The sequence below is a fragment of the Cricetulus griseus genome, assembly GCF_003668045.3.
Source record: "Cricetulus griseus strain 17A/GY chromosome 1 unlocalized genomic scaffold, alternate assembly CriGri-PICRH-1.0 chr1_1, whole genome shotgun sequence".
NCBI lineage: Eukaryota > Metazoa > Chordata > Mammalia > Rodentia > Cricetidae > Cricetulus > Cricetulus griseus.
In genome coordinates, this window is record NW_023276807.1 from 175,654,282 (window position 1) to 176,230,997 (window position 576,716).

The following is a 576,716-nucleotide window of genomic DNA, read 5'->3' on the forward strand; positions in this document are numbered from 1 at the left end:
GCCTCAGCCTCCTGAACAGATAAGATTACAGGCCTGTTTCATCTGGCTTATTTAACCCACCAGATTCTAGTGTAGGCATTCTTGCTTCTACAGGAACACCCTTCCTTGGCAGCCATCACCTGCACTTCAGTAGGACAGCCCTGATCTTGCAGACACCTCTCCCTGAAACCTGGTTCCTTCCAACCTCCTAGAGGGACCCTGCCCAGAGAGTCTGTCGTATGGCACCTCCCTGTAGTCTCCAGCCGGCAGGAACCACAGTGTAGAGGTCTGGCCTACAGTGGGGTTGTCCTTCCTTCTCCGGCACTTTTGCAGCTGTGGGCCTTGGGTGCTCGTGAAGCTATCTGGGTCTGCCTGCCTATCTAGTTCAGGTCCTGGGACAGCATTTCTGTTACGATCCCGATGATGCCAATGCTTTGAGTAGCCAATGGCGTGCTCATACCTTCCTTTCTCCAGGTCATTTTCTCCACATGCAGGCTCTCATGCCTTCCATTCTTTTGTTCTCCTGGCAGTAATAAGGATTGAACACAGAGCCTCTTGCATGCTAGGCAAGTGCTCTACCACTAAGACACTTCTGCAGCCCCCACCCCTTCTCTTTCGCCTTTACTTTTTGAGACAAGTTCTTGCTCAGTCTTTGCCTGTGGATTGGCTGGGACTTCAGGCCTATGTCACTAGGCATGGCTACCTTCCATTCTTAAACCTCTCATTATTATTATTTATGTTTTATTGACTAATTTTGCTACTTGGCAATTTCAAGTATATATGTTTACAGTATATTCTGGTCTTTTTTCCCATCATCTTCATCCTTGCCATCACCCTCCCCATTTCTTCCCAGACTCATGATTTTTGGTTTTGTTTTGAACCATTTAGGTTAACCACCAAATTGGAAGTGTCCACTGGAGCCTTCTGGGGTCAATGGGCACTTTATTGAAGGTTACAGTTTCCCCATGTCCTCAGTCTATCGGCAGCAGTTTAGCAGCTAGGGGCCCTCTGAGCTCCGTCTCCATCTGGGCCTGACTGCTGATAGACCCCATGCAGGGGTCTTGTGCAGACCCTGTGCAGGTACCAGCAGCTTCTGTTTATGTTCATGGTGTGCACGGATGTTAATTACAGTCCTCCTTATTTTCTGGCTCTTAACTTCTTCCTATCCCTCTCTTCTGCAGTGTCCCTGCAACTCACAGAGCTGACTTTCTCGAAGTCTCGCACTCAGCTGTTAATGCATTCTCAACTTCTGGTGCAGCTTTGTATTCATCACTATCCACCACAGAGGTTTCTTTGATTAAGGCTAAGAGTGGCATTCACCTTTCCTTTGACCAAACATCTCTCCTGAACTAGCTGTGATGGCTAATTTTCCTTATCAGCTTGACTGGATTGAGAAGCAGTGTGAAAACATACCTGGGGGTGTAGTCTGTGAAGGTGACTGCACAAGTGTCTACCCAAGGAGGAAGTCCCACCCCGAGTGTGGGTAACACCATCACATGGGATGGGATCCTGGATGGAAAAGGAGAAATCGAGCTAAATGGCAGACTTCATCTCTCTCTGCTTCCTGACTGTGAGAGCCATGTGACCAGTCACCTCATGTTCCCACTGTCATGCCTTTCCCCACCACGAAGTACTATGTTCCTTCTTAAATTATGAGGCAAAATAAACTTGCCCTTAAGTTGCTTTGCTAGGTATTTTGCATAGCAATGAGAAGAGTGACTGATAGACTCTCTTACCTCTGTCCCTTGATAAAACAATACACAAAGACTTTTCTACCTAAGCAGCCTCCACTTAGCCCAAATTTCATCATTTTTTGATATTTATGCTTTTAATTACAAAAGTAACACACATTATATATGTGTATGAATATATATCATGTATGCATGATACAGAAACTAAAGCCCTTCCACCTTATAAAAAGCTTGCTTTAATATTTTCCTGATCGTATGTTTGTGCATGATGTGGATGTGTGGTCAATGCCTGTGTGGAGGTCAAAGGGCAGCTACGTGAAGTTGGTTCTCTCCTACATTTATGTAGGTCCTGGTGATCAAAGGTTGACAGGCTGAGTCATTTTGCTGACCAAAAGACTTATTTTTGATCTATTCTTTTCATATTAAGTTTAAAATTTGAAATAATTTATATATAGAAGAAATACAGGTGGTAACACAAGAAACACTTATATGCTTAACCACACACTGTTAATATCACATATACTGGCTTCATGGCACCATAAAAATAGAAAAAAGAAAACAGAACCATTTTCCTAGTGCCTCTGGCGCTGGCTGCTCCTCAGGGCTCACTGCTGTCAATCATCAGGGAATGTGTGATTACTTCTTAGGCTCAGACCAAGGCTTATGCTGCAAGGGTGGAAGCCGCGGGCCTGAGCACTGAGAAGCAGGGATGATCTGGAGTGTGGCTTACTCTAGTCTGGACTGTTCCTGTTTTAGTTACTTTTCTGATGCTGTGATAAAATATCATGAGGGAAAGCAACTGTAAGAAGAAAGTTTTTTTTTTTTTTTTTTTTTTTCCCCCTGGCATGAAGTTCCAGAGAAGTTAGCTCAGCAGGCAAGGCGTGGTGTGGCAGCAGAACTGATTGCATTTCATGGGCACACAGGAAGCAGAGAGATGCCAGGGGGTGGCGTGGTTATAAACCCTCAAAGCCTGTCCCCACGGCTGTATTTCCCCCAGCAAGACTAGGCCCTCTAGATTCCATAACACCCCTAAACAGTGCCACTAACAGGTGAACAAGTATCCAAATACATGAGGTCCTGCGGAGACATTTCTAGTTCAAATCACCACAGTCCTTCTTCCCCGTTCTCAGTCTGCTCTCGACTCCCCCTGTATCCCCACTTGTTACATCTTCCCACAATCTCAGAGCATTTCTTCTACTGGTGGCCATCTTTGTTTTCTCCGGGATTATAGAATATCTGAGAAATAAACATTTTGGGCTGGCTGGCAGAAGACTGCATGTGTTCCATCCCCAGCTCCAATTAAGAAGTGTTAAAATGTTGTCTGGGCATTCCGGGCAGGATGGGTGGTAAGCCAAATGTTTGTCTGCAAGGCTTGCTCCCGTCTTCCCTTCTCATCCACACACTCCCGCAGTATTTTCTCTGGGACACATCTATCCCCTTTGACTAGGAGCCTTTCTGAGGAGGTGGGGACATACCCAGTGGCTGCCCCTTCTGCCTGGTGTGTGTACCCAGGCTCTCTCAAGCTCAGCACACTGAAAACTGAGTGGGATTTTTCTTGTTGCTCAGTCTCACCGTTGCCCTTGGTGGCGTGCTCACTGCTGGAACAGCCACACATGGAACTGCAGAGAAGTGAAAGGGGAGCCAAGGCTGAGACTAGTTTGCCCTCTCCCCTTCATCAGAATCCTCTTCCATACTTCATTTGGTTACTTCTGTGGAACCAACCCATTTCATATGGCTTGAAATGATACCATGTAGGGTTGCAAGCAAGGGTGAGAACGAGGACAGTTTCCCCGGGTCCTGGAGAGGTGTGTGTGCCTGCCATGCAGCAGGTGATTGATTGGTAGTGGCTGGTCTTTCCACACTGTAGATTGATTGGTTTAGAATTAGTTCTCCACGTGGCTTCTCATCTTATTGTAGGCTGGTCTGGGTTCATTTTCAGAGCAGGGGGTCTTTAAAATGGGGAAACCCTAGAAACCAGGACCTGAGATGGGCATGCGCTATCTCTATCAATTCGCTGGTCAAAGCAGCTCAGCATAGCCCAACTCCTGGGCTAGGGCAGAACATGATCTCTTCATGGGAGGCTCTAGGAAACATGCAGGTATTGAGAAGAACCAGGGACTGAGACCACTTCTTTTTTGTGCAGTCAACTACCAGAGGGCACTAGGAAACAGTTTTGTCTTAGTTATGGTTTCCACTGCTGTGACTAAACACCAAGAGCAAAGCAACTTGAATAGGAAAAGGTTTATTTTACTTTATAGCTGGTAGTCTATCATCCAGGGGAGTCAAGGCAAGAACTGGAAATCGGGAAGGAACCTGGGGGCAGGAAGTGAAGCAGAGACCATGGAGGGGTGCTGCTTACTGGCTTGTTCTTCATGGTTTACTTCCTTACACCATCCATGACTATTGGTCCAGGGGTGCATTGCCTAAAGGGAGCTGTGCTCTCCCACATCAATCATTAATCAAGAAAATGCACCTCATGCTTGCCCATGGGCCTATCAGTGTGGCATTTGTTTTCAACCAAGGTTCCCTCTGCTCAAACGACTCTAGTTGGTGTAAAGTCAACATAAAACTAGCCAGCACAGTTTCTAGCTTGGTGGCCCACATGCTCAATAACTCCTATGTTCTGTTTATAAGAGGGTGTGTAGCAGGCACAGAACCAGGGTTATTTTGTTGGCCCACCCCAACATCCAACCTGTGATCTGCTGGATCATGAGGCACGCGAGGTGGGTGGGTGTGAGGATTCGGGGGTCAGTCCTGCAGACCCAGGGCTTCAGGATCTCTGTGACACAGGGCATCAACAGGTGTCCAGGAAGAATCCCAGTGAGGGTCCAGTATCAATGGTATAGCAGAGATGGGGGTGGGGTGGGAAGTGGGGTTGTGGGGGTTTAAACCAGATTAATGATTCTTTGGTGATGAATGCCTACATGTAAAAATGTATAACTGTGACTCACTGTGTCACACTACAGCTTCCAGGATGAGATTTCCCCCTTCTTCTCTTAAATTTAATTTTTTTTGGAGTTGGGGAGGGAGATGGGTGGGATTTGGAGTCATGATGCCAAAGACACAAAGAATAAATAAAAAAAAGGTAAAAAAATAAGAGGGTGGATAGGAGAGATGTTTATAGGTTTTTGTCCTGGAATTATATTTCTCTATTCAATATTCTTCCATCAAAAACATTCTCAGATTATCACCACAAATAATATTATCACTCTGAAAAAAATCTCATTCTTTAAAAAAACATTAAACTTTTTTCTTCATCCTTCTTAAATGGTTCCCATTTGTGATTCCCTGTCCCTGCTGACCTAGTATTCTCTCTATCATCTCCCTCTCTCTCTCTGTCTCTCTCTCTCATTCTTGACTAAACACATTTTAAACATTTATGTTTTGAGAGTTTCATACATGAGTGCTATACTTAGATCATTTCCATCTCATGCTCTCCTTTCTCCAAATATTTGCCTGTCATTCCACTCTCTCTCAACTTCATGACCTCTTCATTATTGTTACACACACACACACACACACACACACACACACACACGCTACTCAATGTGTCTAAGTGTCTAGGGCCGATCACTTGGGACAGATAAGTTATCAGGGTAGGAATCCTTGAAGATGCATTCTCCTCTCTCAGTAGTCATTGATTGCTTGTAGCTCTTCACCTAGGGGTGGGGTCTTGTGAGAACCCCCATCTGCTCTGGGTCCTCCATGATCTCTTAATCCATAAAACAAGTATAACTTATAAAAAACTGAGAGGTGAATTTATCAGGTTTTATCTGTTTGTTTTTTGTTTTTCAAGACAGAGTTTCTCTGTATAATTAGCCCCAGCTGTCCTGGAACTCACTCTGTAGATCAGGCTGGCCTCCAACTCATAGAGATCCACCAGTCTCTACCTCTCTAATGCTGGGATTAAAGTCATGTGTCACCACCGTCCAGCTGGATTTATCAGTTTTAAAGTTATTTTTGAAGTACCCAACAAGGTGAGATCTTTATATAATCCCACCTTTAATTCAAATTCATTTTATGTAAGCTTTGACATTTTAAACATTATTGCCTTTATTTTTTTATTTTTTGATACATGGTTTACCCTGTAGACCATGCTGGCCTCAGACACATTAATTTTGTGACTTAGCAAACTAGTGCTAGGATTTACAAGTGTGAGTCACCATGCCCAGCTAAAAATGATTTTCAAATAAACCAATTTTTCCCCTCACACATAACAAAAAACCCTCAAACAATAATGAAATATTACCCATTTGCCCCAAATCCCACAGTCTAAATCTGGCCTGGTAAGGCCACCGAGATACACCAAGAACATAGGTGTGGGTGCTGGAGGGCTGCCTGAGGTGTATAGTGCGTTTTCTGTTCTTTCAGAAGACTTGAAAGGTGGTTCATGATGGCCTGTAACTCCAGTTCCAGGGGACCATTGCCTTCTTCTGGACTCTATGGACAACCCCCTCCACAACACACACACACACACACACACACACACACACACACACACACACACACACACACACACACGAATTTGGGGATATTTGATATTTGGGTATTCTTTTCTTTGGAATGGGCATGCGCTTTACAGTTAAGGAGAAGTGCAGTGTCATGCTTGGACTTTGAATAAATTCCTCACACGTGGTTGCAGCAAATGGGGCTCTATGTCTCAGAGCAGCTTCTGGGGACTCTCATCAGAAGTCTTGTAACTGTCTTGGCTGTTCAGAGCTTATAAATCACAGTGCTTGGGGGCTGTCTGGTGGCAAGCAGCAGGAGGCCAGTGTTGTCACAGTTCATGGTGACAACCTCTTTCATTTATTAGTGTGTCATTCTGAAGACAAGAACAGGTTCATCTTACTTCTAGGCAATTTCAGCACGGAGGTGGGTGGCTGTCCCAGAAGACCATGACCTCTCCCTGCCCCAGTGCTGTTCCTGCACCCGGGATTAAGGAGGCTCTTGTTGCATTTCTGTGCTCTGAGGCAATTTGTGGAAGGCATCTGCCATTCTGCCTTCAGAGATGATAGACTGTTTTAGGAGAATCCAGGGTGTGATTGTTGTTGCAAACTCTGACCTCCCACCTAACTTTTAAAGAAAGATGTGATGCTATTGTTGAGTGGGATTAGAGGTTGTTACACAGTACCAGAAGCTGCCCAGGCTGTTGGGAAAAGTTCCCTCCAACCTTGCTGGGTACTGAAAACTCTGAGATAGGGCTACATTAGTCAGGGTTCTCTAGAATAACAGAACTTATAGAAGGAATCTCTTTATATAAAAGGGGATTTATTAGGATGATTTACAGGATGCAGTCCAGCTAATCCAACAATGGCTGCCTATGAATGGAAGGTTCAAGAATCCAGTAGTTGCTCAGTCCTGGAGGCTGGACGTCTCAACTGGTCTTCAGTAAACACTGGAATCCTGAAGAAGCAGACTCTAATGCCAGTGAAGGGATGGATTTTCTAGCAAGGTGAGAGCAAGCAGGCAAAGAGAGAAGCTTCCTTCTTCCATGTCCTTATACAGGCTGCCAGCAGGAGGCTTGGCTCAGATAAGAGATGGGTCTTCCTACTCCAAAAGATCTGAATTAAAGCTGTGTCTTCCTCCTCAAAGATCTAGGTTAGAAGTGGATCTTCCCCCTTCAAATTAATCACAAATCTCGCATGTGTGTACCTCCCATTGGAGGTTTTAGTTAATTCCAGATGTTGCCACGTTTTTGACCAAGAATGGCCATGACAAGAGCGTTCTGAAATGGTTTGGGTTGGTTGTGTTGACCATGTGGAGTTATTTATAAACAGGTGAGAGAATGTCTTTCTGTTTTTTATAAATAAACCTTCAAAAAGGAAGGTTATGTTTGAATTACTCATTAACAGAAAACCACATACGGCTTCAGTCATGTTTGCAATATGAAAGACACTGCAGTTGGTTTAATCCCCTTACCTGACTTCAGAACTAGAAATCGAGCCACAGTCAGGTGGCATAATGTGAGGGTGGCCTGGCAACTTAGCTGGTCCTCATCTTAAAACAGAAAACACAAAAGGGTTGGGGATAGTCCTTGTTACTTTTGTTGTTGTTAACTTAATATTGGCTAGGGTCACTCATATTAAGGGGACCTCAGCTGAGAAATTACCTCCATAAGACTGGCCTACAAATGTCTGGCATTTTCTTTTTTCTTTTTTTGATTGAAAATACATTTCTTCAGACAATATACTCTAATCATGGTTTCCTCTCCCCCATCTCCTCCTGGATCTTCCCTATCCATCCCACTCCACACCTGTTTTCTCCTTCTTTAGAAGGCAAATAAAACCAACAAACCAGAATTGAACAAAACAAACAAAACAAAGAAAAAGCATAAGAAACACATACACACACAAACACACACAGAACTACAAAACTGAAAACAACATACAAGCAAAAGAGTAAAAAGAAAAAAGCTTAAGCAAAGTAGTATGAGACAGAAAATCTACAAAAATAACGCTGAGTTCATTTTTTGTGTTGGCCATCTACAGCTGGGTGTATGGTTAATATACTCAGAGAGACTCCTCTGGAGAAAACAAATTTTTCCTTTGCAAGCATTTGACACTTGGAGATAGACAGCTTCTTGGTTAGGGACTGGGCCTGTGTCTACTTCCCCCTCTCAATACTGGGACCCCGTCTGGCTTGAACCTGTTCAGGCCCTTGTGCATGCTGCCGGAGTCGCTGTGAGTTCCTGTGTGTTAGTCCTATTGTGTCTGGAAGATACTATTTCCTTGGTGTCATTTATCCCCTCTGGCTCTTACAGTCTGTCTCTTCTTTGCCGAGTTCCCTGAGCCCTGAGGGAATCGTTTAATGAAGATTCATTTTCTTGATTGATGACTGATATGATTGGGCCTGCTGACTGTGGGCAGTGCTATCCCTGGGAGAGTGTTGCTGGGATATATGAGAAAGCAAAATGAGCAAGCAGGGGGGGGGGGGCGCAGGGCAGTGCTCCTCCATGGCCTTTGCTTCAGTTCCTGCCTCTAGTTCCTGCTCTGCCTTCCCTTCATGTAAGTCATATGACGAAATGAACTCTTTCCTCTCCAAGTTGCTTTTGGTCATGGTGTTCTATCACAGCAACAGAAACCTAGGACCAGAATGCTGCTCAGTGGTAGGATGCTTGCCTGGCGTGTGTGAGTGTCCAGGTCTAATGCACAGACTTTAAGACATACTATATCTGCAATCATACCTCGATGGATTCCCGCAAGACAGATGTGAAGAATGCTCTGTTCATTTGCAGTTTGTCCACACATCAAGGGAACCATCTTTTGAATGATTTAAGATCAATAAATACCTCAAACTACATTGTCAATGACTGATGGTTTTGCCTCATTTAGTATCTGCTAACATTTTTGTGTAACAGATCTATAAAACAACTACCAGTAGTTTGTTTGGAAAATTTAGGGCACAAAACTATCCTTATATTTTTGGGATATAATGTCCATATTTTTTAGCAAGACTGTTTAGTACTTTGGGTGCCAAACTCCTCCTAAATTGAATTTTATAAGCTATTCCCAAAGCTTACAGGGATTGTACTACCTATTGTGAATAGATTACCCTGCTACCTGGAGTTCAGACCTAATGGGATCTACTAAGAGTCTGTGGGTATCTCTGGAGTCTCCCTAGCTTTTCCATGGTGAGGGCAAAGTAGATGTGTTTGACATGCAGTATTTAGAGCTCATGGAGATGAGAGATGTTTTTAGTCTCTTCATATCTGGTTAGCATAGAACTAAAATGGTTTCTAGACAGGCAAACCCATCTGGGATGGGATTTCCTATGAGAAATGTCTCAATCTCTGCCTCTGAAATAATCTTTTTTCTTAAAAAATATTTTTATTTGTTTGTGTGTGAGGCAAGTGTTGGGTACCCACAGAGGTGGGAAGAAAGAGGAAGTTGGGTCCCTTGGGGTTGAAGTTATAGTCAGTTGTGCACTGCACAAAGGTTCTAGGAACAGAATCCAGGTCCTATGTGGTACCCTCTCTTAAGCACTAAGCAATTTTGGCAGTCTCAACAGACATTGTCAAGTAACATGAGGCAGAGAAGGTAGGGAGCAGAGTGTTGTGCTAATGTATTATTTAGAATATGTGCCAAATGGAGCTGACATTTTCAAAGACAGGTGAGTGGTGCAAATGCTGTCTGTGCAAGCCATAGCAGCCAGGTGAGTGTTGCAAGTACTGTCTATGCAAGTCATAGCAGCCAAAGTCTGCTGTAATCAGTCCAAAAATTCAATAAAATTAATTTTACACAAGTTCAATGTTTTCATACCCCAAATTTTAAATCTAAAGTAAAAATAAACATGCATGGAGAGTTTGTAGAACAATAACTCTTTCTTGGCAACTGAAAAAAAGTATTCTTGTAGTATGCTAATTATAAGTGCCTGGTAGCAAAGAAGGAGCTGACAGTCACTTGGCCCCTTCCTGTGACCTGGTCTGTATCAGGGGCTGGCAAACCCAAGAGCCATACCTGAGTCCTGATGCTGGCCAAAGGTCTATTGAAGCTGGTGAGCTCCAACTGTGGCCCCTTTTGCTAGTCACAGAAGTGACACAAGAGTTACGGGTTTTGGGAAAGGCTTTTAGATAAGGCATGCTCAAATCATTATGAAAAAGAGACAAGGAGGACCCGAGATGTGGTTCAGCAGTTGAGTGCTTGCTGCTGAATCCAGCAGCCAGAGTGGGCAGCTCACAACTGTCTGCAACTCCAGCAATCCAACACCTTCTTCCAGCCTTGGTGGGCACCCACAGACATGTGATATACACACACATGAATAGAAATAAATCTTAAAAAATACATAAGGCACTTTGTTTTAAAAGTGTCATTCTGAGGAGTTAGAGAGAGCTTCAGTGGCTACTGGCTTTTTTTCTAAAGGGCCCAGGTCCTATTCCCAGCCACCACCTGGCATCTCTCACTCAGTTTCAGGAGACCTGATATTCTCCTCTGGCCTCCATGGGCACTGCATGGACTTGGTGCACAGACACACATGCAGATAAAACACCCACATACATAAAATAAAAATTTAAAATTCTCAATCCAAATATTTAAATTTACTTAAAAACTCTTAACCACTTAAAAGTAGCAAAACCACCAGGCAGTAGTGGGGCACACCTTTAATCCCAGCACTCTGGAGGCAGAGGCAGGTGGATCTCTGTGAGTTCCAGGCCAAACTGCTCTACAGAGCTAGTTCCAGGACAGCTAGTGCTGTTACACAGAGAAACTCTGTCTCAAAAAAACAAAACAAATGAACAAACAGAAACAAAAAATAAATTAGCAAAACCAGCATATTTTAAGACAGATATTTAAAACACTGAAGTAGTCAGTGTGTATGGCTTTGTATATCATTTAGTGGTAAAGATGTTAGTATACTGATTGGTCAAAGTTCCAGTAGAAGAGCCTGGACATTGCTTGCAAAGCAGTATTAAGGCAGCATGGATCACTGCTCCCTCCATCTCTGGCAGCACACTGACACTACCTAAAGGTTGAGCCACTGTGCAGGCTATTCTGTGTGACCATGACTCACACAGAACGGTTTGCTGCCACCAAAATTATGGGGGAAAAGGCAGAACAAAAGAAGGCCACACAGCAAGCATGAACTATGCTAGGAAAAAGAAAACGATGAACGTGAAAGTTACTGGGCACAGCCATCAGCTTAGACTGCACGTTCACAAGCAGGCTATTATTAGAGTCACATTGTCACTGCTGAATGGAGATGGTTGTAACAGAAAGGATGGAGTGCCGATGTGTAAAATGACCATGAAATCACCAGGCAGCTGGAGAGATCCCACATGCTAATAAGCAGCTCCGCCACAAAGAACCTTAGCGGTCTGAGGTAAAGAAGTAGACAGAAAACTAATGGATTGAGAAGAGGCAGGCCTCAGTGCATGTGCGGCTGCGTAGGTCAGTAGCACACAAAGCAAAGGCCGGTGCAGAAGGGCATTGATCCGCCACAGTGATTTATTGAGGCATTAATAATACAAGTGTACATCAACTGATCCACAGTCAAAAGTGGCAGGTCCCTAAGAAATTTACAAGCACTTAAGTAAATCAAAATACATATTATTTTGTTCAATCTAACAGTCTTCTGCGTGGGGTACAGAAGGCTCGTGATAAACAGGGTCTCAGTAATGCACAGTGATTCTGATTGGACCTTTTGTACAAAACCTTGTTCCCAGTAGCATGCACCCACCAATAAAGACTTCAGTACAAAAAATTAACCCTAAGCACTACATTTAAGTAGAAACGAGATATAATTCTGAATGTGTTTTTCTGAAGAGCACATAAAGGAGAAAAAAAAAGATAAAACAAAACAACAACAACAAAAAAACCCAAAACCACACAGTAATACAAAGCTTTGTATGAAAGCTCTTACTAGCACAGATCTGACATGGTTTGCACTTAAAACAGAAGCTCCCATCCACACTGCAGTGGTGGGGGAATCCCGAATCTTTCAAGTTAACAGAAATTGAAAAGGGAATAAAAGGGAGAAAAGAGGAGCAGAGCGAAGGGGAGGAGGGTGAGGGTAGGAAGGAGGAGGGACAAATGACATACCATCACAAAACAGTTCAAAATTTAATAAAAACAGGAAACAGAACGGAGGTCTGGAGGGGCAGGTGGGCTATTGATGCACTTGGTGAATGTGCTTGCACACAGCTGGCACACGTAGGCCCCTAGGTGGCGTACCGCTTGGTCCACTGTCTGGCCATCCGGTCGTGCTCCGCTCTGTTGGTCATGTACTGTGTGGCAATACTGCCCACCAGAGGGTCGGCTGTAAAAGAAGCAGAGCCAGGAGTCAGTAAGCAGCAGCGTGTCTTTCTAGGTGACATCAGGGCACTCCTCCCTTTAAAATCCACACTGGAGCTTCTCCACAGGGCAGAGTCACCATTACCGATACCTCCTGCCCCAGTTCTTGACAGGTTTCATTTTCTCTTCCTGCCCTCACCACACCCTTCCCTGGCTGCTCCCCTGGTCTTGGGCCCTGGGAAAGCACAGGTGGGCTGTGGGAGGGGTGCAGAGACCAGGGGAAGATTTCCTGGGAGGAGACTCAGACAGCTTGGCTGCCTTGATGTGGGCTTACCACCTACACCGTGGCTCTGAGACCCCAAAGTGTGGTCACAGTTAAGTGGAACATGTAGGTAAGCGTCAGTGCTTACCTCAAACAAAACAGGAGGAAGAATGCCTCCTTTCTCCTGCAATCAAATTTCACATGGCTCATTATCCTACAAACACTGGCCACCACTTAACAAACTCACTGCAGCGATCTCACAGGGCTGACAGGAGGAAGGAGAAAGAGGAGGGCCTGGAGCCAGTGGGCACAGGGACAGGAGCCTCAGTATTTATTGGGGGGGGGGAAGGTCAAATCTAAAAACATCAAAAGCTTTTCTAGAGAGCCTATCTTCCACCCAGTTCATTCAATTCTCTAATTTCTTTCTTTCCCTTGAATTTTATTTTCCTTATATTTGGTGTTGAAAATGTGGGTTTAGCCTAGCAGTTACCTGAAAAGGGACTAAAAGGGGAACGGCAGCAAGAGCTATTGTTAACTACAAACCACAGGTGGCCAGTGTGGTCAACACCGTGTAAGCTAGCAGGGCAGATGCCACAGGAGGACCAGGTCTCACCCCTAAGGTCAGAAGCCACACCACTGAGACCCTGCCTGAGTAAATCTTCCCATAATTACCCTAGGGAGAGATTGGTCCCAACATTTACTGGGTCACAGAAGTCTCGGGGTTTGCTCTGCTCTTCTGTGACCCTCCTTCTTGCTCTTACATCACTGAAACTTCAACCCAGCCTAGCCAGGAGTCACGATACAGAGCAGCAATGTGGAGCAAGACACCACCTTGTGCAGACTGGCCACTGTTCTGAGGGAAGCTCCACCCTAGCCCCTGGCATCCATATACCAGAACATCCCAGAGTGGGATGTTCTGATGGAAGCCCCACCTCAATATCCCTCCCAAATCTCTCTCTCCCCAAACTCTGGCCCATCCCAGAAAGCCCACCAAACAGGGTCCCATCCCCAGAGATGCTCAAGATTCATGGTTTTCCTGTCTCTCATTTCTGTCTTCTGGGGTGGGGTGGGATGGGAAAATCATCTGAGAGTGTTGTATCCATTAAACCTGTTTTTTTAAAAAAATAATTCAGTTTGATTTGGTTTGATTTGGATTGCTTCATCTGCGTAGAGGCTTATCGGGGTGCAGAAACTTTTCAACCATGGTACTTCTTAAAAATGTGGTCTTTAAGCTGGTAGGCACCAAAGGTAGGGGCCAAAGTGCAGCCAGTGTCACATTTCTCTGCCTTGGATTAAATGGCTTGTTCCAGGATTCTGCAGTTTAGACTGCAAAGCTGAGGGTCCCAGGACACAGGGCTCAGGACATGTGTTTCATTCTACAGAACCTGTATTAGTGACATACTTGGTCCATCCAACAAATGCTCTAGCTGAATGATTTATAGACAGTTGTGAGCCACTATGAGAGTGCCAGGAACTGAACTCAGTTCCTCTGGAGGAGCAGCCAGTGCTCTTAACCGCTGAGCCATCTCTTCAGCTCCAACAAAGTAGCCCTTGATGTTAAAAAGGTTTGAAGAGTGAAAGGACCAGGATAACTGAGTTAAAGGTCTGCAGTGTCAAAGTGGCTGAAGCGGAGCCAGGATGCTGTTCTTTCTGGTCCTTAACTATGAATATTCTCACAGGCCTGAGTAGTTCAAGGAGCCTCTCCTTCTAGAGCTGAAATAAGTATCCAGATGTAATGCATCTTACTCTATTACTGGAACAATCCACTCTGAAAAAGGGATTATTTCTCATTACTATATTTTTAAAAGATAGTTACAATTTTCCCAAGCCATTATTAATCTCTGGGATTTTAGCTATCAGTTTTCTTTCTCTATACAAATCTCATCGGTGGATTAACTGAAATCTAACTACTACTTTTTGTTTGCCTTAGAAAATGAATTGTTTGTTTTGAGCATGTTCATATTAATACAAAGAGAGCTCAATAGATGTTTAGGGTTGTGTTTTGTTGCTGGACTGGAACTCATTTGAGGTCAGTGCTGCCACAGAGCCACATCCTGAGCCTGGAGGGACCAGTGGAGCAAGTTCTAAAGGTTCCTGAGGCAGAAGCCCAGGACTCACAGTAGCATCAATGGATCCTTATTCGGCACGAATGGGCTCCATGCCTCCTGCCATTAACTGGAGCACAGTTCTCTGGTATTTATGATCCAGTGCAGGCAATGGCTCTGAATATTGCCTCCTCCCCCAGTGTTTTGAGATGTTATGTCATGCATACCCTTGATTCTACTGGAGAAAAGCATTCCTACAACTCACCTCACCGTCTAACCTCTTTTCTGAGGCCCATAGGATTGGTGGTGCCACCCAAAGGGCAGAGGGAGATGGGGCTGGATGACGGGGACGAAAGCAGCAACTGAGTACACAAAAGGAAGTGGACAAAGGGGGAGGGCGTAGGAAACAGTGCAGGGTGATTACTGTTCAAGTCCTCTGCAGGGCCAAAGAACTTTCCCTTCAGCCTGGCAGTTCAAAGGAGAAATTGATGGGAATTGTTTCCTTTCTCATGGAGGTCCACACAGAGGGGGTAGAGTTTGGATTCAGACTGCTGGGGATTCTAGCTGAGTTCTACTGCTTCCCAGATCGCCATGGGCAGATCACTCTGCTTCTCTACGCCTACATGTCCTCGGCTGCAAGATGATGTCAGCAGCAGTACCCACTCCACAGTTAAGCATAAAATGAGGTAACCGTCAGAAAGCAACTAAAACTATCAGATACTCCGAGTGAAGAAGATAGGCAGATACTGCTGGCACACATCTCTACAAAATATAAATCTGGGACTGCCAAGATGGCTCAGTGGGGAAAGGTGACTGCCATCCAGCCCTACAACTTGAGTTGGAACCCAGGTTCCACATGGCAACAGGATTCCACAAAGTTGTCCTCTGACCTCCACAGAGCACCCCTTTCCACGAAATGAATAAAATAATATAAATATGTTTTTCCAGTTATAATCCAAAGTTGGTATACCTTCCAAGATCTACTGTGATGTAGACTGCCTTTTCTTTTCTTTCTTTTGTGTCTTCCACTCATGTTTTCCTATTACTTCCAGTGTAAGAACCCCCAATCCTCCACAGCCTGCTACTTCTACTGAGGTTGGTTCTCACTGCATCTGCCCTGAAGCATCTTTTGACATTTAGCTAAAGCACAACCTCTTTGGGAGCATCTTAGGGGCTTTCTATAAGTTTCACCTGTCTATCTCTGACTTGGCTGCCCACAGCTGTAATGCTGCACAGTAGATACTTCCTTTCAGTGGCCTGTCAATTATCTATATTCCCACTGCCCAGACAGCACACAGGCATCCAGCTGCTATTTCCTATACCATACTGTGTACTGAGCACTGGAGAAACAGTACTAAACAGTGGGCAAACACTGCCACACATGGATGAAGACATGAATTCAGGTCCTGAAACCCACATTAATGCTGAATATAATGTCTGGTGCCTCTGCAATCCCAGAAGTCTAACGGCAAGATTCAAGGAGGAAACAGGAGAATCACCAGAGGCTCACAGGCCAGTCATCCTGGCATGTGCAGTGGAGAGCTAGCCTGGCATACACAGTGGAGAGCTAGCCTGGTATACACAGTGGAGAGCTAGCCTGGCATATGCAGTGGAGAGCTAGCCTGGCATACACAGTGGAGAGCTAGCCTGGTATACACAGTGGAGAGCTAGTCTGGCATGTACAGTAGAGAGCTAGCTTGGTATACACAGTGGAGAGCTAGCCTGGCATGTGCAGTGGAGAGCTAGCCTGGTATACACAGTGGAGAGCTAGCCTGGGACACACAGTGGAGAGCTAGCCTGGCATGTGCAGTGGAGAGCTAGCCTGGGACACACAGTGGAGAGCTAGCCTGGCATGTGCAGTGGAGAGCTAGCCTGAGACACACAGTGGAGAGCTAGCCTGGCATGTGCAGTGGAGAGCTAGCCTGAGACACACAGTGGAGAGCTAGCCTGGCATGTGCAGTGGAGGGCAATGTGAGACTTTGTCTCAAACAAGGTGGAAATCGAGGGACATACCTAAGATTGTCCTGTGACCGCCACAGAAAAGGAAGTATCTATGCAGACTTCCCACAAGTCAGACACAGTGATGTTGCAGTTCTTCTGAACCCAATTCTTTTATTATTTCTTCACTGTGGCTTCAATCCAGCCACTATATTGCTATACCTGTTGCTTTTGCACTTGTCCTCACCTATGCAGTCAACATTTTGTTATATTTTTCAGTTCCCAATGAGTCTCTGTAGGCTTTGTGTGGATGGATTGACAGAAAAGAGTTCAAATATGTTTCTTACACAGAATTTTCCTTCCCGTGGTTCAGTCTAGCCTGGTTCTAGTTTGTTTAAAGCTTTCATAAAATTAACTAGTAATAGATGTGTACCATAATAAATTCAAAGAGGAAGAAATATGAAGTAAAATATGTTACACCCCTCCTGTCTCAGTAGATTGGTGTTTAGCCCCATGCTATGGGGCTCCCACGACAGGTGCTCTGCAGCTTCTCTTTTTTCTTTGCAGTGGTGTGCTGGAGCTGTGCTTCTCAGATGGCACCCCCAGATCAAGTTTGTTATCTTTAATAACCACAGGCACACTCCTCCCCATTGTTAACATTGCTTTTTCCATTCTCCAGGGGTCACATTTGATTCTGTTTGCCACAGGAGCTAATACTACAAACCAGGCATGGTGGCACATGTCTGTGGTCCCAGAACATAGGCCGCTGAAGCAGAAGGAGCATGAATTTGAGGCCACCCTGGGTCACAGAAGCAAAAGCATCTCAAAAAATGAAACTCCAAACTGAACCAAACCAAACAACACACAAATATAACAGAGATGCTATTCTAGTATGGACTAGATATGAAGATCCCTGGAAGGTAAACACATCCATGACAAACTGTGGGACCAGAGGGCGAACATTCTAAGTTTTGGGCAAATATTGTCCAACTGCCTTTTGATGCCAGGAAGAAAATGTACTCTTTCTGAACACTCTCACCAATTATTACTAATTACTAATTTTTCCCATTATAACAGAAAAAAATACCTGTCCTTGATATCTTTGTGTTTGAGTTGATGCTGACCAAGATCTAACTCTTCTGGCATTTGTTCACCATTTGCATTTCATCTTCTATAAGCCGTCTGCTGTGTCCTATGTCCTTTCACAAGTTATACACTATATTCTAAAAGGACTGATGTTCAGCTTTGGTCTCAGTCAGTGTCTGCTTCAGCCTTTGGAAGACTCAAAAGCAAATTATCTCCTCCAGTTTTGACTTTCCTAAGTGTACGGAGTGCCAGGATCACACTGGTCACTATCATATCTAATAAACACACACTGCTTTTTAATTGTGGTAAGTATCCTAAGTGGGACGGGGGCTGAAAACTGTTTTGTAGCCAAAGATAAGACAGAACACACAATGGGAATGCTTGCAACTATCTTCTTTAGCTCTTGTCATACCTGGCGTTGGAGATTGGAGCCAACGCCTTGTTCATTCCTGGCAAACAGTCTATTGCCAAGCTATACCCCAGTTGGGAACTGCTTACACTCGAATTTAAGTGAGTGATCATGGAACAGGAAGAGTAGCTGGCCTGTGTTCTAAAAGACTTGTGACTAACATAGGTCTTGTTAATGTCTGCTGTGGGTTCTAACAGTCACAGAAAGGGCTTGCTAATGACCAAGGGCAGCTGGTTGGAAGTCACACCTCCAATGACTGGGAGATGTGAAAAAGGATGCACAACTGTTAGGGCAAAAGCTGGGGCTTCACTGTGTGGAACAGCTTCACTGACACTTCACTGTCACCGACGGCTAACTGTGAGAACACTGAAGCCCTCACCTTCCTGTCACTATTGGAACAGAAGAAAAGCTCGTTGACTGGACGGCCATCTCCACCATAGGAACCTGTATTGGTACACATGGGCCCAACATATGTATTCCTCTTCAGCTGGAAACCGTTTCTAGTTAAGTATGCAGAGGGGCCATGCAGCAGCTGGCAGTGCTAAGAAATATTAACCACTACATACACACACACACACACACACACACACACACACACACACACACACACTTCAATAATAATTGCAGTGTTTACTGAAGTCTTAAACCCCCAAGTTTCCTACTTCTTCTTGTATCACAGAAGTTCATATTATGATGGGAACATTTAACTTTGCCTTAGGCTGTTCATTGATTCTAACTGCAGACTGCTCAGTGTTCAACCACAGTAAACCCTGATGCACGTCTGAGGACAACACTGCTTACTGTTATGTGGGAGAAGGAGATGTTCCCTGGGTATCTCTTGCTCCTTAACCCAGTTTTAAGGTCTCCCGAGATGTATAGGTTACAGTTTGTAAGCAGTAAATCATTCTTAAAATCTTCTGGCATGATGTCATGATTATACGGGCCATCTCCACTCAGACACAAAACTGCTGTGCATATCTGGATTCACACTTGTTTGTTTATTTATTTATTTTTATCTCTGTCTGTGCATGTGCATGTATGTGTGTGCATGTGTGTGTGCATATATTTGGAGGTCAGAGAACAGCTTGCAGGGGTTGGTTCTCTCCTTTCATCATGTGGGTACTGGAGACTGAACTTGTATCATTAAGGCTTGGCAGCAAGAGCCTTTACCTGCTGAGCCATCTCCCCAGCCCCTTTCCTAAGCAATCTCTTTTCTAGCCCCAATCCCGGGCTTGCACACACTAGACAAGTACTTTGCATCATTGGACTCTACCTCAACCTGAGATTGTTGTGGCTCCTGTTAGATACTCACTGTTGTAGGTTTTCATACTGGCTGAGTGAGTCTCTGATGAGATCAGATACAGAATAATTCAAATTCTTTTACCTCAGGGCCACAAGACTCCTGTCTATCTGTAGAACACTGCAAGGCTCTGGAATACGGGCATTCCTCTGTCCTGCTAGCTGAACTAGTTAAGGATCAGGCTGTTATCAGACAGAGATGAGATCTGTATGTTGGGGCAAACTACAATACTAATTACGGGCCTAGTAAAGGCAGAAATATTGTCTTGAAAGATGAGTTTTAAGTGTGCCTGTGTGCCTAAAGAGCCATTTAAGGAGTTCGTTAGCTTTCAGTCTAGGTAACAAAACACCCGAGAAAAACAAGCTTCAAGGAAGAGATAGCTCCTGGTTTCAGAGGCTCCAGCCTATAGTCACTTGGTGGTGGTGTTGCGTTGGGCCTGTGTTGGCTCAGTTTATCATGGCAGAAGAAAGAGGTGAAGGGTGGAGGAACTGCTCAAGGAATTCACAGCCTCTGGTGAGTAAAGGAGAGAGGAAGGGGCTAGGCTCCCACACATACCCCTCAAGACATGCCCTGATGACCTAATTCTCCCACGTCCTAACTGTTCTACCAGCTCCCTGCAGGCCCTTGGGCCAGGAACCAAACCTTTACCACAGAGCTCTCGTGGGTACTTGAGAGCCGCCACATCAGGGAGATAGATTTTAATTAAATGGGAGACATGTTCCAACTAGATTTAAAGTTGAGAATATGAAATAAAACTGCATACACCTAGCACGATGTGCTGTTATTAGTTAAGGGTTAAGGATGCTAAAGAGGCATTGAGTATCCTATGTTCTACAGACAGTAATGTTTCTATATGGAACTACTAGGAGGAAGATGATCTGTCTTGGCTGACTCTAGAAGTCCTTATCATACCAAGCAAGGGAGAGGCAGGAAACTTGGGGGAACAGGGAGCTCCAGCTTTGGGAGTAAGGTGCTTGCCCTATTTTCTTGTTTCTATAAAAATGTGAGAAGATGACTTTCCACAGGGGGCAGCACCTGTGGCATGCTGGTACAGGGTACTGGCAAGAAGGAAACTGTTGAGTGTGGTCCCTGGCTGAGGTTGAGTGAGGTGAGAAGCACAGGCAGCTGGCCCACCTGCTGATTTGCTCCTGGATGCAGCCTGCATGGTCACTGCTGTCTTGCTTGTGTAGCAGGAGGCCACCGGCAGGTAGAAGGCACTCCAAGGATAAAGAGACTGGTGGGGGATTGCTGTGGGAGAGGGCGTGTGCTCTCAAGCCTATATGCCCCGAAATTCTGAACTTTGTAGGGATTTTAAAAAGGGCACTTTTTTTTGCAACCGTGGCTTATGCAGCTTGCTTTTTTTTCAACTTTTTTTAAAATTTGAATTAGAAACAGGATTGATTTACGTGACAATCCCAGTTCCCTTCTCCCACCCATCCTCCCCTACCACCACCCCAACTAAAACCCTATCTATCTGATATCCTTTCTGCTCCCCCTGGATGGTGAGGCCTTCCATAGGGGGTCATCAGCGTCTATTGTATCCTTTGGGATAGGGCCTAGGCCCACCCCCGTGTGTCTTGGCTCAGGGAGTATTCCTCTATATGGAATGGACTCCCAAAGTCCACACCTATGCTAGGGATAAATACTGGGCTTCTACAGGAGGTCCCATAGATTTCTGAGGTTTCCTCACAGAAATCCATGTTCCTGGAGTCTGGATCAGTCCCATGCTGGTATTCCAGCTATCAGTCTGGGGAACAAGAGTTCCCCGATGTTCAGGTCAGCTGTTTCTGTGGGTTTATTTCTGGAATTTTAACAGTTTTGGAATGCAGTCCACTGCAGAAACTGCAAGAGCAGAAAACAGCATCATGGGTAAGGGGCCTGTGTCTGAACAAGGAAGGGGCTGACACTAACAGGTCAGGCTCCCATGTCCTCCTGTGGTTCACTCTGTCTCAGTTCTTAAATGAAAATGTCATCTAGCATTCACGTGCAAACTACATTCATTTGTCAGCCATAATCAAAGGATGAAAGTAGACAAAAAGTGAAGGAAAAAACCAGCCTGAGATTTCTGGAAGAACTGTTTGGCCACACAGGGCCTGCATGAAGAGCACTGCAGTGTGTCCTTGTTTGTAGGTTATGGACTCCCTTTCTTCATAACAGAGCACGAAATAGATTTACATACACACACGCATGTCACACCCTCAGTCCCCACCCCCACCAGCTGCCAAGCATTTACCATGACATTACTGGGGAAGAGGCAGTCAAGGAGCTTGAGTCAGCATCTGGTCCTGAGCATCAGAAAACTGGGAAGGGAGCTTGAAATTCCTTGATGTGAAGTGGCCTCTGACCCTGTCACCAGAAGGCTTGCAGGTCATGTCAGGGTTTGTGAAAGATGCAAGGGGGATGATAACTGTGGGAGATGGTGGGCTCAGGGACACCATCTACATACTCCTCAACTCCCAGCCCCGAGGAGCCAGGCCCTGAGGAGGGAAGAAAATGGCACCTGAGAGCCACATACAGAGGGAGGAGGAAATGATTTCAGTTGGGTATGGGGTGGCCTTAAGACAGACCTGGTTGACATTCTGAGAGCTGAAAGTGACTTGAACATTGGAGGGTCTGCTGGACATTGTCCAGGGACAGAAAAGTGAGAATCTGCAAGACAGTGTAGGCAGTGTGGGAGAAGGAAACCTGCTGTGGAGGAATGCCTCTTGAGACTACTCAGTACATGGTGAGAGAACACTCCTCAAAAGATAGTTAGGGGCTGGGAGACAGCTCAGCTGGTAAAGTGTTTGCCACGTAACTGTAACCATGAAGACACATTTGCTCCCCTGCGCCAATACACAAATAAAAAGCCAGGTGGGAGTGAAGCTGCATGGCTGTGATCTCAGGGAACCCAGCTTCCGGCCTGCCACAGTGGCTGAAGCAGTGACTTCCAGGCCGCCTCAAAAGAAACAGGGACATTTGACATCAACCCCTGGCTTCTACATGTATGCACACACAAACTTGAATACACAGATGAACATAACACATACATATATATTTAAAACTTTGGAAAGTTCTTCAAGTCTCTGTGTTAGAGCATGCAATCGATGTGTTCTGAACTATGGAGTGTGCTGTGGAGAGCTGACCTGTGGAGCTAGCTCAGCACGGATGACACACGTGCTGACATGTGCAGCAGCTCCAGGCATAGTTAAGCAATACTTCCCAACAGGGCCTCAAACACTGCCCTCATCCCATGGCACTTCAGACCTCCCAGACCCACATATCACTTGACCCAAACGCTACAGCCCAAAGCTTCAGGTGCAAGTAGTCCAGGAAACAAAATGCCAAGATATTGGAAGAGATGTTTTAAAAATTCAAACCGTATTAAGGAGACACAATTCAGACATTGTGCAATTCATCTGCTTAAAGCTCACATGCCAATGATTTCTAGTTTATTGTGCAACCACTATCACAGTGCTAACAATTCTCATCCTCTCCCCCGAAAAGCCTGTTAGCAGTCACTTCTCTTTGACCCAAATCCCCTGCCTCCAGGTGACTCCCCCAGTCCCCAGATGCAGTCCCCAGAAGACCCCCTGAATTCCCCAGGCTACTCCAACTTCCAGCCAATTCCTCCAACCTCCAGACGCTGCCTCCAGACCCCCAGATGTTTCCTCCAGGTCCCCAGACAACTCCTCCAACCCCTAGGGACTCTTGTGTCTACAGATTTGCTGATCTGGACATATCGGCAGATGGAATATCATGTATATTCCTGTATCTAGATGCTTTCCCGGAGCGTGTCTTCAAGGCTCACCCATGTTTGGTGTGCATCTCTAACCCACTCTTTTTACTGCCGTCTATTTCCCCACTGTATGGATCCACCTCTGTTGCAGTTTGGATGTGAGATGTCCCTCAAAAAGTCCCATGTACTGAAGGCCTGATCTTCAGCTTTTGGTACCCTTGGAGGAGACCGGACATTTAGAAGGCAGGCCCCAGTATTAGGTTAGGTCATTAATATCCTCTTAAAGGGGACATTGGGACACCTTACTTCCCAGCTGTCTTAAGATGAACAAGGCTTCTCTGCCATGAGCTCCCACAATGATGTGCTTTGCTTCCACTGCCCCAACACCGGGGATGAGCAACCATGGACTGAAACCTTGGCATTATGAGTCCAAATAAAACCTTTTGTCTCTTTAAGTTGATTCATTTCAGGTATCTGACACAGTCACAGAAATCCACCTGAAATAATCATGTTAATTCATCTGTTCACCAATGAATATGTGAGCTGTTACAAATAATGCTATAAAGAACATTTACACGTACACACACACACACACACACACACACACACACACACACACAGACACACACACACACACACTTTTTTTTTTTTTTGAGGTCTCAGGCCTTAGCCTCCTTAGTGCTGGGATTATGAATATGTGCCATGATGACCATCCTGTGTACAGATACACACAAACACACACACACACACACACACACACACACACACACACACACACACACACACACAATTTTTCCATTTCTTTTGGGTTGTAGAATTTCTTGGCCATCGCAATTCTGTGTTTAACTATTCAAGGAACTAGTACATGATGCTGAAGGCTAAGGTGTCATTTATATTCCTGTTAATGTATAAAGTTTCTAATTTTCTACACGCTCCTTAATATTTGCTAGCACCTGTGGCTGCTACATTTTATTTTATTTCTGGTTTTGAGGATTGAACCCAGGGCCTCAAGTATGCAAGGCACAAACTCTGCCACTGAGCTAAATGCTCTGAGCTCATTCTCTGTGGCTTTCAGGCATCATGTGCCCAGGTTTTTTGCTTTTTAAACCCATGCTTTCTACAAACTCTTGTTCCTGACGGCCATGGAAAGGAAATTCACTCTCACTGAACTATTTTCTGTAAGAGACAGATTACTTGGATCATGTCCCTACCCTCTGCCTATTCCTGATGTTAGTTTTTTTTGTTTGTTTCTTTTAAACAGCAATCTGAAGAAACTTGTTTGTTTCATACAACTTTTACTTAAAATATGTTTTAAACTCATTGGATCAAATGCAATCTACTCAGGATAGACACACACTGATATAACAGTACCTTCTGTTCGAATTCTTCTTCGGTGGCCATGTGGAGCCAGAGGATGGGTGTCAAGGGGCTGTGTACACAGTGGTCACACCCTGCACCTTCACACCATGTCTCCACCAGGTCTAGGAATGTGGACTTGAACCCATAGACAATACCTTGGCTCAGAGCCTTGGTGGTTCAGTTTCCCAGGCCTTTCTACCTTGGCTGCTGGAAACCTGTGGTCCAGGGGATACAGGAGTTCCTGTGTATGAAGGACTACCCATCCATCACAGGCACGGGCTGACCTGCATTTAGCCAAGGCACCATATGATGCCACCTTAGGAACAACAACTACAAGTAAACATGGTCAGACTAGTCTTCCTAGACACACCAGACTCTAAGAAAGGAGAAAGCAGAAGGGCACTAATTTCACAAGGGACTTTTAATGCCCCAAATGAGGCAGAAGTATGGGGCACAAGAAGAAAAAGGAGCCCCTCACTGAGGAGTCTGGCTGAAGCCACTTTCAGAATCATAATTCCAACTCTGATGAGATGGCTCAGTGGTTAGGAACTCAGGCTGCTCTTGCAGAAGACCCAGGTTTGGTTCCCAGCATCCACATGGTGGCTCACAAAGATCTGTAACTCAAGTTCCAGGACATCCAATGTTCTCTCCTGGCCTCTGTGGGCCCTGAACACACACTATACTCACATTCCCACAGGTTCACACACATACACACAAAAATAAATAAATCTTAAAAAAAAAAGAATTCTAACACAATAATATTTCCTCAGGGGCTTACTTCTTTCCCAGCCATTTAAACCTCCAATTTCCTAGGAGTCTTACTGTAAATACTACTTACAGTTAAGGCATATTCCAAGCCCCTGTGCAACCCCTGTGCTCCTATTTTATCATTAGATGATAATCTCATCTAAGACCTCTGTCTTAGTGGTTTATTGCTGTGAAGAGACACCATGACCAAAACAACTCTTCTAAAGGAAAAAACATTTAATTGGAGCTGTCTTAGAGTTCAGAGGTTTAATCCATTATTGTCATGGTGCAAAGCATGGCAGCATGCAGACAGACATGGTGCTGAAGATGCAGCTGAGAGTTCTACAAGTGGATCAGGAGGCAGCAGAAAGAGAGTCAGGCACTGGGCCTGGATTGAGCATTTGAAACCTCAGAGCAAGGTCACACCTACTCCCAGAAGGCCACACCTCCTAATAGTGTCACTCTCTGAGTCTATGAGGACCATTTTCATTCAAACTACCACAGACTCTCAGAGCCACCATACGATGCTATAAAACTAGCTTATAAGAAAGAGAAAAGGGAGAAAGTCTTTTATAACAACACCCTGTCACATAATTCGAGAGTCATCAAAATGGTACATGAGGCTAACACCAGGACAATGGTGCCTCTCATATTCATATCCACACATGGATATGTCTTATTCATTGCCAACTGCCAAGCCTGTTGGCTTGTGTTCTGTGCCTAAGCCCCACACAGGAGAAGGAGAGAACAGAGTCCTGAAAGTTGTCCTCTGACCTCTGTGTGTGTTGTGGCATGTGTATGACCCCTCCCCCTACTAATTAAGTATAATAATTTAAAGATTCTTTTAATGCGCTGCGACTGTCTCTTTGAGCCCACACTTATGCACTTGGATGTGCTTTGTTCTCTTCCTCAAGGTCTTCCTCTTTAGTTCTAACAAAACACAGCTCTGCTTCATAAGGGCATTCTGTGAGCACATATGCACTCCTGTGCATGTGCTTGCAGGCTTCTCAATTGCTTCACTATCTTAGAATTTTTTTTTTTTGAGACAGAATCTCTCATTGAACCTGGCACTCATCAAGTTAGCAGGTTGCTAATAAGCCCCTAGGAACTATCCCTCCAGCACTGTGATTACAGATATACACACCAACAGTAGCTTTTTTGGGGTGCTAGGAGTTTGAACACCCCGGTCCTCATACCTGAGCAGCAGGTACTCTCCCCACAGAACCAGGATGTGAACATCACTTCTGCCTTAAAGTCAAGGTTCCAGTTTTGCTTGAGCTGAGGTCCCTAAAGGATTAAGGGACTCCTCAGGCTGCTGCAGGTTGACAGAAGGAGCTGACTGACAGGAAGACACAGGAGAAGGGTGACAGAAACTCTTGTCAAGGCAATGCTCAGCATCACTTCCTCTCAGTAGTGCTGAACTCAAGTGCTGAACATCTTGTTCCACATGTGGGAGGGCCAACCAGGAGGAAGTTTTTCTAACCAGCACTTCACTTTGGTACAGAAGCAAATTCTCCTTGGTCAGCTGGCCTTGTGACCTCCCTAGGGTAGAATTCTTGACCCTCTGTTGTTTCTGACCTGTCTCTTTCAGGACCCCCAATGTACTGTTGTTGTGGATATTTTGATAGCACTCTGACACTCCTGAGACTGACAATAAAGTTCTCCTTAAATCAGAGGGCAGAGCTAGCTACTAGCTGACCAGAATTAGCCATGGAGGTTTTGGAGGATTAAGGATATATAGAGAGACACAGGAAGTATTAGGGAGGGATTTAGAAAGATTCTTAGCCCTTTTGGATAAAGGAAGGAGAGAGGTGGACACTGGTCGCTCCCGCTGCTTCTCTGATCATTCAGGATCTTACCTTAATATCTGACTCCTGAGTTTTTATTGATAAAGAATAACTAGATAAATACTTCATACTGTTGGACTGGCCTGTGCAACCGGCTGACCTCTCTAACCTAACACTTCTCAGCCAGTTGCAAGCTTCTCTCATTAAAACAAAACAAAAAACAATCATCACAAAAGCACCAGTCTTATTTCGTGACAAGGACAGACAAATGACCCCTCCCAGCACCTCCTCCTTCACAGGAGTGTGGTGATTATAGCTGACATCTCAGATGACTGCAGAGTGACTCCACAGTGGTGAGCCTGTCTTGTATGTGTTGCTACAATCCCCTCTCCTCTCATTTTGCCCATTCCCCAGACCTGTTGCCCTTCCTGCCCCAAACACTGGACCAAGAACAATGCTTGTTCTTTGATTCTCATCATGATGGGATGTCACCTGAGGGCCATCTGCTCCACAGGAATGCAGTGCAAGCTGAGCATTGGCACTCATCTCTTCTTGCTGCCAGGCTGTGGATGCCATATGACCAATGGCTTCACCCTCCTGCCACCAGGACTTCCCTTAAATGTGAGTGAAAATAAACCTTTCCTTCCTTAGGTTGTTTCTGTTAGGTGTTTAGTCATAGCAGCAAAGAAAACAACTTATGCTGATGCTGTGTGTGTGTGTGTGTGTGTGTGTGTGTGTGTGTGAGAGAGAGAGAGAGAGAGAGAGAGAGAGAGAGAGAGAGAGAGAGAGAGAGAGAGAGAGAGAGAGAGAGAGAGAGAGAGAGACAGATAGAGAGAGAGAGAGAGAGAGAGAGAGAGAGAGAGAGAGAGAGAGAGAGAGAGAATTTAGCTCTGCGTTGTGACAGGGAATTTTGTGTTCCTCGGCTCTCACACTGGGAGTTACCATTTACACCATCACTGTAAAGGACTCAGCAAATGGCAGGGTCCCAATCACCTCTTCCTCCTCCTTCTAAGCCTGGTTTTGATTGGTCCATCTTACTAACTGATGTTTTGAGTCAGTCTCTCTATGCAGCCAAGGCTGGCCTGGTCCTTCAGATCCTCTTGCCTCAGATTCTCCTGTGAGATCTAGTTTTTGAAAGTACAGATTAATATTAACATTACCCTGCTTTCCTTCTCTCCGCAGGATACACCATTAAATTTAGGAAAGACGCTGAAGACCCTGGGTGTGATCATGCAGACTAGTCGTGGAGTACAATGCTCCCCATGTGGAAAACTGCACCAGATTCCACCTACAGGGATCTTAATCTACAAGACACTGTCAAACCATGAAGTTTGTTTTTGGGGGGAGCTGAGGAGTGAACCCAGGGCCTGTACATGGTAAACAGGTTGCCTGCCCCTGAGCTTAGGTGCCATTACAGAATTTGTACTGGTGACACAAAGGTCACTTTTAGGGTTTTATTTTATTTTTGTTTTTCAAGACAGGGTTTTTCTGCAGTTTTGGAGCCTATCCTGGAACTCACTCTGTAGACAAGGCTTGCCTAGAACTCACAGAGATCTGCCTGTCTCTGCCTTCAGAGTGCTGGGATTAAAGGTGTGCACCATCACTGCCCAGCAAAGGCCATTTTTAATTCTGCATAAAAAAGTAAAGACTGGGCTAAAGCCCTGATTTGTAAATGCTCTGCATAGTGGGCACAGTCATAGCTTCACAAACTGAGTCTCATTTGGAGTATGTTTTGGAGGCTTCAGTTTGCTGTCAAAATTAAATGTGGTAACATGAACTAAATCATACAATCCGTTTAAATTCTAAAATAGTTATTTTTATAGCAGACTCATGAAGTTTAATTCACTCTGTTGCCTGAAAGCTTTAACGAATACTTAAAATACCTCCACCTATTTTCCTATAATTCATCACCATTGTTTCTGTTATAAATATGCTGCCTTGATTTGCATAGAAATTATATGTCTAGAACAGTATGGGGGCGGGAAGAGGCCGGGAACACACCCACCATCCCTAAATGAGAATGTGGTACATACATCTGCATGAACAATTACACTTTCTCACTTGTAAATGAGTTACCATTTGTCTTGCTTATTCTTAACACTGCAGTGACTGCTCTGAGGGAAGATGATAAACATATAGACACTGCTTTGCAAGGTTAAAATAACCTTTTCTGCCTAAAGTTTCGCTCCATTTCTGTCTGAGGACTTGAGAGTAAAGTTTTGTTAGTCACACTTACTATGTCATCTCATTTAGGTCTAGAAAAGCAAAAACAATGCAACCCCACAAAACATGTACTGTAGTAACTGCTGCAGCAAACACTAAGAGTGGATGCCCCTTTAATTACATCCATTAGCTAGTATTTCATACATGAACTGTTTTTATTCAGGATGCTTGCTTTATCCTTAATATCACTTGGAAGTTTATTGAAGTCTTGAAAGGTAGCAGTCTAGTTAAAATTAAAAGCATCATAGTGAAGACATTAGGGAGAATATGATGACCACAGAGCACATGGTGAACTTCAGCTCCACAGGGACAAGGTGGGGGTGGGGGGAGAGGTAAGGAAGTCCTAAAGGAGAGCAGACTGTCAGCAAAAATAGTGATTGCTTTTCTCTTGCAGATTAGGTCCAGGAAGAACCTACATATTTACATATTTAAATTACCTGGCCTGATAATAGCAAAAAAAAAAAAAAAAAAAAAAAAGTCAGTGAAGTATTATGTATACAAAGATAAGAAGAGCACTAAACACCTCTATCAGCCACTGTGCTGCCAATTCAAGACTAATCCATGAGTCAGACTTGAAAGATCCTATTGGAGGAGCAAACAGGTATTTATGGCTCAGTCCAGTAGTGGTAAGAAAAAGATGAGAGGAAACAAAGGAAGGAAGGACAGACACTGCTCAGGGTGGACAGGGCTGCTGGCATTCCTTAAACACATAACCTCCTTTAACTTCTACTGCAAGTAAGTTGATTACAACTGGAAATGAAAATTAGTAGTTTAGTCTAAGTCTCGTGTAGGCTAAGGTCAAGTCTGTGTAAAGCCTCTCTGACACTGGAGAGCCCCAGATAATCCGGTGTGTACGGAGTGGGGCAGGGAGAGCCTTCCTGCCCAATGGTACTGAGATTCTCTGCCCCTGGAGTAAGGCGAAATGCTTAATCAGATGCACTTGGAATCCTTAAAAGGCTCATGACTATACTAACAAGCCACTCTCAATTTACAATGAAATTGTATGCTAAAATTAAGATGAATAATTATATCTCCAGGGAAAATGTAAGAATAAAACTTAGTGGGTTAATGTCATTAGCAGGTTATTTTAATCTGTCAAAACTAAGGTCAACAATGTTCAGCCCACACCCACAGCAAACATCCTGTTGCATTTGTATTGAGGCATTAACTTTCCTATGTCTCATTTGATTGACCTCATTGCAATTTCTAGGTTTTGGTGTGTGTGGTGTACATGAATGTGTACATGTGTGAGGGGTACATGTACCTGTGGTATATGTGTGTGTGTAATTCAAGGTCCACATCAGGTGTCTTCCTCTTTTCCATCAAATATGTTTTTTTTTTTTTTTTTTTTTTTAAAGACAGGGTTTCTCTGTGTAACAGCTCTGGCTGTCCTGGAACTAGCTCTGTAGAACAGTCTGGCCTCCAACTCACAGAGATTTGCCTGCTTCTGCCTCCCAAGTACTGCAATTAAAGGTATGCCCCACTGCTGCCTGGTTTCCACCTAAATTTTTTGAGAAAAAGATTTTCACTCAATCTGGAGCTACAGTTTCTGCTAGACTTGTTGACCAGCCAGGCCCCAGAGTTCACCTGTGTTGTTGTCACCCCCTTCACCCCACTCCCACCCAAGTGCTGGGATTGTTTTACATGCATAAACCTTCTTCATTATATAGTAACAACTTTACAAACAGAGCCATTTCCCTAAGTCCCTTCTCCACAAGAATTTCACAGTGGATACCAGTAACTGGAGAAAGGGCATGTTAGTAGAAAGCACTCCTGGTCACAACAACAGAGTTTTGACCTGGGTGAAAACTTCCCAGTCCAGCCTGGCTGGATTAGTCCTTTGGCTAAGGGAGCACCCTTAGGAAAGCAGGCTCTTCTTAAGCTACACTCTCTAAGGTATGGGTGGAATAATTAGTTCTTAAGGAAACACTGTACTTCCCCTTCCCAGAATCCCACCCCTTGTGCTGCCATGTAGGGGCCTAAGTCTGCTTTCTTTTCTTTTCTTTTCCTTTGATTCCCTTTCCCAAGCATTCTTTCCTTAGCACTGTGGACTTTCCCAGCTAACACTTCAGATCTGGGATGTGGCCTTCAAGGACATCACCCTAGAGAACAATAGTGATAGCCCCTCGACATGCTTTTCCTAGACACTGCCTGACTCAAAATGCTGGTGTCAAGACACACAAAGAGCCAGGCTAATTTTCTAATGATCTTGTCAAAACCTCATAAACAGAAATGAAGGCTAGTTAAGCCTGGTTACAGGCAGGTAGAGAAAGTTAGAGTTGCACCCGCTGGAGTGTGAGTGGCAAGAGCAGCTCCTCAAATGGAAGCCCACCACCAATAGTCAACCGAGGAAGGCTTCCCTGACCCTGTCTGTGCCGTGGTGGTGTTTGTTGGAAATTATGGAGGCTTCTTTTCAAAGTTACTTTAAAATACAGTTTGATGGCATAGAGAGAGAAATGTTAGATTTTTGAAGAACACATAACCAAAGGAACAGCAAAAAGCACCACACTCTAAAGCACAGATTTGTACTATATAATTTAACATGACTCTGTAGCCTCAAGAAAACTGAATGAATATACTCAGCTAAGAGATTCTGGATATTTTAAAGGGAAACTAAATTTCTAAAACATTGGAGTTTTTAAAGTCTGTGGGAATTTTAAAGCTGTCCTTAATTTTATATAATATTAATGTGAGATCTTGGGGACACATAAGATAGGAAAGATTATGGCTTACGTAATGTGCTTGTATGTCAAGCTGAGAAGGGTAAAGTCTCTTAGCTTTAGCTGTCAACTTTCCACAGCCTAGAGTTACCTGAGAGAGTCTTAAATGGTCAAATATCTTGGTCAGACTAGCCTTTGGGCATGTCTGTGGGGGTATAGTCTCAATTGTTAATTGATTTCGGAAGGCCTAACCCACTGTGGGTGGTACAACCCCTATGCAGAGATTCCTGTGTTGTATGAGAAAGACAGCTGAACAAGAGCCAGAGACAGCAAGCCAGTAAGCAACATTTTTCCATGGTTATGCTTCAATTCTTGCTTGAGTTCTTGCCCTGACTTCCCTCAATGATGGACTATGACCAGGAAGTATAAGCCAAATAAACCCTTCCTTCCCTAAGTTGCTCTTGGTCAGAGTGTTTTATCATAGTAACAAAAAGGAAATCAGAACAATAAGTATTTATGTTCATAATTAACCTTTAATAGATTTATACATCTTATAGAAATAAACAGCATACTATTATGTATGTATTTGTGTTTGCAACACACTGTTTCTTAAAGGTTTTAATTTTTGCAGGCTTTGAATGGTCCAAATCTAAAGCACATTAGTGGATCCTGAGAGGCTGAGGTTCCAGGGCATTGCTTTGGCTATTGTAGTCATTGTAACATGAATTCTTCAGAGCCATAACCATGGAATGCCCTTTGAACTCCTCTAAGGAATATACTTCAGTGTCAGGCTGTTGACCTCCTTGGTTAAATCATCCCTAAGTATTTTTAAATATTCATTTATTTTTAATTTTATATATCTGCATGAGTGCCATCATTTATGTATGTGTGACATATGTGTGGCTGGTGCCAATGAAGCATGGATGAGGACACTGGATCCTCTGGAGTTGTAGTTACAGATGGTTTTGAGCTGCCATGTGGGAACTGAACTCAGGTCCTCTCCAACAGTAGCACGAGCTCCTGACCACCAAGCCATGTCTCCAGCCTCCAGAAGGACTTTTTTGATGCTACTGTAAATGAATTGTTTTCTTTCTTCTTGAGTTAGGTCAGTTGTTTGTACATGAGAATATGCAGATTTTTATTTCTTGATTTTATATCCTGTACTGTAAGTGGATGTTAAAAGATAGGCTGGCTGGCTGGAGAATCATTTGAAAGACTGCTACCCCATGCTTTCATAGACAGATCACAAAATGTGTTCTGATGCCAAGAGCAAGCACTCTATGCCCCGAGGCATCTTGGGAAAGACAATGGCACTCTGCAGTCACCAGATGTCAATAGAGGCAAGGGTTCAATACAAAACCCCAGGAGTAAACTCCAAGGGCATTTATAGGTCACTCCAGGCTTCTGTATAAAAAGATCCTGGGGTGGTGATGGCTATGAAGGGACAGGGAAATGAATGGGATCAATATACATGATGTTAAAGACACAATAAATGAAAAGTTAAAAAAAAAAAAAGGTCCTGAGGGTTTTTGTAACTATATAACTCCACCCCACCCTGTTGTAGCCTATTTAAGTTCATTAAATTGTATTCTTGGGGCACTATAAGTGTGTGTTCACATGGAAAGGGGGATCTGTTCACTCATGGATGACTCATGTCAAGCTTGCTTCCTCTGAGTGTCCTCACAGAGCAGCCCCTGCTCTGTCTGTACGGAGATCTGCTAGGTCCTCTGAATGGGGGTTTGAGATCAGGCACCTTTGCTAGGGAGATATGGTATAATATAGATTCTCTTCTTCAGGCTTGAGTGTTTGGCCATTGGGGAGCTGATTACCCAAGAATGCAGTCACTGCTGGATTTGGGTCCTGAACTGAATAGCAGTTGGAGAGAGTGAGCCGAACTCCAGCAAACAGGTATGTATCTAGTCCCTCTGCTGTAGACTGTGGATGCGATGTGACTAGGTGCCTGAGTTCTTGCAGCCTCTGCTTCCTGGCAATGAGTGGTTGTAACCTGGAATTAGCTAAAATAAACCCTTGCTCCCCTAAGTTGACTTCTGGCAGGGTGTTTTTATCACAGAAATGAAGCTAGGGCAACATTTCTACCAGCTTCCTTGGGTGGCTGAGAAGAGCCATGCTGTCAACTAGTGAGAAGCACAGAAGAAAACAAGATACCAGGGAGGCCGCACACTAACACCATTCTTGCCAGAGCAGGCAAAGGAACATAAGCAAGGCAGACAGAAGGAGGGCTCCTCAACCCCGCCCTCAGCTCCACAGTCACTCACCCTCAGTGCTTCCCTCAAGTACTCCCACCTGCACCTCAGCCTTCACCACACCCCTCACTGCTGCTGTGAGTCACTCACTCCACTGGGAGGTGGAAGCAGCTTGTTCCACTTCTTTTCTATGCTAGGTCAACCTGTGACTCAACAGGCTGTCTTTAGTGAAGGCAGAGTTTGATGGCGTTAAATCCATTCAAGTTACTGTTTGATGGTGATTATCATGATTATGGCTGTTCTTTGGTTCTCTGCGGTGTTGCAGATGGAAACCAAGGCCCAGCACATGCTTGGCGAGCACTCTGACACTCTATGGCCAGCCTGGCAGGTGACTTGTATTAGTCAGGGTTCTCTAGAGTAACAAAACTTACAGAATAAATCTCTCTCACTTTATAGAAATGCGATTTATTAGAATGAATATAGACTGTGGTCTAGCTTCTCCAACAATAGCTACTTTTGAACAGTAGGTTCTAGAATCCAGTAGCTTTTAAGCCCACGAAGCTGGATGTCTCAGCTGGTCTTTAGTATATGCTGGAAACCTGAAGAAGTAGGTTCTAATGCCATCGAAGGAATGACTTGCTGGTGAGAACAAGCAGGCAGAGAGAGCATGCCTCCTTCCATGTCCTTATATAGGCTTCCAGCAGAAGGTGTGGCCTAGATTAGAGGTGGGTTTTCCAGCTCAAAAGATCTGGATTAGAAGTGGATCTTCCTTCAAATTAAGCAAAAATCTCTAACAGGTGTGCACCTCCAGGCTTCGTTTTAATTAATTCCAGATGTTGTCAAGTTGACAACCAAGAATAGCCACCACATGACTCCTGAAGAGCAATCCACTATGACTGACAAGACTCTTCTCCAGTCACTGGAGACCTGAGTGACTAGGGTCCTCCCAGGTGCTGCCTAATGATCAGCTTTGGCTCTGGGGCCACACAAGTACAGCCCCCACACACTGCTACTAACCTAGGCTCCTAAATGCTCCGCCTAAGTTTCTTCCCAAGGAAACAGCGTTTGTTTTCATTGATAGTGAAAGCAGGAAATGGTGGTTGGAGAGAACCCCAATAAAGTCATGTGATGCATAACCAAGATATGACATCAGACTTCATTATGTCCATAGTGTAAATAGGCTCTTAGGGAGTGAGATGACAGCACAGGGCTGGCCATGTATGCCATCAATTACTTAAAAATTGCGCAGCTCCTGGGACCTCTGCAACTGTTTAAAACCATTAGGCTAGACAACATGTAAGAAGAAATTACTGCAGCCCATTTAAGATGTCCTTTCTGGTGTTAGTTTGTTCCTATTCTATCTTTCAGCTGCTTTCTGAAATGGCAGGTAGATCACTGGGATGATGTACTAACAATACACATTTAAACACAATTCAAAGCCTTGAGAAGAACTCAGACTGTCTACCAAGAAGATACACAAGAGACAAGAGAGTTGCATTTTCCCAGATGCTTAGGTGGTGGTCAACAGGCCTTCTTCCCACAGTCACCTCTGGAATTGGCTCACCAATGCCACACTTTATAACTCTAGTAAAGCTGTGGCTCATTTATTTCTAAAATGTGCTACTTGCTCAATTTTATTTTTGGAGACATGCTCTTCTTATGTGGCTCAGGCTGTCTGGAACTCACCATGCTGACTTTCTCTGCTTCCTGAATGCTGGGGTCACAAGCTGAGAGTGCTATTTTGTCTTCTGATTCTGTATAAAACTAACACAGTACAAGAAAGTGGCAATGACACACATTGCTGGTTGCTGCCCTAAGTTCAGGAATAAACCACCAGTTACTGGCATATATGGGAGGAGACAGGAGCCTGAGAATGGGCCATCTAGAGACATATGTAGGGATACTTGCTCACACAGTGTGACTGAGACCACACAGTGAGTGCAATGTCCAACATACTTCTTCTATCATAGCCAACAGAAGTGTCTGCATGGCTGGATGCTTGCTATTTTGGGTCTACTTGAGTAGATAAGCCAGTCAGTTCCTTAAGCCTTCATGTTTTGTGATAAGAACAACACATATTTAAATTTGAATTGGAAACTACAATAATGTTTCTGAAAAGCTTGCTTTTTTTTTTTTTTAATCATCTGAAATCTAATGCTAGGCTTTTCCTCTTTGATTTCTTTTGACTAAAACTTATTTATTTTTCTGTGTGCATATGTATATGTGGGCAAGCATATGCTACAGCACACGTTGGGGGTCAGAGGGCAATGTGTGGATATCAGATCTCTCCTTCCACCATATTGGTTCTGGAGACTGAACTCAGGAAGTGGCTTCACCAAGCATACTTTATGATGCTGTGTGTTGCAACATGCTTCTCCCCTTACAGAACACTGTCTGAACAAGGCTTTGTTAGGTGTCATTTGACCCCGACAGCTGCTCTGAGATGGTCATAGGGTAGTTCTGTAGACTCCACAGCTAGTTTTGTGTGCTATTATGACAAAGTATCTGAGGGCTCTGTAGGGACCTAACCAAAGTCTGGAGGGAACAGAGATTGGGAGGGACCTATGTGTCATTCCCTCACTTCTTATTGGAGTTCTGTGTCACTCTTGCTCTCTTGGTTTTCCTACACTTACATGTGTTTTTATCAGAAGAGACTTGTGGGCTCTCTCTGGTGTCTCTGTCCAACTGCAGCCTGGATCATGTCTCAGGCATCAAGTCAGGATGTTGCAGGGTTAGTGCGGGGTTACTTACCTTCCAACTGCTACTGTTCTAGCTGCTTAGAGCAAGTGTGCAAACTGGATTTCTGATACAACTATGTGTTCACATGGGCAGTTTAAAAACAACAAATGACCATAATAATAATAAAGTGTGTCCATTTTAGTTAACAGAATTTATTTAAACCTCTCTGTAAATAACTAGGTTTTACACACATAGTCACTGAACTCAAGAAATTTGTTAACCAAAGTAATGCAGATTTTTATTTTGTGCATGTGTGTTTGTGTGTGTGTGTGTGTGTGTGTGTGTGTGTGTGTGTGTGTGTGTGTGTGTGCCTGTGGGGGGAGGGGCATTACTAGGGACTGAAACCAGGGCCTTGTTCTTGCTAGGCAAGCACTCTACCAGAACAATATCCCTGGCTATTTAGTCTAACATATTTTGTCTTTAGACCTATGACACATATTTTATATAAGCCAAGATTGATGATACAGCAGCATGGCATACAGAATAAAAATGGATGGCTTGTGTTTGAAATAAGGTGGCTTTCTTGAATGCTCTATATAGTCAGAGGGCATTGCAGGAGGGGACAGTCTGCTTATTGTGGGTTGTAGGAATAGAGAAGTAGATTTATAATTAATTTTTAGTTGATAGGATTATCTTAAACATTTAAATGACCCAGAACACAGGCTTAGGAGTCAAAAGCAAAATGAAACCATCAAATTTGACTTATACTTCATTTTTTCTATTCATTTTCCTTATAGATGATAAAATCCATGGCACATAAGAACTGCAGACTCATAGATCTAGGACAAAGCTTTCTGAAGACATTACATAAGCAACAAAATTGCTCTTTTTGGCATCTCAAAGGCAGGGTCATCTCATCTTCTACAGCTAGGATAGGCTTTTTGTTGAATGCATTTCATATAATGATACTCAGAGATTTCAAAGTATTTTTAGAGGTCTACATACACCATTTGTTATCATAAAATGATACTGTGAGGCAGGGTCATAAATACAGACTCAACTCATAAAATGAGGGCATCTATTTATCTAAGGTCAGCAGCTAGCTAGTGAGAAGCGGGTCAGGACTCCAATATTCCTGACAACTTCCAAACTCAGGGTAGTTTGGCTTCTCGGACTTCATTCCTTTTAACACAGTATGATATAACCTTGCATTGTGTTCACAAGCCATATGACACTGTGTGATATGAGGGGCAATAAATATAAGGTTCACTGAAGAGACATATACAAGGGGCATGTCACAGTGAGTTTTAGAGAAGTCAGGTATGAATGTGGAGGAGATCAGGTAACAGCTTAGAGCCAGACCATGAAACTATCTTAGACCATGTATTGGCCCCCACTACCCAGGAGACTCAGCACCACAGAGACTGTCATGTTGAGTGCACAGCACTGCTGTCTACATGTCTACAAAGCAGAGCAGTGCATGTTTATTACATTCCCTAACTAGGTAAGAAAGAACCATGGCATGGAGAAAGTATGTGGTGACTTAGCAAAGGTCTCCACCAACCCACAGTTTCAGAGCTGAGGGGACACCAGAACAAAGCCTGTCGCATGAAGTAAAAAGAGTAACAGAGGGGATAGGTGGGTAGTGAGTACGAACACAGCACACACTATACAAGTACGCATAATGAAGCCTGTAATTTGTATAACAAATAATAAAAAAAAAATACTAACAGATTGCAAAGAGGAAGAGGCAGAAGCCAAGCCATTTCTCCATGCTATCTTACATGAGGGCACACATTTTTATCTGTCTCTAAAATTTACAAATATGAAAATGAGTGTGAACTACATTGGATGGTTTTTCATTGGTGTAAAGTATATTTTAAAATGAAAAAAAAATTGTTGTTGTATCTGGTAAAGTTACTATTCATTGTTTAAATCATTCTTTTCAAGCCATAAAGCATAAAAAGAATTCTTCCTATATCACGGTTACTAATACAAACAAAACTTATTCAGATGAGGGTGTTGCTAGAATAATAATAGGTTGTGACTGTCTGATGCACATGTGCGAAGAATGTGCCCATTATAAGCCACGGCCCTGTCATTCAAGTTCAAAGCTTGGCTTTCTATTAGGTATTGTCCAACATATAGCTGTTACATAGTTAAGAAGCAATGACCAAATCACTCCTGAAATAAACTAATGGAGAGATCGTTCAGTGGGTTTGCTGTGTAAGCCTAAGGACCTGGGTTCTGACCCCTCCACCCACATAAAAGCTAGATACCAAACTAGGTGCCTAGAATCCCATTGCTGGGGGTTGGGGCAGGACACAGGTGGATGCCAGGACTTGCTGACCAGCCAGTCTGAAACAGTGAGATTCAGTGAGAGAGTCTGTGCCAAAAAATAAGGTAAAGAGATAGACAGATGGCTCAGTGGTAAGGAGCACTGGCTGCTCTTCTAGAGGAAGAGGGTTCAGTTTCCAGTACTCACAAGTCAGCTCATAATCCTCTGTAACTTCAGTCCCAGGGCATCTAACATACCTTTTCTGACCTCCAAGGGCACCAGGCATACATGTAATACATATACATACATGCAGGCAAACACCATATACATTACATATATGATGGAGAGCAAAAACCACCCAGTGTCAGCCTCTGGCATCCACACTTGCGTGCACAGGTATGCCACATATATGTATACACACACACACACACACACACACACACACACACACACACACACACACACAAAACAAATAGTTACAATTGTTCTTCCTTTGTTTTTAAACATTTTCCTGGGTGCATGAAATGATAAAAGAAATTAAAAGTAAGGAAAGCAGTAGGTCTGAGTGGGAGGAGGGCAGAGGTGGGGGAGGACAGAGAAGATGGGACAGGACAGGGTAGAGAGGAGGTGGAAGGGGAGAGCTCAGTAAGCTGCCAGAAGCTCTTCTGCAAGAGTCACTGCTGTTATAATTTAAGAAAAGTGGCACTTAAGAGAAAGAGGGTTAAAGCAGAGGGTTGTTTTTTGTTTTGTTTTGTTTTGTTTTTTATTAGGGAAAGGGATCAAAAAAGGGGGAAAGGGAAGTGGGGACACCAGCCTTCAGAGACAGGAAGGAGCAGCAGGAGAGAGGCAAGAGGGTGAGATAAAAAGGGAGAGAGGGGGAGGGAGGGGAAAATACAGAGAGAGAGAGAAAGAAAGAGAGGAGGATGGAAGGGGAGCAGGGCCCTTTAAAAAGGGACATGGTAAATGTGCACAGGTGGTACTCTTAGAGGGTGCAGCTGAGGATGTATCCTGTCAGAACCTCAAGGACAGGTCAGTACAGACACCTGAATACTAACAATTGCTGTTGGTTGCTCAGTCAGAGGCTGCAGCTGGGTGATTCCTATTAAGGGACAGACCTCAGGCTCAAGATGAAGACCCATTGGCTTAGGGTGGAGGTAGAGCTCACCCTACAGGCTGATTGCACAGTATGAGAACCATTACGATGAAGGACGCTAAGACCTCCCTTGACTTCTGCTGTAGGTCATGGAGCAGGCAAGACCAGCAGGGCAGAGAGTCACACCAGGCTTGGGCAAGCACAGTTCTGTCTGGCATAGCAAACCTTTCCTGGGGCTGAAGACATGGTTCACTCTCCTCTGAACTGCCTTTCCTATCAAGATTCTGGAAGGAGATAGATAGAAGGCAGTCCTGGACAGGCCAATTGAGGATGTGAGAACCAGATAGTCATGCTGCTGTGGCCATATCCCTGAAGGCTGAGGGAAGAGTGTCACCTTCCCTTTGACTCTCATACCTGCGCCCTGAGGACATTAGACACCACTAATGAAACCGAAGAGTACATGCAGTAATAAATCCTTCAGGCACAAAGACTGAAGAGTTCACTTGGGGTTGGGGTACAGCCCAGGGGGCATTGACCCAGTACACCTGTGTCCTCCCTCCCTGCTGGGCGGGTGTGCTAAGTGGCCTGAGATGGTAGGACACTCAGGTGGAGGAAGATGGAAATGTGCCAGCCACATAGGGACTGTACTTAGGTAAAAAAAAAAAAAAAAAAAAAAAAAAAAGAGGCCCTGTAGTTCAGTAAGAGGCTCAAGGCTCATGGGCTCTAGGCTTGGGGAATCTTCCTGAGTATAGTACAGGAGTTCATGTCTTGTAGGGTGTTTTACACTCTTGCCAGATTTTAAACCAACATAAAGTGAAAACTCCTGCTGCAATTATTAGCCATGCACAGACCTTTCTGATAGCTAGTCTCACTAGAGTGACACCATTCCCACTAACAAGAGACCACTGGACATAGACTAAAAGGAGGCAGAATTAAATTGCAAAATAAATTAACAAGAGAAACAGCATTTAGAGTCTCAGAAGTGGCAAGTGGTAAGGAAATAGGACAACCATACAGACCACAGCCAGCAACTTAATAATACCATTTTAATGTATTTTATATTATTTCTTTCCTTTTTACATTTTTTGGAGATAGCTTTCCATAGTCCAGGCTGGCCTTGAACTCCTGATTCTCCTGTCTCTACCTGAAGGTGTGCGCCCCTAAGCCCAGGACTTATTTTTACTCTCTCTGTGTATTGGTTTGGTGCTGGTAATCAAGCCCAGGTCTGTGTACCTGGTTGAGTACTGGCGCCATCACTGAGCTGCTCCAGCATTGCACTCTGCCTTGCTTCTAGGAGTTTTATGCAGGAGTACATGGCAAACCTAGCCTGTGCATAGCACCTAAAGCCTTTCTGTTTCTGTGGCCACCAAGAGTCTGCTGCACAGCTAGAATGTGGACACAGGATAAGTTTCACTGGGACAAAACTGCAGCTCATAGCCTGACAGCTGTGTCACTCTTGAGAGAAGCTGTCAGCAAGTTCAAGCCACAATCAGGTGCCATATGCAGCCAAGAGTGGCCAAGTGCACTGCCCAGCGTCAAGTCCACAAACTTCAAATATGGGGGTTAAAAACTCACTATTTATTCATTTGTTTATCTACTTATTTATGTGTGTGTCAAATACATAAAAGCATAGTTTTCAAAGTGTGAGCCTTGTAGATGACAAGCCCTTGTTGTAATGTCTAAAGACTGGACACTCCCATCTGTAAATAAATCCAAATGCTGAGGACAGGGGGGTTATGACATAGGTTGGAGCCCACAACAAGCCAAACCTTTAGTCTCTTCACTTTGCTGTGCAAGAGTCAAATAACTTCAGTGACACACATCTGCTCAATAAAATAATTACAGCAGATGCAGAAGTTATCTAAAAAGGCACCGATAAAGCTACAGGGAAGAAGTAGTTTCAAAGCAGGGTTGTATTCTCTGATGGTCAGAGCAAAACAAAGCAAACAGTAAGAAAACCTGTTAATGTAAATATATTATTAAAGAAAAAAATCTCTGACTTAAAATACACAATTCTGACTCATTATTTAAAAAATGTTCTTTTAATCCTAGAATGGGAAGAATTAGCCATCTTTAGGCCTTAAATCACCACCATCTTTAATGCCTTTCACTTAAAGAAAAATGAAGAATACATTCATTAAAATCCAATCAAATGCTCTAGACTCCTCAGACATTCTCAAGGCAGTCCAGTGTGACTGAGTCACCCTCATGGGCCCTTCTGAGAAGACAGACTGGAGTGAGCAATTGCCTTTGCTTATATTGAGGATTTATATCCCCCCTTTCTGTCTCTCTGTGTGTAGCCCTGGCTGTCTTGGAACTTGCTTGGTAGACTAGGCTGGTCTTGAACTCACAGAGATCCACTTGACTCTGCCTCCAGAGTGCTGGGATTAAAGGTGTATGCCACCACTGCCTGGTGATTTTTTAATGTTCTGTTTTGTTTTCTACATAGGCTCATTATGTAGCTTATACTGGCTGCAAACTGCAAACTGGCAATCCTCCTGCTGCAGCCTCCCTCACCCTGCCCTAAGTTCAGGACTGCAGGCATGCCCCACTGTACATCTTCTCATTGTTTCTGTTGTGTTTTCATGTCTACTGAGAGTGGCCAAATGCACAGCTCTGATGCTTTTGCCCAATTCCCTAGTGAACTTCAGATACGAGAAGTTTAGGTAAGTTGAGAGGAGAAAACATCTAAAATACTAACACAGCATAACATTTAACATAGGGAGCGGCTGGTTCTGGTAAAGAAGACCTCAGTTTGGGAGAATGCAGGGATAGGCACTTGGGGATACAGGTCACCCAACATCAATATCAAGTCACTGATGCCAGCATGTTGGAGGCACAAGGTCCCATTTCTAGCTCTAAAAAATTGAACAGGACAAAATAATAAAAGAAACTAAGTCTGTAACTGGTGATTTCTGAGGAGGAAAACTGTAGGATAGTGTCTTCTAAAAAGTAAACAGAATTTTCATACTAAGTTCAGACATAAACACTTTTAATGCAAACAACATCCAAACTGACAAAATTAGGAGTGTTGCTACAGGGGGAACAATAAAAAGTGTTTAGCAACAGCTAATCTGTGTCTAGATTTTCATTGAGAGGGGCCGGGGAAATGTGCAGAGAGAACAGCCAAAGAGGTTGAAGCCAGGGTTAGATGCTGAGGCCTGTCTACAGGGAGAGACCACCCAGTGTAAGTCACTGACCGTGCTGAATCCAGCTGAACCCGAGTTCCCAAAGTAACAGGCTCAAGTGAAAAGTAAATACTGACTTTCAAATGTTGCTTCACTTAGGAAAACAGTTTCAGATGTTTTTGTTTTTGTGCATGAGTGTTTCCTTGCACTGTGTATGCCTTGTACCTTCAGAGGCTGGGAGAGACATGGGATCTGAGTTACAGCCGGTTGTGAACTGCCATGTGGGTACTGGGAATGGAACCCGAGTCCTCTGCAAGGGCACATATCAACTCTCTAGCCCCCCCAAAAGTTTTAACAGGAGAGATCATCTTAATAAAAAAAAATGTTACCAAATTCAAAGCACATGGACACTCAAATCTACCTAGGGCCTGTGTTCCCCAGATGCTACTCCCATTGTAAAGGAGAAGGGTTTCTGTCTGTGTATGTGTGTGTGTGTGTATTTGTGTGTTTCCAGTTACAATACTGATACTTTAAACCATCTTAAGCAAATAGTGAAGCAAAACCCTCCTCCAAATAGTATTTTGCAAGACCTAAAACTTTTTATCAAGTTGGAGACAGGCTGTTAACTTTCTTAAGGCATGCTGGTTAATCACAGGTCTGCATTGCCCAGGACATGACTGACAGGCATATTCAAGCAGCCACAGAAGCATTTTGAGCAAGTCTGATGTGATGCTTTCCAGTCTTCCTTAAATCCTGAGTTACAGCTTGCATACCGCCCTCAGGTAAACGTGTCCCTTCCAGAGGGGACAGGGTGGCTGTCACATTCTTCATGCACTCTCTGCTGAGCGCTTGCTTCTAGAATTTATCTCCTCTCTTCACATTTTTCATATATTTATTTTATGTGTTTGAATGTTTTGCCTGTGTGCATGTATGTGCACCACATGTGTGCTTTTGGATCCCCTGGAACTGGAGTTAGGATGGTTGTGAGCTACCATGCTGGTGCTGGAAACTGAATGTGGGTCCTCTGCAACACATGCTCTTAACTTCTGAGCCCTCTCCAGCTGTGGAGTTTCTTCTGAAAGATACTGTTGGCCTCCAAAGCAGACAAGCTGTGAAAACTAGGTTTCTTTCCTAACTTCTCTGATGCATCTGCCTCATGCTGTGTATGAATGTGCTTCCATTACAGGAGCCAGTGTGGGCAAGAGAGCCAGCTGACCTCAGTGCCACATGAGACAAAAGCTCCAGATCCCACACAAGCCACTGTGACAATGCTCTGAATAGAATGTGGGGGTGGTGTACAGGACTGAACAGCCTCCCACAAAGGGGTGCTCTGAGCCTGACCACAGCACAGCTGGAGAGGCCTCTGCGGGCTGTCCCAGGTACCTGAGCACCACAGACAATACAATTTACTTGGGGCAACACATTCAGATGAAATGCAGAGCTTACTCAAGGGGAAACCATTCAGTGTACTTTCAAGAAGAGATAAACATCTTCCAAAGTGTTAACTTGGCAAGAGGTTTCTCTGTAGGACACTCTCAAGTGTTAGGAATAAAGCTCTAGAGGAACCTTGGTTGGGGGGTGGGGGATAGGACCACACACGGACTGGATGGGACAAACATGCCAGGCAGACACAGCTTAAGTGAGAAGTTTTTTTTAGAAAGGGGAAGGAGGGGGAAGGAAAGAGAAAAGAGACACAGAGAGGACAGAAGAGAAGAGGGAGACAAGAAAAGTCCTGCCTGACTCAGGCAAACAGCAGGAAAGAGAAAGAAAGCGTAAGTGGGCAGGGGGTTTTCTTTTAAAGGGGTCCTTTGCACCTTTGTGCAGACTAGTAGTCATGGAACCCTGGGCTGACCAGGGTACTGCCTGAGTGCATTCTGCCAGGTGATGGGCAGGCCAGCATAATGCCCGAATCCTTACATCAGGCAAAACGTTTTCAAATGCATCTAATATTATTTATTTATTGATGATGTTTTGATAGAGCATCCCTGGTTGCCTAGCTGGCTTTGAACTTACTATACAGCTCAGGACAACTTTGAACTCCAGAGCCTCCTGCCTCTACCACCCAAGTACTAAGATTACAGGTGTGTGTTATCATGATGAACTAATATATTGTAATTTTCCTGGGAATACATCTATTATGCAAGGAATATGCTGGGACTTTAAACAAATTCACATACTGCTTCTTAAGTGAATTCTTTACTATATGTCAAAACTGGGAGTTCAGGTGTTATAATCAACATTGGGTTCCATGATCTCTTAATCATGAAGAGAGAGAGAGAAGATAGCTACCGAGGCTGCATACACAGAGTGAACCTGACATTTTACAAACATCTTCTTCACAAAGTGAAAAGCTGAGCTAGAGAGAGAATCCAGCAGTGAAAGACCATGCTCTGACTCTCATTCTTAGGATTCTTGTAATTGATAGGTGGTGGCTGCGCACACCTTTATTCCCAGCACTCGGGAAGCAGAGGCAGGTGGATCTCTGTGAGTTCAAGGCCAGCCTGCTCTACTGAGTTCCAGGACAGCCTCCAAAGCTACAGAGAAACCCTGTCTCGAAAATCAAACAGAAAAATTGTAATTATAATAAATATGAAAAACTTAAACCTTGTTCAGAGTCGGTAATATCACATTCTGGCTCATCACAACCCGTTTCAGCCTCTCCCTCGGTAACGCCTTACATCTGGCTGCATCATATGTGATTGCACAGAGCAGGACTTGAATTCAGCCTGTGGTAATCCAGAAGATACCAGTTCTTCACATATCAGTGGTGCCAAGGCAACTACGTGTTGTGCTAGGACTTCTCTCATTTATATTTCCGGGGTGGGCGTATTGTATTGTTCACGTGCAGGCGTGTGTGCTCCAATTGTGTGGAGGCTTATCTTTTTTGATAGCCTCCACCTTTACTATTTTGAGACAGTCTCCCAGTATCCCTGAAGCTCATTGATTCAGCTAAGTTAGCTGCCTGTTTCTGTATCACCCTCTTCCAGCAAGAGAGTTTTAGGGTGTTCCTCCACCCTAAATGTGGGTTCTTGGAATCCAAACTCCAGTATGGGCAAGTATTTTATTTTAATCATCTAAACCATCTTCCCAGTTTGCTAATTTCTTAATTTAAACAAAGACGTTGTCCTCAGAAGAAAACTGGTGTCTGCAGAATCAGCTGTAATGACAGTCTAGAAAAGGCAAACATGTTTTGCATGCTTCTAGGAAAGTCTATGTTAATGACTGGTTGCTTGTTCAGTTCTTAGGTGAGGCTCGATGGGGCACGAGATATCATAGCTCTGAAGCTGGAAAATGTGGGATTCTGCTATAGAGCCCAGGCACCTTCAGTCCTTCTAGCAGCTCACAAACTCAGTGTCATCCCCACAGATCTAGACCAGCTGAAATACTTAATCCTGCTTTACAGGCCTCAACCCACGAGAAGCCATTATCCAGCATAAAATCTCAGTACTTCGTAATCAACTTCACTATATAATCAGAGCCAGGCAAAGAAAAGCAACCAGCTAAGGCCTTGGAGACAAGCATGGGTAAGAGAGCATTGCTGTTTTAGGGACCTGAAAGAGTGAGCTGTGGAGCAGAAGGATGGGAGCGAGCCTCTTCTGACCATTCAAGGATCACAGGAGAAGAGCTCTGGGAAAAGTCGAATGTCTTCATTTGCTTAGTCCTTTTGAGAAAATGTAGCTTTTACCAGCTTTAGGGTCCCCAGCCTAATCGTCATGGTAGGTCATGGCATAAGTCACTCTTCTCGGGCTCTATTTGTTATTCTAATGAAGACCTGGATAAATCTAAGACAGGGCAGCTGACACTCAAATTTTACTTTTAGATTAATTTCTGTTTTACCCATGTGTTTGTCTACATGTATGTATGCATACCATGTATGTGCTTGGTGCCTGGGGAGATCCAAGACAGCACTTCATTCCCTGGATTGGAGTCATAAAAGGTTATCCGTGGCCATGGAGGTGCTGGAAACAACCAGATTCCTCTACAAGAACAGCAAGTGCTCTTACTGTGGAGCCATTTCTCCCATCCCCTGATACTCAATTTTTTAATGGAAAGGTGATAGGTGATGTCTGTGGTGTGCTTTGCCCTGGCCTGAGCTGTTTAGCATATTGCAGAAGGGCAGGCAAGACTTCAAGGGGACTGAAGAGGGCAGCCAATGTGGAAGGAAGCACTGAGGGCCAGTGCTGGCCCAGACGATCCCTGCAGAAGATGACAGTCAGTCTCCATAGTTTACAGATTATAGAAATTAAAAAAATACCTTTATATTGGGAAATCTCAAATATATTCAAAGTAGAAGAATATTAAGAACTCCCACATATTTCTTATTCAGAATCAATTATTGTAAGGGTGGATCTTGGTCTCCTTTATACCTCTGACCCTGTTTCCAACCCCTCTGGACTATCTAGAAGTGAATTCCAGCTACCAAAATGGTATTTGCAAACATTTCAGTCCACAGCCTAGATTCTAGAAAAACCTCACACTCATGATCTTAATAGCATGACCAGAAACTTCTGACAGAAGTTTTCCAACATCAAATGCTTTTTGTTCAAATTTCCAGTTCCTCCATAAGAGGCAGAAAGGTTTTGTTATTTAAAAATCGTATCACACCAGAAATATGCTTAAGGAAATAAACTCTTACTACTTTAGTGAGTCATAGCACTGTGTGGGGCCTGGTAGTACACACCTGCAATCCCCAGTAGCCTGGGCTGGCTATGTGGTGAGATGCTATCTCAAAAACCCCAGGGCAGCAGCAGTAGGATAAGAAAGGCAAACTGAGATTCACAGCACAATGTGGCCACACATGTATCACCTGCTTTTCAGATAAACAGGTTGGAAATATTTCTAGTTACTCACTACAGGAAACCTTTATCTCCTTGTTTTGCTCCTGGTGTACCTGATTAAGTATGTGGCAAAATATTCATTATTTATAGGTATGAATACCTCAACATAAGCACATCTAAAATAATATTTAAAGAAAATAATATTTAAAGAAATATTATTTACTATAAAATACCACTTTAAAATATAATACTTGTATTTATTCTTTGAGAATTTCATATTTGTGTAAATATACTCCAACCCTTCTAGGATCCCCTTCTTCATTCCTTCCCAACTTCATGTCCTTTAAAAAAATAACCCACTGAGTCTAAATAGTGCTGCACATATGCACATGACTGTTAGTAAACAAACAAACAAAAAATAGCTTCAAACTGTGAGATAGAGTCTCACTGTGGCTCAGGATGTCCTGGATTCACACTCTTCCCCCAGCCTGCCCATTGCTGGGGTTACAGCCTTGTACCTCGACACATGGCTCAGAACTTAAAATGTGTTTGTGCAGAATAATGACTAGGAACACAGTATTTGAAAGTCACAGAATTCTAGGAAAAGTGGAGATTCTCTCCCTTAGTGCTACCCACTTCTTTGGAAATCCATGAATCTGCTCTCAGAGCAACAGTGCTAAACCACATCAGAGAACAACATGTGGGAGGTGCTTCCGTCTCTCCACCACGTGGATTCTGGGGACCAAACTCGGGTCCTTAGGTGCGCTGTCTCAGGAGCTGGCTCAAAATCAACTTCTACTTTCTACCAAGAGCAACTTAAGGAGGACACAGAACACCCTAATAAGATATAACATCTTTTTTTTTTTTTTCTTCTAGAATTTCTGTGCAGCCCTGGCTGTCCTGGAACTCAGCTCTGTAGAATACAACCTCAAACTCAGAGATCCACCTGTTTTGGGATTAAAGGCATGTGTTACCAAAGCCTGGCTCACTGTTTTGTTTGTTTGTTTGTTTGTTTGAGACAGTGTGGCACTGTGTAACCAAGGCTGCCTCAGTCACATCATCACACCTGTGGGCATTTGCATTTCAATGGGTCAAAATTTTTGAAATTGACAACTATAAATTATAAGAGGAAGATGAAAATGATGAAGAGATGAGCCCATGGACTAAGAAGGGTAAGCATCTTTCAAGTTCATTAAATACACATCATTGATTCACATAAGATGATCTTATTTATTCATATTCTACCAAGCTTATCTTTTTTGATAATTTAAAGAACAGTTAGACTTAAGTTCAACTTACATTGAGGGAGAAAAAAAATCATACAGAGGTTGAAAATAACTTCATATAACAGTGAAGAAGCCCACTAAAGACTGGGTGCTGCATCTGTTTAAGGTAGATAACTTGCTCTGAGCATTCTTGAGACAGCCTCCTGATATACAGCCCAGACTACTCAAGCTTGAGGTGATCTTCCTGCTTCCATCTCCTAAATGCCGAAGTTACAGGGATGAGGTACCATGCTTCAGTGACATCTTTCTTTAAGAATCAGAGCCAGGATGATGGCTCACCCTTGTAAATCCCAGCACTTGGGAAGATGAGAAGGCTCAGGAGTTCAAGGTTACCTTTGGCTACATAGTGAGTTTAAAACTGGCCTGGGCTATAAAGATGCAATCTTAACCAAAATCAAACTGAACTCTACTGAAAGAACCCAGGAATGTCAACATTTGTACAGTGGAGTGTCACTCAGGTGGTCTTCTTAGACGCACCAGAATGTGATGATTAGCATATATCACAAACTGTTCTAGTCTCTTTTAAAATTATTTTTTATGTGTTTGGGTGTTTTTCTTGCTTGTACATCTGTGTGCTGTTTACATGCCAGGTGCCTGAGGAGGCCAGAAAGAGGTGTTGGATCCCCTGGAATAGGAGTTACAGATGGTTGTGAGCTGACGCTTGAGTGATGGGAACAAAACCAGGGTCCTTGGAAGAGCTGTCAGTGCTCTTAATCCCCTTTTTAGACTCCTATCACAAAAGTGGTTCATCTTCTAAGGACCACTATTATTTTCTGCCCTGATATTCCTACTGAATGCCAGTATTTAAAAAAATGCATTATTTCTTTAGTGGAGATGAGATGGGTCAGACAGGATCTCACCACGTAGCTCAGGCTGCCCTTGAACTCTCAGTCCTTCTGCTTCATCCTCCCAAGTGAGTGCTGCGGTTACAGAAGTACACCAGCAAACCTGGTGCAGGCCAGCATCCCTGGTTCAGAATATGAGCTTTTGTTTTGGTCAGGGGTGAGTTTTAGTTTTATAGACAATGTAAACTTTTGAGAGACACAGCAACACCAATCAAAGAAACAAGCAAACAAAACCCAACTGATTAACCAAAGTTCCAGCCTCTCTCCAACAGCACGACATATTGATAGCCATTTCTTTAGACAGAGGTGGATGAGTTCAGGGGACCTGTTCTGAAAGCAGGTGTTCACTGCTGATTTGTGGTAAAAGGCCAAAATCATCAAAACAAAAGTAACAACAAAGAAAGCCTCCTTGCAACATCACCTCTAAGTAAGGTCATACATGTGGCAGGCAGAAATGGGTGCAGCCAGGAGAGGATGGGCCTGCAGTGACAGTCAACTCTCATGGTGCCATCTGATCTGACTTTACTATCTACCTGGTGAGTGAACTAAAAACATTTCACAAGGGCCTTACCCAGGAGATGGGATTTCATGACAATTAATAAAACACTGAAAAATGCAAGTTTCATGGAGAGCATGAACAAAAACTACTCTAGGATTTCTGTATTTTCCAGAGTAAATCCATATATGAGCACAATTCATAGCTGGCTTGCCCTGTAGCTAAAGCAAAGTTGTCAAAGGCACATGATCACATGCAGAGGAAGAAACAAGAGTTGAGAACCTGAGTGCAAAGCTCAGCAGAGGGCCAAGACATGCCGATAGCCACCTTAGTTTCCTGGCAAGCCCTGCTTCCTGATTTAGATCCATTCAGTTTTTTTGCTAACAGCTTATCAGGGCGCACGGCTGCTACTGCACTGGAGGTCACATCTGTGTGGTGCTGCCTTGGCTGTTATGAGATTTTAATAGCCCACATTTCTCAAATTAACATGTCTACTAGGTATCTAATTAAAGATTAAGCTATTCAATTTGAATTTTTATTGTTATGTGGTAGGAGAATTTAATGCATTCTAAAATACACTTTTTCTCATTTAAAATGAGTTTTCATTAATTTTTATCATATTTTGTTTTAAATTTCTTTTGGTAAATAATAGGTTCAGAAAGAAGTGAATGGAAAGAACCAATCTAAAAAGAACACAGTTATAGAGCATGGAAAGTTAAAATCAATGATAATGAGCAGCTGGGGTAGGGAACACTAGCAGCATTAACAGGTTCAAAGGCAACCTTGTGCTTCTCAATCTGGTACCAGATCCAGGGCCACTCACCAGGGTTGCAGTCTGTAAGGAGTGAGCAGATGGACAGGAGGACTTTAGAGATGGTCAGGGCTGGACTCCAGTTGTCCTTGAGGATGTCCAGACAGATCACCCCTTGGCTGTTGATATTACAGTGGTAGATTCTCGTTCGGAAGGTGACCTGGGAGAAAATGCAAAGTTGCCATAAGAGGAAATGGCTGAGGTCCAGGCTGAAGTTTTTAATAGATATATGAAAATAATCAATAGATTAAAAATAAAGATAATTTGTGACAGAAAACAGAGCACTCAGTAGAATCTGCACACTGCTTCTGGTGTAGCTGAGGAGTTTAACTTGATGTAACCACAGGATGTTTATGAGCAGGAAATGGGCCCGACTTCTGAAATGTTTCAAAAACTTTTGGTGGATTCTAGTTGCTTTACTTTTTACATTTAGAAGATCCAAAAAAACCCCAAAAAAACAAAAAACAAACAAACAAACAACAACAACAACAAAACCCAGAACGCTTGGGAATAATACAATGAAGATAAGTGTTCTTTAATACAGTTTTAAAACACGAATGAGGGTATATAAACGTATCACATGCCTCTTTTATATAATTTCATGTTAAAACTGTATATGTTGGAAACAGATGCAGAGATGCACAACTGAGCACTGGGGATGAGCCACAATATAAGCAAAGAGATCAAGACCATAATGGGGAAACCCACAGAAACAGTTGACCTGAGCTAGTGTGAGCTCACTGACTCTGGACTGACAGCTGGGGAACCAGCATAAGACTGAACCAGGCCATCTGAATGTGGGTGTCAGTTGGGGGGCTTGGGGGACAATATGGGGCCTCTGGCAGTGGGACCAGGATTTATCCCTAGTGCATGAACTGTTTTTTTTTTTTTTTTTTTTTTTTTTTTTTTTTTTGAGCCCATTCCCTATAGAGGGTTATCTTGCTCAACCTAGATACAGGGGTGGGGAAGGTCTTGGTCCTGCTTCAACATGGTTTGAAGGACTTTGTTTACTCCTCATGGGAGGCCTTACACACTCTGAGGAGTAGATGGGGGTTAGGAAGAATGTGGGGAGGGTAGGAGGAGGGGAGGGAGGGGGAACTGGGATTGGTATGTAATATAAAAAAGATTGTTTAAAAGAACCTAAAAAACTGTATTTGTTATAATTTATTATTACTGTATTGTTATACTTCACAAAGTTATTCCTTATTAAATTTTATATTTGAATGTACTATTAATACAATCTTTTCCTATGATAGTAAGGTCACCATTATACTTGTCTTTAATTTGTAAAGTTATGACATAAAAATATTCTAGGGAAGAATGTGACTCTGGTTAAGATAACCTTTGTTCTTGCAGGGGCCTTGGGTTTGGTTCCCAGCACTGACTGGTATGGTGACATACAACTGCTAGCAATTCTGGTTCTAGGGGATTCAATGCTCTCTTTTGGTCTTTTGCACCAGGCACACATATGGTACACATATATGTATGTACATACAACACTTATACATATAAAGTAAAATAAAAACCTTATTTTACTAATAAGTAAATATTAGTAAATTTTTGACTAAGCAACAGTAAGATTTAAATGTTACTTATTATGACCACAAATTTCTAAAAGTTCTTAAATTTATAAATAAATCTTGGTGTTCTAAGGACCTGGTACCCTGAATTTACAATTGCTCAGAACCAGGAAAAAACACACATGACAGGGAGGCCTCTGTCATTCTGCCACTCAACCAGGCATCCATTCAGACATCAGGAGCACATGTAATTTGTAGGATGCCACATTCCAGGAGGGCAGAATCAAAGTGTCAGAGGCTGTTGAATACTATACCCCCATTCTCAGGCTGGATCAGAATCCAGCATCATGCCAGACTAGTCAATCTCTCTCCCCAACACGATCTCAAATGTCCAGAAACCTTGAAGAAAGAACCAGCCTTCTTCTAGGAGAATTCCTGGAGGCCACAACTAAAAACCCAAACCTACAGTCAGCATCAAGTAGGCAGTATGTGTGCTGAGGCAGGATTGGGGACGAGGAAAGGGCTGAAGGGTGACAGGCAGTCTTAATAAAATGAAAGCTTTAATTTTGATAACTTCAAGAAGGCAGATGAGCTCGTAGGCCTATATGTGGCCAGGAGTTTGAAAGCAGAGCCTATGCCTCAATCAGGACACTCAGTGGCTCATCTTTCAGGAAGAGGATGTCTTCAGGGAGAGAGCAAGGGAACTGACATTGAAAACCTGGGTTCTGGACTAGGGAGAAGCATGAATTCTCACCATGAACAGATTTATCACACACACACACACACACACACACACACACACACACACACACACACACACACTCATACACTCTTTGTGACTATTGGAGCAAGTCTATGCCAAGGGACTGCTATAAGTGGGGAGCACTGTATTATGACAGAATGCATCAGGAAAACAACAATTTGGAGTCAGCTATAGCTAAACAGCCAAAAATTATACAGTAAAAACTGGCAGATTAATGAGAAAATGATGTATTTATGATCAAGGAGGAATGCTTCACCACATAACCATTAGGTCAACCAGACCAAATATTGGTAAGGATTCTGAAAACTTAAACCACAAATAAAATCAAGGGAGTAAACAATTATAAACACTGCATTTGAAAATTAAAGAATATATATTAATGTCAATCATGTATGAAACACCTACAAATACTGGCTACATGCTGAGACACAGAGTAAACCTATGTTATTTCAAAGAATGGTATTAAAACCAGGATGCAATATCAGAATTGACACAGGAAAAAGCCCCCCTCTGCCTCCCCGTCATGTTTGGAAAATGAAAAAATATATTTGCAAATAATTCCCTTTTCTTGTTTTTTTTTTTTTTAAGATAGAATCTAGCTATGTAGCCCAGGCTGGCCCCAAATATATTGGGATGCATATTCCCACATGCTGTAATTATGAAATGCACTACCAAGACCAGATGCAAATAATTTTTTGATTAAAACAAAACCCAATCCAACCCCACAAGACTCAGCTAAATGACCATGCCTAGGTTGGGCTGCAAATATAAAAATCTGTGTCTCTATCCAAAACAGCAATCAAATAGACATGGCCCTTTTAAATGTATATATTGCAAAGTGAGAAACTCACTATTATGAGCCAAGCATCTGAGCTAGAAAAGTAGAATAAGGGGATAAACAACATGAAAGAATAAAGAGATGAACAGAGGTTAGTGAACACAAACACCCATATTATTAAAATGTCCTCAGAGAAGTCAGATTGCTTATCCCCAAGTGTTAAATGAACAGTTTTTTTAAAATCTGTTGTAAATGGAGTGGTTTCTGCATGTGTGACATGGAAAATACCCTATCAAGTATTAACTAATTACTTTGAGTTAATTCTTAAAACAACTAAGTGAGGCAAGTATCAGGGTTAGGGAAACCAAGGCTGATGCTCTGCAATGCAGCCCTGGCACTTCTGCTAAATGACCCCCAACACTTTATCTTCAATTCTAGGATAGTTCTACATTCTGCTGCAAGAAATGATACTGAGAGACCGCATGCATTCTTTGTCCAGCTTCCTATTATGGCAGTATCTTGCAGAAGCACCATACACTGCAGACACAGACATTTATGTAATCCCCTGACTCCTGGGTCTTATTTCTTATCTTATGTTAACATTTACTTCTATGTGTATACATGTATATATTGCCACAATCAAGATACAGAAGGATCCCATCACAGATACTTGGTACTGTCTTTTGAAAGTTTATTCTTTGACAATTTCATAATTCATCTAAATATATCTGGATCATATCCCCCCCACTCTCTGGACACTCCCCCAAACATCTGTCTTCCACATTCATGTCCTGTCTTTTTTTCTTGTAACCCACTGAGCCCAGTGCTGTCTCGTGTTGATGGTGCAGGTCTTGTTCATGAGTGCAACTGCAAGTCATATCCAGAGGACAGTACCTCACAGCCCCTCCCCACATCCTCTGCCTCTTACATTCTCTCATGCTCCCTGAGTCCTGGGGATGTTGATACAATGTACAACCTTTTGATAGGCACAACTGTTTTCTCTTAGTTCTTTAATTCCTGGCTACCACAGCTCTGTTTCTTGTGGCTAGAATGCATGACAAGAATGCTTCAACAATGGAATTACGCACTACTAAACCTTTCAAATTGCTCCTTTCACTCAATAATCCTCTCGAGAGCAACCACATTGTTATATGTACCAGTAATTTATTCTCTATTGTTGAGTAGTATTTTATGGCATTGATGTGTCAGTTTGTCACTGTTCTATTGCTGTGGAGAGACACCATGACCACGGCAATTCATAAAAGAAAACATTTAATTGGGGGCTTGCTTACAGTTTTAGAGAGTTAGTCCATTATTATCATGGCAGATGGGCATGGCTCTGGAGTAGTGGCTAATAGCTTTATATCCTAATTTGAAGGCAGCAGGCCTGGCATGGGCTTTTGAAACCTCAAAGCCCACCTCCAGAGACACACCTCCCCCAACAAAGCCACACCTTCTAATCCTTCAAACAGTTCATAAATGGGGGAACTAAGCATGCAAATATATGAGCCTATGGTGGCCATCCTAATTCAAAGCACCACAACCATTTACAAAGTAAAAGACATCTGGATTTTCAGAAGACAAAAATAAAAAAAAATAAAAAGCAAAGAAACCCTCTGTTTTCCCTACTCTCATACACAATCCAGAATACTTTTTATGATTACACATGTGGTGGGGATTACCTTTCAGAAAAAATATTATTTGACACCAGCCGGGTTAATTCAATTTTGGCAACTATCCTTGCAGGGAAGTCAGATCCCATAGCTCAAAGAATCAGTTCTTTACAGGGCTGATTCCTCCTACCTCAGACATCACTTCCCAGTCTGGGCCTGCAGAACTTCTAACCAAGTGCCTGCAGCTGGAATCTTTCTCAACCCCTTCCCTGCATCCATCCACCTGCTACTTCGGCTTGTGGAATTCCAGCAAGTCTGTACCCATATTCCAGCTCTGTCATAAACGACATCAGGGAGGATGCACAGGCTATGCAGAAGGGCTGTAGTGCTCCTTGGTACACCTGCCTCCATGAGTTAGTTGTACGGAACAGAAGAAGCTCCTGAACCCTCATCACCAGGGTTTACTGCCTAGCCATGTCTAATTCAATCACTGGCCAGTACCTGGACTTACTAGACACTTGCATACGCCAGGTGTTGGCTATGTTGCTAGGAACATCTCTCTGGGTATTTTTTTTTTGTTTTGTTTTGTTTTTGTTTTTTTCCTGAACCTGTTTCCCTACCTCTGGGATAAATATCTAAAGGCATATGTAACTGGTATGTCAGATGGATGACTGACAACAGCATTTACAACCCCAATGGCATTGTGATGCATCTTCTCTGCATGATGCCAGCATATGGTGTCACTCCTTGCTTGGTTTAGACCGCCCTGCATGGGTATGGTTCCAATTTGCATTTCCCTTTGCTGATGAAGCAGGACACCACTGTGCTCCTGTACCATATGGGGAACCTTTATGCTCTGCTATCTTTTCTACCTAAAGGATGTTTGAGTGTTGTTGTTTTCTTTACTAATTATTCTATCTTGTTGGTGGTTGCTTTTTTGAGACAAGGTCTCCATGTATACCAGGTTGGTCTGGAGCTCACAATCTTCCTGCTTAAACCTTGAGTGAGTGCAGGGCTTAGAAGCATGAGCTACCAGACTCTACTCCTAACAGTGTTTTAAATGGAGACATTCCACTTAAAACCAAAACTGAGACATACTTATTTGAAAAGCAATGAACCACAAAGCTGCAACATCCCAAGAATGTTTTGGACAGTGTGTGTTTTTGTGTGTTTACAAATGTTGATGGACTAGATCAGGACTCGAGCCAGGGTCTGTTTCTATTCTGACAGGTGCCACTGAGTTAACGGGCAGCCTGGCTGCTTGCACACATTCTGATGCAGTGGTGCTCCTAGCTCCCACCTTTCAAAGGTGGACAAACTCAGGTTCCCAGAGTCTGAAGCAGGTGCTGCTTCTGTAATATTGCCCAGGATCTTGCCAGGATTTCCCATCACATCCCTATTCCAGTCCCAGGCTTGACATGGCCCCTGACTGTACTGAATTATATATGCTAGTGTTTACTTTCAATTAATGTCCAGTGCCTGGCACAGAGCAAGAGCCCATTGTGTGCTGAGCAGATGTGAATCTGAAATGGCAGACACCAAACATCTCAGTGTTCCTTAGAGATTTAGAACAAGAACAATTAGGAAACTGGGAGGAATTCCTGGAGGGAGCAGGAGGTTTTTCTATTAATAATGTTGACACAGGTAGGCCATGCTGGTCTTGAACTTGAGATCCTCCTGCCTCAGTCTTCTGAAGCTGGGATTACAGGCATGTAATCGAAGGCATGGGGCACTATATATGTTTTTTTTTTTTTTTTTTTTGAGACAGGGTTTCATGTAGCCCAGGCTAGCCTCAAACTAATTATGTAGCCTAGACTGGCCTTGAACTGCTGATCCTTCTGTCTCCACCTTCAATTGCTTGAATTGCAGGCATGTACCATAACACCATGCCTGGCTAAGAAGATGCTCTGGACATCTTTCTGTCCCATGCAACTTTCCTAAGTTTTCTGGCAGATTATTTCAGAAGATAGGCCATAAAAATTAAACTAGCAATAAGAATCCAGTAAGCATCCAACATAATTATTTTTGCTGTTTCCATTTTTCATTTATAAACCTAAACAGTGTATGGCAAAATCACATCAACAAGTATATTCTGCAACTGAGGCTAAAACTTGCTAGTGAAGTGTCTGGAGTATCCAGAACATTCCAGATCCTGAGAAACATGAACACAGGAGTAATCCACACTAACAATTAGTAAGGAGTACACAGCCTCAGGTGTCAGCCTTTCAGAATGTGAAAGCATGTTTTGAGTATCAAACAGCAACAATTTTAGAGACTCTGAAAGTGCCTGTGTCTAACTGTGTGTCTTTCCCTTCGAACTCCTGACAAAGAAACAAATGGCAAGAAAATGACCCCTATATCACACCCAAATCCTACATCCCAAATAACTTAAAAACATTTTTTTGGGAGTGTGTGTGCATGCATGTCCGTGGAGGCTAGAGGTCATTGCTGAGTGTCTTTCTCAATTGCTCTCCATCTTATTATTATTTGGTTTTTTTGAGACAGGGTTTCTCTGTGTAATAGTCCTGGCTGTCCTGGAACTTACTCTGTTGAGCAGGTTGGCCTCAAACTCAGAGATCCACCTGCCTCTGCCTCCCAAGTGCTGGGATTAAAGGCATGCACTACCACCTGGCTCCATCTTATTTTTTATGATGGACCTCTTAGTGAATCTGAGGCTCTCTGACTCAGCTGACTGAGGTGGCCTGCAAGCCCTAGGGTTTCTCCTATCTAGTCTCTGCTTCCCCAGCAGTGGGATTACAGGTGCATGTGACCTGGCTCCCCATTTAAGAAAACTGGGGATCAACCTCACTTGTGTAGTAGTCACTGTAACAACTGAGCCACCTTCTCAGCCCCAAGTCACTTCTCATGGATCATCTTCTCTATACATTGTTCCCACTACATTCTTCTAAAATCAAGTGATAAATAAATGGTTCTGTAATTTTACTATGGAAGTATAGGACCAGTGTATCAGAAGATACATTATTCTTAAAAGTTTTTTCCATTGAGATGCCAAAAGGAAGTAATTGAGTCTCTGGGCCATGAATCAGAGAATCACATAAGGTCCCAGAACCATCCAGTAGTATCATCCAAGTATGTCTCTGCCCAGCTCACCCCAGACTTTAGTTTACAGAGCAGGTTGTTAGCATGCATCTAAAAATGCCAGTACTGCTCCATCGTTGGGGTTTCACAGACTCTTAAAACTGAGTGAAGAGCTCTGTGCAGTTAACAAACACTCTAAATAGCTTTTGTTTTGAGGATCAAACCTAGAGGCTCACATACGCCTGAGCTCTTAAGATCATTTCATATAGACCCAATGAAAATGGAAAGGACCTTTTATTAATGAGGATCACAACCCTAGAAATATATACATTTAAGATGATCTTCTCATCAAAGCAAAAACATCCTCCCCATAAAATAATGAGCAACTTGAATGACTGATAGTAAACTGTTTAAAACAAACCATTACCTACAAACCATGACATGTAAAGATGCTGCCCACCTGGAGGGGAATTCTGGTGACAGAGCACACTCACAACAGAGCTAGAACCCAACTTTCTAGCAGAATTTAAATGGTTAATAAAAGCCCAGCCCAGATGTCACAGTGCATGTCTGCAGTCCCAGCTGCTAGGAAGACTGAGGCCGGAGAATCATTTGAGTCAGATCATTCTGGGTAATGCAGTAAGACTCCACCTCACAAAACAAGAGTCTGATCTGGGGGTTGGGGATGTAAAAGACTCCCCAGGAATGCGAATGGAGGAGGAAATAACCAGGGAAGCCTTTGTGACAAAGGCATGCTCAAGTTTGGAATGTCTTTTCAATTCACCTTATGCACTCAGGCAGAAAAATGCAAACAAGAGGTCCCTCATCTTGAATGACAACTCTCTTGCAACAGGCAAACATCCACTCAGCTCCCAGTGATGTGCCCTTGGCAAAGCCGACAGGATTACATTACCAGGCATGATGCTTGCCATGACTTCAATCATCATTCACCTTCTTACACAACTCATAAAAGCCTAAGCCTAATTCACACATTGGTGTATCTATAATGAATAAAGCTTAATTTGGTTCTTTTCTAAGTGTGTGTGTGTTGGGGGGGGGGTGAGTGAGCCTCTCCAGTGCTGGGATTACAAATATGCACTTCCCTGCCCTGTTTTGAGGCTTGGTTTCATGAATGACAGTTTTATGTGTTATTCTACATCCCATCTCTTTTGACTTGTTCTGTTGTCTGAAGTTCAGGAATGGCATTGCTGACAATTCTGTGTTTGAGTCACCATGGTAAAGCCATGTTGACTTTTTCCTAAAAGTCCTACAGTCAGGAATCCTGAGGTTTCTTTAAAGACCTCGGGGATAATATTAGCTTGGGATGGGACTGTCCTCATATCTTAGAAACAAGGTCAAAACCACACAGCTTTTAGGAAAAGAAGAAGCTCCTGTCCAGCTTTTGACACTATGTCCAGACATTATAGAAGGGTATCTATTTATTTATTTATTTTGAATAACATAGTCTCTGGAAAAGACACAGAAGAGCATGCAATCAGCTTAAACGAGACCTGTCTGAAGTACAGACAGAGATTTGTCTCTTTGATGCGTTTTACAGAGAGATCAAGAGATCAGAAGTGTCACAAGACTCTAGGAGTAGAAATTCACCACCCCCAGGCTTGGGTTTTAACAGCAGGACAAGAATGTAAGACAATTAAGAAGTTTGGGAAGTCTGGGTTAAGGGTTTTCAACAAGTGAGTCTTCGTGGATTAGGATACGTTTCCCAGTAAGATAATTGTGCGTAGGTTAAATAACTGCCAAATCACAAACCATGGGTGGAAATGACGTGATACCTAAGCTAAGCAGAGGAGTGCTTGAACACATTCCCAGCATTAATTAATTCACCAACACACACACACAGACATACACACACTGTGTATCAAAGGACACACAACTTCTTCTGTCTTTCCACCAGCAGCATTGGGCTCCACACCAGACACTGCAGCATTTCCTCCTGAGCACTGACTGACAACCACTACATGGGCTGTGTTACACCAATGACACTTATTTCATAATCAGTACTGTACAGAAGACAATGAAGCAGATGCCCAAACCTACGACTCATAGACAAGTTGATTCCTTTCTGCTTTTTAAGTGCAAAGTGTCAAAGATATAACAATTATTAAGAAGCTTAATACTAAGAAAGTGACTCTATGCCAAATATAATAAATGACTGACATATATCATCTGCTGTTAAAGACAACAACAGAAACAGAGATAGGAGGAGTTGTCCTGCTTTCTATTTGTTTACGTTTTCACAGGTCTCACACCACCGAGGCCACTCTGTAAGATACAGCACACTTACAGATTAATGTAAATTAATCTAAATGTAAATTGGAAGGAACATACAGGAACATATGGGTGTTTCATCTTTCAGAAAAAATTAAATTTCTAAGTTTTATATTTGTAGACACATGGGGTAGCAGTTATTTTATCTTAAGAGATTAACAGCCCAATACATATTAAGCATAACACAAAATATCTGTAAAAACTGGCTAGAAGTAAGGATTCATCTTTCATACAGCCCACAGCAGTATAGAAGTAAAATATATCTTAGCATGTTTTAAAATAAAAAGATGGCTAACTATTGTGCTAGCAATGTGGTAAATTTATGGCAGTTACAGAGTTGGCCTGATGCCTGTGCTCTTGGCTAATTATTAAAGAACATACAAAGACACATTTTGTGTGTGTGTGTGTTGGGAAGGGGCTAGAGACTTGATCTCACTTTGTAGCCATGGCTGGCCTGGAAGTTGCTATGAAGACCAGGCTGGCCTTGAACTCACAGAGATCCACATGCCTCTGCATCTGGAGTGCTAGGATTAAAGGCATGAGCCATCACATCCAGCTCAAAAGGCACATTTTTTTTTTGGGGGGGGGCAGAGGTAGAAAGCTTTAAATACTGTGAAAATTTCCATGTCAATTAGGAGCTAGAGTGATACTGTCTTATATTTACAGCACGAACTTTAAAAGTGCTGTGTGTTCATCACGGGAAGTTGTAACCAAAACCAATACAAATGAAAAACAGTCAAAACTGTGAAATGTTTATGGTTAGGATTAGACACTATTGCAAGAAACTTGCATTTATTAATTTAATTTTCAGTCACCAAAATACTATTATTACTCTCATTGTATAGAGTAAGAAACTGAGATACAAGTTTGGAGGAACTCAACTAACTGCCCATCACCAAGTCAAGTCTAATAGTGAGTACAGTTAGGGAGGAAGGAACACAAATATATTAACGTCCAGATTTTAAAACATAGCAGTAAAAAGGGAATAAAAGCAATTACATGAATTCTAGGTCTCAACAATTTAACTTTAGCTAGGAAAGCTGATGACCAGGGTCTCGAGGCTCTTTTGGATTGAGCTTTGATGAGACAGGAGGCTTGTAAAGAGACCACAGAGAAGCCATACAGGGTGCCACTCACTGTGTTTAGTACTCCTACACACACTGACCTGTCACCTCTGAGCTTACAGGAAGACAAGTTAGTCAGGAACAAACCAACATTTCTTGAACACTGCCACCTAAATATTTGTCCAAACCTGGAATAGTTTAATGTCAATATTTAGAGCAGGCTGATCTTAAAGAGTCTGTGGAGAGTCCGCCTTGTTTCCTAGTTTCTCTGGAGGTGTAGACAGTAGGCTGGAAATCTTCTGTCTAAAGTCCATATGTGAGTGAGTTTATACCATGTCTGTCTTTTTGTGACTGGGTTACCTCAATCAGAATGGTTTCTTCTAGTTCCATCCATTTGCCTGCAAATTTCAAGATCCCAACCTCCCCCCCACCCCCTACTGAGTAGTACTCCATTGTGTAAATGTACCACATTTTCTCTATGGTCCCTGGAGAAGGGGAAAGGGATAAGATCTCCTGAGCAAATTGGGAGTATGGGGGGAGGGGAGAGGGAGCTAGGAGAATGAGAAGGGGAAAGAGGAGGGGTGAGGAGGACATGAGGGAGCAGGAAGGTTGAGTTGAGGGAAGAATAGAGGAGAGCAAGATAAGAGATACCATAATAGAGGGAGCCATTTTAGGTTTAAAGAGAAATCAGGCACTAGGGAAATGTCTGGAGATCTACAAGGATGACACCAACTAACAATCTAAGCAACAGTGGAGAGGCTACCTTAAATGCTCTCCCCTGATAATGAGATTGATGATTAACTTATATGCCATCCTAGAGCCTTCATTTAGCAGCTGCTGGAAGTAGAAGCAGACTCCCACGGCTAGACACTGAATTGAACTGGAATCCAGTTGCAGAGAAGGACAAGTGATGAGCAAAGGGGTCAAGACCAGGCTGGTGAAACCCACAGAAACAGCTGACCTGAACAAGGGGAGCTCTTGGTCCCCAGACTGATAGCTGGCAAACCAGCATGGGACTGATCCAGACCCCATGAATGTTGTGTCAGTGAGGAGGCCTTGGAAATCTATGGGGCCTCTGGTAGTAGATCAGTACTTATCCCTAGCATAGGAATGGACTTTGGGAGCCCATTCCACATAGAGGGATACTCCCTGAGCCTAGACACATGGTGGAGGGCCTAGGCCCTATCCCAAAGAATATGACAGACTCTGAAGACACCCCCATGGAAGGCCTCACCCTCCCTGGGGAGCAGAAAGGGTATGGGATAGGTAGGGTGTTAGTGGGGGGAAAGGGAGGAGTGGAGGGAGAGGGAACTAGGATTGACATGTAAAACAATTTTGTTTCTAATTTAAATAAAAAATGTAAAAAAAAAAGAGTCTGTGGAGAACACATACAGCAAGCTGGCTGACACTGTGAACTGCTCACTAGCATGGGCAGTCAGGTGGGCAGCCCAAGAAGGAAAGGGGCACTTTCAACATATGTGAACCCGAGTGAGTGAGTTAATTTGGTTTGTAGTAGACATGACTAATGTGAGGTGATAGTCTGACTTAGACTCTAGAGCAGAAACTCCATAGTGTTTCTTTATGAAGAAAACCCAAACACTGAATCACATGAAGAAACTCTCTTGTTTCTCCAAGCTAGGAGGTCTTGGTAGCTATCAAGCATCATGTCTGATACCAACTGCCTTGAATCTGGCTGCTCAGCGGTGTCTATGAGATGAGGCAGAGGACTGACTGCAGGATGGAGCAGTGGGGCAGGGGATGGAAATGATGAAAGGGCAGGCCAGGATTCTGCATGGGGCCATTATATAATGTTCCTCCTTCAACTAGTCTCTCAAGGAACTGCTTCTTTGTGGTAAATGCCACTAACTCATTTTTCCAAAATGGTATCATCTGTAATAGTTTCTATTGATGCAATAAAATACTATGACCAAGACAACTTACTTTTTAAAAGTGTGTAATTGGGCTTACGGTTTCAGAGGGTTTGAGTCCATGAAGGCAGAATGAAGGCATGGTACAGCTGAGACCTAACCTCTCAGACCACAAATAGGAATCAGAAAGAAGGAACTTGAAAAAAAATCTTAAAGCCTGTGACACACCCCCTCCAACAAGGCCACACCTCCAAATCCTCCCCAATTCAAACATATGAGCCTACCAGAGCCACTGTCATTCAAACCACCTTACTATCTTAATGGCCACTGTCATGCAAACTTTTTATACTATCAGCTGATCAAACCAAGAAATGAACAGAAGAGAAACAGAAGGAAGATGTGTGTACAGGAGAAATGGGACAAGACAGACAACCCAATTCACAATGGAAGCTCTGGTACTGAATAAAATCTGATTTTGATCATGGCCAACAGATCTCTGGGCAGCTGCTGGGCTGAGATGATGGGAGAGTTAGAGAGGCACAGATCACAGTGAGCCACACAAGCACTGGACTCAAGTCAAGGCTCCACGCAGAGATGATATGCTTCCCCACTCCCACACACCACAGCACGGGTCAGCTGGCTTGGAGATCACACCAGGAACTACCACCCACACATCTCTCTGCCCCACAGGAAGGAATCAAGAGTGGAATAACTTTATTATATGACATCATACCACAGTCAAGAGTTGGCTCTCAGTTTTCTTCACTCTTAGTGTTCAGGACCCCTGCCTTCAGGATGGTGCCACCTACAACTGATTGGGCATTCCCATGCCAATCAATCAAGACATGCTCACAAGTCAAACTGCTCTAGCTAAGTCGTCAATAGACTTTCTCCAGGTGGTTCTAGGTTGTGTCAAGGTGGCTGAACAGCACATGTGTTTCCCTTTTACAAACCCATGACCACATTTCTTTGAAGCCAGAGTCTGTTCCTGCTCTTCTGGCCCTCTCATATTCTCCTCTTGTCAGAAGTTATTTCTCTCATCTTTATTGGCATCTTCTGGGTTATCTGCTTCATTAGCATCCTAGGAATCCCAAAGCCCGATTTTGAGTTTAACTTTCTCTTTCTTCCAGTATTTTCTATAAGACTACTGTCCTAAAAATAGGTTAAATTTTCCTAAGGTTGTATGCATGTCACTTTCTCTTGCACACACATAAAATAAATGTTTTTTTTTTTTTTTAAAGGAATGATGGTAGTGGGATAAGGCAAATTGCAATGGCTGAGAGTTGTATGGAAAACACACACTCCATTTTCTAGTGTGTTACCCCGCTGCGTCTTGTATCCCTAAGAGAAATTTGAAGTCATATCTTAAACACACACCAGGCTGCTTTCCTCCTTTCCCTATAATTTGTAACATTCATCTTTGTATTGTAGGAAGCTGGCTGCTGCAGAGTAACAACAAATATTACCTCTGAAAGCAAACAATTGCATGGTACGAGCCTTTTATAAACGGCGGGCGTTGGCGTCACTTTACAAAGCCTGTAGCTGTGTGCATTAGCTAAATAAGGATCTTGGAAGTGAATTTCTGTAGACAGGCTAGCAAAGATGTTTATTTACTAGAGAATAACTTTATGTAAGAATTTATATAAACAATTTATGTACGATACTGATTTTTATTACCTCCAGGGAAGACTAGAATGCCAACATGTATTTGTTTGATAAATAAATTAACTGGAAAATATGGAATATTTATATTTACAAAGAGGCCATAAACACTATAATTAAAAGTGACAATAATTATTGAGAACAACTGGAAGTACCTTTTATGATGGGCGATGGTTAGAAGTGTCAATTGACAGCTCTGCTAAGTTCTTAAAGGAAACTGTTTTGTTCCTTAAATTTTGATTTCGGTTAGGGCAAATTGAGATTACATGCATCTTAAGCATTAATTGAAGCACTGGGTTAAGAGTTTCAGAAATTCTTTGAGTTAGGACCGACAAATCCCACAGGGGTGCCACATATCACTACACTGCATGTACTTCAAATAAAGTACAGGAACTAAAACTGAGATGTAAACCAACCAATAGGCTTCTCTTCCCACGAGAGTCTGTGCTTTTATTCTGACAGTATTAGAAGAATGTATGATTTTTCAGAGGCCTGGATGGTCAATATTTTTTATTTTCTTTTTCCCCTCCCACCCCCCCTCCCCCCCCCTCCTTCCTCCGTCCCTCCCTCTCTCTCTCTCTCTGATTAGTTAGCATTATTTACTGATATGGATTAAAGAACAAAGAGATCGACATCTTGCTTGTAATAAATAGTTAAGTATATCAGAACAATAAAGAGCGACAGCTCACTATCACCCCAGTAAGTCCTAAGGTTGCAATAAGGACATCCATGTTAATGGTCTCACAATTACACTGACATATAGTCCCACTTTCTTGGATGTTGTAAGGCTAAATTAGCAAGATTCATTTTCCGAGCATGCACTTAAAAGCTGCATCATTACTTTATAGGCATATTATAGAGTAGTTTTGCTCTGACTAGAAGTAATTATATTTCCTTTTAACCATGAAAATCATCTTATGATGGAGCACCCCAGGAACTTACGGTGTATACAGCAACACCCCCTTGGTGATCAGCAATCAGAAATCCATCATGTCTATCCTCAATATCCACTTGAAAGAGATCTTTGACTCTGCTGGGAATCCCATTTCTCACAAAGAAAGCTCTGAGGCTGCTGAAGATTGCAAAGGACCGGTGAGCTACACTGACCAGGTTGTCATCGGCATGGATGTGGAATGCCTCTGAGTCTTCAGAGATGACATACATGACTTGGATTTAAAGATTCCTAATGATGCCAACAGGTCCTTCACACTAGCCTGTCTGGCTGACCTATGTATGCAGTGGTCTCCACTGAAGGTCCTTCTGACCAGGATGACTGGGAAGCCTGGCAGAAGCCCACAGCTAGTGCAGGCACATTCAGGTGGTTGAGGATGATCTCATGGTGCCCAACCCTAAGCAGATTGCCAAGGCTGGGGTGAAATGCCCTGCAACTGCCCTGCTTAGAGTGAACAAGATTGACTCTCATCGAGTCTCTGTTGGCATGTAAGCTGGCCCAGAATAATGGTTGTGGTGTCATGGTGTTCTATCACTCTGGGGAGACTGAGGATACCTTCTTTATGGACCTGATGGTGATCACATCATGTATTGGACATATCAAGACTTGTGCATGTGCCTTGCCAACATAAGCAACAGGCCAAGTACAATCAAGATTCTCAAAATTTGACCGGGAGCTTGGCATGAAGGCTAAGTTTGCTAGCAGGTTCTTCAGAAATCCTCTGGCCAAATAAGCCAGAGGCTGGCAATCCCTGGAGCACTCAGTCATCACTGGCTGCTTAGACCCTGTCCCTGATGTCATAGAAGGAGCTTAAGGCCAGCCAGCCCAGTGCTTGTTAGACCTCTGTAGTCACTCCCCTGCTATGCCTGACTACCCAGGACCCTACTGGAAATTTCAGCTCTGTAATCACGTGATTAGTTCAAATCATTGTTTCTGTCACCTCACATCTTAGCTGGTGCCTGGAGTCCCTGATCTCTGATAGGATCTCTTGGGTGGCCACAGGTAAGACTCCCAATGGCCTCAGTGACCCATTTTAAAGCAAAATTCACCTCATGAAAGAGGATACGAACAGAGGATACAAGAGTACACCAAATATCAGCAACCAAATATTTATTTATTTATTGAAACAGGGTCTTTCTACACAGTCCTGGACCTCACTCTATAGACCAGGCTGGCCTCAAACTCACAAAGTTTTAACTGCTTCAACCTCCCTAGTGCTGGAATTAAGGGCATGTGGCACCATGCCCAGCTCCAAAATTTAAACAATCACAGTTTCATTATTGTTGATTATTCCTGTTTTTATTGCTATTGCCGCTGGGGACTGGGCCAGGGCTTCATGCTAAGCAGCCAGGTGCCACTGAGCTACACCCCAGCCTCACGCTTTTGCTTTACAACTTCAGCTTGAAGTAGGAACACTGTTTTCATGCATTCTGGCCACTGGAATGTACATTTGCTTCCTTCACATTTTTGGTTAGGGATTCTGCTGGTGTTAAGTCTTTTTTTGTGGTAGAGTTGTTAAACTTTCCTGCCTCACTAACAGTATCTGAGAAGACTAAAGTGCAGCCCTCCCTCATTTCTCTGCCTTGTAGATTGTACACAGTTGCAAAACAATCTTGCTGAAGTAATCTCAGGAGCTCAAGGCTCTGCTCTAAGAAGACACTTTCACGGGCCAGCACAGGCCAGCGAGATGGTGCAGCTGGAAAGATGCTTGCTGCAAAGCCTGGTGACCTAAGTTTGATCCTTGTAACCTATGTAAAGGTCCAAGGAAAGAACTCTTTTTTTTTTTTTTTTTTTTTTTTTTTTTTTTTTTTGCAGATTTTTTTTATTTGAATTAGAAACAAGATTGTTTTACATGACAATCCCAGTTCCCTTGTCCTTCCTGTCCTCCCCTACCAACACCCCAACTAAAACCCTACCTATCTCATATCCTTTCTGCTCCCCCTGGATGGTGAGGCCTTCCATAGGGTGCCATCAGAGTCTATCGTATCCTTTGGGATAGGGCCTAGGCCCACCCTAGTGTGTCTTGGTTTAGGGAGTATTCCTCTGTGTGTATTGGGCTCCCAAAGTCGACACCTGTGCTAGGATAAGTACTGAACAACTACAGGAGGTCCCGTAGATTTCTGAGGTTTCCTCACTGAAACCCATGTTCCTGGGGTCTGGATCAGTTCCATGCTGGTTTCCCAGCTATCAGTCTGGGGAGCAATAGTTCCCCTTGTTCAGGTCAGCTGTTTCTGTGGGTTTCACCAGTCTGGTCTGGAATCCTTTGCTCTTCACTCATCCTCCTTTGCAACTGGATTTCAGTTCAGTTCAGTGATTAGCTGCGGGTATCTGCTTTTTCTTCCACCAGCTGCTGAATGAGGGCTATTGGGTGGCATATAAGTCAGTCTTCAATCTCATTATCAGAGGAGGGCATTTAAGGTATCCTTTCTTCTGATGCTTAGATTGTTAACTGGTGTCATCGTTGTAGCTCTCCGGACATTTCCATAGTGCCTGATTTCTCTGTAAACCTAAAATGTCTCCCTCTATTATGGTATCTCCATTCTTGATATCTTCTATTCTTCCCCTGACTCAATGGGAAGAGGGGGGAGGGAGCTAGGAGAATGAGAAGCGGAGAAGAGGAGGGATGCAGAGGACATGAGGGAGCAGAAAGGTTGAGAACTGACTCTTTAATGTTGTCCTCTGACCTCCCTGCCATGAATGTACACCTATACTCACTCATCATATACACACACCAATAATAAATAATATTACAAACATGCTTTAAATTATTTTACAAGCAAATAGTGCAAATACTCTGACAGTCACACACACACACACACTTTGTAATATTTTTGCCTCTTGAGTAAAAGAAGAAAATTGCCTTCTAGCCTCAGACCTAGAAATGCTTTGGAGCAGATGCTACAAGCAGTGTACTCATAAAAATGCTCATCTGGGACTAGAGATGCCTCAGTGCAAAGAACACTGGCTGCTCTTGAGAGGACCAAGTTCAGGTCCTAGGACCTGTACGATGGCTCACAACCATCTATAACTCCAATTCCAGAGAATCTGGGATGACTTCTCCTGGCCTGTGCAGGCACCAGACATGTATGCGGCATACATACATACATACATACATACATACATACATACATACATACATACATACAAGCAGGGAAACACTCATATACATAAAATAAAAAATCTTTAAAAAGAACCATCCTTCTGGTTACTTCTTTTCAAGTTTTGTTCATATATTTTTTCATGTACTAATGTGAAAGAAATATAATTTTATATGTCTTTCTCTTATTTTTATAGTTGAGGGCAGATGTTGTTAACACGTCTGTATTGATCTAATTCCCAGGAAGAGATGGTGTCTATATCTGATAGGAGAAAGAAGTCTACATTACCAATCTTCATAACAGCCGCTCTGACTCATGAAAAACTTAAGATTCTCCTTTTTCTGCTCTTCTTTCTACTACTGTCATGTGTGCTAGCTACACAGTCCCTCAATGCCTTCTCCTCCTCTGCTGGTTGTCTAACAACAGTGTTCCAAAATGTGTGTGCTGAAAGCAGGAAAAACTTCCTATTGGCAACTTTTTGTTTAAGAAAAACTGAGCAGGCAGTGGTAGTGCACAACTTTAATCCTAGCACTGTGGAAGAGAGGCAGGTGGATCTCTGAGTTCAAGGCCAACTTGGTCTACAGAGGAAATTCCAGGACAGTCAGGGCTACACAGAGAAGCCCTGTCTAGAAAAACGAAAAATCAAAACACAGTGAACAGACTCATCAGCTGTATAATACTTTTTCAAATCTATTCTACAGAATGGACTTGAACAATTTACTTTTCCTCTGAAACTATTTATGTTACAAAAATTATAAAGGTTACTTTCAGACATAAATTACAGAATTACAGATTATGTCAAGGTCAGAGGTGTTAAAAGTGATAATAAAAAAGCTGGCTAGTTGATCTCCCAAAGGAAGAGACCAATGTCAACTCTATGGAATGAGGCTGAGCAGAAAGCCCATCTGATCCCTGCCCCAACTGTCTCCGGGTAAGAATGAGTCTTGCTGGTACTGCAAATGTCTGTCATAGTCTCAGAGTTCACCATTTAAACTCTCTGGTTCCACTATCTCTCAACTCTTGGGTTGAATAAAAACCTGCTTTTGACCAGCCACGAAAGCTTTCATTTGTGTTGGTTCAATACCCACGTTGATCCACCTCTGTGTCTGTGCAGTTCTCTCTGGGTCTCTTTTTATGTGGAACTCTCATGACAGATATGCCTCAGCATCTCATATACTGAGATTTATATTTAACTTTCAACTGACCTCCCAATACATGCTGCTCTAGATGTGGAAACTCACTGAATTCAACATTCTGACCCACAAAAGATGACTGTGTTTAGGATACGGGGTGGAACAAGTATGCCTTTTTAAGGCCCGTAGTGTTCCACCATCTGGGTAGCCCATTAGTTTTTATCACCTATGAGTACACTCTCTGTCCTCCTTCGTAATCTCTCCCCTGCCTGTCTCGGATCTTGGTACTCATCATTTTCTGAACTGCACTTACATTATTACCCTTACACTTCTGTGTATGCTCATCTTTTCCTCCTATATAATAGACCGAGGGCTATTTGAGAGCAGGGCATGTAAATTTCTTTAGAACAGTGTCTCAACCTTGCTAATGCTGCAGTCCTTTAATACAGTTCCCTGTGTGTCAGAACACAGGCAAAAGAATGACTCATGGTGAACAATGCCTTGGGGAACTGTGAGAGAGGCTCCAGGAAAAAAAGATAGGCAGATGGCCTTTTACCTCGGATGCATTTTGTTCCCTGGATTGTTCTTGGACATGGCTTCATGTCTCCTGCGACAAATATTTGCATTCAAATTTTAAGACATGTTCATTCTTGTTGGATGTCAGATCATAGCTATAGAACCCAATCTGGTCAGTGCCCTGAGTCTGGATATGGCCTCTGCCTTGTTTTCATGCTTTCCCAGATATAAACTATAGCACATGCCTGGCAATTGTGTTTAAATAGGTCTGTCCTGGGAAAGTTCTGGGAAAGGGCTGCTTTGTTAATATTTAATATATACTTACTGATGTCTATTTACATGTTTTCCTGACCCTGTTTTTGTGAACTAGAACAACCTTCCTTGGATCACTGCTTTGTTTCATTCATGTATAGAAGTACACTGAAGCTGCATGGTGTTGGTGCACACCTTTAATTCCAGCACTTGGGAGGCAAAGGCAGGTGGATCTCTGTGAGGGCAGCCTGGTATACAGAGTGAGTTCCAGGACAGCTAGGACTGTTTCATGGAGAAACCGGCTTGAACAACGAAACGAAACAGTTCATTGAAACTTAAGTCAGGTTGTCTACAGCATTAGACTGCTGTCCACCCCATTCTTTCAGGTCCTCAGATCCCAGGTCCGGCAGACAGATCTGTGAAAGTTGACATTCATGTTGTGGTGACTCCCCAACCATAGAATTATTTTCAATGATACTTCATAACTGTAATTTTACTTCTGTTGTGAATTGTAATGTAAATATCTAATATGCAGGATGTATGATATGTAACCCCTATGACTGGGTTGTTTGACCTCTAAAGAAGTCACAGCCCACAGGTTCAGAACCACTGCTTTAGAATATATCCAGGGTACCAATCACTACACAATCTACTAGGGTGTGTGCATGTGTGTGTGTGATTACTGGGTGAATAAATTTTATTGTTTGTAAGATGTCTGAATATATTTACTAATTAACATTTACATTGTATTTAGATCTTAATTTGATGAAGGCATCTTAGGATGTCTAGCCTAAGGAGTGTGTGGACATGACTAGAGAGTGGGTTTTGGTTCTGACCCCCTAATGAGCTTCAAACACTTGCTAACATCAACTCATTTGTTAGTGCTTATAGGTAAGGACAGCCTAGGCAGGTGAGACTCCTGGAAGTGGCTTGGTGGAGAAAAGTCACAATTCTGTAGCAAAGAGGCTGTTACTGAACTCTGCAGTTTATGTACTTAGGTCTGTATTAGGTCCTAGGAGAGATGTGAAACAAAACATACCCTCCTTAGGTCCCAGTCTTAACATCCTCTTTCAAGACCCATGCCTTCAAATGGACTTAAGGTCTGCTCTAGCTCTTGCTGTGTTGATATCCACAGGGCAGTGATAGGCACATCTATCTCCCATGGTGCTAAGTTCCACAAGGACCAGGGTTGCACTTGTTTGTTATTCCCAAATAGCCACTCTTTACTTTTTAATAGCTTGAATATTGTGATTAGAATAACTTCATATGTTTAAACAGATATAGAAATAAATTTTAGGGGACAAAAGACTTTTCAGGCAAGCAAAGGGCAAGTAAGAGAATTATTCTGTGGTAAATGACAATAAAATGTTATCAGATGGCAAGGAGCAATGCTTTTTAGCTCTACTCAACTCAATTATATTAAGTTCTGTCTGTGTTGTGTGAAAAATAAAAGGACCCAAAAACATATATTGGGGTTCAAACTTAAGGCTGAATATCAGCAAAGCAAAGCCACTAGCTCCCAACTCTAGCTCAGGCTGAAAGGGCTGATCCAAGCACGAGCTCTTCACCAAGCCTCAAACTCTGCCTCTCCCCAGGGTGGCTGGAGAATGAATGCCTTTCACTGAGACCTTTCTTCTGTCTTATCTACCACTCTAATGTTGGGATTAAAGGTGTGTGATCTGTTACTCTTTTAGACTGATTCAATCTTGTATAGATCTGGAGGCCTTGAACTCAGAGAGATCCATCTATTTTTTAATCCTGAGTCCTAGGGTTAAAGGTGTGCACTGTAGGCATCTGTTCTGTGGACCTGAAACAGCTTGAGTTGTCGCTTTCCTTTGCACGCTCTTTCTGTTGGGTCAGGGGATCCAGTAGGAAAAGCAGGGAATTACTCTGGAGGTTCTTCATATTTTTTCTGTGTAATTGTTCCCCAATAAACACCCATTTATCATTTATCTTGGGTCTAGTGATATAATTACATCCTCAACTTCAATTGGCGCCCAATGTGGGGAACTTTCCTGCCAGCCTGGTCCCATAGCCTTGTCAGCCCCAAATGAAAACTCAGAGACTTACATTAATTATAATACCGTTGGCCGTTGGCTTGGGCTTCTTATTGGCTAGCTCTGTCTTAATTACTAACTCATTTCTATTAATCTATATATTTCCACGTGGTCTTATCTTACCTGAGAAAGGTGCAGGGACCTCTTACTCCTTTGGCATCCTACATCTCGACTGCTCTATGACTATACCTCCCAGAATCCTCCTCATCTCCTAAACTCGCCTATCTTCCTGTCTCATTGGCCACCATGCTTTATTAATCAACCAGTAAAAGAAACATATGTACAGAAGACATCCCTATCAGTGTACCACCACTTCCTAGCTTCTGGCTACTGGCATTAAAGGTGTGTGCTTGGTTTCTATGGCTAGTGGCTGACTTTGTTTTCTGAATTTTCAGGCAAGCTTTTTATTTATTTTTATTTTTGAGACAGGGTTTCTCTATGTAGCTTTGTAGTTCAAGCTGGACTCGAACTCAGAGAAATCCTCCTGCCTCTGCCTCCCGAGTGCTGGGATTAAAGGGGTGTACTACCACCACCTGGTTCAAGCAAGCTTTAATAAACCATAAATAATATATCTGAAGTTCTGTTTGTTAACAAGAAGAATGATATGTTTTTAAACAATACTCTAGAAAGGATTCTCAAATAGATTATTTCTCATACTTCAAGAATGATGCTATGATCAGTAGGGTTTAAGTGTGGAAATGCTGACACCAACCTGAACTATGTGGACTCCAATTCCTTTCTAACAGCTTCTTCACTATTATGAGTCAAAGCAGACAGAACTCCAGCCCTTCAATGCTATAGGGGCCTCGGTCCTTTGAAGGACTAAGGTCACATCACCTATAAGGTCTCATGTAGAGTTTCCATGAAACTCTATGTCAACTATGTTACACTCATGGGCATTTTTTTTTTTTAATTTTTGCTTATACCCACAGGCAGCTTCCTGATGGTCAAGCTTATATGCAACTCAATCTGGCATAATATTAATATCCATGGACTGGCTCAGCAGTCATAAATTGAAGCTTTATGAGGAAGTATTGTTCATGACCAAAGAGACTGTAAACAATAGGATCTAAAACCAAACTGGGCTGTTGCCAGGTTTCCTAGAGTGTATTCAATGGGCAGAGATCTCTCCATGCTAAAAGGCATGCCAGCTTGGGAACCATAGAATGGTCCTGGCAGCAAATTTTAGCCTGTTTTCTGTTGTGATAATAAGAAACTTGAAATTGGGCAATTTATAAAGAAAAGGAGTTTGTTTTGACTTGGTTCTGGAAGCCAGGCCTTTGAGAGGTCATATCAGGTGACAGCCTTATTGCTGATGGGCATTCTCTGAAAAGTCTCAAGTGGCCCACAGTGAGGCAGAACTTCTGAGCTCATCAGATAGAACTAGTCCCATTGGACTATTTCTCCATCTTAACTGCCCTCAAAGTCCAGACATGCCAGTTGGACTGAGCTGTTGCCTGCAAGAAACCTCACCCTGGGAATTACATTTCAGCATGAATTTTGGTGAAGTTATTCAAAGCACATAAGTGAAGCTGGCACCAAACATTGCCACATCTGGATTGCTGAGCAGTTTTACCAATGGTGAGAGACACAAAAGAATGGCTCATCAAAGCTATGAATGAAATAAAGCTGGATGAACAGTTCCTGTAGGGTTGGAGTTTTATGAGGACAACACAGCCAAATACGCACTGCTTAGAATGAGATCCTGAACATGACAGTCCCTTAGAATCCTCTTTGTGCCTCTTCCTGTCACAGTTAACCCTAAAGGTAGCCACCATTCTGCTTCCTGCTTCTCTTCATTAGTTTTTCCTGTTCCTTGATTTATATACGACACGAATCAATCTCATGGCTTCTTTCTTTGAATGTCATTCTTGTGAGGTTCATGTGTGTTGCAAATTCTTCTACATTTTTATTTCATGACCATGTACAATTCATTATATGAACACAGCACAGTTTGTCCATTCTATTCCATATAGGTCCCTTCCTCTAGTAATTTTCTGTTTAAATAAAACCAAATACCAGTTGTACAATGTGCAGAGGTGGAGGTAGAGACAAAGCTCATACACTTGCCTTAAGTTTGGAAGGAAAATGAGCATGTGTATTAAGCTTTCCTGATGTGACTTCAAACTCTGAAGTTATAAAAACGGTTTAGAAAATTAAGCATGTTTATACTGCAGGGGATATCCACAGGAAGAAATACTTCCTTTTGGATTCTTATCTCGCTCTGCAAAGTTTTGGTTACATATGGAGGGTTATCTAAACCTATGCTGAGAGATGCCAATTATTTGTTTATAATTTGTGTCAGCAGATGGTCTACATAAAACATTGTCTAGATACTTTAAAGAAACCAAGAACACAAAATTTCTAACAAGATGGAAGTAGAGAAACTCAAACTTCTTTAAGATGAATTAATTTCTTTTTGAGACAGCCAAGTAAGTTTGATGCCAGTGTGTACAACAATTTAGAGGATTTGAGGTTTTAAAGTGTACTATATTACTTTCTACCTAGTCTTCTGAATGCCACTATAGCAGACATCTCTGTAGAATAGAAAGCTCATGTCTTCAATGTATATCTAATTCTCTGGGAGAAAGAAGAACAGACAGGGCAAGGAGTCACAGAATGCACACTTACTGGATTTCAATACTTTGACATACAAAAGCCAGCAGTGCAAAACAGATTTTAGAAATGTTCAATTATGACAAGAAAGGGGAATAGTCATTTGTTCCATCAACACTACAATCTGCAAGACAGATAGAATTTTGCTTTCACTGAGCTGAAGGAGGGTAGTAAGAAAATGCAGCAGATCATCTACTTGTGTAAAGTCGTCAGGAAACACGGGGGAGAAGCCTGAAGACAGGACCAAGGAAGGAATCGGGAGGGGACATGTGTCAGTGAAGCACAGGATTCTAGATGTCAGAAAAGAACAGTGTAGTGAGGTGGTGGGAAGATTGCTCAGGGCCCTGTGCCTGTGGGCAGGAACTCATTCTGTGGGTAAGACACAGCAGTCCCACAGACTGCTGAAATGGCTTTTCTTTCATGTTTACATTTATGTGTGACAATCACACATGAGTGGATTGCATGGAGATCATTTTCACAGCCTATTACCTGCTCTTATCACCCCCTGCTGATCATGTCTTCCCGTCTAGTCCACCTCCTATCCTTTTTTGTACAGGCAGTCACAACTGCTGTGGGTTCATGACTGTGAGGGCCATGTGATATGAACTGTCTGCTTCTGTTATGAAAATACTAAGTCCAAGTTGGGTGTGGCGGCAAACACCTGTGGTCCCAGCATTCTAGAGTCTGGATCATGAGGATGAGGAGTTCAAATCCATTCTTAGCTACCTACCAAGTCTGAGGCTAGCTTGGGCAATATAAATCAAACTCTAAATACAATAATCTACTGAGTCGGAAAGAATTGTGTTGCCTAAGTTTTACAAGTTTGGAGACTGTAATGAGGTGATAAAGCAGTGCAGCTTTCTACAAGATGTTTCTCAGTAAGAATAATAAAATTACAATACACATTCTTTCCTCCCTGTTGGAGTGGTTAACATGTTTTTGATGGATAATGTTGCAACTGCTTAGTTTAATACTTGGGAGAGTAACCTACTGATTCCTATTCTAGGATTTTATCCTATATATATTTTGTACACATATCCTAAGAGATACCCAGTGAAATATTACTTGTGATGAAAAAAGATCAGAAATAATTACCTACCATAGGGAGACTGCTGAGGTGACAAAGCACACAGTCGATGCAGTATCATACAAGCATGACACAGACCCATATGCATGGGACAGCCTTCTGGACACTCAGAATGGGAAATGTATGCAACTCAAAATGGGAAATGGGGCAGTAAGTGTTAATAGTACTGTATGACTCTTGGGATGCTTGGATGCCAGTACACACTTTATTTTTTAAGAACTATCTTAAAAATGTAATATTCTGGTTTTCAAAGTAAATCACTACAACAGGACATTTTCCAGGAAGAAAGGAAATAAGAAAAATAATGGGAATGAAAATACCTTGTAAAGCACACTGTTGTATGCATTCTCTCCTGGACACGCTGCTGTTTTACACACCACAGGGACAGAGTTAAAGGTAAGTTAGTGGACAGGCACATGGCATAAACATACACAGGTCTGTAAGGACCAAAACAAAAACCAAAATCCTTACTTAACTCTTAATTCATCCCTAGAACAGAAGCCAAATATGAGTGTTCCATTTGCCTCAGAAAAGGCTGTTTGGATGACCTGTGAAGTTCAGATGCTAGCATTGCGATGAGTAGGGTCTTGAGGCTCAGATGGATAGGGTGTGACAAGTCGGGGATTCAGGAGGCCAAGAGGTCCCTAGTACTTACTAGCTATAGGATAATAACTGTAATCACTTCCTATCTGTAAGATTAAGCTTCCTGTGATGTCAATTTTTGAAACAGGAAGCCAGAGAAAGGTCATGAAGTCCACCCCCTGCAGAGACCTACTTCAACAGCAATGAATTACTAAAGCCTTGATTTGGAAACCCGGAGGAATTATCTGCCCAGTCCAGTTGTTTTCATAATTTATTAGCAGTAAGCTATTTCTTTTACCAAGATATTTTACTTAATATTGTATAAGCCTGCCAGCAGTAATACTTCACATGAAAAATATCTTTTTAATCTCCAAGTACCGAGAACATGAAAACGAGAAAATGTTACTTTCTTAGTTTTTCCTTTGGGAAATTCACTTTGGAAATTTACAGATGCAGAAAAATTAAGTTTGGGTCAACAACAGCACATTTCTATAGGCGTGATCACTGAGTCTAGGAAACTCCAAATCTCTATCTACTGACTCAAGTATGCACCCTGAGCTCACATCTCTAACTTGAACTTCAGACCTGTCTAGCTACTAGCTGGGCACTCTGAACACGTCTCAGCAGGTACCAGTGAGTTCCTCAGAGGCAAAGCCCATTTTATCACTGAGATCAGAACCCCAAGTCCTCACAAAGGTCTTGAGTCAGTTGCTAATTAGGTAGGATTGCCATTGAGAACACAATGGTTGTCAGCCAGGCATGACACTGCTCGTTCAGGAAACTTTTGGCAACTTCTGGGGACATTCCTCTTTGTCCCAAGGAGGCAAGAAGAAATTAATATTGGCACATTGTGGGCAGGAACCAGGAATGCTGTTATGTATACTACATCACAAGGGACATTGCTCCACAGTATATAGTTATGCTCACATGTCTTGTGTGCCCAGGTTGAGAGAGGCCTGTTCTATTGCAACCTGGATGTGAACCCTATCCTTGAAGAGGCCTCCTCTTGCTTATTCCTGTATGCTCAGTGTCTGGATGGCTACATGCTGTGTACTTATGGAACAAAGGATGAAGAACTCAAATACTACTGCTCTTGTTTGAGTCTCACAGCTTAGCCTTACTGCTTTTCTGGCCTCAGCCATGGAACTAACTCTTAAGTGCTTTCCCTGTCTCCATGCTCCTGGACTGCACCTCACTAATCTTTACAGAGTAAAAGTCTTTAGAGTAGTAGGGTTCAGTGATGTCTTTATAAATTAGCTTTAAAATAGGTATTTTAAAACACAAACAGTCTAAGACAATTAGGCCAGGTCTGTGTTAACATACTGAGACTTATAACAAAAATGTGCCCAAAGTCCTGGATTCATGCCATTCACCACCATTCTCCCATGACTCTGTTTCCCCTTATTTCCTGAGGCAAAGCCCTTATGATATCTGCACATGGCTAGTTTGTAACCAACATGCTTCATCTTGCCCCATCTTCTCTGACTTGCTTGAGCCAGACTCTAAAGGGCTGCCAGTGGATCAAGAGACCCAGCTCCAAATCTGAGGGAGGACAACTAGACAATGGTGTTGACAAGTAGTCTCAGAAATGAACTCAACTTGCCCTGTCTTCAGGCCTGAGCAAACCTAACACTGCATATAACCAGCCAAGCAAATGCCAAGCTCTGTAAAGCTAAGGGTATTATGATTTCCCTTAATGTACAATACTGTGTCCTATCCCATTTCTTAAGTGAACAGTAAAGCAAGTTTCCATCTCATAGCCCATCAACACAGGGTCTGCTCCAAGTCTTGATCAGGGCCCAGAGGCCTTTCTCACAAGGTTGAGGAAACACCAATTTGAAGTTTCTTCAACCTAGTTCTAGTGACGGAGTTTCTCTTTATAAGACCAGCCCATTTAGTGTGATCTTACTGTCCTTGTTCTTCTGTGACTCAGGGACTTTCATAAAACAATGGTTCCTGGGACTGACGAGCTTGCTACTTACTAGCTTTTGTGTGTGTGGAACCGAGACACCAATATAAAGAGTTACTCTAGTCGTGATGGGGAGAGTGTTCCTCTGGGAAAACCACCTTTCTGAGAGGTGAGTGGCCATCTTTTCCTAGTCCCGGAGGCAGAGAAGCCCCTCACTCCCCACATACCTGAATATCTCTGTGTGTCCTGTTTGCAGAACTTTCTGTGGAAGAGGGACCTTTGTGGGGTTTAGCCCAGTTATGCTGCCAGTAATAACAATGAATGCCAGCTCTCAGAATGCAGAGGGGCATGCAAGCAGGAATCAGAGGGGCTGAGTACCTTGGGCAATAAGCACCTTATAGGAGGCCATATTCTCCCAAACTACAAGCTGTAACATACTACAGACAGAAATACAGGTGGTCCTTCCAAGATACACAAATGCCAGTTTTCTCTCAGCCAAGTGGCTGATTTCTATTATCTTGCAGACATATTAATTTGGTTTATAACAATAAAGCTGGTAATCCTTGAACACCTGACATCCAATCCTGGAGTGTTGGTCTTTCTTGTGGGAAGGCATATGACAAACACAATTACTATACATACAGTTTCAAAAGCATGAAGACATTAATATTTATTATTATTATTATTATTATTATTATTATTTTTGAGATAGGATCTCACTATAGAGAGTTCAGGCTGGCTTCAAACTCATGATCCTCCTGCCTCTTCTCTCTGACTACTAGATGACAGGCACATGCCATGTGCCTTTTTTGTTCTACTTTTGATCATCACATCAATTGGAACATTTCACACATTAAAGAACAGCATGACATTTCCTATGGGTTTTCAAAACAGGAGCATAGATAGGGTATAACTAAAGCAAACCCAAACAATACCCTGTCCCAAATCCTATGGGGAAGCAAAGATCAAAACCAAATACTACTGACCCACAAAATGTAAGCAGTGCTTCTACCAATCGTGATATTGAGAATGAGAGGTAGTTTTGACATTAATCAAATATGAAAATAGCCCGTGAAATAGGAAATTATTTTTCTTTGAGTTTAGGGCTGGAAAAGTTCAGAAATCAGTACTTAAGCATTCAACATAATTTAATGTCTGTTTTTGCAAATTAGAAACATATTTGAGGAAAGCCCTCATTCCCTTATGTCCCCCACCTTTTTCTTTTTGTCTAGGGTCTCTCTCTATGTAGCTCTGGCTGTCTTGGGACTCACTATGTAAACCAGGCCACCCTGGAGTTCACAGATCCATTTGCCTCTGCCTCCCGAGTGCTGGGATTAAATATGTGCACCATGGCTTTTTCTTTCAGAAAATATTTCTAATTTTATGTATGTGTCCAATGTAAAGGCCAGAAGAGGATGTTGGCCCCCTGGAGTTTGAATTTCAGGCATCAGAGAGGTGTTCAATGTGAGTGCTGGGAGCTGAATTCCAGTCCTCTGGAAGAGTAGCAAGTCCTCTTAACCACAGTCCTCTCTGCAACATCCTTCTTCCCATGCTTCTGGAAAGTAAGGCTCTTGGCAAAATTCAAGATCAGGTACCCAAATCCTCTTTTAAATAGTCTTTCCTCCCTGAACCACCAGCTCTTGCCTTGCCATTTCCAAATAGTCTGGTGTAATTAGCTGAACCAGAATGTGGAACTTAAGAAGCAGTCCTCAAGCCAGGCAGGGGTGGCACATGTCTTTAATCCTGCACTCAGGAGGCAGAGGCAGAGGCAGAGAGGCAGGAGAGGCAGGAGAGGCAGGAGAGGCAGGAGAGGCAGGAGAGGCAGGAGAGGCAGGAGAGGCAGGAGAGGCAGGAGAGGCAGAGAGAGAGGCAGGAGAGAGAGGCAGAGAGGCAGGAGAGGCAGAGAGAGGCAGAGAGAGAGCAGAGGCAGGAGAGGCAGAGAGAGAGGCAGAGAGAGGCAGAGAGAGAGGCTGAGAGAGAGAGGCAGAGAGAGAGGCAGAGAGGCAGAGAGAGAGGCAGAGAGGGAGGCAGAGAGAGGCAGAGAGGCAGAGAGGCAGAGGCAGAGGCAGAGGCAGAGGCAGAGGCAGAGGCAGGCAGATCTCTGTGAGTTCCAGGCCAGTATGGTCTACAAAGTGAATTCCAGGACAGCCAAAGCTGTTACACAGAAAAACCCTGTCTGAGGGAGGGGAGAGACTAACAAACAAACAAACAGCCTCAAAAGACCAAGACAAAAAGAAGCAGCCCTTCTCCAAAGACTAAGGAATTTATACCTCCACCCCTATGCTGGGAATGGAAAACTTAAGTTTAGAATTGGGCTGAGTTCCAGCTGGACTACCATTTCCTGCATGCAAGTTAACCCTCAAAGGCCTTGGTTTCTTATCTAAAAAATGGGAAGTAATCTCCATTTTCTTTACAGAAAAGTTGTAGGAGTAAATGGATCCAACAAATATCTGATTTACCATGCTTTGTACGACAGAAATCCTGTCCTTGTGGAGTTTTGGTGAGAAGTGCAGGAAGAAAAATACAACAGACAAAGAAATATATAAAGCAGGAGCAAGAAATGCTAAAGCCAAGCCATATCTGAAGGTCATGGTAGGAAGGTTCCAGGGTACCTAGGGACACTGGAATTAGTCACAAAGAAAGACTCTTTGAGGTGGCATTTGAATATATATGAAGGGAGAAATGGTGTGAGGCAGATACATTTCTGGGAGAATTCAAAATCAGAAGAAGGAAGAACAAATGCAAGGGTCCATGGAAGAAGTGGGTGTAGCCTGTCTGTGCTGGGAACAAGGGCGGTGACTTTGCACTGGAGATGCTGGTGTTCATTCAACAAGCTGGAAGCCACTGAATGGTTTTAAGCATTAAATGGAGCTGGGCATGGGCAGACTTTGCAGAGGCAGGGACCAGACATGAAGCTGCCACAGAGATTGTGAGAGGGGAACAGTGGCTGGGGTTTGGACCACATTGTCACTATGGAGAGGCGATGAGGATGAGTCAGGACCTGGCCAGGACAGTTTGTGTGAGAGGAACCAGGACAGCTGCAAGGTTTCAGGTGAGCCAACAGGGAAGTGGTGTTGGCCACTGCAGAGAAGGGGAAGGCTGGGGATCTGGTCTGCTGGGATGCAGGGAAGGTATCTGATCAATAGTTTGTGATGACTGTTGACATTCAAATAGAGATGTCAAACAGGCAATTCAATACGCAGGAAGGACTGGATCCTGGGAAACTTCAAAAAAAAAAAAAAAAAGATATGAACTCATGTTACTTCACGACAATCCTGTGTTCTCTATGCAAGGCTGGAGTTCAGCGGTAGGCAGCTGGCTTCACACAAGTCCTCTGTGAAAATTACAGGAGGCATATACATCCTTTTTCTTTGTGCAGCAGTGGCAATGGCAGTAATGACAGGTGCAATACAGTTACCTAAGTAGGAGGTGGGTGCACAGCTCCTTTCTGAGTGTTAGTTGGAGACTGTTCAGGCTTCCAAATGCTGGGTGTCACCATTTCCTACTAACTGATCAGCTTCCTTTTTCACAGGGAGTCTTCTTCACCCAGTCCTTCTAAGTAAAACTAACAAGGACCGTGTGTGTGTGTGTGTGTGTGTGTGTGTGTGTGTGTGTGTGTGTGTGTGTGTACATATAATCCCCAGTGACTTAAATGATCTCTTTTGTTGTCCTAGCATAATTAGTATCTTTTCTTTTCAGTTTATAATCCATTATTAGGTAACTTGATAAAATCTGAAAGAGAAATCAGAGTACTGCTCCCTCCAAATAAGATATACTCCAAATTAACTCAGATGTATTTTAAGATGCACTTAGTAACTTTTAGAAAAAGAACTGTATTAAAAAAGCTTTTTATTGTAGTTAAGTACTTATCCCTAGCACAGGTGTGGACTTTGGGAGCCCATTCCACATAGATGGATACTCCCTGAGCCAAGACACAGGGGAATGGGCCTAGGCCCTATCCCAAAGAATATGATAGACTCTGATGACATCCTATGAAAGGCCTCACCATCCAGGGGGAGCAAAAAGTATATGTGATAGGTAGGGTTTAGTTGGGGGGTGGTAGGGGAGGACAGGAGGGAGAAGGGAACTGGGATTGTCATGTAAAACAATCTTGTTTCTAATTCAAATAAAAAATCTGGGAAAAAGCTTTTTATTATTATTCTTTAATTTTTTTATTGTGCTCTAATATTTATTGTGTGTGTGTGTGTGTGTGTTTGTGTGTATGTGTGTACACTACTGAATATGTGGAGATAAAAGGATAACTTGCAGGAGTTGTTTCTTTTCTTCTACTATGTGGGTCCCAGGGATCACATTCAGGTTGCACACTTGGTGACAAGTTATCTCACTGACACCTTAATATTTTTCTTAATTTTGCATATATAAATATTTCTGTGCATATATGTAATTTTAATACTTAAAAAAACACCCTAGGTACACACTTTACCATTGCTTTTTGGAGAATGTCCATTGGAATAATACTGTTGCCTATAAAGATACTTTCTAGTAATGGGTGTGAATATTGACACAGCATGCCTGCTGTGTGCACAGGCTGCCTGAACAAGTAAAAATAACAAATATACTTAATTGCCAGGTACCTGAAAACTCACTCATTTTGTTTGAAATTTGAAGATCACTGGGAAAGCAAAGAAAAGCTATGTATTTCTATTCTACAAACATAGGACCTGTTATCTAGCTTTACCCTTTAATTAAGATATATTTTACAGACTCTGGAACATAAGACATCAGACAGAATGCCATGATACTGTCAAAGTTTTTTCTTTTCCTTTTTTAAGAAAGTGTATATGTACAAGACTATAACATAGTTTGTTACTACATTTCCTGGTGGTTTTATGTGGAGTGGGACTTGTAAGAAAAAAGAACTCTGACATCTTTGATCAAATGGACAGATGGAGGGCAGGACACATGAAAATGCAAATCATTCCATTTCCTACTGGCATCAAGTAAGTGTTGGTTACAACTGTTACAACAGATTGTTAGAGATTAAACAACAACAACAACAACAACAACAACAACAACAACAACAACAAAACAAGAAACCTGAGGGCAGAATAGAGAAATTCTGTCCCATCATCAAATGATGATGACCATGATGTGAACTTTTAGCTTTTCTGCAGGGTAAATTTGTCAACCTTTATCAAAAAACTTTACAACTGTGCAAGCTTATCTACCCAGAATTTCATGTCAACAAATTTAGCCTCAGGGAATAAATGTACAAGAATACAAAGTATGCTAATTATCAAGATGTCACCATATCACTGATTATAATACAAGTACTGACAGCAACCTAAGTGTTCAGCCACTGGAGACCAATTCTATTTTGGTACATTTATACAATGGAGTATTATGTAGGCTCTATAATTATAATACAGTGACATGTTCATTGGAAATATGTAGCACCAGGAGAGAATACAATAATTATGAAGCCATGGAGAGTAAGGGACTGTTTTGATAAAAGTTTGTGCATGTCTGTCAACATGATACATATCAATATATACATATATTAAAAAAACAAAAATTTCCAAAGGGATATACTGAAACTGTGTGAATAATCTGTTTTGGGAATTAAATTATAGGCATTTTTCTTTTTGCTTGCTACTATTGCACTTTATTCTGTAACAAATATAAAGAATGCACAATTAAAAATTTAAAACACAAGCACAGAAATACTTGAAATATGAATAAGAAAATAAAATCCCCAGCAAAATACAAAGCTACTTGTACTTCATACACAAATAGATATCTGAATACTAACACTAAAATATTTCTCTGTACTGAAAAATACCAATGACACTAAAAATCATTTAGACATACCATCAGTTTATTATACTTTCCTTTTTGGTCATAACACACTATTCCTAGACAGAGGCCCATTCAACAGTTACCACAACAGAGAAATACTATTGGTGAGTAAATGATGTCATTTTGAAACACTAGGTACTGGAATGTGGTGTCTTCAAGCTGATGTAGCCCTTCCCACACTCACAAAGTTTCTGTGCAGGACAAGATGTTCCAACCCCTCCCAGACCTTCAAGCTGCAGTAGTTCTGCCTTAACTCACATTTCACACTGAAGGGTTGAAACAGAGCTAGCAGCAGCAGCACCACCACCACCAATAACAGACACATGTCGTGCTTTGACTAATATGTTTGGCATGGATATCTACATAGATAATTCAGTTTTCAGAGTGGAAGGAAATGTGGCATCAGGCAGAAAAGGAGCACCAGGTGAGAGATGGGGAAGAGGGCACAGGTAACCCCTGCAGGTGGATGGCACGGATGAGGGGGCTGGGGAGGCTTGAACATGAACATATGATTTAAAGGTGCAACAAAAGCCTCACCTGGGCTGACTGCTGGCTCCTTCAGGGGATCTGCCGTCAGCATCCAGCTTTAAAACTGCTAACTTAGAAGGTGACATTTTCCTTTTCAAATTTCCTATATGATTCTGGGCAATGAACATTTAAATTGTGGTTTCAATTGCCAAAGTCAAATTTTCCCTTACAGACTGTCCACACCAGTTCAGTCAGTGCAGGGACTCTGTGTGATGCAGCTTTCTTTGGACACTTGGGACAAAGAGAAGCGAGTGTCTTGGACGTGGAGTCAGTCAGAGCACACTGTTTAAATGTGGGTCAGGGTTTTCTCATGAAGAACAGACATCTGTATCCCTGTAGCCAACAGCTTCATGTTTCGCCTTCTGTCCCATTCAATCATCCAGGATAAAGTGTGAGCTGGTCCACACCGAGGTCCTGGCATGCCTGTCTATAGCACATTCCTTTTATGCTGGGTTCTCACCAGTAAACCCTTCAGGGCCGTGCTGTACCATTCAGTGCAGAATATGTTGTAAGGAGACACCCTAGCCCCACCCAATAGTCATGGGACAGGTGCCAGGTGGACCCGGGACTTGCCCATAAGGGCATGGTGAAGGAAATCCGGTGTGACGTAAGGGAGCTTTTTAAGGGCTGCACCGGAAGACCCTAGCTCTTTTCTGGCCATGCTTGCTGGGTTCCTGTAACCTCGCTCTGGTCTGCGTCTTGCCCTGGTGTTTTCTTGAATAAAGAGACTTCACCATCCCGGATCATAGTTCATCTTTGGCGCACTCGCCAACCCTTATTCTTCAATATGTGGTTTGAAGATTGCTGATACTATGCTGCTAGAAAACCTTGCCAAGTCTCCCCTGGCTAGGACAAACCCCTTACTAGGTAGCCAAGTCAGCTGATGAAGAATGCTCACAAAACCCCACCCCTAATCTTCCAAAGGTTAACAGATGTTCCCACAGTGAGCACTCAGGACACTCTTAAAAATGTGTCCTTAAAGGTACAAGAACCCTAGTTTTCCAACCTTCTATTTATAGGACTATAAAGGAAGTCATGCCTATTTTAATTGATCATGACTTATTTTTTTCTGATTCTCAGACATGGTAAATTCTATCTCTATAATTTTATTTTATGTGTATGGATATTTTGTTTGGATGTATGTCTGTGAACCACATGCAGGCAGCACATGGAGACCAAGAGCAGACTGGAGCCCCTGGAATTGGAATTTTAGACAACTGTTAGCACCATGTGGGTTCTTGGAATTGAACCTGGGTCCTCTGGAAGAGCAGACACTACTCAACTACTAGGCCATCTTTCCAGCCCCCTCTATCTCTGCAGTATTGGCTTATCCTCCTATTGCATCAAAGCTTCTAATACTAAATTCTTCCACCCAATTTAATACTTCTTACTTTTAGCTTTGCCTGATCTAAAAATGCTGTCACAGAGGTGGATGGGAAAGCTGAGATGCTTACCTCCCTGAACAGGTCACACCAGGTTTATGGGCAGCACAAGTCCCTGATTACATTGTCTCCCTTCTTCATTCTGTACCCTAACATTAGAGGATGCCACAGGAAGGCCCTCATGCCCCTACAAGGACAGCAGGTACTCCAGGTGACTTACAAGCTGGTCCAAAGAAGAGTGGAAGGATAAATGGTTCCCATCCAGCCAAGGGAGAAAGTATGCACTACATTCACTATGGCTTTGCCATGGAAACCTAGCAAATGCAAGGTCTAGTTAGCCTCTGTGGCGCCAGTGGTGCTCTGGGCTTGCATAAGCACACTGTGTAATGTGCAAAGGCACAAAGGTTTGGGATTGACTTCCCAGCCCAAGCCCTGACACCCTGATTTGTTTCCTTACACAGTGATGACAAGTTACTGGAGTTGTTACTTTTCTTTTCTTTTTTCCTTTCTTCCTTCCTTTCTTTTTTTCTTTCGCATCAAAATGCTCTTTGGGCATCAATGGAATGGAAGGAAGAAAGCCAAGAAAAAAGAAGGGAGAGTTGGGAGGGCCATGGAAAATGTGACAAAGGCCAACACAATTCAGATGCCTGTTTCTTTTCGAACGGGAGACAACTCAGTGGCAGATGAGACTTTTCCTGGTGACTAACAGACACAGCCACTGAACTCAGGTGCTATCCTCCACCAGAATGGAGGATAAATGCTAATGGTCAGGGGTAGGGGAGAGAAATGAGAAGATATCTTAAAGTATACCACCTTATCATAATAAAAGAAAGTCCTATGTCCTGACTGAATGTACTCTTGACTTGTAGTAGGCATGAAAAAAATCATATTTCATTAATGGGCTATTATTTAAAAATATATACAATATATACAAAATACATATGTATTTTGGCATTAGGGAATGAACCCAGGATTACACCAAGTTATGCTTCCAGCCCTCAAAACATTCTCAAATGAATTTTCTCAATATCACTGCAGTATCTCTGGGTCTCATGTGAATAGCCGAGCTGTTCAGGCAGCAGAGTCATGCAGATGTGGTAGACACACCTCCTCTGCCTGTAGTCTGGCTTCCAACCTGACGGGGGTCCAATACCACTTTCCCATTTTACCCATAAAGCAGGAGATTTTCTGTAATATTAACTCATATGCTACTGAAAAATGGTAACAAGGAAGAGCAATGAAACAAGTGAACACTGCGGTAGAAGAACAATGTGTAATGTCTCACATTCTGTTGGGCCCTGGGAAGCTGCCTAAGCCAATAGAGCAGATACACACTGCACACATATGCTTAGCATGTACATACCCAACACAGACTGCTAAAAATAGATGAATACATCATACTGACCTTAGGGGGTTTAAACGGGTAGTCTGGTGAAAAGGTAATGTCAAGAAAGAACACCCCTCCTTCATAGACAGATCCTGGGGGTCCCAATATAGTTGACCTCCATTCATAAATGTTGTCTCCTTTGGGTCCAGCACTGAAACAAGACACACAAATGGAATGTGCTTAGAAATCACATAAAGTTTGGAATTAAAATGTATATTCATGATAACAATAAATTTAGTAATTCCATAAAACACAGCAAAGTTAATAGGTTAATTTTATCATGTATCATATCACTCTTGTCAACATCATTCTTCTATAAACTGAACGTGCTGCTATTACTTAGTGCAACAAAGCTGAAGGTTCTGCTGTACTGCTCACAAACCAGACACCATGGAACAAGTTTCCAAGGACACCAGCCTTGCATAAATATGAATTATCTGTGAAGTCTTGAGAAGGGTGACATAGCCCTGGGGGCCCATGACACAAAATTTCCAAGTAAGAAAGGCTAATGCAGAACAGCTGGCCTAACCTTCCACTAAGCATTCAGAACGCTGACAACACCATGACACCAGGAAACAGCCACATTCAGAAGACTCAGCCCTGCAACATGCCAAACAGAGTCTCTTCCTCCTCCCACCATCTCCTGGATGATAAGAAGTGACAGTTTATTTCATTTTATAACATTGTCTCTGTTCCTCCCTAGAATAAAAATTCCTTGAAAAGTAGAGTTTGCATACTAAGTACATATTTGTCAGACACTGACAGGCTAATAGCTCAGCAGGTCACATGACTACAAGTGGCTATCATGAACCTGTGTCTCCAACAAATTCACTAAAGAGAATGAATCCCAGTATAAAAGTGAATGATGTTACTTCTTGCCACTGAGCAGCCACAGAATGAGTAGAATTCAGCTTTCCAGGAGCTGGGGATGTAGCTTGGTGGTCCAGTGTTCATTGTTCCCAGTGTCCTGGGCCTGATCTTAGAGTCATGGTTTCCCCTGCCCACGAGGACTGGAGGGAAAGACAGAAATGACCCAAAAGGTCTTCCAGGGTTCTTTCTGTGTTATCAGGTTATTGTTTTTAATAAAATCTTCATATCATGTAATGAGGTGGGCAACACTATGAATGCTTGGGAAAGATTGTACTCCAAAGTCATTGCAATAAACATTGATCATAACCAAGACGAGACTGGATGATAAACACTGTTAATGTAATTCACCTCACTAACAGATCAAAGCAGAAAAGAAAATGTTAGTCTCACAGGTTACAAAAAAAAGAGACTTTCTTCTCTTCCTCCTTCCCCCTTTCTCCCTTCAAGTTGCTTCTCCTGAGTCCCCTTCCTTCTCTTCCATGCAAAAATAAAATCTTTAGAGTTTGAGTGACAGTTCATGGTTATAAACTAAGAAAAAATTTTTATCATGTAAAACTGACCAAATCTTAGGGCCCAAACATGAATTCTTATGAATTAATAGGAAAAAGACTAAAATTCCGCTAGAAAGACAACAACAGACATTTTTAAAGGATGGACATAAAATTAAAATGCTTAGTTTCATCAAAATTGGAAAAATAATTCAGTTGGCGAAAACAAATGCTTAATGAATAAACTTCATGGTGATGAGGACTTGTGAACATCTGGTTCCTACACTGCAGATAAGTGTTCAAATATGCTGCAGAAGAGCACCCTGGTCTTCAGAAAGAAAGAAAAGGAGGAGGAAAATTCTGTACTTTGCAGTGTCATGGGTGGACCTGGAAGGTGCTGAGCTCAGCAAAGGCAGGTAATGAACAGCAAATGCTATGTGTTCTCACTTATATGTGCTAGCTACAACACTCGTCTCATAGAAATAGAGACTAGAACAGTGGCTTTGAGAGTCAAGTGTGAAGACAGGCTGGTTAGTGGGTGTGAGCCAGGTAGGTAAGGATCTGGATGTGAGGGAGCCTAAGAAATTGAGTGATATCACCAGAACCCTGTTTCCTGGTTGGGCAAAGTGAGACAGGAAGAAGCCAAGGAAACTGCAGCTGTATCTTGGCAGCTGTGTCATCCTTTTGTGGCTAGACATCCTTGATGCTGCAGTTAGGGTCTTCCTGCTGTGTCAGGAACTAGGGCAGTAGGGCACTTTCCTAGTAGCCACATATGCATGCCAAGGAGGATGCCCTCAAAAGACTGTGGCTCCATTATTATTTGCATTGTGTTTTCGACCCTCTCCCTCCCTTCTTCCACCCATGGTCTTTTAAAGAGGACTACTAACAGAAATACCTTAAAAGAGAGAAGTCATCCAGCATGATTTGGGAAAGAAAAAAGTCACCTTAGGCCATCAACATGTCACCCATTTAAAGGTCACAAAACTTTCTTAAAATGCACAATATGGAATGATGCTCCTCCTTGGGTCAGCCCACTCCAATCACCCCCTGGAACACACTATTGCTTTGCTAAGTAAACCACTACTCAAACTGTCCTCATCTCTTGGCAGAATTCTTCATTTGAGAAGGCGAGGACTTTCCTGGATAACATCTTTCAGGAGTGCACCTGAACAACAGGAATCAGTTTTAACAGCTGGTATCACAAGAGGACAACTATTGTATAGTTGGGAAGAATTCATTAAATATTTCGACTTTGTCTTCTAATGTTCCAAACACAAAGAAATGGCTGATCTCTGAGGTAAAGGATACATAGGTTAGTGCTCTGATCACTATAAACATCTATATTGGTGTTAAACTGTGCCTTGTTCTGTGCATAATGGCCATTTCAATTAAAGATAAAAACACATATTAATAAAGAATGCATACTTTAGTTCAATTGAACATACCCCTGCAATAGAGCAAAGCATCTGCACTCAAACCCCACAGATGTGGTGGTGTATGTGCATCAGAGGTCATTGCAACAGCAACACTGGCAGCACCTCTATCCTAAATGGAGACAAATGAACTTACCTAGAGGAAAGCCATCTGCCAGTGAGACCCTGCACATTAGCAGAAGATCCTCAAGTTCAAAAGCCTGGACAGGCAGCACAAGACAACCCAGCAAGAAAGAGAATACACTACCAACACAACTACGGTGTAAAGCAAGAAACGGAACAAGGAAAGAGTTCAGAGCTGTGGTTGACCAAGGCAACATAAAAAAAGAAAGCATTTAATTGGGGACTCAGGGTTCCAGGGGACGAGTCCATGACCATCATAGTAGGGAGCATGGCAGCAGCCATGACACAGGAGAAGTAGCTCAGAGTTCACTCACATTTGTTGAGTGAACAAATGTGAGTGAACTCTGAGCTCCTAATCCTTCCAAACAGTTCCACCATCTGAGGAGCAAGTATTCATCTACATGAGCCTATGGGGGCATTCTCATTCAAACCACCATACTCTACTTCTTTTTTTAAATAAATATTGCTATTTTTTAAAAAAAATTATTTAACTTTATTTTAAATTCATTGGTGTGAAGGTTCAGATCCTCTGGAATTGGAGTTACAGACAATTGTGAGCTGCCATGTGGGGGCTGGGAGTTGAACCGAGGTCCTCTGGAAGAACAGTCAGTCCTCTTAACTGCTGAGCCATCTCTCCAGCCCACACTCTACTTACTGTGTGTGGTGATCTTAGGAGCAATGGTTGATAATCTAATCATGGTGTGTCAAGTATGTTCATTTATATGCACCAAATTTTATATAAAGAAAAAGTATGTGGGTCAGCAAGGTGGCTCAGTGGGTAAAGATGCCTGCTGCCAAAACTGATGACATGAGTTTGATCCCCAGGAAGTGTACATCAGAGAGAACCCACTCCTGCAATTGTGTACTAGGGCATGTATATGTACACACACACACACACACACAATCCATGCAAACAAAGTAAATACAAACTTAATAACAGTAAGAAGTGGAAAAGTATATTTAAAAAGGCTAAGAAGTGCTATGTGAATTGAGTAAGTTCTGTGATCCTACTCTGCATTAAAAACTGACCTAGTGTCCCACAAGCTGTAAAGTTTATGAATTACAACAATGACCAGCATTGACAAGTTGCTCCCAAGGGTACAATAGTTGCACTTATATCTCTGGAGTAACTAACAGCCATTTAATTAGACTTAAGGCTTGCTCAATAGTAGGGAATTCATGCCGGGTACTATAAACCCAGCTAACTACTCATGGCTGGTGAGGTCATGGACCCTAGAGGAGAACTTAATACAACTGCCACTTTTCTTAAACCAGTATAATTCCCAACTGTATTCCAAATACTAATCCTGATACTCATGGACAAGTGTAGCTTCGCCCCATCATCAACGAAGCTTCTTTTGGCAGCAATAGGGACAATTACAGAGATCCACAACTAGTCATAAAACTGAGAACAACTGATTTTGAAATGCCCAAATTCAATTGACACACCCACAATACAACCCCTACATCTGAGGCTCAGGGAACATCATAGAAAGGGGAGATAGAAATACTGTAAGAGCAAGAGGCCCAGGACATCTGCTATGAATAGTGCCTACTATATATGACAGGGAGGCTAAAACCATTAAATATAAAAAAAATATGGTTGACTAAATAAGACCTACACAACGACAACACAAGTTGATATACAAATGTGGATGGGGGAAATCTCACAAGGTCCTACCCACAGATGAAAAGCTGTAGACAATGGTTGCTGGGAGAGGGAGAATCAGTCTTTTCCAGGGAGAAGTTCCTTGATAGATTATCCAATCCCAAGTGGTCAGTCCTAAGTTAAATACATATACAGATGGCAACACTAAGAGTCAGTAGGTTTTACACACACACACACACACACACACACACACACACACACACACACGGTCATGCATTTGAGAGTGGGGGAAGGATTTGGAAGGGGTAAAGGAGGAGATGAAAATGATGTAAACATAATATTCATGTAGGAAATTCTCAAAAACGAAACAAAACAAAAATCTAAACTGACCCAGGAGTAAGGGTGTGAAGCTCACAGGTAAAGCATCTGTCTATTGGATATAAGGCGTTGAGTTCAATTTCCCACACCATAAATAAATATATTTTAAAAAGACATGGACTAGAAAGACAGACCTCAACTCATAAGTGGCTGTGCAAGAACTAGGGTTATGGTGGATTGGGGAAGCAGAGTCACACAGAACTATCAATGAAGATGAAGGCCCATTCAATTTTATTTCAAGTATTTGGTTTCTCTCTTTTGTTTTAAGATTTATTTTTACTTTGTGTGTGTGTTTTGCCTGAATGTATGTAAGTGTGTGCACAGTGCCCATGGAGGCCAGAAGAGAGTTGGGTTCCCTGGAACTGGAGGTATTGATGGTTGCAAGCTACTGTGTAGGTTCCAGGAAGCTAACCCAGGTCCTTTGGAAGAGCAGCAAGTACTTTCAACCACTGAGGCATCTTTTCAGCAACTCTGTTTCCGTTTTTGAAAAGACATTGTGAATAAAATCACAGTCAATCTAATTCACTGCAAAGGGAATAATTGAAATACATTGCAAAATACTGAGTCGAGGGACCAGAACAATATTCTGACCCATCTTCCCATTGGCTGAGTTGGTAGTGAGGCACATGTCTGCATCCCTCCCAGATGACAAGGATGCTTTTATAGCAACAGCCTCTTGCTGCTAAATGAGCACACTCTTCAGATGAATAATACACATACTTACATTTGAGCTACAATTAAACCCACTATGAATAGAGGAGTTTACCAGGAAGAAAAGCTTAAGGAGAGTAAATTATAGGTTATAGTTACAAGATTATCTCAAGGCAGATGAAGAAAGTCAGTTAAAAAATATGCAGCTATGAAACTATGTACAAATACCTTCTTTAAATGTGAAGACATAATTTCCAGGAATCACTTTGGGAAGTTTTAAGATGACCTTTCAGGAATGGAAACCAGGGGTAGTTATATAATGTAGGTCAAGTAAATTGTCACCACACAGTGCCATCAAGAGTAGAAGACAGATAAGTTAGCAAGAGGGACTGACTGTGTTGTGGGCTATTTAAACTCAATTTTTGCTCACAGGGTTGTATCTGGCTTCCAATCAGAAATCCCGATTTTATTCCAGTCAGTTGCCTATGAAGCTGAGGGTGGATTAAAATCAACACAGCTGATATTACCACTTTGGATTCTTTATCTGGCCAAGGTGTGTATTTTAAAGACATGCTTTGTCAGTAGCAACAAACAGTCTGAAAAACTGACGTGCTTTCCAAGGCACACAAACCTCACTTGCCCGCTCGACACACAGACTGCACCTCAGCTGTCGTTCCCCTTGCCACCCTGGGAAGCACGCTTGTACTACTTTCAGTCTTACAGTTAGGATAGTGGCACTAGAGTTATATAGGTCTCCGCCTCACTCCTAAGTGGCATGCTGCAGGGGAGAACAGCTGGTGTGAAATTCTTGAAGTGTGCTACTGAGTGGTTTTACAGCAGCTATGTGCTACCGGCTGATTGAACTACGATTAAGGCCAAGGGACATAGGCTGTAAATGCAAAGGAAGTATATATAATAATTATTAATAAATATAATCTAGGACAGTGGCTCTCAATTATCCTAATGCTGTAACCTTTAATACAGTTCCTTATGATGTGGTGACTCAAACCATAAAATTATTTCATAGCTAATTCATAACTGTAATTTTGCCACTTGTAATATAAATATCTGTGTTTTCAGGTGGTCTCAGGCAACCCCTGTGAAAGGGTTGTTTGACTCCCAAAGGGGTTGTGATGACACTTTGAGAACTGCTCATGTAAAATAATAATAATGACATGCTTAAATGGTAATATTTGGGATATGATGGCCTAAATACATTATCCAGCATTTATGTGGTTTTAAAAGCTCAGTACAGTTTTGCTGCACAGTACTGCTTTGGGGGAGCTGAAAACTGTGAGAACCTGGAGCTCTGTCTCGGCTCATCCTTATTTGATTCGGCAGTCACTAGCCACATGTGGCCATTAAACACCCAGAGTGAGTGAGGCTGTGGGAATAGAACTGGAATTACAATCTCATTCGGTCAGAAGGAATTTAAATCTAAACAGTTCCATGTGGCCAGCAGCTACTATATTGGAGAGCAAGCATTCAGAGCCTGGGCCAGCCTAGAATAGCTGAAGTGTCTGAGTGTCACGGACTGTTTGCTCTGTACAAAACAGAAGGCTCTGTGTATTCCTCACGCAGATCACGGATGTGAGAAGCCACACTGGTGACTGTTTTGTAATTTTAGCGGTCACTATTCCCTAAGATGGGCAGATAAAAGCTTGCCGCCACAGAACATTTGGACTACTGAGTGATGAGAAAGCACATGAAATCCTCTACTCTCAGACTTGATCATCTGAACTCTGGCCCTGTCACTTAAACCTGCTCAGACAGTGAGTGACCATGCAGAGTGCCTATGTCCCAGCTTCCTGACCTGTATGACTGGCGAATTACGACACTAACCTCATTGAGTAGCTGCATTTTACCATAAATTGGGACACACAGTCTGTAGGAGTCCTGCTAGGAAGCAAGCAAATGTCAGCTGTTACTGCGGTGGTTGCTGAGCATGGTGGACAACACACACATTCACAAACACATTCAAAGATTTATTACCTATAACTGACAAGAAGGGTTTCAGGATCTCAGGGTTAGGAAACAAAGACTATAGAGTTGAGTGAAAAGCAGTAACAAAGATGACAGCGACGGTCCTGTGACTCAATCACTGGTGTGCATCTAGGTAGAGCAGAACTTGGGAAGTCATTAGAGCATACAACAGCTTGACTCTTGGGAGATGTGGTGTGTCAGTAGACAGTTTAACATCAGGCTCTGCATGAATGGAGTCAGCAATGTTCCCCAAGTCTTTAGAAATTCCAAGCATATTATATAGCATGTGAGAGTGGCAGTGCATATGTGACTAACCAGGCAAGTCATCTCTTGTTGCTTCCACATACTGGTGACAGGAACCCCTCAGATAGCAGAATTGGAAGATGGTCAAGTCCTTGTATGGTAGCTGGCTCAGCATTTTTATGAAAGCCTCGACATTTTCCTGTGTAATTTAAACCCCTCTAGGTTACTTACAACACCTAGCACAATGCAAATGCTAGCAAATAGTGTACTGAATGTTTAGGGAATGTTGATGGGAAAACATTTCCCTTCCCCCTTTTATTTTTGTGGGTTTGTGGTTTGAACCCAGGACCTCATATGACTATGCAAGTGTTCTGCCACTAAGCTACAGTTCCAGTCCTTTCAGGTTACACTCTGTAAGTCACATTCACTTATGAACACAAACAGAAGTCAAAGAAAAGAACCAAATCTTACTCTCTGTGTGTGTGCACATGTGTGTGTGTGTCTGTATATGTGTATCTCTGTGTGTGGATGTGCACCTGTGTATGGATTTGTGTTGTTAAAATAAGGTATAAAGGCTTCTGAAAGCATCTGCTTCAATAGAAGCAAGCTTAGAATAGAACTTGGAGTCTAGTAAGCTGGACAATCAGAGCTTTTAAAATATAGAATTAGAGTTCTTTAAAACCCTCAGTTACCTGAAAGGACTGACAAATGAGTACCTGGAATGCTTTTCAACCTTCTTCCTATGTTAGCTAGTGTTTTGCCAACTTGACATAAATTCAGGTCATTTGAAGAGAGGACCTCAATTGTGAACACACCTCCATCAGACTGACCTGTGGACATGTCTATGGGTCATTTCCCTGATCAATGATGGATTGGGTAGGGCCAAGACCATTGTGTGCAGTGCCACCTCTGGAGAGGTGTTCCTGAGTTGTATATGAAAGCAGGCTGGGTGGGGCCCAGGGAACAAGCCAGTAGTAAGCAACACCCCTCATGGCCTCTGCTCCAGTTCCTACCTCGGGGCTCCTGCCTTGGGTTTCTGCACAACTTCCCTCCTTGATGGAGTGACTTCAGAACTGTAAGATGAATAAACCCTTTTTGGTGTTTATCACAGCAATAGAAACCCTAACTAAGACACCTCCTTTTCCCAGTGTGCCCTCTTCGTCTCCTTCTAGAAAAAAATGACTCCAAATTAGAAGCAATTCTCGGCACATGCACAGGGAGTAAGGGATGGGTGGTGGTGGTGGTGGTGGTGGCCATGGTGGTGGCAGTGGTGGTAGATGGGAGGGATAATCAGATAAAAGCAAAATTGCTCCTCTTGGGAATTCAGGATTGGCAAAGTACAGGACTTTGCTCAAAGCTGCATTCTTGGAATATAGCCCAAGTCCTCTAAGTCTGTAGTGGAGACCCCTTGAGTCCAGGCTCCTGCACATTTGATAAGAAAACCTAGTGGAGTAACTGAATTGCTGCTGCATATGTTTCCTCCCATTGGTATTCCTGACATTGCCATGGAGCTCTAAGACTCACGTCACTATGCTTTGTCACCAGGGTTTTCTACCAGGGTTAGGAGAGGAGGACGGTGAGTCGCCAGGAGATGGACAGTGCCTGGCATACCTCGGCACTCTTTTAGAGTCTGCTGGAGAATAGCATGTACCTCAGCGAGACCCTGGACTACCAGCAAAGTGCACAGGCAAAGAAATGCACTGGATTCCAGGAGGTGGAGTCTGAATTCTGGGACTGCCACAGCTCAGGGCAATTTATCAACCCACCTAGTGCCTCAGCTCCCTTGCATTTTCCATGTGGTTCCATTTCAGTCACAGGGCATAAAAACAGTAATATATGGAGTGCTCACAACAGTGCCTGGCTGCCAGCAAGGGCTGCAGAGGCACAGAAGAGCTGAGTGGTTTGGAAGCTCATGTCTCTCTTGACCCTGGGCAGGACATGGAAACAGGAGAACTTCTGTTTAAGGGTCCTGACTTCCCTCTCTGATTTGCCTCTCACACACCTGCCACAAGGTGTCCTGCATGCTAAAGTCTCTGTTCCCCGGCGGGCTCTTCTATTAAGTGCTTAGCTCACAAAAATCATCACCTTTAATCCTAGCACTTGGGAAGCAGAGGCAGGTGGATCTCTGTATAGAGTCAGTTCCAGGGTGGCCAGGACTACACAAAGAAATCTTGTCTTTAAAAATAAAACAAAATAAAACAAAAATAAAAAGAAATCAACAAATGATTGGTAATGCCAATCTCTGTTGACTAATAACTTACTAAGAAAAAAGCAGCCATAATCCCAAAAGCAGATCACAGGAATGTGAACCAGAACTGACTTAGCAGCTGGAAGCATGCACCATGATGCAAGCAGCAGTCCAGCAGTGACTAAGCGCTCAGGTTGTGGCATTTGTCAGATGTCCCCAGCTAGAACCTGCGTTCTCAAGCTCTAGGTGACAGATATGCAGGTGATGCCACTGATGGAAGGTTTAAAGTAGGAAACACAAAGTGAAATCTTATGACTGAGCGTCTCCTATGGCTCAGATATTGTGCCCTTCTTAGACCTCAGAGCCTCACTTTTCTTATCTGTAAAAAAAAGAATGCCGCTAAGGAGGTCTTAAGAATCAGACCTTTAAATTTAATGTTTTAGGTTAATTAATTAATTTGTGTGTGGGTGCATGTGTGTCATGGCTCACATATGGAGGTCAGAGGACAATTTCTAGGAGTCAGTTTTGCCCATGCGGGAGCCATGATGAAACTCAGGTCACCTTGCTTGGCTGCTCCTACCTGTGAGCCATCCCACTGGTGCAGAACAGGGTATTTTATATTTATGTATATACAGAATCTAGTGTAGATTTGGGGAACAATTTGGTTCTCTAAGAGCAGAGAACTCACTATTAAAGTATGTTCCTTCAAATAGTTGCTGCTCAATATGGTATCTAAAATGAAGGGCTAAAGAAATCCAGAGGCTTAACAACAGTGACCCACTAAGTGTTAAAATTGATTCCAACGGAAAACATGCAAAAACGTTTGTGTCTACCTGGCACTGACAGCAGGGCTCAGTGTGATGATACCCAGGAAAAGTAAAAGTCTGTAACCAAAACTGAGCTTTATGTAGTTCTCACATTTCCGTCCGCTAAAGAGGATAGAGCTGGCCAAAACTGCAAACAAGTGCCTAAAGGCACAGGAGAGAACTCATGGTCTGAAGAAACACACATCTTCACATCACCTAGACAATTAGCAATTTAGCTAATGATGGAACAGTAACTCAGCAGTGCATTTCATGAGGGCCACTCCAACAAGGTACTGTGGAGCACATGATCTTTATGACTCTGGCTATCAAGGTGGGCTTTACTCAAGGGAGAGTGCCCCACTTCCTCCTCATGGAAACCTGGCTTCCCAAAGCTTTTCAGTGCCTTTCATGAAATCAGAGTCTGTGCTTAAACAAACAGAACAATCCCATGTGCTGGTCTCATTTCTTACCCTGTCCTTCTGCACCCTGCCAGGACTCAGGTCTGTGTGTTCAGGGAGGGTAGATTAAAGCAATGAAAACAGGGATGGATGTGTGTGAGAGCAGGATTTAGCATTGCTGAAAGCACTGCCCCAAGGCTTTAAGGAAGCAGCATGGAAGACTTCAGGGGAAAGGGGGAGGGGCAGACAAATAGAGCACTAAGCAGGTTACTTGTTGGCATTAGTTTCCTTAATAAAATGAGCCATCCTGCCCCCATCGTTTGTGTCAGCGTTTCCATCCAGCTTCTCCTTTGGAGTCCCAACACTCCTTGTTACATGGCCCTGAAGCAGCGATTTCCAAAGGAGAGGGAAGGCAAGGATGTGGGAATATGGCACTCCCTGCAGCTGGCTCAGGCTCTTCTGACAGCTGCTCCCTATTACATCATAGGCTTAGCAGAGGACTGTCCCTCACTTCCTGGCTTTCATGAGCAGTTCTGCAGTCTGCCCGAGTAAAACATTTAGAAAAGTGACTTTCAGCACTCAGGTTGGTGATTTAGTGTCCCCACAGTCATGATATCAACATCAGTTTTTTGTAGCAGCTACTACTGCCTTTCAGACCTCAACCTGGGCCGTCTCTCTCTGTAAGCAAAGCAAACAGATTTCACAGAAGGCTTGCTTTGAGAGCCACTGCTCTGCAATAGCCTCCATTCCTGTCAAGGTGGGCTGTTTCTGAGAGACAGAGAGGTTTTGATGTTAGAAATAACTGCCCATGCCTATTTCACAGTGTGGGGGTGGGGTGGGGAACTGTGGGTTACTGGCTGCCAAGCAGGCTTAATCTATCCACTTCCCAGTCTGCATTAACCTCCAACAATAAAGTGCAGCTGAGGCTGCTAGAAGAAACAAACGGAGGGATGAATAATTAAAGCCACCTTCTCAGCCTCAGAAAGACCAAGCCCTGGCCACCAGGGGAGCTTTAATTTGTGACTGAACCTAGCAGTGTAAAAGGCTAATTGTACTCGGCACCAATAGAACAAATGCTAGGGACTCAGGGTGGCCACTGTGCATGCACAATATGAAAAGCAACACTTGGGAGAGTGCCAAGCGATTCGTTCAAAAGGAGGCTAGTGTGATTTCTAGAAAAACACGCCACTTCTCAGAGCTGGGTGCCCCTGCTCCATGCAGACTTCTGAAGGGCTATTCCGTACAGATGCAAGTGAACTGGCTAGAGCAGCTTTCAAAGGGTGGGAGGCAGGCAGCACATTACAGGCAGGCCTCGCTTGATTCTTTGAGAGTGCAGCCAGCTGGGCTTCTTTGCTTTGATGGATTTAATTTTCTGTCGGGGCAGATCAATGCTCTAAAGCAAACCTGTTGTAATTCTGTGTTAGCATTACAAAGGGCATTGACAGCACATGTTGGAATGCACTCACTATCTGGTATCATTTTTAAGTCAAAGAGTACCCTACCCCACTTATAGGAAGAGCTGGGAACCTCCAATCACTGTTTCAGCATCTTCATGCTTACCTGATTTTAGATCTTCAGCAAAGAACAGGTTCTTCCCTTAAACCAAAGGGAAGTTTCTCTCAGGACAGAACATAAGACATTCCTGTTTTTACACTAGGAAGTTTTTCTCTGATGGCTGCTAACCCAAGTGCTCTCCTTTCTCTGCTGCTCCACACTGTCTCACCAGTGCCATGATGACAGGAGGATGTCAGTGCAGCCAGGGAAGTTACGACATATAGAGCTTTTTTTTTTTTTTTTTTTTTTTTTCTTCCTGCACTGAGCAGTTTTATGGCTTTAAAAACTTTTTTTTTTTTAAGCTTCCTTCGGTTCTCTGGCTCTTTTCTGCATTTTGAGTAGCTAACTTGGAGATCAGCAGCTGGCAGAAGATGACAGACTGGCCCTGCCTGGCATACTCTGCCTTTCCAGCCTGCAGTGCCTCTGCAGACTGCACTGGCTGCTTCACCTTTGCATGCTCCACAGCTGTCTGGTATCTGGAAGCACCAGCATGAGGGCACACTCCGAGGGAAGGTGTGAGTTCCCATGGGACCCACTGAGGCACCTGCCTAAGGGTGATGAGCACAGCCTCAGTATTGAGTATGTGAGTAACCAAACTTTCTCTTCCTTTGGGGATGTGCATTATTAGAAATCAAAACTATAGACTTAAGAACTGGGATATACAGTGATAGAGTGCTTGCCTACACAGGCAAGGCTGAGTTTTATCCTCAGCACTAGGAAAGTTTATAAACTGCAAAGACAGGGTTCTTAAGCTAAGGCATTTTGCCATGCTCTTTAAGTAGAACCTGTATTTAACTGAGGTGTCCTGTATTTTTACCTAATGTTCTTTTTCTCAGAAATGTAAAATGCAGCTGTCAGTCACAGTTTGTTGCCAATGTCACAAAACCTCAGAATGAGGGCATAAAGATTTATGTTGGTTATTATGGTTCAAGGCCAAGGGTCAAAGGCGATCTACTGGGGCTGTCCGTACTAGCAGAATCATACTGTGGTGCAGGCAATAGGGTATTGTGGTGAGGGGCAAGTGACTCCCAGACACCCAACCACATAGGATTTTGTGGCTGACCTACTTGCAGCATGATCCACGAACTCATAAACCACATGAGTGGCATGTCACTCACAAAAGCATAGCCCCATCTCTGTTTAAAGTCTTACCTGGTCCCACCTTACACATCTCATAATGTGGACTAACTTTAACAAGGTGTTTTGGAGGGAAACATATTCAAGCCTAGCAGGAGATCCATTTCTTTAGAGAGAGTTGAGAAATGAAGGAATTAAGGAGAAGTTCTGTGTTAATCTTTCAATTTTTCTAGAGATCTGAATTTATTAGGAAATAAAATGTTATTTTAAGAAGTTGGTAATGAGAATCTCAATACGTCTCTGGTTTCCCTTAATGAAAATACCTGTATGTTCAGCTTCAATAATGTATTTAAAGTTTAAATAAATGTATATGATTACTTACCCATTTCTTTAGGTGGAGATTTCTCCCACATACTGTGAAATGTTTGACAAACTTCAAATCTTCTACCTTTCCATGATATATGCGTTCTTAAGAATTATTAACATGCATGAAAATGGGTATAGAATAGAACTGACCATGGGTCAGTGAAATCTATGACCAGGGGGCAAAAGTGCTTGCTGCCAAGCCTGAGAACTCATATGGTGGCAGGAGAAAACTGACTCCTGAAAAATGTATTCCAGCTTTCATACATTCACTGTGGTGTGTGAGACCACACACACCACACACAAGCACCCCAAACAAATAAAACTGTACTTTATGAAACTTTAGTATAATGAATAAAAGAATACATGTTGTATTACATTTTATATATAGAATACAGGTTAGCTAGGGTCCTGTTGGCAACCCCCCAGTGCCTTAGAGCACAATGTCTTAGGGCTTAGAGCCCCTCCTCAAACACACTACTCTTCTTATCCAGAGACAATGGCAGAGCTACAACAGTCAAGGTTTTGTCTGAAGTAAATTGTTCACTGAGTGTTTAAACCACAGAGGTAACTTAGATTTGGTCAGTGGTCATTTCATAGTTCTATTGTCTAGGCCACATGTGTCTAGATGTCCAGTTCTGTAACTTTCTGTAACAGTTGCACAGAATCAACCAAGGTTAGAATAGTAGATCAAATATAATTGTATTCCAGAGAATTGTTAAAAGTCACTTCTCAGTGTCCTTAAAGTCCCTTCTTTGCCTGTATACTTTTGTGTCATTATGCCTATGAAGACCAATACCAGAATGGAAAGTGGTGAGAATGGTGAGCTTTGGGAAACCCGAGAAAGACCCAGGGAGTGGGTCAGCAGCAAGTGCTATGCATCCTTGTGCCTCTGACTTTATCTCTTCCTCAAGTCTTGGGGAGAGTGAATAACAGAAGGAAAGGAGGAAAGGAGGATAAAGGAAGGGGGAAGGAGGGAGGGAGGAAGGGAGAGAGGGAGAGAGGGAGGGAAGAAGAAGGCAGGAAGGAAGGAGAAAGGAAAGAAGGAAGAAAAACACAAAGCATGAATAAAAACAGGAACGTTAAAATGGGGCAGCACAGATTTATAACTTACTACTGAAACTTTAAATGCTGGTACAATCAAATTTTATCACCCACTCTAGTTTAAGCCTCAATGAACATAAAATCTACTTTGTTGAGATAACATTTGAAGTATATATAAAGAAGAGTCACAGTGACAATCTGAAGCTGCTAGGGCTGAAGAGAGAAGACAAAATTTCCTTGAAGTCACCCATTATAGGATTCTTACTTAAATTAGCCAGAACAGGGAACTCAGTTTCACATACATTTATGCAAGGGATGCATACAACTAGCAAAGTGATGGTGTAAGTGATACAGAGATTAGTAGGCAACTGTTTACTGTTTTTTTTTTGGGGGGGTATGGGAGGACTGCAAGATCTCATCCAATTGCTCTCCACTAAAGAGTTCCCTCAGGGTTTTCTCTCAAGCAAGCCACTGCCCATTCTCACTGCAGAGCCGACCTTCCTGCCAGGAGAGCTTGGTTCACACAGGCAGTGGTCACTCAGCATGTCGCTGAATGTGTACACATATTCACTGCCTCCACTGGGTGATGAGCAGTTTGCATTTTCAAAAGGGCTTTTCACTAAGAGCTGTATCTTCACTAGTTCAGAATAAAATTTACTCTAATGCTTTGGTTCTACTTTTTTTTTTTTCCCTGAATGGGAGAGAGTGGGTGGATCAGAGTATAAGATATACAAACTGTCACAATTTTAACTTAATGAACATGGAGTTAACTAACACACATTTATCAGCTTTGACTTATATTTAAGTGAAAATCTATGTTTTAATGTACAGTTTCTGCACTGAAGTGCATTTTACAATCGGATAACATGAAGAAGTTCTCAAAATGAGTGAAGTGAAAAAAAGTGCACAATGGAATTGGAGGGGAAGTGGGGAGAGGTATGGAAGGAGCTTGGTGCAGGGTCAGGAGGCAGAGTTGATCAACACACATCATATTCAAATGCAAAATTCCCAAATGCTAAAAACTTAAAAATACATCTATTCTAAGCTCCTATTATGAGCCAGGCACTGATTCACGTGCTGCAGACTTAGTGGTAAATATGTCCATGGTTTTCTGCTTGGAACATGTCTTTTAAAGAGGAGTAATGAATCCTGTGCATATGCACACAGGTATGTGTGAAGGAACTGGTGCATATATGTGTGAATACATGAGTGCACACAGCTATAAGGATACAATCTGAGGTGCGGGGTAACAATGAATCAGAAAGTTGGTTATGGTAGTCCTTCAACAAGAGTTCTTAAACTAACCAACTAAAATCCTCTAAAACATCCTTTGTAAGGGCATTTAGGTGCTAGTTTATGGAATTTCTTCCATGAGTTGCATGCTAAAATCCTGTCAGTCAGTGTCTGACCCAGGGCTTTGCCTGTGAAGTGTCGGACCATCTGTGTATTCACGGCTGGCTAAGGGTTTGCAAAACACCAAGAGAAATTCTGTCCTAATTCATGTAAGAATTCTTTCTATTTTAGGCTGACAATTTATTCACTGAAAACACAATTATACTGTTTATGACCAGAGCATGCTAAGCACTCACAATGTAATTTTTAAAACGACAATTTGGTTAATGATTACATCTGTTTAGTTCAGTGGAATAATGTAAAAATACAGACAAGAGAATTTTTTTTTTTTAAATAAGAAGGAACAATAAGGAATTTCAACAAAGCTTTCAGAGTTAAACTGCCATGAGCACAGGCAGTGAGTATGGTGCCTACCCAAGTCTGATCATGCTCTAAGGCTCTGGATGCCGAGGGCAGCAGCTCATTGGACAGGATGGGAGTAACAGCTTATTAAACACAACATAGTAAAAATGGACACAAATCATTTGGATTTGTTGAATTTACATTGTGGGCCACTACCTTTGAGTGGTGTCTGACTGCCTATGCCACAGAATTCAGAGTATCTAATGTAATAACTATGCTCAGTGTCTGTGCCAACAGAACTGACAGTATAAAGAGGATACTCAGGCTGCCAGAACAGAGACGACTTCAAAAACTTCAGTAGCCACGTCTGAGAAACAGTGACAGTTCCACTGTTTAGCTGATGGGAGGGTAAACCAATACTGATAAAAGAATTTTGGATTAAAGTGACAACAATCTACCTGGTCCCTAAGCAATGCAGGTGACAGTGTGGAGCGGGAAGAGGAGGATGCGCTTCTTCCATAGAACTAACCCCAACTCCCTATACTGAAAGGGCAAAGGAAGTTTGGGGACTCCCTGCTCTCCATGGATTGGTTCGACTCAGTTTCTAAACCCCAGATATAACAGTGACTTCTCTCATTTTAATTCTAGAAGCAGAGAACAGGTCGATTGCTGCTTTTAAGGTCGCCATGTCAAAGGCCTCAGCTCGGTACAGATGCATTATAAACTCTTCGGTTCACTCTGACTCCATGCGGGTAGGCCTACTGGCCTTAGATGGTTATTATGGTGCCAGCAATAGGTGAGAACCTGTTTTTCAAGTTATGAAGCTATGATATACTAGTATATTTCCTTAGAGTAACTAGATACCATATAGAAGTGTGACACTGCAACTCCTGACTATGTAGAAAAGGTGAATCAGATAAGAATGTGTTCTTCTGTTTGTTGTTGACAGGCCCATTGCCAAGAAGGGAAGACGTGCTAGTTTAAACTGCAGATATATCTCACCAGTTTCAGAGAAGTCTCTTACTAGTCTTACTGAAAAGTCCAGGAAAAACCAGTGGAGACCCATTTCCCTTCCACAGCTGACTCCACTGTCACACATGCAAACATACAAACTCTGCAAACATGCATTCTACTGTGCTAGGCTTGGCAGCCCTGTGTGTCTAGTCTTGATCTAGTCTCAGCATACTGATAAGACATCAAGAAATGCACCGTATTGTAGGGGACAGTGTAAGTCATGCCTGCTAGAAGCTGGCTACAGGTGTGCCTGACCACGCCTGTCAGGGCGTGGTCAAGGTAAGGTCAGGATGACACGTAATAGGGTTTTAAGGGGCTGCAAGGTACATGGGAGCCCCTTCTCTCTGGCCTGCCTGCCTTGCTGCCCCTGGCACACTTTGGCTTGTGTTCAGCTGGTGTTTTTCTAATAAAGGTTATCTTTATCCCAAGCTCCTTTTATTTCTCAGTCAATATTTGGCACCCATCAGAAATCCACTACCCATTCTGGCTTATTGTGACAAACAGCTGCAGAAAGACACTGGACTACGGAAAAAACTGCTGAACTGAATCAGCCGACATATGTCAAAGATGTACTGACCTCTGTATGGAAACCAGGACATGTGTTACGTTGGGGAAGGGGTTTTGCCTTTGTTTCCACAGGAGAAGGAAAAATTGGATACCATCAAAGTTAATCAAGATTTGAGTCGAAAATGAAAAACCTCTCAATGAGGAAAAATGACAGGTAACATACCAAGGTATATCTCATAAACTGTATAGAAACCTCCCAAAGGAAAGGGAAGTGTCTTGCTTTTATCTTCACAGGAAAACTCATATCCAGAAATCAAAGAACACTGCATGGGTAGATACTTAAGAAGAGAAGGTAGCTATAACCATCAAACAAAAGGAATGTGCCATATGGTTAACTTTATAGCTGTCTCTCAGAGAACTCTCTCTTTATTTCCTAGTCCCTATTCAATTAAACCAATGCTGCTTTAGAGTTGGATTTGGCTTTCCTCCTCTAAATCCAAGCACGTTGTTGAAATAAACTTCAGAGTTTCTATGTTATATCAAGAAGCCAATTTATGTAATACAGGATAGGGGAAAGACTAGGGACTGTCATTTGTCTTTTCTTGGCTTTTTCTCTCAAGGTGTACACCTTTTTTTTAAACATTTTTTTATTTGAATTAGAAACAAGATTGATTTACATGACAATTCCAGTTCCCTTTTCCCTCTTGTCCTCCCCTACCACCCCCCAACTAAAACCCTACCTATCATATACCCTTTCTTCTAATCTACACCTGACTCAACCTTTCTGCTCCCTCATGACCTCTTCATCCTTCCTCTTTTTCCCTTCTCATTCTCATAGTCCCCTCCCCCCTCTTCCCATGCTCTCAATTTGCTCAGGGGATAGTGACCCTTTCCTCTTCTCCAGGGGACACTGTTTATCTCTTTTAGGGTCCTCCTTGTTTACTAGTTTCTCTGGCAGTGTGGATTGTAGACTGGTAATCCTTTACTCTGTGTCTAAAATCCACATATGAGTGAGTACATATCATGTTTGTCTTTTTGTGATTGGGTTATGTTGCTCAGAATGGTTTCTTCTAATTCTATCCATTTTCCTGCAAATTTCAAGATTCCATTGTTTTTTTTCTGCTGAGTAGTACTCCATTGTGTAAATGTACCACATTTTTTCTATCTACTCTTTGGTAGAGGGGCATCTAGGCTGCTTCCAGTTTCTGGCTATTACAAATAGTGCTGCTATGGACATTGGTAGAATAGATGTGCTTGTTATATGAATGTGCTTCTTTTGGGTAAATGCCTAGGAGTGGAATTGCTGGATCTTGTGGTAGATTGATTCCCATTTTCTTGAGGAGTCACCATACTGATTTCCAAAGTGGCTGGTGTACACCCTTTTATAATTCTAATTTTCCCATGGTTGCCTTTCCTGGTATGCATACATATACAAACAAACATTTCTCTGTTAACACTTATATTTGAGTCCCACACAGCCAATGAAGACCCACCTGACAGCAATCCCTGGGCGCTCTGAAGGAAACTGGGCCATACCTCCTAGACTGCACTGGATCCAACTTACTCCATTTCAAGTGACACTCCGACCAGAGCTTCGGGTACTGACTTCAATCAAGTTGAGGATTTCAACCTAGATCTTCAATCAAGCAAATCCCATCTAACATGGACTGGACATAATCCATTAGAGACTTTCACTATACTAACATTTTCTTCCCACAGGACCCCACGAAGCTACCGTCGTCCCATTTCAGCAGGAAGTAACTTGGAGGATGCTACGCCCCCATCCTCCATTATTGTCTATTAGGGTACTGTAAGCCTAGTTAGGGATAACTTACTATTGTTTATGTTTGGGATTGGAAGGAGCGTCCAGGCTTGGACACCTCTTTTCAGATGACCTTAGGGTTTAATGGATGTAGATATAGTTAGGATGGGTCATAACAGATTATTGTATCTTCTTGTATTTCACCTTTATGATTGTTAATTTTGGATACTTTACACTGTTAAGTTTTAATCCTCTTTTAGACTAAAAGGGGAATTGTAAGGGACAGTGTAAGCCACACCTGTTAGAAGCCACAGGTGTGCCTGACCACGCCTGTCAGGGCGTGGTCAAGGTGAGGTCAGGATGACACGTAATAGGGTTTTAAGGGGCTGCAAGGCACATGGAAGCCCCTTCTCTCTGGCCGGCCTGCCTTGCTGCTCCTGGCATGCTCTAGCTTGCGTTTGGCTGGTGTTTTTCTAATAAAGGATAGCTTTATCCCAAGCTCCTTTTATTTCTCAGTCAATACTGCATCCCTCTTACCTCGCACAGAGTGAACAATGCAGCTGTGAACAATCCTGGAGAGGAGAAGCCACTGAACGGAGAATGGGATACTCTTTTGGAGGATGTTATTCAAAGGCCTCAAGCAGAAAATGGGTTTAGAGGATTGAGGGTTCTCAAACTCTGAGGGGTCACACAACTCTTTCACAGGGGTTGTCTAAGATCATTGGAAAACATAGATACTTACATTCTGATTCCTAACAATAGCAAAATTATAGTTATGAAGTAGCAACAAATAAAATTTTATGGTTGGGGTCACAACAACATGAGGAGCTGTGTTAAAGGGACAGCCACAGCATTAGGAAGGTTGAGAAGCACTGTGCTCGAGGCAAAAACACAAGACAGGATAAGCACCTGAACTGAAGTATCTAGATTAGACTGTTAAATCAGATGGGCTTTCTGATATCATAAAAACATCAAGGGTAAGTATGATCAAATTACTTTCTAGACATGTATGAAATATAATGAGATCCATTATTCTGTATAGTTAATATATGTTAAAAATATACAAATATCAAGAATGCTTGACAAGTACAGGCTTTTTTGATTTCAGGTGAGTAGGGTGCCCTGATTATAAATTAGAAAAAACTGATTGTGAGAAGACACTCCTAGGAAAGGGTCTATGGGAAAGAAAACAGCAGAAGTGGACCAGACAAGGACCAGACACTGAACAGTATGCCCAGGCTCCACCCTGGGAAGTCACTGGTGACTCAGAGCATGGGAGAGATCCTGAGAGATAGGTGCACTAGGGAGTGCCGGAGAGGGGACTGTGCATCACTGCTTTCTCAAGTTGACAAAACACCCAGGAGGATGAAAACAGAATGTCCTGCTGGCCCTGGGAAGCACACATGCAACCATAGCACACAGGAAGCTAAGGCATGGTTGCCATTAGTTGAAACCAGCCTGGGCTATACAGTGAATTCCAGGCTAGACTCTACAACAGAGTGACATCCTGGGTCAAAACAAAAACAAAAAGCACGCTCCCCCACTCCCCTGCCCCACACCTCAGCAAAATAATCCTTTACCCCTCCATAGGCAAGCACAAATGTGGAGTCTGAAACTGTGTCAATGGTGGCATACACAACAATGATTCCAATGAGAACTGTTGGCATGACATCTATAAATAGGGTGGAGACTGTGTTCTGCACTTATCATCACTCACTTGATATGTCATTTGTGAACTTTGTAGTTGAGACACATACCTGTTCTTAGACAAGACTGAAGTACATACAAAACCACCTTTTTATTCCACAGGTCTAAGAATAGTTACATAATTACGAAGTTCTTCAGAGCACTAGGTCCTTTTCAGTATGAAAGAAGAGCGGTATAGTTCCAGTAGATCAGTTACACCCCCGCCTTATAAGTTCCATGGCAGTGAATGTCGAAACTAAAACCAAATAGGGTGGATAAGCCTGTCCACTGGAAGAATCAGGCAAAAGGGCACCTCTTGAAGAGTCTGAGAATTTGGGGCAGGCAGAGCATACTGCAGTAAGTAACTGTCTCAGGGGGAGTAGGTGGTGCGACAGCTACCTAGGATTCAGAGAACAGAGAGAAAGGCAGGAGAGGAAAAGCAGAGACAAGCTAGGATTAGGAGGTGGGGGTGGGGGCAAGTATGTTTTGGAAAACTCAATCTACCCTATAATACTGGGTCACAGAGTGACATGGAGCAGTTGAGAGTGGGGATGGGATCACGACAGTCCTCACCATGCAGTGTCAAGGTACCCTTAGACAAAGGAACCTCTGACAAGTTGTAGAAAGAGTGACAAACTGGAAGATGTTTATTTTAAAAAGATCACTCTAATAGCAGAAAGGGGATGACACTGGGGCACTGAAGCAGTGGGAAGGAAGGCTTTTAGTAATCACAGTATAGGGTCCACCTGTCACACCGGCATTTGAGGCTAGCAGGAGGACAAATTCCAGACTTTTCTTAGTGCACGGGTTTGTTTTAGAGGAAGGACCGGGAATTTTTGCTGCAGCCTTGTCTTCTTGATGGCTTCCCCACGCCAGTGGCCATCTAGGCTTAGGTCCTAAAGCAAACCTCAGTGGTCTCAGTGGCCCCTCTGAGGCTGGCTCTACCTCAGTAAGGACTAGTGGGCTGGGTGAGGGCTCTCTTCTTCTAGGCCACACCCTATCCTGTTCCTTCCTTCTGCTCCCTTTACACCCTTGGCATAGTGACCCAGTAATACTGATCTTAGGGTTGTTTATGGTTTCTTCTCAACCTGTAAGACAGAGGTATGTGGAGATGTCTGCCTTTGAAACAGCTGCTGCACATGGACTTTCAGTCTTCAAGGCTTGTTGCTCTGGTTTTGTGGGGCCATTTGTAGGAATGTGACTCTGCCATCATCTTTCAGGAATTTGCTTTCTGGTATTTGTATTTTTTAAACTCAAACTAATTATTGTTGGAGGCCTAAAAGCTGCAGTTTTCAGTCATTCTAACAAAAAGGTGGTGAAAATTCTAGAGATTTCAAACCACTCTAGGGAATTCTTGGACACACAGCTGCATTTTTCACGTTCAAGCAGCAAGTGTTTCATTTTGACTTCTGTAGTCAAATGCTCTACCACTGAGCTATACCCCCTAATCATTTTGACTTCTGTGGGATGCTTTGTGTGAAGGGTAACAGGCTTAAACCAAATGCTACTGTTGGGGTGTCAATAAGAACGCCAACTCTCAGTGGGTGAAATGGCTTCCAGAAAACAGTGCTGCACAGACAAACTGGGACAAGAATGTGAAGTTCAAGGCCTGGAGTTCAAGCAAGAGCTTTATAAAAGAAACATTTCCTAGTGTTTCTAAAGGTATATAGCTGCAGCTGCAGGTGTGCTCCTACACACATCTGAAGCTGAGCACACACAGGCTTCACCTTCTCCTTTAACATCTTCCAGACTGTAACTCATGGAACCAAATGGCATGCTCTGTGAGTTCAACTATTTTCTAAGATCAAAAGTGAAATTTCAAATTAAATTACAGACTTAAAATATAATCTCAGAGAAGATCAACCAAATTACATTTTCCACTTAGTCTTATCTACTCAAGATTCCAACTTCCTTCAAGAGATGTTATGGATGGATTATTTTAAAGAACATAATTTTAGGGGAAAAGAAAAACCCCAAGCAAACCAAAACCTTAAACTCCAAATATAGCAGTTTGTAAAGAACAGACAGGGCTCCACCATGATTAAACCAAATAGTCTGGCATATACTGTGGTGAACCACATGCCCACGGAGTCAGAGCTCCGGGATTGGTCCTGTCAGTCCACTGGATCAAAGAGGACAGTATCTGTAACGTTCTTACGAGCAGAGAACTTCCCTTTCCAAGGGCACTGCGATATGCAGGAAGCAGGGGTGGGGTGGGGTGGGAAGGGGACAAGAGACTCACACTGGGAACTGTAGCAAGTCAGGAAGGCAAGGGCACAGCAGCAGTAACTTTGGAGACAGATACTACCTGGCAGGTTCTAAAACATGAGTTGGGCCTCCATGCTGTACCACTGGTAAGCAAGGCCTTCTCTGGAAACCTGCCAACTGCCAGATAAGACTGTGTTCTAGATGTGTGTGTAGTGTTTTTAATCCTAGCACAAAGGAAGCAGAGTCAGGCAGATTTCTGAGCCAGCCTGGTCTACAAAGCATGTTCCAAGACAGGTTCCAAAGCTACAGAGAAACCCTGTCTCGAATCCCCCCCCCCAAAAAAAAAAGATGTGTGTGTAGATATGTTCTAAAAACGAATGTGTTTATTTTAGAAGGCAGAGGACTTCAGATACAAAATCCAAACTGGCATCAGACTTCATTTTCATGTTCAATAGATAGATAGACCCATTCATTAAAAAAATGGAGCAGATCAATGTTATATTCTATTGTAATTTATTTAATCATGTGTAATAGAAACAGAAATCAAACCTGATGTATGCATGATAAAACAGAACTCAGGGAATTGCCTGTCAGTCTGATGGACCAATCTGCTTTAGAAGTCATTACTAAGGCACTTAGAATCCTGTGTACAATAATACAGGGGTTCTTACTGAGTGGTGGAGGACATCCAACCCCAGGGGAAGAAGTGACAGTATCCAATGTGCTACTACAAAGTCAAAGTCATAATGAACATCACAGTCTACTGTGCCTTGTTATCTGTCTACTAGTACCTTATTTAGCTTAGATGGATCCATTTTCTCTTCATATTTGCTACAACGGTTTCCTTCAGAACGCCCCACTGAGCTTAAAAATATTTTCCATGCTTTACTTGTTATATTTCACCTATAAGGTTGAGTCTGTTATGAACTGAACCCTGTGTGTCTACTTACACAAAACTCATATGCTGAAATCCCAGTCTCCAGCGCAGTGGGATTAGTAGGGAGACCAGACCCTTGGTGAATTGGGTCCCATTGGAAAGGGACCTCAGACGGCACTGTCACCCTCAAGAAGGTGGTCAGTAACTAGGAACAGTCTGCACTAGATGCCGAGAAGACTGGCAGCTTGCTCCAGAACTGACCTTCAGTACCACAGTTATGAGAGAAAAGTTCCTGTTGTTAAGTCAACCAGCCTACAGGGCTTTGTGACTGTGGTCCAGACTTAAGAGTGCTCAGAGGGACTTGGTGATCAACAAGACCTTCATCCTAAGCTGGACACTGAGGTGTGGACCTGTATAGTTCCTGTTTCTCAGGGGCTGAGGCAGGAGGATCATTTGTGCCTAAGGCTTTGAGACCTCCCTGTGGGCAACACAGTGAGATCTTATCTCAATCTCAATCTCTCTCTCTCTCTCTCTTTCTCTCTCTCTCTCTCTCTCTCTCTCTCTCTCTCTCTCCCTCCCTCCCTCCCTCTCTCTACTTCCCCCTCTCTCTCTCCCTCCATCTCTTCTCACTCTCCCTCCCCCGAAAAAGAGGCCATGACAATCCAGTGATGTTCAAAGTATACCAAGTATACCAAGCATCACACACCATGTTCTAATGGAATCCCAACAGGCTGTGAGATGGATTTCATTACGCTCAATTTAGAGATCAGAGAAATCAAGAGATGCATGACTGGCTCAAAAAGACGTAGGCAGTGTGTTGGGACCTGGCTAGGATTCTTGTGTCAGCTGTTTGCTTGTGTCAGCACAACCATTTTACACTTGCTGGTGGTGCCCTTCCCAGAGTCATGAAGCTACAGCAGCAAACCTTGAATCCAGGTCTGACACGAAGGACTACACTATCCTTCCTCTACTCAGATGTTTCCATTAATGGGTACTTAGGTACCTCTGTCAACTAAGCAGACATCTAGGACTATTTCTTAGTGACTGTTCTTAGACCAAGTGACTCACTCCTGTGGAGTGCTTGCTGGATTCAGGACCACTGCGCCATTTTCTCAGTGTGTCTGATTTAACATCATTTGTTTGGTTTTGGCACTATGCCACACAATTCTAACTAATGTGGGAGGATACATGTACTTCTCTTAGATCTTGAGCACTTGTTTGTTCAGGAAATAACATTTAGATAGAAGTAGAGAAAATACCCTGGTTATGCTGTCAACCCAAAGGACAAAGAAGACAGCAGCAGGGACAATTAGCAAGGGAAAATAAGATGTAGGATCAGGATGGGGAGGAGTGGGTACACATTTACTGAGTAGCAAAAGTACATGAAGCAAGAGTAAGGAGGCTCTGGGAGCTATGTATAAAGTAGGCTGCCCACAAGCACAGTGAGGATCCTGAGGGGTGTGTGTGTGTGTGTGTGTGTGTGTGTGTGTGTGTGTGTGTGTGCGTGCGTGCGTGCGTGCGTGCGTGTGTGTGTGTGTGTGTGTGTGTGTTGGGGGACAGGGGTTACATAAGCATGGTGATGTATCAACTACAGATTGCTGAAAACAAACTGATACCACCATCTTGTTACTCTATTCCAGAATTACAGAAGCTTGTTAGACCACCCCACACCAACTCTGATGGCAACACAGGTAGAATTATCAGGCCCATCACAATTTTTATAACCAGAAAAGAGAAAGTAAATCCATCAGTATGCAAACTTAAGTCAGTTGGATTCCAAAACCCACATTATTTTTGGCAGTAGGTTCTCAATTAAAACCACAAGATTAGGCAATGAAAATCTTTTCCAAAGCATAAATCTTAGGCATTTATCTTGTTATTTCTCTGCCCTCCCTTTAAATTTAAAAGATCAAAAGTTAAAATATATTACATGAAAAAATTTCAATAAAAATTTATTTTAAAAAATCAGAAGTCAAGAAAAGACACCTTTAACTGTGAGGTCTTTCACATGTCTATATAAAATAATATATACATAAATACATAAGTAAATACATACATGTAATAATGTTTATATTACTTGATCATCAGCTACTTTCAAATCCCAGTGGAACACATATTTCATATTCAACAGGTCATCTGCATTCTTCTTGTAGCTAATTTAATTGAATTGTTTTTTCAGGTATTAACATCTTTGAGGTTTTATCACTTTTCCACAAGATTTCACTTAAAATGATGGAAAAAATAGGTGTTGCCTTGCATTCATTTCACAAGTGCCTCACAGTAAACTTGAAGGAGCCTCTCATACTGGGAAGTAGTTGAGGAATGACCCAGTGTCAAGCAAAAGACAGACACAGTGATCAACTGCTATCCAGGCATCATGCAATGAGCTGACTATTAGGTAAACAACAAGCCATGAGTGTTTCCATGGCAGTCTGACTGTTACCCAGGACACCATGTGGTGGAGAACTGGCCCCGAGACAGGCCAGTGTTTTCCACATCTCAGCTATATGACACCTGCCTATTTAGGAACCTTTTCTTCATTTAACATTTCTATTAACTCAAAAATACTAAGTCCTTTCCTCAAAATTATGTAGTTTAGCCATGACTAGAAAAAATTATGAAACCATGGCTTTGACATATATTTTTCTAAAATGGGTTAAAATTAACACTTATACTTCTAAATTTTAATAGTGCTTGCTCTTACTACCAGAAATCATTCTGCATGGTGTTAGTGGTAAGGCCTCACTTTGGCAAAATTTTTGTAGGTGGTCTCCCACGACATGGATGAAGACTTCCTCAAAATGTGTTCTGGGGCCAAAGAAATGGCTCAGTGGTTAAGAGGACTTGTTACTCTGCAGAGGACTTAAGTTTTGTTACAAGTACTCATGTCAGATGGCTCTCCAAGGAATTTAATACCATCTCCACAGACTCACAAGTACTCACATGTATATATATACACACACTTTTTAGCATACAGGTGCCTGTGTGTGCACATGTGCACATACCTCCACTCTGCTCCCACACCCCCCACAAATAGAAGTAAATCTTAAAAAAATGTATTCCTGTTATGGAAGGTGACCTAACTAAAAAACACGTGCTCACAAATTTCTTTGTGCTTACAAAGAAGTCAGCAAGAAATTTTGTAGGGTTTGGATGTAGCACAGTGGTTGAGTGCTTGCCTAGCAGATGTAAGGAAGGTCTTGAGGATGATTTGTAGAACTACAAAAAAGAAGGTGGTGGTGGAAAAGACAGACCCAATACATAACTTTTGGTTAGTGAGAATGAATATTGATTCTTCCTTTGAGAGCTGTTTGAGAGGGTTTTGTAGGCATTCATTTAAAATGGTTCAAGCAGTAAATGAGCCATGACATTTAACATTCAAGCAAAAAAGCCATCTACGTTGAGCTGGGGCATCCAAGGGGCGAGTGGGTTGAGATGCCCTCTTTGTAGAAAAAAAACTGGGAAGGCAAGAGTCAGGGGGCTCTTTCTGTGGTTATTTCTTCTTGCTATAGAATTTCAAATGTGGTCACTGCATAACCATTGATGGCCTCTGAGAGGCCAGGCAGTCAAGCATTTTCATCTTAAAATCAAGCAATGAATTGGTCACCTACTCTCAATGAGGAAAACTGAAGGGGGGCATTCCTGGCTTACAGTTACATGGCTGGCAGTAAGTCATTTCACGACAGCGGGCCTGAAATGTGCGGCTCTCCATGTTATATGTAATTTATCTTTATACCTGGAGCTACTCACTGGCCTAGCAGGTGCTAGAGTACTAACCTATGGAATCTAGTATTTTCTGTCAATAGCCGATGTCACTAAGATGCTAAATAGATTTTCTTTCTAGATTGAGCTACTATTCTACAGGAGAGTTATTGTGGAGCACCACAGTTACTCCACAGTTTAAGTGGGGTGGTTCCATTAATGGTGAATATTGGCTTTAAGAACACAACTTTTCTTTTTTGGTGGCTTTTTAAAATTCTCTTTTTTGTTCGTTTTTTTAAATTAATTTTTTACATTTCAATCCCAGTTTCCCCTCCCTCCTTTCCTTCCACTCCCTCCACTATCCCCCCCCAATCTGCTCCATGGAGAGGGTAAGTCCTCCCCTAGAAAGTCTACTAAGTCTGTCCCATCATCTGGCAGGACCAAGGCACTTCTCCACCCCCACACCTCTGTGTCTAGGCTGGGCATGATTATAGAATGGGCTCCACTAAGTCAATTTGTGTGTTAGTGTTAGATCTTGGACCCACTGCCAGTGGCCTCATATGTTGTCCCAATCACACCATTGTCACCTATGTTAAGGGAGTCTAGTTTGGTCTTATGCAGGTTCCCCATTTGTCAGACCTGAGTCAATGATCTCTCACTAGCTTGGGCTGGCTGATTTTGTGGGTTTCCCCATCATGGTCTTAACTCCTTTGTTCATATTATTGCCTCCCTCACTTTGAATGTACTCCAGGAGCTTGGCCCATTGGTTAGTTGTGGATTTCTGCATCTGCTTCCATCTGTTTCTGGAGGAGGGTTCAAGCTTCTCTGTGGTTATGGATTGTAGGCTGGGCATCTTTTGCTTTATGTCTGGTATCCACTTATGAGTGAGTACATACTATATTTGTCTTTCTTTTTGGGTTACCTCAGGATGTCTTTTCTAGTTCTGTCCATTTGCCTGCGAATTTTAGGATGTCATTGTTTCTGACCACTGAGTAATACTCCATTGTGTAAATATACCACATTTTCTTTATCCATTCTTCAGTTGAGAGGCATCTAGGTTGTTTCCAAGATCTGGCTATTACAAATAATGTTGCTATGAACATAGCTGGGCAAATATCCTTGTGGTGTGAATGTGCCTCTTTCCAGTATATGCCCAACAGTTGTATTGCAGGGTCTTGAAGTAGGATGATCCCTAATTTTCTGAGACATCACCATACTGATTTCCACAGCAGCAGTACAAGTTTGCAGTCCCACCAGCAATGAAGGAGTGTTCCCTTTTCTCAACATCCTCTCCAGCAAAAGCTGTCATTGGTGTTTTTGATTTACAGATTTGCAGATCGGTGTAAGATGGAATCTCAAAGTGGTTTTGATTTACATTTCCCTGAAGAAGTCAACATCTAAGACTTTGGAGTGAGCAAGCATATGCCCTTTGACAACAGATTACAGAGCCAATTTTCCAACAGTGATGCTTGGGTTGCAGCTAACCCTCACAGACTGTCCTTACTACAACTGCAGATGCCTGCTCACTTGTTGCCAGACTAAGTGCTTTTGCTGGAGCTGGCTGTGCTTCTCTAGCTGGAGGCAGGCCAGGAGTTTATGACCAGAAGTGCAGATCAGCCACATGAACGGTATACAAACCTCTTGCTTGGAAACAGGGTCTCCAGAGTCAGTTCATACACCCTGCACATTTTAATTTATCAACAACACTGTAATCTTTGCAAATGGCTAGTATCAATCCTCTGATTCTCTGTAGTGAAAGCTGAGGACTGCTGGAACAGTTCTGCTGTTGTAACAAATGATTTCACTAAGCACGAGTAGCCTTTGGAATTGCACTGGGAAAAATGTATAAAATGATTCACTTTGAAATGCAATTAATGAGGTAACCAACAGTTACTGTAACTGAAGAGAAATAATAAGCATTTTATATAGTATTTTTTAAAAAGGCCAGCTAAGCATTTTAGGGAAATAAGGAAGAGTAATCCAGAAGCTACTGTGTGGACCACAGGAGGTCAAACCCATGGAAGTCACTGGCAAGAGCACCTCATGGCTCCTAACAAGCAGTATTCATGGAGAAGTAGATGGCTGGTTTGGGTATCCTGGTTATAAGCCTAGCTTCCTAACTCTACCTTGCTTAGAGTTTTGCCAATGAATACAGACTATGCAGACACATTTCCAATGTCTATCAGTTGTTTGGCGTTAGGAACATCAGAACCATTCAGTTTGGTGATCATTACATCCTCCACACACACCTTTACCAGGTTCTATGCTGAAGGAATTAAAAGTTTATAAGGAGACAAGAATAGAAAGTAATTCTGAGCATGAGAAATGGCAAGTCTTTCACTGTAAATTTAGTTAATACGGGCCCCTTCTAGGTGTGCTTACAAGGTGGCTCTAACCACTGAATCTGCAAAATGACTCTTTTATCTCATCACTCCGGTTAACTTGGGTGCAGAGCCAGCTCCACTGTGTGCACCATTATGCTCACTTTATATCTTTATAGGGATGGGGCACTCTGACCCACAACTACAGTTAAGTAGGTCACAGAGAGTTTAAGTAACTCGCCTAAGGTAGCACTGTTGCTAACCAGCCCCAATGGCCCTGACAGTACCAGTTACTCTATGCTGGAAAAGAAAGCATTTTTCTGACATAGAAGATAGTCAAGAGCATCAGCAGTGATGAGAAAGTACTTGAGAGGGCACCAAAGGCAACTTCCCTACACTGGCAATTGGCCTGTAGCTCATTGGGTCCTTCCTCAACTATAAGTGCCCAGGTGTCACTTAACCCTCGTCCTGCTCTTAATCCCACACACCATTTCTTGTCTGCCTAGACAGGTATCTGATACACAGGGCAGGACAGAACAGTCTTGTTCCTGGTGTGAGATGAGGAAGCATGAAGATGCAGGATATGAGAAGCTACACACACATGCAGACAAACACCACGGGGGCCGACAGATTCACTGGGCTTTCCAGGTAAACTTAAGATTTCTGGGATGTGCTATTACACAATGAGACTCAGAATCAGATTCTCCTAAGTACACCACCTCAGACTGGCAGCTTGCAAGCGCTGGCTCTTTTCCAAAACAGTAACCATTGCTTCTGATGCATCTATCCACTGAAACAACCGCTTATGTTGACATACAGTTCTCAGCAACAGGAAGCACATGCAGCATATAAAGTACAGAAAGTGTTAACAATGAAGACATCAAGTTGAAATTAATACAATGTAGTGACAGCAACAGGGAAACATTTCTGAATTATGCTATGTAACAATATAATGCTTCATCCTGAATGATGCTAAAAGCTTGTATTATTAAAAATGCTACAATGCATTTCAAATAAATTCCATAGTGGGATATTTATGACAGATCACTTCGGCTCACTCCCAAGTTTACATGGCAACTGGAGCTCGATGAAATTACAGTTTGTTATAATTTCAGAAAACTACACAATAGATGAAAATCACATTTAATATAAATGTCACATCATGGTGTCACATTATTCTTGAGGTAGCAGTTTTATTGCAGTGGTTGGAGTTTTTAGAATATGCAATGTAATCAAGACATTTCAAGTAGAATATATTAACTTCATATTCAAGATATAATATACTTCAAATAGCATGATCATGGGAAATAGACTGTATTTGTTTAATACCAGAGATATTTGAAAAGCCATGAGTGCTTGTGTTTTATTCCAGCAACGAAACCATATCATGAATGCAAGTCATTATATTTTATCTGTACAGCCTTTAAAAAAATCACACCTGTGATAAAACAGGATACTACACTATGGAATGACTTGACCATAATAAACTTAGTATCAATAGGTAAAATTCCACATTCCTTCCCCCCACCCCCAAGTATTCGTGAGAGAAGAATTAAGAACAGGATCCATTTGTCAGTCACACTGAGAAAAACTTGAGACTTGATCGATCATTTCCTAGTTTAATAAACTGAAGAAAATGACACTGGTATCCAAGTTGCCCGCCTGCACTGGCTTCTTTTTTTTTTTTTTTTTTTTTTTTTTGTGAACTTGACATAAGCTAGAGTCATCAGAGAAGCGGGAACCTCAACTGAGAAAATGCCTCTATAAGATCAGGCTGTAGGCAAGCCCGCAGGGCATTTTCCTAATTAGTGATTGATAAGGGAGGGCCCAGCTCACTGTGGGTGCCACCCATTGGTTGGTGGTCTTTGGTGTTGTGTGCAAGCAGGCTAAGTAAGCCATGAAGTGCAAGCCAGTAAGCAGCACTCCTCTGTGGCCTCTGCATCTGCTCCTGCATGGTTTGAGTTCCTGTCCTGACTGCCTTAGATGATGGATTGAGATATGGAAGAGTAAGTGAAGTAAATCTTCGATGGTTTGAAAGAAAACGGCCCCCAAAGGGAGTAGCACTATTAGGAGGCTACTAATTGTTGGAGTGGGTGTGGCCTTGTTGGAGAAAATACGTCACTGTGGAGGTGGGCTTTGAGTTTTCATGTATGCTCAAGCCACACCCAGTGTCTCAGTTCACTTCCTGTTGCCTTTAGGTCAAGATGTAAGACCCTCAGCTCCTTCTCTAGCACCATATCTGCCGGCATGCTACCATGTCATACCATGATGATAATGGACTAAACCTTTGACACTGTAAGCCACCCCATTAACTGTTATTCTTTATAAGAGTTGCTGTGGTCATGGTGTGTCTTCACAGCAATAGAGATCCTAACTAAGACAAACCCCCAAGTTTCTTTAGTTATGATGTTTCATCACAGCAATGGTAACCCTAATTGGGACACTGAAAAACCTTGGCTACCTGTGGCCAGTGGGAAAGACCCATGGGATGCTAACAAGTCACTTGCCCTGCAGCTGTGCTCTGGGTGTCCAGGGTTTCTCTCATGATCATGCTGCAGAACTGACAGGAGGTCCCCTGAACTTTCCTTAGCCTTTCAGAATAAAAACAAGCATTTTAAGAACACAATCTTGGTTCAGGTATGGTTGAGGACCTAAGAGGCAGCATAGTGCCTTGGAAATCCACGGCATTTGAACTCAGTACCCATACACTGGTACTCTCTTATTACTGTGTTAACATCTCTGTCTTCTTAGTTCTAAAATGGAAACAACAATGCCTACTAAGAGAAGTGAACTGAAGGAGACCTGTGAATTATAAATATGGGATATTAGCTCAGTTCTTATCAAGCACTTATAAGATCATAAGTGAAAGATCACAGCTTCTTCAAAGGAACATGATAAAACATCTAATTTTTGTCATGTATTTGTTTCTCCCAATGATATTCATGCCTCCAGCTTCTCTGAAGGGTGTCCATGCTTCCAGCTGTAGTGATGTAGCTTAGGCTTAAACCAAGTTTTAAGTTCAACTCAGCTTTTCTTGTATGTCTGGTTTGTACACTAACTCCAACCATGTATCAGATGACCAGAGAGAGGCAACTCAGTGGCTCAAAGTACCAACTAGTCACACTTGGCTCAAATTAAAAATACCTCTAGAAGTGTCACATAGTGAGTTGTGGTTGCCTGGCACTGCTGTACTCTATGAGAAGCGGCTAAGTCACTTTACCTCCCTGTCAGGGACACCTCATCTACAAGCAGAGATGAGCTCTTGGCCTTTCGGATGTCCACTAGACCTGAAATGAGGGTGGGGAAGAAGTTTTCTGCTTTCAAGAAGACAACTGTTTGGTCCAAAGCAATGTGTTCTCCTTTTCAAAAAGTAAAAGCTAAACACAAAAACATGAAGTTGATACATACAAAATATGCTGAGAAAAGGGGGCTTCATTCTGGCCTGTTGTTTAACAGGGCATAGAAATTCTAAGGCACACACAATTACGACAGGCAAAGTAGCTCTCTACACCAGACTGTGGCCCTTTTCCAGAAACTTCCCTTACACTGTAACATAGCCCCAGGCAAGTATAATCTACTTACATGCTGGGTTTGTGTGGTAGACCTGGAACACGAGGAGGGTTACCACAGAGATTCTGGGGTGTGTGGATAGGCTCCCCAGCACACAGCTCCATTTCCCTCTTTTCCTGTGCAAATTCTGGAGAGTTTCAGGACTGTTTTATCAAGGTGATGGTTCATTTAGCCCTGCTTGTTTTCTCATAATTACAATTTGAAGATGAGCTAGAAGTTATCAGTCACAAAACTCTTAATGGCTGTGCAATGAATTATGGAGTGATTTACAATGTCTATTAGCTACAAGTTTTATCACTTGTATTTTCGTCTTTTATCTTCATTTACCTGAGTAGGCTTACAAAAAGAAGGTTTACAAAAGAAAAAAATTCATTTTGTTAGTTATAAAATAACTGAATAATAAAAATTCATTAAAAAAAAGAACCCTCTTCAGAGCCACAGAGTAGTCTTATGGACTTCCTTGTGGGTAGATGGGCTCGATAAGAAGGTCTGGCAAACTCAAAGCGTAACAGGCAAATAATGTGTGACCACAGATCTCTGTTTAGTTTAAATACATGTGCCTGTGTAACTAAGGTGGAAAAATTGAAGCCAAATAGAAATCTCGTTCAAACCACCATTAACAAAATGATGAGACTGAATCTGAATGATCAGAGCCAAATGTATTGACACAGGTGATTGCTCAGCACCTTGATTCCAGTTCACTGGCATTCACCACCCCCTCACCCCCCAAGATAGACACAAACTGCATTCTTGCCAGCTAGGTTGTAGAGTTCAACTGTTTAATCACACCTCTATCCACTTCTTTCATTTGCATGTTGGGAAGCCTTTGCAAACTAAGCTTCATAAATCTCAAAAAGAACTGATAACAAGAATCTGCCCTAGACTGGGTTAGGCAGGCAGACAGGACAATGGGAGGCTCCCCCCCCCCGCCCCCCTCTGGTCTTGGTGTCAGTGACTGCATAGAAATGCTATACTTGAAACAGAAAAGCATATGACAATGTGTGTGGAATACTCCCCCAGGCCTCTCCCAATGCTTCTAAGACTTTTACGTAGGTCAGAATTTGAGTGCAGTTCAGCTAAACTCAAATTTTCCTTCAGTTCATGAAAAAGTGTTTAATTTGAAGGTGTATGTTTGTATGTATGGAAAACTGGCTTAGCAGAATGGGGTTTTCTTGGTTCAGGTAGTTTCATAGAGTTGTTACTCTAGGTGCATCCTCTCAGTATTGTTTCTTGTGGGAAGCATACAGAGACAGCACCCACAGAGGGAACAGGCCTGCTGTGTGCACCTGGAGCCTGTCCATGGGGAGGCTATGGGGTGACGTTGCTTGTGCCGTAAGAGAAACTCTGTGAAGAATGCTCATTTCCCCAGCATTGTTTGTTCCCTTCCTCTAGCCTGCCATTCTTGTCTTAGGTTTCCTCTAAATTTATTCCCTACTTTGGTCTTACAGTTTTAGATGAGACTCAGTACAAGACAGAACATGAACCTTAAATTAATAATCCCTTTTCTAGTTTTTTGTTTTTATAATAAACTCTTAAGAAATTCTGCTTTCAAAAGAACTAATAAACTCATCATATAGATAAAAAGGTTAACATACTTACAATCAATTAAATTTAATTAATGGGTATCTTAGTTAGGGTTTCTATTGCATGATAAAACACCATGATCAAAAGTAACCTGGGAAGGAAAGGGTTTATTTCATCTTACAACATGTACTCCATCATCCAGGGAAGTCAGTACAGGAACTCAAACAGGTCAAGAACCTAAAGGCAGAAGCCATGGGGGAGTGCTGCTTACTGGCTTGCTCCTCATGGCTTGCTTACCCTACTAGACCCCAGGATCATCATCAACCCAGGGGAGGAGTGAGCAAGGCCCTCCCACATCAATAACCAATCAAGAAAACACCCATAGGCTTGCTCTCAGGACAATCTGGTAGGGCATTTTCTCACCTGAGGCTCCTTTTTCCCAAATGACTCAAGCTTGTGCCAAGCTGATATAAAACTAGCCATTGCAATGACCATCTAAAAATATTATCTCACTGAAAAGAAAATCAAAACAGAACAAAAGTGAGGAAAATAAAGCCTATCTCTTAACTTTCCCTTGGACTTCAGTGACCTGCAATGCACGAAGGTACACCCACCGTAAGCAGAATGACTGTGCATAATTTGTAATTATCTCAGAAATGCTGTCCCTCTCTGAAGCTAAAGAGGAGAGGAAACAGTACTTTGAGGACACTTTATAGCAGGCATTCTTATTCTTCTGAGGGAGTGGCAGTCATCACTGCCATGAGCTTGGGAAGGAGTGCTGTCTGGTTGGCATCATGTTCCCACACAAGTGTGCAAACACATCTGCAATGGAGAGCAGCAGTATTTTTCTTCAGAAGAAAACTGGGTCCCAAGGATTAGAGAAATCTATAATGACCAATGTATTCATTGTTTGTTTTATATAGTCTATCTGTAGGTGTCTCATTTATCCCTCAAGGACTCAAGCACACAGTGAGTTTCTTTCTTTTTTTTTTTTTTTTTTTTTTTTTTTGTTTTTTGAGACAGGGTTTCTCTGTGGCTTTGGAGGGTGTCCTAGAACTAGCTCTTGTAGACCAGGCTGGTCTCGAACACACAGAGCTCCGCCTGCCTCTGCCTCCTGAGTGGTGGGATTAAAGACGTGTGCCACCACTGCCCAGCCACAGTGGGGGTTTAAAAAATCTCACCAGTTATAGGTGTGTACACCTCAGTTCTAGTCTTTTAACTCACACAACTTTCAAAGGAGAAATTACTATGTAAGAAGAGACAGTGCTAACAAATCTTAAGTTTTTCTTTAAATTTTTCTTTTATTTTTAATTTTGTAATTAATTTTGAGATGGCCCACATATAGCTCAGGCTGGATGCATCCAACCTGTTGTGTAGCCAAGGATAACCCTGAACTTATCCTCCTGAGAATACAAATGTGGGCTACCACACCCAGTTATGTGGTGCAGGTATAAACCCTGAGGTTCATGTGTGCCAGGCAAGCCCTCTGTGAGAGAAGGGCAGTGGGCACAGCTCCCAGGCCTCCCAGCCTTTCTTTGGATAATATCTTGGGGTTTTGTTCTGTCTTTAAGCTGTATTTATCCAAACACTCTTCACAAAAACAAATTAAATATCCAGTGTGTTTTTTCTTGTTCATCAAGAGAAGCAGAAATGAACTAAAGTGACTCAAAAGAGTAGACAGGGGATTGCCAGTGCTACATACCAAGAAAGGATGCCTGAAAGAATGGCAGCATGCCCTGGCAGCTCTTTGTCAAGTACTTACTGCAGTGCACACCTGGGACATATGTTCTCTTCAGGTACTACTGTCCATTGTAACATAGTAACAAGCAAGCCTGAGATCTATGCACTATGATGCCGAACAAGTCCACTCACAGACAGATAACATGTACCAAATAGCTACACAAACTGTAATGTTTTTCCTCTTCTACAATTTTCAAATATACAACTAACACTCATCTTTTTTTTTTATTTTGCATTGTCATACAAAGATATTCCTTTGAAGGTCCACAACCCTGAAACTAACAGCTTTCCACTATTTAAATTTTAACATACAAGAAGAACGGCATTAATTCACTGACATTATGGTTAAACAACTGTAGTAATTTCATTAGGAATGAAAAGCCACACACTGTCATGAATTCCTTACAAAGTTAACTTGAGATGAACAGCTGTAGCTGTCCCCTCTCCTTTGTGGGTTTTGGTTTGTTTGTTTTTTTCTAGACGGGGTTTCTCTGTGTAGCTTTGTAGACCAGGCTGGCCTCAAACTCACAGAGATCTGCCTGCCTCTGTCCCCTTGAGTGCTGGGATTAAAGGTGTGAGCTACCACCACTTGGCCCCTTTGTGTGTTTTTCCTTCATTATTTCTTTCATTCTGCTATCTTTAGGAAATGAAAATATATTTAAAAAAATGGTCAACACAGACACTTCTTGTCAAGAGACTATGAACATATTCTTTGCTCATAAAAACAACTAGCCGGCATATGAGAATGGGGTGTGAGTGGCCATAGCAGAAATGAAGCTCACCAGTGCCTTAGAATGGTGAAGGGGTTGACTGCTGACCCTGACCGTGGGCTTGTTTGCATTTTGTATGGTCTAGTTTGTCCTGCTACAGTCGACAGCAGATAGACCAGATCTTCTATCAGGGTCCCCTTGAGAGACACATTGGCGTACTCACAGGAAATGCTGACTTAGGTTCTCACCCGAATGAGCTAAGTGACCAGCTCAAATCACTCTTTACTCCCTGCCTTCACTGGCTCTTTCGTAAAATTATGGCAATATCAAGGATAGGCTGATGACACCACGTGGTGAGATGTGAGTCCCCGCCAACAAACTGAACTACTTATATGCTCACACACTTAGTAGAGATGCTCAGTGGATAGCAAGGCATGTGTAATTTTTCTGTGGACAATCTGTCCTGTTTTCACTTGTTTTTTAGACACAGTCTCACTATGAAACCCAGGCTGGAACTTACAGCTCTCCTAATGGAGCGTTCCAGTGCATAGACTGCAGGCACACACCACACCAGGCACTAGTACAATTTTACATCGATGGAAAAAAGCACAAACACTGAGCTTGAGTGTGCTCCATGCAATTTCATTTCCCTTTTTAGCATTTTTTGAGACAGGGAAATTCGACTGATGGCCCAGAAGTGGAAGGACATTTGCTCAATTGATAAAAATAAAATACATTTAACTTAAAATTTTCAACATCTCACCTATCAGAATCAAACTTTGAGATTTCCAAGTATCACGCTGTAATTAGTGAGCACCAAATGTAATGTTCCGTCACAGTGCTGCACTGCATAGCCTGCACTCATGCAGTGTATTTTATAGTCTCATTAAAAAGGAATAATAAAATGAAAAGGTTATTTTAATGCATGTAATTACCTCTACATATATATTGAAGCTGCAAACTAAAATATGTAAAGCAGAAAATAAACCCAGGATATTTAAATAGATATTAGTCTGTAATTTTAAGATTGAGTAAATTTTCTTAATACCATAATGTAATTAAATTACATAAGGTCAATACAGGTGAATAAATTCTGAAATGAAAATTCTTACAGATTTCCTTTTCCTTAGAGGACTATATATATGATTATTATTAATACAAGGCTCGTTTTTTCTAAGGCGTTAAGCAGAAGGGGCAGAGAAGCTGTCTGTAGAAAAGCTCAAGCCACATATGTCTGACAGCAGTAAAACACAACTGTCTCCTAGTTGTCATCGGTCACACGCTGAATTAAGTTCAAATTAAGCCCATCAAAACAAAATTGAAAAGTAAATGATTCTGTCTGTAGCTACTTTTAAAGCACTGTCAGTCACCCAGGTTGATTGTTACTGTGTCTGAGAACACGATCTAGAAGATTCACATTAGTGCAGAGAGGTCCACTGAAAGCAACCTTCTACACAAGTCACAGTCCCAAGGAGCCTGAACCAACTATCACAGCTTCCCAGGCCAACAGCCTTTACAAAGATCTATTTTTATTTACTTATGTATATGTGTGCATCTCTCTGTACACGAGTGAGAGTGTGTGTGTGTGTGTGTGTGTGTGTGTGTGTGTGTGTGTGTGTGTGTGTGTGTGGTGTGTCCGTGAGCACTCCCATGGAGACCACTGGATCCTCTGGAGCTACAGTTACAGGTGGTTGTGAGCTGCCCAACATGGCAAACTGAACTCAGGTTCTCTGGAAGAGCAGCATGCTTATTGAATCAATGAGTCATTTTTTCCAGGCCACTTTTTAAAAATTAAACCTGCAGAAAAATAAATGGAAAAACAGAGGCTTTATCTTCTTTTAGGATGTTGAGGAGGAACAAGAGGGCCCCGGCTGTTTTCTCATCAGACACATGGCCACCAGTAACTGTACAAGTACAACTGCCACGGTACTCAAAGCTCTTGCTGTACTCAAGTAGCAGGTTAGCAGTGGGCCCAGGGATCAGAGAGGCTCCTTTTCAGTTCACAAGCACATGTCTTAACTAGGGAAGGGGCCTCAAGGTGAGGCCTTCATGCTGGTGGAACCACCTCCATGTGGGATGGGGGAAAATGGTAAATTTCATTGTTAGCCAGCTTTCCCCTTGAGCTATCACAATCACAGCTTACTGGACAATTTAGTTAATTCAAAGCAAGGCTCTTGGAGATAACCTTCCATACTGATTAATGACTGATCCTACCTGCTCTTCAGTCCCTGGTGAGCAACCACCTGCAGCTGAATTGGACTGGTACAAGAACCTTAGACTGAGCCAGGTAATGGCTTTTCTGATCAGAATAAAAAATAAGGATAATTGCCTTTCCCCCCCCCATACTCCCCTAACCTTCTCCCCTTTTCCCTTCCACTATCCTCCCTGCCCCCATGCTCCCAATTTACTCAGGAGATTTTCCCCTTCCTAGGTGGATCCATGTATGCTTCTCTTAGGGTCCTCTTGGTTACCTAGGTTCTCTGGAGTTGTGGCCTGTAGTATGGTTGTCCTTTGCTTTATGTCTAATATCCACTTAAAGTTGAGTGCATATTATATTTGTCTTTCTAGGACTGGGTTACCTCACTCAGGATGGCTTTTTCTAGTTCTGTCCATTTGCCTGCAAATTTACAGATGTCATTGTTTTTTACTGCCGAGTAGTACTCCATTGTGTACATGTACACATTTTCCTTATCCATTCTTCAATTGAGTGACATCTAGGTTTACTCCAGGTTCTGGCTATTACAAATAATGCTGCGATGATTATAGATGAGGGAATGTACTTGTGGTATGAGTGTGCCCAGAATTTGTATTGCTGGGTCAGATAAATGCCTTTTAATTATCACTAATGGGCAGTGGCTTACAAAAAACAAGCAAACAAAAAAGCAACAAGAACCCTGCACAGTTCACCACATCCAGTTCTCACTGCAACTGAGCTTTTAAAATTAGTGTTGAAAACTGAAGTAAAAGTCCAAATTCCGTCCATTTCTCACCACTTTGTAACTTGATACTGAACAGCACGTGCTTGCTAGTTTCATGTCAGTTTGACCCAAGTGAAAGTTATCTGAGAGGAGGGAACCTTCCATTGAGAACATGCCTCCATATGATCTGCCTATAGGCAAGCCTGTAGTGCATTTTCTTAATTAGTGATTGATGGGGGAGGGCCCAGTCCATGGTGGGTGTGGCCCTGTCTGCGCTGGTGGTCCTGGGTTCTATAAGAAAGCAAGCTGAGCAAGCCAAGGGGAACAAGCCAGTAAGCAGCACACCTCCATGGCCTCTGCATCAGTTCCTGCCTCCAGATTCCTGCCCTGTCCTGACTTCCTCAGATGGTGAGCAGTGATATGGAAGTGTAATTCAAATAAACTCTTTCCTCCCCAAGTTACTTTTGGTCATGATGTTTCATCATAGCAACAGAAATCCTAAGACAGAGCATTAATGAAATGGGCAATGAAAACAAGAAGCACTGGGTTTTTTTCCTCCCCTTTCAAAGAAATTTTAGGAAATCCATGTAAGCACTTGGCTCACACCTAAAATTGTAGCTAACATAAAAATTCTTCACAAGCCCTTCTATTTGCCAGTGTTTCCCCACTTCTGTGAGATGAAGAGGGCCACTACTTTAGGTACAGAGCACAATTACTACAGACAGTGAAGGCACCTCCCAGGGCTACTCTGGAGCTCTCACAGGCACCCTAAGAGAAGTGCCTTGGCTCACTCTCACAGTCATCCTAAGTGCCCTGGGCCCTGCTGCTGTTTTATAACGGGGGTACAGCAGTAATTCCAAGATCTGTTGCTGTCAGCTGCACCTCTCTGTCTATACTACAGTAAAAAAAAGGACAGACGGAGGATGCTTCAGCAAGAAAAGGTACCTACACATGGGAATATAAAAGATGTCATCTTTCAAGATGGAAGAGAAACTGTTTGAAGATAGAAGGTATTTGGAAGCCAAGAGGTTAATGCTGTTAATTTAAAGTCACTCCATACTTGGCTGTTGGAGTACTTAGGATATAGTGTCCATGAGAAAATTATTAATTCAGTAGACTGTGATTGCTAATTCTGTTGGCCAATTTGATTGGATAAAGAGACACCTAGGGGGTTAATGCACACACATTAATGCACCTTTTGGTGCATCTGTGAGGACTTTCCCAGTGATGATTAAGTGGCACCATGGAATAAAATCAACAATTGAATACAAAGTCAGAAGGAAGAAAACCAGCTGAGCATAGGCATTCCCTTCCTCTGCTTTCTGATCCAATGAGATGTGAGCACAGCCTCAGGCTGTCAGTCACTGCGGAACAGCCACCTGCCGCCCTGCCTTCCCCATCAAAATGGACTACATCCCTTCAAACCACGAGCCAAATATAACCCTTTCCTTAAGTTGCTTTTGTTAGGTGGTTGGACATAGCAACAAGAAAGGTGACTAATACACAGATTAGTTCTAACTGCATTCAGAACCTTCACTGTGTGGGTAAACTTAGGCTCACTTCTGGAAATGTAGGGTTATATAGTTGAATTCTTGACACCATTCTGGTATACACTCAGATAAAAACGCTGCCAAGCATACAGAATAAAGGTCTTTATCAAACACAAAAGGCAAGCATAATTTTCAGTAGCTGTCCAAAGTTCCTGGAGATGGGACACACTAGGCTTCATGGCCAAGTTTCATTCTGAAAAGATTATGACACACCCATTCAAAATAAAATTCTGTAAGGCCTCCTGTTCTTAAGTACCCTGATATCCACAGATAAAGACTTCTCCATAAAAAGTCTTAGCCATTAAGGAAAAACAAACAAACAAAAAAATCTGAAAACCAAAAACTGTCTTAGATTAAGAATAATTTTAAAAAGACAAGCTTATTCTACTGAATCCCAGTGACAGTCACTTTGTTACAGAGTCCCAGCTTTTTTACATATGATCAGGTCTGTACACCATACTGATACCCAAAGCTACATACAGCTTTCTGTTCAAATTCTGAGATGGAATGGTTCTTTCTAAAGCATTGTGAAGATAGCTGAAGGTGCTGTATGTCGTATCACCTGTGCCCCTACCCAAAGGCATGGGGAAAGGCTGAAATTTGCCACCTCATACACAACTACGTGGCTGTCTGGCCCACGAAAGAAATGTTTTTTTTCAATCGACATGTGTTAATGAAGCCTTTAAAGACATCTACATGATGTCTGATTTCAGTGGCCATAAAATGGCTGCCATTTAATGATCCACTAGGAAAACACTATATCAAGAAACAGTGATTTCTTTTCATTTATAAATATTTCACTGAGATGGGGATGTTTGATAATAGTTACCAATCTTGGGCACCAGACAAGATTACATGAGTGAAACAAACATTCATGGAAACAATTTCCCATTTGGAGCCATATCTTCGGAATTTCCTTTCAGGTCAGGGATGGTTGTTTTCTACAGTACAGTCCTTTGTGTAACGACAGATTCACTGATGCACTGTCTCTAGTTCTGTTTTGCTGCTGCCCTAGGAGCATCCGTCCAACTTGCTGGCATTTTTTTTTTTTTTTTTGCTAATTTTCCTTTGTGTGTGCCTGTATGTGCAATAATAATATCAACGGTTGTCCGACCAAGAACAGCAAAGTTAAAATCAACACCTTAGGTTAGTGAGTGGCTCTGATGTTACGGTAGGCTGGCTCTCTGTCACCACCTTTTGCCATCTAGCCGAAGACCCAATGACGGAGAGGTGATAGTCTCCATCACATAGGGAATAAAAGCATGAATATGGACCTATACTCTGAAACTGGCAGAATTCTCAACAGCTGTCAAGCCAGAGATAGTTTTAAAACAGCTTCTGGCACCATGTGCTTAGCACTGAGGAGGAATGTTTCCTTCTCAGTCCATATCAGGAAGGATCGAATGCAGATCAGTCACATGGCAGAGACAGCTATTGCTTTGCCCCGAAATACTACCAACAAACTAGATGTCTCCTGGTTCATCCCCACATGTCACTATACTGACAATTACATAGTATTTTGACCTCATGACCAGGAAGTGGAAAGAAACCTTGACAATCTGGCACACATCTCCAGTTCACACATTCCATGAAATTAAGGACTATGGTATGCATCTCCAGTTCACATACTCAGTGAGATTAAGGACTATGGCATGCATCTTCAGTTTCTAAGGAAGTTCTGAGTGACACAGAGGAGATTCTATGGTGAAGAACATGTTGTATTTCTTCACATCCACTATCTAGAAAGAGGTAAACGTCTATTAATTTGGGAGCATGTATGTTCAAGAGGCTTTGTATACATATTGTATAATATTGTGTTAACAAGAGGCACCCAGGAGGAATCTGAGGAACAGAGAGTATTCTATAGTAGGTCCAGGCTATGGCACTTCTGTGACCAGTGGGTCAAATGGCACAAGACTTGTCCTTGGCAGATAAAGGATTCGTGCATATCTGGCAAGCACCAAGAGAATCACAGCTGGCCACAGTGGTGCAGTACTCTGGAGGCTGATACAGAGGAATCATGAGATCAGCGTAAGCCTGGGTTAGAAGTCAGTGAGTTTGATGTCAGCCTGAGCTACACAGTGAGACAAAGGACAGAAATCACATGGATATTACTGCAATTTTGTAACAGAAACAACTTTCTGTTTAAGAAAAGTCCCTAGTATGTTACAAGGCTGAGGAGATGTGCATGCACACTGTGAGTCCCCACTGGGTCATAGGTTACATAGACATAAAGCCAGTAGGGAGTACAATGAAACCAGCACATAGGATTAGGTTCACACATGTTTAAAAGACATGGGAAGATTGCATTTATAAGTAACCAGGATTCCCATACCTCCAGTACCATCCTTTTCATGACCTAGTGACAGAAAGGAAGTCTAGCTCTGAATGGGCTGCAGCTGTGCTGTAGCCTAACTCAGACCCATAGAAAGAAGAGAGCCTGGCAGGTTCGGCTCAGTTGGAGCCCCATGCCTGCTCATCTGCATCAAAGAGGAAGAAATGTCTTGAGCGATATTTATCTCAGTCTGCTGGGTAGGGAGGTGGTTTTGCTGTGTGGACAGGGGCCCCAGGGATATCAGAATTATTGCAGGATCAGGACACCTGGGAAAAGAGGGTTAGACACAGGTCAGGTGCTGTGTGTCTTAATGTTTACCAGGAGATGTGTGCCAAATGTTACCATAGGCATGTCCACTGTCTGCAGTGATCTCTAAAGATGACTCATCTTATGGCTGTCAGCCAGCCTTCCACTCAGGCCATGAGAGAACTGATACAGTGGGCCCAGTACAGTAACAGGAAGCTTCCTCTCACCCCGTGGAATGGCTATTGCAGAGTGCCTGGCCAGCAAAGGGGACTGCACTTCAATCCAAGGAGGAAGGACAGTCAGTCAATTAACTGGGGTGGAGGTGCCAGCTGATTTGCTTCAGCTGGGGACTGCACTTAGGGTTTCATGCCCTCTAGGCAGTCCACCAGCTGAGACACATCCCAGCACCCCAGACTTTATTTTAAAAACATCCTCATTCTTTCACTCCTAGACAGGTGTTATTTGTGTGGCAGGCCTTACAATTCAAATTTATAGCTGACTATAGAAAAGCTGGGACTAAAATCTAAATTCACAATTAACAACAGAAACACTGGAAAGCTTTGATTTAAATTACAAAGCAATGTTTTATAATAACATGCTTAAATATGAGACGTTCCTGAACATAATGTCACAACAAGAGTAAATGTTAAGTATTCAAAGGTCCCAAGTGGGCATTTCTAATTTTTGTCTCTGTATTTAGTAAGTAAAACAAATGACACTTGAAATTTTTGGCTTCTAACAATGTCTCAAGTGTTGTACAATTAGTAAATGCGTTTTAAAAACCATGTCATAGAGCTATATGGAACATGCTATCATCAAAACGAACACAGGGCATTGCTGCCTGAGCAAGACAGGGCCCAATCAGCCAGCCACGGGAGCACCTGCCCGAGTCACAGGCTTCTGAGGTCATCTTTAGGTGGGTAGTGCATCTGTAGGTGGGTAGTGCATCTGTAAGGGGGTAGTGCATCTGTAGGGGGGTAGTGCATCTGTAGGGGGGTAGTGCATCTGTAGGGGGTAGTGCATTTGTAGGGTGGGTAGTGCATCTGTAGGGAGGGCAGTGCATCTGTAGGTGGGCAGTGCATCTGTAGGGGGGTAGTGCATCTGTAGGGTGGGTAGTGCATCTGTAGGTGGGTAGTGCCCCTTTTTCCCAACTCAAAGACTGTGGCATGGCCTTGGCATACCATGCTTTCCTCTCTCAGTCCTTCCATCCATGAGCATGTGGACAAATATATTTCAGCAATGTGGGAACAACGCAATAGCAGCTTTCCACCTGCAGTGGACACTGGTTTATAGTGTATTCTTTGGACACCCAGCTGATACATTACAAGGTCAATAGCTTCAGTAGTATGAAACTGGACTTAAAACCCTTGGCACCTCCATCCAGAACTCAGCACTTATCTATCCAGTCTAGTATGCCTCCAGAATTGTAAGATGCCAGTGACCAGAGTTTCTGTAAGTCTCTAGTATTTCATTTTGCTCACTGTGGATCTGGCTTTGAATACATAAGGTTCTTGGGATTTAAACAGCCAGCTGCAGGGCTAGTAGTTAGCAAGTATGAGCTCTCTTTAGGAGGACAGGTGTGGGAGCAGGACAGGTGTGGGTGAACTGGAGGAAACTGCTTTTGTTTTCTTTAAAAATTTTATTTTAAATGATGCAGTGTGTGTGTGTGTGTGTGTGTGTGTGTGTGTGTGTGTGTGTGTGTGTGTGTTTGTGTGTGAATCTCTCTCTCTGTTTAGGGGATGATCGAGGAGGTCTGAGGAGGTCAGAGAAGGTGTCAGATTCCCTGAAGTTACAGGTTTCTGTGAGTCCCCTGACATGGGTACTGGGAACCAGACTTGGGTACTTAACCACTAAGCCACCTCTCCAATACCCCTCTCTTTCCCTTTCTCTTTTTGCTTCCTTTAAAAGCGAAATCCTAGTGAAACAGTAACTCAGATCTTTAGGGTTATTTTAAATCTGAAAGTAATTCCTCCCCAAGTATAGTTTCTAAGTAGTATACAAAATGACTTGTTGGAAACATGTAGGTTTCTCTTACTGTCTTCTTTATCTCTGCATCTCCCCTAACGGCTCTGCACTTCAAACCACTCACAGGTTTATCTGGCTGGCATGACCTGCACCCACTTCCTGTCTATCAGGAAATACAGTTTTTGTTCACTCCTCAAAGACTTCTGTTCACACAGTATGAACGTGGTTTTGTTTAAAGACTTTGAGGTGACATGTTAACATGGAGATAACACAGATCAATAGTTTTACATCTTCTCAGGCATTTGTTCTGGAGAGACAAGAATGCCTAGAAGTAAACAGCTGCTGCCTCACTTCCACCAGTGACTTACCCAGAGGGACTGCTAGTGTCCGAAGGTTTCGGGGTCTTGAAAACACCAACTGTGAAGGTCCAGGGCAGAATGGGCTGGTCACTACCATACTCTAGTCACCCTCTGGATGGGGGCATGGGGAGTAAGTACAATGCATTTTGGGGGAAACTTAATTTACTGAACACACTGAAGCAAAAGTACCCGTGCCTATCCATTTTCAGAAATGTGGGTCAGCAGCAGGGCCCACATTCCACAGGGGAGGGGACAGCCGCTGCAGGATAGGTTGGGGAACGTTCACCCTAAGTGGGTGTATCCTACATAAACAATACCTTTAAAAAAAATAAAACACTGTAATCCCAGTGTCAAAAAATAAGAATCTCTCTTCTTCTAACCCTATTTATGAGAGCAACTGGGTTTCTCTTCCAAACTCTGTCTCAGATTATGCTCTTGATGAAATAATTGAACATTCAAATATTTCGGTCAAACTCAGTAATATCTTACCATAAAAACAATGACTGTTAAGCAGTGTGTGGTGTAGTGACGATTTAGGCATGTTTGCAGGAACACCAAGGCATGGTTATTAGAGAACCTGTGGCCAGGGTGGAACCTGACAGTCAAAAGCTTACATTCTGATTATCTTGTGGTTTCAGAATAAATACAGTTCAAACCATGTAAGCTGTTTCCTTCCATTAATATGGGGGCAGGGCCCTAGGCAGCAATTAGTAATTTAGTAAATTCATCAAGAATACCTCAGCCCATGATGTATAAACTATAATGAAAAGGCAAATTTAAATATGTTAATTATCACTCAACTAAAGACACAAGGAGCCAAGTGCTTTTAGTTGTCAACTGTCTATCCCAATGATCTCACATGAGCTAAACGCTCAAAACTGAACCACAACTGTGGTTAGAATATAGCCTTCATAGGCTCATGTATTTGAATGCTTGGTCCCCAGTTGGTGGAACTGTTTAGATGTGGCCTTGTTGGAAGAGGTATGTCACTGAGAGTGGGCCTTGGGGTTTCAAACAGCTACACTATCCCCAGTTAGCTCTCTGCCTCGCCTCGTACTTGTGTATAAGGATGTAAGGTCTCAGCGACTGCTCCAGTGCCATGTCCATCTGCCTCCTGCTACTCTCTCTGCCACGACTATCATGGATTTACCCTCTGAAACTGTAAGTCTCAATAAACATCTCCTTCTGTAAGTTGCCTTGGTCAAGGCATATTATCACAATAGAAAAGTAACTAAGACAACTACTATGAAAAGTGTCTGGGATATTATCTGAGAACACTGTCCCTTCTAATTTAGACTTTTTTAAGCTGAGGTTTAAGGAATCTGTGGGCTGGGCAATGGGTATAGGAAAGCATGAGGGTGTGACTTTGGACCTCCAGCACCCAAGTAAAAGTCAGGTGTAGTGGTGTCTCTGCAGCCCCAGTGCTGGGAGGGCAAAGATGGGCAGATCCCTGGCTCTCTGAAATGCCTCACTGAGAGACTCTGTATCAAAAAAAAAAAAAAAAAAGTGTCAAGTGATAGAGAAAGACATCAAAGTTAATTTATGACCTTTGCAAGTGCATGCATGGGTGAGCATGCACCACATACATATGGCACAAATACACACATACATGGAACCTGAAAGAGCACAGGAGGAAGAGATCTGGTTTTGAGTTCCACATCTGCCTCCCTTTTGCTCAGTCTTCCAGCAGCTCCTTCATCTCTACAGAATGAAGCTCAATGACAGCTCTGTCACCTTACTCCTGACTTCAGCTGTCCTTCATTCCCTGGCTCCATCATGAGAAGACCTTGTGTTCTGAGAGTAGCTTAATTGTGCTTCCTTCCAGGAGCCTCTCAAGCACTGTCCCTGTTCCTCTATTCTCCAAAGTCTCACCTGAATCAATTAAAAAAATGCCGGAATGGACTCTATACCAGCTCATGCTTGTGCCTCCACAGTGTTAGCTCAGAGGCTGGCACAATGCCTTGAAAGAAAGTGACTCTACAGCCACTTCAAGAGTCACTGAAGCGGCCTGCCTCTCCCTGCCCAGTGCCCATTTCCTATGACTGAAGCAGCCTGCCCCTTACTGCCCAGTGCCCATTTCTAATGACTGGTTTTGAGAGCTATGTTCACACTTTATTCACAGTACACACATTTAAACTTGTTGATTTCACAGCATCACTCAATTTTTCTTAATTGATCAAATTAATCAATTGTCCAGTGTAGCCATATTGCCGGTGAACATGTAATAGTGGCCACACCCCTTTGGATGTGGCTTCAGGCAGACCGAAGCAGAAAGAGGAAGCATAAAGCCTGGTCTTGCTTGCGTGGGTTTTTTTCTCTTGGGTCAGCTGACCTGGTAGGAAGGGCAAGGAAGCACTCCCGAAGTTCTTTGTATTTTTCTGTGTAACTGTTGCCTAATAAATATGCATTTATCATTCATCTTGGGTCTAGTGAAATCATTATACCTTCGTTTTCAGTCCAGTGTATCCTGGTCCAGACTATAGCCAACAATGCTGCCAGAGGGTAAGAATATAGACATCCCTTTTGTGAGAACACACAAATAATGTACAGTATAAGAAAGACTGAGGTCAGCATCAGGACAGAAGAATCAAATGGGCAGAAATCCAAAGAGAAAGCTGTGGTGCCTGTGGCAGCGTGAGCTTGGGGAAGCAGAAGGCTAGGTCCTGTCCTTACAAACAGGTTCCACATGGTTCTGGGCCTCAAGATCCAAGCTCCTCCCTGACTGCTACAGTACTGACAGTGATGCACTTCTTTCAGTTTTAAAGATAAACACAGAAGCTCACTAGTGCCAAAACTGGTGCTCACTGCATGAGTGGAATTCTCATAATAGCATGCAACTTCACCTATCAAGAGATTCCCATTGTACAGACTAGCAAACTGGCATAGAGAAGATTAGGAAAATTAACATAGGTGACAAATGGGGGCAGGGAAACACTGCAAGGAATAGAGGACTGGGTAGTTTCAAGTATCATGGCCAACACTTGGCATGAGACCCACAAGAGGACAAACAGCCATGAAAGGAAGAACAGTCCCTGGGAAGCAGGTCATGACAGTGTGCACACTGTTCCCCTGAAGGCTGCTATCATCATGGCTGGTCTCACAAGAACCATCTAACCCAATTGCCTTCTATTGCCATCATGACAACTACTACTCATTTAAAACCTAACATATTTAAATTAGTAATAGAGTTGGAAAGCACAGGTGGGAAAAAGGTTGACAAATGACCAGATTTGATTTAAAAAGCCATCTGGTTTAGTGACTAGAAAGCCCCATTCTAGTCACTTCAGAACTTCCCTCAGCAGAATTTACAGGATAGATACCCATAGATAGGAAAGCAAGACTGCTTTCGGGATAATGAACATTTGCATCATAATACTTTGACCCATGAATCAGGACATGCAAATGATGTACTAATTTATAACAATAATATACTTTTAAAAGCTAATATACTGTACACAAATGTTTTATTTTTAGCAAATGAAAAACAAAGTTTGCTTCTGAGACAAGGGAAGCTAACAAATCTTTACCCTAAGAGAATTCCTTTAGTTTCTTTTTCTTCTTTCTTCCACCTCAGCTGCACCAACTTCCTTGAGTCTACAGCATTTCTGAGCTCAGCAACTTGTGCTTTTTCAGGGTCTATGTGACTACATAATCCAGATGGGTCTGTGTACTTGTGTATTTAGAGAAAAGAAATAATCTTATTTCTATAAAATAAAAAATTGAGTGCTATAAAAGGATGATGGCTCAGTGGTTAAGAGTACGGCTGCTCTTGCAGAGGACTTGAATTTGGTTCCCAGCACCTACGTCAGCCCACAACTGTCTGAAACTCCAGCTCCAGGGGATCTGACATCCTCTCTGGCTTCTGTGCATGCCCACACTCACATGTCCATATAGCCATTAAACATATAATTCTAAAAAAAATCTTGAAATGGGGTGGGAAAGAAACAGAATATAAGCCATTTGTAGGATTTTGGAGTACCTTTTTTTCCTATTAATTATCTGATTTTCAATTTTGTCTGGTTTAGTAAAGTTCATACTCAAATGTGTCTTTTTGGTATGGAAAATTCATTCTTTTCAAAATTCATTTGCTACTGGAATATAATTTATTGTTTAAGAGCTGGAAGCAAGCCACAATCTTGGCTATGTTATTTATTAAGTAACTGGATGCTACATTCAGGTATTTTTTTTTTTTTTTTAATGCACCTTTTAAAACATAGCTCTTTGGCTGTATCACATTAAGTAAATATTTGAGTACTAGCTTGAAGTGGATTATTGTTAACATGTAGGAAAATTGTACAGTCATAAAGATTATAATAAAAATAAGCAGAACACCTACTGCTCACACACAGTAGTTACACACACCAGCTGGGCTCGGAAGCATTCACTCCTGCTCAGACAGCAGCTGGGCTACGCTGTCCATTAGCTTCAGACAGTGCCTATTATTAGTTCCAAGTTGCTGAAAATCTGCATGCTTGTATGCTCAAATAGAATAAGTCTATATAGGTTATGAACTCATCCACAATTGAGAAGTTATTTCAGCACAAATGAGAAAGACAAAGAGGCTTTTCTATTTTCCTTACGAAGTAATTAGACATTTCTATCACCCTTGGCTATGTCAATTTCAATATCTTACACCGCAGAAAGAGCCAGGCAGGATGTACATTCATCCATTCCTTCTCAAGAGCTGTAAGTACCCAGAGGAAGCCTGAAAGTGTCATTCATTTACATCACAACACTTCAGAACAGCCAGGCATGGTGGCTCCTGCCTGTAATCCCAGCACCTGGGAGGCTGAGGTTGGAGTTTGACCACAGCCTAGGCTACCTGTTGATTTCAGGACATCCTGAGATACAAACAGTGTGAGATTGTGTCTTAAAAGAATGAATCCACGGTGTCCCTGCCCCTCATTAGGGGTTAGTGGCACACTCTTCCAGGTAGGAAGGAATGCTTTAAGTGAACAGGAAACACTTCAGAACCAAGAGGACGGCTAGATCCAGAGGGGTGTTCTTAGTACTACACTTGCTGGGACAAAGAGTAAACACAAAACAAACAAACAAACAAACAAAAACCAAAACAACAGCAGCACAAGAAAACCTGGGATCACAGAGAGACCTATAATAGTACTTTGCTGAAAGGTGTAAACTGGAAACCTGTATGCAATGAGGGCCTGCCCAATACTAGATAAACTTTAAAATCATCTTCTCTGATGTAAAAGCCAGCTTAAGTCTAATACAGCAATCACTTATAGAAGCAAATTTTAAATGCTGACAGCGCTGGTTATAAGTCTGGCATTCTCTTATTTCACCTTTTGCCTATTAAGTCTGAGGACCCTTATTCAAATGAACAGTTGTCTGTATTGTACTTCATGGTACTTTTTGGCTCACAGTCTAAAAATACCAATTAATCAAAAAGGAAGTTGCTTTCCCCCCTCAACTGTAGCAATCTGTCACTCTCCCCTCACTCCCCTTTTCATACATATTTAGAATTTGACATTGATGATAGAATTTGCTTGTGATACAATTGGTACATCTGATAATACACAGAGAACATTTTACAGAAATTACTGCAAAGCTGAGTTCATTGTACATTTGTAGAACATTTATCTGTGAAGTTATCTGGTAACTTTACAATGTAGGGTTCTGACTACTATTTGCTCAGCATGCAGTCAACCTGGCCACATTAAAATTTGAAATATTTTAAATTAAGTTAAGCACTAACATAACTAAAATGTCCTCAGTATAATCCAGCCCCAATTCTACATGCAGTGTTAGTAATATAAACAAAATGTTTCCCAGACACTAGCAATGTGTTTACTCCAATTTAATCTATTGGAAAGATATTTTATATTTGTGTGTTATATTTGTGTGTTTATGTATGTACATATGTACAGGTGCATGCACGCACTATGTGCACATGCCTCTGAAGGCCAGAGGTTTATGCTGGGTGTCTTATCAATCCGCATCTTGTTATAGACAGGATCACTCACTGAACCTGGAGCTCACTGATGCCTTTTGACCTGGTCAGTGGACTCCAGGGATCCTCAAGCTTCACATCCTCAGTTCTGGGATTGCAGGATGTGCATCAGTGCTGGAGCTTTGCATGGCTGTTGGGATCTAAACTCAGGTCCTTATGATGGCTGAGCAAACACTTGGCTGGCTAAGCCACCTCCTCCCTCTCATTTTGTATTTTTAAAAATAAGGCTAAAGATATCAGATGCGCTAATAAATATGTAATGTAAACCTTGTAGCTTCTAAGACAGTTTATTAAATGTTGTTTAGAAAGGAAAGGAGCACAATGGCTGACACACACCACAGTTAAGGACGCAACAGAGAGGGTAGGAGACACAGTTCAGTTGCTAGAGTACTTCCTGGCAAGCACAAACACCAGAGCTTCAGCCACAGAACCAAAAAATAAATTATAGAAAAATTAAGAGCTCAGCATGGCAGTGCAGACTTGTAACCTTTAGTAACCTCAGTCTTTGGTGTGGAGGAAGCAGACATTTCATGGAGACTCTGACAGGTGAACTGCAGGTCCGTGGGAGACCCTGTCTCTAGCAAGGTAGGTGGCATTCTGGAGTATAACAGTCAGAGTTGCCTTTGGCCTCTGAGTGCACCCACACATACATGCAACTGTACACACACACACACACACACACACACACACACACATGCACAAACACATACTAAGAAGAAGGAAAGGAAAAAAAAGGGACTTGAGGGGGTCTTTAGTGATCAGAACCCACTGGCCTCATACTACTTTTCATAAGCAGCAGAATTCTGTGACCACATCTTTTCCTGCTCAAAGGGGCAATCTCAGGAGGAAAAAGCACAGGGCATCTGGACATTCTGAGGTGTTAGTCTATCCTCTTGTGCTTTTAGTTCTTCTCTTTTCAGTGCCAGACCAAATCTAGGTTCTTGCAGGACATCACTGAGCCACACTCCCAGCCCCACAAATCTTTGCTTCCTGATGCCATGAAACAAAGTATCCTGAGTTCCTCCCTGTGCCTGGAGGCAAAACTTTTAAACAGCAGCCTGAACGCAAATTGCACATCAAAGCAAAATGTATTTATTTTTAAATGAATTTTTATGTATTTTTAAAATATTTATTTATTTGTCTCTCTGTGTGTGTACATACTCCTCTGACATGGCACAGTCTAGAGGTCACCAGACTCTGTTTAAGACTTGTTTTCTCCTTCTACCATGTGGGTCCTGGGGATTGGACCCAGGTTGTTGGGCTTCATGGCAAGTGACTTTCCCCACTGCAGTCTCACCAGTGCAGAGCAACGATCAGCTCCCTCTGCATACTCAGGGGAGGTGGCAGTCTATCAATGAGAAGGGCTCAGCTTTGCACTCCTGCTCCAAACAGGGAAGCCCCAGGATTTACATGTTCTTGAGTTTTGGATCACATCTTGTCTGATGACAGTTAATAATGAAAATCAAAATGTAATCTAAACTATTGCAAAACTGATGACTTTGCTATGTGTTCTCCTCCCTCAGCCCCACTGCCCCTGCTTACTCTATACTCAGATGCCTGAAGGCAGCAGAGTGAAAGGTGGGGAGGGGAGTGGGAGGAAATGGAAACTGCCCTGAGATGCATGTTGCATTATCGCTCTGCCTCCAATATCCACTGGCCCTTGAAATGCTGGAGAGGTTTCGAGATTCTAAACTGTAAAACTGGTTTTCAAGAGACACAGGCAGACACCGGCATCATTTCAACACTTGGATGGCCTCCATGTGTCTTTCCTGATTTACCTTTGTCTACTGAGAGGTAAGACAGTTAGGACTCCAGAGTTTCTAGAAAGCCATGAGAGAGAGAGGTCTGTCATTATCTCAGTCCATATGTTCATTATTGCTGAGGGCTTCAACAGAACTGTACTCTTTTTTAAATTTTTTTTTTATTTCTTCTCATTCTCTGGTCTTCCTCTACACCCTGCTTATTATTTCTTTAACTGTACCAGTTTTTCTTTTAAAACTGTACTCTTAAAGGTTACTTTCTTGCAAAGAACTAAAAACAAAACAAAACAAAACCAACAAAAAAAACCCCAACAAATCCCATGAAGGTAGTAAAAGAAAAAAAGTGGCTTGCATTCATATTGCATTACTTTCACAATGTCTCCCAAGTTCTCAGAAACTTATGAATGGGCCTCTTAGCATGTGAGCTCTCAGATCCATTCATCAAGAGCTATTAAACATCCTCCCCAGTGCTACACAATGGGCTCAATTCTTAGATGATTTAAAAATATGCTGGCTAATATATTAAAATGTTTCAGAATATTTGGAATTCAGCTGGAAACTTAACTGCATGATTAACTCCTAGCTGTGATTCTGAGATTTTTTCCTCCTAGCCTCAGAAATACTAGGTTTCTTTTCAGACATAAAGGCATTTTTTAAATGCTTTAATGACCAGATTTTTGTCTTTCTATCTTTATATCCTAAGAAAAGATTTATTCTTTGGTAATTTATTTGTGATGGTAAAGCTAGAGGAAGGAGAAAGAGGAACAGACTGGAGAAAAAAGATATCTTTCATTAAAATGGAATAAATAGGTCTGATGTCTCACGTGAGAAGAGATGGATACGACAACTAAAACAATGAAAGTGCCATACCAGTATCTACTATTCTTCATCTCCCTGTACATACAACAAAGCCAGAACAGTATAAAAGTCCTTATGCAAAGGTTACATAAAGACTAAGCATAGTTAAGCAGTGCTTGTTCACCAATGGCAAACCACAGGAAAGGAAGGCTGCCTGAGTTGATCTTGGTTACAGTCTAATTTGGGTCTTGGAAAACAAGGAGCCTAAACCTGGCTTTCAACAAACAGAAAGATGACAGCCAGAGACTGGCAGACTATGAAAGAGCTGTTTATCCTGTCAGTATATTAAAAACATAGTGACGGAGTGTCAATTGTTGCAGCCCTAGCATGGGCAGTCAGACAGCAAGTGAATGATGCTCTTTGCCTGCTGCCTGAGTGTAGTTGAGACACGAGCAGCCTGGCTAGTGGACACCACTCTTTCAGGCAGCCCCTTACTTCCCATCTCTCCTGGAGAAACCTTTGGGTACCCCTCTTTAAACAGCCTGCTAAGTGGAATGGCCTTTGATCATACTACACACACACACACACACACACACACACACACACACACACACACACACACCCCAAACAAGTAGAATGGCCTTTGATCATACTACACACACACACACACACACACACACACACACACACACACCCCAAACAAACACCTTTCTAACGCTTGTTCTTTTCATGGTGAGAGTATTCCCTGACTGCAACAGGCTCTAAATCTGAAACCATATTTCACAGGAAAGCCTGCCCAAATCCTGTTTATACTTCAAGCATCCACCTCAAGACCTTTTAATGTCTCCACTCTAACTCCAAGTTATCTATAAAAATACAAATAAACTATTTTTTCTTGAGGGACCACTTGTATTACCAAACCCCACTGCCATAAGAGCCTCTACTGACACCAGCTTCCTGCAGTCTGTCTTTGAAGCTTGTGGGTTAGCTACAGAAATTATCATGCATTGTTAAGACACTCTGGCCAAGTCTACATTTAATCAATCGGTTCTCTGGCACTGGAATGCAGTGTTTCATAATTGCCCTGCTTGGTTTTGGTGTTTGGCGATGCCTGTAAACTATTAAGTATGTAAGGAAGGAAGCACTACCACCATCAACAAATTAAGAGTTCAATGGGAGCCAGGTGCTGTTTTATTACATTGACTTAATCCCTGTACCAAGCCTTGGCAGTAGATACTCCCCTTATCACCATCTGAGCAATACAAACAAACAAAAGATTAAAGTTTAATAACTCACTGGAGGCTACACAACTGGAAGGTGAGAGAGGTGAGTGTGTTCAGGCAGTTTACACACACACAATCTGAACTCTTATGTACTACACAGAAGGTTTCAACCTATAACTTCAAGGGCTCCCAGTCTCAAAGTCTGTCTTTTCAGAGTAAATTCCTACTACGATCCATGAAGACTCTCACTGTATCATAGGGTCACTGAAGCCTCTGACTGAGATGAAGCTCAGAAGGAATTCATCATGCTGCTTCCAACCCAGGAGCACAAAGGCCATACAAACTGTCCTTAGGAGAGGAATGTGTTGACATTCTGAATGGGGTTGCACTGTATCTCACACCAAGAAGTCTCCATAGCAGTGATGCTCTCTTTGGACACGGAGTACCTCTTTATTCAGTTCACCTCTTCAGATTTTAGAATTAGAGATCTGCAATCTGTCTCTTGTAAATGTCTCCCATGTGGTCTGATTTACACCTTGTCCTAGTTTATTTCTGTTGCTAGGATAAAATACCTGACAGCAACCGAGGTCCAGGACTCTTCTCAGTACCACTAGGTAGGTCCATTCCACTCTACTGCAGACACCCTCCCTCCCATAGAGAGATCAGTTAGGCACTGCTCCTTCTCACCTCAAAGGCAGACTATTCCCTCTGCAACCACGCATCTCTGAGCCATTGGATAGGCATCGCCTTGCCTCATCATATTGGTCTCCCATCTCTTCCAGAATCTTGACAGTAAGTGGTGCCCAGTTGCTATGGCTCCTCTGGATCTCCTGACACATCAAATGATGCCAGCTCCTTTCCAACCTAGAAGTGATCTACTCTTCTGGGATTTCATTGGCTAGTACTCCTAGGTTAGGGCCTGCCTTTCCCAACCCCATGTTCCTCCAGACTATATACCCAGGTTACCGAGTTCTTCTGCCCCCAACTGCTACTTGAGAAGAGCTCACTCAAGGCATGGCAACCAGACTTGGAGAGCCACGCCAAAAGGCAGCAGAGGAGAGCACCAGTGAGAAAGGTGCACTTACCTGGACTGTCCATTTACACATACAGTAGCAGATTCTAGTAAAAAGGACTGAGGATAGAACCTACAGGCTTGCAGAAGCTGACTCCAGAGAAGAAAACACCTCAGCCCTCTACCAATTTAACCCTTTCCTGAGCATTGCACATGCCTACAGTGAAAGAAGGTGATCTGAACAGAAAGGAAGAAAGATGAGGCCAACAAACCACTTAAGATGTACAAATCCCAGGGCAGAAACAAAAGAAACATGAACAACCAAGACACCCATCCCCCAGTTTCTAAACTCATAGTCATGTACCATAATGAGAATTACTTGGAAAGTGTTCCAGACAAGGAATTGAAGAGAGCCATCGGTGGTAACTATACTCTCACAACTCCAGGAGGATAAGAATATACTCAAAGACAACAAAAACAAAGAATGAGATGAAATTCATAAGGCATGCAAGATATGAAACAGAATTTAATACAGAAATAGAATTTTTGAAGAAATAGAAACTGAGATGATGATGAACATGAAAAACTCAAAAAGTCAAATAAAAACCTGAGTGGAAAGCCTCCCCAACAGAGTGAATCATGTGGAAAACAGTCAGGGCTGGAAGTCAGGGCTAGAAGTAGAGGAATTGGATCACTCACTAAAGGTCATTGAGAAATCTAAAAAAAACAAAAAAATCATGAATGAGAAATGGGAGGGCTTTGGGACACCATGAAAATATCTAACCTTTGAATTATGGACATAGAATAAGAAGAATATGACAGCAAAGGCACACAGTAGATCTTCAATAAAATCATAGAAGAAAACTCCCAAACCTAGAGAAAGAGATGCTCATTCAGGTATGAGATGCCTACTGGACACCAAACAAGTCTTCCCCATTAAATATTACAGCTAAAACATTCACAGCACAGAATAAAGAACCGGTACTGAAAGTGACAAGAGAGAAAGGTCATGGCACTTACAAAGGTGGCCCTAGATGAATTCTTGATTATTCAGCATAAACTTTTAGAGCCAGAAGAACCTGCAAAGATGTATTTCAAGTACTGAAAGACCACAAATGTCAATCAAGAGCAAAACTGCATATTGAAACTGAAGAGAAATAAATCTTTTCACAATAAAAACAGATGAAAGGATCTTATGGCCACCCCACCATTCCTACAAGTCACTGTAAGGGACACTTCAGTGTAAAGAGAAGGATAAACACACCTGAAATGTCACCGAGAATAAAAAAAAAAAATGCCGTGGTAGGCAAAGGAGAGCCTAAGAAAACACAAAATAACCAAGTGATAGGAATTAACACACATCTTCCAATGATAACTCTTCATATTAATAGTCTCAATTCCCTATTATAAAGACATGAACTATCAGAACTGGATTAGAAAACAGGATCCTTCTCTTTCCTGCTTCCAATACACATACCTCACCATCAACAACAGATACTATCTATGGATAAAATGACAGAAAAAATGTACTCCAAGCAAATGAAACCAAGCAGGCATGACTATTTAGTATTAGTCAAAATATACTTCATACCAAAACTACTCAGAAGAGATAGGAAAGTCACTTTATACTTAAAAAAACAATACACCAACAGAACATTGTAATTCCAAACAACCCCCCACACACATCAAACAAAAATTCATCCAGTTTTATAAAAGACAAGCTAAAAGGTCCAAAACCAACAATTAACACAGTGATTGTGAGCAACCTCAATACCTCCCCTCTCACCAACAGACAAGTCATCTAGACAAAAACTAAAGTGAGAAACATGGTAAATAAATGACATCATAAATCAAGTAGACCTAGCAGACATTAGAGTATCCTAACCAAACACTAAAGAACATAGATTCTTATCAGCAGCTGACAGAACTCTTACAAAAATCAACCATATATTAGGACACAAAATGAGTCTCAACAAATATAGAAAAATTTAAATAACATCTGGCATTCTATCAGACCACAATGGAATAAATCTGGGTATCAAGAGCAATAGAAAATATACAATACAGAAAACATACAAACTCATAGAGACCAAACAATTGGTTCAAGGAAGAATTCAAAAAGGAAGTTAAAAATGTGTAGAAGTGATTGGAAATGAAAACACCACATACCAACCTCTATCAGAAACAAACGGGGGAAAAAAAAAGCAGCCCCTAGAAGGAAGTCTGGAGTGCTAAATGTCTATAGGAAAAAAAAAAAAAACCTTAGAGATCTCAATAAGTCAATGATATAAATGAAAGCCTTGGAAACACAGGAACAAGAACATTCCAAAATGGAGGACTGAAATCAATGACATACAAAACAGAGAAAAAAACCAGTACAAAGAATCAATGAAACCAAGAATGAGTTCTTTGAAAATCTTAACAAGAGTGATTACCAAACTTTCAGCCATATTCACCAAAAGAAAGAGGCCAATGATTTAAATTAATAAACTCTAGGAGATTAAAAGGGAGGAGATAGTGAGGAAATAAATTTAGAGAATAACAAGGATATGTTTTAAAAAATCTATATTCCACTAAACTAGAAAATTTAAAGGAAATGGATAAATTTATAGGTACACATGACCTAGTTCAACAAAGATGAAGTAATTTCAACAGACTCATAACAAAGAAAGAGTAACTAAAAGTCTCCAAGCTGGGAAAAGCCCTGAGCCAATTGGATTCATCACAAAATTCTACTACACCTTCAAAGAAGAATTCATGCCAATACTCCTCAAATTATTTGGTAAAACAGCAAATGAAGAAATACTTGGAGATTTTTTTTATTTATTTTGTTATGAATGTCTTGCCTGCATGTATGTCTGTGTACCACATGTATGTCTGGTGCCCAGGGAGGTCAGAACAAGGTGTCAGATTCTCTGGAGTTGGAGATACATATGATTGTGAGCTGCCATGTGGGCTCAACTCAAGTCCTCTGCAAAATTAACAAGGGTTCCTAACTGCTGAGCCATCACTCAAGCCTCCCAAATTCTTATTATGAGCAAAACCAGAATAGATCCCATTAAAAAAGGGACATAAAGCATTATGACTAACACACACACATATACACACATACATACACACACAGAGACACACACACAGACACACAGACACACAGACACACACACACAGAGACACACACACACACAGACACACACACAGACACACACACAGACACACACACACACACACACACACACACACACACACACACACACACACACAGAAGCAGTGTCATCACAGAGATACAGGGATGATTCAACATATGTAAACCAATAAACATAATCCATGACATAAATAGACTCATGGATAGAAACCATATGATCATCTCAGCAGATGCAGAAAAGGCCTTTGACAAAATCCAACATCTGTTCATGATAACATCCTAGAAAATCTAGGGATACAAGGGAAAACATATCTTAACATAATAAAGGCAATATACAACAAGTCTGCAGCCAACACCATCCTAATTGGAGAAAAACTTTAAGCATTTTCACTAAATCAGGAATAAGTTAAAGATGTCCATTTGCTCTACTCCTGTTGAATGCAGTACTTGAAGTCTTAGCTAGAGCAGAAAGACAAGAGAAGTAAATAAAGGGGGAACAAATGGGAAAGGAATAAGCCCAATTATCCTTATTTACAGATGATATGATTTACTGACATAAATGACCGTAAAGACTCAACCTGAAAACTACAGCTGACAAACACATTCAGCAAAGTAGCAGCATACAACATTAACACACAAAAATCAGTAGCCTTCCTATATATCAATGACAAGCATACTGAGAAACAAAAATTAGGGAAACAATACTTTTCACAACAGCCCTAAAAAACGTGGAAATAAATCTAAGCAACGAAGTGAAAAGACCTGTACAATGAAAACTTTAAGACACTGAAGAAAGAAGATGAAGAAGGTATTAGGTGGAATGATCTCCCAGCTAAGGATTGGTGAGCCTCCCACTTCTGGCTCTCACTTTTGGTGAGCCCATTTTCTCTCCTTTCCTAACATGCTACTCACACTTTCTTTGTTTTAAGATCATCATCATCATCATTATTATTAGTAATTGCTCTTAAGTTTTTGATAGTATTTATAACTGGCTCAAATCTACTTTCAAGTAAATATGTTTCACAGAAATTTTACATAATCTTTACATTATAAAAGTATCTTAATATACAAAATAATTCTAATTTTTTTCTTATATCCCTTGTTATTCTTGTTGTCATTTATTTAATTTCTATATAAGTATATACACATGTACAACTGGATATATTATTGATATTATTTAGTACAAAGTATTATTGGATGAATCAATTCAAACTAAGAAAAATAAAGTTTGTGGATTTTTTTTATTTGTTTGTTTGTTTTTATAGACAGGGTTTCTTTGTATTGCCCTGGCTGTCCTGAAATTTTCTCTGTAGACCAGGCTGGCATCAAACTCACAGAAATGTTCCTGCCTTTGCCTTCTGAGTGCTAGGATTAAAGGCATGCACCCCCATTGTCCAGCCTTAAAATTTTATTTTTTACTTCTGCTTCATTTATAATGCTCTTTCTTTATGTAGACCAGAGTTTTTGAGTTACATCATTTTCATGCACTTTGAAGAACTTTTGACCTTTGTGGCAAGGCAAATCCTATGACAAAACCTCCTAGTATTAACATTTGCCAATCTCCCACACCTACAGGTGTTGGGGATCAAGTCCAGATCATGGGAATGACAGGCAAGTGTTGTTATTAAGCTATACCTCCCAACCCCCTCATTTCTGAAGGACAACCTCAGGGGTTACAAAATTCAAGGTTGTTTGAGTATTTGCAGTACTTTAAATATATCACTCCACTCTCTTAATTGTGTGATTTGAGGAAATTCTGGATATAGTTCCTTTTACTTTTTATCTTATTTGTATGTGTGTATGTGTGCAAGAGAGAGTATGCCACAGGAGCAGATGCCCACAGAGGCCAGAGGAGCTTGGGACACCCTGGACCTGGATTCACAGGTAGTTGTGTACTACTCAACATGGGTCCTGGGAACCAAACTCTAGTTCTCTACCAGAGCCACAAGTGCTCTTAACCCCTGAGCCATCTCTTCAGCCCCTTGGATGTAATTCTTAAGTAAAATTTTTGGTCTCTCATCTGGCTTCGTCCAAGTTTGTTTGTTTCTACAGCTTAATATATCATGTGCTGGCTTTTTTTCTCTATTGTTGTTTCAATTTTCATTTTATTTCATTGATTTTATTTTCTGCCTAGTGCTTTCTGGGGTCCTGGGGTTTGTGGTCTGTGGTCTTACAGTAATCTGGGGAGTATGTCACCATTCAAATATTTCTCCTCTCCCCCCTTTTCTTCTGGTACTCCTACCATGCTTATTTAGCTCATGTAACTTCCAGGCCTTTTCCCCATTGGAAGGTCCCAAGCTCTTCCCTCTGTGGTGTCAAACCTATAAAGCTCTGTAAAGACTGTCCACTGCTCCGTTTTCCATCTCTAGCCTTCCTTCCATCTCAGATTCCTTCTGAGAATTTCTCTGCTTACTCTGTCCATCTATTCTTAAAATTAACTTTTGAAAATTATTTTATTAATTATTATTATTATTATTATTATTATTATTATTAGTGTGTGTGTGTGTGTGTGTGTGTGTGTGTGTGTGTGTGTGTGTGTGTGTGTGTAAGGCCATGAATCCCAAGTAAGTCAGAGAACAGCTTGCAGGTTTCACTCCTTTTTTTCCACCATGAGAGTCTGAGAACCTCCTAGATCTTGCTGGCACATGTTGAACTACTGAGCCATCTCCCTAGCTCCCTTCAGAGACAATTTTTACTTCATTTTCTTCTGTTTAAAAACAGCAAAGCAGGAAGGGAGGTGAAATGACTTGGCTGAGCATTTCAGTCCACACACTGCTGTGAGAGCCTGTCTAGGTCCCAGGTATTCATTCCTGTTTCTTCCCAGCAACTGAAAAGTACTCATCCTAATGGTATTGGGACTACACTGAAAGAACACTGGTGGGGGTGAGGGGGATGGGGGGTGGACTGGGGGTGGGGTGGGGTTGCTGGAAGTGGGGGAATGGGCTCTCCATTAGAAGGTGCATATTTAACTATTTACAAGTTTTAAAACTCAAGGGAAGCAGGGCTTCTTAGGGTACAGTTGTTAGTAAGCGTGGTGAGGAACTGGCCCTCCTTGTGCTCACTTTCTACTTTATATAGGACTCAGAATTTCCAGTCAAATGCTTAGACTGTGGCAGGTTGAAGGGAATGATTATTTCTTTTGCTCCAGTTGTTCTCCCCCACCCACCTCCTCCTCCAGCTACTGGAAGAATGGATGTCATCATTAGAAGATTAGGTAACTAAACATTCATTTGAGTCTGATACAGAATTAAAAATGACCTCTGGCTTGGAGCAAGTAGCTAATCGCAGAGGTGAAGTCAGCTCCTCCAATTATAAAGAAAACTGCCTTATTTACACAGAGCTCATGCCTTGGACCTTTCTGAACTCCACTTAAAGGCTTACAGCTATCAGAATGCCTTAGCCCCAGGTGAGATGAAACTGACATCACTTTATATAACTACCAATCTCTTACACAATATATTAACTCAATTTGCTTTTTCATTCCTGAATGAAATATTTTGCCTGCAGCAGAGAAAATTTCATTAATTGCACAATTTGCACAAGATTCTGAAAAGAATGCTCATTAATTCAAACAGCAGGATTAAATGTGTCTGACTGAATGATGGAAAACCAAAGAAAAAGCCTAGACATTCAACATCAAAGAAGACAAGACACTCCAGAGCCTTCCCACGCAAGAACATTCATTTTCTCTCCACCCACGAAGGCTCACTACCTTACCCCACACGACCGCTTTTCTCTGGCTGGTTGTGGATACAGGAACTAGGAAATCATTTGTACCTCAATATAACTGTAAACCCTGCCACCTTCTCATTAACCACCACAAATTACATGGATTTCCCTTTTATTTCTTTAGCTTCCTTGGATGAATATACAAAATGAAGTCTTAAAGGTTTATATCTTATACAAGTTGGTACTCTCCAATCTAGAGGATAAATAATGTCAAAATTCAATAAAGTTATTCAACATTGCTTTATACAGTGTAATCAAATATCTCAAAATACATTGCTTATCTCCAAAACCAGTCATAAATAAAAACTGAGTAGAAATCTAGAAAGATACGTTCACACTCACTGCTCTCAACACTGTTGGCAGCATCCCCTCTCTGCAGTCAGAGGTTAAGGCAGGGTCTTCCTCATTCTGAGGACAGGCAGCCTGAAGCCCCATGTGACTGTTCTGAGACTTAGGAATGTGAGATTTATACTACATTCTCCCCTAGTGCTTGCTACATCAGCTGATTTAAAAATGATCTTCTTCACTGGCCATGTACATGCATACAGATCACAACATTGGTGCGTATGTAGCAAAGGAGTTAAAACAGTAGTACATAAAAGGAGACTAAGGGGCCAGTGAGATGGCTCAGTCGGTAAATACACTTGCCAACAAACGTGACCTCTGAGTTCAATCCTTAGGACCCGCATGGTAGAAAGAGAGAACTGCGAGTCATCCTCTGTCTCACCCACTTCCCCACATATAAAATGTTATACCAAAGGCAAGGCAGGAGGGCTCTAAGCTAGGCTAGCAAACACATGAAAAATACACGAATTCCCAATTCCCACCCCGGTGAAACACACTACACAACTGTAAACCACTAAAACATAAAAACAGACACGTCCCTACATTAACATTTTCCCCTTTCTTTTCTTTTTTTTTTTTTGAGATTTCATTTTTACCTCCATTTTTAAAATTTAAATTAGCAACAAGATTTTTTTACATGTCAATCCAAGTTTCCACTCCCTCCCCTGCCCCCAATAACACCTTACCTATCCCATACCATTTCTGTTCTCCAGGGAGAGTAAGGTCTTCTCTGGGGAGTCTTCAGAGTCTATCATATCCTTTGGGATAGGGCCTAGACCCTCCCCCGTGTGTCTAGGCTGAGGGAGTATCCCTCTATGTGAAATGGGCTCCCAAAGTACATTTTCCTCTTTCTCTATGTTAACTTTTGTCCAAAAGTTTTAAATATATTGGAAAAGGAAATGGCAGAGTTCTTATTCTAATTGAGGATGTTGCTCTGCATTGCTAAGCGAAGGAGCTTCGGGTTTAGAAATGACTCGAGCTGCAGTATAAGCTGCCAAACTGCTCTATGTGAAGTTGGGGACAGCATCAGTCATGAGTGTTGTAACTCTTTACTATGACAGGGTCATTTTTCACAGGAACCACAGACCAATGACCCTTTGTCTTATATAAGTAGACATGGAACCATGTTATCCCATGCTAGCTTGCTGGCTGAATAAAAAAACTTAGAGAAAAGCTTGGCAGGGTCCTAGACGCTGGTGACTTGCTCTGTCTAAACCCTTGCTTGACAGTCCAGGCTACACATCACTCACCACATACTTCAACAGAATGTAGCACATGATGCCAGTTCTAGTCTGCTCTGCTGGGCCTTCCAGGGTCCAAGTCTGTCTTCCTCCAGATTTCCCAGCTAGCTTCCATTGGCTGCAAAACAGAACCTGTCTTCCTGAACCCACAGTGCAAAGCAGTTTCAGGGTCCTTCTACCCTCCCTACACAGTGCTGAGGACTTGGAATACTCCTCACAGAGGACACAAGCTGATAAGAAAGAAAAGCTAGTTCTCAGGCATGCTTACCTGCCTGATCAGTATTTTTAAAAGATCATCAAGAATCATGGTTTCTTGTGAAAACCAGCTCTTGCCACTCTGGACTGTTGGCAGTAAGTGGATGGATCTGCTGGGAGATGGGGCATGCCACTTAGTTTTCACCATCTCATCCCCGCTCAATCACTTCTTGTAAGAGCCCATCCACCCAAATAGTCTAAAATGGTCTTTTACCTTTTCTTCTGCACTTTCTGTCACCTCTTCTCCACAGTATCTAAGGAAATGATCTCTTTAAAAAGTGTCTCTTGAAGGACTTAACTCACCAGGGATGATGTGGTCAACACTACTCCCAACTTTCACCAACTGCTTGGTTTTGCATATGTACACACATCTACAATTGTGAAAACTGTTCAGACAGCACAGAGACCATCCATTTTTATTGGCAGTCCAGTAATATTTTGACTATCTGACCAATAAATCTCCTGCTGCCTCCCATAGCCATTCCTCTCACTTAGTATCTGTGTCATTGTGTGGCAGGCAAACCCAAACTTGGTGGCTACCAGTTACTCCTAGAGCTTCATCTTTTAGCAAGGACATCTTAAGATAAATGACAGTTGATGGCTAGACATTAGCCAATAAAGAGTTTGTGCTTGCTGTGACCACATACTGAAATGCTTGCTGTTGCATTCATGAATGGATCTCAGGGCACTTAGTTTACCTCAGAGCAAGCACCCCACACAGCAATCCTCATACAAGTCCTGCCTGTGTACAGTGGCCCTGCCCTGGGCCCCTTTCAGGGTTCCCACTTTCATAAAAGTCCTCCCTTCCCACTGAAGTAAAATCTTGTTTTCTGTACATTTTGCCCTTTAGCATTTGGAAGTGAAAGGAATGCGGACTGCTACCTCATCTACAGGTCCTGTGACTCTCCCTTCAGACATCTGCAAACAGTTTTTATTTTCTTCCAGCTCAGGCTTGCTGACAGGATAATGCTCAGATAGGAGTTCTGAGGTTTCTGTACAGAAAATGGAGGAGTCACATGCAAAGATAACTTTTTCCGAGAGGAATATCAGGGTCTAAGAGAAACAGGACTCAGCTGCACCTTTGAGCATAAAAACCAGACCCATCCCAATTCATGGCAGTGAGTATCCTTGCCTTCACAAGTGGGTCTGGTGTAGACTGAGGAACAGTGCAAGAACCAGAGATCATGTCTTGGAAGTGACATCTCTGAACATCATTTACACTTAGAACACAGGCCCCAGAAGCAGGCACTGGCAGACTGGCCAGCACCGCTAACTAGAAACATTACCTCCTGACATTTTCTCTCATGCTTCCTACAACTTTGAGCTTCATTTCCAAAGCCTACCTTAAAGGGTTCATAAGGGGCAGGTTACATGGATGAGTGTATGACAATACTTGTTCCCAAGACTGACAACCTGAGTTTTATCCCCAGGACCCACATGGTGGAAGGAGAGAACTAACTCTCACAAACTGTCCTCTGACCTCCACACATGTGCTGTGGTAGGTATGTAACACATGTGTATGCTTGTGTACACACACATGCATATGTGTGCATCCACACACAACAAAAAAGCAAAACAAACCTCAACTTCTTTATTTAAGAAAGAGGTTAATATGAATATAAAACTCATGTACATCTTAAGAACATGATGCCCTCAAATGATAGATCATCACCCAAGATTATTTCCACAAGTAACAGCATTGTGATGAAAGATGGAATGTCTCTTGAAGCTTTGAGTTTAATTCCTTCATTTTTTTAAAAAGAAAATCATGTACAGCATTCTTCTGGGCAATCTGACAATGTGTACCTCCACTGAGCTTTTTCTGGGCTCCCACTGTCTCTCATGTCCTCTGGGAGGTTCTGTGGACATTACACTTAGAAACAAACACAGATACTGCTTCAGAGCTCTGATGTCCATCCAGACTTCTGGAGGCAATAATCATAATTTTGGTTATAAAATTACAAGTTCTATAGTAAACGATGGCTGCTCCTTGCAGTTTCTCCTTAAGGACTCGGTCCCTTTAGTATCTGCCTCCATTGAAATGCCCAGGGTACAGCATGAGCTCTTGCAGTTGTGGCCCAGAATGAGCAGCAGCAGTCACTACCATGAAGTCTGACCCTGGTTTTAAAATCATACTAGAGGAGACGTGTTCAGCTTCTGCAGACCTGAACAAGATATCTAGGCAAGCAAGTTTTCCCACTGCACACAGTAGCAGGCGACCTGAATGTTTGTTGGGCAGGTACTTTGAGAGATGTTAATGCTAAAGAAGTGCTGAAGATGCTAAATGAAATCAAATGCTAAAGAAATCGCTCATCTTATGTTCACTGGATCATTCCTTCATTCAAGCTGCCTTTTCGCAGCAGAGTGCATCTGTCAGAAGGTGTGAAGCCACAGCTGAGGGGAAGAAGCATATGTTCCTGCTCTCAGAGCTCACAGTCCACACTGTTTTTCTAAAAAACAGAGCAGGCAAGTGACAATAATCTCTGTGGAAATCTACCTAACCGAGGAACTTCTCAAGCAACACCATGACTTCTCGGAACTTTCCTGGGTGATTCTAATGGGACATCCCCTCTGTAACTGGGTCTAGGGTGGCTTTTGCAGCTAGTGATCCCCAAGGAGTGCTTTCCTATGAGAAAGTGTTAGATATTGACAGCCATCACGGTTCACACAGAACTGAAGGAATGCATTCTGAAGGCAAAGGCATGGCAAAACATTCTCTGCACAGCCAGAGGGGGCAAAGCTTAGGAACCACCACCAGTTAATTAGAACAGCAACATTTCTGAAACAAAGAAGTAGAAAGACTGGAAACAAGCTAATGCTTCCATCTAATGCCCCTACTGCCAAAGGCATCTTAGCCAAATTCAATGCAGAGTAGCAGTGTGACTTGAATACTGCAGAACTCAGCACCTGGGGCCTGTGCTGTGGTGATGATGGCAGCCCAACACATCTCCTGCCGCTGTTCTGCAGACAGGGTGTCAGAACAGGTACTAAGAAGGAAGCTCTATCATAATATGCCCCCCCCAACAGTCTGTTGTTGACAGAATGCCTAAGGACCGATGTTCAACAAAGTTTTTCCAGGTATGATCTTGCCTGAAAACTGCTAAAAGAATAATGTAACTTCAGAAGTCAGAAAAGGTTATGTTTGCTAGTGAAATGACCCATGAGAAGTCATAAGTTCCAATCCACTGCATTCTTAGGACTAACTACATTTGTGACTCTATGCCATCTATAATTTACTTTGAAATACTATTGATTTCAAACATTGTTCTCATGACCCATTGAAATACATTCAGATATCTAAGATCATCCAGTTACATATACATGCATTCAGAAGGAACAAAACCCAATACTTACAATAAGCAATAAAAGATGTTGGTTTCATTGTTTAATTTCACAATCCATTGACAGATCAGACCCATGATTTACAAACAAACTGTACTGAGCACACAATGGACCTCTGTACAATTGGGCATGCAGAGATAAACAAACTGTGTGGACAACAGAATGTACCTCTGCAACCAGGCAATCGGTGAACTAAGATACTAGTTCTCATGTCTGGTTGTTGCATACTGGGATAACCATCACCTGGGTTCTACACACACAAGTGGGATGAGATATAAGTAAGAAGAGGTCCTGTGGAAGGAGTACAGGGAGTTGTTACAGGTTTTACTTTCCAAACACAAAAAGATGGGGAAAATGCAAAATACCAAGCTATACATGGTATGTAGGAATATACATGTGTGTCCACTCTGCTTTCCTGAATGCTAGTTGCTAGCTATCTGCATGGTCATGACACATGCTCTGTTCTTTTAGTACATGTTGAATGTCTGATACATGCTAAGCCCTGAGCAACTGAGGAGATTCTCTGACCTTATCAGGCTTAAGATATATTGAGAACAAAACATAAGCAATTACTCTCTAGTGGTACATAATGAGAAAAGAAGCAGACGTTTACAGACACAGGTAAGGGACATTTACTTTTAAAGATAAGTGATATCTAAACCAAAGCCTAAAGGATTAGCTGGCTAAAGACAGGGGTGGTGAAAAAATGTGTTCTTTTCTACTGAAAGGTGAAGACGACAATTAAAACCTGAGTGAGGCAGATGTGGTACACACCTGTAACTGTAGCACTTGGGAGGTAATGGCAAACCTCAAGCTTTGGTCACCCTTGGCTGTGTTGTTGAGCCCAGGCTATATAACAAGACCATACCTCAATGTTCCCCTCTGACCTGAATAATAGAGGACAGAAGTAAAACAGAATGGATGTGGCATTAAGGACAAGGCAGGAAAATGCCAGAAGACAAAGGTTAAACTAATCTTAATAATTGGCTGAACTAAAATCTAACACTTTCAGTCTCCCCCTTAAGGTTTATAGTTCCAACACTGTTGTGCCAACTATGATAGTCCAGGATCCAAGTATGATGTGTATTTCATATTGGTGGCTTGAAGCGTTGCTTTCTGTTACAGAACTAAAGGCAGTTTTGTATCCAGTTAGTACTGACTACACAATTGATTGCTAAACTAAAAAGTTTAGATGAACTTTTTTTCTTTTCCAATTCTGTCTCCCTTAGATTAACTTTTCAATGGGCACCTGCATCTTGCTTTTCCATCTATGATGCAATATTCCCTCCATTTTGTCAAATTTTCCATATAGTTGTCCAGGAGCCATCACTGTAAAAAGGTAACTATAGTCAAGCCTTAGTTACACCAGACCCACTGGAAAGGCTGGTGAGAATGGGAGGTCGTTGGCTCCCAGCTCAGTGTCTGAGTCTAGTTTGGAGTGGGGCCTGAGGGTTTGCATGGCTCTCAATTGCTCAGGTGATGTACATGCTAGATCCCCGAGGCCATGCTGCTCTTCCAGAGCCCCATATACCACTGAACCCAAGTAAAGGGGCCAGGGAAGTGCAGCTGTTCTCAACTTGTAGCCAAGGTAATAACAGCCAGGTGTCCAAATATAATTGAAATCCAAGGTTGAAGCTGAATTGTATTTTTAACCATCTTGGAAAAGTGGCATTCCAATCTTGCTGTTTGAATTTACTGTGAACTAATAGGAATCCTAGCAGTCTATACCTAAGTTCACAAAGAGTGGCTAAGTAGTTTTAGCTTTTCAAAAACTGTCTCAAGAAACATCATCTGGAAAGAGCATTGTACCTCTGAAAGCTTTCTAAAACCCATTTAGTCCTGCTGCTGTCACTACTATCAAACAGAACCTTATCTTCCAAAATGATCTAGTGAACCAATAAGCTCCTACAGGAGGGATTTTTAGCACCAGCAACCTCGTTTTCTATTAAAGCACACCAAATGGGTTTCAAAGTAGTGAGAATGGAAATAATAAGCAATTACAGTGCACTTCATCAACAAAGGCCAACATTTACATAGGGTATGCTGCATCTTCTTTAAACTAGTGAGTATAATAATGACTAATTGTGCACCATCTCTGGGGAGTTACCAGCTTCGTGGTTAGATATGGACTCCACACCAGCATTATGTGGTAATCTTATTATACAAACTAATTTACAGCCAGTCAGGATAATTACTCATACTACACACACACACACACAAAAAAAAAAAAAAAAAAAAAAAAACCAACAACGAATTGTGATTTTACTTTTCTTTTGGTTCTAACAATTCATTTTAAAAATGGTTAACAAAGGTGTTTCAAAGGTTTTCATAAATTGACCAAAACATATATAATTATAACAGCAGCAGGCATTTACCAGCCCTTAGAAAGCAGCAGGTCCTACTTACTTTTCAAATCCAATCTTCTGGTTGGTGGAAATGATCCATAAGGAGCTAAGCAGCTTGCCCAAGCTGCTATAACTACAAAGTAGTCAATCATGATATCTACAGCATGCTTTTGAGACATTATCATAACAAAAACTCACACAGAAATGGCAGAAAGAGTCTGTTTTAGGTTGGGGAGACCTGGAACTAGGGAGTACTCTGTACCCCAATGGAGGGTGTGAGTGGGACCCTCTAGCTCTGTGATACGAAGTGTGTGCACTTCTTTTTCCAGAGCACATTCTACACATACTTTCCACAGTGCTCTGCAGTGGCCCTCTCTCTGTTTTCACTTGTTCACTGAACTTACTATGGTAGGGGTTGTGGTCCCCAGCTGGTGTCCCTCAGACCCAGATCTGACATTGTTGCCTTTAGCTCCCTGCTGGCTGCCTGAACAGCAACTGTGGAAGTCCCATATCATCATTACCAGAGTACCAGGACATCCTATCATACTGGGTCACTCCATATCATGAAGCAAAAATGCATTCAGTTCAACTTCAAAAGTCTCCAGGGTCTGTCACAATCTCAACACTGTTTGAAAGGCTAAAGTTCAATGTTTTTTTTCTGATACTCATGCAATCTCTTAACTGTAATCCCCTGGTAAAATCAAAATAAAAAAGCAGATCACATTCTTCCAACATACAGTGGCACAGAATATACACTGCCATTCCAAAAGGGAATAAAGGGAGTATAGTGAGGAAATACAGGACCAAAGCAAGAACGAAAACCAGCTGGGCAAACTTCAAATTCTGCATCTCCATGTCTGATGTCAAAATGCTCTTCAGATCTCCAACTGCTTTCAGCTTTGTTGACTGCAACATAGTTCTTTCTCTTGGGCTGGTTTCACACCCCGTTACCAGCTCTCCAATGACTCTTGCATCTCCAACATTTCGGGGTCTCCAACACAATCCAGGCTTCACTCTTCATGCCAAGACACCCCTAACACACACGAAGCTTCAGCAGCTTTCCTTAGTCACACAGGGAGATTCCATAACCTCTTTCTTGTATCCTTGACTCTAAAGCCAGAACCACATGGCTAAAGCTATCAAATTTTGCTGCTTGGTGGGGCTAGAACTTGGCCCCCTCATTCAATTATATTTGCACCAGCTTTCTGTTTTTGATGGTTTCCTTCAATGCTTAAGCTTTTCTGTGCCTCTCCACAAGTTGGAAACTTAGCTGAGTGGGGTCTTGTCCTGAGGTCACCACTCTCTGTATTCCATTTAGCAACAAGTTTTCTTTAAACTTTTTATGTCCTTGAGCACTAGACTTAGCTCCATTACATTTTCTGTTGCTCCTTTTCTCCTCAAACTGTACATTTTGTACTTTTCCTTGCTCAGCTTATTCTCTTTCATTGTATATTTGCCTAATAGTGACCACTGATAACCACACAACACAGTCAATACTAGGTTGTCTTGAAATCTTCTCTGCCAACACCATTAATCTAAAACTCTTGAATTTTGCCTCAGGCAGATTTTTAGGACAAGAGCAAAAAGCAGCCACATTCTTTGCCAAAGTAGCACAAGAAAGGTCTCTAGGCCACTTACTAATATTCTTCCCTTCTGAAATATTTTGAGTCAGTCATTATCTACACTGCTCTCAGCACACCCCTACCAGTATGGGCCATTAAGCCCCACTTAAAATATTAAACTTCGTTCCGAATCCAGAATCCCAAAGTCCATATTTTACCAACAAGCTACACAACCAGGCCTGTCACAGCAATACCCCACTCTTGGTACCACTTATTGGGAAATCAATTCGAGTCTGTTCATATTTACAATATCTACATGCCCTGAGACTGTACAAGGCTGAGTGTCAAAGTAGTTGACTAATTCATCTGATGGAGACAATTTTAAAACACCACAGTATTCAAGTCATGGTGGAGATAGTGCTGATGGACTTTAGCCAGACTTAAATGAAACAAGAGAGCAAAAGATAAAGTGGAAATACCTGAAAACTTGCACTTTGGCTTAGGAAGAAGAAAGCATGCATGAAATTTCACCTAAGAGAGGGTGGTTGTTAAAGAGATGAGTGTCATCAAAGAGACAAGTTATTTGTAGCAAGACACATAGGAAGATGTTTTAAGGGCCCATTAGGAATCAGCATGACCCCGTCCATTATAGCTTATGCAAGTGTGGAAGTATAAGAGACTTTGGGAAGATGGAGTACCCTCCTTGTACAGTGACTTGTAGGGAACTCTCTCCCTGGGACTTATTCCCCATGTTCAGCTTTCTAGGCACTCAAAGGCTATGACAAATGAAGTTTGAGGGGGCCCGGGGGATTCAGTTCACACTGTCAGTGAACTTTAGCACTATCAACACAATGCAAGTTTTGCAGGCATGTAGAATGTAAGAGTTACAGGATGAATCACAGAAAAGTTGTCAAAGACAAGGCCAGGCAGTGTGAGGGAGGGATGCAGTGACTGGCAATGTGTGAAGCTGTGAGAGGGTGGCCACAGCTGCAATGGAAATCCCAGAAATGTACATACATAGAAATATGGAATATCTGTTAAGAAAGGCCATAGGCAGTAGGCAGAGGCGGAAGAGAATCACGAGTATAGAAGATTAAGTACATCAGTCCGATTTCACACACTGAGTACGTAACAGCCAGGATCTGATAAGCTCTGGAGGCTGTTTCTAATATACTGAAATCACCTCAAAGAAGAAGAAAAGCTAAAAGCAGAATCAAGAAAGATGACAGCTTAAGATAGAAGCAACAGGAATAAAAATCTGCTAACAAATTCCTCCACACTATGTAACTCTGGAAAGGGACAGAAAGTGCTTTCGCCATCTAGGCAGTCACTGTAAAACATCAGTGCAGAACTTCCAAGTGAGCTGGTTTGAAATTTGGGTTTTTGTTTCTCTTTATTCATATTTATTTATTTAATTTTTTCATGGTACTGGGAATCAAACCTTGGACCTCAAACATACGATACATACTCAACCACTGAACTTCACCCCATTCTGTTCACTCAAACATAAATAGTTTTCTTTATTTTCATTTTGTGTGTATGGGTGCTTGTATGTATGTGTACCATGGGCATGCAGTGTGCTTGCAAGTTGGAAGAGGGTGTTAGATCTGCTGCAAATGAACTTACAGACTGCTGTGATCTGCCATGTGCATGCTGGGAGCCGAACTCACATTCCTCTGACAGAGTATCAAGTGCTCTTACACTTTGAGCCATCTCTCTAGGTTCACCCACCCCCAGCCACATTTTTTTAAACAAGCACAATTTAGATCCTAACTGAGAAGATCTTCACTGAATAAAGTGTAATAAAAGGAGACTGAGACTTTCACATGGCTCTAATGATGGGAAGCTCTATAGAGCTTTCTTTCGTGGGACCAACTCATGTAATCAAAGTTGTTGATTTGCACTAGACTTTTACTAGGGGACTAAAGGGCATCTAAAAAAGTAAGGTTATGTGAATTTATAAATGCCATAAATTTAGACAGCAGTAGAAACTGAAGTTCCCAAATCATGCCTTAGCACCTGCCCCAAATGAGCATGTTGGCCTCATATACGCTGCTGCTGTACTTGCTGCCCAGCAGGGCCTGGACACCCCTGCACTCTTCTCCTCATTTCATCATTTTACCCAGTTCACTGAGCAAAGTTTCTAACTTGTTTTTTCATGGTGGGGGTCAAACTGAGGACCTCACACGTATCTGGGAAAAAGTTAGCCGAAAACTGTTGGAGCTCTGTGTACCACTAGCCTACACCAGGACTCTACAGAGCATCATCAGGACCACAAAGTGTACTGTGTGTGTCAGGAGGGCTGGTGTGATTGCTGTTCTGCACTAACAAACTCTGTGACCATTGTTTCATAAACCACTTTTCATTCTTCTAAATCAATGAGGCAGGCATATCACATTAAAAAAGATACAAAGGCTAGAGGGTTAGTTAGGGATCAAGTACAAATTTGGAGAGATTTGGGATTCAAACCCATATACTGTCTTGTACAACTTCCCATCTGTAAAATCTTAAAATGCAAGAGATGCCAAGGACATTTTATAGGTTATTTTTCTATAGCTATGACAAAACACCATGACCAAGGCAACTTCTAAAAAGAATTAATTTGGGCCTCACAGTTTCATCATGGCAGGGAGCATGGCAGCCAGCAGGCAGACACAGCATTAGAGTAGTAGATAAGAGCTCACATTTGATCCACAGGCATGAGGCAGAGAGTGCTAAATGGAAATGGCATGGGCTCTTAAAACATCACAGGTGGACTCAAGTGACATACCTCTTCCAATAAGGCCATACCTCCTAATCCTTCCCAAACAGTTCTATCAACGGAGGACCAAGTATTCAAACATATGAGCCTATGAGAGCCATTCTCATTTAAACTATCACATATAGTAAACAACCACTGAACGGTATTTTTTTAAAAAAAAAAAAACACATGGGATATAACAGCATCAGCTGTCAGTCAAGTCCTAACTTTGTTTCACATTGTTCAGAATCAGAAAGACACCTTCACATTGGAGTCAAAGTGTAAATGGGAGATTTTATAACCAAGTGGCTCAGTTGAGCAGAAATGGACTGAGCGAACTTCTTACAGCTCTTACCTTGTGTGTAATAAACTGCAATGGCATAATGGCTGGAAAGTGATAAAATTTATAGGCAAATTATTATTGTTGCCGTAAGAGTTTAGAATATAAACATATTAAGCTGGGCAAATATTTGGATGCTAGAACTGACAATTATTTTCAACACAAAGCATAGAAATGAGTTTTTTAAATTGCAAAGAATGCTGATTTCAACAAAAATTTGTGCAAAGAAGATACTTGGGGCCATAAATAAAATCATTAGCAACAATTTTAAGAAAACATTAGGAAGCCTCAATCCATTACTTACACAATTTTAAATGCTGTGTTTCTAACAGCTATCCAAGTGCTACATTTATGCAAATAACAACAAAATGAACTCATGGCTCCTGATCTCTACTAATATAGAAACAATTAGGTTATCTGAGAGAGCTTAGTAATGAGAAGAATGTGAGCTCTGAATAGTGAGGCTCAGTGTTTACTGTTACAGAAATAACCTATTCAGCTGGGAATTTGTGGATGCTGTTGTTTTTTGAGATGGGATCTTACCAAGTAACTTTGACTGCCTGAAATTTGTTATGTAGACCAGGCTGGTCTAAAAATCACAGGGATCTGTCTTCCTTTGCCTTCTAAGTGTTGGGATCAAAGCTGTACACTGCCATGCCTGGCATAGGCATTTGTTTTTAATAAATGGATAAGTGTCATGTCATGAAAATAAATGGAAATGAATGTGGAAAGTAGCCAAAAATTATCATCAGATTACAGACAATAAAAAGCCAATGTTGAACATATACTAGTGGAATCCCCAGCACATGGAATCTCATTGCTCTGAGTTTACAGCTAACGGTTCCACGCAGGTACAATTTCTGATGTGGTTCTCTTAGAAAGTGGTGTCCAAGAGAAGCATGGTGTGAAGAGGCAGCAGCAGGAGGCTCTGTAAATTCTCTCTGAGCTGATCTTTTGTACCCACAAGGGGTTTGAAAATTAAATCTGAATACCTAAGACAATATGCTTAGCTGGGCAGTTGGCACACATTGCAGTGAATCAAGAACCAGTAGCTGCCGTTGCTACACAGGTTTGGTTAGCTTCTTCCATGCATCTTAACTGGCCCACCAGGTGATGTGTGATTGCTTCCTGCCCACTTTCTTAGCCTCATCTTGTGCTTGTTTCTCCCTATAATGTGCCTGGTCCTCCTTCTGTTACCTATGGAGTAAGAGGTTTCTACTGTCCACTCTACTTGATTCTCCTGCATAGAGTATTCTATATGGAGACAGTAATGTGACTGTTCTTAGAAATTCAGACGGTGGCTTTAAAACTCAGCTTCTGAAGGAGGTTTTCTATGACCAACTGCTGTGGTTTATATGAGGAATGTCAAAGGCTCTCATATTGAACACTTTCCCTACTTGGTTGTGCTCCTCCTGATAGGTGACTGCATTGCGGGGGGGGCCTTCATCGATGACTTCATGAGGAGCAGTCCATTAGGAGATGGGGTTAGCTGGATGAAGAAAGTCACTGGGAGACACGCTCAGGATATTCCGTTGTCCCCCGAACACTTGTAGCCCTTCTCTCTGTTCCCTGGCTGTCAAGAGGTACACAGCTTGGTCATGTCCTCTTCACCATGATGTTCTGATGGCTTCAAGCCCAACGCCAAGGAACCAGCCCAACTGTGGCCTGGATCTTCCAAACCATCAGGCAAAACACACCTTTTTGTAAATAAATGCTTTTGTCACAGTAACAACAATAAGACTGACCACACTAATCATCCTCAGAAATCATTGTCATTCTCCAGCAGAACCCGTTTCAATTACCTACTTAACACAGCTGCACACCTGACACTCTTATTGGAATAGTATGTCTTCACACTGGACTACAGATTTACTAAGACAGACTTGTCCACAGGTGGCTCCTTAGCATGCAGGGGAATACACAAACTGGGAAGGCAGTAAGTTTGAACCTACAAGCAGATAGGTTGGAGGTATCAGAAGTTTACTATGATTTGAGAGAAATTTGATTTCATGTAGGTGGATCACAAATGAGTTTATATGCCTGAATAGCACTGAATGGTACAAAGCAAACAAAGGAGATTCTCATTTGTTCCACACCCACCTAGTGATCTTGGGACAGACTCCAGAGGCAATTATTAGCCATTTGGTCTAAGTCATAGAATGCATAAAACCAACTATTATTTTCCAATTACAGATTAAATAAATCCATTTTTTATTTCTTTGTCTCCCTCCACCCTCACCCCAACTGAACATATGTGGTTTATTAGATGAAATTAGTCAAATATTTGAATCTGTAGGGATACTCATGGTTTTCCTCTGATAGGTACATGATTGTCTGAGCTTGGTAGTTTGGCAAGTCCGTCTTTCATAAACAGTAAGTTGAGAATCCTGCCACACTACACTGAATATTTCATAAGAGTCAATGTGCAACATTCTCCTTAGACTTGCATGTGGCAACAGTGCTACTCTTGACTTGCAAGTGGATCAATAGTAGTTCGGGATGAAGGGATAGTTACAAGTGGCTGAGAGATACAAGGTGATGGTGTTCCCCACAAGAGCCATGAATCATCTAACAAAATCCCAATGCCAGGCTTGGGGAACCTTCCTCTTAGAGTTGCTGGCTGGGGCACTGTAACAACCTCCCAACACAAATGGGCTGCTGCCATTGCTCTTGGTTGCCTCCCTCAACTTAAAGGTAAGACCCTGTTGTTCAAGACACCACATACTTTGGAAACAGAACCTGGATGAACAAAGCTGAAGCAGACCTGAAACCCTCTGCTTTGATGACCGCTCTCAGAGTACAGCAAGGTTCTCATAGTGATGCAAGCTGTAAAGGGAGAGGAAAAATTGGCAGTCCTACACAGCTGTAAAGTCCTGAACCACAATGATTGGTCTGGAAAGATGCAGCAGTAACACTTACATCCTGGGATAACCAACAGCTGTCAAATTGGACTTAAGCCCTGCTTGATGGGAGGGAATTCATGGTTGGTACGACAAACCTAGTCAATACCTGTGCCTTAAACCTCAACCTTATTTCAGGACCCTGAAGGTAGACTTGGAGGCAGGTTGCTGGATCTCTGTCCCTCTTTCCAGGGGCCACAATAAATACATTTTCCACCTTATATTAATTTGGCTCTTTCAGTTGGCTTATGGAAGATGAATATCCAAACCTGGATCACTGGAAGGGACACAATCATTTCAGCAAAGTGAGGACAGGTCCATCAACAATGTATATGACTTCCATTTTAAGCAATGTAGTAATGCAAATAAGTATGCTTCATGATGCAAATAACTATGAATTATAATGTAAAAATATCACTTAGTGTGAGAAAACTGTGCTATGTATATGGTTCTATCAACAGTTAAATGTTTTTATGGTAAAATTATTCTTCTTTCAAGTTGAATATACACAGTTTTTATTTTTTCTTTAAGGAAAAGTTTGTATCTTACTATTTTTCTCATAATTGCATTGAAGAAAGTGTTTGCTGCATTAAGTCTTAGATTCTGGATTGACTTGAAGTTTAAATCCAGCCAGGTTTGAAGAAATAAAATGAAGTGTCCTGTGTGAAGGCTCAGCTGGAGCACACTGCCTTCAGGAATCTGAAACCTCCTGCCTCCTGGCATCCAGGTCAAAGTTCTAACAGCTTTCAGAAAACATACAGTACTAAGAGGGAAATAAAAACTACAACTGTCTATCTGTAAGTGGGCTCACTACACTGTGGATAAGTGCAACGAGATAATGGACTCCAGCAGGTTTCAGAACAGGGTACAAACCTCTCCTGATATCATACTGTATTCTTGATTTTTCTCTCCTACTTACCACTGGGCTGGGACCAGACCTCCAGTATCTAGAATTTTCTAAATTTTAGAAAGTATTTCAGACATTCACATAAAGAAAGCTCTGCCACATTCTAGAAGCGCACAGTCTGGCTGAAGCATTCTTATCGCTGGCAATTATGGTAATAGTGAACATTTGAGTATGTTATAAGCAGGCATTACTGAAAAGATGTCACGGGTATGATCATATTTACTTCTATGAAAAAGTCACTATGGATACCTCCATTTTATAGAAAAACCAAGACACTAACAAGCTAATTTACCTGCAGTCCTGTGGAATGGAAGGGCAGGTATTATCCTACCTGAGGTAAGTGACTGATACCCCTGCTCTTTCCCTGAAGCCTTGATGTTTTACAACACACTACTAGAAAACAAGATACTGATTCATGAAACCTACTTGAGGGTTCCACATACTTTATAAAATGTATAAGACTGACAAGTTTAATCCTGGACTAACTTCTAAATAGTTTGTTTATTTTGGTACTAGAGGCAATTAAATTCAGAGTCCACTGTATCCAGAGCAAGTGCTCTACCACTGAACTATATCCTTGGTCTTCATTTTGCTTTATCCTTTTTCTCATATTTATTAAAACTTATCATTTTATCTCATCATGACACAGATTCTATCTAGGTAACCTACCCAGTCTTGAACTTGTAATTCTCCTGTCCCTGCCTCCAGAGAAGCAGGGATTACAGACTTCTACTGCCACCCATAGCTTTAAGTTCCAATATTTAAAGTATAAATTAAGATAGTCTACATTCTGAAAATACTTCATTCATTTACAAAAAGTTCTGCCATATATGAGAAGAAATGTTCTTAATTATAGTCATTATGCTAATCTGTGAAATGACTAAATATAAGAGATGAATATTAAAGTCTTAAGAAGCATAGCTTTCTGGCAGCAGTTTTGTTAGGGCAGGATCACAGACATCAGCATGGCCTCTGGTGGCAGCATCTTCATGGCTGTCGGAAGCCATGTGGAAGTTCATGACCTATGCTGCCACTGGCTGCTATGGGCAAGGAAGCTTCTTTTGTAGTGTTATGGATGACTGATGACTCATAACTGAGAATGAGAGTCATAGAAGGCTTCTGTGAGAACTTCTCCCACCTCGGAAAACGAACAAGCAGAGTCCAGACAGGAAGCTATTGAGGAAAGTCCTTAAAAGTTATGATAAAGATGCTGAAGGGCAGCTCTTTATAGCTGATGGCTTCTGGCAAACAGTGGAGGTAGGGAAGGGCTCAGCTTTCTTTAAGGGCCTAGCCACTGGGAGTTTGACCATGCTCCAGTGAATATATGGGCAACACAAATTGAACTTGGTGGGTTTGTTTGCTTGTTTGAGGGTGGGAAGGTAGACCTGGGAGGGGTGGGAATTGAGTGTGGTGGGGTGCATTGTACAAAATTCCCAAATAATTTATAAAGGGGAAGAATAGTTTTCAAAAGAGAATTTGTCTTCAAAACAAAGATGTAATGAAGAATTTGAGCACATATTTATTGTTACAATAACAATGTAAGAAAAGTCCCCAAGTTGACCAATAAAAAATCAGGTATCTAATATGGGTAAAGGTTTGGGGGCTTAATTAAGTTGTATGTAATTCACCTTCATTACAGCCACTTATCACAGTGAAACTAAAATCAACTTGCAAACAGTCACACAAAGTTTACTTTCAAAGTCTCTTTACCTCAGAACCCTCACACAATGCCAATGTAACCTCCGTGACAATCACCCCCAGACCCTCACACATTGCTGATGTGATTTCGGTGAACATCACCCCCACACTTTCCTTTCTAACGGACAGTGAAGTTAACAGAGAGAAGGCTTAAGACTGTGCTTTCTCCAACACAGTGTTGGAGAAGATGCCATTGATGCCCTTCCCTTACCTATAATGAGATTGATGTCTACCTTGGTTACCATTCCTAGAGCCTTCATCCAGTCAGTAGCTGTTCAAAGCAGAAACAGGCACCCATAGCTAAGCACTGAACCATACTCCTGGAATCCAGTTGTGGAGAAAAAGGAGGGATCAGCAAAAGAGCCAAGACGGTGCTGCAGAAACCCACAGAAACACTCGACCTGACCTAGTGAGAGCATGGAGAACCGAGTCATAAAGCTGGGGAAACACCCCTCTGAATGTGGGTGCCAGCTAGGAGGCCAAGACAGTCTATGGGACCTCTAACAGTGGAGCCAGTCTTTAACCCTAAAGCACAAATGGACTTTGGGAGCCCATTCCCTATGGAGAGATATTACTGAAGCCCAGATACAGCAAGGAGAGCCTAGACCCTCCCCCAAATGATATGAAAGATTTTGAATGTCCCTGGTGGAGGGCCTCACCATCCCTAGGGAGGAGTTGGGGGATGGGTTGGGAGGGGTTGGTGGGGAATGTGGGAGGATGGGTGGAGGGAATGGGAGGGGATGGATATATAAATATGAGTATTAATTAAAGAATTAAAAAAAGACTGTGCTTTCTCTGCCTTGAAGATGAAGCTGATCTGTACTCATACTTACAACCAAACACAAAGTGGTGCAGCTAGCACACAGCAGCGCTAGAGCACTCTCCCAGTGTTTACAGGGATGTGTTTGATCCTTAGAATCCAGAAAAAAAAAAAAATGAACACACAGGCGCGCATGCATTTCCCCACCCCCCACACACATGCAAAGAGAATCAACACACTAGGAGAATGACTAAACTCAGAAGTCTACAAATCAGAGAGCCATTAATTTTATTCTTCCTCATCCGAAGAGCTGGTTACTTTGGTTATACAACACATTTCTGCTTGGCTGCATCATGTTCATGTTTGTGTTCTATAAGCTATTTTCAGGTTTCAAGCCAAGTAGTACTCAAAACCTCCCTGGAGGAAAAAGCCAAAAGAACACCAGAAAGTGTAACAGCTGCCCATCTTTCTTCTGCGGCTTTACCCTAAAAGGTATGGAAGTTTGAGGCACTGGAACTCTGATTCAAAGAGACAAGAAAAGATGTATGTGAGGACAGCGAAGAAGGAAATAAAAGCCAAGTACAATAATATATGTCTACAGGGTCATAATAAAACGCATTCATTTGGTTTGCTTCAGTTTCTTGAGACCAAGTCTTGCTAGGTATCCCTTGGCTGGCCTCTAACTCACTGTGTACACCAAGCTGGATTTGAGTTTTTAGTACTCCTCCCCTCTCTGCCTCCCAAGTGCTAATTAAAGATATATACCACCATGCTCATTATTTTAAATGCTAACTTTAGGAATACTTTTTTTTAAAGGACAAAGAAAAACAGGGATAGGGCTTCACCAAAGTCTAGTCCCTGGCTCCCATTACCTGCTGAGCTTTTCTGTAAGAGAAAATTAGTGAGGAATCATGTTAAGTTTCAATATACCTTACATTTATTTATTGTGGGGTGTGTGTGTGTGTGTGTGTGTGTGTGTGTGTGTGTGTGTGTGTGTGTGTACACATGCATGTCTACACTGTGCACAGCATCTGTGTGAGAGTCAGAGGACAACTTGCAGGAGCCGGTTCTCTCATTTTCCCCTGTGGGTTTGAACTCAGGCTGGCAGGCTTGGTGACAGGCACCTTTACTCCCTGAGCCCTTCCCGGCCCACTGACAGGCATGTGGTTATCAAGATATCACTGTTTTCTGCTTTCCTACTTTTTACCCTCCTAGTCTCAAGTAGCCACAGCTTTAATCACACAAATGGTTCTGTGTTTTTGATTTCCTTCTTATTAGCTTGGTTTTTCTCAGAGCCACAGAAGACCTAATTACTGGGCTTCAAGCCTACACTGACAGGGATTCTGGTGCAATAAGTTGAAACCACAGCCATTCTCTGGCAGATCATCTATGCCAACTGAGAAGGCCTGTACTGACTGGAGACTGGGGTCTCTCAGTTTATTATTTGGAACTCTCGAATGAAAGCCAGGTGTTTGCCTGAACCACTCTTGCTGGTAAACTCAGAGTATGGTAAATGTGCAAGCATGGGTACAGATTTGGGACAAACATTTAACATCTTTCATTGCTGCTATATTCTGAGGTCCTGGCTTTTAGCACATCACCATCAGGCCAGCTCACCAATGGCCTCAGGAACAGCTTGTTTCATTTCATGGTTTTTTCTAGTTGTTCTCAGCAGGGAGGTTAGTTTATGAACTAACTCTATTCATCACTGCTGTGATAAAACACCATGACCAAAGGCAACTTAAAGGACCAAGAGTTTATTTGGATTACATTTCTGGGGACAGAGTCCACTATGTTGGGGTAAGCATGGCATGACAGTAGAAACAGAAAGCTGCGAGATCATAACCTTCCTTACCCATACAAAGAAGAGGATGTACAGCAAGAATGTAAACCCTCAAATGCCACCAATATTGATCTACTTGTTTCAACAAGGTCCTACCTCCTAAATGTTCCATAACTTCAATGAACAGAGCCACCAACTGGGGACCAATTGTTTTGATACATGAGCCAATGGTGCACATTTCTCATTCAAACCGCCATACTTTTTCATTACCAAATGTGACTATTCTGAAGTTCACTTTTTCTTCATGCTAGGAATGAATGCAGCAAAGAATACAATGGTATCCAGTGACTATGCTTGAAGGCCCCAGAAGAGCTTGTGCACAGTTCAGGGGTAGCAGAGAACATCTTCTATTACAGTTGATTGTTGCACAAAGCAAACAAATCACCAAATGTTCACCAAAACCATTTCTATACAGCACTTGCATATATAGGCAGGTAGGAAACTGATGCATTATGCGTCTGCAAGTCTTTCTGTGGCACACAAAGGGTTGGGATTATGAGGCTGAGGGATCCTATCTAGCACACTAAAGGTCACTCTGCACTCATCTTTCCATATCAAGGTATCTGATTCATATACCTATTATACTCAGAGCCCACCAACAGCTCCCAAACCTTGGACAATCCATGCTGTTTTCTGCTCTAATCAGACACCAAATGCATCACCTTCTAATGCACCAAGGCAGGTATGGCAGAGAAATATTTTTTCTTTAAAACATTTTTAGTAGTAGTGGTGGTAGGTGTGTGTGCGCGCGTGCGCAAGCACATGGACAATCTAATATAGTCTATTCTCTCATTCCATTTTCATGTGGGTTCTAAGGACTGAACTCTGATCATATATGTCTTGGGCAACAAGGACCTTTTACCCACTGAGCTATCTTGCTAGTCCCTAGGGATCTGTTCTTTTTTATAAAGGACTAGACAATAATTTTCAGCTCCCGCTTCTTAAAACCAATATTTAATTCTTGCATTATAGCACCAATGTAGCTACAGATTTTATGTAAATAAAGGAGTGTGAGTGTATACAGTACCATACAACTTTATTTAAGAATGCTGAGGTTTGAAAGTCATACCATTTTCATTTGTCAGAAATTTGCCTTTTTTTTCATCCATAAGAAATATGAGAATTTGCTTGTGGCAGACTCCGTTAGGCCTGTTGCCTATAGTCTTTGGAACCCTGTTCAGCACAAATGAATACTCCATAACACTAACCAAGTCCTTGACTTGACTCTCACACTGATTTGTTCCTCTTCCTGATGGTTTCCACTGTGCTTTTAAGAACAGTGGTTCTCAACTGCTGTCATGAGTCAGAATTGCCTAAGGGCCTCTTAAAACCCAGTGGTGTTTCCTTGCATTTGTGTTTTCTGATTTGGTGAGCCCAGGAATGTAATAAGTGAACACTTTACCCAATGCTGAGATAATACTGATGCTGGTCTAGTACCTGGAGGATCCAAGCTCTAGAACAGTGGCTCTCAATCTGTGGGTCATGACTCTGTGTATGAGGGGGGCTCAAATGGCCATTTCACAGGGGTCCCATATCAGATATGCTGCATATCAGATACTTACATTATGATTCATAACAGTAACAAAATCATAGTTAGGAAGTAGCGGTGAAATAATTTTATGGTTGGGGGTCACTACAACATGAGTGACTGTATTGAAGGGTTGTAGCTAATTGAAGGGACATTGAAAACCACTGCTCTGGAACCTTCTCAACATCATCAGCAAACTCTAGTATATCCTCAGTATTATACTTTGGACCTGGAATGTCTCCCAAGGGTTCAGGTCCTTAAGCTCAGGGTTACCAGTCCATGGCACTCCCTTTAGGAGGTAGGGACAAATGGAGGGATGTCAAGACACCAGGGTGTGCCAGATTTCAAAGGGGGAATTGGGTCTCTGGCCCCTTCTGTTCTTTCAAAGCTTTCTGGACTCTAATGAGGTGATCAGTCTTCCCCCACCATGTCTCCAGGCAGTGTACTATGCTCCAGCAATCTGAAACACCAGAACCTAATGACCAGGATTGAAATCTCTTCCACCATAAGCAGAAGTGAACCATCCCTGCTTACCCACTGATTTCCTAAGTGTGCTGTCACAATAGGAAATGATGTGTTTTCAGCTTCTTAGATCACTCTCTTCTCTTCATTTTTTTTTTTTTGACAGATCTGCAACCTGTCTGTCTTCTACCTGATACTGGGAATCCTCACTGATACTTTTTCTCTCCTTCATCTTGCATATAATCAAAACATTTAGCCTTGACTAATTAACTCCTAAATATGTGTTAATCTATCAGCTTGTTTCCCACCTTATTTTAAACTACCACTGAATTATTTTTTAATTTTTAAAAGCCTTCTGATTATATTGCTCACACTCACTGTATCTCAATTCAACACATTTTGCAAAATGCATGCTGAGAAACCCTGTGAAATAATAGATCAGGGTACCCCTTGCACAGTTCCAAGCACCCTCTCCACATTAAAATAACAAAAGTAGTGCATACCTACTATACAAGATGCTATTCCAAGCACATGGCCTGTGCTTCATTAATCTTCCCTAACCACAGTGTGCATAGACTTTGCAGATATCCTCCTACCGCCACTTCCTCTTTTTTTCTTTTTAAAATTTATACCAGGGAAACTATGGTTAAGGAGGCTACAAAGTTCATCCAAGGTCAAGCAGCCAGTAGAAGAGCCAGAAAGCAAATCCAAGCATCTGTCCCAGACTGCACCAACTGCTCTGGATAAATAAAGAACTGCACTAGAGCTTATGTGCATGTGACCAACCACCAAGTGGAGGGACTTCACAAAACCATCCACATCAAAAGAACATAGTATGAATTGCTCACTAGGCTGAATCATTGAGGCTTGTTTCATAAAAGGGAGTTCCCACTCTGCCACTGCTCTCAGCAACAACCCCTAATAGATCCACCTTGTCACACATATCAAAAAGTCAAGTCCTTTTATTCTTTTCATACCCAGCCATTATAGCTGGGTACTAAGTAATACTACCCATTTACACGTACATGGGAGCCAACAGTGTTTTAGGATCAGACAGCATAACCTACCTATTGTATTTCTGCAACTGATGATCATTTTGAAGTAGGAATTCTTGTGAAATATCTTTATATTCAAAGGCACATCACAGAAAGTGATAGACTGTTAACAGAAATCTCGTAATTCTTTTTCCTTTTTGGTGGTACTTAGGATGGAACCCAGGGCCTCATGCATGAGAATCAAGGGCTTTGCCACTAAGCAGCACCACCACCCCAGTAAACACTTTATTTTTGGAGAATAGAACTGTGTGACAAGATGTATTACCACAAAACAACATCAAGAGCAGCAAGTATAGTGTGTGCAGTACCACCTTGTAGGAAAGGTCATGCTCTACCATGAGCCAGATTCCCAGCCCTGAGTAATTGGGTCTTTAAATCAACATTCCATTATACTTACTGTTCTTTTATTATTTTAAGCTATGATATACAATCCCTTATGATGCAAACTCTGCCAGACTGAACTGGTGCAATACAGGGAGTCAACAGACAGATTCTCTATGCAGGGATGGCATTCTTTGCTGTTCAAGCTTTTGGATGTATTCACTAGCCAAGGGTACTTGAACAAAAATATTTAGATAACAAAGCATGTCTCACTGTACAAACTCAGAAACTAAACAGATGGCAAGAAATGTCCAAATTTATTTTTGGCTTTCAAGAGTATGTCATTTTGTTTGTTGATCCAATAGAGTCATAGGTTAAATGGGAGAAGGAGAAGTGTTGAGAAACATCTAACTACATTATTAAGCTTCCTGGGGACAGTGACCATATTCTTAAGTTTTTGTGTTATCTCACTACCTCATACTGTAGCTTCCTAATAGAAACGCTGGATGAATATGTAAGAACACAGATGACAGCATCCTCAATCCTACAGACATGTTGCAAATTTTTGAATCTATTATTGTAATTTAAAATACATTGCTGAACTAGCAGTCAATGCAGATGACAACTTGATTTCTAAACATTACAAGTTTATTAACTTACAGTTACAGGTAAGAACCCTGGCTATTGGGCCTTGCAAGGTGGCTTGGCAGATAAAGGTACTTGCTATGCAAACCTGAGGATCTGAATTCAATCCCTGGAGCCTGACATAAAAATGGGAGGAGAAAACTGACTCCACAAAGCTGTCCTCTGACCTCCAAATGTGCACTGTGGCGTGTGTGTGTGTGTGTGTGTGTGTGTGTGTGTGTGTGTGTGTGTGTGTGTAAATATAAAACAACTAAAGAAATAAAAAGAACTCTTGTTATGAAGTATCAATGCCACTTGTCAACTGAATGACTTTAGAAAAGTAAACACCATGCTAAAGTTTTATATTTCTCTTGTACAAAATGAGGCTAATATACCAGCCACACAGGATTACTTAGGATTGAATGTTTTCAATGTATGGAAGGCAGATAAATATCCAGTTAGTATTGGTTGCTGTGTATTTACTGTTCTATGTAGATTAATATACATACATATAATATATAAATAACTTATTATTGGTTCATTGAAATGATACCTATTGTAATATAGATTTCAGGTTAGTATTAATGTTCAAAATAAAATATAATAGTGTTTTTTGTCAACTTATAAAACACAGAAAATCATTAACATGTCATTCTGAATTTTACATATCCTTTCATAAGGAGATGTCCAAAGCAGATGAATATCTGCAAAGAGAGATATAAACCAGAGGTTTTTCAAAAGATTAATTTTATGTGCATGAGTATTTTGTCTACATGGATGCATGTGTACTGTGTGCATGATTGGTGCCCATAGAAGTCAGAATAGGGCATTAGATTCTCTAAAACTATACTTACAGAAGATTGTAAGACACCAGCTGGGTAGGAAATAAAGTTGAGTCTTCTGCAAGAACAACAAATGCTCTTAACCACTGAGCAATGCCACTAGTCTCCAAGAAAATATTTTCCAAAGAAATGACTTTAAGTAAACAACCCTACTGGCATCTGTTCAACCATAGGTTCTGGAAAAACAATCACACAAGCTAAAGAAAATGTATGACTTTGTGGTTGAAATCTTCGCACCCACAAGAAAATGTTTTCTGTACAAAATGAATCATATTCCATCATTTTTGTAAAAACCATTTGTCTAGAAGCATTATCTGTACACTGTATTATTTGAGCACCAAAGACTTCCCAGAGCTATTCTGCAGAGCTTTGAGACAGAGGGCATTTGGAATGGACACCAGCTGCCAATACAAAAGCAGAATACCAAGAGCTAGAAGATCATTTCAAGGTTTTAGGAAAGTATTTTAATCGGTCAAACTGTCTGAACAATTAAATAGAATCTGTGATCCAGCTTCAGTAAAAAAGCTCCCTTGGACATCAACTTGGAGGTCACCTCTTGTACATCAAGTTTGTCATGTATAGAGTGGAAATGCCTTGTGATGCCATACATGCCCCATGCATTCTAGCTACAGAAACCCCCCTAGCAATATGTTCAATCACTGTGTTCACCTAGTTCAAAGACATTGATATTAAACTGACTCAAAAGCAATCATCACTTAACTTTATTACCCTAGTGAGCTGGTTTGTTTTATGTCAACTTGGCACAAGCTAGAGTCATCTGAAAGGAGGGAACTTCAACTGAGAAAATGCCTCTATAAGATCTGGCTGTAAGACATTTTCTTAATTAGTGATTGATGGAGGAAGAGTCCTGCCCATTGTGGGTGGTACCATCCTGCTGTTTCATCATATCAATAGTAACCCTAACTAGGACACTCAGGATACTGTTTTAATTATCATATTTTTGATAGTTATTACTAATTTCTTCATGTGCCTATTTCATAACTTAAACTTTACTATGTATATGATAAAGATATGTATGGTATATATGATACACATCCTCCCTAGGAAAAAGCATGGTATATATGAATTTGGCACTACCTTATAGTTTTAAGCTATAAGGTAGAATATGTCTCCTGTAAATAAAGGGGATTTAGGGGTGTCTGTACTTTTAAAAATTGTTGTAAACAGTATCTAAACAATTACCATGTGGTATTTTTCAATGTATAATTCTATGGCGTGGTATTTCTTAGTGTTTCCATTGCTGTGATAAAATACCATGAACAAAGAAACTGGGGAGATAATCTTGTTTACACTTCCACATCACAATTCATATCAAAGGAAATCAGGGCAGGAACCCAGAAGTAAGAGCCAAGTCAAAACCATGGAGGAGTGTTGCTTACTGGCTTGTTTCTCATGGCTTGCTCAACCCTCCTTTACCAATCACTAAGAAAATGTCCTACAGACTTGCCTACTGGGCAATGTAGTGGGGCATTTTTTCAATAGATGCTCTCTCTTCCCAAATGACTCTAGGTTGTGTCAAGCTGACATAAAACTAGCCAGGACAAATTACATTCTCAAGTTTTAGCAAACACCACAATTACATATTTACAAAAAAATCTTTTCATCACTCAAAACAGAAACTGTGTACCTGGTAAATAACAACTTCTCATATAGGCTTCTAACATTGGCTCCAATGATCTCTGTTCTACTTCCTGTCTTTGTGAATATGCCTTATGCAATTGTGTGCTTGTCTTCTTCATTTACTCATAAGGCCATTTCCAGTTCTACTCTCAAGCAAACACTTGCAACTCATAATTCATGACATCATACGATATAAATAGGTTACTAGTTGAACTCCTTCTAACCATACATCCAATGACCCACAAGCAAGAAACTAAAAGACATTTACAAACAGTTCTGCTAGATTTGGAGTTAGTATGACTCAGACAAGATGGTGTTTGGCCCTTATACATACTCTAAGATCCTTCTGACCTTTGCTCTCTGAGTCTTCAGGATGTCAAAGCTCTCTCCAGCACAGTTGAACTCAAAGGGACAGGTAGGATGCTATGCACTTGTTATTTAAACTAACAATATTTCTACAAACTTGATGCCAGTCCTAGTAAAATTAGAAGTAGGCGAGTTTCATGTCTAGTTACCTGGATATTCAACAGTCTCTCATCTCAAGGCTATGGCATGACACTGACAAGGCCCACGGAATCCTCAAACCTCTTAATCACTAACCAGCCACCTCCATTCTACCCCATTGCCTCTGGATTGAGAATTACTTTATTTGATTCTACTAGTTGCTTCTGTACCACTGTGACACACATAAAGGAGGGAGAGTTTAATTTGGCTTACACAGTCAAACAATTCAGTCCATTGCTATAGGGAGGGCCTGGCAAAGCAAAGAAGCTTATGTCAAGGCAGATGGAAGCTAAGAAAGAGAACACCTGCTGGGCTGGCTTTTTTTTTTTTTTTCTGCCCATTTCCCTTTTCATGGGATGATCACATTCATGGTGGATCTCCCTTCCTTAATAACAGACACACCGAGAGCTGCACTTAACAGTCTTCTAGGTGATTCTGAACAAAGTCAAGGTGACCATGAAGATTAGTCATCAGTGGGAAAGTATCTGTGGGGCTGGAAAGGTGGGTTGGTAGTGAAGAACATCTGGTCTTGCAGAGGACCCAAAATTGGTTCCCAGCACATGTTGGACAGCTCATGAGCACCTGAAATCCTGGCTTCAGGGGTTCTAACACACTCTTCTGGCTTCCTTATGCACTGCATTCACAAGCACAAACCTCAATTCAGACACATACATATATTCATAACTTTAAAGAATTTTGTAAATAAGGTATTTGTGTTCAGATAGTAGACTTTGGCATGGTAAATTAGAAGCATTCCAATTCAAATCAGGAACACAGAATTAAAACAATTTTATGGAGCCAGTATATTATTTAAAGAACAGTGAAGAAGACAGGGAGACAAGAGACAGCAAATTTAGCAAACGTTTCACTTAATGTTTTTAAAGGATGGCTTCTGTCTACCCCTGGAAAGAGGAGCAATGATTGCTTAGGATGCATGTATATTTTCAAAGAAGTCACACATAATATCCTAATTTTGCGTTTAATCCGGATATCACAGTGACAAGATAACAGAAATCTAGGGCCATGGAATATAAAATAATAGATTTTGTTTGTTTGCTCCATGTTGACTTGATTACAGGCGTGTCCGTTTTATTCCAAGATTTCTCATGTTTCAACAGTGTCATTGGTATCTGGGTACTTCCTTGTGTTCTAGTCCAAAATATCCTGGGATCCCATTAAAACTTCCTCATGGCCGAAACTGGTGTTTTCCCATGTAGTCTGGGGACTGGTAATCAGAAAACCAGGAATACTGACTGTCACTAGAAGGGCTCCACTTCTATCTCCTGATGGACAGAGCAGGAAATACAGTTTGAAACGCTGTGAGTTCAGACTGACAATGCCAATGTAATTTTAACATTATAGGATTTTTTTTTCTCCCTGCTGGGTGGGGTAGGTTGTTGCACACCATCACTCTCCTGGAGACAACAAAACAGAACAGAGGTCAGTGGCTGATAAGCTCCTAGACTGCCATTATAACATGAAAACTCGAGGTCAGACCAGCTGAGGGTGAGTTGGACAGTCAACAGTCAGAGTATGTCTTATGTTCTCTTTCCAATGCAGGGCTTCAGCTCCCTCTGCCCACTTCTTCTATACCCTTCTCACATGGAAGTGCATTCTAGTTCTATTAAAACAAACACAGGAACTGACTATCAGGCAGCCACCTATTTTCTCTTATTTCTTACATAAGTATTAACAGCTTTTAAGTGCTCTACCTATAAAAATATCTTCCTATATTGTTAAATGGAAAGGCGAAAATCAAAATGCTGTATATAATAACATGAAAATTCAAACTTGCTTGTGGTGAAAATCAACAATGACCTCTGGTTTCTGTTTCCTTTTGTATTGGGAGCATTCAGTTTACCCACACAGGGCTTCTGAAATCTGATCATTAATTATATCTTACAGTCTTCATTTCTTCTGTGACTTCTTGTATGAGGACAACATTGTCTTTCCCTTTTTATGTCATTATACTACAAATGGTTATGTTCTGTAAGTTACTAATGTTGGTTCTTCCTACAGGCTGAACACTAACAAATCGTCGTCATTTCTCTGACGACAATAAAAGGATTTTTTTCCTTTTACTAACATGACTTTGACTTTATATTTGTGACATGCTTTTATGTTAAACATTCGGACTTCTAATTATATGCATATATTGTTTTATATGTAAGTTAAAATGTAAGTTAGAAGAGCAATATTACCAACAGGCAAACTACTAAAGTTTTCACTGTAGGTTTATGCATAAAATATTATAATCCACTAAGGACTTCTCCCCTTTATTACATGCCAAATTTCCTCTTCTTACTCATAATTCTGTATGCCTAAGCACCACTGAATTTCATTGGTTATGTGATCAGTCAAATACCCCACTCAATGTGAGGGACATTTGGATAGAGAAGCCTCTAAGGGTTTATTCTTTTCACTGTCCAATGGATCACTACTTCAGTTCACCCTGGCAAAGGAACAAGCTTCAAATGCTGAATCTGGGTTTAAAAGTTGCAAAGGAAATGAAATTCTAATGTCTTTAAAGCACTTGAAACTAATGAATTAGGCACCAAATCCAATCATAAGTTGTGCGTTTAGGGATTTTATGTCCAATCTCATTTCTGCAATACTAAAAATGTGTGCACTGTTTTCAATTTAAAACTCGAAACTAAGAATTACTCAAGTGTCTCACAGGAGGGAACGGTTCCCTTCTGGAAGAACACATTCTCTAGTTCCAGAGCTTTCGAAGACAGCAGAGGACATGCAGGGCAGCATTGTGCAGGCTTTTGGGAGTAACTTCTTGGGGGAAGTGATCTGTACTTTGGGTTCAGAAGAATGTCTGCTAGGGGGAGGGGAGGAACAGCCAACAAGCTCCACTTGGGGTTTATGAAATACCTCAAAGAATTAATACGTTTACTCTCAATATCCCACCACACAATCTTTCTGGACGTTTTAAGTTTAACAATGAAGTTAGCTTGTGGGCCACACAGAGACCCACCTAAGTACAGGCACAGAGAGAACTGACAACTCTGGTTTCTGTGTTGGTGTGTTTCCATTTTGTTTAACAGGAGCTCAGTATTTGAAATCCTGATAGTGTCGGATATGTGGTGCTTTCCAATGCATGGAATGATCGGAACCATTTCATCAGTACTAGAGTGTCAGCACAAGCTTTGCAGTACAGTAAAAGGATTGGTAAAATGTTATTTTTATCTGACTTTCTTTGACATTAGCTTAAATTTTAATAAAAAACACAATTATAACTAGATCTCAAACTGTTTGTCATGAGACCTTTGGAGTGAGATATTTTGACCCTTTAGTGTCCTAAAATTAATAAGGCTCTCTCTGTGTGGCTGGAGGTGTATGAGAACAAACAGCTAATTAGCATATGTCTAAACACCAACATTTTAAAAGAGACTAACAATGAGAATTCCACATGTGAAATACCTGCATATGTCAAGGAGGTCAAAGAATAACTGCTATGTAATTATGGAAGCAAATATTAAGCCATGTGAACATCTCCACCAACAGTCTTACCACATGTATTTCCTACTCATGAAGCAGACTTCAAATTCTGGAAACCAGGTACAGCTCTGCACATCCTGCATGCCCCAGAACTGGTAAAGGTCCTGAGATAGTTTGCTGGGTGGTTTGGGGAAAGCCTCAGCATGAGGTCATCCATGATTCATTAACTTGAAGCTCCGGCTCCATTTCTCAAGACTAACTAGTCTGCCTTGCTGGCTATTCTAACTAATAGAATGTCAAAAGAAGTACATGGCTAATTCTGTCCACCTGTCTGCCACACATGAGTCTGTTGTTACTTCTGGATGTCCTCAGAAGACAGGACTCCAGAGGCAGCATTAAGGTGGGACTATAATTTCTTTAGACCAGTTTGACAGGGCATTTAACAAGTTCACCAGCACAGAGGTACCAAATCAAAACCAGACTGTAGCCTTTGACCAATTGCAGTTGATCTTGTTTGCAACAGCCTGCCAGGCACTTGAAACTCATAGCAACTACTGAGTGCTTAAAAGCAAAGCACCTGGCAGAGAAAGTGCATAGAAAGGGAGTAACAGCAACTCCTGGCAACAGAGCTGACAACACACAAACTCCAGAGCATTGTGTGTGCCTCTGTGTGTGTGGTAGGGGGGAAGGGGGTTCTAAAACTTTTGCAGGAGATTACGGTAAGAAAAGACAAACATAAGAAGGCTGTACATCACACAGATGAAGAGGAGAGCCATACTCCTCATACTTATGTGTGTAACAAATACAGAAAGACTGAGCCCTGAGTCTCATATGTGCTAGGCAACTGCTATACACAGGCTATATCCATAGAGATAGGTTTTTACTGATACTGTAAGAGAGCAGATTTTACAGATGCTAGAAACATAGACTTTATCTGAGACACACAAGTAAAATTTAACCCAAGTCATCTTTTGAAATGACCTAAAAACAAATACAAAGGACTTCTCATGTTATGTGAAGAGGACCTTGCAGCTTTTGTTAATCTGGCCTACCAGCGACATGTGCATCCAGTGTACTTCAACAAAAGCACACTGCATCAAACTTCCCTAGAACCCAACAGTCTCAGCACACTGATATGTCCCACTATGCTCAATTATGAATCCAACTCACACTCCTCCACCAGGACAACTTTGCAGGCACCAGCCCCAGGTACCTTTCACATTCTTTTTTTTTTTTTTTTTTTTGAACATTTTACTTTAGATTTATTTTATGTTTGAGTATTTTTTGACTTTTTTTTATTTGAATTACAAACAAGATTGAATTACATGACAATACTAGTTCCCTTCTCCCTCCCTTCCTCCCCTACCACCCCATCTTTCACATTCTTTATAGGTTCTTTTCCATAGTAAGTACTCTAAAGCACTTTTGATGCATCTCAGTAAACAACAGCTCATCAGAAAGTCGATGGACTGTCAGTAATGGGGGTATTTTCTGACTCAAATATCAAAAAATGAAGTTTGACAACAGGCCGTGATTTATTTATCTTTAAAAATAAATGCCCCCCCAATAATAAAATTCAGCCATCTGTATCTAAGAAGGAAAAAACACTTATTTTTTATCTCAAATTCTAAATCCTACTTTCTAATCTGAACATGTGAAATATTTTTCTAAAATGTACTTCCCAAAGTAGTATCTATGTCAAAAACTCTCATTTGACAATAACTGTTAGTTTGTGAAAAACACTTAAATATGCCTGCCTTATGTTTTTAAATGGTATAAATTTAAACAAGTCCAATAAAATTAATGTAGTAATGCAACAGTTCTGATTTGATATCACACTTGCCCTACAGAATAAGCTCAGAACTGAACCGTGTGCAATTATTTTTACGTTATGGTCTACATATTTGTGTTCCCTCTGTTATGGTTAAGCTTGTTGACCTGATATGGCAGAACACACCTCTGGGTATTTGTGAGCGCATCTCCAGAGAGGATTGTTTCCTGAGGACTCTGACTGATGAACAGTTAATTCACTGGAGTGTGTGAAATTTGAGCAGGCCACTGGAAAGATAAGGCCTACTTTGAAGTAGGTGACTCAGATCATACCCTCAGGGTCTTTTCTTTTTGTTGGTGCCCTGTTCTCATTCTTGTCTATCTATTCTGGCATAGCCTCCACTCCATGATGAATGGAAATCTCTGAATCCATGAGCAGACCAAGTTTTTCTTTCTTTCAGTTGTCTGCATTAGATACATGGTGATACAAAATCTAACATATCCCCAAGTTCCTATAAGTTAATTGTAATCATTACAGTAATGGCAATAGGCAGAGGAGCCTTTGGAGTGTGACAGGACTTTAGTTCATTTTGAAAAGCTCTACTCTAACACACAAGAAACATTATTTCCCAATCTCACCAATTATCATAGTTAAAATAACACACATAAAATGATCCTGATGACTGTGAATAGTATCCTAACAACTGAGGCTAAAGGAGTCCAGGAAAAACTTAAGTACAGTATATAGCAAGATGTACAGACAAGCAAACCAATGCCTGATGCAGATAGCAAATTTCTGGCTCCCTGATCCTGTGCTGCTTGTCCTCCAGAACACCAAGAAATAAACTTCCGTTGTGTATGAGCCTCCTGGTCACTGAGGTTTTGTTTTAACAGTACAAATGAGCTAAGACAACTATGATTTATAACAAGTAAAATGAAGTTGGTAAGGAGATTGAACATTTAGGCCTGTCCTAGGAAAATAAGTTGAAACTTTTGAGTTCATTTCTTAAAAGTTTAATCCTAACACACAAAGCAATATTTTTTTCCTTAATTTTTCCAGTTTTTACAAGAATAAAAAAATGATGACAGCTGCTGTCATGTGTCAAGTCAAGCATTACCTGTTCTTGGACTGTCCTTCACCAGACAACTTCCTCTACACTGGGCATTATGGATATGGCATGCCTAAGTGTCCCAACTACAAGAAGCTTCTGTGACACAGCAATGTGGAAATTACTTTAACTATGTAAAGACGTGATACATTTGTTTCTGCTGCATTTGTTAATGATGTAAAGATGTGTTGCATTTGTTTCACCTTGCCTGCCTAAGGCACCTGACTGGTCTAATAAAAAGCTGAATGGCCAATAGCTAGACAGAGAAAGGCTAGGCAGGACTGGCAGGCAGAGAGAATGAACAGGAAGAGAAACCTAGGCTGAGGGGAGGAGAGAGGAAGGAAGGGGAGAGGAAAAAGAGGAGAGGGGAGGAGAGGGTAGAAGAGAATGAGGGAGAAAAAGAGGGACATACCTAGGGCCAGAAGCCAGGCAACTACCAGCCAGGTATGGAGACAGCAGGAAAGATAGATAGATAGATAGATATGAAGGAAAGGAAGGAGGTAAAAAGCCCTAAGGCAAATGTAAAGAAAGAGAAACAGATTAAAATAAGAGCTAAAATAAGGTTGAGCATTCATACTAATAAGAAGTCTTTGTGTCATGATTTAGGAGTGTGTGGTCAGGATTTTGAAGCTGATTGATGAAAGCCTGGTACAACAGAGTCCACATTGTCAGTGTCTCTGAAATGCTATCACTTCAGTCTCTATCACACTATCAAAAATTTACAGTGTAGGACCTGAGATATACCTTGGTTCTTTTGTGCATGCAAACCTACTCTTCCCTACAAATAAGTTATTTGACACTATGCTCTCCTTCCCACACTACCACTCACAGCTCAGGAAAACATATCCCCTTACAGCAAACACTGACTCCCCACTGTGCTTTGAAGGCTATTAGGGCTCCATTCTGTTAACTTACACATTATACTCCCCAGTGATCACTCTCCTGTCCCTTGACTTCACCTCTTTATCCATAAGCTCCTTAAGGCCAGTTCGATGCAAGATATTCAGAGGTACTTTCTTTCTTTTTAGCACTTTGAGATTTTATTTTCCTATAAACAAGTTTTAAAAATTATATTTAAATTATATTTAATATTTTATTATTTAATATATTTATAAATTTAATAATATTTACATTATTAAATATATTTAATATTATATTTAATATTTATATTAATTCATTTGAGAAATTCTTATAATGTATTTGACCATAGTCATCCACCTAACTCTAACTCCTTTCATATCCACCCATCTCCCTACCCAACAACTCTCAGTCTTTATCTTTTAAACCTATTGAGTCCAATTTATGTTGCCCAACTATTAGGTGTGGAGCCTGCCCCAGAGTTTGGTCAACTTCCCAAATGATCACACCATTAAAGAAAACTGAAAACCTCTTTCCCAGAAGTTATCAAATGCTAACGGCTATTCAACTAGAGGTTGGACTCTCACCTCCCAGACTCCATGCTGAGAATTTTGTCTGGTTTGGGCCTGCACAGGTCTGCATGTTGGCACAATCACTGTTGAGTTCAGATGTGCAGCTGCCCTGCTTTGTCCAGAAAACACTAGGCAAACTTTTAAAATCTCTGTTCGCACAAACAGCAATTAGTCCAACAACGAGAAGCAAGCATGACTGCCAAAAATGAAATAACAAAAAACTGACTCCAGTATCAGGGGAAAGTAATCTGAAATCACATGCTGACAGAGCAGAGCCCACCAGTTTGTTCTGAGGTGACAGATTTTAGTCCAAATACAAATCATCAACCCACCTCAGGACTCACACAAATGAGAGACTGTACAGACAGGTGGGAAAGGCACAGACATTAAGGAGTAATTCAACTTACTGAAACACCCATCAAAAAAGAACCAACCCTGCAGACGAAAGTGAGATTTGGCCCACTAAGGATTCTATCTGCTTTCTCAAGCAGTTCTGTAGGGTGTCAGCTGTGAAATTCCTTTCTATTAAGTGAAAAGCAGGATCACAGTGCAAGTCCAGGAGTCCTGCCAAGTGAACATTCTTGTAGCCCTATGGAATGCTGTGTATCACTACTGCAAGAGAGGGCGGAAGACTACCAAGGCAGCTGCTACATGGTGATCTAAAACAGGAGATCACAAACCAGGCAGAGAACAAATGCACACTGACTCACAACATCAAATCACAGGACAAAGCTTATGGTGGCCAGGAAATAATCATTTCTGTGTACACAGCAATCAGAACCAAAGAGATTCCCTTTACAGCAAAGCCACAAGAAAAGCACATTTTGAAACAACTGCTTTCAAATAGGAAATGGATGTGTAATGATAGTTGCTGTGCAGATCACAGGACAACTTCATCATCATGAAGAGGATTAACTAGATTTAAACACTGTCTGGGAGTATGTCCCCAGTGAGGGTCAGTGACCTAGTCACTCTAAGGCAGAATTCAAAATTACATTGGCTTGATTTGAGCAACATACCCAATGTCCACAAGGGCTAATTTTCCTTTCCCCTAGACAAAGACATCTTAGATGAACTTATTGTTGATTTTCTATAAAATGAAACTGGGTATGTTTTCATGAGAAAGAATGCACTTGGTTGATGGCCACATATAAGTCTCCTTGTATTTTCCCATGAATGTTTGTTCTTATTGGCACAACAGCAAAGAAAATTTAGGTAGAAGGGCCTATAATGGTAGCCTATGGGTAGGGCACTTGCATATAGCCATAGGTTCAGTTTCTCTCACTAGGAAAAAAAATAAATCTTACAATGTAAGTATATATCATCAATATAAGTGTAGGCATCAAACTTTGGGAAATAGTGGAAGAGACAGTGAAATAAAGATCCAGAAAAACATACTTTCAGATATAGCTAAGTTCCTAGTTTATAAATAAGATACATCTACATAAAGTAGTCAGGAGACGTAGACGAGTGTAACATATCTTAAACCACCACACACGCACGCGCACGCACACACACACACACACACACACACACCACACACACCACACACACACACACACACACACACACACACACACACACACACACACAACACACACACACACACACACACACACACACACACACACACACACACACACACACGTGCTCATACATCACTGCTCAAGTAAAGAAACCTGGATGTGACCTTGTGACTCTTGAGAGGACAGGCTCTGTAAGAGAGCCTGTATGCTACCACAGTTTGGAAGCACAAAGTTAACTCTAGCTTAACATGTATGAATACAACCCATACCATAAGAAAATTGATCAGGTGAGGCGTACATAACACTGAAATTAAAGAGATATTCAAAATTGAAATATGTATTCTAACAAAAAGAAGGATATGCATAAAGTAGACTGTGGCCTTCTTTCATTCCTTGTTTTGAGGTCAGTTTTGAGAATATTCTGTAACTAGTTTACTAGTTACATTTCCTTTTCAAGATAGATAAACAATACTGGGTAGCTCAACTCACTTTAAATTCTTACCTTAGGAAAACTGTGCGGTTTACCATTCTGTTTTTCATGACCCTCAGCCATAGGCATATGGTTATGTGTATACACAAGTTGGAAACCTGAAATCCCAAATATTATTAAGCCCAAACCCCACACCAAATAGCATTCATTAAGTGCTTACACTACATCATACACTCTACTAAGTTCTTTATATTTATTCTGCTGCCTCAAACCCTAAGGGAGCCGAAGAGTTAAAACACTAAAAGTCTGAAGTAATTTGTTGAAGTTCACTCAACCTGAATGTTCAGCAAGCAGCATCCACTAACACCAGAGCCTCAGTACTATACACTTCCTATACCAGACTGCAAAACCCACTCTTGAGCAGGTCTCTCGGTGTTCTGGGTAATGCCAAGAAGTAATGCAACCATCATCTGAAACTGACTTAAATAAAGGATTCTGCAAACCTTTGAATTCCAGTCCAATAAAGGCAGCATCAGTAGCTTCAGTCCTAACCACCATAAATGACCATCCCAGTGAAGAAAGCTACACAGTAACACTTCAGACACAGGCATACAGTAGCTACAAGTACTTGCTAAGGGAGACTGTTTTGCCATCCCTTGGGTCTAACAAGCCTCTGAGGCTCAACTTAGTATGGTGAAGCAGAGCAGGAGGTGAAAGAGCTGCTTCCTTGAAAACCCACTCATGGCTGGAGACAGATTGTGGGGCACAGTGCTAGGCACTTACTTGCGACATTCAGGTGAACATAATAACCAGAGAGCAGTACAACTAACATCCAGCTCTAGAAGAGATGCCCAGGACAGATGTTGGTAGTTATTCTGTTACTCAGCTTTGAAACTATTACAAATTCACATGTTATAAAGCATTATTTTCCAAGAAAAACTGCCTCAGATGAGCTGTGCCTTCTTGCAAGAATCCATTACTATCTGGCTGACACAGAAGGATGGAGCAGGTGGTACACTGGACCCTTACTTGAGTTCCCAGACAACTTTGTGTACAAGTATGCCTTAGTTAAATGGGGCATAGGGTCTAAGGAAGCACTAGTACATGTGTTGAGAGGGGTTAATTGAGGAGGGACTCCATTTATATAGCCATGGGGAGCCATCATCCATACTGGGTGCAAACCTTCCAGGACATCTGCTTTAGGGTCACCCACACTTCTGCCCATGACCCTTCACCTGTGTCTTATAAGTCAGTCTCATAAATTCATTGGTTACCAGATAACCTCTGGTGGAGTCATACTGTGGTTTATCACTGGGACCTTATGAGGAGAGGGTAGGTATTTATGTCTCCCCAGAGAGAAAATTCTCATGACAGCAAGGTTTGCTACTTGGATGAAACACATTTTGTGTTTAGTAAGAACTGGATAGATAAACCTAAGAATTGGACAGACACCGATAATTTAGGCCAAAAATGGAGTCTATACTGTGACATTAAAACAAGGTAATGACATCCAGTCAGCCTTCAGTGTAGCTCCAGAAACCTGGCCACCAACACTTCCACCCATATTATGTCATTATGGATCTCTGCCATGCTGTTCTTCCCAGAAACTGCTCAAAACAGGGACACTCATGCTGCAATTACTCAAGAGGCCTCACTTCCAGCCTAGATGTCAGTAATAACTGTGACTATGTCATCAGTAAACCTCATCTAATACTTGCATTTCCTGTGAGGTTTGCTCTCACCACTCTCTCCCTCTTTAAGGACTGTGGATCCAAGGGGGCTGAATTGGTGACTCATGAGATCACACCTGGCTACCTCCTTACTTTCACCATATAATAAAGCTACATGAAATGTCGACCATGAGGCTGCGGGAGAGCAGCAAGCTCATTTGATACTACTGTGTACAGGGGTCACCTAAGATCTCACCAATGAAGGAGACCCACAAACCTGGAATTATGACAAAAGACACATGACATAACATTGATAAAAACTCCTCATTGTAAACATCAAACTACTTTAACATATATCTGGACTGTGTATTCTTTATTACAACTCTTGTGCTACCAAACACTATATATTTATATTTATTTATGATTGAATACTATTTTATAAAGCCCAATGTACTGTGTTTTATAAACTATTTATGGAATTTGTGCCCCTTGCTTAACTTTAATTTTAGGGGCCCACAAACATTGTCCAGGCTGACCCTTGAACTCATGACTCTCTTGATACCTGGGACTACAGGTATGTGCCACCACACATGGCAATTTGGGGAATTTATGGACATTGTGACTACACATAATTCAGTCTTTATCTTACATACTATTCTAGTTTCACTTCTGTTGCTGTGATAAAAATTCAAGACAAAAACAACTTAAGGGGGAAAATAGATTATTTCAGCCGACAATCCCAGGTTGTAGTCATCCACTGTAGGGAAGACAAACTAGGAACTTCTACACATCTACAGTCAAGAACAGAGAAAAACTCACATGCTTGCTCCATTTCTCCATTCTTACACAGTTTATAATCCTCTTCCTAGGGGATGAAGCCACCTATAGTGGGCTGGGTCTTCCCAAATCAATAAAGTGATGGGAACTTCAAAACATCAACTTAATTAAGAAAATCTCCTATTGACATATAGGCCAATCCATGGTAGATGATCCCTCACTGAAACTCTTCTTAGGGGATTCTCTGCAACATGGAAAATTTGTCATAGCAATGGCACCGAGAGTGGGTTTATCAGAGATCTATAAATGCTGTCTTTAAAACTTTGCAGAGTAGTATATACCTGAGTACGGAGTTCTAATCAAAGACAGCTGCTTTTGGTTGACAGAAATTTGCAACAAACAAACAAACAAAAAAGAGATAATTTATTCAATAATGGCTCAGAAAATTATTCTTAAAACAGTACATTCACCCAAGTGCAATCTGGCTTCAACTATGAGTCTACTCAATAGAAAGGAAGGGACTTCCACTACACATTTAATCAGGACATACCCAATGTGTTTATTAAAGTCAGGGGAGGGTGGGAAAGCTTGGTTTTTCTCATCTTTCTATCACTTAAGTGCCTCTTCTAAAGTAGTGGGAACTTCAAAACATCAGAAAAATTGTTCTCATTTTTGGGCTAGGTAGCATTCCCAAAGTAAATTAAAAAGTGATTTACTGGTTTATAAATCAATCTCTTGTGAGTTTGGTTAGCACAAATTAATTTTTCAGAGTTTGATTCCCATGGGCAAACTGATAAAATTAGATTTCAGGAGAATGGTACAGGAGAGGACGGGGTTAGTGTCTCTAATACATTCCTATAAATCAACCACAAATTTCCCCAGTGCACATCAATAGAACTCTGCCATAAACTAAGCTGACTGTACCACAATCTCTGATGCCTTCTTTTATCCTACACTGTTCAAACAAAATGAGCATAAGTTTCTTTATTTTTGTGCTTTGTTGTTGTAGAATAACATAACCCCCATTGATTTAATGACTAAAGACACACAGCATGTTAATGAAAATATAATTTTTATATAATCCAGGTAAGAAAAAAATTAGTATGATAAATGAACAAAACTAATAATTTCACTTGGCAATCCTCAAAGGCAATTCCATTTTGAAGGTCCAAGCACAAATGTCTACTGGGGGTGTGCTAACAAACTGACATGTTGAGTAGGAAGATAATGGTTTTTAATTGGCTCATAACTGAAGTTTCAATATAGATGAAGAAAAATTAACTTAGAGTCAATATTAACAGGTGATAATTAGTGAGTTCTGCATGCTTAATGACCTATATTAAGGACATTAGGACTACTGGAGACTATGAACTTTAATAATTGGAAGACTTACACAGGATTTTGTCATCAATGACTAATTAGTATTAAGTCAGAAAGTAATCTCAGCAAACCATACTTTACCTATCAACTTCACACCTATACATTCAAATATACAGAGTAGTTTATATAAACTAATCTGTCTTTTAAAATGACAGATAAATATAAATATTTGTGTCTTAAAGTCAGTGTCTGCCTTTAAACTTCTTTTTTATGTTTTTAAATTTTATTTTATTCATGAGTATTTTGATTGCCTGCATGTATATATGCTCAAGATGTATATGTCTGGTGCCTGCAGAGGTCAGAAGAGGATGCCAGGCTCCCTGAACCGAGTTACTGATAGCTGTGAGCCAACTGGTGGCTTCTGGGAACTGAATCCAGGTCCTCAATAAGGGCAGAATGTGCTCTTAACCACTGAGCCATCTCTCCAGCCCTCAGCATCTGTTTTAAATTTGGGTCCCCTTATGTTTAATATGATTTTTTTTAAAATGTTCAAAATAAAGACCAGTCGTTGGTTCCCTTTGGCTATAAAGAGCTGTAAGCAAGAACATTTTAAATATTTAATTTTGTAATTTAAAATTGAAATTCCTAATCCAAGTGTTTGAGCACTGTGTCACAGACTATGACATCATATAGGATTTAATGTCTTTAAATATGGGGTGTTATTTCACAGTGAATGCATGAGCATCCTGTAGTGTATCATGATAATGAGACTCTTCTTTCTAGAGAGCATTCTGTTAAAAAAACAAAACAAAAAACCCCAAAATAGGTAATGTTCATTTGCGTCTGTGGTATTTAACCACTATGTTTATCATCTTAATTATGGCATATTTTGAAATCACCTCTCTGTAATTATTTTAGGGTTTTGGTTACACATTCTGAATACAATTTACCATTTAAACATTTAGAAAGCAATTGGATATTGCTATTAAAAATAATTATGCCATAGCTGGGCATAGTGGTACACATCTTTAATTGAAACACTGGAGAGGCAAAGACAGGTGGATCTCTATGAGTTTGAAGCCAGTCTGGTCTACACAGTGAGTTCCTTGTCCTCCCCTTCCATTTCCACCACCTGTAGCCAGCCAAAGCTATATAGTGAGACCTTGTCTTAAAAAAAAAAAAGAAGTAGTAATTATGCCAGGATAGCAGCCTAGGACAGGCAACACATAACAAGTGGCCAACACCAGAACAGACCACCTAAGCAAAGAAGCTCTGGAATTGCTTCCAGAATAACGGCTTGGGAGAGTAAAAGTGTGTATCTGGGGTTCCCTCAACTCCATTGCAGGTGTTTGTTGTCTTCATGTACTTGGCAGTGTCTGGCATAAAGAAAAAAAAACAAAAAAACAAAAACAAAACAAAACAAAACAAAAAAAAACACCTAGGTAGCTGATAGAGTTTCCTTAAAGTGTGAGGGCTCTGGTAGGTAGACCATGCCCCAGTGGAAGGCCACATATCAAACAGTATATGGATATAGACAACAGAAATTGGGCTTAATGGATTTAACATAAAGGTAAGGAGGAGGGGAGGAAGGAAGGGAGGGAGGGGGGAGGGAGGAGAAAAGAAGAGGACACGAAGTTGGGGCAGATCTGAGATGAGTTGGGAAAGGGGGTAAATATGATCAAATTACAGAACAGATGTTATAAAAAGACAAAAGTAGCAGTGGAAGAGTTGTGCTGCCAAGTGTTGGGGATTAAGGGGTACAGGAAGGCTGAGGACAGAGATGCTGGGCTTCTTCCTGTCCATCCCATGGTACAGTGCCCCTCCCCCATTCCTGCTCTTGTAAGGGTTCCACAGTCCATCCTCCACCTCCCCTCCCATTCCCACCACCTGATGCTTACTCAACACCAACACAGCTGGAGGCAAGGGCAACGCACAGGATCATAGCATGTTTCCCAGTTCACCAAAATCTAGAATATTCAGAAAATTGTTACCATGAAGGAGAAGGAAAGGGAGCAAGAGATCCTGGGTTTAGGGTTTTCAGCTACCTGTTCTCCCTAACCTGGGCTAAATACTATTTAATATCGCATAGATTCGATCCAGGCATGGTGGCACACATGTGTAATCCCAGGTCTTGGTCCAGAGTAAAGCATGAAGGGTGATACAAGCTTGAGGCTAGCTACATAATGAGTTCGATTTCTAAGAATACAGGGCTGGGATTGGGGATTTAGCAAGCTCAAGGCCCCGGGGTTCAGTCCTCAGCTCCTTGGGGAGGAGGGGAATAAAGGGCCAAGAATGGTCTGTAGTGTCCTTGAGAGCAGATTGACATCCCAGTAGTCCTAGGCCTTAATAGTCTACTGTGTTGATGTGTGTTCGTGGGGGAAGTTCTGTAGATGAGAAATCCTTCTGTGGATGGTGGAAGCAGCCATATCAGTTACTGAGACATCCCACTATGTGAACATGTAACTTACATACAACCCACTCTTCCACAGTTCTCACATGCTTTAAACTGGTCTATAATCTTCATAGACAAATGACAGGATATATGCACTTACTCATTCTTCCTCTTGTTCCAGGGATTTTTCATAGGCAATCCCTCCATGTCCCCAGGAACACTGAAAGGCAGTGCTGCATTATCACCAAATGTGTTTTTACTGTGTGTGTGTGTGTGTGTGTTTTTTTTTTATCTCCCCTAGTCTTTTAAGTGTACAGATCCCATGGTGCATCCACGATATAAGAAAGTTAAATGAAGAAAAAAAGAAAAATTCCAAAGCAGAATAGAAATAGCAAGGTTAAATTGAGTGCGGTTAACCCCCCACTGACACAGCTAACACAGTGGAAGCAGCAGCAGGGATCTGAAACCCAGGTTAGTGTTGGGATTTCAGCTCCCAGCAGCCATAAATGAAATATATCACCTTGTTTCTCTTCATGGATATCATTTTGAGAACATTTTTAAAAGTAGCAAAGATGATAATCAGTTACATATATGTAATTGGAATAAAAAAATAGGTCAGCAGAAGCGTTAATGAGAATTTGTGTGTATTCCTTTGTTATTAATTAACTTTCAAGAAAATGTGTAAATGTTCTATTTGTACTTTATAGAGCTCAGTGACTTTTTAAAAAGATCTATATCTATATAAATCAGCACTCAGATCAAAGCACCCACATGATCTCATCCTGGACCAGTCTCCACTTTCTGCATGACTGCTCATCTCCTGGCTGCTCTTCTTTCACCTGCAGTTCTATACCCAAGAACACACCTGCTGCTTTAAAACTGCAGCCTGCTGGGTTGGCCTCCTCATCTCCATGTAGTTCCAGAACAGATCTTTTGTCTTCTTCAGCCTTAGCTCTTCATACCCTGCTAAATGAAAAGCTTTTTTTTGGGGGGGGGTTTCAAGACAGGGTTTCTCTGTGTATCCCTGGCTGTCCTGTCCTCGAAGTAGCTCTGTGGACCAGGACTGCCTCAAACTCAGAGATCCCCGCCTCCAGGGCTGGGATTAAAGGCATGTACCACTGTTGTTGGGCTGAAAAGAAATTCTTAATCTGGAATTGTAGCAGAATTTTATTTTTTGGATCACCAGCCCCCAAATCATGACGTGGAGACTTATTATTAATTATATAAATAAATGAACCCATTTCTATAAATCTATGTGCTACTCCAAGAGTTGTTTACCACATCTATGTACTGTCCATCTATCCTGCTTTCCTTCTTCCTCCTTCCAGTCTGTCTGTCTGTCTGCCTTTCTGTTTCCCCTTTTCTCTCTGACCACCCACCTTTCCCCTGCCTAGCTACTGGCCATTCAGCTTTTTATTAGACCAATCAGGTACCTTAGCAGGCAAGGGAAAACTGCAATACATCTTTACATAGTTAACCAAATGTAGCATAAACAAATGCAACACATCTTTACACAGTTAATTCTGAAACAAACAAATGCAAAATGTCTTTACATAGTTAAACAAATATTCTATTCCACAATAAGGAATGGTACCCACACCTATCAGAATCTAGTTTGCCAGAGTCTAGGGAAAAGTGTCACAAATTTAAAGGCATCATGGGTTTCTTAGGAATGTCATTTCAAAATGTAAGAAAATGGTCTTTCTTAGAGGTGGATGATAAAATTCTATAGTATCATGCTTAAGACTGTTTACTTGGTATGCACCAGGCCCTGGGTTCAATTCCCAGTACTAAACAATGGAAAGAAAAACAAAACAAAAACCTGTAGAGTGGAGGGGCAGAAAGAACAAGAAAAATGGGAGGAAGAGAAAAGGGAAAAGAGGAAGAAAGAGGAAAGGGGAAGGAGAGGGGAAGGAAAGGCAAGGCAAGGCACACCAGCTCTTATTTCACAGGCAAGCCTACAATTAAATAACAAAATAAATGCCCCACTAGAAAACTTGCTACTTTGAAAACACATAGTTCAGCAAATTTAAGATACCAATGACAATGGTAACTACTATAAAGATGGAGGCAACATGTGGAGAGTATGTTCATGTAGCAACTCAAAAAACATCCCCTAAAAACACTCTCACAAGCTGGATGCAGATGGGCTGCAGTAGGACACTGGAGCCCTGGGTGTGAGCTGAGAACATGAAAAAGGCTCACAAATGGCTACACATTTTACCATGGGCTGACATGTCATAGTCTAATCAACAGCTGCTTTTAATTTATTATTTTAATTTTGTAAGCATCAGCCTATTTTTTTCTCTTCTTTTATTTCTATTTGCTTCTTGTATACACTGGAAAGTGCCAATCAGGTCTGCCTTTTGCTTTCCTGGAAGTATCCTTGTGAACTGTCTCTAACTGTCTTCATTTTCAGAACACAACACACTCTTCTCTTTCTAATGAAGTAACTCTGGGAATCCCCCTCCCCACTGGTTCTTAAACACTGAAGCACATACTCACAGCTCCCCATTTTCTATGTACAGAGCAAAATCTAGTCTTGTTCTCTACCAACACTATGAAAATACAGTAAACTTCATTCATAAAGGCTAAGTATCAATTTGATGTCTTGTTGTTTCAAGACAAGGTCTCACTGTGTAGCTCTGGCTGTCCTGGAACTCACTATGTGAGACTAAGCTGGTCTCCATCTCACAGAGATTCATTTGCCTCTGCCACTGGAATGCTGGGATTAAAGGTGTGTGCACTATGTTAGGCTTGCTAGTTTCCGTAATACTTCATATAGAGAGGCACCTTCCAACCTGAAATTCTTATTCTATAATAGTTTACTTTGTTTTTCAATTTAGCTAGTCAGTGTTTAATGATCTGAACTATCCTTACCTGCTGTATGCAGGGCACTGCACACTGCTGCCCTTGGAGTCACTGGGCAGCAAGGGAGCAGTAAAGTAGCATAAAAAAACTGACAAGAGACCTGAGGTGGGGGCAGACTTTAAAGCAGAAAAGGCAAGCTCTGACAGAAGTATAATAGATAGCAATGGGAAAAGGGAAACGATTCACAAATGTTTTGTAGACAGAAAAATCTTGGTAGAAGCCAGATCAGGAGAGGCAATACAAAAAAAAGAAAAAAACAAAACAAAAAAAACAAAAAAACAAAAAAATCAAGACACAAAAATTGCAGTGGCTAAGAAATGGGGTCTGCTGACTAAGCATTGGAGACATTTTCAAATCTCCCAAATCACACTGAGGGCTGACATTTGCCGCTTCACACATGGGGGTTTTTATACACACACTGGTAACTGTTAATAAAGTATCTAAGGGAGTTCTCAGAATTTTTTAATGATTACATAAAATTAACCTAAATTAGCCTAACATTCTCTCAATAGAGGGTTGTTTTAAGGACCTATATGAATATAAAGAACATAGCTACAGTTACATTACGCCAGAATTATAAAAGATTAGTCTACATGCTTTAGGATAAAATGGTCACTGCATGCAATGAAAATTAAATGTCTCCCTTCAGTACATTATTGCCCAAGCAGGCAACACACAGGGCTTCAATGCCTACTTCAAATTCGGGACAGAAATGTGTTCAAAGTAGAAAAAGAAGTTAAGAGGTTGGAGGGATGCCTTCAAAACCAGAAATCCCCATATTCCTAGGACAAACCCAAGGAGTGTGCTGAATGCCTAGGTGGCTCTGCAACTATGAAGTATACTGATGAGGGGGAGGGAGGGAGGGAGGGAGGGAGACAGGAAGGGAGGGAGGGAGGGAAGGAGGGAGGCAGGGAGGCAGGTAGGGAGGGAGGGAAGAGAACCTGCAAGTCCTAAGGATGCTCTGAACCCAAACCACATTGAGATGTGTGTAGAATAATGTGCAAGATTGGGCAATTTAAAAAGAAAAGGAATGCAATCCCACAAACATCTTGGGGAGAAAACAAGAGATCTAAGTGTGAAAGGCAATTCAGGGGCATCTCACACCTAGAAATGTGTCTTTACTTAATCACACATGGTAGAAGGCACAGTGAGCAGCCCCAGTTGGGGAAGAGTTCTGTGTGCCTCACGCACAGCATATTCCTGGAGTCCTTCTCACATACCATTTGATATTGAGAAGGCATTTTTTAAAAACAATACCAACACCATCTTTGAACCAAAGACCAAGCCCAAAGCTATGAAATGAGAAATACAATTTTCTTACAATTGAAAACTCACCATAGGATAAACTGAGGCTAGAACCTGACATCCCAGAGTTTCCAGTTACAGAAAACGACACAGTACAGGTTGAGCATTCACAGTACTGGGGTAAGAAATCTGAAATGCTTCAAAACCAGGAACGTTTGGAGCACTGGCATGAGCTCACAGGTGTCAGACTCAGACCACTTCTGGTTTAGGACAAGCAATATTAAAACCAATAGTCTGTGGAAATGTCCAAGAAATGCCCCTAACATTGCCCTTAACACTTCTGTGGTCTGGAACACTACTGGAGCAAAAAGTTTTAGATTACAGACAATAGGCAACCTATATCTAAACATCTGCCATTCAATGCATGGATATACTATAGCTTCATCTTGGTATTTCAGGGTACCAAGAGTTATAAAAACACACATTGTAAAACAACTGCAACTCCAGTGGCAATCACAGATCTCCATTAAGTAGTCACTGGGACATAGCACACAATTCTCCCTTTGAAGAAAATAAGCTGTTAGACAAGATGTACTTCATGCAGTCAAACAATTTTTTTTTTTAAAAAAAAACATTACTATATTTTATGACTTTTGTTGTCAAAATCCAATTTCACCAATTCCATGGCTTCTTTTCTGACTAGAATCTTCTGAATTATATTGTTGAACAGCTTTGAGTGACAAGCAGGGGAAGAAACAGTTACTACTTATAGGCCTGGAAATTCATTCCTAAAATTGCAGACTAATCAAATTTTATGAATTTTAAAAATTTACTTTGTTATTTGTGTGTGTGTGTGGGGGGGGGGTACCCAGAGGAGGGTATTGGCTCTCCTGGAGTCTGATTTAAAGGCAGTTGTGAGCTGCTTGACTGGGGTACTGGGAACTGAACTCTGGTCCTCCAGAAAAACAGTGCTTTTACCACAGAGCCATCTCTTCAGCCCCATGGATTTCATACTCTGCACCAAAACCAAAATTATATTTGCAAGAGAACATGCTGAAGTGAATGTATCTTCTTACCAAAGAACACGAAGTACAGTGGAAAGACACAAGCTAGTATTTCAAGGGCTCAAGCTTATTAGACCCCCATTATCCACATGTACTTCCTCAATTTCCTTACTCTTGAGCTCACATATAGCTAGGAAGGATGACCACATAAACAACTGAGCATTGCAATTAGCTCCAAATAGGAGCTTCATACATGTCAGCCACTACTGTGGTCACAGACAAGGTATGACACATGTACCTATGCCCCTCTGTCTATCTGGTGCTAAACTAGGACTATAGTTTTTATGAAGTGCAAAGCACACATAATGTTATAAATAAGTAAGAGAGATTAAGTGTTGTGCCCTATCCAGCTTCATTAGTTCCTACAGTTAAAAGTCAGCACACAGACAAGCAGTGGCATTGCAAGACTAAAATGCTAACTCCCAAACTAGTCAGAACTCAGTACTACTTCCAAACTAACTAGTCAGAACTAATGTTGTTTCTCTTATACACACACACACACACACACACACACTCCTCTATCCTTTCAAAGAGATCAGTTTCTCCACAAATATATGAAAAATTAAATCATAAAATAAAACTAGAAATCACTTGAGTGTTCATAAAATCAAATGGATGGTGAAAGACCCTTGAGATCATTTGTAAAGCCTCTGAGAAATGAACAGTTAACAAGATGACAACATATTAAGTTTCAGAATGACTTGTCTACTAAAAGACTAAGAAAAGCCTTTAGAAAAATTGAACAACCATAATATTTCTAGTCCACATAATGTGTTCTCATACAATGGTCAAATATCAAATATGTAGTAAAGAAAAAAAACCTACATGCTTTTTACGCACATAAAATTATGCTGAGAAAAACACTCAACTTTATTTATTTGATTGTTTATTTATTTGGTTTTTTGAGACAAGGTTTCTCTGTGTATTTTTGGAGCCTGGTCTACAGGGCGACCACCCAGTGAAAACACTCAACTTCTACTGCTGTCCTTTCTCCACACCTCCACTACCCCCAAGCCTAGAGCTCAGTATGTAGACCAGCCTGGCCTCTAACTCATATACCTCATAAAGATCTGCCTGTTTCTGCTGCATTAAAGGTCCCTAACTTTTACTTTTTACCTGCTAAATAGAACACAATTTCAACTCTAGGAATATAAACTTTCTTAATTGAAATAAAGTCAACTTTATTTTATTTTATTTTTTAGTTTTTTAAACATTGTATCTGAATGTCTGGACCTAATTTTAAATAAATATACTTCAAGAAACTTTGTCACGGAAATATTCTCGGACAACATATAAAATTAAGTTTGTATAAAACTTGAAATATTTAAATGATAACTTATATTCAAATACATAACTTCACATAAAGTGGTTCTTTGGCTACATAAAGAATCAAACATCAGCCATTCGGTGGTGCATACACCTTTAATCCCAGCATTTGGGAGGCAGAGGCAGGAGGATCTCAGTGAATTCCAGGCCAGCCTGGTTCACAAAGCAAGTTCCAGGACAACCAGAACTATTACACAGAGAAACTGTCTCAAAAAAAAAAAAAAAATCAAACAGTAAGCATCAGCCAGCTGAAATCTCAAACTGTTGAGACACACACACACACACACACACACACACACACACACACACACACACACACACACAAACACACACCCCTCATTTATATGACTCCATTGGAAAAAACCATATTGTTTAGAAAATGTCTCCAGAAAGTTGGTCCTGATCAGCAGGCCAGCCACCCCCCCCACCCCCACCCCCCGGCTGTTAATTCTTCTGTACTCTGGGTCACATTTTTAGCACAGTCATTAAAATGTAACATCATAGACCCAGCATGGTGGTACACACATTTAAGTCCAGCAGCTGGGAAGCAAAGGCAGGTGCATCTCTAAATTAAAAGCCAGCCTGGTCTACACAGCAAGCTCCAGGCCAGGCAGGGCTATATAGTACGATCCCGTCTCAAAAACAAAACAAAACAAAAACATGACACAGTGTCTTTGTTTCTTTCCATGTCTATACTGTTGGTGGACAAATAATATGTTTTCTCCTTCTTAGATAATTTTTTAGGTTAAGAATATAAGATGATGTGTTTCACTGAAATTTTACTCATTTTTATCATGGTATTTTGTTCATATTCACCTCAATACCCCCCCCCCGCCCCATACACACACAAGGAGCCCATCATGGTAAGTAAGCAAGCTGAACTGAACCCCCAGGACAGCCTGGATGGCTGGTAAGCTGCAGCCCACCTCTGCATTCCTCAGATGTACAGGCTTGTTCCTACACTCAGGAGTTTAAAAACCTAGTTTGTCTTTAATTCCATATTCGTTGTTTCATGGTCACCCCCTCCTAAGTACACTGGAATTTCAAAGTGTCTTGATAACAAAAGTATAATTTTTTAGATAATAAAATTCTTCAATAATTTTAAATTATTTATTGAAGATGGAAGTATAATTTTTAAGTAATAAAATTCATTTTTATTATTTCCTGACCATGAAATTATCTTTATAAAAATTCTTAATTTTAAATTATTTATTATGTGTGTGTGTGTATACATGTGGAGGCAGGAGGAGGAGAGAGAAGGAAGGAGGAGGAGGAGTGAGAAGGAAGGAGGAGTAGGAGGAGGAGGAGGAAGAAGAGGAGGAGGAGGAGGAGGAGGAGGAAGGTAACCACAACAGAGGAGGAGGAAGAAGATGAATTGGAAGAAAATCCTGTATATTAACATCGACTTTCACTAGAAATGTTGATTTTGTGGGTCACAGTCTATTTTAAATATGTTACCCCCAATGTGGCTTCCCATCTGCAGATACCAATTAGAACATCTGTGAGTAATTGTTCCCATATTACTGTCCATTTAATTCCAACAAGAAAAACCAGAAGATTTGGTTTGGAAAAGACAATTATACAGTTTGCTGATACCAGTCCCCCCTGTCTGGTCACCACCTAAAGACCCAAGATGATCTCTCTAGACTCAGGCTTAGGGCAGGTTGACATAAATGGCATCCATCTCACTGCTCCACCTTCTTAAAACCTGGCAGAAACAGGTTTCCAAAAGCATATGACAGCACTATCGACGACACAATCAGGGCGTGCCCATCCTTGGCAACCCCACCAGCCCCACAGCACTGTCCTAAAGCAGTATGAGAGACATGGCAACAACCCAAAGTTGTCAATCTGTCCAGACAACGAGAGATGCCAGGCTCATGATGCTGAGCAGCTGAGAGGGCTGGGACCACACAGTGACCCTTCTCTATCATCTACTGTTTCTCCCTCCCTCTCCCACTCAACCCCAAACCTCAGGATGACAGAACACAGGGAGGAAAAGAAACACATAAGGTCCAGCTTTGCTTCCACTGTTAGCTACGAACCCTTGGGAAATCTTCGATATTTATTTAGTATTTTACAGAATATTTGTGAGCCTCAATTATCACAGGGTTATGAGATTAAATGAGCTATCATGCACACATAATGAATGGGCTCTGATGCAGGCTGTGCTCAGTAAGGGTGGTCTGTTGCATGATGACCTGAAACTTAAGAGGGGCCTTTCTGCCTTTGCTAGAAAAAAACATTTCAGTACTTGGGTCTTGTTTTCAGTTCCCTTGTGTTCTGACAGCTGCTCTGCAAAAGAAGAGATGGATATAAACAAAACAGAAACCACAATTGTCCTCAACCATATAATTTGATTTTGACAGGTATTTTTTAAAGCCCCAAAGTCTCAACTATACCACTGGGTGTTTTTTCCCCCCAGAAGTATTTTTGATGTCACTATTAAAAGCTTTCATGATAAAAAAAGAGAGAGAGAGACGTGTTATATAGAACATGTCATTGTGACAATGTATTCAATGTTTTAGAGTATTTTATTAGCAGGGCTTAATGAATCCCCAAGCAACATTGGCTTTGGAAATATCATAAACAAAATTATTTTTTTAAACTTAATTCACAGTATTTGTTTTGTTTTTGCTCTGGGTAATTTCATGTTTTATAGGGATATTTTAACAGGCCTTTCTGTCATTAAAAAAAATCAGTAGCATATTAAAAAGTGCCAGAACCACAAAGGTATCTAGAATACATACGTTCTTTTCAAGTGTTTCTGACATGAGTTTTCTTCCTCTTTTCAACATGGGTTTCCTCTGTCTTTGAAGGTTTGATTGTTTCAAAGGACAATTTGTACCTGTGTTGATTGTGTGTTTATAGATCACAGAGTCAGAGGGGCCACAGATCAGTTCCCCTCCCATATTTACTTTCTCTATTCTTCTGGGGATCTCTATTCGATATTTACTTTCTAAAATAGTAGCTGCTGATTGAGAGAGCTGCCAGGAAGCAAAGGCTTGAATGGACCCCGGAAGATCTCAAATCCTCTGAAGTAACTCCACATACATAACCAAGGCAACAGTGTCGCCTTAAAATCCTGAATCTACTTAATGTATACTAGGTACTAAGTACTTGAACCAGTAGTTCTCAACCTTCCTAATGCTGTGGTTCATGTTGACCCCCAACCATAAAATTATTTTTGTTGCTACTTAATAGCTATAAGTGTGTTACTGTTGGATTGTAATGTAAATATTAATTTACCATTACTGATGGTCTTAGGTGACAGGTGTGAAAGGGTCATTTGACACCCCTTTGCCCCCAAGGAGTTGCCACTACAGACTGAGAACCACTGACTTCAACATTTCCTATGGGTGTTCTTATCATCTCATTTATGTGTACCTACACATACACATTCATAAATGCACAACTGTAGGTCCTGACACTCTCATAACTCCAATGGTAACTGCCCTTTATAAAATTACGAAAGTGCCCAAATTGAATGGGTCGGAAAAGAACACCAGGGCAGCAAACAGCTTCCTGATTCTCGAGGTAATCTGCTTCAGCAAGCTGTGCTGGGGACTCTGGTTAAGCATGTTGGTTCTCTATTCCTCCTGCGGTATGCACTTCCTCACTCCTTGCAACTAAGTGAGACCAAGAAACTATTTCTGTTCAATGATATTGAGGCCAAGTCAGAGCACTGACCTCTAATGTGAGATCCTCTGCCCTCTCCATCACCACGGCAATCATAATGTACAACACCAAAGCATCTAAGCCAGAAGCTGGTCATCCCCATCTTCACATATAGTCTTGACTGGGCTTACGGAAAGGCTGCTGGCTTTTGGAGTCCACACTATGAAAACAGGATACTAGGCTGAAACTTCAGGGTTTCTCTGGCTTTTCTGAGGACTCTTATCTTTTTCTACCTGACATGACAGCCAGGGAGGCTGCAGGAACTAAGTTCCTTCTTAGCACTCGGGCATCCTCTTACAGCCTCACCCACTCTTTCTACACCTCCAGCCCTCCTAGAAGTTAAAAGGGCAGTGTCTTTTCCACTGTGCCAAAAATTGTTCTTGGCATTTTAATTATGATGTAGTTGTTTCTCCAGAGGTATCCCCTGTCATATAAAACCTCAGCTCAGAGGGCAGGAGGGATGGCTCAGAGGTTCCAACCACTTCCTGTCCTTGAAACCCTGGTTCAAATCCAGCACTTAAATGGTAGTCCACAACTGACTGTAACTCTGGCTCCAGGGTGTCTGATGCCCTCTTCTGGCCCCTTTGGGCACCAGGATACATGTGGTATACATATATACATGTAGGCAAACAATCAACACATAAAATAAAAAATAATTAAATCTTTAAAAAAATCACACTTAGCTTTGAAGATGTTGAAAACCCTTCCTAATACCAAGAAGTCTGGCCTATTGTCTACTTCCTCACTGTAGGCGCAACACTAGTGATAAGCTTTTGCCTTATGGGCTATTATTCTAATCTGCTCCAGAGAGGTTTTTACTATGCAGCCTGGCCAGCTTTGAATATTATGATCCTCCTGCCCCAGCCTCCTGAATGCTGAGGTCACAGGCTAGTGCCAGATTGCATAATTTACTATGGAATATTCTTAATGGTAGCAGGAGAAGACTAGGGATAGGTAATGGGAGGGAAATAAAGTGGGTGAAATATGACTAAAACAGAAACTGGCACTGAATAGCATCCAAGAAGATGCTGTGCTACTCTAGGGCCTATGAGGTTCCTAGAGAAAGTCACCACAGCAGGGGGATGCTTCTGATTGCAACCATAGTACTACAACCCTACTACGATGCTGACTAGAATACATCCAACAGTGGACTCACAGATGGCTGAGTCTTCTTCTCTTCTAGAAAGCAGAGCAAATGATGAGTTCTTAGATATTTAGTCAAATGTTCAAAAATATAGTAAGTATGGAATAGAAGATGGCTCAGCTATTAAAAACACATATTGTTCTTATAGACACCAGAGTTCAGTTTCCAGTACACATGTTGGGCAACTCAGAGCTTGTAGACAGAAGTTTCTGACCTGCCCAGTCCCATAGCCATTCAGTCCCAAATAAACATACAGAGGCTTTTATTGCTCAGACTTATTACTAACTAGCTCTTACAACTTAAATTCACCCATAATTCTTCTCTATGTTTAGCCATGTGGCTTGGTACCATTTCTCAGTAAGACATTCTCATCTTGCTTCCTCTGCATCTGGCTGGCTACTGGCTCTCTGTCTTTCTTCTTCCCAGAATTCTCCTACTCTGGTCACCCCACCTATACTTCCTGCCTGGCTACTGGCCAATCAGTGTTTTATTAAACTAATACAAGTGACAAATCTTTACAGTGTACAAGAGCATTATCCCACAGCAACAATTGCTTGTAACTCCTTTTTCAGGGGATCTAACACCCTCTCCTGTCCTCCTTGGGTACCCACACGCATGTATATCACACAGACACACACAAGAACTTAATTTTTTTAAAATAAGGAACTAACAAAGCATTTCTTGCAATCATTGTTCATGACAACTTAATAAAATTCTGAAAATACAGAGAAGTTCCAAGTTTCTAGTGCTATCAGTTCATTTTTAAAGTTTAATAATGTTAGAGAAAAAAACTGTCCAGTGTGGAACATTTAAACAAGAACACATTATTATATGCACCATACAGCAGAGTCTTCAATGAAATACAAAATGCCTTAGCAAAGACGTTGGCAGCTAAGACTCCTAGTCAGAGAAGCGCTTTAGACTTGTGGACTGCTCATTGGTTAGACAGCTCTGCACACTTCCCTGAAGCTACTATGTCTCAATGTGGGAGAGAGTGCCACTATGCAGTCTGCAGGTGATGGGGTAACAACAGTGACTGACAGCAAGATCTGGACTCCACGGGACAGATGAAAGGCATTGCGTTATAGATGAGTAGCTAGGATATAGTGATGCAATATAGACATTCAAAGAACACAGGATATATTTTCACATTGTTGAGGGTTTTATTTTAATCAAATAAAGAACACTATTTGTCCACGTCCCATAAAAGATTAACTGTTGCTGAAATTGAAAACGATGCCAGCTTTTCTTTCACTAATAATTATTAGCTTTGAAAGAAACACAGAAAATGCCGTTTAAGGAGAGGGAAACCTAGCAATAGTGGGACCTAAACATAACGCTGGAGTAGAATTCGTTCCACTGAGGTAACACCTCACAGCACAGCTGCTGGGAGCTCCTCCCCTGCTCAAGTCTAGTGTCAATTTATCACTGTCCTAAGTACCGGAGGCTCTGTTAGCCTTAAGTACAGAACTGAAAAGAACCAAATAGAGTACAGCAGCTGCTCAAAAAGGGCTGTGAAGGATATTTCCAAAGGCAATTTAAATGTTTAATGTAATTCATCATGTGGTGCTAATTTTTGATGTGTGTAATCTTAAGCTTCAGTGACAGTCTTCCTCCACCCATTTTCTTCCCCGACTATTAAATCGGTAATTATGCATGGTATTCATATTCATTTTTAGGTACATGATATCTAAAACATGATTTTGTGGTAATTACTGCAATTGAAACTGAAAAATGTTTTGTGATGTTATTTTTAAGCCATATACAATAAAAATAGGTAACAAAGTGATACATTAAAAAATGTACTTGGTCTAATAGATGTTTAGTACTGAAAGCTGCTGAACTTGGTAAGGCACTGTCATCAATCTGCCCAACATGTCAGTGCTAACTAGAGTTTAGTATCAGTCCCAAAGGAAGAGCACAGGACTTGGCCTTCAGGACTGTAGTGCGTTCATTCCCCTCTGTCACAATCCCACAGAGACACTCGTTACAGTCAGGGGCAATTCCAGGATTGGGTCTGAGACAGCACCTGTGTGAATGAGCAGTTGGGCTGATAATAAGGTGGGGAACAAACATCTTCCCTCCTCTGCTAGTACCACAGGAGTACACTGTTGCCATCATTCAAGATCACAAACTGGGGAGGATCCACAACTAAATTCTCAGCAACAGTGCTTTACGGTTTCTTCTCCAACAAATTTTCTTTTAAAGCAACAACAATAAAACAAACATAAACCCGCTTTTCCTAGGCCAGAGAGAAGGCTCAGCAGGTAAAGGCACTATGATGAGCCGAGTTCCATCCCCAGAACCCATGTGGTGGAGGAGAGAACAGATTTTCGTCAGCTGTCCTCTGACAGACAGACATGAAATGTACATGCACAGTGGCACATGTGAGTATACACATACTCACATACATAAACACATATGCACAAAACAATTATGGAATTACAAAACATCCAAAATTTTTTCATTAATTCACTCTCATTCATCAAATATTTGCAGATGTGGTAGACACACCAATCTGGAAGGGGCTCAACTGAGAGCCCAGACTCTTGATTCTTTGCTTCTCTTTCCTTGTTTTGTTTTGTTTGTTTGTTTGCTTTTCTTTTTGACAGAGTCTCATGTATCGTAGGATGGCTTCGAAATCAAACTGAACTTTCAGCCTCCATGTCCTAAGTGTTATGATGACAGGCATGTAAACTAGAACCTAGTTTATACAATATAAAGAATCAAACTGAAGATTTGATACAAGAGTGGCAAGCACTCTATTAACTGAGCTACATCCCCAGCGTGAACAAAGAGGTTCCCAGGCTGTAGGTAACAACCCCACATGTGCCATATAAATGAACGTGATGGTTGCAAGGAATGTGGCAGCAGCAAAAGGTTTTGGAGATGCCATGGCAAAAATTAAATTCAAAGTCAAACTTGCAAGAATCCAAACAGTCTTGGCCCATGTTGTCCTGTATGAGGTCAATATGAGGTGCCATTCTTGAGCTGATAGTCCTGGGTTCTATAAGAAAGCAGGCTGAGCAAGCCATGGGGCCAGTAAGAAGCACCCTTCATGGCCTCTGCATCAGCTCCTGTCTCCAGGTTCCTGCCCTGCTTGATTTCCTGTCCTAACTTCCTTCAATAAATAGTAATATGGAAGTTGTGGTGGTTTGAAAGAAAAGGCCTGCCATAGGGAGTGGCACTATTAGGAGGTGTGACCTTGTTGGAGTAGGTGTGGCCCTATTGGAGGAAGTGTGTCACTAGAAACAGGCTTTGAGGTCTCCCATGCTCAAGCTGTGGCCAGTGTGGGACACAGACTGCTTCTGCTGCCTGCAGATCAATATGCAGAACTCTCAGCTCCTTCTCCAGCACCATGTCTGCCTGCAGGCTGCCATGTCCCACCATATGACTAAACCTCTGTTTTCCTTTATAAGTGTTGCTGTGGTCATGATGTCTCTTCACAGCAACAGAAACCCTAACTAAGACAGAAGTGTAAAACAAGTAAACCCTTTCTTACCCAAATTGCTTTTTGGTCATGGTGTTTCATCACAGCAATAGGAACCCTAAGTGAGGCAAGTTAGGCACATAAAAGTTTTCTGCTCTTACAGAAACATAATAGTAATTGTGGAAATCAGAGACTTTTAATATTTTCTACCATTATTCCTTAGTAACAAATGAGTACATCTTTGAATTAGATATTGTTAGAATATTTGATTTTAAGGATTACTGCTTAAGTTTCTGACTTGATTTTCATTAAAAAAAAAAAAAGGCTCAATGAATTTTAGCCTGGGGTTAGGATAGAATTTCATTAGGATTACATTTCAGTAATTTCCCCCAAAGCCCCTAAAATGCTTTTGACATTTTGTAAAATGTGTTTATGTGAATCAGGTCTATCAGCATTGGTAATTATAAAACCAAAACATCAATCAAACACTGAAAAATATTTAAGATGTTTGTTCTGCTATTTCAAATATTCAGCCAAACTTCAACTCTTTATGCAAAGATAATTGGGTATGTGTTCCAGATTTGTACATGAGTGAGTTTTCTTCCCTCTCTAGTGGTCATAGTTTAGATGCACAGAAAATACCTGTTCTGAGAGAAATTCTGTATGGTTTACTATCAGGACAGTCTGATTGGTATACACAGTTCACATGCCTTTATATCTAGGGTTACATAAAAATCCCCTGGTGGGAAGGGCTAACAGGTTGGGGGAATTCAAGCAATTCTAATATACAAGTGGAGAGAAATGTGAACCAAGGTAGTGAGTGTGCAATGAGCAAACACGAGATGATAGCTCTGAGGAATATATTTGACTGACATTTGGATAACCTGCTCAGCATCCAACTGTGAAGACTTCTCTCCAATACAGGACCTATGGGCAGTCATCAGGCTTTATCATTTCCCATCCTCCTGCCATGTCACCGCAATCCAAGCTTGAATTTAACTATCTGTACCATCCACCCACTTCTCTCCTTAGGAAATAATTCAGATGGGTGGACAATGAAGGTGAAAGCAGCTGTGGGAGTGGAAGCAATTATGCTCAGGTGCATCCGAATGCTTTAAAAGTTCTGAGACAATAGCCTGCTCCATAAAATCTGCCAAAAGTTCCTCCATTGACTATGAGACTTGTGTGGGAGCTTTTCTAGAGGTTGGGGCGGGGTGGGAAGCGGGTGGTGACTTGTCCCCCATTGTAAAATAACCAAACTCTGTTCTAGGGAACAGGAACCTCTTAATCAAGGAATTCAAAGTATTTGTCAGGAGAAAAATATCTTCAGCAGCAGTTATAGTCCTAAATCTTCAGGCTGTATGATAAAACAGGACACCAGGAAAAAATTACCAGAAGCATGCAGTCGGTGCAGCTGAATCTAGGGCTGCATCACTTTCAGAACAAGTGTGAATGGAGCAAAGGCAGCAAGCTTATTGACTGAAGGAAGGACAGGATGCTGGTGGCAGTTAAGTAGGTGTTACAAGAGGAGCTCCTGGAAGATCTCAGCATCTGCAGGCGCCATTCACAGTCTGAAGACACTTATTTGCAATGAAGCTTAGATATTAAGGAAGGCAGTTGCTGATATACTGGATTTCTTAGCGGCTACAAACACCCTGGTTTTTATTTTTTTAAACATTAGTTTTTAAATTTGAATTTTGTGTGTGTGTGTGCACACACTTGGAGGTGTTTTATTGTTTGTATGTCTGTGTACAGATGAATCCCTGGGCATACAGAGGTTAGTAGAGGACATCAGGTGATTCCCTAGAATGAGTTACAGATGGTTGTGAGCTGCCATGTGGATGCTAGGGATTGAACCTGGGTCCTCTAGAAGAGCAGCCAGTACTCTAAACCATGGTGCTGGGAATTGAACCTGGGCAGCCAGTACTATTAACTGCTAAGCCATCTCTCCAGCACCAAGACTTTGGTTTTAAATTTCATTTAAAAATAAGGAAGTGGTAAACTTTAGTCCAAACTGGAATCTACCCAAGTGTTTACACACAATCAAATGAACGTTACCATGTGCTACACATCGACTACACACAACCACACAAAGTATATTCACATCTCATAAATGTGAGACAAAGGAAGCTGTACAAACCATACATATAATCCCCAGACAGTGGAAAGTCATTAGCAGTGTTGAAGTCCAGAGATACATTCTGCAGAGCACACAGGAGTCACTATGGAAGATGTCACCTACCAACCTTCTGCTCAGAAGCAGGCACAGGCTCCCACTGCTGTGTTCAGTTCAGGAGGACCACCTGTCTTACTTACGATAGTGTGCTTTTTGTATATAGGTCAGACTCAAATCTACTTTAAAGGCAAGTTACATGTTCACTTCAGAATGTACTATTTTCTGTCTTGAATCTTGCTTTTCCAAGTATAATACTGCCATAAGTATATCCTTGTGTCATTTAGTGTTTCATGAGTACCTCCACACATTATAAGACATTTTCAAAATTAGGAAATATAATTTACATGTAAATTTGGATTACTTACTTATTTACTGTTTGGAACATTTTAACAGGAAACCAGCTAAAACTAATGATACCTTTTTTTCTGTCATTGGAAGCTTACTTAAGAATATAGTAAGATCTACATTTACACATGGATTATTTCTCAGCTATTAAAAACAACAGTACCATGAAATTTGCAGGCAAATGGATAGAACTAGAAAAAAAATTCATCCAGAGTGAGGTAACCCAGACCCAGAAAGACACACTTGGTTTGTACTCATAAGTGGATATGAGCTATAAATAACAAGGCTATAATCCACAGACCCAGACCTAGAGTGGCTAGGTAACAAGGAGAGCCTAAGGGAAGACACATAGATCTTCCTGGGAAGGAGAAATTGAAGATATCTCATGGGTGGACTGGGAGTGGGTTTCGATGAGAACATGAGGGATCAGGTTTAAGGGGTTAAGGGGGACAGTACTGAAAGAGACGACTGGAAAGGGGGGCATTTTGGGATGAGATAGAAACCTAGCACAAGAGAAACTCCCAGGAATCTATGAGGATGATCCTAGCTAAGACTCCTAGAAATTACAGATATGTAGCTTGAACTGGCCATCTCCTGTGACCAGGCAAGACTACCAGTGGAGGGATTGGGACACCAACCCAGCCACACAACCTTGCACCTACCTGCCTGTGGGATGTGCTCAGTAAGGGTGGCACAGAGACTGAAGGAGGAGCTAACCAATAACTGGTTCAGCCTCAGACCGATGCCATGAGAGTGAGTCCACACCTGATACTGCCTGGGGCATCAGGACTCAGAGGCTGCATGGCCCAGACACCTAGGATAGAACCAAACATGACTGGAGGAAAAAATGTCAATGTAATGATTCCTAATGATATTATGCTATACTCATCGGATAGGCTTCATCCAGCAACTGATAGAAATAGATGCAGACCATAGCCAAACATCAGGTGGAGCTCAGAGAATCCTGTGAAAGAAGTGGGGAGGATTGTAATAGCCAGAGGGGTCAAAGACATTACAAGAACAACCCACAGAACCAACTAACCTAGGCTTAAGGAGTTAAACCTGTGACACGGGATAGTTTACAAAATTGGTCAGAGATTAAAGTGAGATGTTTATAAAGCAATAAGAAAACATTTCCCTCTGGAAGAGCTCTTACCACTCTCTATTCTTTGCCAAATTAGCTATGGAAGTTTAAGACAAAGTGCCCCAAAACTACGTGCCTCATCTGTTTGTTAATCTTCCTTCCCCCACAAATAATACATTTTCCTCATTCATAAAAAGTGGATGGGGTCAGTAACAAGGATTGCAAAGATTAAAGGAACTCATAGGTATTGGTTGCTTAAAACAGTGTCCAGCACATGGTGACCCATAGAAGTTCACAGTTCCCACAACCAGCAACCGCCACTAAGGTGACATCAGCAGCAAACATGGTCCAGAACTGAAGTCCTGTTTCTGGTATTTAATGCTACAGCTGGACAGAATGCAGAATTTTAGGCTACTGACTAATTATAGCCTTTCAGTTTCTGGTTAAGCACTTCTTGGAAATACAGTATGCATTTCAAAAGAAGCATTCATCATTTTTGTGTATGAAGATAATTTTATTCAACCAAGTGGACAGTGAGAAAGTCTAAGGATGCAAGCCCTCTCCTGGAGAGCAGCTGCCTCCTCACTCCTAGTCCCCAGTGTTGAGGCTGGGTGAGCAGGACTCAGCAAAGAAAACACATGGAGGGACTAGGAGGGAGAGAAGTGGTTTATATATCTGCCCTAAAGACGGTACCTAACCCAAACTGCTTCAGGAACAGTTCTGAGTCACTGGTAGAGTTAAAACACACACACACACACACACACACACACACACACACACACACACACACACACACACACACACACACACACACACACACACACACACACAGAGGAAACTGGCATTCTACCTTCCTGGCTTTGACTTTATACAGGATAGTTGCAGAAATTTATTTTCAGAGTTGGTCAAGAAGGATTCCTAGAGGTAGAGATTTTATTTATTTTACTGTGTCTACCATATGCTCACACAATACTTTTTCTGTACAAATAAATAAATAAATAAATAAAGTCACTTTTATGTCTTTCTTCAAAACTTAAGACTTTCAAGCATGTATTTGAGTGCAGGTAAATACATTCTTATCTTGAGGAGGATTAGGTGTGATTGTGCACTTCACAATGGTAACATGTAATTATTTTTATAATCATCAGCTGTTCATATTTCATACTTTTTCAGAGGCATGTCAGGCAATTGCAATCATTTGACAAAAAAAGAATATGGAAAGCAGGAGATGCAAATTATTTTCCTCACTCTTCCAAATCCAGTTTATAAATACTTCATATTTTAGCTAAAATGTAGCTGTAAATAAATACTGAAAATCTTAGTCTGAAAAGGCAAGTTCCAAACAGACAAAGAGAAAACACTTCAAAACAGGGTAATGGCCCAGCACAATGTGCATATGTGTTTTATTTATTATTACCAGACAGTGGGAAAACTAAATGTCACCTTCAACATATGCTAAATATGTGGCCTAGCCAAATGGCAAGATGCCCCATTCATTATAAAGAGTTTAATAATTGAAAATTTACAATATTATTAAATGCTTTCCTTGTTTTACTCCAGTTCTTGTTTTATAAGTATGCCAGTATTTCCAGTTTTCCTCCAACAGTTCAAAATAAACTAAAACACTTTGACTTCTTTAAACCACCTTAAAATAAAGTTGATTCTTAGAGCATAGTTATTAAACTTTAAAATTATATTCTGAAGGTACATGTTGCTGCTAACAGAAACAATACACTCATTTCAAAAGATAAATGTTTAAAAAGAGAATGGGGAAGACTGTATTCTCACACAAGAGAAACAGTCAAGGATCAACATTGTAACTGAAAATTGAACAAGTAACTGAAATTAAATTGAAGAAAGTCAACACCACTGCATCATTCACTCTTACACTGAAGGAAACATTTTAATGAAAGGCTCTGGATTTTTAAATTTTAAAATGATTACAGTTTTTCAAAAAGCTACAAAATAGCACAAGTGTTCTGCATAGTTGCCCTGTGTTCTTCACAAAGTGTGCCAGGTTTAGCATCACACAGGCAACAAATCAGATCTGATGCTGTCCTAGTGACTGACTGGAAGACTTATTTCAGTGCTGTTATTTGTCCTCTGAGGTATTTCTTGACTGGGGTTCTATCCAGGACCCTGCCTGACATTGAGTTGCCAACTCTCCATTTCCTTAGGCTGGCATGCATGGGTCCTCAGTCCTACTATGAGAAGCATGGTACTGTTTAAGATGACTCAGAACCCTGATTTCAATATTTTCTGGAACTATGCTTCTGCTAAGAATACCATAAGTGCCATTCTTCTGGGACCTTCCTGTCAGAAAAGTGAATGGCATCCAAATGTGCTGCAGTCATTCTTACCATGTTGTTGGATAACTGCTTCCTCCAACTATCAGGGTTTTGCCTCCCTTTGTGATCACTACCCTCTTACCCAGAGTTTCAGTTTCCTTCACCAACTACATAGCCTAAAACATTGGTGCTTCTAGTAATAAGCAATCTGTATGCTGTTATTTCTGTTATTTTTGAGACAAGGTTTCGTGGTGTACCCTTTGCTGTGCTGAAACTCTATGTAGACCTGGATGCCCTCATATTCATAGAGATTCACCTGCCTTTGCCTCCCAAGTGTGTGTGTCATTGTGACTGATGCAATTTATACATTTAAGCTGCATGCTGTTCTGAGTAACATGGTTAACTCTCACACCTTCGTGCTTTGTCCCATGGGGGCGTGACTCACCTCTCTAGCTCTGCACATATGACTGTTAACCACTTAATACTTCTCTAGGCTTCTCTGTATTCAGATCACCGGTGCTGGAGCAGTGCTGCTTGTCCAGGTGAACATATCATGATGTCACAATGCCCGCATTAGTCACCATAACTATCATCACACCAGCACTGTAGCATCCCACCTTCTCATAAAAAAAAGGATGAGAACAACCCAAGATGTTTTGAGATACACTCCAAAAAGTACTAAGTATAGTTTTATGATATCATTATTAGTTTTTGTTAATATCTTTACTGTGTCTAACTTATAAATTAAGCTTCAATACAGGTATACGAAGATGGTGGGAAAAAATGCAAAAGCCAGGAGTAGCCAGCACTCAAAAGGGAGGAAGAAGACTGCTCTGAGTTCAAGGCCAACCCAGATAGAGTGAGATCCTATCTCAACAAAACAATTAATCAGTCCTGATGGCTATAGGATTTCTACCCACAATTTTAGGCATCTGTTGGAAGTTTCTGAAATACCGACTGTGGGTTGGAGGGGGGACTACTGCCAGATGGATGTGTTAGTGACAGGCTTTGTGAGTAAGTGACTATCCTGCTCGTAAGCACACTGCTGTCCACTACTGAATGAGTCCTGTCTCAAACAATTACTGTGGAATTTCCCTATTAGTAATTTCCTTTTTCCATCATTCTTTCTATGTTTATTAACTGAAATCCTGTAGCAAAATGGAGATTTTTCTTCTATTTATTTGCATACAATAGTGATATATTTCTTTTTACTCCATTGATTTTACATTTCTAGTACTGCCATCAGTGTTCCTAATCTGGCCATGGAGACTCCTTAAAGATAAGTTCTTGATGCAGCTTTTGGCGGGTGGATGCATGCATGCTGGATGTGCACATGCATACTGGGCGGTACTATTGAACCATATCCCCAACCTCCTAGGCTCTTTTGACAGGCTCCCATCTTTTGAGGACTTTCTTCCTGTCTTGCACTTCTATTCCAGGCTTTCTCTGCCTGTCCTGGGATCAGCTATGTCTACAAGTTTGTGATGTGTGACAGGAAGAAACAAAGATGTGGATACTAGAAGGCCTCCCAGCTGCTGTTTGATTTCATTGCTCCCGCATCTTCTCACAAACAGATATTTATAATGAACACACACACACATACACATACACACACATACACACACATACACACAATACACACACATACACACACACACACACACACACACACACACACACACACACACAGTCTATCTATCTATCCAATTAAGTTATATAGACCTCTCCAGGTCCAACCCAATCAGAAGACAACTGTAGCCTAACACTTTATCTGATCTTTTTCTGATATAAAAACTTAATTTTAAGCTGGGTGGTGGTGGTAGTGGCGCACGCCTTTAATCCCAGCACCTGGGAGGCAGAGGCAGGAGGATCTCTGTGAGTTCGAGACCAGCCTGGTCTACAAGAGCTAGTTCCAGGACAGTCTCCAAAGCCACAGAGAAACCCTGTCTCAAAAACCAAACAAACAAAAAACCCTTAATTTTAATAACCATAACACATTTACTTATTCAGTTTTAGTATATAAAATTTTACAATTGTTAGCTACAGGTCAGACTCTGTAGTGTCTCTAATGATGCTTGCAAACTGCATCTGATCCTAACTGCACAAAGAACATGCTCATCCATTCAACCCTGAAGTTCATCAATAAACAGCATTCCATTCTTTCTCATCTTGGTGGGGTGGCATACAGTGATGTCAGAAAGAAACACAGCATCATGTCTTCTCAGATACCAAGGCTTGTCCACTATATCTACAAGTAGCCCTCAAACGGCTTAATTTTCTCTGCATTTACCTCTTTACTCAGCCAACCACTGTCCACACATCCATTTCTGTTCTCCAGCTGAGTGAGGCTGGGGCTATTTCCACGGCTTTTAAACACAAATCTAATTGTTTACCTTCATTCTTCTTTCTCTGTGTTTCAGAAAAAAAATGTAAATATTCCATGTAACTTTAAACACATTACATACTTTGACTTCTCCCAATCTGTCTAGCTCCTACTGCTACAGAACCTCCCTCCTAGTCTCTCGGATCCATCTGTACAGTCCTCTTGAGCTCTCCTTTATTCTCCAAATCCTATGTACTGTGTTCTCACTGTCCTAAAGGGATGCTACTGCCCAGTCCAACTAACTTCTAAACATTATGAAATCTCACATTAGTACCTCCTTGGCAAAGCTGTCCCCAAACTCCCAGTCTGGGGCAGCCTCCCAATTGTGGTCATCTCAAAGCACTTGGCAACTCTCTCTGATGATCTGTGCTGAACATGTTTATAATTATTTCAAAATCAGGCTTCTTAGCCAAATTATACTCTCCAAGGACAAGGACTTTGTATTTTATATTGTCATAGACCCTAGGCCCAACAGAGAAAGCATGTCACAAGAGCAGAGCTCAATTAATACTGAATAAACACCTAACAAATGAACCACAACAAGGCAGAAAAATATTAGGTAGCCAGGCATGATAGTACAAGCTTATAATCTCAAGACTCAGGAGCTGACAAAAGGATCAGTTCAATGCAAGCCTGCAACTCAAAAGTCTAAGCAGTGAGAATTCCACTTAGTAGCAGGGGGCTTGCCTAGCATGGACAGGGTCGTTTTTGGATCCTCGGTGTGTGAATACATAGGCATCTGGGTGTTCGTCCCTCCATACACGAGCGCATGCACACAGACACACATACAGAAAGACAGACAGACAGACAGACAGACAGACAGACACACACACACAATAACAACCATTAATTAATAATTGTAGAAAATGAATTGCCTATTTTATATAATTTCTGTTCTAGTTTGCTTCTGTTGCTGTGATCAACACCAGGACCAAAAGGGAGCAATAGCAGGAAGCCAGAGGCAAAAACTGAAGTGGAAGAGGAAAGCTATGCTGGCTTGCTCTTCCTGTTTTCTTCCAGGAGGCAGGACCACCTGGCCAGGAGTGGTGCAGCTAACAGTGGACTGGGCCCTCCTCCACCAATCAAGTAAAGACCCCGCAGACATGCTCACAGGCTAATGGGATGGAGGGAATTCCTCAGTTAGGGTTCCTTTTCCTCAGTGACTATAGTTTATGTCAAGCTGACAAAAACTAGTCAGCTCAGCACATAGACATTCAAAGCCAAAATAATCCTTCAGAAGCTATAATCCATGGAGTTATAAGTGGAGCTAGTTTTCTCTTTATGATTTTTGGTTGGCTCCTTTTTTAGTAAGAACAAGGCTCTTTGGACACTTACACATCATTTTCTTATGTTTTAGTAAATTCTATATGCTGATTAGCAGTGGGCTGGCCCAAATGTTGGCACATACAAACATACTTAACTTTTTGTGAGCATGTATGTATAGTGTGTCTATGTGTGCATGTGTGTACAATGTGTCTATGTATGTGTGTACATATATTGTATGTGTGTGTTATGTGTGTACAGTGAGTCTGTGTGTGTGCATACTGGGCGCCTTCCTTGATCACTCTCCATTTTACTTATTGATTGGGATCTTTTTTTGAACCTGAAGTTCACATGTTGCTAGTCCAGCAGGCCAACTTGCCCTGAGTGCTGGGATTAAAGGCACCTGCCACTATGCAGCATACTTAATCATTAATTTTTAATACAGATATTTATGTTTAGAGTATTGTTGCTTCTAATGTGATTTAAATGTCAGCGTTTTTTCCTAATTTGTGTTAATGGGACTGCATAAAGGGTTTTATTGGTTTTCAAAATACTTAAATGATGTTCTTCTCAGTGAACATTCATATACATGCTTCTTAGAGCAGTAAGAACATATTTTTATAGAACTCCTTGCATCCCAAGTTTGTGAATGCAGAATGATGTTTGTGCTAATGGTTTCTGACATTCCAAAGAATGATGGTTTATATTAGCCTGCTAATCCAAGAAATGGTATTACAGATTTTACTTCAGGTATCTTCCCCAAAACACTGATTTCAGTGACTGGTTAAAATAAATATCTGTCTTAACTTCTATATAGAGAAAGGAAAAAAAAAATCCCAGTAGGGTACTGAAGCCCAGCATCAATTGTTTACCTTTTAACTCCCTTTTAAAATCTTCACTTGCAGCAGCATCAACATTTCCCCATCTTAACTGACCTGAGAAATAAAATGATGGTAAAATTCCTTTTTTCAAACTACAAAGATTCACTGAAGACTTCAGGAAGTGTATTTAATACCACACAATGATGCACATTGCAATTGGCAAAGGACAATAAAGATGGCAGATCAGGCAAATAATCAGAAAACAATTCCTTAAGCACCCACCACCGTGTGTGTGTCTGTGTGTGTGTGTGTGTGTGTGTGTGTGTGTGTGTGTGTGTGTGTGTGTGTGTCCAAAATGTTTTTGTCAATGGTTTTCATTCTCAAATGAGACTCAGACTCCTGATCCTCCATTCTCAGCTGGGAATCTAGAGGTATCCACCATGCAGGCTTATCCTCCAGGGTTGTCATGCTGTAAGCTTAATTAATGGTGTTTGCATTAGTTTATTCAAGAAAGGAAGCAAGATTAGATAAGTAGGCATGAGCTACCTTACCAGATATTATCCTGCATGACTTTCTCCAGTCTCCATAGCAAGAAGGTCTTCACTAGCTATGAATCGTCAATCTTAAATCTTCAGAACTATGTACTACATGGACTTTTAATTCTTTATGAATTCATAGGGTGATATTCAATGATAGCAGTATGAAACAGACTAAGATATAGATTGTACCTAAGCATGAAACTCTTTCATTCATTCACTATGTGTGTGATGCATGTGTGCACACTGTGCAATATGCTAATGTGCACATGAGTGTGGTGAATGTGGATGTGGATGTGGAGGTCAGAGTTCAACCTCAGGTCTTGTCAGGAACCATGTATCTTGTCTAGGAGTCTCTCTCTCTCCTTCCCTCCTTCCCTCCCTCTCTCTGGGACCTGGGATCACAGAGTGGTCTTGGGTGACTGGTGACCCATAGGGATCTGTTGGATAGGTGCTGGGAGTGAACTCAGGTACTTAAGTGTACATGGCAAGCACCTTGCCAACTTACTTACCTTTCTAGCCTTTCTCATTCCTGTGCAGATTTAATGTGTTATTTGCCACAATTTTTGACTAGTTTTTCTCAAATTTGCATATAATAATGACTTACTGCACCATTAAGATCTCTATGAACAGACAAAGAAAACATGAAAATTACCTGAATTTTAAACTGAAAAGACAGCTAATCTGGATCATTCACATCTCAGTAGACAATCTCCTAGCTTGAGTCACATAGATAATTGCCTCCTTCCAGAGCCTGTGGCTAATTGTGCTCCTGACCACAAAAACACCACCTCAGCACAGAGAACAGTGTAGCTGGTTTCTGACCTCCACTGAACACCCAAACAAGCTAATACTGTTAGTGAATACTTGTGTCATTTTGTTCACATAATAAAAATGTGGTCAATGGTGGCAAAGTCATTCCACATGATTTAGAGGATTCTCTGGAGTTGTGGCTGTGATTTTTTTTCATTTAGCATATCTTATTTTAAATTTTTTTTGGTCATTAAGAAAGCATGAAATGTAGATGCTCTGACTGCTTTTTTGCACACTGGCATATAAGTGTGTACCACCATGGCCTGAATCTCAAAAGCCAAAAACAAACAAACAACCCCCCCAAAGTATCCACTCTAATAGCACTATAAAGTTCACTAAAATAATAAATAAACTAAGAATGGTGACTCAGGCCCATAATCTGAACATCTGGGAGGCTGACACAGGAAGATCTTTACAAACTGAAGGCTTAGCCTGTTCTATTCTATATCAGTACCCTCCAAAGAAAAACATTAAAGTCCTTTGGAAAAAAGACAGTATGTTTTTATTATTAAATATAAGTATCTTATCTAGTGGATGACAGTGGACACTTCCATTCCAACCTTTCTCTTTTTGGTTTATGAATAATCCCATTAACCTTCACTTTCCTGTGAGTACAAAAATGAGCAAACAATGGAAACTTTTAACAAACAATGAACTTGCAGGAACATGATCTGAATTTGAATCTCGGGTTCTAGTGTTTACTAGCATCTTCTTTTAGGGCAGTTAAACTGTGAGGTTTGCTTTATCCATCTGTTGAATGGAGTGGTAAATGTGTGTGTGCACCTCTTTACACACTTCTCTCATACATGACCATTTAATACTCACAAACTGAACCTCTTTAAATGGTGAACACTCCAGACACTATTACTCATGACTAGTACTATGGAGGGTCATGAACTGTTCCAGGCAACTTTAGTTTGTCACTCACTACCCTGAGTGCTGTTGTCAAAACAAATGGAATACTACGGAAGCTTCCTGGGTCTTGTTTTTTTTTTCTCTTATAACTGAAAAAATTGAGTCAAGCAGGCAAGTGCTGTGATTTAGAGCCAGAAATCCTATCCAAAGTTCTCTCCTCCACACTGAGCTGAGACATCAAACTATCTTCCATCTGAATAATTGTCAGTCCTATGAGAAACTATGGAAAGCCAGTCTTGGATAGGAAGAAGTCTTACACCTCACGCCCTTGGGCTTTTAACCTTCCAAAAGGACAAAGATAAACACTGTGCTCATGCTGTAGTAGCTGGGAAATATTTCAAGGGAAAAAAGGGCCCTTTCCCCAAAGTTCAAACAGCTCACCACCCCTTCCCCACTTCACCAAAATCCCTCAAAAAAACATGAAAGGTTCTGCTCTCAGGCCACCTGGAGATATCACCTACTTCCATTTAGGGCTGAAATCATGACCAGCAGGACCGCAGAGTTTGGAGAAGGGACAAGGATGATCACCAGAGTCATTCAGCTCCTCATCTTCCTCAAAAGCCTCTGCTTCACAAAGAAAGATGTCTTCCCTACATAACAAAGTATTCTGCTGCGTTTCCCACAGCCAACAAACACACCTTCATCACTTTCGAAAAACACCAAGTTGCTGAGCACTTTTTACAAGTTTTTCTTTAAAGTCATCAAAATGATTTCAAGATTCAGTGAAACAATATGTTTCCGGGATAACTAAATACTTTTGTTCAAATAGAATCATGATTTGATACTCCATAACAACAACACAAAACAAACAGCAAACAGCCATAACTAGATGCCAGTAAGCTCAAAACTATCATTTTCCATAAATGCAGCACATCCCTTAGCCCAGTTTTCTGTCACAACCTTTGTTCTTCCTTCTGCTATGTAGGTTCTGCTAATCTTTCTTTAAATGACCATACGGACCTTTTGCATGACTGCAATATCCCCTCAATGACTCAATTTAATCACCATCATGTATACATTTCCCTTTCAGTGTCTAAACAACACAATGCATTGGATATATGGAATGTACAGCAATCTCATTGGCACACACAATTATTCCACAATACTAACCATATATTAAGAGTTAAAGATCATTACTTCTATAGGTTTTACACACACACACACACACACACACACACACACACACACACACACCTTTAAAAGTGGAGGAAATTATCTGATTCAACTCCATTTTTATTTTATAAATGATTATTTATTTTTGTGTGTTTATGTATATTTGGAGGGGCATATGTGCCACACAGTATGTGTGTGGAGGACAGAAGACAATTTGTAAGAGTCAGGTCTATCAGGTATGTGCCATGGATTAAACTCAGGTTGTCAAGCTTGGTGAAAAGTGTCTTTACCCATTGGACCACCCTTCTTGCCTTCAATTTCATCTTTTAAGAAATTAATTTAAATTTTAACTGAAAAGTTGGCATAGTGGTGCACACCTGTAGCCTTAACACTTGGAAGGCTAAGGCAGAAGAAACTTCCAGAAGTCTGACTCTGAATGTGGCTGTGATTTATTTTGAAAGTCCAAAGTAACACACTGGAATTCATAGATAAAAATAGATAAAGCATAAAACCACCAACAACAAAAAAGCAAAGTGACTATGTTAGTGTTAGAAAAGGTAGTCTTTAAAATAAAGAAAACTGCTGAAGGTGAACGGGGAATTTCATAATGACAGAAGGATCTCAGCATCAGGAAGATGTAACTACCTTACATGAGTATTCACTAAAGCAGAGTAAAGAGACAGACAATGTAAAAGTGTGCTTGGGGGCTTCCATTGGCAACTTATGGAAGGTCTGACAGAAACTCAAGAAGGCAACTGAACAAGCAGCCAAACAGCAGAATATAGCTACATGTTCAGAACACTCTACCAGTAATTGTATTTTTTAAGAGCCTATTAAAACCGGTCACCAAAACAGGCTATACCCTGTGTCATACAGAAACTTTCAAAAATTCAAGTGAGTTAAAATCAGTGTCTTTTCCATTGCAACAGAATCAAAGTACAAACTGCTGGACACCCAATGTGAAAATCTTCAAACAATATATAATGAATAATACATGTTCCACAGAAGTCTTGACAAAGTAAATGAAGAAAAATATAGACCTGCATGAAAATGAAAATGCACATACTGGTGTGAGGTGGAGCACAACTCCTGACCTATCACATGTGAGCTGCACGTGTAATTAATTTCTCAACTTACAGTGGAGTGAGGTGGGCTTCTAGATACCAGAGAAACATGACTCAAATACTCACACCACAATCAAAATTCAACACTGTCAATGATGTCATTGTGGTTTCCCCTATCATTGATAGGATCTGAGAAAATGGCAGTAACTATAGTCTGTCTTCTAAAAACCCCATCTAATCAGAACAAATATACTGGATAAAATCCATCAGAGCTGGGTATGATTACCCCAGCTCCTTGGAGGAGAAGCCAGCTGATCTCTGCGACTTTCAGGCACCTGGCCACATCATGAGATCCTGAGACACCCCCCTCCTCTCTCTCTCTCCTCGCTCCTCTCACTCCCTCTCCCTTTCCCTTTCCCTTTCTTTCCCCCTCTCTCTCGCTCCCCCTCCTCTGACACAAGAGCATAATGTGAACTGGTATCCTGACTGATACCAGGGGCAGGAAAGGAACCCCAGGCTAAAACTTACTTTAAGAATAGGGTAAAAGCTTTATATTATTGAGTTTGGTAATGATGTCCAATGCAGAAAGTACTAGGTGTTACAGAATCAAAAGGGATAGTTAGAAATAACCCAGTGGTATAACAATATCATTCTAACCTTTCTCCATGTTATCAAGACCTTTCTTATCTATAATTCTTATTGAGGAATAATAAATAGGCTCTTTAGGCAAAACAAAGTAGCCTCAAATGTGTGCTCTAAGTCAAGGACTTTAAATTTGGTCTGATCCTAAAAGCAATTATGTAAACACAAAGAACTGTAGGGCTCCAAGTATTTTTCTTTACTCATTTATTCCAGAATTAGTCTAAGTACAAAGCCAGTGTACAAACTGTTGGATAGTAAAGGGGTTACGTGGACACCATCCTTCTCCAGAGTAAAGTTCTTCCCCTGTTTACTCTCGGGTAACCCATAAAGCTCCCTTTCCTTGTAAGCATGAACTATTCAACATCTAATATAGGCAAAGACTCAAGCTTTCGGATTTCTCATGTGTCAAAGGTCTTTTCTGTTTTCTTGTGTTGGAGCTTTCACCTTTGAGATAAGGCCCTGGTGTGTAGCCCAGGTTGGCCTGGGATTCTCTACGTGCTCTAGGCTGGTCTTGAGCTCATGGTTTCCTTGTGCCTCAGCCTCCAGTGTGCTGGAATTAAGGCATGTGCTACCATCCAGTTTATGTCTGTTTTAAAAACGGTCAGTGGGATAAATGTATCCCAACCAGCAGTGTAGAATGTAGCCAACTTCCTTGTCAGATTATCTTTGAACTACCAACCTGAAAATAATGACCGGGAGACTTATTATTAATTATGAAAGCTAGGCCTTAGCTTAGGCTTTTTCCCAACTAGCTCTTACAACTTAATTAACCCATATTTTGTTTAATGTACATTCTGTCACATGGCTTGGCTACCTCTTATAGCACATCCAACTTGTTTCAAGTCTGCTGGCCAAATAGCACACCTAGTATTCCTCCTCCCAGTTTCTCTCTCTCTCTCTACCTGGAAGTCCCACCTATTCTCTTCTGCCTAGCTATTGCCTATTTACCTCTTCAGAAGGGCCTTAGGCAGAGACACATCTTTGCAGTGTAAACACATATTCCACAACAGTAGAGTATACTTACCTTTGATGATTCCTAAGTTTTCAGTGTTAATTTTCACAAAGAGCTTTCCAAATTCCACCTCACAAACCCTAGAGATGAAGGCATCAGCTCAGTTCAATACATATTCACTGACCAAATCTGTGTGTGTTTGTCACAAACCCTAGAGATGAAGGCACCAGCTCATCTCAATACATATTCACTGACCAAATCTGTGTGTGTTTGTTTATAGGTAGTTTAGCTTGTAAAATCACCACAATTTGAGTATTTGAGGAGGCGTGTTTCATTCTGGATAAGCAGGGGAATGGCTGGCAGCCACAGTGTTTGGCTTACCCCACAGTCCCTGCATTAGAATTTATGGAGTAGTGTCATCAGAGTGTGCATGCTTACATCAATCTCATATACAATTAAAGTTGAGATTGGCCCCTGGCTGTGAGCCACTGCTTAAGGCAGAAACAGAGTAATAACTTACTTTTCTAAGTGGGCATCTCTCCATTTTCTGAGAGTGGCAGCAGTCTGAGGATACTAAAATATATTAAGAGGAGTACAGATTTCAACATCACAGTGGAGGTCATGGGGGATTTTCCTGGAAAGTCCTCATTAACAAAGGCCTGTGTGAGACAATGCTCTCTGGAGACAACTAGGAGGAACTTCAACTGGGAGTGGCACAGTTAAGCCAGGATGGATAGGTGCTAGCCTCTGACATTTCTACACTGGCATGGTTGGATGCTGAGTATAGCTGTTTAAGCTACTAGCTGCAAACGACTGCAGTGTGACTGACTTGCATAGCAGTGGAAACACCACTGCAGAGACTAACAGTCCCTCCCTCAGCAAAGCTTTTTGAATCCTTGTATTATTCACACAGCACAGTCTGGCATGAAACCTGCCCTGTTGCACAGCACACCAATTTTCTGCTAAGAAATCAGCCTTGTCACTATGATAAAATGTAATATTAGCTTTACTGTTAATTGTCTTTAGCAAATTCAAGGCAAAGGGAAAACAATATGGCCCCTGCTACAATGCACTTTAGAGATGGAGCCTTGCTAATATCAGAAACTCCATGAACACCTGTCTGCTTGGTCTGACTTTTCAATTTAACACTGAACTTTTTTTTACTTTAAGTTATATGCAGTATTTCTTATTATCAAACAAAAAAAAATGCCCTTAGTGCAGCTGGGATGATGGCTCAGTTAGTAAGGTACATATCATGAGATCATGAGGACCTGAGTTTGGATCCCTAGTACCCACATAAAAGCTGGCATAGTGGCATGCAACTGCAACCCCAGTTTTGGAGTTGGGGTTGGAGAGCAGAGGCAAGGTCAGGGGTCATCCAGCCTAGTCAGTGATCTCCAGGGTCAGTGAGAAAATCTGACCTCCAAAATAACTTGGAGAGTCTCAAGGGAGACATCCAATTTAGACCTCTGGCCTCTCATACAGTGCACGTGCACGAGCGCGCGGCACACACACACACACACACACACACACACACACACACACACACACACACACACACACACACACACAGAGGTACAAGTTACTATCTTAAAATTTCATATAAATAAGCATTAAAAATTCCACCAAAAATCACCCTGACACATTCTTAAAAGAAACTTAAAATTCAGATCTTCAGTGACCCACAGTGACCCAAGCAATTAAGAACCAACTGCTAGCCCTGGGGCAGTGGCAGAATTCTGAGGTGGAGCCTAGGGAAAGGCAGTTAAGTCACTGATCAGTGGAGAGGTTGAGGCCCTGTCTCCTTCTCTTTTCCTGTCTTCCTCCTAGCTACCTTGAGGTGAGCAGGCTGCTGTGCTACATGTTCCCATCCAAAAGAGCCTCCTCAGCACACACCCAGAGCACAGAACCAACTTATCCTGGACATGAACCTCAGGAACTGTGAAGGCAAACAACACGTTCTTTCTTCAGCTGATTGTCTCAAGTATGGTATTGTAAGAGACAGAGAGCTAATTGGAACAGGGACCATCATCTACTTCCAGCCAATATGAGCCAGGTGATGGAGGAAGTCAGGTGTGAATATGGTCTTCAATATAATCATGCATACACAAAGGACTGGTGACTGAGGACACCACATGTGAGCTCAATGACGGGGCTCTAATTTACTCAGACTCCAAGACATAGGTAGATAGGATTTCTGAGAATTATTTAATCTTGTATTTCACAAATCAGGAAATCTAGCTGTCAAGATCACTGGCATGCCTTAGTTTTTTTTGTTTGTTTGTTTTTGTTTTTGTCATATTATTTTCATATTATGCTACAAAAAGAAAATATTTGTTCTTCATCTGTATTATGAACGCGCTTCTGTTTAATTGAGGTGATACATGACGCAATTATTACACATAGAAATTTTAAAAGTCCACAACTATATTTCATGGAACCAACCAAAACCTTCATCTTCACACATTACTAAATTTCACCAACCTCCTAAAGCAAATTCCCACCCCCACCCCCACATGTCACTAAACTTCACACCAGTGCTATCCCCCCACCCACCTTTCAATGCCTTTGCTTTCAGACTTTGTTGTGCCTTCCCCAAGGGTGACCACAGAGTTAACCACAGAGTTTTTACGTGACCTTTACAAACCCTTACACTCTGCCAAAACTTAGATTATTCCTGGCTTTCTGTCCCTGCATCAGGGCTATGGTTCTAACTTTTGCACATCCCTTCTTCCTATCTGAGACTTGTCTAACAATTCTATAAAGTATCTGTTGGCCAAGTATTCAATATTGGTTGTTTTGTGGTATCCATGGACAAGAGAGACAATGAGCACCTCACTAAGCTGTTGTTTAGTGAAAAAAAGGGAGAGAATGCAGGGATACATTTATAGTGTCTGAAAGGACAGAAACAGGCCTTAGAGTGGCAGCCTGGCCAGCAGCCCCTGTGGACAAAGCCAGCTGTAAATACAGTAACCACTCTTGTCTGCACCACTTTTTACAAGAGCCTCTCCAAGTTAAGAAGCACCAGAGTTCCTGACAAAACAACAGCTGAGGGGTGGAGTAAATGGAGAATACAATCCCATTCAGGGTTGTGGACCACACTTTATATGCCACTTAAGCCTTGTGGGGATCTTTAAAGCCAAGCTACACAGAACTTCAGATTTTAAAGAAGGTATCTGACACTAATCAGAAACTTTCTCTCACTTAGTATTCAATATTCCTACAAAAATGGAAAGTTAGAAAAAGCAAGGGACAAACACATCTTAATTTTTTCTCTTTTCAACTTCAAGACTAAAAAGCTTAGTAACTAATTACCCAAAAGTTTCCCCTAGAAATGCAGGCGTGGTGGAGGCAGGGCACAGAGATGCTGGAGAATTAGTGTTCTCCTGTCCTGTCTTCTTAAAAATTTCACATATATCTATATGTGAAATGAGTGATCAACTGGCTTCTCACCTGGATGCAAGTTGACATTTGTCAATTTGTGTTGAGTTTCTTACCTGTTCATCTCTCACCATCTCACAGACTAAAATTTCTCCTTCTTTTAAATTTCTATAACACTTTATTTGAAAAGTCTGCTGCTATATGGGAGTGGATACAGAGACCTACAGCCAGACATTCTGTACGGAGAGAATCTAAACTGCAGGTCTCCATTGGGTCCCTCCCTTTGGAGCTCTGGGAACCCCAAAGAAGGTTGGGGGAGACTGTAGGAGTCAGTGGAGACGGAGAACACCAGGAGAACACTGCCCACTTTATCAACTAAGCCGGGCTCACATGGACCCACAGAAACGGACACAGCAAGCATGGGCCTGCATGGGTCTGCACAAGGACCTCCGCATATATACGCTATGGCTGTTAGCAGGGACTTCTAATAACGGCAGTAAGAGTGTCTTTGACTTGAGTGCCTGCTCTTGGGACTCTTTCCCGCATATTGGGGTATCTTGTCCAGCCTCAGTGTGAGGACTTTTTGCCTTGTCTTAATGTATTTTGTTTTGTTGTGTTTTCTTGTTTTCCCTTAGCACCCTGCTCTTTTCTAAGGGGAGACGAAGGAAGAGGGGAAATGGGGAGAAGCTGGGAGGAGTGGAGGAAGGAAAACTGTAGTTGGGGCTTGCTGTATGAAGGAAGAATCTACTTTCAGTAAGACAGATAGATATAGATATTATAGTTAGACAGACAAGTAGGTAGATAGAGACAGACAGACAGAGAGACTGGTCTGCTGTTTAGCTATGATATCTATACAGTTACTCATAGTGTAACTTAAAACTTGGACAGACCAGGGAGGGTATTTAAAAGTAAAAAGAGTAATTATAATTTATGCAAGGATAAGAAAGAGGGTGAAACTATTGTCTCTCTATCAGTCTCATCATTTTCTGCCCTCTATTAAAGTAAAAACTCAGTGATTTGGGGAAGCTAGAAACGTATTTCTCTATTGGTACACCCATTAGAACAGCTTTCTGGTCTTCAATGAGGGAAATGGACAATACACTCCACAGATACTTAGGCACACATTCAGACTCCTCTCTCTCCTCTGGATTTAAAAATCACAAAACCTGCTCCCCACCCACTCCCAAACTAGCCAAGAAAAGGAGGAGGAAGGAAATAATTTTGGCTGTCCCATTAAAACATACTCTCCACAAATGGGAGGACAAAGAGCTTGAAACCATTCAGACCTAATGTAAAATGCCCATGGCTGCCATCTTTGGAGAAACAGCGTCTGGAGGTGAGGAATGTGATGATTAGTGATTTGGAACATGTCTCCTTTCCCCAGCTGAGCAGCAAGTTGGGAAGAGTAGACAACGTGAATACTTTCATTGTTATATCATTTTTCATGTATCTACCACATGAAATACACATTTTATTATTAAATCCAAATTCTGACACCATCACCCCCCAAATAAATAAACATTAGTCTTACTGTGACTTCTTATTTTGGGGGTCAGGAGGTATTTGTTTCTCCTCACCCTTTGGTGAGCAATAAGAACTGAACCTAGGGCCTTGGCAGTGCTGGGGACTGAGCCCAACACCTCATGCATGCTAAGCAAGTACTTTACCACTGAGCTATATCCTCAATCTTCAACTCTTTAAGTGTAAATGATTCAATCATTTTATTGCTGGTGATCAAACTCCTGTGTGCCTAGACAACTCAAGCCTGCTGCAGTTTTCCTGAAGATGGTGAGGCGCTCTGCTTCCCATTAATTCTGAGCTTGCAAATCCAGTTTTTATCAGGACTGGACCTTGTTGGGGGCGGAAAGCAATTCATGTTGTTAAAATATTTATGGCTTCATTTCTGTTCCAGTGCAGTTTGTTGCACAGACATAAAAGCCACAGTCTTTATCATGTGTGCCTAATTCTATTATTCATCATGTAACACACAATTCAACAAAACTCAAATGCACAAAATTATAGTCAGAATACACACAGGTCTTTGTTCTTTGTAACTCTTCTTCCTTACAGAAAGATGTAGGGGGAAAAATCTTGACAATCAGAGAAACATTTCATATTCTTCTTTCTTCAGTGCTGGTTTGTAAAATTCTACATAAATCCTTACCTGTGACACACTGAGGCAGAAATAAAGAGGATGCAGAGAGTAATTTTTATTCTTAATTTTTTTCACACTTGAAATTTAAATAATTGCATATCATGTAACAAGACTGAAGGGTGTGAATGTCATTTCCTAATCTACTCTCTGATCTTGCAGCTAATAAACAGGGGCCTGTGTGAAAGTGGTGGCTAGAAGAGACAGGAGACGGACAGAGCCAGGACAGAATCTGGGCAATCAGACCGTCATCAGGCTACCTGAGACAACCCTATGAACTCCCTAAGAAAAAGGAAGTTGGTCCTTTGGAAACCTACTTGGGGCAGTCAAGACTTAATTTTTTAAAAATAATTTAAACAATACTAAAATATGAAATACACTATTAATAAAAACATACCAACTTAAGAGTTTTATACAAAGATGACAGCCCTCAAAAGTAAAACTTTATTTTTCATAAAAACCTAACTCTCATGAATAATATCCTTTATTTTTAGTAAAGTTATATATTCAACTTATGTGACATCCCAGTGAGACTGCCCAGTCCCAGGTCTTAAGCAACCACAAGCAATAAAGAAGAGGAGTAATAACTGAGTCTTAACTCAAGAGTCCTGAATATTAACGCCGTGAAAACAACAACGCTAAGTTAGTCTAAGAAAGCTTTACATTGCACAGCTAACTCAGAATCTGGACAGGAGTGCCGTCTGTCTGAACAGTTTACAACACCCAGCAAGATTGGAACATTCGTTCATCCATCCATTTGAAAAACATTTATTCAGTTCCACAAGGGAGTTCCAGGCTCAGGTCAGTGTTGAGTCACAACTGAACAAGGACCGCAGCCAGAGAAGCAGGGACAGGAAGAGGGTAGAGGGAGTGGAAAGGGCACTGCAACAAGGCAGTCTTATCATTGAAGGTAACACCTGAAATGAAGGAACAGAAGTTTGCTAAGGGGGGTGGGGTAATGAACAGCATACAACTTCCCCCTTCATTGGGGTTAGTTTTAGAGGCTTGTCAATTTATTCCACATATATTCTTTTTTGTTTTAAATCAAATTTTTCATTTCTTGGAATAAAATTTTCTAAACTTTGGATTTCAGAATTTGAGGTCAGAGGTATCTGGACTATAAAGTGTATGAAATATTCCACTGTCTGGAAGACAGTGCCAGCTTACATGCTTCAGGCCTGTACTCAGACAAGGCATACTTGTATACAGAACCATGTGTCAATCAACAGCCTATCATGATTTGTTAAGGCCTAATAAATCTTAACACTAGAAAATAACTGATTCCTGGATTCAAAGGACTATTAATTGAGGTGCATAAAATTTGATTTATGCTAACTATTAATAACTTAGTTTCTGTCTTACTGAACCATAATTGTTGAGAAAAGAAATGTTTATCAAAATACACAAAATTCTTAGGTCTCACAGCATTTAGTTAAGCCTAATACAAAATCATCTGAACTAGATATCAGATTAATGCTAGACAAAACAATTAATAAATTTTAAGAAAACCTAAGGCATTTCCTAGTGTTTCTGGACACAGGCTGCATCAATGGATTCGTGGAGTGCTGTGGCTTTGCTTTGTTCTTGCCTTAGACATGTTCTTGCTTCAGTTGTAAGTCAGCAAATTTCATGACCTTTATGGAGTCGATTACTGCATCAGAATGATACTAAATAAAACCTAAGGCTCAAACGTGTCTGACACTGGGGGAAAGCATTAGCAGTAAATGAACACACACAGGGAACTAATCACCACCCTATAAATCACAGCCTAAAAGCTTTAGGAAAGCCACAGAAAGACATTCTGTGATTACATCTAAAAGTAGCACGCCTCTGGGTGAAGTAAGAGAAATTTGGGACTAGTCCCCATTTCAGTTTTCTCTGCCTACAGTGCTGAGCTTCCATAAACTCAGAGACTGCAAAAAGACTAATCCGCATGAGTATATTCTTCAATAAGCTGTTCAGACAACCCTGCTGGCCCACTCAAATCAGAGCCCCACAGACCACATGGCAATGGCTGCATCAATTAAGATACCCACGAAAAGATGCACTGCTATTAGCTCATTGTATAAAATTCCACTTTCTAGCTAAAGGAAGGCTCATCTTTCCTGATATGACTATTTCAAGAAAGTTTTGCTTAGTGAAATTAAATATTATCACTATTCTTCTCAAAACATTAAGTTTTTCCATGTTTCACTGTATAAGTGCAAGGAGCTGTCCACTGAATTAGGAAACAATTACAGCCTTTGTGATAATGGATCATAAAAAATCTCTCAGTGGTTGAAGAGGTTGGAATCTGACATTGGCATCAATGGGAATCATTCCCCCATGATTACAGTCTGAATGACTCATGTCATCGCAGACCCTCCACATGGTGCTTTAAGAAGCACTCAGGGCAGGATGGCTAGTGTGGTAATCAGGGAGTTTAAGGAAGCTTCTTCCTTTCTCCACAGAAAGACCATCTCCTGAGAACGATCAAAGAGCCTGAAACAACTATAACTCATTTACTCAGCAAAATCTCGATGAACTGCACACTGCCAAGGGAAGTCATGCTGTTAGACCCAGAGGCTGCCTCAGCCTCGTCACATCCCTGGATGCCAGCCAGTCAAAGTTAAGGTTATTAGAGCTGGTTCTGTTGAATGATGGGGTGGCCTAATAAGGAAATATGGACACATACAGAGAGGAACAGATGCAGACACATGAAGAAGGAGTCTATGAAAATTCAGAAGCAGAGGCATCAAGCAAACACTAGAAGCCAGAAAAAATGGGGAAGAATTCTCTACAGGTTTTAAAGAAACACAGTTCTGCCCAACATTTGATTCTGGATTTCTAGCCTTCAGAATTATGATGCAGTAGGCTGCTGCTGTTTCAAGCCAAACAGTCTGTGAAGATTTGTGGCAGCTACTCTAGGAAGTAGGAAACTAACCCAGTCAGGAATTAGTAGAGGCTAACAGTATTAACCCAGAGACATGACCTGTCAGAGGCTTCAGGGAGGATGTAGGGGCAAAACCCACTTAAAGTCACAATTCCATTCACATGTACAAGCTGCACCTTCTGAGGAGCAAACAGGCAAACAGAGCAGACCTTGAAATACGTTATATAAAATAAACCAGACACCCAGGTGCACACGTGCGTGCGCTCGAGTGCACACACACACACACACACACACACACACACACACACACACACACACACTGTGTTACACAGTGCAAACATGTCCATAGCAGACACATCTATAAGGACAGAAGCTTAGCTGTAGGGAACTAAATGCAACTGAGCACAGACTATCTTTCTAAAGGGACAATTGTATAAGTGTATGAATGTACTAAATTAATTCCATACTTTTTGAAGTATGTATAAATTATACTGTATGGGTTTTAAGATTTTATAAATGATAAGGGAATGTTATCTTAATAAGGCTAGTGAGGGAGGGGAGGAGGCCCAGCAGCTCTCCAGCCCATAACTTAGTGAGACTAGAGTGGAATAACACGTAAGAGGTGTAGAGAGCAGTGCGGGCCTACAGCTTACAACAGCTCAAGGTGAAGACGACAGCTTACATTTGCCTATGAGCATAAGGAAGAAGGGAATTTCAAGGAAAGTCCTGCTGGTAGAGTTACTAGTGGATCAGATGTGAGGAATTAAGAGAAAGGTTGCGTATGCCATCAGCCAATACAGAATACAGTAATGCAACCCTCTGTACCTCAAACCAGTATCCGGATAATATGACAACATGAGCCTCTCACCCAACATGCCAAACCTGTTTTATCACTGGGTGAAGACTTCAGACACAGACTGTGTGACAGCTGTGCTTCTCTAAAACAGTTATTCTCTGAGCTCTCATCAATGCTCAGCTCACCTTTCTCCATTTATGCAGTGCAGGAGCCCGCAGCCTAGGAAATGGTGCCACCCACAGTGGACAGCTCCTCTCACATCAGTTAAGGCAATCAGGATAATTCCCTCAACAGGCATGCTATGCTCATCAGCCATCTTCTAGGAGATTCAGATCTTGTCAACACTAGCCATCATAACACCTGACCTGCCAAATCTAGGTAGTCTATGATCAGATTATCAACCAAAACAAAAAAATCTATTAAAAGTTGGGGAGAAAGGCTAGTTTTTGGTCATGGGTTGTCCTAAGAATTAAATGTTATCACACAGAGGAGTTCAGGCTGTGCCTGCTCATGGTCAGTACTATCTTCCTTTTGTTGAATCTTTCAAATGAAGAACACTCATTCTGGGAGAAAAAATTTAGGAAGGAAGGAAATTAGGAAGGAGGGAGGGAGGGAAGGAGGGAAGGAGGGAAGGAGGGAAGGAGGGAGGAGGGAGGGAGGGAAGGGGGAGAAAAAGCATCCAGAAGTTAAATCTAGAGACAGATCTCAGACTTTTAAAAGTTGAGGAGCTAAAAAACACATGGTTTTGCTTATACAACAATGACAACAGGGAGAGGATATGTTAACTAGAGAAATGTTAACTAGAAAATAGTTGATGTAGACCTTTTTAGAGGATTACCTGTGGAGCAGAGGAGTGTGGCGCTCCCTAGAACATGCTTGTAGTGAGGTGGCTAAAGGGCTCAGGAGCCTTTCTGGGGGCAGCTTGGAGGGAGGTGGTAAGTAAGGATGGCCCAGTCTCAACTCAAGTGACTGGGAGAGCTGCAGCAACAAACAGGAAGTGGTCTAGGGCCTGAATAAGGTGAGTCTGGTTACAGATCTGCTTATTTAAAACAACAACAACAACAACAACAACACACACACACACACACACACACACACACACACACACACACACACACACACACAAACACACACTACCTTTATTGCAGCTCTTTATCATCACAGAAGTAACTCTAAGTTATACATTCCATAACACTGAACTATAGTCACTCCCAGACTTGAGTCATATGTACGAACAGTCCCATATCCCTCTTCTAAGGGAAGTGTCAAACCCCTCTCCTGTTGAAAGTGATTTGCTTCTGATGAGAGAGCGTAGCAGAAGTGATGCTGACTCCCTGTCCCCTCTGAAGGTCTAGACAACCTCTGGGGCACCCCTTCCTTCCTCTGCCTCTTTACCTCCCCTACTCCTCTCTGACTCTGTGCTCTGTTGGAAGCTCACCACACTTGGAGGGTACTGAGGCAAGGAAAGAGGCCACATGAAGAGGAAAGAAGCCCCTCCCCAACTTCATAGGCAAGTGGCTGAGATACTCCAGCCCTAGTCAAGCCCCAGATGATTCCAGATTGTTAACAGCACACATCACTTTTTGTTCAAATAAAAATGGCATATATATTCAATACCCACAACATAATGTTTTCATACACATAGATACTAGGAAAGGTGTCAGCAGATATCTTAGTAGCAATCTTCTCAGATGTCAAATGAGAGAAATGAGAGAAGTCCAGCTCACCAGTGCACATGCCTGCTCTCCAAACTCTCAGCAGTTACAGGACAATATGTAAGCCACCACATTCAGGGTAATGTGTTATGTATGCAGTGATAATGACTAATAAGTCTTCTCACCATCACCACTACCCAATGACTGAATGGGGCCAGGGAACAAGTATTTTACAATGTGCCTAATACAAAAGCTATTGGAACTGTACTTGCTATGCCAGCTAATAATCTGTCTCAATCACAGTAAAATTTTAGATTACCAGATACCAAATTTCATAAGAATACCTGTCCTCAAATGATCAAAACTTATTATTTTCCATTATAAAGCATGTTTTAAAAAGACAGCAAGCCCATTTTTATGAAGTGACATTCATTAGTGTTTAATGGTTTCTTTCTAGTTCTATAAAGTCATCTTCCAGCTTTATTGCCAATTTAATATGGTGTGCCATAGATTCTTCACAGTAAAGAGTAATAACATTTGAAATAAACCACAGGCCATGCAAAGTGATGGAAGATCTGGTATCTGTCACCCACCCTCAAACAGCAGAATCCAGACAATAGCTTCTAGGGCAAGAAGCCTGTGTCTGCCTGCCTGGCCCCTGAAGCCTCACTTCTGCCTTTTGTCCTTCTTATGTAGGGAGATAACAGACAATGAAGCAGGCTGGAAATCCAGGCTTGGCTGACTCTGGTCCTGGTTCCACCCCACTGATGACCTCACTTTCACTCTTACAGTATATTAGGGTGTTCATTAGGGTTTTCTTTCCTAGAGGGGCCACCTGATCAGTCATGTGACATGTAAGTCACAGAAATAACTATATATATTGAAACTAATCTAGTCCTCCTACAATTCACTCTAAAGTCTGAGACACTGCTTCAGTCCTTGAACATTCATAAGTTCTACAACTGGTTACAGCTGCCAAATCATTAATGAAAATGTGGGGGTCCAGTCTTGGAAGCCCCAGTTATTTAGTGAGATCTACAAAATAAAAATGTAATTATAAAAATACTTTTGAACTATCATAGTGATGTTAGTAAGCATTTGCCTGCCAAACCTGATTCCAGTTGAAGTGAGAATCTACAGGTGCTTTCATGTAAACAAGTAAATATGGGAAGAAAATACAAACACTCTTTTACAAAATCATATTAAAATGACAGAGACCTGAGACCCACACAGTGAGAGGAGAGAAAGTGAAAGAAGAATCAACCAGAACCTGGAAAGCAAATAGACCAACTTTTGAGAAATCTTATCCATTACTAAATGTATTCAATGAGCCAGGAAAAGAGGGGAAATAGGGAATGGGGGAGGAAAGGGGGAAGGAAGATGGGAGGGAACAATTACAAGGAACTGGAGATGGAAATGTGGGCACACCTCCCCCAATTCACCACGTGCCCCTTGCATTTCTTCTGTAAGAACACACCCCCAGGTCAGTTTTCTGGTGCTTTTCTTCACTCTAAAACCCATGTCTCTAATTTATTAAAGAAAACGATTCTTACTATGAACTAAAATATGTCGTCCATTTTCTTCACTTCAAGATCTGGATTGGTGGCAAAACAATCAGATAAAACTTTCCACACTATGCACTTATTAGTGGACCCAGGCTGGGAAACAGAGGCTCATGTCTCAACTGTGCTTCTTGCTTTGCAAGTGTCTATTCCTTCATTCACTCAGCATTCAGACGGAAGGAACACAAAGAAAGCCTAAGCAGTGAGGGAAGTGCAGAAGCACATGCATGGCCAGCCATAAAGAATAAATTAGTAGCAAAAGTACGCTGATGTTTGTGGCATTAATGAAATGGCTACAGCCATATAAATTGTTACTTTCTTCGTTTGGATTGGAATATTTTAATGTTTGTTGACAGATAACAGTTATGTGGCATTCAAACACAGACAGTTTCTACAAATAAAATACATGTGCTGTGTGCCTGTGTGGCCACATGTGCATGCATGTGCACCGAGCTATGCTGCTCTTCAGATGAACACAACTGAAAGAGTGTGAGTGAACCACAAAAACGGCTGTTTCCTTCCAACTCAGCTCCCTGTGCATGCCAGAATTATAACGGGATTTTCTACCCAGAAAATTGATCAAAGCAGAATAAACTGCTTTGAAATTAGAGAGGAGCACACATGATATTTGAGTTGATTTTCAATTACTGTTATAAAATGAAAATTACCTCAGTTTTTGTAAGTACTTCAGTGAGCAGGCAGGTTTCTCCAACACATTTTCCACATTTTTTAAAAATCTCTACCTAAAGTCTATCTTTAGATAATACTATCAAAGTTCTGAAGGTTCACTTAGAAATTGCTAGCAATATGGTTGTGTCAACACTTTAACAATATACTAGAACTAATAATTAAGGTCTGGTGTCAGAAAACTTAAGAGTTTTTTATAGCATCAATCTTAAGAAACGTAAGTGATAAAATGAGTAATATAGAAAAATGCTCATGAACTCAAGCTGCCAAAGAAAAAGTAAACAGTATCTACAATAAGGAATTGATCTGTAATTTTCAGTGTGACGTGCTTGGCCTTCTGAGCATCCCAGGGGCCCTTAAGATGGTCAGCAAAGTAAAAGCTACTTTTGCAATAACACCAGGACCTCAATCACTTTTGTCACATTTGTGCTGCATATGGGAAAACAGTCTGCTAATCTGTGGTTGGCCTATCTCTGTCAATACTGAGACCAAACCCACTGCCTGTAGCCAAAACAGACCCACACCTACTTCACTTGTTCTCAATAAAGCAGTCATTCTTGTTAAAAATTGTGTGTGTGTGTGTGTGTGTGTGTGTGTGTGTGTGTGTGTGTGTGTGTGTGTGTGTGGTGCAAGTAGAGGCCAGAAGACAGCTTACAAAGTCAGTTCTCTCCTTCCACCATGTGGATGGAACTCCGGTCATTAAGCTTCATGGCAAGCACCTTCAAAATGCTGAGCCATTTCACCAGCCCAATCAGGAATTCTTTAAGTGCTAAGAATGTAGCTTAGTAATACAGTGCTGCATCACTTTATAGAAAACATTGGGTTCAGTCCACAGCAATGACCACCCCCAAAACTGTATCTCTTTATTAATATCACCGGTATTAGAAAAACCTTTAAATATTTGTTCAGATAAGTTTGTCCAAATTCTGATTTTTATTTGAGATACTTAATTTTATCATTGATGATAATACTGCCACTTATTTTTCTTGATGTGTCAGGCTTACTCTTGTTATTTTTAGAAATATCTGCTAAGCAGGGTGGTAGTGGTACACATCTTTAATCCCACTGCTTGGAAGGCAGAGGCAGGTGGATCTCTGTTGAGTTTGAGGCCAGCCTGGTCAACAAAGTGAGTTCCAGGAAAGCCAGGACTGTTACACAGAAAAACCTTGTCTTGAAAAACCAAGAGAGAGACAGAGGGGGTGAGGGAGAGGGAGAGGGAGAGGGAGGGAGAGATGGAGGCAGAGAGAGGGGTAAGGGAGGGAGGGAGGGAGGGAGGGAGGGAGGGAGGGAGGGGGAGGGAGGGAGGGAGGGAGGGAGGAAGGGAGGTAGGGAGGGAGGGAGATATCTGTTTGCTAAACATGCAGTTTGCATAGGTGTGGCCTGTAGTATTTTATGTTTCTGAGAAAACAGCTACTTCAACTTTTAACTTGCAGACACATGTACAAGTGCCTTTCTTCAAGGCAGGTTTCCTGTTGAGCTTATGATATGTGTGCAATGGATAGAATTCAACAGAATTGAGCTAAGGTCATCCAGCTGGTTGGCCAAGGGCCTTTACCTGCTGAGCCATCTCACCTACCTCTCTATGTTTTTAAGACAAGCCAGCATCTCTATTTGAACATATTTATACCTTCTGCTACAACTTCACTATACTTGGTCTTTATCTATCTAAGGTCAAAAGTGACCGGCCAGGGTCAGTTTTAATCTTGTACAAAGTAAAGAGTGAAACCAAACATACACTACTCCAAGACAAATGCCAATGCTTTCCTGGAGGACAGGAGATAACTGTTCAACAGTAGAAATGAAAGTATCTAACAGCCAAGAACTGAAACAAGGGCCTTGCTTTAAAGTAGTCGCTATGCTTATGCCAGCATGATAGGTAGGGTGGTTCAGATCACTATCTACTATGGATAGTTCAGGTAAAACTGAGAACAAAATTATATTTGCTGGAATCTGTTCAGGATAACAGTAAGGAGCGCCACATGAACTTCAATGATCAAAGGTGCCCAGGTGAGCCATGGCAGACCTAGGCATTCAAAGTGAAAGTGTCCCTGGGGCAGTTCAGACTGGGAAGTCCTTAATTAATGAATGAGGTGGGGTGTATACAAAGAAAGGTCACTGCAGCTGTACCTTAAGGGCATCTTAGGGCCTGGCCTCCCTCTTCTTTTGCTCATCAGTAGGTAAGATATGAACACCTTTATTCCACTCCAGCCTCCCAGTTATGATGCTCATTATCTCTGGCTCAAAGGGGTGGGACCAAGCAGCTTGAACTGATACCTCTGAAACTCTGTGCCTGGATATATCTCCTTCTCCTCCATTAACTTTCTTGGGTACCCTGTCACAGTCTCTGAGTCTCTGCCTCTAATAACAATTTGTGATCTGATTCAGAAACTTCCTTTCCTTCCAAGCACTGGGAGGTAAACAAAGCATGGCTATTCAGTAGATTCTTAAAGGCATACTCATTACTATCTACAAGCAGTGTTTCTCTATCTCAAAGTACTACCTGATTTTAAAGTAAATTAAGGATGAAAATGTATACCAAACAATAAAAATATATTATGTTCCCTTTGTTTTATAATATGTCTGAATAAAAGATATTGAGGTTACTATTGTTGTTTCTGTATTTCATTATTCTGAAATTGTTCCCAGCAACAGTATAGTTACTCACAATCCAAAATTCAGGAGGCTGATGCAAAAGACTTACAAGTTTGAGGCCACTCTGGAAAAACACCCAAAATAAAATGAAATGACTATCACCAAGGAGGAGAAAAGTTCAAGAACAGCATTAGTATTACTGTATAAAGGGAGACAACAAACCATGTCCATAAATCAAATCAAACCCATGAGCTATTTTTGGTAAAGTCCATGGAACACAACCCCAGTCAGCAGTTCAAGTACTTGTAATAAGTGCTTTCATACACTTCTGCAGAGGGCTACAGGAAGTCATGGGACAGGTCTGATTTGCACTCTAGTGTCAACTAACATAATCAAGGTCAAATCACAAATCACACATAATTTGTAAAATGCAAAGGTGATGACCAGGGCTGATTACTAAGATACCTTCAAACTCTAGGGCCTCTTGGAGTTTAGGTGCCTGTTGGGTTGCAATACTCATTCAGTGCAATGGTTACAAATGCTGTGTCAGTCTGAACGGGGTCCAATGAGACGATTCTCTCCAGGCATGGAACTGAGTTAAGCTATCACACTGTGCTAGGATTTTGGAGAAAAAACAGAAACAAAGATATGACCATGGTAGGAAAATAAAGTAACTGTGAAGTCAGGAGATAGAATGGACTTCCAAGCTTTAGGGATGCTTGAAGCCTAGGGGAAAGCTTTTGGGGACAGGGTAAAAGCAAGGCAGGGCTTCTGAAAGTTTCACCACAAACAAATTTAGTAGCCAGGATACAAGAATCACTGGGATTTTTGAAAACAGAAATACTATGATCAGATTTTGATCTAATGGAAATTAGATGTGTCTAAAGGAGGCATTTCTGAATGGGAACAAGCTAGTGGATCCACCAAGAGCTTTGGGAAGGAAAGTATGAAAATAAGAGATCAACAGCAGGTGGTGGTGATGCACACCTTTAAGCCCAACACTCCAGAGTCAGAGACAGGCAGATCTCTGTGAGTTCTAGGCCATCCTGGTCTACAGAGCTAGTTCTAGGACAGCTCTATACAAAGAAACCTTGTCTCAAAAAACAAAGAGAGAGAGAGAGAGAGAGAGAGAGAGAGAGAGAGAGAGAGAGAGAGAGAGAGAGAGAGACACACAGCTAGGGTGGTGAGCAGAGGGCAGCCTTCAAAAGTTTAGGCTATTGTGGAAATAATTAAAGACAAAGGAGGCTTTAGTACTAGTAGCAAGAACAGTGAGGTTGTATGGTTGAGATATACAAATTTTAAGCTAGTAAAAGAAGAAACACTAAAGTACTGAAACATTCCAGAAATTATTGGAAATATATACAAATGAGAGATCAGGTAAGAAACAGTTTATAAAAACTGAACAGCTAGTTTTAGAACTGGAAAATCCCTAGTTCCAATGAAAATTAAGCTGCCTCCAATTCAATGATCAGCCTCTTGAAGGCCAAAAATTTGTCACTTCAAGTGACTACTATCTGAACATTAAAAACGTTGTGACTTCTTCAAGATTTAGATCCAGGAAAAATAAAGACTCTTTTTTAATTTCTGATTTTTTAAGGGAAAGAATATAATTGACTTCCATCATACTTATCTTGAGGGTAATGATATCTGGAAAAAAAAAAAAAAGTTTCCTAAGAAGTTGCATCCTCCACTGAGCCACTGCAAGGCTGAATAACTGATTAGAATCTCTAACTGTGGTGAGTTTACAATGTTCAAGTCCAGAGGCAAATTGCCTTAGGCTTCTTTAATAGCCATCTTTATCCTCCTTAATAGCCATATTCCGTCCATCTCCATTCCTGACTGGCTTTGGAACCATTAGGTAGATTCTTTAGAATATATATATATATATATATATATATTATATATATATATATATATATATATATATCAATTACCAGAAACCTAGAATAATGAGATGGCATCTGATGCTTATGGCTTTGATCTGCTTCTTAATGTGTCCACCAACAAATGTGCTTTAATTTGACTTTGTTTTTTGCTGTTACTATAAAAATAATTCATGAAATTTCTTCTACATTGGAACATGGATTTTGGGGTAATCCAAATCTGTGTTTCTGAGCCATGGTCACTCATATTTAGCTCCAGAATAAACCCTCTCTTACAAATCACAACATGTGCAGCTGGTGTGAAAATACAGCTTTTAGAAATCCATAGAAAGACTCTTTATGGCCATACAAAACAGAACACTGTTCAATACTCCATTTGAGTATTCCCACACTTCAACTGACTGACAATATTTGAAGTCTTGGGTATTGCACATAAAAATCTACCCTTCCTACACATTTTTTTTTTGGTTAATAGAAGCCCTGACTACAGTAATTTTTTTCTACCACATATTGGTAAGCTAAGGACAAATTCTTTGAGCAAAGATCTGTTTGCTTATGACCTGAGTCCTTAGTTGGTCCATTTATTCCTGCACATGGGATGGGTAGGGAGGGGGGCAGACATGTTCAGAGAAAGCTGTAACTATTAGGTGGAGGAATGAATAGAAATAAGCAAACATAGCAGAGGAGGGAAAATATTGAGGGAATAAGTGCAGGAAGGAGGGAAGGAAGAGGAGAGGGCAGAGGGAGTGGAGGGAGGAGAGTAACAACAATTATCATTTCATGGCCACCCATGTTTTCTTTCTTCAAGTCTCCATTTAACCTTTACTAACAATAATCACCATGATGCCTGCCCAACTCCTAGTTACTGAATCCTTAAGCTCTGAATCCAGAAAGCCATTACACCAAGTCATAGCCAACAAGGCATCAGTCACAAAGCTCCAAGACACAAGAGAGAGAGAGAGAGAGAGAGAGAGAGAGAGAGAGAGAGAGAGAGAGAGAGAGAGAATTAACAGGGGGACAACTGAGGTCTTGATGATAACTGCTGTGAGAACTCATCATGTGCTCACCTCTGACTTGATTCTGACTGAGAACCCAAACAGAATCTCTGCTACTGATTGAATGCCCCTCCCCTTTTTCGATAACCCCAAGTTATAGATTTGGAAATGATACAATGGAGGTAACTAGGGTCTGTTCTTATAGGTGCAATTCTCCTAACAGGCTTAATGCTTGGATTTCTTAAGGGAAAAAAAAAGGAAAAAGGAAGGAAGATATGGTCTTCCTCAGCTGAGTGAGAACACAAAGAGAAGGAAGACTGCTGAAGACCAGAAGAGCCTTCACTACACACCACTGTGCCAGCACCTTCACCTTGGACTTCCTGGGTCTTCAGAGCTGTGAGAAATGGATATCTGCGTAAGTCACTCAGTCTATTACACTACACAAACTGAGGCACCTTCTAAAATGACTCTGAATGTGAAATGAGAGGCAGCACTCGGGAAGAAAAAACACAATCATTAAAAAGGAACAAGAAACAGACACACAGAAACCAGTCTCCTGTTTACCCTTTATTCAACAAATATTTCCTGAGCAAAGATAAATATCTGAACAACTACAAGGTGGCACTTGCTGTAAATGTCCTAATGCAGAATGAAGGAAAAAGCCAGGCATGGTGGCACATGCCGATCACCATTTAGGGGCCCCGGGGAAAAGGATTATAAATTTGAAGCCAGTCTAGGCTACATAGTGAGACTCTATCAAAGACAAGAAAAGAGTTTTTCAAGGTGCTATTTGTAAGTGCTCATCCGGGCAGCTAATGGATCAAAGCAAAGGCTTTACCAAGTAAATACCAACCTCCAAACTCATTGCCAGCTCCAGTTCAGAAAACAGTGAATACTGAACAGAAAAGGACTACAGACTATACCTATTCACAACCTCGAACCTCCTAGCCCTGTCACAGTCCTGCTAACACACCTCTGCAGAGTACAGGGAGATTGCAGCATGTGTACACTTAAGTTTCCTGAAAAGCACTAGCACTATCCAAACCGACATTACTAACAGCCTGAATACCAAAGACATCCATGGAGACAGAAGAATTGCAGGCAAGCCCTTTACAGATTTTTCAGTAGGTCACTGAATGTGCCTACAGTCTTCCTTTTCTATAACCCCACCCTCTCCACAATGTCCTCTCCTCTATCAAAGCCACCTAAGAACATGACTTAGTGGTTTGGAATCAAACCTGTTTTCTCCCTGGGTCAATCTGCACTCCTGGACTTCTACCAGATGACTAAGACACAATGCTAACTGATTTTAGGCATCCAGCTGATACAACAGTGAAAAGGCTTAGAATTTTTGAAATCCCAGTTTGCTTACTGAATCAAATTTGACTGTTACCTTAAAAATCAAAGAATGATGTGATAATTTAAAAGTGGAAGTATTTTAAAAAACATGTTTATAATTTTAAATACATTTAATTTAAACATAATTTAAATAATATTATTATATCTAATCTGTAAGCCTTAAGATTTCATACCACAACTCAAAACTTTATCAGCAAAAGTATATGTCAATTTTAATAAAATAAAATTCATTTTAAAACATCACATGAAAGCAGCAAATTAACATACACATTCCCGTTTAAATAAGTCTATCAACAAATTATAAAAAAAATACCGCACAGTTTCTACATCTGGTTCCACACTGCTGCCATTTGGGCTTTTCAGGTCTTCCTAGTTTATTTATGCAAAACACACTGCTGAATTCTAACACTCATCAATTCTTTTTATTGTTCTAAATTGGTTTCAGGTTTCATTAATTAATAGTTATGAGACGGCTGTTTATAATTTAATGTAGTAGCACAATTGCTCAATATGTCCTCAGAGCTAGATTTAGGAAGCAGACATTTAATTCAATTCAATAGATGTTTCTGTACAAATACAACATGACCTAGACAAATTACACATTTAAAGACAGACTGCAGTGACAGCTGAATAGACGTGTTTATTGTAAGCTTCTGTTTACTGGCACTTAGACTCCTCAAAATAACTCCTCTTGGATGTGCAATGTTTTTAGTCTTATACAAGACTAGATTCTAACGGAGGCTGAGCAAGTCACCTAGCCTCATATTCTTAGTGACTTTTCAAACCTCTTTTCATACTGTCTTCCAAAGGAGACCCCTTAAGTATAACTGTACCTTAATGGTGGAAATGGATGACTTCCCATGTTAAATGATACTGTACTTAAGACAGAAATATTAACTGATATGATGAATTTAATACAGATCATGTTTCACACATGAACATAGCTGTACATCGATACACCCTCTAATAAGGGTTTATTTACATGTACTAAGTCTCTGAAATGTAGTTATTCTTTTCCCGAATGCTGAGCATTGATCTTATCTTTTGCAGACTTTTCCTTTCACTAATAAGCTATTTTTTACCTTAATTCCAAATGATAACACCAAACTGGATGAAATTTGGATAGAAAAGTTTTACTAGGTCAATGCTTTTGGAACACTAAGTCTGAAGAGGGGCATTACACCTAATAGGGTGTGAAGCACTGTCACTGCACAGACTTCATACCTCACAACCATCATGTCAGTCCCCCCCCCCCCCCCCGCCCCCTCTCGGCAGTTCAGATAGGAGTTCTCAAAGGCAGTATTTTGAGCTCATCAAACAGTGCCTGGAATAGGGTGAATCTTTACAGAGTGGTCAACAATATAGCCCCAGAGTTTAGAGTAGCCTAGGCCTGGTTAGAATTAGCTAAACATTCAGTGAGTTAATCTCATTAAACACCACAGTCAGGACCATATACTGTTAACAGCAGAATTATAATTAATTCACAAGTCCTAACTTAAGGTTTGTTATTAAATTTGAAGATTTTGTTGTGAGAACAATGTATTTGTGCCTTTCCACCCCTCCTACTACTCCTCTGTCCCCTCAACCACCCTTTCTTGAACTCATGACAAGGCTTTCTTAACTAATTAACTTTTCATAATGAGGTATGAAAAATTTTGAAATGAAAATGATTGTTTTATCTCTTTGAAAAATACTTTTTGTTGACCATAGGAAAATAAGCAGCACTTAGGGCTCCAGTTCCTAGCTGGGCTAGATGCCTGAGAGGGTTACAGAGTAAACACAATACACAGATAAAACCACTGACCTTTGAAACCTGAAGGAAATCATAACTGCCTGAAACCCATGCCATCAATTACCTCCTGAATCTTATTATCAGCACACCTTGCTTCCTGCAGTGGCCAGTGTCTGAAAATTCGAGTCAGCATAGACTTTTGAAGGCTGCTGTATGAAGAGTCCTGCACACTGCTGTGAGGTAACACACACTTCCATGGCTTAGTTTTGTATTTAATGTAGCTTATTTAAAAACTGACTTTATTTACCATTGATTACTAACCTATTGTACAGCTCCAACTGTGGTTAAATCTGATTCGGCCTCATGCTTCATTGATCAATCTGCTGTGGTTTACATGATTTGGCACATGGTCTACTGTCAGGGTTTGCCTTTGTTTTCCCAAAACATGACAACTGCTTAAATTAACTCATCCTTATGTTTTGTTATGTGTTTGTAAAATTAAAAAGAAGGCAAAGCCTCCTGTGTCTCTTCCTAAGCACATACAAATATCATTTTACTAAAATATTAATAGTACAAAGAACTACAACTTTCCTTTGCCAATTCTTATTTATATCATGAAAACATAGAAAAACCATCATCAAGACTAGAAACAGAAATACAATTTTACACAGGTAAAAAATGTTCACAATGGATACTGGTAACCAAAGACAAAATCTTAAATAGTAACTTTCAATTTTAATCTGTACATAATTACTAAAACCTCGGGACACAAGCCACAGACTCTGCCCATGTCTAATGCAGGGGCTGCACGCTGGAAGGAAGGGGTGAGCAGGCTATGTACACACAAGTCTGCTTTCACATCACCATGACAGAAGTTTCAAATGTCCTACAGGGTAGCAGGCATTATTATGAAATCAATGTTTTAAAAAAAACTTCCTTTTTAGCATTTACTTATTTATGTATGTGTTTGCGGCGCATACACATGTACCATGGCATGAGTGTAGAGGTCAGAGAGACAACTTGTAGGACTTGAATATCTTTTGCCATGTGGCTCCTGGAATTAAACTCAGTTAATCAGGCTTGGCAGACACATTTACTTGCTGAGCCATCTTGCCTGCCTGCAAAAACTATTTTTAACTTTCTCCACAAAAATGTAACTTTATCTTTCTAATATTCAACTTTAAAGGTTTGTTCCATGTTGCATATACCTTCTCATCTGTGGTTTCTAGCTCCGGATCCTTAGTTGTGATCTAACACGGAGAAAACATAGGAAACAGGAAAATACAAAGAGATGGATGGGACACTTGAGAGGAGAATGGCAGGATACAGGAAATATGAGGCAGGAATAGAAACAGGGGGTCAACACAGAAGAAGGAAAAAGAAGGAGAAGGGGTAAATAACACCAAGGTTGTTTGATAAAACCTCAAGGAATCTAATTATTTTATATTTATCTAAAATCATGTTCAATACATATATATGTGTATTATTTATGCATATGCATGTGTATCACTTAAAACAAGTTATTCTACTAGGGCTAATACTGAAAATGTTTCTTATAAGAACCATGAACTAACAAAACTCTTAGTACCAGGAATGAGAAATCTCATTTAGAATGACTGGTCAGGGCAACCCAAGTGTTTCCCAAGCAATATAGACTATGTCTGTTGCTCTCTCAGAGGTTGAAGGCAAGCCCCTATTGCTGAAAATACAACACATTTAGAACACGGGATTTGGATGACTTAATCTGGATCAAGCCTTCTTCCTGTGGTCTAGCTTCCATGATACCAGAAAATACTTTGCAAGCTGCAAAGAGGGATGGGGGACAATTAAACCCAGCTGTGACACTTATGAACCATAACAATGACCAGCCTGGCAAGATATGCATAAAAGGTGTGATCAGTGGCACTCATATGCTGGTGTTAACCTACTGCTGTCTAATTTGACATAAGGTCCACTCAACAAGAGGGAAACCATGCCTGATAACTAGAAACTTGGCTAACTTGCTGGGATTAGTGAGGTCATGGATTTTGCTGTATCACCATAACTCCTAACTACATTCTAAATCTTATCCTTATACCCAAAGATAGTAGCTACCATACATCATTAAGATGCTTCTCTTTATAGGAAATGGGGACCATCATCATAGAAAACCACAACTGAACACAAGGCAGCAATCAATGGACCATGAAGAGCCCAACTCTCCAGGCATCTATGGCTTAGGAAATAGCACAGAAGAGGGGGTGGAAAGATTGAAATATCTGGAAGCCTGCTGTCAAACAGTCTCTCATAGAAATGGCTGCATAAACAAGATCTGAACATCTGAACAATGGCAATATCAATAGACATGCTAACTCAGAAGGGAGAAAATGTCACTATGTCACACCCCTGCCCTGCATAAGGAACTAAAGAGACAGACAACTGATGAGATAATATCTCCCAGGGAAGAGTGCCCTAATTGGTTACCCAAAGCAAAGTGACCAGCTCTGAAACTATATACACACAAACCAGTAATAATTATGGAAGAAGAGGTTATCAGTTTGAGAGTGAGGGGCCCATGGATGGTGTTAGAGAGAAGGGATACGTGAGGAGCTGGAGGAGAAAATGTAATTATATTTTAATGAACAATGTATATAAAATGCTTGTTTCTTAAAACTAAAGAGAATAATTAAAGAAATATGCCTTTTAAAGAAACACAGCCTGTGTTTTGGAACAAAATGAAACAGAACGTAGGCTTTAGTGGTGGAGGTCGTGGAGCACAGCTAGCAGCCAGACTGTGCACACATAAGCCACAGGCTTCATTCTACAAGGAACACAGTGAAACTTTTAAAAAAGAAAAGAAAGCTTATCTCTTTGCACTCTGACCTGAACGGTGACCACACCGGAGCAGTCTCGAAAGCACTCTGTAAATTTTGGTTAAGTCCTTACCAGTTAGTCTCAAATGTGGTTTATGGAAATCAGATAAGATGGTTCATTATGAACACAAAGATAAAAAGCCAAATTTTTAATGAATTAGAATCTGTTCCTTCAAACACTAATTCAGTCTTCCCAGCAGTATGGCAGAGTAGGTGGGAACTTCTGAGCTGTTAATCATTCCTGCTTTCTGACCCCTGTCACACTTCAGTCTTTCAACCCACCCCCACCCCTATCCTAAATTTACAGATCTAAAATTTTGTTTTGATTTCTTTTTAATTAAAAAAGAATGCAAGTGCCCTCTACCTATTAACTGGCAATAATGAAGATGCTGAAACCACAGAATGATAAAACGTCACACATTTCCAGGCCACAGTCTACATACCAAGCAGGGTAAGCTTTTTAAACATTTCTCTTGGGGCTCCTCTAATAGGAACACTTCCTGGGCTCTAAGTCAAAGGAACAATGAATGAACTTAACATGGCCAAAAAGACTGCAGCAGCACAAGGCCTGGCCTTACCTTGAGCCAAACTACTCTAGGGACCTTGGCATTCCAGTTATTGGTCCCCCTCCTCAGGAACACATCTTCCTCATATTCCACAAAGGCCTTTATACTTGAACTCTTTGCCTAGAACTCCTCCCTACACTGGACACTCAATACAGACTCCAGAGGCATTTTTTTTTTTCAGAGACAAGGGGATGGTCACCTATACCTATACCTGTCACACAGCACCTGGGAGACTGAGCAAGAGGACGATGTCCTGGAATGGGCTTGGGATGTATAGCAAGACCCTGTCTCACAAAAGAAATGAACAAAAGCAAAGGACAATATCCTTCTGGCTTTGCTACCCTTATCCTAGGTGTTCTGCTATCAGAGTAGCCCAAATCTCTCTTCCTAACCATCCACCACCTCATACTATAGAGAGTATCTGTTAACTCAGTCCTTTACTGCAAAAGTGGCCATCACAATGGTTCTGCTCATTAATCACCTTGCCCAGCACCAGGCTTTGGGCACATGTTCTCAGACAGATTCTGGAAACTGTCCCACAAGGTTCTTTTGTAGACAAAACTGGATAATCTACATAAAGCCTGACCACTACTGAGCACATCGGATGCTCTGGATGACTGGATAAAGAAGAGTGATTAGCTGGCATTTACTAGAACTCTTCCAAACTAGATGTTCGATGTCGCTCTACTCCATTTATTTATGGAGTCCATAGCATTTATTATAAAGAAATAACAAGGTCCTTACAAGACAGCTCAGTGGGAAAAGGCACTTGCTGCCAAGTCTTGTGACTTGAGTTCAATCTCCAGACCCCACTTGGTAGAAGAGAGGCAATTTCTCCAAGTTGTCCCCTGACTTCCACAGGGTGAGTGCTGTGGCAAATGCACACTCCCCTCCTCTCACAAAACATAAATAGATGTGATTTTTAAAAATGATGAAAAGCAAATAATGAGAACCATGCAGAATATTAGTAAACATGACATCCAGGATACCATCATTTTTAAAAGACCTTTACTTACTGATGAGAGATTAATTATGGGTCATTCAGACACAAGAATATGCAGACACTAAAGTTCATTTTCTTAATGATCCCAAGAATTTAACAATATAAATTTTCATAACTAAAAAAATGCTACTTTACAGATTGCCACTGGTTTTAAAGATGCTCCAAGACTGACACCACAAAAGGATGGGCACAGCAGAGCAATTCACAGCCATTGGATGTGAAAAGCACTTATATCTACAAGAATGAGTCAGGGGTTGCTCTTCCAGAGGACCTGGCTTAAGCCCCCAGCACCCACTTCAATTGTCTCATTAACTCCAACTTCAGGGGACAATATGCCTCCTTCTGACATCCATGGGTACCTGCACTCATGTGTACATACCCCCCAATCACATAATAAAAACAAGATAAATCTTCAAAAATAATTTTACTTCACAATGTTCAAAACTGAAGCCTGAGCCTTTCTCATGCAAAACAAGTGTTCTCTCTAAAACTGAGCCAGACTGACAGACCTAAAACAGTATTGGGAACATTCTATCAAAAGATTTTTGCATGTTTTATCAAAGGGCTTCTAAGCAATGATTATTCAATAAACAGCCAAGTTTGCTAACATCTGGATCAGACATCAAACAACCTACACTTTGTCCACTTCAAATAAAACTAATGCTGACGAGTGAGGAAATGAGCCATATGTCAGCATGTTCATTCACTGCTTTCATTCAGGCCCAGCCTTATTGAGGAGCTGTGGCAGTAGACAGTCTCTGGGGGAGAGTGGTTTTTAGAACCTATTTATTTAACATATATATGTGTAATATATGTGCATGTTTTATAGGCCTGCATAGGCCAGAAGAAGCCACTGGATCCTCTGGGACTGGAGTTCCAGGTGCTTGTGAAGCACTATATGGGTGCTGGGAACTGAACCTATCTATGAAGAGCAGCCAGTGCTCTTAACCACTGAGACACCTACCTCTCCTCTCGACACTGAGAATCGGTTTCTTTTCTTTTTTTTTTTTTTTTTTTTTTTTTTTTTTGGTAGGGGACTCCTGTACATCCGGAGCCTCCTCCCAGACCTCAGATTAGGCACAAACCACACCCAAACACCTGTTTTCACAGAGATCCATCATTAAGTGGGGAAGAAAAGTTAAAGTGACTGCTTTTTGACTCAGGCAGAAAAACAGCAGCAAATGATCTTGCAGGTATAATTTTTAAGAGGAAGAAAAGGGAAGGTCTGTGTTAGAATGGGCTAGGATGTGGTGGCAAAGGAGATAGGGGATGAGGGAGAAAGGAAGGGAACTAGAGAAAAGGGAAAGGAATATTTGTTCAGGAGGGACAAAGGACTGCCCCTGGATAGAGAGGAGATAGATGTAGCATATAGGCAAATGGTGGTTTATAGAGGTAAAGGGGGAAACGCTGTGTTAGGATGAGGTGTTTAATTTTAAGATGTTTAATCAAAGGGGGCTTTTGATTGCTGGGCTTTGATAGTCAGCCTCAAGAGAAGGAAGTGGCCCAATAAGGGAATAGTCTTTTAGGAATGTAATCTAATGATTTCTAGAAGGCAGAGGGAATAGGAGAGAAGGGCAAGGCCTGCCAGAGCCACATACTTGAGTGGGCTAGTATCCCTTCAGTAGGTTTCCCAGTCTCAATGGATGAGCTTACACATATGGGCAGCACCAAGTGAACTTATTGGGTTCTACTCCCCGCACCAAAAAAAAAAAAAAAAAAAAGGCATGAGGTTTGAAAGTTGGGTAGAGTGGGGGCTTTGAAGGGAAGAAATGGGGGTAGATATAATATCACCTTATTTTTCAAAGAGAAAAAAATTAACTCGTGTTTTTTATGTGAAGTTCTTCCAGAAATATAAACTAGCTGATGTTAGGAGTTACTTGATTAACCAGTGGGGTGCAGACATATATCTGGTGACACACTGCTCTGGGTATGTTTGGGAGCTTGTATGTGGTGCATGAATATGAGGTAAACAGGCAGGCCTCCAACTGTGGCAGTACTCACCCAGCTGTTGAAAGCTACAGCAAAAAGGCAGGTCCTGTCAGGAAGCTCGGATCTCTCCCGGCCCTTATCTTCCTGAACTGGACATCAGTCATCTCCTGCTCTGGATTCTCAATATAAAGCAGAGCTCTTGTTGAGCACCTGCCCTGTGGGCTTTCAACTAGAACTTCTCCTGTTTCCCTGGTTCCCAGGGCTCTGGACTGTCTAGAGCTTCATTACAAGCTCTTCCAGGTCACCAGCCACCAATAATTATAGTCAACTCCTTCCAATGAATCTGTGTGTGTGTGTACGTATGTATGTATGTATGTATGTACATATGTATTTATACACATTTGGTCAGTTTCATTTCTCTGAAGAAACCCAACACTATCCCAAACCCCTAGTTCAAAACCTTCACCTATTCCAACATAAGCCCCTCCTTCCCACACCTTAATACACTCACACTCATCATCTTTTAAAGGCCAATTAGAATATAAGTCCTAAGACTCAAGGTCCATGTCTCCCCATTATTAATATTAACTTTGGGAGGCAGCACCAGGATGGAACCTAGAACTTTATACTTGCAAGGCAAGTGCTCTAGCACTGAGCTAAACCCCAGCCTTTATCCTTGGAATGCTTGTTGCTTGTTAACCATAGAGCATGTAGGATTCGGTCTAAGCAAGTTGCTCATAGATAATCAGAGCTGAAACAGGGACTGCTCATAATAAATGGATATAAATCCTGTTCCAGGAAGTTTCATAAATGTTAGACAATTATCATTGTTAGGATTTGTCATAGAACACCAGGTCTGGTCAACAAATACAGGTGCACCTGTTAAGAGTTCATTAAGTGAATTCCTGAAACTTCTATTAAATATTATGACTAGTAATAACACTCTACACAAATGAGAGCTGACAAAGAACTATAAGGCAGTGACCCAGAAATGCCAGATGTTAATATGGACCCACTGACTTAAAATGTTTCCTCCTAGATTTTTGCTAACACTTGGGGGCTGCAAGCTTCAGGGACCATTAACAGTGGGGACATGTATCAGAAAGGTCCTGTGCAGTGTCTAATTGTCTATGTAGACTCAATACTTCTTAAAAACTACCTGAACCACAAATACCTAGCTGGGGCGGGGAACAGGAGTGGGCAAAGCCCACGTTAGGGGTTACAACTAGACCCAGGAGCTCTCACTAGTCTTAGCTCTGTTCTTGACTGCCTTCTGAGATGCACTGGAAGCCTGGGCCTCTGGACTCTAGGAGGAAGGAACGCAAGGAGAGCAGCAGGCAAACACAGCCAAGCCTTGTGTGCAAAAAGCCATTCCCACAATGTCCATCACTTAGAGGCATGCCACACAACTGGGGATCCAGTGGGGTCTAGATGGTGGGGGAAGGGTTTCTCACACTCTAGATGTGAAACATATTGTAGTAGGAAAATCCCAGTGGATTAAATGAGCAAATTTTCTGATGAAATGAAGAAGAGCAGAGTGCTTGCCATAAACTATAAAGGGCCCAGAGGCAGGGACCTTGCCTTGCTGCTCACTCAGAGGCATGGCATCATTGCTTGAGCTAATATGGGCCTCCTTGAGAGTCAGCTTCTGGGAGGCACCCCACCTAAAAGCAAGATTTTCAAGGTATTTTCAGCTCCTGCTGTCACTGTGATGTCTATTTTGATGCTTGGTTCCTTGGTGCCTAAGGAAAAAAAAAATGTTTTTCCCTTACAAAAGGGATACAGTTCCCCTCATTCCACAGGGTGGTTCAACATACTGAGCTAACTATGTCCTTCCTCTGTGATTTCTCCCTTTCTGCTTTTGTCATTGTGGGTTCCATGAAGAGTTCCAGGTCCTACACAAGCTATTTCATGTGCTCTTTGGTGCTTGGGCAGCTGAATTTCTTGGGTGGTCCTGCGTGACTACAATGACATCATCCCTTCAACAATATCTAGCTAAACCTGTCCCCCACCTTTTATCTTACCTTTATTTATTAATTTTTTCCATCTTTGTAAGGCTTTTTTCTATAGTGCACTGTAAGGAATGAATCTGACAAAAAGTCTTATTATCAGAAATTCATAAGAACAAAGACAAAGTAGATGGTCGTGATTTGCACCCCTTCACTATTCCAGGAGTGGGTACTCTCTTCACTGTTCCATTGTCCCAGGATGCACATCAAGGGTTGCTCAACCAACCTGTAAAGCTGTTTGGGAAAGCAAGTCTCGTCCCAGAAACTGCTTTGCTGGAGTTTCTACTCCAGCTACTGAGAAGTTTGCCCAAAAGCAGAACAATGTGGATGCAAAGAAGTAAAATCTGCTGAGATCCAAGAAGAAGATGCTGGCCCATACTGTTGCTATGATAAAATATTCTGACCAACAGCAATGTAAGGGAGGAAAAGGTTCAAATGGCTTACACTTTAAGGTCATTGGTCACCACTGCACAAGTCAAGGCAGGAAGTCAAGTAGGAGTGTGAGTCAGAAACCATGGAGGAACACTGCTAACTTGCTTGTTCTCATAGGCTGAGCTGGCTTTCTTTCACAACCAGAGCACCTGCCTATGAATAGGACTGCCCACAGTGGGCTGAGCTCTCCTACATTAACAATCAAGAACCCCCCACAGGCCAGTCTAATCAGCAATTCCTCAACTGAAACTATCAGCTGATTCTAGGTGCATCCAGCTGACAGTTAATACTAGTAATGACAAACACCATAAAAGATGTTTGGAAGCTCATGCTTCAGTAAAATAAAAGATTATAGAATGGAGACATCCCTTTTCCCAACCAGGTCAAGTCAATGAATTCCTCCTCTGACTCTTTTGCCCACACTTCTCAATCTTCCCAGCTGCTCCCTGGCTCTCCTTTTGCCTTGTGTTCAGATGCCTTATTATTTATAAATAGCAAATCTATCTCTTACCTCTCTTTTACAGCAAGCTATTTTTAAGTGCCTGGTAGAAACAAATCAGTCAAATAAAAGTTAGCCTTTCAACTGACCTCAGCTGGCTCACAATAAATTGTCAAGGTGTACTAAAAATGGCTGGGTGACATTTTTCACGGTTTTCACAGTGCTGGCATGCCCTCTTCATTACCAAATTCCCTTTGAACATGGACCACTCCTACTATCATTCTTGAGGCATAATGGGAAATAGCTTGAAGCAGCTAACAGAGTCCCCAAATCACTGGTATAGTTGCTCACAAATGTCTCCCTCACTCCCATCTTCTTATAATTCTACTCATCCTTCAAAGCTCAGCTCACTGCGGCTTCCTACAGGGAGTCTTCTTTGATTTTCCATCGTATGTTCTTCCCAGTCAAGATCAAAAGTCTCCATCCTCTTTTATGAACCTCCATAACATCCTATTTTTTCTCTATAACATAAAAGGTCTTGAATCCGATTTGTGTAAACGAGAATTTGAATAAAGCCAAACAAACCCTAATTCTACATTTGTTGCTAATTACTGAGCCCCAAACTAGACAGAGGTGTGGCTTTTTTTTTTTTTTTTTTTTTTTTTTTTTTTTTTTTTTTTGCTTGTGCTTTAACAAATAAAGCTTGCCTGAAGATCAGAGGGTACAACTAGCCACTAGTTAACCATAGAAGCAAGGCAGTTGTGGCACATACCTTACAACCCAGCACTTGGGAACTCATGCCTCTGGTCCCAGTACTTGGGAGGCACACACCTTCAATTCCAGCACTAGAGAGGTGGAGACAGGAAGTATATGGCTGGGTGGGGAGATGAATATAAGGCGGGAAGAGACAGGAGATTTCGTAGAGGTAAGAACTCTAGTGGTTGGCTGCTTTGCTTCTCTAATCATTCAGCTTTCACCCCTAATATCTGACTCTGGGTTTTTATTATTAAGACCAATTAGAATTGGCACTACACAGAGGTTTTTTAACTTCTGTAGCTTTTCTGGTGTGTACAAACATACCTAGGTCAGCTTACTAAACAGTAGGTACTAGCTAACTCTTCTATGTCTCACAAACTCCTACAGACCAGATGTTCCCAAATCCATGATTATCCAGCGCCCTCTCACTGTGAGCTGCCTCTTAGTGACCCATGATTCCAGTCGCTCTTGTCAAAAAGATGAGCATTCATGTGTGTATGCATGGATGTACATGACAGAGGACAGAAGGATGACAGAGGTTAGAGGACAACTTTGGAGCCTGTGGTTAACATGGATATGACAGAGGACAGGCGTGTGATAGAGGTTGGAGGACAACTCTGAAGCCTATGGTTAATTCCTTCCAGATTTACACAGGTTCCAGGGACTAAAGCTTATGAGGCTTGCAAAGCAAGTACTTATCCACTGGGCCATCTCCTCAGTCCCCAAATAAACATCAATGCTTAGAAGGCCTCGTGAAGCATGACTGGCATCAGCCACTTAGATAACAGTGAGTCTACAGAACCACAACCCCTGGACCTGGCATGAAAATCAAGGCAATCACCTGTGTCCATCCCATGCAGACACATGCCTAAAATATACTGTACTAAAGGACTCTCCCCAGAAGACCTGGCAAATGTATCTCATGTCAGTGATATATTTCTTTGTCATCATACTGGACCAGTAGCACCTTGAGAATAAGAACCAGATCTTTGTTAAAATATGCACTTAAATTGGCATTTTAAAAATACTAAAACAGTATTTCACAGAGATCAGAAAAAAAGATCACTTGTCATCTCACAAACACAAAGATTATGAAGAATTTTTCTTTATTTTCTTCATATTCTATGAGTTATGATCATAGATTTTATATATATAAACTACTATATACACCTTGTATTTTATTACTGTAATATTTGTCTACTTATTTTAGTAGATGTATAGCTATCCAATGAGTGGACTGACCATGGTTTACTTAGCCATTTATTTCTCTTTACTAAAAAAAAAAAAAAGTTTCTTCATATATTTTCATTGTCTTGGGAAAGGGCACATATTTTGAATTTTACATAAGCTCCAGCCCCTTGTGAAGTTACTGAATCAGAATATGAGTGAATACCTTGATTTCTACTGAAACACACTGCCCACATGCTTAGCTGCATCTGTTCATCTTTAACAACAGGAGTTAGCTCCAACCGCACTGTGCATGGCTTCTTCTTATGTTTTCACGTCTCTTGGGTCACTAGCAAAGGTAAACACTTACAGATTCCCAAAGGCCTGCTTACCCACATTTCTTCCCACAGCCCTCACCCATCCCAGGCATTGTAGCAGGCTTTCTCTTGGGCCACCAACCAGCTCCCAAATCACTACATGGAAACTTACTCTTAATTATGAATGCTCGGCCTTATCTTATGCTTGTCCCAATAGCTCTTATGACATAAATTAATCTGTTTCTCTTCATCTACATTTTGCCTTGGATTTTTTTTTAACCTTCCTTCCATTCCGTATGTCTTACTCTGTGTCTGACTGGCTGGAGGCTAAATGGCTGTTAGGCCCCAGGCATTTCCCTCTTCTCTCTTCTTCTTTTTTTTCTTTTTAAATTTTTTTTCATTTTTTATTTAAATTAGAAACAAGATTGTTTTACATGTCAATCCCAATTCCCTCTCACTCCCCTCATCCTCTGCCCCCACTAACACTCTATCCCACACCCTTTCTGCTCCCCAGGGAGGGTAAGAACCTTCCATGGGGAATCTTTAGATTCTATTATATCCTTTGGAATAGGGCCTAGGCCCTCCTCCGTGTGTCTAGGCTCAGGGAGTATCCCTCTATGTAGAGTGGGCTCCCAAAGTCCATTCCGAGGCTAAGGATAAGTACTGTTCTACTACCAGAGGCCCCATAGATTTCCGAGGTCTCTTCACTGACACCCACGTTCATGGAGTCTGGATCAGTCCTATGCTTGTTTCCCAGCATAGGACCCCATTAGTCTGAGGTCCATGATCTTCCCATTGTTCAGGTTAGCTGTTTCTGTGGGTTACACCAGCCTGATCTTGATCCCTTTGTTAATGACTCCTCCCTCTCTTCAGTTGGATTCCAGTTCAGTTCAGTGTTTAGCTGTGGGTGTCTGCTTCTACTTCCATCAGCTGCTGGATAGAGGTGCTAGGATGGCATATACATATACGTTTACACAACGGAGTACTACTCAGCAGGAAAAAAGCAATGGAATCTTGAAATTCCAGACAAATGGATGGAACTAGAAGAAACCATTTTGAGTGAGATAAACCAGTCACAAAAAGACAAACAGTATGTACTCATATGTGGATTTTAGACATAAGAGCAAAGGATTACCAGCCAACAATCCACACTGCCAGAGAAGCTAGTAAACAAGGAGGACCCTAAGAGAGACATACATGGTCCCCAGGAGAAGGGGAAAGGGACAAGATCTCCTGAGAAAATTGGGAGCATGGAGGGAGGGGAGAGGGAGCTAGGAGAATGAGAAGGGGAGATGAGGAGCGGAGTGGAGGACATAAGGGAGCTGGAAGGTTGAGTTGGGAGAAGAATAGAGGAGAACAAAAAAAGAGATAACATAATAGAGGCACCATTATAAGTTTAAAGAGAAATCTGGCACTATTGAAATATCCAGAGATCTACAAGGACCTGCGGTGTATGGTTTTCCTCCAGGGGAAGCCTGAATGCTGCAGGGAAGCTTTTGAGACCTGATTATTCTAAGGGGAAGTAAAACCTTCTACCCTGCCAGGAGGTTCCCTCAAAACTCAGAAAATAAACAACTCAAAAGCTTCAGAAAGTCCCTGAAACTGACCAGATGGACTAGGCCCCTCCCTCACCATGCTTATATAAGGACTGCTGAGAGACTCATGGCCAATCCAACCACCTGGGAGAGGCAGAGAACAACCTGTCAGGTAGCCTGCTGTGTACTGCCTTCCCTTCCAGGCTTCCAGCTCTTAGGAGCCATCCATCACCCCTGCTGTGGTGGACTGTGGTGATGATGCAACTGTCTTTGAGTCATTTCTGATCCTGCAGGTAACCTCAATAAAACTCACTGGTTCACCAAGCTGTACTTTGGTGGTATCTTCCTTTGAGCTATCATTGGATCCCTATCTGGGGTGAGTAAAAGTTTGTTCATTTCCCTAGGAATAGTGTCACACAACAACCACATGGTTTAAGAAAAGCCATTTTAGTTGGCAGGCTGCATTTTCACATCTGTCAGTAAGTCACACAAACTCTCTTTCACACAGAGTCAGCAGTACAGAGGATGGGAGGATGATGTGATACTTGTTTTGCTAAGTCCCAGTCCTCAGATCACTGTCACATTATGTATTGTGTGTACTAAAAACCAAAACCCACACCATAACTTACACAGTATGCAAGTCACACATCCAACTGTTGTTACTGTGACAGCATGGTAGTGTTTTATCAATCACCCAGTCTACAACAGAAAAAAAATAATACATTTATATGGAGTTTACACACTTAAATATCCCAAATATCACCCAATGAGGAGCAGTTTTATTCCTCTTTTCCAGTCTGACTACCTTTTAAGTTGTGTGTGGCTATGCACGTGTGTACACATGCATGCGCCTATGTATGTAGGCACAGAGGCCAGGGTTAATACCAGATGTCTCCCTCTACTGCTCTCTATACTATATTTTGGGTTTTGGTTTTGAGACAAAGTTGATCAGTAAATCTGGTAATTACTGTTTCAGTTAGGCTGGCCTGCCAGTGAGCCCCAAAGATCCTCTGTCTCCTAGCCCTAGAGTTAGAGAACATTCATCCCCATGCCCAGCTTGTATGTGGGTGCTAGAGCTGAAGTCACATCCTCATGCTTACGAAGCAAATGCTCTTACCTACTGAGCCATCTCCCCAGCTTCAACTGTCACTTTCTGTTGCAGAGAAATGGTTAGACTGAAAAAAGAAAAGGAAAAGCACAGCACCAATAAAAAATAAATAAACCATAATACATGTGCTCCTTAAGCTACAGCATGTATGCAGAATACCCATTAATTTAAGCCACAGATCAAGGCCCATAACAACACCGCTAGGATGGCAGCTGTGCAAGCTAATTATGGTGAGGTTTGAGGCACTGAAACCTGCCTGCTGAATGGGTGTCCCTTCTATGAAATGTTTGGGGCCAGAGGCAACCAGATTTCAGATCTGAGAATATTTTTAAATCCATAGTGGAATATTTAGGTGGTGAACACAAGATTCCCTTACATTTCTCACGTGCCATTTACACACAGATGAAGGGTGTTCCCTGCAGTGGCTTCAAAGCACCTTTGTCCTGTCATCAGTAGCAGGAAAAGAGATGTGGGATTCTGCCCTGGAGCGTCAAGTCAGCACCCAAACTGCTCTGGATTTGGAAGCACTTCAGATTTTCAGTTTTAAGGTTAGTTGCAGTAAGTTTCTTTTATCTATTTTAAGCAGAAGAATAAATCAAATAATTGCAGTAACCCTATCCTACATATTGGAGGAGTTACATCTCCTAGTTAACACAACAAATACATCAGAGAAATGGCTAAGTTTATATCATAATTTCTGTTTACATTTACAACTAAAGAGGATGATTTAAGAATTTTTCCATATACAGATTTTATTATGGTTGAAATATGTTGAGTCTGAATATAATTTAATAATGAATCACTACTCATGAGTTAAGTCCTGGGCTGGAAAATTGGCTCAGAAGTTATGCGCACATGCAGGACTCATGAAGACTAGAGCTCAAAGCCCAGCCCAAGCCAGCTGTCTCATAAGCATCTGCACCTTCAGCTTTCAAAGGGCCAACATCCTCTTTAGACCTCTACGCTTGCATAGGCACTCATCATGCCATGGACAAACACCTCTGTATACATTCTGATAAGCATATTCAGAAAGACACAGACAAGTAAACAGAAAAAAAAATCTTTTTAAAAGGAGATGGAGACTCCTTTAATAATAACAGCAAAAATAAAAATGCAGTTGGTCCACATTTGACATGAAAACACCTGACATCCTCTGGTGTGTTCAAGGCTAGGTGTTTTTAAATGACAGAGGCTGCGTTTTAACTTCTGGCCAAACTGGCAAGCCAGTGCAATGGTTAGAGGTATAGCCTGACTTTTGTCAGAAAGGTTATCAGAGGCTAACAGCCAGGCCTCTAAAAGCCCCCCAGAGTGTGGCAAGGGGTGGGGTTGGGGCCCTTGACAGAAGAACCTGAAAACCTGGGAAAGCTAAGGGCATGCAGCTTGCGGAGCCCACTGTTTGCAAACAATCTTATCTGTAACTTCTGAGGCAATCATGAGTTTCCTGAGTCTATCTACACTGATGGATTGAAACCTCTGCTGCATAGACTTGGAGAAGAAACTCCCTAGATCAAAAGCACAGGCTAATACAGTTACTATAATTAAAAGGAAACTCGACTCCAAGCTTCCTGGAAGCCAGAGCAAATAGAAAACATGAGTTACATAATTCTCAGTGGTGGACAGAGGAAGCATGCCAGATCATAAGGAGGGCACCATGCCTTCTGAAACCCAATTCTCAGAGCCTGTTCTGTGGATTCTGACAATGGACACTAAACACGGAGGAGACAATGTGCTGAGCCACTTTACAGGAAATGCAGTAATCTCTGCATTGTGAAATAGCTTTTATGGATAAAATACTCAACCTTTTAAAAACACCTGCATGTCACACAGGAGGTCACAGGTCCTATGGGCCACACAAGACCAGCCAACAGATAATAAATCAACTCTTCAAGCCTACCCAAATCAATGTCTCGCCTCACAATTACAACCAACCAACCAAGGACCAAGCTGGACAGTCCTCCTTCCCAGAAGGGACTCTTTTGATACCCAGCATTCTCTCTACCCATGCATCTTCCAAGACAGCCATGTTCATCCCAGCCCTTCCCTGAGGCTCAGGTACCTACTGCCCAGAGCTGAGGTCTGGTTACCCATGGGAAAGACCCAGACACATCCCTGACAGATGTCCACTTAGAAATACAAAATGAAGGATTAAATGGCTTTCTGGTGATCTACTTTGGTATAAAATTAGAGACAAGGTTATTGTACCATTCTCCAAAATCAATCATAAAACTATTTCTGCACAAAACTCCAAAGGCTTCTGAGGGTAAAATCTTCAAAGCAGCCATTCCCAGTTACCTGGAGTGGAATCTGGACCCTCTATATGTGCTGCAGTTACAAACAGAGCACCAGACTCCAGAAACAGCTGCTGTCTACACAACAGGTCTGAATCAGAGGCATGGTCACCTTACCTAAGAACCCTTTGACACTCTGGTTAGTGTCTACTTGCAAGTGTCTTATCCCTAGGGCTGCTGAGAGTCAAGTGAGTTGATCTACATAATGCTTACAGAGCAGCATCCACACCCAGCTGGACCACATGAGAAGACAATCGGCTTTGCTCAACTCTGACATGTGCACCCTCAGCATTCTACAACCAACCAACCAGGACCCAGCTGTCAGCCAGTACACATTCCTCAAACAGAAGGTTAGCATTTTGTTTAAAAATAAAAGGCCTTTAACAATAAGGTTAACTAAAATAACCCAAATTTCAGTTAATGCAGACTTTTATCAAGGTCACTGTCATCCCCAGCCACCTACTTTATGTTCCTCTTCAGTCCATTCTTTACTTCCCTCTGTTCTCAGTGACCAAAACTTTAAAATTGGAAAATAAGCAAAATTTAAAGATTACTGATTAAGTTATTTCTCTACATGTATCTTACCACCTATTTAATATATTTTTCAGTCTATTCTCAGATGTATGGGTTTGACTTAGCCCTGCTGAGCCCTGAATTCACCTAATATTTATTATCTTTTTCCAGAATTCGCTTCTAAAGTCTGATGTGAGTAACAACTGCACAGTCATGGTCCCATTAATCACTTATCCTATAAAGAGTGTTTTCTCCCGGAATGCCCTATAGTGAATGTTCAAGTTCTGCCAGACAGTTGTCTCTTCGGCACTAAGAGCATTCAGGATGGCTACATTCACATTCAGCAGGGAGCTTGCTCACACCACGAAGCACAGTCATGGAGAGAGAGGGGGGTGCCATCCAGCATACGTGGACATACATTCACCCACCAGCATGAAAAGGCTGAATCGTGTTCATCTGCACTCTTTAGAATACATCTTCCTCAGTTATGTGCTTTCCTATTACAAAGAGAATTAAGTAGGACTGAGTGAATTCATGCAAGTTAAAAAAAATACAATTCCTAGTGTGTCTAATGCCATGCAACAGTAATACTGCATATAGTTAATTCTCTAATGTGGCAAATAATATTTGTATGTGCACATGTGCGCATGTGTGTGGAAGGCAAGAGAACTGTGAGTATAATTTTTTTCAGGGTCCATCCACCTATTTTTAAGACAGATTTTCCCATTGGACTGGAACTCTCCAAGGCTAGATGGTTGATCACAGAACCAGTCTCTGCCTCTCCAGTTTTGGGATTGTGTTAAAGTCATCATACCTGGCTTTTCTAATGGCTTCTGGGGATTGAACTCTGGTCTATCTCCTCAGCTGCTAATGTGGCAAATTCTGTTAGAAGGTTTGCACAGTAAGATGCATCAAAGATGTTTTTTGTGTGTTCTAAAAGTTTAGTCTCTCACCCAAGCAGCAGAACTCAAATTTCACCAGATCCCTAACCCTTTCTTCATTCCAGGATGATAGAGAGGGAGGCACAGTCTTCATGAAGGGCCAGTATCCCTCACCTATCCACTTAAAAGGAGAGAGAAGCAAGTAAGAATATGAGCTACTTCTGTCCATGCTGCCTAATGATTATCCCTGGGGTGGAAGATGCTATCTGGTGCCTGTAGTCTTCGATAGACATAAGTGAGGCTAGGATTTACTGGGCCAGTAACTGCTTTTCTGAGAGAAGAAAAATATAGTCAGGTACAGGAATTTAGCAATGTGACCTATGATTCTGCAACAGTGGGAAAAGAGGAGTGCATTTAAAGGCCTGTGGTGGGGAAACAAAACTGCATGGCATGTGCAACTGCTCCCAACTGTGTTTTGCCAGCCATAAACTTCACACGGCAATCCAAGCACTGATACATTAATAACAGGGACTTTAGAGCTGCTAATTGAGTATAAAGTAGAAAGTAACATATGAATCTGCAAATGACTTTACCCAAGTTATTCTCTTTAATAAAAAGAGAAAGAGAGAAAATATCAGGATTACTTTATAAACTAATATCATGGGGATATACACAGGAGAGATTCCAAATTCACCTCACGGTTGCATAAGTCCTCCTATGTACTCAGAGACAGCCATGTTGTTTTGTTTTATATCTATCAGCAACAAAGAATAAGACAACAAAGTATCAGAGCAATAATATAAAACTAGTCATTCTATAATGTTTCAGCCATAAATTCACTTCTTGCAGTCTGGAAACTGGCTTTTTGAGACAGTATTAAGAATAATATGAAATCTGCAGCCTCTGCTGTGCAATTCACTCACATAATAGACAGTGGTTGAAAGTCTCTTCTGTGCCAAACAGTGATCCTGGTGGTTTGTAATCATCTCCATTTTGGGCCACTAGGCTTCGTATTTAACTGATAATCCCTCGGAACTGTGTGCTCACATTTAACTGCTTATTTCCAACACTTCTGGGGATCTACCTGAAGCCTACTGCTTAGTGAGAACCCCTCCTTTTCTTATCCTTGATCATCTATTTGGTCACATGAGTCTGTGGTTTGGGGTAAGAGTTTGAGGAAGGAAGAGCACAGTGCGAGCAAACATTCCTGATGACTCCTGACCTCCAATGGGCTTTTCCCCCTTTCATTTTAAGAAGATTAAAAAAGTACAAAACCAATTATTGGGCAGAACTAATAAAACATGTTGGGAAACATTAAAGTGTTCTTTAAAACTGTAAAATGCTTTTCTAATGTAATCTATCATTACTAGACAGAAATTGCTTGGCTATTCTGATGTCAATTATTCATGTGATTATTATGAGAATCGAAGTCCCCTACTATCTGAACTGCTACAATAGAGAACTAAGCAAAGTCCATATCATCTTTATGATGCTCAACATAGTGTTTAATTAAAGCCGTCAATAGCCTGTGCCAGTTCATTTAACTCTGAAGGAATTCTAACTTCGACAACCTGTAAACAGTGATTTAACAAGAAGTTCAAGTTAGGATCACTATTTTGCTTTCATATGACCTTCAATAACGCAGGCTCTCTGAGCTTCAGTCTCTCCAGCTATAAAAAGCTATAAGGAAGTCACAGAGTTTGAATAAAGGAGAAGGCAACACTGACATGTCTACACAGGGAACTTAATATCCCTGTATTTTTTCCTAAGCAGTATACAAACTGTTGGCTAGCTGTATACTCTGTTTACCAGACAAGAATTCTGTAGGGTTAACTTTTTCTTAGTTTACCTATATCTTCCCATTTTACGTACTGAGAACTGGATTTCAGTAGCTCTCAAAAATGCCCCTCAACTTTCTGAATATCTTCACGAAGCCAAACTGATTGTCCACATTGATCAATCTCATTTTCTAGACCAGAATAAATATCCCTAAAGCTTTTCAACTTCCAAGTGTAATAAATGCAAAGAAAGGAGGACCTACAGAGACATGAGCGCTGCACACAATGCTGACATCTCTACAGGGTGTTGACCTGGGGCAAACTTCCACCCTTTGTTAAATCCATCACTGTAACATAGCATTCTGCCTCGGGCAGACTCAGCAAAGATAATAAATAAAATTTTGGCCGCAGACAGTCTTTGTTATCTTTTTACATGGTTTATATGAAAGATCCCAAAGATGTTCAGAAGTATGTATTACTCTTCTCCAATATAATCACTTACCCAAGCAAAATACCATTATTTCCTTATAATACTTCAACAAAAATGGCAATTAAAATGAAATATTTTGGCTGCTTTCATCTGCAGAATCAAAGCACGTGTTTACAAATGTAAGCACCATCCTAAGAAGGCAGTTACCACAGCCAACCTCACACATGGCTGTTATTTACTAATCTTCTCTGTGTGTTTTCCTCTTTGAGGCATTGTTCTAGGATTCAGCCCTAATAAATAAACCTTGTATGGTTAATTATGTTGCTGCACTAACAATAACAAGTTGGCCCACTTCCATTTTGACTGTAAAAATCTTCATTAAGGAAGATAATGAACACAGAGACTGAAAAGTCCACCACACAGAGAGGCATGGGACCTGCCAGAAAAGGGGGGTGAATATGCAAACCAAACTCAGGCAAAGCCTGATACTAATCTAGCTTATATGTAAATGCCAACTTGACAACATTCGGAGGGAATGTGATTATTAAAAACTGTCTAGTCCTTCTTGATTAAATTTTCTGCATGGTGCTTTTCACCTTGAAAGTCTCCCCTAAGTACATTTTGTTGTTGTTGTTGCTTTAAGCAAGTTTTAAAATGTTCCCACTTCAGAATTTATTCTTGCTGGGTACAGTGCCTTACTGTTATTACCAGATTCCAAATTAAAAACCAGCCTAGACTACATAATAAGTCCCTTTCTCAAAATGTTCTTGTGGTCTCTCTGTCTCTGTCTCTGTCTCTCTGTCTTTCTGTGTGTCACTATCTGTCTCCCTCTCTCTGTCTCTCTCTCTGTCTCTCTGTCTCTGTCTCTCTCTCTGTCTCTCTCTGTGTCTGTCTCTGTCTCTGTCTCTGTCTCTCTCTCTCTCTCTCTCTCTCTGTGTGTGTGTGTGTGTGTGTGTGTGTGTGTCTTATTTTCCTAATGAAAAAATGAAATAGTTAAAGGCTGCAGAGGCTTTCAAAAGTTCCACGCTAAGAAGAGAGAATCCTACCAGTGAGTCACTGATGCAGCTGTAGCTGAACATGATAGAGAAGTGGATGAATGAGAAGCCAGAGAGGTGGATGGTGAAAAGCCAGAGAAGTGGATGAATGAGAAGCCAGGGAGGAGGAGGATGAGAAGCCAGGGAGGTGGATGGTGAAAAGCCAGGGAAGTGATGGTGAAAATCCAGAGGTGGATGGTGAGAAGCCAGGGAGGAGGATGGTGAGAAACCAAGGGGAGACCCTGGCACACCCTGATACTCTCATAAAAGGCAGCTGGAAAGACCACAAACATGAAAGGCAGGACATTCTCTAACTGAAGTTGGGGTGAAACAGAAGCCACTGCCTCCTGTTAGATTTAGTATTTTCAAGAATGTGACTTGGAAATCTTTCATCATGAAGGCCTGAGAGCTAAAAAAAAAAAAAAAAAAAAAAAAAAAAGAAATACTACTTGTATAAAACCTCTTAGATGTTTTAAGCATCACAAAGGTATTCAAATATTTAATTAGCTTAATTAATGCCTGAAAAAAGGTAGTAAATGTGCCAAAATAATTGTGCTCTTACTAGCAGTGGGATAACTTCTGGCTGAGCATCAAATGGTATTCTTAACAATTGCGACGTTCTGAAATAAAGCCTCTACGTTAAAGTAAGCACACACTGATCTCTAAGGGAAACTCTGAGTGTCAAATATAAAATTTGTAAAACCCAGGAAGAACCTAGGGGCCAGTGGAAGACAAAGGGGGAAGTCTCACTGGGAAACTGAGGTTCAAGTACACATACACAGTTCCTAAACTGAAAATATGGTGTATAAAAATGCATACCAACCACCCAACTACTAGACATCAGGCTTAGCCGCACAGTACTCTGTGCAGTATGCAGGTTCCTTGTGATCATATGACTATGGTCCTGTGAGGTCATGTGATTATGTGGGAGCTGCAACCCACGATGCTCTAAGTGCCTGTGTCTCTAGCATGGGAGAAGAGTCAAACCCAAAAGCCAAGCTTCTGCTGAATGCACACCGTGCCATACAGCCATAAAGCAGAAATAATAAGGCAAACCAAGATGAGTCAGGATTGTTTTTGTTTAGGAAAATGAGGTTAAATCACTTGCCATGCAGAGCTGCAAGTATCATAAAAGCTGAGGCTGTGATCTGACATATACGTGCTCAACTGAGGATGACTTTATTACCAATGCTAAATCATCTTTCCATTTTATTGGCATTAACGAAGCAGAACTATTCCATAAACCAAACCACTGGGTCAGGGCTGTGTCCTTTCCCTTTGACTACAATAGTTATTTAAACTTCTTAAGGCTATTTCTACTTAATCACAACTACATTCAAATATTGCAGTTATAACCAAATTTAAGAATATGAGGGTGGGGGTACTGAAGAGATGGCTCAGCAGTTAAAAGCACATGCTATTAAAATAAATGAAAATGTTAATTTAATGTTAATTAAATAAAATATATAAAAAAGCACTTGCAATTTTTGCACAGAATCCAACTCTGGTTTCTAGCACCTGTGTCAGGCAGCTCCTCTCTCTCTCTCTCTCTCTCTCTCTCTCTCTCTCTCTCTCTCTCTCTCTGTCACACACACACACACACACACATACACACACACACACACAATATTATAATGAATTTTATAAAAGAATCTGAGGGATTTTCCAGGCCACAGGAGTAGCTCAACATGAGAACACTTGCCCAACATCTATAAGGACCTGTGTAGCATCACCAGGACCAAGGGCTTTGGTAAAGAACTGGGGTGGGGTGGAGGGTTCTTACACAACCAGTGTAATAAACTAACAAGTGAAATTTTCCCATCAGAATGCACAACTTCATGTTCAGTATGACAATGTGATACCCACAGTGCTCTACACTCTTAACCATATAAAATGGTCATCTGAATACTAACAATTCTCATAAAACAGTTGAGCCTGTTGTCTTGAGACACATAATTCGTGAGTGCAAAGGTGGCAGTAATAGTTTAAGACTTTCTTCAACAAACTCAGCAAACAGTGCCTATTTCAGTGTATATGTAGCTTTGTAGAATGCTTACGATTTTACTAGAAAGTGCAGCATGAAAAGATGTCATTAACTTAGACCTTACAAGAGGAACAAAGTTCTGTGTGGTAGGTCATATTCTGAAATGCCCTTTATTTGTGGGACAGTAATAATCATGTTAACAACTTTAAAACCATTACATGAGGGCTGAGGATGTAGCTCTGTCTTACATATGTGGGGCACTCCAGTTTGAGCTCTAGCACAGCTCAAAAGAAAATAGAAATCACCCTTGAGAGGCAATGTTAATAATATTCTGTACACACAATAAGGAGTGGTTTACTAAACACTTACTATGCTCCAGGCACTATTCCAGCTAAACCAAAGACACACACACACAACAACAGATGAACAAGACAGGTTAGTGTGTGGTGTTACATCATCCTAATGAAACAAAGGACAGAGTACAACAAGGCAGACTCATGCTGAGGTATGGGGAATCCCAGGAGGCCTGACTGAGGTGACATAATAGAAAGACTGGAGGTGAGGAAAATCATGCACCAATTCAGGAAATGAACAATACAAGATAAGCAAAGAGCCAGCTGAGGGCCCTTTTGGACACTTAGGAAGAGGACAGTGTAGGAGGGACAGACTGTCCAAGAGTGCAGAAGGTGAGGTAAGGGGGAAAGCACAAGCAGGCCACAGTAAAGTGATCAAAGGGCAGTGAGCCGCTGGCTTTCATCAAAGCGCTGCTGCAGCTGCAGCTGCCATGAGGAGGCTGTCTGGAAGGAAGCACAGAGCACAGAGACCTGCTGAGAGGCTTCAGCAACAACTCACAAAGTGAAGGTGCCTTGGGCCAGGATAGTAACCACAAAGCAAGTGAAGTGAGCAGGCACTAGATGTATGCTGAAGACAGCATCAAAAGGATAGGATGACAGATTTCAGTGAAAAAGAAACAAGCATAGACAAGCCCACAGATGACCCGCTGACAGGCACAAGGATGAGCCCCAAGATAATGGTCAGGAGAGATCACTGGTGACCCCATAGTGACCCCAAAGTTTTTGGCCTAACTGGGAAGACAGATTTGCTATTAACTAATTACACAAAGGGATTCTGGGTCACAGAGATGTGGATTTGCAAAGGATCTCAATTTTGTCACTTCTGAGGTATACCAGACATGCAAATGAAGTATTGAGTGGGCATCTGTACTTAAGCTAAATTTTAGAAGCCTGTTTATTTTTACAGACAGCTAAAGAAAAATAAAATCTAATCAATAAAATGAAACCTTAACTTCTAACATCTGTTTGACTAGTCAATATAACACATTTTCTCCATTATTAACTTTCACTTAGTACATCAATGTAATGCTCCATCATAAAACTCCCAGAGCACTATTAAAAACCCTCACTGAACTCTTAAGATACCCTAGAAGAATAATTTCACTCAATGTGTAATTAAAAATGAATATTAGCAAACAGAGAAAATAGGCTAAATCATTATTCAACAATATAAAAGGTTCAAGTCACCCCTAAGGTAAATTATAAGGCTTAGAAATAAAATGTCAACAGATCCTGTCAGATTTCAATGTAGTTTTCACTGCAGACTTGGTAAGCTCATGCAAACTCAAAATGGCATGAATGTAGCATTCCACAGATACATAACCACTCAACATCGATAGGTTTTCACCTTTAACAAAATAATATGACCATTTTTAAGAATAATATGCTTTAAAAAAAAACCTCAGCATATTGATAGTTAATGCAATCACACTGTGTGGTGACTGAATGATAATGGCCCCCCTAGGCTCATATATTTGAATGCTTGGCCCCCAGGTAGTGGAACTCTTTGGGAAGCTTTAGGAAGTGTGGCCTTGTTGGAGGAAATGTGGCCTTATTGGAGATGTGGCTCTTTGTTAGAGGAGGTGTGGCCTTGCTGGAGGAGGTGTGGCCTTGCTGGAGGAGTAGTGCCATTGGAAGTGGGCTTTGAGGTTTCAAAAGCCCATGGCATTCTTAGTTAGCTCTCTGCCTTGTTTTCGGATGAGATGTAAGGCTTCCACATCATGCATGACTACCTGCCTCCATGCCTCCTGCCATGATGGCCATGGACTATATGCCCCTAAACTCTTCTATAAGTTGCCTGGTTATACTGTCACTTTACAGGAACAGAGAAGCAACTAAGACATACTGCCTGGCAGCTGCATGCTGCCGTGTATCAAACATAACCCAAATTAGGGGTTGACTAAATAAATGGGCTCCCTCTACTCTCAACTACACCAAGTATCAGAGTTTTCATCAGTTTAGGACCTTAGCATTCGGTTTTAATTCTGTAATACAGTTCAAATACAGAACTAGGAGTCAATGACATATACAGGCTTATTTAGCAAACAGGGAAAAGAGGTGCTTTCAAATAGCTAACCCATGAGCATGGCTTTTAATCACTGTAAACCCTGTAAGAATGAAAGTTTGGAGACAAGTCAAACGGGCTGACAAAAGTTTGCCCATGCAGCACAAGAAAGGGAACTACCAGCAAACAATGTGTGTGTTTAGCAGATCACTGCATCCTTAAGCATGAAGCAATCAGCAAGCTGGACCTTATTGGGATTCCTGTTTTCCCAGTCCCAGAATTTCCCAAATTAACTATGCTGCTCTCTAACAAGAAAAGTTATAACCCAAGAGAGCTGGCATCATGGGCAATCGCCCTACATCTCTCAGTGTATGAAAACTGGACAGAAATGAGACAGACACACATACTTTAAAAGAGATACAAAAAGTCAGATCGGGTGGCACAGAACTGTAATCTCAGCTAGGTGACTCACTGAGATCAGAGGACTATTGTGAAATATTATTTTAATTGTGTAAAGATGTGTTACATTTGTTTATGTTGCATTGTTTAATTATGAAAAGATGTGTTGCTGTTTTACCTTGCCTGCCTAAGGCACCTGACTGCTCTAATAAAAAGCTGAATGGCCAATAGGTAGGGAAAAAAGGGATAGGTGGAGTGGCGGGCAGAAAGAATAAATAGGAGGAGAAATCTAGGCTCAAGAAGAATGAGAAGAAGAAGAGAGGAGAGAATGAGGGAGAAAGAGAGGGAGACACCTGGGGCCAGCCAGACAGCTGCCCGCTGACAGATACAGGGCAGGGCATACAGAATGGAAGGTAAAAAGCCCCAAGGCAAAACATAAAGAGAAACAGGTTAATTTAAGTTAAAGAACAAAAAAGCTAGCCAGAAATGATCATAAGCCAAGACCAAGCATTCATAACTAATAATAATGCTCTGTATCATGATTTGGGAGCTGGTCGGTGGTCCAGAATAAGAAAGCTTTATACCAAGGATCACAAGTTCAAGGCCTGCCTAACCTACAGAATGCATTCAAGGTTATCTTGGGCAACTTAGTGAGATCCTACCTCAAAAGGGTCTTTGACGAAAAGACCCTTCTTTGACGAAAAGTCAAAGAAGAGTAGGAATGCAGCTGGGGGAGAGGAGGGTGTGGAGCATGGATGCAGCATCTGTCTCCCTGTGTGAGGCCCTGGCAGGCTGAGACAGGAGGACTGCAAAACCCAGCTCAGTCTATGCCCTCTGAGAACCCTATCTCAAAAAACAGAAAAGGTTTAACTGTTCTAACAAGGAGCATGTTTTTTGTTTCCTAGACTCTCTTCAGAGTTCATTGTGTAACTCTCAACATAAAGAAGAGGGAGCTGCCTCTTCTACTCAAAATCTAAATCACCAACCAAGGGAAAAGCCAACTGGCCTTTATTATACTATTAGTATTAATTATGTCAGTTGTTTCCTTATCCATTCATTCATTTGCAACAGTGGGGATCAAACCCAGGCTCTTCATACCCTGGGCAGCTCTGAGCTACTCTCCATGCCCCCAGCATGCCTACTCCTCTGCTTATCACCTGGCAAACTTGGAACAGTGCCTGGCACACTTGGTACACTGCCATGCTTAGTATTTACTGATTAAAACTTCATCTTACTCTGCCTCTCTCTATCTTTTCTCATTTAAGCCTGCCTTCCTGTGCTGGCTAGTTTTATGTCAATGTGATACAAGCTAGAGTTGTTTGGGAAAAGGGAAACTCAGTTGATAAAATGCTCCCATCAGATGGGTCTTTGGGCAAGGCTGTGGAACATTTTTCTGAATAACAATTAGTGTGGATAGGTCCAGCTCACTGGGGGTGGTGTCACCCCTGGGTAGATGGTCCTAGATGGTATAAGAAGGCAGGCCAAGTAAGCCACGGAGAGCAAGCTAGTAAGCAACACCCCTCAATGGTCTCCGCTTCAGCCCCTGCCTCCAGGTTCCTGCTCTGCTTGAGTTCCTGTCCTATTTCCTACAATGATGGCTTGTGATATAGAACTGTAAGCCAAAATAAATGTTTTCCTCACCAAAAGGTCATGATATTTTATCATAATAGAAACACCTAGCTGAGGCATCACCCTCACCTAATTATTTACCCTTCATTACAGAACTAAATGCTTACATCATACTAAGTTAAAGAAGGCAGACACAAAAAGGCCTTATCTTGTATGCTCCTATGACTGCTGGGGTAGGGTAACAGAGTTTCTTTCTGTGGTGATGAAAATGTTTTGGAAGTAACAGTAATGATAACTATACATCTTTGTGAGTATTATTGGCTATGAAACACTAAATTGGACACTTTAAAGGGGTGGATTTTATGAGTTTGAATCCCTTGTTTTTCAAATAACAGCAGTATGAAGTCCCTTTTTAGGACTTAAGGGCAAAGCCCAATGTACTTCAATAACTAAGTAGCTCCAAGACTGATTAATAGATGGCAGATCATTACTGAAGTTCACAGCACAGTCCTGAACAAGCAAGAAATATGCTACACTCATGAGACTACTGAAGGAAGAAAATGTAAAACTCATTTTAATAAGACATCATAAATGAAAAAGATATAAAAAGTCGAGAACTTGATATATTTTGGTTGCTCAACAAATGTACCCACAGAGAATACGTCACCTTCCAAAAAGGTACTGGATCTGCTTTCTACCTTACTAAAAGAAAATCCCTTCCCCAACAAGTTTTATTAATCCTACATACTCTACTTTTAAAGGAACCTTGTTTTCCCCCTAAGGAGAAAGTATTACCTTCCCTTCATAGCTCAGGCTGAGGCCCCTAGTTATTCTAGCCCTTGCCATTCTGTTCCTTTTAATAGCTACCACACAGGTGCTCTGCCCAAAAATAAGAAGACATATTTCTAGTTAACCATGCTTTCATAGATATCCATTATCCTTGTTCACCTATGACATAAGCAGGGTTCAAGACGTGCTGAGCTTTGCAGTGCCAGATCTTGTACTGAAGTCCTTTTGACACCAATGGAAAAGAAAACGCCCACTAGGTTTTCAGCAAATAAATAAAACTAATTATTCTCCTACTATAACTCACATCTGTATGCGCCACAATATTTTTCTCTTATTATTTTAAATAAGCTCCTCCAAGTGCAACAATTAAGCCTAGAGGTTACCTCCCACACTCACTCCCCATCTCCACAGCAATGAAAATGCTAGGTTACCATGAACATCGAATATTGTGATGATCATTGAGCTGTAGCATCAAAAAGTAAACTGGAAGTCTTTTCAAAAATTTAAATCTTTTTCCACATAGGAAGTTGTAGAAGAGCTTAAAAATTAACTTAAGCTCACCTTCTGGAGAAATACCAACAAATAAATCAAGGACCTGGTTTGCAAATATAGTATTACTGTGTGTGTGTGTGTGTGTGTGTGTGTGTGTGTGTGTAATTTTAAAATCTCCTAACCTTCTGATGGTAGTGGACTCTGCTAAGAGATATTAGACCTGAATGACTCACATACTTACAAGAATGAAGCAAAGCACATCATATGGAACATAATTAACATAAAACTCACATTTTCAGGAAAGAATTCAGCTGACAATAAACATAACCTCAATTAATGAGTTTTATAAACATGAAAAAACCTAATGAGTTAATGTGATAACAAAATAGTAAATTCCGTCTAATGAATTTCCTAGTCATCTTCCTTTTATTATTATCAGTGCAACTGATAAGATGTCCACATACAGATGACAAGCACAAAACCTTTATGGTAAGATACTGATAACTGAGGGGCATGGCCAAACAACAGAGTGTTTACTTTATGCTTATCTTCTTAGAACAAATCATGTAGGCCTTCTCTACCTAGGTAGTGTGGAAAAGAATGTAATGTGTCTTTTGTACACATAATGCTACATTAAGATCATGAATACATTCATTTGCCTTCATTAGAAAGCACATGCATTCACACCTTATAAACAATACCCAAATTAATAAGAGGTTTGCATACATTAACTTATGCAATCCTCAAGCAACCCAAAGGGACTTTACAGACAAAGAAACTGAGTCCCGAAGAGTCACAACTCTGGACCAGGAGGTTATTTTTGGAAACAGCCTATCCAGTCTCTTGAGAAGCCACCACTGTGTAATAGTGCCTCTACCTCACAACAGCAGGTGCCATGGGTTCCCTGAGTTTTTATTATAAAATGAATGTGGTGCTTGAGGCAGTTCTTGAAGTCTAAGTGGAGCACAGGCCACACTTGAGCACCAATGTAAAGAGACTTCCAGACTCTGCTCAGCCTCTCCGGCTTCTGCCTCACAAACAGGAATGAAACTAGAGAGACATGCAGCCCACAGGCCAAAGGACCTGTCGGAGAGCTTTAAGACTAACTCTATTATCCTGCAGTTAGAATGTTCCCTATAGCTCTTTCTCAGAGTGATGAGGCCACACTTAACTTTGTGTTCAAGAGATGAGAGCCAGCCATGTACAAACTGACAGGTACTAGCAACGACTACTGTAGAGGAAAAGACACTCCATTAGAGAGAGACTATAATAATGATATATACTCAGCCAGTTCTGTTCCATCCACAGCATGGAATGATCTGTGAGTTCTTAAAAGCATTCCTAGGCCTTTGAGCCTGATTGGTCAGCATTCAGATGGAGAGCTCTGCTCCCCAATGGAAAAATCTTCCCCTCCCCACCATTTATAGAATCTGCTTGAATAAGGTGACATGAAAGCAATGTTAATGCAAGCAGACGGTGGAGGCAGTGAGTACTTATGGTGGTATTTTGCTTTACTAGTTACTTAAATATTTAATTCATGGTGAACTTCAGGGGTCTTCACTAAGACCTGCATACTCTGTCTCAATCTCACAGCAACCTGCCCTGGCTTTCCTTATGTCCCATGGTTGCTGTGCTGGTTAATTTTTTGTTTTTTGGTTTTTTTTTTTTTTTTTTTTTTTTGTCAACTTGACACAAACTCAAGTTATATGAAAGGTGGGAACCTCAATTGAGAAAATGCCTCCGTAAGATCTGACTGTAAGGCATTTTCTTCATTAGTGACTGATGGGGGAGGGTCCAGCCCATTTTGGGTACTGCTTAATCCTTATGGCTGAGCAAGTCATTAGGAGAAACCCAGTAAGCAGCACCCCTCCATGGTCTCTGCATCAGCTCCTGCCTCCAGGTTCCTGCCCTGCTCGACTTCCTGTCCTGACTTCCTTCAGTGATACTATGATATGAAAGTGTAAGCCAAATAAACCCTTTCCTCCCCAACTTGCTTTGGTCTTGGTGTTTCATCAGAGCAACAGTAACCCTAATTAGGACAGCTGTTAAATGTGGTTTCTTCTGCTGGCTTTCTCACCCATCTCAAATGCTATGGCTTCAGGGCTTGGCTTTGAATCCTCTTTGCTGTTTGATTTGGCCCCAACCCCATTTTGTAACTTCATTTTGACCACTGCCACTGCTATGTCACTTCCCACATCCCTCTGGTCTACTCTGTCACTCCCCATGTCCCTCTGACCAGCCTGTCACTCCCCTCACCCCTCTGGTCCACCCTGTCACTCCCCATGTCTCTCTGCTCTACCCTGTCACTCCCCATGCCTCTCTGGTCTATTCTGTCACTCCCCACAGCCCTCTGACCACCCTGTTACTCCCCACACCCATCTGGTCCACCCTGCCACTCCCCATGTCCCTCTGACCACCCTGTCATTCCCCATGTCCCTCTGAACAGCCACACCAGACTTCTTCCCACATCCTGAACACTGTGGCATGGAGAATTGGTCCTTTCCATGCATCTGAGCATTCAGCCAACTAAGAAAATAAGCAGAGGGTAGGGGGTGGGGGTGGGATACATCTACTCTGAATAGAGTCTCTTTTGCTTATTACTACTCCCTAAACAAGACAATTACAACCACCACTCAGAGAGCACTGACACTAAGCTGGACATTGTAAGTGACACAAAGATGGGCACACAAGTCTATGGGCCATTACTACAGCATTTCACAAATGAGACTTGTGAAGTCTGGATTCTGGCATCTGCCTCAGGCAGATGCTGTGCTGTGGCTATGGCTGTGCTGTGGCTATGCTGGGGCTGGGGCTGTGTTGTGCTGTGGCTGTTGCTGTGCTGTGCTGTGGCTCTGGCTCTGGCTCTGGCTGTGCTGTGGCTGCAGCTTTGACTGTGGCTGTGTTGTGCCATGGCTGTGCTGTGGCTGTGTTGTTTCTCTGGCTAAGGCTCTGGCTGTGCTGTGGCTGTGCTGTGTTTGCACTAGAACTTCAGAAGGCAAAGCTTATCATTTACAGTCCTCTCTACTTTTTTAAATTCTTGCTATAAGAATAATCTTTGTTAAGAGCCTCCCAATCCAACTAGAAGTAGAGTCCTACTCTGAAACTTATTTATCTTCACAGCAACAATGAGATCTGTTTACTCCTCCCCTTCCTCATAAATGCAACTTTTCATTTTTGTCTTATTCTGAAACAATTCCCAGCCAGTCTTCAAGGTTGAAACATAAGCTCCACAGAGGCTGCAGGTCTCTGTGTCTCCTTTACAGCAGAATACCAGCACCCAGCACTGTTCTCAATGTTAAATGACTACTGATCTCAAAATTACCTTATACATCTTGTCCTGCTCATTTACTGGCAGTTCAGGTGGTTTTTCCCAACATGTCACCACCTTACACATCCCTACACAGATATAATTTTACTTTGCCATTCCTAAGCCCCAATATGACCTTGAACTGACTTGGACTTTCCTATGTGATAAGCTGCCCACTGAAAACACCTCACTGCTTAAAATGATGGAAAACTGGAAAACAAACGAATACTGTGAGCACGGAGAACAAGCTTTCTCTATTCAGCCATTCTCTCAGTTAACCATCCCATTAACCCACACCCCAGTGAGCTCAAACATCCAACAACTGTTGAATGGCTTCCTTCTTAAAAGGTGGATGCATCTGGCCACACATGACTTGAAGATGGCTTGAAAACATTAATTTTAGATAACTTCTTTCTTAATTAGGGTTTATAGCATTGTGACAGACACCATGACCAGAAGCAACTTGTAGAGGAAAGAGTTTACTTCATTTCACAGTTGCCAACTCACACACCATCTCTCAGAGAAGTCAAGGCAGAAACCTGGAGGAAAGAACAGCTGCAGGAGCAAGGTGTGCAACTTGCTCCTCATGGCTTGCTCTGCCTGCTTTCTTACAGCACCCAGGGTCACCAGCCCATGATGGCACCACCCACAGCAAGCTAGGCCCTCCCACATCAATCATCAATCAAGAAAGTATATCACAGCCTTGCCCACAGGCCAGTCTGGTGGGGCGTTTTCTCAGCTGAGGTTCCTTCTTCCCAAATGACTCTGCCTTGGGTCAAGTTAACATAAAAATAGCAAGGATAGCCAGGCAGTGATGGCACATGCCTTTAATCTCAGCACTCGGGAGGCAAAGGCAGGCAGATCTCTGTGAGTTTGAGGCCAGCCCAGTCTACAGAGCAAGTTCCAGGACAGGAGCCAAAGCAATACAGAGAAACTCTGTCCAAAAAAAAAAAAAATGGCAAGCTACCAAATGATTATTTTGAGACATATTAAATGGTTTTTAACACCTATACTTATATATTTGACAAATAATCTCTAAATTTCATATTTAAAACATTGTCCATTACAATATTATTGGAACTCAATTTGGTGTTCACAGTCAATGAAAACATAGCATTTTTTAAATACTCCCTATTTTACCATAACTACACAGTGAATTATTAATTTCCCATTGATGTAGTAGATCAGGGACAGAATGAATCTGCTAACTGTAATATGGTTCTCAGGATCCATGTGCCTTTAGGAAGACCTGCAAAATTCTTGAACAACATGATATAAAACTAAAGCTACCCAGGGATAGTGCAGGCCATTGGAATAGTCAGTCCCAAATTATGTAATTTTACAGTAAAACACACAAGGTTTTGTTCTACTATAGTAACACATTTTTGAAAAGCAAAACAACCTATTACATCAACTCTAAAAACATTTAAGGGATTTGACAACAATTCAATAGTAATTAATCTAATTTCTTTGTTTTCACCTTAAAGTATAAGTTTATCCTTTCTTCTCTCTACTGGCTGCTTGTCTAGTCAGAGCCTAACAGTGCTCAGCTTTATCTGTGAGCCAGGCTGAAGCAGGGCAGGTACTGAAGTGATGTGTAAGAACTCAGTAAAAAGGTAAATCTCTTGCCTTCAGCTGGAGAGCACCATGCTAACTCAAAAGAAGCACGGCTCCTATCCCACTCAGCCGGTCCCTACTCCAGGGGCCAGGACCTGAATGAAGCCCTCATAGATCTACTTTTTTTAGTCATTCCATCTTGCCCCATGCCCCACTTCTGCAGACTCAGGCTATGCAGTACCCTTCTTGAAGACCACAAAAGCCTTTTCATGCTGGGTTCCATGTGCTAGCAAACTTAAGCCTCACAGTAAAATGCCCACTGCTGAAGTAACAAACAGTACTGCCACTTTCCAGCCACCTGGACCAGCTCTGGACCAACACTCCCCTTCAATACTTTCAGTGTAATCTGTCACCTTCTCACACTTACAGCTTCTTACACTTTCACCACTTATAGCTCCTAGGTCACTCGGCTCTGTATCAGGCCTCAAATCATAAAGTGATAATTCTATGGAAACAGCAACACAAGCCCTCACAGCAAGCTCAGATGTCAGAAACCTCAAGGATGAAGTCCTTGGACTGCCACTTGGGAGGTGTCCTTGGGGACTGTTTCACTATCTGTAAAACTGTGTCTGAAACTAATGCCAACCTCAACTGACCATCATAAAGATTAAATGGGAAAACGCTAACAAAGCATGCTCATTGCCTCCAAGGGTGGAAACATCGCATACCTGTTAGCTCCCCACGATAAGGTATCATGTTTCCCTGTTTCTCATTCATACAGAAAATCATCTGCACGCAAAGATCTGAAATAGCAGGTTTGAGTAAAGGAGCTCTCACCCAAGTGGGCAATACATGCAAAGCACCTGAACCCCAAACACAGGAAAACGGGCAGCACCGGGGCTCTGGGGAAGGGGTGCAGGTCCAGGAGGAGGCCCTTGCATGAGGATCAGTCCTTTTCTTTGGGTCATTTCAAATTATGGCCATGTTTCTTCTTTCACATGGTTAAGAGAATATAGAATCGACCTATGCGTACTAGAACAGAAGATGGATAGAATAGCTTATGGATTTGCCTGGTTCAATGACTGTTCTAGTTAGATTGCTGTTGCTGATATGAAACCCAACTTGGGAAAGGAAAGGGTTTATGTGGCTTACAAGTCCATCACTGAGGGAAGCCAGAATAGGAGCTCAAGGCAGGAGTCCAGAGGCTGGAACTGAGGCAGGGACTACAGAGGCACATGGCATACTGACTAGCTCAGCTTGCTTTCTTAGACAGTGCAGGCCCACCTACCCAGGTGCTGCTGCTCGTGGTGGGCCCACTCACATCAGTCATTGATCAGAACACGCCTATAGGCCAATCTGATGGAGGCAACTCGTCCAGCTGAAGTTCTCTCTTCCCAGTGGACTCTAGGTTGTGTCAGTTAACAGAAACTAACCAACACAGAGACATTTTAGAATAACTTGCTGATTGTGCACAAATAAAGCCCTGGAGAGACCTGTAAAGATACCCTACTATTCCATTTTATAATTCTAAGTAAATTCATATTTTAAAAAATATTCCTAAAGAAAAGTTTTAATAACATATGCAACAACCAAAATTTGCACTGTTCTTAAAATGTACCAACAGGAAGCTTTGTCTTGGAGTGGATTTATGATCAGCTGTTAAAAAAAATTGAAATTGGTGAATATAATAATCACTGTAAGGAAATAATTTAGATATACAAAAATAGTTTTCAGGATTGCTTAAAACACAAAGCACTCTGCAAATTAAAACACTGCATGTTACAAAGTAATATGGTACTTTATACCTAAAGAACTTAGGCAATAAAGTTATATGTGTGAGCAACTAAATAATAAAATGTTCTACAGCCATTATAAAATGCAATCCCAGTGTGATCATTTAATACATGTTTTTCAAGCACATTCTGGTATGTTCTTAAAACAAGAAAAAGCAAAACAAAAGTACAATGGTAATGTCACTAAATCCCTTTCACCATGAAGCATTTTGATTATAAGAAAAAAAAACGTCTAAAAATAACTTTTGCTGGTGACTTTACAGAAACAGTGATGCTCCCTAGATTTGCCTGGTTCAGTGAAGTTTCTGTTGCTGGGAAGAACCAAGATCAAATGCAGCTTGGAGAGGAGAGGATTTCTGTGTCCTAGCTGTCAGGTTGAGGTAAGAGGCAGCACAAATGAACCCATGAAGCCCCACCTGTCAAATATACACAGCCTGCAGGCTATATGCTGGCTGTTGTCTTGGCTGAAAACTCAGCCTCCAGGCAAAGGTAAAAGGAGACCAGGACCTGCATTCCTGCCAGCAATGAAAGGGGTCATCTTTAAAACTAAAAAGGAAGGTAAAGAACAAGAGTATAAGTCTAAATTCTTAAAGCAGTGGTTCTCAATCTTCCTGATGCTGTGACCCTTTAATGCAGTTCCTCATGTTGTGGTGACCCCCAACTGTAAAATTACTTCATTGGTACATAATAACTCTAAGATTGCTATTGTTATGAATTATAATGTAAATATCTTATATACAGGATATCTGATACGCTTCCCTCTACCCCCAGGGGTCAATACCCACAGGTTGAGAACCATTGTCTTAAAGGAATATAAGGTTAAAAGCCTTTGATTGAGGTGGTCATGGGTCGGTGGTGGGGTTAAGAGAAAGAAAACAAACCGTTGTTGTTTTGCTAAATGATGGTGCTGTCAAACACTATTCCAAACCTTTATAGTCATAGATCTGTGCTACTCTAAACCCTGGCCAAAGAATTTTCTTCTTGTAGGGTTAAAGCAGTCTTCTAACAGGTCACGATGCTGAATATAAATAACTCTGAGTGCACTGCTGTGGATGGGTCCTCTCCATCAACCTCCCAAGGCTCAGGGAACTCCAGGAAGATGTAGCAGAAACAATAGCAACTGGGGAGGAGAGCTGTGGGATGCAGACTTTGGACATGATGTGACTGTGGCATTCATCAGCTTGCAGCAGCTATGCTTGTCTACTAGATCAAGATAGTGAAAACTCCACCATGGATGGAGTAGGGGCCCCAGTCCTATCATAGGAGCTACTTGCAGTTGGAGACTGCTGAGGGAAAGAGTTGCTCTCCTCTGGGAATGTGGCTGCTGGAATGTTGGATGGGCATACACCCATGTGCTTCTGTGTAACAGTAACTGGACTCAGGGTTATTAATAACCATGTAAAGGGAACATGCAGCTGGGAAGGAGGTGGGTACTGGGAAGAGTTGAGGGGTAGCAATAGATGGGTGTGATCAATATACATTGTATAAATGTATGAAACTATCAAAGAATAAGAACATTAATTAAAAATCATGTGATTTTATTAAATTCAAACCATCTGCTTTCATCTGTTTAACCCTGAGCAAGGTACTTAAGCTCCAAGCAATAGAAAAACCAAACATCTCACACAACAATTCTTCACCATCTACAATCTGCTATTCAGCTTTTCCAGTAACCAGAAGGGAAAAGAAGCTGTGAGGACACAGCTTACTAAAGACACACTAACCAGACTGTGTGTTACTGGCATAAGAAAACCGTCACCCCTCAACACACACATACACACACATACACACACACACACACACATACACACACACACACACACACACACACACACACACACACACACACAGAGGCACATGTATATGCACAGAAAGAACAGAGTTTAGCAATAAAGCTTCATATTTACAACCCAGTGATTCCAACAAGGGTGTCCAGACAATTCATTAGAAGCACAAGAAATAATCCCAGGGATTAACAAATGGGATCACAATGGGAATGTTTTTAAGAGTAAAGAGATGGGCTATAGAATGAGAAAAAAATTCTGCCAACTACACATCAGACAGAGAATATTTAGAATATATAGAGGACAGCAAAAATTAAACAACAAATCATCCAATTAATAAACAAGTTAACATGCTGAAAATACAGTTCTCAAAAGAAAAAACACAATGGCCAATAAACACTTGAAAAAAGTGTTGAACACACTTAGCCATGGGGGAAATGCAAATTAAAACTGCTCTGAGATCTCAGGTCACTCTAGGCAGAATGGCCATTACTTTGAGAACAAATGCCAGAGAGGATATGGGGGGAGGGGGAAGGAACCCTTGTTCACTATTGGTGGAAAGATAAACTGGTGTAGCCAGTATGGAAAATCAGTATGGAGTTCCTCGAAAAAGTACAGCTAGAACTACCATACAAAGTAGCTGGGCTGCTAGAGTATAACCAAGGGACTCCAAAACAACACACCAGAGGGACTTGCACATCTGTATTTATTACTGTTTTATTCACAACAGTCAGGGAAGAAGCAGCCTAGATGTCCATCAACAGACGAATGGATAATGAAAATTCGGCAGTTATACACAATGGAATTTTACTCAGCTTTAAAAAAAAAAAAAAAAACACGAAATCATAACATCTGCAGGAAAATAGATGGAACTGGAAATTATTATGTCACGTGATGTGTGCAGACTCAAAAACCACATGTTCTTTCACACATAGAACCTAGATTTAAAATTGTGTGTGTGTGTGTGTGTGTGTGTGTGTGTGTGTGTGTGTGTGTGTGTGTGTGTCCATGCACATCCATGCCTGTAGGCTATGAAACAAACAAACAAAAAAGGGAATCCTGAGTGGGGTGGGGAAACATCTTGGCGAGAGAAAATAAAGGGATCTATGTGATGGAAAGCAGAAAGAAGGGCTTTGAGAAAAGGAACCATTGGGAGGGGCAAGTAGGAGAGAGGAACAAGTTAGAACAAAGTATAATGGCATGTATGTATGAAAAAGCCATAATAGAATCCATTAGTTTGTCCACCAACTTAGAAAACTGTGAGAGACAGGCAGAGAAGGAAGGTAACTCAGTAGTAAAGTCCTTTCTTTTAAGAAATGGTATGGGCAACCCAGAGAAATTGCAATTGAACTCTCATCTCATACCATACATACAAATTTGAATTCAAAAGGGATGTATAATTTTTTCTGGCTATGACCCACAAACAAATTCTATGAGCAAAACCTTTTCTTAGATATATAATAAAGTTAATTGTTTGGGCACATTTACACTGTAACATAGACAAAAGAACTACTGATAAAGGAAAAGTTTAACTTACCTGAAAAAGCAAACACATACACACAACAAAAAACCATGTATTTCATTTTTACCTTTCTCAAGAACAAAACATATAAAGAAAATTTAACACATGCAAACATGTTATTTCCTACATAAAATAATTTAGCTTGTTAAATCACTTGCTTTCGGGTGTTCTTTTAAATAACTACTGGAAAGCTTACAGAGAGATTGCATATTTAGGACTATATTTCATCCTTACTACCAAAAAGATAAAACAAAATTTAGGTTCATTCAAAACCCATAGGGTGGGGTGGAATGAACCAATACCATGCAAGGTAATTTCCTCTGGAAATGGTTTACACAAATATGTATCTCTCCACTGAATATGTAACTGGGGTGGGGAGATAGGTATTTTACTAAAGACCTACATGATAGTTAAAACATATGTTTGTTCCTTCAATATGATTCCTAGTGTTTCTTTACTAGGCATCATGCTAAAATATGCATCAAAACCCAGAGCCTCCATATCTAACCCCATAGACAGACTTAAATTGCATAATGTTTGCTTATGTCTCAAAAAATGGGATTATACCACACTTTTAAATGCAAAGTGACTTCTCCTACTGCCAGACAGCCCATGCACAAAGAAGCCTCCTCCCCTCCCAGTCTGCTTGAACAAGGAGACCCCTAGGCATTCCCTCACATCTTTGCCTGTGAGAGCTGACTAACCCTGGAATCAATAGATAAGACTTTGTGGCTGATCTGTAAAACAATAAACAAGAGAATTCTTCAGAAATGAGAGCTGAATGCAGATTCAGGGAAGGTCTCTTCTGTTAATTTGCTATATTATTGTAAGTTAGTTCCTTAGTTGGTAGACCATATCTTTTAAAAGTCAACCACAAGCTATTGTCAGCGCTGGCCAAAAACAAACTGAAGTTAATCATTGTCTTACTTCTCTTTCTAAAGACACTAACCACATTTTCAATGAACTCTATTGGGGTAAACTTAGCACAGTGGTTCATGACTATAATCCCAGTGCTCAGGAGGCTGCAGAAGATTAAGGGTTCAAAGCCTGTGTGTACTACATAATGTGATCCTGTCTCAACAAAATAGTGTGAAATGCAGTTCAGTGGTAGGAGCTTGCCTGTCATACCAAAGCCCCAAGCTCCACCCCCAGTGCACAAAAAGAAATACAGATGGACAGATTTACTATGGATCAATCAAATCTATGATAATTCAAGCAAAAAAAAATAGGAAATTCATTTACCAACCAGTTGTTTTTTAAAGGTTACAAAAAATATATATGCTGAAATAGTTTACTTTTTAATTTAAAGAACAGTAACACTATTAAAACACACAGTATCCCATGAAAGAATGGAATTTCTTAAAAAACCTAATTCCATCTAGAGTTTGCCCCCAAGAAATCTCTGTCACCTGAGGCAAACCTACTCTAAGTTACAAGCATTACAGATTCAGACAGTAAATGGTCTTACCTAACACAAAGAGAGCCTCATGCATGGGCACAGTCTTTGAGCACTGCCCCGTAAGTCTGTGCATGGTACATGATGCTCATAAGAATCAGACAGTGTCATCACACGAATAACCCACACCAGAACTTTTCATCCACCAAAACAAGTCACCAAGAGTCCATGTATCCATATGACCATCAGCACAGGGTTCGTTTTCACATGAAAATAAGACAAGCAGAATCAGAATTGTACTAAATAAATTCAACTGCATTCAACGTGGAAAACATTGTCATTTTTTTTAATCTGCCCTCTCACCTTCAGGGCTTGAGATCATCAATTTAAAGCAGGGAAACTCCATGTTGGCCTGGTTCCAATACTGACCTCATGCCAAAGCAAAAATAAAGGCCTTAAAATAGCTCAACAGCGACCATTCAATTATCATGCTGGCCCAAGACCAGCATAGGCAGGAAGTTACTTTTCTTTTCTTCCTCCATGTACCTGTGTATTAATCATTTCTGGGCAAATACTTTTATTTCCTCCAAATAAACACTGACCAGGAAAAAATAGGGGAAATGTAGAAAAGAAGAAAACTTTCACTATTACTGCCTCAAACCGGTCATCATTATTCAGCTCAACCAATAACTGAAAACATAACGTAAAGCATGAAAAAGCCTCATGGGAGTTTTGGTGCTTTTGTAAATTAATTTCCAATAGCTGAGTAACTATCAAACAACAAATATTTTAGTCACACTTTTATTCTATGTCATTACAGAAATCATTTAAGGCCAAGACACCTCTTCCGATTGAGAGATAACCCTATGCATCTCATGAGGGCACAGCACCACTGTGACAACACCACTCCAGCACAGTCACACTTGCTACCTTCAGTTTCTGCATATAGCCCATCACTACACCTGTTCTCCAGCTACTTAAGTCCAAGCCACCACACTGTTTTCGCTCTTTAATCAAATGTACCTTCTACAAAATAGACAAGGAAAGGAAACCAGAGTACTTACCTACAGTTGGGAGGAGGGTCCAGCGTGATCTCTGCAAGCTCCTTCTGAATTCTTTAAAATGAAGACAAGGAAAATCATGTTCAAACATCTGTTCAACCTGTTTCAATGGCTGCACTTGCATAGCAAAATCTCCCATTCACATGTATTTAGTGAGAAATCCTAGTCCTACAGGAAGTCCATATACAGTAACAAAGACGCTCTTTCTCCCAGTTTTGAAAATGGACACACACAGGGTGACAGGAAACCATCCATTAACAGTATGCCAGTCATTATTCCATAGTGGAAGCAACACTATGGCTTCATCAACCCACAAAATGAGAGATTTTTTTTTTTTTTTCCAAAACAGAAAATTATTTTTCTCAGCTCTAGCTCCTCTTAGGGAACAGAGCTCTGGTACAAAGATGGCAAATGCCCTCACCCCTATCCCACCCCACCCCCAAAGCTCTATCATTCCTCTGAGCTCAGAGGCCCAAGGCCAAAACTAAACCTCATATGTATACTTGCTGGCTTTTATTCTATCCACTCTTGGTGGCTACACTGTGAAGGATAAAGGAAAGTTGGGAAGACTCTCTCAGACTTAGCTTGGGCCAAAATCAGTCAGTCAATTTTTCCATTTGACATAGTTTATGTAGTTTCTCTTTCTAGATAGGCAACTGTCTAATCCATTGCAGGACTTCATAACTGGGGATTCAGATAACGGGAAAAAAATTAATAGCATTCACCAAAATTTCCAGTTTAATTGCAAACAGCTGCCATGTGATTTAGAGGTCATTAAGAAGTCTAATACAAATTTTAACTTCTGGTTTGTCTTAGAACACTCCCATATAGGACAACAAGCTGAACATACTAGGTTGAATCAAGCATCCTGGCTATTCCAATCAACTGATAAGAAATGTAAGTATCTCATTCCAACCTGAGACCCAGACACCTGTAAGTGGTCACAGCATTTCAAGCCTGACACTAGTCAATCCTTATGCTATAAATACCTGAATACTGTGTGTATTATACCTGAATTCTGCATGAAATATGTTAATGTCATTGCATGAGCCTGACATGAAGAAAGAAAATATTTTTAAACTTGCCTAAATCCTCATGTTATCGGGGATCAGAGGGAACTGCCAGGAATGGACCCCAGGGACTCACAGATGCTAAACACAGCACTACCAATGAGCTACACCCACCACCTATTCATGCATAGTGCTCTACTTTGATTTGTAACCACACCTAACATCCTACGTGCATGGAGAGAAACTAGCAGTGCCCACTGCTTTCTGAGTACCCCTGACACTCTTATCTATGGTTCATACCTTACTAAACATAGGTTTTGTTAAAACAAATAAAGCTCTTTAAAAAGCAGCTTCGTTTATAAGTGAGATTATTGCAGAGCTGGATAATTAAGATAGTGCATGAGTGACAGCTAACTAAAGTACCTTAAAAAGATTTAAATAACAAACATTCGTGTTTAAACTATTTCATCCTATATCTTTGTTTACATTTATTTGTGAACCTTTATTCACACACACACACACACACACACACACACACACACACACACACACACACACACACACACACAGGTCAGAGGACAACCTGGGAGAATAGTTTTCTCCTTCCACCCTGTGGGCCAGGGATCAAACTCAGCTTGTCAGACTTGGTGGCAAAAGCTTTATCTGCTGAGCCATCTTGCCAACCCTCTTCCTATATATATTTTAAGCCAACTGGACCTACTAAAATAAACATGATTCCTCCCACAGGACTGCTACTAACTTCCTAAAGAAACAGCAGCACAGACATAATGTTTATGTCTCTAATCCACACTCAGGGTTGAGGCATTATGACAGAGATCAAGACTGATAAAGTCAAAAAACTTTCATTTTCATTCTCCTTTAGCTGTAGACAACAAGCAAAGACATAGCTCTCACCTGTTCTGTGTGCCTCAGTTTCTTGTTCTACAAAGGAAAGAGGCTAACAAACACAAACTTGATGATCCCTTTATCTTTAACACTCTGTAATTACCATTTGCATATAAACAAGTATGAGTCAAAAGTAAAAAAACAACAAGTATCAAAGGCCTGAAGAGAAGCATCAAACAGACTTTCAAAATGAAATGGGTGAGTCCAGGCTAGTGCTCACAGCCTCACATCTCCCATTCAGGAAAGTGGAGCACAAAAATGCAAGAGAATAAACTACAAAGGAAAAGGACCTAAATGGTGTAAGCTGCACAGGTTGTAACTGGCAAAGGAAGCTTTAGAATGTATAAAGACATAATAAAGGTTCAAAAGGTTTGGAGGTATAATTTTTTGGAATAGCACTTTCCCAGAATATCTAAGCCCTGGTGTTTCAATCCCAGTGCCACCAATAAATAAATAAATAAATAAATAAATAAATAAAGTAAAACTTAAAATCAATGACTAAAAGATTCAAGGACAGCAAAATACAAAATTAAAGTCCTCAAAGGAAAAGAAACTTGTGTAAGAAAATCATAAATCAAGTATGAAGGAAGGAAGCTTAAATGCAATATATTTTTAAGCAAATGACATGTTATATGAAGGAGGTGATCTACTGGTCTCCATGCTCTAACTTAATTGCAGCTTAGGAATCACACTGGGCTTGCAGGAAATCTAACTCTCCCTATGCCATTTGGCCTAGCCTTGACCATCCACATCCATACAACTGGTTGACCTCTAACAGACTTCACAAAAGACAGGTTGCAGTTGCACTATACCATGTAAACATCACAAACACCGACCCTTGAAGATGCAAAATTAATCATAGCTAATAATTCCCAGCACAGAGGGCTGGAGAGACAGCTCTGCTGTTCAGAATACTCATTTCTTTGCAGAGGTTCTTAGCACCCAACATTGTGGCTCACAAATGTTTGTTGCTCCAGTTTCAGGGGAGCTGATGCCCTATTCTGATCTCCCAAGAGAAAGCAAAACTTACAACTATAAAGTAAAAATAAATAAATCTTAAAAGCAAAATCCCAGTACAGGTCAATCTGGGCAGCAGGGACTAAATCACACAATTACAGTATTAGTATCTCAATTTGTCAAAGTGGGAACCAATAAATACTATGGGAATATGAAAGAAATAAAAGTTTAAATATATTCTTTAGAATATAAAAACAGGCTGGGTGTTAGTGGCACACATCTTTAATCCCAGCACTCGGGAGGCAGAGGCAGGCAGATCTCTGTGAGTTTGAGGCCAGCCTGGTCTACAGATAGAGTTCTAGGACAGGCTCCAAAACAATATAGAGAAAACCTGTCTCTAAAAACAAAACAAAACAACAACAACAACAAAAAAAACCCAAAACAAAAAAAGAGTATAAAACAACCAATTATGATATTTTTAATTAGAAAGACGAGAAAGAGGAATAGGTAAGCTAACTAAAGTTAACTAATCCTAATATCTCAGAGCAAGGTATCAAAATTTAACAAATTTTTAAAAAGTATAAAGTTACATTTTTAAAAAACAACAGAAGAGTTAAAACCATAAATGTCCACAAGGTTTCTTCAAAATCCATCAAGACTAGGACCTGAGAGGCAGCTCAGAGGTTAAGAGTACTAGCTGCTCTTCCAGAGGAGCCTGGGGTTGATAGCCAGCAATCACATGACAGCTCACAACTGTCTATGACTCCATTCCAGTGATCTGACAGCCTCTTTCAGAATCCTCTAGCACTAGGCATGCATGTGGTACACCAACAAACATGCATGCAAAATGCCCATACACATAAAAAAAAATCTTAAAATAAATCAAAATTGTTAGGACTACCTGAGAGAAGAGGAATGGTCAAAAATATCATTGCTTCTCATTAAGAAGAAAACTCCCTACCTTGAGTGATTTGTTTTGAGAGATGTGTGACTTTTTAAAACATTTCTTTTGTTTTGTTTTAATTATGTGTATGCATGTATATCTGTGTAAGTCCATGCACATGCAGATGCCTAGGGAGATGGTGGTATCCAATCCCTTGGAGCTAGCATGACAGACAGTTGTAAGCAAGTTGCTTCATATGGGTGCTGGGAACCGAACTCAGATTCTCTTCAAGAACAGTTCCAGCTGTTAACCTCTGAGCCATCTCTCCAGCCCACGAGTGACTTTTATAAACTATCTTTAAAATTAGGAAAAGGAAACAAGAAGCTTCAAAGAGCACCCATAAGCAACGAAAGAAACCTATTTCTGAGACAGAGTATAGCTATGCAGCCTGGATGACCTTGAATTCACATTCCAAAGTGCTAAGATTACAAGCTTGTACCAGCCATACCCAGCTGAAAACTATCTTAACATAAAAGAACTTTATTAGGGTTTTCAAATGCCCAATTTGAAAATACCAAAAAAAAAATTGACAAAAATCATAATTTCCTGTCAGAGAATTCCCCAAAAGAACCCAGACTTCTCTCCCTGCATACATGGTTCCACATATTATTCAATACAAAAAGCAATTTGCTGATAAATTCGACAGCTCTAAGCAATAAGCCAATATATTACAATGTATTTTGAGCTACCACTACCTAAGAATGGCTGTTTCTCTTGACAGAAAGGATTATACAAAGAATTGCTATTTAGACAATTACAAGGTGTCCTGTTGTATTAAATGACAGCAATCCAATTCTGTCTCCAAAAACTGTGATTGCAGTATCTATTAAGTTTCTCTGACTTAAATAATGAGTAAGGGAGAAAGCTATATCACATAGTGCCCCCGGGGTGAGAAACAATGAAAAGGTATCAGTATTTCACCCTTAAAGTGTACCTTTCATGTGATGATCTTAGACCGCTAAGAGAGAATTAAAGGAATCACACAGAATTCTCTATTACTGCTCTATCTGTCCCCATTTACAGGCTAGGAAACTAAGGCTGGGTACTGCACATAAGCAAGAAGGAAAACTAAGATAACAATCTTCTTAAGCAAACTAAAAGGTGACTCTTTAACAGACAATTGTCTTAGCCATAAGTCTACATGACAACTGATAGTATTTCCAAATCCCATCATCCAATATGATATAACCCAAGATTCTGTGATAGGCATGTCAGCAAGGGCACACACTTCCCTAGAGAGCCAGAGCCAAATTTTCCTGTTTGCCAATTTACCTGACTTAACGTGTGTTGCAGGAGTGCATGAGCAGGGCTAGCACGCTATCAATTTGAGAGGCTACTGGTTGTTTTTCAATCCTTTAAATAAGAAGGTGTGGGACAGGGTGGGGGGTGCTTAGGGATCATAAGTCATTTGGACTCAACTGAGGAACCAAAATTAGATAGGATGGGGGATCTAAGAATACACTCCAGAAAAATGAAGCAGTATACATGTACAACACACACAAAATAATAATAATAATAATAATAATAATAATAATAATAATAATAAATAAAACCCGGGGCTAAAGAAAGTTCACTCACTCACTCACTCACCCAGGGCTCAGCACAACAAGAACACTTGTGCTTACAGTCAGGGAAGTGGAGCCACAGCAGCTAAGTCCTTTCATTATGCCTGAACTTTCTTTCTTCTGCTTCTCTCTTTCCTCCTCCTCCTCCTCCTCCTCCTCCTCCTCCTCCTCCTCCTCCTCCTTCTTCTTTTTTTTTTTTGGATGAGTCTCACTGTGTAGACCTAGAGACCCATCCACCTACCTCTGCCTACCAACACTGGGCCTGATTTTTATTTTATTTTTATTTCTGTGTATTTCCATATATGTGTAAGCCACCTGTGTGCAGACTCCCAAGGAGGCCAGATGAAGACGTCAGATCTCCTGCCACTGCAGTTACAGGTGGTTGTAAGCAGCCTGATACAGTGCTGAGACTGGAACTGGTGGAGGGCCTCAGAAGAGCAGTAGGCTGTTTACCTGCCGAGCCACCTTTCCAACCCACACTTGGAAGACTTCTCTACTCCCCCATAGACAGCATGCCTTAAGACACACCAGCACGCCTAACTGGCTCAGCATTTGCTGAGCCAGACAGCTTATTCTCAAGAGAGCATCACACTAATTTTATTTTCATAATAATTTTAATGACAAAATAGTCTCTAGAAAAAAACAACTGTCATTGCACATAAGCCTAGAATTTAATTCTGGATGCTGATAAGTACCATGGACCTGTCATTTTTAAGTGACCACTGACTTAAGACACATCATCAAATAAGTGTGTGCATCAACTGTAAAATGCCTGCAGACCACAAAACATAGAAAAGCTTTAAAATGCACATGTCAAGAAAACAGTCATTATCAGCAAACTTTGATAAGCCCAGCAGTGAACAAAAGATCACACTAGGATCTACTGAAATCTACCTTTCAGCCTAACAAAAACACAAAGTTGAAAACCAAATATTCCTTCTAGAATGGCACTACACTGAAAGTCCAGTAACATTACAATGTCAGCTCTGAGCAAAACTAATTTGAAATAAATCTGATTTAAAATTCATATTTATTGAAATATCAATGTGAAAGAGGCAGAGTCAATTCACTGAGAACCTCAAAGGAGATGTTTTATGGAACTGACTAGTAATTTAATCAAAATTGTATACATTTGTCATTTTAAACATCATATAACTGTCCAACTACATATTTGTAAATATCACAGAGCAGCGTCGACACTTCAAGAGAAGCAACTGTTGTAGGAACACACCAGTCTTTAATATAAAACTGTTTTCAAAGAGGAATGTGTCACACATGCAACCTTCCTTCTTGACTAAAAAAAGGCACAAGTTTGTGCTCCTGTTTCAATATTTAAATGTATAGAACACTGTTTTGTGATACCTCAAGAATAAGATATTTTAAAGGAAACATGTCTACAATACATTAATTCTACAATTATAGTAGATTTATTACAGTAATTGTTAATCTTAAAATTCCAGCATTACAATTCACTTAATAATTGAGCCCTAAGTGAAAAGCACTTTACCTGAGTTACTACAAAATGGGTTAATTACAATAGTCCTAGAATAACAACACTAAGCCCCAAGATTAACAACAGCTTCACTGTGTCAAGGTTTGCACCAAATGGAACTGAAAACTATCCTCACAGACAGTAACTGGCATGAGGTCTAACTGACAACAGCCATCTTCAAGAACTCCCTATAAGCAAAATACAAAATCATGACAGCTCTCTAAGGAGGGCACCGTGATCCTTATTTTGGAGGTGGGCATGGCAGTATACCTGTAATCCCAGCTCTTGGGACACTGGGCAAGAGGATCTCAGGTTCAAGGCCAGTTGGGCTTTATACTTAGTTTCTAGCCAGCCTGGTCTACACAGCCTGAGTCTATCTCAAGCACATCCCCACCCTGAGGCAAGTGGAAAGTGTGACTAGATAAAGACACTAAGTCAGACAGCTGTCAAGTGTTAGAACCTGGGCTCCAGGCAGACCTTGTCTCGAATAAAAGCTCTTACAGCAACTGTTTATCTCATAGAATGACAGTGTTCAGGAAGACTTGTCATCTAAATATTGATTCTTCATTTTTTAAAATACAAATTAAAATGTTATTTTAGGTCCTAACTGAAACCCCAGTACAGAAGGAAAGTCTCATTCCCGAAATAACCTCAAAGCTTTAAGACAGCAAGGAGTGAGTTGGCTATCAAGAGACCAGGCCAATGCTGCATGGGTGTGATGGTGGCCCCTTCTCTTCCATGATCCTCAATTTTCCCACAATTTAGCAACCAAGCAGCATTTTCACATGTAAAACCAACAGTAAATGGCTTCACACAGTGCCACCTGTAACCCATTAGGGGATCTTATTCAGACAATTCATCAATCACAGATTCAATGATTTTGCCAGTGAAGTGACTGTTTTCTCTAGGAAGCAGCTAAAAGATGACTCTTACTGTAGCAGTATTAGTAGTATTTCCTATTGGACGTCAATCAGGACTAGGCACAGAAAACCATCTCTAAAGTCAGTTTTATCCCCTATTTAAAGAGTGTCTTTCACACACATCTTTAATTCAAGCACTTGGGAGGCAGACACAGTCGGTTCTTTGGGAGTTTGAGACCAGCCTGGTCCACAAAGCAAGTTCCAGGACAGTCAGTTCTACATAGAGAAACTGTGTCTCAAAAAACAAAACAAAGAGGGGGAATCTTTTTTCCATAATTTATTCATGAAATCATTAGGGGTGCTTTCTAAAATACTGTGGTAAAATGAATGGGAAGGTGCATTAAACAGCACACCTTCCTTCAAAGGCAGCTTTGTTTTGAGGATTTTGTTTTTGGTAAGGATACTCCCAAACAGAGAAACGGGAGATCTCTGCTGATTAACAGTCATAGGGAGTGCAGACAGACAAGCAGGACTACGCCCCACAGACCTGCCTGGTCCTCTTTCTCCCCTGCCTGAAGCAGCCCTGAAAACCTCAGCGTCAGCAGCTCAGGGCAGGATGAGAGCTCTTAGATGGAACTGCATAAGATCTGGATTTGGACAGTCTTACCCATCCTCCCCAAACCAGCTTTTACCCAAATGTTACATTTCTCCACTCCTAACCTTTCTTATCCTCCCTACCCTAGTCCCACTTGGCAGGAGCAGGTGTCACCCTGCTAAGGCCTCCTGGACATGGAGTGTAACAGCAAAAAGAAACGTTCTCCCACCCCAGCGTGTTCCATTTTAAACTGGTAAATATCTAGAGCTATCTGACTTTATATAATTCTCTCGAAAATGGTCAGAAATCCTGGCAAGGAAAAAGTGAATATTCAGGCAGGAGTACATAGGCTGCCTGCATCTATGACAGCTATGACTGTGGCCCAAAACATTTGTAGACCACAATGTCACAACAGGATATCAAAGTTGGATACCCTGCATTTAGTTAGTATGAATGTCTTAAATGACCAGTTACCATAACTCTCACCAGAGGGTCTACAAAGATTCATCCCAGGCCTGTGGACAGAACTCAGTTAGAAGGATACACAGTCTTTGGTTTTTTGGAAAGCAGTTCCCTAATTCATATCTTCCAATGTCTTATAAAGGCATCATTCAACAAAGAGTTCCCTGTACCTGAAGTTACATGTGTGAGAAGAAAGTTAAAGTAACACCTACATTTCCTATTTGCCATTTTTATTCGTTAAAAAGGTATTAAAGAACATAAAATCACTAGCAAGCATGAGTCCACTGAATGTAATCTGCCTTTCAAATTTTCTTCCAAGCACCAGACTATAATATAATGCTATCAAAGCAGATTCCCTCTAAGCCCACCAACATGTCAATCACTTTAAGAGGTTGAAGTATCGACAGAGCATCATCCAAGTACCTCCTTTCCAGATTTATCCATTCTCTAGGGAGAGGGGAAACCTGAATCAAGACCAACCCTCACCTAATGTAATGAAATCAAGATGCATTAACACCAGCATTTCTGACTTTACCAACTGGGAGGATCAGAGACTAAATTGTCACTAATAATTGCTTCAACAGATGTGTATGTGTATGCATGTGTGCATGAGTGTGTGTGTGACAGAGAGAATGTGTGTGCACATGAGAGAGAGAAAGAGAGAGAGAGAGAGGGAGAGAGAGAACGAATGTATAAGTCAGAGTTCAACATCAGTTATTTCCCCTATCACTCCCTGTTCATCCTGGTTTGATTTTTGTGGTTGTTGAAATAGGATCTCTTCACTAAACCTGGAGCTCACTGACTGGAAAAGACTTGATGGCCAGTGAGTTACAGAGATCCACCTGTGTCCAACACACACACACACACACACACACACACACACACACACACACACACACACTCCACTCTCCCACCCCCTACTCACAGCACTGTGGTTACAGATATGTGCCATAATGCCCAGTTTTTATATGGATGATGTTAATCCAGACTCAGCAGCAAGCACTTTGCCCACTGAGCCATCTCCCCACTCCCAGACCTAGTCAAGAGATTCTCAGTGTCTATTCTGTGTTACTGAATAGAAAAGTATATTCATGATCAAATAACCATAAATCAAATTATACTTTTATAATGTCCTGCTCATGTTTTTCTAACAAGATAGAAATATATCAATGCACTACAAGTACAGATTTTATAATATGTCATGACTCTGAATTGGCTTTTAAGAGTTTTTCACAATTAAAAACACATTTTAAAAATTATATTAAGGGGGGGAACCTGTAAACTCTATAACCTTCATCCCGGAAAAATGACTAAATACAAGGGAAAATATGAGTTTAAGGTGATAACTTGAAAGCAAATCCAGAGCTGCCAGCAGCTGGTTACCTTTTGGCACTGGTTGACAGTTTGGCAGCTGTCTTGCTGGATAGCTTCCCCTCCTTTTTCTTGGGCTGAACTTGCTCTCGCTCAGGTTCTTGCTGAACACTCTCCCGTTGATCTCCATCGGAACTTCCTCCACTAGTGCTTGGACTGTCGTCAACTCTCTGTGCCTCAGTGGACATTTTAGATCCTGGATTAAAGATGAAACATCATTTAGTCTGCTGTGGGAGGGACTACAACAAGGTACATCAAGAATGGAGAGAAAATGAGACTACAAAACAAAAGTAAAATTAGGTATAAAAATGGGAGTTGCCTAATTACAAAACAAATAACTCTGGGGGTTGCCAAAGGTTTTCTTCTACGAATTTATGTAAAATGTAGACACAAATATTGGTAGCACTTTTATTCACAAGACAAAAAGTGGAAACAATTCAAATGTTCTCCACCTAGTGGGTAACACGTGGTTCATCCACATGACAATATACCTAAGCCACAAAAAGGAATGAAGTCCGGTATCTTCATGCTTCAGCAGGAAGACCCTGAATCTAACTGAGAGAAGCCAGTACAGCCACAAGGACCACAGACTGCACAAGCTCATTTGTAAGAAATATCTAGACAGTAAAATCCATGGGAACATAGAGACAGAGAAAAGGGAAGTGACTTTTACTGAGCAGAAACTTTCCTGTGAGTGATAATGCTCTTAAGTGGAGGTCAGAGCAGAAAAGCCTCAGCGTGGCTATGCTTTGTTTCTGTAGTTCTGAGGACAGTAACCAGTGTCCCATTGTGTAAAGCAAGTGCTCTACTCCTGAGCTACTGACAATCCCCAGGCTAAGCTGCACATTTTAAGATGGTGGAGGTATAGTTTGGGCAGAGTGCAAGTTCAGCAGAGTTCAAGCTCCAGTATATACAAAAAATGAAGGAGGCTAACTTTATAAGGTAAATTACATCTCAAAAGAACTGGCATAAGACAAACCAGAAGAGACTTGAGAGTTGGCTCAGCAGTTAAGAACACTGGCTGCTCTTGCACAGAACCTGGGCTCCATTCCCAGCTCCCTCAAGGTGGCTCACAATGGGCTGTAACTCCAGCTCCAAGGGATGACACCCTCTCTGACCTCGCTGGACACCAGACACATATGTGGTGCACAGACATACATGCAAATAAAACAATCATACACAGAAAATAAAAATAAATAAATCTTTTAAAATGAGAGAGAAAGAAGGATTGAGAGCCTAATTTTTTCAGGCTTTGGGCTAAGCACTCTGGGCTCAGTTATGAGAAGTCTGGACAGGTAAACAGACCTGCAAAGTGTCCTGGCAAGTCATCACAAAAAGGCCCAGGGCTGAGAAACAGGGGCACTGCCACGCTCACATCCAATCGATACATCCTCAGAGCTGAGCCAAGGTTAAAATCCTCTAAGCTGGGAAATTGTTTTAAGTAACCTTTGTGATAACGGAACAGAGGCCACGTGATTCCAAACAAGAACTGAGGCTTAGGAGAGTATGGGCACTGACCCAGCTCCACTAAGCAACCATGTTTCACAAGAGATAGAGACTGTACTGAGACACTGATGGATTCATTTTTTTCCCCAGTCTGGAGGAAATAGCCCTGGAGGTTGGAAATTCACTTTGCTCTGGGTTCATGCTCCTGGAGCAGCTCCGATTACCAACTCAATTTCCTCAATACCTTGATACCTAGGTAGCCGTTATAACCTAGATAGCAGACACAAAAATGCACTGAGTGAAGAGGATATCCCTTCTCCAATCTCATTCCATCATAATCAGCCCCAGTTTGATCCTTACTATCACATCCTGTCTGACCCAGCAAAGTGACAGACTCAGAACTGAACTGACAAAACCCATATCCAGATTCTACAGGGCTTCAAGCCACCAGTAACCATTCTGAGTATCATGTAGCTAAGGCTCAGATATACGTCTCTGAAAAAAAACAAGACTGCCTGTGACTATTGTCATCACCATCACCACTACCATCATCATCAAAACACACACACACACACACACACACACACACAGAGAGAGAGAGAGAGAGAGAGAGAGAGAGAGGAGAGAGAGAGAGAGAGAAGAGAAGAGAGGAGGGAGAGAGAGAGGGAGAGAGAGAGAGAGAGAGAGAGAGAGAGAGAGAGAGAGAGAGAGAGAGAGAGAGAGAGAGAGATTTATCTAAATTCCTCTTGAAAAAGACTCTTTTCGGTTACTCTTAAATTAAGACTTTGAAATAAAACTGTTCCTGATATGGTCAAAAGTATGCTTCGGTGCACACAAAAACAAAAGCCTCACTTAAAACACAATGCATTACTATCATTACCTAGTCCAAAGGTATGACCCAATAACTAATCAACATTCATCATCCTCAGTTCAACGTAGAGTTTGCTCAAAGACATGGTGGCTTCTTAACACAGGCCTTTAGCAGACTGAAAGTTTTATAGGACAAACTTTTTTTTATAAGACAATAAACACAGCAAAGGACTGGAAGAGTCAGGAAGCACAGAGATGAAGCATCAAAAGACACCACATATAGCATCACCACCCCCAGCCCTAATAGTTCCTTTGTCCAAACAGCTCTCAAACACTCACAGGAAACCAGACTGCTCCCCTACCTTCTGTAAATGGAGACCATCATTCTCCGTAGCTATGACACATTTTATGAGCAATAAAGTCACTTAATAGAATACTGAAATTTTATATCAGTATGTTTCACACCTAGCTCTACAAGTCTGAGTATATTTCTTGGGTTTTCTTCCATTTTTATTTGACTTTAAGCTTATTATTATTGGGTTTAATATTTGTATTCTTTTTCAGCTTGCTTCTTTGAGTTCAAATCTACAAAAAGTTAAAAAAAACTTGTAAGTATGTACACTATAGATGCTAGATAGAGCATATATACAGGGAAAGAAAAAGAAGCACTCTTAGGGTTAGATGTTCTAGGAGCAAAATGCTGCTGGAAAAAAAATGTAAAGAGATGTGAAAGAGTGAAAAATTGTTTTATGTATCCTAAACCTCAGGCAATCTATCACACCACATGGCAAACACAAGAGCCACAGAAAAATAGTTACCTTACACTGAAGCCACTGCTATGACTGCTATGTCAAGTCATGGCTATGTACTGAGTTAGTCATAAAACCACACACTCGGTTCAGTATTAAGTACATTTACATACACCTAATAATATGTCAACTATATAACTACTGAATAGACTACTCAATGATGTAAAATACCATAATCTGAGACTGAAATTTCTAAAACTACTACAGAATACCAGAAGATTAAGCTACTAAAACTACTAGTGACAGGCTTGGGGGGTGTGGCTCAGTGGTAGAGCACCTTGCCTAGCGTATATGGGAAGGCCTGGGTTCAATCCAAAACATCACCACAGAAAGTGTCTAAATGCCTAAATAGGAGCATAATTTCTATAGCTTTATAGCTAAAAAATTATCTACACTTTTGATCTAAGATACCTTATTTCATCCAAAACTTGACCTACAACTGACAAATCCCACCCCTCACCCCCACCCCCACCCAGGGCCACTGATAATCCTTATTAAATCATTTAGAAATAAAAGTTTAGCATCACCTTTTCAAATGTCAAGAATTAAAGAAATGTCTGCTGAGTGTTTTCTGAATCCTTGATTACAGAAAATAAAAGTGACTGCACACTCAGGCACAATTAACTTTTATGAAAGATAATACTCTATAGATCATTCCAATAACTATATGTATAAAAATGGTGACTTGTCTCTCTAAAGTATAAATAAGTTCCTGAATAAAAACTTTTAAATATTAAAATTAATTCGTAAAGATCTAATTCCATACAATTACCTAACCTAAAGGAAGCTAAATTCAAGCGCTCTACACACAAATATGTCTTCTAATAACAGTTTCAAAGATCTTAAGATTCCTAAAGTGGTATTTCATTTCAGATTCAAAGTGAACCTTAGTTCCTAACTAAAACATAAAATAATATGGTGGATTTTCCAAAAACACGTTACAATTAAGAATTTACACATACTAATTTTCTATGCTTTCTTTGATAGGTACTCTATGTTGTGATTATACTCTGTAAATTACCAGCATAGTGAGTGAAATTCACCTGTTCCATAACAACAAAAGGATCTGTCTGTAAATCCCATTGATGAAACCAACAATAGTCAAGTCCACATTGCTATTCATTAAATGTCATGATTTTAAAAAAGAAAACTTGTCATGGGCATCTTGTAGTTTTTCTACTTGGGATTTCTAAACTTTCCAAAAATGTAAAATATTTTATATTACATGCCGAACATGCAGCGCTATCCAGCTTTTCAAATGACTGAAAAGATATTTATGGGGGAAACAACAGTGGAGCACCTGATTGGGGGGGAAAGTGTGCTGTTCCCTAGGGAAAACAGCTCAAGGTATGACATATGAAAACACTCCATCTTCATCATCGCCCACATACGAAAGGCAAAGCGCCCAGGAGCATCCCAACTGCCTGAGTAAAGACAAATATTTGGATTCCCAAGATTCAGATTCGATTATCACATTTCCAGAGCGTGCTTTTCAAAAATCCAAGGATTTAAAACTAAGACGAGCTTTTAAAAATCTTTCAGAACGGTAAGGTAATCAGAGGTAAGTCCTAGCACATCCTTTTGTACTTTGAAATGGAAATACTTGCGCAGACCCTCAAAATTACACAATACAGGGGTGGCGATATCAGAGTCCTGCAAACCAGCAAATTGGTCCAAAAGCCACCGAGCCCAGGGTGATGATGTCTCTAATGCGGCCTTAATTTCCTTTAGGGAAGATGGATTGGGTATTTCTGGTTAGTCGTGGGAAAAGAGCCACCAAGAAGCCAGGCTTTATGTTCATTAGAATTGGAAAAGGGTAAATGGATCAAAACATTAGGAGAGAAGGGGGGGAGGGGGGATAGGGGGAAATCCAGTTTCCAATCAGGCCAGCGGGGGCTGCAGAGAAGCCAGAGGAAAACCTGCTTCGGAGCCAAACTGTGCCAAGCACCAGGCATTACAAAAGACCAGTGCGACGCCCCCCACCCCGGGGCATCACGCACACACCCAGCCGGTGCTCCCGGGCGGGCCCTCGCCCGCACGGACACCTCGTGCAGCAATTATGCAATTAGGGAAGAGCTCGGGACAGCCGGGCACTTTGCACCACGACATCCATCCTGGACTTCGCGGAGACTTAGTTCCCGGCTGCGGCGGGCGCGAGCGGAGAGGGGAGGGGTCCTCGAGGGCGGAGGAGGGCCACACTCTGCGGGAGGGGGGGAGGGGCGCGCGGGCCCCGGCGGGCACGCGCAGGGCCAGGGAGGCCTGCGGGGCCGCGGGCGCGAGCCCGAGCCGAGGCCGCGGGGGGCGGGGATCTCGCCGGGCTGCCCTCGCCGCGTGGGGTCCCGCGCGCCCCACGCCGCGGCTCAGGCCGCGGCCACGCCCGCCCGCCCGCGCCCCACTCACCTCGCGGCGCCGTCCGCTCTCCAGCCGCGGCTCCGACGCCGAGTCCCGGAGTGAAGCCGCCGCCTCCGCGAGCCGCCGCCGCCGCCGCCACCCGGCCGTCCGCGCGCGCCCCCTCCCAAGCGCGCGCTCGCCCTGCCCGCCCCGAGAGCCCGCGACAGAGCGAGCCCCACGTCGGCCTCGCGGTGTCGCGCCCGCGTGCCCGCGCCGCGCTTTCGCCCCGCCCCCGCCGGCGCGTGCCCGCGCGGGGTCCGGTGAGGTGCGCGCGCAAAAGTAAAGTGACAGCTGAGTCCCGGGCCGGGCCGGCGCGGGCAACCGCGGGCAAAGGCGAAGGGAAAGGGAGGTGGGAAATCGAGGCTGGACGGCGGCGGGAGGGGAGGGACGCGAGGACCTTGACGAGTGCGCGCGTTAAAGGGACACGCGGGCTAAGGGGGTGGGGGCGATCCCCCAGGAGGGAGGTGTGCAGCGGAGTGGGGTGAGGGGCAGGGAAAACCGCCCACCATGCACCCACCAACTCGTGCACGCGCAGGGCCCACCTGCACCGCGGTGGGAAAACTTCATGTGAGCCCGGGTGAAGCCTCGCTTTACCCCATAGCTGCTGCAGGAAGGCTCCTGCGGTGCCCAGTACTGTCCTGGAACTCAGACTTCCACCCCAGGAGGCTGGGGAAAGGAGGGGGTGGGGCGAAGGGTGCTGCACTATCAGAGTGAGTGGGAGACTGCCTCTGAGCCCCGGGAGACCGATGTGGGACAGTAGCCTTGCTGTGGGTGGCCTGAGGAACATCAGGTTCCCCTGTCATTGTAGCCCAAAATAGCCACTTAAGAAAAAAAAAAAAAAAAAAAAAACTGCGCATGCTTTGTAAACTCAGCTTCCATGAACTAACCCCACCACCAGAGTGTGTACACACACAGAGAGAGAGACAGAGACAGAGACAGAGAGAGAGAGACAGAGAGAGAGACAGAGAGAGAGACAGAGACAGAGAGACCTCCAACCTCTCCTAACAACTGAGTTCTAAGACTACTCTTAACTTCTGCTGGGAGACTTGGAAGCTGTTGAGACTGCCCACCAGAGAGAACTGAAAACAGTCTGCCCACCTGTGAGAGGGGCAGACTCGGTATAGTCTAAGTCACTTGAACTGTGCTAGTCATACATAGAAAATGGTGGTGAGACCAACCTACCAGGGGCCATAGCCCACCAAGGGGAATGACAAGTCCTGAGTCAATCAAACAGCCTAAAGAAACTAGAACCAAAAAGACCCCAGAGACTGGAGCAAGACAAGAGCCATTACCTATGTCTGGGACAGAAAATGCTTCCACCAGATGTGTTCTTCAAGAATTGGCTTTTAATTAATCAACTCCTTGAAAACTGCCCAAAGCAGCTAGTGGTATCTAGCCTGGAATTCCCCACAGAGGAAAAATGACAGCACCTGTGTCCCCAGGAATGTCAGCTCATGGATGCATGGGAGGGTTAGAAATGAGTGAATCCTGGGTTTCTTGTTTGTGTGGCCACCTATACAGTGTATTAGATGTGGTACAGCATATTAGTAGAAATGTATTATATTTAGAATATGAGCAAATAGGGCATTCCATAGGCTGTCTTAAGTGCGTACATAATTCATCTTCCCTCATGAAATCTTTCCATATTTTCATTTTCCTGATTATGTTTCAAAACTACAGAAATAGTGAAGCCCCCCTTACCTGTGTTTTGAAACTGTTTTTAAAAAGTTGTTTTGTTTTGATCTGGGATTTGACCCAGGGCTTCAACAGGCAGCAGGCATGTAAGTTAGGCCACTGAACTATACACCCGCTTCTGGTATCCTATGCTTCTATGTGTGTGCTGTCGGCTTACAATGGCTGTTTTATAAGAAAGTACTCATTTGCTCCAGCCATTTTCAAGTCTTTTTTTTGTAGTTCTATTACTGACATCAGGCCATGGGGATGTGATGATGTCAACTTCCATCCTGTGGAAACAGTTGAACTTTCACCACCATATTGTTGAAGCTATGCTTTGGCACTAATTTGTCTATCTACAGATGTTTTAACTGATAGTTTGCAAAGTTCAGAACAGGAAAACAAGTCTGATTCACTCTTCTCATTCATTCAAGGAATACTAGTTGTTGTGTGCCAGGCTCTAGTTTATTGAGTCTAGATAGTAGGAATAGAACTATGAGTGAAGAGAAAAACCTAATCCTCACAGGACTTTCCTGGTCCAGATCCTTGTCAATTTTCACACTCTGCATTCAAGTCATTAATGAATTCTGCTGATTTGGTTATCTAAAACATCTGTTGAACATTATTCCAGAGAGCCATGACCAGGCAAAGCACAGATTTATGCATTCTGTGACTTGGAGGCCTGTTACAAAATGTGATGTCTATAACACAATGCCTATACCCCAAGACTCAGAGAACACTAAGGAAGATGAAGACACAGAAAAGAGATTTAAAGAACCAGAGGAGGTGGAGGACTACAGTGAAATAATTTCTTCTGGATCTGACAGGGATGTTGTCCCCATAGACCCTCAATACTGTGGCTGCTTGCATAAAACCACACCAGTCAAAATGCCAATATAGATGGGGAGAGGACTCACAAAGCCCCACCTCTAGTTGAAGAGCTACAGCAAGTCAAGGCCTTCTGAAAAGGGTTGGTTTTCTTCAGGGACAAGAAAGGTTGCGCACACCAAAGTGGTCAGCTATACACCCATATATATATGGGCAACATTACCTGAACTTGTGTGTGTGTGTTACAGGAGATGAGAGATCATAAACTTGAAATTTGAGACAGGGACATGGGTAGAGACAAAGGAGGATTTGGAGAGGGATGGGAAGTAGGATATGATGAAAATACATTGAGCTCTTATATAAAATTCTCAAAACAACCCCCTGCCCAGAAATGTCTGCTGATATGTCTGTCCCTTTCCCATTTCCCTGCTTCCTGCTAAATCCCCAGTCTGAGCTACCGTAAAATCTCAGTAGAAGTCTCCTAACTGATTTTTCACTCCCCATATTCCACAGAAACACACACGCAGGCAGGCACGCACACCCGAGCAGGGGGGTGGGGGTGGGGGAGCAGAGTGACAGGGCAGGCTTGTGGGCTCAGTACTCAGAAGACAAAGGCAGACTGGAGGCCACTCTGAAAAGGAGAAACACAACCCTAAAACATGGTTAGCTTATGTCTCTCTTCTCAAAAAGTGCCAATGGCTTTGCATCCTGCAGCAAGAGCCAAGTTCTCCTAATGACTACATGCCCTCCTCCTCCTCAACTAGCTGAACCCAGCAAGTCTTCCATACTGTTATACTCACTGTTGCTGATCCCTAAAGCGGTCTTCTCTCCTGCCCCTCCCCCAGAACATCCTTTTCTCCTCTGCTTTATTTCCTCCTCTCCACTATGCTTATATATCCAGTTCCATTGTATCACTCTGTCATCATGAACTCACTCTTCCTTCCTACATTCTTGTCTCTAAGTTTCCATACGGACTCAATTCCCAGCAGAGTTAGCAAATAGGGATGTTTTGAAGGCTCCTCTAACTTTCTCACAGCAAAGCTCAGGAGAAGGTAGAGTCACTATTTCCTATTTTGGACGAGTGATAGGAAATTTTTTTCTGGGGGTAGCAAGACTAGGTTTAAGCAGAAAGCCTCACACTGTGAGGGCCATGACCCTTTAACTGGTGAGCCCCCATTCTTGTTAGGCACTTAGTGAGAAGAGGTTATGAAATACTCAATTCTTCTCCTTGGAAGAAACATCCTATCAGCTTGGATTTACCATTGATTAGAATGCTGGAGTTGGGTATGGTGGCACACACCTGTTACCCCAGCTCTTGGGAGGCTGGGACACAGTGTCATGAATTTGTCTAGCTGGCAAAACCCTGTCAGAGAAAAACCACAGACTGGGAATTGTAACTTCCCAGTTACTTGCTCAGCCTAGCCAAGGTTGATGGTTCTATCCCTAACATGGAGAGCAAATTAGGAACCCTGAGAGAAGAAAAGAAGGTAGAAATGATCTTTTGATTAAAATCTGTAGGAAATGTGATCACCAAGATTATTTTAGATGTTAAAGAAGGGACAACACAAACCTTCTAAAATGGCAACTCACTTCTGTAATGCAATGTGTCTGGGAGCCTGAGGCAGGAAGATTCCCCTGAGGTAGAGGCTAGCCTGGGCTATATCGTGAGTTCCAGACTAGTCTGAGCTATAGACTAAAACCTTACAGAAAGAAAGGAGAAGGGGGGAGGGACAAAGAAAACTGAACACAAAGGACCCCATCACCTAGTACTTCACTGGTACACAGGTATATACCAGGTACCTAGCACACAGTTGTTGCTTAAATGAACAAATAAATGAATTTCTAACAGGGATGGGAGAGTGCCAAGAGCTGATTCTTCTGACTTTATATGGTCTAGAACTTCAGCCAAGGCTGCTATGTACCATTATATATGTTGTGTACTGTAAAATGTCACATTAATTAAGATGTGAATGAGAGCCCTGTTGAGATGGTACAACAGGTAATGACACTTGCAACAAAAGCCTGGTGCTGTGAGTTTCATTCCCCAAACCTACATAAAGATGGAAGGAGAAGAACTTCATGAAGTTGTCATGTGACTTGCACATGCTGGCTGTGGCATGCCTGCCTCCCAATCAACGTGCCCACACACAATAGTAAATAAATAATACTGTTAAAGTTTAAAAGCCATGAATGCCCAAGTGTGGCTGCTTCCCCAGCCCCTAGCCCGTGTGTATGTAGCATTGGGTCTCGATGATGCCCCTAATAATCCCTGCCTCTGCTGTTCACATTCTTGTATCTTCTCCTTCCATGTCATTATCCTAGGGTTGAGAAAACACTGAAAAGTAGGTCATGTCTAAGCTTAGTTTATAAAAGATGTTGGATTTATAGCTTGGTACATTTTGAAAGGTTGTGAAACTTTTAGGAGATGGAGCCTTAGTAGAGAAAGTTAGATCAGGAACAAGACTTGAGGTTTTATAGATGGGCCCACTTCCTATCTGCTCTCCGCTTCACACTTAGCTGCCATGTCTGACCTGCCATCTTGAACTTGGTTGCCTCAAATCATAGGCCAAAATAAGCCCCCACCCCGCCACACACACACTTCAGTTGATTCTCATCAGATATTTGGTCACAGACATAAGAAATGTACAGACTACACATGTTCTCACCATTTTGTCTTATAAGTGGTTTCCCAGAGCAGTCAACTGTTGGGAATCCCTTGAGCTCATATTACAGTGATTCCTGAGTGCAGAGGTCACACCTTATATATCTCCCTGTCTACTCTTTAGTATAAAGAGATGTCACCCTGTCACCCAGAAGATTGTAAAGAAACTAAGTCCGTTTCTCTCTCTCCCTCCCCCCCCTCTCTCTCTCTCTCTCTCTCTCTCACACACACACACACACACAAACACATCCATTTCCTCAAATTATGGAGCTCTATGAGTGGGAGGTCATCATTTCAAAGTCACTTGTATCAATAGCCATTTCAAAGACTACAGAAGCTTTTTAGTATTTCCCACAAATTCAGAATATATATTGAAGAATGCTTTCCAGGACTTCATGAACTCTCTTGCCCTCTCTACAAGTGTGGAGGGGCATAGAGGTAAAGGGCAAAAGCCCCCCCCCAATTTAGTCTACTGAGCCTCAACCTAGAATGCTACTGAGGGTGGTAGAACAGGTTCTACAGGAGGAGGTTGTGATTTAAATGGAGAAGCAGGAGTGCTATGAGAACAGACTCTCAAAAAAATTAAAATACAGGTAACATAGGTTTGTCAAAAATAAAGCAAAACCATCCTGGATAAAGGTAATTTTAGGCAAGACATAGAGTACATTGCCTCCTGATTATCCCACCTCAAGTCCTGTGAATGTTTATCTAAGCCTAAAAACAAGACTCTATGGCTAAGAGTTAACTTAGATGAATAAGATCTTGCCCACAAAATCTGTGTGTTCAACACATGGCAGGGAGGAAGTCACATGCTGGTATGGTGACTGCATTGACAGAGTATCAGTGTCTGGGTTACCCAGGGTGGCATAGGTACAGTGCTAGTAAGACCATTTGTGGAGAGTGACTGGCCACTTATGGAAAGCCTATCACCTCTGGGATTCCATAGCTTTTGGAGACTTCTGGAAATACAACCACTTCCTGGGGACTGAAGACAAAAGGAGGAAGTAGGCTGTCTTCTGAGGGACACTACAGGGACTTGTAAGGAGGTTGAGGTCTTGTTAGTGGAAATGACCTTGTAGGGTATTAAGCCCAACTACCCTCTGATTTAGACATCATTCTCAATAATTGGCAGATGAGTTCAGCAACAGGACTGTCTTTACTGATTGCCAGTAGTCCATGGCAACTTCAATTCTTCACCCGTGAGGATCTTTCTAGTCCTTTCCTCACCATGCTTTTGGGGCTGTAGAGCCTTGCTAATAGGCCCTCTGTAAGAGGGTTGCCTCATTTCAAAATGGCTGGGTTGCTCTCTGAAGTTAGCACATACTTGCCCTCACTTGTCCCTCATGTGATATGGTTTGGTGTACCCTCATCATTTAAATCACCCCTTTCAAATACACTCTAGTTTGTCAATGTTTCTCTTAAAATATAGTACTGTGAACTGAATGCAATATTCCAGAAGTCTGCTCAGTTGAGAGCACAGGATGCTGAGAGCTGCCTGCTTCTTCCACAGCTGAACATCATATGAATTTCCATCTCTGGTGGGGATATTGCTTTTCAACCATCATTAAGTTGATGTGTTTTAGGAGACTTAATAGCCAAGAAAACAGATCATAGTCTCAGATCAATTTATAGTGTTGTAAACCTTTACCTCTCAAATTAATGTGTATATTTTACTCCTATAGCCTGTGGGAAATAGGTGTTCAGCTTAAAAAATAGTCATAAATTTTACCTCCCAAAATTCTTGATTGGACCACATAATTATATCATTGGGAAGATCAGAGGTATTGATGACAAATTATGTACTTTTATCCCAAGAATATAGGACTTTGCCAAGTCCTTGCATACAGTTGGCTTTCCTGGGTTAGTGAGGAAATATAGAAAGGACAGCTAGACAGCCAGATACACACACATGAGAGAGAGAGAGAGAGAGAGAGAGAGAGAGAGAGAGAGAGAGAGAGAAAACTGAGGACTTTGGTGCACTAATCTCCCTGATAGAGCCCAGTACACATACAGAAGACCACAACCCCCTGGAAGCTTAATGTGTTTATTATAAGTCAAACAAAAAGATGCAGGGTTATTACATACAGATAAGCACGGAGGTAATGTCTGTGGTACACAGCTTGATGAAGGACATAGGCTTAGCCAATCTTAGTAGGATCACTCCTTGTAAGGGATCAGTCTTCAGGCCATAAATATCTGGTGGGAGAAAGCTATGGTGGATGTTTTCTACACACACTATCAACATCAGCACGTGGACCAAAGGAAGACTTTGCCATCTCTCTGAGCTTTAACCCATGCCATTTTCACATGGGTCCGAAGCTATGGGTCCTTGTCAAAAACTACATTCACTCAAGACTTTGCTCACTCAGGGATTCCTCCATTCCCCTACAGGACTTCCTAGCCATAAAAGAATTCACATGAGGGACTGGCAAGATGGCTCATTGGGTGAAGGGGCTTGCCACCACACCTGATTGTCCGAGTTCCATTCCAGGGAAAGTACTAACTGCTACAAATTGTCCCCTGACCCTCATACATATACTATATGGCACTTGCTTACTTGCATACACACACACACACACACACACACACACACACACACACACACACACTACTTTTCTTTTAATCTAAGTGGCTTTATCTGTTCCTGAAATTGTATCATGCTCCCACTTTGGTGATTAGAAAAAACAGTGGAATGGCTTCTGTCCAAACTAACTGGGATTTATATACAGAAAACCACCTCCACAACCATCATACACCTCCCAGTATGTGCTGGGAATTGACTCCAAGGCCTTGTACATTCTTGGTAGGTGCTTTGACTCTGAGCCACGGTGCTAACTCTAATATTTTCTTTTCAATAAGCAGTTACTTTATTAAAATAAGAAAATTTTGTTACATAAACATGTTTACATTTATATCTAGAACAGTCTCTGGCACTGTCATGAATAATAATTAGTCCAAGCACGGTTGACTACACACTACAACCTCATTCCATATTACATTTAATAGCTTGTTTAGCAAACTTTTTTTCCACAACACAAATTCAACATTCCCAACATGTCTCACACTTTTATGTTTCTATTTCTAATAGCTGAGTTATGTGTAAGCATGCACTTATTTGTGTCATATTTAAACCATAGTCTCACACCTCTTTACCTTTAGAAATTGTGTTGGAAATCTACTGCTACATAATAAACCACTCCAGGTTTATTATCCTGCTGGTGGTTAAAAAAACAGCAATTTGTTTTTCTCATGAATTGGAATTTGGTCAGGGATGCATGGAAATGGCTTATCTCTGCTCTTTGCGACATCACATGGAGAATTTTGGAGAATTTTGACTGAAATCTGGGAGACCTGCCTTCCACATGTTTCATTCATGTGTCTGGTAAGTTGGTGCTGGCTGGCTGTCAGTTAAAATCTCATTGGGTGTTTGGGTAGAGAATACAGTTCTTCCTCATTAAGATATGGTCTGCTTGACTTCCTCACAGCATGCTAGCTTTGTCCCCAAAGCAAGTATCTCAAGAAAAGCAAATTGGACCCACGGTGCTTTCCACCATAGGTCCACACGCACACAGTGTCACTTCCCACACAGTGTTCATCAGAGCAACCCTAAGAATCCACCAAGATTGCATGAGAAGGGAGTTTGATTTCTCCACTTGGTTATTCAGTGGGAAGCTTCTAGAAAGATTTATAGGACTAGGGAGATTGTTGCGTCCACTTTGTAAAATACATTATTGTATAGATGTGTTGTTTCCTAAGTCTTTATCCTTTTCTTTATTTATGAAGTCCAGGTCATCTCTCAGTGTTCTATACAGGCATTACTTTCTTTCTTTCTGAAATGCTCTGTCTACAATGAGTTACTCATCATATGGCAGTTAGCTTTAATTTTCAAATCAACACAATAGAGAATAATGTGAGGAGAGAATCTCACTGAAGAAACATCTATATTGGGTAGGCCTGTGGGGTTGTCTGTGGGAATGTATTAGTTGATATGGGAAGCCTACTGTGGGTGACACCATTCCCTTGGCAAGGGTTTCATTGTATATGAGTGGAGAATTCAAGCTGAGTACAAGCGACCAAACAAGTGAACATACCTGCATTCACTTTCCTCTGATCTGACTGTATATGATATGATTTACTTCAAGTTCCTACCTCCAGTTCCTCTCAGTGATGAACTGTATCCTGGAACTATAATACAACCTTTTTCCAGTTGCTGCTTTTTGTTACAGCAACAGAAGTGAAACAACGCCACACTGTCTCTCCTGTCACCCATGTTTCTCCTGTATACCTGTATTATTAGCCATTAAACAATGCCTTTGGAATGCTGGCTTATGTCCAAATAAAGCCCATGAACTCTGTAAAAGCCAATCCTGCAAATACTGTTCAAGACTCCCCATTAGCTGTCACCCAGTAGTGACGCCCTGACAACTCTAGAGCATCTTCCAGCTCCATAGATATCATTCTCATTGCACAGCTGAGTTCTGCTCTTACAACCCGATAAGCAGGATCCCTGGTCCCTGCTTATTGCTAGCTATCACCTGGAACCTTATTGGAAAGTCTAAGCTTACGTTTTGAAAGAGCCCCAGTGACCCAAGGCATGATAGAGTTTGAGAAGCTTTGCTTTGAAGACACCTCTGCACTTTCTTTTGAAGCCTCCAGAGGGCCATATCAATGAACCCATCTCAGCTTCTTGATCTGCTTTAGTAAACAAGACTGTGGAATGTCCTTTCCAAGTGGCTCTATGACAGCTGCATCATAGGAATTGCTTGAGCTCCTTCCTCTCATCTGTCCTCCTGATGGGGTTTTGAGACGGATGTCTTTCAATTTACAGATCAATGTGAGAACAAACAACTTGACAATATTATGTCTTCCGATCCATGATTATGAAATATCTTTCGCCTTGTATAGATATTCCTTAATAAGGTTCAATAGTTTTCAGTGTGTACATCTTAAATTTCTTCTTGTTAAGTTTATTCTCGGATGTTTTGTTCTCTGCACTGTTACTGTGACACAGTTATTTTCATAACTTAAACTTCTGATAATTCAGTTAGTATACAGAAATACACTTTAACTTTGCATCGATTTGGTACATTTACTCCAGTTATTTTAAGTTCTAGTAAAACTTTAAGATTTTCATATAAAAATATGTCACCTGAGAATAAAGACAGTTTTACTTCTTTCTTTCCAACTGAATGCCTTTAATGTTTCAAAAATAAAGTTACTTTATTTTTTGTTGTGCACTAGCTATAGAAATTGCTGTAGGATGGCTGAACAAACATGGTGAAAACATTGGCTGGTGGTTGGGGCCAGAGTGCTGTGTTTCCGGGTTCTTGGCCTCTTATCTAGAGAACTGAAAACCGGGCTCACACAGATGTGCAATAGACACAAGACAATTTTTTGTATCTAAGCTATAGAGCAGGTGTTAGAGACTGATGCTGGGTAGATTGGCAATGAGTGAGGATACACAAGGGCCAGGTTCCTTTCCAGGGCTTCCTTTTATGGGGGAGGACTTGGTTACTAAGGGGAGTAGTTGATTACTGAGGGGTGTGGTTGGTTACTAAGGAACTTGGCTTGAGTGGATCGGTATTCTGATTGATAAATTAGACTAATAATAATTCCTCTACTCTGCATATCCCTTTCCATTATGCAGCTGATCTTAATCACATGCATGCCTAATTATGCATTGACAAAAGATAGTAAATAGGAGATTCTCCCTGAAAGATTAATAGAGGACACATGTACCCCAAACCAGTTCAGGCTAAACTATGCCTCTATTCTTAGACCTGGATGTGTTGGGAAGTCACCTGAATAGAAAATATACAAATTTGAGAGTTAACAATCAGGGCTAGGAAAACATACAATTTTTCAGAGATGGAAGTTTTGTGGGTGGGCAAGAGGTTCAGAAATTGTTGTGCATGTTGTTTGAAGATGGGCATGTGTGCATAATATGTGTGGATGAAAGAGTTAGGTTGCCCAGTGACTTTTTACAAGAAAGGGCTATCCAAAGCTAAACTATCTCTATGCATACCTACCATGTTCCTGAACTTTGGAGAAAAGCATACAGTCTTGCACAGTGAAGTATGATGTTTGCTGAGAAAGAAACTGGGTTGAGGAAGTTCTTATTTTTATTTGAAAATTTTTATTATCATTAGGTGTTGGTTTTTTTTTAATTTTTATATCTGTTGAGACCATCAAATATCTTTTGCCTTTTATCATAGTAGCCTAATATATCTTAATGATTTCAGCTTTAAAAACATTTTTTTCCCAGCAAGTTTTAGGGCTTCCTGAAGTTCAAAGCCAAAAGCAGTTTCATTGCTGTTTTTCCTAGGACAGCTTCTTTTGTGCCCTGACATTAAATAACCAAATTGTCAAACGTTTCAGCTCCAGGCTCCTGCTAGGCTCCTTCTTTCCCGTCTCTGGAGCTTTAAATTTCCTCTGGAAAGTTAAAATACTCTAAAGTGAACCAGACTTCCAAAGAACAAATTGCTATTAATTGGTACAAAATGACAACACAATCAGTTAAAACTGACCTGTACCTTTTCTACTGCCTTGGCAAGGGGAAAGTAAGGCTCATCTATGATATAGTTGTAGGAGTGGGATTGAGAACTGGAGGAGAGAGGTGATGTGGAATTAATGAGGATTCTGTGAGGCATGTGTTTGGGCGAGGGCTTTAATCAGAAAACTGCCTAGTAACAGCAAACATTCTCTGTCACAGGCTTTCTTTCCAGCCACCAACCAGTTTCTAGATCACAACATGAAGACTTATTATTAGTTATGAATACTTGACCTTATCTTATGCTTGTCCCACTGGCTTCTTATAACTTAAATTAACCCGTTTCTTTTCATCTACGTTTTGCCTCAGTGTTTTTTTTTTTTTTCCTTTCTTTCATTCTGTTTGTCCTACTTCCCTGCTTACTCTGTTTCTGGCTGACTGGCAGATTATTATAAAGTTAAACTATCAGATGGCCCATCAGTTCCTCTCCATGGCGTTTACGTACACCTTTCCCCTTGCTCCACAAAGACAATATATGCCCAAGAAAAACTATATACAATGGTGATAACACTGTGCTGATGATAGTTCTGAACTGGAAATAATCTAAATATCTATGTAGAAGAAAATGGGTTAACAAACAGTGGTACAGCCCTACCTCAAAGGCATTATGTTAAGCAGGAGAAAGCCAAGCACATACACACAAAAAAGTTCCACAATATGGTTCCCCTTTACATAAAACTCACTGCTAACAACAGATTGATGGTAGTGCTGGAATGGCCAGGAGGTCACATAGTTGGTAAACTTACTTAAATTACAAAAGATCAGGAAGGACCTTAGGTAACAAAGCATAATTGTATATATTTGCTGTAGAGATATTCACACAGTTAAATAATGTCCACCCTTTGCACTATCTATTTTACATGGGTGAATATTATTGTTTGCAAATTATGCTTCAAAAGAATTGCTTTAAAAAGAAAACCATGCACAGAGAGACTTAGGGTGCAGTTCAAAAAAATGGAAGGCCTGCTTAGCATGTGTGAAGACCTGGCTTCAATCCCCAGTACTGCATAAACTGGCCATTGTAGTGCCTGCCTATAATTCCAATACTTAGGAGGTGATGGCAGGGGGATCAGAAGTTCAAGGTCAGCCTTCGTTACATAGCCAGTTTGAGGCTTGCCTGGGCTATGTGATACCCAAAGGTCATTACTTCATCTGAGCTATTTGTTAGTAGCTTTGTTCACACACAAGGCAAACTGATGATTTACAGGCAGAGGGGAAGGACAAATGTTGTGGCTCTGATACTTGTAACAGAAGGAAATTTGGAAGACCTGCCATTCTGAGAACAGGGGTGATGAGCATGTGACAAAGAGGTGTGGTTAAGTGTGGTATGGTGACCTGGGAATGGAGGAAGTTTGAAAATGTTGCCTCGTTTATTGTCACCTCTAGTGGCCTCAGGCTGAGATACAATCAACCTGTGATTACATTTCACTGTAATTGTTCTGCTATTAGTTTTTCAATTGGTCAAGCCTCATCTTCTTTCTTGAAAGAGAAGGAGAAGGAGTCAGGAGACTATTAAAGGATGGAGCAGGGTAGGATGAAGCTAGTGAGTGCTAGATGATACTGTAAATAATCTACTTCTGAGAGAGAAAAGCGGTCCTTAAAGGGGCAAGGGTGAGCAGCAAGGTTAGGTAAACTGGTGTGTGTGCTAACATGACTTAATCCCATGCTTCTGTTTTATTAACGAATATCAAAGAGCTCCAATACGTTTTTAAAATAGTATGCAAATTTTAAATTTAATTAAGATATAATTATAACACCTTTTCCCTTTCATCCCTCCAACCATCCTATGCACCCCTCCACTCCCTCCAAATTGATGGCCTCTTTTTCTTTGATTATTATTGGTTCATGTGTGTGTTATGTAGTGAAAAGATAGGGAGAGCTAAGTATGGCATTAAGTAGGAGGTTAGGGAATGTGTGATATAAGAAACAAACATCTTGCCACTTATCACACTGTCCCAGACCTGGTTTAAAGATTCTTCGCTTTACTATAATATTATTCAAATTCGTTTTCCTCCAAAGCCCATCAAATTGGTAGCAACCATGAACTACTTTCTGGGCTAATCCATCATGGTACAATACAGAAAGATACAAAGAGACTGGGGTGGATAAAGGAAATCAATACCTGTTTCCTGTTTGTTACCTTCAGATCTTTTGTCTGGTTTCAGTGTGTCTTCAACAGAATAAGAAACAGCTGACTTCCCAATCAAAATCAGATAAAGCACAGGCGATGTGACACTGTGTCTTTGCTCTGTGCAGATAAAAAAATTTGAATTATAACAGGGCTAAATTGTCTCAGTCTATCCCAGGTTTTCAGCTATTAAGGGGTTTTCTGTGTTTTATAGAAATTTATATACTCAATAATATGATATATAGAAACAAAACCAGTATTTCAATGATGTTTAGGAAAGTGAGCATATTTTTCCCCAATTCTCCCTAATTTATAGGTCCTATACACCTTCTGATCTAGCATACTTCTAATTATCCTGAATATTGCCAATAGCAAGTACTTGACCAAGTCTATATGTAATTGACCAGATGTGACTACACCTATACTATAATACTTTAAAACTTTACAGTGTAAAGGTTACTTCAACCACAAATTTGTTCCCAGCACTGCAAAATATAGAAATAAATACTCTGAATGAGCAGCTGGCCTCACAATGTGGTCTTTGAGATTTTTTTTTCTGGTTGGGTTTGTTTTGTATGTGTTTCTTTTGTTTTGTGGTGCTGGATATAAAACTCAGTGGAAAACATTGCATTAATGGCCTTTCATTTAAATGCCCTGATGCTTCATAATTATATCTTTATGAAGTATATACAGATTTTTCATTTAGACATCTTATAAAACTACATGCTTAATGTTGTGTTATCGAGTATAATAGGGATTAGTAAAATAATCCAGAGGGCATTTCATTTTTAACAACATCAAAGCAGAAGCTTGATATTGTATTTAAGTTATTTCTTCAGAATAGTCACAGAGTGAAAGAGAACAGTGCCTCTCCTCCAGCTTTGTTACAGTAGCTCCCTGTAGAAAGGATCAATAATGTCACAGGCGACCCCAAGAGCCAGATGGAGTCTGTTTACAACACAGCTAATAAAGCTTGTCTTCCTGGAGCCCCCCAAATCTCTCCTTTATCTGAAAAAAAAATGCCAATGCTTAAGTGTGTGTAATGTAGTTCCTCTCACTTTCTTTATCATTATAAAGCAGAGCCTGAATCCTCAGACTGTCCTCCATAGAAGAAGTACCAAATATCAAGTCCTTGAGATAGATTAATGATACAGCTACTCTCTCTCTAGATGTTTTTTTTTTAAAAAACAAACAAACAAACAAACAAACACAGAATGCTCTGGCAATGAGATATAATACAAAAATTGAGATGATGACATGAGTCCCCTGATGAAATAGCTTGTACTTAAAAAGGACACAAAGAGATTGAGCAGTTACTACTGGGGCTACAACCTCACTAATACTTGTATTGAATAACATTGTGAAATGCTCTTTTAAGTCATTTTTAAAAAGGCAATTTACAAATTATTGCAGTGGAAAGATACTTAGAACACACTTAATAAGATGAAGTGAAAGTAAACTTTCTGAACATTATGCAATAAGCATAAAATCTCACATAACAAAAAATCATATGGATTTAAAAGGTTGTATTTTAAAAATCAAGTTCAAGGTGTTACATTCTATAAAGTGAATTCATGATTAATTTTAGTAATACTACTACTACTACTACTACTACTAATAATAATAATAATAATAATAGTGTTTTGTTAATGTAGATTCTTATCATAATCAGGAATAATGTCAAATGCCTTTAACCCCAACACTAGAGAGGCAGGGGCAGGAGGATCAGGAGTTTAAGGTCATCCTCAGTTATAATAGTGAGCTCAAGGTCAGCCTTGGCACTCTGAGACTCTGTCTCAAAAAATAAAATTGCTCTCACCTAAAATCATTGTTTATTGGCCAAATGTGGAGGTGCATACCTGTATGCTCAGGATTCAGGTGGCTAAAGCAAGAGTATTTTAACTTTAAGGCCAGCTTGTACTAAACACTACCTCCCTTCTCCTCTAAAATATTACTTTTTCCCTTGTGTTGGATCATAGATGAGAGAAAGAACCAGAACAACAAAACTCAGCTCCAACTTAAGAAACACAGCCCATGTCTTAAATGGAGACCCATCAGTACAGTCTTTGGGCTGTGCATTCTCTACCCACATTCTATTTGACAATTTTAATGGCACTGGGTTCCTGAATGTTTTTACTCCCAGTAGAGATGGTACCTATTTCTCTGTTGAAGGCGTGTCCTTAGAAGATTCCAATTTTCCTACATTCAGGGACCTAGAAAGGTATGGGAGTTTAATGGATGTGATGGCATGAATATGTCAGCTTCTTCTGCTGTCCCCTAATGGAAGCAAACTAAGGAGGTACCTATTCTGTCTCCAAGCTGTAGGACCATGGCATGTATATCTATACTTGGCTCCATTCTGTCCCCATTCCCATTGGTTTGGTGTGGAGATGTTGCCTTATGAATCACTTTCACAAACTCATTTCTGCATCTATTTCTTTCTTTTTTTAACATTTAGCAAATCATTGTACTTTACTTGTTCATATATACAAATTTGCTAGTATTTCCACAACAAAACTGGAGAATAAAAAACAATAGGTGGTATAGGAAGGGGAATGTGGAAGAGATCACAAATGGGCACAAGGAAACTTTAAACAGATTGAGGTGACTATTTCATTGTGTGTGTGTGTGTGTGTGTGTGTGTGTGTGTACAGTTTATTAACATGTACTCCTGTAATTCCCTTGCCTTGATTATGGCATCAGACACCACAACTGGGTGAAATAGTAGATATTGCCCAGATTGCTCATTTAGGACTCAGACACTCATTCTGTAACTACTAGGAGTTTGCATCCTTCCCTGTGAAGTGCCATTAACTGAAGGCCAGTTCTGGGACATGGTTAGTCACTGTGGGAGTTCAAATGCAGGCCTCCATGTCTTTGACTAGAACAACTGTGAAATGCTGTGTTCATCCCAGCACTCTCTAGATTATCAGCTAAGGAACTGCTACAATTTATGGCAAAACATTTTCCCTTTATGCCATCCTATGTTCCTTAGACCCAAACAGATGTCCTCAAGGGCCTTCTTCCATCAATCCTAATGAGTCATGCACTATTCTAGAGTCTTTAATATTCTAAAGTATGCTTCAATCCAAAAAGGCAACTCTGAGACCTGAAGTGTGAGGTTTAGAGATTCGTGGAAATGAACCTCAGAATGGCATGGCTTGGCCAGGGTCATACCTGTAATAAGGGCTGACCTGCCAAGGTCACACTGTTATAAGGACTGACTCAACCACCTTGGTTTGACTTTGGACTTCTTTTCTTTTGAACATAATTCCCAAAGTACTTGGCTAGACCTAATTGTCATAGAACTGTAGTAAATTGATTTCAGCTTTTAAAATTTATTCCACTTAGTATATATTCATTTAGTGTTATGTCCACCCCATCTATATACCCTGAACAGTGACAGACTACAAGCAGGACAGGTAACCACTGTCAAGTGCCATACAAGGTAGGGACATCGTTCTGCCAGATGCTGCTTATCTGGCAATGTCTTTGGGACTTTTCAAGCACCTGCCTCTGCTAGAAACACAGGAAAACAGTGTCTCTTAGTCTAGTTAGGTGATGACAGCTGTCCTTGGACCCATTTACTCATGACACAGCAATTCCCCATTCCCTACTTCCCCAAAAAGGACCTTCAAACTACAGGCGCCCCTCTCCCCACCAGGGCTGAAAGGACTTCAGATCCCACTGCACTTAGAACATCCGTGTCTGCAGAATGATCCAAATCTCAAACTCCCTTCCTTCTAAAATCATAACTTTTAACTTTTATTTTATATCTGTCCTGGGCCTCACACACATTACGCAAGAGCCCTACCTCTAAGGCACATCCCCAAACCCATATTCACACATGTGTATTTTGTTCTAACAAAAACAAGTACTAAACACTCTTCAGGATGGTGGACCATTTGGATCTTTTCTCAACCGAGTGTACTTCTCTTTCTTTGTGCTCTCACCAAGACTAAAAGAGGGCTATTTTTGGCAGCCAGCACCAAGAACCATATTCACAGCAGCACCGTGTACTTCACAGGAAGCTTCTGTAATCATTCCTGCCTGCTACATGAATGGCCACACACACACACACACACACACACACACACACACACACACACACACACACAGAGAGAGAGAGAGAGAGAGAGAGAGAGAGAGAGAGAGAGACAGACAGACAGACAGACGGGGGGGCGGCACATCTGAGCTCCCTCTTATCATCTCTGGTCAGCCGAAGCCAACTTGTAAACATATAGGGACTAAGGGAAAGATGGTCATGTTGTGATCTCTAGTGCCTATCTGGGCAGTGGTTACAGAATATGGGTAGGATTATGCCTGGGGAGACATAGTATTAATAGAAAGGAAGGCATAATCTCTTGGGCTGAGAAGCCTCAGAAAATACTAAATTCTGAGGGTTTGTTGCTACATTTACAAGTTTAGGTCTACAATGTTGGGCTGATGTTTGTTAAATAGATTTTATGTGTACCACCAGGAAGGAAGAAGTCAAGGGATGAAAGAATACAGTGAGGCTGAGAAGGGCCAAACCTGTCATTGTCTGACTTCCCCAGCTTCATTGGCTTTCTGGTCCATGGTGGCTGTTGCTTTAAGTGAAAGAATACAGTAATGCTCTGCCATTGTCCAATATAACTTTATCTACAAGTTCAGTTTGATGGTCATTAGCTATATGTGGCCATTGCACACCTGGAATACAGGGAACTGAACTTTAACTTAGGGGCAAGGGATAGGCTGAGATAGCCTCTTGATAATTTGATCAGGCTTACCTGGAACTCTGTAACCCAGGGCGGCCTCAAAATTATAATCCTCCTGCCTCCACCTTCTGTATGTTCTGGATACAAGTGTACCCACCATGTCAGACTCTCAGCTTTAATTTTACTAGCTAAAAGTAAAATTGAAAAAGCCATATGAGACAAGTTGCTATTGTATTTGACAGTACAGCCTACATAGGTGCAACAAGGTGAAAGTTTTGCTTAGTAATCATCATTAGAATTTTAAAATGTCTTTCTTTGGGATGACCTTTTAAAAATTAGTTAAGTTAGTTCATCAATAATATATATATATATATATATATATATAATATATATATATAATGCATTTTGATTCCCCCACTTCCTTACCCTCCTCACATTCCTATAATCTGCTATAATCTGTTACCACCACCACCTGCAGCTCCTTTTCAAGATTTATAACTTTTGGGTTCAATTTGTGACCTATTAAGTTTAACTAGGATCATAGGGAACACTGGTAATGAATCTATCAGTAGAAGCAAAAGGGCTCAGCAGTGAGGGGTAGGGCACTCCAGTCCCTTCCGTCATCCAGTGCAGACATTTGCATCTGCTCTGCATTTCTGAAGCAATGCTCTGTCTTGCCGACAAGGTGGCATTTCTTTTTCCAGTAGTCCTCCGTCCTCTTCTGTAATGTTTCCTGAGACCTGGAGAGAATGGTACAAAGGTCCAGCTTAGGACTGAGCACTGCACTGCCACCTACTCTCAGCACTTTGGCTGCCAAGAGTCTGTGCCCATCACTGTCTGTCAGAAAGAGAGGCTCCTCTGGTGAAGGGGATGGAGAACCCAGGTATAAACATAAATATTTAGAAGGCAATCTGATACTATTTCAATTAAGCTGAACAACAGTATTAAATTCCCTGCTTCCAGGGCTGTTACTTCCTTCACCATGGGTTTTTGATAGTACCAGGCATAGATCTCCTCATGTGGATCAGGCCTCAAAGCCAATCAGACAGGATGACCTTCCCTTAGGGGGTCTATTTGGGTTATTTATGTTCCAGTGCGTGCGTGTGTGTGTGTGTGTGTGTGTGTGTGTGTGTGTGTGTGTGTGTGTGTGTGAGAGAGAGAGAGAGAGAGAGAGAGAGAGAGAGAGAGACTTATTTAATTCCCAAGTTACATTTGGGTAAGACTCCCATAGTCATCCTTTGCTATAGAAGGAGAAACTGCTTGGCATAAATGAGGAGAAATGTAGGAAAGAGTGAGAAAGACACAAAGAGTATGGGGCTCGATAGGGCCATAGAGTCCATGAGGTGAGGACAAGAAACTAGTCCTGTAATAGACTGGACATGGCCAACAGACTGCGTCTGGCCAGGAGAGCAGAGTGGAGAGGTAGAGTGTGGGGTGAGGTGGGGTGGGGTGGGGTAGGAGAGCAAGGAAGCTCCAGGAGAAAGCTGAGAACATTATTGGGAGGAAGTAAAGGGTGGGAGAGAGAAAGGTAGGTGTCCTGGTGATGAGAATTTCAATCTGGGGCACACCCAAGGGGACCAAGAGACTTGTTGGAGAGAAAGGTCCCAAATCTCAGAGGACAGGTATCCTTTTCCACATGATTGAGACCTAGGAGGGTGAGAGGAGCTTCCAGGCACACCAGTGTGACTTGTGGTAGCACTAGGCTCCAGGAGCCAACAGAGACAAAGTAGGCAGCTCTGGGGAGACACCTCAGTACCTGGAAAGGGACAGAGCCTTTCCACATGGCTGGCACTCAGGAGGTCATAGCAGGCTCCAGGAGTCAGTCAGATAGTGAAATGCCCTGAATCACAGTGAAGCATAGCATGTGGAGGGAAGAAGCAGCTGAAGAGGTAAACTCGAAAATTTGGAGTGATTTTATGGTGAGTGGCAGAAGCCATCAGAAACAAATGATTCAGGCACACCTTAGGAGTCAGATCAATGGGTTGGTTCACTTAGGTGAGGCGGGGCCCTTTGGAAAGGGTTTCCTTTAGGCTTACTGGGAGGCTTCAGAACCAGATGGATGAGAGGGGTGCAGTAAAGAAACTGAAATACCCACTCTGTGGATGGAAAACGGAAAAAGTTTCTCCCAAACTCTCCAGGCTGTCTCCGGGTAAGACCTAGAGAAGAGAGGCAAAATCTCCAGGGTTATGAGGGAGGGAGGAAGGGAGCCTATGAGCTGGGGTGGGGGTTTTGAAGTGTACAACTATTTGTGAGTAGGGACTGAGGGAGCCCCGGGGCTAGCATGGAACTTGAGAAGCAGATAGGCAAAGCAGACATATGTCAATGGAAGAGCCATAGGTCCCTGTTGCCAGAGATAAGAGGAATGACTCCTTTTGGCAAGGGAGAACCAGTTTCACAAGTTCCAGAAGAACGCTAGCTTTTGTCTAATGGCCAGAATTTGGGAAAATGGAGTTTCCCTCAGACCTGACACTTAAACTTAAGTGTGTTAGAATTGCATAAAGTTAAATTTCAATTTCTCAGTTACACTGGACATATTTTAAGTGTTCAAAAGCCAGGTTTGTCTAGTGGTAGCAAAACCAGTATCCATCACAATAGGAAATTCCATCATACATCACCATGTCAAAGGGCAGTTCAAGGATGGCTCTATCTATGGCAGGACAAGTGATGATTCTCAATGATGTCAGGCAAGCTCCCTTTTCATCTTCTCCTAAACTGCTTGCAAAGTCTGTTAATTCCAGGAATGCTCTGTGGGAGTGAGTGTAAATTGAAGAAAGGATTGTGTTTGTTGCTTAGGTAGATATGACATGACACACGGGCTACTCTTTAAGAGCAAGAGGTTAGAGTCTGCGGTGGTCACATGAAGTTGCAGAAAATACCATTGGTGTAGAAAGGGGACTCTGAAATCCACTGAGGGACTAAAGGTGTGACAGCAGTTTAGAATTTTTTTTTTTTAACAAAGAGTTGTGCATATTCAGCCCCAAGCAGTATTTGCATCAACATTTTAAAAATGTCTTTATTTATTCTTTGAGAATCTCATACTATACATTTTGGTCATATTCATTCCCCTCCCCCAACTCCTCTCAGATCCTTTCCTATCTCCCTACCCACCCAACTTCATGTTCTCTCTCTCTCCAAACATCATAACCAAACATAAAGTTCAGTTTGTGTTGGCCTGCAACTCTTGGGTGTGGGGACTACCCTGGAGTGTGGTCAATGTGACAAAAGCCACTCTACTGAAGAACACCGACTTTCCTTCACCCCTCCACAATCAAATGCCAGTAGCTCCTTGGCTCATTACTAATTAATTGCTGAGCATGGAGGTTCATGCCTGTAACCCCACTATCCCTAGGAGACAAATACAAAAATTTGAGGCCAGTTTGGGTTATAGAGTGAGATCTTTTCTCAAAAAAAAAACCTAAAAGGTAGAACAATAAGTGAATAATAATTCAGTAATAACACTTATAGGTTGGTTATTGCTACATGCAGTATTTCTTATGTGTGTGTGTTTTAAAGTTTTCTTTCAGCATTTTGGATAATGCTAGAAAAATATTAGAATCTGAAAATTGCTTGCCTGTAACTCAGAGTCAATGCATTGGCAAGGGCTGTGCATAGTGATGGGTCTAGGCATTCCTCATCAATAAATAATATGTAGGAATATTGATACAGTAGATAGGATTGTATGTGAATGTATACTTTAACATCCTATAAGAAGGTGCCCAGCAGGATATGATGCCATGCCCAAACTGGGGACATTCATTTCCAGCCCCTTGATAATTCACATGAGAAAATAAGCAGTTAAGTCATGAAGCAGAGACTTAATCAAGAATGGGCCTAGAGACCTAAGTATATTTTATCATGCAGACTCTCACCCTTCTCCTGTCATATACTCGGGAGCTTTTTTTTTCTTTAAAAAAAAAAAAAAACAGCTGATGTTTGAAATGTTGCAAGATAAACTTTGCATCAATCTGTCTCCCTCATTCCTGGCAGCACCTACTGACCATTCTTGTCAGTAGAATATTTTATCTTGAAGCATCACTGCCTGCCAAATAGAGGGAGAAAGAAAGTCAGTTAGTAATTACTGTAGTAATTACTGTCCCTACAGTGATGGTCCATGTATTATCTACTTGATTGTCTAAAAATTTGGCTGGTGCAGACCGTAGAGCTGTTGGCAATATTCCAAAGCTTAGCTTTTTTGGAAGGATAGCTTTATTATTGCTAATTTGAGTGGTGGATGAAGCAAGAAGGAAGAAGGAAAACACCTTATGAATGCAGATATCCCACAAGCTTGAGTAGGCAATCTGAAGAAGGTAAGGTTGAGAGCTAAAATGTGGGTTCAAGTTCTGGCTTTTCTCTTGTTACAGAATGCCATTAGATAGTCTACCTGAATCTGAACTGCTCCCCGACAAGTTCATGTTTTGAAAGCTCAGTGCTAGTTACTGGCACTACTTAGTGAGTCTGTGAAATCTTAAAGAAGTGGGGCTTACCTGGAAGAAATAGGTCACTGGAGGGGGGGGTGTCTTTCTATGGTGTTACCCCTCTTCTGGTTTCTGGCATGTCTTTGTTCCTGCCATGATAAAAATGACTGTCCTTTGTCACACACATGTATATGTGCAATAATTTTGTGAATTCTTGTATGATACTAGGCAAACAAAAGGTCATTATTTAGGCTTATTCAGTTTGCCAGTGCACTAGGTACAATTTCAACATATGTCAAGTTTAGAAATGTTGAAAGAACTGCTTAGTTTTCTTGCAATTGGACAATTTACTGAATCTGGGATACTTTCTTATTTTTTGGCTAGACAACCCATAACATTGTAAAGTGAATTATCCTGTTTGCTCTCTTTAGTGACAGACAGGGATCATAAAATTTAAAAAAATCATGGGTTCAAGATGCTATGTCTATTTTTTAAGGGTTGTTATTTCTGTGTAGAGCAGAGGAAACTTAAGCCAATAAAATCCTGAGTTAATATGTGTTGTTGATATGAATACACCCAGGTTAAGGACCCCAAAGTCTCAGATTTGTGGGAAAATGAAAAAGCCTTCCCACCCAGTGGGAGGTTCGGGGTACTGGGAAAGCCCTCCTCTGGTCAATGTGCAGACATTGAGAGCATGTGTAGAAAGTGTGCACCAAAACTTTCTCCCACCAGATATTTATGCCTGAAAGATTGATCCCTCTAGAGAGACTGCTCCTTCTTATATTAGCCAGACCTGTCTCCTTGATCCAGCTGCATACAATAACCAGCCTCCCTGTTCAAATATACATAACAAACACACTGAGCTTCCTGGGTGTTGCTGTTTCTCCACCAGAGCCCAGTGCACACATGTCCAGCTTACCTGTTTAATCTGAGTTTATCTTTTCTTCGTCCTTTGCTGCCCAAGTCAGGTCCATCCCTGGAGCCACGTTGGATGTGACAGAGAAGGCTAAAAGGGTAATAATACATTGGAGAAAATTGAACAGATAAAGGAAGAGCTTGGAAGACAGAGAGGGTGAACCTGTCACCGAACTGACATGTCGAGGTTCTGCATGGCACAATATGCCTAAGCCCAGTGTGGTTACCTGGTTTGTGCATGACTACTGTGTTCTAGCTCTAGGAGCCTCCTTTGAGCTCCAGGCACCACCTAACAAAGTGCTTTTGCTCATAACAAATCAATATTGTGGGATGCATAGTCCTTCCATTCAAGCTGAAAACACTGAGAGTTGCCTCAAACATTTCTCTCCACTTATAAAAGGACTTGATGGCTTAGAAGATGGCTGAGATATTGAGGGAGCATTGGGAATGCAGCCCCAGGATGGGATGATGAATTATCATCCTGTTTGCTCTTGGCCAGACACCCAAACTAATTCTCAGTGTTTAACAGTCAGTATGTAATTGGAAGCCATGGACACGCTACCTAAGACATTTTTCATAGTTTTTTTCTTTTTAAATTCACATCTAGAAATGTTACTCATTGCTACCCAAATCAGTCTTTTAATTACTGTATTTCTTCTATCTTGCTTGTTCCTAAATATATTGGCATAATATTACACTACTTAAATTTTTACTTACTTAGTTCTGGGTGCTGGGTCTTGAACTCAGGGTATTTTATATGCTAGTCATGTGTCCTCTACTGAGGTGCATCCCTAGACCCCTTTAAATTTTTTTCATTTAGGATTTGATTTTTCTCTTTTTCTTTTGTTAAAGAGTGAAGGCTTTCTGCAGAGAATCTCCCGATATAGTATGTTTAATACTGTCATAGACAGTAAATAATGTTACAATGTCATGGTGATTGAAATACAGCTTCTAAGTAAGCTTTTCTGTATAAAATATGGGACAGGAGGGCATGGTTCCTGATGTTTAATTCTGGGGCACCAGCAGCCATAGTTCTTTTGGTGATATCTCTTGTTTAGGACCTGTCTAAAATCAGAATCCTTAGAAGCAGGGCAAGGGACTGGGGTTTTCATCTGTATGGTTTACTGGGAAAGGGTTCCTACAGGAGGGGCACATAGGAGTGGGACAGGGAAAGTGAAGCAGCTAGGCAAGGATGTGGAGCCTGTTGACAGGTCAATTCCCTGGGGGACAATTGGAAACAGAAATGAAGAAAGTTAGGTCCCCTGGAGGCAAAGGGGCTGCAGTGGTACCCTTGGGCCAGTCAGTCTTTGGATGGGGCTGTCCCTGTGCTAACAGCAAGCCACAGCCTTATGTCTTCTGATGGTCCCCATTTGGCTAAGGGCAATTCTGAGAGAAAAGAGCAGCTGAGAGGGTGAGCAGCCAGCACTGGACCATGGGAGTTGCGATGCAAGCTGGTGGGGCACTAAGGATGCCACTGCTTTGCTCCTTCTGAATGGCCAGAGAAGTTATGTATTTCACTGTCTTTTTCCAGTGAAAAATCAGATGAAGGAAACAAGAATTCTAGACAGGCAGCAATGGGGTGTGTGTCTAGAAGCTCAGTTAATTCAGCATTTCAAATATCTTTGAAAATAGAACTTCTGTTCTTCATACATATTCTTTGGTTAAAATAACATAGAAATAGTATTTTTAACCTCGCCTTCTTTAGTTAAAAAGTTTTTAAAAAGGAGAAGAAGAAATTGATGAATGTGGGAGAATTGATGGAACTAAAGCACATGCTCAGATTAGTACCCTGGGATAGAATGACAGGCACCGTCAACAGTGCAGTGATTGACAGACCGGGTACTTCAGTCTCAACATTGGAGTTTTTCAGTTCATACTGAAGAGTAAACTTCAATCTTTAAACAAAAGTCAAAAAGAATCTACTGTCTATGGTTTTCCAAAAAAGGATGACAAACAGGTGCTGAGAAGAAACATTTATTTACAGCAGTAACACATTCCCCAGCCTTCATGGACAACTTCATGAAACTTTTTCTTGAATACAGTGGGTGGGGGGATTTCCATCTTGGGAGGGGTACTGGTGAGTAAGGGGTAAGACTGCAGCAGTGATGGGTGGCTGGTAGATTGTGCTGTAGCTAGATGGAATAGATGCATACACATAGCCTCATGAGTGTCATTCATACCCTGTCTGCTTCCTCTGAATTGGAAATAGAATTGTTACCTAAGTAGACTAGAATTAATACAACACTTACATGTGAAGATGTGATGAAACTGGCAAAATTAAATGCTGTTTCTCTTCTGACACCTTTGTTGTTTGAAGCAAGGTCTCCCTGTCTCAGCCCACTTGAACTCCTGATTCTCCTGCTTCCACTTCCTGAGTACCAGGATTGCAAGCCTGTGCCAGCATGCCTGGCTGAGTCTGGGGACTTTTTAACAGAATTTAGGAGAAGTTCCTTGCTGCCAGTGCACAGACCCCTATAGTTTGGATCAGTGCAGTTTGCATAATAACAGCAATAAATAAGTAATCAGTTTTTTCCAGATATGGACTTTGGTTTGAGTCCACCTTCTGGGTCCTCCCTTCAGAGCTTTCTGCTTCCACATGGTGTAGAAAGCCTCCCGAAAGGTTAGCCTGGCTCACTGGCCTGTCCTTCTAGGACAGAAACCTGTACCCCTTGAAAGGAAGACTGGTAGCAGCATAGTAGGGACAAACCAAGCCCTCTCGTCATCCTTTATGTTCTCTGCCCAGGGAAAAGAATCAGAATTATATGTTTCAAGGTTAAAGTGGAGAAGCAGACAGCTTGGCTCTCTGAAAATCTCCCATGGTTTCTCAAGGCCTTGGAAAAGGCAGCAGGATCTTGGAGGAGGAGGGAGGACCAACCAAGCTAGGCTTTGCAGACCCCGCACAGGTGGTCCTTGAAAGTGTCACTGGGTGACACATTGATGAGCACATGAGAGGTGAACCATGGAAGGAGAGCAAGATAATGGAGAGCTCTTAGTTTGTTTTTCTTATTTAAAAATGAGGCTAAATGAACTACTTTATATGCTTTCCTAAGGAGAAATGTATGTATTGGCGGTGGAGCCACAAAAAACTAACGTGTTATACAGTCTTTGAAGTGTCTCAAGGCAAGAGTAGAAGTCCCACCCTCGCACTCGTTTGTGTGTGTGTGTGTGTGTGTGTGTGTGTGTGTGTGTGTGTGTGTGTGTGTGTAGAGAGAGAGAGAGAGAGAGAGAGAGAGAGAGAGGAGAGAGAGAGAAGTATTCAGAGCATCATTGCTGGTATAGCTTTTGTGCACCATTTTGAGTGCGTTTATGAATTATTATACCTAATTTTAACTGAACAAATCCCTGCAAATGGATTACAAGTGGATTAAGCAAATTCCTTCAAGGTCTCTACACTTTCACTTTCACTAATTCGAACTCAAGCAAAGAAGAAAGCCACAGAGCTGGAAACTAACTTCTCTACACTGAGACTAGATATTTAACAGTCACTTAGGAGGTAGATTTCACAAGGCCAGCTAAAATGAAATGTTATTCACTATGATAACAATATGAAGTAGAAACATATCTACTCTAGTATATGGAGCACTAAGATATTGCTGTCACTGTTTCAGAAAATGGGACAAATTCAGGAAGACCAGAACAAGAAGGAGTCGACTTTGTCTATGAAGAGTTTCTCAAAAATAACGCCATGCTCCCTCCCATGATTTGGCAGGAACTTGGGGACATTTTATTCTAGTGACTTTCAAATATGCAAAATTTTTTAGGTGATCACAGCTTGTTTTTAGGTGTTAAAATACCCAGTAAGCTGAGTGTTGTGGTACACACCTATTATCCCAGGACTCAGGGCGGTGGAGGCAGGAGCATCACAAGTTAGAGGCCAGCCTGAGTGACATAGTGACACTCTGTCTCTGAGCAGAGAAAAATCCTCCAAATCCAATCTAACATCAAACTGCCAGCCTCACATTTGGGTGACTGACAGAAGACTTTCTTGGTATTTCTCAATAGGACATAGAGATGCGAGAGGGCTCCGTTTCATTTTTTGAGTGCTACAGTTCTGTCTCGGGTGCCATTTTACGTCCTCCCATGACATTTGTGTACTCTTTGGGATTTCCAGAGTATGCTTGTGACAGTCTTCTGACAACCACAGAGTAGCCTGCCCAGCACTTCTCTCTATTCCTAGCATTCCCTCTTTCTATGGGCACTTTTCTACTTTTGATTTTTGAAGCAGTTTCCTATGTAGCTCAGAGGCTAGCCTTGAATTTGTGATCTTCCTGCCTCATCTTATAATCCCAGCATTGGAATTAGAGGCCACTACCATTTTCCATGTTCTCTTTTTTTGCCATAATGTTACTGTGAATAGCAGTTATAGCTATTAACAGAGAATAGCAGTCTCTATCTGCAGTTATATATGATATATATTATACATATATAGAGAGGGAGTGTAGTGAGAGGAAGGAGAAAGAGGGGAGAGAAAAGAGAGAGGTTAGAGAAAGAGAGAAGAGAGAAGTACTGTGGAATAATCCCTGTGTCCACTGTGAAGATTTGTCTCTGTGATTGGTTTAATAAACAAGCTGACTGGTCAATAACCAAACAGAATTAGGTTAGGCAGGAGAGTCAAATTGACAAGGTTGGGAAGGAGAAGGGCAGAGTGAGGAGTCACCAGTCAGATGCAGAGAGAGCAGGAGATGCATATGCCATGCTAATAAAGGCACCACCATGTGGCAGGCTGTAAATAAGGAATATGGGTTAGCTTAAAATCTAAGAGCTAGTTAGCAATAAGCCTGAGCTATTGGCCCATCATTTATAATTACTATGAGCCTCTGTGTGGTAATTTGTGAAGCGGCTGCCAGGTATTTGAGAACAGGTAGTGAGGACAGGAAAATTCTGTTTACAGAGAAAAGAGAGGAGCGTGAGAATCCTCTCACGAGAGAAAGAGAGAAGAGAGAGGAGAGATGGGAAGAGGAGGGAGATAAAGAGAAGAGAGAGAGGAGTGGAGAAATAAAGGTGTGTGTGTATGAGAGAGAGAGAGAGAGAGAGAGAGAGAGAGAGAGAGAGAGAGAGAGAGAAGAAAGAAGAGAGAGAGAGGAGGAGGAGGAGGAGAGGAGGAGGAGGAGGAGGAGGAGGAGGAGGAGGAAGAGGTGGTAGTGGTGGTAACTTGATAGCACTTTCAAAACAGCAAATGCTCCCAGCTGCTGCTCCTCTTGTGTCCATAGAAGATGACTCCAGCCAGTCTCCTGCTTTGGGCTGTGACCAGTTGGGATTTGGACTCTGTTCTTTTAGCCTCTAACTTCAATGAACTTCCAAGCCATTCTGATTTTATTTCCTAAAGATTTATCAAAGGTGTTCCTCTTATTTTTCATTGCCGTCATTTCTCTTTTTCAATTGTTCATCTATTTTTAATTGACTTACTGTGTACTCTTACAGCCTGCCTTCCATAGAGCAGTCAGCTTAATCATTCAAAACCATAAATGGGACGCCACTACCACCCTGTGTAGATGTGTTGATGATCATTGACATTGCCAAGTCCTTAAAATTTGCCCTAAAATTTCTGTTATCTGAGTTCCCTAGTCCCCACACGTATATGCCAATCCACATTATGGCTGCTTTTATCTTTGAACTATTAGGGTTCTCTATCTTCCCTGCTGACTTCCTTCCCCAAATGACTCATCAAGACTTGGGTTACTTTCATGTCATCCAGAGATTCTTTAATGTGGTCCCAGAGCCATCTGCACTTCTACTGGCCCTGAACTGAGCTAGAGCCTCTTCCCTGTCTTCCTTAGCATCCCGTTGCAATCAGCCCTAGTTCTATTCATTAGACTGGTGCCAGTACCCATGTACCTCCTGTATTAGTTTTCTTGTTGCCAGACCAAATACCCCAGAAAGTAACATGGGAGGAAGAGTTCCATCCATGGTTGTGTAGCCACGTGTATGGACATAACATCATTCTGATGGGAGTGTGTGTTGAAAAAGTATCTTCACTTTTTAGGTTATGGAAAATAGGGGAAGGGACAGGAAGAGCGAGGAACGAGAACTTCCTAAGCCATGACTCCAGAAGCCCACCTCCTCCAGCTATTCCCCCATCTCCTGAAGGTTCCACAGCAACCCAAAATAGTGCCACCTGTTAGAGACCAAGTATACAACAATCTGTAGGGGACCACATACTCTAACTATAATATTTTCCCATCAGACCTAGCATTTGGGAGAAATGACAGTATTTATTTGGTCCTGGAATTAAACCCAAGTTCTCATTCACACATGCAAGTGCTCTACCAATGAGCCAGACCTCAGCCCCAGGAAGATCTTCTTCATTTGAGATGTCTTATAGATGTGGTACATGCTGGATACCAGATACTTGCTGAAAGAACAGGCACATAGGTAAAAGAATAGGTACCTTTCTTTTTAGACAGGGTCACATGTATACCTGGTTGGTCTCAAACTAACCATGTAGCAAAGAGTGAAATTCTGAGTCCCCTGTCTCTACCACCACCTGACCTATGTGGAACTGGGTACTGAACCAGGTCTCCAAGCATGCTAGGCAAGCGCTCTATGAGATGAAGCTAAGGCTTTGTGGATAAAATGGGCAGAAATGCTGCCTGAGTGGAATAGATGGTTACTGCTCATTTCTCTTCTTTCATGTCTGCTGTGTCACTGTCCAGTTGGCTTGCTGATCAGTGCCATCTGTGTTGCTACCATCTGTCCAACTCCTATGTAAGAAAACTCAGGGCCAGGGTAGGGCATCAGTGTGCTTACCACCAGTCCTGTGGTTCCTTGTCCAACTCTGGAAAAATGAAACCTGAGCTGTTGCTTGTGGTACTTCTTGTTGCTTCCAGACATGTGCCAGGTGCATAGGAAGTGGTGCCCTGGATTGCAGAAGGTGGGTCTGACTTAGAAAGATAAATTGGGCACTTTCTGTCTTGATGACCATTCTGACTTCATAGCAGACTGGAGGACCTTCTTATCTAAATCTCCTCTTACCCTCTTTTCATATGGAGAATCATTAAGAGCATACCAAAATAAAGAACATACGGCTTTGGGGTTGGGCCAGTCAGAGCCTCAGGGTCACTATCACTTAGAGGTGTGGCCTGGGCATGTTCCGTATCACCCTGAGTTGCAACTTGAAAATCCTCTGACAAATTTCTCAACACCAATTTCTTAGGATTGTTGAGCTTATTAAATTAAATGATGTCTGTGGACTTCTGGCACCTAGTTGATACTTGATTAATTAACGCCTGCCCCATTTAGAAATCTGAAATAGAGACCACCCAGTGATTACATCTCCTCTCTGAGTGTCATACACCATGCTTAGACCAGCATCAGCTGGGACCCAGCTGCAAATGTAAAATCTCAGTCCCTGTCATCCAGACCTACTGAGTCTAGAGTCTTTGACTGTGTCTGTGCTCAGTCAAACAGCTCTCTAGCTGCTTCCAGTTGGTCTAGGTCATTGCTACTTGCATATAGTGCTGGGGCTGCAATATGGCAGTGGTTACAAAAGGCAAGTGCTCCATCAGCCCCTGGATATATTATACACTGGGGATCATGGCTTCATTGTCCTTCCATTTCTTGGCTTCTTCAAAGATCCTGGGTATATATAGTCTTCTCTGCTCACCATCCTGTCCATTTGGCTATCACCAGAAAGAGCTGTGATAAAGAAGTTGTATGGCCTTACTTAGAGTTTGCTCTTCTGACATTTCAGTCTAATTCCAGGCAAGGCCACAAACTCTCTCTATGTCGAGTAAAATGGATCTGGAGGGTATTCACACAACCCTAACAAATTCAGCCTGGCCTGAGTTGTGGTCCCTTCAAAAACAATCACTAACTGTTACCTCTGACTTCCTCTTTTTTTCTCTGCTCTCTATGGGGGGGAGGGGGCTCACCTTGAAGGCCAGCTTGCAAGTATTATTTCACCAGTCTTTCCCATAACACTTTAAGGAAGAACCAGTGTGAACTTCTCTTACAAGAGGAGGAAGCAGAGGATCATGGGGATGAAGTGACTAATGCAAGCATGTCAGTTAGGAACACCAGAGGGACCCAATAAGGCTGTGGAGGTGGTGGTGGTGATTGTGGTCATGCTGTGGTGGTTTTGGTGACTAGAGATGACTGTGGTGGTGATCGTGGCTGTGGTTGTGATAGTCACTACTGTGGTAACTGTGGTGGTGGTGATGGTAGTTGTGGTAGTAGTGGCTGTGGAGGTGATGCTCTATTCTCTCTGCTTGCTCTAACTCTGTGTTTCTTGCAAGGCTTCATCACATTGCAGAGGTAGTTTGTTGTAGTAGCAGAGGTAAGTTCTTGTGTGTGATTTTCTCAATGCTTCCAGAACCATCTTTGTTTCACTGTTTAGGTCCAGTTACAGTATCACTGGCTTGGAGCACTATCACTTCTTCATGGTTTTGGTACCAACTCTGTAGGATGCCATTAAATAAATAGCAGCAGCGGTAGCTGAACGTGGTAACTCACACTTGAGCATTCACTCCTCAAGTGTGGGTCTCAGATCTTTGAGATGCCTCTTTCAAACTTCTACCTTAGCAATTCCAGCCTTCCTGCCTTTTGTGCCCCATCCTCAGAAAGGAGGCTGCCACCACAGTTACTTCCATGATTCCTTATTAGGTCATTTTTGCCTTATGCTGTGGCAAACCTGAATATGCTATGTATTCTCTCTCCTTTGTCAGTGTGTGGGTCCTGTTTTCTGATGGGCCCCCAAGGATACCCTTCATACCAGGTTGTTCTTACTGATAGCCAACTCCAAGGCTGAAATTGTATAGACTTTTCATTTTCCACCTTCTTTCTTGCTAGCTCTCACCTCATTGATCATCAAAACAGTTTTCTATTACAATGTTTCACCAAAATTCCTTGTTTCTTCTTCCTCCTTCTACCCCACCACAACATGCTCACATTTATTGTGTGTGTGCATATGTGTGGAAGTCAGAGGGTAACATGATGAAGTCAGTTATCTCTTTCCGTTTTTGTGTGTTCTGAGCATTGAACTCAAATAATGACTGTTGGTGGCAAGCCCCTTTGCCTGCTAAGTGACCTTGCCAATCCTTTTCTTTCCTTTCATTTGCAATTCCATAAGCTTAGTGGTCTCCAATTGCCTCTCTTGACCCATATTTCTGATCTCTTAACCTGCATCTTTGTCATTTATCACATCTTATTCTAGACTATTATTTTTTACCTAGTTTCTGAGTTGTTTTTCCCCAAGCATACTGATAATCAGACTTCCTATAACCCACAGAAACTCACATTCCTCAGCATAGTCATAGAGGACCTCTAAAGAGCCTAGTTCTGGTCTATTTTTCTGGTCTTTTAATTATATTATCCAATGTTCTGGGTGAGGACTGGGTACTGTGGAAAAAGACTGTGAAAGGAAGGGAAAAGAAGGATGTAGGATAGGGTAAGTGAGGTGTTAGGATCTGATGCAGTCAAAGGCTTCAACCACCTACCTGCAAGTCTTTACACAGAGAGGGCTTTCAGAGGCTCTTCTGACTTCCCTGGACAGGTCTCTGGGTCCTCACATATTCATCACCAGCACTGACGGGGATGGACCAGGTAGGATGCACTGGGTATCAGCAGGTATATTTCCAGAAGCTGCAGACATCCATGTGTTAGGTCTGGAAAGGGAGTATAAGCACCATGCCACAGCACTTGCTGGAGATGCACCTGACTATCTAAGTAACACTTTATACCTTAGGCTTCTATGATTCTTCAGCCTCAAACAAACTGAAGTTGACGCTACTTAAGTTGAGGTCTTGTTTCTCTCTCTTTTTTTAAACTTAATGTTATTTTGTAAAACTAGCACTTCATGTGTGAGTCACAAGCTGAACAATTCCCCTGTTTAAAATGTAGCGTTCAACATATTGGTACAGGAAACCACTTCCTGAACATAACACCAGTAGCATAGACATTGAGATCTACTATTAATAAATGGGACCTCCTGAAACTGAGAAGCTTCTGTATGGCAAAGGACCCAGTCAGTTAGACAAAAACGACAGCCCACACAATGGGAAAAGATCTTGACCAACCCCACATCTGACAGAGGGCTGATTTCCAAAATACACAATGGACTCAAGAAGCTAGCCACCAAATCACCAATCAATGAAATTAAAAAGTGGGGCATAGAACTAAATAAAGAATTTTCAACAGAAGAATCTAAAGTGGCTGAAAGACATTTAAGAAAGTGCTCAAAATCCTTAGCCATCAGGGAAATGCAAATCAAAATAACTCTATCATATTACACTGGCCAGAATGGCTAAAATAAAAATTACCAGTGACAATCTATGCTGGAGAGGATGTGGAGAAAAAGGAACACTCCTCCATTGCTGGTGGGAGTGCATACTTGTAAGACAACTCTGGAAATCAGTATGGCGGTTCCTTAGGAAAATGGGAATCAGTCTACCTCAAGATCCAGCAATTCCGCTCTTGGGCATATACCCAAATAATGCACGTTCATACAACAAGGACGTATGTTCAGCCATGTTCATAGCAGCATTGTTTGTAATAGCCATAACCTGGAAGCATTCTAGATGCCCTTCAACTGAAGAATGGATAGAGAAAATGTGGTACATTTACACAATGGAGTACTACTCAGCAGAAAAAAGCAACGGAATCTTGAAATTCACAAGCAAATGGATGGAACTAAAAGAAACCATCCTGAGTGAGGTAACCCAGTCACAAAAAGACAAACATGGTATGTACTCACTCATATATGAATTTTAGACATAGAACAAAGAATTACTAGCCTACAATCCTCTTCACCAAAGGAACTAGAAAAACAAGAAGGACTCTAAGAGAAAAATGCATGGTCCCCAGAGAATGGGAAAGGCCAGGATCTCCTAAGCTAATTGGGAGCATGAGGGTGGGGGAGAGGGAGCTGGCAGAATGTGAGGAAGAGAAGAGGAGGAAATGGAGGAGCAGAAAGGTTGAGTTGGGGGAAGAATAGAGGAGAGCAGAATGAGAGATATCATAACAGAGGGAGCCATTATAGGTCCGAGGAGAGATCTGGCACTAGGGAGATTTCCAGAGATCTACAAGAATGACACCAACTGACAATCTAGGCAATGGTGGAGAGGCTACCCTAAATGCCCTTCCCCTATAATGAGACTGATGACTACTTTATATGTCATTCTAGAGCCCTCATCCAGTGGCTGATGGAAGCAGAGGCAGACACCCACAGCTATACACTGAACTGAGCTCTGGAACCCAGTTGCAGAGAGGGAGAAATGAACATCAAAGGGTTTGGCACCAGGTTGGTGAATCCCACAGAAACAGCTGACCTGAACAAGAAGGAGCGCATGAACCCCAGACTGCTGTCTGGAAGGCCTTCACAGAACTAACTGATCCAGACCCCTGAAAGTGGATGTCAACGAGGAGGCCTCCGCACTCCAGGGGACCCCGGATAGTGGATTAGTAATTTTTCCTGGCGTAAGAAGGGACTTTGAGAGCCCATCCCACGTGAAGGGATGCTCTCTAAGCCTGGACACATGGGGGAGGGCCTAGACCCAGCCCAGGATCATGTTGTGGAATTTGGGGAGCCCCTGTGGAGGGCCCTACCCCCCATGGGGAGCAGAGGGGGAGAGGGAAGGGGGTTGGGGAGGGGGGGGGAGGGAAAAGGGATTGACATGTGAAATTATAATTTTGTAAAATTAAATACAAAAAACAGATAAAAAAAAAAAGGTAGCGTTCAGGTGGGGCTGTTGCTTAGCAGTGCTTGCCTTTCATGCATGAGGCCTTGTGCTTAATCCCAGCACCACACATATTCAAAATGGATACTGAAGCTAAAATATAAAATTCAGTAAGTGTTTTAGTCTATTCATAGGAATGGACAACTACAACCCCAGTCCATTTTAGATATTTCCACCTCTTTTAAACAAGCTCCATCCTTTATCTCCTTGTCTTGCTTTTTAACCCACTTTCTGAAGCCAGGACATGTCTATTTTCTAGCTTCGCTTCACTATTCTAGACACTTCATATGGACAGAGTCATGTAGTAAGTGCCTTCTGAGTCTAGTTTCTTTCACTTAATGATCATGTTTGTGACATCCATCCACACAGGAATGCATATCCACACTTCAATCCCTCCTATGGCCATATAATATCCCATTGGATGGCTATATTGCATTTATTAAACCATACTTTCAGGAGGTGGGCATTTGGATCAGGTCAGTTTTCTGGGTGTTAAAAGTAGTTAACTGAGAATTCACAGACTGAACAAGCTATTTGTGGGCACACATTTTCTCCCCTTTGGGGTAGACACCCACCAGTAGCTCTGCAGGATTTTAGGATGACTATGTTTAATTACTCCAGGGGTCTTCAGGAGCTTTTTTTCTGACTCAGCTGCTTTGGAATATCCCTCTTATGAGAATTCCTTTCCCAGGAGATATATAAACAACATCTACCCCCTTCTCATAAGGTCCTAATGACAAACAAAAGCTTAATTTCATCTATGTTCACCCAGGGGAACCAAATGAGCTCATTGGGCTTACTTAAAGAGCCTGGGTGAGGGGTCCCAAAGAGGAGCATGTGTGATTACAAAGTAACACAATGAAAGGCTATTGTCACGGTTTGAATGAGAATGGCCCCATAGGTTCCTATCTTTAAATGCTGAGTCACCAGGGAGTGGGACTATTAGAAGGATTAGGAAGTGCCGCCTTGTCCGCCTTGTCCGAGTAGGTGTGGTCTTGTTGGAAAAGTATGTCCCTGGGAGTGGGCTTTGGGGTTTCAAAAGCCCATGTCTGGCCTAGGTTCTCTTTCTTTCTCTGCCTATAGATCAGGATGTAGCTCTCAGCTACACCTGCCTGTGTGCTGCCATGCTCCCCACCATGCTCCCCACCACGGTGGTAATGAACCAAACCTCTGAAACTGCAAGTGAGCCTGCTGTTCAATACTTTCTTTCATTTGAGTTGCCTTGGTCGTGGTGTCTCTTCATAGCAGCAGAACACTGACTATGAATTGTATGTAATACCTATACACCCGCATGGATAATAGTTTCAGCATAGAGAAATAGACCTAGCCCCCTTTTTAAAATTTTCCTTATGCTATCTATGTTAACACTTCCCCTAGACCAGTGGTTTTCAACCTGTGGTTCGCAAATCCTTTTGGGGGTTGAATACCCTTTTCACAGGGTTCACATATCAGATATCCTGCATATCAGATATTTACATTACAATTCATAACAGTAGCAGGATTACAGTTATGAAATAACAATGAATATAATTTTATCATTGGAGGTCACCACAACATGAGGAACTGTATTAAAGGGTCACAGCATTAGGAAGGTTGAGAACCACTGCATTTGGCTGGAAGGAGTGAGTTTTCAGTGACTGTCTTACCTCTTCTTTCTCTGAGGGAATGTCAAGACTACAGGTCCAGTTGTGACTGACTCTTGCAAACATGCACAGTTGACCTGATGAAAATGGTGGCTGTTTGGCTTAGAATATCAAGTTCTACAACAGCCACTTTTTCCTTTCTCCTATCACAGTTACTTGCCCTGTGTCTACACGCCTTCAGCACCTCTGATTGTCTTTATTTCGGCACTTTTCACACTCAGCTTTGCAATATGGTTTTAGTGGGCACCTCAGTCTCTATCAACATCCTTTCCTCTTCTTGAATGACAACCACCTTTGTACAGAAGCCACCCCTCCTACAGACCATCTACTGACCCGGCTAAGGAACACATTCCATCATTGTGATCTCAGTATGGGTAAATGAGAGAATCTGACTACTTTCAGACTAAATTAGCATTAGTTTTGACATGTGGGCCAGGAGTGTATTTTTATAGTAGTTCCTAAGCTAGTGACAGGCAAGCCTGGAGTTTTTGGTGGCTTTGTTACCACCACAAGGTGAGATCCTGGAAACTGAAATCAGCCTAGTCCCAAAGAGAAGTGCCAGAGTAGCTGGTGACTTTGGTCGCTCCATCATGCCTGAAACATAGAATACTCATCTCTTGAGCCATTGAAATTCTTCAGTGATGGCTGTTAAACAAGTGACCCTCATTCTTCTTGGAACCATGCCCTATGCATCATGGCAACAGCAGGGTTTTCTCTTTATGGAGAGGGAGACTGGGCTTCATATGTGTCTCTGTGTGCATATGTCTAAAGCAGAATCAGCTGATGTCACTTGACGATTCGGGAACTAATCAAAGAACATTAGTTGTTTTCTTAAGGGCCCTATCAAGAGCTTACCCTTCCTGCTGTTGAAGAAAACTGGGCCACCTTTATTTTTACAAAGCTCTCAATGTGGCTTAATAAATAGGTCATCTGCCAATTCATATGTTGCTAATTTAGTTCGCCATAATTGATTTTGAGGATATGGAAATGAAAGTCTATTTTCCTTATTACTTAGGAAAATGAGGGTTTTTAAAATTCTAATTCAAAATACGTGAAACAAAATTATTTAAGAAACAAGTAGTTTTCATAAGGAAGGCTATGTGGTAGAATAAATTCAGAGAGACAAGAGGATACATGGAGCAAGAAGAGCATGTTGAATGATGGGAACATCTGGAGTGTAGACCGTGGTAATTTTTGGTACCATCATTTGCATTTTAATTGGTTGAATGAGAAAGCAGCAGCTATTCATATATATCTTTTTCCCAGCCTGATTTAAAGTGCACACTTATGATTTTATCCTGAAAGTAGCAAGTTTTCAAGGCATCACAATGTCCACTTTTCTACCCTGGAGACATAACATATAAAGGCAAAACGGTGGCCTTATGGGACCAATCACTGCCAAAAAGAACCCTGTGAAGCCCCAGGGGGAATCTTTGCTGCTACTGTAGTCATGACAGCTGTATGGACTGAGGAGGCCAGAATAGACAGGGTGTTTACAAAGGTCTGGCTCCCTTCCTCATTGTCAGATTACGTTTTCCTTCTCTTATCAATGCTTTAAAGGCTTATTAGTTGGAAAGCAACTGTCCCCAGAGAATATGATGTAATTGTGACTCACTTGAGAGATTCTTTAAAGTGAGGGAGTGTGCCTTAAAATAGAAGGGGGTTTTCACTTTGAGGGCAAAAATTTTCTCTGCTTACTCTTAGTCACAGGGTGACTACATTCCTGTCCCTCATTCCCCGTCCTGCTTCCTTAGTCACATTATGGAAACACTTGGAAAGCGTGGTGATTTGAATGAGAAATGCCCTCCCCACCACAGGCTGTCACAAATGAACACTTGGTTCCTAGTCCTGGGCACTGTTTGGGGAGGTTACATAACCTTTAGGAGATGGTGCCTTACTAGAGGGAGGGTATCATTATGGACAGACTTTGAGGTTATAAAACAGGCCCCACTTCCTGTTCTTTCAGTCTACTTCCTGTATGTGAAATGTGATGTTTCTGCTTCCCGACTGCCATGCCTGGCTTCCAGCTCCTGCTGTCAAGCTTTTCCGACCATGATGGATAGCAATCCTTCAGGAATTGTACATTCAACAAATCCCTTTCTCTTCTAAGTTGCTTTTATTTTGTAGCCCAGGCTGGCTTAGAACTCACTCTGAGCCAGCTGGTACTGCATTAGCCAGTTCTGAGATGTCACAGGTATGTTAACATGACTGCCTAGGGCTGCTATTTTCTGTTGATAAAATTTTTAGTAGTCAAGCATGTTTGCTTCTCACAAAGAATGTCTAAAGATAAATTCTGAGATGATTGGGAGCCCATTTATTACTGCTTGTATGGAAGGAGAAACATTGTCCCACTGGCTTCATGCTTTTAACCACAGGGTATTTTCTGAGCAGAACTCATCAGCTATCTACACTGTAGACCTTGAGGAACACTTACTAGTTACTTGTATTGCCAAAACTTCACTTTCTTACCATTTATTATGTATTTCTCAGATGGACTCAGCCCCTGTCTACTTATTCTTGCCTCAGCTTGTGCCTTCAACTAGCTATGCAAGATTCAGAAGAGCTCATGATTTTTGCATCTCGGTTTCCTTTTTAAATGTTGAGTATATTATCTTTAAAATCTTTATCAGCTCTATAGTACTTTTCTTTATGCTTCTGTGTTCTAATACATTTAACTCTGATGTAAATTTTTAAACTAATCTTAGTATCTTTTGAGATAAGTGTCACAAGCAGAGGTAGGAGGAAATGGTACCTTGGTACTTTAAATGCAGCATCAAGAAGATTATAAATAACAATGAAACTTTAATCAATTATTTGATAAGTCATTTTTCTATAATTTACCTCAGATACCTCCTGTTTAAAAGGCAGGTAATGCCGTTTTGAGGGGTCAAGAAAAATGCAATATATTTATGATCCTACTTAGATAGATGATAGAAGCACAGTGGTGACTGTTTTAGTTTGAGCTTTCATTGCTGTGAAGAAACACTGTCACCAGAAGCAACTTGGGGAGGAAAGGGTTTATTTGACTTATTAAAGGTCACAATCCATTGAGGGAAGCCAAAACAGGAACTCAAGGAAGGAATCTGTAGGCATTAACTGAAACAGTGGCCATGAAGGAGTGCTGCTTACTGTCTTGCTCCCTATGGCTTGCTCAGCATGGCTTTTTCATCCTGTTTTCTTATAGCCCACAGGACCAGGGATGGCAGCACTCACAGTGAGCTGAACCCTCCCACATCAATTGTCAAACAAGAAAATGCTCCCTAGGCTTGCCCACAGGTGCATTTTCTGAATTGCAGTTTCCTCTTCCCAAATGACTCTAGTTTGGGTTGAGTTGGCATAAAAACAGCCGACATGGTGAATCTGTTGGATTTGTGGTACTGTTAAGGGCAAAACATTCTGGAGTGTTATACTAGAGCTTGTATCTGCTCAGACAGGGCATCCTAGAGACAATGTTACTATACATTTTAAAATGCACTGCCAAGCATGGTGGCACATAACTGTAACCCCACCACGTGGGAGGCGACAGCAGGAGGATTCCAAGATGGAGGGAGGTCAGCCTGGGCTGCATAGTTAGACCTTGTCTCCACAAAGCAAAGGCTGAGGATATGGCTCAGGGGCGGAGAGCTTGTCTAGCATGAAAAAGCCATGCTGTGTTCCATCCCTGTCTCATCTCCAGTTTTATTTGTCTTTCTGTGCCCCTCCTCATCCCCAGCTTTATTCTAGGAACATCTTCGAACCCAGAATCATTGCTCATTCCTCAAGCTTCATGTTTCCAAAGACTATTTGTATATCATTCTGTGATGACATTGTCATTTAACATTTAGGTCAGTACATCTAAAACCAGAACAAATTTCTATTAAAGAAAAAAAGATGCACTAGTTTGAATGCTTGAAAGAGAAGTGTAATTTTTATTTAATTCAAAATGTATTTTACATTTGCTGTGTATGTATGTACTTACAAGCATTCTCCTGCCATGGTATGCATATGAAAGTCAGAGGACAAGTTGAAAAAGCAGGATCTCAGGTCATCAGGCTTGGTGACACGAGCTTTTACCTGCTGAGGCATCTTTCAGGTCTGAGAAAATTAATTTTTAGATTAACTAATGCACTGGATTTCCTCTTCTTCTACAATTGCCTTTAAATAATTTCATTGATTTTGCTGTACAATTTCAGAGCATTATAGAATTATTGATATAGTTTGGAGCATTATATAAACACCAACACCCATTGAGATAGTTATAAGTTATTACAATACTTCATCATAAATTAAAATTCTGAAAGGAAATTATATAAACACCAAGACAAGCTGAGACAGTTCCTTTAAATTATCTCTCCATAATTAATCATAAATTAAAACACAGATATAAATAAGAGCTCCTGCTTACATGCAGAACATTATTGGATTTGATGGTCAGGAAACCACAGGTTGATCTGCAGAGTACAGCTTAGCAATGGTGAAGGTCAAACAGTCTGAACATGTAGTGTGTGTTTACCAAGCTAGTGTTTAGAAACATTTATACATGTGTATACCCACGACAGTGTGATCAGAGAAATTCACATACAACCTGTGTAGCCTTGACATATGCAATGCAGAGTGAAATTGAAAAAATAAAATAAAACTCGGGTCCTGTGCACTCTGATGACAGATTGTTCTTCTTTGTCACACAAAGGGATGTGTGGCTGATTCAAAGCTCAGAACAACTCAGTAATATGGTTATACGACACCATGACAAGCTCTATCTAAGCTTGTTTAAGACTATTCCTCAGGGAAGGCTTCAAAGAGTGGCACATAGTGACAACAGGAAGAAAACTGCTTTGTTAGTAGCTGGCAATCCTTACAGATTTCAGGCATCTTGCACAGCCCAGTGTCTACTGTGGTTAACATCCATTTCTGAAGCAAGCGCTTAAAGCTTAAACAAGAATTAAGCAATCTTTTGTGCAAGTCCTGTTTTATCTTAACTTACATAAGACAAATTGATGCTAAGCAAACAGAAGCAATGTAAAATCTGAAATAATTGCCCTCTATGATTAAGAATTTAATACTTTCTTTTATCAAAATATGAACAAGGTGGGTCCAGTGTTCTCCCTTCACGTGTACATGTGCACACCTTTTCTCTCCTTGTGTGTATGAACGCCTTTCCTTCCTCCTGCCCCTAATGTGTGTATGTACACATATATCCTCGACCTCATGTGTGGACATGTGCTTTGCCCCCTGCCATGTGTGTTTGTGTGTTTGCTTTCTGGATACTGCTCTTGGTTCCCCTTTTATCTCCTTGTCGATACTGTAATCACTATATGCCAATAGAGACAAGTAAATTGGAGCTGCTAGGATATGACCTGAAGTCTACAGCAGAAAATTCACAAATTTGAATTTTCCTTCTGTTTGTACAGGCAATTGCAAGAAATTAAATATTAACTTTTCCCACTCATTTTTTAGTCAGTGGCATTTTTATATATAACCAACATAATGGCTACATGTGCTTAGGCAGAATGAAACTGAAAAAAATAAATATAAAATACCCCAAATAATCTTACTTGCTAGTGGCCTCCAAGGGCTATCTATACTCAGCTTATTAGATAAACAGACAAACAACTTATTTGTTCAAAGCATATATAGTAATTTATGAATAAATAAATTGAACAAGTAATATACATACAAGAAGCTTTTAAAATTGAAATATTTGAGGCCTATAAAGAACTGTTTTATTTAAGCCATGGCTGGGCTAGTAAAATGGCTCAGCAGGTGACCATAGGTGGAATACAAATTATGGTCATGCAGGTATTTGCCTCTCATTAAGGGTTTCCTTAAATCTAGTACCCACTGATGAGTTCTTGTTTGAAGATAGCTGTCAGTCTGTGCTTCTATCTATATTACATGTCTAATTTGCTGCATTTTATACATAAACATTATTTTTACATAACAATATATCCTGGGAATAAGTTTATATAAGTTCATAAACATTGCTTTTATTTGTGATAAGATCTAGCTGAATGTCCTGGTTAGTTTTATTGTCAACTGTATACAACATAGAGTCACCTGGAAAGAGGGCAGGTGAAGAATTGCCTCCATCCAATGTCTGTGAGAGATTATCGTGATTGCTAATTGATGTAGGTGGGCCCCATCCATAGGTGGGTGTGACTGGGCTGTGTAAGAAAGCTAGCTAGTTGGAGCCAGTGTACAAGCCAGCAAGTAGTGTTCCTTCATGGATTCAGTCTTAAATTCCTGCCATGACTTCCCTCAGTTTCCCTAAGGAAAAGCTATCCATTTGTGTCTGTTTTCTCAATATTCAATGGCTCCTGGCAGACAAGCTCTTCCTCTTCTGTGTGCACCAGTGTCAATATGAAGACTGGTCTTGAATTGTTTGATCACCACCGTCAAAGAATATGCTCTGAAGAGAACACAAAATTTCACTCTCTGTTTTAAATGGTCCCAGAAGTCTTGGCAATGTGCCCAAGGCCACTCTACTTCTACTAATCCTGTCCTGTGTCCTGGGTCATATGGTAGAATCTAAGTTCAGTATAAGTGAGCTGTTGTGGTTTCAACACAAGGTGGGGATAGGAGAGCTACATTTATGTCTCCATTGATATTCATAGGTTATTATAATGACATTCATGATCCCAGATATTTTTCTCAAACCTTCAAATTTTTCTATGACAATCCTTTGGAATTTTGATTACAGTATCTAGAAAGGGAACCCAGAACTTTGCCCTATTCCTTTGATCATTTATCCTTTGATAAATACATAAACAATAGTTCTGAGGCTGATCCCTTGCTCCAGCCTTGTTCTAGAACCTGGATTCCCTCCTTCTCCAGACTTATGTAAGCATGGACATTGGCCCGGTTAATACAGAAACAGCAAGTGGAAAAGCACCTTTCACCCTGTCTGGTGAACTGCATTTACTCTGCTGTCAGTGAAGGGTAATATAGGTCAGGTCTAACAACAGCGGGTGGGTATAGAAAATTCTTTGCTAGAGTCTTCAGGTTTATTCTAGTTTTGAGTTGCCATGGCTGGCATTTAGAAAAACCATGAAACTTGCCTCCCTTTAAAAATCATCATTTGGGGGCCACATAGTGATTTGAATGAGAAAGTTCCTCATAGGCTCAAACTTTTGAATACTTAGTTCCCAGTTGATGGCACTGTATAGGGGAGATTTAGGAGAGCAGGTCTTGATGGAGGAAAATATGTCACTGATAGGAAAGTCTTGGAGAGTTAAAAGCCTTGTGTCACTTTCAACTTGTTCTCTAAGCTTCATTGAAAATGTGAGCCCTCAGATTCCTGGTCCTGCTGCCATGCCTGCCACTTGCTGCTATGTTCTGTACCATGACGGACTCTTATACCTCTGGAAGTGTAAGCCAAAATAAACTCTTTCTTCCTTAAGTTGCCTTGAACACAGCAACAGAAAAGGATCTAATAGAAACCAGAACTGCCACAGTAAATCAGGCAGGCTGCAGTGTGGAGAGCTGTGATGCGCTGTGCCTTAAAGATGGCACAGGTCTCCGCCTTCCACCACCCGAGGGTGAGCACTCTCTGGAATAAACAACTCCTTATTTGGCTTGGTCTAAGGTTCAAACTTGCATCAGCAAATGCGAGCCTATCCGCCTTAGCCAGGTGGCGTGCTGGGGTTGGCTGGCAAGAGTGCTTTTTAAGCTGTGGGCTGGCTTTCCCCCGGGGTCAGAAGATTGTTTAAGTTTCCTGAGTAAACTGCTTAAGGAAGAGTCTCAGCATTTCGTCTTCCTTGCTGGTCGAGGCGGTCGTGACACTTCAGGATGATGAGAGTCAGGATATAAGGACTACTATATACTACTTAGAAGCTGCCGTGGTGGTTTAATAATAAGAATAACCCCCACAGGCTCATATATTTGATGCTGAGGGAATAGCATTGGGAGCTGTGGCCTTATCAGAGTAGGTGTGGTCTTGTTGGAGGAAGTGTGACACTGAGGGTGAGTATGGTGGCTTGCAAGACAATGACTCCCCAAGGGAGTGACACTATTAGGAGGTATGGCCATATTGAAGTAGAAAGTATGTCACTGTGGGAGTGGGCTTTGAGGTCTGTTTTGCTCAAGCTTCTCTCAGTGTGACACTCAGTCTACTTCCTGTTACCTGCATATCAACATGTAGCAGCTACATATTCAGTACTATGTCTGCCTGCATGTTGCCATGCTCCCCACCATGATGATGATGAACTAAACCTCTGAAACTGTAAGCTATCTCTTCAAGTTTTCCTTTACAAGAGTTGCTATGGTCATGGTGTCTCTTCACAGCAATAGAGATCCTAACTAAGACAGTGGGCTTTGAGGTTTCAAGGGCCCAATTCAGGTCCAGTGACTCTCTTCCTGCTGTCTCCTGACCCAGATGTTGAAGTCTCAGCTACCTCTCCAGTGCCATGTCTGCCCGTGTGCCTCCATGCTTCCCATTATGATGATAATAGAAGCATAAGCCAGCCCCAATGAGATGTTTTCCTTTATAAGAGCTGCCAGGAAGGCTTCTGTGTGTGTGGTTAGCATTGCTCTCGAGGGGGAAGAGAAGTGTTACCATTGTACTCTTCTGCAAGGCCCCGGGCTGGCACTGAAGAAGGAGGACAAAGCAGAACTGTGACCTCTGAGGCTGGGCAGCAAGCAGGCATAGATGTGCCTGCTACTGGATCCTTCTGGGACTATGTTGGCTCCCAGGAGGAAAACCTTCCTCTGTTGTCACTAGCCTGCAGGTCATCTCTTATATGTGACCTCACTCAGGTCCTGCTTGTTGGCCACCACATGCTCAGGCAGAAACAAACCATAGATGGCTGGAAATAGTTCACCATGAACACTGGCATATCCTCCTCATTCAGAAATGTTTTAAGTAGAAGAGTAGGTTTGAGATGCCATCAACCCTTAGCAGGTCCACCTTGGTAGGTTGCCACACTGGGGGTGAAGCCTCAGGTAGGGATGTAGACTTCCAGCAGTGGTTTCCCAGACACTACATACAAGGATATGCTCTTCCCAAAGCTTGTCAAGCCCAGCACTGATACCTGGAGCTGTGCTGGCTCTTCCTTGTTATCTCTGAGCTGCAAGATGAGTTCAGAATGCAGCAGTCAACCTCCTACCTCACCTTTCCTCCCAGGGATCTCCTGAAGGCTCCACAGCCCAATCCAAGCCCTCCACTTGTCCAAGGACAAGCAAGTGTGGTCTGTAATAATAGTGCAGAATCTGCTTTTCCAGTCCTGAATTGCAAACCCCACTTTTCTCTTTCCTGCTGGTGATCTGGGGTACCTTCTCTCCCCTCAAGAGTCCTCCAGCTGTCACAGACTATGACCCCCTTTGTGTTGGCTAGTTTAATGTCAATTTGATACAAGCTGGAGTCTCTTGAGTGGAAGGAGCCTTAATTGAGAAAAAATGTCTCCAGAAGATTAGGCTGTAGGCAGGTCTGTAGGGCATTTCCTTAAATAATGATTGACGTGGGAAGGCCCAGCCCATTGTGGATGGGGCCATCCCTGGGCTGGTACCATCCTGGGTTCTATAGGAAAGCAGATGAGCAAGCCATGGTGAGCAAGCCAGTAAGCAGCACCCCTCCTTGGCCTCTGCATCAGCTCCTGCCTCCAGGTTCCTGCCATGTTTGAGCTCTGATCCTGACTTCCTTTGATGATGAACAGTGATGTAGAAGTATAAGCCAAATAAACCCTTTCCTTCCCAACTTGTTTTTGGTTTCAGTATTTCATCACAGCAACAGTGACCCTAACTAATACCATATGACAGTTTTAGGTCCTCAGGAACAGTAGCACTAGGTCTGAGTATTTTTCCAGTCCAGGGTTATTTTTACATCCTAGTTTTTCTTTAATCATTTATAGAATTTTCTTTAGGATTTTTTTGCCATTGCCCTTGAGTTTAAGTCTGTCATATTTATTATCTCTTTGTGTGTGATATCTTACAACTCTCCGTCCCGTTAGCCTGTTGCCTTTTGAAGTATGTCCCCCCCAACCCCCAGCAGATATATTTGCTTTTATGCACTCAAATTCACCAGGACTCTTTTTTATTACACTTATATATTTGTCATTGAAAATGTTCACTACACCCAAGCTAAAGAGGAATTTGCTTTGTTTGTCTACTCTCTCTGATCCATTTAGCATCTGTGCTTGTGTGTAGTTTGAAGAACTAATCTATCTCATCCTTTTGCTTTCCCAAATAGCTGTCCTTTACTTCAACACCATTTGGGGAAAAAAAGTAACTTTCTCTGAAGATACCACTTTCCTCATATGGTAGGTTGTACATGAAGCTGGGTGTATGTCTGTATTTCATTTCAAGGGTATTCCTGTCTAGTCACACTCCCACCTTACCAGGGATTTCTCAAATGCCCCAATGACTGGTAGAGCAATTCCCTCATCATATTTTTCTTTTTCAATATTTTCTAGCTATACTTAAAAATATTGTGTGTGTGTGTCTGTGTCTGTGTTGGAGCCACATACATGCTACAGCACACATGTGGAGGCCAGAGGGCGACTTTTGGGAATTGCTTCTCTCCTTCCACCTTTACATGGCTTCTAGGGATTTAACCCAGATAATCAGGCTTGCATGGAGAGTGCCTTATCCCTTGAGTCATCTTGATGGTCCCCTAAAAATTATTTCTGAGACAGAATTTTTCTAGGTAGCCCAGGTTGGTATCAAATTCTTAATCTTCTTGTCTCTGATTCTGAGTACTGGGATTTTGTTTGTGCACAGCAGCACCTGGCCTGTGCAGTCTTAAGTGACAGTTCAGATCTCATTAGGAACTTCAGCATCATTTCAGCTAGCTCGGTAAAACAGCCTACTGATGCTTTCCCATCAGAACCTGCATGCTGGTGGTTGTGAGATATCCCAGCCGAGAGCCAGCACTTCTTTTCTGTATGCTCAGGATCCTTTGGGACAGGCCACTCAGTTCAAGTGAACCCCTTGGCAACTGTTGTTTGGGGTGGAATTCCTTAATGTAGAGTGAGTAGAACAGACAAGACATTTCAGTGGCTGTGGGAAAGGGAGCACAACCCTTTCTGAATAACTTTTGGGTGCTACAAACCATTCAAAGTGTTGTTTAATTCTTAAAACAATCATGAGGTTACTGATGTTGATTTCTACATATTTTATTTAGGTGAGATCACCCCTTCAAAAAATCATACACCTAGAGGCTGGAGAGATGGCTCAGTGGTTAAGAACATTGGTTGCTCTTCCTAGACAACCTGGGTTCAATTCCTAGCACCCTACATGGCAGGTAACAACTGTCTGTAACTCCAAGATCTGAAATCCTCACACCGACATACATGCAGGCAAAACTTCAATTCATGTAAAATAAAAATAAATACAATTTTAAAAAAATCATACACCTTTTCTCAGAGCAGCTGAGGGGTACGGAGGGACTCACTCATCCTGTGTGCTGTCTAGGCTCATTTTCTTTACATTCACTAACTCATGAAAGCTGATACTGCCATGCTACTATTTAAAAGAAAAAAGAAAAAGAAAAGAAAAACTTCACATCATCTCTTTATCAGAACTAACCTTGAGGTCAGTAGGTATGCACGGATTAGCACTGCACCAATTCAGAAGACTAGAAGACACACACACACACACACACACACACACACACACACACACACAGAGAGAGAGAGAGAGAGAGAGAGAGAGAGAGAGAGAGAGAGAGAGAGAGAGAGAGAGAGAGAGAGAGAGAGAACATTCTAATATTGTAATATTGTTGTTGCCAGGTCTCAGTCTTGATTCTAAAATTATAAAAACTACCCAGTTCTCTTTGATTATACCAAGCCTTAAAATTTCAAAGAAATTAAATATTCCAAAACCAAATTTATCTCTTTCTATCGGTCTTAGACATGCATATTTTTATAATACTTTATTTTTCAAGGCAGCATCCAAAATAGTCCTGGATGGCCTGAAACTTGCTTTGTAGCTGAGGATGACTTTGAACTTCCAATCCTCCTGCTTCCATCCCCCAGAATGCTGGGATTACAGGTATGCACCATTAGTCCCAATTTAGACCACATTAAGGATCAAACAGAGGATCTTGTGTGTAGTAGGCAAACTTCCTGGTGGAGTCTTCATTCCTATAACTCCCTGAGGTACAAATGTGATGCCTTGTGCTCTTGGACCATGTTGGCAGAGCTTCATTTTGTTGTTTTACTCAGTGGATCTTAGTGTTTCTGATAGGCTAGGATAAGCCTCATGGAGTTTCAGTAAATCCTAAATATCTGTACATGACTTCAGTTCGCTCCCAAGGTGGAAACTCACTGGCCTCAGTCTTTTAAGGTGCCTAGAGTGTAAACATTTCGTAACACTCAGATTTCTCCTTCTGAAGTGTTTAGCCATGCAAATTCTGCTGCCCAAGGACAGATCCCCTTTCACACAACAACTGTATCTTAAATAACTCATTCACTCCTTAATTCCTCAATATCTTCATCTGTAATTTTGTTTATAGTTAAAATTTCATTGAACTATTTTTAGAACAGTTTTAGCCACACAGAAAAATAATTAATAGCACCGAAAGCAATGTACAGATTCAACACAATTCCAATTTCCAATGCTGTTCTTGTCAGAACTAGAAAAAAAACAATTGAGAACTCACATGGATGCCGACAAGGTCAGGGATAACTAAAGCACTCTTAAGGAGAAAGAACACTCTTGTGGGCAGCACAAAACATAAGCCCAAATTATCCCACAGAGGAACACAGCCTAGTACTGTAGTGAAGACAGCTATATGGACTGTCTTTTCCTGATTTGTTGGTTTGTTTGTTTTCCTGTTGATGTGATAAAGTACCTCTGACAAGATCAATTTAGATGAGAAAAGGCTTGTTTTAGCTCACAGTTCAAGTGCAGTCCATCATGGTGAGGAAGCAACTGCAGTAGGAGCTTGAGGCATCCACAGTCAGGAAACACTGGGATAAGAACATGCTGCTACTGCTTCTGTTCTCCATTTATTCAATCTAGGGACCGGCCAGGGAAATAATGCCACCACCTCAATGAGCATCTCATCCCACCTTGATTAACACAGTCAAGATAATTAACAGTCAGGGACAAGCCCAAAGGCAGATCTTCCAAGTGATTCTAGATCCTGTCAAGTTGGTAATGCTAGCACATAGATAAATGTAATAAAATAAAAGACCCAGAAACAAACCAACACAGATGTGACCACTTGCTTTGTATTTTGTTTTTTGTTGTTGTTGTTTTGTTTTTATTTTTTGGCAAAGGTGTCAAAAACACATTCGGGGGAGGGGGGAAGGATAGTCTATTCAATGATTGTGTTGAAAAACTTGGGTATCCACCATGGAGGTACACAAGTGTAAGGGATTTAGCTTGCAAATGTGAGGAGGCATGAGAGCTTCTGGAGTGAAAATGCAGTGCTAGAGTATTGCTCATGAGAGCAAGAAGCAAGTAGGAAGAGCAGGTCCACCTCTCCACCCCTGCAGACCTCCAACTGCCTGCTGCACTCATGAAAGGATTCATGTGATGAAGAGAAGACATGGCTTGTATCATCCCCACTCTGACAATGGGCTTGCCAGTTTGAATTTGTGGCTGATGAATATCTAGGTCTAACCATACTGCCTGTGATTGTGATTTTTGGAACACATTGGCCAGTTGGAGCTAGTCAAAACTGGCTGAAAATGATATGCCTCATTTCAAGGCTTGGTGTGAAACTACCAAGGCCTTAGGACAATGTGGTGTTGAAATCAAGCTTAACAACAGACCAGTGGAACAGCAGAGGGGATTTTGAAACTCATACATTTGTTGGCCACAAATGAGTTTTGTAAAAGGTGCTGATGACATTCAGTGGAGAAGAAATGCCACTGACAGATGGGATTAGAAGAATTAGACCCAAGTGTAATTGGAAAAAGAAAGGTTTTTAAAAAACTACTTTGATTTATGCCTTGCTTACATCATATACAAATAGTAGCGCAAGATGACTCTTAGACCTAAGATGTACAACTATAAAACTTGTAGATGCTATCCAAGAAAATAATCTCTGGGACCTTAAGCTAGACAAAGATTGTTTAGATATGCTACCAAGAGCGTAACTGACAAGAGAAGATTGATGAAACGGTTTCCACAAAACTTAAAAACTTCTGCTCTTCAAAGTAATTGTTAGGATAGCAAAAATACAAGCCATAGACTGGGGAAAACAATATTTATTTAATGACTTGTAACCAGTATGCAGACAGAATTTTAGTATTCAAAACAAGAAAAGAACTCAAAAAGGGCAAAATATTTGAATAAGTCCTTCACTCAGGAAAATGTATTGATAGCAATTAAGCTCACCAAACATATTAAATATCATGAGTCACTAGAGAAATAGAAAGTATAAATATATTTTTATAAAATATAAAAAACAATAATATAAATACAACACAGTAAAAAACATAAATGAAACTACAGTAACACATTAGTGCATACCAATTAGAAGGGCTCAGACTAGAAACAGTGACCACTCAATGTCTTGCTCAGCATTCAGAGAAATTAGAATTGTCATACACTGCTGGCAGAAATATAGAATGATATAAATACTCTAGAAACCAAATGACACTAAAAAATGTTTAGTCAGCCGAGCAGTAGTGGTACACGCCTTTTTCCCCAGCACTTGAAGGTAGAAGCAGGTGGATCTCTGTGAGTTCAAGGCCAGCTTGGTGTACAAAGCAAGTTCTAGGACAGCCAAGGCTGAGAAACCCTGTTTTGAAAAACAGGACAAAACAAAAAAACAAACAAAAATGTTCAGGCATTTATCTGACAGTGATATAGCCATTTTTATTGCAAGGCCCCCCCCCTTTTTTTTTTTTAAAAAAAGGAAGGAATATAGATGACTAGGCAGTGACTTGTGCTTCACTGCTTAAATTGGCTTTTTTTTTTTTTGTAACTCCAAACTGGAAATGGCTCAAACTTCCACTTCATAAATAGCAGAATGGTCAGACATTGGTTTATCCATAAAATGAATATCACTTGGCAAAAAAAGGAATGGCCCGTGAATACACTTTACAGCATGGCTGAGTCTCAGAATGATGGCACTGAGTAAAAAAGATAAGGCCAAAAAGCTCCTGTTGTATGATCCAATTTTGTTAAAAGTCAAAGTCACAGAAAATCTAAACTAATGATAGTGGCACAATTTGCCCAGGTGGTATAAACACGAAGGATCATGAAAGGGCACACAGAGATGTTTGAGGGTGATGGCTATGCTTGTTATCTTGCTTATGATGGTTTATGGGCGCAGAGAAAAAGCATCAAATGGTGTCATTCAAATATGTAGACAGCTTGGAACCACGCTTCAATAAAACTGTGTAAAAATAATTTTGTTATCACAGTGTCAAAGTCCAAATGGAGTATTCAAGTGGGAAGCAAAAGGTTGTATTTAAGCAGGTCAACCTTTAGTAGGGTAGGAATAAAAATGAATGCTCCTAACACATACTTACATTAGCTGTATTCATTTATTAATATGCTTGACATTAGTTTGAAGAACCAGAGTGGTTCGGCAGGAACAGTGAGTTAGATTGTACCTTCCCTTACTTTCTGTGGTACTTTTTCAGTTTTGTTGTGTTAATACTGGTGACATGTATGATTCATTACTTTGTAATCTGAAGCATCAGGTTTGACTCAAAAACACAACTGTATCTTTGGCTGCCACTTGTATTTGAAAATTCTCTGAATATACTTGTGGATGATGTGGTCAAGATAATGTAAGCTATTTTCTGGGACAATTTAATAGTTTCATGAAAGCAATTCTTTATAAACCACAAGCATATTGATAGATTGTGTGTAGATCAAATTTCTCAATTTTATACACAGTGAAAACACTGAAGAAAACTAGCATTCCCTTGTAGTTAATTGTGCAACTTGATGGTGCTATAGAAGGAGGTGGATAGGTTTTCCAACATAAACTCCACCAGGAACTAGGCATTTCATCATTTTTAATGCAAGTAGCTCAAGACCATCCCAACAAAATATGCAAGCTGATCTCTAGGAAGGAGCTCATCTCAAAACATAGAACAGAGGCAGAGCAAGGGCTTTGGCATTAGAATCAAAGGAGAATTAAGAAAAGTATCTTTTAGGGGCTATAGAGATTGTTTAGCTCAGTTCAGTGTTTAGCTGTGGCTGTCTGCTTCTACTTCCACCAGCTGCTGGATGGAGGCTATAGGATGGCATATAAGTTAGTCCATCGATCTCATTAGCAAGGGAAGGCATTTAAGGTAGCCTCTCCTCTGTTGTTTAGATTGTTAGTTGGTGTCATCTTTGTAGATCTTCTGATATTTCCCTAGTGCCTGATTTCTTTTTAAGCTTATAATGTCTCCCTCTATTATGGTATCTCAGAGAAGGAGGGGTGATGAGCAAAAGGGTCCAGACCAGGCTGGTGAAACACACAGAAAAAGCTGACCTGAACATGGGGGAGCTCTTGGTCCCTAGACTGACAGCTGAGAAACCAGCATGGCACTGATCCAGACCCCATGAACATGGGTGTCAATGAGGAGGCCTCAGAAATCTATGGGGCCTCTTGTAGTAGATCAGTACTTATCCCTAGCATGGACTTTTGGAGCTCATTCCACATAGAGGGATACTCCCTGAGCCTAGACACACAGGGGTGAGCCTATGTCCTAACCCAAAGGTTATGACAGACTCTGAAGACCCCATATAGAAGGCCTCACCCTCCCTGGGGAGCAGAAAGGGTATGAGATAGATGGGGGTGTTAGTTGGGGGGGCAGGGGAGGTGGGGAGGGAGAGGGAACTGGGATTGACGTGTAAAACAATCTTGTTTCTAGTACAAATAAGAAAAAATGGAGGAAAAAGATGGCTAAGCAGTCAAGAGAATGTACTGATCCTAGAGAGAGCCCAATTCTAGTTCCCAGAATCCATTTCAGGCAGCTTGACTTCTACGGGCACCTAGACACACACACACACACACACACACACACACACACACACACACACACACACACACCCCACACACACATTTTTTTTTTTAAAAAAGATAAAGAATACGTACTGCTCAGGTCATTCCTACAGTGTCAAATACTTTTTGTGCATTTGCTGATCATTTGACTTATGACACATAACACAGACATATTTTTTGTATACTGGAAAAAAACTGTATTCAAAGGTAAATCGTACTTGAATATGTGTATAATCTTTTATATATGCATCTCAATTCTTTTCCTCACATTTGACTGAGCATATTTGTATCTGCATTCACAGCACACATTGCTTTGCAGTTTTATTTCTATGTGGTGTCACTGGTTTGGCTATCCGGATACTACTTCACAGGATGAGTTAATTAGGCAACCATCCTCCTACTGGTCTGTTTTGTTGTTGTTGTTGTTGTTGTTTGTTTGTTTTTTTGAGGGGAGAAGTTTGAGAATAATGATATTGTTTCTTCTTTATCTGACCTAGGGTTTTCTGTGTGGAAGTCTTTAGATTTCTAACATAATTTCTTACTGTGGTAGTTTTACTCTCATTTTCTCTTGAGTTAGTTTGTCATGTCTTCCTTCCTAAGAACCACGGTCACTTTGTCTGGGTCACCTCTCTTCTGTGCTTATGAGTTGCTTATGAGTTTCCTTCATCTTGTTTATGTAAGGTCAGCAGCTATGTTCCTTAGTCTTTCCTGTTATTTGCTGGTCTACTTAAAACCTCCTCAGCTTTATTGATTCTTTTAAGTAACCGATGGGTTTTATTTACTTCCTCAATTGTTTCTCTGCACTATTTTACTTATGTCTGCTCTAATCTTACTTCCTTCATTTACATTTCTATACAGGATTTGTTTTTTCTTATATTGGAGACTACTGTTGTTTTTATTATCTTGGGACATCTACATAGATCATGTGGTTTATCTTAATTGACATATCAATACAAACTCATTAGTAGATTTCCTAATATTAAATTCTTCCTGAATTTCTTTTTTTAATTCTCCATTTCTAGATTTTTTTATTTAAATTAGAAACAATCTTATTTTACAAATCGATCCCAGTTCCCTCGCCCTCCCATCCTCCCATGACCCTCACCAACTCCCATCCACTCCCCAGGGAGAGTATATGCTTCCATGGGGTCATCAATATCTGTCACATCCATCTCCCACCCCCCATCTAAGCTGACCGAGTATTTCTCCTTGGGAAATGGGCTCCTAAAATCCATTCGTGCACTAGGGATAAATACTGGTTCCACTGCCAGAGGCCCCATAGACTGCCCAGGCCTCCTAACTAACACCCACGTTCAGGGGGCCTCTTCATGAATTTCTAAAAAAATAGTGTGAAATGAAAATTTTTCTTAAACATCTCTATCTACTTTTTGACAGTGAGCGATTATGATTTTTGTCATTAGAAAAATAATTCATTTTATTTTCAAGAATAATGAAGCTATAGAAAAATATGAGGCATTTTTTGATAAAAATTAAAGAGCCTGGAGAAAGTCTCAGAGTATTTTATTACATTGTGATGTTCAACCCTGAAGTTACACAAGAAAATTAAAGAGAATGAGCAGGAAATAAGTACATGACATAGTAAGTAAAAAACTAAATTCTTATCCTGTGGGAGTTCTTATAAAGGTTAGTGTGGGGGAAAACCCTCAGTATATAAATGGGGTAATCTAGAACAGGAAATGAAAATAATACCTACTTGTAATGTCGTCACAAGTTCACAGACATTTTGGTTGAGACACTGTGTTCACATAAGGAGTTCTTTTTTTTTTTTTCTTTTAGTTCATAAATGGCGTGACTTACTCAGACACTGGTGAGGGAGGGTACAGCTTGACAGGGAAACTCTCAAGTTCTTGGTGTTAAGTGTGGGTGGCATAAATTTGGGGAAAGCGGCAGTGCTGTTTCAGTGCAAAATTGCTCATACACAGTGATTCATTGGGGATAAAGAAAATCCCCCCAAATAGAAGATTATTAATGGACAAGGAAGTTGAACTGAGTGGTAATTTCAAAACCAAGAAAGCAACAAACATGTACTTGTCTAATATTAGCAACCTAGTAAGAGCCAATGCTTTTTAGCCCTCAAGACCATCTCCAAGGAGCTTCAATGCCATGAGAAGGTACAGTTGCTTGTCTGGTTTCTGGAGGCGTCCCAAGGTTCTTCTGTAGCAGAGAAACCTTTGTGTTTTTCACGGGACACAGAAAACAGCAGCAGAGGGGTCGGTTTACTAAATACAAGGGTAAGAGCAGAGAGCACACTCCACAGAGTGAGTGGGCAGAACAGGCATGGATCCAGAAGCCCATTTCCTTTCTGAGATTCTTTCTGGGTCGAGGCAGCAGATTCCAAGGGATGAAATGGGGTGGATCCATACCCTTTCGAAATGTGGGCTGTTACAAAACTCTGGACCATCCATGTGTAAATAGGCCAGGCATCCCATAATTTTAAGTATATAAACACCCCAAACATGCATATACCTGATTTGGCAAATGGAGCTTTCCCTTGAGAATACTTCAAGGACAGATCAGCCTTCACAGTGCTGGTGCCCAACATGGCTCTAAGCTTGGCTATTTAGTCTCTCCTGCCCCAGGATGTGTTCCACCCCAATGGTGGGGTTGGGGTGGGAGGCAGTGCAGGTGTTATTGTACAGGGAAGGAGATGGATTGCTTTTGCCCAAGGGGAGGTACCAAGTCTTTCAGCTGTCTCTAAACTTGCCTTCCTCGATATGTTAAGTAAAAAGACAATGTATGAATTTTATTTAAAGTGTAAGTTTGTTAAAATGCAAGGCGAAATTAGAGAGCAAAGTAAGGAGAGGAGCAGATGTCTTTGGCAAATAGACTAGGGCCAGAGGCAATTTTTATTTATTTTGTTTTTTGCATATTCATTTCATTCCTGTTTTCTATTTTTAAATTGACTAAACGATTGATTTTATTGTGTTTGGAATCAAGCCCATGGCCTCTAGCTTGTTGGACGGGCTGTCTCTAAGCTATACTCCCAGACCAATTTTATTGCTATTGGAACAGCTACACATACTTCAAGAATATTAGCCATTTTCTTAAGTGTTTCCATTTTATTAGCTTTGAATTACAAAAACCTTGCTTAGAATAAAACAAGATCTTCATGCTTTTTAGGTTGCCTTTTTAGATTTTCAGCTGTGTATGTTCTGTGTCTCCTGTGGCTTTGTTTGCTCTGTCAGGAGCCTTAACTATCTTACCTACTTTTATATTCTAAAATAAAACTCTTCACACTGTTTATATGTTGTTGTTTTTCTGCTTTATTTTTGTCTTTAGGCAGGGCTTCATGCTGCTCAGAATGACCTCAAATCACTGAGAGGCTGAGGCTGGCCTTTAACTCAGGATCCTTCTGCAACATGCTGGGATTTGTTTGTTCTTATCTTTAGTATTTCCTTCCTTTTACCTTTCTTATGGATTTTTGTTCTACAGGGTTTTCTCCCTTAACTTCTTCCTTTCTGTTTAATTTTTCCATTGCTGTAGATATCATGACCAAGGCAACTTACAGAAGAAAGCTTTTATTTGGGACTTACAGTTTCAGAGGGATAGAGTCCATGGCAATCATGGTGGGAAACTTGACAGCAGGTTAGAAATCATGGTTCTATAGTAGTCCTTAAGTGCTCACATCTTGGTCCAGAATCAGGAAATAGAGAGAGTTAACTGGGAATAGGTAGGCTTTTGAAACCTCAAAGCCTGCCCACAGTGACACACCTCCTCCAACAAGGCCATAACTCCTAATCCTTACCAAATAGTTCCACCAACCAGGGACCAATTATTCAAATATATGAGCCTATAGAAGCTATTCTCATTCAAACCAACACACCCCGTAACAGTAAGGAGCAATTTTAATCGTTACTGTAGTTCTGATTAAACATACTCTCATATATTTTATTTCTGGTTATGGTTGGATATACAAAATTTTGGAGGTATTTTAGAATGTCTGTTTAGAAGTCTAGAAATATCTAAAATTGCTTACATTTTTTGCTCAAATCCTGGGTACTCATGAATAGTTCATTCCCCTCCCCTAGCACCCACACTTACCCTGTTACCTCCCAGCTGTAAGACAATGTGGTAGAACACAGGTTTAGAAAGTGCTTTTGCTTGTTGTTGAGGAACTCTTGGGGGCCTGGCTGGATGACTGTGTCTGAGCTGTTAGGGACGGTGCTGATGAGTCAGCTCCTTAGTCATCCTGACCTTCTGGCTTAGCTGCTGCAGTCAGCCACAACTGTAAGTTACACAACACCTCCACCGCTGTGCTTAATGAAACCATCTCTAGCTTATGGCTGGGTGCTTTTAATCTGAAGCAGGTATTAATATATATTGTTTTGGTGTCAGGGAAGGTGTGTCACCTTCCACAGGTGTGAAGGCATCCCTTGCATTGTGGCTACTGTGGTTTGAACTTGACCCTTCCAAAGTTCATCGGTTGCCAATGTGATCATCTTAAGAGGTGGGGTCTTCATGAAGGCTCCTCCCTTCATTGGTGGGATTAACTCTCCTATAAAAGAGGCTTCATGGGGCTGGAGAAAGTAGTTCCAGAGGATCTTACAGCTCTGGCCTCTTCAGGTCTGTACTTAAAATGTACATATCCACATGTAGGCACGCCTACACGTGAGTGAGTATAAACTAATAGAAATAAAGTCATCAAAAAGGATGCTTCATTCTGAGATTGATGGTACATGCCAATAATTCCAGCATTTGGAAAGCTGGAGCTAAGGGTAGGAGATTTTAAGTTTGAGGCCAGATTGGACAACAATGTGAGGAACCTGTCACAAGACAAATGACAAAACCAGAGCACACAGTAAACAAGCTTGCTCTCCCCTCTTCCATGCTTCTGTCCTCAGTAGGATGCAACCTTGAGGCACTGATCTGGAAGCAGACAGTTATCCCTACCAGACAATGGGACCTACTGGGACCTTTATCTTGGACTGTCCAGCTCCAAGACTAGAGCTAAATTTCTGTTCTTTACCCATACTCAGTCTCATTCTGTTATGGTAGTACATCAGCCAGCTCCCAAATAATGACACAGAGACTTATTATTAATTAAAAAGCTTAGCCAATAGCTTAGGCTTTTTTCTTTTTTTCTTTTTTTTTTTTTTTGCTAGCTCTTACTACTTAAATTAACCCATGCCTTTTAATCTACTTTCTTTTATGTGGCTTGGTTACATTTACTTTGTAAGCCCATGATGCGTTTCCTGGTGTCTTTGCCCTTCCTCTTCTTCTTCTTCTTCTTCTTCTTCTTCTTCTTCTTCTTCTTCTTCTTCTTCTTCTTCTTCTTCTTCTTCTCATCCTCTGTGCCTGGAAATCTTGCCTAGCTATTGGCCATTCAGCTTTTTATTAAACCAATCAGAGTGACACATTTTCATAGTGTACAAAGAGATTATTCCACAAGATTTTTTTTTTTTTTTTTGGTGTGTGTGTGTGTAGGAGGACAGGGCTGATCTCAAACTCACTGACTGGCCTTAAACTTCTGATTCTTCTGCATGTACCTCCTGAATACAGAATTACAGGCATGCACCATAATACCTGGTTTTATATGGTGTTTGGGATTGAATCCAGTGTCTTAAGCATGCTAGGTAAGTACTCTACCAGTTGAGCTCCATCCTCTGCTCCTCGTCTCTTATGAAATTTTAAATGAGATGTTTCTAGAAAATGTTGGAGTCATAATGGTAGAATAGAGGAAAGCTTTCAGTGACAGTCGTTTGTCACCCCAATGCTTCCTTTCAGGATTTCCCTGCCAAGCTCAGTTCCTATGTGGGTTTTCCAAGTTCTGGAACTCATTGGCAGGGCTGGGATATGATCTGAGTGAGATTCATATGCTGGAAACTAGGGCCTTGGTGTTGTTGTTGGGAGATAGGGCCAGGTAGATTGTGATTGTGTCATATTGGGATTGCATCCTCAGAAGGTGCTATCTGGTTTTCTCAGGACTTGGCTAGCACCCTTGAAGGTGAGTTGTTAACCTAAGAGCAAGTTAGGTCTCTGAAGCTGCTATCTTGCTTCCTGTCTCACCATATTAGGGCTTTGCATTCTGAGTATTAATTAAAAGTATTTGTTTCTGTTCCCCCCTTTCTCTCTTCCTCTCCTGGAACCTTCCCCTCTCTATTGGAGACAGGCAGGTACTCTATCATCTACCAAAGAGCCACACCCCCACCTTAAACTTACTATTTTTTTTAATCTTGAAACAACACAGGGCATTCTAAGTTGTTTAGAAAGGGCCTGGAACTTCTGGCCCTCCTGCTTCGGACTCCTGAGTATCTGCCATGCTCCATTATCCCCACACAAGAAATTTTTACTTTTACATAATCTTAAATTTACAGAAAAATTTAAAGTTTGGTATGGAAGCCCTCATATATTCTTCACTCAGATTCACCAGTTTTTAACATCTTACCACATTTGCTCTATCTATCTATCTATCTATCTATCTATCTATCTATCTATCTATCATCTATTTGTCATCAGTCTATCATCTATGTATCTATTTATTGTTTCTCTATTATCTTTTCCATTGATATTTGAGGATATGTAGAGGACATTATTCTTCTTTTATCTCTTACATTTTAATGGGTATTTCCTGAAAACTAAGATATTTATAGAGAAGCTAACAGAAATCAATAAACTTAGCTTTGCTATAATAGTATTTGCTTTATGGACTTTATTCAAATTTCCCTAGTTTATATATCATTGCACATACGTATGTACCTCTCTCTCTCTCTCTCTCTCTCTCTCTCTCTCTCTCTCTCTGTGTGTGTGTGTGTGTGTGTGTGTGTGTGTGTGTGTGTGTGTGTGTGTGTGTGTGTGTGTGTCTGGGATGACCCTGTCCTATCTCTGCAGTATTCTTCAACCTGAATATTCAGGTTTTTATGCACCCATGGCTTTGCCTAGTCTCATCTATAATCTGTTTAGAATACTCTTTCCCTTTCTTCCTCCCTTCCTCCCTCCCTCCTTTCCTCCCTCCTTCCCTCCTCTCTCTCTCTCTCTCTCTCTCTCTCTCTCTCTCTCTCTCTCTCTCTTTTTCTCTCTCCCTCTCTCTCTCTGAGACAAGGTTTCACTATGTACTTCTGTCTGTCCTGGGACTTAGAATTCACTCTAAAGACCAGGCTGGCCTTAAACCCACAGAGATCCACTTGCCTCTGTTCCCAAGTGCTGGGGTTAAAGGCCTATACCACTATGCCTGGCTCTTCCCGTCACCTTTTAAAAATCCAGTTAACCCTTCTGCAAAGTCAGTTTGTACTTTCCCCACCTGCCTAAGTCTCCTTCCCTGTTGTTACCATATGAAAACCTTCACCCTTGATAACTACAGGGCTCTCTGCTCAGAAAAACAAACAAACAAACAAACAAACAAAGAAAAAAACAAAACATGGAAGGACAAGAAGCAAGCCTTACTCAGCTTTTTATCACCTGGCAGTCTCTGTGATGGTTAGATCAGTTACAGCTTTATTGAATAAAGAGACATCTAGGTCTTTAGACCATTAATGAAGTACAACTTTGGGCATGTCTGTGAGGAAGTGTTCAGAGAAACTTAATTGAGGAAGAAAGAGTTACTGAAAATATGGGTAGCACCATCAGGTGGCAGGGGTCCCAGACTAAATAAAAAGAGGAAAAGAAGAAAGCCAGTTAGACTTCGGGATGTCCCCGTTTTGTACTTCCTAGTTTCTACTTCCCCTTTCTTTACTTCTGTGGACTAGCTTGACCCTGCTACTATTCTTTCCCCTCCATGATGTTCATCCCTCTGAACTATAAGCCCAAAGAGACCCCTTATTCAGGTGATTGATATTTAAAGACAAATTGTCCCAAGAGGTCAGGAGTTCCACTGAGATAAAACTAGTTTGCGGAAATGGTGAGATTGTGAATCCCTGTGGTATACTGAGATGGTAGCTGGCATTATCTAACAAATTAAATACTTAAAGAGTTAAAATGCTATTCAGGAAGCTATTTCCTGTGATAAATAATTGCCATATTTTCCAGGTGGTTGTGATGCTTGCCTTTAATCCCAGTACTTGGAAAGCAGAGATAGGCACATCTCTGTGAATTCCAGGCTAGCCTGGTCTACAGAGTGAGTACCAGCACAACCAGGGTGACATAGAGAAGGCCAGTCTTGAAAAATCAAAACCAAATGAACAAAAAGGATTGCCATATTACCATACAATATCAGCAATAGTTTAAGTGTTCTCAACAAAGCACAGTCAACACACTGGAAGGAGTTAGTGGTGCATCTTGCAATCTGCTACTCAGGAGGCTGAGGCAGGAAGATCACAAATTTGAGGTCAGCCTGGGCAACTTAGGAAATTGTCTTGAAAAAATTGTTTTTAATGGCTGGAATATAGCTTTGTGGATGAGTGTCTGCTTTGCATTCACAAGAGAAAAAAGAGAAATGAATGTTATGATTATATCCATATAATAAAGTGAAATGAACTAATGTTTTGAGCAAAAGAAGCCAGACCAAAAGGGGCCAAGATTTGCTATTCAAATGTAGGAAATGACAAAGTGGGCAACATCAGAGTGATGACTGATCTACAGTATGGAGGTGGATTTGATTGCAGGCACATAATAGCACTTTGCTGGCTGGTATACATGTTCTGTATCTTGAATACAGGCCTATCAGTTGTTCTGTCTGTGTAGGAGTTTATCGGTATCTACTGTATTATATACTTGATAACAGACAGTACTACTGTTATAAACAATGTATACCATCCCTGAGCTATTGCTGTGTTTAAGCTACATCTTATCGTCCATAGCTCCCACTGTGTGTACACAAGGCAGGAATAGAAGTAAATCTGTTGTAAAGGTGCCATAACTCTCATGGATTGGGACCTGGAATCCTCTGAGGTGGTGATCAAATGAAGAAATCACAGACACACAAGACACAGTGACTGTGAACCTGGGATCAGGAGGGTTCTGCAACTGCTACCATTGCTACCTGGAACCTCAGTATGCATAGCACAAGAATAGAGCTTAGCTCATCTTGGTAGTAAGTCTATAGGCAAGCTGTCCCAGGCTGTAACATCTGGGAGAAGAAAGCTGCAGTTGTTAGTTTTTATGCACACTCATTAATCAGCCATAGATATTGACATTCAGATTGGGTCAAATGTGTAATGACTTTGCCAAATTGTCTAGTGGATCCAAGGCCTTGGGAGTCCTTGAAGACATGGCTGTGCCTATGTCAAAATACAGATTCACTTGGCCTTCACTCACCCAGGGCTTTCTTTGCTCCCTACATTACAGTATTTGTTACAGGAAATAGCAGCAATAACTAAAAACTTGGAAAGCATCCTTATGTTCATCTCTAGAGAAATAAATTGAATTTGCTAAAGTTGAATGCAATGTATATCTCTGGATCTGTAGGCATGTGCATGATATGTTTTTAAATGAGAGGATATAAATTGTTGAAAATAGTGTATAGGGCATTATTTTATAAAAACTAGGAAAATCTTTGTGAAATTTATAAACATTTGTATGACATATGAGAAAAAGTGAGTGAATTCCAAATGAACACAGCAGAGAATGTGGGGTACGTGTGTCTCCAGTGAGGATGTGCTACTTCTACTTTTAAAAATGGCTAAAATGAATTCATTCACAAAAAGTTAAACAAGGTGAATCTTATTTTACTCTTACTTTACTTCCACGACATGGCTGCTTCTGTGATAAAATGAATGAGGCCCCCCTGTCCCCGACAAGCAATTAGTTCTGCTGTGGACAGCAGCTGATGTTTTCTCACTCGGTTCAGAATGAAGGCTCAGTCACCCAGTCCAGGCTGCCAGAACTTTTGACCATTTGGCAATAGGCTTGGGTCCCCTTAACCTTCTCTTTAGGTTTGGTTAATTTCTGAGGACCTCGTAGATTCAGGAAAACATTTTGCTTATGTTTACAGACCTAGTAACGAGGATATTTTAAAGGATACAGAGGAATGAACAGATGGAGATGTACAGGGAAGACCTAGAAGGTTCTTAACAAGGGGATCCCTAGTTCCTCTTCATGGTGTTGGTGTGCCTCCCCCAGCATGTGGATGTGTTCTCATTCACTGACTGATTTGAAAATTCCTTAAACCCAGTCCTTGGGTTTTATGGAGGATTCATTGTGAAGGCTTTGTTGATTAAATCATAGCCATTGGTTTATTAACCCCTTCAGCTTGTCTTGCTCCCTGAACATCATATAGTAGGAAGGTTTTTATCTTCTGATCATATGGTTGGTTTCCCTGACGATGAGCCATTCCTATGGCTGTCTGGGGACTCAGTGCCTCACCATCCAAGTTGCCAATGAAAGATGGATTCCGGAGAAGGAATAAAAGTCTGAAATAAAACTAGTTGTGAATCTCGTGTTTGCTCACTTCTAGTTGTTGTTCCATCCAACACCCTGGCCAGCCTCCTTAATGTAATCTTACTGTCTACTAGTGAATATAATCTGGCCTCAAATTCCTACATAGTCAGGCTGTCTTCCAATTCTCTATCTTTCCTTAACCTGCCCAGTTAATGAATGCCTGCTCCCAGTTTGTCCTTTTTGATGATGAGTAATATAAATGATATTAAACACTAGAAGGGCAAGAGAGATGGTTCAGGGTTCAGAGCACCTGCTGCTCTTCCAGAGGAGTTGGGCAGCTCACAACTTCACAACTACTTGCAAATCCAGCTGCAAGGGATCTGACATTCTCTTCTGGCTTCCTCAGGTCTCTCTCTCTCCACACACACACACACACACACACACACACTGACAGAGTTAATAAATAAATACTGTTTTAAAAATACTTTAAAAACCATAAGTAAAACATTACATTGTTGCTAAATCTGTAGTTTAAAACAAGTAATCCAACAATTAACTAAATTTAACAACTTGGGAAATATGGTATATTATGAGGGTAGCAGAGAAGCCCTCATGTGTCCAATATTGGTCAGACTCAACTGTTTTTGAGGGTTCACATTTGAGGGTACACAGAATTAATAAAGTAAAAACAAATATTTTGAGTTGTTGGGTTTTTACTTCTGGCTAAATCACTTCACATCAATACAGCTGACTCTTCTGTTTCTGTAGAAGAGGGAACCATAGAAGAAGATGAAAACACACAGAGAATGAGAATTGAAGAAAAAAGAAAGAAAGGAAGGAAGGAAGGAAGGAAGGAAGGAAGGAAGGAAGGAAGGAAGGAAGGAAGAAATTGCCTAGGCTGCAGACCTACAGGGGAGGAGAGGCAGAGTGCTAAACGTTCCTTGACTGGGGGTATAGTGTGGACATACACCTGACTTGAGGGTCACTTTTTCTTCAAGATGAAATAGTTGTGGGGCTTGCTGCATTTTATTATTTTTATTTTCTGTGCATGAATATTTTACTTGCATGTATGTCTGTGCACCACCTGTGTGCATGATGCCATTGGAGGCCAGAAGAGAGCATTGGATCCCCCTGGAACTGGAGTTATAGACGGTTGTAAGCCTCCATTTTGATGCTGGGAATTGAACACTCTTTCTCTGGAAGAGCTGGCATTGCCCTAACTCATGATCTACCTTTTCAGCCTCTGGCTTGCTGCATTTTGAAAGTGGTTGTGCATGTCCTGGCATGCATTATGTATCTGAACATAGTTTTGCATGTCTGAGCTCGTGGCTAGCAGCAATGTGTTATGTGTACCTTCCCTGGCATCCTGGCAGCTTAGTTTTAAAAATCCTGGTCTTGGGAAACTGACTGGTTGGAAACAAAGACACTCATCTAATCACATCAGACAACTTCTTTTTCCCATGAATTGGATGTCTTTGCTCTTTTTGGTGATTATGTGCTTTCTCCACACAAGGCTGGCTTTCTCAAGCCCCCAGGTCCACCTGTCTGCATTGAGCAGGAATGTTGTAGCAGATGGGACCCTTCAGTTTGTGTTTCTGAAAAAAAAAAGAGGCAGCAGTGTCTGCGAAGTCTCTCTCTCTCTCTCTCTCTCTCTCCTCTCTCTCTCTCTCTCTCTCTCTCTCTCTCTCTGTGTGTGTGTGTGTATGTGTGTTGAGTCAGCCTGATGGGTATCAGATCAGAAACAGTGAGTGGCCTTTGAAATTGAGGCACTGACTGTAGTGGGGAAAATGAAAGGATCTTAGTGTTTTGATCAAATTTCAGCTTGGGAAAGGGGTGATTCTGGCCACCAAGACCTATGATAACATTACTTACCCGGGAAAAGAAGATTCAATTTTATTGTTATTATATTGCTGTACTGTTTTCAAATATATTTATAGATTCACATTCCCTAAGACATTTTGATTTCTTTCCAACTCCTGTTCTACAGTTTTGCATCCAGAGAAGCCGTCATGCATTTCTTAACCTAAATGATTTGAACAATTCTCTGGATTTTGGATCCTCCCTGAACATTTATTTCTAAAAAAGATGACGAGCTTTATATAAAGGAGAGAGGTCAAATAAAAAGGATGCCATGCTAGATATTGGGTAGCTAAAAGGTCATTTCCAGGGTATTTCTTTAGTATGTGGTTTATACTAATAAAACCCTGCTAAGAGGGACATGTACAATTGTGCAAAGTGGAATGATAGTGCCAAGTCATGTCTGTGTGTTAATCCACAGGTGTTTAGATAACAGGAGTGATGATCAACAGACTGAAGAGAAGGATGGGAGGCACAAAGGGATTGGGGCCTTAGTCTCTAGAAGATAATGTTTATAGCAGAACAGGGTCCAGTATGACTGGATGTCAGACAAGAGATGAGTGATACAACAGGGATAAATTACCCAGAGAGACTTCATTCTGGCATAGGCTGCCCAGGCACTGTGCTGGGGAGTGGTGTATGGATCTAAATGTCCTCAGGTGTTAAAGGCTCGAACCCCAGGGCAGTGCTCAGAGGCAAAACTTTGGGGGAACTATTGAACTGTAGGAACTCTGGCCTAGTTAATTGCAAATCAACTGATGGATTCATAATTTGATGGCATTTTTGGGAGATGATAGAAACTAGGAGGCAGGTTGTAGTTGGAAGAAGTATATCCTGAAATCCATGTCTTTGAAGAACATATTTTGTCTCCAGACCCTCCTCTTTCTTTCTCTTCTTCCTGACTGCTATGTATTGAACAACATTTTTTTCTGTCATGTTTCTATTCCACAATGTGTCTCCCTTGGCACATGCCTAAATTCAGTAGTGGCAGCTAACCATGGACAGAAGTATCTGAAACTGAGGGTCAAAACAAACATTTCCTCCTTTAGGGTTATTTTCTAAGGCATTTTGTCACAGTGGTGAAAACTGGCTTTCACAAATATGTAATGCTTTATTGGTGTTTAACTAATCCAGTTGCAGGCTTATCAGTTATTGATGTTGAACCCATAGTGTGTGTATGTCTCTATACACACATGCACACATATAAGCATACATTTTCATGTAGGTTTCTATTGTCTTATTTCAGTGTAAACCTAGTTCTGTTTATTAATTCTGTTAATTGGTTCTCCTAACTAGATAAAACACAGGTACTCTGGATTTCTTCCCCAATGCCTCGTCTCTATCTACATCTTCATTTCACTCCCATTCTGCCAACCAATGACTGCACAATTCAATATGGCAGTCATTTTTCATTGGAAAGGTAGCTGGTCTAAACTGATATGTGCTGTAAATTTAAAACATTACAGTGGATTTCTAAAGGCATGCCACACGTCTCAATAATAGATACAACATGGTTAAACTAATATTGAAATAATGCTTATATGTGTAATATCGAAAGAATCTTATTGTGGATATGACAGGTTTAGTTAAAATTCATTTCACCTGTTCTCAGGTTTTAAACATGGCTACTTAGAAAACTTAAGATCGAAATATGTGTCTTACATTTGTGTCTCACATTCTTTTTTTGTTGCACAGCACTTATGGGGATTTGTTCAATGCTTCCTTTAAGGAAGAAAAAAGAGAAGACCTAGAGAGAGTGCTCACATGGCTCAGACATAGTATTGACATGTGACATGCCCCTACATCTGCCCATCCATAGTTATATACTATTACAGATTGGTTAATGGTCCACTGCTAGAATTTGGCTGCCTGGATTTGTCTTTTGTCATTTCTTTTACCTTGAGCAAGTTGTCATATCTCTCTGTGAGGCAGATCATCTGTAGAATAAAATACACAAAAGAATAATCATAGTATACATGCTTCCCACAGTTGTGAGTGTCATAATAGAGTCTGTTGTAGATTATTAGTTTAAGATGTGCTATATTCGTTTATGCTGTGGAACATTTGTTTAGCAATGCAGAGATGTGTTGCATTCTTTTATGTTGTATTTGTTTAGTTCTGTAAAGTTGTGTTAATTTGCCTGCCTAAAACACCAGATTGGTCTAATGTAGAGCTGAATGGCCAATAGCTAGGCAGGAGAGGGATAGGCAGGGTGGCCAGGCAGATAGAATAAATAGTAGAAGAAATCTAAGCTTGAGAGAAGAGCAAGGAGCAAGAGAAGGAGAGGAGGATACTAGGGGCCCACCACCCAGCCACACAACCAACCAGGGAGTAAAAAGGAAAGAAAGATATATAGAATAAAGAAAGGTAAAAAACCCAGAGGCAAAATGTAGTTAAAGAGAAACAAGATAACTTAAGTTAGAAAAGCTGACTAGAAACCAGCCAAGCTAAGGCTAGGCATTCATAAGTAAGAATAAGTCTCTGTGTATTAATTTAGGAGCTGGGGGCAGGCCTCCAAAGAGTTAAAACAAAATAAAACAAAACCAAAACACAACTACAAGAGTCAGTGCTTATAAAGCACTTTGAGCTGTGTGGCTCAAATGTTGTTCAATGTTGGCTATTTTGTTCCTTAGAATATCAGAGGGAGACATCCTTTTCCCTTCTGCTTCTGGAAGATTTGACTATTATATTTATGCCCCCTTTACTTCCCTCTTCATCTTTAAGCAGGCTCCACCAATCCTGACTTAAAAATTATCTTGTTTTTTTGACCTTGAACTAACATTTCTATTTGTCTAACTTATGTACCCTTTTACAATCTTTGCATACTCTTTATTATTTATTCCTTAAATAAACTGATAAATTTGTGTGCATGGGACAGAACTAGAAAAAAACTATACTGAGTGAGGTAACCCAGAACCTGAAATACAAACATAGTATATACTCATTCCTAAATGGATACCAGACATAAATCCAACCTACAATTCAAACCCCAGAGAAGCTAGAACCCTCTTCCAAAAACAGATGAAAGCAGATGCAGAAATCCACAATTGAAGTGAGGGAGGCAATAATATGAACAAAGGAGTCAAGACCATGATGGGGAAACCCACAGAATCAACTGGCCCAAGCTAGTGAGAGATCACTGACTCAGGTCTGATAAATGGGGAATCTGCTTAAGACCGAACTAGACTCTCTTAATATAGATGACAATGGTGTGACTGAGACAATATATGAGTCCACTGGCTGTGGGTCCAAGATCTAACACTAATGCACAAACTTAGTCTAGTCCATTCTATATGGAGAGATACCTTGCTCAGCCTGGAGACAAGGGTGTGGTGGGTGGAGAGGTACCTTGGTCCTGCCTCAGTGAGATGATGGAACAGACTTAGTAGACTTCCTAGGGGGGACCTTACCCTCTCTAAGGAACAGATGGGAGGGGGAATGTAGAGGGAGCAGGAGGAGAGGAGGGAGGGGGAACTGAGATTGGAATGTAAAAATTAGACTAATAAAAATAAAAAATTTGCATGTATGCATTACACATTATATGTTTTGAAGGACATGGCATTGTGGAATCATTTATCCTGCTTATAAACACATGCATTACCTCACAGGGCCACTACTTTTTGTGGTGAGAACCCTGTTTTGCTTTAACTATATTTGCCATGTCTTATGTATGTGGGATAGAGACCTGGGGAAAAACACAAATGGAAGACAAATGGAGTTGAAGAAAAGGGAGACAGTCACTGGTTCTATGGGGATCAAACAGAGGGCAGAAAACACAAGAGTCTTTGATGAGGAGGGAGGGAAAGTCAAAAGTTGGTTCTGATGGTCTCATCCCAGGGACTCGATATACAAAGCCACAAATACTCTTTGGGGTGACTTTGGCTCCTCTGCAGGTAGGAAAGTCACAAACAAGTCAATCTGTCTATATAACAACCAAAGCCAAAGTTAGTGGCTCTTTCTCATTTTCCTCTCTTTACCATTTATCTAACATCTTTACTTTAGATCTGTAGACTAACTTGTCAAAGGATAGGGGGAAAAGCTTCTATCTTATTGGGACCCCAGAAATCTGGTGTAGCTGAGTACCAGAGGAAGATGGGTTAGGCAGAAATAGGCTCCCAGGAGCTGGGTGGTACAGAACTTGTTTAGGGAGGTGATCTACACTAGAAACACAGGAGTGTAGGAAACAGACCTACCTGGCCCTACCTACTTTGACCAGGCTATAACTTCACAATTAGTGAAGGAGTCCATGAAGATGTGACCAGGAAGGTAGGATGAAAATCAAGAGTTGGAGTGTTCTGGAGTCAAGTGGTACAGATGCTTTATGAGGAAAGAGCAGTCAGCCTTACAAATCAGTGAGATATATACTGAGCTTTGGTTGCCACAGACGTTGACCATAGCAATTTATGACAGTGATCAAGGTAAAAGGTTGTCAGAAGTGGGTTTGAAAAGAATGTATTCAGAGAGTAAGGGTAACACTGCTGAGGAGGTGAACTGTAAAAAGAAAAAGAATACAGCAGTGGCTGGAAGGGGAAAGCAAAGTTAAGGGAAAACTTTGAAGAAACACGCTGGAATGCTGCTGGGAAGAACCCAGGACATCAAGAAAACATGAAGAAGTAGAGTAGAGTGGAAGGCTGCTGGAATGTTGTAGTTGTGCAGGTGGAGACAGGACCTGGTGTGTATGTACTGGGGCTGCCTGGTGCTATGATCCTTAGTACTAGTGTCAGAGGCAGTAGAACCTGTGGACCTGGATGCAGAAGGAGGGAATAAGTGGAGGGTTGAGACCTTTATCAGTTCTCTCCTTCCTGGATGGCACATCCATACTCCCAGTCCTTGGGAGGCTAAAGAAATATGTCAGCCTAGGCTATGTAGCAAGACTATCTTTTTTTAAAAAATTTCATTTATTTTCATTTTGTGTGTGTGTGTGTGTGTGTGTGTGTGTGTGTGTGTGTGTGTGTGTGTGTGTGTGTGTGTGTGTGTGCCTGCATGTGTTCTACATGTGTGAAGTGCCTATAGAGACCAAAAAGAAGGTATCATATCTTCTAGAAATGGACCACAGATGGTTGTGAGTCACCAATTGGCTTCTAGGTACTGAACCTAAGTCTTCTGCAAAATCAGCTAGTGATCTTAATTGCTGAGCCATCTCTCCAGAGACACAGACTGTATCTTAAAATTGTTCATGTGTTTGTTTAAGGTCATCCTTGACAACATACAAAATTCTAGGTCAACCTACAATGCATGAGACCTGATCTCAAAAAAGGAAAAAAAGAAAGGAAAGAATGTTATTTGCTTGGTAGAATGGGAGAAAATGGACAGGAAGAATCAGTATCATTATGGGCATCATTAAGACACCCATGTATTTCTAGTATTAATTATCATGGCTGTCAATAACTGGATGCAAACAATAGTTTCATTTTTCTCATTGAGAGAGAGCCAATATGAGAGAAGGAAAAGAGACCTGACTGTGTACACAAGAGAGTCATTTAAAAATAAGTCACCAAGCTTGGGCTTGTTAGGAAGCAGAGAGACAACATGAGATGGACAAGGTCCTGGTTGGGTTGAAGCACTGTTGCAATTGACTAAAAATGAGCTGGAAAGATAGAAAGTGATGATCAGAATGGGATACCTGGATCTGAGGTCATGGAATGGATGAATGCTTGATCCTTATGAGCTCTAGGATGGGACCAAAAAGCAAATGCTAAGACAGCTAAGAGAATACATAGGTTATGGAGGAGGTCACAAGTATGAAAATGCCAATCTGGAAAAGGTGACAACAATGGACCAGGAAATGGATGTTGACCTTTTAGCCAGGGAGGAGGAGGAAAGGAAAATGGGCAGAAAGTGTTGTGAGGAGTATGAGGGACAACTGTTCTACCTTCAGGACATGTGGTTCACCATATAGGAACCCAAATGGCAGCCCATTGTCACCACAGCCAGCTGGAGAAAACACTGGGGAGGGGTGAAATTTCTGAGGCTTTTGCTGCTGCTGACCACCATGAATTCCTGGGTCCCCTAGAAGTACTGTCAGGAGTAGGGAAATGGGAGAAAGTGGCAGAAGAAAATAGGTTTTGTAGGGCTCTGTGAGGATGAGCGCCCCTGCATGAAGTAATAAAGGCACGAAAGCATTGTCAGATACAGTGACAGTAATAGACTGAGGCTGTGTTTACAGGGAAAGGAAGGAAAGTCTGACCATGAATACATGGGGTCAGGAGTCCTCACCTCACTTGCTAATGAAGGAACAAAGTCAGGAGAAGGCAGTCTCCTGTTGAATGTAAGGGGCCTCCTCTTCACCTCCTTCCCAGAGAAAACAATAAAGATGAATTGAGTAAACAGGGTTATGAAATCAGCTTAGACAAGGGAATCTTTTTGTCATATGGAACTTCAAGCAAATGACCAGCCAACCACAAACTATCGGCAAACAACCATATTGTCTCTGTCTCTCTCTGTGTACACCCCAGATGTCACTCTGGTATGGTTTCCCAGGAGTCTGTTTACCTTGTTTTGTGATATGGGACCTTTCACTGGGACCTGGGCTTTGCTCATTAGGCTAGGCTGGCAGGCTAGTGAGCCCAGGAGCCATCTTGACTCCTGTTCTCCAGCACTAAGGACAACAACCACGCACCACGTGCCTGGTATCACTACCTCACATTTATCTAAATTTTTTTTATTTAAATTCTTTAATTACTACTTATATTTACATATCCATCCCCTCCATTCCCTTGCCCTCCCATCCTCTCATGTTCCCCTCCAACTCCCCCCACCACATCCCCCAACTCCTCCCCAGGGATAGTGAGGCCCTCCACCAGGGACCTTCAAAGTCTGTCATATCGTTTGGGGGAGAGCCTAGGCCCTCCTTGCTGTATCTGGGCTGCAATACTATCCCTCCATAGGGAATGTATTCCCAAAGTCCATTTATGCTCTAGGGTTAAAGACTGGCTCCACTGTTAGAGGTCCCATAGACTGTCTTAGCCTCTTAGCTGGCACCCGCATTCAGAGGGCTTGGTTCAGTCCAATGCTGTTTCCACAGCTTTATGACTAGGGTCTCCATGCTCTCACTAGGTCAGATCAACTGTTTCTGTGGGGTTTCTGCAGCACTGTCTTGGCTTCTTTGCTCTTCCCTCCTCCCTCTTCACAACTGGATTCCAGGGGTATGGTTCAGTACTTAGCTGTGGGTGCCTGTTTCTGCTTCGAACAGCTACTGGATGAAGGCTCTAGGAATGGTAACCAAGGTAGACACCAATCTCATTATTTTTAAAGCCTAAAGTTTGGGTATAAAAATATTTTCTCAGCAAATGTCTTGCAATGTTTATTTCAATCAGTTTAAATAGTAGCTAGTAGCTAATACCTGAGGTACCCTTGTCACTAGTGGCTGAATGATGTAACATTTTTCTAGAATGTTTATCCAGTGAAATTAGATTTGAAAAAGAAGCAGTATAGTGATATTTATTTGATTACTGATCCTAAACAGTGAAGCACAACAATTTTACAATCATTAAGAAGAACATAAAGAAATATAGATTTTCTTTAAATCAACTGATGATAATAAGATAGGAAAAGTTTCATTATGACTCCAATCTTGGTAAGAAGTAATAAGAAATGCATAAAACTCATATAAGTTCTGTGAAAGGAAAGCTGAGTTGAAATATGCATCATTATATTATAGTTTTTAATCAAAAAAACTCAAAATGAGGATGTCAGTCAGTCTCAGTTTAATTTATGAATTTGGTGTGATCTTTCTGAAATATTATTGTTAGCTATGGGTGTGAATAAGACTGATAACTTCATAAAATTCAAATGCAAACATGAAAGAACACAGCATCAGATATTTTTGAAAGAATTGTGTGTGTGTGTGTGTGTGTGTGTGTGTGTGTGTGCATGAGAATGTATATTTTAGACTTAAACTCTTTAAAGCAGCAGGGTATTGGCAAAAATCATAAACGAATCAAGAATTGGATACACCACGAAGATTGGAGCAGATCCAAGCCAGGCAAGAATATAACACAACAGTGGAGTTTCAGTCTGTGAGTGTTATAGAATGCTGTCTAGAACATAACAAGCAGCATCATTTTTATCAGTGGGTCTTTGACTTTTTCTGAGAGACCCTCATGGTCAAGCCTTTGATGTTCCTACAGAAGAGTAGTGGCAAGACCTTGCCTGAGATTCTAGCCAACCTGTTCTCTGCCTTCTTTCTTGCTGTGTGTAATTCTGCCCAAGCCACCATGGTCACAAGGTCTTAGGAGGTACTTGAGTATAAAGTCTGTGAAAGGTTAACTTAGTGAAAGGCTCTGTCTATGCAGCTATGGTAAAGTAGTGATCTGTGCTGGGGTGAGACCTTGGAGCCAGAAGAGGCTGCTTTAGAGTCATATACACTCCTGTAAGTAACCGCTCATCAATGTTCTGTGAGAAAGCCCAATAAATTAGTCAAGTTGCCAAGATGGAGTCTGGTGGAATTAAACAGACATTTGTTCATGTGTCCCTAAGCAAACTTCATACAAGAATGAGTAAAGAATGGATGAACTACAGGTGGATTATGTAGACTCTTCCAGGCCAATTAGAAAGCCCCTTTGGTCATCACCTACTTCTGCTTCAGCCAGAACAGCTCCATTCCCACCTGTAGTATATGCAATGGCTTCTGCTGTAAGAAGATTTTGGTTGGGGAAAGTTTTACACTGTTTTGTAATGATAACTCTTTCTGCCAGCTGCCTGAGTTCCTCTGCCACATTAGGACCCCCAAAATGACACACAAAGATTTATATTAATTACAATGCTGCTGACCAATGACTAGGATTTCTTATTTTCTAGCTCAGTCTTAATTATCAACCATAACTACTAATCTATATATTTTATAAAGACTTATCGAGGATGCTGGCTATATACATTCCTGGGATCACATGGCAGCTCTTTCTTTCCCAGAATCCTTCTTCTCTCTTAGTCCCGTCTATCTTGCTTCCCAACCAATAAGACAAACATATACACAGAAAGACTTCCCCCATTACTGTTTTAAGAATGTGCTTGAAAAACCACAGAAATAGAAAGTGTACAGTCAAGTGTTTAGGTGCAAGGAAAGGAATCAAAATCACATAAAATAAGGCCAACATAAATCCTAGGTAGATGGAAGATGAAACATAAAAACAAAATTATTAGAGAACTTAAGGAAGAAAGTATTAGCAAGTATCAAATGATGTTAGAGCTGATGAGGCTCATCTGAAATTCCAGCAACAGCAGGCTCCTGTTTGACTTTAGCCTGGCTACTTAGTGAGTTCAAGGTCAACCTGCCCTGCAATGAAACCCTGACTGAGAAAGGCTTGGGAAGATGATAAAGGACATGCAATGGTTAGCTTTAATTGTCAACTTGATACAACTTAGAATAGCCTGGGAAGAAAGTCTACATTGTGTGGGCCTGCCTGCGTATTGTGTGGGAATCAAGATTCACTACACTCAGTACAGGTTAAGTGAAGTTTATTTGGGGAGAAATGCACTTAAACAAGAGGCCGGTGACCGCCACAGTTTCCAGCTCCAAGAATCCTCCCAGGCTCTCCTTGTGACCCCTCAGGAAGCAAGAGAAAGCTCTGGGGTCTGGAACCCCAGATCTAGTTCTCCCTCAGACTTATCCTTACCTGTCACCACACCCAAATGGCATGGCTGGTGCTACAGGTGTGGGCGGCTGGATATCTCACTACAATTCCCCTTTTAGTTTAAAGAAAAAGATTTAGGCTTGATACGAAACAAAGATAGCAAATATCAAGTATTTCCTTCTCTAGGAGAAGGAAAAGTAAGAACAAACAAACACACTTAAGACCTATTGCCAGTGATGCAACTAGAGCAAATGGCAAGAACTACATATCTAGTCCTAGGGTAAAGGCATAACAGAGATTACTATAGAGTTATCCGAAGCTGGAAAGTTTAAGTCTTGTATCTATTATTTCTATCTAGGAAAAGAGAACAATAATTGTGATAGTTTAATCTTCAACCTCATCAAAGACCTGAGAAGGAGGATAACAATACTAGGGTAGGCAGGAAGTGCAGGCAAGCAACTTCCAAAAGGTGCAGCAAAGACAGAAACAGCAGGCTACCTGGACAGTCACCCAAAGTCTTACTGCAGTGTAGGGTCAACCAGCTTTGGCTAAGACCTAGAGTATCTGACTGACCAACACAGAAGCAGGGAAGTGGAAAGGCTGTTTTACCCTGATTTGGCAAGGTTAAGCAGTCTTTTATGTTTGTCTCCTGCAAGCACAGTAGGACAGCATGTCCAAAGCCAGTGGTGGAGGTGAGGACAGTTCTTTGCCTAAGAGGCCATTAGCCTCTTGGAGAGAATGGACTCTAGAAGGAGTGTGATCAGTGCCCACCATTTTTTCAGGAAAGCTCGGTACTGTTAGGAGCAATTGTGTCTCATGTCTTCGAAGTACTAATATTAGAACATTTAAATGTCATATTCAGCAGGTCTATGAAGTGTTTGAAGATCAAATACCAGTGTGGAAAGCACATGGAGAAAATGGAAGGGACAAGACCCTCTTCCAAACAGAAAGTGACCACATTAAGAGGGGTGAATGGCCCTCTAGTCTGAGCCCCAGGATCCTGCCTGGACACTGCATTACCCCACTTCTGGGGATTGTCTTATGCTAACTGATGCGGGAATATCCAAACCAGTGTGAGCAGCCCCATTCCTTACATCCTGAACTGCATAAAAGTGGAGAAACTGAGCTGAACACATGCAAATAAACAGGTAAGCAGGTGAGTGAGCATGTGTTCATTCTCTGCTCTTGACTGCAGATATGTGACTAGCTGCCTGAAGCTCCTGCCCTGACGTCCCCACACTGACTGTAACCTGGAATTGCCAGCTGAAACAAACCCCTTTCTCCCGTAAGTTGCTCTTGGTTAGGGCATTTTATTATAGTGACAAAAATGAAACTAGAGCAGACATAAGTAATCTGTTTGAAAAATAGGAAATTAGCATGGCCAGTAAGTGTGAAGAAATACCTCAGATGATATTTACGACAAAGCAAATACAAATAATATCACGGTAACTTTTATTGTTTTATTAGTAACTGGATGCAACAAGGTCACTGTTATGACTGATACTAGAAAACTAACACTTATTTACCTTCCTGGGAGGACAGGTATAATTTGGCACACCATTTTGGAAAGGGATGCCATTACACAGCAAAGGGTTTACATCTACATGCCCTTTAATATTTTTATGTTTTTTTTTTTTTACCTTAAAGACTATAACATGATGGGGAAAGTACTTCTGTGTATGTTTATCTTATTGATTGTTGAATAAAATACTGTTTGGCCAATGGCAGCAAGTTAGACAGGACTTGGTATCAAAGAGGATTCTGAGAAATGTAGTAGAGAAGTGATGATCCAGGCCTGAAGTGACATAACAAGGAGACTCATATTTAGCAAGGAGAAACAAGAAGGGTCCCCTTTTCCCCTTCCTCCTCCAGCGGCACCATGTGAGCCACAGGCAAGAGAGGGTGCCAGCAAAAGGCATCCTCTATAAGTCTTATATAATATATAGATTTATGATAATTAAGACTGAGCTAACAGATGAGAAATCCTAGTCATTGGCCAAGCAGCTTTGAACCTAATACAAGTCTCTCTGTGTATTAATTTGGGCCCTAACTCGGGAGGGCGGCTGGCATAAATCGTACCCGTCGTGGTGGGGCTCGGCGGCTTTTGGCAGAAAGATTTATCGTAACAATAACATAAAGAAATAACCATGGTTGTAGACATATTTGGTTTTAAGATACATTTAAATTTGCTAAAACATATACAATAATGAAAAACCTTTATATAAAACAAGAGATTAGTTGAAATAAATAAGTCTATTATTAAAATAGTTTGTAGTTGCTGGGCAGTCGTGGTGCATGCCTTTGATCCCAGTACTTGGGAAGAAGAAGCAGGCCAATCTCTGTGAATTTGAGGCCAGCCTGGTCTACAGAGGTCCAGGAAAACCAAAGCTACCCAGAGAAACCCTGTCTCAGAAAAACAAAAACAAAAACAAAAAAAACAAAAAACAAAAAACAAACAAACAAAAAAACATAAAATAGTTTGTAGTAGTCAATAAATCACTGCTGTAAAGAATACTTGATGACACCAGGACACCTTCACAGTCTGTGTAAGGAGAGTTTATAAAACAATTAGGTCTACTATGACTCCTCAATATGAAAGTGACTTCATAGGAACTTTTGGATGTTTCAGTTTATGGATTGATTGATGTTGTCCATATTTATAAACATTTATTTTTGGATTTTTGAGGCAGGGTTTCCCTGTGGTTTTGGAGCCTGTCCTGGAACTAGCTCTTGTAGACCAGACTGGTCTCAAACTCACAGAGATCCGCTTGCCTCTGCCTCCCGAGTGCAGGGACTGAAGGTGTGTGCCACCACCACCGGCTTTATAAACATTTCTATCAAAAACATTTACTATACCTTTAGTCATAAACAAAGCAAATTTGGAAATGTCTTATGCTTTTCTAATTTTAGCTTTCAATTACTCCCATTGTGGCTTTGGATGGATGTTTGATCTGCAGTAACTTCTTGTTTTTCATGTTTTATTTTCACCATCTATATTTTCTTCATAAAGAGCAGATGGTATATTAATCTGTTTAAGCAAATGTAGAACAAATTATATAAGCCCCTGTTTACAACTATGCTTTGTTGTATACATTTGGGAAAATTAGAGAAAAAAGTTTTCATTCTTTTTATTAGCTCCATAATTACTTTCTGTAGCATTCTGCCATGATAGCAGAAACCATGAAAATGTAATTAAGAAATACTGGAGCACAGCAGGAGATTTTTGCTGGAAAAGAAAACCGTAAACGGAAACTCGATGATCAAGAAGAAATGAAGCTTGACGTCTACTAGCAAGCCTTGTTGCTGGGCTTAGCACTAAACACCCACCACTTCTGATTTATGGAGATAATAGCTAAAAATTCATCTTTTCCTTACTACCTTATTGCTTGGTACAGCTATTGCTTTTCTGATTTCCACGTTTCTTTCTCTAGGAAGCTGATATTTTCTTACTTTGGGGGGCAAAGTCTTCATGTTATGTGCTCTCATAGGATCCCAGATATCTAAGTCAATATTACTTGATAATTTGGAGGCTAATATGATCAGTGGAAATGTGATTTTGTCTTTGCTGTTGGCTGTGTGCTGCCAAGAAGTTGTGTTGCTCATGAATGCTCAGATCCCTCTGTGATCACATCTCTGCTGTCATCTTGTCTAGCCAGTGAGGACATTCTATAGTTACTGACAGACATTTTATCAGAACAAGAGTTTCACCCATCAAGTTCTTATTGTTGTTGAGACGTGGTCTCTACTCTCCATGTACCCTGCTATAGATTTGTTCCCAGGCCCGCTGGACCCAATAGGCCCATGATGTCACCATAACTTGATCTTCTCACTCACCGGCACTACTCTGGACTCCTTGGGTATCATATCAACAAGACAGAATTGATTCTTTCCTTCAGGGACAGGAGGGCACATTGGTGACTGGCAGCCCTGGCACTGGCCCCATAATGTGTCAGTTTCCTTGCCCTTGTTCTGTGTGGTCCTGAGAACACCTCACCCACTAGCCTGTGTCAACAGGCTGATGTTGCCTGAATGAGGACCTGAATTTAAAAATATTTGTTGATGTGTGTGTGTGTGTGTGTGTGTGTGTGTGTGTGTGTGTGTGTGTGTGCTTGGATACAGGATTCCCTGGATCTTGAGTTTTAAATAGCTTTAAGGTGCCCCAAAATGGGTGCTGGGAACTGAATTTGGGTCTGTGAGAAGGAGCACCGAGAACTCCTGAGTCATCTCTGAAGCCTCCAGGACACTATGATCTTCAGGATACAGATGTGGTTTAAAAAGGATCAACTCATGAAGCTTTAGGGAGAATTATCTGTCCGTTTCTTTAAAAATAAATTATGTAAATTATTTTGTTACATGAAATAGAAGTTAAATCTCTCTGCCTAGCTTTTCCTTTACTTTGAAGTTGAGTCATGTTGACCTCACAACCTTCAGAATAAATTGAAGTTCTATTATTTTAGTTCTTTTGGAGGCCACAGGGAGAAATGAGCTATTTACAGACAATATAATTGCATAAAATAAAAGGTTTGATAGTTAAATAACTGTTTTTAGATAAAGTCTGTATATTTCAAAGGACAAATAAATAGATAATGTCAGAGGCATATTTATTACACAAATCTATGCTCATATTTTATTTAGTCAGAGTCATTTATAACCTTAAGAGAAAGAAATCACTGGCTTGAAACATTCATAAACTAGCAAACAAATACCCTTGGGCCACGAGTCTACCTACACAAATTGATTTCTAAAGAAAGATTCAATTTAGATTTTAAAAATCTCATATGCACCCAGAGGTATCTGTTCCAGCTGTAATTTTCTCCCGTGGCTCCCATGCCTGCCCTACTGTTATCAAGTTCTTATTAGTTGCTTCTACATGCCGGAAGTGGAGCTTCTAATCAACTCACTCCACAAGAATGTGTGTGGAAGTCACCACTGCCATCCATCCTGCCTCTCACCCAGAATCTTCTCTTTGCAAGACTTCCTGCTCTTCTAGTACAGAATCATGTAGTTACCAAGTTGTGATACTCTTCAAATAAAGCCAAGAGCTTAAAAATCAACCTTTTTTTCCCTCTAACTATTGGAAAATGTCAAGATAAGCTCAGATATTTGTTATGTTGAAATTAAGAAAATGCATAGGCACTGTTCTCATTTCTTATTCAGCTTTGTAGCTCCCCCTCCTCTCCATGGAGAGCAGGGAGCATACTCAGAATGTATCAGGGCTGAGCATTTCAACTCCTCCCCTCTCCCTTCATGTCCTCTTTTCTTTTGGGGTGTCTGAACATCTGCCCATGAGAGCATCCGTTCTGTGGCAGGACCATGTGAGGAAATGTGAGTAGCACATTTCCTTTCTCATCTCTCTGAGTTCATTAGAAGGTCATATTCTCATGGGTAGGTAGGCCAAGTTTTCTGCTTTGACATCTGCTCTGCAACTGGGCTGTCTTTCTTATTCATAATCAATCCTACTTTCAAGTTTTAACATAACATAGAAGAGCAGCTGCTCTATTGCTTGGCTGTCTAAGCTCAACACAAAGCTTTGACTCCACCCAACTGCACCTTTCCTGGCTTCCTTGAGAAAGTGACTCATGCAGGCCATAGCTTAGGGCTATGCTTTTGTGGAAAATGGACAGGGCTGCTTAATAACTTCTGACATTGGTTGCATCATAGGCAGTTGGCTTAGGAAATCCTTGAAATGGCTTCTGCTGAATCATTCTCATTCATGCCCTTTGCCAAGCTGTGTTCACTTTCTGTCCTTCTCCATCTCAATAACCCCAACACTGTTCCCAAAACCCCTGTCTGTTCATAGATAATGACAATTTTCTTAGTAGAGAATGAACTTGGAGACAGACTTTGTATTTGCCTGTCTTCCTGGAAGAGTAAGCAATGCATTCTATTAGTGAGCTCTCTATAAATGCTTGAAGAATAATTAAATAATAAAAGATATTATTGATTATTAAGCTTTTTGAGGTTTGTTTTGCTAGATCATAGTTTGTTTACTGGCAGTCTTTCCTTGCTTACTCCAGTTTGTACAGGTATTAATGGGCCTGAGGTCAAAGCAGAAAGTGAACCAATGTAACAATTTAAACAGCAGGTCTATTCCTTTCATTTGGAGCAAAAGAAATCATTCATTCATTTATTGGTGAAGATCTTTTGAGAGCTTAACTCCTTGCTAGCAAAGATTCTCTTCTTTATCAAGATTTAGTTAGCTTCACTGCATGCTCCTCTTGAGTAGACCAACCATGGCATCCCTGGAGTCCCCTGGGGCCTGTCCAGATAGCCCAGGCCCAGCAAAGAAGCCCACTAAGTTTCCCCAGCTTTTGGTCTTTGATCATCCCAGCCTGTCCTCTACAAGAATCACATTAGGTCAGTTCAGCAGGAGTTCCCTTCATGTCTCTTCTTAGGTGATGTCTACTGTGGACCCTATCACTCTGGTCCTTGGCTGTCAGTCTCCTGTTAATCCTGCCTGTATTTGAAGTTAAGTCTGCTCTCTGCTGTGTTTAACTCTTACCCTAGTTGTCTTGAGTGAAGTATTTCTTAGAATTTTAACAAGTATTAGCACGTGTTTCTTCACACTGCCTAGCACAAAGCAGACAAATGGCAGGCTGTTCTTGGAGCACACGTTCTAATGTATGGGGAATCAGAAGAGACACCCCATCAAGGTGCTCCATGCTGAGATCGTAAACACAAGGATGCTGTGTGAGGAGTCTTGGAGGAAAGAATGGGAAAAGCCTGAGGAAGAGTGTTATGAGTGCTGTCTGCTGGACATGATGTGGTCACTCATGAACTCACTGCAGGTATGGTCACTTGCACAAGATCAAGCCAGGAAAGTTAGTCAACATTCCAGGAGCCAACAGTAAATGGACTTGGTGGGTTACAATGAAAAATGAGAGCATGAAGGTGGAAGCAGATATGTTGGGGAGTGTCCAAGGAGAGTGAAAGCATCAAGTAGGGAGTAAATATGATCAGTCTATCCATGCACTAAATTGTCAAAGAATAAAATTTAAAGAAATTAAAAGACTTAGAGTGCTATGAGGAGATGGGAGAAGGAGAGGACTCTACTGACAGAGAGCACAGTTGGTGTGACAGCCTAGAGGCCTGAATCAGTGGAGGGAACTATCTGGAAAGGAGCAGGTAATGATGGGGTATGTCCTTCTGTATGCTGTGAATATATGCTTTTCTTATTGGTTGATGAATAAAGTTGCTTTGGCCAATGGACAGGCAGGATGTAGCCAGGCAGGAAGTATAGGCAGGGTTACCAGACTTGGAAGATTCTGAGTCACCAGAGAGATGCCATGAAGCTACCTGGAAGATAGGATATCTGGGCATTCTCTAGTAAGCCAAGTCTTTGTGGAGATACATAGATGAATAGAAATGGGTTAATAATTAAGACAGAACTAACCAATAAGAAGCCCTAGCCCTCGGCCAAACAGTTTATGATTAATATAATCCTCTGTGTGTTTATTTGGGACTGAAAGGTTGAAGGACTGGGCAGGACAGAAACTTCCATCTACAAGGTAAGGCAAGGAGAAAGAGGGATAGAGAAGAGAATGGTCACAAACCAGGTCACCTGGAGCTTTGTGGCTTGGGTGGAGTTTGGAGCATATAGATTGATAGTTTAGGCTTCAAATGTTAGAATGTATGTCAGACCTGTTGGCACACACCTGTAATTCCAGCCCTCAAGATGATGAGGATTTCAAGCATAAGACAGCCTGGGCTATTTAGGGAAAAAAAAAAAAAAGTGGAGGTATTAGCTCCATAGGGTAGCCAGCTATTGTTGATCTGAGACACTGTCAAACATTTTCCCTTTCTTTCCCCTCCTGGGGTTGATTGTAATACACAGATGACTGAAAAGTAGGAATTGCTGCTCAGGGATATTACTATGTTTGCTGTTTCTTTTAAAGCTTAGAGGTTAAGTTTAAGAAATTCCTAGGAAATAACCAGCATGCGGTTTGTGCTTCATCGCTTTTAATTACTTCTCTCTCTTTAGGACCCCTCACCTCCTGGAGGGCCTTTCATCATCGCAGAGAAAAGATGGTGTGCTTAATTGTTTTCTTTTTGCTTGGAGGATCCTGATCCTTCCTGATAGCAGACACACTGAATGCTTCAAGTCATTCTGGCAGATTTTCCCAACCCAGTTATTAACTACATTAAGTTCATCAGTCAAGTCTCCTCATAGCCCCTCCCTTTAATTTTCCATATTGATATTAGTAGATTCACTAGGCACCCATACAGGACTTCCAGGTTCTTGTGTTCTGAAACAAAGAATTGGACAGAGGAACACAGACAGGAGCATAAGAGACCACTTATTAGAAAAAGATTTGCTTTCAAGGGAGGAGGCAGATTGAGGGGAGGGTGGAGAGAAAGTTCAGAACCTCAACTGGCAGATGTTGTACAAAGGGTTTTTATGCCGCAAGACACAGAATTCTTGGCTTATTCGCATAAGGCAGGCTTTCTGGAATAAGCCCTATCTGTTACATGTAGTGTCTCATTAGCTTTTTGAATCTTCACCCAGAATCCAGTGAGTTAGTATTGTAATCACTCAGAGGTACTTGGGGGACATTCTGGAGTGCCTCTGTGCTGTGCTAGGGGCATGATCTGGGCTGAGCTGGCCAGGGGCCAAGGGCCAAGGGTTTCTTTTTTTTTTTTTTTTTTTTTTTTTGGTTTTTTGAGACAGGGTTTCCCCGTGGCTTTGGAGGCTGTCCTGGAACTAGCTCTTGTAGACCAGGCTGGTCTCGAACTCACAGAGATCCACCTGCCTCTGCCTCCCAAGTGCTGGGATTAAAGGTGTGCACCACCACCGCCCGGCAGGCCAAGGGTTTCTAGTTTCCCTTCTTACCAATTTGTTTTGTCATATATTAATTCTGTAAGGCTTAGCTTGTGTCTACCTGAATAATGTGTCTTTCTCTCCTGCCTCAGTATCTGAAATCTCCAGTGACTCCACATCCTCTCTCGAGTGTAGCTTATGAGGCACTATGGGCATCATGCTGGGGATGATTGAAATGGTTTCCACAGTGTACCATCGTGTTGAGCTGTAGGCTCCAGATAGTTCTAAATTATTTAAAAGCATCCTTTATTTCTATTTTCTTAATTGGTATAGTGGTAGAGCATGTGTCAAAGCTTGTGTGAAGAAAACATGTTTCTGTGTCTTAATGGTATCCTAACAACTCCTTCCACATTAGGAAGAATGAAGTTCATGCCTGTCATACTTTCTTCCCTTCTGTGGCAGAGAATGAAGTTAGATGCCAATTATACTAAGGGTGCAATAGATGCCAGGCTGTTGTCATCATTGCATTTCGGACTGGGAAGTACTATGAGATATAGGTTTAAATTACCCCCCCCCCTTTTTTTTAAACGTATGAGAAATATAAAACCCAGAGCAGCAAGTGAACTGGTCCAGGCCAAGTCACAAGGTCAATGGACAGAGCCACAGTAGAACACAAACCTGGCTTGGCTCAGAGCTTGTTTGATCTGTTTAAGACTATCCATTATCAGGGCTGGAGAGCAGGCTGAGTGCTTGCAGAGAAGCTGGATTCAGTTCCCAGCACCCACGTGGTGGCTCACAACTGGCTCTAACTCCAGTTCTAGGGGACCTGAAGCCTTTTCTGATTTCCTCAGGCACCAGGCATACATGTGGCACATACAAACACACACACACACACACACACACACACACACACACACACACACACACTATAATATATATGTATATATTATAAATGTAAAATCTGTGTGAATGCCTACATATAAGTAAAATAAATCTTTTTTATTTATTTTTATTTATTTATTTATTTATTTACTTTTGTTTTGGTTTTTTGGGATAGGGTTTCTCTATGGCTTTGGAGACTGTCCTGGAACTAGCTCTTGTAGACCAGGCTGGTCTTGAACTAACAGAGATCCACCTGCCTCTGCCTCCCAAATGCTGGGATTAAAGGCATGCGCCTCTAACACCTGGCTATAAATCTTTTTTGAAAACCTACCATTAACTATCTGAAAATGCTTACACATTTTCTTCATCGTGCTTGCTGTAAAAGTGTATTCAGAGTTGAGGGCGATGTGAGAGGTAACTTGTTGGAACGGTGATATGGGATGCCCTTCTGTATGCTGCAAATATGTTTTATTGGTTGATAAAGAAACCTGATTTGACCAATGACCAGGCAGAATATAATTAGGTGGGAAATCCAAACAGAGTTCTGGAGAGAAAGAAGGCAGGGTCAGGGAGACATCATGTAGCCACAGGGAAACAAGATGTGAGGTGACAAGCCATAAGCCTTGTGGTAAAATATAGAATAGAAATGGGTTAATTTAATTATGAGAGCTAGTTAGTAATATGCCTGAGCCATTGACCAAACAATTATAATTAATATTAAGCATTAGAGTTGTTATTTGGGGTCTGGTGGGCAGGATGAGAAACCTCCAACTACAGAATGAAAGCTTGAGAACTGTTGCAAAGTAAAGACAGCCTTGTGAGAGAAAGGCAGCGATTTGGTTCCGTTTGACTTTTCAAACAGTTTCATGAAGCAACAGCACCTGAAAGGCTCTGATTTTTCTTCCCTCTTCAAACTATATGGTTTTATTATGCAGTTGCCACGGGAAGCACATGAGAGCTGTCAGAAACCTAGAACATAGCCCTGGGTGCTAAGCTTGGAAATGAAGTCACAGGGTTCAGTTTTTGAAGAACAAATGTGGGTCTGAAGCTTCGGCAAACAAACACAAACATGACAAGCTGCTTCCACATCGCTCCTTGTATCTGGAAGACTGGAACACTATTATTCACTTATCCAGGTGAAGAAGGAGTTTTCCAATGCCCTGCATTTGTTGGAGTGATAAAAGTAATTCTTCAAAGAAGCCTTACAGAGCAATCCTTCAGGCTAGGACTTTCCTAACAGTGTTTGCTCTGCATTCATGTAAAGAGAATTGTTTGTGGCCTCTAAGTAAACGATGCCTTTTGATTTTATCATGCTCCAGACTGTGTGGTCAGATACTGTAACCACAGACTAAAGAGGTGGATTGCAAATGACATTGTTTGTTTGTTTTTCAAGAGCTCATAGGCCTTGAATTAATCCTCATAAATATCTCAGTGCTCTAAATAATTTTCAAATGCTACTTAGAATTGTTATAGAAATTAAATCATGAGGTCTTTGTTATCCTATATAGAGTGATGTCTGGGATGAGCTTGCATTCCTTTTAGCTGTTTAATTGGATTGTTGGCCTTTTCAAAAGAAAGAGATCTTAGTTACTTCTCTGTTATTCTATTACTATGATAAAACACCCAACCAATGCAACTTAGAATAGGAAAGGTTTTTATTTGGGCTTACAGCACCTAAGTTTTAGGACTCTTAATGATGAGGACAGCATGGTAGCAAACAGTAGTCATGGCAACTGGAGCTGGATGCTGAGAGTCAAGAATTGACATCTTGAACTGCAAATATGAAACCAGAAAGAGAGAGAGAGAGAAAGAGAGAGAGAGAGAGAGAGAGAGAGAGAGAGAGAGAGAGAGAGAGAAAGAGAGAGAGAGAGAGAGAGAGAGAGAGAGAGGGAGAGGGAGAGGGAGAGAGAGAGAGAGAGAGCGCTAGAAGTGACAAGGCTTTTGACTCTCTAGGACCCTTCCCCCATGATATAACCATCCCCATATAATTCCTCCAGCAAGGCCACACCTCCTAAACCTATTCAAACAGTACCACCAACTGGGGACCAGGTATTGAAATACCTGAGCTTATGGGGGCCAGTCTCATTAGAACTACTACACAGGACAACTAGCTTTGTCTGGGAGAATATCTTTGCTGTGTGACACCATTTGTGGGAAGATGTTTACTCACCCTATATGGAACCAATGGCAGACAGAAGTAAAGACACTGCAAAGTTCAACTTGGTAAACCAGTGTTTACTGGGGTTACCTTCAGAAGCACAGATGACTCATAGGCAGCTGCGTCCCTGAAAGCCCACCCCAGCATGGGTGATGACTCGTGACAGCTGTAATCCTGGTGTTTCCTGCATAACTTACAGGCAGCTACATGAGTCTGATTGTTCTTTCCTCAGCAGTCCTTACTACTCATATAACTTGAGGATGGGTGGGGTCTCCACTATCATGAGTTTCAGGGACATCCTGAGACTTGTGAGTTGTTGATTTCCTGAGTCTCAGAGTACTTACTCCCAGGAAAGAATATTCAGTTCTGAGAAACTGCTGCAGAACAGTCTCAGTTCTATATGGATAGAGCAGTCAGAACCCCTTTTACTCTGGTGTGCACCTTGTTAATGTGGTGTGCGCCCTCCATTTAATCAAAAGTGCACAGGCCTTTTAATATATATTTGGTGAATTCCTAAGTTAAGTAGAATCTTGATTTTGAATGAAGACATACAAATGGCTATCTTAGTGTATAAAGAAAACCATAGATTGGAGAAATGATTCCTTCCAGTCAAACTAGGTCAAGGGATCAAGAAATCTTTTCTGTAAAGGGCCAGGTGGCAGTTGTGCATTGCTGGTCACACTGTTCCTATCACGCACACTCAACTCTCATCACACAGCATCTGTAGACAAGAGAATGCACCTGCAATCTAGGGAAGCCCCATGAAAACTAGTGGTAAAACCCCAGGCTGCATCTGACTGACCGCAAGTCTACACACACAAGATTGTGCTGTGCATGAAGCAGGTTGTGAGTGAAGGACAGGGACATCAAGAATTCATTTGACTTTTATTTGGGTATTTCTCTCATGTGTTGTTAGTGAGAGACAGTGCAGGCCTTCCTGTTTGTTAAGGAGAGCACAGGGTGTGAGAAAAAATCTGCTTTTGTTTGTGCTCCGTGTTTCAGAGCTGAACACACCACCCAGGATTAATAGATGCTAAATAATAATCATTTCTCACTTCTCTGCCCTGCCCTTTATAGTGTCTCCTGTGGCTCCCGCAGAGGCATTAACCTGTACTGTTTGCAGGGCTCTGTTATGAGTCCTCAGCAGCATCTTGCTGATTAAATCACACTCAGGAGAGAGTTAACTACAAGGCTGTAAGTATTCCTGACAGGTTGTTCTTGCATGGGTTTGGTTTCCCTTGTATGAAGATTAAAAATCTTGTCACAGCCTGTAAAAAATGAAGTACAAGTAAAATCACCGAGTGCCCATAACTCACCAAATGCTCCTTCCTAGCATTCGACATTCTGAGAAGACACAGTGAGGATGAACAGCGGGGCAGTCATGATGGCATTGTGTGGTAGGAGGGGAAGTGACAGTAGAGCCCCTGTAGGTCACGGGAGGCTGTCTTCCCATACATATAAAGTATGACAATACAAACATGTCCTGTTTGTGACTTCATTTAGACAGATCCAAGACACTCAACCTTTTTAAGTAAAAAATATGTTCCAAAGACAAGCTTTGTAATGGGAAACTTTGGGGGGCCGAGAGAAACTGTTCCTGTGGGACCAAGATAGACGAAGAAAGTCTCCCATTACAAAGATTTTTTTTCCATCATGAACTTAAAATTTCTCCCGCTTGTCTAAGAGCAATGACTAGAAAACTGCCTCCTTCCTCTCCTTCCAGAGTTTCTGCTTTAACTGGATGTGTGCCTGAAGCAGCAGGAGAGGCTGTCCCATAAAGCCAGGACAGTTTATAAATACTGGCAGGGAAAGTTGATTACTTCATTCCTGAAAAAGCACACAGAGCCTGCTATGGAGGTTCAGGGAGACTGGGAGCTGTGGGACTGCACACAGGCAGCAGTGCCTGCAGAGATGGCCTGGGTAGCACTGGCTGCATGGCTGTGTGTCCTGGCTGAGCAGTGGAGCAGGGAGCTGCAGGGAGCACCAAGTTAGTGATCCACCTGCCAATAATCCCCAGCAGGGACTAGTGAGGCTGATTCTGGGTGTTAAATATGGACGGCGGGCCTATAAGGTCGATGAGAAGATAAAGGCACTTACCACTGAACCTGATGCCCTGAATTAGATCCCCCAAACCTGTGTAGTAGGTTATAAACAATTCCCTCAGTTTGTTCTCCTACTGACACACATGTGTAAATATATATGCATCCCCAGTGAATAAATGTAGAAAATTAATGATAAATATTAACCACACTACTTGTCCCTTTAAAAAAAAAAATCAGACAATAGCCTCAACTACCTGAGCAATCAGTAAAGATGGCAAAGCCTTATTTTGAAGCCATTTGAATATAAATCAATACCAGATAAATCTTTAAGTGTGTGTATGCTATTCAGTATTAAGAGTTTTCCATTTTTGGTCCAAGCCCTTCTATAACTGAAGGCTACAGACACATTATAGATCCAGTTAAGGTTTTCTGTTTCCCAGGCCTTGGTCTCCTCTCTTACCATAGCTGATTAAGTGGGATTATCAGTCAGGGTCCTGCAGGAAACAGACATCCTCCTCCTCATGATTTGCTCCAAGTATTCATTAAAGAGACCATTACACACTCCTGTGGCAGAATGTGGGAAAGTCACAAGGGATATCACAATGTGAGTGGCCCCGGGGAGAAGCGAGGGATCAGTTGCTGGCTTCTCTAGGAGACAGCTGTGAAGAATGTTTCTCCTTTGTGTGGTGCCTCTGTCTGAGGCAGCCATGTAGAGAGTGAGCAGGGAAACCCCTTGAAGTGTCACACCCTCAACCTTCTGGCAGCACCTCCCCTTTTTTTGAATATTTTTTTATTTGAATTAGAAACAAGATTGTTTTACATGACAATCCTAGTTCCCTTCTCCCTCCTGTCTCCCCTATCCCTCCCCCTCAACTAAAACCCTATCTATCACATATCCTTTCTGCTCCCCCTGGATGGTGAGGCCTTCCATAGGGTGTCATCAGAGTCTATTGTATCCTTTGGGATAGGTCCTAGGCACCGCCCCCCCCCAGTTTGTCTTGGCTCAGGGAGTATTCCTCTATATGGAATGGGCTCCCAAAGTCCACACCTATGCTAGGGATAAGTACTGAACTTCTACAGGAGGCCTGTAGATTTCTGAGGTTTCCTCACTGAAACCCATGTTCCTGGGGTCTGGATCAGTCCCATGCTGGTATTCCAGCTATCAGTCTGGGGATCAATAGTTCTCCGATGTTCAGGTCAGATGCTTCTGTGGGTTTCACCAGCCAGGTCTGGACCTCTTTGCTCTTCACTCATCTGCAACTGGATTTCAGTTCAGTTCAGTGATTAGTTGTGGGTATCTGCTTCTACTTCCACTAGCTGCTGGATGAGGGCTATCAGGTGGCATATAAGTCAGTCATCAATCTCATTATCAGGGGAGGGCATTTAAGGCAGCCTCTTCTTTGTTGCTTAGATTGTTAGCTGGTGTCATCTTTGTAGATCTCCAGACATTTCCCTAGTGCCTGATTTCTCTGTAAACCTAAAATGTCTCCCTCTATTATGGCATCTCCATTCTTGTTATCTTCTATTCTTCCCCTGACTCAACCTTTCTGCTCCCTCATGTCCTCTGCATCCCTCCTCTTCTCCCCTTCTCATTCTCCTAGCTCCCTCCCCCCTCTTCCTATGCTCCCAATTTGCTCAGGGGATCTTGACCATTTCCCCTTCTCCAAAGGACCATGTATGTCTCTCTTAGGGTCCTCCTTGTTTACTAGCTTCTCTGGTGGCATGGATTGTAGGCTGGTAATCCTTTATTCTATGTCTAAAATCCACATATGAGTGAGTACATACCATGTTTGTCTTTTTGTGATTGGGTTACCTTGCTCAGAATGGTTTCTTCTAGTTCCATCCATTTTCCTGCACATTTCAAGATTCCATTGTTTTTTCCCGCTGGGTAGTACTTCATTGTGTAAATGTACCACATTTTCTCTATCCATTCTTCAGTAGAGGGGCATCTAGGCTGCTTCCAGTTTCTGTCTATTACAAATAGTGCTGCTATGAACATCGTTGAACTGATGTCCTTGTTGTATGAATGTTCTTCTTTTGGGTGTACTGGCAGCACTCCTTATTGTCACCCCCACCCAGAAGGCAGAGACACTGAGGTGGTCCTTAGCAGACCAACCTTCTAGGATTGAGAGAGAACTGGGAAATGGCTCAGAGTGTGTGTGTGGGGGGGTGAATCTGGAGTGCTTCCAGAAGAGTTAGAGCACTTGTCCCCACATAGAAAAGCATAGCAGATGACACACAGCAGGGCCAAGGAACCCCTGGAAAGTCATAAATATCTTAGGCCCTGTGGACCACATTCAGCCTCTGCCACATATTCTTCTTTACAACTTTAAAAATATTTATTTTATTTAAGTGTGTGTGTGTGTGTGTGTGTGTGTGTGTGTGTGTGTGTGTGTGTGTGTACTTGTTAGTGCAGATGTCTGAAGAATTTAGAAGAGGGAACTGGATCCCTGGGAGTTCAGTTGTGAGTTACCTGACATGGGAATTGAACCCAGGTCCTCTTAAGAACAAGTGTTCTTAATTGCTAAGTCATCTCTCTAACTCCTCTTAATGAGTTTTTATAAACCTCTGAAAATCTGTGAACCTTCCTTAGCTTGTGTACTTTTCAAGATATTGACCTATCTTGGCTTATGGGCTGAAGGACACTGGACCCAGATGTGTTATCAGTTTTGTGTATTTAAAACTCTTGTACATGGATTATATTTTATTTCTTTTCTAATGCTGCGTGACAAATTATAAACCTAGTGATTTCCAAGAGAGCCAATTTATTATTACACAGTTCCACAGGACACAGGTGAGCTCACAGTGGTCACAGATAGGCAGCTGGTATTACACTGGGCTGTAGTACCTTGGCTTTAATTGTGGGAACCTGATGGATATACTTTTATTTGTGGGATCCCAATGGTCCTCTGGTTACATTCAATAAGAATTGGTCTGCTAAGCTAGCCATGGGTTTAAATTAGCTATTGCTGGGTTAGTATGAGACAGAATATCTTCTAGACACACAGGGATCATCAGCTTCCCAGGATCCTCCTGTCAGTGATAGAAAAGGTGTTTGATGTCCTGTGGGTTGAAGATGAGAGAGAATAAAGGGAGTAGGAAGGCAGATGTCTTCCTCTTAGTTCAGATGATGGGGAAGAGATAGGTAAAGCAACATGGACACACTGGAGCTGGATTAAATAGAGAGAATGCAGAGGGAGAATGACCTTGCAGCAAGAACACTCAGTGGCTTGTCTATGTGAGGGGGGATTCAGTTTTCTTCTGCCTTGTCACTCTGACATCCTCAGTGGAGTTGGTGCCAGCCTTTGGAACAATTTATGCATAGTTACAGACATGATGTTTGGCCCAGAAAAACAACACTGGGGCTCCACTAGATACTTTCCTATTGCTTTGATAAAGTACCATGACCAAAGCAACTTGCACAGTGAAGGGTTTATTTCAACTTACTGTTGTAGGTTTAGGAGTCTGTGATGGCAGCAAATGACAGGCATGGCAGGAGCAGAAGCAGAAAGTAAACCTCTCAAAACACAAGTAGAAAGCACATAGAGTACAATAGACATGGCAAGCATCTTTAAACTCTCAAAGCCTACCCCCAGTGCTGTCCTTTCTCTAAAAAAGGCACACCTCCTAAGCTACACCAAGCAGTACCACCAACTGGTGATCAAATGTTCATATGCCTGAGACTCCTGTGGACATGCCATTTAGGAACCACCTCTCTTTTAGAGGAGAAGAAAGTTTCTCCAAAATAAACCTTGTCTAGTAGAGTTCCTTCTTTTCTAAAAACAAACAAACTTATTTTTATTTTTATTTATGTGTATGTACATATATGACAGGTATGCAGGTTCCCTTGGAGACAAGAAGGGGGAATTGGATCCCCTGGGAGCTGGAGTCATAGGCAATGTGGTTGCTGGGAACTGAACTCAGGTCCCTTGTTTAACGACTGATCTGGTGTCTGGCCCCCATCAAGGTCCTTTTCCTATCTTCCTAGTTAGACTTGAGTTGTCTGTCAATTTGGGTGTGGCTGATGATAGCATCTTTAGAGGATTCAAGATTATTTCAAGAACTGATGATGTGGCTTCTTGGGGAAGAGGGGGTGATGATATTTGTAAAAAAAAAAATGTCAGAGCCCTGGCATTAGGGATATAGCTCAGTGTCAGAGCATTTGCCTAACAGGTATAAGGCTCCGAGTGCCACCGCTACAACTGTCAACAACCAAACCAAACCAAACCAAAGCCAGAGCCTTGTTAGGACAAAAGGTTGGGGTGGGGAAAAGAGTAGGAGGATGGAGACAGAGTTGGCAAATAATGGGGCCTGAATCCTGATGATGAAATCCTACCATGAGGCTCATATTGAATACAACCTCTGCACATTTCTGTAGCTATCTAGGTTGTAGAGCATTGTGCTTTGAAGGCATCAGGTAACCATTTTCATTTGTGGGTTTGTTCATACTTTGGAATCGATCAATCTTTCATCAGGGCTCAAACATCTAAAAAGCTCTTGTTAATATGGAGATACTGAACATACCTTGTGCTTGTAGGAATCTACTTTCCAGCTGCAAACAGGACAATGAAGCTGGCCTCTCCATGTCTGCAGGTGAAACCCACTTCCTCTATCTACAATATGATTTCAAAATCACCGAGAAGCACCATTTGCTTACCCAGAGAACTAAACATTGGCATCACAGCCCCTGGTAAGGCTCACATAACAAAGATTTTAAAGGCAGTAGTAATTCAAATCTTAGTAAAATTACATTGTCAGCTTTTAAAAGTACATAGATGAGGGCAGGAAAAATGGACACCTTAGAAGTAGGTTAGGAGAGCTGGGGCACAAAAATCCAGACTCTCTTGGGCTGTTATCACTGTTTGTTACATCAAATATACTATACTCAGCGATTTCATTAATATCCATTGTGCACTTCCATGAGGCAATGTACCCAAAGGACATGACAAGAGACATCAAACATGTAATCAAGGGCATTTTTGCCATCTTAGAAAGGAAGTAAGTGCCTCTGTGTGTGTGTGTGTGTGTGTGTGTGTGTGTGTGTGTGTGTGTGTGTGTGTGTGTGCTTAATAATCGTAGATTTACAATACCAGTATATGGTTTGGATGGTTTGATGTCCAAATTAAATTGAGTTTAAGCCCAATGAGACAGGTCTCACCTTGTTTAGCAAATAGTTCTTATTTTGTACAGGAATTACTTTTATCAGAGCATTTTAAAAAGATTTATTTTTGTTTTGTATTTCTGTGTATTGTTTCTGTGTGTGGTTATGTGTCTGTGAGTGCAATGCATGTGGAAGCCAGAAGAGAGTGGTGCTGGAGTTGCAGGCCATTGGCTGCTGGGAGCTGAACTCAGCTCCTCTGAAAGAGCAGCAATGCTCTTAGCTGCTGAGCCAGCTCTCCAGCCCAGGTAGTTACTTTTAGACCCACCTGTCTTACTGTCGGGTTCAAAAGGAAGTCAGAACAAATGGCTAACTGTGGTGCCTATCTAAATACCAAAGTGCATGCTGGCCTCTCAGCCTTGCAAATACCCGGTACAGAGTCCATGCTGCTATCCTGGCTCTTCTCATCCTGCCACCCACCTTAAACTTGTCAGCTTCCCTCCTCCCGGCTTCTCATTCCTATATAACCCCCGACATTTCGGCCATGCGCTCTCTTGGCTCCCTTGGTGCTCTCTTTATCTTCTTCTCTTTCATCTTCCTCTCTTGTTCTACATGAAACCCCCTACCTCCCACCCTAAATCACCCCACCCCACCCCTGGCCATGTTTAGTCTACTGCTTTTTCCTCCTGCTCTGGACTCTTCCAGATGCCTCTGGCTGTTCTCTCCCTAATATCTACAATAAACACTTTACTCTCAACTGTATCTTGGAGCGGTCCTGTCCTCAGTTTATACACTTACTTCTATTAATATGTAAACCTGAGAGCCTGGTCCATGCTATGACTGTCATCCTCATAGTGCAAAAAATATGTTCTGTGGCCTGCTACAGAGATGTCAGAAAGCCCATGGTAAGTGCATGTAATCTAAAAGTGATGCCTGGGTAAAAGAGAAATTCAAACAAAACCAAAGCCAGGACCCGGAACTCTGGCGATTTCTTCTGTGCACCTTTGTAGCAAACAGCCAGCACAAGAGAGTCCTCACCTTCATTTTCACTCTCTAGCTGTTACGATTTGAATGTGCTGGTTTTATTGTCTCATGAGCAGAACTTTGGAGATCTGCGAGACTGTGCCTGTTCCTGATTGTGAAGGACATGGTCATGTCACAAATGGAGTTTAAAGGGAGGATTTGCTATCTCCAGGGACAGCTGCAGGTTGCTCTTGATTCCTGGTTTTGAATGTAAGGAATTGTTACAGCAGTTTTGCTCCACACTGAGCTAGAATCAATTTAAAGCAGATTTTATATATTTATTTTAAAGTGCCCTGTAATGTATTTTAGAGGCAGCATTGATTTCATCTTTGTGATTGCAACTCTGGCTGGTGTTTTTGTTAGGTTGCAATTGTGTGATGAAGTAATAGGCTCTGGGATTCCGTCTGTGCCCACTCCTTTGTGCTGCAAGTGCTTGCTAATAATTCAATTGTGTCTCTGTCTGATGTTTAATCCTCCTGTCTTCCAAATTGCTCTTACTAGGGAGTAGCTTCCCCACAGTGGATAGGCTGCTACACCCTAGTAAAAATAAACAAAGCAGAAAGCATGAGTGCACACAGTTGCTTATGGTTGTCTGTGCTGCAAACTGCTTCAGGTTGACTTTTACTTACAGCTCCACTTACCTGCCCTGGCATAGCCACCCCCCAAATTTAGTAGCATAAAGCAACATTTTATTACTCGTAAGGATCTTATGAACCGGAGATTTATACAGGGCAAGGGAGGATTCCTTTTCTCGATAAGATCTGGTATGCACCTGGGAAGCTTCAAACAACTGGGTGTGACAATAATAGCAAAGTGCTGGAATCTTCTAGAATCTTCTTCAGGTATATGTCTGGTTTGTAGATTGGGATGATCAGAAACCTAGGCTTCTGATCTCTGGGGCTGTCTCCTGGAGTGCTTGTCCTGTGGCCCATGGTCTGTCCCTCACAGCATGGCAGGGAAGTGGCAGTGCTCAAGTGAGAAAGGACAATGTCTTTCTGACTCAGATTGACAAACCCTGAAGGTAAAGAAAAAAAAAAAAAAACCACTTCAGCAGGAGGGAATTAAACAATAGGAAGAATATAGAAGAAATTCCATGCCACACTTAAAATCCTCACAGTTCACACTATTCTTTAGATAACTCTGCCTCCTTCAAAACAAAACAAAAATAAACAAACAAACAAACAAACAAAAAGTGCCCCTCCCCCATCTCTCTCTGTATCTCACTCCTCTCCCCCCCTTTCTTTTTTCTTTTTTTGACAGTCTTGTTGTAGCCCAAGCTGGCTCAAATTCAATATGTGGCTGTGAGGGCAGCCTTGAAATGGCAGTCTTCCTTCCTCAGCTTCCCAAGTGCTGTCACTAGTTTTGAAAGAAGAACTGACTTGTTAAGGGGCACGTTATTCAAGTGTTTATTGAAGGATTCTGAAGCACATAAACGACAAGGTAAAAAAAAAAAAACCCACTTGTCTTATGAAAGAGTATGCAACTTAATGAGAGAAGGAACATGCAGATGGAGAAAATACCACAACACATTGACAGAGTAGCAAGATGTGAAAACCTGTATCAAAGAACTTACCTACAGTGTTTGTGGATTTATTTTTATAAATAATTTGGGTTCCATCCACAGTAAAGAATTTAATACAATGGCAAATATCATGGAAGCAATCCTGCAAAACTCATCTGGAAGTAGAAAATAGACAACGATAGAAAGTGAGAAAAATGAGCCTGGTGTTGTTGGCGCATGCCTTTAATCCCAGCACTCAGGAGGCAGAGGCAGGCGGATCCCTGTGAGTTCAAGGCCAGCCTGGTCTACAGAGTGAGTGCCAGGATAGCTTCCAAAGCTACACAGAGAAACCCTGTCTCAGAAAAACAAAAAACAAAAACAAAACAACAACAAAAAAGGAAGTGAGAAATGAAACAAACTTACAGATGCTCTTTTCCAACTCTTTGAACATAGGAAGAGCCCAAGTGTAAAATCCTAGGTAAGCCAGGAAGGAGAATGGACACTGACTCATTCCTCTGGGTAGCCATAGCATGAAAATCTCATTTTTTGGAGTCTCAATTGAAACTCCAATCCATCAATCTGATTGTCAGCAAGTTTAGGCTGTTCTGCTTCAATAACAATCCCCCCTCCAGTTGACAGTGTTGTATAACTTAGGTTTATTTCGTGCTTGTGCTACAGGTACATGATGGGCCAGCTCCACACTGAAATCTTCACGGTGGGACCAGCCTGATGGAGCAGACCCTCTCTGGGACATTGTTAGCTTATATAGAAGGAAGGAGGCAATGGATACTGCTGATATCAAAGGAGTATAAGGCATGATCTATGGTCTCTCTTAGGGGATGAGGTTCCCTTCAGGGAGGAACAGTAAGTATCTGAAGGAGAATCCAATCCTTCACAGGAATCATCAAAGCACTAAGCATAGTAGAACAATATATAAATGTGAGTGATTCTTGGTCTGTGTAAGGTTCTCACACTAGTGAAGTCAACCAGCTCTCAGGGCTCAGAGGCTACAAATCAGATGGCTCACACCCCATCCAGTTCTCTCCTGTCTCCAAGATTCATTGACACATTGCTTTCCACCATCAACAACAACAAAATTCTTTTGTGCAAGAATTATCAACAAACACGTTTGTTTTTCTCTCCCAGATATTAGGATTATTTTTCTAAGAACGAATTCACCTATATTTATGTGCAGATATATGTTATATATATGAATATATGCATAATATAGCCGGGCCAACCCTCTATATTAATGGTTCTACATCCATGGCATTGAGTCAAGTGCAAAAAAGATTAAAAAAATATACAAGGAAAAACTGTCTGTACTGAACATGTGTGCTTGTTTTCCTGTCCTTATCATTTACATAATTCAACATAACAGGTATTTGCACAGGTTTAACATTACATGGAACCCAGGATGGGGGTTGGGGGAGTTAAGGTATAGGCTATACATAGGTTTAATTGCAAAAACTATGCTATTTTATGAAAGGTACTTGAGCAGTCACAGATTCTGGTATCTGTATGATGTCCTGGAGCCAGCCTCCTGTGGGTACTAAAGGGTGACTGTGTCTTTGTTGCTATTTGTGGAAAGAATTGTTCTAAACAGCCACTGTAGCTTTCAGTTTGATTGATAATTTTGTGCCTCTTGCAAGCAAGCCTTTCCATGTGCCTCTTAAATCAACCACCTCAACTTGATGTGTTTTATCTGTGGAGAGGAAACTTCCATCATGAACATTTGTTTCTGTCAGAAACTGTTCTTAAAAATATGTAAATCCCATTACTAGCTATATCACGCTCCCATAATTTTCCACACTGGCCTCTGAGTTATGCTTGGAGGATAGGCAAGATGGATGATGTAAGCTCTTTAGTGCTTTACAGGGGATGTAAATGCAGACTCTCTGTGAGCCCCTGCTCTCAGGCTCCTCTTTGTGACTAATGCAAGTGGGAAAATTCAGCGATACTCACTGGGGTAGAAGCTGATCTGCAGAATCAACTGTGCTGTTACCCACACTAAAGGGGTTGGGATGTTTGGTCTCAAGAGGAAAAAACAAACAAACAAAAACCCAAAGGCTTTCATTTCATGTAGTATCCCTGGATTTTCCAGATGTAAAGTACTTTTTACCTGAAGTTTCAGGTGAAAACTGCTCTCTTTAGATTTGCAGAATTGCCTTGCTCTTTCAACTGGAAGGTGAATTGAGTTGTCTTTTAGCTGTGGGCTACTGAGCAGATTACAGTATTGTTATACCATTAACATGTAAGTGACCTGCATGTAGGAATTTTTGTATATTTTACAAAGCAAACATAAATCCAGTGAACCTTAGAAGTGGCCAAAAGCCAAATTCACTGAAGATTCACTGAAGAATAAGTGATGCTTTGCAATAGTCTAGACCCAATTTTTGTACACCCAGAGGGGCATCATTAAAATAACCACTATAACCATTTGACTATGATCTCATGAGGAGGAACAACTGTGTCATGAGTCTGTAAAATGACCTAGAGGTCTATTTATAAAAGATCTTAACTGAAAAATATAAGGTAAATATTTGAACATTAAGGCAAATGTTACCCTGTTCCCAATTAATGAACATCTTTGAGGGTGAGGTGAGGATTAATTTTGGGTTAGAACTAAGATCTCTAGGGTTAAGAAGTTTCTCCTTTATGTGGTCTAGGAGAAAAGGAAAAGATGGCAACCTCAATTATTCCTTTTTTAATTATTAATGATTGGTTTCCTGATATGTAGACCAATGCTCTTCTGTTTCATACACATACACACATGGGCACACAGACACACTGGTGCACACACATACAAACATGCTTGATTTTTGTTAGATAAGGGAATGACATGAGAGTTCCTTCCCTGGGGAGATGTAAAGACATTTATCCCTTCCAATTAAGGTACCAAAGATCTTAATTTACCAAAGTATAATTTACCAAAGTGTATGTTGGGAAACAATGAGTTTATTGCACTGACCCATAGAGCATGTTTGAGGGGCTTTGCTCAGGAGAATAGGTGACCCTAAAGCAGAAGGACTGGAAAGGCTTTGCCCAGCATAGATGATGGATTTCCTATAGATGCACAGATGGAGCCCCTTTCTACTTACCCCTCCCAGTCTGCATACTGCAGTACTGGGCTATGAGCAATTAAAGGAGAATTCTATACAGGGGACTAGTAGGAGCAGCTGAAATCTCAGGTGAGGATCCAGCCCCATTCCCTCCTTTTATGAAGGAATGTCAATAGTCAACAAGTCCTTGCTGTGATGGCTTCTTGTGGGCAGGTACATAAGATCTGATGGAGATGGAGGCTTCTTGGCTCCAAGGATGCTTTCTGCACAGGGAACTTAAGGGACTATCTAAATTCCATACTTCTGGATTTTACATAGCATCTAGCAAAAGAGAACTTTCCTTTTTCATATATTTATACATATGTGTATATCATTATGCATACATATGTATAGGATACAATCAATCACAGTTATACTATCAAAACCCCACATTTAATGCTTAAAGCAAGAGAATAAAACCTTAGGATATATCCATGTACTAAAATCCTGCAACAGCCTGAGAGCCATACTTGCGTTGCTTTTCCAGTCTGCTATTTTTCTTGAAGTTTCCATAACATTTAGGATAAGAAGGCTTTCTTGAAAAGAAATGAGATGAATTCATAAGAAACTGAATTTTAAATAAAGGACACAGAAGAGATGTTGGATATCATGAATGGGTAGCTTTTGCCGTGCCACAACCAACCACCCAATTTCAGTGACACTGCATTTGGTCAGTGCTACACTGAGCTCTCTGTTGGATTTCTCTAGATTGGCTGTAAGTCACAGCTTTGTCAGGTCTGGGCTATTTGCTCTCAGTATTCTGTGATGCATAGGCTGCCCAGGACTTATGCTTCTTGTGGTGGCAGCAGAGACTACAGGGCAGAGTCCAGCTGTATGGGATGGGGCTGATATCCCATTGTCTAAAACAAGGCATATGACTAAGTGCCAATTTTTCTATGGAGGTAGAGAGGAGGGGGGAACCTTGGTTGAACAACAATCTAATCCACCACAAGTGACATTGAATGTTTTTCTCTTCTATTGAGAGGCAAAAGACTTGATAGATGAGCCTGGAGAGATAGGGAGGGGCCCTGGTCAGGCCACATCAATGGTAATGATTCCAGTCATAATGGTAATGACAGGTAACATTGAGGAAGACAGGATGTTAGGCTAAGGATGTAGCACCCACTCAGCATAGAGGCCCTGGATTTCATCTCAAGAACCAAATAAAACACTGAAACAAAAAAGAATAAAAGTAGGATGTTGTGGGCCATGCTCATCAAATATAACAGTAGAAGCATCATACACATTTACTTTAAATTAGACATCATTAAAACACTGTATAACATTAATGTATTTATCACTTTACATTCTCATGTATGTAACACTAATGTTATTGCAATTTTAGATGGAGAACTTGGTATACACAGAGATTAGATGGCTTGGCCTGGATTACATAACTCTACGTGGCAGAGTACACTTTTAAGTTCAGGCCATCTGGCTTCAGAGTTGAGTCTAGAGGCTTGATTCTCCTATTCAGTTATTAATGTTTCATGGGCTGAGGTTGACATAATTTAACTTACATTCAAAAGGTCAATTTTGGAAGGTATTTTGGAAGAAAGAGATAGAGAGATGATTTTCTGGAGAAGTGTGAGCCCTAGCAGGCCACTAGAATGCAGGTGACAAGTCACCAATATGTTACAAGATAAGCATAGAAAATGGAGAGGGATCACAGCTGTGGAGAGGAATCCTTAGGGCGTTTATAGCAGATTTGATGTTTTGCAAGGTACAAAGGTGTGATCATTTCCCAAGTAGCTTGACTTTACAGCGAGAACACAGATAAAACCGGTTCCTCCTTTCTTACCAATGAGAAACCCAGAGTAGAAGATGACAGAACTCATGTGGTGCTGCTTACTATTCACAGCTTGGACTAGGGTGGTGTTTGTGGAGACAGAAGCAAGCAGAGAGAGCCAGTGAAAATGTTAAGGCTCCGTCAGTCCTAATTACACCAATATTTCAGAGCTTAGAGAGGGTGAGAAGACTAGCTCAAGAGGCACCGAAGATGTTCTCATCTCAATATTTATTTAGGTTCACATGTTGTTTCTTGCTACAGTCTTAAGGAAAAAGAAGTCAGAAAAAAAGAGGCAACTGCATTTGAAACCAAGGAAATAAAAATTTAGAGATTTTAGTGATTTTCAGGATGAATATGATGTTTATTATTTAGCTTTAGTCATGGGGAAGGGTTGTGCATATGAGTGAGTTTGTGTGTCAAGGCCCAAAGAAGACATTAGATTCCCTGGAACTGAAGCTGCAGGTGACTGTAACTGATTTGGGTGCTGGCAACTGAACTCAGGACCTCTCCAACAATTTGTTCAAGGGTACCTCCCATTTTGTCTTCTAAGATGTTCAGTATGGCTGGATTTATGTTGAGATTTGATCCATTTGAACTTAAGTTTGTGCATGACGATAGATATGGATCTATCTGTAGTCTACATGCCAGGATCCAGTTATGCTAGAACTGTTTGTTGAAGATGCTTTCTTTTTTTCAATTGTATAACTTTACCTTCGTTTTCAAAAATCAGGTGTTTATAAGTATATGGGTTAGTAGCAGGATTTTCAATTCAATTCCATTGGTCTACCTGTCTATTTTTGTGCCAATACCAAGCTATTTTCAGGACTATAGCACTATAATAAAGCTTGAATTCAGGGATTGTGATGCCTCTGGACATTCCTTTATTGTACAGGATTGTTTTGTCTATCCTGGGTCTTTTGTTTTTCCAAATAAAGTTGGGAATTCTTCATCAAGGTCTGTGAAGAATTGTGCTGGGATTTTGATGGGGAATGTATTGAATCTGTAGATTGCTTTTAGCAAGATTGCTATTTTTACTATGTTGATCCTACCTATGCAAGAGCATGGGAGATCTTTCCATTTTCTGGTATCTTAGTTTCTTTCTTTAAAGACTCAAAGTTCTTACTATACAGGTCTTTCAGTTGTTTGGTTAGCATTACCCCAAGATATTTTATGTTGTTTGTGGCTATTGTAAAGGGTGATGTTTCTCTGATTTCTTTCTCAGCGCATTTATCATCTATATATAGTAGGGCTACTGATTTTTTTGAGTTAATCTTATATCCTGCCACTTTGCTGGAGGTGTTTATCAGCTGTAGGAGTTCCCTGGTAGAGGTTTTTGAATCACTTATGTAAATTATCATATCTGCAAATAGTGAAAGTTTGACTTATTCCTTTCCAATTTGTATCCCCTTGATCTCTTTTTGTTGTCTTATTGCTCTAGCTAGCACTTCAAGTACAATATTGAAGAGATATGGAAAGAGTGAACAACCTTTTCTCTTTTTTCCCCTTTTTTATTATTAATTCAAGTTAGGGAACAGGCTTGTTTCACATGTAAGTCCCCTCTCCCTCTCCTTCCCCTCACCCCCATTCCTTCTCCCCCACCTCCAACCTAACCCCTACCCCATCCACCCACCACTCCCCAGGCAGGGTAGGGCCCCCAACAGGGGCTCCACCAAGTCCACCAAATCTTCCTGTGCTGGGCCTCGGCCCCTCCCCATGTGTCCAGAGACAGAGCGCATCCCTTCACGTGGGATGGGCTCTCAAATTCCCCCACACACACCAGGGAAAAACTCCAGTTCACCTCCGGAGGCTCCCCGGAGTGCAGGGGCCTCCCCATTGGCATCCATGATCAGGGGGCTGGATCAGTCCCGCACTAGGCTCTCAGACAGTGTCTGGGGTCGATATGCTTTCCCTTTTTCAGGCCAACTGTTTCTGTGGGTTTCTCCAACCTGGTACAGACCCCTTCAATCTTCATTCCTCCCTCTCTTCAACTAGGTTCCAGATTTCAGCTCAGTGTATTTCTGTGGATGTCTGTCTCTGCTTCCATCAGCCACTGGATGAGGGCTCTAGGATAGCATAGAGAGTAGTCATCAATCTCATTCTAGGGGAAGGGCTTCTAGGCTATCCTCTCCTCCACTGCCCAGACTGTCAGCTCGTGTCATCCTTGTAGGTCTCTGGAGATCTCCCTAGTTCCAGATCTCTTCTTGGACCTATAGTGGCTCCCTCTGATATGGTATCTCTCATCCTGCTCTCTCACCTCTATTCTTCCCCCTACTCAATATTTCTGCTCCTCCATTTCCTCTCCTCTACTCTTCTTCTTGTGCTCTTATTGTGGCAGCACCCTCTCCCCTACCCTCATGCTCTCAATTAGCTCGGGAGTTCATGCCACTTCCCATTCCTGGGGTCTATTTATCCCTTAGAGTCCTTCATGATTCCTAGTTTCTTTGGTGAAGAGGATTATAGGCTGGTAAACCTTTGCTCTATTTCTAAAAATCATATATGAGTGAGTACATACCATGTTTGTCTTTTTGTGATTGGGTTACCTCACTCAGGATGGTTTCTTCTAGTTCCATCCATTTGCCTGCGAATTTCAAGATTCCATTGCTTTTTTCTGCTGAGTAGTACTCCATTGTATAAATGTACCACATTTTCTCTTTCCATTCTTCAGTTGAGGGGCATCTAGGTTGCTTCCAGTTTCTGGCTATTACAAACAATGCTGCTATGAACATGGTTGAACATATGTTCTCGTTGTGTGAACATGCACTATTTGGGTATATACCCAAGAGAGGAATGGCTGAATCTTGAGGTAGATTGATTCCCATTTTTCTGAGCAACCGCCATACTGATTTCCAGAATGGTCTTAAAAGTTCACACTCCCACCAGCAATGGAGAAGTGTTTCTTCTTCTCTGCATCCTCTCCAGCATAGGTTGTCATTGGTATTTTTGATTTTAGCCATTCTGACAGGTGTTAGGTGGTATCTCAGAGTTGTTTTGAGTTGCATTTCTCTGATGGCCAAGGATTTTGAACACTTTCTTAAGTGTCTTTCGGCCATTTCAGATTCCTCTTTTGAAAAATCTCTGTTTAGTTCTGCACCCTACTTTTTAATTTCATTGTTTGGTGTTTTGGTGGCTAGCTTCTTGAGCTCCTTGTATATTTTGGAAATCAGTCCTCTGTCAGATGTGGGGCTGGTGAAGATCTTTTCCCATTCTGTGGGTGGTCGTTTTTGTCTTACTGACTGTTTCCTTTGCCTTACCGAAGCTTCTCAGTTTCAGGAGGTCCCATTTATTGATTGCAGACCTCAGTGGTGGATTACATTGATGGATTTTTGTATGTTGAACCATCCTTGCATCCCTGGGATGAAGCCTACTTGATCGTGGTGGATGATTTTTCTGATATGTTCTTGGATTCGATTTGCCAATATTTTATTGAGTATTTTAGCATCGATGTTCATGAGGGATATTGGTCTGTAGTTCTCTTTCTTAGTCTTATCTTTGTGTGTCTTGGGTATCAAAGTGATTATAGTCTCGTAGAAAGAGTTTGGCAATATCCCATCTGCTTCAATTGTGCGGAGCAGTTTGAGGAGTACTGGTATCAGCTCTTGTTTGAATTTCTGGTAGAATTCTGCAGTGAAGGCATCTGGCCCTGGGCTTTTTTTGGTTGGGAGGCTTTTGATGACTGCTTCTATTTCATTAGGGGTTATGGGTTGATTTATCTCATTATCTGATTTTGGTTTAATTTTGGTAAGTGATATTTATCCAGAAAACTGTCCATTTCCATTAGATTTTCGAATTTTGTGGAGTATAGGTTTTCAAAGTATGACCTGAAGATTCTCTAGATTTCCAGTGTCCGTTGTTATATCCCCCTTTTCATTTCTGATTTTGTTAATTAGCATGCTCTCTCTCTGCCTTTTGGTTAGTTTGGCTAGAGGTTTGTCTATCTTGTTGATCTTCTCAAAGAACCAACTCTTTGTTTCATTGATTCTTTGTAATGTTTTCCTAGTTTCTACTTTATTGATTTCAGCTCTCAGGTTGATTATTTCCTGGCATCTACTCCTCCTTGGTGAGTTTGCTTCTTTTTGCTCTAGTGCTTTCAGTTGTTCTGTCAATTCTCTAATGTGACTTTTCTCCAGTTTCTTCATGTGGGCACTTAGTGCTATGAACTTCCCTCTTAGCACTGCTTTCAGAGTGTCCCATAAGTTTGGGTATGTTGTGTCTGCATTCTCATTAGATTCTAGGAAGTCTTTAATTTGTTTTTTATTTCTTCCTCAACCCAGGAATGGTGCAATTGGGTGTTATTCATTTTCCAAGAGTTTGCAGGTTTTCTGCCATTTGTATTGTTGCTGAATTCTAGCTTTAATGCGTGGTGGTCTGATAAGATACAGGGGGTTATTTCAATTCTTTTGTAACTATGGAGGTTTGCTTGTTGCCTACTATGTGGTCAATTTTAGAGAAGGTGCCATGTGGTGCTGAGAAGAAGGCATATTCTGTTGAGTTTGGGTCATAACTTCGTTCAGATCCTTTGTTTCTTTGTTAAGTTTCTGTCTGGTGGTCCTGGCTAGTGGTGTAAGGTGGGTGTTGAAGTCTCCTACTATAAGCGTGTGTGGTTTTATGTGTGGTTTGAGCTTTAGTAATATTTCTTTCACAAATGTGGGTGCCTTCGTATTTGGGGCATAGATGTTCAGGATTGAGATTTAATCTTGATGGACTTTTCCTGTGATGAGTATGAAATGCCCTTCTTCATCTCTTTTGATTGATTTTAGTTTAAAGTCCAATTTGTTAGATATTAGAATTGCTACACCAGCTTGTTTCTTGAGCCCATTTGATTGGAAAATCTTTTCCCATTCTTTTACTCTGAGGTATTGCCTGTCTTTGAAGTTGAGGTGTGTTTCTTGTAAACAGCAGAAGGATGGATTCTGTCTTCGTATTCATTCTGTTAGCCTATATCTTTTTATGGCTAAGTTAAGACCATTGACATTTAGGGATATTAATGTTTATTGTTCCTTGGTTCTTTTTTGTTTTGGATTTATTGTTGGTGGTGTCATGTGTGTGGATTTTGCCCTCCTGCTTCTTTTTGTGTTTGGTAAAATTAGATTATCTATTGCCTGTGTTTTTGTGCATATAGTTATGTTCCTTGGGTTGGAGTTTTCCTTCCAGAACCTTCTGTAGTGCTGGATTTGTGGATATGTATTGTTTAAATCTGTTTTTGTCATGGAATATCTTGTTTTCTCCATCTATAGTGATTGAAAGTTTTGCTGGGTACAGTAGTCTGGGTTGACATCCATGCTCCCTTAGTGTTTGTAGGGTATCTATCCAAGACCTTCTGGCTTTCAGAGTTTCCATTGAGAAGTCGGGTGTGATTCTAATTGGTTTGCCTTTATATGTTACTTGGCCTTTTCCCTTTGCTGCTCTTAATATTTTCTCTTTATTCTGTAGATTTGGAGTTTTGATTATTATGTGTCGGCGGGCCTTCTTTTTGTGGTCCAGTCTGTTTGGCGTCCTGTAAGCTTCTTGTACTTTCATAGGCATATCCTTCTGTAGGTTGGGGAAGTTTTCTTCTATGATTTTGTTTAATCTGTTTTCTGTACTTTTGAGCAGTGTTTCTTCATCTTCTTCTACACCTATTATTCTTAGGTTTGGTCTTTTCACGGTGTCCCATATTTCCTGGATATTTTGTGTTAGGGATTTGTTGGACTTGAGGTTTTCTTTGGTTGATGAATGTATATCCTCTAGCGAGTCTTCAGTAGCTGAGATTCTCTCTTTTGTCTCTTGGATTCTATTAGTTATACTCACGTCTTTAGTTCCTGATCGTTTATCCAGTCTTTCCATTTCCAGCATCGCCTCATTCTGTGTTTTCTTTATTGTGTCTAATTCTGCTTTCATGCTGTGAACTGTTTCAAGAACTTCCTTCACTTGTTTGGTTGTTTTATCTTGGGTTTCTTTAGATTCTTTAAGAGATTTGTTTATTTCTTTAATTTTTTGGTTTGTCTTTTCCTCCATTTCGTGTAATTTTTTGCTTGCTTTTTCTTCTATTTCTTTAAGGGATTTTCTTGTTTCCTCTTTGAAGGTCTCTATCATCTTGCTGAGATAATTTTTGAGGTCCATCCCTTCTTCATGCACTGTGTTGGGCTTTTCAGATCTTGCTGGAGTGGACTCCCTAGATTCTGGTGGTGTCATATTGGTCTTTCTGTTGCTAGCGAGTTCTTATTCTGTCTTCTTCCCATATCTTTTTCCAGTAAGTGCAGGTGGGGTCTCTCTATCTCCTCTTGTTATGCAGAGACCTGGGCAGGTCTACTCCAAGCAAGAGCAGGCCTGGGGAGATCCGGGTGGATGGGGTTTTGAAAGAGAGTTGGGTAAGATTGGTGGATCACTCACCTCCTTGCGGATTGGTTGGCGGGAAGGGAAGGAAGAGTGGCCTGTGCCCAGATTCAGGGAGCTCCTCCCTGCCTGGGAGTGTCTACTCCAAGCATGCACAAGCCTGGGGAGATCTGGGCGAATGGAGCTTTGGACAGGAGTTGGGTAAAAGCAGGGGGTCACTCACCTAGTTGCTGATGGGTCGGCGGAAAAGGAGGGAAGTTTGGCCTGTAACCGGATTCAGGGAGGTCCTCCTGCCTGGGCATGTCTATTTCAAGCATGGACAAGCCTGGGGAGATCTGGGTGAATGGCGCTTTGGACAGGAGTTGGGTAAAAGTCACTTACCTAGTTGCTGATGTGTCGGCCGACAACCTTTTCTTGTTCCTGATTTTAGAGGCATCATGTTGAGTTTCTCTCCATTTAGTTTGATGTTGTTTGTTGGCTTGCTGTATATTGCTTTTATTATATTTAGGTATGTTCCTGTTATCCCTGATAGCTCCAAGACCTTTATCATGAAGGGGTATTGGGATTGTTAAAGGTTTTTTCAGCATCTTGTGATGATCATGTGGTTTTTCTCTTTCAGTTTGTTTATATGGTGCATTACATTGATGAATTTTTGTATGTTGAACCATCCCTGTATCCCTGGATGAATCCCACTTCATTAGGGTGGATGATTTTTCTGATGTGTTCTTGTATCCAGTTTACCAGTATTTTATTGAGTATTTTTGCATCGATGCTCATGAGGGATATTGGTCTGTAGTTCTCTTTCTTAGTTGTGTCTTTGTGTGGCTTGGGAACCAAGGTAATTGTAGCCTCATAAAAAGAATTTGGCAATGTCCCTTCTGCTTCTATTGTGTGGAACACTTTGTGGAGTACTAATATTAGATGTTCTTTGAATTTCTGGTAGAATTCTGCAATGAAGCCATCTGGCCCTGGGCTTTTCTCGTTGGGAGACTTTTGATGACTGTTTCTTTTCATTAGGGGTTATAGGTCTATTTAAATTGCTTAGCTGTTCTTGATTTAATTTTGGTAAGTGCTATCTATCCCGAAAATTGTCTATTTCCTTTAAATTTTCAAATTTTGTGGAGTACATGTTTTCAAAGTATGACCTGAAGATTCTCTGCATTTCCTCAGTGTCCATTGTTATGACCCCCTTTTCATTTCTGATTTTATTAATTTGCATGTTCACTCTCTGCCATTTGGTAAGTTTGGATAAAGGTTTGTCTACCTTATTGATTTTCTAGAAGAATCACCTCTTCCTTACATTGATTCTTTGTATTGTTTTCTTTGTTTCTACTTTCTTGATTTTAGTCCCCAATTTGATTATTTCCTGGCTTCCACTCCTCCTGGGTGAGTTTGCTTCTTTTTGTTCTAGAGTTTTCAGTTGTGCTGTTAATTGTCTAGTGTGACTATTCTCCAGTTTCTTCATGTGGGCACTTAGTGCTATGAACTTTCCCTTTAGCACTGCTTTCAAAGTGTATTATAAGTTTGGGTATGTTGTATCTTCATTTTCATCGAATTCTAGGAAGTCTTTAATTTCTTTTTTTTATTTCTTCCTTAACTCAGGGGTTGCACAATTGGGCATTATTCAATTTCCATGAGTTTGTTGGGTTTCTGCAATTTGTATTGTTGTTGAATTCTAACTTTAAAGCATGATGGTCTTATATGATACAGGTGGTTATTCCAATTTTTTGTAACTGTTGATTTTGCTATGTTGCCAAGTATGTCGTCCACTATAGAGGAGGTTCTATGTGGTGCTGAGACGAAGGTATATTCTTTTGTGTTTAGATGGATTGTTCTATAGATGTTTGTTAAACCCAATTGGGTCATAACTTATATTAGTTCCTTTGTTACTTTGTTAAGTTTCTGTTTGGTGATCCTGTCCAGTAGTGAGAGCAGAATGTGGAAGTTTCCTAGTATAAGTGTGTGTGTGAGCTTTTATGTGTGATTTGAGTTTTAGTAATGTTTCTTTTATGAATGTGGATGCCTTTGTGTTTGGGGCATAGTTGTTTAGAATTGAGACTTCATCTTGATTTTTTTTTTCCTGTGATGAATAAGACCTGCTTCATCTCTTTGGATTGATTTTAGTTTGAAGTCTAATTTGTTAGATATTAGGATAGCTACACCAGCTTGTTTCTTGGGTCAATTTGATTGGAAAATCTTTTCCCAACCCTTAACTCTGAGCTACCATCTGTTTTTGAAGCTGAGGTGTGTTTTTTGAATGAAGAAAAAGGATGGATTCTGTTTTTGTATCCATTCTGTTAGCCTGTGTCTTTTTATTGGGGAGTCAAGACCATTAATATTGAGGGATATTAATGACCATTGATTGTTAATTCTTGTTTGTTTTGGATTTTTTGTGGTGGTCGTATTGTATGTGGATCCTACCCCCTGCCTTTTCTTTTGGCTATTGTTAAAGTGGGTTTATCTATTGCCTATGTTTTTGTGAGTGTAGTTAACTTCCATAGGTTGGAGTTTTCCATCAGAACTTTCTGTAGGACTGGATTAGTGGATATGTATTGCTTAAATCTGTTGTTTTCATGGAATATCTCATTTTCTCCATCTATAGTGATTGAAATATTTGCTGGGTATAGTAGTCTGGGCTGGCATCCGTGGTCTCTTAGTGTTGGTAAAATATCTATCCAGGACCTTCTGGCTTTCGGAGTTTCAATCAAGAAGTCAGGTGTAATTCTGATAGGTTTTCCTTTATATGTTATTTAGCCCTTTTCCTTTTCTGCTTTTCATATTCTTTCTTTATTTATTCTGTATATTTGGTGTTTTGATTATTATGTGGCAAGTGGACGTTTTTGTGGTCCACGCTATTTGTTCTGTAGGCTTCTTGTATTTTCATTGGCATGTCTTTCTTTAGGTTGGGAAAGTTTTCTTCTATGATTTTGTTGATTATGTTTTCTGCCCCTTTGAGTTAAGTTTCTTCACCTTCTTCTATACCTATTATTCTTAGGTTTGGTCTTTTCACAGTGTCCCTTATTTCCTGGATATTTTGTGTTAGGGATTTGTTGGACTTAATATTTTCTTTGGTCGATGAATCTAAATCTTCTTGTATATCTTCAACACCTGAGATTCTGTCTTCCATCTCTTGTATTCTGTTGGTTATGCTTGCATCTGTAGTTCCTTATCATTTACCCATCTTTTCTATTTCCAGCATTTCCTCTGACTGTATTTTTTTATTTGGTTCTATTTCAGCTTTCAATTATTGCACTGTTTGAATTATTTCCTTCACTCTGTTTGGTTGTTTTTTCTTGGCTTTCCTTGTTTTCTTTAAGAGATTTGTTTATTTCTTGCAATTTTTGGTTTGTCTTTTCCTCCATTTCTTGAAATTTTTGTTTTTTTTCCATTTCTTTAAGGGATTTTCCCATTACCTTTTTGAGAGTTGTATCATCTTCATAAAATTGTTTTTACGGTGGTTCTCTTCTGCTTCATCTATGTTGGGATGTCCAGATCTTGCTGGTGTGTAGTCCCTAGACTCTGGTGGTGTCATATTGATCTTTCTGTTATTGAATGTGTTTTTATACTGTCATCTTCCCATCCCTTCTTTGAGTGGGTGACAGTGGGTTCTCTCCCTTTCCTGGTGGGTATGGGTCCAAGGTTCTCTTCCGGTGGGTGCAAGCAGGTCCAATGCTCTGATGGCTCTCCACTTCCTGTGGGTGGAGGTGGGTCAAGCACCTTGATGTTGGCAGACTCTGGATGGCCTGGTCTGCTGGGCAGGGTTACCTGTGTGCAGTCCCCAGGCCTCAGGAGGCTCTAAGCAGTACACCGGAGGCAGCAGTTGATTTCTTTAAGACATCTCCTTGCACATAACATTGTATTTCATTCTTATTAATCCTCCTATTATTCTCCCTTGTCCCCAACATATTTAATATTACAATTATGCCATGTTTTGCTAAGGTAAATTTTTAAGTGCTTCTTGTGCTCATCGGTTCTTTTTGTACCATGTCACTACCCCATCTCATGAAAGTCTACATTCAAGAGCAATGACACATGATTGTTTTATGTCAGCTTGACACAAGCCAAAGTAATCTGTGAGAGGAAACCTTAATTAAGAAAATGGGTAAAGCACATTCACACCACAAGGACATTTGTTCAACTATGTTCCTAGCAACATTATTCATAATAACCAGATCTTGGGAACAACATAGATGCCCCTCAATTGAAGAATGGATAAAGAAAAATTTACACAATGGAGTACTATTTAGCAGTAGGAAACAATGACATCATAAAACTTGCAGGCAAATGGACAGAACTAGAAAAAAATTATCCTGAGTGAGGTAACCCAGAACCAGAAAGACAAATATAGTATGTACTCACTCATAAGTGGACGCCAGATGCAAAAGATACCCTGCCTATAATCCACAACCCCAGAGAAGCTAGAACCCTCTTCCAGAAACAGATGAAAGCAGACATAGAAATCTACAACTAACCAATAGGCCAAGCTCCTGGAGTACAATCGAAGTGAGGGTGGCAATAATATGAATAAAGGAGTCAAGACGATGATGGGGAAACCCACAGAATCAGCCGGCCCAAGCTAGTGAGAGATCACTGACTCAGGTCTGATAAATGGGGAGACTGAACTAGACTCTCTTAATATAGGTGACAATAGTGTGACTGGGGCAATATATGAGGCCACTGGCAGTGGGTCCAAGATCTAACTCTAATGCACAAACTGACTTAGTGGAGTCCATTCCATATGGAGAGATACCTTGCTCAGCCTAGACACAGGGGTTTGAGGGGTAGAGAGGTACCTTGGTCCTGCCTCAGTGAGATGATGGGACAGATTTAGTAGACTTTCTAGGGGAGGCCTTATCCTCTATGAGGAGCAGATGGGAGGTGGGTTGGAGGGAAAGTGGGGGGAGTGGGAGGAGAAGACCAAGGGGGAACTGGGACTGGAATGTAAAAAATAAATTAGTTAAAAATAAAGAAGACAATATTATCTGAAATTGTATTTGAGTAGCCACATTATACTGGCATTCCTTGAAATCTTAGTGACTAAAAGCAGTAATAATTAACAGTTAAGAAGTTCCTACTAGATGTCAGAGAGGTTGTGTTCTAATATAAGCTTTGAAAGCAAAATTACTGCTTTTGTACAGAGGATAAGGATATAACTCAGTAGTCCAATGTTTTCCTTTTATGGGAAAGGCCCAAAAGTCTGGTGCCCCATTCCAGGGTGTGTGAGTGTGTTGGGGGGAGGGGAATCCAAAAAAAAAAAAAGAAAAGAAAGAACGAAAATGCCTCCATTAGATCAGGCCTGTATGGAAGGCATTTTCTTAATTAATGATCAACGGGGGAAATCCCAGCTCATTGTAGGTGGTTCCATACTGGAGTGGTGTTCCTTGGTTCTATAAGAAAGCAAGCCATGAGGAACAAGTCAATAAGCAGCACCCTTCCATGGTCTCTGCATCAGCTCATGCCTCCATGCTCCTTCCTGTTAGTATTCCTGTCCTGACTTCCCTCAATGTGGACTGCAGTGTGGAAGTGTAAGCCAAATAATACCTTTCTTTCTCAACTTGCTTTTGGTCATGGAGTTTCATGGCTGCAATAGAAACTCTAACTAAGATAACATGTGAGATTCTGAAACAGATGTCCATATATCATGGAGGAATGGGATGAGACCTTATTGAAGAGGTTTCCAGTGCAATAAAGAAATAAATAGTAATAAGTGAAATGCTAATATTCAGGTACCCTCTGCAATTGTTTTCATGCAATCTGAAACTTCTGACCAATTATTAACTTTACTGACTTCATTTTTTACTCAAGAGATAAATGAAGCAACAAGGAAAATTGCTGTATCACTGCCAGCAGAGGACTAGCTGGGGGTGTAGATAGGCTAAAAAATAACGAGGATGCCACTGTTTCATCTTAGGATGCCTGAAAGCAAAGGATGAACAGGGTGGCAGGGGCTCATTAAAACCTCTTTCCCCAAGAACTTGGACTATGGGACATTGGAGATAGCTCATCCAATAAAGATACTTGTCACCAAGCCTCCTCCAGGGACCCACATGGTGGAAGGTGAGAGCAGACTGCCATGTTGTCCTCTGACTATATGTGAGTATGGCAATCTTGCTTTCCTGTACCTCCTCCTCTTCCCACAAAAAACAAACAAATGTAAAAAGTGTTTTTAAAATAACTTAAATTTCATTGGGCAGTGGTGGCACACTCTGATGTGGGAGGTCCTTCTGTGTATATGTTTGTCTTATTGGTTGATAAATAAAGCACTGTTGGCCAATAGGAAAGCAAGATAGGTGGGGCTAGGAGTCAAGGAGGATTCTGGGAAATGTAGTAAAGACAGGAGTCACCATGTGAGCTCAGGAAGATAGAACTCTAAGGCTGTTATCCTCAATAAGATAAGTCTTTATAAAAATATAGATTAATGGTTATGGTTGATAATTAAGACTGAGCTAGCAAATGAGAAATCCTAGTAATTGGCTAGCAGTATTGTAATTAATATAATACTCTGTGTGTAATTTTGGGGTCCTAATGTGGAGGGCGCAACTCAGGCAGCTGGCAGAAAGAGTTATCCTTATAATACTCCTTTAATCCCAGCACTCAGGAGGCAGAGGCAGGTGATTCTCTGAATTCGAGGACAGTCTGACCTACAGAGAGTTTCAGGACAGCCAGGGCTACACAGAGAAACCCTGTTTCAAACAACAACAAAAACAAAAATAACATAAATTTCAACCTGTTGAGTCAATAATAATAATTTTACACTGAAAAGAGGTAAGGGAAATCCAGATGAAAGAAGGAAGTAAATATTTTACAAATGAAATTCAACTTTTTAGTAAAACATGGGTAAAGTCCCTCCCTGTTGAAGTAAACATGGACCCTGGGGCTAAGACCACTCAGGAAGCTAAATTGGATCATTTCTACCAACATGTATGTGGGGCCTCCATCCTACCCATGGGAGGTGGCTGGCATGGACAGTGAAGCTGGTGGTTCACAAATGTACTTCATTAACTTTCTTGATGCCATGTGCTAAGGTACCTTGTGTTTTCTTGAGAAGAATCCCATTTTAGCTTTTAAATACAACATTCATACTTTTTCTTGAAACATTTTTTTCAATTTAAACCCCAACCAATTGGATGAGGCATGGGTTCCTTTTCTCTTGGGGAACCAAGTGTGTGCTCTGCATATCCCCAGGGTTTGTTTGACAGGATCATAAGAACAATATCTCATCAACTCTCTGGCCAGGACAGAATCTCTTTCCAAGATCAAGACACCCCCACATTGGCTGCTGTTCTCAGTGTCTGAGCTGGAGACCTCGCCTCCCCTTGGCCCTCTATATACAATCAGTGGTGATGATGAAGCTATCTGGCTTACTGAGCTCAACCATTCAGCCTGTCATCCTTAGGAACTCTTAAACACTGATACCAGATGCAACCAGACACACCTTAGAAATAATCGTGTGGATATTCAGTATTGAACTGCCAGTTATTCCCACTCCAGGGCCAGTCCTGGTGCTGGTAAGCCCTCCTGTCTCAGAAGTTACCTCTTTCCCTTACCTACTGCATCTGAAACCACAGGCTTCCATGGCCAAACTCATTTTTTAGTGACGGGTTTTTCAACATGCAAAGAACAGTGACCAACTGCCAATTACAGGAAAAAAATGTCAAAAACTTGGGGGCACAGGACACAACATTCCAGATGGCAGAAGTGGAGAACTGGGAGAACACAGCATGCCAGGTGATAGAGATGGAGAGGCAGAGCACTCAGTTCCAGGTGGATTTCTGGCTCTCCAACAATATAAAGTGGAGACAAGACCGCTTTGAAAAGGAAGGTCTTTATTGTAGATCATCCAGTGGGATCTTGGGAGAGACCAGGCAGAGAAAGCAGTAGACTAACCACGGCCAATAGAATGAACTGGGTCATGAGGTGGGGGGCAGTGAGAGAGAAAAGAAGAGATAACCAAAAGGGGGACCAGAGAGAGGGAGCCAAGAGAGGTAGGTGACAACAGAAGCAAGAGAGAGTCAAGAGGATGCATGACCAAAATGGCAAGGTTATGTAGTAAGCAGAGACCGAGGAAAGGGAAGCCAGGAACTGGAGAAGTTTAGGGTGGGTGTGGAGTGAGAAGAGCTGAGAGGAGCCACAGGAACTGAGTGTGCCTGGAGGCTCCAGACACTTTGGTATGCTAATAGGTACCATAGTTAGCCATTTCTGAGTTTCTTTTGGATTTGATACATACCAAGTGGAAAGATTATTAAGTATAGTAAAGGGAGTGGCCACCTTGGGTGGTTGTTTATATAGTATTGTAGTAACCTATGCATCTAAAAGAAAACTGCTCCAGAATACAGAAGGAATTTCACATGGGATCACTTAATCTTGATGGATAATATTTGAAGCCTCTGAGAGTGACAGGAGATAGTCAATCATTACTTCCAAAAGGGCACATGCAGACTTTGAAAACTAAAGACATGTCAAACTGAAGTCTTTGTAATGACACATTTGATAATAAATTTTTAATCAGTTGGTTTTGAGCACTTAGAAAGAAATGTGTTGATACAATGCATGGGCAATAAATCTAAGATAGATTACTCCTCTCCCTCCTCCTCTTCTTTCTCTTCTTCCTCATACCCTCCCAAGAAAACAAAACTGAATTTGAAAGGGAGCTACTGGGATCTGAATGAAATGTCCCCCACTGGCTCACATTTGGAAGTCTGTTTTCCCAGCTGGTGCCCTGAGACTAAGACCATACCTCGCTAAAATTTCTATTCATATCATGTGGAAATAAGATGAGACCCACTCACTGGGGCTAGACCTCCCCAAGCCTCTAACCCCTTTGGTCAGAGATGATATAAAGAGTCCTCACCTTTTTTCTTCTGAATATTTGACCCATGTCACAAGCAAGAAGGCAGGCACATGTCACACAAGGTTTGCGCTCTTAAGTTCCTAACTACAGTCCTTAGCCTATCTCCCTAAGGCTTTGCACCTGTGTGATGATCTTAGCTGAAGGTCATGTCCAGTCTCGAACAGAAGTCTGTGATTTGAGGGTCAGGATCCTTGGGGAAACTCTCCAGCCACAGGGCACATCTCCAGATATGCAGAATATAGCACTGTTCTTGGTTTCTGCTTGTATACTGTCTAGTGAATGTTGTGGAGTTCTAGTCATGTGTCTGGTTATCTTGAGTGAGTGATGTCACTGTGTTCTGGTTATCAGGAACAGCCTTGGATATAGTGGGGTTCCTGATTAACCTGTTTTCACATGTCTAAAAGGCATTTTTTTTTCTGCTCATCACAGCCCACCAGTGAAGATCAGGGTTCCCTTGGAGGAGATTTCTAATGGTGGTCAGCAGAATCCTCCTCTGGACACATAGCTATTTAATTGTTTTATTTTCAACCTCAGAGGCTTAGAAAGTAATAAAACTACCAGAAGACATATGTGGAGAGGCAAGAAATATACAGGATTTGATACAGTATTTGGCTCTCTCAATGGTCTTCAATAACAGACCAAAACAAGTAAGATAAAATTTAACAAGGATCAATTTGAAGTGTAACATTTAGAGGTAAGAGAATGAATTGTGTAGAAGCACAGAATGAGTGAAAACAGGCTTGATAATAAATTGTGTGAAAAAGACATGAAGGTTTTAGTTGATTACGAGATCAATATGAGTGGGCCCTGTGATGTTCTCTGAGGACAAATCTAAAACATCCCAGATGCAGTCTCTGACTATGCTCATAAACACAGTACCAGAAAGAGGAAAGGACAACTGTTTCAGGGCACTTTGTTCTAGAAAGGGATGGGCTAAGTATTTCTTTTTTTGTTTGCAATGTTTTATTTAGTTGAGGTAGAAACATTTTCTGAGGATTAATACCAAATGAATAAAATGTTGAGGAGGTTAGAAACTATTCACTCTTTCAAACTGTATTTATTGAATGCTAACAATATTCTTGGCTTTTTTTTTGAGTGCTTGGACTATATTTGTGATAAAGTGCACCAAAATCCACACATAGAGCCTCACCAAAAGACAGCAGAAATAAAGCACATTTTAAACAGTATTTTTGATTTTTAATACTTATTAAATTACTAGATGATAACATCAATGTTTTATGATCTTTGCTTATTATATGAATTTTAGGAAGAGAAGGAAGTAAAAAAGTGGAAAAGTCATTTATAAAATTGTATTCATAAATAACCGTATTTTTTTGTACACTGATTTTTTTCTGTATGCTTTCCCCTCCCCCCAGGAACTAAGGTTCTTTGTGATTCTGTATTTCTCACAGCATCAATATCCTCTCTAGTTCTTAAGGTTGTAGAAAATAGCAGAAAGAGTGCTGGGCTGGCTAGATAGGAAATGAAGTTTATCATGTAACCCACAATAGTCAGAACTTAGTCATATGACCCTTTGTGCTAAAATGGACACTAGAAAGGGAATTCTAAGTATGTCCCAGGAGAAAACAAAGTGATATTTTAAAGTATAATCCTTATTATTACTGAGTTCTAGACACCCCAGTTATCTTTGTTTTGATCATAGTATAGTTTGCTTTCTTTTTGAAGATCATTCCTTATTTTTTATGAGAACTCATTGAGTTTCATTAGAGCTGCCTGTTTTTTTCTGTTTTCTGCACTGTTTGAGTTACCATTTCACTGGGTTAGGTGAGTGCTTACCTTCATCAATTTCCGGCTTCTTTTCAAGTGTATTTCACCAGGCTGTGGAATGCACACTGCTGTCTGATGCTTGTGATGGGTTTAATGTCAGCTTGGCAGATAAAAATCTGTGCCCAAAGATCTAAACTTCACTCATCCTGCTGCTGTGCTGTATGAGTTGTGTTGTGCTAAAGTCTCTGTCACACAGGAGCTTGTCACTTCAGAACAACTCTATCCTCTTCTGTGTCTGTTTTTATTCTCATCTTTTCATGCTGTAATCTTTGATCCTTTTAGTATAGAAGATAGGCATTTAAAAAATGATATCCCTTCATGTTTCATAAAGGGGATGACAGTGTCTCCCAATTCCTTTAAAACCTCAGGACTTTGGGGATTCTCCAAAGCTTGAAAAATACCATTTAATGGAGGGGAAACCACAGCACCCAAACTCAATGGTAAAATTTCCATGAATGTCTTTCAATAATGAATATAGGAGGTCTTCAAAAATAATATGGTAGGTGAGCTGACTAGTTTTATGTCAAATTGACACAAGCTAGAGTCATCAGAGAGAGGCAAGCCTCAATATAGAAAATGCCTCCATAAGATCCCACTGTAGGCAAGCCTGAAGGGCATTTTCTTAACTAGTCATTGACAGGGGAGTGTTCACCCCATTGCAGGTGTGGCTATCCTGGCCTGGTAGTCCCATTTTCTATAAGAAAGCAGGCCTCGCAAACCATGGGGAACATGCCAGTAAGCAACATTCCTCTAAAGCTCCTGCCTCCAGGTTCTTGCCCTGCTTGAGTTCCTGCCCTCACAGAATTTGATGATAATAAAATTATATGGAACTGTGAATGAAATAAACCCTTTTTGCCCATGCTTTTTATCATGGTGTTTCATCACAGGAACTAAAACAGTAGGTTAAAAACTTAATAGATTGTTTTCAGAGTATTGACAATTGGGTACTTGGTTTGTAATGTTGTGGAAATGTGTTTGTGGTGATTTGAATAGGAATGTCCCCCACAGCCCATGCATTTGAATGATTGATTGGTTGTTAGGGAGTGACACTATTAGGAGGTGTGGTATGTTGGGTAGGTGTGGCCTTGTTGGCATAAGCCCACTCACTCAAGCCCCGCTCACTCACTTCCTAAAGCCTGCTTATCCAGATGTAGAACTCTTAGCTACTCTCCAGCACCATGTCTGCCTGAATGCTGCCATACTTTCCGCCATGTTGACAATGGACTGAACCTCTGAACTGTAAGTCAGACCCAATCGAATGTTTTCCTTTATGAGTTGCCATGGTCATGGTGTCTCTTCACAGCAATAGAAACCCAAACAAAGACAGTGTTCCATATGTTTGTGTGATAAATATGTATATTTACACTCATTTTAATTCATATACCAGCTACAATTGCTAAAATATACCACCTAGATATTGTTGAGCAGTACTGAATTAAGAGGCTACCATTCAGGAATGGCTACTGCTAGTAAACCTGTTACCTATGTTATCAATATCAGAGGCTTCCTCAAAGAGCACATTAAAGGTTAGAAGAAAAATTTCATTGGAGGGTTAATGGTCAAGATGAGGAAATTGTCTAGAAGAGTCTCTCTGAGCTGGTATGAATAGGGAAAAGTTAAAATTTGAATAAGACGTATTGTTATTAGTACACAAGGTGTCTATAATCAGCTTCTAGGCTAACTGGATAGTCTGTGACATTTTCTCATGTTAAACACCGAGATGTGCTTCTAGGAGCATGGAAGGAGAATGAGAAGTCGTAGAACTCTACCATTAGAATTAGCAGTGGAATGCTGCTTCTGGCAAGATTATGCAGTGCTCAACAGATAGAATTGTGTGTAGCATCCCTAGAGGGTGCCTTGGTGTGATACCTAAGCACTGTTAAACAGATAGAACTGTGTAGCAGCTCTAGACAGTGTATTGATATGATGCCTAAGTCCTGCTTTGATAAACACCCAGTGGAACTGTGGTGCTTGAATATTTTCCCATTTGTTTTGAATAAAGTCTTTCCTACAAGGTGCTGTAGGTTCTCTCCCCCCCCCAAAAAAAAAGACAGATGACCAACACAAATTGGAATCCATGGTTTTTTTGGTGTTTTTTCTTCTTTTAATTATATTTTCTTTGTAAAAGACAGAAAGAAAACTAAGTTATGTGTGTTTGGGAGTTATCTGGAAGAAGTTGGGGGGATGGCAAGGGTATGGTAAAATATACTGTGTGAATTTCTCTAATAATAAAAATTATTACAGAACTGGGATTTCAAGTTTAAAGAACAGGATTTACATAGTCATGGGCCTATGTATTAAGTGGCAGGATTCTTAGCCAACGGCCATCATTGTAAGCATAAGGAAAGATGTAGAGAGCTCTAGAGTCATCTTTCCCCTGGGTCCAGGGTCCTTAATCTTTTGTCTATGTACTTTTTGTACAGATAGACAGAAGGAGTTAACACTCAGAAATGAAATAGTCATGTGTTCAGCTTTTATTAGTTCCCCCTCAAGTATAGAATTTTCTTCTGTTACTAGTGTAGGCAACACAATAGGATGCCAATAACTTCTCTTTGTCGCCAGTAGGAGTTACATTTAGCTTTATGACACATTACTAACATTACATATAACTTAGCATGTCATTTAATATCATATTTACTTTGAAGTTATATAGAGGGAAGGCCCGGTAATAGGTCTATTTTTAAATGATTTGCAGAGAATAATATTCTTTTATATCACATATATTTTAAATGTTTCAGCTTGTATATCAATACATTTAGCCACCTTGTCATTCCCTATGTGTTTCTTCTGTATTTAAAAATGTCACTTTGAGAAGCCATACAAATGATTTAGAATACCTACCATTTAGAAGTCATACGTATTTACAAAATAAAAAAGCTGAATAATTTAAATGTGATGCATGTCCTGTAATCTCAGCACTCACTATATTGAGGGAGGAGGCTCATAAGCTAAAGGCCGGGCTGGACTATAATGCTGACTTTGAGGATAGCTAGGATAACCCCGTCAAAAACAGAAAAGAAAAGAAAGGAAAAGGAAGCCTGCTGATTGATTACTCATGAGTGGTTGATGAGGTTAGTTCACAAAAGAGCTGTGGTTCTCAGCCTTCCTAATGCTGCCACCCTTTAATACGGCTCCTCTTGTTGCGGTCACCCCCAACCATAGAAATATTTTGTTGCTACTTCATAACTGTATTTTTGCTACTGTTATGAATCACAATATAAATATCCATGTTTTCAGATGGTCTTAGGAGATCCTGTAAAGGGGTCACAACCCACAGGTTGAGAACCACTGCAATAGAAGATGACTCACATGGCAGAGAAAGTGAGATGGATTGGAATTTAACTCAATGTGTAAAAGTGTTTGGTGCCAAGCCAACCTGAGTTTGATACCCAGACTTCAAAATTGTGGAAGGAGAGAAATGACCCCTGTAAGTTGTCCTTTGGCTTCCATACATGTATTATGTTGTGTGCACTTGTGTGCGTGTGCATGCGCGCATGTACACACACACACACACACACACACACACACACACACACACACACTGTGTAAATAAATAAATGATTTTAAACTTTAAAACAATATAATGCTGATAGGAAAATATGGCCATAGATCAGAGCTGCTGTGACCTTCCAGCTTATATGGTCCTAAGCTAGCCTAGAATCTTGGCAAGGCTCCAGGTGCCAAAGTGAAACCAGTGTCCCCATAGAAGACAAACTGTGTCCATGAGCGTGGGCATCTGGACACCTGGGCAAGTTCTTCTATTGGCTTAGGGGAAGAGTGCACCACGGGTCTGCTTTGCCTTTGTGTCATGCTGCTGTATTTTAATTTTTTTCCTTAATTTCATTCATAATAATTTCAAATGCTACCTTGCAAACATATTAGTTTTGAGTTTATTGAGACAGTATTATTTTGGACATTTTACCAACAAAGAGCAAGCATATACCCTATCTGTCAATCCTTCTTGCATCTACTCTACTTCTATGCACTACATTCTGGGAAGTACAATCTTGAATAGAAAATAACTCCCAATTGTCTTATATTTTATAGATTTTTTTCAGTTTTTCAAAAAAATCTCTCTATACATGTTTACAGTTGTCATCATCATAAATATTAGGTTAAAAGTTGGGAATTTGAGGGCAACAGAAAAAAAACAGAGAAAATTTTTCTTTATTTTAAAACTGTCAGAAATGCATTGTCTATCTTAACCTAGGTTAGAAGTATACAAGTGGGTACACAGCCACACACAACAAGAACAGCAGCATCCTTAATTAATGCTTAACCTTGCTGAAAGGGCACAGGTGGAGCTCAAGGAGGGCACTGAGATAGGGTTGGGGATATGGAGTTTATTAGAAAAGTTATTAATGCCATGGGCAGATGGTTAGGCAACACTATGGCAGGAGCTATAAGGAGAGTTCAGGCCCCAGTACAGGAGACAGACAGCATGGTGAGGGCTGCAGAAAGGCAATCATGGACCATGTGGCAGAGAGTCTCTTCTTCTTCCTTCTGAGGACTGGGCTGGTCTCACAGTGTAAGACTGAAGCTAGGCTCTTATTTCCCAGGCAAGAGGTGGGGAAGTGTGTGGAGAACGGGGGATGTGGCCACCAATACCATGCACCAATAGTTACTTGCCCAGATGAGAAACCCAGGAACCTGGAAGTCTGTTAGCTAGAGATTCATAGACAGTGCTCTTGGTAGGGTGACATTAGTATCTGTGAGTAGAGAGGGCTGCCACAGGGTCCTGGTGGTCTAAGTAGCTGCTGGGTGTGTTGATATATCATTTATGATTTATTAAAGCTTGCCTGAGAGTACAGAAAGCAAAGCTAGCTGAACGCCCCTGAGGTAGGCAGTGGTGATACACACCTTTAATCCCAGCAGCCATACTAGCAAGCCATAGAGCCAGGAAGTAGTGGCACACATCTTTAATCCCAGGACTCTGAAGACAAAGTTAGACGGGTCTCTGTTAGTTCAAAGTCATACTGAGCTACATGAAATTGATCCAGTCTAAAAGAGAAACAGCTCACACAAAGGTGATCTCAGCACTTGGGATCACATGCCTTTAATCCTAGGATTTGAGAGGTATAAAAAGAAGAAGCAAAGTCAGGCTGAGAGTTAGTCTCTAGCCACATTGAGGGAAGCATATCAGTCTGAGTGAATCTGAGGAGCAGTGAAGTCCGGAGCAGTCTGAGGATCGCCCCTTTGGTCTGAGCTGAGGTAGAGGTAAGATCTCCTGGCTGGCTGCTTTGCTTCTCTGATCTTCAGCTTGAAGCCTGAAACCCAATCTTAGACTCTGGGTCTTTTATTATTCATGTTACAGCTGGGCCCTAACATTATATGCTTGTGCATACTATGTTTCTATTCTACTCCATACCATTTTGTCCCATCTGTCCCTTCATTTTCTGTTTAGTTCATTTCCATGCTGCCTCATTGTTAAGGAAAACCTTGGACTTGTTCTCTTTAGTTGATTTTACAACTCACTAGTATGTTACAGCTTGAAGTTGAAGGAAATATTGACCTAGATGAGGTGTGTTGTTTTGATTTGTAAGAAGCAACACCTCATGTTTTTTTTCTCATACTCTTTCCATACATTTTCTACCATGAGACAAGTGGAATGGAGATGTCCTGGCCAGAGGATGTAGCATTGGGTACCTGCTATGTGTTGATAATGTTAACATGCCCTGTTGTGGTTGTTTTTTACTCCACTCTTTTGGCTTTTTTGAAGGGGAGGGGCTACCACCCAGCTCCCAAATAAATGCACATGGATGCTTATTCTTACTTATAAATGCACAGCTTTAGCTTGGCTTGTTTCTAGCCAGCTTTCTGAACTTAAAAATAAACCATCTGCCTTTTGCCTCTAGGCCTTTTCCTTTTCTTAATTTTGTATATCTTACTTTCACCCTTACTCTGTGACTGGGTCACCCTTACTCTGTGTCTGGCTGTGTGGCTGGCCCCTAGAATCATCCTCTCCTTGTTCTCTTGCTCCTTTTTCTTCCCATATTTCTTCTCCTATTTTTCTTTCTGCCTGCCAGCCCTGCCTATCCTTTCTCCTGCCTCCAGCCCCATCTGTCCTTTCTCCTGCCTTGCTATTGGCCACTCAGCTCTTTACTAAACCAACCAGGTGTTTTAAACAGGCAAAGGAACACAGTTCCACAGAGTTAAACAAATTCAACATGAAAGAATGCGGCACATCTTTACATCATTAAGCAAATGTTCCACAGCATAAACAAATGTAACACATTTAAAAATAATATTCTACAACAATGTCCATTACATGTTAACATATGGAGTTTAGTATATATAATAAGCATCATATATATTATATATAATATTAATCATCATCTATATATATTATGTATATAATATATATATTAACACCAATATTATGTGTGTACTATGTGGTGATAATGTTGTGTGTTATTCTTGTATTCTTCCAAACAATCTTGGAAAGTCTGGAAAAGTCTAAGCTTCGTGATGACTTAGAGTTTTATATTCTGTTTGTTTTCTTTGCTTCCACAGAGTGATGGATGTGCATTAGACACTCAATGCTTGTTAAATGAGTCATTGAAATTTTACAAACAGTAAAATTGAAGCTCAAAGGGCTTTGAGACTTGCTCAGTGGCTTGGAATTTGTAGGTGATAAATCTGGGCTTGAAAAAGTATCTGTCTGATCCTCTGGTCATTGTGTAGTAACCAGAGGCAAATGGTCAGACAGTTGCTTTCTGTGTGCTAGGGATGTGGAATGGTGACTGAGTGCTCTGTTTTGAAATATGATCTGGTGGAGAGAAGTGGGCTGCAGTTTCATATTCTTGATTATTCCTTCATGCTAAGTAATAGCACCCAAAACACATGAATATTTTGGTAACAAGACATGCTTTATTTTATTTATTTATACATTCATTTGTTTGTTTTCTGCTCGTTACTACCGGTAATGGAAGTGTTAATTGTTGAGTTGACAGAATCACCCGAGAGACAAGCCTCTAGCCATGCCTGTGAGAGATTATTATCTTGAGTTAATTGAGGTGGAAAGGACCAGAGGGCAGCACCATTCCCTGGGTTTAGACTCCTGGACTGCAGAAAAAGGAGAAAGTAAGCTCATGGCTGTCTGTCTTCTGACTGCAGATGTGATGTAATGCTGCTTCAAGGGCCTGCTGCCTTGGCTTCTCTGCCATGATGGACTATACTCTTGAACTGTAAGCTAATAAGCCCCTTCCCTTAAGTTGTTTGGTCAAGGGATTTTTTTATCACAGTCACAGGATAAAAAACTAACAACAATCCCAAACAGTAGAACTAGCTACTCAGCAGAATAGACTCCACTGTTAGCAAATGAGACCAGGATGTCTTGGTGGTGTCTTGGGCTGAGCATAGTTGCTGTCATCTACAGGCCAGGTCTGTCTGTCTACTAGAAGACTGGGCATATCCTAACAGCTTTCTACAAGTGCTAACTTGGTGGCATGAGTCCTCCAGAAGAAGGTAATTATTTGATTATCTTTAAATTCATATCAAAGTTTTACAAATAAAAGCATTTCGACTGAGGGAAATGCAGAGCCAAAGCAGTAGCGCTTTCTCCCTTTCTCTTGCAAAACTTTTGGCACTAGGCATTCTCAAATTGAATTGGCACAGCTGTTCTCTGGGCGGAGCTCCTACCCCACTGACAATGAATGGGCAGTCCACCATCCTAGTACACAGGAACCCAAGATGATCAGGACAAAGCTGCTTAGCAACTCCCCAAACAGAGCGGCCTCTAGCCCCAGGAAAAGGTTTGATTAATGGATCCTGGGAACCTGCCTCTGATCACTGCCATCCAGGCACAGAACACAAGTGCAGGCTGGCAGATAGCTTCAGGCTGAGCCAGAGGACACCACTGAAAGCATAGCAATGGATGTTCATGCCTTTAAATGCACATTCCCTGTGACTAGCTGGGCTGGGCTTAGGAAATGGCCTTGCTCCCTAGTTTTGGATATGGAAACCAGATAATCAGAGAGCTGCTTCAGTTATGCTCAGTAACAGTTCTTTAGGAAAGATTAGCAGACAAGGCCTGATGGATATGAAATCCATGTAAAAGCAAGTGAGTCTTCCAGATGGTACATCCCCAGTGAGTGTGCTGGATTGCTGTCTCTGTTTCCGGGATAGGTACATGTACAGGGGAACAGCAGAAGCTCCCAGTGGACTTTGCCTTTTTTTTTTTTTTAAACTTTTTAATCACTCCACTAATTCGGTTGTGCTTATTTTGGTAAAACAACCAAACTAACAACTGTCTCAAGAAGAAACAGTAGAAATTACAGACTTAGACTTCCTCTGAACCATCTGATTTTCCCCTGTGTGTTCCAGGCTCTGCTTGTGGAACCCCTAGACCTGTTTCTTGCTGTCAGACTGTGAGCAGTTTGGTCACCAAGACCCTGCCTGTGTTCCTTGCTGTTCTTTTCTTCTATAAACAGCCTCTGTTTTCCATGGTAACTTTCCTGTTTCACTCCCTACTAGGGCTGGGGATTTTTTGGCTTGGAGAGGGGCCTCAGAAATTCTTGTCTGGGTTTTCTTCCTTTAACAGTAATGCAAGCCTGTCCATGAATGGAGTGGAACTGATATGTTTTTTTAACACTTTCAGACTGCTGGGGACTTTGGGGAAACTAAACAAAACGTTACAAACAAACACCTTTGACCATCAAAGTGTACTGTTTATAGGTAACATTATCATCATCACCATCATCATCATTATTATTGTACTTGTTATTTTTGGAGAAACGTAAGTTGTCTTGGAACTCTCTAAGTAAACCAGGCTGGGCCTGAACTTACAAAAATCTGTCTGCCTCTGTCTTCTAAGTTCTGGGATTAAAGTTCTGGCATTAAAGGTATATGCCTAAGTTATTTATATACCACTATGCCTAGCTTATTTATAGATAATTTGGGCATCATGATAATAGCCAGTTTTATGTGATTTACAGATCTCTATTTATCACAGATTTTCGGAGTGTTTGAAGCATTTTTACACACTTTGGGACACTTACAAGAATGTACCATCCATTTTACATAAGTGGTATGTGTTTATTCATTTTAACCAGTTAATCTGCCTGGTTTCTTTGGCCCTCTTTCATCAACTTAAGTTTATCTCTAGTTTTATGGTTTCCAGAAGCAAACTCGTATAAAGTGGATGGAATGCTCAGCTCTTCTCACTTCCTCCCTTACCCTAAACTTCTCTAGCTCATGGGCTTCCCTCCCCCAAGCTATTCTTTCTCCTTTATAACCCTGTTATTTTGGCCATGCTCTCTCTTTTTTTGCTCACACTCTGTCTTTCTCTCTTGATCTTCCTTTCTCCTTCTCTTTATGCCCGCCCAATTCTGCTCCCACTTCTCTCCTGGCCAGGTCCAGTCTTCTGGGCATGTCTAGTCTACTACTTTTTCTTTCTGCCATGGACTCTTCCAGATGCTTCTGGCTGTTTTATTCCTCATCAAGACAATAAAAACCTTCCCCTTAACTATACCATGGAGCAGTCATGTGGTTAGTTTATAAACTTGGCTCAGAAGACAGTCACCCACAAATGTTCAGATCTGAAGATTAAACAAATGATGGATGGATGGAGATAGAGGCATGCTGTAACTTGACACACCTGTCTGGTGACTTAAGGCATAGTATGGAATTAGTTTGGTTTGCTAGCCTGAAGGCACCCATGGTAACTTACTCATTTCTGCATTCTTTTCCTAGTTGCATCAGACATGGCTTATATAGCACCTCTCAGTCTCACTAACATTCTTGTCTCTTGGGCCCTTGGCTATTTCCTTAACTGTTGTGGCAACAGGACTTAGCCAGGCACAGCCCAGTAGTTCTTTACTTGCTGCCTCTGCTGTGTGTTTTCTGCAGGCTGCACTGGGCTTTGCTCAAGATGTGTGAGATGCTGTGAGATCAGAAAAGCATCACTTAGATGAATCAGATTGGGGACAGGTGGGAATCAGGGTTTTGCAAAGTTCTTAGAAGTGCTCTGTGGTTGGCAGGAGATGGAAGATGACCTGTGTCTAAGCAAGGCCAACTCCCTCACCATAACTCCCTTTACTTGCTATTCTTCCCTTTGTCTTGTCTCTGCTTCCTGTAATTCTTCACCTATAATAAATTCGTGACCTCAGACACGAGGATCAGGGTTTACATTGTGCTAGGTGAAATAGCTCATAGGTCAGGAACTACAAAGCCCAGTAGTAGCCAAGAGCCACATGTATTCCTAATTGAGATATGGTGTAAGCATAAATTTTACATGAGATTTTTGAAGCCATGGTAGAACACAAAATGAGCAAGAGCTCAATGATGTTTTCTTTTTGAGACAGGGTCTTGCAAGGAGGCTTTCTCTGTCCCACCAGTCAGCTCCCAAATAACAAAACCTAGACTTTTTGTTAACTCTGAAAGCTTAGCCTTAACTTAGGCTTGTTTTTAAACTAGCTCTTATAACTTAAATTAACCCATTTCTATTAATCTGTGTTTTGTCATGTACTGCCCATCCTGCTTCTTCTGTGTCTCCTGGAGTCTCCTATGTACCCAGATTCCTCCTCCTCTTTCTCTCTCTCCCTGGAAATCCCACCTATACCTCCTGGATGGCTATTGGCTGTTGAACTTTTTACTATACTAATTATAGAAATATACCTTCATACAGTGTAGATGGAAGTTTCTGTCCCTCCTGGTCCTGCAGCCATTCAGTCCCAAATAAACACACAGTGACTTATATTAATTGTAAACAGTTTGGCCAATGGCTCGGGCTTCTTATTGGCTAGCTCTTTCTTTTTTTATAGAAAATAAAAGTCTTGAATTTAAGCTTTTATAATAAATCAGTATTTTGACAAAATTAATAAAACTAAAGCATGTATTTTAAAAGCTAAATATCTTTAAATGCTTACAAGAAAAATGACTAGTTTTTTGCCCATCTGACCTGTTTCTCAAGATAAACAGTTTTTTTTCTTAATTATCAATCCATGTGTCTCTATGTAGTCTTGGCTTACCAGTGATGCCCATTGTGTGTGGATTTTGCCTTCCTATTTCTTTTCGTGTTTGGTAAAGTGGGATTATCTATTTCCTATGTTTTGTTTCATTGGGTTGGGGTTTTCCTTCCAGAACTTTCTGTCGGGCTGCATTTGTGGATATGTATTGCTTAAATACGGTTTTGTCATGGAATATCTAGTTTTCTCCATCTGTAGTGATTGAAAACTTTGCTGGGTTCAGTAGCCTGGGTTGGCATCCATGTTCCCTTAGTGTTTGTAGGACATCTATCCAGGACCTTCTGATTTTCAAAGTTTCCATTGAGAAGTCAGGTGTGATTCTGATAGATATGCCTTTATATGTTACTTGGACTTTTTCCTTTGCTGCTCTTAAGATTGTTTCTTTATTCTGTAAGTTTGGTGTTTTGGTTATTATGTGGTGAGGGGACTTCTTTTTGTGGTCCAGTCTATTTGGTGTTCTGAAGCTTCTTGTAATTTCATAGGCATATCCTTCTGTAGGTTGGGGGATTTTTCTTCTATGATTTTGTTGACTATGTTTTCTGTACCTTTGAGCTGTATTTCTTCAGCTTCTTCTATACCTATTATTCTTATGTTTGGCCTTTTCATGGTGACCTGTATTTCTTGGATACTTTGTGTTAGGGATTTGTTGGACTTGAGGTTTTCTTTGGTTGATGAATGTATATCCTCTAGCGAGTCTTCAATAGCTGAGATTCTCTCTTCCATCTGTGAAGCAAGAATTTTTAAGGCTTATCCTACCTTGTCTTGCCAAAGTTGAGCAGTTGCTTTCTTTTGCGTCCTGATTATCCAATTTAGACTGCACACTGACAGTAGTAAAGGTAAGGGCAGTTTCTTGCCAAATGTTTAGTTTTGCATATTGAAGGCAAACTTCATATGGAGGATATTCCATGTCCATCATCCTTTTTCAAGTAAATTGAAAAAGACACATCTGCCAAGAGCAGATGTGTCTCACTGTCATGTTATTAAAATATTATGTTATTAAACATTTTACATACCATATTCTGTAGGTCTTTGAAGTGTTTGAAGATCATCTATGTATTTAGAATATATTCTTGTATGACCTTGAAAATATACCTAACATGACTATAATTATGATTGTTACAGATGACTAACTACTAACCTGTCTTTCTTTATTATTCTAAATAGCTTTGAAGGACTAAAAGCTTATATTACACTTTTAAATGAGCTGCATAGTTACAATACCTTAAACAAGAGTAGAAACATATACAGTATAACAAAAATAACCTTAAATTTGTATCAATATACAAAAATCCATACCAATATAAAATATTTGAAACTAGTAGTTGTTCAAAAGCAGACTCAACAATCTACCCTTTAATTCTATTATTTCTATGCTGTATTCCCCTTTTTTCCTTTAGAAAGAGCTCCATGAATCTAATCACCTTTGTTCAGCGTTTTTCCTGACCATTACCAACAATAACTTGCAACCACCACTCTCCAAAGGATGACAAACTTCCATAACTCATGGAATGACCAAAAACTATCAACCCTGCCTCTTAGAAATGTGGGATTCATGTTCTCTAGACTGCTTCCTGTTGTCTGGGGAATGATCGCATCTTTAGGGGACCCTGAGAAAATTTGGACAATGGTCAAGTCCTAGAGAGCTAGCTATATTTTTTGTTTGTTTGTTTAGTCTTTGTAATGGGAAAGTGTAAAGCTTATCTGAAGTCTTCACTGGATAGTTTGTGAGGTTGGACCATCTCAGCTTGCAGCTTTGAAGTTGTTCTTGATAAAGAATTTTGAGGAAACTGCAGCAGAAGCATATTATTTTCATCAGTGTCTAGCCTTGTTTTGTGAATACACACAAACTCTTAAAAGTGATATTTTGTGTCTGCATTAACACAAATATGGAATGTTCAGTGTGTACAAGTCAGCTAAAGATGATTTTTTTCTATGTTTGAGTGGGTAAAAGGCATCTGTCAACTTTATAAGTCTGTTTGGACAGTATAACCAAACTGTAATATAATCTCTAAGCATGCCACATGAAAGGTTGGTATGTAATAATAAGTTATGAGGGCTCTGTAGCCAACAAGATTTATCATGTCTCCTCCAGTCTCAAAGCTGTTCCCATGTAGAATGATCAGCACATACATACATACATCACCTGTCCTGTAGTATTTTTCTTTTTTCTTTTAATGTCTGTAGCCAAGATTTCAGGAGGTCCCCCTCAATCAAATCTGATCTTTATTAATTTTGAAGGAAAGCATAATGTTTTGCTTCCTGTGGAAACAAAGATATAACCTCTTCCCCAATGCAACATATTGTTTGCCTTCCATTTTGAAGCTAAGACATTTTAAAAATATGTAAGTTGGTTTAATTTATCAGTTTCCACAATCCAGTGTCTCTTATCTGGTATTTTTTTTTGTACATTAGCATTTAAAAAATTCAAAGGCAACAAAACACCATACAGGATCCAGATATCCCTGTGTTTTCCCCATCTTTATGTGGCTTATTCCTTTTATATTACTTTACTCTCTCTTTACGGACATATTTTAGATTACTTTTTTTTTTTGGTTTTTTGAGACAAGGTTTCTCTGTGTAACTTTGGAGCCTATCCTGGAGACCAGGCTGGCCTCGAATTCACAGAGATCCACCTGCCTCTGCCTCCCGAGTGCTGGGATTAAAGGTGTGCATCACCAACACCTGGCTAGATTACTTATTTTTATGCCTGTCTATAACCATTTTTTTTACTTTATCTGTTTAAGGGTTTTTCTCAGTCTGGACTGATTTACTGTGTGCCTGCAGCCCTCTCTCATCACGTGAGCCACCTTAAACTGTCATGTCAGCCGACACATGGCTCAGCATAGCACATGATACTGGTGCATGGCACTGGTGGCTGGCTCAAGCCTGCAGGCAGCAGCCCATTGCTGCACTCTGTATGCTGAACACTGACCCACAAAGAGACTGCAGGACTAGGAAGCCATGTCCAACTCCTTGTCAAGAACTATCCTTAGCTTTTTTGGGCTTTATGCTTGTATATTCGAGCTGCCACATTTGATGCCAGAGTTTTGTTATGGTGTGTGTGTGTGTGTGTGTGTGTGTGTGTGTGTGTGTGTGTGAGAGAGAGAGAGAGAGAGAGAGAGAGAGAGAGAGAGAGAAGAGAGAGAGAGAGAGAGAGAGAGAGGATGTATGAGGTCTGTGTGTATGTGTGTGTGTGGATGTATGGGTGTGTGTGGTCTCTGTGTATGTGTGTGTGTCTGTGTGTATTTATGTCTATGGGCGTCTCTCTCTCTGTGTGTGTATCTATGCACGTGTATGAGTCTCTTGTGTGTCTTTGTATGTGTCTCTGTGTCTTTCTATGTGTATATCTGTATATGTGTCTGTGTGTGTATCTGTGTATCTCTGAGTGTGTGATTTATGTGGGGTCTCTGTGTCTATGTGTCTCTTTATGTATCTGTGTGGGTCTATGTATGTATGTCTCAGTGTGTCTGTCTGAGGGAATCTGTTGTGTGTGTGTGTGTGTGTGTGTGTGTGTGTGTGTGTGTGTGTGTGTCTGTATGTGTCTGATGGGGGGGTCACTGTGTATGTGTTTGTCTCTGTGTGTGGGTATGTCTATGTGGGTGTCTGTGTGTGGGTGTGTATACATCAGTGCAGATGCCCACAGAGGCTAAAGATGTCTGATCCCCTGGTGCTGGAGTTACAGGCAGTTATGAGATGCTTGGTGTGGGTGCAGAATTGGACTTGTGTTCTTGCAAGAGCACAGCAAGGCACCTCTCCAGCCCTTCTGTGATTTCTTTGAGATTTTAATCAGCATTGCTATGAGTAAGCTATACTTTCAAATCATGGTTGTGGTTTTACTGGGGTCAGAAGAAGCATCCTGTGTACACAATGACTACATGAATACTCTAAAATGATCACTTATCATTGTTAATAACTAACTTTTCCTCTTAAACAAGGGTTCCCTATGTAGTCCCATCTGGCTTGAAGTTCACCCATGCCTCTGCCTCTTGAATGCTGGGTTGATAGACATACACCACCACACACAGTAATGCTTAATTTTGCAGGTTAGGTTTGCAGTTCAAACTACAAATGAGTTCATATCTATTTGATGCCTTGCTATACATATTGAAATAAATGCAAGGGGTTTTGAAAAGGCTAATAACTTTGTAGGCATTAATTTCCCGGTGTATTTTATTATATGCATTTTCCATAATTGAATATCTATCTAAAGCACAGTGCCTAAGGATTAACTTGTGTGCTTTTCTTTTCACTGCTATTATCAATTATGGGTTGCAATTTGGTGGCTAAATTGAATTTGTTGTAGGATTTCTCACTACTTTTGTCTCTGGAACAGGATTTCTCACTGATGTTGTCTCTGGCATTTCCTTGTGGCTTTTTCACCCAGAGTATTTCATTTCAAAATTGTCTTATTGAACTCTCATGCATGTGACATTGGCTATGAGCATTATTCAGGGCAAGTCAAATAGCTGTGGATTTTATTCTGTTCTATAAAAAGATAAGGGTCTGCCTTGTAGTCACATTGCCTTTCTTGGAATTTTTGATCTGGCTCCATGGAAATATTGTCAAATCAGTTTGGTGAGAGTTTCTGGAAGGGCAAGAGTTGAGCGAATTCCTAGTTAAAAGGAATGGAACTTGAAAGGGAATGACAGAGAGTAAATTGTTAGCTCCAGTTGGGTGCAAAGGGGACAGAAACAGATTCAAAGAGGAAAGAAAGAAAGGCAGTTTAAAACCAGAAAATCAAAAGCACTTGTCATGGCTCTAGCCAGAAAAATACAAGATGTTTCACTTTAGCCGTAAGTCATCATAAGAGTAAAGGATATTATTATTTACGCTTTGGTGATCAGCTAATTGCTAAAGGGACTCACAAAAATATCCTACTCAGAATGTTGAAGTACAAAGCAGGACTCTTTATTCCCACACACAGCTCAAAGATAACCTCCCTACAGAAATCTTTCCATGTCTATCCTATAGCGAGTCAGAGGAAAGTCTCATATGCCATGGAGATATTAATATCCCTTCTTTTCTAAACTAATTTTATTTTCTTTGAAATTTTGTTTCTTTTCTTCTCAAATGAAAGAAATTAAATGTAGAGAAACAATTCTATCAGGAGATTCATTTTGATAAAAGAGAAATTAATTAGAAGTTAATTAAAGATACACTCATATCTGGATTAATATTAATTTTTTTCAAAGGCACACATTAGCTGAATGCTAGGATGATAAGCAAACCACTTATTTCTAGCTAACACTGCAGGCTAGGGGTGTAGCTCTGTGGTCTAGCACCACAGCCATGCGTACAGAACCCTTTGTATCCTTCCTGGGAGATGGAGTTACATGCAGTGTGCCAACTAGAAATGCAGACTGCTGGTTACATTCACATTCTACAAGTATTTCTCTGTGCCAAAGATGCTTGTTGCATAACTGAACTGAACTTTTCCATACTTTGTGGCAATTGTGACAGCAGTTCTAAGACCCTTGTCAGCCTTGTTCTGCATCAAGGACCATAGACACGGTCATGCCCAATCTGGATTTATTTTAAACATCTTTTAAAGCTCATAGATAACAGCTTTCACTGCTTATAAAAATACCATCACTTTGCCAGCATTATGATCATGAGAGACAAGTTATCACAGGCAGAAGATAGAAGAGAAAATGAACTCTCTTTCTACCAACCAACACAAACTATACTACTAATACCAAATCGTACCATGGCATCCACTTTGGAAGATAGTAGTATATTAAATGGATGATATCCATGCTGAGCATGGGAGATAGGACTTGGCTGCCCTGGAAGGTTGAGTTTGAAGTGTGTGGCTTGCAAGAACAGGACTTTCTCCCAGTTACCTTTCTACCTCTAATCCAGCCTAGATACGTCTTAAGCCTTCCATAAATATTTGTAGGACACCCACAACACTGGGTTCTGTTTGATGGCATTGCCAGCTTCCCACAGAAAGCCTGGCTGTGTTATCTTGTGTGAGCCTGGAAAGGAAGCAGGTGACAGCTGAGAGAGGGCATGGGAGAAGGAACACTGGAGGAAGTGGCTGAGGTTTTCTGGTACATTATTGCACTGATGTGTGCTTGGCCTTCAGGGTTTCCCGAGTGCTTCTCTGAGGAGTGGTTGGTCAGGATGGTTAGTTACATGAGAACTAGGCAGGCAAGAGAAACCAGAAGACCAATGCTGGATTCAGTGATGGAGAAAATGCTTACTGCTGATCTCTAAAAACCCAGTGTAAAGTAAAAGAGTGACTTATGTAGGCCAAGGCAGAGATGGGAAAGAGGCCATGGAGTGGGTGGGGGTCACTGAGGACAGTCAACCACACCAACACCTTTCCTACCAAGGCTAATGATACAGGCTTTTGCATGTGCCATTTCTTCTGACCCTAAAATAAATTACCAACACTTGAGCCTACCATACTTCTTACAGAAAGTACCAGAAAACCACTTAGGTTTTCATTAGAATAATTCTGTTATGGACAAATGAACTTTCATGGGCTTCAAATGGCAGATGAGGCAGACAAAATAGGAAAATTTACCTCTGCTCCATGAAAATTGTGCTTACATATTCCCTTCCTGGTGTAATTGCCACAATTTTGAACACATTTAAATTTTTGTTTATTTGTTTTTGTTTTTTGAGACAGGATTTCTATGTGTAGCTCTGGCTGTCCTGGAACTTGCTCTGTAGACAAGGCTGGCCTTGAACTCAAAGATCTGCCTGCCTCTGCCTCCTCAGTGCAGGCTAATTTAACTTTTAAGTCTGGATGCAATTGTTGAGGCACACAATTCAATGGAACATAAATGTGAAGCTACTTTTAAAAAAATCTTTCTCTAAGTGTGCCATTCGCACTTATTTATTTATTTATTTATTTATTTATTTATCTATCTATCTATTTGTTTATTTATTTGTGAGGTTATGTGTAGCTTCCTTAGTGAAATCTCAGCTTTTAGCTCTACTGTGACTTTCAGTCTTTAAGCAGCTTGGTTTTGCTATTAACGTTCTGTTTGTACAGTTACAGTCTTCAATGCTGGAGGAGAAGTGTCTGCTTCTACTCAGTGATAGCTGGGCTCCAGTGTGGCTTTAGCTGTGTTAGGTCCGTGTGAGAGAGGTGTAGGTGTTTGCTTGGAGCTTCTCCTTAGTTTGCTGAACTTGCTATTCCAGTTTATGAGGTCAATGAGGGTAAGAGAAGTTTCATATGCCCTTTGCAAACTCCATTTCCATTAAGTGTTGGTTGGCATTGGTTGCCACTTTTCATACTTAATGTATTTTTCCCACCAAATGATCTATTTCATACTTTTTCCATATTGAACCCAGGGCCTGGCATGCTAGGCAGGTGCTGTGTTCTCACTAAATTACCCTGCTGGCCTTGAACATAGCACCCCCTGCCTATGGTGGCAGGTATTACAGATGTGAGACATTATCATTTGTTAATGGGATATGTTTTCCCCTTCTGTTACACTCGATCATGGTAGTTCTGTGAAGATGTCTTCCTGTCTCAAACTTCACATGCTTGTCAAAGCTACCCACCTCTGGACTGGCAAACATAAGTGAGATCCCACCTTTCTTAACCCTTAGAAGTCAGGAACGTAAGTGGCAGAGGCCATGTCAACACTACCTACATCTGCACTTCTCTCCTTCCACCTGCCACCTTTCCCCAGAACTAGCACATAGCAGATCAGAGGGGCCAGCTGACCAGACATCAGCTAGAGAATGCAACACCATCCTTCGTAGAGTTAACCAACTATGTGCAGATTGTTTGCTTTCCTTAGGCCTGTGGTGGAAATATTCTACCTTGTTTTGAGGAGGGAAGGCAGTCTCCTCCCCTTCTATAAATCTCTCCTCTAAGCTGCTAACCCCCACCCCTCTCAGTTCTGCTTTTATAGAGCATAGAGAAGGGCCTTGAGGTGGAGAGATGTTCTCTTTTTTTTTTTTTTTTGCTGCAGTTTCTCACTTTAAAATCTGTGGGAAAGGGCTGAAGATATGACTCAGTGGTTAACAGCATGTACCACTCTTCCAGAGGACCTGTATTCAATTCCTAGCACTCACATTCGTGGCTTATAACTGCTTGTAACTCCAGGTCCAAATGACCTAATACCTCTTATCTCTGCAGGCTTCTGCACACTTGTGCATATTTACTCTCCCCCACCCCTTCTACCTGTCATTCACTCACAAGATTACAAACAGTAAAAAGGTATTTAAAGTCTCTAGGAAAGGAGGTGGTGCATAAGATATGGAGTATGCCACTTGTCCTTCTCTCCTCCTCCTCCTCCCCTTCCTCCTCTTCCTCTTCCTCCTCCATTTTTAGCACTGACTCTTTGCTGAAATTCTGCACTATGAGAAAAATCCAAGTTGACACCTTGCTTCATATCTCTGGACAGCAGAACCTGTTCCCATACTGGTCCCTCTGCCCAAGATCTGTTCTCTAGCTCTCCTGCCTGTAATGTCCCCTGAAAGCTAACTTCCATGGATGATGCCACCAAGGATCTCCCTGGCCTTCTAGCATTTGGTTGGTTTTGACTAAGGGGAGGCACCCGAAGAAGGGTTCCTGAGTGGTAGATAAGGAGCCAGAAGTTTGTAATCCCTGTCCTCTGCCTTAAACAGATCCCTGCGGGTACAGCGGTAGCCTTCTGCCTCTCTGTTTAAGCTCACTATTTGGATCACTGTGCTTTTTCTCCTCCCCTCCCCTCCCCTCCCCTCCCCTCCCCTCCCTCCCCTCCCCTCCCCTCCCCTCCCCTCCCCTCCCCTCATTCTCAGGCTTGGAACGCTTTCCAACTGGGGCCAGCCCCTGAGCTTTACCATCCTGTGCTGTTTCCCTGGAGCCACACTGCTCCTTTAACCCAGCCCTCTCCTCTGCAAAGTGCCTCTTCGTTTAAACCATTTCAGTGAAATCCTTGAGAGGATCACCTGTTTCCTGCTGTGGCCAGGACAAATCTGCCTCATTCCCTTAGCAAAATATCCCAAGGTCTCCAATGTCCTTCTGTATTTATTTACTTAAATGAAAATGGCTGTGTAATCTAATCATGGGCAAATATCAGACATATCCAAGTTGAGGAGCATTCTCCAACCTAACTGGATTCAAAAATATCAGAGGGATGAAAAGCTAAGGAATTACTAAAGATTAGAGGAGACTTGAGAGACATGATGATGAAATGCAAGGAGAAACAAGTTTATATGTATTACTAAAGTGATAAATGTGTATGAAGATGCATGTGTACATATGTGTGTCTATTCACATATACATGACACATGAATACAGAAAGCATGACTCTGAAAATATGCAAGAATCCTTTGTATGAATTGTAGAACATTTCACTTTCCAGATGAAAGCTGCCTTTCTGTGGGCCATTTATTTGACTGCCTGTCATTTTTCTTGCATTCCTACTGAAAACGCCCCATGTACATCTAACTTTCTGCATAGGAGCCAGGGCTATTGTTGACTAGAGTTAAGAAGCAGAACTGTTGAATCAGGGACTGTGCATACTTTACATTTTGGTGTGTGTCTTGAATTGCCAAAGAAGCTTATAGCTTGTTAAACATCTATTCTTTATAATTGTGAATAAGCTTTTACAAAAAAAAAACCCCAACTAAATGGTAACTTGTACAACTAGGCTCTTTTGAACAGATCAAATTTAGATCCTTAGTGCTCAGGAAGTTAGCTACCTTCACATTATTTGCATGCATTAATTTCCTCCCAAGGTTCTTCAAGGCCTTCCTGCTCTTCATCCCTCCCTTTGCTGTGGGGTTCCAGGCCCACCCGCAGAGGTCTGCCTCTCTAAACTCTTATTAGAAATGCTAATTTTCTTCTGGAGGGTAAAAATGTTCAAATACTACTTTCAGCAATTGATTATGTGTGATTTTTCTGTCAAGTATAACCTTGCTTTTTCTCATAAGCAAATATAATCAAGGTTTGAGAGAACTTTTTGAAAAAAATCAAGTGAGTGAATATTAAAGTTGACCGGAAACTGTGGCAGCATGGCTAGACAGCAGGCTGCACACGTCCACAGGCTTTGTTTTTTATATACTTACAAAATGACAAGGATGAAAAGGAAGCCGGAAACATTTGATCCACTCTCTTTTGCACTGAAAGTGGAAACTAGTTTGTAGGCCTGAAATGTGGACTGAAATCACACAGCCCATACAGAACCAGATGAACCCCGACAGTCTGACTTTAACAGTGCCCTTTTCTGCTTCCCATCTGTACAGCCTAGGAGGTCCTTCAAAGGTTTCTTTCATTGCTATTTGCATATGCTCTTGTATGTCCCAGTGGAGGCCAGAAAAAGGTATTGATTCCTGGAACTGGGGTTACAGCAGTTGTGAGCTACCTGATTGTGGGCGTTAAGAACCGAGCTCAAGTCCTCTGGAAGAGCAGCCAGTGCTCTTAACCATTTCTTTAGCCCTGCCTTAGAGGTCTTTAGGCTTCTGTGAAGCAAGATCTGTGTCTGGTGAAGCCACAGTCTGAAGGTTACTCAGAGTAGGGAAGCTAAAATGAAAACAAAAACAAAAACGAAAAAAACAAATAAAAAAATTCTAGTATTCCTGAAGAATTAACCTAAGACACTCTTGTAAATGATTTTTAACATGCTTGTAGGCAGGATATGAAAATGGGAACTAGTTCTCTCTGATTGCCGAGAAATACATGGAAAGGAATGATACCGCTTTGGGTAATGCAAATGTATTAACATCATGTAAGCCCCAAAGTTTGGTCCTGCAATAACTTCAGAATGCTGTGCACACTAAATGTTACTGTATTTGGAAATGATTACCTCTTCCAAATGATTTGGGAAGAGAAAACTCTGATAAGTTACTTTCCAATTCTCCTCATGGAGAAATTCAAACTATAATCAACCATTCATCTTCTAAAATTATAATAATTTTCTAAATGTTTATGCCACAGTAAGATGACATATCACACAAGTGTTGGTGCCAACCACATGCAACCCTGCCAAATCACTTGCCAAATCTCTTGCCTTGGAGATGTATTTTGTGTTTAGCTGGATGTGGGTGTATGCAGCATTCTGTACACTTTAGAAAATTTCATAAAGAACCCTTAAGTTTGAATACAACTGGGCCATATTTGCATTTTCTTCCTCACTTTGGAGGCATCATTTGCAGGATGTATTGGGGACTGAGAAAATTGCATGAGTGTAGGAGAACATTTTATAGCAGAGTGGGGTTAACTTGAAGGTCTGACCTTCAAGAGAAAGAGAATGGCCAGTCAGCAAAAGAAGATTTTGATGCTTAGGTTCTCTGGGATGTGTTCACCACAGGGATTGGTATAATTACCTCGAGGGATCTATCTGGTTGCTGTAGCTAGTCATTTGTTAAGAAGGGTTTCCAGTGCCTAAGCAGATGGTCAGGTCCCAACTGAGTGGTTTTCAATCCCGTCCCAATCTCCTCCATGTAAAATAAATATTTTGCTACACCCACCATTTAACATTCATTAATAAAATGATCTATATAGGAATAAAACTTTTAAAAATGAGTATGTGGGAGTGGGTGGTGACTCAACAGGGAAGGACCTGGCTGCACTAGTATGAGGATCTGAGTTCAGATCCTCAGCACCCAGGCATGAAAAAAGGCAGACATGGTGATGGATGCTTGGAGGCAGAGACAGGAGGATCCTGAGGACTCTTAGCCAATCGGTGAACTCCAGGTTCAGTGGGAGACTTTCCTTTTAAAAAAATAAAGTAGAAGATAATAGATTCATAGTCTCTTTTGTTGCCATGTGGCTTGGGTAGCTAAAAGATGCCCACGGACCAGTCTGGTCCTCAGCCTGAGATGGCTGAAAGCATCCACAGGCCCACCTGGCACTGCCCCTTGTTGGACACCGAAGCAGAAGAATTGGCCCCACACCACACCACAGGCATGGGAGCGCTGACTCTGTTGGTATGGGCTTAGGAGAGCTGGCTCTACCCCTCACCGGGAGGGGGGGGGGCGGTCCCAGCAGCCCAGACTGCCCAGCTCAGCAATAACCCAGATTCACATCCTGGGCCTTGGATTGGCTGAACCCTAATGTCTATCCTGCTATGACCTGCTGGAGTAAATGAAGGGACTGGTCCTACAGCACAATAGCCTCAGGATCTCCATGACTCAGAACAATAGCAGGATAGCTGAGAGGAGTTTCAGTAGGTGAAAGTCCAGTGATGATGGTGTGCCAGAGGCCTTGAACCAGACCAATGACTCATTTTGGTTGCATAGTAGGGTATAATGTATGATGCACTGCAGTTCCCAGTGCTACTAGGAAGAAAGAAGAGGTGTTGGAGTGACAGGAAAGATGGAAGAGCAAGGTGGGTTTTCCATTTGTTTGTTTTGTCTTTAATTAATTTGGGGGGTTTACTTTTGGGGGAGGGACACTGTAGTGGTGAGGGGCAGATAAGGAGGGATAGGGAGGTAAGCTGGATTGGGGCGCATGACGTGGAATTGGAAAAGAATCCACAAAGAATTACATTATAAAAGAGAAAAAGAAAGAAAACAATAGAAACTTCCCAGCATTGATCTCTGCCCTACACACACACACACACACACACACACACACACACACACACACACACACACAAAACACACTCCTCCACAGCCTCTGATTTAGTTTCTACCTCCAGCTTTGGCTTTCCTTAGTGATGGTGTGTGTGTGTGTGTGTGTGTGTGTGTGTGTGTGTGTGTGTGAGAGAGAGAGAGAGAGAGAGAGAGAGACAGAAGAGAGAGAGAGAGAAGAGAGAGAGAGACAGAGAGAGAGAGACAGAGAGAGGTAGAGAGGAGAGAGAGAGTGTGTATGAGTGTGTGTGTGTGTGTGTGTGTGTGTGTGTGTGTATGAGAGAGATAGAGAGTGTGCATGAGTGTGTGTGTGTGGGCGCGCAAGCGTGCACATTTGCATGTGTTCATGTGAATGTCCATGAAGGCCAGAATGCATCAGTTCCCCTGGATCTGGAGTTATAGGCAGTTGTGAGCCACCTGGTGTAGGTGCTGGGAACTGAACTCAAGTCTTCTGGAAGTGTCTAATAGCTAAAACAAACCCTTTCTCCCTACACTGTTTTCGGTTAGTGTTTTTTCTTTCTTTTTCTTTTTTTTTTTAATCTCAGCAATAGAAAAGCAAAGTATGAACATAGAAACAAAATTTAAAAGCAGCATGCATTTTATTATATAATGTTTGACTACAGTTGTACTGGAATAGTGCTTCCCCAGGTCCACGATCTGAAAAGCAGACTTCTGTTTTTCTCCATCATTTCCCATGTGCTGAAGACTTGGTCCCCAGGTTGTGGTGCTGTTGGGAGTTGGTATACTATTTGGGAGATAGGGCCGGGTGAAGGATGTAGGTCACAGGAGTATGACTTTGAAGGGGATGTTGGGATCCTGCCCCTTCCTGTCTCTGGCTACCCAGACACAGAGAAGCTCAGAGCAACAGTCATGGACTGAAACCTGCCAAACTTTGAACCAAAGAATAAACTTTTTATTATCTTTATATTATTAAAGATTAACCCTTTATTATTAATAAATCTCTATTATTGGATTGAATTATCTGTTGTTACAGTAGCAGAAAGCCAGCTAACACAAGTGACCATGGGGTGGACTCCAAGAGTGCATTTCTCACAAACTTGTAGGCAATGTTGATGCTGCAGTCTCCTGAAATACATTTTTGGTAGCTTGGTTCACAAACATGAAGACATCAGAGCACTGAACTACAAAAAAAGAATGTTTTTGTAAACAGAGACTGGCATAGGTTGTTGAATTGCAATTAAATTGCCAGGCATAGTGCTGCCCTTAAGAGCAATTATTGGTAAAAATTCTGGTTAAAAGAAAGTTCCCTTACCCCTTAATTTGTACAGTATAGCATTCCTACAAAATTACTTTGTGTTCATGTGTGAAATAAAGTTGAACTCCAGACAATCTTTCTATCTACAGGAATGTCCAGTAAAATACTTGGGACTTCCATAGATCATTACAGTGACATATGATTCCATACAGTACATGGAACCATCTACCTCCTGGAATTTAGGATACTTAGCATCATCTAAACTTGCACACTAAATGTCTATAGCATGCTAAGTCATGGTGATAACTAAAATCTGACCCAGAAAATTTCCTAAGTGCTTTGGGGGTACAATGTGGGATTTGCAGCGTATAAATTAAGGCAGACTGGGTGTCTCAGTTTTCTTTTTTTTTTCTGCAGATTTTTTATTTGAATTAGAAACAAGATTGTTTTACATGACAATCCCAGTTCCCTCTTCCTCCCCTCCTGCCCTACCACTCCTGCCCAACTAAAACCCTACCTATCACATATCCTTTCTGCTCCCCCTGGAGGGTAAAGCCTTCCATAGGGTGTCATCAGAATCCATCTTATCCTTTGTGATAGGGCCTAGGCCCACTCCTGTGTGTCTTGGCTCAGGGAGTATTCCTCTATGTAGTCATGGCAGAAACCCATCTAAGGGCTTGACAGACTTATCATGGGTACTATAGGTGGACAGAGACACCTGGATCCACTCTGATCTTAGGATACATCTTTTTGCAAGGGATAGAAATGCTACTTCAAGCCCATGTAGGAAAGGGATCATCTGCAATAGAGCACCTCTTTCAAGTATGCCTGAATCTACAGATCAATTGGGATCTTGCTGAAATGTACAGGGCTATATGGTAAGTCTATATGGTAAGAGTGGAGGTACCTGAATGTCTGCATCTCCAATATGTGCATAGCTGTAGTTGTTATTGCCTCACCCACGTGCCCCACCAGCTCTGAATACCAGGAGACAGAGCACCTGATTTGGTGGGAATGTCATTGTAGTTTGAAATATCACTGACACCAACTGAGATAAGCCTAGAGCTTCCAACACAGGAACCACCTTTCGGATCTTTCTTTTTCCCATGTCATAGTTTTTCCTTCTCCACCATGTTTTGCCTCTGGGGTTGATGAAGACTGGCATGGTGAATTTGAGCTAGTTGGGTGTGGTTTTATCTCCCTGGAATAGGAACAGAATGGGTTGAAGTTTGGATAACTCAGTATAACTAACAAAGACCTATTTATGTCACCCAAAGATTTAAATAGCTGTCCTTTAACATCCTGTTCATGAATATTTGGAAGTCAGATTGAAGATACGACCAAATTAAAATAATTACTTGCTGACGATTGAGATTTTTCTCTTTAAAATTAAATGTTATTAAGGGAAAATTATTTGGTTCTAGAGCCAAGAATACAGAAATATAAACAGATGGTATAAATTCTAGAATGAGAGCAACCTGGAGAGCAGCGTTAGGGAAGTAATTGCTCCCACAGATTGTGCGAGTGCATGTCCCACACCTGGGAGTGAGGACCATGATATTGATTCATGACAGAAAACCCAAGCAACCCACTTCATGGAGGGTGTTCTACTGTCTACGAGTCTATTTGATTGCCAGTTATAGGAACACTGTTTTTTATCAATTAGTGTTGAGGTTGGCCATAAAAACTCCATTTAAAGCTACTCCAGATCCTGTTTGTTTAATTTTGGTTTTTGCCATGGTAAGAATAGAACCCAGGACCTTCTGCATGTCAGGCAAGTATTTTTCCTCTGAGCTACACACCCGGCATACTATGCCATGCTAGATATTATCTCAGTGACACACAGAAAATTCTCTATCATTGTCCCAGAGGATTTCCTAGTCCCTGTTTCTAAAACTTTCTTCTTGGCCTACTTACAGGCATAATATTATTTGACTGCACAATAACACAGCCTGGATGCTTCCTATTTTGAAGGGAATGAATTTAATGGATAAAAATAAACAAAACAACCCAAACAGAACATATGAGTCAAAATCACAAACCAGTTCCCTTCCCCTGAACAGGACATGTAGTCATGATTAAGCAATGAAAAATTTATTTTTGGAAGGGAATTAGATCTCAGAAGCCAAATCCAACACTTGAAGTCTTGCTGCTTCAAGAGGTAGTCAAGAGTGCTGCACCCTGACTGGTTGCCCTGGATTTGCTACAGGCCTACAGGCTGGTTGCATCTGCATCTACAGGGTTGAAAGACAGTCAGGTCATTCGGGATGTGGTGACTGATTGGGTAACAGCGCCTTGGCAGGACTGTAGCTCAGAGTGGGTCATCTTTTCTCAAGGGGTCATACAATGCTCATGTTGCTGAAACAAAGTTTATTTCACTATAATGTGTTGCCTAGTGATGTACTACCAACTAGAAACAAATTCAATTTATAGAAAAAACTAACATACTAATGATAACAAAACAAAATAACCCAATGCCTCTTGTCTGCAACCTGCTGGTTCACACTTTCTCTGTAGGTAGCCTTTCCCTTGACAGTGGCACAGGGCTTCATGCTTAGGAAGGTTCTGGCTTTGCTCAAAGTTCTTCTGTTCCCTTGGGTTCTTAATTACTTTAGACAGGTGCCCAATGGATTTTGTTGTTTTTGCCTTTGTTTGTGTGTATGTGACTGAGCACTTGTGTGTGCAGGTATGCAGATGTGTAGACTACTTGGTCCTCTTCTATCATTCTCTGCCTGTTCCTTTATAGCAGTGTCTCTTCTTGAATCTGAGGCTTCCTCTAGGTTATATTGGAAGCCAGGAAAACCTGCCAATTCTGTCTCCAACCCAGTCATAGCTGGGGTTGGGTGTTTGCAGAACCACCTGGCATGCCACACAGGAGCCGGAATCAGAATTCCAGCTCTCAGGATTGTGGAGCAGGCACTCTTAACTGCTGAGCCATCTCTCCAGCTCCACAAGGTATGTAGCTGATCACCTCTCTCTCTACCAACATACACACACACACACACACACACACACACACACACACACACACACACACACACACATCTGTGATACCAGTGCATTTATGTATCTGAATTCTTTCTAATCTCACAGTTATCAGTATGCCTTTAGGACATTAGATTCTGTTACTCCATCTTTATGATGATCAACTATATGGAGTTAACATACCCACATCTCAAATTTTCCCTCCCTCATTATGGTCTTGCCAGTTCTCAGTAACATTTGGTATCCCATAGCAGTGAATGTTGGTATTACTTAGCAGTGAATGTTGGTATTCCATAGCAATGAATGTTGGTATTTTATTCTCAGCTTTCCCCTTCAAGACCTCTTACACAGTGTATATTGTCAGAGTATGGACTTCTGTGCTTGGTTGACCGTGCTTCTCAATTTGCTAAGGACCAAGCTCATGCTTGGTGTAGTTATTAGTGTGACCTCTCTCCTGTCAGAAGTGTGCTAGTTTGACCTATACATTTTAAGGCTTTGCTGTGGTTGTTGATTGGTATTATTGTCATTGAGCATTTTTCAAAGATTGATAAATAATCAACAAATAATCAACAATGAGATTTTGTAACTTTATAACTGTTCGGTTGGAGCCTCCTTATTTGCTCCTGCAGGGCCCAGGAAGCACCCCCTCCCCGCATCTTTCTTTCTCTAATACCCACCCTTACTCAGAGAGTCTCTGAACAAAGGAAAGGCACCAAAAAGCATAGTTCTACATTCTTGGTGCCTGTTGCAGCTTCCCCCCTGAAGTGCCAGCTGCCCAATCTCTGCCTAACTGTTTAGTTTTTAACCATTCAGGGCACAGACTCAGCTTGTGGTAGACATGTAATCACCCCTCATCTATAAAACTGTCCTGCCCTGGCCCAGGCATGTGATTTCTCTGGCCTTGATCTCTGGGACAGGAAAACCCACCAGGGGAGTTTCTTGGCTCAATATATCTGTTGTTATATACTTTTTCAATTCAGCTTGAGCTGGCTTACTGTGTCGATGGAGAAATGTATTATCGGGGGCATAAACCTACTAATAACATTGATAATACTCTCTCTGAGTTAAGAGTAAACTATAGTGTAAAGAGTTTGTTTTAAAAAGCTTATCAAAACAAGTAACTGCATAATTAAGAGAACAGAATTAATTCACTATGCAATAAAACATTTTGACCTTTTATATTTTTTAGCAAATATATGGCTATTAGTGGTATCACATGGTGACAGGGATACATCAGAGATGTTACCTTTATTCTTAAAATAAGATAATTTATTACTATATTAAAATCTCATATTCTTGGCATTGCCAATTTAAAATTTGTGGTAATTTGGAAAGCAATTTAATTAAGATTCCTCTTTGTTTTTCTGAGAGAGAAGAAAGTTAATTTCTAAGTGAAGGAATGATGTAAGTCAGAGTTTCAGAGATGTTTATTCACTGTGGAGAATAAATAATTCAATGAACTCTAGTAATTGAGCTTGTGCAGACCCAAACAAATGGCTCTGCAGCTGAGCCTGTGGTTGCTTAGCCTGAGGCTCTGATTTGCTAGTTCAAGGAATTCCACCAGGGTCATTTCCCAAGTCTGACATATGTGCCCAGTGTAGATGGTTCATAACCATGATGCCCCAGAGCAGTGGTTCCCAGCCTTCCCAGTGCTGTGACACTTTAACACAGTTCCTCATGCTGTGGTGACCCCATCCATAAAGTTATTTTTGGTGCTACTTCATAACTATAATTTTGCTACTGTTATGAATCAGAATGTAAATATTTGCATTTTCCATTAGCCTTAGGTGACACCATGAAAGGATCATTCACCCCCCAAAGGTTTGTGACCTGTGGGTGGAGAACCATTTCCCCAGAGCCTCCTTTCCTCAGAAACAGTGCACTACCAGAGCATCACTTCCTCGTCTTTAAAACCAAAAAGACTTTGGTTTTAAATGCCCAGCACTTCACTTTTACCCTGGAAGCTGAAGTCCTCACTTTTAGGATAAATGTGAGAATCGCTTCAGTGTTTCCAAGGTGTGGTTCTAAGTGCTTGGATGTGATCTTTATGAAACAAAGTGCATTCCAGGATTCACAAGGGGTGTAGATTGCTATGGAATGTCTTCTCCTTCTTCAAGAAACTGCAAATGATTGCCCAGTGAAGCCTGGGTTGTCAGCACTTAACTGAGGACAGAGGCAATGCTGGGCTGCCTGACTGTCAGTCTTTGCTTCAGGAAGGTCAGAATTTAGAAGGTTCAATAGAGGACACAGATTACTAGTCTGATAGTTTCATTTTAATCTTGTCTTTGACACTCCTGTGACAAGCTCTCATCCTTTTTGAAGCTAGTTTCCTTGTCTCTATGCCACCAAAGGTTTCTACCTGAAGATACTAAGCAGTGGGCTTGGTTAGTATTCTAAATGTTCAAGAAAAGACAAGGAGTTTCTGAGGGGAAATATGGGGTGGCAGGGGTGGGGGGGGAACGGGTGGGGGCATTGAGGGGATCGAAGGTGGAGGTGTGTAGTCAAGAAGGTGGCATTTCATGATAAACTTCTCCAGTGATGAGAATTTTGATTGTCATAGTGGCAGCTAGCCACTACTGCCCTGACTGGGGTAACATTTCTGTTGCTTTGTGAGAATCCTGTTTTCTTTTTGCCCCTATGACATTCTCCCCTCTCCAAGTTCCTCTTGCCTCCTCCCTTGTTCTTTTGTGATGCCTTTGGAATCCACACAGCATGACATCTGGCTTCTCCAGAGTGTATGAGTGAAGACAACAAGCTGGATACTATCATGACTTTGCCTCAGACACTATTTATTGCCACTTCTCCTATATTCTGTTGGCCACATCATGCCATATCTTATTCAATACAGAAAGGAGCTAAGCAAATGACTATAATGAGCTAAGGATTGTTAGAGCCATTTTAGAAAATGGCTGCCATATATACTTGCAATTTATCTTCCCACTTGCAGCTTTACATATTACTCCTACTTTTCCAATGTAATTTAACTTCTGATTCCTCTTAGGGTTCTGACACAAGCTCAGGCAACGGTGAGGCCTTAACCCCAGAGCTGCCTCTGTCTGCATACTGTGCTGAGTTCCTTTTCCTAGTACCAGCCTTTTCTCCAGGGCTTCATGGCAGTCTCCCATCTGTCAGTGGACTCCAGGAAGTGGACTTCTCACCATCACTGCATGGATCCTAGAAGATGAACATACACACATTGGTCATCATTTTTAACTTGGAGCTGGAAGTTGTGTCTTTAAACACAATGTCCAGAGCATCACATAATTTTATTTCATAGACTAATTGTCTGATTATCTCTATGAATAAATTGTCTTTCCCTAGTAGCTAAGAATGACTAGGTAATCTAATTGATAGTAAGAGTTTTTTCAAAACTTCAGTTTTTCTACACACATGGGCAACACAATGTGGGGCTTCATGCTGCTTTCCATTTAACCTGTGTTAGTCTTGTTTTGATTTAGCAGGAAATAAAGTCTGCAGTTTATGCCCAGCTCTGTCCCCCCAGGCTGACATTGCAGAAAAGGACAAGTCTGATGAGTGATTTTGTGGCTTTTGTTGGTGAAGCAACTCCATAATATACCTTTTCCTATCATTAAAAGCATCTCCTCTCCTCACCAACTACAATTCCTTCATGAATATTTATGGTTCTTCATTCTCTGTGCTTTTTATTACCCTGGTCCTCATTTACGACAACACAAACACTATCTGGTGTTGTGGGGTTAATAACAAAGGACACACATTTCCCTTTTGAAATCAGCGAGACACCAAATTGAGAAGTGCCTCAAATGTCTATAGTCAGAGTTACTTTTGCATCATATTTTCTTTCCCCTATGATGAATTCTGTTATACAATAATTCACACCACTGTTTGAAAGCACATATAGCCAGAAAAATAACGCCAATGAAAGTTGTCCGTAATTCTACCATTTTCTCTAGGCATGTATCTTCTGTGATTTGTTTTCTGCACATATATACTTCTATATAGCAATTTTTCACTGAGTGGTTTCTTGCCAGCATCTTTCCTGGTTTAGGAATATGAACTTAAATAATCAATTTTACTGCAAGCATTTTTTTTTTATAAATACAGTAGTATATTTAATCAATTTCCCAATAATGGAAGTTTTGGATATTACAATATTTTCATGGAAATGTACAATGCTATGATAGGAATTTATACATGTGTACTTGTACAGATGCACATGCTGCTTTGTTTCCATTTCTGAAGGACAGAGCCTTGGTTGTAGAACTTCTGGGTTGCAGGATATTCAAATTGCTTATCAATTTGACCTTCAGGGATGTGGAAATCTTTATACAACCACGAACAGGTTTTTGAATCTTCAGATTCCATGCCCTCCTCGGCACAGATAAAAATAATTCCTTCAGTATTTTCCAGTTGGAATGTTTCCATTTCTACCTCTGACCTCATTTCCAGCTCTTTGTCTCCATGATTCCCAGAGCCTCAGTGGCTCCTTTCCCTGGTATGCCTCCTCATAGGTCACTCAGTGTAGCCACTGGTAGGAGATAGGCAAACCAGAGTAAAGAGAGGTCAAGGCACTTATTCTTCTGGTCATTCTGCCAGGATGGAAGTGATCAACTCCATCCACGCAAAGACCACAACTCCTACCCGGTGGTCTTTACTCACCCTGGGTTCTAGAATCTTCTCACTCCTTTGTCATTTGTGGCTAAAAGTGAGAAATGGGGTCCTCCTGGGTAGCTGTTGTTCTTGGATCCATTCATCATTCATGGTTGGTGTCTGTGGTGGTTGGAATAGGTATGGCTTGCATGGACTCATGTGTTTGAATGCTTGGCCTATAGGAAGTGGTACTATTAGGAGGTGTGACCTTGCTGTGGTGACTGTGTGTTGCCTGTAGGAAATATTCTGGCATCTTGTAGGTATGGGTATTAAGAGTTCCAGGTAAAATGTGTTTCTATGTATTGGGACCAGAGACTTAGGAATGGGAAAGTGTTGGGGGTGGTAGATGCACTTTACAAGAGAGAGGAAAGCAGGGTGTTCCACCAGAGTCTGCTTAGTTAATACCCTGGGAATGGGGGCAGAGAGTGTGAAGAGGCCATGTCAGAAGGTTTGCTAAAGATCTGGGTATGAGAATGGGGACTGGACTTGGGAAATGGATGTGAACATCTGCAATTATCCTGCTGGCTTCCATGCCCAGCATGGCCTGTGGGTTCCCAGAGAGTGCCTGCTGTTTTCCCAGTCAAAGTGGCCTACAAGTTTTCAGGGAAATGATGTTTTTTTCTTATTTGGCAAAGATACAGTGTGAATGAGACAAAAATTATTTCCATTTATTTCTGAAAACTCACTTGCAAATTTAAATTTAGTGATTATTTTGCAAAGCATTTCAATATATTTCTTAGTATTTGTTGTGTTAGTCAGGGTTCTCTAGAGTAGTTATTCTCAGTCTGTGGAGCAGCTCTTTCACAGGGTTCCCTAACCAGAAAAGACAGATGTTTACATCACAATTCATAGCACTAGCAAAATTATAGCTATGAAGTAGCAATGAAATAATTTTCTGGTTGAAGGTTACCATGACATTAGGGACTGTATTAAAGGGTCACAGCATTAGGAAGGCTAAGAATCACTGCTCTAGAGGAATAGAACTTACAGAATGAATATATGTTGTATATAATGAATATCTAATACATATGGGATTTATTAGAGTGGTTTATATGCTGTGGTCCAGCTAGTCAAACAATGTCTGTACCAGCAGAAAGTCCAAGAGTCCAGTAGTTGTTCAGTCCACAAGGCCAGATGTCTCAGCTGGTCTTCAGTAGACACTGGAATCTCAAAGAAGTATGTTCTCACATAAGTGAAGGAATGAATTTGGTCAGCAAGAGCAAGCTGGCAGAGAGCAAGCTTCCATCTTCCAGCTTCTTTACACAGGCTGCCAGCAAAAGGTGTGGACCGTGTTAAAGGTGAATCTCACCCCCCCAGGATATCTGGGTTAAAAGTGGGTCTTCCCACTTCAAGTGATTTTAATTAAGAAAAAAATATCTCTCAGCTGTTCCCAGATACTTGGGGTTTAGTTAATTCCAGATGTACTAAGTTGACAACCAAGAATAGCCATCACATTTGGGCTCACAGTAACTGAGCCATAAATTCCACATTAATCTGTAGTTATATATTATATGGTGGAATTGTTGATTCATATATATTTAATAGGCTTTCACTTATGAAACCTTAATAATTATACATTAAATCTTACCAAACAGTTGTGGCATCCCACAGTAATCTTCAGAGGAAAAAATCCATATGTACAAATTATTTATGTTTAAAAATAATGATTCTACATACATCCATATTTAGTAGAGAAAAGAATACTAGAAGAAGTAAAGTATATACAGTTTGAATGGCCCCAGATTTTCTAAAGCTCTCATTGAGCATGAGCGTGTTTTACTATAGTATGATTAATATTGACCCTCAGCTTGAGAGAATTTAAAAACACACAGTATACAACTTTAAAAAGTTATTAATACTGCTAATTATGCATGGTGGTACATTCCTGTAATACTAGTACTTAAGAGACAGAGGCAAAAGGATCATGAATCCCAGATAGCCTTGACTACATAGTGAGATTTAGGAATCCTCAGTGAGACCCTATCTTCCGCCCTCCAAGGTTACCTTTAATTCACTCAAACACTAATTTAGTATTGCAGAAATGATGGGGGATGTCCTTCTGTATATATGTTTCTCTTATTGGTTGATAAATAAAACACTGTTTGGCCAATAGAGGCAGGAAGATAGATGTGACTAGGAGACATGGAAAATTCTGGGAAAGGTAGGCAGTGAGAGACCTTAGAGAGGACATGTAGCCACCAAAGGAGTAACAGGTCCAGGTATTCTCCAGTAAGCTAAGACCATGTGGAAATACATAGATTTATAGAAATGGGTTAATAATTAAGAGAGAGAGCTAGCCAATAGAACCTAGCTATTGGCCAACAATTTAATAATTAATACAGCATCTCTGTGTGTTCATTTGGGGATGAAGAAGTGAGACCTGGTGGGACAAGGAACTCCAGCAACAAGAAAATTATTAGTTACAAATTCTTACAGATACTCAAACTCCACTTCTGAGACAATTGCTCATCTTTCTACTGTACACTAAGATTTGTATGCACTGTGAGTTCACTTGATGGACTTTCATTTTCCCTACTAGTGTTTCAATTGTCTAAAGAATGACATGTCCACATGACCTGGACAATTGAGATGTGGAGCAGTCAAGTGACTTGAGTTAGGATATGTTTAGTCATCTTGGTTGAGGCTCTGGCCTTTGACTTCTGACATTTTAAGGTCCTCGCCACTCTATCTTTTGTGAAAGTGACCTCTTTGAGAAAGGTCAGATCATGTTCCTCTTGCTTGACACCTTTAAAAAAGAAATGAGAACCTCCAAGCTGTTCAGAGCTTGGAGTGTACAATATCTAAATCTGCACTCAACATCCCTTACCATTCCTGTGGTGTCCTGAGCATTGTCAAACCTGCTCCTTCCTCTGTTCCTATTTCTGCTTTTTGTTTCATCTTTCTCTTCACATTTTAGATGATATCAAATCAGTGGTTCATGTGTGAGTGCATTCATGATATTCTACTGACTTTCCATGCCTGAAACACTGGATATTTTGACAGCATTACCATAGTGCCTCTCTTATGTGCTTAATGATGGTAGCATGCTTGTTCAAAGACCCATTGCATTTACTAAGTGCCAACCGGGAGGCAGGTGTAAATTTTCTCACTTATCTCTGTATCTATTGGGGTGCAGTACCACTCACGTCTTTGGTATAATGGGGTGTAGAACAATATAGAGAAATGTGGCCGTTTTTAGTGTTGAGAGTCATTGTACAGTGTGCGCAGGAGCCAGAATTGGACTTGTATGTGAAATTTGCAGATGAAATTGCTCTTCTTCCAGCACCAATTTTATTTGGGAAAAGAAAGAAATATGAATTAATGTATTTCTCCCTCCTCATGATTCTTAATCACAGTAAATGTTCTCTGAAAAATGGATAATAATGTTAATTTTCCTGATTTTTAGTTGTATACATTATTGATATTATTCAATTTTTTTTTGAGACAGAGTCTTACTATGCAGCCCCCTGGCTGGCCTAGTACTCACTCTGTAGACTGGTCTTGGACTTTCAGAGATCTGCCTGCCTCTGCCTCCTGAATGCTGATATTAAAGGAGTGTACCCCCATGCCTGGAAACTGATATTTTGTAGATGACAGTTTTGGTATTCCTGAGTGTGAATGTTATTTTACTTTTCAGTAGTTTAGTCTTTTAATGGCAGCTTACCTTTAAAATAGCTTACCTCAGCTATTTTAAGGGGATTTGGCCAGTTTAAACTTAGTGCAGAGAAACATTCATCACTGATATTCCTCTGAATGGCTGTAATGAGAATTGTCAGTGGTTAATAATTTGAAGAATTTTTGCTTTTGCATAAGATTTTTCTATTGGGTTACTGTGGCTTTTCATTTCACAGGAGTGGAATCAGCTCCAGTTCTTGTTAGCATTAGGAAGGATAATTTTACTAAAACTTCCCAGTAGGTGGTAAAATAATTGTGCTAGTTAGTAAAGTTTCTCTCTGTTGTGAGAGAAGGCAGTTGGACAGGCTGGATGTGACTTGCCTATTTCCCCTCTAAACTGTCTGTAAATGAGGACATGTCTCTGGGATTACATGTGTGGAACTCATTTGTTGTCAGGTGGGTGCCTGGAAGTACAGATATGCTGCAGTCTCAGCTATGGGATATGGTCAGATTTATGTTTCCTACAGAAAAGAAAAAGGGTTTCAAAAACCACCATGGATCAAGAGGAGGAAATTCTTGCTGCTTTACAGGCTGGTAGATATAGATGATGTTTTTACATATTTATTTTCAAGAAGATTTGGTTTGAGCTTCACATGTTTCAGGTTGAAAAGGAGGCAAAATTCTACATCAGATAGCAATGACTCATTATTAATAGGCATCCTGAAGGTAGAAGTTACTCTTTAGGGGAATGTTTTGTTTCTCTTACAGGTTTGGTTAGTGTCTTGGTCACTGTTCTATTACTGTGCAGAGACACCATGATTATGGCAACTCATAAAATTAAGAATTTAATGAGGTCTTTCTTACAGTTTTCGAAGTTTAGTCCATTATCATCATGGGGGAACATGGCAGCATGCAGACAGGCATGGTTTTGGAGAAGTAGCTAAGAGTTATATATCCAGATCCACAGGCAGGAAGCTGAGAGAGACACTGGGCTTGGCTTGGGCTTCTGAAATCTCCACCTCCAGTGACACACTTCCTTTAACAAGGCCACACCTCTTAATCTTCTCAAGTATTGGCACTCCCTGGTACTAAGCATTCAAATATATGAGCCTATGGGGCCAGTCTTATTCAAACAAGTACAGTTAGATTATTGTGTAATTGCTTTGAGTTGGTTCAATGATCACCAAGTGAATGACTTTACATTTCCATGTCAATAAGTGAGCAATAAATCACTAACATGCTGGAGCAGCATCACCTCTCTCTAAAAGGAAGAGTCAGGTGCAGTGTCTATCTGTTTGAAATTGGACCTGGATGCCCAGGCTTTCTTCACTTTTCAAGAGCTGGAGTCTTTGTATGAGTTACTTCATTTAAGACTTAGAGTTTTCTTCTGTATAAGGCCTGCTTCCTATAGCTGTTTCATGGATAGAAATTCTGTAGATGGAAAATGCTTGTCGTTGCTTCATACAAAATAGAAATTTGAAGAATGGTAGCTATTTTATTACCTATCACATTTTTATGTGATTTTTTTAAAATTCAAAATTAACAACATTGATGATTGCCATTAAATTTAATGAGAGAATTTTCTGAAGGAAAAGAAGAAAGTAGGTAGATTTCTTATGTAGATCTAAATGAGGATCTATGAAAGATAGTTAGCTACCTTTGCACTCCTTTTTTTGTGTTGTTGTTTTATTTTGTTTTGAGTTTCTTCTTAGGGGAATGTTTTGTTTCTCTTACAGGTTTGGTTAGTGTCTTGGTCACTGTGGTATAGACTAAGTGGTATAGACTGACCCAGAACTCATGATGCTTGTGCATCAGTCTGCCTAGTGTTCCAGTTATAGATGTGTGGCATGCCCTTTGAGCAGTTATACATAAGCAATTCTCAGTGGAAGGCATTGTTCTATGGGAGGAGCAATCCTTCTTCCTCTTCTTGGCTGGTACAGGACTTAACTGCCTTCATATTCCACAGAGGCGGTTGTGGGGGCTTGGGTTGTAAACCTTAGTAGCCCAGACTCTTTTTCAGCAGGATAATCTACACCACGCTCCATTGTAGCATATGGATTGTGCATTTCCAAACTATCTGGAATCCTGTGTGTCCTGTGGTTCACAATGTCCTTTGACACCGGTAATCAACACTACTTGTCTATATCATGCATCAGCCTATGTACTAGAGGGACTCCATAGTGGAGCATCTATGTCATTAAGAAATGATTGCCTTTGCTCTTTCCCCCCTACTGTTACCATGTTCTCCTAAAAAATGTTTCACAAGAGTTTAGCTCATTTCCTGGGGTTTTAATGTGGATACATTATCATTCTTTTTTTGTGGCACTTCCATTTCTCTTTGGCTCTCACGAGTTATCTGCTTTTGCCCTTTGTGTGTTTGAAGCCCATGTTCTATGACCTCATTGTCCTTTCAAACAGTAGAAGTGACATAAGAAAAACAAAAATGCTGAAAGGCAGGGACAGAGAACAGAGCCATAAAGAGAATGTAGAGTAGAATTGTTGAAAGATTTAGCTTTATGTTTAAGAAAATTAAGGAACCACTTATGTGGGACATCGTGCTATTGACCTTCATTGTAGTTGACTAATTGATAAAGCACACAAATGAACAGGTTGAGTATATTCAAAAAATAATGATAACAATGAGGAAGGAAAATTATTACCAATACAATATCTACTTAGTATGCATGGGAAAAATAGATGATAAGGCATAGGAAAACTGTGTGAAAATTTAAAAAACCATTAGGATGTGTGTAGATATAAAGAAGGAAGTTTGGTAGTTATATCGACAAGAGAGATACCTACAGAATAAGAGTCAATAGAAAGTATTGCCCTTTGGGTATGAATTGTAATCTGAGTAGAATATTCTTGCAGTTTGAGAGTGAAATTACTACTATTTTTTCCTCCTTTGTTGAAATAAGATGAGATGCTGTATCACACAGGAAAGTCAAATGAGTAGAATGAATAGGAAACACAATCACACGTTCGAGAAGGAAAAATGGAAAATGAGTGTTTTCAGATGATGTGGTATAAAAGGCAATCACAGTTACTGCATGAGGAGTCCTCAAAGCAAAACCCAGTACTCTTCAAATTCACAAAAACAGAGGTTCTACAAAACTGACTTAGTGAGAAATCATATTGAATTTTCAAAATTAAAGAATTGGATACCTCTCAGATATTGAAAACCTTGCCACACTTAAAGACAATGACCAACAATTTCTTCCAAGGGAAAATGTGCATGAGTTTCTTTTTTGAAAATTTTTGTTTTTATTTAAATGAAAACAATATTGTTTTACATACCTAGTTCCCTCTCCCTCCTGTCCTCCCATGCCCTCCACCAACCCCTCATCCCACTCCATCCACTCCCCAGGGAGGGTGAGGCCTCCCATAGGGGATCAACAAAGTCTGTCACATCATTTGGGGCAGGGCGGCCCTGCCCTGTGTATCTAGGCTGAGAGAGTATCCCTCCTTAGGGAATGGGCTCCCAAAGTCAGGTGCATGAGATTCTTAAAGATAACATAAAGTATGAGCCTTGTTTGGAAAATGAAAAAAATATGTATGTACTCTCTATGGAAACACTTGGAAAATGTGTTCACTGAAGAGTTTCTTGGAAAATGTCTTCCTTCCTTCCTTCCTTCCTTCCTTCCTTCCTTCCTTCCTTCCTTCCTTCCTTCTTTCTTTCCTTCCTTCCTTGCTTCCTTCTTTTTTACTGAACATCTATGATGCTAGGCAACTTGCAGAGATTGGGTGAATATTTGCAAATAAAACAGACATCCACCATCCTTCTGTGGCATTTAAAACCCATAAGACTAAGGAAGTTTCTGAAAGTGTAGATAAGATGCTATGTCCTCAGACCGAGACAGGGCACAAGGACAAAGTGAGTCATCACTGGCAGGTGCAAGGCTGACTTGCATGGATGCTAGTGGTCTGTCTCCTGGGAGGTAATCCTTAACCTGGTTTTTGAAAAGAAGAAGAAGAACCACCATCCTTTAAATTGCCAGGGGTAGCATGCAAGCATTGTGGAGACAAAAGAATATACACAGACAGTGCTATAAAATTATTGAGCTCAAGAGGCCTAGGGATGTGGATTTGAGTGGTAATCTTGTAAAATGTAATATGCTAAAGTATGTTTATGAGATTTTAAGGCACATACACACATCATAGAATCTTTACAACTGTCTTTGTGATACTATATATATATGTACATATATATATATAATAATATATATATATAATATATATATATTCTTTAATTTTTCAAAAAAACATAATAAAAGCCAGGAAAAAGAGACTCATATGCAGTGAGGCCAATGGTGGAGGCCTCTGGAACCCGAAAAGTAATCTTGATAAATATAAGGATTTTCATAAGGATGGATGGGAATTGGCAAAGTCAAACATGGGAATATAAAAGCAAGGACCAAGAGGGATGCCAGTGGATTTGGGTGAATTGGAAATGCAGAGATATTAGAAGGTAAATGGGATTGGGATATACTGGCACACTGCATTCATCTGGCACCATCTTTTGGAAAGTCCATAGTACAGGGGAAAGAGCCACCCTAACCAATCCCTCCACACCAGATTCACACCATCTGTCTTCACATAGCCACCCCTGATGGTTTTGGCCAGTCAGAGTTCACTGTCTAAATTTTTTAGTTTATAATAAACGCTGTACTTCATAATACTACAAATGGTAATGTGACAGGGCAAGACAGTGCAGAGGTTCCTTCATTTTGTATTCTTGCTAAGTCCATTTCAGGTTTAACTAGAATTTGGTTTTCTTGATGGAGAATCCCATGGAAAATGACCCAACTGTATTCTAGGAACTCAAGGTCAGGATGCCCTAACTAACTTATCTTAATCTTCCTTAAAACTGTTTGTGCAGAACCCCTTCAGATAACTGCTTATCTTAGTTTCTGTTAAAACTGCTTGCTTCAAACTGCTTAGTTTGCAAAGCTGCCCTATGGCTACTGAGTGAGATACCTGGACATGGTTTCTTCTTTTAAAAGCCTGCATTCTGGACACTCAGGACCATACCTAAGTGTCCGAACACTTGAGTGTGTTTCCAGCCAGCCAGAATAAGGGCTATATATTGGCTATATACCGTGTCTGAGAGGTCATCTCTGGTGGACAACCTGTAATAATAATAGCAGTTGATTGTGACAGAAAATAACCATACACGGAATATGGATATTGATGGTTAATTTATTAAGAGGAAACCACTTACATGAGGAACCGATGACTCAGGTTAGTCTCAGCAGCTCTCCTAGACCCAACCAGAGCCCAGTGAAAGAGCAAAGTGCCCCTCTCCTCTGAACTTTATCCCACACGCCCCTTACATATCATGTATAAAGCTGATATCAAATATTTCCTTTAATCTTAGAGGCACCTCTAAAACTGCACGTCCTCACCAGTCTCTAGGCATGTACACAAGCCCTCAGAATAGGTGTGGGCCCGCCCAGACAGGCCTAGGTCTGTAGTTACAAACTAGGAGACATTCTCCACTGAGGCCAAGCCATCCGGTAGTAACCAGCTGGACGTCTAAAAGACAATGTGATTTGAACTCCTGGGATAAATCTTGAAGCCTGCATCTGAAATACCATAATTGATAATTTTTGGGCCCTGACACCCTCCATAGGGAATGGGCTCACTAGGGATAAATACTGGTTCCACTAATAGAGATCCCATATACTGCCCAGGCCTCTTAACTGGCACCCACATTCAGAGGGCTTGGTTGCTGGTTTCCCAGCTTTACAACTGGGGTCTGTGTGCTCTCACTAGGTCAGGTCAACTGGTTATTTAGGTTTCTCCAGCACGGTCTTGACTCCTTTGCTCATCCCTCCTCCCTCTCTACAACTGGACTCAGGAGTTCAGCTCAGTGCTTAGCTGTGAATCTCTGCTTCTGCTACCATCAGCTACTAGATGAAGGCTCTAGGATGGCAATTTAGGTAGCCATCAATCCCATTATAGGGGAAGGGCATCAAAGGCAGCCTCTCCACTACTTCGTAGATTCTTAGTTGGGGTCATCTTTGTGGATCTCTGAACATGTCCCTAGTGACAGATTTCTCTTTAAAAGTATACTGGCTCCCTCTATTAAGGTATCTCTTTTCTTAAAATTTTATTAAAGAATCATTTTAAAACATTACATATATACCATAAACATTTTGTTGGTTTTTTTGAAATATAAATGGATATTCATTTTCTTTTGAAAGACCCCCCAGAGGCTCAGGCCCCCAGGATTTTAGATCAGGACTGCATCAACCCCAATCACCAGGCAGAGGTGAAAACTTGATGCAAATAGCACGAGGCTTTATTACAGTTGTTTAATGAGCTAACCCCATTTTAGCTCAGGCCTTTCATCCACCCACCATGGTAGATGGCTGGGAAAAGGCACTGAGAAGCCACGGGATAGAGGTCTTATAGGGCAGTGTAAAGGGAGTGTCTAGGGGTACACACAGGCTCAGGATTGGTGTGCCTCCAGGCTTGGAGGACTTGCCCTGTGTTGATTGGCCTGCCAGTTGTTATGGCCCATAGGGCAGTTGCTATGCTATGTGCGTCATTGCTGTGCACTTGTCCGTAAAGCACACCCAGAGCCGTAAAGCATAGCACTACCAGCTAACTTCTGATTGGTTCCTTGCTACAAGGCAGACATCTGACCTCCTAGTGACCAAGGCAAGGTCAGGCAAGCATGTGTTAGGCTGTTATGGCTGCCGAAATGGGGAGCTGGTTCCTTCACTTTCTTTTCAAGGCAAGAGTCATTTCTTCATATATGAGTTCTTTGATTGAAGTACATCCTATCTTTCTTGTATAAAATTGGTCCACTATGAATCATAGAATTTTCAAATTATTGAGCAAAGTTTTTTAAAAAAAGTCCATAGAAAACTTTAAAAAAATTGAAAATATGATGCTTCTATCATGTGACGATTTTCTTCTGCCCTTTAAATTCTGCTACACCCAAGCCTGATTCAATTCTAGTGTTCTTCAGGGATTTGAATTTACTGTAACTTTCTGGAAGCAATTTGCTGAAATTTTTTTTGAAAAAATTTATCATTGTATTTAAGTACACGTGTATGTCTGTGAGTGGTATGTACAGGTGCCTGAAGAATTGGAAAGAAGATATCAGAATCCCTGGAGCTGAAGTCACAGGCAGTTGTGACCCATCAGACTTGCTGGGAACCAAACCCAGGCCCTCTACAAGAGCAGTATGCACTCTTAACTACTCATCTCCTTGCTAGCCCTAGCTGAGAGTTTTATAGAAACAACTGTCATTTTATCCTCAACCTTCTTGGATTAGAGAATGTTCAACTAATTGCATAATATGAATAATATAGGCATACCTGGCATTAATACTTTGCAAGCAAAGAAAATGTAACTAGAAACTGGTGAGATCCCTGCCATTGAGAAGGTGTGTGTGCAGTGGTCACATGGTCACCATTCCATGAGTTTTAGGCAACACCTGAATCAGCATACCTGTTCTTGCTCAGATTGGGGTGCATCAAGTTAGGCCTGGCAGAATGAGTGGAAGGGCTTTCTTCAGATTAATATTCTATGGTCATTATGTTGTTTCAGTACCATCTTAGATGATAATTTGGTGGTGCTGGAATGTGAAATAATTGTTGCAGTGCAGAAAGTGCTTTTGTCTAACAGTGGTGTGGGACAGAGAGGTCAGAACTTTCTTCCTGTGAACTAGAAAAAACATGGAAACTAGAAGTAAGACATACATAGTGCCACAGATGCCTGATATGTGTTGACTATGGACACAGTTTCTTTTGAAGACTTGATATATTTAAGACAGCCTTAGGAGTTGTCAATGATGGAGATGCTCCTCTTCAGGAACTTCTTGGTAACTTAGGGACAGTCACTGGCTTTTTGAGATGGAGAGGGTTGGGGGCTGCCAACATGCCTACAGACCAGACCTAGTCAGAAGTTGGAAAAGCAAGGCAATCTTCTTTATATTTTCTTGAAAAAGTCCAAAGAAGGTTTGTTCATTGTTGTGGCATAGAGAGACAAGGACTTCTGTTGTCCTCCTAGAGAACAAGGCCATGTGTTTAGCTCCTACACACACACGAGTTGACACAAATTCCATGTGTCTCATGTGGCTTCGTGAAGAGCAATTTTTCTCAGTGTATGGTCTGAGGAGACCTGGGGAGAGAGTTCAGGAGGCTTTATCACAGATAAATCAGGTAGGGACTATTTTACTAATGTCACTAAGATGTCCTCTGCCTTTTCCGTTCAGACTCTTATGGGTGTTGTTAAAAAAAAAAAAAGCGGCTCAAGAGAGATAAGACTCCATGTCACAGAGTTCAAGTGGAAGGGTTTTTATTAGTGGAAAAGGATTGTAGAAAGGGGAAAGGGGAGGGGGAGACCAGCCTCCGGGGATAGGAGTAGCAGGAAAGGGGAAAGAGAAGCAGAGAGAGGGATAGAGGGAGAGAGGGAGAGAAAGAGAGAGGAACAGAGCAGACAGACACACACACACACACACACACACACACACACAGAGGGGGAACAGACAGACAGAGTAAGAGAAAGAGAGGGGTGATGGGAGGTGGGCAGGGCCCCTTTAAAAGGGAACATAATGAATAGGCACAGTAGGTGCTCTTTGTGGCAGCAACTGAGGCCGTATCTTGTCAGAACTCCAAAGGCAGGCCAGTAAAATGCCTAAATACTAACAGTGTGTATATGGTGGAATTTTCTATAAACGGTAATGCCACAGTGATTTCAGGAGATGCCATGGTAGGATAGGAAAGCAGGGAGAATATTGGAGATAGGAGAAGAAAAATTAACCTCCTCACCCTGGAATCTAGTTGGCCTCCCTTGCCAATAGGGAGGCCAGAATTTCAGCACAATTAACTCAGCCATAAACCAGCAGTTTTCCAAGAATTGCTCCACAAACCCCATTTACAAGGAAAAGATATGCCCTCCCTATGGCCTCTGGTTTTACCTTATCAGATTATAACCCACCTTAGACATGCTACACTATAAACTCATGTATCAAAGTGGGGGAGGATAGTTCTCCTAGTAATTTTACAAGATGTGACTGGAGAGCCTCCAAAATGGAATCTATCCATGTTAATGCTAAGATACTCAGCTGCTTTCTCTGTGGAGAGAAACCACACTTGGGTCTCTCTCTCTCTCTCTCTCTCTCTCTCTCTCTCTCTCTCTCTCTCTCTCTGTGTGTGTGTGTGTGTGTGTGTTGTGTGTGTGTGTGTGTGTGTGTGTGTGTGTTTGAGACACACACTTTCCTTGGAGTACTTTATTCTTAACTCTTGTGCTTAAGCTGATACTAACATTTTTCATAAGTCTCCAACTCTGATTAGTAAATTGGTTAGTGTCTTAGGGTTTTGGTTACCGGTGGTGAAACAGCATGATCAAAAAGACAGCTGGGGAGGAAAGGGTTTATTTGGCTTACACTTGTACATCATAGTCCATCATCAAAGGCAGTCAGGGCAGGAACTCAAACAGGGCTGGAACCTGGAGGCAGGAGCATGGAGCACCATGGAGGGGTGCTGCTTACTGGCTTGCTCCACATGGCTTTCTCAGCCTGCTTTCTTACAGAACCCAGGACCACCAGGCCAGGGATCCCACCTCCCACTGTGGGCTGAGCTCTCCCCTTATCAATCACTAATTAAGAAAGTGCCGAGTAGTGTAAATGTACCACATTTTTTCTATCCATTCTTCAGTTGAGGGGTGTCTAGGTTGCTTCCAGGTTCTGGCTATTACAAATAGTGCTGCTATGAACATCTTTGAACAGATGTCCTTGTTGTATGAATGTGCTTCTTTTGGGTATATACCTAAGAGTGGAATTGCTGGATCTTGTTGTAGACTGATTCCCATTTTCCTGAGAAGTCACCATACTGATTTCCAAAGTGGCTGTACAAGTTGGCACTCCCACCAGCAGTGGAGGAGTGTTCCCCTTTCTCCAAAACCTCTTCAGCATAAACTGCCGTTGGTGTTTTTGATTTTAGCCATTCTGACAGGAATGAGATGGTATCTCAGAGTTTATTTTGATTTGCATTTTCCTGATGGCTAAGGATGTTGAACACTTTCTCATGTGTCTTTCAGCCATTTTAGATTCCTCTATTGAGAATTGTCTATTTAGTTCTATACCCCACTTTTTAATTGGATTGTTTGGTGTTTTGGAGACTAGCTTCTTGAGTTCTTTGTATATTTTGGAGATCAGCCCTCTGTCAGATGTGGGGTTGGTGAATATCTTTTCCCAGTCTGTGGGCTGCCGTTTTGTCTTGTTGACTGTGTCCTTTGTCTTACAGAAGCTTCTCAGTTTCAGGAGGTCCCATTTATCAATTGTTGACTTCAGTGTCTGTGCTACTGGTGTAATGTTCAGGAAGTGGTCTCCTGTACCAATTGATTCAAGGATATTTCTCCCTTTATCTTCTAATAGGTTCAGTGTGGCTGGATTTATGTTGAGGTGGATAGAGAAAATGTGGTACATTTACACAATGGAGTATTACTCAGCAGAAAAAAAAAAAAAAACAAAAAACAATGGAATCCTGAAATTTGCAGGAAAATGGATGGAACTAGAAGAAACCATTCTGAGGGAGGTAACCCAATCACAAAAAGACTAACATGGTATGTACTAACTCATATGTGGATTTTAGATATAGAGTAAAGGATTACCAGCCTACAATCCACACTGCCAGAGAAGCTAGTAAACAAGGAGGACCCTAAGAGAGACATACATGGTCCCCTGGAGAAGGGGAAAGGGTCAAGATCTCCTGAGCAAATTGGGAGCATGGGGGAGGGGAGAGGGACCTAGGAGAATGAGAAGGGGAGAAGAGGAGGGGTGAGGAGGACATGAGAGAGCAGAAAGGTTAAGTTGGGGGAAGAATAGAAGAAAACAAGAAAGGAGATACCATAATAGAGGGAGACAGTTTAGATTTACAGAAAAATCAGGCACTAGGGAAATGTATGGAGATCTACAAACATGACACCAGTTAACAATCTAAACAACAGAGGAGAGGCTACCTTAAATGCCTTCTCTTGATAATGAGATTGATGACTGACTTATATGCCATCCTATAGCTTTCATCCAGCACCTGGTGGAGGTAGAAACAGACACCCACAACTATTCACTGAACTGAACTGGAATCCAGATGCAGAGAAGGAGGAGTGATGAGCAAAGGGGTCCATACCAGGCTGGTGAAACCCACAGAAACAGCTGACCTGAATAATGGGGAGCTCTTGGTCCCCAGGCTGATAGCTGGGAAACCAGCATGGGACTGATCCAGACTCCAGGAACATGGATTTCAGTAAGGAGATCTCAGAAATCTACAGGACCTCCTGTAGTTCAGTACTTATCCCTAGCATAGGTGTGGACTTTGGGAGCCTATTTCATATAGAGGGCTACTCCCTGAGCCAAGACACATGGGGGTGGGCCTAGGCCCTATCCCAAAAGATATGATAGACTCTGATGATCCCCCGTCGAATGCCTCACCCTCCCTGGGGAGCAGAAAGGATATGTGGTAGGTAGGGTTTTAGTTGGGGGAGTGGTGGTAGGGGAGGAGGGGAGGGAGAGGGAAGTGGAATTGACATGTAAAACAATCTTGTTTCTAATTCAAATAAAAAAATCTGAAAAAAGACATCAACCTAAAAAAAAAAAAAAAAAAAAGAAAAAAAGAAAATGCCTTACAGTCTGATCTTATGGAGACATTTTCTTAATTGAAGTTCCCTCCTCTCAGATGACTTTAGCTTGTGTCAAGTTGATATAAGACTAGCCAGCACAGTTAGCTAAAATTCTTCTCAGCATGGAAACCATCATCTACTGTTTGGCATAAGTTGAGGTCCCAAAACCTCTAGGGTAATTCCTGAGGCTGCTGAAGGTGACATACATTGTGTAGCTGTGTTTCTATGCCTTCACTGCTGAACAGAAAATTCAGATGGTCTCTATTAAGCTCAACATTAAAAGGATATGAAAAATGTAAACTACTGCTACTTCTTACCATTTTTTGGTAAATATAATTAATTTTCATGAAGTATGTTATTTTTTATGGTAATGTAGTGACTTAATTTTTAATTAAACAATTTTAGGGGATTTATTTTATGCATATGGATGTTTTTCCTGCATTTATGTTTGTGTACATTGTGCACACAGTGCATGAAGAAGTCAGAAGAGGGTATCAGGTTCCCTAGAATTGGAGTTATAGATGATTGTCAGCCAATATGTGGGTGCTGAGAATTGAATCTGGGCTCTCTGGAAGATCAGTCACTGCTCTTTACTGTGAGCCATTTCCCAATCCCTGAGTTTTTAAATTTATAAATCAATTCCTTGAAAATTTTCTGGTTTAGTTTAAAATGTTGATGAATATCCATGTTAACAAATAGCTTTTGGGGGTTCTTGGTAATTTAAAATATATGAAGAAGCCCAGGGACCAAAAGACTTGATAATCAGTGATAAAGAAGGAGTGAATTTGGGCTGAAAACTAGGAATAGGTGTACTCATGAGCTATACAGTGTCTCCCATCAAGGCACTAAACAGGCTTGACTCTGCTTAGTTACTGAAATCAGATGCGTTTGAGATGATATAGCCAAAGTCTAGATGTTTCTAATGCTTGATTACATTTCACAGATTATATTATTATGAACTCTATTTAAAACATAAGGGAATAAGTAAGGCCTAAAAACACTTAACAACCTGCCACCAACATTATAATCAAAACTGCACATAATGACGAATACTTGGCCAAAGAGAAAAGCAGGCTAATAGTTTTAGAGCATTCTACCTAACACATCTATATGATTGTAGCAGTCAGTTGTATAGGGGAAACTGTGGTATCCTAACACATCTATTTGATGTCACCTAATTGGAAATATGGGAGAAACTGTGCAAGCAGGGAACTTTGAAACAAAATTATTTTAAAATTTTCATTACCAAAAGCTGAGAAGTTATTTTGGAATTGCAATCTAGCTGACTGTCTCCTCCATCTTTGGCTTCTGTAAGATAATAATGTACACAAGGTGGGTAGGTTATCAATCGACGTTGCATCATTCTGGAAGTACAGACTGGAGCTTCCTCTGTGTTGCAGGCTACCAGCCTTGCACTGTTTCCCCAACTAGTGACAGGATCTTACAGATTTAAAGGTTAAGCTGCATCTTGGATGCCAGTTAGTACTGATCTTTTTTTCCTTAGGGACCACTAACCCATACAGGAGGACGTCCTTCCATGACTTCATTACCTTTCACAAATCCTACCTCCTTTCAATGTGCATGTTGTCAGGGGGACTCTGGTATTCCATCCATAGGAATAAATGGATTATTTGGTTAATTTCCTTTATTAGTATTTTCTTGTATGCTACCAATTATGATGCATTGTCTTAAATGAGTTGAGAAACAAGTCACTGGTCAAATGCTGGGATGATGTATGAATCATTAAAAACATACTTGGGTATAAATAACTGAGTGCTCACATGTGGTTGGGTCCTTTACATCATCCTCCCTTATCCAAGGCTCAGCGAATTTGGAGGAAGTGGAGGCAGGAAGAATGCAAGACCCTGCATGAAGGAAGAGCTGTGAAATGCTGACTTCGGGACATGACATGGCTTTTGTGTGTATCAACTCCCAGCAGCTCTGATTACCTACAAAAGAACTGAGCAAAGTGAAACCAGTCAAAAGTCCAGCATAGGTAGGAGAGAGGCTCCTGCAGCCCATCCCTAGAGGAAGAGCTCTTGGCAGTTGTCAGCTCCCGAAGAAGGAGTCCCTGTCCTTTGGGGACATGGCTAGTAAGTTGCTCATGCCCCATTGGATGGTCCCACACCCTTGTTTAATGGAGAAGCATTAATTGGGCTCAGGATGCTATCAATAGCAATCAAATAAAAAGGACATAAAGTTAAGAGTGGGTGGGCTTGGCCGGGCATTGGTGGCGCACACCTTTAATCCCAGCACTCGGGAGGCAGAGGCAGGTGGAACTCTGTGAGTTCGAGACCAGCCTGGTCTAAAAGAGCTAGTTCCAGGACAGCCTCCAAAGCCACAGAGAAACCCTGTCTCAAAAAAAAAAAAAAAAAAAAAGAGTGGGTGGGCTCATAATGGTGGGGTGGAGGTTTGGTGGATGGAGATGGCCAGTATAAATTGTATAAATGTATGAAACTTTAAAGAATAAAAAATATATTTTAAAGACCTTGTAGTCCCTGAATAGCAGCAGCATTTTTTCCTGTGGACCGACAATGTGCTTAGCCGAATCCTTTCAGCAGAGCGTATTGCATGTCATGATTCATCTTGTGATATATTCCAGTGGTATCATTAAGGTTCAAGAGCTGCTGGCAAGGCGGGTCCTTGGAATAACATTTCATTAATTGCCCACATAGTTTTCAATCAGTAACTAACCCCTAATTATCATGAAAGTTCATCCTTGAGCATGCATGCCTTAAAATAACATTTATCATTTTTTCACATAGAAAGGAATAGATGTTCATGGTTGAAATTATATTGAAAACTGAGCAGAAAAAAGAATGAAATTCAAGTCATAGGTGAGCATTTCCCCAAGATCCTCTTTTCAGTTTGATATACATCCTTTCAGTCCCTTTAATGTGTAAATATATGCACACATTCTTTTCCTACAATGTGTATACTGTAAGTGCATGCACACATTCTTTTCTACAGTGTGCATACTGTAAATGCATGCACAATTCTTTCCCCACCGTGTGCATACTGTAAATGCATGCACACATTTTTTCCCACCGTGTGCATGCTGAAAATGCATGCACACATTCTTTTCCTATAGTGTGACCCCTATTTTATAAATTCTCTTTTCAACAGTATTTCCCCACAAATGTCTTCCTTTCAAGTATGCATTTTAATTGGTGTTCACAGTATTTGAAGTTCTCCAAATATGTTCCTTACAGTTTCCTTAACAGTGGGTCTCCCTGATTGTCTGCAGCAACATCTACTGTGATTACTTAGACTCAAGCTAAGATGAAGTAAATATGGGATTGAGGCCAAAAATGTGAAAGATTAACAATGCAGAGATTCCTGGAGGGGGTTACTGTAGGCTGGAAGCAGAGGGGTTATAATATGACCGAGCCTGTACATCAAGCATCCCTCGTGTATACTTGCCTGTCCCTTTGGTCTCAGGGAGGACAGGATATCATTGTTTTAAAGCAAAGATTGATTTAAATGGCAAATGGAGGCTGACTGAGGGCTGTGAAACAAGGGCTGTCCAAGTGGTTGCTAACCCTTGCTTCTGTGTCTATGTGGACAAAGAGCATCAAATCCATGACATGCATGAATCTTAAGGATTTACAGGCAGATCCAGCCCTTCTCCTTCCCTCTCCTTTGCCGAGTCAGCCAGGCTGAGGTAATGGTTGATTCAGGCCTCTTAAAATGCAGGATGCACTACTGGGGATGGCAAGGAAACAGGCTATTTGGAAAAGCTGTTCTTTACTAAAATCATCGTGACTGGCATTTGACAGCATTAAAAGTACATGGAGAGCTGGGCATTGGTGGTGCACGCCTTTAATCCCAGCACTCGGGAGGCAGAGGCAGGCAGATCTCTGGGAGTTTGAGGCCAGTCTGGTCTCCAGAGCAAGTGCCAGGATAGGCTCCAAAGCTACACAGAGAAACCCTGTCTCGAAAAATGAAAAAAAAAAAAAAAAAAGTCCATGGAGAAGAAAGGTTTGGGGTTGGGAGTCCAAGGGTGACACTGAGGTGGACTGTCCTTTTGAGTAAAAGATTTATTAGGAGATCTTTAATATCTTGGATAGACTGACAGACAGCAGCATAGCACAGAGCCTGCACCCATGCTTATAGGTTTCAGAAGAAGTGGGAGGTTCTATGCCATGTGATTATGTCCTCAGTGCTTGTAGTCAGGCTGTCTCTGACTCAGCTGTGGAGGTGGGGACAGTAAGAGTCTAGACAAACAAGTCGTTTTAATTCTGGAAAGCAAATTACTCTAGTTTTGGGAATTATCACAGTTGAACCAAAACGGAGAAGTTTTATAAAATAGAACTGTTTTAACCTCCTCCCTCCCTCAGAGCCCATAAGGCATTCTCAAGACCATTGGTCAATTCAGGTGGAAGGAACTGTTCTCTACTGGCCACTGGCCTCTTGGTGATGACAGTTTGGGTCCTTCCCTCTATCCTCTCCCTTCTCACAGAGTTTTATACATACTTGTTTGGTAAATGGGCCTTTCTGACAAAGTAAGGACCTAGGCTATGAAAGAAATGTTTTGTGGGTTTTTTGCAGGAAAAGGTTTTGGGAACAAGGAAAGGAAAATGAGTGGAGAAAGAAAATTTCTGGTAAAGAATGGAATCTACATCTAGGTATAGACATGTCATTGTCTCCTCCCTTAATAGTGAATGCAATCAGGCCAGTCAATCACTTGGCCAAGGATCCACCCTGCAGGAAGGCCAGGCTGCCACCCGGAAGACTCACTGTGAGCCCTGATAAAAGATAGACTGATTATTCCTTCAATGAGATACTGCATTCAGAATGCCTGCCCCCTCTGAGTGGTTGCTTGTCTACAATGTTCCAGACCTCTATGCTGGCTAAGCAGGAGTCCTTTCTTTTCCTTTTCTATTCTCATTTGGTCTGTCGCTGAGATTTACAGCTTGCCTGTCTGGTATTTTTCTTTTAATACTAATAAAGTTGTCCTCTATCTTCCACTTGAGTCTGTTCTTAAATTCTTTTTATTTAGGAGATGAAGAACCCCATTGAAGGAACCCTAGTATATCTGCTATCAAAAAGGGAGAGAATTCACATTTGTTAAGAGCCACTGGAAATCCTAGAATTCAAGAGACTGAATTAAAAGGATCCGGTGTTAGAGACCACTTAAGCTACAGAATGAGGACATGGCTCAAACAGAACAAACCCAGATATATCAGTATTTCCATGTTATGGAGGAATTACTGGGGGTGAGAGGGGGTTAGAGAAGCAAGATTGAAACTGAGATTTAATTACTTCAAACCACTTCACTCTAACTCATAAGGACAAAGAAAGGGAAGGAGGTGAAGGACACTGAATTGAAGGTGAGGGGCAAGAGAAAAAGGAATCTATTTTATGATATTTGTTAGAGTTGACTCCTGTATTTGTAGTTGATTGCAATATAGTATATAACACAAAATTACACAGATGTGATTTCAGTGTAAAGCCTGGATCAAGTGGTGGCTAATTAATTCCAAAGCTCTGCCTGTTGTTCACTGAGCCACATTCTATGCATTACTATGAGCACCATATGATAATATTCCAGTATTTATCCACCTCTACCGACCTACCGATGAATCATCTATAATCATTTTTGCTTATACTCATATCTAGTATATACAGACATTCAAGCATTAACATGCACTCCCAAAGCCTGCCCCCCCCCCCTTTTCAGGGGGATCTTCAGGTTTTAACACTATCTGAAAATAACACAATATTTTCTGCCTATAAATACACTTTCCATTGGGGAATAACTTCAAAGTGTGATGAAAATAGAAATCACTCAAATATGATAAATGGGCAGACACAATAATTTGCATTTTAGTGAATTTTTCTATCTTCTAAGCTGCATATATTGACAAACACTTTTTGTTTTGAGTTAATTATGGATACTCTAAAAATTGGTGTTACAAATATAATATTGATGCCGGGTGGTGGTGGCATTAATCCCAACACTCAGGAGGCAGAGGCAGAGGCAGAGGCAGAGACAGAGATAGGTGGATCTCTGTGAGTTCGAGGCCAGCCTGGTCTACAAAGTTACACAGAAAAATCCTGCTCAAGAAACAAAATAAAGTAATATTCCAAAAATAGCATTGAGAGCTGGAGAGATGGCTCAGAGGTTTAAAGTACTGGCTGTGGTCCTGAGTTCAATTTCCAGCAACCATGTGATGGTCTCACAACTCTCTATAATGAGATCTGGTGCCCTCTTCTGGCTGCAGGCATACATGCAGGCAGAACATTGTACACATAATAAACAGATAAATCTTTTAAAAAAATAGCATGGAATGTCCTGTGTGTACTTCACCAAGCTATAGTCAATGGTTACATATGTTATATAACTACAGCACAGTACTCAAGGCCAAGAAGTTAGCACTGATGCAGTGTGTATATAATACAGTGTCACTTACCTTATATATTTGTGGAACCATCACAGTACAATTATATATTGCCTTAGTTTTCTATCCAGTTGCTGTGATAAAATGGCCTCCCCCTAATCACCTTTAAGGGAGAAAGGGTTTATTTATTTGTTAGAGTTAACCTACAAATCTAGGTTACTTCTCATCACTGAAAGGAAGTTAAAGCCACAGGAACTTGAAGCAGGCAGTTATGTTCACAGTCAGCTCATACCTGCCTGCCATTGCTCATCTTGTTTCCTCCTTTTAAAAACCAGTTTAGTCTTCCCACCAACAAATACCACCAAAATAATTTGCAGACAAGCCTGGGGGCCAGCCTACTCTAGAAAGTCCCTCTTGGGGACGTTCCCCGGGTTGTTCTGATTGTTGACACTTAAACCTAAACATCACATGTATGTATGTTTGATAAGTTAAGGGTAGGCAATAGAGAGATCAGTGGTTAAGAGCACATACTACAATTGCACAGGACCTGAATTCCTATCCTGGCACATACACTGATTGCTGGCTTACAACCCCGTGATCTTGGCCCTCTTCTGGCTTCCTCAGAAACTGACACTCAAATGCACATATTTACACAGACATAAATACACAGATACACATAATTAAAAATAAAATAAATCTGCAAAATCCAGATCATACTGTATATTTTGTTTTATAATTTTCTTCTTTACCCTCTAAAATATACTTCAGGGAGAACATTTCATTGTCTTTCTTATAACGTAGCCATTATATTCCATGTGTAAATACTGGCTTTTGCATGCACATCTTGGATGATTACCTTAGAAGAACTGGAATCAGGTGGCTAATGGCAATGGCTATGGATGCTTTAAGGATATTTTCTGGGTACCTCCCAGTCACCTTTGGGGATGCATCACTTTATACTTACATGAACAAAAGTAAATGATGACTGTTGTTAATCTGTATCTTGGCCAATATGAGAACTTGTGTTAAATTTGCACCTCCCTCCCCCGACTGGTGAATTGTGCTTAAACTGCACATATTAAACTTAGTAAGTGAACTTCCTCTTAGGTCTATTGAAACCTCTGTACCCTTTTAAAGAATTCTTTCTTCCTGAGCTTCAACTAGATTTTTGCATGGAGAATTTTTCTTTCCTCTGTTCGTCCTTGAATGTCTTTTGTGTGTAAAGATCTTATCCTACTGCTCTATGTGGTACTTTTTAAAAATCTGTCTCAGTTTTATGTTGTGGTTTTAATTTTGTTTATAATGATTTTGCTGCACAGAAGTTAAGAATCTTTGTATTATCAAACTTATCAATCTAATGAAAGTAGTTTTTGCCTTTGGAGAATCCTTTTCCATACTGAAATAATTAAATTGTATTCTCAATTTCTTCTTATACGATATCTTTTTTTCTGTATTAAACTGTTCATGCCATCTGCTATTTTATTATATATTAGGTTATAAGCATGTAATTTAATTTTTCCAAATTTTTGCCTATCTCAACGGCAGCTACTGGAAACAAATCCTTTTCATTGATCCAAAACCACCCATTTATTGTATATTAAAGTCCTGTGTGTACTGCATCCGGGGTAGAAAATGCACTATCAGTTCATCACTTGTTCTTTCCCCCATTTGCTCATCCCCCAAACATTTAGCACCCACTGTGTGCTTTATTATCATTAGTTATGCTGGGATCAAAGCCAGGGTCTCTGTGTGCTAGGCAAGTGCCCTCCCACTGAGCAGCTCTCTGACTCTTATGTGCTTTAACTGCAGTGGATAAAGTAATTAGTGCAGATAGACAAAAAAGACCTTTCAGTCATCCAGGGACAAGTTGGGGAAGGGAAGAAGGCTGTGGTAAATATGTGACAAAGTATTCTGTGTGAAGAATTTTTCTGAGTAGGGCTTAAATGATGAAGTGGGATTTTAACCCTGGTCCCAGTTTAGAGGAACCTAATGAAGGTCACCTACTGGAACCAAGAGTTCATCCAACTGCAGATATGAGACATGCAGGCATCAAAACTGTTATGGTTTGGGTATGTAAACTCTATAAGATTATGGTGTGAATCCTGGGTCCCCAGGGGGTGGTGTTATTCTGGTGAGTTCTGGAAACTTGAAAGGTAAGGCCGAGCTGGAAAATTCATGTTTTTTTTCTTTTTTCTCTGGAGGTCACTTTGCTACAGGATTCTGCGGTTTGCTGTGTGGTCCCTGGAAGGATCTCCACTGATGTAGCCATTTCCTGCAGGCCAAACTTGGGACCCTGAGATGCCAAAGGAGATAATCTCTCTTTCTGTCACCAGTCTGGAAGATCATATGTTATGGCCCAAATGTGTTAATAGGAATAAGACAAACATAAAAAGCAGTCCCTCCCCTAGCTGAGGAGCTGTCTGAAGTTGATGGCTGCTGGGGTAGGGAGAGTCATTTTTCTACAGAGGTTTAGCCACACATAGGTTTCAAGTGCTCCAGTGGATTGTGCCACATCCATGTCCATATGTGCAACACTAGTTGGACTTAGAGTATTATTAAAGAAGGGACATGCACAAAAATTAAGTCCAAATGGATCAAAGACCTCAAAATAAATTCAGCCACACTGAACCTCTTAGAAGACAAAGTGGGAAGTACCCTAGAATGAATTGGTAGAGGAGACCACTCCCTGAACATAACTCCAGTAGCACAGACACTGACAAAGATAATTAATAAATGGGACCTCTTGCAACAGAGAGGCTTCTGTAAGGCAAAGACACAGTCAACAAGACAAAACAGCAGCCCACAGAATGGGAAATGATCTTCATCTTTACCATCTCCACATCTGACAGAGGGTTGGCATTCAAAATATAATAGAACTCAAGGAACTAGTCACCAAAACACCAAACAATCGAATTAAAAAGTGGGGTACAGAACTAAATAGACAATTCTCAATAGAGGAATCTCAAATGGCCAAAAGGCACTTAAGAAATTGCTCAACATCCTTAGTCATCAGGGAAATGCAAATCAAAACAAATCTGAGATACCATCTTATTCCTGTCAGAATGGCTAAAATCAAAAACACCAATGACAGTTTATGCTGGAGAGGATGTGGAGAAAGGGGAACACTTCTCCATTGATGGTGGGAGTGCAAAATTGTACAGCCATTTTGGAAATCAGTATGATGGCCTCTCAGGAAAATGGGAATCAGTCTACCTCAAGATTCAACAACTCCACTCTTAGGCATATACACAAATGATGCACATTCATACCACAAGGATATCTATTCAACTATGTTCACAACAGCATTATTTGTAATATCCAGAACCTGGAAGCAACCTAGATGCCCCTCAACTGAAGAATGGATAAAGAAAATGTGGTACATTTACACAATGGAGTACTACTCAGTGGAAAAAAAAAAAAAAAAAAAAAAAAAAAAAGAAATCTTGAAATTCACAAGCAAATGGATTGAACTATAAGAAACCATCCTGAGTGAGGTAACCCAAGACACAGAAAGAGGAAACATGGTATGTTTAGACAAAGAGCAAAGGACAACCAGCCTATAATCCACAACCCCAGAGAAGCTAGGAAACAAGGAGGACCCTACGAGAGACATACATGGTCCCCCTGGAGAAGGGGAAAGGGACAAGATCTCCTGAGTAAATTGGGAGCATGGGGCAGGGAAGGAGGGAAATAGGAGAAAGAGGGGGAAGAAGAGGAGTGGGGAGGAGAACATGAGTGATCAGGAAGGTGGAGTTGGGATCAGGAAGAATGTAGAAGGAGAGCAACGAAAGAGATACCTTGATAGAGGGAGCCATTATGGGCTTAACAAGAAACCTGGCACCAGGGAAATCTCCAGAGATCCATAAGGATTACCCTAACTAAAAATCTAAGCAATAGCAGAGAGACTACCTTAAATGTCCTTCCCCTGTTATGATACTGATGACTACCTTAAATATCATCACAGAAGCAGAGATTCATAGCTTAACACTCAGTTAAACTCCTGGAATCCAATTGTAGAGAGGAAGGAGTGATTAGCAAAGGGGGTCAAGACCATGCTGGGGAAACTCACAGAAACAGCTGACCAGAGAGCAAGTGGGAGGTCAAGGACTCCAGACTGACAGTTGATGAACCAGCATAAGACCAAACCAGGCCCCCTGAATGTGGGTGTCAGTTGGGGGGCTTGGGCAGACTATGGGACCTCTGGCAGTGGAACTAGTATTTATCCCTAGTGCCTGAATGGATTTTGGGAGCCCATTTCCTACAGAGGGATACTCTGTCAGCCTAGATATGGCGGGGGAGGGGGGTTGATGTGACAGACTTTGACGATCCCTCATGGGAGGCCTCACCCTCCCTGAGGAGTGGATGGTGGGAAGGTGGAGAGAATGGGAGGATGGGAAGGAGAGGGAACTAGGACTGGCACATAAAATAAGATTGTTTTTAATTTAAATAAAAATTAATAAAAAAGAAGGGACATGAAGGACCAGGGGGATGTGGTGAGGATCTAGGAGGAATTGGAAGGGAGAATAGAAGGTGAACATAACAAAAATACATTGCATGTGTGTATGAATTCTCAAAGAATAAATTCTATATGCATATATGTGAGCTGACCACCAGCGTTCATCTCTTCTGATTCCTGACTCCCTGACTGTGAATACAATGTAAACCACTGTCTCACAATTTTGCCACTGTGCCTTCATGATAGATTGAACCCTCCAATTACGAATCCAAACAAACCCTCCCTGTCTTTAAAAAACAAACAAAAGAGTGCTCTATAGATTATTCTAAGTGCTGGAGGCTCCCAGTAGAAGTTGTGTATCTGCTTTAGACTGAGGAAGATTTGTCTGGATCCAAGATGGAAAAGGAACTTTGTGAAGGATCCAATCCCTAGGGATCAGCCCTAAAAATGTACATACAAGGAACTGTGTGTGTGAGAGAGAGAACGAGAGGGAGGAGGGAGAGAGAGAGAGAGAGAGAGAGAGAGAGAGAGAGAGAGAGACAGACAGACAGACAGACAGACAGACAGACAGAGACAGAGAGACAGACAGACAGACAGACACACACACACACACAGAGAGAGAGAGAGAGAGAGAGAGAGAGAGAGAGAGAGAGAGAGAGAGAGAGAGAGAGAGAGAACATGAATGTGCATGTGCTAGAACCCCTGGAGGCCAGAATAGGATGTTGAATGTTGGAAACTTGGAGCTGGAATTACAGACATGTTGTGAGACACCTTAAGAAGGTGCTGGGAATTGAACTTGGGTCCTCTGGAAGAGCAGCACATGCTCTTAATCACTGAGATATCACTCCAGCCCTTAGAAATGTTTCTGGTTCTTGGCATGGACTCTAGGGACTTTCACATTCTAGAAAAACTCTCTACCATGAGATAATACTTGAGTCCTTGGTTTTTAAAACAGGGTCTCCCTGTGTAGTTCAGGATGGCTTGCAATTTTCTGGCCTTTCTGCTTCAGTTGGCTGAGTGCTGGCATTGCCAGCACGTGCCACCATGCCCTGCTACACTGGACCGATAGAGGAAACAACTAGAACTCTGTGTACACATGACCAATGATGGCTCAGATCATTTCAAAGGTCAATCTCTTTAAATATTTATTTTATTATTATTATGATTTTCTTAAACACAGCTTGTTGAGGATACTTAATTTCCATCTCTAAGCTTTACCCATCTAAGTGAATAAACTAGTGCCTTTTAGCATCTTTACCAGTGTGTGTGATATTCATTTCTAATTCATCCATTCCCATCACACCAGAAAGAAACATTTTACCCAGCAATGGTCACTTCCCATCCTACTTCTAGTCATGGGAAGACACTCATTTACATTGTGTCCTTATAAATTTGTCTTTCTGTGGACATTTCATGAAGATGGAATCATGCACAATGCCCACATTTTCTCAGTTACCCTAATATTTGTGAAGTCTATCACATTTTAACACATATCAGGTATCTCATTGCTTCTTATTGCTGAGCAACATTCCATTATATACCTTCATTACATTGGCTCATTATTCACTGCTTGATGGACAACTGATTTTTGTTGCTTCAGGGACATACCTCAGTGAATTTCATGTCCTTGCTCACCAGAGTGAAGCTATGAGAACATTAACAGCAGTATCAACTCTGCTTTATGTTTATTATAATAAGCATGTCAATATGTGAGTTCCAGATAAATGAGATACATAGAATAGTTATACTAAGGAGCAAGGGGCTTTATTGGCCATTCAAGTTAGTCAAGGTAATCCTGACTGTGAGCAGATGTGTTCAGTAAACCTTGGGACTGCTCACATCACACCATGCTTAAACGTGCCACCTCTGCCCCTTGGTAGCACTTTGTTTCACAACTGTGAATGACTTGCTTCTGGTCTTCACACAGTATTTGGACCCAAGATCTTATTTATATGCATTTGAGAATTGCAGTGAATATCCTATTTAATAATTAGCTGCACTGATGACCGATTTGTCATCTTAAATTATAGTTGATAGCACCTGAAACCCACTTCATTAACTTAAAAAATACAAGGTCCTTGCTAAAGCAAGGGAGAGTAAATGCTCATCCTGTGATCTCTAAACCTCCTGTTCCATAGAAGGTTATTTTAAAGATAGAGAAATTACTCCATATGCTGTGTGTTAAAATGGTAATTTAGGGAACATCTTTCTTAAAGCTGTTTTGTGAAATCACAAAATGAGCATTAAGAAGAAAAAATTATCTCATGTGCACATAGGAATTATTTCTTAGTATTTGAAGCCTGAACTATTAAGGCATTCTTTATCTTAACAAGGTAAAATTTCAAAAGTGTTGGAAAACCTTGTTTCACAAACCCATACTTGAGTACCAAATAAACACGGTTATTTGGGGAGGGAAGTTTCTGAGACTGCATTTCAAAACATAAGTAAGCAACACTATGGCTGGGTTATCCTGGTTTTAAGACTTTGAAAATCAATGCAAAAATAAACTTAGCAATCTGCTTCTCTCAGGAGGACCCTGCACTCAAGAGAAGGGAAAATACCAGGCTCTGTGTGAGAAGGACAGAGCAGAAAGACTGAACACATGTGTTTATGTGTATGCTCATTTGGAGTGGGACTGTGGGGCCATGGAGAGGTCAAATAACTTCTCAGAGTGGCTGGCATACTCCTGGAATCTGAGGGCATCCATTGCTGTGCTTTATTGTGATGGATGCAACTGGTAAGAGCATTTGTGTAAGAGCAGCGAAATGGATGCATAAGAACGAAGTCTTAGTCAATGTGGGCTGCTGTAACAATAATGCCCAGGTCAGCTGCTTTTAATAATGTTCCTTTTTAGAGTTCTGCAAGCTTCGAAGTCCAAGATGAGGAAGCTTGCAAGTAAGAGTCTGGTAGGACCCCATTCTGTGGTTCTTGAACACCTATTACTCTAAGAGAGAAAAGGTGAGGGAACTCTCTAGAATGACTTCTGAGGGATCTTTAATCCCATTCATTGACATTCCAACCTAAAGACTTAATTGCCTTCCAAAGACTATGCTAACTAACTGGGGTTTCAATTTTCCACTTACAAAATTAGGGGAGGGACTCAATTCAGTTTATGGTATAAGTACACAGTGGAATACTCCACAGCAATGAAAATGAACTGTGTGATTTGGCAAAGACAAGAATGAATTTCAAAAATATGTTAAGAGACACAAAGTAAAATATCCTATGTGATTCTAGTTTTATAAAGTTAAAATGCTGTTAAAAGTCAGGATAGTGATTAATTTAGAGTAGAAATGAGGATTAGGAATTGAAAATGCAGAAGAATTTCTGAGGATTTGAAATGCTCTTATTTTCTTTTTAATTATCATCTACTCATTATATAAAAGAATAATGTCTTAAAGTTTCTATTACTGTGAAGAGACACCATGACCATGACAACTCTTATAAAGGAAAACACTTACCTGGGGGACTTACAATTTCAGAGGTTTAGTCTATTGTCTTCATGGTGGGACATGGGGATATGCAAAAAGACATAGTACTGGAGAACAAGTTGAGAGTTCTACATCTTGATCTGAAGGCAACTGGAGGGAGTTTGTGACACTGTGTGTATTCTGAGCATAGGAGACCTCAAAGCCAATCCCTACAGTGACACATATTCTCCAACAAGGCCACACTTCCTAATAGTGCTATTCCCTTTGGGGGCCATTTTCTTTCAAACCACCACAGATGGGTTCCATAATGGCATCTCTATATCTATGTATAATGTAGTGTAATCATGTTCACCCTCATTCTCTTTTCTGTCCCTTGCCCACCCTTCTCAAACACACCCCCTTTTCTACTTTTATGCCTTAAGAACCAATCTAAATTCCACAGATAAGAGAAAACCTGATATTTTTCTTTCTGAACCAGTTTCATCTCACCTAACATGGTAGTCTCTAATTTCACTCATTTTCCCAAGAATGACATGATTCCCTACTTTGTGGTTGCATAAGCCTCTCGGTCATGCAGAATTTCTTCAGTTCTAGGTGGTTCCTTGAGCTATGTGCTTATGATTCTTTCAGCTCCAGGAAGAGGAAGACAATTAAGCTTCAGCTCAGACAGTGGCTAATTTTATTTTGCTCTTATTTTAACTGTAACATTGATATGAGCATAGGTAGAATCATGAAAATAAAATTTATTAAGCATCTTTCAATGTTTACAGCATAAAAATTGGAGTTCCCTGTATTTTCTCCTTTTGAAAAGCTTTGCTATGATTATGTCACTAGCTATACTTACTTTTGAAGTCTTATAGTCATTTTGCTTATGTATATAGAAAAAATATTTTTCTCAGTTACTCATGATCCTATTTTTATCAAGTTCTCAAAACTCTCAATAATGTTTAGTTATTTGATTTTCTAAAACCACCCTAATTTGTATCTCTTGTGCCTACAAATGTCTTGGAGATTTTATACAGGTCCCCAAGAAGCAGCAGATTAATTGGGCTTCCATATCATGTAAGGGGAGGAGCTAGAGATACATGGACTTATTTGATAAGTTACTTTTGATTAGTTGCATGGAAAATGTCTTCTAATTAGAAGATTTGATTAGCTTTGCATAGGTTGAATTTATGATTAAAATTTACTAACAAAAATACTTAAATCAGACGATATCTGAAAAGTTCTTACCAATTTGTTTGTGGTCTCACTGTCCACAGGACTCTTATATCCATCTCAGTCCTGTTGCTGGTTAGTTGACAACACTATGCAGTTATTGTTCATAATTTTGGATATTTTCTAAAATGTTCACTAGATTCCCTTGACATCTTAGTTAGTGTTTCTATAGAAAGAAATGGGAGTGTCCTTTCTTAACAGAGGACTTTTTTGCCATGTATTTTTGTAATGTTTTCCTTACTTAAAGTTTTGGAGTTCATTTTTTCACTCTGTCAACATTCTGCTATTTTATAATATAGATTAAGAATTAAAGTTATTTGCTATGATATTATTTAAAAGTTATTTCAATTATTTATTTTGTGTACATGTATGAAAGCTATTTTTTTTGTATATGTTTCTCTGTGGGTGTGGGCAGAGGACAGCTGGTAGAGATGTTGGCTTTCTCGTACATGATGGTTCTGGGCCTTGAACTTAGATCTTCAGCCAAATGGAAAATGCGTCTACCAGGTGTAGCGCTGTCTTAGTTAAGGTTTCTGTTGCTGGATGAAACACTATGCTGCATGAGTTAGCTCTCAGATGAGCTGTGTTTTATACAGAGCTATGATGTCACTTTGTTTATGTCCCTTCCTTACTGTGAATCTGCTGATAATTATAAGAGTATGATTGTGTGTTCTTTATTAAAACACAGAAACATACCAAATTAGCCCTTAATTTTAAGTTAGGGTTCCATTTTCCCATTGATGGGCATGCCCATAGCTACCAGTATAGAGCATTACTCTCCATGATGGTTAACACTTATGTAAACTTGAGCATATTTCTGAGGGGGGGTTCCAGGCTAGATTAATTAAGGTGGGGACACTGATCCTAACTGTGGATTGTACCATTCCATGGGCTAGTCTCCTGGACTGAATGAATAGAAAGGAGAAAGCTAGCTGATCACAGGTACTCATCTCTTTCATTTCCTGAATGTGTGTGCTGTAGGGCCTGATGCCTCAACTTCCTGACACCTTGCCATCCTAGCTATGAGGAACTGTATCTCTTTAAACTGTGAGCCAAAGTAACTCCTTTCTTCCTTAAACTGCCGCTTGTCAACAATCTCAGTAATTATGAAGTTAAATTATAGAATCCAAACTTTTCTATGCATTGACCTGTGTGTACCCATAGGAGAGGTGGTATCTTGAATCTTTTATGATTTATTTTGTCTATATGAACAGTATCCTAAAATCCTAGTGTGTGTGTGTGTGTGTGTGTGTGTGTGTGTGTATGCATGTGCATGTATCCACTTAAAAATTTGGCTTACAGATTTTTCCATGTAAGCACATTATAATTATTTTATTCATTTAAATTGGTCACTAGCATGCAACAGAAGGGATATATTATAGTTTGCCTACTGATATATGTGTAGATTCTTGGTGCCTAAAGGAAGCCAGAAGCTTTCACTGGATTCCCTAGAACTGGAATTATTGACAGTTGGATACTGGCATATGGGGGGCTGGGAACCAAACCTCCTATCTCCTTCGCCCCAGTGCTGGGATTGCTGTTCTCTCTGGGCATCTGAACTCAGGTCTTCTTGCTTCTGTAGCAAATACTTTATGGATAGAGCCATCCCTCTGCCTACTAAACCTCAGCTTTATTCACATCTATTGTGCACAATAATTTTTCTCTAAGTACATGTTGAATGGTGGGATTTGTCAAAATGTGAGAACACATAAATCTTGATAAATCCTATCTATCCATCTCCATAATGTGTTTCTCAGTTGGCAAATGCTTGCTATGAATGTATAACAATATTCATCCACACTCCAAATCTCAAAAACTGTATGTAATGGTAACAAGGAGGGTGATTATTCTTATGGAGTTCACAACCGAATGTGATCAAATACATGGATGGTTGCAATATAAAGCAATAAAAATGATGCTTCAAATTGGCTGAACGTGAAAGAGGGGTAGGTGTGATGTTCAGCAGTGGGAAGAAGTTTTACATCCAGGATGCCTTCTGGAATTCTTTCCTGGCTCAGGAAACTGACAGAGCCTGAAGTAAATGTCAATTTATTAATTGACAGGAGATTGGGCATTCTGAAAGGTCAACACAAAATCTAATTGTTACTCTCTGTTTAGGTCCACATTACCATCCGTTGTGCACACAGCATGGATGATCTCTCAATTGAAAAAACAAATTTGTAATTCAGACCAGTGAGCATGGAGTGAAAATAAGGAAGAAGAATGGATTTTCAAAATTAGCATCTCTACCAGGCATATCAGATATATCCATTCCTGGTCAGACAGTCTGTCTCTTGGTAAAGACATCCTTTCCTAGCCAATCTTGGCCTCTAGCACCCTTCTCCTAACATTCAAGAGTGGACATTCTCCAGCTAATGGACACACTCTTTGCCACTATGACATTTTTAGAAAACTGTTTGATTAAGCTGAATGGACATAAACAAATGCATAATTCACTCTCACAGCATTTTTTTCTAATTATGTTCCACACACTTGTAAAATTTATATATTAGCCCAGCATGGTGGCACACACCTTTAATTTCAGCACTCAGGAGGGAGAGCCAGGCAAATCTCTGAATTCAAGGTTAGCCTGGTCTACAGAGCAAGTTCCAGGGTAGCCAGGGCTACACAAGGAAACCCTGTCTTGAAAAACAAAATTCTATCTTAATGAAAAGGAGACTCAAGAGAAACTCTTAAACTCTAGGAGGGGAAATAGGAACACATCACTCTTGACTGAGGCGTTTCTTACTTTAGGGGGAAGAGGCATCACTGATCACTTATAAACTCAGCTTTCCCCACATTGCAGAACTACAAATTTCCCCCAGAAACCTGCTCCATAACATGCTGTTATAAAAGAAGGGTCTTGCAACAGCCCTTCTGTAGGAAAATCTGCAGTTGACAGTTGAGAAAACAATTTTTTCAATTCCATTTACTCTCCTGGAATTCCCATTACCTAAAATTTATCCCTGTTTCATAGTTATAGAAACATTTCACTTAAAATAATGATGCTGATATTCACTTCATTTTAATGTGAAGCTCATGCATAACAATTTCTGGATTATCCTAGTGTATTAGTCAGGGTTCTCTAGAGAAACAGAACTGATAGAATGAATCAATCTATCATCAATCATGTGTATATTTATTAGTGTGGCTCTCAGGTTGTGATCCAGCTCATCCAACATTGGCTGTCTATCAGTGGAAAGTCCAAGAATCCAGTAGTTGTTCAGTCCATGAGGCTGGATATCTCAGCTTGTTTTCAGTAAGTGCTGGAATGCTGAAGAAGTTGGCTCTAATCCCAGTGAAGGAATGGACTTGCCAGTGAAATCAAGCAAGCAGAGAAAAAACTTTCTTCTTTGTGCCCTCTATACAGGACACCAGCAGAAGGCATGGGCCAGATTAAAGGTGATTTTTTCCACCTTAAAAGATCAATATTAAAGGTAGCTCTTGGGTTTTAGTTAACTCTTGACAATCAAGAGTAGCCATCAGCACATAGTAAGCTAGTGTTGTCTGATAGTCCTTCTTCCAACTCGTGTTAACATAATTTCTCTTAACACCTGTCAACAGTACCTGAAACAATAGACTGGAAAGACCCAAACTGACACCTGAGGAAGAAACCCAAAGGCAGGTGAGTCAAATTTCAGATGGAATTTCTAGCTACCATCTTTGATGAAGATGGATTGAGAATATGATTGTTGGACCACATGTCACCTTGCCCTGCTTTTGCATCTTAGAAGGCTCCAAAGTGAAAGCAAGAGCTCTCACACACCTGTAATAAAAGGAGCCACTCTCTAATTCATGGTTTCCCAAAATTGACATCATTGACTGTGTGTGCCTGTGTGTGTGTGTGTGTGTGTGTGTGTATGTGTGTGTGTGGCATATCTATGCTATATCATGCATGTGAAGTTCAGAGGACCATATGTGGATGTTGTTCTCTCCTCTATCATGTAGGACCCAGGGATCAAACTCAGGTCATATCAGGTCATCAGACTTGGCATCAGGTGCCATCACCTACTGAGGTCTGTCTTGTGCACCAACGATGCTGAGCAGAGTGACTTCTACAACTAGATGTTACCAGTTTGCCAACCTCAGTTGTGACCACAGAAATTGTGTATAGACATTGCCACATATTTTTGAGCCCCTAAGCAAAGTCACTGCTGTAACTAAACAGAATGGCCAGAGACTGGAACTTCATCTCAGTCACATCTTTCTTCTGAGTCCCCTTTATGACAGGGTGGGCAGATGGCTGTGTCTTACATGGAGTGTGCTAACCTAAAGAAGTTAAGAAAGAACATCTGAACTAAGATCTCCAGTTGTGTTAGCAGTGACTGATCTACTTTTGAGAGGGTAAGCATGGACAGGAGGGGTCCCCCCCCGGGGGGGGGCTATTTACCTTGATGTAAGGCATGGTTACACATATATTCATAGATGTGTGCATGATATTGAAATTATGTCTCAAGAACAGCAACAGTAAAAAAAAAAAAAAAAAAAAAAAAAGGTGCTCATGAGGAAAAGAAGCCAGCGTAGGCAGAGGAAGGGAAAGAGACAAAGAGCCTGAAGAGGGACACGTAGGCCACAACTCTGCATATGAAGGGGTGTGAACATTTTTAAATGCGTGTCCAGTTTTGGAAGGCTAAGGGATTTTCCTCAGTCTCTACCAATAGATCTACATAGTCTCTATGAAGCTAATGGAAATTAGCATTAAAAGCTTAGACTATTACTCAGCTCATCACCAGAATCAAGGATAATGGATCTGCTTGGGGGGAAAATGCAGGAAATGGCTCACCCATGATATGCCTGCTGAAACAGACTGTGAATGCTTGATAGGAAACTGGTGAGACTCTACTCCTACAGTGTAAGAATCACATAGGGAGAACTGTCCTGTGACAGTTATTCTCATCTCTCCTTCTTACCTGCTACCTTTAGTGACCCCTATGTAGAGACTGGAAGGCTGCTGCTTTTAGATTTCTCTGTCTCTCTATACTTACTGACACCAATATCTTTAATATAACCCATGGTTTGTGTGGCAAAAATTCCTTGATTCACTCATTCATGCATTGGTTTACTTAAGCATACAAATATTCATTCACTCATTCATTCCTGCATTTATTCATTGGCCTAGTCATGAACTCATTCATCCCCTCACATTTATTTAGCATGTGCTTTTTTTCTCTAAGCATTGCTTGATAGATGAGGGTTACAAGAGCACACTGAAGAGACAATATTCTTATTACTTTGAAGCTTGTTTCCTGGTGGAGAAAATGGGCAAAGTGAATAATCAAATACGGATGTATTTGGGAGTGATAAAGTTTATGATGAAAACAAAATCTGGACTTGAGATATTGACTGGGGTGAGGAGCACTGAAAAGATGTAGCTCTTTGCCTATGCAAGTGGGAATGCCAAATCCCAATTCAGGAAAGGGCCCTAAATTCATCAGGTTCAGTGGAGGTTGCATGCTCACTGGCATCCATTTCCCCTGCTCCTTTCTATACTCCCATAAATCCGTACATCTAGCAAATGATGTGCAACCCAGCTTTGATGCTTGACCTTGATCAAGGTTATTGGGACACAGTAACATTTTATCTGCAACAATGGTTGGTGTGAGTTCGAGGCCAGCCTGGTCTCCAGAGCAAGTGCCAGGATAGGCTCCAAAGCTACACAGAGAAACCCTGTCTCGAAAAATCAAAAAAAAAAAAAAAAAAATCTGATCATAATCCATTCAGGTCATAGTATTTTTCTGAAACTAGTGATTGGTTTAGGAATGATCACATAGTCTATTTCCAACCAGTGAGTTGTGCAGGGGATTTTTCTGGAACTGATATTGATAGGATGAAATGGGCTGTCTCACTAAATGTGAACAAGAAAGCAAGAAGCCCAGGTGTTGCCAGCAGCCAGCCCCTGGCCAGTAGATAAAAAACCCAGAGAGGAAATTCGACAAACCAGTTATTGAGAAAAACTGGACTGCTAAGCCAGTTCACAGGAGCACATCCAGTTAATCAGCTGAGGACCCTGATGCATCATGAGAGGCTACCTTTAAGTCCCACCTCTGAACTGCATGCCCCCATGGACTCGAAACTTCTGGAAGGCATTGCTACTTTTTGCTCCATATTCAGCTTTCCAGGAAGTGACTGCAAAAGCGCACACTCTAATTGTATAGACAGACCCTTTGTACAGTGATTCTAGGGTTTACCTACCCAGAGTAGGTTATTGTAAGTCCACAGAGAAAGCCATTATGTTAAGTAATGTGATCACACTGTGAATAGTAGGGTATAAAGAATGGAATTGTGGGTCAGGGTGACGGCTCATCAGGTAAAATTTCTTGCCACACGATGTCCTGTGTTCAGTTCCTGGGACTGTCAAAGTAGAAGGACAGTCCTGTATGCTGTCCTTCAATTCTCACCAGCAGGCATATACAGACACACATGTACCTACACTCTCACACAAATATACTATAAATCACAAGGAACTACCTGGGTTCTCTAGGACATTAGTGAACCCCTAGATTAACTGACCTTGAAAGCTTGCTTTTGAGTGATGATCAAGAGACTGTGGGTGCAAGTCACTTCTGTGAATTTAATGTAAGCACAGGGTAGAAATTTCCTAGGGGATGACCCAGAACAGTGGTACTCGGGAGATGAACCCCCCAAACTTCCCTTTGCTTGGACTGGGACAACTCTGAACATCCCATGTGGCCAAGAGAATCTCTCCAAGAAAGAAGCATTCACTAGAGCTGAAAATGACGACTCGAAACCAGGCACAAGAAGAGTGGTCAGGGTTGGGAGGTGACTCAGAAGGAAAGCCACTCACATGCAAACCTGAAGACCTGTGTGCCATCCCCAAAGCCCATGGTAGTAGGAGAGAACCAACTCCTGAAAGCTGCCCTCTGAGTTCTACACGTGCATGATAGCATGCACATTTCCACACTCCTGCACACACACTATATACATATACACAGATGCACACATCATCACCACCATCACCACCATCACCACCACCACCACCACCACCATCATCACCTTCACCATCATCAACCTTTAAAGAAGAAAGGGTCCTCTAGCAGAGGCAGCATGTTGGCAAAATCCCAGCTATTGGATTTGTTTAGAGTGTTCCAGAACCAGTCAAAAAGAAAGGACAGTATATTCGTGCCCAGTTCAACAGACATTTGACTTCTGGAATCTAGGAGTCTGGTAAAGTCCTCCTCCTTCAGCCCACAGTTTAGCCTTGAGCACTCATTGACTTCTTTTGAGCCTTGGTTTTCTCACCTTTGGATCTGTCTTCTAACAGCACTTGGGTGACAGGGCTGGAATGAGCATCAAATGGGCTGATGGGGTATGTTATTCTGTATAAATGTTTCTCTTATTGGTTGATGAATAAAACACTATTTAGCCAATGAGGCGGGAAGATAGGTGGGACTAGGAGATGAGGAGAATTCTGGGGAAGGTAGACAGGAGAGCCTTCCAGGGCCAGACACCATGTAGGCTGCCAAAGGAGTAACAGGTCTGGGCATTCTCTGGTAAGTCAAGACCACGTGGAAATATATAGATTTATAAAAATTGGTTAATAATTAAGACAGAGTTAGCCAATAAGAAACCCTAGCCATAGGCAAACCCTAGCCATTAGCCAACAGTTTTATAACTAATATAGTGTCCATGTGTTTATTTGAGGTTGAGGCAGCTGCAGAGCCAAGCTGGCGGGAAAGAAGCTCTAGCAACAATGGGCTCATGAATGTGAATCGCTCATCACAGTTCTGGCCCACAGTTGTCATTCTCTCATGTAGGTAAGATTTGTTTGCTCAATGTTCAACTTTCCACGGATCTTATGTGTTTTCAGAAACATTGCCAGAATGAGAAGGATAAAATGATACCCAGATGAACCCTGGAACAGTGTGCTACATTGCAGGCTGCCACTGTAAACCAGGTACAACTAAGCCTCACCCCTCCCCTTCTCTCCCTCCTTCCCTCCATCCATCATTCATTCATTCATTCATTCATTCTTTCTTTCTTCCTTTCTTCCTTCCTTCCTTCCATCCTTCCTTCCTGCCTTCTTTCCTTTCATTTCCTAGAAAGATTATATAGATTCATTCAGAGATCTAGTGCCCCCTCAACTTATCTCCACCAAAAGACCTGGAAACATGTTTTAAAATCTTGTAGCATGTGAAATAACTATGTAACATGAGAGAGAACACATCTCTTTTAGTATAGAAACATCTGGAATCTCATGTAGGATAATCTGCCAAAATCCATAAAGGCTTGGGTGCACAATAAATACTTTGACCAATATGTCTATCAGAGAAGACAAAAACTTACCATAAAATCTTAGAAGTTCTAAGCAGGTTCTGCATGAGCCCACACAATTAATCATTTGTAATATGAGCAGCCTTGAAGGCCCACCTCTGGATCTGTGCTCTAACAGGATTCATCCTACAGAAAAACCCTCAGGGTCGTCACACACGTGGGTGCTTCACTTGACCTATGCTCAGCTCCCCCAGAAAAACTGCTTGTGTTCATTGCACTTATGACTCCATCAGTGATAGAAAAATTTTTCTTCAAGAGGAGATAATCACCCCTTCTGGATATTTTCTGCAGTGTGTCATTGGGAAGCCATTGAAAAAAGTGTTACGTTTAATAATATGTGTTCATTTATAACAACAAAGACCAGTAGGATGAATTTCTCCCCACCTATTTACTTGAAAGCTTCCTGTCAGATAAGTCTACTAAAACAGAGATTCTGATAGAAATTTCTAAGTATTATTTATCTAGGGCAAGTAATATTTTTCTGACCTCTAATACACTCTTAATCAAATGTTTCCATATTTAGTCAAGAAATCGTTAGTAGCTGTGTCTGTCTACCATCATATACTTTCTGTAATTGCATGTTATTAAAGATGAAATGAAAAGCAGAAGATCCAGCTAGGAGCTCCATCATCTAATCATCCTTTGACCTTACACTGGTAATAATGGTATTTAGCATTTATGACAGCTTGCTCAACCCCAGCATTACACTTAGTCTTCATTTATACACAACTCATTTAATATTTGCCTCTGGAAAGAGATGCATCATCACTGAGAAACAGAGACATAGCCAAGGTTAGACACTTCTCAAGGTCACATCTTATATAACTTCAGACTGTGCCTGCCTGGGCTGGCAGTCATATTTCACAGTACATTCTGCCCCCTCTCAGCCCTATTTCCTTGTCTATATTTGCCTTCCTCTCCTAGGTAACTGGAGATTCCAGGATCTGGACAGACTGTTTCAAGACTTGGTGTGGGAGTGAGAGGGCCTGGCTTTCAGCTGAGGACTCAGAGAAAAGTGGGACAGGAGCCAAGGATACAGGCAGGGGTGGGGGAACATGTGGTGATGTGTGTCTGCCATGCGCAGCCCTCACCCAGTGGTGAGAAGCGAAAGATCTGCAGCAGAAAGCCTGCAAGACTAAGCCAGCAAATTTGGGTGCTGGCTTGGAAATATTGTCAGAGTCCGAGAGGGCAGCAATGGGAACTTTCCATGGGAGATCTAGAGCAGAGGATGCTGGGGGTGTGGCGGTGCAGCAGAGGTTCCAGATACTGTCCTCACCTGTCATCCATGACTCAGAGGTGACAGTGGTAGAGGATGGTGGGTCCTGCAGAAGTTCTACTACACAAAGGTAATGAGAGTTCCCACACGTGGATCTCACAAATAGCAAGTGACAGCGTTTTCAAACTTTGAGGTGAGATTTTATTGCAAAGGATTAACTGAGCTTGTGCCCGTGGGATCATGTGCATCTAAGCACCCTTGTTTCGTAGTAGCCTGGATACCACAGTCAGGTGTAGGAGTATAAGAACATTGTTTGGCTATGAGATCAGATAGCATTTGGCTTTGTCACAGTGTTGAAGGGAGATTCTGCATGTGTATTGGAAGGGCCAATAACACTGCAAGATGAAGGTGGTTTCTAGGTGGCATGTTGACAAAATGGAAAATTATTTAAAGCACATTGTGCTTCTAGCCACTCCAAAAGCTGTATGTCTGAAAACAAACCCTGGGTTCATCACTCTCAAGTCCAGACCAAAAAAAAAATGAGTAAGTAAGGAAGGAAGAATGAAAAGCAAAGGCAAAAGAAAGGAAGGAAGGAAGGAAGGAAGGAAGGATGAAAGAAAGGAAGGAAGGAAGAAAGAGCCCAATGAGCAAATGCTCTGATGAGGCCATCAAGAGATTCCACTGGTGTTTAATGCAGACATTTGAAAACATCCTCTGGTCTGGATTCTTCCGGCTCTCTGCCTACGGCTTGTGGTTCTATAATAGCCTTTGCCCCACATCTTCCTCACATGCTTTCCTAGGCACCAGCCAAGGACTTCTTTGCTCACTCTAGACCAGGCTGTTGTACAATTGTAGCCACTGATAAACCTTTGTGGTCACTTTTACCACTGGAAGGGCACTCCAACTGCAACACCAGGTGACTCCACTCAGTTTGCAAAAGCCACTTATAGAGGCTTTCTGTCTGTAGCTGCCAATCAGCTTTTGTTAGTGGTAAAGCAAAACCCCAAGATTTGAGGACCACATCTCTCCTAGAAGCAATGTTCATACATGTCAGGGTATTGTATCTACATGCAAAACCCATGGAGGGGATCTCTGATGGCCTTGCTTGTACCCCAATCTGCCCAGTATTGTCTTATAGTCTCAAGCATCGTATGCTGTTGGGGACTGTTCTAGTTAGCTTTAACTGTCAACTCAACATAGCCTAGAATCACATGAAAAAAGAATCTCAATTGATTAATTGTCTTTATCAGGTTGGTTTGTAGGCAAGTTTGTGAGAGATTATCTTGATGTTGATTCAGGTAGGCGGCCCAGCCTACTACAGGTGGGCTGTGTATTGGAAGCTAGCTAAGTGTGAGTCCAAACAAACCAAACAGTGAGCCAGTAAGCAGAGTTCCTCCAAGGTCTTTGCTCAAGTTCTTGCTCTGGCTCCTGCCTTGACATCCCTCAAGGATAGACTGTAACTTGGAAGTGTAAGTCAAATAAATGCTTTCTGTCCCTAAATTTTGTTTTTAGCCTGATTGTTTTTTTTTTTTTTTCTGCCTGAGTATTTTATCACATCACCAGCAAGGAAACTAGAACAGGGTGTGTTACACTCCATGCAACCTAGAGAGCTGGGATTAATACCACTGGGAAGCAGTTGGCTTCAGACTGAATCTACAAAGAAGATACCCAGCAGGGTGAGAAAGCTTGTCGCTGATGCAGCTGGCAGAAAGAGCCAGAAAAGAGTGGGTGGAGCCACAGCTATCACCTGGAATGAAGGCTTGGCCAACTCAGATGGCCATAAGTAGAAAGTTCCAAGTATTGCAGCTTCACCAGTGTTGGGGAGATGCTGGGCATAGACAGTTCTCTGCTGGGCATGCCTTTACCTATGCTTCACACCACTGGCCCCAGGCAGAACAGGAGTTAGGTATTTGTACCAGTCAGCCTTGGGCCCAAGTGAATTAGTGCAAGGACAGTCAGTGGTTAGTGGAGGGAGCCTTCCTGTTGTGGAGGAACCACCACTCCCACTCATACTCTGTGGTACTCCATAATGAGTAAAAGAACAAAGCTGAAGATCTGGTGAAAAGATCCTGAAGCAGAAAAATGGAAAATGTACCCTTCATGGAGTAGAGAAAAGAGTGAAGAGCTAAAAATAAAAACCAATGTGGGGCTGGAGATATGGCTCAGCTGATAAGAGCACTGGCTGTTATTTCAGAGGTCCGGGATTTGATTCCCAGCAGCACCCACTTGGCAGCTCACAGCTGTCAGCAGCTTTAGTTCCTGGAGATCTGACACCCTGTTCTGTATTCCACCGGCATCACAAGCAGGTGATGCACAGACATACATGCAGGCAAAACAACTGTATACATAAAATAAAAACAAATAATAAAATTGAAAACATAAATTGAAGACCGATGGATAACTGAGGTGTAGAGAGCAGTAATTAAACATAGATAACAGGATTCTGAGGAGTCCAAAGCAAAATGGATGAAAGCAATATTCAAAAATAACAGAAAAACTTCTTCAGGCTATGGGAATCTGTACAGAAATGGTTCACACAGCATCTATGCACATTAATGAAAAGATTCTGGCAGAGCCTGGTGATTTTCAAACCTTTCTTATACTTCAAATCCTCTTGTGAGAAAAACAGGTGTTCTATAAAGGGGAGAGGTTTGTACTTTCCTCTAGAATTTTCTAAATGGTATATAAATTTAGGAGTACACAGATTATAGCAGTAGGTGAGGCAAAGACATGGTATAAGAATGGTGCAAGGATTTGATTGCAATAGATTTAGAAAATGCAAAGCTGACGTCCAGCTGGCCTAAAGATGAGAAACCAGTGATGCAAAGAACCCTTTTTGCAAAGGGCTACCTTAATCACAAGGTGTGCATGAATTAAGTTTGAAGGGTTACTGCAAGGGCTGGGATACAGCTTAGTGGTAAAACATTATTCTACTGGATACAAGGCCCTAGGTTTGACCCTTAGCAAAGAAAATAAAAAAAGAAAAAAGAAAATGTTGCAATATGATCTTAAGATCAGAGGAACATGAGCCAGGGTCCTAAAGGCCCTGGCTGGTGGGAGATATCCATGTGCCATGGTGCCGGGCAAATGGGCCTTATTATGCTAAGAATATTCACAGTAGAGAAATGGGAGAGAAAGAGAAGTGAAATTGTTCATGAGCTGTGGAAAGAGACAGAAAAGATAAATGCAGACAGTGAGGAGTGGGCAGATGTTAGCGGCCTGCATGCCACCTGGGGCCATGGTGAAGGCAGTGAGGAGTAGACTGAGGGGCTAGGTTTGCTTTCTGTCTGGGGCTACAGTAATGTCTGGGCCATGTTGCCGACAAGGGCCATGTCTGGGTCTCTGGTCCTACTGGTGCTGGGATCTGTGCTGAAGTCTGAGTCCCATATTGCCACCAAAGTTAATATAGTAGCCCAGGGTTGGAGACATAACCTGAGGTCTTGGTGGTATCCGGTGGCCATGCAGCTACCAGAGCCATCCTGACCTGAGTGGCCATTGCTTCTACCCAGAGCCAGGATGTTGTCTGGGCCCAAGCTGCTACTGAGAGCCATGTCTGGGTCTGTGGTCCAGTTGCAGCTGGGATCTGTGTTGATGTCTGTGTCCTGTGTCACCTCAGGAGGCCATAGGAAGCATGCAAGATGAAGTCAGAGTGTCCTGCCCTTCACTGGTCCTGAGAAAGCTGGCCATGACTCTCACTGGACACTACAGCAAGAAAACTGGCCCCTGTACTTGGGAGAGATGATGACCCCACCTCTCACCACAGACAACTCTGAGGGCTTGGAAGTAGGGGAGCTGACTCAACTCCCTTGATTCAGACGGGTGGTTCCAGTGGGACTGACAAGCTCAGCTACCACTCCAGCCCATACCTGGGCCTTGGGTTGGCCCACTCTAGCATCTATTCCATCTAGGACATACTGCCGTTCTTGAAGGGACTGGTCCTGTGGAACAATACCCACAGGATCTTCAAGACTCAGGGCAACAACAAGATATCCCAGAAGAGTTCCCATGAGGATCCAGTGATAATGGTGCTCCAGAAACCAGAGGCCTTGAACCAGACCAGTGATTCATTGCAATGAACATCTGCTAGTAAAGCTGATAGGACAAAAGCTGATAGGACAAAAGCTAGTAAAGCTGATGTGACACACTGAGGCCCCCAGTGCCACCAGCACAAATGAAGAGCTGTTGGAGATTCAGGAAAGAAGGAGAAGCAAAGAGGGTTTTTTTTTTTTGTTCTTGTTTTTGTTTGTTTGCTTGCTTACTTTGTTTTGTTTTCTTTTGTGGGGGGCCACTGCAGGGGTGAGGGGAGGATATTGGGGGACCAGGAGGTAAGCAGAATTGGGGTACATGATGTGAAACTCCCAAAGAGTCAACAAATAAGTTAAATTCTAAAAAGAGTTGAGAGGAACACATAAGAAAGCAATTTTGAAAGTGACATAGCTGCTGGTTAACTTGTTAGGGTAGGTTACCTGTGTTCACCCAACTATGGCATAGAGTACACACTTACAAACCTCTGTTGGATGACTATGTGACTGCCAACAGCTTTGTAGAAGAAAGTTGTGGGGTGTGGGGGGACCATACTCAGAAAATTTAGGAGGGCCAAATGGAACTTTCTGTTTTCCTTATGCTTAAGACCCCCCCACCCCCTTTTAAATTGCAAAGCAGAAATCAGGGTCATTATTTCCATGCCATGGCTGTAAGCACCACAAAGCTTGGGGAGACCCCCAAGAAAGTAACTCTTAAATAAGGTGTTTCAGGCAGCAATGGGCATGCTGAGGACAGACAGGCACCTTTTATTCAGCAGGACCCCCCGCCCCATGGCAATAGGCTGAAAGCACACATTCTTTTGTTGTTTTTTCCTTGGCACCCTCACCTCATCTCTACAGTACTGTGACTAACTTTACCCCCCTTGTTCTCAGGGCTTATAGGCGCCACTGAGTTATATTTAGTTAAGCTTTTTGTTCATGGAGAATCTATTAGAAATTGACAAAACTCTAGTTCCTTTGAGGTGACTCCTTGACCCCCAACCACTCTGCTGGCTTTCAGAGGTACCCTGCAGAGGTGTGAAGAAGCAGGGTGCTTGCAGATTGCTGGAGACTCAGCCTAACATCAGAGGGGCCTTGTGTTATATGTTATAGACAACACCAAAGCTGTGAAAAACCAGCAGAATCGTCCTGAAGTTAATCCCCGAAGCTCTTAAATGAAGGAGGTCTGCTGTGGACCAGGACATTGTAGACATAAGCTTGCTTCCTGTGGATGGGCTGAGGACAGAATCAGTTTGCCTCAAGCCTGGCTGCTGCAGTGTTGTTTGCCCTTGACTTCATCATAACTTCTACACATTAAATCATCTTTTACATAGGAGCAGGTTGTTCCCAGACTCCGGCTACAGTCTAGAGGAAGTCAGTATCTTTGTTCTGGGAAATGTTTCAGACAATCTTAAAGGAATTGGATTTACCTCCCTCCTGAATTTGACCTTGACTCAGAATTCATGTGGCATTGGGCCCAGGATTTCCTAGGAATTGCTCTGCTGTGCCTAAGTGAGTCAGGAGTGCACAACCCAGCTCTTTGTTCCCTGTTGTATATTGTGTCTACAGCATATCTGATTCTCTCCGAGGAAAGTGAGTGAGGCTATTTTTCCTGTGCATTGTCTACTTTGTGAACCACAGGGACACATTTTGGACTACTTTCTCTTTGAAACAGCAGGTGCCAGAAAAGGCACACTCCATTTCATACCAACTTAAAATCAGTAGCACTAAAGACTGGCTGCACAAAGGTTAATCATGCATTTCAAATTCATATGAAATATTTCCATTATTATTCACTTCTTCATTGTCAGTACTTTATTAAATTAACAATTTTGGCTTTACATTACTGTTTCCTGAATAAGTAAAATAACAATGGCATGAAACATAATTATCTTTAAAAAGGATTTTCAAATGACAAGTTCATGTTTGTTAGCAACTGTATAGCGTTTTTTTATTATATTTTGAATATTACTATGATCTAAGACTTTGTAGACTATTTTAATCAACATATATGTACACATATAAAATATGCATATATTGTTGAACTAACTGGTCCAACCATCACATTGATATCCCAAAGGACTTAATTCATTGTGTAATTCTGGTTCTTTGTTGGCAAACAGCTCCTGCAATGTGGGAGCTGTCAGAGGATGAACAGTGGTTCATGCTGTTCAGCTTCATTCATCTATTGGCAAATATTTGTCCTTTATTCATTCTATGGCAAAGGAGGAGCACAGCTTGCCTTATCTTATGTAAGAATGTCTCCTGATGCCATGCTGAGAACAGATTGTAGACAGCAAGGGTGGAATCAGGAAGGTCAGTAAAGAATCTGTTGAACAAAACAAGCAAGAGATGAGGGGTGTGGACGGTAATGTCAGGCCAGATGAAGTGGGATCCTGATCAGCTTTTGAAAGATGAGCCAGCCCCACAGGTATGAGAAAACCTGAGAAGTTGACAAGTGTCAAGTCATCTGAAGAGGCAGTTAAAGGATTCTGTGGAGCCCTCCAGAGGAGGGGAGGGGAGAGTGCATCTCCTCAGCTAACCAGAGGAAATCTGCTTTGCTGTGGTGTACATCAGCTTGCTGCTAATACAGTTAATCTTGACACTGACTGAACATGAAAACCATGCAGAGACCTTTAAAGGATTTGATGTCTGAGCTGCATCTTCCAAATTCTCACTTGTTTGTTTGAGTTTTGGTTTCTGGGCTATGGGACTGACTCCTTCATCAACCATGGCTGGGAAGCCACTGTTACAGCATTTTCATTAAACAATTAAAAGAAACATTTGGAAATAATAGAGAAGAGCTAGTGTTAGCCCTAGAAATAAGTGATGGATTTTGCATTTAAAATTCTTACTTTTCTACACCCAGCACATAATACCTTCTGAATTTCTTTGAAGGAATATCTTCTGTTCCTTGCCTTAACAACAGGGACACATTTTTCTCCTGTCACTCAAGGCCATAATCCAGGATCCGTAGTCTCCCTTCCCTGGTGCAGACAGATGGTCACTTTGACTGCAGTCCAACTGGTTGGACACCTACATGTCAAAAAAAAATGACCCTCTGGAGCAATAGCAGCTTTGGTACCATAGTTCCCCCATGATTTTCCAACCATGAAATGATTTTTGAGTCCTGTTTCATGTTTCTCAGCTCCTGAGAGTCCTTGGCCTTTATAATCAATTCTGAAGCTTGCTTCTGGTTGATTCTGTCAGCCCTCTTCTTCCCACCCTCAATCACATTGATAAATTAAATTCCCTGCTGCGTAAATGAAGCCAGAGCTTGTAGCCAAGGTCCCCATTGACATGGATGCTTAGGTGGCCCTCTTTGCTGCCTTTGTATCATGTCATTATTCCAGCCCATTCATTTGGCAACTGTACACTGTGATTCATTTGTTGGAAAAGAGCAAACAACAAGAATAATGGTCTATTGAACTCTGCTTATTCAATGGGGAATAGATAGCTATGAGCCAGTGCCAGGATCTTTCAGAAGTTATGACAATCGTTTACAAACTAGCACAGCTACCAATGACAGTAATTTTAAAATTATCTACACTCCTAGAAAGTACAAAAATTTGATTTAACACTTCTTATATGCCAAGTGTTTGGTTGAAAAACAATGCTATATGTGTAAGATAAAGACTGACACTGGTGTGCTGGCAGGATACCAACTTGGGGGCACATTCCGGGTCTCCATGGGAAGAGGAATTTGTGTTAGCTGTGATTTCTGGGAAACAGAATTCAGAGTGGAATTAAAAGTGTGATAGATTCATTGGAGGAGTCCATCTGGGGATGCTAAAGGTAGGGATCACAGAGGAGTTAGGTTCTTCAGATCAGGCTGCAAGCATGAAATGAGAGGGATAGTAACAAGGATTTATTTTTAGCATCTCAGATTGCACTGCAGCCCTGAGATTGTGCTGGTTAGAATTTTGTCAGCATGACACAAGCTAAAGTCATCTGGAAAGAGGGAACCTCAACTGAGAAAATGCCTCAGCCTGTTTGTGGGGGCATTTTCTTGATTGATGATTAATGATTAGCATACTTGGATGGTGCCACCTCTGAGTGGGTGATGCTGGATTGCACAAAAAAAGAGCAAGGTGAGCAAGCCATGGGGGACAAGCCAGTAAGTACATTTCTTTGTGGTCTCTGTTTCAGTTCCCGCCTCCAGCTTCCTGCTTGAGTTTCTGCACTGACTTCTTACAATGATATATCGAGAGATGGAAGTGTAATGTGAAATAAAACCTTTTCTTCCCAAGTCACTTTTGGTCATGGTGTTTGTCACTGCAATAGAAATGGGATCTTTGGTGTTGGACTGGTAACCCTTTGGAACTATCACTGACTGGGAGTGGTCCGGGAAAGTATAGTCTCCATGTGAGCACTGGCACGATCACAAAAATGTTGTCACTGGACTGCCTTCCTGGCAGCAAATGGTTCCCTGAAATGACATGCATGCTGCACAAAAGGCCATGGGAGGCAAGGGAGGAGAAATGTACTCTTCTAATTTTAAGGTCTCCCTCTTCCGCTTGCCTTGACTATTATTCCAAATCATATAGGGCAAGAAGTAAATCCTATGTGTGCTGTCTTTCTGTTTTTGTGTGGCTTAGCAAGGAGTCTTTCAATCTGTTTCTTAGGGAGGGTGTCTTTTCTGAAACATTAATGTGGTTTCCTTCCTTTGAGGAGAGGATAGAGGCAGGCTTCTGGGAAGAACCTGTTTTACTCTCTGAGAACTCAGGCCTTGTTGAAGAGTGTTTGAGAGTTCTGGGTCCACCCTTCTCACCTGCTCAGGTCACTCTTTTTGCTCTCTCTTCTTGTGCATCACTTTGTGCTCCTTTTGTATGGAACCATTTTTACCATTACCTTCACACATTCTTTAAATGTTCCCCTGGTCTCACGTTCTTTGCCAGTCGCTCTCCTTTTATTCTGCACCCATTCAAACACACAAGCTGCCTCGCCATTCCTTGGGTTTCACCATTCTGCAACCTACTTTAGGCTGATGTCACTCTCACTGCTCTTTAGAATTCTGTGTTGGGGGCACCAAGTGGCTCTCTGTTCTTTGACCCCAGCCCCACCAAACACAGCTGGCACCCCCTTCAAAAAAACAATCTCTGCATATTCTATTCATCACACTGTTCTGACTGCTGCTTCTTCTCTTCTCTCTCTCACTCTTAGCAGATTTCCTCCCAACCAAATCTAAATTTGAAGTTAAATCTTATTTTGGTTTTTGGACCCTAGATAAGCTAGATAAGCTTTTTTTTTTTTTGAACCAGGTTGGATTTGTCTCCTTGCATTTCCTAGTCAGAATGCTATGGCCCTTTTAAGAAGAAGATGCTTTTTTCTTTCTTTTACTTTTTTGCAGATTTTTTAAAATTTGAATTAGAAACAAGATTGTTTTACACATGTCAATCCCACTTCCCTCTCCCTCTCCTCATCCCTCACCCCTCCCAACTAAAACCTTTCCTATCACATATCCTTTCTGCTCCCCTGGAGGGTGAGGCCTTCCATAGGGTGTCATCAGAGTCTATTGTATCCTTTGGGATAGGGCCTAGGCCCACCCCCATGTGTCTTGGCTCAGGGAGTATTCCTCTAGGTGGATTGGGCTCCTAAAGTCCACGCCTATGCTAGGGATAAGTACTGAACTACTACAGGAGGTCCCACAGATTTCTGAGGTTTCCTCACTGAAACCCATGTTCCTGGGGTCTAGATCAATCCCATGCTGGTATCCCAGCTATCAGTCTGGGGACCAAGAGCTCCTCGATGTTCAGGTTAGCAGTTTCTGTGGGTTTCACCAGCCTGGTCTGGACCCCTTTGCTCAAAGATGCTTTTTTCTATATGGAATTTTCTGTGCATTGAAGGTTTTCTCATCTCTGTTCTCCAACAAGTTTATTGCTTTTAATCCTTTTGGTTGCTCTCACTTCCAGAAGCAAACCCTGGAAGTGGGGTTTGTGCAAAGAAATTATTAAAGAAGAGATTCAGGAAAACTGGATGGAAATGAGGGAAATGGGACAAGATCAGGGAGAACCAAGGAAGAATAGTGTCTTAGCTTATCAAAGTCAAACAAGGCCTACCTCCAGCAGTCACCAAGTAAGGGCTATTCCAGTACATGGTTGTTATGTGCGGTTTTTAGTGTGTGTTTGTATGTGGTTGCTTGTGTGTTTGTGTTCCATTTTTTTTGTGTGTGTGTTTGTGTGTGTGTGTGTGTGTGTGTGTGTGCTTGATGGTGTGTTCATCTTTTCTTTTTTTTAAGGCAATTTATTTATCTTTATTTTTATGTGCATTGGTGTTTTGCCTGCATGTATGTCTGTGTGAGGGTGTCAGATCTTGAAGTTACAGACAGCTGTGAACTGCTATGTGGGTACTGGGAATTGAACCTGGGTTCTTTGGAAGAACAGACAGTGCTCTTAACTACTGACATCTCTCCAGCCCAGCCCAGCCCTCCATGGTGTGTTTGTGAGTATGAGTTTGGTTAGTGGTGTGTGTGTGTGTGTGTGTGTGTGTGTGTGAATCACAGTGGTGATGGTATTTCATGTGAATGTGAGACATGTGAATTCCCAAGCACTTTCATTTGCTTGTGCTTCTTCTAGTCAAGTAGTCCAGTGGCTCCAAAGAAATGCTGCAGACTGTAGCTGCTACAAGCTCTTCTGAGAATACATAATGAAACAAAACCACTCAGACACTAAGGCATGGCCACCCAGTATTAGTAAGAAAGATTCCAGAGGAACTGTGCAGGGAACAGGCACGGTTGGTTGGCTCAGAGGGACTCAGTGGGAGCAAGGGTGGCACAGACTGGGTGGAGGTGATCCAAAAGGAGGAGGGGCTGAGTTTCACTGATCATGGAGTGGTTTCCTCCTGACCTGTTTTCTGGAAAGCTCACAGTGGGGTGCCTAGGGGAAACAGCTATAGGAATACCAGCATGGCTCCTGGGAACTGGTACACAGGACCACTTCTAGCCTCTGGTCCAGGAATTCCTTTCTGAGGTCTGCTATGTACCTTACTTGTCCTCAGATAACTGGCCTGCAGCTGCCAATCACTGCATGTGTTTCCTCCCCCAGCTGCCTGACATGACCCCTTTGAATATAGTAAGATAGTTGTGAATGAATTCATCGTGTGTGAGTTCCCATCACTACTGGAAATTACTAGAAATGACTGTTTTGCTGTGTTGTTGGTCATTTTTACTCTTTTGCTCTTTTGGAGGCTTGTTATTACTTACAAATGATTGACCTTAGCTTGGCTTATTTCTAGCCAGCCTTTCTTAATTTAAATTATCCCATTAATCTTTTGTCTCTGGGCCTTTTCCTACTTCTGTAATCTTACTTTCACTCTTAATCCATGGCTGGCTGTGTGGCTGTGTGGCTGGTCCCCAGTATCCTCCTCTTCATGTTCTCTTGCTTCTTGATCCTCTTTTCTCTTATTTTCTCCTATTTATTCTCTCTGCCCATCAGCCCCGCCTATCCTTGCTTCTGCCTTGCTATTGGCTATTTAGCTCTTTGTCAGATCAATCAGGTGTTTTAGACAGGCAAAGTAACACAGCTTCACAGAGTTAAACAAATGCAACATAAAAAAATGCAACACATCTTTGTATCATTAAACAAATGTTCCACAGCATAAACAAACAAATGTAACACATTTAAAAATAATATTCTACAACATTGCCATGTCATTTGGGTTGAGGTTTTATAATTTAAATCTTGAACTTTGTTTGATAGTTTTAAAATGGAAAAGAGAAATCCTCCTATTAATAGGAAACTCCCAAATAAAATATAACATTTATAAGTTTTAAAAGAGTGGTTGAATACAGACTGCATAGCAACATACTCCAGGCTCAGGGTAGAGTGCAACAGACATGCTCTGTAGATGTAGAATGTGTAGAATATTGAAAGCAGATGGATAACATGGGCATTCAATTCCAATATGTAAAGGTGACTGCTTTTAATACTTTAACTTTTATTTTTAACACTTACTTTCCACCTACATTTTCTTATATGTTATAATAAAAGCTTTGTGTCATAATAAAATTTGTCTAAAATTTCTTTTATAGTCTTTCCTTCAAATAATGGCCCCTGTTTTCTCCTCTACAGTGTGAGAAGGAGTGACTGACTCACCTTTTAATGGATAAATAGTGGCAGAACCAGGAGTATATAGGTGCTAGGTATTATGTCAGCAGAAGCCTGCTGGGTCATTTGTCCTGTGGAAGCCAATTATCATGTTGCAGGGTGTGGAGAGAGCCATGTGATGACAACCTCCTAACAGGTAGCTGCCCCCAATCTAACTTAGATGGTCATTTTAGAAACAGATACTATGGACACAGAAAAGGAATTTGGTGAACTCACCCCTGGCCAACATTCTGACAATGGCTTCCTGAAAGACACCAACCACCCAATCCTTACCCATGGAAGACCAAGAGATAATGTCTTGTCTAGTGGTTATACTTGATGGAACCACTACAATATCTATCTACAATAGATAGCCAAGATAGAGATATTGGTGTACTCCTGTTACATTTCAAAAGGTTCTACAAGTTTATTTATTCCCTACAAATAGATAAGACTCACTGTTTTGCTATGTCTTTTTCAGTTGATTTTAATGATTAAAACATAATTTTTCTAGTACAGAATATAAAATTGCTATACATTCTAGCTTCAGTCATTCTCCTTTGGTTAAGTGACAGTTGAAGGAATTTCAACGTTAATTGATTTTAAAAAGAGAGAGAGAAGAATTAGCATAAGGACTTTAGGGATGGAAAGCATTGGTTTAGCATTGCCCTTTATTGAGAGGAGTCCAAAGAGGAGAAAAGGGGAAGAAAACATTTTTATATACTTATCCTATTACTTATGTAAATGTAATCATTTATTTTGTCACTGTAAGGTGGACTTTTTGCCTAAAATATGTTTACTAAGACTGGCAAAAGCTTTACGGAATCTATCTTTTCTTTAGTAAACTCAAGGACTATTGCTAGAAAACTGTTTTTTTTTTTTTTTTTTTTTTTTTAGAAGGGACATTGGATGTTTATTCTGTTAAATTTCTTTCATGTTTAAATATCTGATAAAATTTCTTTCTTTTTTTCTCACCTTAAAAATTTATTTTAATACCAACCACAGTTTCTCCTCCCTCCTTTCCTCCCTCCCATCCACTCCTCCTCAGTCTCCACCTTGATGGGGTAAGGACTCCCATGGGAATCAACAAAGCATGGAACATCAAGCTGAGACAGGACCAAGCTCCTTCCCACTGCTTTAAATTTATTGATATTTTTTCAAGGCTACTACATTTGTGAGTTTTGGGACATAGAGTGGGAATTGTTATTGACAGCTTTTTCTTTATTAAAGCCAGTGGCTGTCTTAGTTACTGTTCTATTGCTGTGGAGAGATGTCATGATCAAGGCACCTTATAAAAGAAAGCATCTAACTGGGGCCTTGCTTACAGTTTTAGAAGGTCAATTTATAATCATCATGGCAGGAAGCATGGTGGCAGACAGGCAGGTATAGTAGAGAGCTTACATCTGGGCAATAAGCTTACATCTGGTCCATGAGGGAATGGCAAAAAGAGAATTTTGAAACTGGGATGAGTTGGACTTTTGAAATCTCAAAGAGAATGCCCAGTGACATATCTCCAAACAAGGCCACGCCTCCTCCAATAAAGCCACACTATATCCAAGCAAGGCCACACTTCCTAATCTTTCCTAAACAGTCTACCAACTGGGAACCAAGCATTCAAATATATGAGCCTATAGGAGCCATTTGCAAACACCACAGTGACTTCACTCCCCCTCTCTGAAATAATTGACTACTATGATAATTAATCTTTACAGGATTTGAAGTCACCTAAGAGACACACTCTGGGTGATGGGAGAAGGCCTTCTGTGTATATGTTTGTCTTATTGGTTGATAAATAAAGAACTGTTGGCCAATAGGAAAGCAAGATAGGTGGGGCTAGGAGTCGAGGAGGATTCTGGGAAATGTAGTAAGGAAGGAGTTGCCATGTGATTGCTGGGAAGAGAGGCCAGTGTCCTTGGTAAGATAAGGCCTTATAAAAATATATAGATTAGTAGTTACGGTTGATGATTAAGACTGAGCTAGCAAATAAGAAATTCTAGTCTTTGGCCAACAACACTGTAACTAACATAAGACTGTGTGTTATTTGGGAGCCCTAACGTGGTGGAGGAATTCAGGTGGGTGACAGAAAGAGTCATCGTTATGTATGGATATGTTAGTGAGGGCATTTCTGGAGAGGTTTAACTGAGTGGGTGCCACTATCCCATGGACTGGGGGCTCAGAATGAATAAAAAAGGAGAAAGTGAGCTGAGTACCAGCATCCATTATGCTGTTTTCTGACTAAGTGAAATGTGATCAGCTCCCATGGCTTTCTTGCCATGATGGACTGTACCACCAAGATGTGACCCAAAGTCAATCCCTCCTGCTTCGAAGCGCTTTTATCAGCTACTTGTCAAGACAATGAGAAAAATAACTATTATAACGATAAATGTGCTGCGTCTCACAAAACTGTAAGCTACACCCAGCAGGTTACAAAAGTATTGGAGCAGAGGAAATACGTTTTTCTTTTTTCATAAATCATAAAGGTCAAATGAAATGTTAGAGCAGAATCACTTCTGTATTGAGGTGATAGAGTCAGATCTAACAATGATGTCCAGACTTTTACATACACTCTAGAAAATAGGTGTGTGCACAGTCCCTGCACTATGTGAAGCTAGGAAGGAGCTAATAAGGCCCCACCTCTGGGGAGGAGCTATTGGCAGTTGGCGGCCCCTGTGGGGAGGGAGAGTCAGTTTTCTTCTGGGATACAACTCCTGAAATGCTATTCCTGTTCCAGTAGATGTTCCGACATCTGTGAAGCTATGTGAAGCTATGTTAAAATGACATGAAGTTGAGGGTGGGGAAGTGATGGCGGAGATGAAGAGAAATTGGAGGTGACAGGTGAAGTGGATTTGATTAAAACACATTACACGCAGCACATATCCTCAAACAATGAAACAAAGTTTTAAAAAAGGAAAGGGGTTCATGTATTATTTCACTGGGAAAGCTTTGAGAAAATGCAATGTCGGTAGTTTTTCAACAGTCTCACCTGTTGCAACACAGGCCTTGCAATTTCTGCCTCCCCAGCTCCTCCCTTGTCTTTCACCACACTTTGAGCTTCCAGAGCCCTTGAGTGCTTTGGGGCTGCTTGCTGAGGGGAGGTGGAGTCAGCTCTCTTTGTACCACCCTAAAGCATGACATAAAGCTACTGTAGCATAGGCTGATGTTTTACTCAGGACCCTTAGAAAGAAAGAAGATAATCCATATCTTCAAAATCACTTCTGTGTAGCATGTCAATCAGGATGTTCCAATGCTTTGTTCCTATAGTTTTATCTAGTAAAACTACACTAAAGAAATCTGCTTTGAATGAAGCCATTTTATTTTCTTCTAAATGTTCAAGTAAAAAATTAACACCTCCAGCAACTACACACATTGTCCATGGGGCCTTAAATTAAGTGTTCCCCTTCTTAGATTTTAATATTTTATGTTAATGTTTAAATCCAAATACTTTAATTTAAATCAATCTATCTGTTTACCTACCTATCTATTGTCTACCCATCACACTTCCTTTTGAGATAGATCTTACTGTGCAGTCCACTGGTGTCACACTTGTGTCCCTTCTCTTTCTATTTCCAATCTAAGACCACATGTCTGTGCCACCATACCCAGGTTATTTAAATATATTTTATATTCATTTATTCTGTGTCTTAACTATGGGAAGAGAATTTTTACTCTAGAATTTCAAAACCCCAAATGCTTAAAAATCTCAACCTTTTTGAGCATCAGCATTGGCACACAAGAGGAAAATTCAACATCTGACCTCATGTGACCAAAAAAACATCTGCACTAATGATGCTGTGTAAGACCATCTTCAAATGATGCTGTGTAAGACTACCTTCAGGCAGTGAAGATGAGGAACATACAAAAGGTAAAAGAACTTGGGTCCTAGCCTGAACACACACCATTGCTCATATACAATTACTTTAAAACCTGAAAAAAAGAGTTCCACATCCCAAACATTTCTATCCAGCACCTTGGATAAGGGACCTTCAGCCTATACATAGCTAAAGAAGGTGGCGTATGAATTGTGTTGCATTTGTTCACCTGAAGAAAATGCCTAATTCCTCATGGAATAAGTTGTACCTAATGAAAAGCAAACAGATAAATAAATGAAAGCTTAAATAATACTGGTGGGGGGAGCTTGCAAGTCCCCATCACCATACCAGAACTGAAGTTACCTTACTGAGATTTTATTTTGATATATATTAGCGCCTCATAAAATTTCTAAGAAATGCTCAGGCTTTGATAATTAAGAAAGTGCAATTTTCTCTTGCCCTTGGATTTTATTATGTTTTGATTTTAGAAATAATTAGCTTGGCTGAGTTTATTTCTGCTCTCATAAAAGAATTCGATCTCACAACATAAGGAACAGGGTCTGTATTTGATAGAAGCACGGCTTCTTCTTAACCATAAGGAGAGAAAATCATTTCATTGTCACCGACTCCCTGTAGGTGACACTACTCTGTGAAGATGAAGTTGTACCTGGTCCCACAGCTGCTTTGCCCCAAATAAACACACAAAGACTTATGTTAATTTATAAACTGTTGACCATTGGCTAGGGCTTCTTATTGGCTAGCTCTGTCGTAATTACTAACCAATTTCTATTAATCTATGCATTGCCATGAGGCTGTGGTTTACCTGTAATCCAGCATGTTACTCCTTCAGCAGCATGGTGTCTCTTGGAGGCTCCTCTCTGCCTTCCTCTCCCTAGCTTTCTCCTGGCCTGGTAGTCCTGATTATGCTTCCTGCCTAGCTACTGGCCAATCAGTGTTTTATTCATCAACCATTAAGAGAAGCATATATATACAGAAGGACATCTCCCATCAACTCTGTTCTGTAAATGTCCTTCTCCTTGCTCACTGGTTGTTGCTTTTGACTACTGACCCTGTGTCTGACCTGTTGCTTGAACATGTAGACCTTCCTGTGTCATGTGATATAAGCTGAATGACACCCAGGATCTACACAGTCCTGACTTAGATAGCCTTGTTCCTTTTTGGTTGCTGATGCTGGACCCACGTGTCTGGCATCCAATATCCTCCTGGAAGGGCTTCAGGCTTTCCTAATCCAGCAGTAAGTGGGAACTGGACACCCAAACAGAATGATTGTCTTATGCATAGTAAACACAGTTGCTAGACATCAACACTTTTAACCAGTATTCCCTTTACAAAAGCAGTTGTCTTAAGATTATATAAAATGAACAAATCATACATTTAAAAATGAGCTATAAATGTAATGTTTTGAAGTAAAAAATATTTCTCTATCATCATCAGAAACATTTGTGTGTCCTGATGCAAGAGTTAGTATCAGCTGTAACTTCAGTTTTGTTAAAAAACACAATAGCACAATAGAAGCAAGATGAACTTTTTAAAAAAATCAGTTCTATGTTTTCTGTGTTAATTTCTAAACAGTTCCCAACCCCGGAAGTATCCTGTTTTTACTATTAAATAACCTTACTCAAACCTGTCTCCAGTTCACTAATTCACTACTTTATTTCAGGCACCACTTTGCTTGGAGGGTTATTGAAAGGTGCAAATCTGATCACAATGCTATTTACTCAAAATTAAAGCAGATATTTAAAGGCAAATATGTTTTATTAGAGCTGCCATGACTGTTTATATAACCCAGGCCCCTATATGCTATCCTGACCTGGCCATTCTCCACCAGTCTGCTTGGTGACCTCCAGCTGTTCTTCACAGCCTTCCTCCAGTGGGCTTTGTGAAATCTTTCACCATTTTGCTTTTTTTGTTTTATGTTTTTATTTGTTTCTTTTTTACAAGGGGAGGGGGTCTTGCTTTGTTGGTCAAGTTAGTCTTAAACTCATGGCCTTTTTCTTTTCCATTTTTAATTTAAATTAGAAACAAGATTGTTTTACATATCAATCCGGCTTCCCTCTTCCTCCTCCCTCCTCCCTACCCCCCCCCCACTAAGCCCTACCTATCTCATACCCTTTCTGCTCCCCAGAAAGGGTGAGGCCTTCCATTCGGGATCTTCAGAGTCTGTCATATCCTTTGGGATAGGGCAAACTCCTGGGCTTTAAGTGATTCTCCTGCCTCATCTTCCTCAGGAGCTGAACTTGTATGTGTGCAACATCACCCCAGCTGAGTTGGTCTGACTTTATGTTATACATAGCACTATTTCTAACAGTGATTCACAATTATTTGTTCTCTCTGCACTTACAGCCCCTGAGTATAGAACCTTTATGTGACTGTGACCATTGAATGTGGGTGCTACCGAGCATGTGTGGAGTGAATAAATGACATCAAACCAAACAGCGAAAAATTAAGCCCACAAATTGGTTGGAAATATGAGGTGTGATGTAGCTCTCAGGCTGTATGACACAAACTGTGTCATCTTCCTTTGAAAACCCTGGTGCAATGGTGAATCAACAGTCTCAATAACAGTACTTCACTCTAGATCACTAGAGAAATGCCCAGCCAATGCCTCCCTCTTGGAAACCAACACATTTTCATTTTGTTTGCCACTTACCAACCTTGGAGTAAGTTGTTACAAGCGGAGTGACAGAGTTGAGAGAGGGATTTCTTTGAGACAGGCTGGCTGGCTGCCCATGCCAGCTCTCTCTGGAGTGCCATCACTCTGCAAATGCTGTCTGACTCCAGGCTCGCTTCATTGCTTCCACAACCTTGGCTTTTCATCCAGCACAGAAAGATCAGGTAATCAAACCCATGAGACTGGTGTGTATTAATCAAGACCCCTGTCTATTATTTACAATAAGAAGTATAGCTGGAAAGAAGATGAAATGTTTGGATCAGCTGGATAGTATGTTCTTGCCTTCTTAGGAAGACACAGAAGGGAAGCTAATGTCTAAATTCTCCATTGCTTAGTGGAAGTAGATGAAAAGTAGTGGGTGGGTGTCACGAGGCTCAGAGCATCTTAGGCACAACTTCCCTTTGACTTTTAGTTGTCGAGTAGATTTTGAGGAGCTGTAGTCACATTTTTCCTGCTAAAAGGTCTTTTGCTCCTTTTGAGGCAGGGTCTCATAGCCCATCTTGGTTTAAAACTTGTGCAGCTCAGGCTGGTCTCTTAAACTCATGACCCTCCTGCCATCACTCATTAGGACTGGGACTACAGGCATGTAGCCATTCCTGCTTAGTCTTATCTTTTGACTTCCAGTTTATAGAATCCAGATGCTGTTAGTGTCTTTTAGTCTGCTATTCAGGGGGTATCTTTCAGATAAAGCAATATGAAAACATCAACTTCAAATTTTCAAAGCAGACTTATATATTATTTTCAAATCACTATGACCAAATGCTTGGCAAGCAGCAACTTAGGGGAGGGTCATTTTTGCTAGTGGTTTTAAGGGACATGATCTGTCATTAGGGGACAGAATGGCAGCAGAGAGTTCTGTGGTATAGGAGCGTGTGACAATTACTTGATAATATTTCCACAAGGACAGGAAAAAGAGAGAGGCTAGAAAGCTGGCTCTAAAGTTCTCCAACCTCATAGAACAATGTCCAAACTAAGGACCAGGTTTTCAAGCATATGGAATCTTGGAGTCATCCAAACCATGGCAAATTAGAACCACAGAAAGCCCCTTGAATGCAATTTTATTTGAAATCCCTGCAGCGCCAGCTTTCTTTCAATTAATTCTGTTTACCTTATCCATTATGCAGGAACTCTAGTTTCATTCTTAGAAAATGCCAACATTATAGGTTCTGGGGGTCAGGTTTTTGTCTTTAATGTTGGCGACACATTTTGGGGGCACTTGGCCTCTGCCACAATCCCTGTAAGTGTTGCTATATGATAAAGGTTTTTTGCTTGTAGGCAGTCTCTCTCTGTTCTAATGTACCATAAACTCAAACTAGTGGGTTCTCACCTGCAGCTTAAAAACTCATAGAATAGATAATACTGGAATGTAAGGTATTTAGTAAAAATAAATACAGTTTTAGATCTATTTTGTGTGTTAGATTGTGATATCAAATGTATATTTTAAAATCTAATTTCTGATTATTAAAATGTGCAAACCACTCCTTAGAACTCAGAGCCTCACTCTTAGAGATAGGAATATATTGAAGGTCTGGGAAGTCTATTTAAACAGGCCCTTGACCATGAAGAGTCATGTTACTGAGAGAACAGTGTATATTAGCCAGAGGCCTGCAGAAACAACTCACACCGAGGAACATGCTGCTGACAGTGACAATATAGGTGGCTTTCACAATCCGAACAGAGAGTGAGGAAATTTTGTGTTGACAGAAAAGCACCTATGCTGTAATTCCATCCATGTGAAATCCTAGAAAGTGCTGCTGCCTAGCCATGGTTTCAGAAAGGAGGCACAAGCATGTGATGCCCAACATGGGAGGAAAAAGGAGCTGGGAGGAGAGGCAGTGGGAAATGAGGACTCTGGCTGGTCACTGCATCTCTATTGCTTAAGTCTTCCTGTTGGACTGGTCTGTGGCTTCATGACAGTTAGAATAGTGCTGTATTAAATGTATTAAGTGCCACAAGAGTCAAGGCCACAGTGACCTCTGCTCAGAGTCAGTCAGTCAGAACAAATGAGGGAATTTTCACATGAATTTCTCAATTTTCTTAGAAAATTACTTTTATAAGCATAAAACTGCAGCATATAGCTGGCCATTCAAGATAAGTGGTTGGCAGGTTCTTGTAGACACAAATGCATTTTTAAAAATTTCTTTTGTATGGGATCCAGCTTAATCTGTTTGTGGACAGGCACTGCTAGGTATTTAGTGTCAGAATGCATTGCCATCTGTCTATCCACCCATCATCCATCTATCCATTCATCCATCATCATCATCCATCCATCCATCCATCCATCCATCCATCCATCCATCCATCCATAAATCTACTTTTCCCTGTTGAGCACCTATTTATTTAGTTGGTCCTCATGCTGTGTATTTGTCAGAAAATCTTGGGGTGGAAACAAATTCAAAACACGAGGTTATTAATAGCAGATGAATTCACCTTTCCTATAGATTCCCATTTGGTAATAACCCAGGTTTCCATAATCATAGGGTTATATCCCTCTGACTATAAAGGCAAATCCTGGGACTGGGGAGATGGATCAACAGTTAAGTGCATGCACTGCTTTTGAAGAAGACCTGAGTTAGATTCCCATCATGCACATCAGGTAGCTGTAATTCCAGCTCCAGGAGATTTAATTCCCTCTTCTGGCCTCCACCTTCAACTTCACTCACGGGCACATCCCCTATACACCTAGACATACATGAATGCAAATAATTAAAAATCAAAAAAGAAAAGGATATTGCTATATTAAGCCAAAACATGTGCCTCCTGTTTTCCCTAGACAATCTTTTAGCTACCTGTTTTTTGAGCAAACCATAAATAGTTGATAGTACATTAGGATTAGCATTTCCAACACAAAATTTGGGATCAGCATAGTATCTGATGACTGGCAGATGTGTCCCATCACCTCCCCTAGACCCTACCCCATGGCCTCTACTCTACATGCATGGCCCTTGAGCCTTTATTTCTCTGGGGAAGTAATTACCTGAGTTTGGATTGTTTCACCATTTTGAGTGTCACCTTAATTGGGAGCTAGAAAGCTTTGTAGCTTTCTCCTGTCTTTCATTATTGTATGGATGGGTTTTCTTCAACCTGTATGGCTTTCTCCTTGGCACTGTAATGCCACATCTACCATCCCATAAAGCCTTTGAACACCGATAACATTGGAAGTTGGGTCTTAGCCCTCTGAATATCTTAATCTTCCCTTTTGGCTTATTTCTTGGAAACAAGTTATAATGCACATGAGTTCGGTAACTCTCTTCTGGGCATGTCTGCCTGGTCTTATTTTTATGGTTCTAGACTTCTCAGTGAAACTCACTATGTTACACATGTATCATGTGACACTATTGTGGGGGGAGACATGGACCAGTGTGTACTCACCCCAGATAGGAAACTGACCAAAGTAATGAGACCACCAAAGTCCAACTTTATGGACCAATGAATTTTACTGGTGTTATTTACAGCAGTATGGATATCAATATGGGTTTCTATTATAAAACAATGACCAAAAGCAGATTGGGGAGCAAAGGGTTTATTTCATCTTACTCTCAAGAAAGTGCCCCACAGGTTCACCTAAAGGCCAATCTTATGGAAGCACTTTCTCAATTGTGGTTCTTTCATCTTAGATAACTCTGACTTGTGTCAAATTGATGAGAAAATAAAACCAATACAGTGGGTGAGGGTTTAACCACAGGAGCAGATATGACTTGAAGACAGCAGTATCACCAAAGCCCATCCCAACAAGGGTGACAGCTTATGCAAGCTGGAAACCTGCAGCACATTGCACAACCTGCAAGCAGCTTCACAGTTTGGAGAGTGTCCTTTCTAGGTTACTCACTTGGTGCCTTAGTTAGGGTTTCTATTGCTGTGATGAAACACCGTGACCAAAAAGCAAGTTGGGGAGGAAAGGGTTACACTTCCACATTGTTCATCACCGAAGGAAGTCAGGACAGGAGATCAAACAGGGCAGGATCCTGGAAGCAGGAGCTGATGCAGAGGTCATGGAGGGGTGCTGCTTATTGGCTTGCTCAATCTGCTTTCTTATAGAATCCAGGACTGCCAGCCCAGGGATGGCCTCACTCACCATGGCCTGGGCCCTCCCCTGTTGATCACTAATTTTGAAAATGCCTTACAGCTGGATCTCATGGATGCATTTTTTCAATTGAGGTTCCTTCCTCTTTGATGAGTCTAGCTTGTGTCACCTTGACACACAAAACAGCCAGTACAGTTTGTCTGAGACACTTTCAGGTGGCTTAGGTGGTCTCTGCTTCTTCCAGGCAGCTCATTTGGTCTGAGAATGTTTCTCATCTGTCATTACTGAATATCTATGCTTGGACTGAAGAACCTTGTGAATCTGGTCAGTTTCAGGGACTTCCTGAAACCTTTGAGTTGGACACTCCCTGAGCTTGATGAGCTAACCTACACGATGGAATATTTTACCTTTGACCTTTGGAGCTTTCTGTTGCTTCACTTCATCTTTCTTAAGCTTGCTTTCACAGTGTAAGGTTTTAATCTTGGAAGAAATATCTACACAACACCACCTTGGCTGTAACTCTGCACACTGATTCTGGTTATAATTCAAGGGCTGGTAGTAATGGTGGTCTTCTTATGTCTTACAACCATTTCATTTAAGACTCAGTAGGAAAGGTGAGTTTGTAGTGGTTTGGCTTATAGCTCCACTTCCAAGGGACTCCCTCATGTGGACTGACTTGGTGTTGTTAGTAGTTTACATCACAACAATAACTTTTTGTTAACAGTTTCACACAAGACTCAGTGGAGAATGTGAATTTTTGCAGTAGAGTGACTGTTTGAGCTAATGGACTATTTATAAGCCCTTTATACACAGGCTGAATGGCTGCTACTTTTGACAGAAGTGATCAGCTTGGTTAGTGGCTTGGTGTTTCAGTTCTACCAATTGTGACCCTGCCCTGGTTGTTTCTTGGGCTTTCTTATAACATGGCTTCCAGGTGATAGACATTGAATACTGCCAGTTTTCTTAAACAAATAGGCTCAGAATTGGCAGGATATCAATTTTTCCTTCACTTTGTTGATCACCATAGTACCACATTCAGCCTTAATTCAGGGGCTGGGGAATGTAGTTCTGCTGCTTGAGGGGAGGAACTGATAAGGATTCTGGATCACCCAACAGATCCATTTCAGTAACCCTCTTCCTGTTCCTCTGTCTTCTAATCTTTAGGCTAAAAGAGCATTGCTATTTTTCCATTGCTTATATGATATTGACTCAAGCCTTACATCGTTTCCTTTGACAACATTATTTATAGTCATACTAGGAATGGAGGCAGTAGATCATGAGCTTTCTCCTCAGGGAGCTTATAGATAGAAAGGATCTAGGTTCTTCCCCCTGTGATCTAATTCTCACCTACTCCCCTGCTCAGTTTCTCACCCAAAACTTAATGTAATACTTTTGAATACTAAGTTTATTATAATGGATAGAACAAGATCTTCACTCTGTTTCTATTGCACCGTATACCATGTTACAACACAGTGCCTTGGTAACTTCTTTACAAGTTACAGTTTATCATTGGTTGACATAGAGCTTCATACCCCCATGGCTACTTCATCTGACAACCTGTGAATTACAAGGACTTGGAAAATTAAATTCTGAGCTCAGTCAACATGGAATTGATGGCTGAGCCCTTAGTTTTTCACATAAGTAAGTGGTACAAAGCTTAATCAGGCTGGGCACAAGACACTGTGATCTGCCACTGGGAATCTGGGATGCTACAGGGTGCTTATTCAACCCTTTGTCTTCCTTGCTTCCAGGCCCGTACCCATCACTGGCCCCAACAGCATGTTTCATTAGCCTCTCTCAGTTTCTGCTGAGCTCTAGGCACATTGTGCAGTTTGCAGATACGAGATCTGCAGCCTTTGGCCTTGGTGAAATAAGAAAAATAGCCTAACAATCATGCCATTTTCTCTTTGAAAATGTATTCCAACCATTTCTGCTTCATTTAAAAAATGAGCAAATCATGTGACCTAAAGTCTACAATTTGGTAAATCTTGACAGAATTATGCCTACACCTTTGAAACCACTTCTCAACCAAAAGACAGGACATGCTGTCACTTGGCAGTGGCCCCCAAGTTTCTTGGCAGCCTTGCCTGCCCACAACCACGGCTCTTCAGGTGCCATAGATCTCCTTCTGAGAGCCATGACAGGTAAGTATCATATGGAGGTTCGTGTAAATAGAATCACATTGTGTGTGCCTTTGTGTTGGGGTTTCTTCATTCTGTGTTATGCTTTGAAACTCACCCATGCTGTCACTCTGTAGACAGCATTTTCCTATTCATCCCCACAAGGTCTTAATGGGGGATGTCCTTCTGTATATGTTTCTCTTATTGGTTGTTGAGTAAAACACTGTTTGGCCAGTAGAGGCAGAAAGATAGGCAGGACTAGGAGATGACGAGAATTATGGGAAAGGTAGGCAGAGAGAGAGAGAGAGAGAGAGAGAGAGAGAGAGAGAGAGAGAGAGAGAGAGAGAGAGACAGAGAGAGAGAGACAGAGAGATAGAGACAGAGACAGAGAGAGAGACAGAGAGAGAGGGCAAGAGACACCATGCAGAGACAGGGAATACAGGATGCGCCAGACATTCTATGGTAAGATAAGGCCATGTAGAAATACATAGATTAGTAGTTATGGGCTAATAATTAACACAGAGTTAGCCAATAAGAAGCCTTATACATTGGCCAACAGTTTAATAATATAGCATCCGTGTGTTTATTTGGAGCTGAAGGGTGCTGGGACTTGCTGAGACAAGAAAACTCCAGCCACAAGGTCTTCTTTGGTAGGCCCAGAACACGTCCCTGGGGGATGTTTTCTAGTTTGGGGCTGATCAAACACATGTTCTCTAAGAAGCACATACAGGTTTGGGTATGAACATAGTTTTTTTTTTTATTTCTGGCACATATCTGAATTGGTTACCCATTTTTTAAATTTTTGTGTGTTTTTATTTTTTCTTTTCCCTTAAGCCAGACTTTTCTTGCTTTAGATTGACATGCTTCTCACCATTTTGGGGTTTCTAAAACTGAAATTATACCCTACTTTCAAAATATCAAAAATTTTCCACCTCCAGCCTTCTGGTATATCTTCATATTCCTCAAAACATTCCCAGTTACAGTTATTTAAATTCTTAGAAAATAGTTCATTGACTTAGAGAGTTTATTTTATGTTAGCCAGCTGCTTTTCAGGCAAGTATTGCTGAGCATTTAAAATGTGAGTCAGACTAAGTATATATACACACATGCATGTATACACACACTCTCTCTCTCTCTCTCAATATAAACCCAATTTATTGACAATGACAGTGGTATAAGTTGGGCAACTTGAACATATACCCATGTTATGTAATATAATAATTATTATTATATGCCTTAGGTTGGTCTTGAACTCATGAGCCTCTTGCATCAGCCTCCTTAGTGTCAGTATTAACAGATGAAGGATCAGAACACAGAAAGAAGTAACTAGCTATATTTAGACTGCTGGAAGCTAAGTTTTGAAGCCTTATGTTTCTGAAGCTAGGGTTCAAGCCATTTTGGCCAGATAAGACAAACAGTGGAAAATAACTAGATGTACAGTGTGGTGAGTGTGAGACAGCAGATTACTCTGAGTTGGGAAAATGGGGGTTCTCTGTGCCATCAAGCTGAAATCTATGGGTGTGGCAAACCTTCATGTGCTGAACACAAAGCTTAAATGCAAGGGCACCATCAGCAATGGCCCAGTGGCAGGAACAGACCATTGGGCTGCTCAGGGAAGAGGCTTGTAAACAGATATGAGATCAAAGAGAGGTGGCATGATATTATGTGCCAGAAAGGCAGTGCCCACCAGTGAATACCAGATTGTACATCAAAAGTCAAGTCAGACTGTGGCAGATCCAATGAATGCTGGGAAATGTTCAGGCTGTGCTAATACAGTGACTTTTAAAGGGAGAAGATGGTACAGTGAAGAAAATCAATGTGGAATTTCCTATGCTAACTAAACAACCAGCATCCCAAACAACCAATCAACCATCTAACTTCCCAAGTAATTAACCATTGCAATCAGATACCAAATACCTGTTGTGGGAGGGACAAAGTTTATTCTTTAAGAGTCAGGCAAGCTCTGTTGAGTATTAGGGATTCAAATAATTTTTGTGTCACTTAGTAGTTTTGGTTCATCTTGCAACAGTTTCTTTACTTTAATATAAATTACCTTCAAGTACTCAACTACACTGATGCCCATTAATAGTTTTCTAATCTTTCCAATTCATGAGCACAGAGCCCTCAGTCTATTCCATGTACATGTAGTAGAAATTAAAATGCATGTCAACTGAAATGACCTATTTATTTCACTCCTTAAAGATACCACTTGTTTAGTCAGGTGGCATCTCCTTTTGCTCTGAGTAAAACACATCATAATGCTCCAGAGTGACTTAAAGATTTAACGGAGGAAGTGTACTTTATATAATGTTATTATAGATGTGAAAAGCTTGCATAACAACTGCACACCCTTTTTCAATTATTCACTAAGTTATAATTTAGCTGTAGATCTCAGTACACAGATTGATGAGTTTGGATAATATAGGCTTGCACTTAACATCATCTGAACAGGATTAGAGTATTTCCCCATTCTTCAAAGTGCTGTCCTCCTTGCAGGCAATACGTACTGTATTCTTGTCTCTATTACTTCTTTTTTTTTGACTTTAAACACAGTTTTATTATACAAAAGTTGTCACAAAATTGGATACTTTACTTTGTGCACATTATTCTCACTCTCCACAGAAAGGCTACTTCTGAACTTCTCAACTGGTGACATACGTGCTACAATCCTGACTTTAACAGAATAGTAGAATTGACTCAGGGATTTAAGTTGAAAGCAGGACTCTGGTATATGGCTCTTGAACCCAGTATCAGGAATGTACAAATGTCTTTATTCAAAAATACAAAAAAATTATCTGTAGGCATGGACAATGACAGCAGTAAACCATTATGTATTGTCAATGGGAACCAGTAACTGGTGGATTTAGTGATCAGCCAGCCTTTTCTTCAGTCATTTTCTTCTGGTGACTTCCCTGAAGTTATCGCTGAGGAACTTGCCTTATCTTCCTGTTATGGTTCACTGATAAGGGCAAAGTACTATTCCAGGAGTTAGAACATGCCACCTCCTATAACCCCTTCCATCCACTCATTTCGCCCAATCCAGGGTCCTTCTCTTCTTTAGGAATTTTGGTCACTACAGCTTTTGTTGTAGTTAGCAAGGAGGCCACCCCAGCAGCATCCAGTAAAGCACTTCTTACAACTTTTGTTGGATCAATGATTCCCTTTCTACATGTTCACAAAATCTCTGAGTATAGAATCATACCCAACTTCTGAGGAACTCTGCAGAATTTTTTCAACTATCAAAAACCCTTCAACACCTGCATTCTTAGCAATACTCACTGAAGAAATTTTGAGTGCTCTTTTAATAATTTCTATATCTATTTTCTGATCTTCATTAGAATGCTTTAATGAATGCTAGGCTGGGATGCACCAAAGCAGAGTGCAGCCCCCTCCTAGAACAATTCCTTCTTCAACAGCTGCTCTTGTAGAATTGAGAACATCTGTAATTTTGTCTTTCTTCTCATTCATTTCAACATCACTTGTTCTTCCAATCTTCAATACAGCTACTCCATCTGAAAGTTTAGTGAGTCTCTTATTCAGCTTTTCCTTTCCTTGTCCTTTTTTGTTTTTTCAAGACAGGGTTTGTGTAGCTTTGGAGCCTATCCTGGCACTCACTCTGTAGACGAGGCTGGCTTCAAACTCACAGAGGTCCACCTGCCTCTGCCTCCTGAGTGCTGGGATTTAAGGCGTGTGCTGTCAATGCCCAGCAGCTTTTCCTTTTCATATTTACTAGTTGTGATGTCTAACTGCTCAGTGATTTCTTGAATGTGTTTCTTAAGTTGAGCTTTGTCACATTTTCCTTTCAAAAGCATGGTGTCATCTTTGGTGACAATGACTTCTTTTCAAAAATCACGAGCTTGAACATCTTCAAGATTTAGATCCAACCCCCCTTCTCCATATACTGCACCACCAGTAGCAATAGCCATATCTTTAAACTGGTTCTTTCTATTGTTCCCAAACCCTGTCACTTGGACTTCTACTTACCTGAAGACCAACTTTTAACCTGTTCAAAGCCACTTTTCTTAGAGCTTCTCCATCAACATCTTTAGCAATTATGACCAAAGACTTCCAATGAACATTAGCAATTTCAGTGGCAGGTACAATGGACTGGACACTAGAAATTTTCTTTTCATTCATTTGGGAATTCACATTTTTGACCTTTTTTAATTCTAATTTTATTTTATTAGTTCAAATTAGGAACAAGCTTACTTCAGATGGCAATCCCTTCTCCCTCCCTCTCCCCTCCCCCCAACAGTTTTGACCTTTTGATGTGTTAATAAAATATAGGGAAATGTATCCTCTGCCAACCTTTATGCCTTCAATAATTTCTAACTCATCACTCAGTGTTTATCTATCCTTCACTGTGATGATGCCCTTTTCATAGCATCATAAATGATGTTTTCAATGTCTTTCTCTCCATTTGCAGAAATTGTAGCAACCTTAGCAATTCCTTCAGGGGTTGTCACAGGTTTAGATTATTTTTTTCAATTGAGCAATTACAGCATAGACAGCCAATATCACATCTCTCCAGATTTCTACTGGATTAGTCCCTTTGCTGATTTTCTCGAAGACTTCCTTGGCAATAGAACATGCCAGAACAGTAGCAGTGTTAGTGCCTTCCGCAGCCTCTTCATTTGTGTTAATGGCAACATCTTGAACAAGTTTAACTCCAGTATTTTTGCATTTATCCTTTAAATCAATTGACTTTTCAACAATGACCCCATCTTTTGTTACTTTGGAACATCCCCAACTCTGTTCATTAGTCACTGTCCTTCCCTTTGGCCCCATTTTAACAGCTACAGCATCAATTAAAAGCTTTAGCTACACCTTGAAGCATTAAGGCTCGAGATCCACACCCATCTTTACATCTTTGGTATAGGCCCAAGTGAGATGAGGAGCCAGTGCCCGGGACACTGGTCTCATCTGGCTAAGGACTGTGGGTAGTTGAAGCATTTTTGCAGGGCAGTGGTGGGAGTGCATGGTCGGTTAAGCAGGTGAGTGAGGAGCATCTCTATTACTTCTATGCATGGAATCAAATTGTGTACTGTTTGGAGTTAGCGCCTTTACAAATTATAACAATTTTAGAGATTCACCCTCAATTCTCACATGGGTCTGGGTTCTGTTCTATTTCTGACTGTGTAAAGAGCATCATTGTTATCCCCCATTCTGTTGATTTGCTTCTGACTCCAAGACATTGTCAATCCAGTTGATTAGAACATTTGTTTTTTATGGACGTGTAGTTTCATTTCTTAGACAAGCAGCTGCTTTTTAAAGTATTTACATCTTTATGTCTATTTGGACTTTGGACTGCTTTGTAGGAAACCAATTGCAAGGCTCAATTGAGATTGTGATATCAATGTTAGGCTTCAGCAACGAGAACTTTGTGATGACAGATGGCTTCCTTAGCATTAGCTCCATTTCTTCCATGATTATGTTGTAAATTATGGGTGACTCCCTCGCCTCTCCTGATAAGAACTTCTGGATCAAGGAGGTGAATGTGAAACCCTCGAAGGTGCTCTGAAGTGGTGCCTACAGGAAAGCACTCTGTAATGTCATATAAGTTAATAATTTTAAGGAGCCTCTAGGCTTGGCAGTGGAATTAAATGCTTAACAATAATTCAAAAATGGCTTACAGGAATTTAAAAGTGTGAATCATTTAGTAAGGTTGGAATTATGCTCCTGACATATATGCATGACACACGAGAGCACTTACCTGGGAATTTATTACCAGTTTCTGAGCAAACAAAGCCTGACCTACATTTGACTACAGTCAGCTGTCTCTGGTTAGTCCTGTGGGCTCCTTTTTATTAATGTCACAATTGCTAATGTGGTATAACATTGTCATTACTGAACGACGCGGCGGGAAAAGCTGCAGCTGTTATTTCTCCTTCTGAACCCAGTGAGTCATTAAATTTGAGATGGGGGGAATATGCATTGTAAAGATTATTCAAATTCTTATTGAGAAATAGGACTACTGGGAAATTGTAGGTACATAGAGTAAAACTTTGAATTAATCAAGTTTCTTTCTTTGTAAATCTTGAATGTTCAAAATTGTTCCTTATGTTTAATTTGAAATCTAATGTCAAGGAAATAGAAGGTGAATTGAGGGAAATGAAAGAACAATATTAATTAAATAGCAAGGATTTTTTCAGATGGAAAAGCAATGTATTGTTACTAGAAAACCAACAAGAACATGATTTTGCTTCAAAAGATTGTAATATTTTATTCCAATAATTCTAATATTAAGGGTATTTTTTCCAATGAGTCATAAATAGCTGATTTCTTTTCAATATACATGGGAAATTTTAAATTTTTTTGTAGCTGCTTTCATTTGTTTTTTAATTCTTTGCTTTTGTCACCAATTGTGCTCTGTGGCTGGCATGAACTAGTTTTCAACCTTGGGCAAAACACCTTGGTGGGCCTCAGACACTAGCATGGGCATACCAGCTGATGAGTTCATCTTATATGGACATAAACTCAGTGTCATATTAGTAGATCATATAGTAGTTCTAATCTAAGGTTTCTAAGAAATCCATGCTGCTTCCATAAAGGCTTTTCTAAACACAGTCCACCAATGGCATGTTCTAATATCCCATCCAACAGCAGTGTGTCTGTGTCCTAATGCACAATCTACCAATGCTGTGTACTCTACTAATGGCATATACTAATATATATTCCACCAGGGTGTGGAAAGGCTCTCCTTCCTCTGCATCCTATTTAACATTTGTTAACATGTGCACACACACACACACACACACACACACACACACACACACACACACACACACCACACCACACACAGACACATACACACCACACATACATACACACCCCCCCATACACACACCAGCATCCATGGATTTCAGAGGATAAACAGTAGGAGTTATTTCTCTCCTTCTGTCAAGTGTCTGTCTGGAGGATTGAACTCAGGTGTCAGCCTGGTGCAATGCACCTTTTCCTGTCAAGCTACCTTATGGGATCGTTTCTTAATACAATTTTTATTACATTTTTATATACCATATATTTTGATCACATTCTTTCTCTTCCCCCAACTCTTCCAAGATCTTCTCCTCTTCCCTCCCCACTCAAATTAATATCCTTTTTCTTCCTAAAAAGACAAAATCCTCCAAAAACAACAGCAAAGAAATATCAAAACAGACAAAAAGCCAATGAGACAAAAATACCAAACCCAATGAAAAGCACATGACAGTATGGCAAAAGAAAAACCCCCCACAATGGAGCAGGTTTTGTTGGCTAACTACTCTTGTGCATGGGTCTCTATGAGTTGGCACAGTCTCTGTGAGTTTATACATGCCTCAGTTCTGTTACGTCTGGAAAGCAGTGTTTCTTCAGAGTCCACCACCTTTGTCTTGCAATCTTTTCATTTCTTCTTCTGAGAAATTATTTTTGTCTAATTGATGCCATTCTTACTGGGGTGAGGTGATATTTTATTGTTGCTTTGATTTACATTTTCCTGTTGGTTAGTTGAGATTGACATCTTTAAATATACAAACAAAGGTTTGATAAAAGAAAAATATCTTAACAAAAATGTCTGAGGAAAATATTCCCATGTGTAAATGTTTCAGTCAGGGTTGTTATTACTGTGACGAAACACCATGGCCCCTAGGAAAGGGTTTATTTGGCTTACACTTCCATATCAATGTTTATCATTAAAGGAAGTCAGGAAAAGAACTCAAACAAGGCGGGAACCTGGAGGCAGGAGGTGGTGTAGAAGTGGGGGGGGGGTAGAGGGGTTCTGCTTACTGGCTTGTTACACATGAATTGCTCAGCTTGCTTTCTTATAGAACCTAGAACCACCAACCCAGGTATGGCACTACCCACAATGAGCTAGAATCTCCTATATCAATCACTGATTAAGAAAATGTTCTACAGGCTTCCCTATAGCCTGATCTTATGAAGACATTTTCTAAATTGGGGTTCCTTCCTCTCAGATGACTCTAGCCTATGTCAAGTTGACATAAAATTAGCCAGTATAATAACATTCCCAAAACTATAACATTGATGTTCATTAGTCTTCTAATATCGCTGCCAACTTTATGTCTTCTAACTTTTGTTTTGAGTATTAGTGCTCAGCCTTAGTTATGCATCTGAGTGGATAATACCTCAGCAACTTTGCTGTCCCAGTCTAGGCCTGGAAGCCTACCTGGCCCACACACTGCATGCTCTGGGCCTTCCATCCACAGTGACACTGATTCCTTCTGTATGCTCCACTGACCTCTGCTGGCCTTTGCCTCAGAAGCTTGTTTCTTGTAGGTCTTCTCAGGGACATTGTGTGAGCTAGGCTTTAACTTACACTGGTGCCATAACTCTCTACAGGCCCACTCACCAGCTATGGCTTCCTAGTACCCTCAGGAACTGATGCCTGCCTAGCAACTCTGAAACATCCTGACTCAGGCAATGCAGCAAACTTCCTCACCATTGATAGGGAGCAACTCTACCTCCTTTGATGACGTCTGAGACTCAGTCTTAGGCCTGAGCCCACTCCCATCTTTCCCCTTTCTTCATAGTTTTCCCTTGGTCCAAGAAATCCCTCAGAGATTTCTATCTAACTTTACAGTTATCTTCCTATCATAGATGAATTCTTTTCAATATTAAACTTGCATTTAATCACTGTGGGATTATTTCCTGATTGGACCTGGATTGCCACAGTCCCCAGCTTACCAACAGAAACTATTCTACATCTTTTAAGACTTATTTCTGGGAGGGGGCATGACACATGCCCATCTATCATCCTTTTTCTTTGTGCTCAGAGAGAACAATTTTATCCCTAATAACTGATTCAACATCACATTAGTTCATAAACAATTCATTGGTAGTTTGTTTGTTTGGTTAGTATTTATTGAGTTAAGGTCTCACTACATAGCCTTGGCTGGCATGAAATTCAGTATGCACAACAGGCTGGCCTGGAACTCTTAGAGATCTGCCTGCCTCACACTTCTGAGTACTAGGATTAAGGAAGTGTGATTAAAGAAGTGTGTCACCTCTACCAGTAGACTGTGTATTTATTATAGTTTAGATCTGAAATGTTCTCTGAAGACCACATGTTTGACTGTCAGGCTATGGCAATATTTACAGGTGTTGCAGTCTTCTGGAGTTGGGGCCTAGTGGAAAAAGTGAATGTCATTGGAGACATGTCAACAAAGGGCATGGTGGCACCTTGCCATCTATTTGCTTCCTGGTTGTCTTTACAATTGTTTATCTCGGGTATTTCATCATAACAGCTGGAAGGTGACTGACTAGAAGCACAGTATTTCATGCATGATACCAGAACACAGACAGAAGATGGACTAAGTCAGCCTCTGTCATGATGAGTTCAATGTCTGTAAAGAATGCATGTGATAACTATTGAAAAATGAGCAGAACTCTCTGGGAGCACAATGGCAGAATGACCCATCCTACCCAAGGAAGTCAGAGCAGCAGTAGTAGGAATGGGTCTCATGAATTTGCCCATCTGCAAATTATGTAAAAATCTTGTTGTGTATATGACTATGTGGTTAATTATATGACCACAAATTAAAAGTCTGATTGTCTTTCACTATGGAAAGGCAGACTGTCAATGTGCTTGTAGAGGGAACATACACAAAAGGACAGCACAGTGTCATCATTGTGCTGGTAGTCAAAGGCCAGGGTCATCTTAGTTTTATAGTATGCCTCCCTGGGGACATTAGGAACAAAGTAAATTCTGTGGAACCAAGCATCTCTGCCTATCATTAGAGGCCATTGGCCTACATTCTTCTTGGTATCTTCCACTTTTATGTGGATGATAATTTGACAGATTGCATTGGAAGAGTAGAAGCAGTATTTGCAAAACCTAAACAAGAGGCATTCTGAATGTGATTTTTATAGAGTGTTTAGCAATGTTTGGCTGAAAGACAGAAGACCCCTTGGAGGTCTCAGAATACTGTTTTTTTTTTTTAAATCTGGGTGGGTTGTTAAATCCACTGTATAGCTTGTGTCTTTAAGAAATGCTTATAACCAAATATTGCTGGCTCTGCAATGCTGCTTTATGTTTTCTGAGCAAATGACAAAGTCAGATTTGTTGATGGCTCTGATAATTTGGAGCTTCCCTGACCACACTGGAGACTCTAGGAGGATGTTGTTAGGAATCAAATGTAAGTGTGAAGTGTGTGTGTGTGTGTGTGTGTGTGTGTGTGTGTGTGTGTGTGTGTGTTTGTAAGATCATCAGGCCTTGTGTCTTGACCATTCTCCAGAGGTTAGATAGGAGAGCTAACAAATATATTCTCAATTACTAACAATAGCAAGGAGCAAGATATCTGGAATCTCTTTGTATTCATTTAGCTGTACAGAGTTACTGAATGTCTGAGAGAAAATTAGCATTTGACATTACTCTGTGTTTATGCTTTTATAGCAGAGGTGGAAAAATGTTTTTTTCAGCAGATTTGAGTTTTTATTCTGTAATAGCTTACTTTTGTGATTGGCAAATGGCCTTTGAGTGGGTTTATCCTATCTGAAATCTAGCTCCAGAATTTAACATTTGTGAAAGCTTTGAAAGTTTACTTAAACTCTCTGAATCTTAAGTTCACATGTCTCTAAAAATAAGACTGGCAATAGTGGTGCTTACATTGTTGTATTGAAATGAATGATATATATATCAAGAGTTATTATGATGTCCAAGAAAAGGAGAGTGCTAAAGCTTATTACAATTGTTACACCCAATAACCTCTAGATACAATACAGCAGACAAGAAGGGTGTGTGTAACCTTGAACTGACAAATTACTAAATGTTTGTCTTTGGGATAGCTCCATGGTTATCTTTTGAATCCTTGGGATTTATTTTCTTTGTGAAAATAAACTCATTACACCTGCTTTCCCCTTTATAAAGTTATCACAAGAATGAAATAAGAATGTGTATTGTGGCCACTCTGCCTGTCATGGGCCAACAGAACTTACTCCTGGGAGTTGGCTTTTTCCTTTAATTGTCTTTGTTCCTTTCCTTTAGTATCTTAGCACATAGAGGGGTTCAGAATAAGACATAGCAAGAATACAGAAACTTGCTTAGCATAGGGTATGTCTTGTCCACAGCACAGTCTGCTGACTCCTTTGAAGCAACTTGGATTCTGTCCAGTTTTTCTGCCTCTTTTGCTACTATCTCAGTTAAAGTCGCCCGGCCACCATCCATTGCTGAGAAACAACTCTTTATTGTCCTGCTTCTACTACTAAACCTTCCAAGCCATTGTCCATTCAATTCCCACAGTTCCTTTCTTGTTTAAAGTCCTCGTATTGTTTCCCGCCTCACTTAGCAGTGTATCCAAATTCCTGTCCTGGTTCCTGCTTCTCTTCCTATTCTCATCATCTGTGTTGCTTCACGAGCCTGCCTTCTCTTCAAGATGGTCAAACTCAGTAGTGGCACACTTGGGAGGCAGAGGCAGGCAGATCACTGTGAGTTCAAGTCCAGCCTGGTCTACAAGAGCTAGTTCCAGGACAATCTCCAAAGCTACACAGAGAAACCCTGTCTTGGAAAAACAAAAACAAACAAACAAAAAAATCAAACCAAACCAAAACAAAAAACCAAAAATAGTCAAATTCTTCATTGACTTAAGAGCATTGACCTTGTTATCTTGCCTGCTTGGGCTTTGTTTCCTCTTGATGGCTTCCCATAACCCTCCTGCAGCTGATATTTATTGTCCTGCCTTCTCCCTAGAAAATGATTCTTTGTTCCTGACCTTTTGTTACATATTTAAATTTTGTCTGTAACTTTTTATCACCAATGGATATTTTTCTTGAAGCTTAGCCACATTACTCAGGGCTCTCTAGAGTTACAGAATTTATGGAATGAATCTCGCTCTCATATACATATGCATATGTATGCATACATATATATATGGGAATTTATTGTAATTATTTACAGGCTGCAGTCCAGTGATGGCTATTTCTGGATGGAAAGTCCAAGAATCTAGTAGTTGCTCAGTTCCATGAAGCTGGGTATCTCAGCTGGTATTCTGTTTATGCTGGAATCTGGAAGAAGTAGGCTCCAATGCTGGAGAAGGAATGGATGTACTGGTAAGGTGAGAGAAGCAGGCAAAGAACAAAGGAACCCTTCCATGTCCTTGTATAGGCTTCCAATAGATGGTGTGGTCCAGATTAGAGGTGTGTCTTTCAGCCTCAAGATCTGGATCAAAAGTCTGTGTCTTCCAGCTTCAAGGTCTGGATCAAAGGCATGTTGTCTTCTTGCCTCAAGATCTGTATCACAGGTATACCCTCCGTTTCTGGATTATAGTTCATTGCAGATAAAGTCAGTTGACAACCAAGAATAGCCATCACATGTGCCCTGATCTGCCATACTTGACTTGTTTTTGGGACCTGAAAAACTCCTGTTATATAATGGAAGAATATATGAAATTTAACTCTGAAAGGGATTGATATTTGCAAGGAAATGTCTTACAATTATCACTATTACTATGTTTTATGTGTGGAAGATGCTAAGGAGCCAAAGTACTCCCCCAGAACAGAGCATCAAAAGTTTGAGCTATCTTCATCTATCCATCTCATGGAGCTCAGGGTAATTCAAACTTCTAGAAGACTCTAGAAAAAGCTTGTTGACAGGGTTAAGATCTGGAGAAAAGCTTAGAGGAGAGAAAATGCTTAGAGCCTTCTTAGAAGCAGAATCCACTTGGTGATGTAAAATGCCTTAAAACAAGTAGCTGAGTGTTCCCAATGAGGTGTTGAATATTCATAATAATCACAGATTATTCACAACAATCTGCTAAATATTCATACATGACAAAAGCATGAAAGAGTCTCAGAGCCATGACAGTAAATGCAAAAACCAAAGAAGAGCCATGTGCCTGTGATTCTACTTACATGAAGTCGATGAGCAGCAGAAGCACTCTATGGTGGCTGAAGTCAGAAGGGCAATTACCTTGACAGGAAGTGTACTGATGAGGAAAGGAGCCCATGAGAGCCTTGTAGACTGCTGAGGAGATTCCTTCTCTTTAAAAAAACCTTAATTTTAAGAAAGAAGCATTAATTAATTTGTTGCATTTATATGTATGAGTATTTACCTGATTGTATGTATGAATACTATGTATATGCCTGGTGCCTTTGAAGGCTAGAAGAGGGCATTGGATCCCCTTGAATTGGAGTTATAGTTGTGAACTGCCTGGTAAGGTTGTTGGAAACTGAACCTAGGTCCTCTGTAAATGCAGTGTGGTGGTTTGAATGAGCATGGGCCCATAGGTTCATTTATTTGAATGCTTGGACCCCAGCTAGTGGAACTGTTTGTGAAGGATTAGGAGCTTTGTTGGAGGAGGTGTGTCACTGGGGTTGGGCATTGAGGCTTCAAAAGCCCATAACAGGTCCATTTTCTTGCTCTTTCTGCCAGTATTTTACAGATCATTTGTGACCTCTCAGCCACTTCTTTAGTACCATGCCTGCCTGCCTGCTTGCCTGCTGCCATGTTCCCCACCATGATAATAATGGACTAACCCTCTGAAACTGTAAGCAACCCCCCAATTAGATGATTTCTCTTATAAATTGCTTTGGTCATGGTGTCTCTTCACAGCACTAGAACAGTGACTAAGACGTGGTAAGTGTTCATAATTGTAGAGCCATCTTTTCAGATCCAAGCAGTATACTGTATCTTGTCAGGAGAGCTAGTCACATGGGTGTCTCATGTAAAAAATTTCTCCCTCCACATTTAATATAAGTCAATATAATATTTGAAAAGTTCAGGAATGAAGTTGTGAGAGTGATTAGACTGTGGATGGTCATTTTCAGTAGATCATCAGTGAAATGGCCATCCCTGGGTTCTCTGGGCAGGTGGTATAAACCAGGATTAGACTTTGCTTTGAGACTACACCCATGTATCATCAGAGACCCACTCATGGATCCCACTCCAGTAGAAGAGTGAAGAGTCCCAACAACATTCCAGCCAATATCTCACATCAAAACAAGTGCAAGAAGTTCTGAGCTGTGGAGTTGTATAGAAAGAGTACAGTCTGACACACATCAAATGCAAATTTTAGGTTCAGTGACAATGAAGAAGCAAGGGCAGGAATTGTTATTTTTAAAACAAGAAAGTTTAAAATTTATGATGTGTAGTTCTTGAAGAAGCTTCTACAGTAGAAAGTAATCAAGGAAAATGCCCTCAGGATTTAACTAACTCCCTTTGGAGAGAAACCCATGTTTGTCTCTAGTTTCAAAAATAATGCCTTTCTCAAGTATCTTGTTCCTCTGAATGCTGTGAAGGGAAGGCCGTGGGAATAAGGGCACTTGGCAGGAGCCATGACCTTCTGAGACTCTTATAACCATTTCATTATATGAAACAGCTGAACTAGAAGATCTTGTGTTGGGTGACTTTTGTTCTCCATAACTTATGGGGCAAATATTTTTTCTTAGTAGAGTGGAACTAACTTTTCTTCCTTTGGCCTCAACAGTTTGACAATATAATTTTGTCTGGTTTATTTTATTTTTGGAGATTCAAGGAGGTGTGGCTGAAAAACCAGTCTGAACACCAATCCCTTTCTCCATTTCTGCATGTGGAGTTTGCATTTCCAGGAGCCCAAATGGCTGTCATTTCAAAAACTGTCATGCCCAGTGTTCCATTTGAAGACTTGAGGCTGGATTAAAGAGCAAGCTTGAGAAACACAGCTTGTTTATTTTTACAAAGCAAAACAGCTTGTCTAGTTTGTAGTCTTCAGCTATCCAGAGCTGGGAGGTATTACACAAAATGGTAGTTCAATTTTTGTCATTTGCAGGTTCCTGTGTGTTCCTCTCTTAGTCACCATGTTTTGTCTGAACATTCTAGTTTTTTAATTATAAAATTTTATTTTTGTTTTCAATTCTATATATTCATGTGGCTTTATGCATGAGTGCAGGTGCCTGCAGAGGCCAGAAGAGGGCATCGAGTACCATGAGTTAGAGTTGTGAGCCACCTGGCACTGGGGCTCACAACTCCCCCTCAAAAGCATGCAGACTCTGAAACTCCTAGTCATCTCTTCATTCCCCATCTGAACAATCTTATGTCTATGTTTTGTCCCTTCCATCTTAGTCACTTTTCTATTGCTGTGATAAACAGCATGTCCAACACAAATAAGAAGGCAAGAGTTTATTTGGATTTATGGTTCCAGAGGGATGAGTTCCATGGTGGGAAGGCATGGCAGAAAACAGCAGACATGCTGGCAGGAATAGGTAGCTGAGAAATCACATGTCCAACCATAGGCAGAAAGCAGAGGGATCTCAAACTTGAAGTGGGGTGGGCCTATGAACTCTCAAAGTTCATCCCTAGTGGTGTAGTTCTTCCAGCAAGGCCAAACACCTGACCAAAAAGTGACATCAATGGGGACCAAGTATTCAAATGCCTGAGGCTATGGGGGACATGTCTCATTCCAACCATCATAACTGCCAACTTTTGTCCTGACTTCCCCATCTGTGTTTTTAAGGAGAGATGTATTATTATCAAGAAGACATCTATACCTTCAGATCATGCCTTTTCTGTCCATATTGGATCTTAGGCCATGAGAGATACTCCTTAGTTATTTCTAGGTATACTCCATAGTCACCTAATATGTGCTTACAATCTGTCTAGGCTTGTGTTTGGTACCACCATGTCAACAAATAATTACGTATCTGCAACATGTGATGTCTCAAGGTCCAGGAGCTCTTTGAGATGGGAAAACCAAAATAATGGAAAAGAATGCATATGATACTTCCAGAATGCACCTTTGAATTCTTTGCTGTCACTTCAATAGAGGAGTTGAGTCTGTGTCCCTTCACTTCAAATCTGGCTTCAAGGGATCACTGTGGCTGCGGCACAGAGAACAGGCAGCAAAACTGCAAGGGCAGGAGGTAGGCACCCAGGTAGGATGTATCCTGACAATCTGGAAGTCAGTTGGGCTGAAGGGCAAGAAGTAGGCAAGGAGTGGCCTCAGACTGCTGCAGTGTTGACCTATCAACATCCACGAGCTTTTTGCCTTACATGGCTTGTTAAAGGGAGGCACCCTGAAAGGGGATGATGAAAGAGGAGTATGGCTATATGCAAATGAGTGGGTGTGGCTGTGTTATCAGGTAAGGCCACGGTCTCATTTTTATGGTGCCACTAGAGACCTTCTTTCTCTAGGGAAGTAGCTATGACCTTCTATTATATAAAAATCATTGTTCTTGGAAGGAAAAACCATTTATCCTTCCTTCTTAAACTTAGTATTGAAGTGGGCTGAGATAATGGGCATTTAAGTTTTCTTGTCTATGGGAACCTCCTTGGAAGCAAAACAGATGCTCTCATTCTAGGAAAGAGAGGGAACTACTGTCTTTCAAAGATTGCCAGTGACGCAATTTCCCTGAAAACCCTTGCCACCCTTCTTAAGATCACCTGGTGACCTGGATGATCAGGAGGCCCACAAGTATCAGGCAAACAGTACATTGGGATTGTGAAGAATTCACTTTCCTCATCACAGGGCTTCAAGTGATGCTTGAAATTTTATATTCACGAGCTTCGTGAAGCTGCAGTTGTGAACTGTCCACAATCACACTGTAGAGATGGAGGTGGGAAGAAGATATTCCGGGTAAATTTTAGAGTCGCCTTGAGATACAGGTAGTCTGTCCTGGGTGTTCTTCCCTGCTTAGTCTTACCCTTTTCTTCTTGTATCTTCCCCCTTTAGTCCTGTTCTTGGACAGTTCTGTCAAGAACTAAGTGTCAGTTTCACCCTCAGTTGTTTGTGGATAGTGATTCCCATTGCTGACAACTGTGGTGAGAAGTAAATGTGATAACAAGGCTTAGGGACTGGTATTCACTAAACTTTCTATATGCTTTGTGCTTGTTTGGTTTTTTTGTCTACTCAACATAATCTAGAGTAATCTGGGGAAAGGGAACCACATTGGGGAATTGTCTCCATTGACCAATGCATAGACCAGGCTGTGAGCCATTTTCTTGATTATTGATTGATGAGGGAGGAGGGTCCAGCCCACACGAACTGTGTTACCCCTGGGCAGATGGCCCTGGATTACATAAGAAAGCAATCTATGGAAAACAAGCCAGTAAATACTGTACTTCTAAATTTCTGCTGCAGTTCCTGCCTCCAGAAGCCTGCCTTGAGCTACTTCCTCGACTTCTCTCGATGGAGACCAGAACTGGATATTGAGAGTCCTCTTCCGTTGCTCTCTGCCTTATTGCACTGAGACAGTCTTTCACTGAGCCCGAAGCTTGCTCTTCCAGCCAGGTTGACAGGCCCAGGAGCTCCTGGGATCTCAGTTCGTCAGTGCTGCGGTAACAGATGTGTGCAGCTATATCCAGGGTTTCACACTGGTGCTGGAGATCCAAATTGTGGCCCTCATACTTTAGAAGAAGTTCTCTTTCTGAACCATCTTCAAGTCACCAGGCTTTAATACATGATTTATTCATTCTTTGAGGATTTCATATCTGCATACTATGTATTGTGATCACACTCACTCTCAGGCCACTCCCTAACTCCTTCCAGATCCATTCCTCACCCTCTCCCACTTGAAGTCCTGTATTTTTATAGCCCCCAATGTTTACTTTGTGCTACCCATATACTCATGGATGTGGGTCATCCACTGGAATATAGTCAGGTTAGTAGGGCCAGACCCTTAAAGGAAACTGACTCTCCCTTCCTGGAAAGCAGTCAACTGCCAGTATCTCCTTAGTGTGAAGTGAAGGCTTGTGTGCCCCTGTCTTCCCCAGGGTGAAAGTTGACTGGCTTAGTCATGTGCAGTTCTTATGCAGGCAGTCCACAGCTACTGAGTTCTTGGATATAGTCCCGTCACACCCAGAACACATTGTTTAGATCTCCTCCCTGGCGTCTGACTTTTAAAATCCTCCCACTTCCCTGTCCATGACAGTTCCTGAACCATGCATGGAGGGGTATGATACAGATGCCCCATTTTGCAGCTGAACATTCACAGACACATAATCTTTTAAAATTTTTATTTTAGATTTTTATTCATTTTACATACCAACCACAGTTCCCCTTCCTTCACTTCCTCCCACCCCTGCCAAACTTCCCCCACCCCATCCACTCTTCAGAGAGGATAAGGTCCCCATTGGGAGTCAACTGAGCCTATCATATGCAGTTGAGGCAGGACCAAGCCCCACTGCATGAGGTCTGAGCAAGGCATCCCATCATAGGGAATGGACTCCAAAAAGCCAGTTCACGCACCAGGGATAAATCCTGGTCCCACTGCCAGGGATCCTACAACAGATCAAGCCATATAACTGTCACCCACATTCTATCACATGTAAGCTTCCCAGGAATGCACAAAGATGATCTCAGCAAAGATACATATTCTTTATATGGTTCTGCATTAATCTGTACTCACTACACAAGAAAATTTCTCTGATGAATCCCCAGAGTGGCATTAACATGAATGTAGAGAAATACAAATTTAGAATAAAGTTTAATACTGTGTCCATTTATCAAAATGATAGCAACAGGTTTACTCCTGGGGCTTATGAGCTCCCCAGCCATAAGTTCTGGCCAGAGTGACAGCACCAGTCATGTGTATCTTTCTGTGAAGCAGGCCTTACATGCAATCAGAAAAGGTTTGTTTATTCCCATAACATGCATGCCACTATTGTACTTATGGGCCTATCTTGCAATACCACTTGTAGCTTTCATTGTTCACATCTGGGTAAGACTGCTGAAGACTTCTCTTACCCAGCATTGTGCACAGCACCTTCCAGTTCTATGAAAACCATAGGCTTAAAGATCTTATCACCTTAACATTGACCACATGGACAACATCTGAACCCCCGGTAGTCCGTAAGAACAAAGCCAGTGGGAGGGCTGGGACTGCATTGCTCTGCACTTCATAGAACCTGAAGCAGAATTGCATCATGAAACATTCACTTCCATTCCCAGTATTTGTGGGCATTTGTGTGCAGGCAACAGCAGGTTCGTGGTCTTCTTTAGGTCACTACCAACCTCATGAGTCATTTCTGGAAACAATGCACTTTCACTTACTGCTATTTCAATGGCCAAGTACAATTCTCTGTGGACATGACCCAGGGTAGTCCACAAAACTGGTCAGAAAATAGTCACATGCCATGTGTTGTCATGTACAATATAAATGTGTAATATTTGATTTTCCATTTCTCTTTGGCCAGTCCCTGACTGTAACACTGCTTTGAGGACCAGTTATATTTCAAGTGTTGTTCCTCATGATATTTCTACTGGTCTCGGGGATGACACTGTTACTATGACGACAATACTGGTTGATTGGCCCCAGGGGATGCCCAGTGGGTTTGTTTTATACTATTGCAACAGCCTCTATTTGGAATTTCTAAGCACACTGGGAGTATTTAGGGAATAATAAGTAGAACCAAGAAAACAGAGTTAGAAAATTAAGTTGACAAACATCTGATTCCACGCTCAGGTGACCTGTCCCAGTTCTCCAGGGCTGAGCAGGCTCTCCCACTCTTAACTCATATCTCCACTGCATGGAAGCTTCCTACACCTCAATATGGGTTGAAAATGAGATGTTTGGAGTGGATTGTCTTCAGAGAGCAATTTTCAAAGCAGTAATTCTTATTAAGAGGGGAGTACAACAGGGAGAAAGTCCCTGGTGCCCAACTGCTTGCATTTTTCTTTCCAATTGAATCTGTCTGTCACCAGCTATAAATGGTAATTAATAAAGAGAATGGTTATTATTTGCATCTTTCTGAGTCAATAAATACTGTTTCTTGCAAATAAGATGGACTGTGTAGATTTATTTATTCCCACTGGTTGTTACAGATTTGTTAAATACATTCTATTATTTGGTGAAATTGGTTTTGAAGAGAGAGGCACATATTTTATATCTTACTCTAATTTGTAGCAGATGTCAGCAAGAAGACTGTGTGGACAACAGCAAGAACCAACCAGATCACACAATGTAACGTGCAGAGCGTGCCTTGAAGTAAATGTGGACTGACATCAGTATCAGTATACAGAAGCTGATAGCAAGCTCCCTTTTAACTCTAATTAATTCTCACTTACATATTGGGCTTTGCACGTTGTGTTTAGAAGGTTGACATTTGTTCTGTTTTTTAGTTTTCTTGTTACTATCTCGAAATTGAATTTACCGAGGAGTTTGTTCCAATCTAGCCACAAGGAGGCGCTCAAGCATCAAATTAAAAATTAACACAATCTAATATTCTGCACTGCCCTGCTTTTGACAAGATATTAAAGCAATATTTATTTAAAGACAGAGGTAAAGGAATTTGTAGGTTTTTGCTAAACGTAATGCCACTCTGGGAGCTCATGTTGATATGTCATATATATCAGTAATTTAAATAAATATGGTAATACAGGCATCATCTCTTCCGTGCCCAGAACTAGAGAGATGTTTGCTCATGAGACCTGCTGTGCTGACTGATAGCCTTGCTAAGTCGCATTTTTCTGTGGAGGATAAGCTGTATCTTTTCCATGGCCTCAGAGGACCTGCATTTTCAGGTCGCCACGCTCGGTCCTGACTCATATCAGTCCAGTCTTCCCAGATCCCTGCTGCTCTGGTCACCTTAGCAAAGTCCTAGGATGAATTCGTTCTTGCCTTTGGGGCTTCAGGTTTCTAGTTTCCCCACCGTTTGCCCAGATCTATGCCTGCTTGTCATCTTCTCATACTCTGAAGTTCATATTCTATGCCATCCTCCAGACTGGCTTCTGTGCTTACTGTATGTAGATTGGTCCTCTCTCCTTAGGGCAGTCACTCTCCACCCTTGTTCTCTGCCATTTATCACAAGCAGTACTGATGCTGTTGACTGTGTCTTTCCATCCATTAGCTGGCATCTATATTTGATGTAAAGAGCAAGAACCTTGCATCTTTAGTCACTGTAGTGCCTGTGGCAATTCCCAGCACAAAGTACGCAACGGTAGCTATTTCTTAGAACAAAGGTGTCTCAATGCTGAAATTGGATGAAGGATGGCTCAGTGTGTTCCTAGAGCACCAGACATGGGAACTGCCCAAAAGTTTGTCCTCAGCCCTGATTGAGCTCTGGTAGAGCACTTGCTTACCAAATTCAAAGCCACAGCTTGGATCCCGGCACTGAAAAACATGCTAGGGGTGAAATCACATGGGAGATTTCCAGGACTGAGGAGGTGGTTCAGTGGTAGAACACTTGCCTAGTATGTATGAGGCCTTTAGGGTTCAGTCCTAGTATGGAAAAAAAAAAGCAGTCACAGTCTCAAAAATTGTTTCGTATCTCATTCTTTTCATGACTCTCAATGATATGATGCTATCCCCTCTGCCACAGTGAGCAGAAAAGCAAGTGCTACACAGTGAAGCCTAACGACCAGCAGGATAGGACAGCCAGGGCTTGTTAAACAAAGCCAGTAAAGCATGCCAACATCTTCCAGTGCTACCTGCATAATTTGACCTCTGAGGACCCAAGTTTGCTTCTGAGGAGCAGCCGATGCTGACCTGCTGGGGTCACTGGCACCACAGTTTGGAGGTTTTGGCTGCCCACAGCTCACTCACTGCTTCCACCATTCCTTCCAAGGCATTGAGAGTTTCCTTTCCTTCAATAGTGGCTCTCTGAGTAGCAGACCCCAGATGACCAGATCGCATGCTGATGAGGACATAGGGCTCCTGCAAACCATGTTCCAAAGTCCATTGATACTGTGGCCCATGAATGACACAAAGTACTTTTAATTTTTATTTGGATTTCATAAAATGTTGTTTTCTTTTTCTCGGCAATGGCCAATAGTTATTCACCATCAATGTTTTTCTTCTAATTCTCAGGACACTTTTTCAAAGCTGTATGCTTATTTATCAGAAAAAAAGAGACTTGCTTCTAGAAATGTACTCATGGACAGTTCCCTGGGGAATTGTACTGACACTTTCCCAGGAAGCAAATAGAAACACTATTTGGAGGCCCATTCCAAACCACACTAAAAGAAGCCCACCCCCCTCTGTGTGTGTGTGTTGTTACTCTTCAGATCACTTTGTCAAGATGTGGTAATGGAAAATGTTCTTTCTGAGTGAATTGAAAACCAAACAAAACACAGAAAACAAAACCCAACTACAACTGAGAAAGAAAAGTGCATTCTTCTCACAGGCCCCAGCTTCACTGGGTGTAGATATGCCCAGATGGCATGTGATTTATCAACAAGGACACGCTATGTTCACTCTTTGGTTGATGTTTCAGCTTGTAACACTGGATTGGATCATTGATGAATGTGTATGTCTAGATGTATACATTTATGAGTGATTTGCATAATGGAAAACTATTCACAACTTCTGACAGTACCACAGAGCCAGGTATGGTGGTTCGTGACTGTAGTTCTACCATGTTGATGTCTGGGCCAAAAGGATCATGAGTTTGAGGCTCACCTACCTGGCTTAAGGAGTGAGAGGGACTCTCCCTTTCCCCCAAGACAGTGTGATGTGATGGAACTTGTGACTTTAGTACTCACTGTCACTTTTTCTTAGTTCCAGGTTGTTAAAGAAAACATCTGACCTGAACAAGTGGGAGCTCTTGGTCCCCAGACTGATCACTGGGAAACAAGCATGGAACCGATATAGATCCCATGAATGTCAGTGAGCTGGCCTCAGAAATCTATGGGGCCTCTTGTAGTTGATCAGTACGTATCCATAGAATAGGAATGGACTTTGGGAGCCCATTTCACATAGAGGGATACTCCCTCAGCCTAGACACATGGGGGAGGGCCTAGGCTCTCTCCCAAAGGATATGACAGACTCTGAAGGCCCCCTATGGAAGGCCTCACCCTCCCTGGGGAGCAGAAATGATATGGGATAGGTAGGGTGTTAGTGGGGGACAGGGGAGGAGGGGAAGGAGAGGGAACTGGAATTGACATGTAAAACAATATTGTTTCTAATTTAAATAAAAAGTGGAGAAAAAAGAAAACCAGAAAGAAAAAAAACTTGTTTACAATGCTCACTATTGATGGTGAGGCAGACTAATGAGGAAGGTGTGGAAAAGTCAAAGGGGTCTTGTCAACAGTGGGGGAAATTTGGCTGAAGTCTAACTCCAACAAGGTTGAGAGGGATCTTTAGTCAAGAAACATTGGCTGGGGGGACTGTCGGCTGAAGAGTGATAAGGATGGGGGGCTTTTGACTCAATGATTTGATAGCATTACTGTTGACAGCAGCCTGGGTGACAAGATGTTGAGAGGGGTCATGTATGGGGGTGAGGGTTTTCTCTGTCTGAGCAGGATTCTTGCTCAAACTGGCTTCTGCAGTGACAGAGAGATTGAACCTGGTCGATCAGAACACTCAGTGAAGGTTGACTAAAGTTTTTATCAAAGAGTCTTCTAAAAGGTATTATTAAATGTATATGAATTGTATAAATTATTGCTGTTAGCTGTGACGTTTCTACACATGCATACGTCATGGATTGATTATGCATAATCATTCTGCTTCTGCCTTCCCCACCTACCATGCCTTGTTTCCTAGTGACCCCTCTTCTGATTTATTTCTTTAATTTCATGCACAGGACAGAATATCTGATTCTTGTCTTTCTATGTCTGGCTCAGTTCAACACAGTGTCCCCCAAATTCACCTTTTTTTCTTGCTAATTACAGGAATTCTTTTTCTTTATTGGATAGTACTCCACTATGCATATATTGCTGTGTTTTCTTTAACATTTGTCTGTTTCCAGGTGCCTTACTTCATAGTTAGGTAGTTGAATTTTTTTTAGTAGTATACCCACACATAGGATAACTAGGTCATACAGTAGGTGTACGGATTAGGGAGATCCTTCTGTGTATATGTTTGTCTTATTGATTGATAAATAAAGCACTGTTGGTCAATAGGGAAGCAAGTTAGGTGGAACTAGGAGAGAAGGAGGATCCTGGGAAATGTAGGAAAGGGAGAGGGTTACCATGTGATCCCAGGAAGAGAGGGTGCATAAGGCTGGCATCCTTGGTAAGATAAGTCCTCATAAAAATATATAGATTAGTACTTATGGTTGATAATTAAGACTGAGCTAGCAAATAAGAAATCCTAGTCATTGACCAGCAGCATTGTAACTAATATAAGACTCTCTGTGTTATTTGGAGGCCCTAAAGCAGCAACAGAACCCAGGCAGCTAGTGGAGTTATCATTACAAATGGCACTCAACGTAGGGCACAAACCCACAACCCTGAGATTAAGAGTCTTATACTCTACCAACTGAGTTGGAAAGAGTTATCATTACAGTCTACTTCTAGATTTTTGAAGGATTTTCATATTGTTTTCCATAATGTCTTAATTAGTGTACACTTATATCAACTGTAAGAGTTCTTTATCTTTACATTGTTGCCAGCATTATCTACATCTATCTATCTATCTATCTATCTATCTATCTATCTATCTATCTATAATCTATCTATCTATCTATCTATCTATCTATCTATCTATCTATCTATCTATCTAAAGAATCTTTGAACTGTTTTGAGTTGATTTTTGTTCCAGGTGAAAGATAAGAGTTATATTACTTAATTGTCTCATTGCTGCAATACAATATCTGAGAAAAAGAACTCAGGGAGGAAGTGTCTATTTTGGCTCACAGTTTGAATTTATAGCCCTCCATGTCTAGGAAGGCAGGGCAGCAGAAACATGGAGTAGCTGGTCACATTGCTTGCACACACAGGAAGCAGACAGCAACAAACACAAATACTTAATTAGCTTCCTCCTTTTCAAGTAGGGTGCCACCCTGGTGTTTACATTTACAGGGGTCTTCTCATCTCAGCCTAATCTAGCTGATCCCTCACAGATATGATGAGAGGGTTGTCTCTCCTACGATCCTATGATTCTAGATCATGTTAAGTTAACAGTCAAGATTAAAAATCATGTTATCTGCATATGGATATCCAGTTTTCCAAAATCCATTTATGAGAGGCTGTTCTTTACACCCCCCCCACATCTTTGACTGTAGCTATGTGGGTTTATTTCTGGCTTCTCTGTAAATTGGTTTATTTATTGTATGATCTGTTTTTATTCTTGTAACATGCTGTTTTGTTACAATGACTCTGTGGCATGTCTTGAAATCAGGTATTATAATGTACCATCATTGTTGTTTTTGCTTAAGATGTTTTGGAAAACTGGGTCTTTGGGCTTCCATTTGAATTTTAGGATTGATTCCGCACCCCCGTCTACTTCTTGAAGCAGGCTATTGGTATTTTGATTGGTATTATATCGATTCTGTGTATTTCTTTGAGTAGATTGGACATTTTAGTCGTGTTCCAATGCATAAAGTTGGGAAGCCTTTCTATCTTATAGTGCCTCTTCACTTTCTTTGTTTAATGCTTTAGTCATAGAAACCTTTAGATAAGTTTATTAATATGTGTCTTGTTTTCCTACAGATATTATGACTGTAATTTGTTTCATGACGTCTTTTGGCAAATTTCATTAATAGTGTATAGAAAAACGACTGAATATTTTATGCTTATTTTGCATCCTGTTACTTTACTGAACTTATCTATACAAATAATCTTTTCTATACATTGAATCAAATCATCTGCAAACAGGGATAACTTGACTTCTTCCTTCCCTATTCACATATCTTTTATTTTTCTTGCCTAATTGCTCCAAATAACATTTACAATACAAGCTGAATATACATTTTGAGAATAATACCTTTTTCTTGTTCCTGGTCTTAGGAGAAACATTTTCATGTCTTCCTCTATTTTTGTTAGTTAGAGCTAATCATATATATAATATTTGGTTCACAGATTTTTATTATGAACTGATATTGAATTTTATTATTTTTACATTTACTTCGATGATATTTTATCCTTCATTTTAATCTATTTATTCAATATATTGAGTTTATTGACTTTATATGTTGAACCATCTTTACATTCTTGTAATGGAACAACTTGACCATGTTGTATAATCAGTTTAATGTTCCGTTCAATTGAATTTGCTAGCTTTTTAAAGAAATTTTTCATACCTATATATTTTTAGGGTTATGGGTCTCTAGCATTCCTCTTTCATTGTTTCTGGTTCTGGCAGGAAGAGTTTTTCAGAGGTCTCTCTTTTAGTTCTGTGGAAAAGTTGAGAAGCACAAGTCTTAGCTCTTTGAGAATTTGGTAAGATTCAGCAGAGATAGTGTCTAATCCTGGAAGTTTCTTTTGGGGCAAAGTTTTAAATTACCAATTCAACCACAGAATTGAATATTGCCTGTTTAGACTTTTAATATCTACGTAGTTCTATTTTGGAAGGTTATATGTGTCCACATATTTCAGATTTTCCATTTTGTTAGCCTATAGTTTTTTGAATAGTTCTTAAATCTCCCTTAAATTTCAGTGGTATTGATTGTAATTATCCTTTTCTATTGCCATCTTTGTTAATTTTAACTCATATTTTCATGGAAGCATTTCTTTGTTTTGTTGATTAGAGGAATTATTCTTTTAAACTATTTCATCCAGTTTTGTTTTGGCCTTTATTTTATTTTCTACAAATTTTGGGTTTGTTTGTTCTTTCTCTTTCTGAGACCTTAGCATGTAACATTAGGTTGTCTACTTGAAGTGTAAGGACTCATTGTTAACTTCTTTCCTATTGCTACTTTTGCTGTACCCCACAAGTTTTGGTATGCCGAATTTCCATTTACCTTCTTTGTAAGAAATGCTGTTTGCTTTTCTGACTTCCTCAATATCCAAAAACGTGTTGCTGAGTCTCCACATATTTGGATAATTTCTAATTTTTTAAAAATATGTACTTCCAGATTCATTCTGTTGTTATCAGAAAAGACATAGAATAAAATTTTCTTTTGAGACAGGATCTCAGTACGCAGCCCTGTCTGGCAGGGAATTCTCTATGTAAGCTAGACTGGCCTTGAAATCACAAATGTCTACCTGCCTCTCTCTCCTAAGTACAGGGATTAAATGTGTGTGTCACCATGCACAGCCTAGAGTATGACCTTTCTTTTGAGTATGACTTTAATGACTAGGAATTATTTTCTGGTTTAACATGTGCTCTATTTTAAGCAGTGTTCCACGCACTGATGAAAATTGTGTATTTTATGGCTGTTAGGCAGAATGTTCCACAAATGTCTGCTAGTTCATTTGAGAATGTAGTTTAACTCTGATGTTTCTTTACTGATTTTAAAAAAACTCACTTTATTTTTATTTACATATGCTGATTTTGCTTTTTGTCTGGATGTCCATTAGTGAAACTCCCTATCATTCTATCCAGCTCTCTCTCTTATTCTAATAGTTTTTTGTTTTTATAAAATTAAATGCTCTAGTTCTAAGCCTGTTTAGATAGATTTTTATCATTGTGACCAAAATATTTAACAAACAAGGAGAATATGTTTATTTTGGGTCACAGTTTCAGAGTCTTCTGTCCATAGTATGTCACTCCCTGTACTTGGGCAGTAGTATGTCCAAAATTGCAAAATTGAATAGTGGAGAAGTTTTCGTCACCCCTTTGTGAATGGACAGTAGAGAAAAAGGAATTCAGGAAGAGGTCAGTATTCAATAGAGACGCCAGCTGCCATCAATTGCTAATAGCTCCTAAGGAGTGGAACTTTGTGATATACATCCTTGTCTGTGCAGACTTTGTCTAGCTTGATTTTGTATAAATCTTGTGCATGGGGCCAAAGCTCCTATGAGTTCATGTGTGCAATAGCCCCCTCATGCCCAGAAAACTCTTCTTTTGCTAAGTCATCTATTATCTCTGCCCCTTACAATTGCCCCTTACAATCTTTCTGCCCCTTCTTTGCAATGATTCCTGGGCTCTGTGAGGAAATGGGGTGATATAGATATCCCATTTATGGCTGAGCACTCCCCAGTCTCTATGCTCTCTAGTTGTGGGGCTCCATATTAATAGCCATTTTCTGTGATTGGGGATGAACCCAGCCCATTGTGGGTAGGGCAACCCCTGGGTTTTATAAGGAAGCAAGCTGAGAAAGCCAGGAGGAACAAGCCAGTAAGCAGCTCCCCTCTATGGCCTCTGTATCAGCTTCTGCCTTCAGGTTCCTGTCCTTTTGGAGTTCGTGTCCTGACTTCTTTTGATAATAAGCAGTGATGTGGAATGTGTAAGCCAAATAAACCATTTATTCCTCATCTTACTTTTGGTCATGGTGTTTCATCATAACAATAGAAACCCTAAGAAACACTGTCACCAGAGATAGCTGAGAATACGTCAGTCAGCTCATAATCCAATGATGATGTGTAATGTAACTGGCCTGGCAGATAGGTATTCTAAAGAGACACTTTGTATCTCAATCTGACTATCTGAAAGATGAGAATCCCTCAGGGATCTCATTCTGGGAGAAGAAATAGGAACTAGCCAGAGGAAGAACTGATTTCCCTGAAAGAGATGTCACACAAGTCTAATAACTTATCCAACCTCCATAAAAGATGAGACAAAACAAACAAACAAAACCTCAGAAATTAATGGGTCAAAGTGGATGGGACCGCACCTTAACTGGGACTACTTAGACATACACATTACTGATTCTCTAAACTTTCAAGACTCTATTCAAATTCACTTCAAGACCCTGAAGTTTGACTTGTGTGTTTGGGGTGGGGGCCATTGGATCTCTTTGTCTAATTGTGGTTGCTTTAAACAAATTTCCTTTTTTTCTGAATTTTATTATTGCTTTTTTACAATTGACTTGGCTTTCTAAGTGGCTTCTTGAGGACAGATGGCTGGACCTGACTTCTTGAGCGTACAACGTATGGCCCCAAGTTCATATAACTAATCCAAAGTCAAGTGGATTTAAGCAGTGTGTTATTAACCCATTTACATTAATCATGTTCTGTCCTGTGGCATTACATCTCTTCCATCTTGCACCTTCTCTTTTCTCTCCATGGCTAGTTGGTGACTCTCTCTCTCTTCTTTCCAACACTCTCTCTCTCTGCCTGGAAGTCGCACCTGTATCTCCAGCCTAGCTACTGGCTGCTCAGCTTTTCATTCCATTAGTTACCACATCTTCACACATTGTACAAATACTCCACAACATCCCATCCCATCTTGACCCAACTTGACTCTATCTTGGGTCAAGTTGACATAAAATTAGCCAGCACACAGTGATAACTTTTTATGTGGTTTTATACATACTCTCGTGGATCTGGTTATAGTAGCTAGTTTTAAATTTTAGTAATTCTGTAGTTCTAGGGACCAAGAGCTCATTGATGATGTCATCTGGGTGTATTTATGACAATGGGTTTAATGTTGGCGCTGCTGCTGCTGCTCCTTGAACTTTTGGTGATGTTTGCTTCACACTTTCAGACAGTTGTAGCTATTGCCAGCACTTGGTACATATGAAAAGCTGAGGAACTCAGATTGTCTGACAGGCATTGTCATGGTTTGGTAACCAGATGACAGCTTACAATGTTACTCTATTTCTAAGGAAGCTGAGTAAACATTGTTCTTTGTCTCTCACTAGGCTGGAGAATATACTGAGAGTTTCTTTTTACTATTTGTTGCATGACACTATTCCTGGAGAGATGTAAATATTTACACACAACATATAGGGAACTAACTGAGCATAAAGCAAAGTAAGGATACTCACCATAGTCCAATTTTCTGAACAATGAATTTTATTAGGTAACTGACAGTTTTATTGATGAGGGGTTACTTCCAGGAGGAGGAAGGATTCAAATGTCCCCGCATTGTCAAAAGACAACCCCATCATGAGTGACAGTTAATGAAAACTGAAAACCCAGAGCTTGTTGTACAACTTACAGACAGCTGGAGAGGTTGGCATCTCTTACAGGCAGTTCAACTGGTCTGAGAGTCTCTCAGCAGTCCTAGTGATTATTAGCTGGGAGGGGTCTAGTACATCAGCTAAGTACCAAGGCAGCCTACTTACTAAAACGTTTGACTTCCTAAAACTTTTGAGTTTTTTTTTTTTCCAAGAGCTTCCTTGGAAACTTCCAGGAAACTGCTAGGCAATACTGTGTGTGTATGTTTGTATGTATATATTTGTGTACACATGCACACGTACACATGCGTAATGCAGGAAGGCTGTGGGAGACTTCTAGCTATTTCATTACATGTGTGAGGCCATCCTTAACGAAGTCAATTTGACTAAGACAGGCCCTCTCACATCAATCACTATGTAAGAGAATGCCTTACAGACTTGTCTGCAACTCAATCTTATAGAGGTATTTTCTTAAGTAAGGTTCCCGCCTTTCAGATGACTTTACCTTGTGCCAAGTTGACACAAAATTTTCTAGCACTATATCCCTGATCTGGTATTTATACTTTAATCTGGCTTTGGGTCCCTGAGAACATTGAGGGGGTTACTGTATCTCTGTGTCCTGATATGGCCACAGAGAACACATCTGCCTTTTCTGTTTTTGCTATTCATTTGGGTGCCTTAATTGGGCCCAAGTTCAGTTACATAACAAACCCAAAGTCACATGGCTTTAAATGATATATTTATTGTGAAATCGGTAAAAATCATTTGTTTTCTTGGATGTTGAAAGACAGAGACTTGATGACTTCATTGGGTGGAATATTCCACACATGTGGTAATCTCACCAGGAGCATCTGGGTTCCATCACAGACACAGTCTTCCTCCTCCTCCCACCACAGGAACAGTCTTTTTCCTCCTCCTCCCTCTCTTTCTCTCCTGTGTCTTTTTCCAAAAGCTCTCACTCTTTGTGTCAGGATTACCATAAATCTATGATTTTCCTGCCTCTGTCTTCCAAGTGCTGGGATTATGGGCATGAGCCACCCGCACCTGTATAATGCTATTCTAAATGAGAACTGATCATGCTTATATTTGCTTTGCTGCTGTTTCCATTGGAATGATGGAGAAGTAAGGTCTCTGTTAGGTTCCCTTTTGGTTATAGGAGAGTCATTTTATGTTTAACACTTTGCAGGTAAATATTTAACAATCCCTCTTTCCTTTTGAATGAGAATTTGCCCTGTGGCTAATTCTGTAGCTCAGTTCCCCTGGTGAACTGATGATGACAGAGCGACAACTATATTTCTAGACAGCATTGCTTGTGCAAAGAAATGACTTTTGATAGGCAAATTGCATCGAGTAGAAGAGCTGCAAAGAGCTATAAATACTTGCTAGGGAAGCTGTCCTTTGGGCTTCCCACAGAATGGAACCTCTTTCATCTGTGTATGTGCCATGTAGGAATAGTAGAAGGTATGGGTTTTATAGATTGTAGTTTTAGGTCAGGATATACCTATATTTGCCTGATGTGAGTCTCCTCTCCTCACATCTAAGCTACTAGACTGCTACAAGGAAACAGAATGCCTGAGACTGTCCTAGAAAGCTTTGGATTTTTGTTGATAGCCTGTAGACAAGCATAAGTGTGAGCTATAGTCCTAGTTTACTTTCTATTGCTGTGATAAATAAACACCACTAAAAAGCAACCTGGGGAAAGAAAGGGATTTACTTAGCTTACAGGTTATATAGTCCATCATCAAAGGAAACCTGCAGGAGCTCATGGCAGGGATCTCGGGGAAGGAACTGAAGCAGAGACTGTGGAAGAACTATGTTTACTGTCTTGCTTTCCATGTCTTGTTTGGCTTCTTTTCTTTTATAACACAGGCCCCATGCCCAGAAGTGGCACTACCTGCAGTGGGCTGGGCCCTTACATCTCAATCATTAATTAAGAAAATGCCCTATAGACTGTCTTAGGTAGGGATTTTATTACTATGATAAAACACCATGACCAAAAGCAACTTGGGAAGGGAAGGGTTTATTTGGCTTGGGTCACAGTCTATTGAGGGAAGCCAGGGAGGGCAATCAAGGCAGGAATATGGAGGCAAGAATTGGAGAAGTCATGGATAAATGCTGCTTATTGACTTGTTCTTTCTGGCTCAGTCAGCCTGCTTCCTTATACAATCCTGAGGTACCTGCCAAGGGGTAGCCCCACCCATAGTGGATGGGGTCTTCTCATATCAATCATTAATCAGGAAATGCCTCCACTGACTTCCTATAGGCTATATTATGGAAGCATATTCTCAATTAGATTCCCTCCTCAGGTATGTCTGGGTTCGTGTCAATTTGACAAAAACCAAGGAGCACACTTGCCCACAGGCCAACCCTAGTGAGGCAATTCCTCAGTTGAGGGTCCTTTTTCCAGGTGACTCTGGTTTGTACCAAGTTGATGAAATTACCAATTATGAATAAGGAAATCTTTTGAATTTGAATGCTTAGCTGTGATTAAGAATATCATGAATAGGTAGGGTAGACTTGGTGTTCCATCCAAGAAACCAGGTAGGACACATTTGTGCTACTACAGGATGTCTCCCAAGATAGACACTCTTTCTAGTTAGGCATTTATGCATGAGTTCAAGTTGTACACTAGGACATGACTTCTTAAATTCTTCTTACTAATGCTTGACAGCTTTTGATACAGACTCAAGCATATAAAACACACATTGAAAATGTACTCATAATAAATCATAAAGAATTTTATTTTAAAAATTGTTTTAGATACAGATAATTTTACTATTTATTGCAGAGGGGAGCAATTTGCATGGCAATGAGATAGATGTGCCTGTTGGCTTAACAATAATATCCAAATATTTTGCTATTTATGTGCTGAAGAATGATGGAAGAAAATATTATAAGTCTCTCCCTGACCCATAACTAAAGCATTATGTTTCTACTTTGTGTGAATAGTTAAAAACATTGCCTAGGTATTTGGGGTATAGTATGATGCGATGGCGTGTGTAGTACACAGAGCATCTGTTGTGTGTTCAGAACCAAGAATGAAATGAGGTCACATGATGCAACATGGTGAGCACTGCTAGAAACACCCTCCATTCATTCCATTTGATTTTGAATTGATTTTTGGTTATTGTTTAGAAATTTTTACTGTCAAATATTGTTGTCAAATATTGTGAGACCTTCACATGCAATTATGTAACCACTTATTGGGGTCACAGCCCAAAGAATAAGGAGCTTTGTACTGTGATGCTGAGTAGAAGGTTATCTGCTGGCTTGGGAAGTGCAGATACTAGTAGTAAGGTACTGGACAAAAGTACTTTTCAGACATCTTGATTGTCCAACAGCCCTTAGCTGGTACCTGTGGAAAAGATGAAGATGGATCTACTGGTCAGAACATTATAGCCTTTGAGGGTGACTATGCTTCTGCCAACACTGTTCCAGGGTGACGCTTCTCTATTACGTTTAAAGAAGACTCCAACATGGGGTGCTCAGGAAATATGAGGCCAGTCAGAAAGGGAGAGGAAATAAATGGGAGCTTGAGGTTCATAATAGACAGGCCTCAGACACAGGAGACATTCTTTAGGGAGAATGAGCAGAAGTCTTGTCTTCCCTCTCATGAATATTGTTTCTGGATGATATATTGATCTGGATAGGAACATCCTAAAGCTCAAGCAACACTGAGTGAATTTGTTTTCATCTTGAAGCTGTTCAATTTTGCACTGGCTCCATTGTGGCTCAGCCTTCCTGGGAAAGAGGCAGGAGTGATCACGGTTCTTTTAGAGCTCCATCTTAGTAGCCTGGAGACCTGATTGACAGTCTACCTACTCTAAAGTTTTACCTCTAAGCAAAACAGCAGCAATCTTCATCAGATTAGGTGTGCATGCTTGCAAGAGTTCATTACTATCTGGATTGTTGACTGTTGACACTCTCTCATAGAAGGGTGTGGGGTTGGGGGTCACTGGCTTCTCTGCTGAGATTCCAGCTACTCCTTTCAGTCATTTCTATACAATTCTGAGCTACTTTCATATGGCCTCAGGTTCTCAGGAGCTACTGAGTATACAGTCTGTGGGAGGTTTAATTGAAGAGGGGATCCGTATATAGTGTTAGAGGGAAGGCATCATTCATGCCGGGTAAAGATTTTCCAGCATGGCTGCTTTGCATGCTCTTACAAGTAATTTCTCATCCCTGTGTTGTAATTGAGTTCACTAAACTTACTACTTTTCCAGGGTGACCTTTGGTGAAACATATTTTAGTTTCTCATTGGGACCTTTTGTGGGGGGGTAGATGTTACATCTCCCTGGGAAAGGATTTTTCAAAACATTGCCTCTTACCCTTGTTTCCAGTAGGATTCCTGTAATTCTTCTGACTTGTGAGATGTGGGTTCCCCAAACAATTCCAGGGATGTCTTTTGTGAGAGTAGTCATTTGGCCACCTAAAAGCAGCAGCTGTGGAGTTTGAAACTCATAGTCTGTGACTGGAGGCTTGGCTTCTCAAAGGAGACTAGGAAAATCTGGGGTCCTAGGAAGGGCAGGGGATGTTGGGAAGGTTAAGCAACAGATTCTGCTGCAGTATTCCTGAGCATCTAAGGGGAAGAGAAAAAATTAGTTGTTGCAACCTCATTTACTGTTTCTTAATTTTTTTATTTTTGAAATTAAAATATAATTACATCACTTCCCCTTTTCTTTCTTCCCTCCAATACCTCCCATGTAACACCGCCCCACAACTATCTCTCTAATTCATGACTTCTGGCCTTTAGTTGTTACATATATAGATACAAACTACTCAGTATAAAGAATGTTACTTGTATGTGTATGATTTCAGGGATGACCACTTGGTATTGGATAACCAATTGGTATGCTCTACTCTGGAGAAGAGTATTTCTAAAGCTCTCAGCATTCCTTAGCTACCTGGAGTTTTTGTTCTAGGTTGGGGCTCTGTGAGATTTCTTCCTTTCACATTAGCTTGCCTAGTGGTGTCATTCTTATTCAGATCTTTAGGCAGCCATATTGTTGTGACTTCATGGCTGTAGGTTCCTCGGCATTTCTAGGAGACAGGGCCTCACAGCAAACTTCCTGTTCCTCTGAATTGTACAATCTTTCTATTCTCTTCTTCATTGTTCCCTGAACCTTAGGTATAGGAGTTGTGTTGTAGATGTATCTGTTGGGTCTTAGAACCCCACAGTCTCTCGTTCTCTGTACTTTGATTGGCCTTGGTTTTCTTAAAGGTCTTCGTCTGTTTCAAAAAGAAGTTTCTTTGTTGAGGCGTGAGAGCTACACTTACCTGGGGGTATAAGGAAATTATTTAAAATGCAGTTAGGAATTACCCTCATTTAGTAAAGTATAATTGTAGGTTCCCCTTCAAGATCCATGATTTCACTACCCCCCAGGTATTTAATTAGGTTTCCAGTACCAGACATGATTTCCCTGTTGTTGAGTGGGCATTATAACATCTTCAGGGTTATCCATGCTGATTGTTTTTGCAGTTCATAGGAATCATAACTGTATACAGACACTGGTTTTTTCCTTCCCTTGGAAGCTTGAAATAGCACCTTCTGGTACCATAAAAGTTAATCCACAGGGAGGAGACTTTCAAATCAGATACAACTCAGATCATGTGGGTACTGTGTCTGAAGGGCATAGTGTCTTTAGTAATAGGGAGGGACTTACCTGAAACCTTTGGCAGGCAACCAAAACCATCAGCAATAGCTTATAATGTTTTGAGAGTCTCTTGGACAACACTAACAAACAATTTATAAGGAGGATTCTCAGGACTGGTATTGGGGCTTTTGTTAGATGGTCTATGGCTATTGGGGAAGTATTGTCAGCCTATGTAGGAAAATTTCATTTAAACTATATATGTATATACATAGACTTCTATGTATTATATGCAATTTTTGGTAAATAGAAAATATGATTCCTTATAAAATTTTCATAAATTATCAATTATTTTATCCTCTTATGTTTAAGCCACAAAAATGCAAAGCCAAAGGCAAGAGCAAAAGCAAGGGCCTAAATATAGAGGTGGGAATGGGTGGGACAAGGCTTGAAGACTTAAAAATGGAGAGAAGGGTAAGTGTCATGACAAAGGTGGGAATCTAGTTTAGACAGATCATTCTCCAGGATCCAACACTGGAGAAGAATTCTGATGTCTCAGACAGCAGTACTGAACAGAACAAACTTATGCACAAGCTATCATTTGGGAATTGTCTTGGTCAGTATTCTATTGCTGTGCAGAAACACCATGACCATTATAACTCTTAAAAAGGAAAGCTTTTAATTAGGGCTGGCTTACAGTTTCAGAAGTTTAGTCCATCATTAGGATAGCAGAAAGCATGGTGGCAGCATGCAGGCAGACATGGTGCTGGAGATGGGCTGTGAGTTCTGGATTTGGATCCATAGGCAGCAGGAAGATAGAGTGACACTGGGCCTGGTGTAAGCATTTGAAAGCCAAAAGCCCACCTCCAATGACATACTCCAACAAGGCCACACTTTTTAATCCTTGTCAAGTAGTGACTCTCCCCAATGACCAGGCCTTCAAATATATGAGCCTATGAAGGCCATTGCTATTCAAACCACCACAGGAACCATGTTAAAATGCAGGTTTCCTTCTCAGCTCTGGCAGGGGCCTGCAGGTCTACATTTCTGATAAGTTGGCAGGTGTTGGAAGCAGGTTAGCTCCCTGTATGGCTTGTAGATGCTCTAGTTCTTAAAGAAAAGTGTGAGCAGCTGCAGCCCTGAACAACCTACACAGAATAAGATAGTAGTTTTGAACAACACAGGGTTGGGGGGGAACACTCACCAAAGGGTCTGTTCCAAGGCCAGGCTGCTGGGCAGGCTGTGTGACCCTGCAATGCTAAGTGCTGGCAGTTTCCCTTTGTGCTCCTGCAGCAGCTGAAAGCACATTATGCTGTGAAATGAATTACACACAGTGAGATAATCACAGGCCTCACTGCCAACAGGCAGCTCCCCCTGGATTGAATTTGCATAGGGAGGCTGCTAAAAAAATAGCCAAACAGCACGATCATAAGTAACCAGAAATATTTCGGAGTGGGCCATAAAAGGGTGTTTGGGAAAGTTAATTTTCAAATATGTGCTCTCACTGTGTTGGGCAGGCTCCCCAGATACCCAGAACACATCTCTCCTGCTCCATTGTCCCCAAGTCTGGATCAGGGGAATATCCATTTGATAAGCAGAAGATTCAAGCACGTGTTTTTACTTGAATTTTCATAGCATGGTCATATTCAGGGCCAGTTTATGATGATCAGCCCGATTGTGTTCTAAATTGACTTGCTGTTTTAAGTTAGAGAAATGAATAGTAATGCTTCTAAAAGATTTTTAATTTGAGTGCATAACTAAAATAACAGCAAAATTCTAGGGGGGACACTGTGATATTTCCCTTTAATTGTCAACTGGACACAAGTTGGAACCACCTAAGAAGAGTCTTAACAGAGGATTGTGTAGGTCAGAGATGTCCTGATTATTTTTCATCATTATAGGGTGATCTGGCCTGAAAGTAGGCAGCATCACAGAAAGTCTGTCTCTCTGCTCTTGGCTGTGTATGTGACTAACTCGATTAAGGTTCTGCCACTGTGACTTCCCCACTGTGACAGACTGCAACCTGGAACCATGAGGGGTAACACACCCTTGCTCCAAGTGGCTCTTGGTCAGTGTATTTTATCACAACAATAGAAAGGAAATGGGGGCATCTATAAATTTTAAGAATGTAGGAAATAATATAACTAGGATCTAGTTTAGAGCTGATGACATAGACAAATGTATGTGGACCATAGTTGTTTCCAATGCCCATGCCTGCAGTCTTAGCAATCAGGCTTTCATGACTGTTTGCCCAGCACAGTGGTGCAGTGAGGAGACAAATCAAATTGGAGGAAAGTCCTTCACTTCCCAGCCCCAAGCTTATGTTGGGTTGATATCTAGATTCAGCTCTTTTTCAATTGATTTTTCTCATTCAATATAAATAAAAAAGCAAAGCTCTCAGAGTTTATATCCTGAAGCTACAGCTTGCAAAATGTTTTGCAAATAAGCTTAAACAATGTCATGGTGTGCTGTCTTCATGACTAGATAAGTTACACTCACAAGGAGGCCCTGCCCTCCCTACTCATGCTTGCTGTGGATGCTCCCTCCCTGGATTTACTGCAGCCTGAATTTACTGCAGCCTGGATTTACAACCTGTGCTCTCCTCTCCCTGACAGTATTTTCATCTTTGGGACAATTATTATTTCTGCATTCAATTCATTGACAACCTTCTTCCTCTAGAATATCAGCTGTAAAAGCAGGCAAGGTTTGTTCACCAATACCTGGAGTGGTGTCTGGCTTTTACAAGACCCAAACCAATGTGATTGCTGTTTTTATGACAAGAGTGAAAGACAGGAGGATACAAACACACACAGAGGGAAGACCATGTCTCCCTATACACAGATAAAATGGCCAAGGAAAGGGGCTCTGAAAAGTTTCCAACCCCCCTGACCCTCAAACTTCGACTTCTAGCCTTCAGAAAAGTGAGGAAATATATTTCTGTTGCTTGTAATACCCAGTTTGCACAACCTATTAGGGAGCTCTTACAAACTAATAAGAGCAATGAGGACACAATCTCAGAACACAGACAAAAAATATATTGCAGCTATCCCAGCTGGGATCAGAGCCTCCAATATACATCATGAAACTTGTACACAAAGTGTTCCTCTTAGCTGGGTCAAGGGCGCAGGTGACCCCATCACTCTAACTGCTGACTGTTTGTAGAGAAAGTGTGGAAATCTGATGTGACTTCCAGCTGTTATGTCTGGAATGACATGCTGATTTCAGAGCTTGGTTTGCACATGGATAAAAATGTCATCCTTTTCCATCCAAGACTATTTGGGGGGAACCCAAATAGACAGTCCATGCACCTTGCCACATGCAGAATATGTGCAGTGGGGGATGGGGTAGCAGGGTTATGTTCTGCCAGGAAAAAGAAAAGGAGTGATTGCTGACAGACTTCCAGAACACATAGGTAGGTTTAACAAATACCCCTTTTGGAATGAAATAAGCAGTGTCTGAAAATTATCTTCTTTGAGTTTCTGAAATCTGATCTTCCTGTGTATTCCAGGGAGTCCTCAGACTCATGATCTCCTGAGTGCTGGGATTGCAGGTGTGCTAAAACATTATTTAAGCAAAGCACAGGAGAATGTGGAAGAGCAGTGTTCTCCTGCACAAGGCAGGCAGCTCATGGGTATCTCAAGGTTGGTACTGGCAGTTGAGGCATTAAGTGTGGTGCTCAGAAGGTCAGAAAGAAGACAGAAGCTGCTGTAGAAAATGGAGGGTCTATTCTGGTTAACTTCTGGGGTTTATTTTTGAGTAAGAGAAGCCCTGACTCCACTTGGCCACTGTTTCAAAGGACTGTTTTCTTGTGGGAGCCTTAACAAGTCACTTTTCTGCTTTTTTTCCTTTTTTTATTAGAAAGAAAATTATTTTACATGTCAATCCCAGGTCCCTCTCCCTCCCCTCCTCCCCTGAACCCCCCAATTAATGCCCTACCTATCCCATACCTTTTCTGCTCCCCAGGGATGGTGAGGCCTTCCATGGGGGACTTCAAAGTCTGTCATATTCTTTGGGATAGGGCTTAGGCCAAGCCCTTTGAGTCTAGGCTCAGGGAGTATCCCTCCATGTGGGATGGGCTCCTAAAGTACTGATCCACTATAAGAGGCTCCATAGATTTCCAGGGTTTCCTCACTGACACCCACATTCAGAAGGTCTGGGTCAGTCCCATGCTGGTTTCCTAGCTATCAGTCTGGGGACCAAGAGATTTTCCTTGTTCACATCAGCTGTTTCTGTGGGTTTCACCAGCCTGGTATGGACCCCTTTGCTCATCATTCCTCCTCTGCATCTGGATTTCAGTTCAGTTCAAGGTTTAGATGTGGGTGTCTACTTCTACTTCCACCAGCTGCTGGATGAAGGCTATATGATGGCATATGAATAAGTCATCAATCTCTTTATCAGGAGAGGGCATTTAAGGTAGCCTCTCCTCTGTTGCTTAGATTGTTAGTTGGTGTCATCTTTGTAGCTCTCCAGACATTTCCCTAGTGCCTGATTTCTCTTTGAACTCACAATATCTCTCTCTATTATATTATCTCTTATCTTGCTCTCTTTTTGTTCTTCCCCAACTCAACCTCCCTGTCCCATCATGTCTTCCTCATCCCTCCTCTTCTCCCATTCTCATTCTCCTAGTCCCCTCTCCCCTTCTCTCATGCTCCCAATTTGCTCAGCAGATCTTGTCCCTTTCCCCTTCTCCAGGGGACCATGTATGTCTCTCTTAGGGTCCTCCTTGTTTACCAGCCTCTCCAGCAGCCTGGGCTGCAGGCTGGCAATCCTTTAGTCTATGTCTAAAATCCACATATGAGTGAGTACATACAATGCCTGTCTTTTTGTGACTGGGTTACCTGGGTTACCTCGCTCAGAATGGTTTCTTCTAGTTCCATCCATTTGCCTGCAAATTTCAAGATTCCATTTTTTTTTTTTTTTTTTTCTGCTGCTGAGTAGTACTCCATTGTGCAAATGTACCACATTTTCTCTATCCATTCTACTGTTGTGGGGCATTTAGGTTGTTTCCAGTTTCTGGCTATTACAAATAATGCTGCTATGACCATCGTTGAACAGATGTCCTTGTTGTAGGAATGTGCTTCCTTTTGGGTATATGCCTAAGAGTGGAATTGCTGGATCTTATGGTAGACTGATTCCCATTTCCATGAGGAATCACCATACAGATTTCCAAAGTGGCTGTACTAGTTTGCACTCCCACCAGCAGTGGAGGAGTGTTCCCCTGTCTCCACAACCTCTCCAGCATAAACTGTCACTGGTGTTTTTGATTTTAGCCATTCTGACAGGTATAAGATGGTATGTCAGAGTTGTTTTGAATTGCATTTCCCTGATGGCTAAGAATGTTGAACACTTTCTTATGTGTCTTTCAGCCATTTTAGATTCCTCTTTTGAGAATTGTCTATTTAGTTCTGTACTCCACTTTTTAATTGGATTGTTTGGTGTTTTGGAGACTAGCATCTTGAGTTCTTTGTAAATTTTGGAGATCAGCCCTCTGTCGGATGTGAAGTTGGTGAATATCTTTTCTCAATCCGTGGGCTGTTGTTTTGATTTGTTGACTGTATCGTTTGCCTTACAGAAACTTGTCAGTTTCAGGAGGTCACATTTATTAATTGTGGATCTCAGTGTCTGTGCTACTGGCGTTGTGTTCAGGAAGTGGTCTCCTGTACCAATTTGTTCAAAGGCATTTCCTACTTTCTCTTCTAATAAGTTTAGTGTGACTGGGTTTATGTTGAGGTCTTTGATCCATTTGGACTTAGGTTTTGTGCATGGCAATAGACATGGATCTATCTGCAGTCTTCTACATGCCAGCATCCAGTTATGCCAGCACCATTTGTTGAACATGCTTTCTTTATTCCATTGTATAGATTTGGCTTCTTTATCAAAAATCAGGTGTTCATAGATGTGTGGGGTAATATCAGGATTTTCATCTCCATTCCATTGGTCTACCTGCCTATTTTTGTGCCAAAACTAAGCTGTTTTCAGGACTATAGCTCTATAATAGAGCTTGAAATCAGGGATGGTGATGCCTCCAGAAGTTCTTTTATTGTGCAGGGTTGTTTTGGCTATTCTGGGTCTTTTATTTTTCCATATAATATTGAGAATTGTTTTTTCATGGTCTGTGAAGGATTGTGCTGGGATTTTGATGGTGATTGTGTTGAATCTGTAGATTGCTTTTGGCAAGGCTGCCATTTTTTAATATGTTGATCCTACCTATCCAAGAACATGGGAGATCCTTCCATTTTCTGGTATCTTTAATTTCTTTCTTTAAAGACTAAAAATTCTAATGATACAGATCTTTCACTTTTTTTGGCTAGCGTTACCCCAAGGTATTTTATGTTGTTTGTGGCAATTGTAAAGGGTGATGTTTCTCTGATTTCTTTCTCATTGCATTTATAATTTGTATACAGTAGAGACACTGATGCTTTTGAGTCAATCTTATATTCTGCCACTTGGCTGAAGGTGTTCATCATCTGTAGGAGTTCCCTGGTAGAGTTTTTTTGTTCACTTATGTAGTCTATCATATCATCTGCCAACAGTGAAAGCTTGACTTCTTCCTTTCTAATTTGTATCCCCTTGATCTCCTTTTGTTGTCTTATTCCTCTAGCTAGAACTTCAAGGACAATGTTGAATAGATATGGAGAGAGTGGACAGCCTTGTCTTGTTTGTGATTTTAGAGGAGTTTTGTGTTTCTCTCCATTTAGTTTGATGTTGGTTATTGGCTTGCTATATATTGTTTTTATTATGTTCAGGTATGTTCCTGTTATTCCTCACCTCTCCAGGACCTTTATCATTAAGGGATGTTTGATTTTGTCAAAGGTTTTTTCAGCATCTAGTGAGATGATCATGTGGTTTTTCTTCTTCAGTTGGTTTATATGGTGGATTACGCTACTATATTTTCGAATGTTGAACCAGCCCTGCATCCCAGGGATGAAGCCTACTTGATCATGGTAGATGATTTTTCTGATATGTTCTTGGATTCGGTTTGCCAGTATTTTATTGAGTATTTTTTGCATCAATGTTCATGAGGGATATTGGTCTATAGTTCTCTTTCTTAGTTGTGTGGCTTGGGTACCAAGGTAATTGTAGCCTCATAAAAAGAATTTGGCAATGAACCTTCTGCTTCTATTGCTTGGAACAATTTGAGAAGTATTGGTATTAGCTCTTCTTTGAATTTCTGATAGAATTCTGCACTGAACCCATCTGGTCCTGGGCTTTTTTTGGTTGGGAGACTTTTGTTGACTGCTTCTATTTCCTTAGAGGTTATAGGTCTATTTAAGTTGCTCATCTGTTCTTGATTCAATTTTGGCAAGTCATTTCTGTCCAGAAAATTGTCCATTTCCTTTAAATTTTCCAATTTTGTGGGAAGGTTTTCAAAGTATGACCTGAAGATTCTCTGGATTTCCTCACTGTCTATTGTAATGTCACCCTTTTCATTTCTGATTTTGTTAATTTGCATGTTCTCTCTCTGCCTTTTGTTTAGTGTGTATAAAGATTTGTCTATCTTGTTGATTTTCTAGAAGAACCAACTCTTTGTTTCATTGATTCTTTGAATTGTTTTTTTTTTGGTTTCGACTTTATTGATTTCTGCCCTCAGTTTGATTATTTCTTGACTTCTACTCTTCCAGAGTGAATTTGCTTCCATTTGTTCTAGGGCTTTTAGCTGTGATGTCAACTCTCTGGTGTGATTGCTCTCTAGTTTCTTCATGTGAGCACTTAGAGCTATGAACTTTCCTCTTAGTACTGCTTTCAAAGTGTCCCATAAGTTTGGGTATGTTGTGTCTTCATTTTTATTGAATTCTAGGAAGTCTTTAATTTCTTTATTTCTTCCTTGACCCAGGAATGTTGCAATTGCGTGTTGTTCAATTTCCATGAGTTTGTAGGTTTTCTGCAATTTCTGTTGTTTTTGGTTTCTATCTTTAAAACATGGTGGTCTGATAAGATACAGTGGTTTATTCCAATTTTTTAGGTACCAATTGAGGTTTGCTATGTTGCCGAGTATGTGGTCGATTTTTGAGAAGGTTCCATGTGATGCTGAAAAGAAGGTATATTCTTTTGTGTTTGGATGAAAAGTTCTATAAATGTCTGTTAATCCCAATTGGGTCATAACTTTTGTTAGTTCCTTTGTCTCTTTGTTAAGTTTCTGTCTGGTGGTCCTGTCCTGTGGTGAGAGTGGGGTTTTGAAGTCTCCCACTATAACTGTGTGAGGTCTTATTTATGATTTGAGTTTTAATTTGTTTCTTTTATGAATGTTGGTGCCTTTGTATTTGGGGCATAGATGTTTAGAATTGGGACTTATTCCTGATGAGTTTTTCCTGTGATGAATATGAAATGACCTTCTCCAACTCTTTTGATTGATTTCAGTTTGAAGTCTAACTCGTTAGATACTAGGATAGCTACCCCAGCTCATTTCTTGGGTCCATTTGATTGGAATATCTTATCCCAACCCTTTACTCTGAGGTAACATCTGTCTTTGAATTTGAAGTGTGTTTCTTGTATGTAGCAGAAGGATGGATTCTGTCTTTGTATCCAATCTGTTAGCCTGTGTCTTTTTATAGGCAAGTTAAGACCATTAATATTGAGGGAAATTAAGGACCATTGAGTGTTTATTCTTGTTTGTTTTTGATTTGTTGTTGGTAGTGGTATTGTATATGGATTTACCCTGCTTTTGCTTTTGGGTTTTTGTAAAGTGGGATTATCAATTGCCTATGCTTTTATGAGTAGTTAATTTCCTTAGGTTGTAGTTTTCCTTCCACTACTTTCTGTAGGGCTGAATTAGTAGTTACACATTGTTTGAATCTGGTTTTGTCGTGGAATATCTTGTTTTCTCCATTTATAGTGATTGAAATCTTTGTGGGTATAGTAGTCTGGGCTGGCATCCATGTTCTCCTAGTGTTGGTAGAATATCTATCCAGGTCCATCTAGCTTTCATAGTTTACATGGAGAAGTCCCGTGTAATTCTGGTAGGTTTGGCTATATGTTACTTAGCCTTTTTCCTTTTCTGCTCTTAATATTCTTTCTTTATTCTGTACGTTTGGTGTTTTAATTATTTTGTGATGAGGGGACTTTTTTTGTGGTCCACTCTATTTGGTGTTCTGTAGGCTCCTTGTACTTTCATTGGCATGTCTTTCTTTAGGTTGGGAAAGTTTTCTTCTATGATTTTGTTGAATATGTTTTCTGCACCTTTGATTTGGGTTTCTTCACCTTCTTCTATACCTATTATCCTTGGGTTTGGTCTTTTTATGGTGTCCCATATTTCCTGGATATTTTGTATTAAGGATTTGTTGGGCTTAAGATTTTCTTTGCTTGATGAATTTATTTCCTCTAGTTTATCTTCAGCATCTGAGATTCTGTCTTCTATCTCTTGTATTCTGTTTGTTATGCTTGCATCTGTGGTTCCTGATTATTTACTCAGCTTTTCCACTTCCAGAATTTCCTCAGTTTGTGTTTTCTTTATTGTCTCTATTTCAGTTTTCAGATCCTGAACTGTTTCCTTCAGCTGTTTAATTGTATTTTCTTGGCTTTCCTTGATTTCTTGCATCTTTTGGTTCATCTTTTCTTCCATTTCTCTGAAGGATTTTCTTATTTCCTCTGTTAGGGTCTCTGTCATCCGCATGAAGTTGTTTTAAAGGTTGCTCTCTTCTACTGTATCTGTGTTGGGATGTTCAGGTCTTACTTGTGTAGAGTCTTTAGACTCTTGTGGTATCATATTGGTTTTTCTGTTGTTGGATGTGTTGTTATATTGTCATCTTCCCATCTCTTCTTCCAGTGGGTACAGGTAGTGTCTCTCTTCCTTTCCTGTGTATGGGTCCAGGGTTCTCTTCAGGTGGGTGCAATTGGCTCCAATATGCTGATGGGTCTTAAGGTGGGTGCAGGTGTGTCTGAGGCACTTGCTCTTCAGGTGGGCAAGAGCCGGACTAGGGTACAGATGTCACCAGACTCTGGGTTGCTTGGTCCTCAGGGGCCATTCAATCTGCCTCTGCACTGTGTGGGGGCCAGAAAAGCCCAGTGATCTCAGCAGAGTCAGGGTCGCTTGGTACTCATGGGCCAATCTAATCTGCCTGCCGACCCGTGGGGCAGGAGTTCCCAAAGTAGGCAGGTGGAAGTTGGGCCCAAGGCAGGGGCCAAAGCAGCTCCCCTCTGCACTCTGTAGGGGCTGGAATAGCCCAGCGATCTCTGCAGAATCAAGGTTCCTGGGACTTCAGGGACTGATTCAGTCTGCCGGTAGACCCCAGGGTGGCATTTTCCAGAGTGGGCAGGAGGAAGTTGGGCCCAAGGCAGGGGCCGGAGCAGCTCACCTCTGCATTCTGTGGTGGCCAGAATAGCTCAGCAATCTCTACAGAGTCAGGGTCCCTTGGTCACAATGCTATTTTCCCCAAGGATGGCATTGGTTCCAAAAATCCATGCCTCTAGTTAGGTTTTTCCACAGGAACAAAGTATTTATTTTGGCCTGAAACTCTACAAGCTTCTCCCTTCCTTTCAGGATAATAGGCTCTGGAAGTAAGACAACAGAAGTTTCAAGTGGTTCATAGGATCTACCATCAAACTTGTGTCAACTGTGCCCTTTAGTGGGGTACAACCCATCTGTCTTACCATCAAATTTCCAAGGGGAAACAGTGTTGGGAGCTCATATGCCTTCTCGTAGATGCTATCAAGAGTTTCCCATTGATGCTGACATCAGTGAAGTATTCCTTCCAGAAATCTCCTCACTTCCTGAGTTCTTCACCACACTTTGAAAGCCTTAGCTCAAATCTCACAGTTTTTGTGAAACCTTTCTCATATAGTAAATTTCCTCCTAGGTGTGTAAATCACACTTTATCCAAATTTGAAGCATCATATTTGTTCCTTAAAAGAAAGTATCTTGAGAAACATCTGAGGCAAGAGACCTGCGTGCCGGACCCAGTTCGGCGGTGGTGGTGGGTTCCGAACACCGATCACCCAGAGGCATCCCGGCCTCAATCCACCAGCCCAGGTAGGCCAGGGGATGTTTCCGGCTCCTGCTCGTCATTACTGCTCAGAGTCATCTGACACAAGTGACCATACGGAGTTCAGCAGTGGGATCCGATACCCTGAGGCCTGGTGACAGCTCTGCCTCCAACTGTCTGCCAGACCTGGCATGCCCGGACATTGCCGACAGTGACACCACCATTCACGAGAAGAGGACCATCAGAGTATTGGATCTGTTTGCATCCACCAGAAGGGAACCGTGGTCCCACACCCACCAGGTGAACAAGAAACACTTGCTACACCCACCAGAAGAAAGGAAGAGAAGAGGACAAGGTAAAAGCACATCCAACAACAGAAAAACCAATATGACACCACTGGAGACTAGGAACCATACACCAGTAAGACCTTAACATCACGATGCAGATGAACCAGAAGAGAATGACCTTAAAAACATCTTCAGGAAAATGATAGAGGACCTCAAAGAGGACATGAGAAAATCCCTTAAAGAAATTGAAGACAAAACAAACCAAAAAATACAAGAAACAGTTCAAGACCTAAAAACTGAAATAGAGACAATAAAGAAAGCACAATCTGAGGCAATTCTGGAAATAGAAAAGCTGGGTAAATGATTAGGAACTACAGATGTAAGCATAACCAACAGAATACAAGAGATGGAAGAATCTCAGGAGTTGAAGACACACTAGCGAAAATAGATTCATCAACCAAAGAAAATCTTAAGTCCAACAAATCCCTAACACAAAATATCCAGGAAATATGGGATACTGTGAAAAGACCAAACCTAAGAATAATAGTTATAGAAGAAGGTGAAAAATCCAATTCAAAGGCGCAGAAAACATATTCAACAAAATCATAGAAGAAAACTTTACCAACCTAAAGAAAGACATGCCAATGAAAATGCAAGAAGCCTATACAACACCAAATAGACTGGACCAAAAAAAAAAAAGGTCACCTCGCCACATAATAATCAAAACACCAAGCATACACAACAAAGAGAAAATATTAAGAGCAGCAAAGGAAAAAGGTCAAGTAACCTATAAAGGCAAACCTATTAGAATCACACCTGACTTTTCCTTGGAAACTCTGAAAGCCAGAAGGTCTTGGATTGATATTCTACCTACACTAAGAGACCATGGATGCCAGCCCAGACTACTATACCCAGCAAAGCTTTCAATCATTATAGATGGAGAAAACAAGATATTCCATGATAAAACCAGATTCAAAAAATACTTATCCACCAATCCAGCTCTACAGAAAGTACTGGAAGGTAAACTGCAACCCAGGGAAGTTAACTACAACCAGAAAACATAGGCAACAGATAATTCCAACTTACCAACGTCAAAAGAAAAAAAGGATAGAATCCCACACATAATCTTGCCACCATCACCAAATTAAAAACAAACAAGAATGAACAATAATCAATGGTCATTAGTATCCATCAACATTAATGGTCTTAACTCCCCTATAAAAAGACACAGATTAGCAGAATGGATAAGAAGACAGAATCCTTCCTTCTGCTGCAAACAAGAAACTCATCTCAACCTCAAAGACGGTACCTAAGAATTAAAGGTTGGGGAAAGATCTTCCAAACAAATGGACCCAAGAAACAAGTGGAGGTAGCAATCCTAATATCCAACAAATTGGACTTTAAACTAAAATCAGTCAAAAGAGATGAAGAAGATCATTTCCTATTCATCACAGGAGAAATCCATCAGGATGAAGACTCAATTCTGAACATTTATGCCCCAAATACAAAGGCATCCATGTTTGTAAAAGAAACTTTACTAAAACTCAAATCACACATAAAACCGCACACACTTATAGTGGGAGATTTCAACACCCCACTCTCACCACTGGACAGGAACACCAGACAGAACCTTAACAAAGAAACAAAAGAACTAATAGAAGTTGTGGCACAATTGGACTTAACAGATATCTATAGAACATTCCACCCAAATACAAAACGATTTACCTTCTTCTCAGCGCCACATGGAACATTCTCTAGAATCGATCACATACTTGGCAACATAGCTAACCTCAGTAAGTACAAAAAAATTGAAATACCCCCCTGTGTCTTATCAGACCACCATGCTTTAAAATTAGAATTCAACATCAACAAGAACTACAGAAAACCTACAAACTCATGGAAATTAAGTAACACCCAATTGCACAATTCATGGGTCCAGGAAGAAATAAGAAAAAAATTAAAGATTTCCTAGAATTCAATGAGAATTCGGACACAACATATACAAACCTATGGGATACTCTGAAAGCAGTGCCAAGAGCAAAGATCATAGCGCTAAATGCCCATATGAAGAAACAGGAGAATAATCACACTAGAGAATTAACAGCACAAATGAAAGCTTTAGATAATAAAGAAGCCAATACACCCCGGAGGAGCAGATGCCAGGAAATAATCAAATTGAGGGCTGAAATAAATAAAATGGAAACTAGGAGAACAATACAAAGAATCAATATAACAAAAAGTTGGCTCTTTGAGAAAATCAAGAAGATAGACAAACCTTTATCCAAACTTACCAAACAACAAAGAGTGAACATGCAAATTAATAAAATCAGGAATGAAAAGGGGGACATAACAACAGACACAGAGGAAATCCAGAGAATCATCAGGTCATACTTTGAAAACCTATATTCCTCAAAATTTGAAAATCTAAAGGAAATGGACATTTTTTCTGGACAGATTTCACTTTCCAAAATTAAATCAAGAACAGATAAGCAACTTAAATAGACTTATAACCTCTAATGAAATTGAAGCATCCATTAAAAGTCTCCCAACCAAAAAAAGCCCAGGGCCAGATGGCTTCAGTGAAGAATTCTACCAGAAATTCAAAGTACAGCTAATACCAATTCTCCTCAAAGTATTCCACACAATAGAAGCAAAAGGGTCATTACCAGACTGTTTTTATGACGCCACAATAACCTTGATACCCAATCCACACAAAGACACAACTAAGAAAGAGAACTACAGACTAATATCCCTAATGAACATTGACGCAAAAATTCTCAATAAAACATTGGCAAATGGAATCCAAGAACACATCAGAGAAAACATCCATCCAGATCAAGTAGGCTTCATCCCAGGATTGCAAGGATGGTTCAACATACAAAAATCCATCAATGTAATCCACCATATAAACAGACTGAGGAAAGAATCACATGATCATCTCACTAGATGCCTAAAAAGCCTTTGACAAAATCCAACATCCCATCATGATAAAGGTCCTGGAGAAATCAGGGATAACAGGAACATACCTCAACATAATAAAAGCAATTTACAGCAAGTCAACAGCCAACATCAAATTAAATGGAGAGAAACTCAATGCAATTCATCTAAAGTCAGGTACAAGACAAGGCTGTCCACTCTCTCCATACCTCTTCAATATTGTCCTTGAAGTTCTAGCTAGAGCAATAAGACAACAAAAGGAGATCAAGGGAATACAAATTGGAAAGGAAGAAGTCAAACTCTCACTATTTACAGATGTTATGATAGTCTACATAAGTGACCCAAAAAACTCTACCAGGGAACTCCTACAGCTGATAAACACCTTTGGCAAAGTGGCAGGATAAATGATTAACTCAAAAAAATTATGTAGCCCTACTATATATGGATGACACATTGTTGGAGAAAGAAATCAGAGAAGCATCACCCTTTACAATTGCCACAAACAACATAAAATATCTTGGAGCAACACTCACCAAAAAAGTGAAAAACATGTGCCATAAGAATTTTGAATCTCTAAAGAAAGATATTAAAGAAGATACCAGAAAATGGAAAGATCTCCCATGCTCTTGGATAGGTAAGATCAACATAGTAAAAATGGCAATCTTGCCAAAAGCAATGTATAGATTCAATGCAATTCCCATCAAAATCCCAACACAATTCTTTACAGACCTTGAAAGAACAATTCTCAACTTTATATGGAGAAACAAAATACCCAGGATAGCCAAAACATCCCTATACAATAAAGGAACTTCTGGAGGCATCACCATCCCTGACTTCAAGCTCTATTACAAAGCTATAATCCTGAAAACAGCTTGGTATTGGCACAAAAATAGACTGGTAGACCATTGGAATAGAATTGAAAACCCTGATATTACCCCACACACCTATGAACATCTGATTTTTGAAAACAATCCAAATTTATACAATGGAACAAAGAGAACATCTTCAACAAATGGTGCTGGCAAAGCTGGTTGCAGACATGTAGAAGACTGCAGTTAGACCCAAGCCTATTGCCTTGCACAAAACTGAAGTCAAAATGGATCAAAGATCTCAACATAAATCCAGCTACACTGAACCTATTAGAAGACAAAGTGGGAAATACCCTTGAAATAATCGGTAAGTAAGAATGGAGGGATGGAATGAAGGATAGAGAGAAGAGAAAAAGAAAGAAAGGAGAAATGAGGGAGGAAAGGAGAAACTTGGGGAAAGAAGAAAAAGAAGAATGGAGAAAGAGAAAAATGAATAAGAATGGAAGGAGGAATGGAGGGAGAGAGGATAAAGGAGGAAAAGAGGAAGAAATGGAGAAAAAGGGAGGAAAGGAGGGAAGAAAGGAGGGAGGGAGAGAGGAAGACTCCAAAGCTCTTTGATTTAGTGATGGTTAGTCTGTAGAGTCTATCCATTTATCCAAGCCAACATCATCTCTCATCTGGGCCACAGAACTTGGTTCCTAGTTGGCAACCCATCTAACCACACTATGGTTGGAGTGAATTAAACCTTTCATCTGTACCAAATGCTGCATCGTGCCCTGAAGGCCTTTCATAACCTTGCCCTGCCCATTCCAACAGCATTTGTCTACTTTCTCACTCAGCCCTGGATTATGAGGACCATAAAAGCTATATACTGGCTGCCTACAGATCCATGAACCCTGTGAAAATTAGCCTTAATTTCAACTTGGTGAGATTTAGAAACAAACAAAGAGACATGCCTCTGAAAGCGCATGTGAGTTTCCACAAGGAAATAGTAGATGGGGAAGAGTCAATATCAAAGTGAATGGCACCTTCCGGTGGGTGTTTGGAGGAAAAAAGCTATTGCACCTGGCTGCCTGCCTCTTTCTTCCAAACATATGGGTTGATAGCTGCTTTTGCCATTCTGCAGTGACTTAGACTCTAGATTCTTGATCTTTCCAGTGTGAAATCAACACCAGCGGCTCTTTAGAGAAGTCCCGGTATCTAGCACCAATTTGGCTCTGCTGAGGCATCAGCTTTATGAGGTGAGAAGCTCCTATTTCTTTGTCTCCAGCATGCAGGCAGCCATTGTTAGGCTGCCAGCTCCTATCTTGTAAGCCAATCCAATAAATCTCCTTTTGTAATATATACATTCCAGTGCTCTGTAAAGGACCCTGCCTAACACAAAGCTCAAGTTTTATTGATACTATATTGATAAGCCATGAAGTTGAGTCCATGAAGTCAAAACTAGATTACAAATGTGGAAAAAAATAGTTAATAGCTATATATTGTAAAAGTTACCAATTTTCAATCAGTCCATCAGGTATTTTCAATGGAATTCTGAAGTCTCAAGTGGTTACAATTGGGTATTCTTCTTTTCAATTTTGTGAGCTTTAGTTCCATGCATTTAAGGACTTTGTATTGTGTACATGTATATTTTTAATTGGTATATCTTTCTGAAAGCCTTACTAATACTCCTTCTCTGCTTATAAAATATCTTTAGTGCAGAAAGTCTTGCTTAGCCCACCCAGTGTGGATATCCATATGTCCTACCTCATACTTCAGACACTGGGGTCCACAGTAACAAGAGTAACCAGTCACCGCTGGTTGCTTTACCAGATGGGTTCTAGGCATCCTAGGAAGACCCAGTGAATTCTCCATTGAAAGTATGTGCCAGCACTGCACATCCTGCATATGAACGAAGTCTCGGGAATAAGAAGTTACTGCTTGGATCCTCAACCAGAGGGAAGGAGCTAAGTTCCTGAGGATCTTGGCAGAACTGAGAACTGCTGCACCGCAACTGGAGGCCTCTTTCCAGCTAGCTTTAACAATCACAGCAACTCAAGGAGAGCTGTCTGATTTCCTGTTGGCTGTGGATGTCTCTGCAAACACCAGGGTAGGCAGAGTAAAGATCCATGGCAAGCAAGAAAGAAATTTCACTCAACAAGACTTAGTTAGCCAATTTTGGTTTAAACCTATAGAATCTGATCCAAGCAGCTTATTGTAGGCGTTTTTAAGCACTGTACAATTTGGTGATGGTGTTTCCTGGTATACTACAATCCCTGTACATAAGGAGGCATAATTACATTGAAACTCTTCTTGAAATACATGCCTCTTCTTCTGGGAAGATGGGTGCTAAAAATAGGCTACATGTATTATGTTAAGGGCCTAGAGGGAAGATCTGGTGCATTCACAGTTGTATAGATAGCATAGAGATCATTTGGGCTATTTAGGCCCCTCCAGTACTGGCTGTGGAAGCTTAAGGGAACCTCTGGCCATACAAATAATTCCAAGGTCACCTAAACTATTAGCAAGCTCTAGTCCTACTTGTGGGAGCTTGGTATTGCCTGGCCCTAGAGATAACACAAATCACCAGTTTATTAACTACATACATTCCCAGTCATCAGGATGGAAAAACAGATACACATCTCTCATACAATCATGAATGTTGAATATTCCTGATTTCCCTAGTGTTTGACTGT

The 576,716-nt window shown here is 41.2% G+C and overlaps 1 protein-coding gene and 1 pseudogene across 3 annotated transcripts; both read right to left on the reverse strand.

Moving 5' to 3' along the window:
- Positions 1-11,592: 11,592 nt before the first annotated feature.
- Ube2e2 (ubiquitin conjugating enzyme E2 E2) lies at positions 11,593-308,271 on the reverse strand. Of its 3 annotated transcripts, none has more exons than XM_027389395.2 (6): positions 308,129-308,271; positions 302,143-302,326; positions 291,973-292,023; positions 89,463-89,595; positions 51,542-51,689; positions 11,593-12,422 (listed from the first exon to the last, which is right to left on the reverse strand). In XM_027389395.2, exons 1-6 carry the CDS (start codon positions 308,151-308,153, stop codon positions 12,325-12,327), a joined length of 639 nt encoding a protein of 212 aa, XP_027245196.1. In that variant the 5' UTR covers positions 308,154-308,271; the 3' UTR covers positions 11,593-12,324. The 3 variants fall into 3 exon arrangements, with proteins under 3 accessions (XP_027245196.1, XP_035308128.1, XP_027245197.1); XM_035452237.1 differs by lacking the exon at positions 308,129-308,271 and adding an exon at positions 308,104-308,123; XM_027389396.2 differs by lacking the exon at positions 308,129-308,271 and adding an exon at positions 307,596-307,726.
- A 218,663-nt stretch (positions 308,272-526,934) lies between these two features.
- On the reverse strand, positions 526,935-529,356 carry LOC100768602 (annotated as a pseudogene).
- Positions 529,357-576,716: the final 47,360 nt, after the last annotated feature.

What these genes read in the sequence shown, in the direction of transcription:
- Ube2e2 (XM_027389395.2), bottom strand. Translation starts at nt 308,153, where the DNA reads ATGAAGTTTTCCCACCGCGGTGCAG. An exon ending in GTTTTCCCACCGCGGTGCAG is followed by an intron (nt 302,327 to 308,128) that starts GTGGGCCCTGCG and finishes TCTTTAATCCAG; the next exon opens with GATCTAAAATGTCCACTGAG. An exon ending in CCTTACAGACTGCAACCCTG is followed by an intron (nt 12,423 to 51,541) that starts GTGAGTGGCCCT and finishes CTTCTTTTACAG; the next exon opens with CCGACCCTCTGGTGGGCAGT.